We start from the raw sequence: 576,716 nt of genomic DNA, 5'->3' as shown, positions 1-576,716 counted from the left end.
TTCATCACCCAAATCAATCCCTGACACCTTCATTAGCACACACACAAGAATAACAAGAATAATAATTAGAGTGAAAAAGAGCAATTGAAGTAAAAAAGAACACTGGGTACCTTTGTTTGTTTCCTTCCCCTATTTTTCTACTCATCCATCCATAAACTAGACGAAGTGGAGTGTGGTCCTTATGGCTTTCCCAATCTCCTTGTCACCCCTCATAAGCTACATTTTTATACAACTGTCTTCGAGATTCATGGGTTCTGGGTTGTAGTTTGATAGTTTCAGGTATCCACCACCAGCTACCCCAATTCTTTAGAACCTAAAAAGGGTTGTCTAAAGTGTGCGTAAGAGTGCCCACCAGAGTGACCTCTCAGCTCCTTTTGGATTCTCTCTGCCATTAAAGCTTATTTCATTTCCTTTCACATCCCCCTTTTGGTCAAGAAGATGTTCTCCGTCCCACGATGCCGGGTCTACATTCCTCCCCGGGAGTCATATTCCACGTTGCCAGGGAGATTCACTCCCCTGGGTGTCTGATCCCACGTAGGGGGGAGGGCAGTGATTTCACCTTTCAAGTTGGCTTACCTAGAGAGACAGGGCCACATCTGAGCAACAAAGAGGCATTCGGGAGGAGGCTCTTAGGCACAACCATAGGGAGGCCTAGCCTCTCCTTTGCAGCAACCGTCTTCCCAAGGGTAAAACCTGTGGTAGAGGGCCCAACCCATCAAACCACCAGTCCCCTATGTCTGTGGTCATGTTAGCAACCATGGAGGTGGGGTAGGCGAATACCCCTGCATTCTCCACAGGCTCCTCAAGGGGGCACTACATCTTTTTTTTTTTCCTTGTTTTTTTTTTTTTTAACTTTCCCTTCTTTTTTTTTTTTTTTTTTTTTTTTTTTTTTTTTTTTTTTTCCTTGTTTGTCTTTTTTCTTTTTTTTTTTTTTAACTTTCCCTTCTTTTTTCAAATCAACTGTATGAAAAAAAAGTTAAAAAGAAAACAAACATACAATAAAAGAACATTTCAAAGAGACCATAACAAGGGAGTAAGAAAAAGACAACTAACCTAAGATAACTGCTTAACTTCCAACATGTTCCTACTTTACCCCAAGAAAGTTACCTAATATAGCAACATTTCTGTGAACTTGCTCCTACTATATCCATCAGAAATTAACAGACCATAGTCATTCCTGGGCATCCCCAGAACGTTAAATAGCTTATCTGTTCTTCTTGGATTATTTTTCCCCCTTCCTTAATTGCTCTGTATTGCTAGTTCCCCTACATTCTACATTATAAGCCATTTGTTTTACATTTTTCAAAGTTCACATTAGTGGTAGCATATAATATTTCTCTTTTTGTGCCTGGCTTATTTCGCTTAGCATTATGTCCTCAAGGTTCATCCATGTTGTCATATGTTTCACGAGATCGTTCCTTCTTACTGTCGCGTAGTATTCCATCGTGTGTATATACCACATTTTATTTATCCACTCATCTGTTGAAGGACATTTGGGTTGTTTCCATCTTTTGGCAATTGTGAATAATGCTGCTATGAACATTGGCGTGCAGATATCTGTTCGTGTCACTGCTTTCCGATCTTCCGGGTATATACCGAGAAGTGCAATCGCTGGATCGAATGGTAACTCTATATCTAGTTTTCTAAGGAACTGCCAGACTGACTTCCAGAGTGGCTGAACCATTATACCGTCCCACCAACAGTGAATAAGAGTTCCAATTTCTCCACATCCCCTCCAGCATTTGTAGTTTCCTGTTTGTTTAATGGCAGCCATTCTAACCGGTGTTAGATGGTATCTCATTGTGGTCTTAATTTGCATCTCTCTAATAGCTAGTGAAGCTGAACATTTTTTCATGTGTTTCTTGGCCATTTGTATTTCCTCTTCAGAGAACTGTCTTTTCATATCTTTTGCCCATTTTATAATTGGGCCGACTGTACTATTGTCATTGAGTTGTAGGATTTCTTTATATATGTAAGATATCAGTCTTTTGTCAGATACATGGTTTCCAAAAATTTTTTCCCATTGAGTTGGCTGCCTCTTTACCTTTTTGAGAAATTCCTTTGCGGTGCAGAAACTTCTAAGCTTGAGGAGTTCCCATTTATCTATTTTCTCTTTTGTTGCTTGTGCTTTGGGTATAAAGTCTGGGAAGTGGCCACCTAATACAAGGTCTTGAAGATGTTTTCCTACATTATCTTCTAGGAGTTTTATGGTACTTTCTTTTATATTGAGATCTTTGGTCCATTTTGAGTTAATTTTTGTGTAGGGGGTGAGGTAGGGGTCCTCTTTCATTCTTTTGGATATGGATATCCAACTCTCCCAGCCCCATTTGTTGAAAAGACCATTATGACTCAGTTCAGTGACTTTGGGGGCCTTATCAAAGATCAGTCGGCCATAGATCTGAGGGTCTGTCTCCGAATTCTCAATTCGATTCCATTCATCTATATGTCTATCTTTGTGCCAGTACCATGCTGTTTTGGCAACTGTGGCTTTCTAATAAGCTTCAAAGTCAGGGAGTGTAAGTCCTCCCACTTCGTTTTTCTTTTTTAGAGTGTCTTTAGCAATTCGAGGCATCTTCCCTTTCCAAATAAATTTGATAACTAGCTTTTCCAAGTCTGCAAAGTAGGTTGTTGGAATTTTGATTGGGATTGCATTGAATCTGTAGATGAGTTTGGGTAGAATTGACATCTTAATGACATTTAGTCTTCCTATCCATGAACATGGGATATTTTTCCATCTTTTAAGGTCCCCTTCTATTTCTTTTAGTAGAGTTATGTAGTTTTCTTTGTATAGGTCTTTTACATCTTTGGTTACATTTATTCCTAGGTACTTGATTTTTTTAGTTGCTATTGAAAATGGTATCTTTTTCTTGAGTGTCTCTTCAGTTTGTTCATTTCTAGCATATAGAAACATTACTGACTTATGTGCATTAACCTTGTATCCCGCTACTTTGCTAAATTTGTTTATTAGCTCTAGTAGCTGTATCGTCGATTTCTCAGGGTTTTCTAGATATAAGATCATATCATCTGCAAACAATGACAGTTTTACTTCTTCTTTTCCAATTTGGATGCCTTTTATTTCTTTGTCTTGCCGGATTGCCCTGGCTAGCACTTCCAGCGCAATGTTGAATAACAGTGGTGATAGCGGGCATCCTTGTCTTGTTCCTGATCTTAGAGGAAAGGCTTTCAGTCTCTCACCATTGAGTACTATGCTGGCTGTGGGTTTTTCATATATGCTCTTTATCATGTTGAGGAAGTTTCCTTCAATTCCTACCTTTTGAAGTGTTTTTATCAAAAAGGGATGTTGGATTTTGTCAAATGCTTTTTCAGCATCTATTGAGATGATCAATTGATTTTTCCCTTTTGACTTGTTAATGTGTTGTAATACATTGATTGATTTTCTTATGTTGAACCATCCTTGCATGCCTGGAATAAACCCCACTTGGTCATGGTGTATGATTTTTTTAATGTGTCTTTGGATTCCATTTGCAAGTATTTTGTTGAGGATTTTTGCATCTATATTCATTAGGGAGATTGGCCGGTAGTTTTCCTTTTTTGTAACATCTTTGCCTGGTTTTGGTATTAGATCGATGTTAGCTTCGTAAAATGAGTTAGGTAGTGTTCCATTTTCTTCAATGTTTTGAAAGAGTTTGAGTAAGATTGGTGTCAGTTCTTTCTGGAAAGTTTGGTAGAATTCCCCTGTGAAGCCATCTGGCCCTGGGCATTTATTTGTGGGAAGATTTTTGATGACTGATTGGATCTCTTTGTTTGTAATGGGTTGGTTGAGGTCTTCTATTTCTTCTCTGGTCAGTCTAGGTTGTTCATATGTTTCCAGGAAATTGTCCATTTCCTCTACATTATCCAGTTTGTTGCCATAGAGTTGTTCATAGTATCCTCTTATAGTTTTTTTAATTTCTTCAGGATCTGCAGTTATGTCACCTTTTTCATTCATTATTTTGTTTATATGGGTCTTCTCTCTGTTTGATTTTGTCAGTCTAGCTAGGGGCTTGTCAATCTTCTTGATCTTCTCAAAGAACCAACTTTTGGTGATATTTATCCTTTCTATTGTTTTTTTGTTCTCTATGTCATTTATTTCTGCTTTAATCCTTGTTATTTCTTTTCTTCTACTTGGTTTAGGATTGGTTTGCTGTTCATTTTGTAGCTTCTTCAGTTGATCCATTAGTTCTTTGATTTTGGCTCTTTCTTCCTTTTTAATATATGCGTTTAGTGCTATAAATTTCCCCCTTAGCACTGCTTTTGCTGCATCCCATAGGTTTTGGTATGTTGTGTTCTCATTTTCATTCGTCTCTATATATTTAGCAATTTCTCTTGCTATTTCTTCTTTAACCCACTGATTGTTTAGGAGTGTGTTGTTTAACCTCCAGGTATTTGTGAATTTTCTAAGTCTCTGATGGTTATTGACTTCTAATTGTATTCCATTGTGGTCAGAGAATGTGCTTTGAATAATTTCAATCTTTTTAAATTTATTGAGGCTTGTTTTATGTCCCAGCATATGATCTATTCTGGAGAAAGTTCCATGAGCACTAGAAAAGTATGTGTATCCTGGTGATTTGGGATGTAATGTCCTGTATATGTCTGTTAAATCTAATTCATTTATCAGATTGTTTAGGTTTTCAATTTCCTTATTGGTCTTCTGTCTGGTTGATCTATCTATAGGAGAGAGTGATGTGTTGAAGTCTCCCACAATTATTGTGGAAACATCAATTGCTTCCTTTAGTTTTGCCAGTGTTTCTTGCATGTATTTTGTGGCACCTTGATTGGGTGCATAGACATTTACGATTGTTATTTCTTCTGAGCAAGATTTGTTTTTAAAAAACAAATCTTTAATAAAAATTATTAACCTTTGTCACTGTCTTGATTGCCTTTGGTCACTAAACTATTTTCTTGTTTTTATCTGTTTCATTTTATGTAGTTTTATTTATTGTTTTACTACTTGCAGAGAAAAGAGAAGTTTAAAGCTTTGCCCTGTGGCCCTTTCACAGCCTCTCACAGGCCAGCTCTCACTTCAGGCGCCAATTCACATTGTGATCACTGGCCCTATGTGTTCTCTGCTTTGGTTAATTCTAAAACACAGGTTTCCCCTGGTATATCACATTGGTAGCTTCTTAAAGGAACCAGGCTCTCAAATGCCTTATGAAGATTTAAATCCTCATAGGATTTATAGGAATAAACAAAGCAAAATAATATTTAAAAGCCCTAATTTTTTTTCATAGTCTTAAGTACTGCTTTTCCAGTTTTAGAAACTTTCAAATATACATCTTTGATAAGAAGACATAAAATACTTAAGAAAAAAAGGTATATGCTCTTCTTGTCCATCTACCACCCTATGCCCTGCCCCCAACATGCTCCCCCCTGCCCCCCCTCCAAAAAATCAACAAAATTTTCTTTTAAAGGAGGTTTGGCTTGCATTCAGAGGTAGCAAAAGTGGACTTTAGAGAAGACATGGCTTGTATATGTGCTGGGATTTCTAATCACCCCTTCTTTGGTCAGCTTGAAAAATTAAACCTGCCGTATCCTGTGTACAAGCAGATATGCATGGCTCCTCATTGCTTTGAACAGTTCCACATCCTCAGTAATTTGAGTTTATCTCAAAAATTACTGAACTGCATGGCAAGAAATTAAACTAAAAATTATGTTCATCCATCGCCTTTTATGAGCCATGAAAAACTACATGGGGAATAAATCTTTGCAAGCAAGACAGTTTCTGTTATAAGTGGTTCTTCTCAATTCAAGTGCATTAATATTCAAAACCATAACCTGTCGCGTGCTCAGCTTTGCCTGAGAAGGGGAACAAATCAATTCCCTCCTTCTGTTTACCGTGTTGATTAACACTGTTCTTGCCTGTGCCTAGGGTAAAGGGAGGCATTGCTGCTTCTTCCTTAAAGAGGTAGGCACTCAGGAAATCCAGAAAGAGGGAGGATCAGCATTGGTTGTGAACCTACTATGAGCCATGCCAAATCCCCCTGACAATCCCAAGATGATCTTGTTATCCCCACTTTCCAGTGGAGGAGCATAAAGCTCAGAGAGCCTGTGAAACTCCAATTCTCTGGCACAGCTACTATGGATAAGCCAGTTCTGGCTCCAATTCAATATAACTCTGAATGTGCCTTGGAATCCTCCATGAAACCCCCCCAAAAACCAATCAGAGGAAACAAGAAAAGGGTGCCTTAAGTAACTAGAGCCCTTCAGATGCCCAAAGAGCACAGAATAGAAAATTCTACCTATCAGTAGTTCCTAAAGACGGCCCCTTCACTCTGCTCAGTATTGCCTAGAAATCACTCTGTGTGTGATCTTTTGAGTTGTGAGTGGGAACCTGCCATGTATGACTCATGCCCTGTGTCTCCACAAGCCCTCATGAGGGTGTGAAATGCTCCCACCTCAACTCATTCAGCAGCCAATTATGGCTGGATGGCAGAGTTGTTCCCTAGGTGTCTGGGAGCAGACCCCTCTGCTCCCCCAAATAGTGATCACGTCAGGATAAATGTTTTTCAGGCAGAAACCCGATCTCTCTTTCCTTTGCAGAAAGACAAGTTACAGTCTCCTGTGTCAACGACCAACATAAGGCACTGTGGCCTTGCTAGCTCTTTCCTGTGCCCTGATTGGACCCTTGGCACTGGTTGGTGCTTATGGGAAGAAACGAGAGAGCCGCTCCTCCCTGTAGCTGTCCTGAGTCCAAGTCTGTCAAAGCAGTAGCCTCAGCTGATACCCAAGTCTTTCATGGCAGAAAAAAAGTCTGGAAGCTTTTCTACAATCAAGTTGCCCTCTTTGCATCCCTTTGTTCTATGATATAAAGGCTAGAATGCCTGGTCACTCACTATTGCATGAGGAAAGCCTGCAGATTCTCACCTGTGACAGCTTCCACAGAAAGGGTGAAATGTCACAAACAACGTTACCTCTATCCTTAGCCCAGCACCCCCTACTGGCCTCGCTGTCTGCACTCTATGGTCCTTCTACTATCCACTATGTCCTCAGTCCCTTGTGTCACCTTGCCAATCACATCCCTGTCTCTGCCCATCAGCAGCTAAGCTTCACTGGAGAAAAATCACCCAGTCAGGCCAAGTGAGACCACAGCTGTCAGATTTTCAAGTTTAGCCAGGTTCTCGAGTTCAGCTGGGCAATACTCATCTGTCACCTCCAGGTGATTCCCATCACATCCACACCCTCAGTGACCCATCAGAAGCTCTTCCACTGTCTCTGGGATTGCAGCTCTCTCCCATTCCCTCTCCCCACCTCTAATTCTGCAGAGGGCTTTTAAGTTAATGATCCTGAGCTCTTCAGTGTAGGGGGGGTCATGCTTTGTTTATATTTGTGGCAATAATGTGTTGAATAAATGATTGAAATGAGTAAACAGAATTAAACTGTTTAATCTGGGTTCCCACAGCTTCAGTCCTCTCTCCCACGAATCCTAATCAAGGGGAAGGAAAAGGAAGGGGACTAATTTAAATTTTAATTGTGATCAGAACTTTTGCATATATTATCACATTTAATCCCCACCCAAATTTGTGAAGTAGGTATTATTTCCATTTTGCATGTGCAAAAAATTAAGTGATCCAGATTCCTCTAACACCATAGCTCATGCAGTTTTCCACTTACTTGCTATTTGGCTTCCACTTGCTTTTCCATCTTTATCTCTCTAATTCCCTAACAACTGAGGGAACTTGGAGAAGAAACCAGCATTTCTATCAACTGGCATTAGTGAAAGCTCCTTGGAAGGAGGCAGTGTGTGAGTTGGCCCCTGCAGATACTAAGATGGGAGGAGTGGGTGGTCCCCCAAACTTTAAAATCCTGCTAATAGTCAGCAAAGGAGGCAGGAAAGGGCTGAGGGTGTGCATTACTTTGAACATGTTTGATTTTGATTGCAAGTGGCAGAAATCCAACTTAAATTAGAGAGAAAGAACAAAAAAAAAAAAAAAAAAAAAAAAGGAAATAGCTGTATCAATAACTTAGAAAATCCAGAGGCACATTTGTTGAATGGTTGGATGTAGAGCTCCAACCATGTCAGCAGCATGCTGTCATTCTCCTTTCCCTGTCTGGGTTTTGCTCCCCTCTGTGTTGGCTTTACCATAAGGCAGGGGCTTTTTACATGGTGGCCAGAATAGCCACCAGCATTCTAGACTTACACTGTTCTCCTGGCCACATTGTGCCCTCTTTGCCCTCCTCTCCCCACCCCTCATTCTCCCATCTTTGTCTGACCTCCTCCAGAACAAGGTCTGTACCTTCAATATATTCCCAAGGCCTGGCCCAGCGATCACTTGCTGAATAGATGGATGAATACAACTTACTGTTCCCTTTCAAATCCATACATATTACACTGGCCAAGTTAACCCACTGGAGGGCAGTCAGATCTGGGATGAAGTTTCTCTTTGTGTCTCTTCTCATTTAGTTTCTGATTCTAGCACTGTCTTCTATCCAGTGATTTTTGATGGACCTTTTTCTTCCTTAACTTCCTTCCAATCAAGAGTTAGATGGGGAGGGTTGGGTAAGGGTGTGTGTGTGTGGAAGGGATAGGGACTGATTGTTAATGGGTACAGGGTGTCTTTTAAGGGGGTTGAGAATGTTCTAAAATTAGATTGTGGTGATGGTTGTGCAATCCTGTGAAGATACAAAAAAACATGGAATAGCACACTTTAAATGGGTGAATTGTATGGTATGTGAATTTTATGCCAATAAAGCTGTTAAAAAGAGTTAGAGGGGAAAAAATCCAGAAAATCAAATACATAGAGTAAAACACAAAGCCCACTGTATGTTGCTTCTCCCCATATTTGCTTTATATTACTCCCTATAATCACTATATGTTATTAATAATAGGACACCTATACAGTGACCATATATTGCTATAATTATGATGCATATAAAAGGTAGGGACTCATGTCTGCTTTCTACATGGGGATATCCCAAATGCCTAGAACAGTGCTTGTCATATAGGAGGTATGTAAATTGGAGTAAATGGTCACAAGTTCTTTGTACCTCCTTCTTTCAAGAGGTAGAGTCGATTTCTCCTCCCTTTGAATCTGGGCTTGGCCAGATGACTTGCTTTGGCCAAGGAGACGTTAGCAAATGTGATGCATTTAAAAGTGCTGGAGCATTGAGGCTTATGGTTTCTTTAGCCGCTGGGAAGACTTCCACCTCCATGTGAAAAAGCCCAGGTTAGCCTACTGGAGGATTCTGCACGGAGCACAGATGAGCCACCTCGGCTACTGTCCCTTAGACTAACCAGCCTGCCAACTGCCGAACATGTGAATGAGGCTGTGCTAGACCATACAGAGCCACTGTGTCACCAGCTGACTGCAGAGATCCAAAAAAAAACCCGATCAGAAGAATTGCTCAGCTGACTCATTGAATCATCAATTAAATTGTTGTTGTTTTAAACTCCTATATTTTAGGGTTGTTTGTTATACAGCAATAGATTACTGAAACAGTGGACATTCAGTAAAAATAGAGTGAATGTAGGCAAAAGCTATCTTCAAATTGGTTGAGGTAGAAAGCCTGGAAGTAAAGCTCTGATGCAAGCAGAAGGAGAATGGGAACCATAGTGAGGCAGGAAAGAAACAATAGCAACCATCAATGAAAGAAAATTTGCTTTCCTTCTCCTTATGAAATTAGTGTGTCAACTATATATTTGAGCAAGGCTTTGCACTGCCTGACTCTTTAAGCACAGTTGCCCACATATGCACACCCTAGGCAGTACTTGGCCGCAAAAACCAGCTGCAGACAATGACACTTGATCCAGATAATTGTCCTAGACCATTCCTGGCTGCTTTGGACCTCAAATTCCCGCTTTTGGTTCCTCAGCCCTTAAATTTCATAGTTATACTTTGCTCTTTGCTACTTCTGAACTCTTTCATTCTGGAAACCTTTAGAACCCTATTCCTTGGTTTTTTGGACTTACCAATCTATTCTAAGATCTGCTTGCTCCCTAGTTTTTGCATCCCCAGCAGCTTTTGGCTGCTTCTGGAGGAAATCCTCTACCCACAGGTAAAGACGTTAGGTGTTTTTGGGCCCCATGATCCCTGAGGCTTCCTATCATGCTGGACAGAGTGGGGTGGAGGTAGGAGTATATCTCTACACCAGACATTTGGTGAGTGCAGTGCAGTGGTACAAAACAAGGGGCGGTATGAAAACTTTCCCTATTCCAGTAGAGAGATGAGAATGAAGCTGTTTGTCCAATGCTCTCAGGAAATGTAAATTAAACCACTACTCCTGCCATTTCTTTTCCTGAGAGATTTGAAGAGGTAGGGTTAAAAGGTGGAGTGGGGATAACACCAGATTGCACTGAAACGCAATGTGGTAAGCACCGTGGGCATTCCTGGATATGCTTCAGGACCAACCACCTAAGGGAAGAGGACAAGAGGAGAACAGAGACGTGCCAGCCGGAGAGCTGGACCTCTAATATGGCTGACCCATCATGTACCAAGCTAGCGAGTAAAATCCACATGTTCTAAGTAATTTTCCCAGACCACACCCAAGAATTCAGACCCTGTGTTCTCACATTAATTTTCCTGACCTGGGCACCCTGCCTCCATGCCATGACTTTTGCCCTGTTTCCTGTCTCTTTAGTTTGGATGAACCATTTGGGTTCCCTCTTTGGTTCACAGGACTCAAACTTCCACTCAGAATATGAACCCGTTCTTTCTTTGGATTTTTGCTGTCCCCCCAAATCTCAGGTAGGAATTGGGTGACCAACATGTTCTGGTTTATCCAGTTTTAAAACTGAAAGTCCCAAGTCCCCTAGAAACACCTCAGTCCTGGGCAAAGAGGGACAATTGGTCACCCTAGGTAGGAGATCCCCAGAAACCACAGATGGCAAGGCTAATCCCTCACCCTCCACACACAGCTGGGGAGCTCTCAGCCACTGATGCAGCACCCTCATCTATAAGATGCGAGATGACAACAGTACATGTCAGTTGGGGGTGTGTGAGAGTTAAATGAGATGGAACATGCAAAGTACATAGTGGCATGTAGTAAGTGGTCAATAAACATTTATTGTTGTTATTATTAATATTATTATTTAGAAACAGAGCCGAGAAGGAGTAAATTAGCATAACCCTATATGAGAGTCTAGGAAATATTGCTGTAGAGTCAATGAAAACTAATGAAAACTAATGTTGTGCCAGATAAAGTAAGATCAGAACTTTAGGGCTATAGCAATAACTAAACTATTATTTGATCTGAGTTAAACACTGTTTATATAAATTTTTGAAAAGAGTGTTTGTCCCATATTTAAGATATTCCTAGGAATGCTAGAGAAAGGGGACTTATGCCATGAAGTAAACTACCTAAGGAAATTTACAAAGAATGCATTATATGCATTTTACCTTTGGTAACTAATGTCTACTGCAGGCCAACTGATTCAGAATCTTTGAGAGTGGATCCCAGAAACCCACACTTTTAATATGTTCCCAGATGAATCCTATGCACACTAAAGCTTGAGAACCTCACATTAGACCATGGCCCCTGGCTGATGGAAATGGTACTTTGTTCACTGTTGTATCCCCAGCCCCTAGCTCAGAGCCTGTGTTCCCTGAAGGTATATTTATCAATCTGTCCTTCTGCTTCTGATGCTAAAGATTTGGTTTGCCCAGAAAGTATTTTTCTATAATGAGACACCAGCACACGTTCTAGTCACCGAGGCATTTATTTAAACTAGTTTTTCACCCCAGTGGTAATGATTAGGGATGAAAACACTTTGGAAATTAACAAATTTCATAACGAAAGGAGCACATTATATCTGTGTAGGCAAGAGGCTTCAATTAGATGGAAACAACGCTAAAAACAATCGCCTGGCCTGCTAAGGAAGGTACACTTGCTCCTCTCAAATTAATGCCATCTGGTTATCCACTGCAAGACAGAAGCCTCCCCCCCAAGGAAACACCAAGCTCCGGAATGAGCACAAGTAATCTAATTCTCCATGACACTTCCATCTCCATTTTAATATGGAAAATCTCGATTAAATGGATTCTGCAAGAACAGATTTTCATTGTTGAAAAGCCATGTCAGAATAAATTAGCATGAGGAAGAAGCAGGAAAACACTGGATTGGATTATTCAGAACAATTTGATTATCCACCTATTGGCAAAGTTGTTTCAGATGCATTTAGTAGGCATTAGAGACACTAAGTATTGTCCTTTCTGCTAGTGAAAAAGCCGAATTATCAATCCTGTCTGGATTTCTGAATTGTTCATTTGAATGCTTCTGCTGCCATTTCCATGTCATTTGATTATTTTGCGTCTTGGGTCAATAATGCTGGTGACAGAGCAGTGGCTGGAGGAAGGACCAGCCGAAATGGATAGAGACTGGAAAATTCAGGGCCCTGGGAGAAGACCAGAGTGGCTCCTCCTGTATGGTGAGCAAAAAGGATGGCCCCAGGGACTGAGCTGCTGGGACTTGGGAGTCAGCTGGGGTTAGGGCAGGCTGCACACAAGCTTTGACGTCAATGCAATTAAGGGCTCATATAGAAGGATGGGCTCCCCAAACCCCTTACCCTAAGGCAGCTTGGGCAAAAGAGTCTCTTTTTTCTTTCCACTCCCCTTCCCCACCAACTTCCATGCCTCCTTCAGTTTTCTCTTGTCCGATTCAGGTTCAACCACTATTGCATAAATACTTACTACAGTTCAGGTTCTGGGTTATTCTCTTTTATGTTCGTTATCCACATGTAATTGGGTATTAGCAAATATATGCAGAAAATGGGAGAAGCAGCCAAGCACTTCTTTGTGTTGTGATTTTTCTGTTTATGGGCCTACCTTCTTGGCTAGAGGTGAAACCATGGAGGGGAGAAACAGTGTCTTTGTTCATCCAGCCACTATCTCAGTGCTTGGCACTTGGCAGGTACATAATAAATGTTCAGTGAGTGAATAAACAAATGGTCAGTAACTCTGTGACATCGATCTTATTGTTCCCATTTTACAGATGACGGAACTGAAACTCAGAGCCCAAAATGACTTGCCTGTGGTTCACATAGCTAACTTGTGGATTGTGGAGCTTGCCCCCACATTTGCCTCTTCTTGGATGGACAGTATTTTGGGTGGGCTTAAGAGCCAGGCCTTCATGCCGCCTTCTATACTATCAGGTCTACGGGTGCCATACCTGTCTATTAGGGGCACTCAAGGAAATTCCCAGTATCTTCAATTCCTTCACCAAGGAAACTTCAGTTTGGCCCTGCCCCTTCCTGACTGATGGCTTTTCTCAAATGGCAATTAGGGCTGGATCTTGCCATTGCCCAGGAACACTTCTCTCCTGATGTTCTTTCTGGCCTGAAGGCTTTGCTGGGCTCGACTAAACTGGTTCATGGTGCATTACTGCCACTACCACCACCAAGAACTCATCCTTGCTTCTGCTTTCCCTGCGAGGTCTGCAGCTCCAAGCCCCTGGGGCTTCAGCATCTGCACTGGGTCGCTGAGACCTCTGCTCTGGTCTCTGAAGGAGCTGAGATCCAGGGGATTCTGCCAGGGATTTTCTGCCTGCTGAAGACAGTGTTCAGGGAACCATGACTAGTGTATAAGAGAGATGGAAAGCAGTGCTGGAGAAGCACCTAGGACCAAATCATGAAGGGTCCTTTGCATCATGTTCAGTTATTGGTACTGTTTCCTACAGGCAACTAGCTCATTGGCTACCCCCCATCCCCACCCCAGACTTTCCTAACTCACCATCTGAGGAATGGGTAAAACTTTCTCTCCCATCCAAATCATGGCACATGATTACTAATCAATCACAGTACCTCATCCTCCCCCAACCCTACATAGAGAACTGAAATTCTTCTCAAAACAGTCTTCCAGGCATCACTACCACTGGGCTGGATTGGCACATGAAGTGAAATCTCTTTGCCATCCTGATTCTTGGCAGGCTTCTATTTCCATTAGTGGAGAAAGAGTCTGTGGTCCAGGAAACCCCAATCAGCCCTTCCCTCTCCCTTCTGTCCCTTTCTCCAGGGATCTCTATACAAATAACTGTCCAAGATTAATCATGTGTCCATGCTCGCCCTCCCGTGGCCCAGTCTTACCCCAAAGAGTGAGAACCTGCTGGCTCTAAGGTCACTCGTGGCTTTCTCAGGGTCCCTGTGCAGTGGTATACCTCTGGATTGGGGACAGGCTTCCCTGCAAAGCTCTCACAAACCTTCGCTGATCAGGGGTCTAATTTTATTTCCTCTGTCGATGTCAAATGATAGTGCCCCATTTTCTAAAGTTGCACAAAAGGCAGCATGAAGTCAAACAGCATTATGCAGCCATTAACCAGAACAGCTCTTCATGAAATGGAAGCTTATAATTTCATCAAAAACTTCTGTCTTGGCTACCTTGTAGTTCTAGTTTCCTTTGTTAAGAGAGAGGGCTCAGCTTCGAGCTTCTCCCTGGGCAGCAGCTGTGCAGAGCTGCGAGTGACTGACAGCTCAGAGGGCGATGTGGGGTGGGGAGTGGGAAGTGGGGGGCAGTGGGCTGGCCCGTCTCTGCCTGCCTCGGGCTCCGGGCTGTGGGACTAGGATTCTGCTACAAATCAGAGCAAATGCACACTGTTGTCACCCATGAGCAGAGGCTGATGTGTGAAGAATTTTAAACTGGAGTTTATTCAGGTCCAATTAAATTCCATTTTACAAATTCCATTTGACTCCTCACCAGGAGAAAGCTCATTAATTTTTTTTTTTTCCTGCAACAAGCCAGACTAGGTGGCAGTGCTGGGCTGTGTGGACGGAGCTCAGGCTCTTAAGGAAGACTGTCAGAGCAGAGTTCTGCAGGTTCTTAGGAAAGGCAAAAGGATTTATGTGGTATAACTAAGCGCCTGAAAGACAAGGTTATTTCTAAGCAGGTATCAGGAAATGAAACGACTGGCATGAAATGGGAAAAATAATCTTTGAAGAGAAGCAGTCAAGCAACCCAGAGGCTCACAAATCAAAAGAGAAAAGATTTTTTTCTTTGTCTTTGCTTCTTTAGAGGCCAATTTTATCCAGTTGGGGATATCCAATGAACATTTTGGATTTTATGATGGCTCATGATTAAAGCAATTTTTAAAAGAGCATCAGAGATCAAGCCTCCTGGGCTGCCTTTTAGCTGTTGTGAACAGGACACCAGAAGATTAGGCCATCATTCACTCAACACACACCCAGTGGAGAAATGAGGATTTCCTAATGTTAGGATTTCTTCTCCTCCAGTCACCTTTAACCCCTTGAAGTACCTGAGAAGTCCAATATAAGGGATGTAGACTCACTCTTTATTCCTGAGTTGGAGTCAGCCTCAAATCTACCCCACCCCACCCCCACTGCTGCCTACTTTTTTGACATTGTAAGTGGCTATTCAGGGTAGAGACTCCAAGGCCCCCTTCAAGCCCCCCCTCCCCCCCCATTAAGGCCTAGGGCATCATTAAATGCAAGCAGCCAGCTGCTGCCCCCTTTTCCTTGGCCCTTGCTTGACTTATGTCAGCTCCCAGAGACAAAGGGACTTCCCATGTACAAGCCACCCTGGACCAAAGTCTGGCCACTGATGATGCACTATAGAGGGTGAAAAAGAGAGATGAGCAGAAAGAGAGAGGAAAGAAGCTGTTACCATCTCGTCATGCCCCTCCTGAGGTTTGCCTGTGAAGAGCCTCTGGAGTTGGCTCAGAGGAGGAGTATAGCCCATGGGGGGGTTGACCAGCTACTCTCAGCCTCACTGTGTGATGGGCTCCCTGCCTTGGGCTGGGTTGGCACAGATCTTGGAGCAAGTGCATCCTGCACGAGGGAATCCAGACTTTGATGCTGTGTGTAATGTGGTTGCCAACACTGGAGCCTTACCCTGTATCCAGGATCCTATTACCAGAGCCTTGTTTCCATCATCTGTCACCTGGAAACAATGATCCCTGCCTCTTAGACTGTTGTGAGACTCAAATGCATGTGAACCTATAAATGTTAAGTGTCCGTCCCTGTGGGGTTATTACATAACCATGTTCACACACCAAAAAGAACAGATTATTAAAACACTGCTCAAGAGGAGACACTAAGAAATAGAATGAGGTCCACAGCACAGTACCATTTTAAAAATGTACGCAGAGGGAAAAAACTTCATATTTAAAAGGGATTTCACAAATCCTAGGATGTGTTTCTAACCCATTAGAGTGGTTGCTTTCAGGGGAGTAGAGATTGGGAAAGGGGAATAGGGATAAAAGGAAGTAATCAAATAGTCAGTCAATCTAGAGAGGCACCTTGCAAGGGCTGAAAAAGACAGCCTGTCATACATAAACTGAGGCGTAGGATTAACTCAATCTTCCACACTTGAGCTCCAGACCTTCCCCCACTTTAACTAACACATGCAAGGGATCCTTAGTCTAAATGAAAAATAAGGGGAGGTGTGCATGCTGGAGGTAGAAGATCGACCAGGCCCAGCTTACTGGAATAATGGCTAGTAACTAGATGGGCTTTTCTGAGGCTGAGATTCTGGTTTGAACTTCAGAATCCCGCAGAAGAACTTCCACAGTTCTGTTCTCACATGATGAGTCCCATGGGCCCAGCCTTCCTATTTGAAGTGTCCCTCCCCTCACCTGCTGTGGTCCAGGGTCGCTTGCCTCCTTGGTATGTACCCCAGAAAAAAACATGTGCCTAATCTTGATCTGCATTCCTGTGGATGTGAGCCCATTATAATTGGACCTCTTGCAGATGCTATTTTTAGCTAAATTGTGGCCAACTGAAGCAAGGTTGGCCTTAATACAGATTACCGGAGGATTTATAAAGAAACAGCCAGAGGAAGCAGCCGAAAGCAGGAATTCAATGGGAACTGGAAGGTAAAGGAGAGAATGTCACCACATGATGGGAAAGCCAAGGAACCCCAAGGACTGCTGGCCAGCCTGCACCAGAACATCACCCTTAGGGGAGAAAGCATGGTCTTGCTGACACCTTGATTTTGATCTTCTAGCTTCTGAACCCATGAGCCAATAAATTCCTGCTGTTTAAGCCAACATATTGTGTGTGGTACTTGTGACAGCAGCTCTGGCAAACTAAGACACCCCTCTTTTAGCCATCTTTTCTGACTTGTCTTCTTTTTCCTCCTCCATAATTCATTCTTCTTTCCCTGTTTCAACTTGTCCCTTTGCTATATCCTCTGGCAATTCTGAGGCAAAGGGTACCTGCCGACTAGGCCGCACGTGTGCAGCAATTACCCCAGGTGAGGCTCTCCTGGCTATGGGCATGGAGGACTGCTTTTTCCTCAATTTTCACTTTGTTATCTTCTGGTCACTTGTCATGTTTTTGAGTAAGTGTCACTCCTCAGAGAGACTTCTTTGTCTACCAAGTTTAAAGTAGGTGTTTCCCCTCTCAGGGCAACCTGTTCTTTTCTAACACCTATCACTTATCACAGATGTAGTGATGGATTTAATATGTGGGATTTCTTGTATAATGTCTGTCTCTTCCTTTATACTGTGAGCACCATAGCATTCCCATCAAGTCTCTGTGGTTTCCCACTCTGGGCCTGTGGTGGTTTGAAGCTGTATGTACCCCAGAAAAACAGGTTCTTATGTTTAACCCATTCCTGTGGGTGTGAACCCAGTGTAAGTAGGACCTTTGGATGAGGTTACTTCAGTTAAGGTGTGGCCTAGCCCAATTGGGATGGGTCTTAATCCTATTACTGGAATCCTTTATAAGCAGAATGAAATTCAGACAGAGGGAGAGAAAGCCATTGAAGTACGAAGCTGAGATTCAATGGGCCCCAGAAAAGAATACAGAAGCCAGGAGAGGCCACCATGTGCATTGCTATGGGAAAGAGGACCCCAGGACAAAAGATGACTGGCAGCCAGCCCCAGAACACCCATCTCAGGAAGAAAGCAACAACCCCAAGTTTCACAAGAGCAAGCCTCAAATCGAGGGCCTAATTTATTAAATGGTTTCCTAATTTCACTTAATATATATTCTATCCCAAGATAAATGGTTAGTTTCTTACATTGTCTTCACTTAGTTGTACAATCATCATCACTCTCAACTTTAAACAATTATAATACATCCCAGAGCTCTTATCAGCTGCTAATTATTCATCCCTAGTATTAGTGTAGTGTTGGTAAGATGTTCCTATTAAATATATTCTTTAATATGTAATGGGTAGCTTTTCCGTATACCACTCTGTTGTTAATCCCCTGCACCAGTGTTATACCTTGTAGGTATATCATGCTAACACTTATTTAGGATTGTGGTGCTACTCTGTGGGCTACATGCCTTTAAACAACCATTTATGGACATTTTTGCCTTCAATGAGTCACTGGTAGTTATAATCCCATTAATGAACCATAGTCACTCCTGATCATTGCCATACCATTAAGTTCACCCTCATTATCATATCTGTACATATTAGATTATCATTCCCCCTTCACTAGCTTCTATCTATCTCTAGGGCATACACACACACACACACACGTGCGCACATATTTTTCTTCCTTCTGGCTTACTTTTTAAAGTCTAACTAGGTGAGAGGTAAAATTTGATTAGTCATTCAGTTCCCGTAGCTTTACTATTGGCAAAAGGACACTTTAATTATGAAGAAAGGAAATAGAAAAAATTGTCTTTTCTGCAATGTTTCCTCTTGGAACCAAGGAAGCCCTGTGGGAGAGTTGAACTAGAATAGGGTGAGCAGCCTTTCATCCTTATGCAAATTTAAAATACAAGGGAATGAAAAGTGCATCTATTAAAGGAAAGCTGAACACCTATCTGCTCCACTTCTCTCTTTTTACCCAAACAGGGGATCTGGGGCTCCACTGGCTGGCAGACCTCGCAGGACCTTCTGGCTGGGCCTTCAACAGCACACAAATATGAGGAGTCCCAGCAGGACTGAGTCAGCTGGACTGAGTTGGAGGACAAAGCCTAGGAAAGTAGGAAGCCAGAAGCTGGCCTAGGTTGAGAAAGGCAGGGCTGAGTCATGCTAGGGCTAATGGCAGAACCAAGCCATCCAAGGAAAGAATGTAGCTATGAAAGTCAGAGAGCTGAGTCCATTGGCAGAAAGGGGGCTGGGCATTGAGGGACCGATAGAGCAAGATCACCAAGTCACATGCCTATAAAGTTTCAGCTGGTAACTTAAATGAGGGCAGAGGACAGGGTATAACACAATAGGGAGTGGTGGGGCCTCTGGCAAGCTGGAGGTCAAGTGCCCCTGTCTGAAGGAGGTGGATGCTACTCAGATCCCCTGAATTGTGGTCATGAGAGAATGCAGACCCAGTATTGCCAGATATTCCCATTTGTAAAGAAAAGCCTGGATTTTTACTTGAACATCTCAGTTTAAGTACGCTGGGCAAGTCAACAAAATTAAGGTTGGGGTGGGATGGAGGGAGGGAAAGAGTAGGAGACAAGGGTGGCACAAGTCTTATGACCTGTGCAAAACTTAAATGAAGACAGGAAAGAAGCAGGCACAAAAGCTGAAGGTGGCACAGATGGGAATGGACAGGGATTCAGGAAGGGGTGAGGTTGGAGGAGGAAAGGATCAGCTTTATGGGATGCAGACAGAGCAGAGTCACAAAAAGATTTTCAACGCAACCTCTCTACATTGCCTTGGAGGCTTCATACTGCCAGCCTCCTCTCTTCTTCTGAAGGACAAAATAGCTCCCCGGGTGCCAGAGTGAAAGTGAGGTTCTCACAGTGGCCTACAAGACCCAGCAGGATTGGGACCCCCAGACTCTTTGGCATCATCTCCTCCCATGGCGCCCTTTCCTTCCCCTGCTGCAGATCCATGGGCTTCCTTGCATTTCCTTGGACATACCAGGCACACTCCAGCTGCAGGACCTTTGCACTGGCTGCTGCTTCTGCTGAGAATGCGCTGAGCAGAGCTGTCTAATTCCCTACCTCCTTCCGGTCTTTGCTCTATGTCATCTCCTGACCACTTTGTTTGATATTTAACCTGCCACTGCACCTGGAGATGGCTTTCCCAATCTCCTATTTTCTTTGTCCAAATTGTTTATCACCTAAAAGACTACACAGTTTTCTTACTGATGGTTTATTGCCTGTCTCATGCCACTAGAATACAAGCTCCTCAGAGGCAGGAGGTTTTTGTTTGCTTTGTTCATTGATGTATTGCTAGAACAATATTTTTCACATAGGAGGCACTCAATAAATACTTATCGAATGTATGATTTCCTATTTCTTCTTAGGAAATAGAGCTCTAGACATGAGATATTGAGGAGCTTCACTTTTCCTTCTGTATTTCATTCCTCCGCTATCATTCCCCAAATACAGTTCAAGTTTGTAGATGTTCATTGAGCGGCCTTGCTGTGCCAAGCCTCACACTTAGTGCTGAGGGCACAGGGAAAAAGGGGAAATGTTTTCTACCCTTGATGAGCTTATAAACTAGGAGGAGAGACAGACACATAAACTCAATAAGATTTTATGTATTATTGCGGGGGTATGTATAAGGTACAATGGAAGTACAGAGGAGGTGTCACCTGTGTTTGGTCTTAAAAGATGTGCAGAGTTCACCAGAAGACAGAACTTTACATTCAAAGGGTCAGGGTAAGAAGGGAGTACAAACAGGACTGGTGCTGTGAATTTTATTTTGCAGAGTATTTAGAATGAAGCTACTTGTGAAGGGCTTGGCTTCTGTCCCAGTGGAAATATGTCCATTGATATTTTGACATTTTCCATGACCTTATAATTAAAGTTTGCCACTTAAATATTTCAACGCCTGTTTCTCTTTTGCCTTGAGAACTTTCCCTGCAATTTAAATCTCTGACCACTAGGTGGTAACAGGTTTCTTGGACACACAGCTTGAACTGCAAGGCATCTACTTTACCTCATATTTAGATTGCTGACACAATTTTGCACTGAAGTTCATAAAAATACAAGTTTTATTGAAACAGGGAAACAAAGTGATATTAACAAAGCACTATTTCTATATGTTCCTTATATATTGTCAGTTTTTAAAGCAAAATAACCTCTTAGATACACTCTAAATACCTTCTCCTTTTGCCACAGTTGCCCAGCATTCTGAATTCACTTATATCAAAAGTCTTAAAGTCTAATTTTTTTCTGAAATTGATTTAACTATTCAAACAAGAGCTCTCAGACTTAGTCAAAGAAATATGTGTTTGTCTTTCTACAGTTTCCTGAGTTGTTTTTCTGCATGGCATGAATAAAAAATTAAACAGTCTTGTCAAATTGGGATGCTGCTGAAAGTGGGAGAAACCCTCTGGCTTTTCAATATCTCAAACTCTGCTTAAAAGGCAGTAATTATCCTCTTGAATCCTAAAGCAGAATGAAGTATGCTGCCTTGCAACAGGTATTTCAAATGTTCTAAGTGTGACTTGAACCAATGCAAGAATAGCACATCTCAGGAACAAGTTGCACTCTTAAACTGACATATTTAAAAAAGCATCCAGTTACAAATTCATACTTATGCCGAGTATAACCTTTTAACAGCAATGACAAAAAAAACTTAAATAGAGATTTGGAAATAAATTAGTTTCTTTCAGCTAGAATAAGCAAATATTTACTGAGCACTTCATTACATAGACATTATGTCAGGTGCCGGTAATACGGAATGAATAAGAATGAAAAATGTTTTCAAGGGATACAGTTCATCAGTCAGCTAGCTACAGTTTCATACACGCTGTATATTTTTATAGACATAGTATATACATTAAATAACCCAAATAATTTGCATTATAAATACAAAGAACAGCTAGCTACAGATTCATAAACACTGTAGGTTTTTATAAACATAGTATATATATTAAACAACCCAAATCATTTGCATTATAAATGCAAAGAAATTGCATGGAGACAGATAAATGTACAAGCGTTCAAAACAAGTTTTTTTATAGTTTTCCTGGTTATAAAAGTAAACTCATTATATATACAGGGAACTTGTGAGAAAATATCTGATGCAAGATTTTTTTTTTTTTTTTTTGCTTCTTTGTGGGGTAAATATGAAGAGTTTTAAACCCCAGATATTACAGTCAGAGAGACATGTGAAAGCAGAGCATGGGAATTAAATATAAACAAAAAAGGCCTTTGAAGTATCGAGGGGAAACTCATCCTAGTTGTAACTATCACAGAACTTATGATTCTCCCTCCTAAATCCAATGCTGAAGCTGATAGCTACAGAACTATAGGTGGGGTGGGGGGCATTTTATAGCAGGAGTTTTTATACAGACTATTTACACATGAGCTTCTACATAGTATTTACAGATGAGTGAAATGACAAAGGAATACCCCCACAGCAAGAATTAAACTGCCACTGGTGGCACCTTCATTCTTGGGAGACTGAACTTTGAGTAATCACAGAGACAGACTGAACTAGGTGGATTCTGGTACCAGGGTTTGCCTGGTGTCATGTGAGCTGGTGCAGGTTAGCATGGGGTCGGTGACCATGACAGAAGATGGGAACGACAAAGAAAAGGGATCTGGACCCAAACCAGAAATCATCAGATGTCCTAGATTCCAAGACACTGTCAATTGCAAGATAAACCATTAATTTAGATAAAGATTTCAGGAGAAAACAAAACACTGGATTAAAGCACAATTTTTTTTGGTCACTGCTCATCTTCATCTATATAATTAGATACTTCTTTTTTAGTAGTGTAATCCAATTTTGAGTCTAAACTGTTTACAAACAAGTTCAAATTTTCTTTCTAAATCATTTTTGGTGAATAACAGCTCTGCTTACTATCACATAACGTAATTGATTTCTCACAAACAGTGCTTTTGAGGCCTTTTGCACCTTTTACCTTTAGAATTGGCAACATGATTTTGAAGTATATATAAAGAAGACCTCATCTGCATTACTTATTTGACTCATGGGTCTTTTTTTCCCTATTGAATCACTAGAAATTAAACTAGTACTGTTGAGGAGTGAACAGAAAAGCATTTTTTCTTGGTACCTAAGGTGCAGAGCTTAAATAAGCACCTCATTACTGAGCAGACTTTTCTGGCTGTGTATGTGGGATACCACCATGATGTGCTTACTAACTGCATTTTTCTTTTATTCAAGACAAAGCAGGATCTTGAAAACTAATTTCTATGAGTTACATTACTGTGTCCTTCACTCTAGAGCATAAGGGAGAGAATTATTTGCACCTACCATTTGCCAGGCATTTGGGCTGCCACCGTCTAACCATCAGTTTCGTTGACTCTTCACAATGATCCTGAAAGGTATTATTGCCCTTGTTCTATAGCTGGAGAAATGGAGGATCAAGAAATTATATAATTTGCTTGAGGTCAACCCCTGATTTGCCTGATTCTGAAGTCTACGAGGTCACGGAGATCTTCAGTTGTGTTTGTTTTCCTCCAAGATTAAATGAAGAATGGACACCTGGAAATACCCCAGATTAGAAAGATGCCATTTACAACCATCCCATACCCTGCTGCCCCATCTACCCTGATCCGTCCTGATCGGTCCACCCGACCTTGCATCCTGACACAGGAACCGTCTGACCCAATGCCTCTACTCTACACCTTTCTTTGACCTCAGGGTGTATTTTTTATCCTTTAAGACTAAGAAGTCTGTCCTGATTGCACCCATTCCCAATCCTTTAGTATTTCTTTCTTCTTTATAACCACATAAATTCTTTATCCTCTCTTATGACATTTATAATCTATCTTGAATTATGCTATGTATGTAATTATCTTATTTTCTCCCCATTGTTTTTTGAAGGGCCAGGTGACCAGCATTCTGTGGGAGAAGCATCCATGGTTTCACAGATATTCCAGAGAGGACTGTCAGACCAACCAGCAGCACAGATGGTCTTTCTTCCCAGACACAGCTGGTCTACCTGCTGACTAGTTCACTCATAACACCTCCTTCCAGAGCTGGTGTGGCTTGTTAAATTGTTACCTCTGGCCCACCACTACCCCAGGAGAACTATGGGCCACTCAAAAGAATTTCTAAGAAATCCTTCAGTGTAACAAATAACAATACAAGATGCATTCCATATAAACATTAAAATATATGTGTGTAATATATTTTGTAACACCATGCTAATGCTTAACTCTGCCTCTCTGAACATCTTGGTTCTAGAATTACATGAAGGGAGAAGGAAAGGATCTTCTCTCTCTAAATTTACACTAATCAAAAGAAGCAGTAATAAGCCTCAAACCAAAATAGAATGCAAAATGACTGCAGATCTTAGATAAGGAAACGCTTGTATCAGAGATGGCTTCTAGTCAAACGAGTTAAGGAGAGCAGAGGAAAGCTTGAAAGTGTCTGCCAGGTGGGTTGGCTTAGCCAGCATGAATTCTGCTTAAAATCCCAGCACTTCCCACATTTCCACCTCAAATATTGCAGCCTGTGACCTTCAAGATAACAGATCATCAAAGCTATGTATTTCTGTTCACCTTCCTCCCTGGTATTGATGCCATCTTTTATCATGTCCACAACCTTCTACTCAGCCCTGATGCCCCAGTACATGGAAGCCAAGTATATCATCAAAGAATTATGCAACTACCACTGACACCGTGACCCACTTTAGTAGCTGCTTCCTAGGGAAGGGGTGAGGTCAAAAGAATGGATGATTCCTCACCTCAGGAACATCTCCAAAAGCATGGAAGTCCTCCAGTAAAGAAGCCTGTTTAAATTAGTTTTAATACCTAAATGACTAGATTTATTCTGACAGAATACCATCTCTCCTGTATCCACCCAGGTTTTGTTGTTCTGTGTCTTACTAGCAAAGAGGCACTAGCCTTCTTTAGAACACAATTTGGAAAACACTAATGTCCCTTTCTGGTTCATATCTATGGCTATTCCCACATCTTCAGTTTTCTGGGGAGATTTACTCAGGAGACCTCAGTCCACTATACTCTCCTAAGAAAGTTCTATTTTAGAAAATACAATTTTACAACAAATATATAGTCATAATGTGAACTTTGACAATCTCTGTCAAGTGTAGGGTCATCTCATTAAACCTCAATAGAGCCTGAGTATGTGGTGCTCTAAAATTTCCATTTAAAATAAAAAACCCAAAGATATTTTAGATAAGAGTAGGTGGCTTTTTGTTTTGTGCAATAGCTCTTTATGGAAACCTGTTTATGGAAACCATTGTTTGCCATATTTTATTTAAATATGTTTCTTATTTGGGAAACTACCTTTTAATATACTTCCTTTCATAAGCAAAGTTTTGTCTTTTGAAAATGTTCTATGATATTCAGAATAATTTGCATCAGAGAAAAATGTCTCGTTTGAAGAACCTTGAGTGACTTCTCATTTCAAAGTATGTCAGCCTGTCTATTCCTAAAGTTTCAAAGGAATGCGACCATGGCTCCATCCAAGGCCTACAGTGGAAGTTGCCAACATTAAATATTCACTTAATCTGACAGTTAGTTGGTAAATATTTATGATGCTACATACTTTGGGAAGACTCTGTTCTTGATCCTGGAGATAAAATGGTGACTAAAGACAGAAAAGGTCCATGCTCTCTTGGGTCTTGTACTCTGGTGGAGAGGGGTAGAAAATAAATGAATGAGAGTGTTTCATAAAGTAATAAATGCTATGAAGAAAATAAAACAGAGCAAAGGGGAGAAAAGTGGCTTATGAAAGCAGGAGAAGAAAGGCCTCTCTGGGAAGGTGACATCTGAATTGAAACCTGAACAAATTGAAGGAGCCATGGGTAAAGGGAGAATATGGTGCCCAGAAGGAGCAGCAGATGCAAAAGTCCTGAGATGGGAGCAGGAGGAAAGGATGCTGGTGTGCTTGTGTGGGGAACAAGAGAGAATGTGCCAGAGTATGAGGTTGGAGAGGAGGTAGAGGCTGGCCCAGGTGGGGGAAGCAAGTGCCACCAGCCTGTACCACCTGCTACCTCTCCTTGTTTCATCCACCAATCTCCCCAACTCCCTATCATTTCTGAAGACCACACCGTTCATGACATTAGCAATCATTTTGTTAATGTTAACATCCGTGGAGAAGACTCAGCCAAAACTGGCCTCAGTTATTCTGTTCCTTACTTCCTGAGATGAATTTCTCCACCCCATGTCAGCTACAACTCCCATGGGATACTCTCTAGTCTAGAACTTGTCATCACCAATAACAGCACCTCCTCTTGAAATCTCAATTCCAAGCCTCCCAGCACCTCCTGCTAACCCTCTAGAAGCTGCATAGAATGATTCATCCTTCATCCTCGCTGGGACCTTCAATCTACAGGCTCTCTCATTTTTCCCTCTTTATTACCCCCTCATGCCCTCATCTCCCTCCCTAGTCATCTTAGAGTCCATCACTATATTCAGTCCCTTTGAATTTAGACTAAGTAGTAGGCAGTGCTAGGTGCTGGGCATAGAGCAGAGGAAAAAAAAGTGACCTGATTCTGCACTCATGGAATTTAGTCTAGTGGAGGAGGAGACATAAATATATGAGGAAACATAGATGTATGATTAAAATTTTTGAGAACTGCTTTGCAGGGAAAGTGCAAGAGGTGACGATTTGCAAAATAGGATCATCTAATCCAGTTTTAGGGGATGTAGAAAGATTCCCTACAGAGCATTAAAAGAATTTCATTTAAAAATGGGAAAAGTATTAAAAGTTAATTTTTAATTATTTCTAAAATCCATTCAGCTGTGCCTAGAAAAAGCACTGACAATTTCTTTCTAACATATCTCAGTACTTCCGATCTTTTCCCACACCTTCCTGGGCATATTACCTTTCCTTGGCATCTCCTGAAAGTCGGTGTTTTCTGTCTATCTTCCCTCCTGCCTCAGGATGCTCTGGAGACGTCAGCAAAATGATCAGAGCAGATAATAAATCCATTGGAAATCAAGAAAATAACCGTTACTTTTCCAGATACAACACGCCATGTTTGCTAATTAAAATAAAAATTGACATCTTAGATTTTGCAATCAAAAGAGGTGTATTGGCTCCCTAGCTCTCTCCCACATAGCTCTCTATCTCTGGAAGTTATCTTATTTATCCTGAATAGGCAGCTCAGACCCTCCCCAGAATCTAGGAACCATTTGTTCCCTATGCAAGGAAGTATCTGCATTTGATCTGCCTCCAGCCATAATCTGACAGTTTAATGCCCAAGTCACTTTTCTTCCTCCTGGGCAAGGGCATCTGCTGGATTTATTACAAAATGCTTTTGTCCCTCTTTCATGCCTGTGAAGCCCATCCCACTGTTTCAGGGAATAAATCATCCCCTTGTAGCTGGTTGGAACAAATTACAACTACTCTCTGCTAGCCAGGGTAGGTGTGCTGAGGACTGGCTCTCCAAAAGGGAGATGCCTGTGCTCCATGACCTGCCTTTCTTCCCACTCATTGGCCAGTAGTCATCCGTGGTTTACTAGAGCTTTCCTCTGGGCACCTGACCCCTCTGGAGACAGGAGCAAAGTGACCAGAACAGATGATGAGGCTATTGGAAGAACAAGGGAAAATTATCAGCTTCCCTAGAATTTAGCACTTAAAGGGCAAAGAAACTCTTTGAAATGGTTATTCCACGTATTTGAATAAGGATGCCTTGGAACACATTTAGGAGATCAGTTAAGACAGTAAATGGAGAGAGAAAAGGAGAGAGCAGGAAAGAGGGGGAAAGGGATGAGGGTTGAATGAGAATAAGGGAAACAAAGGAATTATCTTGAATTTTAGCCACCGGGAGGCCAAGGAGTTACGGACTGCCTGGGGCCATCTCAGGCCGCTCTTTCACATTTGAAGAGTTCCTCCTCTTCCTGTTGAGGCTTTCTGAGTTTCCAATTCTTGACATAAGCTCTCTGGGGATCACTCTTCTGGCAGGGTGGATGACAAACTGGAGAGGGAGAGATCAAAGTCAGATACATTTGTCAGAAAGGTGCTGTAGTCATCAAGGTGAGAGATGAGTCAAGACAAAGGGGAAGGGAAGAGAATGGATTGAAAGGAATTTGTGAAGATAGAACTGGAAGGATATGAGAATCACCATTTCTGCAGGGAAATGAAAAAGGAGATGTTGATAAGATCTAGGTTTCTGGCTTGAGCGTGGAATGCATTTTCACTGGCGGGCATAGGGGTGGATCAAAGTGGACAAGACGTACCTTAGACTGCTCTGGTAGGGGGTCCAGGAAAAGGAGAGACCGTGAGAGCCATTAGAATGTATGTGGAAGGAGGGCTGGAGCAGGGCAGAGAAGAACACACATTGTGACGATCCCAACCCTTCCTAATCAGATTTTATGGCAGATATTTCTAATCAATTGTGGCAAATGTGAACCCAGCTTTCAAACACTTGGCAATACAACGTTCCTGGTATCCAATATCAATTAGTTAAATTTAGTTCTGAAGATAGAAGCTATTAGTTTTTTCTTTTTCTTAGAGGGTTGGAAGTGCAGCTTATGGCCAAAAAAGCTATAATGCTCAGAGCATAACAGACAGTTCCTGCTTGGAATCTCACTACCACCCCCCACTGCCACCTCAGTACTGCTTTCCTCTGCCTCTGTGAGGGCTCAGGGCAGGTCTCAGCAGCCACAATCTGAAGGTGAGCTTTGAATGACACTGACCTGGTTTTTCCTCCTACTGGTAATCCTCATACTGACCAAGCTTTACCTCACCAAGTGTATCCCTCCCCCCTTTAAAAAACTGAGTGGACACCTGCCCTGGACAGTTCTAAATTCTAGACCCTGAATCTTGGGAGGCTGAGTGACAATCACTACCCACCAAGGGAAACAATGGCGGCATTGACCTGCCAATGGGAAGTGGGCCTGTCTCAGGCTCAGAGGACAGCTTGCAGACAGCCTTTTCCTCTCATACAATTGCTGGCTGTTTCCCATGTTCCAAAAGAGAAGGGGTTCACATTCCAGACAAGGGGACTATTTATTTTCCCACCAAAGGTGACACGTGGCATCCGGAGGTCAAGCCCAGACCGGGGCCATGGTTGCTGGGCTAAGCCTAACGATTTCCCAGAGGCCTGGATTGTTCTGACAACCACCCCAGCTGTGTCCCCTGGGCTGGGAATGTTCCCTCAACTGCTCTATACAAACACCCATCCGGGCTACCCAGGCTTCCGAATTTGTTTATAGACTTAAGTCAAAGAATAAGTGACCACTCTAGAGGGTGGTGCACACTTAGATGGGAGAAGGGCAAAAGTGGGACCACCAAGCTGCTCCTTCTCCACACAGTCTGGGAAAGAAAAGCAGAAATTAGACTCTAGTGAGGTCTTCAAACCACAATTTGATCCCTTAAAAAGAATCTCTGCAACACTGTACTCTGTCTAGCAAGAAAGAACAAGTAGAATGACTTTCATTCCTACTTACATTTTCCATTGGTTTGAAAATTCTTCAATAGCCTCCCAAAGAGTAGGAAGTTTCCTTGAGCCAGCAATAAAAATAACAATGATAATGAATCTTATTTGAACAGCACTTAACATTTTACAATATTCTTTTACAAAATTATTTCATTAAATTCTTGGTACAACCAGAAGTGGCTTCAGAGCATGTGTTGAGTGGGTACTGTACTAGGTAAGGGCATAAGGAATGTTTAGAAATAAATGACAGAGTCCCTGACCTGTGGGAATTCATGGTTATGTTTGTGTGTGTGTGTGCACGTGTGTACGCATATGTGTATGTATGTGTGGCAGGATGGGGAAGACAGCAGGGCATTTTGACCCTGTCTCTAGGCTCAACAGACTCTCAAATTTTGACTGCTCTTCAGGAGCCAATTTGTGCAGGGGAATAGGGTGATACCTTAGTAAAAATGATGATCCTATCTAAAATCCACCAGCAGTAGCCAAACCTGAGTAGGTTGCCTTAAAAGCTTCCTACACCTCACTTGAAGGATCTGTTCAGTCTACTTCAAAGATGGCGACCAGGTGTCATCTTGAGTGACCTGTCTTACAGGAACCTCAGGTGTGCTAGTTTACTAACCATGCAACCTTGGGCAGTTGCTCAAGTGCTTTGCATGTTGGCCTCTTCCACCTTAAAAGAAGTTAATACTGTTACTTACATCATATGTTGGTAGTGAAGTTAGATAAATGACTGCTGAGAAGAATAAGGATAGCCTAACTAGAGTAAACACTTCTTTACTTTCTGCATTCTTCCCTTCTTCTTCTTTCCCTCCTTCTTGCCCTTATTCCTTCCTTCTTTCCTTGCATCCTCCCCATTTCTCTTTGGGAGAAGTATGAACAGGTGGTGGGGAGGGTAAAGCCTTTGGCCTTTGACTGGAACTAGGTCAGGGTCAGACCCCAGGATTTGGGAAGAACCTAAATGACGTATCCAAGCTCCAGACCATGAGGGAAGCCCGAGTCCAGCACTAGGAAACCAAACACAAACTTGTACAAAAAGCAGGAGCAGGCTTGGAATCAGAAGGATTCACAGAGATCAGAGGTCACAGTTGGGGAAATGTGGCCAGGGTGAGAGCTAGATGGGACAATTGGAAAGGTCCAAAGGAGTTGTCACTGAAAGGCCCAGAAGATTTAGGTAGTAACTACAGAGGATGGTCTAAAAGGATCAAAGACAGGAAGACCACAATCATTTACTAACATCAGTCACCAACATCTATTTGGGACTTACTTTGTTATGGCAGTTTACTAATCCCTTTATGTGCATTTCTCATATAATCCTCAAACTATATAGAATGGATACTATTATTTTCTCCATTTTATTAACATGGGAGCTAAGGTTCCGAAAGGTGAGTGTGCCAGTTTGAAATTTTTATGGACCCCAGAAGAGCCATGATCTTTTAACACCATCTTGTTGAGTGAACTCCTTTGATTAAATTATTTCCATGGAGATGTGACTCCACGCATTCAGGGTGGGTCTTGATTAGATCACTGGAGTTCTTTAAGAGAGCTCATGGAAACAAGGAGCTCAGAGAAGCTGAGAGAGACATTTTGGAGAGAAGCTAAGATATGTATTCCAGAGTCTGATCCAGGGGAAAGCAAGGTGGACCAACAAGAGCCAACAAAGAGAGAGACACTTAGAGAGAAAACACCCAAGAGACATTTTGGAGACAGCCATTGAAACCAGACATTTGGAGTTGCTAAACTAAGAGATGAAGCCCAGAGTTTTCCCTGGATAAGCTAAGTGAGAATGTACAAACACTTAAAGAAAAGGCCACTGGAATCAGAAGCTGAAAGCAACACAACCCGGAAGTAAAGAACAAACAGACACCAGTCACGTGCCTTCCCTGCTAACAGAGATGTTCTAGACACCATTGACCTTTCTTCAGTGAAGATATTGTCTTGTTGATGCCTTTGTTTGAACACTTTTATGGACTTAGAAATGTAAATTTGTAACCTAATAAATACCCTTTATAAAAGCCAATTCATTTCTGTTATTTTGCATAACAGCGTCTTTAGCAAACGAGAACAGTGAGCGTCTCACTCAAGGTCACAGAATTGGACATGATGGCAGAGAATCAGACCTGGCACTATTTGCCTCTGGAGGCCATGCTGTATACTCTGCTGCTGGCCTTTGTCCAAAAACCTAACCTGAAGGTCCCTAGTGCCCTGGGCTCTGGTTACATATTCTGAGGGACAACTGGTGAATCAGACGTCGCAGCAGCAGAAGCATATAGTAGAATCAAAGTGCACTTTGTTATGGACCATAATAAATATGTCTTCTGGTAGAAAGTGGTCAGGGTTTTCCACAGGCACAATCAGGAACACAAAAGGAGCTTGTTCTACCTCATTCTGAATTAAGGGAGGGGACCCATAGAAGCAGCCAACAAGGGGAGCTTTAGAGAGACTGGAGGGAAGATGGAGAAGAGACTGAGCAGATGAACCTGCTCCAGTGAGTGGCAGCCTGCAACAGCGGAAAGAGCACGGACTTTGGAGTCAGAGGGAACTGCTGCTCTCTGGCCCTGGGGCCTTGAGCAAATCTCTTAACTTCTGGGATCATCATCTGTAAAATGGGGATACAGGCACATATGTCAGAGGGTGGCCATGGGAACTGATTGAAGCAAGTTATATACAGAGCCTAATACAGTGCCTGCTGTCATAGAAAATACTCAATAAGCAATGAACGGATAGAGAAAATGAGGAGTAGGCAGGAAGGAAGAAGATGGAGAAAAGAAGGCAGCCCCTGGAAGGGAAAGGCTTACAGATTTACAGATAGCTGTGCCATCTGCTGTGGAGGAGCAGAGTGACTTCCTGATCCCCAAATCCATGCAAAGCTACAGAGTAAGAAATAGAACTTGTGAAGTCTCAACAACCCATTGTAAGATGCCCGTGTTCTCCCAAGTTGGCAAATTTTACTTTACTTGTACACTTAAATATGAATGTGAAACTGCAGTGGGCATGATTTTCTAAGGAAAGAGAACTATGCTAGGAGAGAGAGAGAGAGAGGGAGAGAGAGAGAGAGAACATAAGGGTCTGGCTCTTGATGAAAAACTATTTGCTTAATAAGTATTTATGGAGCACTGGCTGTCATGTGCCCAACCCTTGAAGGGAAGTCTGAGACTTAACTTGAGGATAGGACAGTGTCAGATCATATGACAAACAGGCCCACCAGGAGTAGAAAAAGAAAGGAGCATTGGGAGGAAAGAAGGACATGAGCTATTTGAGAACTGATTGATAGCCACTGGCGACTCTTTGGGAGTGAGGAGTAAGGGGCATTGTTACCTGGGCTTGTTCCAGCAGCAGTTCTGCCAGGAACTGGGCTTTGCAGAAGGATCTGGGGATTCCAGTGACGTAGAACACAGCCAGGTAGAGTTCACCAGGTGTCTGTTCCATCAGACAGATGGGAGCAATGTTAAATCCAAGCCGGCTCAGTCCCAAGAACAGATGCAGAGAAGCTGCTTGCACATCCCCACCACGTCTCTCCCGAGCCATCTCTCCTCTGGCACCTGCGGCACATTCATCCCAGAAGGGTCTGCATTGTCCCACTTTCTTAACCCAGACACAGAGCTGTCCTCCTTCACTTACCTTCATGCTGTGCCTATAACCTTGCAGAGTTGGCTGAGTTCTCTGGCCAGGTTTCTGAGAACTCCCTTTCTCTCTATTTTGCCTCAGGCCTGTTCAGGCTCCTCACTGCCAATAACAGCTCCCACTCCATCCACCCTCTGTATCCACAGATACCTAATTTTAAAAAATCTCCTCCAGGCTTAACTTCCCTCTAGCACTTTCTGCTTTCTGACTTATATTAGTCAGTAATATAATGCAGATGTCAGCCACCTGGATGTCCCCAATCCTCCACCCTTCTGGAGCATTTCCATCCCTTAATAGATATTGAAAAATGGCTCAAACATGATTCCATATATGAGGAAGAACACAGCATCTCCTAATGTCTCCAGTGTCCTCTCTTTCCTGGCTTCTTGATCTCTACTCTGATTTACGTCCTCTGACACCTCCTTGTTCCATTCCCTGCATCACCCCAATTGGCTTCATTTCTCCCTAGCCTACGCTTGTCACAGGCCTCTTACGGAGTAGACTTTACTGTAGGGTTTGGGGTAAACATGAAGAGTGTGGCACACAGCATGGCACATCACCACCTATAGTCATGTGTTACTCGTCATCGTTTAGGTAGCTGTTGGGCATTACCTGCCCTGGGAAATCCCTTGTTGGCTGGATTTCTTATTAGGCTTTGCCATCATCATCTCAGGGCTGAGAATCTTCCCCTGCCCTCCCTTGCAGCCAGCTCCCACCTTCACTACCAAATTCCTATTAATTTCTAGCTCAGAACACTACAACTATTTACCCCCTACCCATGACCAAAGCCCTGGACCATTTTTGCACAACCACAACTCATTAAGGGGTGCTGCTGAACTCTGTCATCTTTTCAGGAACTTTATCCAAAGGCACCTAAAGAAGTTCTGAATTAACTGTTTTCTCTTTAGCATGCCAAATTCATTAGAGGGGGCTTCCTTTGTCAGAGGAACACCCTTCCTCCCCTCTTCTCCCCCTGCCAGCAATGTTGGATTTTGGTTTGTTTGTTTTTCCTCGCCCATCTGGTTTCCCAGCTTCCATCTCATTACCTTAGCTGAATGCTTCTATTTCACTTAACCCTGGGTTGACCATTCGGCTGCCTGGATTTGATTTCATTTTCTTGCCTCACTGCCCTTGACTGTATATGCTACAGCCCAGGTCACGGACCACGCTCCAGCTGGGCGTGGTGTCATGTGGCTTCTTTCTGGAGGGGGCATGCGACAGTTCTTTGGAAGGCCCTTCTTATCTACCCATCCTGTCCCAGGCAGCAAGGACATTTGTTCAGTGAGTAGTCACATCCCTACACAGAGGCTGGAGGCAGGGACTGGGGGTATTAGAATGTCAGGATCAAGGGGACACAGGGAGGGCCAGGAAATCCATAACAGGGATTGAGGGATCTAATCAGACTCCTGGCTTGAGGACTGGCTGGATGAAGATGATATTAATTGGAAAACAAGCAAAGCAGGTTTGGGAAGGAAAGTTCTTTTCTGGCATGTAAGGGCTGAGACCTATGGGATAACTAAGTTGGGGGGTGGGGGGGCAGTCCTTAAGGTAGGCAGCTGGAAAAACAGGTCTGGAGCTGTTTTTTGTTTTGCTTTTCTAGAAGGAAGAAGGAAATAAATGGAGGCTTGGAAGGGGAGCAAAGGGCAAGGAAAGTGGCGTTTTAGCCATAAAAACTACCTCTCAGATGGCTTTGCTCTTCCAGAGCTCCTGGAGGACCCGCAAAGTCTTGTGATCTGAGCTCTCCCCCCATCATGGGGCCCAGCTCTGCCCCCTGAACCGCAGTCACGGCAGCCCTCACACTTAGCCAGCACAGGCAGGCGGATAATGTGCTCTGGTGTTCAAGGACAATCAGACTCAGCAAAGCGTGAAATCAGTTTTTTCCAACTAACTCACTCCGGGCTGAAGGAACAGTTTCTATCTTCAGAGAGAGAGGAGTAACCTGTCATTCCCTGAAGCAATTTACCTGTTTCAGTGGAAGCAGACATTCTTTTAAAGATCAGGGGGCATCTGTGTCAACCTGGGATCTGGCTGTGTGTGTGTCCAGGGAAATTCCCTGGGATGGAACGTGGAAGCCAGGCTGACTCTCTTCTCTGCTTCAGGTTTAAGGGCTTGTGATGGTGGCGGCTGTGTTAGGAAAGCAGACATTACACATCAGGAGCCCAGGGCCCTGGGAACCAAGAAAGAGGTTTGCTTCATTTGTTCATTCAACTTACATTTATTAAGCATTGTGGTGGTTTGAATCTATTATATCCCCCACAAATGCCATCTTCTTTTAATCCACTCTTGTGGGGGGAAACTATTGTGGGTGGGATATTTTGTTTAGGTTGTTTCCATGGAGATGTGACCCACCCAACTGTGCATGAGACCTTTTGATTCAATTATTTCCATGGGGGTGTGGTTAATTTACTGGAGTCCTTAAGAGAGCTCAGGGGCTGACACAGACCCAGAAGCTTGGAGATGCAGAGAGAAAGACGCTTGGAGATGCAGACAGAGAAATGTTTGGAGATGCTAAACAAAGAGCTGAAGCCCAGAGTTTGCCCTGGAGAAGCTAAGAGAGGACCCTCAGACACTTAGAGAGAAACACCCTGGGAGAACAAGCAAGGAAGAACAGGAGCTGAGAGAGAGAAGCTAAGAGAGACAGAAGCCCAGAGACATTTTGGAGAAATCCAATCCATTTCTAGTATTTTGCATAATGGCAGCTTTAGCAAACTGGAACAAGCACTTTCTATGCCTCAGGCCCTGGGCCCCCATTGTCTTACAGAAGACAGAAAAATATGCTAGAGTGTTAGGTGTGTAGGCTCCAAAGTCAGACCGCTTGAGTTCAAGTCCTGGCCCCATCACCTGCAGCTGTGTGAGCTTCAATAACCTGCCTCAGTTCTCTATGCCTCAATTTCCTTATCTGCAAAATGGGAATATAAACATTTTACTTACATCATGGGATTATTATAAAGACAAACTGTCAGAATACATGTAAAAGCTCTTAGCCTCATGTCTGGCATATAGTAAGTGCTCCATAAATGTTAGTATAGAAAAGAAAAAACTGTTCAATTGATGTGGTATACACAACATTGATGGAATGGTGTTCGAGGTTCTATGAGAGCATTGAAGAAGGCGTATTTAGAAGGTTCACAGAAATTGTGACATCTGCAATGAGTCTTAAAGGATGATAAGGAGTGTGTACAACGCATTCAGAGAACTGCAAATGGCTGAGCCAAGGTTCATGCAGGGACAAAGCAGGTAGGGAGTGGGGACAGATGGGCAGGGGCAGATTGCCAAGGACCTCGAGTGCCATGCTAAGATACTAGTATTGGGTAACGTGTTGTAAAGATGATTCTGGCATCATTTCTAGGAGCTAAAATGCCACAACATTATTCATTTGCCTTGTAAATATCCTCTGATAAGGAAGGGGGGATTATCTTTTTTTTATTTTTAACAAAATTGATTTTTTTAAACCTCCAAATCTGTTTGCCAATAAACCATCATGCCACTGAAGTTGCTACCTAAGCCCATGTCTGTGCTAGCTGGAGTGTAATAATTGTTTCTCTCATGGACTGACAGGAGCATTGGTCTGTGAGGCAGGAGTTAAAGTTCAAATTACATGGCCTTTGTTCCTTGTTTAAGCTCACCTGTCCTGAATATTTAACAAAGCTGGAAAAAGACACATAGAGTGGACAGTCTGTGGTGGTCTTAGGGTTGAAGCAAAAATTCTCCTGGTAGAGGTAAGCATGTACCTACATATGCATCCCTCACGACGGGGTCTTTCTGAGACTTGCACCTCTCTGGAAGGAGTGTTTCTGAGTGTCCTTGTCAGGGTCCTTTCCATTTTCACCTAGCAGTGACCTCTCTCCCTTGCACAAGTGGCAGGTTCCAAAAATAAGTTAATTTGGAGAGTCACTTGCAGTGCATTAGGAAGTACCTAGGTTTCCCTGACAAAAGACGTAGACTCCATCCCGACCCTCAGCCCCTTTTGTCCTCATTTATAAAGTGGTTATTACAATGTGCTTACTTCAGCAGGGGTTTGAGAGAATGACGTGAGATCATGCGTCGAGGCTCTGACAGTTGTTGTCCTGGCTCAGCTCAGACCGTTGGTACTATTATCTGCTCTGATCCCCCTCCTGCCACTGCTACACCTTCCAAGTGCACCCATTGGGCCAGGCTCCCAGAATTCAGATTTGTGCAGAAATGAAGGCACAGCACCAAGGACAATTGCTGTTTTAGAAATGTAGAACCGTGCTGCCCCCTGGGGGTTAAGAGCTCAGGATGGGTTGGAACCTGAACCTGGGCAGTGGCAAGGGGTTGGTGGCCATCCTACAGGTTCTTGTAAGATGAAAAGAAACGATACATATAAAGTGGTTTTCTTGGTTTCCAGCAAATAGTAAATGCTCAATAAATGGCAGGTACTGACTCTGCAGTAGGCATTTGAGAGTGGAGTGCAGCGGCAGTGGTGTTGGGGATTATATCAGTCAGGGTTCTCTGGAGAAACAGAACCAATAAGGTGCCCACACACACACCTATTTACCTATATACTAGCTCATGAGACTGTGGGGGGTAGTAAGTCAGCTTGGAAACTCAGGTGGGAGTTGATATTGCAACCTTGAGACTGAAATTTATAGGGAAGGCCAGCAGGCTGGAAACTAGGGCAAATTATATGTTGCAGTCTTGTGACAGAATTTCTTCTCCAGGAAACCTCGGTTTTTGCTCTTAAGGCCTTTAACTGATTGGATGAAGCCACATTATCAAGGGTAATCTCCTTTACTTAAAGTCAATCATTGCAAATGTTAACCACATCTGTAAAATACCTTAACAGCAACACCTAGATCAGTCCTTGATTAAATAACTGTAACCTAGTCAAGTTGTCATGTAAGACCAACCATCACAGAGAACTGGTGAAGATGTGAAAGAGTTGGGCCTAAGAGAAGACTGGAGACTTAAAAGCACAAAGTGAATGCCAGAGAGAACCAGCAAGAGAGAAAAAGAAGGGCTCAAACAGCATGGAAATATGGAGAAAAATGGGAGATAAGGATTGTTAGTAGAGGGTGAAGGAAAAGAGTCAAATAAGCCTCAAAGAGAGAGTGGGCAACAGTCCTGTGAGGCTGGCAGCACTGGAAAACGGGGCAGGTGGTGGTCACTGTGAGTAAGGAGGGTCAGCTCCCTGAGCCTCGGTTTCCTTGTGGGTAAAATAGTCTGTAAGTGAGGGGGACAGGCATTGGTGCGATGCTTCATGAAGTTTCAGCATCTATGTGCAGGTGTTGTTGGCACAGTTAGAGATAACATGTTTTGGTATCCTGGCGCCATGCCTGGTCATATATTTATCATGCAAAATGGTTCACTTTTGTGAGTGAAAGGGGAGAGCTATTCTTAATTACATGAGGACAGCAGGGCAAATTGGGACTCTCCACGGCAGAATGGTTTGTGTGGCCCGCAAACATAGGAAGTACTCATATAAATAGCCACCATCCCTAGAATTTACTAATGGGAATCACATAGTTAGAAAAGGCACTCACCAATTCTTTTTTTTTTTTTTTTTTCTGGAAAAAAGGTGAATTTTGTAAAAATAAATACCCAAAACAGAATGTGTCGGTTGTTGAGAACATAACAGCTAGGATGTCGAGTTGACAAATAAAATACAGGATGTTCAGTAAAATCTAAATTTCAGATTAAAAGGGAAAGATTTTTGATTGTGAATGTCAGGAGACCTACACTGAAATATTATTCCTTGTTTATCTAAAATTCAAACTTCACCGGATGTCCTGTATTTTTATTTGCTAAATCTGGTAACCCTACCAGAATGGAGCACATGTTTCAATGGCTTTAATTATTAAATTAAATAAAATCCTATGTGGTGAATGCCCTCTATCTGCCCGGTAAAGCAGAGGATGCCAGGGTAGAATCCCAAATGATCAAGACACAGTCTGTGCCCTTCAAGAATCCAGAGGGCCTTGAGGGAGGAAGTAGAAAGGAATTAAGTTGACATTTACTGAGCATGTATTAGATTCTGGGCAAAGTCCCTGATTATTTATATGTTATCTCAGTAAATCCTCAAAATCAGGGTTGTTTCAATTTTACAGATGAGAGATCTAAGGCTCAAAGAGAAATCATGTGCCCAGGTTCTCAGAGTTCAGAAGAGGTGAGCCAAGATCTTCCTGGTTCCAGAGCCATTTTTTCCATAGACGCATGCATACATGATTGCAATGTCAGTAGATTTTGAGAGCACAAAGGAGGGAGAGATAAAGTCTGCTTTGGGTAAACGGGGAAGTTGTTATCAACAGCTTTTTGTTACAAGTGAAATTAGATGAATAAAAGTATAGAGGTGACTGTAAGGGAAACACAGGGCTTATGATTAGAAGACTGCTGGGGGTTGAGGCACCTCTGTGATCAGCTGCTCTCTCCATAACTCTGAGAGCCTTGTGGTCTGTCTCTTGGCATCTCCCCTACCCTCTGCTTGCCTGATTCTTTCTCTTCTCACTCCTGGCTGCCTTCCTTTGTTTAGCCATAGGTTCTGCTCCCTCAGAACTTCAGCCTGTACATGGCCAGCATGGCTTCTCAGGGCCCAAACCTACCTCAGGCTTTCGGCGGCAACCCCCACTACCAAATGACTCAGTGTTTCAAAATTCCTGGTTTAATTTTTTAACAGCTTTATTGAGGCATAATTTGCACACCATAAAATTCACGCATTTCCTGGTTTAAATTTTGCACCAGACCACATGCAAGCTTATGAATGAGTTGCCCTTGGCCAGGTGCTCATCCCTATGTCAGGTACCTACCCTGGTCCAATCAGCTGTGACCAGAGACTAGGGCGTAGGATGGTCCTTTGAGCAACTGCTGAAGGCTGGGCAGTTTCATTTAGGTGAGACTGTGGACTTCAGACATTGGGACGAGCATCTCCAATACAGAAGGGTTCTAGGAACAGATGACATTTTCTGTGGCTCTTGAAGAATGAGTTAGTGTTCACCAGGAAGGAAGAAAGGGAAGAAAGACATTCTAGCCAAGGAACATCATGTGCAAACACAAAGATGCACAGAAGAGGAATGAGCAGGAAACGGTGAGTGGTCTGGAGAGTCTAGAGGACAGGGGCCTAGTTAGAAAAGCCAAGTGGTGTGGAGTGAAGGTGAACTTCCAGGCTTCTAGCTTGGCTACCTGGGTGGAAAGTGGTACCATTCACTGAGATTATACAGCTAGGAGAAATACAGGTTTGGTAGGGAAGATGAATAGGGGTTTTGGACCTGCTGAGTTTGAGGAACTGTAGAACGTAAAGTGGGGAGACGTACAGTAGGTAGTTGGATACATAGTTAGGAATCTTCAATAACTTTCACCACAACTTGTTCTAAAGTTCACCAAAACTCCAGCCCTTGGAAGACTTTGATGCTGAGCTATAAGACAGTATGGTAAGAATGTGAGGCCATTCCTCCAAAGAAACCTGCTCAAACCATGCGGAAGGTGAGCCACACTAAATTTCACATCGTTGATTCAGCCCGAATGCAAATGTCTGTGTAGCTTATGAGGAAGTGGAGGGCAGCAGAAATCTGGAATGCTTTATGTGAAATCTCTGCTTAGCCAGCAAGTTTAGATATTAAATGTTGAAAAGAAAAATATGACCTGCCATAAATTCTCATTACATACATTATTGCCTTAATAGTAAAAGTACAGATAGGCCCCTAAAGAATTCTCTGATTTGTAGTCAGTATTAAGTTATAACTTTTGATTTATTAATTTGTTCTTTTTTCATGTTTGCCTATGGTAAACATTTTAGAAAATATAGATATCTTTTTAAAAAGAAAGAAAAGAAAAATCACCATAAATTCCACTACCCAGAGTTAACAGTTTTGAGTATGCACTTCATCTTTTTCTTTTTTAAAATTGAATTCTAATTTTTGTTTATGTAATACATGCAAAAAGTTACATATCATATAGTACAGAAGAGTAAAAGCCACTTGTCTCCATGTCAACCTCTTTATACTGTCCCATTCCCCAGAGAGAACATATTTTTAGTGGATTCTGTTTCCCCTCATAGTTGCTTCCACAGCTTTTGATCGGTACTGTCCAATATGCTGGTCACTGGCCACACATGTCTATTGAAATTAAAATGAAATAAATTTAAAAACAGTTTTGCTGTGCACTAGTCACATTTCAAGTGCACAATACCCCATGTGGCTAGAAGCTATCATATTGGATAGCTCAGATATAGAAGATATCCATCATCATAGAAAGTTCTATTGGACAGCACTACTCCAGATAAAAATATGCTTTTACCTTCATTTCTTGATTTATGAACTTTAGACAGTTCTGATATATTTTTATAAACTTTAAAAAATTGAAATATAACATACATATAGAAAAGTATATCGGTCATAAATGTCGATTTTAATGACTTATTACAAAATAAATACTCCATGTAACCAACCCCAGAACAATAAATAGAATATTACCAGGAACCCAAACTCCCTCTCATGCTTGTTCCCAATTACTAACCCCTCTTAATATCCTGACTTCTATTACCATGGACCTGGCTTCTTTCATGCAAATTATGTGTGAGATTCATTGGTTTTGTTGTGTGAGGGAGAGTTCATTTACTGGGATAGTGTCACTATATAGTTTACACCTTATGAATAGACTGAATTTTACTTATCCAGTCTACTAATTAGAGACATTTAGGTAGTTTCCAGTTTGAGACAATGAATAATGCTGTTGTGAATGTGTACATCTTTAGAATGTGTATATCTCTTTCGATATGCATGACAACACATTTCCACTGGTATACACCTAGGAAAGGAATTGCTGAGTTGTGGGGTATGATTATGCTTAGCTTTAGAGGTATTTCTAATCATTTTCCTAAAGGGACTGTACTAGTTTACACCTAGCAGTGTTTGATATTTTCAGCAGTTGCTCCATATCGACACCAACACTTGGTATTTTAACAATTGTATCATTATGTTTTAAATTTGCATTTCCCCATAACTAATGGATTTTAATACCTTTTTAGATATCTATTGACTGTTTGAATATTCTCTTTTTGTCTAATGTCTGAGACTTTTGCCTGTTTTACCAACGGATTTTCTATTTTTAAAAATTGAGTTGTAGGCATTTTTAACACATTGAGGCTATGAGCCCCTTTTAGGTTATATGTGTGGCTAAAATCTTCTCCCACACTGTAGCTTACCAGCACCTTTTGATGTGCAAAAAGTTCATAATTTTAATATAGCCCAATATACACCAGTCTTTTCCTTTATGGTTAGTGCTTTCTGTGTCTTACTTATATTCTTCTATATATTTTCTAGAAGTTTTATCATTTGCTCTTTCACATTTGTGTCTATAATTGAGATGGAACTTATTTTTATGTATGATGTGAAGCAGGGATGGAGTTTAATTTTTTTCAATATGACTATCCATTGGATCTGTATCATTTACTTAAAAGACCATTCTTTCTCCTTTACTCTTTGGTGCGATCCTTGTCACAAATTACACATGTAGTTGTGACTCTGTTTCTGGATTTTCTACTCCAGGAATTGCACAACCAAGGCCACTGTGGAAATGAAGTTTTATTGGAACACAGCTGTGACCATTCATTTGCATATTGTTTATGTCGGCTTTCCTGCTACAACAGCAGAATTGATTAGCTGTGACGGAGACCGTGTGACCTGCAAAGCCTCATATATTTACCCTCTGGCCTGTTACAGAAAAAGTTTGTGACTCCTACATCATATTTCTTTATATCTATTTTTAAAATTACTCTTCCATGAATACTCTTCTGTCTTAATTACTGTACTTTATGGTACAGTAAATTACTATACTTCACAATCAATCTTAATTTTTAGTAGAGCAACCTTCCCATTTTGTTCTTCTTCAAGATTGTCTTGGCTATTCTTGGGCCTTTGTATTTTCATATGAATTCTTTTCAGATATATTATGATTATTAAAATGTTTTTATAGAAATTATATGAAAAGTTTTATAACTTGTTTTAAAAATTACTTAATATATACTGAAAATATTTCCATGATATTAAATGTTCTTCTACATTATTTTAAATGGCTTCATAACATTCAATTATACAGATAAAATATAATTTATTTAACCAAAGAGATTATTTGGCCATGTGTCTTTCCTATTTTCCTACCCCCTTCCCCACTAAATTACAAATTGCTCCTTTGATTGTTCGTACTCTTTCATTACATGCGATGGTTAAGTTCGTGCCAACTTGCCTAGGTTATGGTGTACAATTGTTTGGTCAAGCAAGCACTAGCCTGGTTGTTACTGTGAGGAAGTATTTCATGGATTTAATCATCAGTCATTTGATTGCATGTATGGCTGATTACATCTGCATTCAACAAAGGAGACTGCCTTCAGCAATGAGAGAAGTCTCATTCAATCAGTTGAAGGCCTGAAGGGGAGAACTGATGATTTCAGCAGTCAGAAAAAAGAATTTCTAGCTCTGCTTCAGCCAGCCAGCTTCTCCCGGGGAATTAATTGCAAACTTCAACAGAGTTCCCAGCCTGTGGCCTGCCCCTTGGAATTCAGACTTGCCCATCCCCACAATCTCGTTGAGCCAATTCCTATAATAAATCTCATAATATTTAAATTACATGCACATATATATTTCCTTTCGGTTCTGTCTCTCTGGAGAACCCTAATACACTAAGTAAATTCATTTATGGGAATTGAACCAAAGTTAATGCTCTTAAATGAAAATAAAAATTTTACATGAAGAGTGTTGTCATAGCATTATTTATAATCATGAAAACTGGAAATTTTTCCAACTCACTGACTTTTGGTAAGTGGCTTATTATGGTATTTCCGCTGATTGGAATAGTACACAAATGTTCAAAAGAATGATTATGGAGATTGAAAAATAATTACAATGAAATGTTTTATGCAGAAAGAGTTTGTATGCTCTTTAGTTATAAGTATTGGAAAAAGATCTCTAAGGATATATACCAAATCAATTAGTTAGTGCTAGGGAGTGGCATTTGTGAGGGGAGGAGAAGGAAAATTCTTTATTCACTTTGCTATTGCTTGAATATTTCCTAGAATTTATCTTATCTTATAGAAAAACATTTCAAAATCATTTCTAAAATAGACTGCATGATGCATGAGTTGATAAAATGGGTATATCCGAGGGAAAAATAAGTTTTCTGTAAAAAGCAATACTAAAGACTTTGTTCTAAGCCAGTCCATAAATAGAGACTAAGATTTCAAGTGAGACTGTAAACTTTCAGCTTGGCACATGACTACAGCACAAGAGCAGGGAACCCATCAGGGACGACCCAGTTTGCCCAGAGCTAGTTCCTTAGTCGCACCGGACACCCTAATCACCAGCTCCTCAGTGAAGGTGAACTAGAGACTGAGGTCAGAACCCATCGTGGGTCTTTAGAGAACATTGGATGTAATCAGAGTAAACTGCACTTGGTTCTCATTTCAGAGTGTGGCTCAAGGTGATCCTAGAAATGATTGAATAAGCTGTTGGAAAATGTATCATATTGGACCACAGAAACAAGACTGCACTCTGGTGGGTGCTGTGAGATTTTTCCCCGAAGAAGGGTAAAATTTCCAACAATCATCTTGAGAAACATTCATGAGGTGGTTCTTTGGACAAGTGGAGAGAAGAACATTATAGCCCCAGCCAGGTGGAGCTGGGCCCAGATGCTGAGGGATGGTCTGGAGACACTTTGGTGGGTATGACCCATTTCTGGCCAATGCGGAAGCAGGTGGGATACAGTGGCAATTCAGTATAGTTAGTGGCAGCAGCAGCAGCAGCAGCAGCAGCAAGACTGCTGATATCCACATCTAGAGGCAGTGTCTGTAGAACCAGACCTCTGACCTCAAAGAGTTCACGTGTGATTGCAATGCCACTATAAAAAATACTGATGCCAGAGCCTTACTCCACAACAGTTCAATAAGAATGTCTAGGGGGTGAAGCCCAGGCATCTGTTCATTGCAAGGCTCTCCAGGTGATTGCAACACACAGCCTGGTTTGAGAATCACTGCTCTAGGATCACCACTCCTCCCAGCCCTTCAGGTGGCAAACTCTTATAATTGCATCTAATTTGGATTGTGCTGCCCTGCAGATTAATGATGGGTAAGGGTTTCATTCATCAACAAGCCACAGAGTCCTACAAAATGACTCCATTAGCCCTGGCAAGCTACCAGCTCTTCTCTTCCCTCTTTGCCAGAAAATTAATGAGACCATTTATTGGAAGTTAGAAAACTAACTTCTCAATTCTGTTGTGCCATGGGTCAAACTGTGCACATTCTGCTAAACTCTTGCCTCCATCAGGAAGGGATAAAGGGGAAGGACTTTGGTAATGTGGCAAGCATTCTTCCCATACATTATTGCTCTTAATCTTCACCCTGGAGAGTAGGTATTATTATCAGCTCCTTTTTAAAGATAAGGAAACTGAGATGTAAAACAGTTAAGAAATTTGACCAAAATTATGTCTGTAGTGGCAGAGTGGAGATTTGAACATGGTTTATCTAACTCCAAAATCCTTTGTCTGTCTTTTCATTATACCACCCTCCCTTTTTCAGCTGTTACATGTAAAACACTTAATTTCTGGCAAATAACTCAAGCTTGATAAATATTAACAATTACTCCTGGGATTTTAGTGGGAGGAGGGGGGTGGGCACCAAACACTAACCTGAACTGCAGTAATTAAGCTTTGCTGGAGAAATATATGGAAGCCTGGAAGTTGGAGCTGGGTGAAGAAATTTTCTCAGCATATGGCTGAAATCCTTAATCTAGGGATTTAGAGTCCTGTCAAACTGTTTACACAAAATAAAAGATGAAGATTCAACTTTGCTAAAATAGAATGCATATGGTGGGTTGAGTGCTTTAAAAATGCAAAGCAGGTTCTAGAACTGATTGAACTCTTTTCTTAATTAAGCAAATCCTTTATCCAGCAAAGGACAGGAAGGTTCATGAGTTTCAGGTAATCTCAGCAATGTCCACTGTTAGTAGCGAGGAAGTTTCATGAGTTTCAGGTAATCTCAGCAATGTCCACTGTTGGTAGCGAGGAAGCAAGAGGGCCATTTTTTGGCAGACAGCCATGCGGGTTCCTCTGCATGGAAAGGGCAGGAAAGGCAGGTGAGTGCAGGCTCAAAAATGGGAAGGAATGACAAGTCTATATGAAAACTGCTTCAGGACTGGCCCCTTGCTGAAGCAAACCACAGCCTGTCCCAGGGCGGAGCAGAGAGGGTCACAGTGAGTAAACGTCTCTCCAGTCAGGCCTAAATTTCCCCTCCCTTGAGGGGTTTCCCCCTTGATCCTTGCTGTCACCCTAACTAATCTCCTGAGGATGCCACACATTGTCTTTGAGGACTGGCCTTGTAGAAATGGAAGTATCTTCTGAGGCAGGCTGTCTTCCCAAAGAAACTTGACTAAATAATGAAAAATTAAGGGGAAAAACTTAAGGAAAGTACATGTGGCATAAAGGTAGGCCTTCAAAATGCTGTTTTATATTTTCTTGTTTTATTCTGCCATAAGCAACTTCTGGCCCAAGAGTTTGTTTCACATCGCAGCTCCTGTCTTCCTTCTTTCATACCTGCCAGTCTATCTTCACCATCCAAACATCTGTCTCCTGGACATCCTTCAGGAAAATGACCAGCTTCCCCTCCAGTGCTCCCCCTTAGTCTAGTCTCTGGTCTGAGTGGCATAGCTTTGCTCTCCCTGCAGCTGACTAGCAAGTCTGGTTGTTGAATCAGACACACACACACACACACACACACACACACACACACACACACACACACACCATACTCTTCAAATGAGAATCCTGTTTCTTCCTCACAAAGGTAGGCTTTGTCCATTTAGATTCCAATGGAATAATATCTCAAATGCTAAACAATACTTCATTCTATGAGACACACAGAAACAGAAATATACTTTTCTAAATAGAGGAAACATAGCAAAGCAGAGGTTTTTTTTACCCCCGATTCAATTTCTGGTGGTCACACTCTCATTATCTATGAATTACCTGCTAACCATAAGGTCCCATTGCCCACAGGCCTTGTTACAGCATTACAGAGCACCAACTATCCTCTGGGAGTTTGATCAAGAATTCCAAACTCTAACTAAGGCAGTCTTCACAAGCAAATATCACAGGCAGGTGTGGAGACAGTATGCTTTCTGCACTTGTTCATGCTGTGATCGTATGTTTTCCTGTGCCCCACAACAAAGGGGCAGTCAGTGAGGGTAAGAGCGAGTGCCCACTTATGTCTGGCAAAGTCACGCCAGATGCAGGTTTGCTAGAATGTAAATAGCCAGGGCTCTGGAAATAGTAGCCTAAAGTTACAGGAGAGTCTACACTGTGATTAAAATACAGCTGGAGCAGATGAAAATAAAGATGACAGAGATATGAATTGCAAAGAAACTAAAAATGCAATAGCAGAATTAATACCTACATTGGGGAACTTACAAACCAAAATGTCATTTCAGGAAAACAAATCAGTAATGTGGAGAACAAATTGGAGAAGGTCTCCCAGAATTCAGAGTAAAAACAACAAAGAAATGAAAACAATGAGAGATAATACGATAGCGATAAACAGTAGAGAAAAGAGACCCAATCTAAGAATTACATATATTTTCAATAAACAAAAACAATTAGAATAGAAGCAATAACCAAAGACATACTGAAGAAAACTTTCATGAGCTAAAAAACAAATAGATATATAAACACAAACTATAGATATAAAACCATCTCTCTATATATTTTAATAAACTTTTAATTTTGGAATAATTTAGATGTATAGAAAAGTTGTGAACACAAAGTTACTATAAACCCTTGTCTCAGTTTCCTCCACTCCTAACATCTTACATAACCATGATACAGTTTTCAAAACTAATAAATTAGTATTGGTATATGTTCTGGTTTGCTAATGCTGCCGTTTGCAAAACACCAGAAATGGATTGGCTTTTATAAAAGGAGGTTTATTTGGTTACACAGTTACAGTCTTAAGGCCATAAAGTGTCCAAAGGAACACATCAGCAATCGTTGGAGGATGGCTATTGGCATCCGGAAAACCTCTGTTAGCTCGGGGCATTTGGCTGGTGTCTGCTTGCTCCCAGGTTGCATTTCAAAATGGCGTTCTCCAAAATGTTGCTCTTGGGGTGTTTTGTCCTCTCTTAGCTGCATCTCCTCTTCAAAATGTTACTCTCAGATGCTCTTCAAAATGTCACTCACAGCTGCACTACTTCTGGGCCTGTGTGGCTCTTTTTAAGGTACTCCACAGATCCAATAAATACCCATCCTGAATGGGTAGGGCAACATCTCTACAGAAATAATCCAGTGAAAGATCTTGCCCACAGCTGATTGAGTCACATCTCCATGAAACACTGAACCAATAGGTTTCAACCTAATCAACACTAATAAGTCTGCCCCCCCAAAATTGCATTAAAGATAATGGTGTTTTGGGGGGACATAATACATCCAAACTGGCACAGTATGCTACAAATAACAGACTTTACTTGGATTGTTCCAGTTTTTTTACTAACATTCTTTTTGTGCTCTAGGATTCAATCCAGGATACCACAATGCCTTTAGTTCTTATAAAAACCAAATTTCAGTGGGAGACCAGAACATAGGTCTATCTCTTGGAACAAGGAAGTCACCTCTTATACCTCACCCTGTGTTGCTCCCAACTCCCCTGGCCTCTGATTTCTCAACTCCTCCTGGGTATTCGTCTTGTCCCCCAGATTTGATGCACACCATGACCTCCAAACTTCTACTGATAATGACCTTGTTCTCCACACACATAGGGCTGCCTTAAGCGCCTTGGGTATTGTCCTGCTCAGTTCACCCACTGTATTCCCACAAACCTGTCACCACTATACTTCCTCCCCAGGGGACACTATCACCCCATCTTCCCTCAACTAGTGGTCAGGAGCCAGTCAGCACTGATTTCTTTCCTACCGTGCATTCTGGCTGAAAAGACAACATAGGTTTAGAGAAGTCAAAGAAAAAAGAAAAAATCCATACATTTCTAATTGCAGACAACTCAATATGCCTCTTTTTTTCCCTTGATGCATGTTAGAACCTTTGAGAATGTCATTGGTTCAGTTTCACAAAAGAAAAAACTTTTAATGGCTAAAAATGGTGGTGTGGGGGGTTCTCTGCTGCATATTATCCTGTCGTTTTACCACAGCCTGGTATCTGATGCTCACCCTTGCGGGTTTCAGAACCCAAACTCATCAGCTTTGCAGATCACACTTAGGAATGCCCACTCATGCTAGCAAAATCTCTGTGAAGTAGGGATTAAACCAGAACACCAATTTATTAATTTATAATGAGCAATACATCTGACAGGCGAATCCATCATCGTGCGGACCTGGCCAGCCAGCTACACAGGAGCCAATTATCAAATGGGTAGTTGGTGAGTATGGAAGCAGAACCAGGGAGTTATAAATTTGAAAATTTAATGGCATCAGCTTCTGAAAAACTGATGCTCCCATTTCCCCATTAAGGACACTTGCCTGACCTGGCTGGGCACTGCCTCCTTGGGTCACTATTTAGACAGTGCCTCTTTTCTCTGTGCTGAAACGGTTGAGCAACCTTTGGCTCATTTACACATTCTTTCTTTGGATGCGATGACACTTTCCTTTAATTCTTGTCCAGATCTGGGAGCCATTCTAGCTCTTTAAGATGATGCATTCTGATCAATTATATTGGATACTTCCAAGTACTTCCTGGTGTGTGTGTGGTGGGGAGTCCATACTTATCCCTTGAATGGAGCCCTCCCTGACCCAAGCAAAGTGGAGAGAACCTCCAATAGAACAGCAAGGGCATCGAGAACCCACCACAGGCCAGGCTTGTGCCAGCAAGGAGCCTAGTGGACCCAGTCCCGGTCCTCATGGAGCTTGTGGTCTGGTGAGATTCCTGCTGTTAATAAAATAATCACACAGATTATAGCAAGAAACTTCGGTGAATGCTGTGGAGGACAAGGACAAGGAAATATGGTATGGCCTCTTGAGACAGCCGCTCTAGATTCGGAGGTCAGGGAGGGTTTTCTTGAGAGAGCTACACTTGACCTGGTATTTAAAGCCTGAGTATAAATTAACTAGAGAAACGGAAGAAGTCAGAGAGCTTCCGGACATCTTTTGGATCTCCTCTCCACTCTACTCCATCCTGCTCTCTGCCCCAGAGGCTGACCTCCTAGGACTACATCAACAGTTTCCCTGTCCTCTCTGACTTCCCATTGGGATCAGCCAGTGGGGAACCATTACTACCAAGAAAATCAGACGGAGAGAGGAGCCTGAAGTCAGGGTATTTATTCCCCCAGGTTCGTCCCTGTGGAGTCGCCTCCAGCTGGCTGGTTCTTTAGTGGAAGGTCACTCTTCTGACTCTGTCTCCAGCAGTGAAGATCATATGAGAGGGTCCCCACCTTAGAGCTCTGGCCTTCCTCCAGCTGTACCACTACCCACAGGTGTGAGAGGCGCCCCTCAGGCCTGTGCCTGCCCCTCCTTTCCTGTGTCCAGCACCCCATCTCTTTTCTGCAGCATAAACGGTACCAGCAGTGTTCCTGGTGCTGGGCCTGAGGACTGGCCAAACAGCGGCTGTGGGTTGAGGGGGTAGGGTGGGCATGAGGGTTGGGGCATCCACCTGCCCGATGAGGTCACTTGCAGTTACAGGCAGAGATAGGGGTGGGAAAAGAAGAGAGCAGCTCTGCACCACAGGCCAGGGCCCAAATATTTCTGTATTGCCATGAGCCTACACAGAACTCTGAGCAGTCTAAGACTTCTAAATTTAAAGTTAGTCTTCCATGTTGTTTGAAAGGTATATTGACCGAGGTCAACAACTAAAATATATTTTGTTTATTGGTGTGTTAGTTTGAATTATAACTTTTAAATATTCAGGCGTATGGTATGGGGGGAGGGGTCTCCAGTTTTTCTCTTGCCCTGGGCCCTGAGAATGAGTGGGATGAGCCTGCCTTCTCATAACCACTCCCTCCCACATCCCCGTGTGGGAGGCCCCAGGTTACTGCACCCTCTCGGGTGCACCCCTTCACCCGTACCTTCATAAATGGCCCTTTGTAAATAGACCCTCCTTGAGTTATACCACTGAGCGTGCCATCTGTTCCTGTCGGGATCTTGACTGATTCAGCAGGTGTTTTAGGCAAAGGGAACAGAATGTGGAAGCCTCCCGCCTCCATTTTTACTTATACCTTTCGGTTGTTCTATAAGCCATTAGTTGTAGGAAACAAGGTGGAGAGGGATGCCAAAAGAGACCTGAGGGCTAAGGGTTATTGCGGCTAAGCCAAAGTGTGTGTGTGTGTGTGTGTGTGTGTGTGTAGGAAGACAGTATCTCAGCTCTCTCAGTGCTCTGTCTCTCCTGGCTCCTCCTCCTGTCAAAAGTGGGGGGCACCGAGCCCTCTCGGCAGAGCCTGGCTGGGAACAGCTGCTCCCCATGTCTTCTGATGCTCTCACGACCCAGCCTTTCACTGCCAGAGCAAGATCAAGGCAAGACCCTTCCTCAATTTCTTAAGCCTTTCCCTGTAGGAAAACTGAATTCCTGTCCCTTCTTGCTTCTCTTTCCAGGGACATTATTTCCCCAGTTTGGCTCAACTTGGTCTCCCTCACTTCCCAAGTTCCCTGGAAAATATGCAAATTCCCTCCCCTGCCCACCCCATGCAGGTACCTTAAGCCAGCTCAGGTGAGGGTCATGTATACAAATACAACTGGGCTGGGGCACAAGCACTGCTTGTGGTATAATCAAAACACAATTTTAATGTTGTCTCCCACAACCCTTTTGCAATTTATTCAGTAGGGATAAATCTCTCCCTGCCCCTAGATGAAACTTCCAGCAGGCCCACAATTATTCTGCTCAGGCTTAAGTAACAGATATTCTTAAGTCTCTTTAAATTACAAGCACTGTCTAATTTAGTCCTTAGAATGGCCAGTCCCAAACTTTAATCTTGATTCAGCTTGGTTCTTCTCCTCCCCCAGCTCAGGCCAGCTTCAGGAAGGGAGACTGCAGTGGGAAATGGGGTGGTGGTGTGGCTGGGGTCCCCATTTATATATCTTGGACTCCCCAATATCCTCCCAGATAGAGAGGGTGGAGTGGGGTGAGGGGAAGGAAAGGCCTTACGTGAAATGTGTGGTATCATGCTCTCTGAGCCTGCTAGATGTCTGAGCTGGCTTTTTGACCTCTGTTTTCTCAGACTCTCTGGAGGTGTCCTACTGAGGCAACTCTGGTCTGAAGCGCTCATCACCCAGGAACATGTATATTTTTTACAAGTGGTAAAGTCCTTGCCCTCCAGTCAAGCATTAGAACCCCAGGATGCCCTTGAGTGTGGCCCATGTCTGGTCCACAGGAAAATATTTAGCCTTGCCCCAACAATCCCTCGAAGTGCAGGAGACCTGGAGGCAGCAACCTCCCCTGGCTCAGCAGGAATGCAGTTAGTGAGCCTCTAACTCTCATCCTCTAGATACCCTGTGTGTGTGTGTCTGTGTGTGTGTGTGTGTGTGTGTGTTCTCTGGGTAGCGCAGAGGAAGCCCCTCCTCACCAGGTTTGTGGTGAGAGGAAGTCACTCAGGAATTCCCCTCCTACTTGGGGGTAGGGTGTGATCAGAGAGCACAGCACAACTTTCCCCAAAGAGCCCTTCCTCACAAAATTCACTGTTCTCTCAAGAGGGTAAATGGGTTCAAGAGATAGAGAACGGTTGTCAATTATTTCTGTTGAAAATATGCATGTGGTGATTTGGCACCTCACCTTTGAAAATTCATGTCATTTCATTTTTAGCCAAGATAGGAGAGAAAAGTAAATGAGTAAAAGCACGAAGGGAAGCAGCCAAGAAGAAAGAGGAAATCAGGAGAGAGAGAGAGAGAGAGAGAGAGAGAGAGAGAGAGAGAGAGAGAGAGAGAGGCAGGGAGAGGGAGGGAGAGAGAGAAAGAATACAGATCCCCTCAGGATTTGAGAAGAAATACTCTTGAAACTGCTGCCTAGCTGGGTAGAGATGTCCTGCAGTGGTGACTCTGCCAGGTCCCCTGCCAGCTTCAGGAAGGGGCCCTGCTTTCCCCTTCTCCAAAATGGCCTAACAGAGAGGTATCGTCGGGAACTCAGGTTCAGGGATCAGGACAGAATCCCAGGGATATGGACCCAGACAGAACAGGGAATGAAATGAGCTCTGCTTGGGGGCCACAGAAAAGCCCTGTGACTATCCCAGGCTCCAGTGGTTCTGTCCCCTTTATGAAGCTCACTTACAAGAGAGAAAGGATTGGCTTGGCATCAGACTTCTCATCTGCAACACTGGAAGCTAGCAGGTAGTGAGATGAAATCTAGGGATCACTGAGAGGAAAGAACTGCAACCCAAGAATTTTGTACCCAACCAAAATAGATCTTTGCTAATATGTAAACATTCAATGAATATTTCACTCAAATACTACATCTGAGGGAAATAGTTCAGAATCAGATTAGGGATCTCAACATAAGGGAAAATTAGCGATGAGCCTAGCAATATATAGTTAAATCTAAATGGATCATTTATTTACTTTGTTATTCTATTTTACAGGTAATTATTGGACACCTATCATGTGCCAGGCACTATTCTGTGCACTGGGTAATAAAAAACAACAACAAAAGACTACACCCCTGCCATCATGAATAGACATTCTAATAAAGGAGAGACAATAAATAAGTAAGCAGATACATGATTTCAAGTAAAAATGGTAAGAATAAGTGGTGGAGGAGGCGGGGCAAGATGGCAGACTGGTGAGCTGTAACTTTTAGCTACTCCTCCAGGAAACTAGGTAAAAAGCCAGGAACTGCGTGGACTGGACACCACAGAGCAATCTGTCTTTGGGCATACTTCATACAACACTCATGAAAACGTGGAACTGCTGAGATCAGCGAAATCTGTAAGTTTTTGCGGCCAGGGGACCCGCGCCCCTCCCTGCCAGGCTCAGTCCCGGGGGAGGAGGGGCTGTCAGCTCCGGGAAGGAGAAGGGAGAATTGCAGTGGCTGCTCTTATCGGAAACTCATTCTACTGATTCAAACTCCAACTATAGATAGACTGAGACCAGACACCAGAGACTCTGAGAGCAGCCAGCCCAGCAGAGAGGAGACAAGCATAGAAAAAAAACAACACGAAAAACTCCAAAATAAAAGCGGAGGATTTTTGGAGTTCTGGTGAACGCAGAGGGGGGAAGGGCGGAGCTCAGGCCTTGAGGCGCATATGCAAATCCCGAAGCAAAGCTGATCTCTCTGCCCTGTGCACCTTTCCTTAATGGCCCTGGTTGCTTTGTCTATTAGCATTTCAATAACCCATTAGATCTCTGAGGAGGGCCATGTTTTCTTTGTTTTTTATTTTTTTAAATCCTTTTTGCTTTTTCTAAAACAATTACTCTAAGAAGCTCAATACAGAAAGCTTCAAAGAATTGCAATTTGGGCAAGTCAAGTCAAGAGCAGAACTAAGAGAGCTCTGAGACAAAAGGCAATAATCCAGTGGCTGAGAAAATTCACTAAACAACACAACTTCCCAAGAAAAGGGGGGTGTCCGCTCACAGCCACCATCCTGGTGGACAGGAAACACTCCTGCCCATCGCCAGCCCCATAGCCCAGAGCTGCCCCAGACAACCCAGTGTGACGGAAGTGCTTCAAATAACAGGCACACACCACAAAACTGGGCATGGACATTAGCCTTCCCTGCAACCTCAGCTGAATGTCCCAGAGCTGGGAAGGTGGAGCAGTGTGAATTAACAAAGCCCCATTCAGCCATCATTTGAGCAGACTGGGAGCCTCCCTACACAGCCCAGCAGCCCAGAACTGCCCTGGGGGGACGGCACTCACCTGTGACATAGCACAGTCATCCCTCAACAGAGGACACGGGGTGCACGGCCTGGAAGAGGGGCCCACTTGCAAGTCTCAGGAGCCATACGCCAATACCAAAGACTTGTGGGTCAGTGGCAGAGACAAACTGTGGCAGGACTGAACTGAAGGATTAGACTATTGCAGCAGCTTTAAAACTCTAGGATCATCAGGGAGATTTGATTGTTAGGGCCACCCCCCCCTCCCCGACTGCCCAGAAACACGCCCCACATACAGGGCAGGCAACACCAACTACACACGCAAGCTTGGTACACCAATTGGGCCCCACAAGACTCACTCCCCCACTCACCAAAAAGGCTAAGCAGGGGAGATCTGGCTTGTGGAGAACAGGTGGCTCGTGGACGCCACCTGCTGGTTAGTTAGAGAAAGTGTACTCCACGAAGCTGTAGATCTGATAAATTAGAGATAAGGACTTCAACTGGTCTACAAACCCTAAAAGAACCCTATCAAGTTCAGCAAATGCCACAAGGCCAAAAACAACAGAAAATTATAAAGCATATGAAAAAACCAGACGATATGGATAACCCAAGCCCAAGCACCCAAATCAAAAGACCAGAAGAGACACAGCACCTAGAGCAGCTACTCAAAGAACTAAAGATGAACAATGAGACCATAGTACGGGATATGAAGGAAATCAAGAAGACCCTAGAAGAGCATAAAGAAGACATTGCAAGACTAAATAAAAAAATGGATGATCTTATGGAAATTAAAGAAACTGTTGACCAAATTAAAAAGATTCTGGACACTCATAGTACAAGACTAGAGGAAGTTGAACAACGAATCAGTGACCTGGAAGATGACAGAATGGAAAATGAAAGCATAAAAGAAAGAATGGGGAAAAAAATTGAAAAACTCGAAATGGACCTCAGGGATATGATAGATAATATGAAACGTCCGAATATAAGACTCATTGGTGTCCCAGAAGGGGAAGAAAAGGGTAAAGGTCTAGGAAGAGTATTCAAAGAAATTGCTGGGGAAAACTTCCCAAATCTTCTAAACAACATAAATACACAAATCATAAATGCTCAGCGAACTCCAAATAGAATAAATCCAAAAAAACCCACTCCGAGACATATACTGATCACGCTGTCAAACATAGAAGAGAAGGAGCAAGTTCTGAAAGCAGCAAGAGAAAAGCAATTCACCACATACAAAGGAAACAGCATAAGACTAAGTAGTGACTCCTCAGCAGCCACCATGGAGGCAAGAAGGCAGTGGCACGATATATTTAAAATTCTGAGTGAGAGGAATTTCCAGCCAAGAATACTTTATCCAGCAAAGCTCTCCTTCAAATTTGAGGGAGAGCTTAAATTTTTCACAGACAAAGAAATGCTGAGAGAATTTGCTAACAAGAGACCTGCCCTACTGGAGATACTAAAGGGAGCCCTACAGACAGAGAAACAAAGACAGGACAGAGAGACTTGGAGAAAGGTTCAGTACTAAAGAGATTCGGTATGGGTACAATAAAGGATATTAATAGAGAGAGGGAAAAATATGGCAAACATAATCCAAAGGATAAGATGGCCGATTCAAGAAATGCCTTCACGGTTTTAACGTTGAATGTAAATGGATTAAACTCCCCAATTAAAAGATATAGATTCGCAGAATGGATCAAAAAAAATGAACCATCAATATGTTGCATACAAGAGACTCATCTTAGACACAGGGACACAAAGAAACTGAAAGTGAAAGGATGGAAAAAAATATTTCATGCAAGCTACAGCCAAAAGAAAGCAGGTGTAGCAATATTAATCTCAGATAAAATAGACTTCAAATGCAGGGATGTTTTGAGAGACAAAGAAGGCCACTACATACTAATAAAAGGGGCAATTCAGCAAGAAGAAATAACAATCGTAAATGTCTATGCACCCAATCAAGGTGCCACAAAATACATGAAAGAAACACTGGCAAAACTAAAGGAAGCAATTGATGTTTCCACAATAATTGTGGGAGACTTCAACACATCACTCTCTCCTATAGATAGATCAACCAGACAGAAGACCAATAAGGAAATTGAAAACCTAAACAATCTGATAAATGAATTAGATTTAACAGACATCTACAGGACATTACATCCCAAATCACCAGGATACACATACTTTTCTAGTGCTCACGGAACTTTCTCCAGAATAGATCATATGCTGAGACATAAAACAAGCCTCAATAAATTTAAAAAGATTGAAATTATTCAAAGCACATTCTCTGACCACAATGGAATACAATTAGAAGTCAATAACCATCAGAGACTTAGAAAATTCACAAATACCTGGAGGTTAAACAACACACTCCTAAACAATCAGTGGGTTAAAGAAGAAATAGCAAGAGAAATTGCTAAATATATAGAGACGAATGAAAATGAGAACACAACATACCAAAACCTATGGGATGCAGCAAAAGCAGTGCTAAGGGGGAAATTTATAGCACTAAACGCATATATTAAAAAGGAAGAAAGAGCCAAAATCAAAGAACTAATGGATCAACTGAAGAAGCTAGAAAATGAACAGCAAACCAATCCTAAACCAAGTACAAGAAAAGAAATAACAAGGATTAAAGCAGAAATAAATGACATAGAGAACAAAAAAACAATAGAAAGGATAAATATCACCAAAAGTTGGTTCTTTGAGAAGATCAACAAGATTGACAAGCCCCTAGCTAGACTGACAAAATCAAAAAGAGAGAAGACCCATATAAACAAAATAATGAATGAAAAAGGTGACATAACTGCAGATCCTGAAGAAATTAAAAAAATTATAAGAGGATATTATGAACAACTGTACGGCAACAAACTGGATAATGTAGAAGAAATGGACAATTTCCTGGAAACATATGAACAACCTAGACTGACCAGAGAAGAAATAGAAGACCTCAACCAACCCATCACAAGCAAAGAGATCCAATCAGTCATCAAAAATCTTCCCACAAATAAATGCCCAGGGCCAGATGGCTTCACAGGGGAATTCTACCAAACTTTCCAGAAAGAACTGACACCAATCTTACTCAAACTCTTTCAAAACATTGAAAAAAATGGAACACTACCTAACTCATTTTATGAAGCTAACATCAATCTAATACCAAAACCAGGCAAAGATGCTACAAAAAAGGAAAACTACCGGCCAATCTCCCTAATGAATATAGATGCAAAAATCCTCAACAAAATACTTGCAAATCGAATCCAAAGACACATTAAAAAAATCATACACCATGACCAAGTGGGGTTCATTCCAGGCATGCAAGGATGGTTCAACATAAGAAAAACAATCAATGTATTACAACACATTAAAAACTCGAAAGGGAAAAATCAATTGATCATCTCAATAGATGCTGAAAAAGCATTTGACAAAATCCAACATCCCTTTTTGATAAAAACACTTCAAAAGGTAGGAATTGAAGGAAACTTCCTCAACATGATAAAGAGCATATATGAAAAACCCACAGCCAGCATAGTACTCAATGGTGAGAGACTGAAAGCCTTCCCTCTAAGATCAGGAACAAGACAAGGATGCCCGCTGTCACCACTGTTATTCAACATTGTGCTGGAAGTGCTAGCCAGGGCAATCCGGCAAGACAAAGAAATAAAAGGCATCCAAATTGGAAAAGAAGAAGTAAAACTGTCATTGTTTGCAGATGATATGATCTTATATCTAGAAAACCCTGAGAAATCAACGATACACCTACTAGAGCTAATAAACAAATTTAGCAAAGTAGCGGGATACAAGATTAATGCACATAAGTCAGTAATGTTTCTATATGCTAGAAATGAACAAACTGAAGAGACACTCAAGAAAAAGATACCATTTTCAATAGCAACTAAAAAAAATCAAGTACCTAGGAATCAACTTAACCAAAGATGTAAAAGACCTATACAAAGAAAACTACATAACTCTACTAAAAGAAATAGAAGGGGACCTTAAAAGACGGAAAAATATTCCATGTTCATGGATAGGAAGGCTAAATGTCATTAAGATGTCAATTCTACCCAAACTCATCTACAGATTCAATGCAATCCCAATCAAAATTCCAACAACCTACTTTGCAGACTTGGCAAAGCTAGTGATCAAATTTATTTGGAAAGGGAAGATGCCTCGAATTGCTAAAGACACTCTAGAAAAGAAAAACGAAGTGGGAGGACTTACACTCCCTGACTTTGAAGCTTATTATAAAGCCACAGTTGCCAAAACAGCATGGTACTGGCACAAAGATAGACATATAGATCAATGGAATCGAATTGAGAATTCAGAGATAGACCCTCAGATCTATGGCCGACTGATCTTTGATAAGGCCCCCAAAGTCACCGAACTGAGTCATAATGGTCTTTTCAACAAATGGGGCTGGGAGAGTTGGATATCCATATCCAAAAGAATGAAAGAGGACCCCTACCTCACCCCCTACACAAAAATTAACTCAAAATGGACCAAAGATCTCAATATAAAAGAAAGTACCATAAAACTCCTAGAAGATAATGTAGGAAAACATCTTCAAGACCTTGTATTAGGAGGCCACTTCCTAGACTTTACACCCAAAGCACAAGCAACAAAAGAGAAAATAGATAAATGGGAACTCCTCAAGCTTAGAAGTTTCTGCACCTCAAAGGAATTTCTCAAAAAGGTAAAGAGGCAGCCAACTCAATGGGAAAAAATTTTTGGAAACCATGTATCTGACAAAAGACTGATATCTTGCATATACAAAGAAATCCTACAACTCAATGACAATAGTACAGACAGCCCAATTATAAAATGGGCAAAAGATATGAAAAGACAGTTCTCTGAAGAGGAAATACAAATGGCCAAGAAACACATGAAAAAATGTTCAGCTTCACTAGCTATTAGAGAGATGCAAATTAAGACCACAATGAGATACCATCTAACACCGATTAGAATGGCTGCCATTAAACAAACAGGAAACTACAAATGCTGGAGGGGATGTGGAGAATTTGGAACTCTTATTCATTGTTGGTGGGACTGTATAATGGTTCAGCCACTCTGGAAGTCAGTCTGGCAGTTCCTTAGAAAACTAGATATAGAGCTACCATTCGATCCAGCGATTGCACTTCTCGGTATATACCCGGAAGATCGGAAAGCAGTGACACGAACAGATATCTGCACGCCAATGTTCATAGCAGCATTATTCACAATTGCCAAGAGATGGAAACAACCCAAATGTCCTTCAACAGATGAGTGGATAAATAAAATGTGGTATATACACACGATGGAATACTACGCGGCAGTAAGAAGGAACGATCTGGTGAAACATATGACAACATGGATGAACCTTGAAGACATAATGCTGAGCGAAATAAGCCAGGCAGAAAAAGAGAAATATTATATGCTACCACTAATGTGAACTTTGAAAAATGTAAAACAAATGGTTTATAATGTAGAATGTAGGGGAACTAGCAGTAGAGAGCAATTAAGGAAGGGGGAACAATAATCCAAGAAGAACAGATAAGCTATTTAACGTTCTGGGGATGCCCAGAAATGACTATGGTCTGTTAATTTCTGATGGATGTAGTAGGAACAAGTTCACTGAAATGTTGCTATATTATGTAACTTTCTTGGGGTAAAGTAGGAACATGTTGGAAGTTAAGCAGTTATCTTAGGTTAGTTGTCTTTTTCTTACTCCCTTGTTATGGTCTCTTTGAAATGTTCTTTTATTGTATGTTTGTTTTCTTTTTAACTTTTTTTTTCATACAGTTGATTTAAAAAAGAAGGGAAAGTTAAAAAAAAAAAAAAAAAAAAGAAAAAAGACAAACAAGGAAAAAAAAAAGATGTAGTGCCCCCTTGAGGAGCCTGTGGAGAATGCAGGGGTATTCGCCTACCCCACCTCCATGGTTGCTAACATGACCACAGACATAGGGGACTGGAGGTTTGATGGGTTGAGCCCTCTACCATAAGTTTTACCCTTGAGAAGACGGTTGCTGCAAAGGAGAGGCTAGGCCTCCCTGTATTTGTGCCTAAGAGTCTCCTCCTGAATGCCTCTTTGTTGCTCAGATGTGGCCCTGTCTCTCTGGCTAAGCCAACTTGAAAGGTGAAATCACTGCCCTCCCCCCTACGTGGGATCAGACACCCAGGGAAGTGAATCTCCCTGGCAACGTGGAATATGACTCCCGGGGAGGAATGTAGACCCGGCATCGTGGGATGGAGAACATCTTCTTGACCAAAAGGGGGATGTGAAAGGAAATGAAATAAGCTTCAGTGGCAGAGAGATTCCAAAACGAGCCGAGAGATCACTCTGGTGGGCACTCTTACGCACACTTTAGACAACCTTTTTTAGGTTCTAAAGAATTGGGGTAGCTGGTGGTGGATACCTGAAACTATTAAACTACAACCCAGAACCCATGAATCTCAAAGACAGTTGTATAAAAATGTAGCTTATGAGGGGTGACAGTGGGATTGGGAGTGCCATAAGGACCAAACTCCACTTTGTCTAGTTTATGGATGGATGTGTAGAAAAGTAGGGGAAGCAAACAAACAGATAAAGGTACCCAGTGTTCTTTTTTACTTCAATTGCTCTTTTTCACTCTAATTATTATTCTTGTTATTTTTGTGTGTGTGCTAATGAAGGTGTCAGGGATTGATTTAGGTGATGAATGTACAACTATGTAATGGTACTGTAAACAATCGAAAGTACAATTTGTTTTCTATGACTGCGTGGTATGTGAATATATCTCAATAAAATGATGATTAAAAAAAAAAAAAAAAAAAAAAAGACAAGAGATAGGATACAGATCACAAATAGAAGGGTAAGCCTTAGGAGAAAAGACACCTCTCCCATTGCTAAAGGGCAGGAGATCAAGGTGAGCATGTTAAATAGGATGGGATTAATTAGTTGGGGTCAAAGCACTGAGAGAGTTTGCAGAGAAAATGGGGGTCAAGTGTGATGTGGGAAGCTTGGGATGCAGATGCCTACTGAGAATAAAGGGCTTGGTAAAACTTTTGATCAGCTGCACCTCTCTGCCAATTCAAATGTTTTCCTCAAAAGCCACCTACTCCCTAAATTCTTACATGATCCTTCCAAGAAAATAATCTCTTCTTCCTCCAAACTTCCTCTGAATTTTCCCTTGGTACTTTGTATCTCTTCAACTCATAATATAGTTACTTATGTAGAGTATTTTTGTATTCCCCATAGCACAGTACTCAATAAATAAGCATTGAAAGACAAAAAAAAAAAAAAAAAAAAAAAAGAATAAGTGGTGGAGGGTCTGCTATTTTAGATAAAGTGGCCAGGGATTTGGGGGAGGGGATATTTGAGCAGAGACCTGAATAAAATAAAGGGCACCTGGTGAGGGGTGTTCTAAGCAGAGAAGCATCAAAGCAAAGACCCCTAAGAGGAACACACTTGGTGTAAATGCCCGAGAAACAGCAAGAAGGGGATGACTGAGGGGCATAGTAGGAGATGAGATCAGAGAGGCGGGCCAGGCAACACCAGGGAGAGCCTTGTGGACTCTGGTGAGGGGTATCATGGTCATTCCAAGAGTGATACAGAGCTGTGGGAAGTTTTCCATCAGGACATATAGGTGATGTGTTTAAATTTTTCTCAGAGTGCCCTGGCTTCTGGGTGTAAAGTGGATTGTAGGGATACCAGTTAGGATATTGCAGTAGCTTAAGCAAGAGAAGTTTGCTGACTTGGACTCGTGTGGGAGGGGTGGGGGTAGTGAATAGGGATGGGGTTCAGGATGTGTACTGAAGGATAAGACATCTGCAAAATTATTTGCATGCGCATGCACAAGAGGACGCATGAGATGATAGTGAGCAAAATGTCATTGGTGGTTACTTGGCAATGAGATTTGAGGTGATTTTATTTTCTATCTTACACATAGAAAATATATACATATGTGGACTCTGAGACGGAAATTTGCGTGCAGGAAATTTATTAGGGAAAATATTGAAAACATATTTTTCAATGAGTATGTGTTATTTACATAAACAGAAAAAATGCAACAAAGCTGTTTTCATTGTGATAACCAAAAAAAAAAAAAAAAAGAAAGAAAGAAAGAAAAAGAAAAAGAGATAGACTTTGGTATACCAAAAAAATGCCTCCATCATGGTCCCTGGGTTCCTGGCTCTACTGTCTTCATGTGTCCATCTTTTCTTCACCTGCCAGGAAACTCAGAGGTAAATTGGCAACACACCTTTAATAGTAGCATAGCAATTCTTTGGCCTGTACATCTGTTTCAATTTTTCTGCTGAACCTTGTTTTTGGGAGTATTACAGTTCAGGTTCTCTGAGAAAGTGGACTCTGAGATGGAAATTTGCGTGCGGGAAATTTATTGGGGAATGTTCTTGATAATAAGACCAGCAGGGGAGGGAAGGAAGCAGGATGGGGCAGATCTAGAAGTCAAACTGCAATGCAATCACAACAAAAGTTCCCATCGATTCTTCGAGAGCACCGAATTGTGGATAGCTCTTCAGAGTTGTCCCGTCCTCTCCACTCCCCACATTGGCCAGTCATTGGGTGGGTGGTGAAACTTCAGTGAGGCATGACCTTGGCAAAGTGGCTCAGTGAGGTACTTGGCTGTCAGCCATTGGCACTCTCTTCATCCGTGGAAATGTGTGTTTCGGTCCTGAAGGGGATCCGGGTGACATGCCACAGAATGCACTACAGGAAGACAATATAATAGCAGAGTAAGGCTCTTATACCCCAGGCTCACACTCTGTGAGTTTGAATTCCAGCTCGACCACTATTGACTACGTAATTTTTGGCAAGTTCCTTAGTTTCCTCAATTATAAAATAATGATGATGTTATTCTCTATCTCTTGTGCTTCTTGTGAAGACTCACCAAGTCAATCCATGTCCAGGATTTAGTAGCAGGCACATGGTAAGCACCCAATAAATGTTAACTATTAACATTATACTAGTTATTATTTTTGCTGGTCCAAACTTTTAATTCATTATTTCTGTGTTTTTATTATTATATACAGTGTTCTGAGTTTCTTCAAAACCTCTGAGCAATGACGGGGTTGATTCTAAAAATTGGGTCTGATCTGCAGTGAAAACGACATGGGGATCAGCCAAAGCGTCAGCAGCTCTAACCCTCCTCACTGCATCTCGAGCGTGTGAGGCCCCTCAAGTGTGGACCTGAGGTTATTTACATAATGTCTACCTCACATCCGGGTCAAGCTGGGACATGGGGTGGGGAAGAGCCTGAAGTTGGAGCAGAAACAGCCCCAAGGCTGACAGGTGCTATTTGACCAAGGTATTTACAAACTTTGCCTCCAAAATATGGCTTCTGAGCAGGGCCAGGATATATTATCTATCATAAAGGGATTTTCTGTTTCCCTTGTAGAACCCTGCCAGGCGGTTAAATTACACAGAAAACATGGTGACAGCTTGCTGTGTCTCTGACCCCATTATGCATCAAGTGCATGAAATATGTCTCCTTTGAAAACAAACAGTTATTCATCAAGTTGTCTCTCACTAGCATCATGTAATTATCTTACCAAAGTTGTGAATGAAATTATAGGTTCCCAACAAAAAGAGCCTTTCATAAAGATGGGTTTCAGCAGCACTGGTTTCTTCCTAAGGAAAGGTTGGGCCTGCCTCTCCTTGGGCTGCTTTTGCCCATGAACATGTCTCAAACTGCCTGACCCCATGTGCTGGTTTGAATCTATTATGTACCCCAGAAAAGACTATGCTCTTTTAATCAAGTCTTGTGGGGCCAGACCTACTGTGGGTGGGATGTTTTTATTAGGTTGTTTCCATGGAGATGTGACCCTGCCGATTCAAGGTGGGTCTTAATCCCCTTGTTGGAGTCTATGAGAGGATAAAGGGCAGAGATACTTTGGAGAGAGCTCAGAGAAGCTAAGATATGTAATCCAGAGATTGTCCCTGGGAGAAACAAGGAGGACCGACAGGAGCTGAGTGAAGCTAAGACAGAAGCCCAGAGACAATCTGAAGAAAGCCACGGAAACAAGAAGTTAAACCCCGGAGAGACTGGAAGACTCTAGCCATGAGCCTTCCCATGTGACAGAGGAACCCCAGATGCCTGCAGCCTTTCTTCAGAGAAGGTATCACCCTGTTGATGCCTTAACTGGGACACTTTCATGGCCTTAGAACTGTAAATTTGTGAACTAAGCCCCCATTGTTAAAGCCAACCCATTTCTGGTATACTGCATTTCAGCAGCTTTAGCAAACTGGAACACACCGTGAAGTGCCTGAGAGATGGAGGGCCTTCTCAGGGGAGAGTAAGAGCTTTCAGGGACAAAACAGTTCCTGTTCCTGCTGCAAGATAACGTCTCCGTCTCCACAAAAAGGCTGAGTGGGTCCAAACTGATAGTCTGATTTTCAGGAAGTAGGAATGGGTAAGAGAGATATAAGGCTAGTGAGAGGCCAGGACCGACACAAGGACTCCAGCATTGTTGACAGACGGAGACTGAGTGCGTCAGTGGGGAGCTGGGTGCTAACTCCGGATGTAGGTGTGGGGGCTGCCTGGCCAAGCCATATTCTTTCCAAACCAGAGAATCCTTCCTTCAGTCTACACAATTCCTGTTCATACCTAAAGTCTAAAGGAGCAAAACACATCAGCTATATTCAGTAACTTCTGCCTTACCATACATCACTATTTTAGAGTTTTATATAACATAGGGGCCCCCTCACTCATAGCAGGCTAGAAGCCTCATTCTTCCCTGAGAAAATGAAGCCAGTAACTTTGGCCCTGTCTGCACCCCTCCACTCTAACAACACACCACATTTGCCTGGTGCCATCCTGTCTTCTCACCCTCCTGTCACAGAGCACGAGTTTCCCTATTCTTGCCCAGAGCTAATCCTCTTCACCTGGTTCTTTTCTTTTGCCCTGTATTTTTAAATTCCTCCCATCTCCATAGCAATCTTGCTCTATCAAATATCATTCCATCATCATGCAAAGAAAATGCTTGGCATAGTGCCTGACACTTAAGAATTCAATTCGTGTTGGCTACTCTTATTATTTTTTTATTATTACTTTGATATAAAATGTGGAAATGGGTATTTATTTAAAATTATATATTATTCTGTATCTGTTAAATAAATGGAATGCTAATATGTAATATATAATAGTTCACAATAATAAGTAGTAGCAATCAATAGTATTGATTATTGCTATATCAGAGAAGAGAAACATTATAAAAATATTTATTGTTTTCTCACACATATCTTTGTTTAGTCTTACTCTTATTATTATTATCACTAAGAAGACAAGAAGCTATTTGCATATATGGGTCAGCCCCTATCTTTCCCTGCTTAGAACAGTGCCAGCTACTAAGTGCTAAGTGTTTGCACTTAGCAATGATCATTATCATTATGTAATCAATATGATCATTATGTATGATCATTAGTAATGATCATTATGATCATTACTATTATTGTTGTTGTTATTGTTTCTCACCTGGGTAAAATTTCTAAGAAGGTGGCTTAATCTAAGAATTAGTGTGGCATGTACCCGATGAGCCAGTCAGGTCTAAAAGTGAGGAATTAAAAGACAAATAAAATCCTTTCATAGTACATTGTGAACTGTGACAATACATGGTTTATAAAGCAGTACACATTCAGGTTTTATTTTTTTGCCAATGATTTAACTAGTATTGTCTCCTCTGGTGGTGAGTGTGGTAGGGCTCAAGATGGTGACGAGAAAAGGGCCCTCGTGGGAGTACCAGCCTAATGTACCAACAATGACAACAAAATCATTCCATTGTATCTTCAACCACCTCCCACTGTCTTCACCTTCATCGATACACAGGCTCACCTGCCCCCTAATACCTTGAACCCAGCCGTCAACCCAATATCCTTCCTCAATCTGCCATTCTGTGTTCCTTTGCAGCACAAGCAAACTTCTGGAAAGAAGAATTTGCATTCATTCTTTCTTTCTCCTTCCAAGCTACTGGCTCCTGCACTCCCTGTTCCAATCAAACCACCCTCCCCAACGTTATTAGTGTTTCGTGGGACAATGGTACTTTTAAGATCATTCTCCTTCCCCTGTGACTTTTCCTTTTCTATTTTGTTTCTTGGCTTCTCTTTTTCTACTCACACCTTAAATGCCAAAGTTTTGACCCCAGTAGGGTTGCCAGGTTATTTTATCTGGCAATCCTAGCCTGCTCTCTTCTCATCTGTCTGTATTCTCCCTGGCAATCATATCAACAGATTCATCTTCCCTCTCTAGAGACATCTCACAAATCCATAACTCCAACTCCGTCTCCTGTGACTCATACTGAAAAGTCTTGTCACCTCCTAGAGTACAGATGCCACCAAAGCACCTCAAACTATGTTTGCAGTCTGCCTCCTGAAACCAGCTCTCCTCCGGGGATCTGATCCTGTTACACAGTTGCCTTTAAAGGAAGGCGTCTGAGACCACTTTTTCCTCTTTGCAAGCACCTCCTTGCTTCTCCCAGAGTGAGGAATTGATATGAATGGGCCAGATTTACTTCTTTATTTATTGTGTTAACAGATACTCAACACAAATTTTCCCATTTTGACCACTACTGTAGAAGATTCAGTGATATTTATTATACTTGCAACATTGTGCTACCAACACCACCATCTGCTACCAAAACTTTTTCATCACCCCAAACAGAAACTCTGTATCAGAAGGGTCAGATTTTAAAAATCTAATTAGGCCATGTTTTCTTGGGTGACATCACTGTGCTATAGGACAGGGGCCAGCAAACTTTTTTGGTGAAGTGTCAGATGAAAATTATTTTAGGTTTTGCCCGCTACTGCAAATAAATTTCTGTTGCAACTTAAAGTAGCCATAGACATTATGTAAATGAATGGGCATGACTGTGTTCCAATAAAATTTTATGTATAGACTTTGAAATTTAAATTTTTATACAATTTTCATATGTCATGAAATACCGTTCTTCTTTTGATTTTTTTTTCCAAACATTTAAAAATGTAAAAACCATTCTTAGCCCATGGGTTGTATGAAAGCAGGCAACAGGCCATATTTGGCCCACAGTTGGTAGTTTGCCAACCTCTGTTTTAGAAGGTCACTACATTGGTGGCACTTTCTTGATTGTTTTTCTTCCTCCAGTGTGGCGAGACCCACAGCCGTCTCCCACCAGGCAGGCCTGACCACCCATCTCACAAATATCTCTTTCTTCTATGTGCCTAAAGCAGTAAGGGCCAGGGCTCTTTTAGTTTCTTCTTGGCTTCTTCTACCAGGTGATCAGTGTAGCAAGAGTTGAATCCTGAGTTTGGGCTTTGAGGAATGAAGGCACAGCAAAATTGGGCAGACTTTTTTACTTGCTTTGTCATATTCTTTTATCTGTCATTGTTTATTTTAATACTTCTCTCTGGTCAATCCTGGTTTCCTGGCCAAATACTAAATAACAGCACTTCAAATCTGAGTGCTATCTGTAACAAATAGTATCACCATCCTTCCAGTCACTCAAACTAGAAAATGTAAATCATCTTGGACTGTTTTCTTATCCTTCGTCCCCCCCATGCAACCAGTTCTGAATTGCTGTAGGCAGTATGGCTATTTCGTAACTTGATGTTGATCCCCTCCTTGCCTCCACTATTGATGCCCTGTGACACATTCAAATGGGCATGAAATAATTTAAAAATTGTGTTAGAACCGAGCTCAGCTTTGGCAAGAGTGGGGGCATCGGTGACTTCAGAAAGAGCCATTTCAAGGGAGTGTGGGAACAAAGAGGCCAACTAGACTGGATTGAGAAGAGAATGTGAGATAAGAAAATGGGAAGTAATGAGGGCATAGAATTTTGTTAAAAAAAAAAAATCTCACTGGAAGTAGGAGGAGGTTGCATGATGATGATATGATACCAGAATTAACCAGAGATTTAAATTTGTTTGGAAAACTGATGAAAAAAGTATAATAATGGAGAAAACAAGATGGCCACTATGAGCAGACATATGTCGGTGACCATACTATTCAGGAGAGGATGGCACCAGGAAGTAACAGAAATCTTTATTGCTTGGAATGCTGGATGTTCTGGAAGTGTACGAGAGATTGTCAAAGAATTAATAATAGAAACACCTTCTAGGAACAAGTGGCAGCTCTGCAAAGAGCAGTGCAGAAGTTCTCAGGATCTGAAAATCATCCTTCTCCTCCATTGTCTTTTTTCAGACTTTGGGTTTATGAATTTACTTACCCACCCAATTAGAACAGACTTTTCAACCTTGATTAGAAGATTTAATGTCTATGATATAATTTTCTAGGCTAATTAAATTCCTTTCTATGGCCATATGTTAAAAGTGCTCAAAAAGAACAGGGCACACACAACCCTATTTCACAGGACAAATAGTCCCAGGTCCATTAGGAACAGAAATGCCATTCAAGGCAAACTTTCCCTGTCACAGTGTCCCATAGCACATTTCCACTGCCTTTGTTAAACACCTAGTTCATTCTGGCCTCTGTGTGTGATTGAACATATGTTTATTCATCCCATAAATATTTACCAGTGAGGGTCCATGTACTAGACACTACATCAAATGCAGGAGAAAAAATAGGAAGCCAGACAGAAATCCAGACTCTCCTGCTGACTGCACAGAGCGAAGAGGACCACTGTTCTGAGAGCTCCTATCAGGAGTTAGGGGCTGGGACTTTTCTAAGCAGCATGAATTAGGGAGGGATAAGCAGCCAGTCTGGCTATCTGGCCTCGGTTTTGCTGAATAGGGTTTGCAATTTGAGAGGAATAGCTGAATTGCTTGGGACAGCAGAGGGAAATTGGAGAAGTGCCTTGACAATCTAAAGAGAAGACACTGTGGAGAAAATTGAAAATCCAATGGAAAGTTATCTTAAATGTTGATGTATTGCTTGGAATGAAATTAGATCATGCATGGGAAGTATTCAGCACCCTGCCTGAAACATAGAAAGCAGCAATAAAATGTAATAATTATTATTTTACTCCTTACTCTGAATTTCCATGAAATCTCCAGTAATACTACATTACTTGCCAATCCTGTTGGAGTTGGATTGGGGGGGGGGGGGCGGGGAGCTTTGCGAAAATGGAACAAACTACTGAGTCTGACCTCATGGTGGTCATGGAGTGAAATCTATGGCTACTCCAAGAGGACCAGTCACATTTGAGGTACATGCCATTTATTTGGTGCTTGTCTTGTGCCAGGAACTGAGCTAAGTGCAAACTGTGCATTGTTTCATTTAATCCTCAAAACAACCCCAGGACTTGTGCTAGTACTATTATTATCCCCATTTTACAGATCAGGAAATGGAGGCACCAAGAACACATAATTTGCTCAAAGTTGCAGAGTTAATAAATGGATAGGGCTGGTATTCAAATCTCCATTGACTGTCTCCAAAGCCAACCACTCCACCACTTTACACTCCCAGTCTCTCCACTAACTGTGAGCTCCTGGGGGCAGGAAAAGACAGTGTTGAGGTAGGCATGGCCTAGGGTATTATTCTCATTTAATAAATAAGAAAGTTGAGAGTCTAGAAAATTAGGTGACAAAATAAATATGTTTTGAAATCAGAACTACAACCCCTGCCTTCTGACTCCTACTCAAGTGCTCTTCTCATTAAACAAGATTGACTTCTTTGTGAGAACAATTACCATGTCATGCTCAACTGCTGTTTCCTCTCCTGGGCTGCTAGGCTCACCAAGGCCCAGTCAGGATTAGAGCCTTTTTGGATTTATGGCCTTATTCTTTTCTGGTCTGGGTTATTCAAAGGTCAGTTGGGCTAATGGATTGGGGCTGCTTTGCAGCCTATGTTCAATTTAAAATGTGTGATGCCTGTCAGACTTATTATTCTTAAGAAGGGAGCTCTGATTGGAGCAGGGATGCTATTTTAGAGATGGTTCTGTGATTGGCTTTAAAGAGTAGATCAGGTATGATTCAGAAAGATAGTGCTGAAACTTATGACATGTGGAAAAAAAAGGGACCTAAATTCTCAAATGGACTCCTGATAAGTACAAAAAGATTCTCTGAAATATTTCACAAAGTCTTTTGAAGCCATTAAGAAAGTGCCTGACCAGCACTGAAAGGTGCATTAATGGCTATTTCTACACCGCAATTGAATTATAGAGTCAATCTCCATCTAACTTAAATCACATTGAAGTAGGTTATTTTAAAAATTAGATACAAGCATTCTGGTTTGAAAGGTGACTGGCTAGTAACCCTGACACAACCTTTCCCAACCTCCCAATAAAAGTCTATGAAGAAAGAGAAAATGTCAAAAACAGGTTTTAAAAAAAACTGCCAATTAAGATTGACAAACTATTGCTAGAATCTGGAACTAATTTACACCAACTTCAAGGCCAATGGAATTGGCCTGAAAATGGAGATTTTATTCTGCCCTTGCTTTGCTATTTGAAACAACAAGTCTGCTAGGCTGAAAACAATAATAGTAATAGTAGTTCACACTTATTCAATGTTTCAGGGCACTGCTTTAACCATTTTGCATGAAGTAATTCATTTAATACTCTCAACAACCCAAAGAAGTAGCAATTATTTCACCCAATTTATAGGTGAGGAAATAGAGGCACAGGGAGGTTAAGTATGCTTAGGGTCATGAACTAGTAAGTAATAAATTCCTTCCTTCATTGTGTACCTCCAGTTTAGAAATACATCAGAAATCAAGACTGCCATATCTCTACCAGCAACAACAAAGTATACTGTCATGAAATTTAAGTGCCAAATTATAAAACATCAGACCAGATTTTTTTTTTTAAAAAAAAGGTTAACAAATATAAGAAGAAATGTAGATGCGCGGTGCCGGTCACAGCTTCGCAGAAGCTCATCCTTCGCTACCTTGGTTCACTGGGTCATGGTGCCAGCCTGACTAAGAAGAGGAAGCTCCAGGGAGACGAATGAGGAACCACCTCCTCCTGCTGTTCAAATACAGGGGCCTGGTCCGCAAAGGAAAGAAAAGCAAAAGACAAAAATGGCTAAATTCGCCCAGCCACCGCCGCCGACTGCAGTGACATCCTGCGGCTGATCAAGGAACTAGCTAAATATGAATACATGGAAGAGCAAGTAGTATTAACTGAAAAACATCTGCTAGAGGATGGTTTCGGCGAGCACCCCTTCTACCACTGCCTGGTTGCAGAAGTGCCCAAAGAGTACTGGACTCCAGAAGGTTACAGTCTCTAGCTTCGCCATGTACATGGCCCTTCCATGTACATGGATGGGCGGGGAGGTAACTAAAAGATCCTTTACACAATAAAGTAGATGATCATGATAAATGAGGACACAACACTGTTGGTTTTGCCATGTACTATTTTACATATGACCCATGGATTGGCAAGCTATTATATCTTGAAGACTTCTTCGTGATGAGTGATTATAGAGGTTTTGGCATTGGATCAGAAATTCTAAAGAATCTAAGCCAGGTTGCAATGAAATGTCGCTGCAGCGGCATGCACTTCTTGGCGGCAGAATGGAATGAACCATCTATCAACTTTTACAAAAGAAGAGGTGCTTCTGATCTGTCCAGTGAGGAAGGATGGCGACTCTTCAAAATCGACAAAGAGTACTTGCTAAAAATGGCAACAGAGGAGTGAGGAGTGCTGATGTAGACAATGACAAGTTCTATTCTACTTAGAATACATTTTCAACCTATCTTGCTTTCTATCCTGTTGTAGTAGAATAATAGAATGAGCACCCATTCCAAAGCTTTATTACCAGTGGCATTGTTGCATGTTTGAAATGCAGTCTGTTTAAAATGGCAATTTTATATGCAGTTTGGAGTCATATTTTTCCTTGAACATCTTTTGATTAAACAAGGTGGTGTGATCTTAATATATACGAAAAAAAAACTTCATTCTTGTGAGTCATTTAAATGTGTACAATGTACACACTGGTACTTAGAGTTTCTGTTTTGATTCTTTCATAATAAACTGCCCTTTGATTTAAAAAAAAAAAAAAAAGAAGAAATGTATAGTCATATAACTATTTGGGTAACTTCCACAGATATATTAGAAGAAAAAAAACAAGGCTTATAGATAATTTGAACAATATAATATATAATACAATAAAGAATTTTATAAACAAAAATAAGCCTTATTTTAAAATATTTGAGAAACATTTGCAAAAACTCTTTTTATACTAGAACAAGAAAAGTTCAATAAATCCCAAAAAGTAAACACTGTATTGACTACATTCTCTGCCTAAAATGTGCAAATTTAGAAATCAAGAATAAAAGTTTAAGAATAAAACTCTCCACTTTATGGAAATTAAAAACCCTTTCATAAAAGAACTATCACTCAGCTACTGAAAACTCCTCTCCAGAGATTCAACAACAAAAAAAAGGAAAATTTTGAATTGTTTAAAACTCTGGAGGAGGCTATAGACTGGAGAAGGACCCTGCAGAAGCCAAGTTGAAGAAAGAGAAGAAATATCAGGTACGAATCTTCCATCCCAGACCAGCCAGTTCTCTCCCCTCCCCCTCACTCAGTCTCTGTGTAGGAAAGGCACAGAATCAGCAGGTGGGAACCCTCCTACCAGGGACACAGATTTTAAAATCTCTCACAACAGTTAGACATACCCCACTGTTTGAAGACCTGGGGAACAGGGAAGGACATTACAAGACCCAGGTCAGTGAGGGACAAAGAGACTGAGAAAACATGGACAGAGACTGCATTTCCAGCCCTGGGTCTGAAAACCCTTCCCCCACCCTTGAGGGAAGCAGCAGCCAGTGGCCATTTCCTTGCCTTGGGGATGGCTGGAGTGCTGGGTCAGCTGAGGGAGTCCTCTGCTGCAGGTGTAGCCCCACAGCTAGCAGATTTTGGTCGGCAAAGTAGGGGCATAGGAATCCCGCAGTTTCAGCTCAGCCTGTGCTTGGAAGCAAAGCAGCCTCTGAGGACTATTAAGTTACCGAACAGTGCCATCTGCTGCACAGTTCAGAAAGTGCAGGGACTAGAACCCTTTTAAAAAGATGCTTCACATCCTTTATTAGGACCATAGGAGCTGGTCTACACACCCTGCACAGAAACAGAGCCTTGTTTTGGCTAAGAAATATGGACAACCTAACCATCAAAGCAGGGCTCTACAACAAACCCAGATCTTGCTGACTGGTGGGAGACAGAGTACCACTGGAAGCCAGCAGATCTCTATTAACCACACACAGTCAACTTGCTGGGGTGCCCAGTGCCTACCTCCCATCCCTGAGGCAGGCCATGGTGGGCATCTGATTCTGTGGGAAGACTGGGGGGCAGAGCCAATCTAACAAGTGGCCAGTGAGAGAAACAAAGAAATACAGGGATCAAAGAAAACCCAAGGCAAAGGAGAGAAAACAGCCTCCAGAATAAACTAATCAAGAAAATCAGGTGCCTAGACAGCAAAAAGTCATGAGCCACACCAGGAAACATGAAGATATGGCTCAAAGGAACAAACTAACACTTCAACTGAGATTCAAGAGGTGAAACAGCTAATTAAAGATGTTCAAACAGATCTTCTAAGTCAAATCAATGAGTTGAAAGAAAATGTGACAAAAGAGATGAAGGATATAAGGAAGACACTGGTTAATGATAAGGAAAATTCATGGTATGTTGTCAAAGCTGTCCTCATAGTCAAATTCATAGCATAAAGTGATCTCATTACTTCACTATAACAACAAAATGAAATATGTAAACTTCCTTGTTCAACTCAATAATTTAGCAAATAAACAGAAAGATAAATAAAAATGATATAGAAACAGAGTGGAATTGACATGTGTGGTGGAGACTGGAGGATGATTTTCTTAGCACTCAATAGTTGCCTAAATTTTTCCTATCTTCTTCCTCTATAGAATCTGGAGAGTGAAATATTTAATTTTCCACAATCCCTTGCTCTTAGAAGTGGCCATGTGAAATAAATCTTAGCCCTGAGATACAAATGGGAGCTGATTGAAGGGACTTCTTGGAAAGCTTTTGCTTTCATGTTAAAAAGGGCTGGACAGTTCAAAAAGTGCAAGGGAATAGAACCCTTTTAAAAAGATGTTTCACATCCTTTATTAGGACCACACTGACAGAGCTGGGGCAGTGCTTACCTCTTCCAGGGACACATTTTCTGCCTTGAATATATCCTTGATGTCTGTGTTCATACTAACCATCTTGGGACCATGCAGCCACAAACATGAGGAGAAAAGCCAATGAGCCAAGGATAGTGAAACTGAAAAACAGGATAAGTATGGATGTCTGATGACACTGTTGAGTAGTTGAGCAATACTAGCAACCATCCACCTCTGAGCTTGTTATGCAAGAAAAAGAAATTCTTCTTTGTTTAAGCCACTGTTAGTTTCATTTTCTGAAACGTGCAGCTAAATATACTTCTAACTCAGCATCCAAACAGAAAGCAAAACCTCTGGCTAATCTAGTTTTTTATAAAAGCAAAAAAGCAAATCAATAAAATTAAGATTTAGTCCAGTATATCATGGCTTCAGGGAGAATTTTAAAATTTTAAGAGAATGCCATGCTAATAAAATTGACAATCTCAAAATGGATTATTTTCTACACAAAAATAAATGGAAAATAATCACTCTCTATTCAGGTTTTATGTATCTATTTATTGTATTAGTCAGGAATTGGTCAGGAAAACAAAGTACTCTGGGTATTTTAGACAAAAAAATGACTCAGGAAAAAGAATCATATATTTAAAAACCATTGGGAAAAACAAACAAAAAAGTCATTGGAAGGACCAGAGAAGCCACAGTCAGGAAAGATGACTGACAGTGCTCTGGTTCCCACCTCACTTCCAAGGAATCCAGAAGTTGATACTAGGATGGCTGTTATTAACAACAACAACAACAAAAACAAAAACCCATAAAATTACAAGTGTTGGTGAGGGATTGGAGAAACTAGAACTCTCATCCATTGCCATTGACGGTGGAAATGTAAAATGGTGTTCCCACTGTGGAAAACAGTTTTGGAGTTTCTCAAAAAGTTAATCATATTTAATCATAGAATTACCATATGACCTGGCAATCCCATTTCTAGATACATACGCAAAAGAACTGAAAACAAGGACTTGAACAGATACATGTACCTCCATGTTCATAGCAGCATTATTCACAATAGCCAAAAAAGTGGAAACAACCCAAGTGCCCATCAACAGATGAATGGATAAACAAAATGTGGTATATCCATACAATGGTATATACATTCATTCCTTTTCAGCCATAAAAAGGAATGATGTTCTGATACATGATATTACATGCATGACCTTTGAAGACATCCTGTTGGTGAAATAAGTCAGACATAAAGGGACAGATATTGTATGATTCCACTTTTATGAAATATATAGCATAAGAAAATTCATAGAGACAGAAAGTAGATAAGGGGCCAAGTGAGAGGGGGAGAATGGAGAGTTATTGCTTCATGGGTGAGAAAAATGTTTTTGTAGCACAATATTGTGAATGGAATTAATATCACTGAATTATGCCTTGAAAAATGGTTAAAATGGGGAATCTGGGAAATTTTGTGTTATGTATATGGTACCACAATAAAAAAAAATTTTAATTGAATAAACAAAAAAGATGTTGCTACTGTGCCCCCAGTCAGCAACTACAAGAAACTAACCTTTGCCGATGATGATAGTTGCTTGAAGTACGGAGGAGGGTGTCTCTGGGAGAAAATGCCCCAAGGCCACGACATCCAGGAGGAGAGATGATAGCATCTGTTCTGTTCTGCCTTCTAAGTCTTACAATGAGTTCCTCTCATTAATGGACTATAAATCAGAACTCTGCTGGCAAAGAATTTGGGGAAATATAGTTCTCAGTGTTCCAGACCCTGTGATATAAAGAGATGATAAAGGGGTCAGGAATGGGGGACTGGTCCTAAGTCTCCTGGCCCATTGCTTTATTTTATTTTGGGATACTTTATTTCAGGGAAAAATGAAATGAAATTCCTTGCAATGCAATTCCCACACTATCTAACTGTGTTTCCCCCACTCCCAAATAAATTGTGTTAAAATCCTGAAGGCAGAAGTACATTCAAAATGGCTTAACTGTAGATAACATAATAAAGGGATTATTTATAGAAATATATGCAGAGTTTAAGGGAATCAGCATATACACTGAGGTATTCAAGGCTAGCAACAGTGGGAAGCCATTACCAGTCTCAGGCCAGAAAGAGAGAAAGGGATTGTGGTGGTTTTAAAACATGTCTACAAATTGTCTGATATTCCTCCCTTGAAGAAGTGGAGCTTAATTCTCTGTGTTTGAGTGTGGGCTTGGCTTCATGATTTCCCTCTAATGAAGACATATGGGGGAAGTAATGGTGTATGACTTCTGAAACTAAAAGGCATTTGGTGTCTTCCTTGTTTTCTCACTCAAATCTCTTGCTCTGGAGGAAGCCAGCTGATATTTCATAGGACATTCTAGCAACCCTATAGATAAGCTCACAGGGTGAGGACCGGAGCTGGCTGCCATCAACTATATGAGTGAGTTTAGAATCAGATCCCCCATCCCCAGTAAAGCAGCCCCAGCCAACAAGTTGACTGCAATCTCAGGAGATACCCTGAGTCAGAACCATCCAGCTAAGCCACTCCCTGATACCAGAGCCTTTTAGAAACTGTGTGAGATAATAAATGTTGCTTTAAGATGTTAAATTTTGGGATAATTTGTTCCACAGCAATAGATAACTAATACATAGAGAAAATAATGTTCCCAGAGATGATGACTATTTGAATTGTGGAAGAGGGGCTTCCAGGCAAAAATGGTAGACCTATAGGCTAAGATCACTGCCAGAACCACCAGGCTCAAGCTGGGAAGGAGAGGCAGAAGAAAGCTCTGTGCTCTCTCCTCTAGCATCCTTCAACCTTCTGCCAGGGCATACATGACCTGAGGGCAAATGAGCCCCCATCTATAAAGATTAATCCTCCTGGGGCACTGAGCAGGGCTGAGAAAGTTAGAGAATGAATCTTATGGAGCCAGTGAAGAATAACCAGAACATCATAGACCAATCTCATTTATGAACTATGTTTCAATTGGTTTGATCAGAGGAGAGCCACCAGGAGATGTATAAAATAGGGGAAGTATTTCTGGGATTTGACCTTCCACAATTGTGGGAGCTAATTAAACAGTTTATATATGGTTGTTGCTTCTGTGTCTGGTACTGGAAGATGAAGTCAGCAAAGCAACAGTAGGGAAAGAAAGATGAATGTGAAGTGGGGGCAGCAAGGACTGGGACCTACGAGGACAGACTGGAACCTACATCAGTCTCTCCCTGCCTCCGAGTCTCCAACTTTGATGATGGGGCATGATCTACAGGAGAAATTGGAACCCTTCCTTGTGCAGCTGAGATGCAGCTGCTCCAGGAGTCAGAGATGCTGAAGGCATTGGCCCAGCAGGAGTTGGAGGAGCTGTGGCCAGCTGATGCCCCACTTCAACCAGATGAGCAAGCAGAGCAGTGACAAGGAGCTGAACGGCATCAGAGCCTCTGACTCTGCACCGACCTTAGAAGTGTAAAGGTTCCTCCTCCACTTTGTCTTCCAAATCTCACACAACTCGTCTCTTGTGGCCCAGCTAACCCAGAACTTTGCAGGAAAGGGAATTCTGGAAACATTCTGAAACATAGTTCCAAATGAACTAAATTGATACAATACAAATCCACCAAAGAGTTGCAAAAGCACAAAATATAATAATAGTAAAACGAAATATTTAAAAAATAATCTACCTCAGCTAAATCACATTTACTTCAGGAAAACAGGGATAGTTTCATGTTAGAAAAATCTATTATTATAATGACATCAGTTCAGCAACCCAATAAGAAAAACTAAATGAGACTCTCAATAGACAACAAAAAGGGATTCAACATTCACATCTAATAAAAAAAATTCCTCTTAGAAAAATAGGACTAAAAAGATACTCACTTTAACATATGATATATTAACATCCAGTATCATCCTTAATATTGAAAAATCAGAAATATTCCCACGAATACCAGGAAAAGACAGAGATGGTATATTTCTTCATTATTATGTAGCACTGTTCTGAAAATGCTGTCTGATGCAATAAGACATGAGGCAGAAATAAAAGGTAAAATTATAAGAAAGGAAGAGACAAAATTACTGTTGTTGGCAGACAATATGATTGTATGTCTTTTTTAAAACTGCAAAAGAATAAGTTGAAAGCTTTTGATATGAATTCATAAGAAGTAAAATGGAGGCATACAAGAAAAATGTACAAATTCCAGTAAGTTTCCTCTGTACCAGCAATAACCACTCAGATTATATAAAGGAGAAAGGATTCCAATCACAATAAAACCCTAAAACATTAAATGCCCCATGACATTGACATTTTTAAAGAGTAAAGATCATTTATTTTGTTGAATATCTCTCAATTTGGACCTGTCCAGTGGTTCCCAATAATCAAATTCAGGTTATGCATTTCTGGCAGGGTTACCCCCAAAGTGACTTTCTATCCTTCTCAGCGCATCATATTGCAAGGAACGTGCAGTCAATTTGTGCCATGGCTGATGTCGCTAACTTTGATGGCTTGGTTAAGGTGGTCTCTGTCAGGTTTCTCCACTGTAGAGCTATCATTTTTTCCTTCATAGATAATAAGCACCTTGTGGGAATTTATTTTGAGACCATCTAAGTATCCTGCTTCTCATTAAACTGTCAACTATTTTAAATGGCAATGCTGGTGAGGATACATTTTTTCACACGGTGCCAATGGAAATATAAATAGGTCACATTCTCTGAAAATCAATTGAGCAATCCTTATGAGGAATGTTAAAAATATTCGTAGATTTTGATCTAATAATCCAACTTTTAGGAGTCTGTTCAAGGGAAGATAAAATTCAGAGGTGTGGTCAAAGATGTATTGTTTTTATTTTAGAAATATTTAGAATAGTAAAAATTTGGTAATGAGGAATTGTCCAACAATAGATGGGGAGTAAATAAATTAAAGTAGCTCTGTATGATGGAATAATATGTGATAATTATAATATTCTTAAGGACTAATGGAACAAAAACTAGTCACCAAGTAACGTTGTTTAAAGATGCCACTTAAAACTGCATATACAGTATGAACTTACATGGCTATTAAGCTTTTAGAAAAAAAATTTTACCAAACTTTTAATAGTATATTTGTTTCTGGAGGTAGTTTTGCAAGTACTTTTAATTTTCTCTTTTATATATTACTATATTTTCCCAGTGTTCTATTATAGGCACATATGATATTCTTTTTATAGGTGAAAAAAATTTTTAATAAAGAAACACCATGTACAGATGATATTTCCTGCACAATTTCCTTGTACAAATTTGTGATCAATGCATTACCCTACTCTGGAGTCAGCATCAAAAAGTTGATGGAACAGCTGACAAAGCAGGTGAAATCACTTTGATGTGTTTGGTAGCCCTTAAAATGTGACATTTAACACTGTACAATTACATTTATCTGGACAGACTCTTTTATTTATTAATTCCACCAATTTAATCAATAATTGAACCAATATTTTGGCACCATTTTACAATTTACAATGCACTTTCATCTACATTATCTGAGTTATTAAATGCTGACCTGTTTTGGATCATCTTAATGTTTCCATGGATAAAATCTTAAAAATTTCCTTGAAAACTTAAGTATCCTAACCTCTTTAGAGGTCTGTCTCTTTGCTGTAAGCACAAGTGGTAGAAGAGTTTAGGTCTGAGACTCTAATCATCAGGATCTGAGTTGTCATTTTGCTCCTTATTAGCAGTGTGACCATTGTCTATTCACTTTTATTGTGTGTGCTTCATTTTCCTTCTTTTCAGAATGAAGGATTCCCAAGCTTTCCTTTAGCCATGTTAGTCTAGGATTCCTATATGATGTGTCAGTTCCTTCCATGTCCAACGTGCTTGGTTCCTGTGAGCTGCAAATGCCAACAAACATCAGTGGTCATATAATGTATCTGTGAACATCCTCACCCAGCAATACCTTAACAAGTACACATCAGAAGAAAATTGTCTTTAATTTTTACCTCACTATGATAAACATTGACCAAAACTTGATTTTAGTTCCATTTCCCCAGAAACTCTGGGGTTCTCCCTAGCATGGCTCAGTTTTCTGACCCCAAATTCCTTCCCTTCCCACTCTACCCACCTTGAAAGTCTGTTGACCATGCTGTAAGAAAAGGCATTTTATAAATAATTACACAGTTATTAGGAGCTATTCAATAGGGCAAGCCACAGCATTTCAAACTCTACAGTGTCTCAGATGAACACTTCCCAATGAGTTGGGAGAAATAGGTGGCAAGAAGAGTTCATGCCCCCATTTCTTCACAGGCAGACCATGCCTTGAGCAACTATTTACAAGAGTCTGCTTTTCAGTTGACCTTCACACTAAACTCTGTTCCTCCCAGTAAGAGCTATAACACTTTTAATAAAATAAGTCTCGTATAGAACACAATTTAATTTCTGAGTTGCTGCATCTGAGGTCTGCTTTCGGTAAGTCTTGCTAACCTTGCCAAGTTTTTAAGGCTTCTAGTGGTGTTTGTCAAACCAGGAGCTGGGAAGAGAATAATATTTATTGAGGACCAACCATGGTAAGGTTAAAATCAATCATTAACCCACAACAATCTTGTGAGTGATTTTATCTTTATTTTAGCAAATGAGGAAAAGTCTCAGATACATTAAGTGTGAGTTACCCAAGAGCACACAACAAGACAGTTCTTCCTGATAGAATCTGTAATCTTTCTACTGCACCATGAGGAATTCTGGGTGAGTTTCAGTCCATCTTCATTGCATTGCTGTAGATCATTTATTCATTCAATGAATGTTTATTGGGTGTCCCCTATGTGTCAAGAACTGTACTAGACTCTGGGAATTCATCATGGAACAAAAAAGAAGTCACTCCACTTGTTGGAACTTACCTTCCAGTGGGGAAGACAGAAAGTAAACAAAAAAGTAAAATATACAATGTGCAAGTTGTGATAAGTGTTAAGGAGAATGATGAGATTAATTGTCAGAGATTAGGTTTTGGACATGGTTAATTTTGCAATGTCTGTTAAACTTCCAAATGAAGATATCAGGAGGACAGTTAGAAATATGGGTCTTGAGTTGAAGGGAAAGGTGAATGGAAACACTTCTCTAAGAGAATCAGAGGAGGCACCCTAGATTTTTCTCTGCCTATAGGAGAATGCCAAGTCTCAACCCTCTCTGCTCAGTCTGAAAAAGTGCAACAGCCTAGAGGTAAGAGAACTATTGGTGTGTTTGAGGAACTGAAAGTTGCTCAGTATGGTTGGATGTGGTGAGGGGGATGGAAAAACAAATGAGACCAGAGAGGAAACCAGAGGAAAGATCCTAAAGAATGTTGTAAAGAGCTCAGGCTTTGTCCTGATGTGAATATAGAGCCGTGAACGGTTTTAAAGGAGAGACGGCATGTGCTTTAGAGAAGTGAGCTCTGGCTACAATGGACACTGAATTGAAGAGCAAGACTGGAAGTGGGGAGGCCCACCCAGAGTCTGCCGCCATCTCATCCAGGTTAGAAAGGTTGGTGGTCTTAACCAAGGCAGTGGCAAAAGGATAGAGAAGAGTGGTTTGATCCTAGTTAGGTTTGGACATAGAATTGACAGGGCTTAGTGACTGATTGGAAATGAAGGGCGCGCAAGGGCGAGAAGGTAGTTGAGGATGCCCACGTTTCCAGCTTGGACACCTGGGTGGATGGCAGTGCTGTTTACCAATACAGATAGATAAACAGGAAAAGAAGTAGATCTGGAAAGGTCAAATACATGAGTTTGGTTTTGCCAATGTTGACTTTGAGTTGGCTTGTGGAAAATCCAGGTAGACAGTTGAGCATGTGGATCTGGAATTCATGGGCAAAAATCCAAACTTCAGATATTTTGTACACACACACACACCCTACAAAGTAGATGCAGTCACCCAGGGCTAGTGTATGACATGCAAAGTGAAGAGGACAGAACCCCAAGGAACCCTACATTATCCACATGCACTCTCACTTATCTTTTTATCAACCCTGTGAGATCAGTTTCATCTTCTTTCTCCAGACTCTACTGATTAGAAAAGCACAGGCATTTCCCATCTCCCAGTCCTGGCTTTCTTGTTTGTGTAACCTCTGGGACCCTTTGACTAACTTATTTACATATGGGTTATACATTGTGGGGAAAGACATAGACACACCTAGCGGCCATCTCCCAGCCCTCAACCCCCCACCCCCTCACTCTGCCCTGCCTCCCCTACAGATGTTTCATTATGTTTCCATTCAGCAGCCTGGAATTGGATGGAGGGCTTTTAGGTCAAATGGAATGGCTTAACTATATCTGAAACCCAGAAACTGGGAGCAAGCAGCCCCAGCTACTTATCAGAGTGGGAACTCTCAGTGGCAAGGCCCCTTCTCCTGGACTGAATACCTACCCCACTCTCGGGCAGCACAGATTTGTCTCTCCTCTCCAATGCAAAGTGGGGTGTGCCAGCCATCGACCCCGACTGCAGCAGTTGGCCTCTCTGAGAGACCAGACACAATGGGAACTCTTCCCCTGCTCTTTTGGACCCTCTGTGTGTGTAAGTAATAAAGTGGTCATTTGCTGAAAGTCTTTGTTGTGTCTGAGCCTGTGTTCCCACAATGCACCATATAGCAACTTAGTCCACATACATTTATTGCATGAGGAGCTTATGTTGTGTGAGAACATGTGGAGAAAGTTTGAGTACTGTCATGAAGGCTTTTTTTAAAGCTATGCAATGACCTACATAGGTTAAAATGAGAAACCCTCATTTTTACAGCTTTGAGGTGAGGCTATTTGGACTGGCACTGCGATTTAGATTGGGAGCCAAAGAAGTTACTGACATGGTGAAAGTCTAGCTATAGGAGCCCAGAGATCAGACAGTTCAGGAGATTTAATACATGAAAAATGCCTTTGGACCATGAAGGTGAGAAAAGTAGCACAATCCCCACGTCTTCCTTCCAGTAAGATATTTGCTCAGAGGAAAAGGTGGTTAGACAAAGAATCACTCCACAAGGAGAAATATCTCAAAATGCAAAGTATTTTGCTATCACTTTTAGTTCCTTTCTTGTAGGAGTTCATGGGAAGAAAGAGAAAATATTTCCATAGAGTCCCAAGAGAAGCTTTCCATGTGGGCTCATCCAAATGCATAAGACAGAAGAGAAGATTTTGAAAGGGATTTAAGAAATAGAGAACTGATTTTTTTCCTCTTGAAAAATTGTTGTACCATGTCATTTAAAAACATTTTAAATCCCCAAACATAAATCCACCAAAATGCAATGATTTCATTGTAGAATACACTGAATATAATATTTAACTCAATGACTGAGGATCAAAGTGAGAAAGATTATATGCTAGAATGACACACAGCCTGCTCCATGATCTGCATAGCTGACTGCCCCGGAGCACCTCGAGGGCGAGCTTGATGTTTGCAGTGCCACTGTGGAAGTATTCATGTTCGACTTAGCCATTAGTATGACTCCTGCATTTATATAAAGGAGAAAGGAAAGCCGTCTTCCAAGTTTGTTTCCACAGCAACATTATTCCATATTTACTTCTGTGTCTAAACATGAACAAATTTCAGCTGGAGGGGGCTGAATAAAATCCTTGCAAAATACCAATTAAGACACATTGAGCTTGAAAGTTTCTGGAATTACATTCATTCAACAAATATTGATTAGCAGCCTATCCAAGCCAGGAACTGTCCTAGGCCCTGGGGAAGTAGGGATGAAGAAAACCGTAGGCATGCCCTCCAGATATGGTGAGAGAGGCAGCCGTGGAAAGGAATGACTACAGTTCAGTGTGACAAGTGCTATAAAAGAGGTGTATTAGGAGCATTAGGAGGGAGCAACTAACAGCCCAAAGAAGTCATGGATATTTGAACTAGATCTTGAATTTGACAGAGATATTTGGTCTAGATCTTGAATAACTGATGAGTTTTTGCCAATAAAAAAGAAGGGGAAAGAGGAGAAGGAGGTTGAGTGAGAAAGAGAAAGGACAATTAAGGCAAAGAGAACACTGTGTGCAAAAACAATTGAGGCATGAAAGAGCAATATTAGAGTGAGAAAAGCAGTTTGGGATGCCCAGAAGAGAGGAAGAGAGGAGAGGGTGGGGAGCATGATACGAGGCTAGAAAAGTAGCTGGGGTTGCTTGGGAAGGACTGTATATGTTGCACTAAAGTGTAAGGACTTGATTTTGTAGATGATGAGGATCCACCAAGCATGTTAGAGGCATGATCATATTTATGCTCTTAGACTATTCATATCACTGCAGAGTAGAAGATGGGACTAACTAGAAGAGTTGGGCAGAATATAGGTAGAGAGACCCAGGTAAGCTAATTGAAACCAATATAACTGACATCAAATGGATGTTACCACAAGGTACATACAGGAAACCCCTCTCAAAGCTGCCCTCCCAGTTATCATCCACATTATCACAACATGAAGTGAGTAGTGAATAGAGCAGGGATGATGGAGTCAGACAGCCTGAGTTCAATTCTCAGACCTCAAGATTTATCTGAAGATTTGAGGATTTACTGAGATGTAAAAGCATACATACGTGCTTTGGCTTTTACTAGATTACTAAGCAAAAAATTAATTCTCCTATTTTTCATTCCTTCTTCCCTTCCCAATCTTGCTTAAACTTGGAGTGGGCAGTTGAATGGGAGCTAACCCCTTGCTAGAAGCCTAGTTATATAGTGGAAAGAGCAAGGGCGTTGGTTCTAGCTCTACCCAGAACTAGCTGAGCAAACTCTCTGTACCTCAGTTTTCCTATCCATAAAATGGGAATAATAATAATAGCAAGCATTTATCCAGAGGTTTCTACATTCCAGGCAATATTCTAAGTGTCTTGTGTGAATTAGTTCATTGAACACTTTAAACTATACTATGGACTAGGTACTATACAATTATTTGATTTTGCAGGTGAGGGACTGAGGCATAAAAAGAAAAGTTAACTAGCCCAAGCACACAGCTAGTAACTGGAAGAACTGGAACTTGAACCATGCATTCAGACTCCAGAGAGTGGGGGCTTGATCACCACATGAAGCCACCTTTAATTGCATGGGAGAGTTATTGTAAGGATTAACTTAGAGCAAGTCTGTCTCTTGCTGAGGTAACTGTATAGTTCACCCTTTGACCTATCCTAACTCCTCTCCCAGTGACCTTGACCCAGTTGCTTCCCATTTTTTCAGTTTCACATCTGCCCTTGTAGTTCTGTGCTTTTCCTTATCCCAGGGCTAGAATTGCTCCCTGCAGTCCTAGATGAGCTCTCTTTTTTCCTTATAGATCCCCTGATAGTCTTTCCCCATTAAGAGGAGGCAAAGAGCCCCTCTTGACCAGAGATCTTGCTTGTTACAGAGACAGTAATCAATGTTGCTAAGATGCCTCTTTACCTACAGCTGCCCCTCCCAAAGTTTTGAGCCACTTGACCCAGGGGGACGTAGACCATTGGCTGGCTAGTGGCCAATTCAATTCTCTCTCTTTAAGACTCAGAGACTGAGTTAGTCCATCTGAGACACTGGATCTTGGAAGTCAGGTGGGGCAAAAGCCTGGGTTCTGCTCATGGGCCCACTGGACTATAGAGGAAGGTAGTTGAGGGGTCATCGAGCCCCTTAACATTGGTTCCTGACTTTAATTTATATTAGCCCTCTGGCTACACTTTCTACACTTGGGATCTGTGAGAGATCTCTTATCTGCTTCCAATAAGCTCTCCTTCTGCGATCCCGTCATTCTGAGTGGTTACTGTTTCTTACAGTATAATAGTTCCTGACTCTGCCTCTGCTACATAAACATGGGGTGGTATTCCTACATATGAGTTCTATGTGTGCCTAATTGTAAAGTCCATCAAAACCAGATAAAAGGAATGTTAGAAGAAGTGATCAAATCTTGAGACTTAGAATTGAAATTAGATTTCTCATGTCGTAAGATAGGTTATTTGGGTTCTCTCCTTTTTTAACCTTCAGGTAGTCTATGCCAAAGCACTCTACAAGGCATTTCTCCACTTCAGGTTGGCTTAAAATATTTGGCTAACTGTAATCTAACCATTTTTGCCAAATATGAGAACTAATTATAATGATTCATTATAATTATAGTCCTAAGAATAATGGTACTGGAGAACATACATGTAGCGTACGACACTTGATAAATTTTAGGATTCAGATACGGCATATGTTTGTAATTGTCATAAGTCCTCCCACTGGCTCCCACCACCACCACAGGATTCCATTATACAAAGACAATCCCTGACTTTTGAAAATATGTCCTTTTTATTTTGACAGTGAGCTATGCCAGGTGGTCAATTTGGATGACCGTTAGTCAGTGTGATGGGGTGTCAAAGGAGGCAGGAATCATTATGAATGCATTGTGTCTAGAAGGTTTGACAATTTTCCAAATTTATTTTTATCTAAAGAGACTCATGAGGCTCCACAGTGATATATGTGTCCTATTTACTCCATCAGAGCCAGGGTGGCCTGGCACAGATGCAACTGATGAAAGGTGAGCTAAGTCAGGCTGGAGACTATTGCATTTGGAGGGGTCAGTGCAGACTGCAGCAAAGGATCAACTCTAAGACAGCAGGAAGCATTACCTCATCCAAGAGGGTGTGTGAAGTTGGGATTCCCAAGTGGGGCAAAGGCTCTGAGTATTGCCAGGTCTCTGGAGACTGGTGTTACCAGGGGACAACACTGTCCTGGGAAGGCTATTCAGGTGCTGTGAAGGTGCAGGGCTTGGCAGTGGGAAGGGATGGCGGCCTCAACAGTGGGAAACTTTCTAAGAAAAATCCCCAGTTTTGAAAAAACATAGCTTACTAGTCACCATCGGGTATCTAAAGATTGTGATTAAAGTGTAAAACTGTCAAAAAAGAAGCATGAAGATTAATAGACAAAATTCTTTAGCAGTTTAATTTTGTAGTGTTCAAAATATAAGAAAATGAATTTCCTGGCATCTTGCCAAAGCAGATATAAATAAATAGCTATCAAAGTTCTAACTTCCTGAGAATTTTAATAAAGAGAAATATTTATGGTTTAAAATTACATCTGAAATTATGCAGTGAAGAATACATAGATAATGACTTTGGAGAACAAAAAGAAACTTGCAAATACTTGATGTTGGCAGATCAATTAAGTAGTAGTACATGCTACATTATAATTTTAATCACCATGAAATTAAAATATGATAATGAGTGTTAACATGACTTTATCCTTTCAAACTATGATTTAATTTATGGAACTTTTCTTGACTACTTCCTTATTTCCTTGATTATTTTTCTTACTCTGCATGCTACTTTAGATTATACATTTTTTGATGCATATTATTCATGACAGCTACCAATTAAATGAGTTCTTCTTCCCTTATCAATTAAGGATCTTGTAAGCTATTCTTACTCATTTTCATCTAGGTCTTTCTGCCTCCCTGCATAAAGTACATGGAGAATTAGAAGAATTCTTTTTTTTTTAAAAAAAAGGACTGTTTTGATTTCCAAAATTGTTTATTTTTTTCCAATGACACAAAGGCAATCTGACTGCCTTCTTCAAGGGTCACCTTCTTCTAACATAACTGGGGGACAAAAAGGGTATTTGTTCTTGGGATCCACATGGGACCTCTTTAGACATGGTGCCCTCTTCTCCTGCTCCCCCATCTCTGTTGGTTCTCTGGGCTCTGCCTTTCCCCATATGGTGCTGCCACCTAACACTTGACCTCAGTAGATGGATCATGACAGAAAGGCCACATTTCCCTTTACTGCTCAAGCCCAGAACCTTACTTTCGAAGATCTGTGCTGGGATGTTTAAAATCATCTCACTAAAGGAGAAAAAAATTATAATAGCACGCCAAAAATGACTCAGATGATCTAAGGGAAAAGAACAGCAAAAAAAGTCAAGCCCTTCCCGGAGGATCCCATTATGTCTCACCCAAGGTACCAAGTAAGATCTTTCATCTTGAGGTCAGTACTACTCTCTGTGCACAGATTACTTCTTTCCTTCCTCAACTCCACACATGGAAAACCTTGCTTTCCCCACAATTTGGGAAACCTTGACTCAGTGCTGTTGGTCTAGCTCTGGATCCATTCCTTCTACTCAACCAGGCAATCCCTGGGCTACAATGATCTCATATCCCAAAATGTACTTTTTAAAATCTGATGTATTCAGCCAAAACACCATGTAGGGGTGGGACACAGTGGAGAAGGGGTAGGACACTGAGGCAAGACAGTCTTGGGTAGGTGGTGAAACCAACATCATTTCACATCCCTGAAATAAACAACACTGGGACCAGGCACATTTTCCTGTGCTATGAGAAACAATACTGGGACCAAGCAAAAATACCTTAGTTTCTTTTTCCAAGAAATACCTATTCCTGAAAAATGAGGTTGTGAATCAACTAAACAGTTTAATTATCAAAACTAACAGCGGGCTCATCAACATGCACTTCAAAATCCTAACCTTGGTTAAGTGTACTCAGCAATCTATTATGCCACAAACTCTATCCCATCCTAATAAGTTCCCTTCCTTATAAGATCTGTCTTAAAACTCCTCAGCCCAGGCCCTAAAACCCTATGAACACTCTTCCATAATTTCCCCAAAGACACTGTCAGGATCGTGTACTCCCTCACTGTAATGAGTAAAATAAACTTAACTTTGCTTGATCACCAGGTTTTCTGGTGGTCTTTTGGAGAGTTAATGATCTCCAAGATTTCTCCACCAGTGAAATGAAGACATGCCTTCTTATTCTTTCTGATCATTTAGCAGGAAATCACTGGATCATATTAGAACTTAAATATGCATCCATATGCACATACACATACATACACACACACACCTCTTCAAAGGACCAATAGAAATTCTTAGAAAATATAACTTAGGTTTATGTTAAGGAAGAGACACATTATTAAATACAATATAATTTTGCCAAAACCTCATACCCATAATGGAGAAAAGGCTTTATCTCATTATGTAAAATGTGTTCATTCCATCCTTTTATTCATCCTTCTGCTTCCAGTTTATGCTCCAAATGCTCCACACTGGATGAGCCCCAAGACCCAATAACAAGCCCTTTTTGCAGACAACAGAACTGTTTCTCCCCAGTGATCAGCTCTGGCTACACAAACATCCACTTGGAACTTTGAAAAGATGACTTATCTAAAGAAAAGGTCAGATCAGAATTTTGGTGTCACATTGGCTCCTTTTCCTCTGCCCAGAGTTTTTCTCAACCCTCATTCACCCCACCTGATCTTCCTACGAAATTCTATTCACTCTTGTGGCTGTTGGAAATCCTGGTTCTCTTTTGTCCTTCTCTTGAGTTTCAGGCTCAGATATCCAAGTTCCAATGAATACCACCACCTGGATGGCCAGGGGCCCCTCAAATTCAATATGCTTAAAACTGAATGCATCCTGTCTTCCTTCAGACTAGTCAAACTTGTTTTGTTCTTGAGAACCCCATTTTATCTAAAAGAACTATCATCCACCCTCAGGACAACCCTGGGTGACTCCACCGTCTGCCTCGCCTTGTCATCACCTCAGCTCAACATTTTTAAAATCAGAAAGCAATGTGGCCAATTTCACCTCCTCCTAACTATCTCTTGAATCGCTGGCCTCACTCCATCTCTGACACCTCTGGACAAGTTTACTTGTTCATGTGGCTGTTGTCACAGAAGCCCAGGAGGATTCCTTACCTTCAGTCTTCCCCCTTCTAACTCATTCCCCATTTTGCTGTCAATGTGATCTTCGTAAACCACAAATTGCATTCCCCAATTAGATCCATTTATGATTCTCTGTCACCTATGGGATAAAGTAAAAAACTTGATACATTAATCCCTTTCTACCTGTCCAGCCTTGTCTTCACCACTCTTAACTTCATACTTTATTTCAGAATACTGAAGAATTTGTAACCATCCCGACATGCACATACACAACAAGATATTCCACACCTCCCTGCTTTTAATGATTATTTTTTTCAGTTTTAAATACTCTTCTCCTCTCCCCCTTGTTGCCTTGGATAACTCCTACTCAACTTTTATTCGTCAAGAACCCTTCTTCAGGAGCCTTTCTCTGAATCCTGGTTAGATTAGATGCCCTTCTTTCCCCTTTTCTCTGTAGTACCTTGTGTAGTCATGACCTTCCCACTTGCAACATGGCATTGGAATGGTCAGTTTATATGTCCTGCTCTTGTGGCAGAACCCCATGAGAACAGAAACTGTGCCTTACTGAGTGCTACAACCTCTGAATCTAATGGTTCCAGTTACATGGGGGATTCATAGTTGATATGTATTGAATTGAACTGAACTGAACTGAATTTTGCTATCATAGTAGTGGCAAATATTTTTCTTAGTTTATGTTTGCCTTTAATTTGGGTTGTGAGGGTTTTTGACATGGAGTAATTTTTAATTTTCATGGAGTCAAGCCTATTGATCTTTCTATGATTTCTTCTATTGATTTTGAGCTTAAAAAGTGAAGAATTGGTTTTTAAGAGACTCTTCATGACTTGGCTAAGAAATTCTGCAGCCTCATCCTCCTCATTGGAATAGGAAAAAGTATGAGGCATCTTACCCATTTATTCTCAGAAATTCATGGCTCTTTTCCTTTCCTTCTCTGTGAGGGATTGTATTTGAGTCAAAGGCACAACTTATATTTTGGATCTTGGCTTTCATCGTTTTCATCAATACAAAAATGAAGGAATTTCATTTTTCTTTAGGCTCCAAAAGACAGGCTACACCTAAATGTTTTCAGATGGAAGGAAAAGATTTGTGTTTTACTCTTTTCTTACTTTATTTTTAAAACAAATACAATATACCCCAGCAATTTGCTCAGTGGGCCATGCTCGCCTGGCTCTGTGCCTGCCCTTGACTTTTATCTGTCTGAAATGTTGGCGCACCCTGCAAGAGCCAGCTCATACGTCAGGGCCTTGATGGACCCCTTCTCTGACGAGCTCTTATTCCCTCTAACCCTCTGTTTTCCCCTTGTACATTTGTGATTGCATAGTAACACTATTAAAGGGTAAGCACCACAAGGGCATGGCTGATACCTGACTCATTCATTCATTCATTCATTCACTGTCCAAACATTACCTAAGCCCAGCAGGCTCTCTGCTCAGTGTAGGGGAGACAGGAATGAACGAATCGGCATGATCCCTGCCCTCATGGAACTTGCAATCTGGTAGGGGAGCCAGCCACTTATAACTAATCATGTATTTAATTTCAAACTTGGAAAGTGCTAGGAAGGAAAAGTATATGAAGATAGGTGACTATGTAACACAGGGGTGAGGGAAGCAGATGTCAGGAACAACTTCTCTGGAGTGATATTTTAAGTTGCTATCTGAAGGCTGAGTAGGCATTAGCAATGGAGTGTCAAGGGAGGGGAGAACGGGCTCACCAGGCTAGAGAATAACTTGTGCAAAGTTCCTGAGGTGTATCACCACACGACTGGCTAAGGATACTGCCTTACATACAGAAAGGACCCAACACACATTATTTATGTAAAAAAAATGCTAATATTTATTAAATAAATAAAATATTATAGTGAAATACTATTTCTCTTCAATGTTCTAATGGATTTAGCTCTTCTGGGTAGAAGTATCAAGAGTAAAGAGAACTGTCAGTTTAGTGAGGAAGCAGACTATCAGAGAGAGTCACAATATGGCTCTGGAGTCAGAATGGGTTTGAATTCCAGTGTCATCCTTTATACTAGGTGTGCAACCCTAGGTGAATTACTCAACCTCTTTGTGCCTTACTTCATCTGTAAAATAGGACAATAATAGTAAAACAATAGTAACCACCTCATAGGGCAACTGCAGGTATTGAGATGAAACAGCTGAGGAGTTGCGATCACTCAATAAAAGTCAGCACTCATCATTTAGCAAAACCAACATATCACCTGCAAATCTTCTCACTACTACTAACTAAATAAATATTTATTTGAGTTGAAATTAACAGTACTAACACTTATTAGGAAAGCAGAAAGTATAATTTTTCTTTTTTGTTTTCTACTTAAGAAATTTCCCCTGTGAGTATGTCTATATATAGCAGCATTGGTGAAAAGTAGAGCAAAGAACAAGATTTTTAAATGATAAAATTACATTTCAGTTTCGGTCGTAACTACATAACTTTGTAACTACTCTTATGCATTCCAAGCATAACTTTTCCTCTGTTTTCACCTTTAAATACTGATTAATTTCTAAAATACTTCTGGTAATCTTCTATAACTTTCAAACTGGGGCAACTAAATTAGAACCCTGACTACTTTCCCCTCCATCGGCAATTGCGCAAATTCTTGAAAAACATCGTTGAAACAAAGGATGCAGGGAGGATGCCAGAGGTCGGGCTTTTCGTTATTTCTAAGACAAAACCATGGGGAGGAAGATGACATGCCAAAGATTAATAGACATGATATTTAGTCTTTTCTAGCCTTGCTTTCTATCTTTGGAACTTGCATTTAATTTTGAGAACGACCAGGCTGTTTCTGCACCTCCCATTTCTCTATTGGATTTACCAGCCCACCAGCCTTTCATTCTGTGCAACTGAGCTAGACAGGAGGCAAAATTTAAGGAGGCATTTGAGAGGCAGCTGGACTGGACTAGAAGAATAACTGCTATTTTTTTTTCTACCTCACTCAAACAATGACAGGCAGTTGGTCTTTTTATCCTCTTTTGTTCTGCCTTGATGAGGATGTGTCTGTACAGGAGCCTGAATTGGTACATGGGTAGGAAGAGAATTATGGCAAGATTGCCAAACTCACCCTTGTCCAGCTTCCAATTTGGAGACAACACTTTTTTTTTTTTTACTTTTTATTTTGTAACAGCATTATTGAGATGTAATTGACATACTATACAATTCACCTATTTAAAGAGTGGTTTTTAGTGTATTTAGTATATTCAGAGTTGTGCAACCATTGTCACAATCTATTTTAGAACATTTTCATCATGCCCCAAAGAAACCGCATAAGCCTTCAGCTATCGCTTCTCTAACCCCGTGCTCCCAGCCCTAGGTAACGGCTAATCTGCTTTCTGTCTCATAAAGATTTATGTAGTCTGTACATTTTGAATAAATGGAATTATATAATACATGGTCTTTTTCAACTGACTTCTTTCACTTTTCAGGGTTCATCCTTGTTGTAGCATGTATCAGTGTTTCATTCCTTTTTATGGCCAGACAATAATCCATTGCATGGATACACCACATTTGGTTTATCCATTCATCAGTTAATGGACATTTAAATTGTTTGCACACTTTGGCTATTATGAATAATGCTGCTATGAACAATTGCATACAAGTTTTTGTGTGGGCATATGTTTTCATTTCTCTTGGATATATACTTATCTAGGAGTCAAATTGCTAGGTCAAATTTTCTTGCTGTTTTAGCTTAAAAACAAACCTCCCACCAAATTAAACTAAATGACAACATACCATAACTAACAAAACACTTATTAAAAAATGAGATTTAATTATAATTGTTTTATAGAATATTTAATCTCCTAATTTATTTCACTAATGTTGAATCAGTGTGGATGGGGCTACAGATTCAAAAAGGACTAAGGACTAAGGACCTAGCCTGGAGGCACTTACTGTTTATACAAATAACTAACATGTATTGGATCCTTACTCTGTGCCAAGCATGATACTAAATGTTTTGTGTATATTAAAACCCTGACTACTACTTCCAACCTACGAATGGCATTTTACAGACAGGTTAAGTCTCTAGCTCAAGATCATGGGCTGGTAATTAGCAGAGTTGGGTGGTCTGGCTCTAGGGCCACCAATACTTCATCACTCTCCCAGGCTGCTCTTTTAGCAACAGTGTAGCACTAGAGTTAAGAGTATGTCCTCCCAAGTTATACATTTGGGTTTGAGTGCTGCTTCCGCCACTTACAATGTGACCTTGGGCAAATGAATCAGACTTTCTAAACTTCAGTTACCTAATCTGTAACGAGGGGCTAATCCAAATAACTACCTCATAGGGTTCCTGTAAGAATTAAACGAAATAAACATAGATAAGGTGCTTGATGTGTAGTTAGTGCTCAATAAATATTAGCTGTTGCTATCATCCATAATAAACTCTAGAAGCAAAACATTGTAAAGGGCATGTGATATATTTTAAGGGCTGCCAAATGTTGCAATTTGTCTCTGCTGGAAAGGAAAGAAAAGCCAGGCTAAGCTGCAGGGACACTAAGCCTGTTTGCCTCTTTTTACCCGAATTCTATCTTGTTGACATTAACAACTGAAGTCTTAAAAGCTGGCTCGGGCTTATCTCCTCTCCTTCCATCTCCAGCGCTGCTGGAGAGCCTAATGCAGGGTAGCAATTTGTATTCTCTAAGTGTCTCTTGTCTCATCAAGAAAGGGGCCCATCCAGGCTCATCTTTGGGTGAGTTTGAACCTGACACTCAGGAGACAGAGGTAGCAGCAAAGAATCAACCCAGGCATCCATAGAGGTGTCAGCCAGGCAAGATTCACCCCTCTGCAGACTCCTGCAAGGAGGAGGGCAGGCAATAGATGATGCAAAGGAAGGTCTCATAGAAATGTATGATGCATTTAAACATAAATGCATTCTGTCCTCAATAACCGGGGGAGTTGGCGCTGCATCAGGGTCAGCCTGTCATAGGATCGAGGAGGCTCAGGGTGCAGCGTGACTTGTCACACAGAGTACACTTGTCTCCCACGGCAACGGGTTACTGGGCAGCAGGAGACAGCAGGGCTGGGAAAAGCATTCAGGGGTAGGGCCAACAGGGAGCCTGTTTGCGTATTTATCCAGCCCTAGCTTTGGCTGATGGGTTTCAGAATATGCTGCAAGGTCATCAGCATTCTCCGCTGTTCTTGGGGACGCGGTTGCTCCAGAGGGAAGAAGAGTCAAGACTGGCTTCCCGATACTTATTACAGGGAGGTCAAACATCCAGGGAGCAGTGGAGCAGGCAAAGTCCACAACGGCTGTGAGTTTATGGACACTCATATACATACACACAGCCCAGAAACTCTCCTTAAGGATCCCTCAAACTCACATAGTCGATGCTCAATAAATATTTATTCCCTCTCTCCCTGTTGCCACCAAAGAACTCCTCTTAGGGCTCTAAATGTATTATAACACTTGCTTACATTCTGTCTCCACCCATCAGGATTTGGGGGGATTTGGGGGGATCAAGGACTGTGTGCTGTTCCCTTGGATCCCCAAGGCCAGGCATACATGCTGAATAAAAGTGACCAAACAGAATTTTAGGGATGCGTATAACCCTTTAACCTGAGATTCTATTTAATTTAATTGTCACAGCAAGCCTGTTCAGTGGGTTTTATTATTCTTATTTTAAAGGTGAAGAAACTGAGGTTCAGAGACGTTGAGCAACCTGGCCAAGGTCATAGTCCTATGGTTGGTGGAGCTGGAATTGAATTTCAGGTTGAACGTCTGATGGGTGATTAAGAGTCACATAAAAATCAATCAACCTGTTATCACATTAAGACACTAACTAGGATGACTGAAAGAAAAATGCCTGAAGCTTCCAGGAAGTTCAGTATCATCAAAGAGCTTACATTAATTACCTTTGGACCCATGGCACAGAGCTAAGCACTGTAAAAGGTAATCCACACAGATGGCATGGTTCTCCAGTGGATTTTTTTTTTAAATTAAAAACCTGTACATAAAGTATAATTATGTAAAAGAGGAGAGTTAGCATCACAGTGAACTTGAACCAATCTGAATACGGACCAGATGGAGGTGAGCACCCCGAAACAAGGGCTGAGTTTTATTAATTTCTGTCATCCCAGTGCCCTCCACAACCTTAGTGCAAAGCTGGCCTCAATAATTGCTGCTGAGATGAATCCTGTTTTAAGGTTTTAGGCTATGTAACCACGGGGTCTGAAATACAAAATGTCTGTCAATAGTCAATAGTCAAAACGAACACATCCTTCCTAGCTGGCTTCCTCACCTGTGGTAGGAACCGTGTCCCAGTGGATGTGAACCTATTGTAAATGGGACCTTTTGAAGATGTTCTTTTCAGTTAAGTGTGGCAAACTGAATTCAGATGGGCCTTAATCCAGATTACTGAGAGCCTTATAAAGAGACAACCACAGAGGGGAGCCAGAAGCCAGAAGTCAGTGGAAACCAGATAAGTGGGAAGAGAGGACACTGTCACATGACAGGAAGAAGTACAAGGCAAAGAACCCCAGGGATTTCTGGCAGCCAGCATCAGAATGCTATAGTTTTGGAGAGAAAGCAAGTCTTGCCAAGATTTTAATTTTGGACTTCTCCTAGCCTCAAAACCATAAGCTAATAAATTCCCAGTGTTTAAGTGAACCCATTGAGTGGTGTTTGTGATAGCAGCTCTGGCAAACCAAGACACCACCATCAGGCCTCCTCTGCAGGATTTGTTGGGCCTTTGCTTCTTTGGTCTTGAGTTGAAAGTTCTGCGAAAAGCATCTTAACTGGCATATCCTCAGGGTTAGTGGTTGCAGCTCTCACGATAGGCACAGGATGGGTGGTCCAGGGTGGGTTGTGTGAACTGCAAGTCCAGAGAGGTGAAAGTCATTTCATCACAGCAGTAAGACCATCTCTTCACCTATGGAAGCTGGCGGGAGTGCAAAGAAAGCACCAAACAGGGTCTAAGATGCAGAAGTGGGAGGGCTGATGCTGAGCTCTAGAACACAGGGCTACAGCTGGTCCAATCCTGCTGCTTTAGGTGGAATTGGTATAGGTATAGGGTGGGAGCAGAGCATGCTGGAGGGGAGCCTAGGGACTTGGCTGTGCAGAGAAGGACTAGTGGTTCAGAGGTAGAGAGGTCAACTAGGAAAGGCACATACATGCAACAAAGGTTTACCATGTGCTTGGGGGTAGAAGTCAGGTGGGGTGCTAGTAATAGGAATACAGAACAGGAATGAGCTCTGGATTTCAGTCGAGAGAGGAAGGCCAACACAGACATAGCTAATAGTATTTCTGTGTGACAGGTGGGGAAAATAAGGATAGAGTATTACAATAATAAGAAAGGGAAAATGAAGAAGCAGGTTACTGAAAGCTAGTATGTGACAATAGTCAAAGAGTTTGCTGTTCAAATCCCAGCTCTGCCATTTACAAGGTGTATGAAATAGGGAAAAACATGTAGTCCTATCTAAGCTTCAGTTGCCTCATCTAAGAAATAGTTTTGACACCTACTTCACAACATTTTGTAAGGATTAAAATGAGATAATAAATGTAAAGTGCATAGCACATGGCCTGGGATAGTAAGTATTCAATGAAGATTAGTTGCTATTACAGCTACTACTACTTCAACTCCTACCTGCCGGGCACTGTGCTCAGGGCTATGTCCAAGTTGTTTAATTTTTACATACATTTTGCTAACAGCCAGTTATTTAATTTTTTTAAACTTTTAATTTTGAAATAATTTCAAAGTTACAGGACAGTTGCAAAAGTAACACAACACCCATACAGAGAATTTCAACACCGCCCCCCCAACCAGAACAGAGAAGTTCAAGAAATTTAACATTGATAAAAAGCTTATGTCTACATCCCAATTTTTTCATACATCCCAATAATGTCCTTTTGGGCGTTTTCTTCACCATCGCTTGTCCAAGATCATGTATTACATTTAATTATCATTGTCTAGTCTTTCATTTTTTTTAATTGTTGAAGAATATATATAACACAAAATTTCCCTTTTCAAGCACCCCCAAGCATACATTTCAGTGTGGTTAATCACATTCATGATGTTGTGCTACCTTCACCACCATCCATTACCCAAACTTTCTCATCACCCCAAATAGAAAACCTGCACTCATTATTCATTAACTCCCCGCCTCACCCCCCTAAACCCACTCCTGGAAACCTGTGCTCTACTTTCCATCTCTATGAGTTTGTATAGTCTAGTTATTTCATAGAAGTTGCTTATTTTAATTTTTATCCTTATTTAATAAATGCAAAAACTGAAAGTCTGAGTGTTTGCATAACATAGGTAGTATATAGCAGATCCAGGACTCATTTCTAGTCATGTCCAGTTTCAGACACTGCACTGAAACCTTATTACTATAAATATAAGTTCCTTTGAAAACTGCCTGGGTTAGTAACTGGACAATAATAATTATAGTAATAGCAACTATAAGAACATTATAATTATATTTATTAAATTGTTATAATTATATTTATAGTAATAATTCCTATATAATTATGATAATTTTTACTATTGCGATTGTTGACCAGGCACTAAACTCAGTACTTTTAATACCTTGGCTCATTTAATTCTTACAATAGTCCTATGAATCAGGAACTTTTATTATCTCCATTCTATAGACAAGGTTAAGTGACTTGCCCAAGATTACAAAACTATTAAGTGGTAGAGTTGTTTTGAACTGAGATGTTTTCGCTGTAGACTGTATATTTTGCACTACTCCAGCCTACTTAATGTTGATCAAGAAGTTTTTGTTTTACCTCTGCTCTCTTCTTTTTCTCCTGTCTTTTCATTTGTGTTTCAAGGGCACTTTTCCTAATTTTCACAATCGGGTTTTAGATGAGCCCAAAAGGGAATATAAGAGGAAAAGAGAATCCAAGTCTGGAAAAACAACATTTAACCTCACTAGAAAGCAAAGAAATGAAAACTAAAATTAAAATGGCATTAACTTAGACAAACATTTTTGAATGAGAAAAACCCAAATCTACAGGGAAGCAGGTCTAATTCCTGTGACCATGTAAGTTGGTACAGCCCTTTCAGCAGGGAATTTTGCAGTAGGTAGGATTAGCCACCAAAGGGCAACTCCATTTAACAGTCATTTAACTGAGTCATAGAGCTGCCTGGGAATATACCATAACTCCATGATGGAAATTACTTTCTTCTCCCAGGAGTTGCACTTATGAGGGGGTTGCGTGTTACTGTTTACAATTCCCAACCATCTGTCAGTTTGCTGTCTCTCCCCCGGGACTATCTGGGAGAGGCTAACTGGGCCACAGGGTTGCATTCGCTACCCAAACCCCAGTTCACCAGGTCTGCAAAGGGCTTATTTGCCCACCAAGGATACTTCTTAAGTGAAAAGTACTGACTTACTGATGTGGGAAGCATGTGTAAGGAAACTGGGGCTTCCAAGAGATCTCCTAGCTCTCCTGCACTGAACGGTCTGACTTTGTCACCAAGATTCACGTTCCCCTCAAGGCCTGCTGCTCATCTGGCTGCCTCATCACTCTGGCCTCAAGGGAGCATTACTCCCATCCTGAGTGCTGCCTCCCCAGGAAGTGCCCGCAGCATTCTGTCAACCATTTAGTTCCAAAAACTCTTTCTTCACCACCCCAGCCCGTAACACCACCCCCCCCCCTTCCAAGCTGCCTGGAACCCCCTAAGCAAATGAATCTGTGGTCGTGAACTTCCGGTACAGCTGCCCTGGACCTGGTCAGTTCTACCCTTGATGCTCCCCAGTCTTGAGCATCACGCTTTTAAATCTGAGAACGGCCAGCTCTGACCGGGGGCAGGGGGCACTGAAGGGGATCAGGGAGCACAGGGGCCAGGCATTCTCCCGGGCTCACCATCGCCTGGTATTGATTTTCTCCTGTCCCTCGCTCTTCTGCTGCGCCATAAAGAAGCCAAAGTAGTAAAGCTGTCAGGACATTTTCTAAAAGAAAGAAGTGCTGAATGGAAGTGTCGTTAATGCCTCTTAAACAAAGAGGGAAAGGGTAGCTCTGTGGGAGCGTCCGGCACGTCTGGGAGCTGGGAGCGGAGGATGCGACCCGGGGGAGAGACCCACACCATCAAGGCTGTGGTCAGGGATGTTCCTGGAGCTGAGGGAGTCGCCCCGGGGCTAATTCATTCCCTCTAAGTAAGAAGCACAATTCACGATGGGGCTGCTGTGCTGCCTGGGTTTCCCTAGATGAGGCTGAACACTTGAACATTAGGGAGTCCCACAGACCCATGTGACTCAAAGTGTATGAACCTCCTTTGATTGCAGTCCCAGTCCAGAAAAGGGAGGAGGCTCAGAGGGCTTGAGGTGTTTATAACTTACAGAATCCATGCATCATGGGGAACACCATTGTCTGCTTCCTTTGTCTGTAAGCTATTGCAAAAGTGTTCTGTTTGACATAACCATCTCAGATCAAGACCCATCTCTGCCACTAGTTCAGTGGCCTCAGGCAAGTTTCATAAGCTTACTGAGTCTCAATTTTCCTCTTCTTCAAAATGGGGATACTAATACCTACTTGCAGAGATATTATAAAGATTAAAGTAGACTCCTATAACAAAGAACCAAGTCTAATGCCTAGTATATAATGTTCTCAATAAATACTTCCTCCAGGGGGCTGCATGGACCCTCAAATGAAGAGCCAGAACAGCTCTGCAAATGTCATCATGGATAGATGACAATCCAGAGCAGATGATGCTTCCCAACCCTACAAGCTGCACAGGACTTCCAGGAATTGGGAGGGGGGCAGGGATAGACAGGGACTAAAAATTCTGTTTAATTTCTACCATCTAGCAGGAAGAGGTAGGATTCTTTTAATACAAATTACACTGAATTCTGCCAAACTGAGTTTTTTAACTGAGATTTATATTCATTGAACATGCTTCTGGGAGACTCAGTGAGAAGTAAGGGATAAGCTTCCAGGAGGAAGGGGACTGAGAGCAATCATGACAGTAATGGCCCCAGTGAACTCTGCTTCCCAGCATCCCCACTCTCATTTGATCCTCTCCACCACTGCCTCTGAGAACAGCCACATCACTTGCTTAGGCCAATGGAACAGCAGCCAGTGTGAGTCTTGCAGAGGCTGGAGCTTGCACACTGGGGCTTGCTCTGCCATCGCTGCTTTCAGAATATATCTGTCATGGAAAGAAGCCTGGGCTAATCTTCTGGAGAAACATGGCCCAGCCAGCAGCCAGCACCAATGCCAGAGGCATGAGTAAAACCATTTTAGACCACCTAGTCACAGAAAGTTGCCAGATGACAGCAGCCGCAGGAGTGACACCCCAGGCAAAACCAGTATAGGAACCACATGCCTAAACCCAGCCTGATGTGCTGACCCCGAGAATCATCTGTGGTGGTGTTGTGTTGGCAGCACAAGATAACCAATATGGGGACACTCGGGGAAAACATCTATTTTGAACTAGGAACCTCTATTTCCTTTGATGGCACTATTTCCTATTTCCTTTGATGGCACTCAGTTGATGAGACTACTGACTCAGGCCAAAAGAGTTTTTCCAGTGAGTCCTGATTTGTGTTTTTATAAAACAGTCTCCCATTTACCCTAAGGGTGGAACCAAATGCCTTGATGGAACCCAGAATGCATAATAGTTAAGCCCCCTTTCCTTTGTTGCTCACCAAGACCCAGTCCCAAACCTGCGGCCCCTTTATCTCCAAAAACAAACAGAAAAGTTAGAAGGAAGAAAGAGGCGGGGTGCTTGGAGCCTTTGTAACCCCATGGGTGAGAGCTGAAAATCACCATGGAGTTCAGTGGTCTCAGAAGAGACAAAGGCCTTGCGTCCCCCTCTGTTTGGACAGCTGAGCCTGCCCCCTTCTCCCACCACCGCCCGCACCTCCCCACATACATGTCAGCAGACCCAGGCTGAATCCTAATTCCAGGCAGTAAGAGGGGGCTTCTTAGGGAAGATTTTCACCAGCAAATAGGTGAACACTCTCCAGAGGCCCAATACTGTCTTCCAGGAATACTCTGGAAAAATATTGGCTCTATTTTCTATCAGTTCTGATTTTTCCCCCTAGTCAGGCTCAGAAAGCAGAGTGATTTAAAAGCCAAGTATGTAGTGAGGAGGAGGGAGAGGAAAAGAAGTCTGTAAATAAATATTTTAATTCATTGAGTTTTAGCCTCAGAAATTCTCTTGGGCCTTATAAAGCCAAAAAAGGGAAGATCTCTGTTAAGGGACCCTTTCTCCAGAGTGATTCTGACCCAGCTGTTCTGCCTTGAAAATGTGGCAGCTAAGGCATCAGACATCAGCAGTCAGGACGTGGTATCCTCTCTAGCTATGCCACTTTTGGAAATGCTGGATCTTTTGCCATATCCTAAACTCAGAGAAGATGTTTCGTGTGCAGAATGTGGCAATGAATCCTAGCTCTCTAACTCACCAGCAGATCACTGGGGGCCTAAGCTTCAGCGTCCTTAGAATAGGGATTAAAATGCATGCCTTGCTGTGTACTTGTGAGGATTGCATTGAATAATATATGCAAGGGCCTGGTGTGGCCTCTGCACATCTCAGGAGTGCCTGACACTGGCACTAACAATAGGCAATCATTAAGTGTCACATCCTCCTAATGTTTCCATGGGTTTATTTACTGGAAGTGATGAATGCTCAGCAGGGTATAATTTTTATTTTGTCCAAAAAGGCAAGGGACTCTTTATTTTGTTTACAGAAGGCAGGAACGTTTTGTTCTGAATTTCTAAAAAATCTTCCCAAAGGCTATTTGAGTTCTCTGCTGAATTGGAAAATCCAATCAATCCCTCTGGAGTGGACTCAGTAAACTGCTTACCCAGCATCCATTTCCACTCTCCCCCTACCTCCTTTTCACTTTCTCCTGCTTATAGAACTCTGATTTCATACTGATATTCATGCTCCTGCCTTGTATCGAGGAGTTAGATGCTTCAAGGAAGGTGGCCCCAGCCCCAGCTCCAGGGGACGGTTCTGATTGGTCTAAGACAGTGCTTCTCATGCTCAGCACTACACATATTATGGATCCAATAATTCTTTGTGGTGGAGGAGGCTGTCCTGTACATTTAGGATGCTTTGGCAGCATCCCCAGCCTCTACCTACCAGATTCCAGTAGCAACTCCCCCCTCAGTCATGACAATCAAATGTATCTCTAGTGTCTCCTGAGTAGGGGTGGGGGGCACTGCCCCCAAATGAGAGCTGCCAGTCTAGACTAATGTAGTCCCATTTCCCTTATGTTAGACATTGGCATGTGATGCATTTTTGGCCAATAGAACTGAGGTTTTTAAGAAAGCTTTCCTCACTCTTAAAAAGAGACTTAGGCAGCAGACATCTCCCTTTGTACGTTTTTGGATATGGTTGTAATGACCAGAACTGTGGTAGCTATATTACAGCCATGGAAGTCTAGCCTGAAGACAAAGCCAACTCACCAAAAGATGGACTGAACCTGAATCCTTAATGTTGTAAATGAGCCACTGAGTTAACCAAGCCTGGAGCTCACTTACTGTTATGAGAGATTCACTCACTTGTTCATTCAACACATATTTACTGGGCATCTACTATGTACCAGAAACTGTCCTAGAAACAGGCTGGATCAGTAAAGAAAATGGACAGCTGTTCTCTACTATGACACTTACCTTCTAGTGAATTTAGTACTTAAGCTGCTCTGGAAACATTTCCTATAACTTGTTAACAAAGGCAACCAAACTCATACACCCACCAAAGGCTAAACTCGTCAGCATCACCTGGGCCTTCGACAATCCTTGAGAGTGTTTTTTTCCTTAGTTTAATCCTTACCTTATTCTCCACATGGGTCATCCAGACCACCTACACTTTCCTCAAACCTCTGACCACCTACTCCTCTCCCTGACTTGGGCCTTACTTTTCAGCCACTGACCTTCTTTAACCCCTGGTGACACCCATGCATGCCAATTTCACTGCATTTGCTCTAGCATATTGGATTGTCTACTGATCTACCTGAGGAGACTCCAAGCGCAGAAGAGTAGCTGACTGAACCTAGAGGAGTCAAAGCTAAATGTCAGAGAAACCATCATAGAGACCACTTCTGGCACAGCATAGACTGAGTCCCTGAGAGCTTTCTATTTTCCTTTTCCAAATCTCATATATTTTTGCTATAGCAAAAATTGTTTATAGAATAGAATCCTTTTCTTGAACCAGTCCTAAGGTTATCTCTGTCAGGGGTCAACAAATTATAGCCTGCAAGTCAATCCAGCCTTCCTCCTCAGGAGCTAAGAATGGTTTTTACATTTTTAAATGGTTAAAAAGAATCAAAAGAAGAATAATATTTCATAATCCATGAAAATTATATGAAACTCAAATTTCAGCATCCATTAATCAAGTTTATTAGAAGACAGTCACGCTCATTTTTTTAATGTATTGTTTACAGCTGTTTTCACACTATAATGGCAAATGTGCCTACTTGCCCCAGAGGTCATATGACCTGCCAAGCTGAAAAAGTTTGTGGCCCCCTGCTTAACTGATACAAGTACTTTCTAAAATCATAGACTATGAGGAGTGTTAACATGGAGAATACCTAACAGATCATTTAGTGTGTTTCTAATTGGGTCAATCCTGGGCTTGATGGACTCATCCTCTGCTCCTAATAAAATAGTTAGAAGACAAAAGCAGAGAAGGAACTTGGATTTAGCCTTGCAGAGAGGAGAGCTGGCCTAAGTGATAATTAATTCAGGTACTCACTCCTCCTGTAGATTGTTTTTCACATATGTTCTGCTAAGGCCCCCCAGCAATTTTGAAAAGTGAACGTTGCTAAACAAATGGAGTTGAGAAGTGCAGTCAGCCCACACTGTACGGTAGCAGAAACAAAACACCACACTAGGACTGCACTCTCTGAGATACTGAGCATTCCCTGTTGAATTTCCATGGTTGATTGATTTCATTAGTTTGTTCATATCTTAGATACATTCATTCATTCTGCAAACATACATTGGGAATAGTGTCAGGAGACCAAACTGAGCAGAGACGTGTAAGAAATTTCAAGATCAACCAAACAGTCTTTTTTCTTCTGTCCAGAAGGACAACAGGTGCAGGGCCTGGCATTTATGGCTGCAGGAGGGTGGTAAAGTGGTGGGTGACAGAAGGAAAACAGAACTGCTCTTTTACTTGGCCTCTGCCTTTGTCAAGGACAATGCTCATTGGACTGGAGAGGGTGAAACCTGCACTAGCACCAGAGACTTGAAGCCTGAGAAAAACAATCAGAAAATTGAGCTGCTCAATTTTAGGTCAAGTCTCCCCCAAAAAATCACCTACCTGAGCATGAAGGGAAGTGCCCCCCCCCCAAAAAAAAATCACCAACTTGTAAACAGTGGAATTGTGGGGAATTCAGAGGTGCTAGAAATCAAAAATAGTCAAATAGCATCTTTATTTCTATATCATGGAAGAAGATGGTGCTTTCAAACTACAGAGCTGTGGTGACAATCCTGGTCAGATTCTGGTACAGATATATCACCCAGGAATCACAAACAGCTATTAGTAATTGAAGCTCCCAGACGAATAGCTTAAGCTACTTAGAGACTTATTTTTCTCATTATATGAGCAGTCCTAAGGCAGGCATTAGTTCAGCTGCTCAAAGATGGCGGGACTGAGTGCTCTGAGATCCCCCTGGCCTTTCCCCAATTGTCTCCTCATTGTCCCAAGTTGGCTCCTCTTTCACCAGAATAGTGTCAGAAAAAGGTGGAAAGACAAGAACAGAAAGTGTGTGAGCCAGCTGACTCTGCTCCCCTTTAAAGAACTTTCCCAAAGCTCTACCCAACAACTTCCACCCATGTCTTATTGATCAAAACTGTATCAGATGGCTGCCAATATCCATGGAACAAGCTGGGAAATAAGGCTTTTTAGCTGTATGCATTGCTACCCCCAATACCACCGCAAGACCAGTGATTTGTTAGAGAAGAAGGAGGGAATGGATTTTGGTTAAGCAACTAACAGTCTATCCCATAACAGATTTTTCAAGGAATGGGTTATAAGCAAGTTAAAAAAAAAAAAAAAATCAATCACTAGGTGCTACCAGGAGTTTGCAAATAAACTGCCAAGCAGATTAACCTACTTTTCTTTCATAAAAATTTTAGTAGGCTGGTAGAAGAGGGAAAGATGGTAGATACAGTACATGCATTTATCAATCAGCAGCAATTTAACAGAGTCACTTGGGATGTTCTTATAGATAAGATGGAGAAATATGGGTTACATGACTGTAGAGTAAGGTAGATTGGTTGAAAGACTATCAAAAGACTGCTGATATTAATATCAGATCAAAAAAGCAATAGCTGTTATTATTACATTGTATTATTTTAATCAATATTAGACTTACGAATAATAATATTTAAAACTGACAGAAGATTCAGTGCTTGACCTAGTCATGCTCCACATTAATTTCTGGGATAAGGATCTAGTAGACTTTATAGACTTGAAGCTGATGTAAATCTGGAGGGTTAAAGAATATACCAGATGACACACTCGGAAATCAAAATTATCTAGATAGGAATGATGGGCCAAATAATATTAGCTATTTATTGAACGCCTATGGCATATCAGATATTATGCTAAATGCTTTCCATACATTATCTCTTATTCTCTAAGTGTACCGGTTTGTATACACTATGTCCCCCAGAAAAAGCCATGTTCTTTGATGCAATCTTGTGGGGGCAGACATATTAGTGGGGATTAAGTTGGAACATTTGGATTAGGTTGTTTCCATGGAAATGCACCCCACCCAACTGTGGGTGATAACTCTGGATAATTTCCATAGAGGTGTGGCCCCGCCCATTCAGCATGGGCCTTGATGAGTTTACTGGAGCACTGTATAAGATCAGACAGAAGGAGCGAACTTGCTACAGCCAAGAGGGACACTTTGAAGAAAGCACAGAAGCTGAGAGAGGAGCTGCAGATGAGAGACAGTTTGAAGATAGCCATTGAAAGCAGACTTTTGCTTCGGAGAAGGTAAGAGAAGACAAATGCCCCAAGAGCAATTGAAAGTGACATTTTTGAGGAACTGCAGCCAAGAGAGGAACATCCTGGGAGAAAGCCATTCTGAACCCAGAACTTTGGAGCAGACACCAGCCACGTGCCTTCCCGGCTAACAGAGGTTTTCCGGGCACCATTGGCCAACCTTCATTGAAGGTACCTGATTGTTGATGTGTTACTTATGGCCTTAAGACTGTAACTGTGTAACCAAATAAACCCCCTATAAAAGCCAATCCGTCTCTGGTGTTTTACATTCCAGCAGCATTAACAAACTAGAACACTAAGTAACCTCACAATGTAGGTCTTCTTATCATTCTGATTTTATAGACGAAAAAACCAAGACTCCAAGAGGTTGAGTAACTTATTTAGTATTTACACAGCTAGGAGTGAAAGAACAAGGATTCCTCTCGAGGACTATTTGCCATCAAATCCCATTCTATTTCCCTTGTTTTTCTCTGCTAGTAAATGTAAGTCCTTTATTTTGGGAGCAAGCAGAGGATGGGGAGGAAATAGGTAGGGGAACACAGCAAGTAATGAAAGGACTTGCAGATTTGAATTGTCTGGAAGGTGTATGTGAATGTCTGCAACTTACTTTGGAATGCATCAAACAAATAAGAAGGACTGATGAACGGATAGTGGGATGGATAGATGGATTTGTGATAAAACAAGTTTAGTAAAGTGTTCATTTGTTGAATCTAGGTAGTGGATATACGGGTGTTAATTGTAAACGTCTTTCAACTCTTCTAATGTTTGAAAAGTTTCATGATAAAATGGGGAGGGAAAAGTCAATGTAAAAATTGGTAGCATTATGTGATCATGTTTAAATAGGGAGGATATAGTCCCTCCTCCATGGGATGGCACAGCCATACCTGAAATTCTCTTTTAGTTCTGGGTGCCAGCCTTTTTCAGGTTGGTGACAAGTTGCAACATGCCCTTAGGAGAGAGAACAGGGGAGGCAAGGGATCCAGAAACCATGTCTAACCTAGAGAAGAGAAAGAAATGGTAAAACATGGTAATGCAGCAAATATTTAAAGGGCTGTATATTAGTTATCCTATGCTATATAACAAATTACACCAAAACCTAGGGATTAAAACAACAGATCTTTGTTCTAACAGTTTCTCTGGGTCAGGAATTCAGGTGTGACTTAACTGGGTGGTTCTACCTCAGGGTCTTCCATGTGTTTGCAGGCAGAATGTCAAAAGGGGTTGCGGTCATTAAAGAGCTTGACTACGGGAAAGAACTGGCTTCTCCGACAGCTCTTTCACATGGCGGGAGGCCTCAGTTCTTTGCTGGCATTGGCAGGAGTCTGTGGTTCCTGTTTCAGGACCTCTCAGTAGAGCTGCTTGAGTGTTCTTAGAAATGGAGGCTGAACTTTCCCCAGAGTGAGCAATCCAAGAAAGCAAGGAGGAAGTCACAGTGCCTTTCATGACCTAGTCTCTGAAGTTGTACACCATAACTTGTGCTTTATTCTATTCATTAGAAGATTAATTAATTAATTAATTAATTAGTGATTAATTAATTCTATTCATTAATCACTGAGTCCAGCCCACCCAGGAGAACGTAATTAGGATCTACCTCTTGAAGGGAGGAGTATCAAAACATTTGTGGACATATTTCAAAACCACCACAGGCTGTTTCAGGAAAAGAGTCAAGCATCTTTTGTAAGGTGCTAGAGGGTTAATCCAATATTAAAGACTGAAACTTAGAAAGATAGTTTTCATTTCAATAGAAAAACAAATTCTTAATAATTAGAGTAAGTCTAAAAATACAGGAAGGAATTGATAAAGCTCTTCTCACTTGAGAGATCCAGAAAGAATCTGGACAATAAACTGGAGATGTGATTCATTCTTTTATTCAACAAATATCTGTTGAGAATTTACTATGTGCCATGCCTTGCATAAAGAGCTGAAAACACAACATGGTAACTCAGCAAAACAGATGTGGAGCCGGCACCAGGGAATTTACACTGTCCTTAGGAAGACAGACAATAAAAAAATAAACAACTGAATCACAATAATTACAAGTTGTAATGTGTTAAGAAGGCAATAAATAAATAGGTTACTGCAATAGCAACTAATGGGTGGCCTGCTTTGGTTTGATAGAGGAGTCATAAAAGGGCAAAAGGTTTGAACCAGATAGTCCTTTAGACTCCTTCCAATACAATGGCAGTCACTCATTCATTCATTCATTCTGCAGACACTTACTGAGCATCTACTATGTGCCAGCACTGTGAAAGGCACTAGGGATACAGAGTTAACAGTTCTATCTTTTAAGGACCATGGGATCATGTGAGAGACAATGAGATGTATATAGATGATTATCCCGTGTGATGAATGCCGTAAGAGGGTCATGCAGATGGACCCTGATGCACACAGGAGTGACAACCCTACCTGGGGCGGTCAGTGCAGGCTTCACAGAGGTGCCCTTTGAGCTGCATTTTCAAGGATAAGGAAGGGGGCTGATATCTGCATAAGAATCTTTCCAAAAGGTCAGCATCTGAGATGCCAGGACTTGTTTAGGAGAATGAAGGAACAGAGTCAAAAGTGAAATGTAATTTTAATGAGTTAATAGAGCCTGATGAATGAATGAACTTTGAATTCTGGCTCCTGTGCCACCGCATTAAAATGCACTGGGCCAAGAACTAAAGCTCATTTCACATTTAAAATTTCTCAAGAGGAAATCCAATCTACAGGCTCATTACAACCCTTCTCCCATCACAACAGCTTTCTGTGACCTCCTGACACAAACTTCTGCTCCAGACAAGGTGCCCCTTCACTACCGGGCCAGCTGTTCCAGGCTCCTAGAGCCACACTACTTAGGATTCCTCTTTCCCTCGTCTCCCCAAACCCTACCTTTCAGTTGAGTTCTACTGCCTCCCTGAATGCTTTGAATCATTCCAGCCTGCAGGGATTTCTCCCCTTTGGATTCTGAGAGTTACACAGAGACCATTTGTCTTTTTCCTTAATTGGCACCAAAATGTCTCTTGTAGATTCGCTTAGGCTCTCAAACAGATTGTGACCTTTAGCAAGTAAGTCACTAACCACTCTATGCCTCAGTTTACTCATCTGCAAAATGAGGATAATAAAGGTACCCAGATCACAGGCTGTGGTGAAGATTAAATGAATTCCTATGTGTGAAGCATTTAGCACATTGCCTGGTGCTTGCATGATACAACTGTTAGCTGTGATGATTGCAAGCCCTTTGTAGGTAGAAGGCATGCCTTCCTGTCCCTCTGGGCCCAGTAAAAGGCTCAGCAGTGTCAGTGTCACCACTATACAATAAAAGAGTAAATGCGTTTTATTCTTATTGCCTCTTGAATCTCAGACCAACAGACTTGGGTCCAGTTTTCTAAGACAAATGAGCTTGCAGGCTGAATTATGTTCTGGGGCATTAAAACAACAACAACTACAACAACAAAAACCAGGTTCTAGCTCTTTCGGCTGTATATTTGGAGTAACAGTTGCAAGGGAATTTATTTCAATCCACAATCCTATATGTAGACCTGTCACTTTGGCATTATATTTTCCAAATGGGGAAAGGTACAAACTTGGACGAGGGTTAATTGGAAGGCAAAGAAGCCCTTTTTTATTGCTGCACATGGACACTATATTACAGTAATAGGAGAGCAGGAGCAACTTTCTCTCTGCCTTCTGTTATATGTTTTCCTCTCCTTAATTCCGTTGTGCTCTTAATATCCTTTCTAGTCATTTCTATTTTTTCCCCTCATCATTTACAATTTTTTTTACTCCCTCCCTTCTCTCTCTTTTCTGCCTATCATCAGGCTGTAAGGACATAGGTCCATTTTCCTCTCTCAGGGTCTCCCTCCAGTTCTAGCCTTCTGTGTGAGCAGAGGAGCTGTGAGCTCACAAGCCCTACAAGCATCTCAAGACTGCAGGGACTTTCTAGGTTTCAGTATCTAGAATCCCATATCTTTGGCCCACTCTAGTACACCATTGTGAACACCCACGTATGTCACCTGCTGGGCCAGGTTGGCAACACAAAGAGATTATTCTTTTTCTATTAGTACCCTATCAAGGGTACATTTATCAAATTGGTCTGCTGGTTTAGAAATGAGAGTGCAAAACTGAAAGGAAAAATCACAGGGCAGATAGCCTTTGAGAGGATCTTAAAGTAAATGTTGGAGCACAATAGCTTACTCAAAACCTATTATCTTTGATGGTGCACTGGACATCTCTCTTGGAAAGACCCCTTAAATGTGACATATCCTGTCACAACTGAAGATACATCATCTTGTGCCACCTCTTCTTCTATTCCCACACACCCCATGACTTCTCTTCCTGAATTTATTTTCTCAGGTAAGTATGCTACCAGTAACTCCCCAGTAGCCCAAGTGACAAGTCTCAGAGCCATCCTTGACCCCGTACTCACCTCCTCCGCATTGTCATGCACTACATCCTCTTCACCCCATCTCCTAAACAACCCACTAATTTATCCTTCCTCTGTAGTCCTAGCCCCTGCCTTTCATCAGAACTGCTGTTAAAGCTTCTTAGTGTCTCTTCCTACCCCCAGATGCTCACTCAACAAAGCATCCTCTTACAGAGCTGCTAGAAAGGTCATTCTATTATGCCAAGAACAGATCCTGCTTTTTCACACCTCTGTGTCTTTGCACAAGCTGCTCCCTTTGACTAGAAAGCCCATTCCCCTTGTCAGAGTGGTGAGTTCTTAATCTTTCCCTCAAGAAGATGTCAAGTGCCTCTTCAAATGTTTCTCTTCCCTGGGCCCTCACCTCAAGAAAAATTAGTCACTCCCTTCTCTGTGTTCCCATAAGACTGGTATATGTGAGTCTTCATTTTAAAAGTATCTGCTTCATCCGTTTTCAGAGCTACTTGAAGGCAGGAATTGTCTTACTTATCTTTAATAATTAACCAAAGTTAATAACTCCTGGTTAAACAATAAATGCTCGTTGAATGAATGAAAGGCTTATTTTTTTAAAAATTCACTGAATGCCTACTTCATGCAAACAAATTATTCTAAGCACAATGACTTGGTTCTCAAAGAGCAAACAATCTAGTCTAAAACAAGACAAAGGAGGTGACTTCAAGGTGCCTGGGTACTTGCGAGTTCCTTTCTTAAAACTTTTGCATTTCAGTTTGTTGTCACCAGGTGGCAGTAGCGTGCCATAGCCTTTTGGTCCAAGCTACGCAGTTCCCAGAACTTCAAAAAGGTGGCTCTCCGTGGACAGATTGGATAAATTAACAAGGGATCCGCCGTGGGAATGTGGGCTGTATCTGGGTTCTATGTGTGGTTGGTCTTGCAAGGGCTTGCTCTTGGGAGGTGCCCACAGCTGCAGCTAATGTGCTATAATACATTCAGACACAGTGTTTTCCAATCCATGGACTGCAAGGTCTCCAGGCTGGGAACAGGGATCAACACTTTGGAAGTCCTCCCGCTGTGTGCTTCGCTTTAATTTCTCCTGGGGTGAGCCTCCATTCTGCTGTGCAGTGACAGGGCGCTTACTGACTGTTTTTATCTATTTTAATTCAGACGAAGGTTATGGCAATTAGGAAGTCTTAGGTAACCTGGAGCAGTTGCAATAGAGATATGAACTGAGCTCAACTGCACTGACTTAAGAAATGAATGGAAAAGGAGGGAGCTGAGGTAGAAAGTAAAGACAATTCTTTCAACAAGTTTGACCCTGAGCATAGTAAGAGAAGAGCTGGGGAGGGAGACAAGGTCAGTGACAGGTCCAGTCTCATGCCTATTGCCACCTGAGCACCTAGGCCACCTTCCCTCACAGGATGATGGGGACTTGCCCATGTCTGCAGGCTACAGACACAGAAGCCCTCTTGAAGGAAGCAGAAATACAAAAGGGAAAGAGGATAAGAGCTAGATGAGAGTTCAGCAGAAGGCAGGAAGAAACAAGGGCAAGAACACAGGTAGGGGATTAGCTTCGAAGAACTAAAGTATCAAAATACTTCTTCCTTTGAGGCAAGAAGTGAACTTGGGTTTTCCAAGAGTTTGGTTTAAAGGCGGAAGAGACAGGGATTTGAGGACGTTCATGCTTAATGTCTTCTCTCTAGGGGATGAAATGAGACTAGGTCACCTTTCAAGAGTGACACAGCAGACTTGAAAACAAGAGTGATACTGCGGACTTGAAAAGATGGCAAGGACCAGAAAGAGATAAAGCACCATGAAGGATGGGAAAGAAAATGGATTAGGAATAAATTTAAGAATTATAGTCAAGGACAGAATTCACGAGTTTGTAGTAGAGCAACTGATGGGGTTGTCAGCAATATTCAAAGTCTGGAATAGTTCCAGTTTGCTTGTTTGATCTAGGGTGGGGTGTTAGGGAGGATGCACAGAAATAAAAGAGGAAAACTAATCAAGAGTGCCTGTGAAGACGTGGTCTAAACGATTAAGCATGGTGCCCACAGTGGGTGGGAAAAGAATTGAGAATAACTTGGGTTGGGAAAATCAGAAGTGATTAAGTGGTTGTAGGCCTGAATAACACAGAAGGGTCAAGGCGAGGGGGTGAGGAAACGCGAAAGCTGGAAGAGGAATGAGAAAGGGCTGTTGGGAGCTTAAGATTACCAAGGTGATGACAGGCCTAGGGTGTTTTGTGGGGGAGGGCTGCCAATATGGAGGAAGGCCAAGTTCATTGGAGTAGAGGAGGGTAAAGAACTGGCTGAATCATCAGCTCAGGCTTTCCAGTCCCCTAGGTCTATAGCACAAGTCAGGACAAACAGGAAGCTGTGGAACCAGGTGCAGAGTCCTTTGTGGCTGCATGGGAGTGACCTGGAGGCTACAGATGATGAAGACAGGATTAGGGAGGATAAGGGAGTATAAATTGGGTGCTCTGAGCTTTAAAGTAAGAGGGGGTCTTGAAGGATATTGCAGAATGCTGATCTGGAGGTGGAATTGGGAACCAGGTAGGGGAAAGCTGACCCCAGCAATTTGCACTCCCCTTTTAAAACCGGAACAACTGCACTTGAATCATTCTACACATTGTGTTGCTGAGTAAGATTTCATTTGAGAGTGAGTTCTACTGTTTAAAGCTAGTTTAAAACCTTGCTTTTAGAGAAAGGTTATGGATGTAGAAAAAATTATTGGCAACAGACAGGGGTCTCTAGAGAGCAGAGGGAAGGGTAAAATTGAAGAGACCAAGGAAAGGTCTGGAGATATCAGGAGAATGAAGGAGATGAGGATGATGGGATGGGGGTTATGGGATGGACCCAATCAACTTCAGAATTCTAAATGCAATGCAATTATATATGATTTGGCCAATGCCTTTAATACAGCAGGTGCTGAAGAAATATTTTATTATGGATTAATAACTTTTGCTTAGATTTTCTTTACTTTTCATGTTCATTGTCTATAAATTAGTCTCCAAACCTACTGGCTTGCTGGTAGACAGCTTTCAGACTTTTGCTCCCTGACCAATTACAAATAGATTGTTCAATGCAATTTAACTTCATTGTCTACCTACTTTCTTTTATTAGAAATCTCTTGCCATAAAACTTCTGGTTTTAACTCTATGAGTTGGAGAAACAAAGACATAACATTTCTGGATTCTTATTCTAAATTAAGAAAATAAGAATAACAATAATAGCTAATATTCTCGGTGAATCACTTTTCAGTTTACAAATTATTTTCTCAATTAACCATTTATTTGTCAAAGCCATAGGAGGTAGGCAGGATGGGTATAACCATTCCCAATTTTGCACATAAGCCATTTAGACAGGTCCTATGACTTCACACAATCACTCAGCTTTACACAACTAAAGCATGGTGAAGCCGGGCTGGAACCCAAGCCCTTCAAGTCAGAATTACAAGCTGTAGAACAGTGGAACTTAGTTTGAGTTTGCTCCAAGTGCGAATTCACATCTGGGATGAAATTGTGGAATCTGTATTTGAAGCAAACATCTGATGCTGATGTTTCAATGACCACATTCAGAAAAATACTAATCTAGAAAATCTTTTTTCCTTTTTCTCTTAAAGGAAGGAAAAAAAAAAAAAAAAAGGAGGTAATCTTACCTCCTACCAATCAAAGGAACTTTTTTTCTTGGAGAAGTGGCGCCCCCAGCTCTTCTCTTCTGTGACCTACCCACACACACTGATAAAGTTAATTACCTGCCCTGGGTAAATGATCTTCCCTAGCAACACCCTAGCAACTAACATCAGCTCTGCCTTAGGCTGCAAAACTGGAGAGGGATTTCTTGAAGTCCAGTGTATCTTACAACAGAGCAAAACACCTGAACAGGAAATTAAACAGAAAGTAAACTGGATTCACTGGGAGAAGATGAGACAGAGACCCATGAAACAGTTAATGACAATCTACTGGAACTTAATAGTCAAAATAAGAAACCTTTTCTCCTCGTAAGTGCTATTGAAGCCCAGAGGGGGAGAGGCTGCAGGATCTCATGCCAACAGACAGGAGGAGGGAGGGCACTCTAGGCCATGGGAAAGCTACAAGCAAAGGTGCTGGGACAAGGCTGTAAGTGGAGGGTGCAGGAACCCAGCTGGGTGGGGCAAGGCAGGGCAGGCTGAGAGCTTACTCTGGGATCCATGACCCTGCAGGACCAGGCAGATACGAGACCAGGCTATGGAGCATCTTAAAGGTCACTTGAAGTTGGGTTGAGTCAGCGGGCACTGGGGGGCTGTTAAAGATTTTTTATTCATAAAACAAATACTTTTTAAGCCCCTTCTGTGAGCCAGGAAGTATAATATAAAGGGAGGATACAGTGGCGAACTACATGGACAGTCCCTACCCTTATGGGGCTTAAAATCGAGGGTGGAGACAGACATTGAACAAATAAAAGATTAAAGAGTAAACATATAAATAAATGTGTAATTATGAATCTCAAGAATGTTAAAAAAAAAAAAAGACACCAGATTTCCGGAGAACACATGTAAGAGAGGCAGGATCTATTCTGGGGAATCAGGGAAGTCTTCTCTGAGGAAACAGTTCTGCACTGAGATCTGAAGAAAGCATAGGAGTTGGCCAGGAAAGAGGTGGTAAGCGGAGGAGACTAAAGAGTAGTCAGGATTCCAGGCAGAGGGAACAGCACAGACAAACAAATAGTGGCTGGAGGGAGCCAAGGGAAATTCACAAGATGTGGATGGAGCCCATGAGAGAAGAAGCGGGTGGCCTGAGAAGCAGGGCCATGGAGGTCATGTCACAGGATTAAAAAAAAATATATCACTCGGGCTTCAACGAAGAGAACAGATTGGAGGGGAGCAAGGGTGGAGGAGAGCAGCAGTTAGGGGGCTGAGAGAGGATGACAACTCCAACAGAGGTTGTGGCAGAGGAGATGGAGAGAAGTAAGCAGAAGATTCAAGGGGTGGTTGGATGGTGAAGTCTATGACATAGTGATGGATCGGATGTGTGGATGAGAGCAGAGTTACCAAGTGACAGCAGGGCTGGTTGGAGAAATCTAGCTTGTGTAGGCAGATTAGAGCTTGCTGGGCTGGTTAGAGCCTGCTGTCATAGACCAGCTGTTGGAGGAACCCCATTCTGGCGTTGGTGAGGCCTGTTTTGAATCCTGGCTCTTTCCCTTATTAGCGATGGCACTCAGACAGGAAAATTACAGGCTCCTAATCTGGAAAATAGGAAAATGTGGGGAGGGGGGAGGTGTGTGATAGCGTCTCTAACCACACTTGGTTTTCCTAAGGCCTTTATATATGTGAGCACTTAGGACATTGTCAGTGTCCAATAAAAAATTAAACATTATGTGTCCGCCTGCTTCATGCCCACCCACCTCCATGTTAGATTTGGACATGTTGATTTAGATTTGATGAAAAGACATTCAAGAGCATATACTTGGGTTATTGGACATAAAATGATAAGCTCCATGAAGATAGGGATCACATTTTATTCATCTCTGTAGTTTCCCAACCTCTGAGATGAGATGGGACATCCTGTTACACACACTCTCACAAATCACTTATTTTAGTTTGTAGCATATACCACAATTATAATTTGAAAAGATTTGTATAACTCTATATTCAGTATTTGCCAGGCCAAGTGTTTTATATGCATTAGTACATTTAATTTTAGTAACCCCAAGAGGAAGGTTTTATGAGCAGCCTGCTTTTCTAGAGGAAGAAACGGAAGCTTCACGAGGTTAAATAACTTACCCAAGTCTCACAATGGGTAAGTGGCAGGACTGAGATTTGATTCAGGTCTCTCTGGAGGGACACACAGAAAGGGACCCCTGCACACCAGACCTTCTCCCAGCTGACCTTTAGGGTTGGTGACAGAGGCTCTGGGCTTTGCCCAGTGAGCTCCCAGGCTCTGTGCATCTCAGAATATGTTACTGGAGACCAAGAACCTTAACTAAAATCTAAGCTGAGAAAACACAGACTCTTCCTTGAACATTTCAAAACTCCTTTCCAGGGCTGCATGATGACTTTTGTGGGCCTTAGGCACTTTTGGCTCCATGCACTCCTTCCAAGTATTAAAAATTATATATTATGACTCTGTTGGTATAAAGACAAATATATTAATAATATTAAAACATTTTCTTTGACTTAATGTTTTCCTTCTGATTGTAAAAGAATGCCTTTTCTGGATGAGTAATAACATAAAGGCAAAAATATGAAAATAGATATAAATATTAGGGGGGGATAAGGGGTATGGGAAATTTTAGGTGTTCGTTTTTTATTTTTATTTTTTTCTTTATTTTGTATTAATGAAAATGTTCTAAGATTGACTGTGGCAATGTATGCACAACTATATGATGATATTGTGAGCCCTTGATTGTGTACTCTGGATGGATTATATGGTGTGTGAATATATCTCAATAAAATCACATTTTTTAAAAAAGAACTATACACCTTGATCAAGCGGGATTTATCCCAGGTATGCAAAGGTGGTTCAACACAGGAAAATCAATGTATTACACCACATTAATGAATCAAAGGAGAAGAACCACAGAATCATCTTGAATGCAGAAAAAGCATCTGACAAAATCCAACAACTTTTCTTGAAAAAATACTGTGAAAGATAAGATTGTAGGAAACTTTCTCAACATGATAAAGGGCATTTTTTTTAAAAAAAAATCCACAGCTAACATCATACTCAATGGTGAGAGACTTAAAGCCTTCCCTCTAAGATTGGGAACCAGACAAGGATGCCCACTGTCAACACTGTTATTCAATATTGTGCTAGAAGTTCTAGCTAGAGCAATTAGGCAAGAAAAAGAAATAAAAGGCATCGAAATTGGAAAGCAAAAAGTGAAACTTTCACTATTTGTAGACAATAAGATCCTATACCTGGAAAATACTGTAAAATCTACAATAAATGAATTCAGCAAAGTGGCAGAATACAATATTAACATGCAAAACTTCCTAGTGTTTCTATACACTAGAAATGAGCAAGCTGAGGAGGAAATCAAGAAAAATATTCCATTTATAATAGCAATGAAAATAATCAAATACCTAAGAATAAACTTAACTAAGGATGTAAAGGACCTATTTCAGAAAACTACAAAGCATGGCTAAAAGAAATCAAAGAAGACCTAAATAAATGGAAGGACAGTCTGTGTTCATGGATTGGAAGACTAAATATTGTTAAGATGTCAAGTCTACCCAAATTGATGTACAGATTCAACACAATCCCAATCAAAAGTCCAACAGCCTACTTTGCAGAATTGGAAAAGCCAATTACCACATTTCTTTGGAAGGTTAAGGGGTCCCAAATAGCCACAAACATCTTGAAAAAGAAGAACAAAGTTGGGGGATGCATGCTTCCTGACTTTGAAGCATATTACAAAACTACAGAGATAAAAGCAGTGTGGTATTGGGATAAAGAGAGACATACTGACCAATGAAATTGAATTGAGAATTCAGAAATAGACCCTCACATCTACAGCCAATTGATTTTTGACAAGGCTGCCAAATCTACCCAACTGGGACAAAGCAGTCTCTTCAACAAACAGTGCTGGGCGAACTGGATATCCATATTCAAAAGAATGAAAGAACTCTTATCTTACATCTTATACAAAAATTAACTTAAAATGGATTGAAGACCTAAATATAAAAGACAGAACCATAAAACTCTCAGAAGAAAATGTAGGAAAGCGTCTTCAAGATCTTGCGGTAGGAGGTGGTTTCTAAGACCTTGCATCCAAAGCACAAGCCACAGAAGAAAAAAAATAGATAAATGGGACCTCAAAACTGAATAGTTTTATGCTTCAAAGGACTTTGTCAAGAGGATGAAAAGACAACAGCCTCAATGGGAGAAAGTGTTTAGAAACCACATATCTGATAAGGGTTTAATATCCAAGATATGTAAAGAGATCCTACAACTCAACAATAAAAAGACAAAAAACTCAGTTAGAAACTTGACAAAAGACATGAATAGACATTTTTCCAAAGAGGATATAAAATGTCTAAAAAGCGATACCCAACATCACTAGCTAATAGGGAAATGCAAATTAAAACTACAATGAGGTATCATTTCACACTTACGAGAATGGCCACTTAAAAAAAAAAAAACAACAGAAAACTGAAAGTGTTAGAGAAGATGTGGAGAAATAGGAAACAGTTATTCACTGTTGGTGGAAATGTAGAATGGTGCAGCCACTGTGGAAGACAGTTTGGCAGTTTTTCAGGAAGCTAAGTATAGAACTACCACATGATCCAGCAATCCCACTACCAGGTATATACTCAGAACAACTGAAAGCAAGGGGATGAACAGACATTTGCACACCAGTGTTCACAATGGCATTATTTACAATTGCCAAAAGATGGAAACAATTCAGGTGCCAATCAACTAATGAATGGATAAACAAAATGTAGTATATTCATATGATGGAATATTATGCAGCTGTAAGAGGAAATGAAATCATGACATATATCACTACATGGGTGAACCTTGAGGACATTATGGTGAATGAAATGTCAGACACAAAAGGACAAATATTGTATAACCTCACTAATATGAACTAAGTATAACTAGGAAACTCATGGTATTAATATCTAGAGCATAGGTCACCAGATGATAGAATGAGGGCAGAAAATGGGGAGCTGATGCTTAATTTGTGCAGAATGTGTAATAAGTTTGATTATAAATGTTTGGAAATGGATGGAGGTGATGGAGGCACATTATACTGAGTGTAACTAACAGTGACGATATTTGGGTACAATTTGGTTGAAAGGGAGAGTGTAGTGTGGTGTATGTCACTAGAAGGAAAGCTGCGGATGAAACATGGGACTGTATAATATAATGAACCCTCTTCAGGGTGAAAATGTTCTAGAATTGATTGTGGTATGTATGTACAGCTCTGTGAATATACTAGAAGACAATGATTATATACTTTAGATGGGTTGTATGGTATGTGAATTTATCTCAATAAAACTGCTTTAAAGAGAAAAGAACTCCCTTCCAGGGCCCTACAAGTATTGTGGGCCTAGGCACTGTACCTACTGGGCTTAACGGGCCTAAAGGACATTCCCATCTGCTCCTTTCTCATCTTCCAGTCTGACCCGTTTCAACAGGGCCGTGGGAAGAACAATGCAGACGCACAGTCATGGCATCTAACCGTGCCTTGGCTGTTTGGCGGCAAGCCTCAGTCTGCTCGTTTATAAAATGAACAAAAGTAACGTTAGCTGTGTAAGGTGACAGTTTGGAGAAGGTGAGCAGATACCCTAAGTAAATCGCCCAGCATATTGCTAGGCACAGAGTATCTGTGCAATCAGAGTTAGTTCTCAGAGCCTCCCTCTTCACAGACTGGGTCATCAGCTTAGCCGGGGTTGGGGCAGAAGCCTCCCTAGAGGTGGGACAGAACCCGTTGTGTCCCTGTGCCCTACGATCTCCTCGCCAGACCCTGAAAATCCAACGTAGCAAAATAAATACGGCCGCACCGCTAATCGCCAGCTCAAAAACAAAACAGCGCTGCGCTCCGGGATCTGGGCAAAATCAGCCCTCCCTCCTCCTCCTTCGCCGCCGCCCTCCCTTCCTCGCGCTGCTGGGTCGCTCGGCTCAGCACAGCGCAGCGCAGCGCAGCTCGGCAGCTGCCAACCGAGGCGGGCACGGTGTCGGAGTCTCCAGAGTCGCTCCGAGCTCCCGCTCACCGCCCGGGCTCCGCCAGGTCTTGTCTCGGCGGGGACCCCTTCGGGCAGGAGCAGCGTGGCAAAGGCCGGGGGCCGCGGAACAAAGTTGAGGGCCCGCGAGAATGAGGCAGTCCTCGGCGCCGCTGAGGCTGAGCCGGAGTCCGGCGTTGCTGGCCCTGGCGCTGCCCCTGGCCGCGGCGCTGGCCTTCCCCGACGAGACCCTGGAAAAAGTGCCTAAGTCGGAGGGTTACTGCAGCCGCATCCTGCGCGCCCAAGGAACACGGCGCGAAGGCTACACCGAGTTCAGCCTCCGTGTGGAGGGCGACCCCGACTTCTACAAGCCGGGAACCAACTACCGCGGTAAGTGGCCGAGCGTAGCACTGGGGGCGCGGGACCCGGTCACCGTAGGGCGCCGACCGCGCGGTGCCGGAGGAGGGCGCACGGTCCCCGAGCGCACGGTGCCGGCGCATCCGGGCTAGAGCCCTGCTGTCCTGGCTGACCTCAGCCTTTTTCTCTTCAAGCTCGGCGCGAATTCCGAGCTGGTGTCCCAGGCCGTCGTGGGGGCCGCAATCAGGCGAGGCAGCCCAGATCTGTGACGCGTGGTCCCCAGGCGTGGATTTTCGTGAAGCGACACGTCAAGCAACCCTGGCGAAATGGGAACTCGGCTTCCCCTCTGGCCGACTCTAAGAGGGTAGTAGATCCGCCTTCCTCCCGACCTGTCTCTGGGGTGGAGGGGTCCCAGGCAAGGCAGGGATTCCCGGCTCCCCAGTCTCTTCCCTAAAAAAGAGGGTACCGGCTTCTCGCAGACCAGCCCCGGTAGCCCCGGTAGAGACTGTCACTCCGGCTTCCCTGGACAACGACTTCTTCAACTGGTTCCGAGGCGTGGGGAAGGAGGTGGAAGAAGGAAGAGTCTGAAGCTCCTTGGAAATGTCCCTGGAAAGGAACCCAAATTATTCTCTGATGGTTCCAGGCGAGGGAGAGGACCCTGGATTTCCAGGACGGGTTTGCCAAAGCTCTGTGCAGGCTCCCAGAGAGGAGGGGTACCGGATGAAGACGGAAAGGGAAACCCGAATTCCCTAGGTTACCTGAAGGCCGGGGTCCTTGGTTTCCACAGCCCGGAGGCTTCGCGCTCCAGGGCTGCTCCCCTGAGCGCAGGGTATCCGGAGCGCAATCAGGGTGTCGAGCAGGTGAGCGCCTTCTGGGCAGGACAGGGTAGCCTGACTGGCACTGACTTAAGATCCCTCACTCCACTCCCACTATCCACTGCCTCTCTCTTCGGCCCAGTCATCTCCTCAGACATCTTTTCCCAATACAGCTTCCGCCGCTTTCCGGGTGGGAAACTGGACAATCCAGCAGGGAAGAAGCCTGCCTGGCCTCATCAGGGCCCCGCGGGCGTGAGTGACAGGGCGCCCTTCACTCCCCGGTCCCTTCATAAATCAGCTCCGGGGCCAAGCAGGGAAGAGCGGGCCGCCTCCGCGAGTTTGGGGCACCTGGTGGAGCAAATAGGCTCACAGCTGCCGCCCTTCCATCCCTGCCTTCCACGGTCTCAGTGTCGCGAGAGGAAGCCCTGAGAAAAACACAGGAGAAAGTTTGGGGTGTTGTCTGCGGGCGCCGCGACCAGAACCCGGGGCCCTACTTGTCAGAATGTTTCTCCCATTTTCCCGGGTTCGTGCCCCGGCTTTCTCCACCTGAAGCTATATGGAGCCCTTGGCACTTTGGCGCGCTCAGCACTTGGCGAGGCGCAGTTCAGACCCGGGGCCCGAGTCCGCAGGATCCAGGGTACTCCCAGAAGACGCTGGGCGGAGAGCAACCCCACCAATCCCGGGGAGAGCCGGCGGGTTGGCCTAGCGACTCGAGCGAGTCGAACCAAAGTCCAACGACAGCCATCCCATCGGCGGAGCCCGGAGGCGCCCGGTCCTTCCCCTGGACTCCAGGGAAGCGGGCGTAACTTCACCGGCTGCTCCAGTCCTCTTCAAAACGGAGGACCTGGGTTCGCTGGGGGAATTGTCCCAGCTCCAGGTGGTGAAGAAAGAGGTGGTGGCTCTGAAGTCAAACAAACCTTGAGTTTAGTAGCTGTGCGACCTTGTGCCGGTCCTTTAATTTCTCTGAACCTATTTCCCAACTGTGTATCTATATTCCAATCTCTCTGGGTAGCTAGAGGAGTAAATCAGTTGACAAAGGTGAGTGTGCTTGAACTACATACAACAGGTCCCCAATACATGTTAGATGGATAGAAGGCCTTACTGTTTTAATAATGGAGGTTGAGATGGTCAGTTGTTTTGTTGTTAGTTGTGTGTGTGTTTAAACTAGGTTTCCTCAGCACTCCTCCAGTCCAGTCTGCCAGTGAATGGCCATTATTTGTGTCCTCGGGAATGAATCGAATGAATGAATGAATGAATGAATGAATGAGTGATTTCTCCATACTAGAAGCCTCTCCTAAGAGGGATCCTAATTTAAACCCTGGGGAATTTTTAGGTGACTTGGGCTGTTTTGGAGCCCAGACCAAGTGTCCCACCAGGCATCTCTTCCCATTCTAATCCTTCATGTTTGGAAAAACACTGACAGAGGTGGTCTTAGAGCTGGGAAGTGGGAGGGAGAGGACACCGAGCATGAAGATGTCCAGAGGTTCTATGACTACCTAAGGGTCAGCCGCTAGTTGGTGGGGGAGCGCTGGCTCAGGCTGGGCTTTCACTTCCAGCCTAAACTGTGACCCTTCTTGAACTGTGAGGCCCCACTCACACTGTAGGCAAATAATCTTTTCTCTTTGCTAGTGGTCAGGAGTTCTGAAAGAAGGATTTTGCATAAACCATGCTGAGGCCTTCTGAGTAAATACTCTGCGATTAGCAAACTGAATCCACTACTCAAAGATAGGAAGAAAGGGGCACTGGCCTGGTTTGTGACATTTTCTGCCAGCTATACTTTCTTGGATTAATTATGTTACAAGGAAATCTAATGCATTCTGCTCAGTGTATTGACTTGAGGCTGTGGAAGTTAACATTCCCCCAGTGTTCTATTTGCTTTCTTATTTTTTCCTGAATTAAGGTCTCACATGATCCCGGGGATCAATGGCTTGTTTTCCTGCCTCGAATTTTTCCCTGATGCTATAATTGTCCCCAGGATTCCAGTTTATTCCTAAACAGCTTCTGCTCTCTGTGTCCAACCCCTGTTCCAATACATCCTTTTGTTATTCTGGGCTGAAATAAAATAATAATCATCAGTTTAAAGAAAATACTGAAACATGGGGGTTCTTCCCCATAGTCTGGGTGCAAATGAAATTATTATTCAGCCTTTTCCAAGAGACTTCTCCCTCTCTCCCACCACTTCTCTCTTCTTTCTCTCCCTTTGTTCCTCCCCAACCCTCCAGCCCTGCAGTAATTGTGTTTTAAAAGCTCTGAAAGGGCTGCTGTGTTTCTGACCATGGCCTCCTTTGAAAAGGAGTGATTAAAAATAACAAGCCAAGGATCCTCAAGGGGCTTCCTTTATAGGAGGACAATTTGTAGGACCAGCCTTTCCCAGATCACACTTTCAAGCCAAATAGAAGAAAATCAGCTGAAATGTTCAAGAACTGATTGAAAATAAAAGAGGCTTTTTTTTTTTTTTTTCTTCCTGGCCTGGCCAAAGATCTGTTTATTAGGGAAATAAAGTCAGGCCCTGACTAATGAGAGTAACTTTTCCTAGATGCTCTTTAAAGAGAAACATTAGAGGAATTTGATGAGAAAAAACCTTCCAGGTAAGATTTCAAAAGCTCAACCAACTTCTGTCATAACTGGGGGATTTATTTTGTCCTGGGAATTTTGGAGCCCTCCAAAGCTGCTCTGCCTTCTCTTTCTTTGTCCCACTTTGGAACACTGCCCACAGTAGTAGGTGGCTCAGCCAGGTGGAATGAGCACAGGCTTCAGTGGTAGATGGGTCAGTTTCAATTCTTGCTGCATCACATATTCACTGAGTGACCTCAAGTTAAGCCATTTCACCTCTTGGAGCCAAAATTCCTCCATCTGTAAAATGAGGGTGGGGGTAGTAATAATCTCTTTTTTAAAAATTTTAAAATTCAGCTTTACTGTGAAGATTAAAGATGATCCATGCCAAAAGAGACTGCCACACAGGTGTATGTGTATGTGTGTATATAAATATATCATCATATATATGATGATTATTTCGGAAATAGGAAATTTCTTGGCAGGGAAGCACTAGATCACACATTGCGTTAAGTACTTCCTACTCATTTCACTTATTCCTTACAGAACTTTGAGGCAAGTTATTCATATTCATATTGCAAGTTATTCATGCAAGTCCTTACAGTCAAGGACACTAAGTCTCAGGGAAGTTTAGTAACTTGCCTGTGGTCACAGTTATAATCAGTGGAGTCAGGATACAATCCTCAGGTCTGACTTCTAAATCAGTACTCTTAAGTGGTCTTCTATATCGACTGATTAAAATGAGTTGGAATAGAATGAGTTCACTCAGCTACACTCAGCTTCTGAATGGTGAGTCTTTGTTGGAAGAAAACAGTAACATCAAATCAAGATAACTGAGACACATGGTAATGCAAAGTAATAAAGTGACGGATCTTTATATTTGCTTTATTCTTTTTATAGACTTCAGTATTGCATTTCCCGATAAACCAGTGGAGTAATTTAGAAACATGCAGAACCTTGTTAGTTTGTGGGAGAATAGAAATGAATTGGATAGAAAAAGAAACTAACTTGACTATTCCTTTATTTTTACATACACAGATTATATTACCATATCTGTAAAAATATATGTTTGATCTTAGAAATTTGAGCTGAGTGAGGTTTTAAAAATAAGCTATTTCTTATATACGGTGTTTTACAAAATTAAGTACTGCTGATAATACTGTAATTAATTGTAAATTGCCTTTACCGCTTCTCTCTTCTTGCACTCTCCTCCTTGTTAACTATGTATTTTATTTTTTAACCTTTCCTCCTTTTTAATAAGTATTTTTTCAAATTGATGATAAAAATTAAAAGATGCACAGAAAGCTAAATACTAATTATTATGGAGATGATTTATTGCTTTGAGTTTCACTAAATTAAAAAAAGCAAACATTCAAAAATGAATGAATCATCAAATTGAAATTTTTCAAGGTTTAACACTTGAGTCCTTCCCCATACACATTTTGGCAACCATGTCATACCCCTGTATTGCATTGTAGAAGCTAATACACACACACACGTACAAACCTCACAGTTATTGTTGTTCCATTGCAGGCTATAATTGCTGATATGTTCACAAACATGGCCTGACAGATCAAGACCTTTTCACTATCACACTATATGTTTGCTTGTTATACAGAATGTCAGATGTAGGTTAGTTTCAATTTCTGTGGGGAGATCCAAAATACAGTGTTTCAAACAAGAGGTAAATGGGAGGGCCAAGATGAGGGGCAGCTTTGCTCCACAAGGTCATCCAGGGTGACCTTGTAATGGTTGGAGAGGACATAGACAGACTCACAGGATGGAAGGAGATAAGCAGAGATTTGAATGATGATACCAGAAACCAAGGAATGCCAGGAGCCCCCAGAAGCTAGGAAGAGGCAAGAAAGGATCCTTGCCCCCCTCTTTGATTACAGGCTTCTAACCTCCAGAACTGTGAAAGAGTACATCTGTTGGTTAAAGCCACCAAGATTGGGGTAATTTGTTACGGCAGCCCTAGGAACTAGTATCTGTTTTGAACATTTCTATTGGACACCTCTTAACAATAAATTGTTAAAATTAATTTCACCTGGACTGAACTAATTTCTATTGGACAACAGTCTTCTAGGGTGTTGTTTGTATCAGCATGGTTATAGCTGTCTCACTACCACAATGGCTGAGTTCCAGTCTGTTTGGGGGTGGATATCACATGGTGAGAATTTCGTCACATGGCTACATCTAACTGCAAGGGGGGTTGGGAAATATCTCATTTAGCTTGGCAGCTGCATGTCTAGCTAAAACTTGAGGGAGGTATTTATTTTCCAACAGCATGAAAGAGAAAATGGATTTGAGGGGGGCAGCTAGCAGTCTTTGCTACAGGTTCTAATGCATGTGAAAACACAGTATGTCCTGTTATCTCAGTGAAATGTTATCTGGGTGGGCCTCCTCAGTAGCATGTGGTCTTTATATTCCTGATAAATTAATCAATAGAGAAAAGAGTCTTGATTTGTGTGTGTGTGTGTGTGTGTGTGTGTGTGTATGTCAGAGTGGCCTGTTCTCATTCTCTCCTTCAAAGGAAAAAGGAAATAAGGAAAGAAAGGAAGGGAAAGAAGAGGGGAAAGAGGGACAGAGGAGAGGGGAGGAAAGGGGAAGAGAGGAAAGGAAATGAAAAACCTATGGGTATCCATTCAGAATGAAAATGAAAGAAATAATTTGATACCGTGGAGTCCCATCTAACTTGAGGATTAGATTCAAAAGGCATCATAGAAAGCAAAAATCACATAAGTCAAAATTATTCCTTGAAAATCCTCTGAAATTGTACATTAAATACAACACAGATATTAGATTTATGTGCCTTTCTAGATACTCTTGGTGGGGGAATAGAAAGAGATTGCCATTTCTCAGTAAGTCCAGAACTTCCAGTTTTCACCCCAGCCCTGGAAGAAATCAGTGTTCCCTCAGTTGAGTACCAGATAAAACAATCAGTTTGCTCAATCCTTAAACAACAAAACAACAGGTGCCAAATACTCACTATATCATGATGGATTGAGGGAACTGCGGGTCTCATCTCATGCTTAGTCAGGCACATACATGTATGGAATGGAGTAGAAATTCCCCTGATTATTTAAAGTATAATTTTCTCTCTCTCTCTTTTTCTCCAAATGCACCAAATGCATCTCTCCTGGAGCACCTATGGTGACAGGGAGCTCACTACCTCACATAAAAGCCTTTTGTGTTGCTGGCCAGCTCTTGCTGGCATAAAATTTCCCGTTTTTATAGGGTGCCTTTGCTGGGCTGGTATTGAGACTATAGGACAGGATAAGGAGTTGGGAGACACCACCAGAAGTCATTTGTGACTGCTATGTAGACAAGGCTTTCAACTTTCACAGAATGTTCAAAACTGTCATAGAAGGTTCAGAGAAACCTAAACAGGGACCTGCCCATATCTCTTGATTCGCTTGAGGCCCTGGAGACCCATGGGAAACAATTTGAACCATATCTACAATTGGCAAATATGTCTCATGGGTTGGGTGAAGTAGGGGAGGGGCAGGGAATGGTTCTGAGAACAGGTCACCATGTGTGGGATGGAAGTGTGGGAAGGTGGACAGACTCAGAAACAGGACGAAAGAATTGAAGACAATGGTAACTCTAGGTGCTGTGTGGGGAGCTCTTTTGGTGCTTTTCGTCTTTGTCTTCTCTTCCTCATCCTCCTCCTTCTCCACCACCACCACCACCATCACCTCCTCCTCCCCTGTGTTGTCCTCCTCCTCCTGTTTCTTCTTCTTCACACTCTTCTGCTGTCACAGTAACAAGGCTGCCCTGTGAATTTCCCAAATGCACCAAGTTCATTCCCACCTCAGGGCCTTTGTGCTTGTGCTTCTCCATGCCTGGAATGCTCTTCCCAGATCTTTGCTTTGCAAAGACTTCTTGTCTTTTCAGTCACAGCTCAGACATTAATTCTTTTAAAGAAGTTTCTCTAACCACCAATTTAGGCTTCCCATCACTTTAGCCTGCTTCATTTTCTTCATAGTTGTTCCAGTTTGCTAATGCTGCTGTTATGCAAAATACCAGAGATGGCTTCGCTTTTATAAAGGGGGTTTATTTGGTTACAAATTTACAGTCTGAAGGCCATAAAAATGTCCAAATTAAGGCATCAACATGAGTTGACCTTCACTGAAGGAAGGCCAATGGCATCCAGAAAACCTGTTAGCTGGGAAGGCATGTGGCTGGTGTCTGCTGATCCTGGGTTGTGTTCCAGCTCTCTCAGCTCTTGTTCATTCTTCAAAATGTTGCTCTTGGGGTGTTTTGTCCTCTCTTAGCTTCTTGGGAACAAACACTGGGCTAGCATCTCCAAAATGTCAGCGAAAATCTGCTTTCAAAATGTCTCTCTTGGCTGCTCTAAGGTCCTTCTCTTTGTGAGCTCTTTTATAGGACTTCAGTGATTAAATCAAGACCCATGCTGAATGGGCGGGGTCCTTATCTCCATGGAAACAATTTAATCAAATGTTTCACCCACAGTTTCACAGATTGTTTCACATCTCCATGGGAAAAATCAAAGGATTCCAACCTAATCAACACTAATACATCTGCCCCCACAAGATTGCATTAAAGAACATGGTGTTTTGGGGGACATAATACACCCAAACCAACACAATAGTCCTGAACCCTTCTTTGGAATTATCTTGTTTATCATCTGCCTCCTGCAGCTAGAACACAAGCTTTATGAGAGCAAGGACCTTATCTGCCCTTTTCTATCCAGTGCTCAGAACAGTGCCCAAACATAATAGGCACCAAATAACTATTGGTTGAAAAAATTAATATATTATTTAAACCCCAAGAGACCCTGATGTGAGATCTCTCTCTAAGAAAGCTGGATGGAAAAAGGGTAAAGTGTTTCTCTCTCAGAGGTGAGCACCAGAGAATGGGAGGCAGAAAGCAACAAGCTCTGAGTGGTGGCAACAGAAAGGATGCCCAGTGCCCTGGGGGCATTGGCTGGAGACAAAGCATGCAGGTGGTCTGGGTCCAGGGTGAAGACTGTTGGGAGGGAAGAGATCAGCAGTTGTGCGTATGATGGGAAGGACAAACATCAATGGTTCTGAGGTACAGAGAAGAACAACAGCAAACAAAAGAGCAAAAGGAAAAGGCCTGCCAACTTCAGACACTGGCTCTGATTATGTGGGGAAGTAGGGCAGATGTTCTACCCTCATCTGGTAACATTGTTTATCCATCTGACCCAGGCACCAATTATTAAAGTGACTTTAATGGAACCAATGCTTTGTGGGGTCATTTATGGTAGTTCCCTAACCTAGCAATGTGTGTTGGTTGGGTTCATGTGTCAACTTGGCCAGGTGATAGTGCCCAGTTGTCTGGTCAAGCAAGCACTGGCCTGTTACTGCAAAGACATTTCATGGCTGGCTGATAAACTAGAAGACTGGTTTATTAAATCATTAGTCAACTGATTGCATCTGTGGTTGATTACATCTATGATCAACTAAGGGAGTGTCTTCCACAATGAGAGCATCCAGTCAGTTGGATTTAATCCAATCAGACTTTTAAGGTAGAAGAGAGAACTATTATTTCTTCTTCAGCCAGCCAGCCTCTCCTGGGGAAAAGACCCCCATGAAAGTTGTCAGCTTGCAGCCTGCCCTATGGAATTTGAGCTTGTGCATCCTGCCCTATGCAATTTGGACTCAGGCATCCACACAGTTGTGTGAGACACTTTCATAAAATCTCATATTTACAGTTATCTCCTGTTGGTTCTGTTTCCCTAGAGAACCCTGACTAATACACTTGGAGACCTTTTGAAAAAAAGTGGCTCCCTGGGCCTCACCCTGACAAAGGGCTGGATTCTAGGAATCTATATTCTTTCTTTTTTTTCCTTTAAATCAAAATAGTGAGGCACAAAGAGAAGTTGGTCAAAAGGTGTTAACTTTTCTGTGAGCTTGTGTCCCCATCACATCCTTTCCCAGCCCCCCCCATTTAGACCCACCTACCATACTTTAGAACCTGATCATGTCACTGCCCTATCTTATTACAGTGGGACACCATACAGTGACCAGTGCAATGTCCTCAAAGCCAACAGTTGATGACGGCATCCCTTGCCTTGGCAATAGAGTTATGTGGGGAGGAGAACCATGAGTTTTAGGTGGCAACATAGACTTGTAAAGTCTGAGCTAGAGTGGACCTAGCTGTACTTCTTTGCTACCAAAGTCTGCCTCCCTTGTAACTTCCACACATCAGTCCAGGTTCTGTCATTTGAGGTCAACCAAAATGAGATCTTCCCTTTGCCATGTATCAACCCTTCAACCATTTGTGGATGAATAGCTATTATGGCTTCTCTTCTGACTTTAAAGTCCATTTCTTCAACCATTCTTTATAGGATGCTGTTTCTTGTTCCCTTGCATTTTGCATTCTAGATGTGCTCTGACCAGGGCAGAACATGGCAGGATGATTACATTACCTCCCTTGTCCTGGATGCTTTGTTGATGTTAAGATTTGCAGGTCTTGGGTTTGCTATTTTGGCAGCTGTGTCACACTTTAGGATTACACTGAACCTGCAGCCAGCTCAAACTCCTGCAATTTTCTTGGAAGGCCTGCTGCCCTCCTTAACCTATCCTGGCGCAACTATTCCTTGAACATAACGTAATATTTTACATGATTCTGCATTAGATGTAACCCAGCATATTTGGGTCCATCCCTGTAGCTGTTAACCATTTGTGAAACTGGATTCTGTAATTCAATGACTTACCTATGCAATTTAGTTTTGCATTACCTACAATTTTGATGAGCAGGGATTTAAAATCGTTATCAAAGAAATTGATAAGGATGTTGAGCAGGTCTGGGCTCAGGACAGAGCTTCCTGACACACTTAGAGTCTTTCTCCCAAGCTGACTCTTATAGTCTAGGCAGAATTAGTTTCTTTATTTGCTTCAAAATTAGTCAAGACATTTCCACTGCAAGGGACAAACTAACTGAAGCAAAAGCAAAAAAAAAAAAAAAAAAAAAAGAATGCATTGACTCCCATATTTGGAAAGCACAGGGGTAGCTCTGGCTTCAGGCATAAATGATTCTAGGGACTCAAGTGGGATCATTAGGTTTTCTCTCTCCTTCCCTCTCATCTTTTCCAACCTTCCTTCTGCCTTCGCTCTCTCACTCCCTTCCATTCTTCATTTCTTGATCGAGTTTCTGTGTGTTGTCTTCATTCTTTCTTACTACAAATAGACATTTTCCAAATGGCAGGGAGGGTGGCTACCAACAACCTTCAACTAAAAGCAGAGCCCTTTCCCCTCTAACTCCAAACTGAAAAATCTCAAGGGAGGATTCTGATTGGTCTAGCTGGGATCATACAGGGGAATGGGATATGGAGATTGACTGGATCTGGGCCAGTCACTTTTGTGATTTGGGATTTCATGGGGGAGGAGGACTATGATTGGCAGCCTCAAAGATGACATGTTTGGAGGAGGGGAAGAAGTGGGGATCCTAGACAGCATATGTCCTCTGGAACTTCCTGCTCATATTCTCTTGACTGAAATATCATCAATTACCCAAGAACATCCATCTTTGTCATTCCTCTTGCTATCTGCATATTGCTCAGCTCAGGACCCATGCATCTTGTTTCCACTATCCCATGATGGGGTAACTCATGAGGAAAAGAGTTAACATTATTGAGCTGCTTCAATGTGCTTTATATACATTATTTCCTTCAATCTTCATGAAAAATCCATGAGATTATAATTATGATCCCCAATTTATAGAGAAGCCTGATTTGTTTTGTAATATATTTTATGGATTTAACAAATATTTATATATGATATGAATTCATTAATTGCCATAATAATAGTAGGAGGTAAATGATATCACCACTTTACAGGTAAAGAAACTGAGACAAAGAGAAGTTAATAAAGTGACTTGCCCAAGGTTACTCTGCCAGTTTGAATACATTGTGTCCCCAAACGCCATTATCTTTGATGTAATCTTGTGTGGGCAGATGTTATCAGTGTTGATTAGACTGTAATTCTTTAAGTGTTTCTTTGGAATGCACCCCACCCAGCTGTGGGTGATGACTCTGATTGGATAATTTCCATGGAGGTGTTGCTCCGCCCATTCGGGATGGGTCTAAGTTATCAGTGGAGCCATATAAGTGAGCTGAGGGGCAGAGTGAACTCAGTGCAGCTGTGAGTGGTATTTTGAAGAGGAGCTACAGACAAGAGGGACACTTTAAAGAAAGCACAGGAGCTGCAGATGAGAGACAGTTTGAAGACAGCCATTGAAAGCAGACTCTTGCTCCAGAGAAGCTGAGAGAGGACAGATACCCCAAGTGCAACTAAGAGAGACATTTTTGAGGAACTGCAGCCTAGAGAGGAACATCCTGGGAGAAACCCATTTTGAAACCAGAACTTTGGAGCAAATGCCAGCCACGTGGTTTCCCAGCTAACAGAGGTTTTCCAGACACCATTGCCCATCATCCAGTGAAGGTACCCGATTGCTGATGTATTACCCTGGACACTTTATGGCCTTAAAACTGTAACTGTGTAACCAAATAAACCCCCTTTTATAAAAGCCAATCCATTTCTGGTGCTTTGCATTCCAGCAGCAGTAGCAAACTAGAACAGTTACATTTCTAGTAAATGGAGGAGAATTTAAACCCATGTCTGTTAAGCTACATCCATTATGCCACAGTGTCTCCCTAGATAAAAATGTCACCTACAATTTTAAATATGCATGATCTTTCATTTGAAATGGGAGAGATTTCATTGTAGTCTGACATGTCAGCCAGGAGCACTGGATGAAGATCATACAAGGAACAGCATAATACAGTCCTACTATGCAAACCACTCACCTTTGCACTTTGCCCTTGTATCTGCCAACTCATTACTAGCAAGTTTTCTCCTGTGTGATCCTGGTTGTGTGAGCTGAATTGTGACAACTTCTGAAAAGTGATGCATGTGATTGATAGCTCTCCAGAGCTCGGAAGGTTGTGCTGAGTGGGGAGGGGACCACTGTGGCTCACTTAATGCTCCATCAGTCCTAATAATACCATGTTACAAGTTAAGACAGAAGCTGAGGTTTGTTGTGGTTGAGGTCTTGGGCATGAAGCCTGAAGCATCTCAGTAACCACGGTGGGTGGATGATGGGGTGTGGGGTGTTACAATGGCTCCAGTCCTTTGCATGGAGGTTGGAGTTCTGATTCTGAAACCCCAGAGGTAGAGTGGGGATGGTAATGACATTGAACAAGGTCCAATAGGAGTAATAATCATGGAATATGAACTGGATAACAGTTCATTAGAGTTTCTGGTAGATCGTTGACACACCAACATTTGGGAGACCTAGGAAACTATTTGGGAATTAGATGGGACTGGGAGGTCTCCCTAAGAAAGGGGAGAACTCTGCCCTGGGTGGGGATTTGAGGCAGTCTCCAGCGTGAAATATCAGTCCTTATACAAATAAGGCAGGCCAGAGAGACCCTCACCCCTGAGCTGGGTTTTAGGACAGGATCATCATCCAATAATCATAGAACCTCCATCCCAATCTTCCTCAAAAATAAATTTGAATATGACATTCTATAGCTCAGACCCCCCAGTTTATCACCTGCAGGGTGGTATCCATACTTCTCAGCAAGGTATCGAAGACCTTTGACCATCTACCCCCTGATGGCCTTCCTCCCCTAGCCTCTTAGCACACCCATACCCTACCTTGAAACTTATGAAATGCAGAATAACATCTGGCTTCCAGTGCCTTCTCCTCTATTTGGGATGCTGTTGTTCCTCTTCTCCACTGCACAAACTGTTATTCCTCTTTCAACTTGCACCTCAAATGCCACTTGCTCCTTGAAGCCTCCTCTAACTCTGAGATAGACTCAGATGTTCCCTTCCCTGGGATCCCCGAATGTCTCCTTCCTACCTCCATGTTAAAATGTATCACGTGTTATAAAAATGATCTGCTTATGTGAGTTTTTCTCCCAGTTATTAGATTATGTGTCCCTAGTGGGCAGAGGCTATCACTTTTCTCTTTGTGTCTCCAGGGACCTGGCACTAGGCTGGCCCAGAGCAAATGCTCAGTAAAAAAAGGATAAGGGAGATTGGGATATTATGCATGGTAACCCATGGGAACTAGAGGAGGGACCAGAACAGGGATGAGTAAACTGTTTGAATACAAATGAACCCTTTTTCATTCATTCATTCAGCAGTATTTATTGAGCATCTGCTATGTGTTAAAAGCTATGCTAGATGATAGAGATATGGTGGGGTTCAAGAAAGACATATCTTGCTATCATGGAGCTTGAATGAGAGGTATTCTGGAAAAGTAACGAGTGTTACATTGCGTGAGAGAGTGTATTGTGTGGAGGTGGATGGGTTGGGAAGTCCTCATAGGGTACTCTATCTTGAGTATGATAATGGGATGCAAGAAGACTTTGCTCATTATAAGGACTTTCCCAAATTCCCCCATAACCTGGCCCTGTGAGGATCATTATCAAAGACAATTATTTCCATTGAAATCCTCCACAGTCCTTCATTGGTGCCTACCAGAGTTTTTGTTTGGAGGTACAATCATTGTTCCTGAGGTCGAGCTTTTTGAAACCCACTATTGGTTAATCAGCTTACTAAGCACCATCATCTTCATCGTCATATTCATCATCATTTTCATCATCTTCTTCATCACCAACACCATCATCATCCTTTACAATTATTGAGCCTTTTGTATGTGCCAGGCACTGTGGTAAATACTTATTTAATCTTCTCTACATTCCTATGAGAAAGGCAATATTATTACCCTCTTATTATCAATGAGGAAACAGGGAGGTTAAGTAACTTGTCAGAGGTCATACAATTAATAGGCAGTAGCTGTGGGATTCTAGTCCTAAATCTTTGCTCTTAACCAGTTCCTTGTATATGCTCACAAAATGGCTCTGAATGGCCTTTTATTTCTTTTTTAATCCTATGTAAGCATTTTTCTTCTATTTCTTGGGATCTCTTAATGACATCTCTTGGGAGACACTTGGGAGGAGTCATTAGAGAGAAGATTCTATTATTTATGGCCAAGTAGTGCAGTCATCTTCAGTCCTTTTTGGGACTCAGAACATGCTGCACATTTGTTTCTTTCAGAAGGAAACCATATAAAGGGGGTTCTCTGGAGGAATAGGGTCCTCCTCTCTTTTTTAAAATATACTGTGTAGCAACACCATCACCAGTGATAATTACAGATTGAAACGCTACACTGAGTTCAGCCGTCAGAGCCTCCATCTTGTGTGTTGTATTTGATAAAGTAGAGTAAAATCTTAGTTTTCTAAAACCTGCAGGATTGCAACGTTTGGGGAAGGTGAGCTTTAATTATCTCTTTAAGTGTACTGCACAGATGTAAAAAGATGTTTTTCTTTCATTCAGAAGCATTAAAATTTTTTATCAAAATATAACTTCCAGATAGAAAATTTCACAAATCACACCACTTAGTGAATTATCACAATGAATACACCCATGCACCCAGATCAAGAAACAGAACATGCCCAGCATCCCAGAAGCACCTCTTGCATCCCCTCCAAATCAGTATCCCCTCCCTTCTCCCCCAAGTGTAACCACTAGCCTGACTATAGAACCATAGATTACTTTGCCTGTTTTTGAACTTTACATAAATATATTTATAAATGGAATTATACCATTTATATTCTTTTGCGTCTGTCTTCGTTCACTGGAGATTATACTTATGAGATTTATCCATGTCATGTGTAGCAGTAATTCAGTCATTTTCATTGCTATAAGGTTTATATGAAAATGCCACAATTTATATTTACATTCTACTGCTGATGGATTTAATATTGCCAGTTGGGTGCTATTACAAGTAATTCTATGGTGAACGTTCTTACAGATGTCTTCTGGTGTAGTTATGTATGCACTTCTGTAGATGCAGCAATGGCATTGATGGATCATCAGGTATGTGTATGTTCAGCTTCAGTAAATACTGCCAAAGCATTTTCCAATGAAAACTGCTAATTTTAACTTCCATCAGCAGTGTGTGAGAGTTTCAATTGTTCTATTTTGATATTGCTAATCCTTTTAATTTTAGTCATTCTGGTGAGCTTATAGTGGCATTTTATTGTGGTTTTAATTTTTATTTCCCTTTAGACTAATAAGGTTGGGTGTCTTTTCACATGTTTATTGGCCATTTGGAGATCTTCTTTTGTGAAGTATTAGTTAATTGCTTTTGCCTACTTTTTCTTATTGGGTTGTCTGTCTTTTTCTTACTCATGTGAGAGTGTTCTTTTTATATCCTGGATGAAAGTCAATTGTTGTTTTTATGGACTGCCAATATCTTCTTCCAATCTGTGGCTTGGTGTTTCACTCTTTATGGTGTCTTTTGATGAGCAAAGTTTGATATCATCCCATTTATCTATCTACTCTTTTAGTCAGTGCTTTTTAATGTCCTGTTTAACAAATCTTTCCTACCCCATGGTCATGAACATATTATCTAACGTTGTCTTTTAAACACTTTATTGTTTAACTTTTCAGTCTACATGGAATTTATTTTCTGTATGATGCAAATTAAGGGCCAAGATTTGCCTTTTCCTATTTGGTTATCTGTTTGTCCTAGCAACATTTATTGAAATGATCATCAATTTTTCCCACTGCTCTGCAGTTTCTCCTTTATCACAAATCAAGTGTTCATATATTTGTGGAATTTTTTCTGGGCTCCAACTTGTTCACCTGTCCTATTTTTCTTTCTTTGCTATAGTACACTGGCTTATTTCTGTAGCTTCAAAAGTCTTAGTAACTGGTGGTCTAAATCCTCCAACTTTGTACTTTCTCAACATTGCTTTGTATATTCTTGGCCCTTTACATTTCCATATAAATTTTAGAATCAGTGTGTCAATATCATAAAAAGACATGCTGGGATTTTGATTCAGATTGCACTAAGTCAATAGATAAATTTAAGGAGAAATGACATTTTTACAATATTGAGTCTACCAGTCCATGAACACCGTTCAGTAAATTTAATTTTGTGTCAACTCTGTGCTAATCACTGTGCTGAACTCAGATGTGGTCTTTTCCCTTAAAGAACTTACAAGTGGGTAAACACATACTTAAACACAAAATATAATATACTGTGATAATCTGACCACTGATAATAATAACAGCTAACCTTATTAAGTGCCTGCTCTATCCCAAGCATGCTTTTAAGGGCTTTACATATATTAATTCATTTAACCTGCACATGGAACTGACGCTTTGAGGTGGTTGCTTTTATTATGCCATTTTTTAGCTGTTTTTAAATATCAGTAGGATCCAGGTCTTCATGGGGTAGTCAGAAGAAATGTCACACAAATGGTACCAACTTAGCTGTTTCTGATGAAGTTTGCTAGGAGTGGGGGAGGTGAAACATTCCAAGCATATGAATAGCATGTGAAAAATACTGCGGAGTCAAATGATATGGCTTTTCAGGCCTTATAAATACCGGGCTGAATTGTAGGGTAGTGGGGAATGAGAGTGTGGGCGATGAGGCTGGAGAAGCAGAGTCTGAGGGCCTTTTCGGTGATGGAGTTTGAGCTTTCTCCTGAAGGCTGGGGCTGTGGAGTGGTGACTGATGATCTGTCATAGGGCCAGTTCCCCAGAAGCAGGCCCTGAGTTGAAGATTTGGGGGTAAGTGATTTATTAAGGTAGGGCTCCTAGGGGAAACCAGTGAGTCAGGGATGCAGGGCAGGGAAGGGGGAAGAAGCCCAGCCAGTCTGTGATCCCAGGCAAGGTCCTTCAGGGTAGTTTCCATTTGATGCTGCAGGGGTGTTGTGGGGTGTAAGTGACCCCTGAGTTTTCACCTGATGCAAGGTTGCTGAGCCTTTCATATTAGGCAAAGCAGGCTCCAGTAAAGAATCAGGCCCTGGAGACTGGAAGCAAAACGCATCAGAGCCAAGGTCAATGTAAAAATGATAAAAAGGAATTTGAGGAGATATGAGTGAAGCACTGTCTACCATGTTGTCCTCTGCCCCATTCTCCATATTTGTGTTATAATAGCCTTCAGGGCCTGCCCATCCTGACCCTAGACAGACATATACTGCTTTGGGGCTGGCGGTCTGTTCTGGCTTCAGAGATGCCAGCTCTTATTTCCTGACATCACAACCACAGTTTTCTGCTCGACACTGTTGAACACTACACTTTTCAAATTCTTTCTAACTTTGCTGTGCTTTTTTCCCATCCTTTCTCCCTTACTTTTTATCTGACCTTTTAGAGACATCATTAGCCAGTCAGAATGCTCCTTGGCTTTTAGGGGATGAACAGAGCAATCACCGCATGATATTCATGGTATTTTCAATCTTTGCATCTTAAAATTCTTCTCTGAGATCTCATTGTGTTAGTGGTTCATGGACCACGTCTACATTATTCAAGATAGTGGTTTTATTTTGGGGAGATTTAGAGTGATTCCTTTTGAGGAATTTGGAAGACTAAATTCTCTTCACCCTCTATAGGAGATTGTTTATTAAAATCACATAAATATTATATGCTAAATCAATTGATTTTTAATTCTTAAAATATTAATAACCAACAAATACTTATGGAATACTTATGCCATGATAAGTACATTTGGTATGTAAAGACATGGTGGAATATTACACTAGGGTTGAGATGTGTATAGAGGTACCCTTCAGTTCTGGCCCTAAATCTGCCTCTGGATGGTTTTATGACCTTGGGTGTGTCTGTTGATCTCTTTGTGTTCTGATTTCCCTGCTGTGGAATTGGAGGGCTGGATTAGAGGATCCTTGGGATCTCTAGAAGCTCTAAAAGTCTATAATTCCATATCTCAAGGCCAGAATCTTAGCACTTTAATGCAGGCAATAAAGTAATTTAAATCTCAATTTATATCAATTTCAAGAAGCTTAATTTCTTGCTAAGGCTCTGTACTAGGTGCTAGGGATACCAAGAAAATTAAAACCGAACCCCTCTCCTGCATTAATTCATAGTTCAAAGGAAAAGGGTGATAAACAGAGACTTGTGAGAAGTACAATAAAGGATATACATCATAGAAGAGTGAGGATGTAAAGGAAGGGGAGACCATCATTGCCAAACTGAGAAGTCTCTTGAGCTAGATTTCAATGGAAAAATAGTTTTCTATATAGATGTGGGAAGGAAGAATGTAGAGTCATAACTCTGTCTGCTGTAACAAACAAAGCCCCACAATGTAAGTAATTTTCCAGTTAATGCAATGCGCAGTATGAATGTTTCTGGTCAGTGGGTGATTCTCTGTGCAGTTATTTAGAAACTTAGGTTCCTTCTGTCTTGCTGGATATTCCACAGGCAGAGGTGGGAAGGTGAGAGTGGAAGGTCATGTGGATAGTCTTCAAGGGCTGGGCTTGGAAGTAGCATGCATCACATCTGCCCATGCTTGCCACTGGCAGAACATGGGCATGAGCAGACCTAACTGCAGGAAGGCTGGGAAATGTGGTCCTACTGGGTACCCATGAGAAAAAGGAAATGTGTTTTGGAGAATACACAGCAGTCTCTGCCACAAAGGGCATCCTACAGGAGTTGGTGTTGTGAGCAGCCAAATTTCCTTTGGGCCAGTTAATGGAAGACAATATTAGCTAACCATCAAGACTGAAGCATCTGACCAAGGATAATCTTCATCAAATTGTAGTTACTGGGAGACAGCTCATCACAACTGTGATTGTTTCAGGAATTCCCATGTGAGCTGGCAGTTCAGGAAGTTAGCAGTTTCTGAAATATAAGAGGGAGCTGGTGGTGGGTGTGAAAGTCCCCTGCTTAATGGGACAAGCCTCTCCCACTGTCCTCTGCCCCTCTGCCCCACAGGTCTGGGATATTGATGGGGAACTCACATCCATCCCTTGTGACAAATGGAAGACGGTTGATTTCTATGCTTATCACATGCTTCCTTCTCTCTCCACAGTGACACTTTCAGCTGCTCCTCCCTCCTACTTCAGAGGATTCACATTGATTGCCCTCAAGGAGAACAGACTGGGTGATAAAGAAGAAGACCATGCCGGGACTTTCCAGGTAGAACCCCTCCTGGGCTTATCTAATGGCCCTCCTTGCCCTCATAAAGTAGAAGCCAAGTGGAAGGGGAAGATGTTAAGGAACCTGGGTCAAAGGAGAGGTGCAAGCTTCTGAAGTGGCATCTCATGCAATTGTCTTAACCATTGCCCAGGTGTGCCTGGTCTATTTAAAAGACCCATAACGCAGTAGGCAGCAAATGCCTCAGGTTTATCTCAACAGCCTTCAGAGCTGGCCAGAAGGCAGGGCTTGCTGATGGTTCTCTTCTCTGGACTCATAGTGTCTTTTGGCAGCAGGCTGTCTGACATGGCAAGAGCACTCAGAACCCTGGCTAGGCTCAGCTCTTTTTCCTGCACAGTCATTTCATGATTGACTGGTGAGTCTCAAGTGTTGAAGTAGCAAGAGCTCAGGATGGCCAGACTGGAGGGGGTTCAAAGCACAGGAGAAGGACTATGAAGGGAAGGAAGAAATTGATTTATGAGGGAAGTTTAAAAGAATTAAACATACGTTGCTTGGTTAAGTGAACAGGGCCGAGTTTCAGAGGTGGTAATGGTCTTTAAATGTCAATCGGCACAGAGCTCCCTCCTCAAGGGGAAGCTTCGTTTGACTTTGTACAAAAGGGCACAGCAAGACGAAAGTGGGTCAAGAGAAGAAAGGGAATCTCAAAGGCAAGGGCCCTGACAGTGAGTCATATTTCAGGGTGGAATGTTCTTCCAAGGGAAGTGGCAGGAACATCATCCCCTTTCAGAGGTTTAGAAAGAGGCCGGCAAGTTGTCAGAACATATTCCAGAAGGACTGGGGCGATCCTAGGAGGAGGCCTGGCCAAATTTGCAGTAACCGTTTCTCATCTACAGTTTCCATTGTTCTGGAATTCATTTTTATCTGGCATTTTCAAACTGAGAAGGAAAAAAACTCAGGAAGAAGAATACTTATACTTGTAGCTGACTTTTGGGGATTCTGGTATAATTTGAGGGTTTGGCAGAGGACCTTGCCCCAATGTATATTCCCCAAACCAAGGCATCTTTCAAGCCTTTGTGGCCAAGTTGGATTTTCAAATTCCTCTGAAAAAAGATTCCCATTGTTTGGGACTCTGGGTTTGCTGCCAATTGGGACTGTTAATTCCATGCTTTTTGTCCTTGTATGTATGTAACCAGCAGAAACTTCTTGGCAAGTGTCTGAAGAAGAGACCCAATAATAATAATAATGATGGCCAACATTAGTTGGGTACTTAGCCATGTGCCAGGCACTATGCTAAATGCTTTACCTCATCCTAGTTTATCTTATCTTAGTGTAATTAATTTTCCTTACCTTAGTTTAATACTCAAAACAACCAAAGTAGAGAGGAACAATTATCCCCATTTTACACATCAGGAAATTGAAACTATAAGAGATTAAATCACTTGCCTAAACAACTAGTAAGGCCAAAGGGAAAAGGGGAGAGTGTGATCTTCTTAATTTTCAACAAAGACAAAATATATCTGCTTTAAAATGATACTTAGAGTAAGGTTTGATGGGGATGTGGCTTCTTTCTGTTTTAATTCAGTCCAAATTGAAAGTTCTCTCTGACTCACTGTTGGTTTTGCTCAACTTCAGCCTGAATCTCGCAACTGATTGGTGAGTACAGGTCCTGCGCATGGCAGACAGTGAGTCAATGTTTGTTGAAAGAATGAACGAACGAGTGACTCTTTATACCAGTGTCCATAACTCAGTCCTGCCTGGGATTGTTTCAGAACTCCTATCTCTATGCATCCATCCTTCTCTCTTCTCTTGGAGCTCCTGACGTCCTTTTCTATTATATTTGTAGTAGTTCTAGCAGCATCAGCACCACCTGGGAACTTGTTAGAAACTCTGAGAATGGGGCCCCCATGATGTGTTTTAAGGAGCCTCCTGGGTGATTCTGATGCCCACTCAAGTTCGAGAACCATTCTTGAAATAGGACCCAGATTCATCCTGTCCAGTGTGAAGTCCTCATCATCACGTTCGTCTGTTCCTGTCTATCTTGTCATTGCCTCTCACCAGCCATAGGAGATCAAAGTGGGATAAAAGTGTGAAAATGCCTAGCATACAATAATAACTATAGCTAACACTTACCTAGTGCTGGTGTGACAGATTCTGTTCTAAGTGGTTGACATTTATTAACTCATTTAATCCTCAGAGCAACACAGTGAGGTAAGCATTATTATCTTCTTTCTTACAAATGAAGAAATTGTGGCTCAGAGCAGTTAGTTAACTTTCCCAAGACCCCCCAGCTCTACATCTTAAAGCTGGGAGTCACACCTGGGCCATCAAGTCCAGCTCCCTGCTCATAACCATGTACACCGCCCCTCAATGCGTACATGGTAAGTGACAAGATGAGGGCCTGCTATGACTTTTTCATGGTAGCTTTATATGTATTGTCTGACTTAATTCTTGGTGAGGTCGGTGTTGTTATCCATCCTTTTCAGATGATGAAACTGAATCTCCAACGGCTTAAATAAATTTACCAAAGCAATCCAGTTTCTATGGGGCCAAACACTGCTAAAGAAGAATCTCACAATTCTTCTCCCCTCCCCTGCCCTGCCCTTGTGCCATTAAAATACACACTTCACTTGGGTTCTACCATCTCAGAGGCTAAAGGGGGTAGGCATCATAGCCCAGGCCCCCATCTTACCTTTCCTGTTCCCAAGTGACCTGAGCCCTACGCTTTGTCCTCCCTGTTGAGCAGAAAAGCCTTTTCTCTCTCTACCACAGCTGTCCTCTTTGGAGCCATTTGTTTATTCAACAGCATTTATTGAGTACTAGAATGTGCAAGGCGTTGGTGATACAGTGATGAGAAAAAGAGACATAGTCCTTCCTTCATGGGGTTTAGTGTCCTCCTTGTCATCCTACCTTAAATCACCTGTGCTGCTGACAGGTGCAGCAGAAAGTCACGTCCATCAGTTAGAACGTGAGCAGACAATAAGAAGTTACAAATGCTATTGCAGTTTGTTTTTTTTAAAATATATACAGTGATTAACAAATATTTAGGTATACTTATTTAACACCCTCATTCCAAATATGACACCTTTATGGACTTAACAACAACAAAAAATTCTAATACTCTAAAGATTATGTTCCTAGTTTTGACGGGGACTCTAAGGCTCAGTTCCTTCTAAATGTGTGAGCTTTTACACAGAAAACTCAGACACACCAGGTACAAATACAACAAAAGCAAACTTGAATGCTGCCTTCCTACCCCTTTAGACTCAGCGAGGTTACAGTTCTCCTACTCCCCGCTCCCAGCAGACAGCCCGGCAAGGAGGGGCTGGGGGTCTCCTCCTTGGATGGCAGCACAGGCACACACAGGGTATTTTTCTGAGAGAAGAGACACAGGATCCTCTTTGAAGCTAACTGGGGGTGCTCACAGTTAATTGAAAGTGGCAAGGAGTTCAGGGGCTGGACCGCCTGTACAAAAGTAACCCACAAACACTTTAAAATTGCATTTTGAAAGCTTCTTGCACCCTGGGATGCTCTTGGCCCAGCCAACTGCCCGGCTCATTCTCTTGCCTCCTTCAGGTCTCTGCCCAGAACTCCCTCTCCCAGGGAGGCCTGCCCTGATCACCCTGTTTAAAATCCATCCCCCCCTCCACCCCTACACTGGAATCCCTATCCCTCTCCCCCACTTAATTTGTTTTCCCGGCACTTCTGCCATCTGACATGCTATATATTTAACTTGCTCGTTTGTGTATCATCTTCCGCCTTCCACTAGACTATAAACTCTGTGGTAGGTTGAATTATGTACCCCAACAACAGACGTTCTTAATCTTAATCTCATTCCTGTGGGTACGAACCCATTTGTAAATAAGACCTCTTGAAGATGTTATTTTTAGTTATGGTGTGGCCGACTGAATCAGGGTAGGTCTTCATTCACGTTACTGGAGGACTAATAAAGAGAAGAAACCGGAAGCCAGAAGTCAGAGAAGGCCACCCAGGAAGCAGCTGGAAACTGAAGAGCAGACACCAGGAGAGAGAGAAGGCCTTGTGATGGGAGGCAGAGAAGCAAGCCAAGGAGGCCCAAGGATTGCAGCAAGCCAGGACCAGAACACTACAGACTTCAGGGGGAACATAGTGCCTTTAAATGTCTTGACTTCTAGCCTCTGAAGCAGAGAGCCAGTGAATGTCTGTTTAAGCCAACCCATTGTGTGGTATTGGTCATAACAGAAAGGCAAACTGAGAAAAACTCCATGAGACAGGGACTTTCACCAGCCTTATTTGCTTCTGCATCCCCTGCACCTAGAATCGTGTGTGGCACACAATAGGCACACAAATATCTATGGATGAAATTTTAAGCCCAGTTTTTACTCTAGAATTCAAGCTGTTAATTTAGAATATTGCTTTATTTTACTTTTGATTTAAGGCCTATAGGCTTTGATTAATTTAAGTGACAGTCTGCCAAGCAAATGAAAAAAAGTCTCATTATGAAGGGATTTTCGCCAAAGGCGCTTCCGTATCAATACCACACAAACAAAACCTTTTAATAATTAATTCTTCAATATTCTTAATCACCCGTTTTAAAATTCTTTTCATTATCTTTATCATCAAAATAAATATTTATTAACATCTAATGGGTGCTGAGCCATGTGAGAAGCTAAAAGTTTTTGACACACTTTTCTAAAAATAAAATGCTATTGTGAGCCTGTTCTCAGGTATTCTCTCTGAGTTTATAGAAAAACTTTCTCTCATCACAATCACCTAAGTTTAATCATGCCCTTATAATATATTAAGAGTTGTTAACTGCCATTCACTGTCATAAATAATGGAGTGGAAACAGTTTCTTGCATAAAACTTTTTCCCTTATTTGGTATTATTTCCCTAGGCTAGATTCCCAGAAGTGCAATTACAAATGCAAAGTACATGGACATTTTTATGCTTTTGATCTGCATTGCCAAGGTGATTAAAAAAATACACTCAATGCTCCTTTTAACATCCTGAATCTGAGCATTCCATCATGGTAACCACATCCACTAATAACACAAAGGATGTGAAGGGAAACATAAATCTGAGATTAGGACTGGACATCACAGGGGTTTGGCCTGTTAAATTGATAGACTAAAACTTAGAAGATGAAAGCCAGTGGAGGAGCACATCAAGTTTCCTACTAAGATCCAAATACCAATTGCACAAGTACAAGAAAACAGATTTTGGTCTCATGGCAGCACATTAAATAAACAACACCCCAAAATACCCTAGGGTTCAGTTTCCTGAACCTGGCCCTGCCTCCATGGTGAGGACTCAAGGTTCATCCCCGCGGGACCCACGGGGAAGGCATCCATGGTTCTGGGACATCTCAGGCCACATCCATAATTATAGGGCTGATGACACTATCAACTACATAAAAAGAGAATCCTCCATGAAAATAGTACTTTTTCGAGAGCAAGAAAGAAGCTCTGAGCACTGGAATGTGGTAGAAGCATTGTCAATAAGTCTTGGTTTCCCGCATTTTTGGTTCGTCTGGGTTTTGGCAAATCAGCCTTAATCAGGAGGGTTACTTTGAGGATTAAATAAATGTTAAGTCTCTAAGCACATTGAATACAACCATTGTTTTCCTGGACTCAGGTACAAATGGCGCTTATCTGGCTGTGAATGAAAACCCAGAGGAAGACAGTTGTCAGCTGAGCTACTGATAATGCAACCACTGGAGTTAGTGAACCTGAAAGATGTGGTTATAGACTTCACCCAGGAAGAGGGTCCCTGCTGAACACATCCCAGAGAAAGTTGTTCAGAGATGTGATGCTGGAAAATATCAGCCATCTCATCAGTGACACATCAGGTCTTCAAATCAGATGTACATTCCCAGTTGGAGCAAGGAGAGGTACTGTGGAGAGAAGGAATTGAATTGTTCCAAAACTAGTAGTCAGGGAGGGAAAGTGGTCTTAAAAATAAGAAATGCTATCCGTGCAACATATCTTTGGGAAAGACACATCTACCATCATGTCACTAGAGGAAGGCAATTGCATCACCTCTAATTTGGAATCAGGGGACCTTTCTGGTAATACCACTGCAACCCAGACTGCAAACCACCCTTGGAAAAGATCTTACTTTGACAGTTTCATTTTAAGCAATGCTGGGGTGGTTGGTGTTGAGTAAGTCTAACTTAGGACCTGAAAATGGCCCCAACTCGGTAGAGCTACCTGCACCAGGCCCCAAACTCTTCTTGGGAGTCATCTGAAACTCTTGAGACACCGTGGGGATCAGCAGGTGGCATGGGAGTGTGCAGGTGGCCAGCAGCCAGGGTGTAATTTCCATCCACTTCCTAAGATCCACCTCCTGCCTCTCTGTCCCCATCTACCACACCATTTTGTCACTGTTTACATGGAGATTGCTTACATCTCACTTGGGCTCATGCAGCTAGAGAGAGGCCAGCCCATTACCCCCCAGGGAGCTGGCACCACCTTGGGATGACTGAACTGATGAATCCTGAGTTCTCCACCATGCCATGGAGTTCTTTGTTGGCACACACCTATAGGGGCAATACACCTATAAGAAAGGAGTCTCGCCACATGGAGGATGACAGAGTCCATGCGGGTGTTGGGGTTACCAGGAAAACACACAACTTACACAGGCACATGATGGAACAACATTTACTCACAAAAAGAAGAGACAAAGCAAGGTCAGCTTTACTAGTGGGATTTGTTCCCCATGCATGACCAGTGGGTGCCACTCCACAGCCGATGCAAGGAGACAGTCTACACACACCCCTCTAGTGTACTGTAGGTGAGGGACCCGGCTCCCTCCCCATCAGGAACAGATGCAACCACAGGGGTGGGCCAGGTGCTATAAAATAATGCACATACTTGGCCAAGGAGTCTCCAGTGAATGTTTGCATAATGGTTTGGGCAAAAGGGAAGGAATGTTCCAGCAGGCCACCATCTGCTAGGGAATGTCTTTAATCTCCAGGCACTCCTGAGAAATGAGTGAGCCCATATTTATCATTCCGTCCCAGGAGCCAGGATCCCACATCTACTCCCAAGCACAGGGTTTATTTGTGGGTCACAGGGAAAGATGACAGGCCTCACCCAGGCTGTCCCTTTCCACATTATGATAAACTTTCCATATAATCTGAACATGTAACTAGTTCATTCTGTTTCCATTGATTCATGTTTTTTATTTGGATTAGATATAGGGAATGAGAATCTTAAAGAGATGTAAATTATAACTAATAATTCCTTCAGGCTGATTTTCATTCCTATAACCTCCTTTGACTGAAGTTTAAATGAATTTTTATTATTTAGCCACTATAAAAAATTTGGTTAGAAATGCAAGTCGGTGTAATCTACCTGATGTTCATGTACTTTGCAGAGACTGCTGGAACAAAGTTACCTTGAGTAGTAACTTCAGATGACTGACTACCTGTGTTCATTTTCTATTGCTGCTGTACAAAATCATCACAAGGTTAGCAGCTTGAACAATAAATTTATCATCTAATAAAGAAAGTACCTTAGGACTTTTAATTACCTATCGGTATGTTCACAATGAGTCATTGATGAGTTAGGTCCATGGAAAACTAATGAGGTTTTAGGAGGCATCACAGGAGCCTCATGTCCAGAGCACAGGAGTTAGATTTTCTTGTGAGATTTTAATCCATCCTGAGAGAGCCCACAGGATCATTCTCTGCCCTTCTCTGTAGACTGCACCTTTCTAGTGAGTAAATATCAAAGTATGAAATATACAGGTTTCTTTTCCATTCACCCATTCAAGTGTTTTCACAGCATTCATTATATCCTCTATTTTTCCTTCACAGTGGTTATTAAATTTATAATTATCTATTTGTTCGTGGGATTATTTGTTTAACATTGTCCTGCCCTACCAAACCGTAAGTAAAAACCACATCTATTTTGTTTACTGCCTGGCACATAGTGGACACAATAAATATTTGTGAATGAATTAGTGAATGCAACAAACTAGGCCCTGAGGATATGGAGATGAATAAATAAGATCTAAACCCTGGTATTAGGAGACTAAGCTGTTTAGCAGAGCTTCCTAACCTGGTATGTTACTCCATCCACTGATGGATCACAAATAAGTTAAAGAAGAGCCGAGAAATTTATTTCTTCAGATATTGGGGTGACTCCATCTGTTTAATGTCATTTCGTAGACATTAGAGAACTGTATAGAAAAAACTATACAGCACTGCAGCATGCTAGGTGTTATAATTGCTGCACGTGTGCAAGTAAGCAAACAAGCATTTGCAGGGAGCGGGGAGAGAGTGCCGATTAGGGAAGATACAGAGGACATGTACAGAGGTGATAACTTTCGAGTTTCCTGCTTGGGTGGTTGAAGTTTGGAGGAAGGGTGAGGTGAAGGCCACTCTCGTCTTTCCTCACATCTGTTAAAACTTGTCCCATTTTAATGCTTCACTATGTGTTCTTTGACAAAGACATGGAGCCATCAGGTAAAAGTTTTCTTAAATTAAAGAAGGAAGGAAGGAAGGGAGGAAGGAAAGAAAGAAGGAAGGAAGTAGGGGAGGGAGGGAGGGAAGGAACAGAAGTAAAGAAGGAAGGGAGGGAGGGAGGTAAAGAAAAGGAGGGAGAGAGGGAGAAGGAATGAACAGGGGGTGAATGGCATGCCGTGCCTGCCCCTTACCTTCCAGAACTCACTCCATGGAAAATGCCTCTGTGGAGTTGTAGTCAGATAAGAGCAATCAAAAGATGAAATAATGTATGTAAAATGCCCAATACAATGCCTGAGCATAATGAAACCTCAATCAAGGTTTTCGTCTTCTGAGCCAGCACCTAGGGTGCCCCTTCCACATCCTTGGAGTGCAATGAATCACTGACTCCATCCCTCTGTAGACAAGGGCTGTCAGGGGTCACCAAGGAGCAGGGCTGAATGTCACTGTGACGGTTAGGTTCATGTGTCAACTTGGCCAGGTGATAGTACCCAGCTGTCTGGTCAAGCAAACATTGGCCTAACAATTGCTGTGAGGACATTTGTGGCTAGTTAATAAACCAACAGGCTGGTTTATTAAATCATCAGTCAATTGGCTGCAGCTGTGACTGATGACTCACCAAAGGGTGTGCCTTCCACAATGAGAGAATGCAATTGGCTGGATTTAATCCAATTAATCAATTGAAGACTTATAAGCGAGGCAGATAGAGGACCTTCACTTCTTCTTTGGCTGCCCAGTGAAGCATTTCTGGAGGAGTTTGTCTAAGTTGCCCGTTCATTTCCTGAGGAGTTCATCAGACATCTTCCTTGGAGTTGACAGTTTGCTGCCTGCTCTACAGAATTTGGACTTGTGCATACCCACAGTTGCGTGAGTCACTTTTACAAATTTGATAGTCAGAGACACCTCTCACTGATTCTGTTTCCCTAGAGAACCGTAACTAATACAGTCACCCTAGGTGTAACTGACCAACTGTCAGTACAAATCTACCAGGTGAGGTGAGAGATGGGTTCCTAATTCTTTCTATTTTCATTGTGTTAGGATTGGAAGGCTATAATATAAAATGAAAATTTTAAACTTTATGGAGTACATGAGACCAGTAAAGAAAAGCAGAACTCTATCCCATGTGGGTGCTAGGTGCTTGGCTGGGCTCAGTTACTGGCTTTATGACTTACTTCCACAGAGCAGCTGCATCAGAAATGGGGAAACCATGGCTGTCACCTTCAGGCACTATTCTTGTGCTTTCATATACTTTAATTCTGTCCCTCTAGGCTCTAAGTTCCTTGACAGCAGGGGCTTTGCTTCTTCATGACAGCCCACTCAGGACCCAATGCAATGCCTGGTACACAGTCAGTGCTAGGTAAATATTGGTCATGTAACTAAATAAATGTATTACTCTCCCATCTGTGTCAGACCCACCCCAAGAGGTAGGCACTGTTGTTATCCCTTTCCTACAGACAAGGTGACTTTGAGCAGATAAGAAATTTGACCAAGAGCACAGAGCCCCTGAGGGGCAATGGGAGAGGCAAAGACAGAAATTGACTACTTGGTCCCTGTAGAATCCTTTCTGGGTCTGATATGTTCAGCTGTCTCATTCCAGCCATCACACCAGGCTTATCCATTTCACAGATCCTCTGTCTACCGGGCCTCGACCCTTCAAATGTCATCTCCTTTGTCTTTCACGAAATGTTAGGGTTCTCCAGAGAAACAGAATTTTATATAAATATATTTAGATTTCCATGTAAGAGTAGATATAGATATAGATGATGTATAGATATAGATATAGATATAGATATAGATATAGATATAGATATAGATATAGATATAGATATACTGAGAGAGAGAAGAGATTATAAGGAAATGGCTCACACAGTCATGGGGGGTGGCAAGTCCAAATTCCATGGGCAGGCTGCAAGCTAGAAACTTTGATGTTTAAGTCCTTAATCTGAATTCCACAGGGGAAGCTGGTGGCTGGATGTTCCAGCAAGAGCCAGCGTTGAAGTGGGGGCAGAAACTCTTTTTCTGACCTCTGAAATCTTCATTGCTGGCTTTTAAGACCTCCAACTGATTGAATGAGGAGATTAACCACACTGATGAGAGAAATCTCCTTTGCTGATTGTAGATGCAATCAACTAATTGTAGATGTAAATCCCATCTGTGAAATACCCTCACAATTACAAACAGGCCAGTGCTTGCCTAAATAACTGGACACCATAATGTTACCAAATTGACTTATAAAATTAACCATCACACCCGACATCTGTGTCTTACTTTCATCCCAATTCTCAACTCTCAAACACTAGGCACATCCCTTTGTGAAAGTCCTTAATATGCTCTGTTGCGCTGATATGTTAAATCCCCACCCCCTATTAGATTCTGCAAAGAGGCAGCATCCTGGGCCACAGTCATCTTTGTATTCCCACAGCCTCACCAAGGCCTGGCACACTGACTAGTTGATAAATGCTTTCCAAATAGAAGGAGACTGCTTCTGGAAGTTCTGGTCCTAAATACTTGTTTGTTGCCCTAATACTTTCTTACATGGGAAGCAGCACTATTTCAACATCTATTTTCTAGAGATCTGGAAATCATTTTCAAATATATTATGAAATTACTCAACAGACAATATGTAATTTTTACTGCTAAAACTCTTTTATTATGTATATATTTAGTAGTTAAAAATGCCAACAAGTCACTGTGTAGCCTTGCAATCTCCTCATCTTTAAAATGAAAGTGACGAACCTCCAGTCCAGATCTAACCACTTTAGAGGGCAATTTAATTCTGGTCTTACGAATAATGAAGCCATTGTGCTTGCCTTTTGATAGTTAAATCCAAAGAATGAATGGATCATAGTTTACTTAAACTGTAATCTATTATAGGACATTTGGATAAACTTTTTAATATTTATCAATAATTTAGCAATGTACATTTTTATTAAAATATTTTTCATTCTTTTTTTATTCATTGCACAAATATTTATTTGAGCCTACTATATACCAGGCATAGTCTAGGCTCTGAGGATACAGTTTGAATAAAACAGATGAAAATCTTTGCCTTCGTGGACATTATGTTTCTATATGTTAGATCATTTCCATGGGATAGAGTCCTAAGTTACTGTATCAGAGAGCTGAAACATTTACCTACTATTGTATTGCTTTCTATCACACCTGATCAAGTAGGAATTTAGTAGAAGCCTAAGAGCTTCCTTTTAAAGTAACTTTGCAAGTTACTTTGTCTTGGTTTCCATCCTTGGACATAAAACTGTCTTTCTAGTTGAATCTTAGTTGATACCTGATGTCTCAGTGTGACCAGGGTGTTGGCTGGGAAAAGTTCATGTGGTTACAAAATCACACTTTCAAATCCTGTTTTTGTGCAATTACCTTCTAGGATAAAGTTCACGACTTTAGTTTTTCCCCTGCTAAATTAATTATTCAGCACAGTCCAACTCTCCATCATTACAACGTCCTTCTAGATTTGGCATCTTTTATCCAACATAGTCACTGTCCTCACAGATTTTGCCATCTGCACATCTCAGCCAGGCCATTAATGTGTGCCTCAAGGACCCTGTGTTAGCTCTTCCCTCTTCCTGAGAGGCTCTTTTCCCAGTTATCCATAAGGCTCACTCCCTCACTTTTTCCAGGTTCTCCTCAAATGTCAGTTTTATCAAAGTGTCCGTTTTTGGCCATATTTTATGAAACACCGCCCCATCACTGTAAATCCCATTTACCCTGCTTTATGGCCTTCATTTGACTTACTACCACTTGCCATGTTACACGTTATCTCTTTCCCCTCACTGGGATATGAACGCCACAAGGGTAGGGACATTGCTTTGTTTGGCTCTATATCTCCTGTGCCTATAACAGTGTCTGGCACATAACAGACTTTTAATAAGTAGCTGCAGATTGTAGTGAATGTCAGACTCCCCTGGGTGCCTGTTCATAGTGCAGCTCTCTGGCTCCCCCACAGAGGCCTGATTTTATTGGTCTAAAGAGGTAAGGAGTTGGGACTGAGGACCTTGCAAATTTAACAAGCACCTCAGGTGAATCTATCTACATGGTCCACAGGCCACCCTTCAAGAAACATATAAGCATGTTGCTCAGAGGCTGGCCTGAAACATGCTCAACAAATTCTTTTCAAGTAGGCAGAGCCAAGCTCATCTGAAAAGGAAAAGGACAGGGCTGAGGGCTGGCTGAGGAGCAGCGCTGAGGAGGCTGGAAACAAGTGCAGGAGGAAGGCTCTGTGGAGTCTGTGAGAGATGGATGGGAGAATTGCCTGGCAACAGAGGGACCCAGTTTAGAAAACACATTTCCTAGGGGGAATCTTCAGACTGGAGGTTGCAGGAGCCAAGTCAGCAGGTGGTTTGGTTTTCGCAGGGCTGGTAAATCAAGGAGTAGAGTGGAAGATGTGGGCACGGGCATCCAGTCAAGGGGAGAAGGAACCAGGGCACCACTGAGAAGGCCAGTCTGAGGGCCAGGCTGAGGAGGATGTCTGTGCCTCCAGCATCTCCTGTTATATAAAAAAGAAAAGGTCCTCTGGCCCCATCCCCTCCAACTACTACCTCATTACTCTGCCTCCCTTCAGAGCCAAGCATCTCACAAGAGTTGTGCCTACATGTTTTATCCCCTTCCTCACTCTCCAGTCATGTCTCAACACCCACCAGCCTTGAATGGCTCTTGCCAGTTTCTTCAGTTGCCTCCATGTTGTCAGTACACACTTCTTCGCCATCCTCTCAGCATACAGAGAGGGTGGGCCACTCCCTGCTTCCTAGAACACTCTCCTCTCTGTCTTCCTGTTTTTACTGATTTTTCGTTCTTTCTTTCTCTGGCTGTTTTTTCACGTGCTCTTCCCTTCTACCTGACTTCTAAGTCATGGTTTCTCAATCTCAGCACTCTTGATGTTTTGGGCTAGATAATTCTTTATTGTGGGGTGTTTCCTGTGCATTGTAGGATGTTGAGCAGTATCCTTTGCCTCTACCTATCAGATGCCAGTAGCACCTCACCCTCCAGTTGTGACAGTCAAAAATGTGTCCAGACATTGCCAAATGTCCCCTGGAGGGAAAAAGTGCCCAAGGTTGAAAACCATTGCTCTAAATGTTGCACTGCCCAAACTCAGCCCTGTGCCCTTTTCCATCCTCTTGCTGCATTATAAGTTAGACTCATCCATTTCTACTGATGAACAACATGATGATTAGATTGGCATTTTGGGAAGATACTCTCATCCGTCTAGAAGAGAATATGGAGAAGGTAAGACCAGAGGTGGAAAGACTGGCTAGGAGATTGTTACTAGAGCACCAGTGAGAGACGACAAGGGACAGAGTTCCTGGCCAGCTGTTTGCAGGGGCAAATGAAGAGCTGAGTAGGATTCTGAGGCTTTTTGATTGGGCCACGGATGGTGGACAGCCAGACTATTGAGCTTGCGACTATATCCCCATCCAACTACCTTCTCCTCTTTTCTCTTTCCTTTTTATCTATGCTCATTGTCTCAGTAACCCTCCCATCTTAGCCCAAAGCTTCCCTGTCCCTTGTCTTCACGCCCACCTGGCAACACTCCAGCCCAGAATGAACACTTCTCTTTTCTTCCTTTCTTTGGGCTTGCAGCTGAATCCTGCACCAGGGGAAAGCACATTTCAGTACATATTGGTGAACCCACATGCATTCAGGATCACTGACATCAGATGGACCTCAACCTGCCTGGCAATCTAAACTATTCCAGAAAGATCTCTCTCCCACTCCCCTGAATAAGTATTTCCTCAAATTCTTGATCTTTTCTCCACCTCTTTTGATATCACTCTTACAAAATTGCCGTGCCTCTTTTCTGCAGGTTGGGGAAAGTGTGTTGGAAAACAAAAAGGAAATCACTGGATAGAACTCATTAACTTGCTAGCACCAAGTTAATAAACCTATTAGCATCTGCATGTTTTCTTGGCTTTCCTCCTATTAAAATATAGGAGTGTTCCCTCTTTCTTCCTAAGGCTAAACTTTTTACTTTGACCTTGGATACCACCCCCTTCTGCCTTCTCAGGAATCTTGACTCTTGTAGAGTGTTTCCCTTTTGATAAGAGCCATCCCTTCAATTCAAGCCTTATGACTCTTTCTTCATGAATTTTTCATGTTAAACAACAACATCAACAGCAACAAAATCCTATAATAAACAAAATTCTTTCACTTGGCCAATCCATCCCTAAGTCTTATTCATACTTTCTAAGTATCTTTCTAACCCACCAACTTTTTTCCTTCTCAGCCTAATCTTAGTGCAATCCATCATCAGGTATCCCTGGGACACCACTGTAACCTCCATGCACCTACTTTTGTCACCTCACAGTGGTTCTGCTAAGCACCCTTCAGTGATGTGATGTATATGACTTGTATGTCAGCTCTGTGTGGGCAGGGGCTTTGTTTCATTCCCTGCTATATTCCTTATATCCACGGCATTTAGAAAAGTGCCTGGCACATAATAGGTTCTCAATAAATGGCTATTGAAGGTACTCAATACCTTCAATTTTCAGTAAGAAGGCAAAATTCCTTAACAGCCTATAATTTCCAGCAAGGCCTAGCCGTACTTATCGCTCCCCCTCTTGTGATGTCAACTCCCCCTTGCTTCTTGGGCTCTAGAACTACTGGTCTTCTGTGAATACTCTTCATAAATTAATGTGTTCCCATTGCTTGGAACACTCTTCCTTCCTCCATCCCAGCTCTATTTTTTCTAATAAATGCCTACTCAGGCTTCAGCTCTCAGATTACATGTTGGAAGTTGCCTCACAGAGGCTTTCCTTAGCACGTCCCTCCTCTACTATATGATCTCATAGCATATATGTCTCTCTTTTGTAGCAAATATCTCAGTTATAATTATGCTTGTATTTGGTGATTATTTGATTAATGTCCAACTTTCACATCAGATTGCAAACTCTATGAGAACAGGGGCCACTAAATTCCTAGTGCTTAGCATGTTTTCTGGCACACATAGATGCTCAATAAATATGCATTGCAGGAACAAATGAATGGATGATGGAATAATGGCAGGGCTGGGATCAGATTCAGGAAGAGGTGAGAGTTAGGAGGGCCCAGCATATAATTTAGTGAAGAGATTAACTGTTGGTTGGAAATTTGGATTGGGAGTTCAAGGCTGAGTTCAGGCTGGCTATTTAGACTTAGGTGGTTGTTGAAACTGTGGCAGATACGAAGGATTATTGACAGGAGGGGATTAGTGTATAGAAACAAGAGGGTGGTGGGATTAAGAGCAGACCAGAGCACCTTTTAAAAAAGAGGGACAGATGTTAAAGATGGATGTGGACAGAGATCAGTGTAGAGACAGAAGGGAGGGAAGAGGGTAAGATGAACATGAATCAGAAAGTGAGGCCAAGTGAGGACGAAGGAAGAGTAAAGGGTAGAATAGTTGTAGAAAGTGGAGAAGATTTAGATTTTCTGAGAGGAGGAAAGCTCCTGCTGACAAGGCCAAGCAGGCAAGCTATATGAGTGAGTGTGTATATGTGTGCATGTGTGTATATGTGTGTTGGGGAAAGCCATCACACTATTCTCTATGTGAATCTGTTTCTTAATAGATACCTTGCAACTGTTCCTAACAACCAAACTCTCTGAGGTAGGTAAGGCAGGCGTAATGACCTTTCTTTTCCAGATGCAATATTAAGTTGGATTCAGATCCCATGCCTATGCCCTTTCCACTAACACTGCTCCGTCTTACCCTGCTCCACCTGCCCTGAGGGCTTGAGAATGTGTTACTGTCATCTTTCAGGATCTCAGTCAATTGCGGATGAAACTGACCCTCAGCTAGGGGGAAATAAAACACCCTTGTTGAGAGGTATTATATAATAGGACCTTAGCTTTGGCAAATCTTGATGTTCTTTGTAACAAACTTTTTTTTTTTTCAATGGGGAGCCTTTAAGAGTCTATTGCATTCTCTTACTTACTGTAGGTGATCAGGACAGACCAAGACCAATATTTTGCATAGAATGTGACTCTAAACCAGGGCAGCTGAATGTGATTTGCATATGCAGGTCCAGAGTAGACCCCGTTCTTCTCAACTCTGTGTGAGTTTGAATTTAGCTGAAGAAGTTCAGAAGAAAGAGTATTAGACGCTACTGAAAACAAGGTTATATGCTACTTTTCATTCTTGATTCAAATTCTTGTCTTTGTGACTCCTAGATATGGCCCACTATTGGAGTTGGGCAAATTTTCAGAAGACAGTGTAGCAAGGTACTATAGTTCTTGTTCTGAGAATCAAATGAAAGCCATGTACCCTTTCACCAGACAAACAAATTTACACACAAAAGTTTGCTTACAATTTCAGGGGGTCCTCTGAGTTCCTGAAGCCTGTTCGTGGCTGCCTCCCTTTAGTTTAGGAAACCCTCAACTCATGGATTTCAGCAGTGTTCTCCCAACCAGTCTCCCCTCTTTGTTCTCTAGTGGATTTCCCACAAAGCAGCCTTTCATTATCCAGCTTAAAAACCACTAACAACTTCCTATTGTTCTCAAAGAAAGTACAAATTCTTTTACATGGCTTAAAGCCCTTTCAGGATCTGACCACCTACCTAACATCCCACTTTTATGCAGCTGTGAAATTAGTAAATTTTCTTTTATAGTATTTCAATATTCCCCTTCTTGTAGCTTCCATTCTTCAGTGCAAACTCCACAGGTTAGATATAGCCCGTCTTCCATACTACACCCTTTCAGACTCTGAAGACAGCACTCACAGACTCCATTCCCCAGTGTTTCCAAGGGTCCTTACGTGGCAGGGCAGGAGGTCAGCCCTTTTACCATCCTAAATCCTCCTTTGTCACCATGGTCCAGTCTGCCTCTGTGGAATCAAATCTGCTTGAATGTCTCTCTCCCTGGTCCTGGAAACCAAAACTGGTTTCCCTAGTGACCAAAGGAACAACTCTTTTAGAGGACAAATAATGCAAGCGTGTATCTGAAGAGCTAGGAGATTCCTCTCAGACCAAGGCAGTAACTCCCTGCTCTTCTATTTCCAGCTTCCCCCACCACCAACCAACCCCACCTCTACCATACACAGCAATAAGCTAGAGGTCTTCTCCCAATCCCTGGAACCAAGAATGGTCACTATGCCTGAAGACAAATATCATCCCTGATCTGCATTTCTGTGACATGTTCCCTTTTGGATACTTACTTTGCCCTGAATCAGGCCCAAGTCCATTTCTCCCTTTGATCCATGGATTCTGGACCGATGATCACCAAGAACCCAGCCCAGAGCCGTCACACTTCTCTCAAGTCAATTTCCACAGAGTCGTAGCACTGGTTTTATATGCAATGCCCAGGAGTAGGTGCTGGGGATGAAACAGTGACAAAGACTAATGAGTTCTCTCCCATCATGATGCTTGTGGTCTCCTGGGGTGACAAAATGAACTAATCAGTTAGAACCCAGGAGGATGATGTGGGAAGTAAAGGATGTGGTAGACACATGGGGCTGGGGTTATGAAGGAACGCTTCTGGGAGAACATATCTAAGTGAAGACCTGGTGGACGAATAGGAGTTAGGGCATGAAGGAGGATGAAGCAGGAAGAGTGTTGCTTGTCTGGGAGTTTGAGAGAACCATGGAGGACCAAGAAGGAGCATAGGCTTTGAAGTCTATATACCAGGGTTTGAATCTGGCTCTGCCTCTTATTAACCCAGTGACCTTGGGCAATTTTCTAAACCCAACTTTCTCCATGTATAAAATGGCAATAATAATGTCATCTTCAAGGGGTAGGTGTGAGGGCAACAATGCGTAAGTATGGAAAATGCTTAGCATTGAGTCTGGCACCAAGAAAACAGGAGGTGAATGTATGATGGTGGAGGTGCAGTTGAGGGTCCTTACCAGTCAGGACTTTGCTTCTCAGCCTTCCAGGGGCCTCACACCCAGGCTTTCCAACCCCTGCACCTGGTAATTCATTGCTGCAAAACCTCCTCATACTGATGGTGAGTGCAGCCCAAGACGACCCAGCCCTTCTGTTCTAACACTCACCTTGGCCTTCCACCAGGAGCCTCAAGACCAAGATCAAGACAGGAAGGTTGATGCTGTACCATGGCTGTGCTCCCTGGGACTCCAGTTGAGGGTCAGCTTTGGACCCTGGTGAGAGCTGTCTGGGAACCAGACAAACATCTGCTCCCTTACAGAACAACTTTGTTTTGCTAAGTGTTTTCTTACTGTGGCAACAAGCAAACTACATTTATCCTGTGTGCTAGGGAATAAGCTTTTCTCCATTAGCAAAGCATGGCATCTTGCAGTCTTCTACGCAGGAACAATGTTTAACCAGTTTGCCTGTTGGCCTGGTAATCACAGACCCCTCTTTAAGACTCAGTTCAAGATCTCTTCCTCTGTGAAACTAATCCTAGTTCTCCTCCCCACCCGAGCCCCCAGTAGAAGCCAAGCCCTCCATTGGATTCCCATTATCCTCTTATGGGTGAATTTCACTTATATTTACACATCTTTGCCTCTCTGTTCTAGACTGCAAGCTTTCTGAGGGCAGAGCAATGTTTAAATTATCTTGGAATCCCCAGGGCCCAGCATAAAAATTGTTTCTTGGTAATTATTTAATTAATTAATGCTTGAACAAAAGGATGGCTGCATGTTATTCCCTTTTCCTCGATTATCAAGAATTAAATTTGTATATTTAAAGATCGTGCCTTACTGAAGAGGTGCTTCTTGTCTCTGCACAAAATGGTCTCAAATGTCTGTACTCTGAGATTTCTTATCTTTTCCCTGTGGGTCTGTTTCTAATAGCAGCTCCATCTTCCACATGTAGTTTCACACATATTGCTAAATCTGTTTGCTACAGCATGAACCTAGTTTCTTGCTTCTCCTTCAAAATAAGTCCCAGATTGGGAATACAGATCCAGGCAATCTCAGAATTTTCATGTCTAACAACTTCTGCTAATTCTTCGGCTGACCTTCTATCGTTTACACTCTCCATGTTCAGCCTTGTCTGTTTCATCACTGCCTCCCCCAGAAGGGTGGATGTGGGGGACAAAAAAAACTGGGAAAACTAAGCCCACTCCACTCTAGTGCCATTTGGCAGAATTTTGGAATACAAAATCTGACTACTGGTAAAGGAGTGATATTTAGTCATTTTTGAGCCACTCTGCGTAAGATTGCAAATTAATCAAATTTGGATTTGTTAAGGAAAAAAAGGAGGGGGGAATTAAAGGGCTTTATGACAATTGTTTCCCCAAATTCTCCTACTCACAGAACAATTTGTGCCTGCTGTGGCCAGAAATCCCATTCTTTGCATTACGTGAATATTGAGTAGAATGTTCCAGGAGTAAATGCAGCTTGCATGTAGTTTTTTTGGAAGCTTGAATTAAGTTCAGACCTTATTGCTACTATCGAACACACTGCTTCTTCAACAACCAGTGTACCCCACTGGGGGAAATCTAGCTCACTATATTGAATTTTATGTGCATCTCAGTTCACTTATTTCTCAGGAAAGGTAGATTGTAGGAAACAATTCTGAAATATCTGCACATGCCAGTGCTTTTTAAAACCTTTTATGTTTAGGGGTTTAGACCCATTCAGCTCCTACGCACCTCCTTGAGGGTGCATTAGTAGTTTCACAGTGTTATATTTACAAACATTTGCTGCATTCATTGCCATGCTGCTCTTAATAATAGCCATAGTTTACTGAGCGCCTACTGTATGCTTTATGCTGGGTGCCCTATAGACTTTAATGTTCACAAGCAATCTATGAGAAGGGTGTTGTGAATATTTCATAGATAAGGAGACAGACTCAGAGGGGTAATTTGCTTGCTCAAGCCCACACAGCAATGGCTCCCAAACTTGGGGGGTATTTTTTTCTTGAGTGCCTTGTCAGGGGGACAAAGTAAGTCTAAGCCCATTTGCAGTCACTTTGAGTGTACTGTGCCAGTTTGGATATATTATGTCCCCCAAAAAGCCATATTCTTTAATGCAGTCTTGTGGGGGGCAGAGTTATAATCTTTTTTATTAGGGTATGACCTCTTGATTGAATGTTTCCATGGAGATTTGACCCTGCCCATTCAGGATTGGTCTTGATTAGTTTACTGGAGTCCTTTAAAGGGAGCTCACACAGAGAGCAGCAGAGAGAGACTTTTGGAGACACACTGCTGACACCTTGAGATGCTAGCCCAGAGTTTGCTCTGGAAAAGGTAAAAGAGGATAAAACACCCCAATGGCTGCTGAGAGAGACTTTTGGAGAGCACTCGGGACTGACAGAGATGGAGACATATGAAGCTGCTAGCCCAGAGTTTGCCCGTGGAGAAGCTAAGAGAAACCTAGAGACATTTTGGAGAAATCCATTCTGAAACCAGAACAAAGGATCAGCAGATGCCAGCAACATGCCTTCCCAGCTAACAGAGGTTTTTCCAGTCGCCATCAGCTGTTCTTCGGTGAAGGTATTCTCTTGTTGATGCCTTAATTTGGATATTTTCATAGCCTTAGAACTGTAAATTTGTTACCTAAATAAACCTTTATAAAAGCCAATCAATTTCTTGCATTTTGCATAACAGTAACATTAGCAAACCGGAACAGAAGCTTGGGAAGCATTGTAATTTGAGAAGGCTATTTCCTTTGAAACTTTTGACGGTAATCAGAAGCTGATGCTGGGGAAAAGGTCTATGCAAGAGACCCATATCCACTTGCTTCCCCCAGGCTGCCTCCAGCCTACCTGAATCTGCCAGAGATTTCTGTGTCCCAGCTCTTCTGTACCTCTGAGCCCAGAAGAATGGACTAAGGGGCCCAGCCTAGTGATTCATGCCTGTGCTGTGTCTTGTTAGCTGTAAACAAGATGGCGGCAAGCATAGAATTCCATCAGTGGCTAAAGGAAAGGGGGACTGCCACAGACTGGAATGAGCAATGGCTGCACTCCACCAATTCTAAACTGCCTGTTTTCCACATTGTAACATTTTGTAAATCAGAATGCACCTTACAATTGATATGCACATAAAATGTAGAATTCCTTTTCCCCAGATAACTTGTTATCACCTCACTGGCTCCTCATAATTGTGTCTTAGATTCTTGGAATATAGTAGGTTTTGTCTTGTTTGTCAATTCTGATCAATTAGTAGAGAGTTTCCGGAGTTTGGGATGAGAAGGTTTGGTGCTTGTCCTGGCACAGTGGGAAAGAATAATAAGCTGGGGCTTCAATGCTCATGGGAGATGGTACTGGGGCCCGTGCTTCAGCCAGGGGTTTGCACCTTTGCAGCTTCACCCCATGTCTTTTGTAGTAATTGGAGAAAACCTGTCATGTCTTTAAATGTAAACTGAGGAACACAATTGAGTGACCAGTCAGGGGCTTGTCTTCTCTCTATGCATTTGGTCTTTGTAAAAAACTTTTAAAAATATTAGTGTGACGACTTGCTATAAAACAAAGACTCAGACATGTATGAAATAAAAAATTGAAAATCCTTAATACCTGCCCCAAATTTAACTCCCCAGGTATAACCAGCATTATTAGTTTAGTTTGTATGCTTTAGTCTTATTCATGCATGTACAAACCTATGTATGTATGTGTGTACAGATATAGTTATATGTAATTTTTTTACAAAAGTGGCATCATACTATGTAGAGTATTTTACAACTTGCTTTTTCTACTTCTCCAGTGAAACATCTCATGTTTTCCTAATAGCTGTGCAGTGTTTCATTGTATGAGTGTCATGATTAATGACCATATAGATTGTTTTTAACTTGTTTTTTTATTGAGAACAAACATATGTGTATATGTGTGTATGTATATATATGTACATTTATACACACATATGTATACACACCTGATCATTTATATATCTATATGGTAAATTTTAGAAGTAGAATGATGGGTAGGCATCATTTTTAATGGGCACAAAATAGTCCACTTAACCTTTCCTCATTGACATGTGGCTTGTGGATTATTTCCTATTTTTCATTTGTACAGATACTCTAATAAACATCTTTGACCAGAAAACTTTTTCATAGTATTAGATTAGTTCACTAACTAAGATGGTTTCCCAGAAGTGGAATTACTATTTTAAGGGGTCTGAACATGCTTAAAATCTTTGTTAATTTGCAAATTGATATTCCAAACACTTGCTTGATTTATGCTTCTAACTATGGATAAATTTAAGCTCCATAATAAAGTCTTTGTGTCCACGCTGCCAAAGAAGAAACTATCAGAATTTAGTGTTCAAGGAGCATGATGTATACCAAATACCAAATGTTTAGAAAATAGATAGATGAATAAATAGTAGCTGTAGATAGATGGATAGATAGATATATCATAGATTAGATAGATAGATAGATAGATAGATAGATAGATAGATAGATAGATAGATAGATAGAATGATATGGCAAATATGCAAAATGTTCAAAGTTGATAGATCTGACTACTTTGGTATTTTGGTAGGTTGGAGTTCTCTGTATGGGTTTTGTACTATTTTTGCAACTATCCTGTAAGTTTGAAATTATTTCAGAATAAAAAGTTTCCTAAAAAAAAAAGACACTATTGGAAACATCTCAATGGACAGCCATTTTGGCTGTTTGGTGACTCCCCTTGCTGGGAGCAGAGCACATCATGCTGCGTGTGTGCAGGTGTCAGGGCCCTAGGGATATCTCTCAGGCAGTCTTCTGGCCCTGGGTCGCCTTTGGTTCCACCTGCATGGGCTGCATTTCTTATAGCAGGCTGGGGCAATGTCTCTGCTACCAGGGCTCCAGGAAGGATCTCTGAAGTGTCAAGCTACTGCTTTTCCTTCAAGTTCAAGGGCAGATGGCCACAGAGGGCTAGGCAGTTGATGACTTGCTCCTTGGGGTCATCCAATCTTGGGACGTATCTTCTTAATACTCTTTGGCAAGGGAGGGGAAGGAAGAGAATGGGAAGAGATCCTCTGATTGCAGCTTTCTGTTCCAGGTCACTCTACTAGTGATGCCTCAGGAATTTCCTTTCTTTTGCGGGGATTTTAACAGGGTCAACTCTTCACAGGGGCACTTTTCAACATTTGCTCATTTAATGTAATTCATTTAACTAAACCACGAAGAGGCTATGTGGTTTATGAAGCTAGTAAGAATCTTTTATGATCTATGAACTTGCCACTTGCACTAGCCCATGAGAGGGTTTAACTGGTGAAAAAAAAATTGGGTACATCAGTTGGATTTCTTTGTGCTAAGTGTTCAGCAAGAAGGCCAAATTATATGCACTGAGATAGATATTTGTATCAAAATAACAGTCAACTTATTTTTTCATTTATTTGGAAAAAGGCCCATGTAACTATAGCATTGGTTATATTTTCCCTAAATTTGATTAGCAGTCAAATGAACATACTGTTCATTTATTGCTAATGGGTGCTTTAAAGCAAGTTCTCAGAGTAAGGTTCTTTTTTTTCTGTTATATTTTTATACTCACATTAAAAAAGAAATATATACTCCTTTGCTCAAAAAGAATTTAAGATAGCTTATATCTGGTTTAATCTAAAATTAATACTTTTAAAGAAGAATTTTTAAATGATCTTTTAGCACTGCTTGGGGGACTTAATTGGAAAAGTCAGGAAGCTTAGCCTTACCTCCCACAATTACTTTTACCTCTGCAGAAGATAATGTGCCGTCATTTTCATTTTAATTCAAGCAACACTTGAGCACCTCCTAAATGTCAGGTGCTGCATTTGGCCAGTAAGATGTCTATGTGCACAGAAGTCAGCAGATTTTTGCTTCTAAGATGGACAAAGGGAATTGCAACTTTGCAAAGAGGCCTTTAGCTCCCCTTTGCTGGCGGCCCTGGATTGCTGAGATATTGAGGGAGACTTGTGTACATTCAGATGTTGGTGTCAGGCTTGTTTTTGTTGGCAGTGACCCCCCTGAAACATGAAGCATTTTCCTGAGACCAGATGAGAAATTTAATTTTACTCTCCAGAAGTATGAATTATTAAGGCAAATATTACAAACCACTTTTCAAGTTGAGACGGAACCAATTGCCAAGTATAACTGAATTCAAGTCCCCAAAATAATGGCATTGTTACTCTAAAACATTTTCATTAAATTGAAAGCCATTGAGGTCACAAATAAAAACAGCTAAACTCATTAAAGAAATTCTCAACTCTTTAGTTAATAGGGAGAGCCAAATAGTGAAATAAATGAGACATAACTGATTTTAAAAATCAGCTTCAAAGAGTTTTTTGTCTTAATTAATATCATTGTTTCAGGACTAAGCATTAACTAAAGGGTTTTTTAATGAGCTTAATTGCTATTATTTTTGTTTAGTTATCTGTGAATAAAGCGCCTCTTCTCTTTTTTGGCTGGTTTGAAGATGATTTTGCAAAATGCATTTTGCATGTCTTGAGAATTTAGTGTAATTTCTGGAAAACTTAATCAGGTTCATATTCGTACTCTCTTTTGAGCTCCATGACAGCCCTGGGATGGAGATAGATCTGGATTCTTATCCATATTTCACAGATGAATAACCAGAGGTTAAGTAACTTGCCTAAGGTCACCCAGCCAGGAGAGGGCAGAGCCACTTACACTTCAGGCCAGGCTTGTTCTGTGGGACCATGCTGCCTTTCCAAATATTAGCAAAATTGGACAAAATTCACAAAGATCCCCTATCCAGGCTGTTCCAAAAATGAATTATTGAATCAGTGGCAGCTAGCTAAATATCTTATAAAATATGTATATTTTGATAATGGATGCATTACATCAACTCAGTTATTTTTAGGCTCCTGTGTTTTTATACTTGTTACGTCTTTGTAAGTTATTGATCTAACTCATGAGTCATGGATTATTTGGAATGAACAGCTCACTGTTATTGAATGTTGTTTGAAGTTATATTTTATTGATCATTTGCCTGATTGATCAACTTATTCTCTACTTGGTTTAAGAAGGCTTGGCCAGAGCTACTGAGCAGCTCTTTAATTCACTTTCATTATGGAATAACCCTGGGGCAAGGTACTGATTAAAGTAGTTGGGTCTCGTTGATAATTTGTGGATTGAAAGAAGTAAAATATGTTGCAATGCATTAATGTATTCAATCTTCAAATGGCCAGAGGCCCTCTGCTCAATTTTGAACCCCCATTTAGGCAACCTTTCCATCTCTCAGCTCTGCAGAAAGCCCTTGCTAGATTCCAAATAGATTGCAAATACAGGTTTGCTTTGTCAAAGACATCAAGGCTAAGATCTTAAAGCATCCAGGTAGTCACTTGGGAATGGAGAGGAGAGGATGGATTTAAACAACATTTTAGCAGAAGTTTCTTTGGGGAGTTTAAAGATGACACGAAAATTTCTAGCTAATGATGCCAATAATTGAGATGAAGAACAAAGGAGGAGAAGGGACCAGAGAGTTTGAGATATTGACAGGGCAAAGAACAGATAAACCAATGATTAAATTGCAGCATGACAAGTATGGTGATGTTGATCTGCATGGCCTGCTGTGAGGACAATTTGTGGAGATTGGGAAATCAGACAAGGCCTCCTTGCGCTTCATGGACATGACATTTGGGCTAAGTTGTAAAATAATTGATTAGGGAGAGTGTAGTGAAGGGCATTCAAGACAGAAAGATGATGTAGCTGAAGGCTCAAAGTATAAAGAAGTCAGTATATCAGGCAAATTCAGTGGGTTGGTGGGTTTTGGATGGTGAAAGACAAGACAAGCAGGCACAGGCAGTTAACCATAAAGAGCCTGGTAATACTATTTGGTTAAGTTATTAAGCATTTACTGTAGTCAGAGGAATAGAACATGTCCAGAAGGTAGAATTGTCAACATGCAGCAACTGTTTAGATGAGGGGAGAAGGGAGAAGCACGAATTCAAGAAGTCTCCCAGGTTTCTACCTTGGCTAAGGTGGGGAGAATGAAGGTGGAGCTCACTGAGCTTGGTTTAGGACATGTTAAATTCAAGGCTCCTTTTGTCATCTAGGTAGCTGAGAAACAGTATAACGTGGTGTTTGGGCATATGGACTCGGCAACCAGGCTGTCTTGGTTTGAATTCCAGTTTGGCCACTTATGAGATTATGATCTTGGGCAAGTTACTTAACCCCCTGTGCACCTCAACTTCCTCATTAATAAAATAGGGCTAATAATAGCACTTACTTTATAGATTTGTAGTGGTTTTAAATGAAATACATATATATAATTTAGAACGGTTCTTAGCTCTTAGCTGGCACTTAATATATTTATTATTATTGATCACAATTGTCATCACCATTATGCGTAGCTCTGAGGCTTAAGAAAGAGACCTGGGCTGGTACTATCAAGGTAGAGTATTAGATTAAGAAGACTATTATGTCCCTGTTAGGATGTATTTGGTGATAAGAAATAGAAAATCTAATCAAGGCTTATATCATAGGGTCTTTTGTTGTTTAACAAGGAGTTTGGAGATAAGTGGCTTCAGCATTCTTTCAGTAGTTCAGTGATACTGGGTCCCTGATTGGTGGGCTGTGGTTCACTTGGTCCATAAAATAGCTGTTCAAAGCATCCCACCCTCGCCAACAGTGTTCCAAATAAGAGGGAATGAGGCTAGTCAGGGAAAGGGAATGAAATGCTCCGCTCAAAGGCCTCTCTCCTTTCTTCTGAGAGGAAAATCCCAGAGGCGCCCCAGCAGACTTCCCCTTCCATCTCATTGGCTAGAACTGGGTCACCAGTAACTGCAAGGAAGGGGACCGGGATTGCCATGAATGGTTTAGACCATCCTCTGGGGCAGGATTTTAAGCCCTGAACAAAATCACCCTTGGGATCCATTTAGCAAGGAAGAAGGAGGGACTGGCCATTCGTAAGCAATTAAGAAAGTCTGACACAGCTAAGGAAAGACGTCATTAAGAGCAAGAATGGGACAAGGGGCAAACTGGAATCCCTGGCATTCATGGATTATACAGAGAAAGAAGGGCCAGAGAAGAGGTTTCAAATGCCAAAGAAACAGGAGGAGAGGAGAGGAGAGCCAATGAGGAGCCCCAGGGAACTCCAGGAAGGGCTTCTGGGAGGGCAAGTTTTCAGGGGTCCATGGGACAGAGCAGTTGAGCAGGATGAGACTATGAAGAGCTGTCACATTTGGCAGAAAGAAGGTCGTAGTGACCATTGCCAGAGCAGATGCAGTGGCCCCAAGGGTTGAGAAGAGACTGGCAATCTCCATCACATACTGTTAGTGGGACAGCAAATTAACTCAACAATTCCATCGGTTTGGCAAGGTGTATCAAAATATAAAATGCTCATACCCTTTAACTCTGAAATTCCACTTCTAGGATTAATCCAAAAGGCAGAAATAGACAAGTATAGGCTGATGTATGTACAAGTTTGTTGATGGCAACCTTTTATATAATAGCAAAAAAAAAAAAAAAAAGGGGGGGGGTAATTGATCTAAATGTCCATCCATACAGAATTAACTAAAACAAATGGTGGTCTGTCTCAGCAATGGAAGACTATGCACAGTGGCTTGAGCAGAAGGTCTGAGTTTCAATTCTGGCCCTGCCGTTTACCAGCTGTGTGCCCTTGGCTCTCTGGGAAACTTTCTGGAATTCAGTATCCTTAACTGTAAAATGGGCCAATTATAGTACTAACTCATAGAACCATTGTGAGAATTAGAGAAGTTAATACAAGTGAAATGCATTGAATTATTCTTGGCACATATTATGCAATCATTTAAAACCTTTCGGATGATGTATGTGGAAACAGAGGGCTGTCTAGGAGATACTAAAAGAAGGAAGGAAGATATAGAATAGCAAGATTGTATCATCCAACAATTAAACAGTGGTTGTATCTGAGAGGTGGAATCATGGGCAGAATTCATTTTCTACTCTACATATTTCTATACTTCTTACCTTTAAAACAAAGGTTTTTAATATCTGATTCTCCTGGTGGACTATTAGCTGCTTGAGGGCAGGGATCATTCCTGTTTTGTTCACCACTATATGCCCAGGACCTAGCATAGTAATCTGATGCATTGCAAGTAGGCGATTGATATTGGTTGAATGAATGAATGAAAATAGGAAGTTTTGTTTAGAAGGAAATGTCATAGACCAAGATTTCAAAGATACAGGAGTTCTAGAAATGATTAGTCCCAGAGCATCGCTGACACAGGAGGAAGCAGCCCTGGAGCAAGGCACAGTAGGGCTGAGGGATGTGTCTGCATCGGTGTAGACACTGCAGTTTCCCAGAATGTGAACAGTTTAAGAGGAAAAGCAGGAATCTGGCCCCAAAGCACTGGGATCCAACCCCTGGCTCTATTCAGTGCTTCCCAAACAAGCCTGACTCTGAGAGCAAAACCATATTCTGGAACTGCAGGGGATTTTGGTGCCATTGAGCTGGGTTTTTTTTGCATGAGAAAACCAAGGTCTGGAAAGGTAAGGTGAGTTCCCCAGGTCCCCGCAGGACCTGGCATGGGGCACCGTGATGGTCTCCCAATTCCTGCTCTGATGCTGCCCCTTCCTTCAGGGAGTGAACGCTGGGGATATTTCTTGTCTTGAGAGGACATTCATTGGATCCTTAAGAAGTCCATTGAACTATGTTGTGTGAGGCACGTCCCTGTAATTCACTGATCATCTTGAATCACCCTTTATTTGTAAAGAACAAAAGGACTAAGAGTGTAATTAACTCACCCACATCTCCCATTGTCCTTAAATCTTTTATGCAAGCACTGATTGTTGTTTCTATTGTTGAAATTGAGATTGTTCTCTTGGCAACACACAGGTGGCCAGAGAGAATAGAAGGTGAGGGATGCTCAGCAGGTGACACTGCTGAATTTTGACCTTATGGTTCTGAAAAATATAAGAAAAAGGCAAAAAAAAAATGCTAATTGAGTCAAGGGTCATTTTGAATTGGTTAACAACCTATAATATAAAATGCTTTGGAAGAAATGACGTTTGGTTATTTTCAAGTGTATTTAGGAATTCTGAATATCAGCCAGCAGAGCTCTTAAGTACAGGCCCTTAGAGCATCCAATTTAATTAATATTTAAGACAACTTGCTGTTAAGATCTTACAATCAGCGCAGGTAAATGGAGGCTTCAAATGTGCTTTTGGAAAATGGCCTTTTCTCATTTTTTTTTAAACAGCCAACACAATGGTGACTAGGCTTTTAGATTTCTTCCTCTCATAAATAATGAAATTCCTTTGCCCCTCTCTGTATATACCTGGGATTTTAGTTCTTTGAAAAAGATAACAGTAGGTTCTCTAATATGGGTATTTCTAAAAGCTATTTCTGAGAAGAGACGAATATATGCATACTTTCACTTGCTTTTGCAATGAAATCATTGCAAAGCCATACTAAAAAATAATGGCATTGACGTTGCACTTATTGCATTAAGACTGAACTACCTTTTCCTTGGATTTGCATGTAATGTCATTTTGTCATATTTCTTAAACTTGAAAATGTGCCATAATTGGCTATCTCCCAGGATCCCTGGACTCAAACTTAGTGTGATAAGAGTAGAGCAGTATTTAATCAGCCAGTCATTAGTTAGCTCTCCTTTGTTTTTCTATGTGATTTATTGGGCTCAATTATCTACTCTGGGAAAACCTAAAAATAAAAGTTAATTTGTGCTGAACCTGTAAACAAAGCCTAATGTATCACCATACTTCAAAATCAGGCAATAAAATGTGCCTTTAAATAGCTTGTCCCTTAGAGAAGATGAATGAAAATAGAGATCTGTAGCTATGAATAGACAAAATACTTTGGGGGTATATTGCTTCTTTGTAAATGATGCACACAAGCCAAATTGTTTTCTACTTTAGAGCATTCTAATATTGATTACTAAGTGCTGGTAAGGCACTCTGTACTTACTATTCACTTACCATGGAAATAATTCCTGTCTTAAGGGTTTACAGCTTGAACATTCAGAATTATCCAAGCAGTACAATTTAGATATATGCATCTCAGCAAGATAACTGCTAAAAAGCTGGTAATGAATTCTTAGTTAAGTTCATGTGCCTGTATGTTGGGTACAGGCACAAGTAGGGATGGTCTGTTCTGTGTTTGTGACATAATCAATGAAACTTTAGTAAAAGACACCTGAAAGATTTCCACAGAGTGGTCTAATATGATACTGCTACACTGAACAAATAAAGAGAGAATAGCAAAATATCAGCATCCCTATTCTTAACATGGTCTGTCTTCTGCTTGAAAATCAGTGGCTCCAGTTCATATTTTAAAAGCAACTGTGGTTCTTTTTATTATTATTATTATTAAAGAAGTTGTGGGTTTATAGAACAATCATGAATAAAATACAGGATTCCCAGATACCCTATTATTAACACCTTGCACTGGTGTGGTACATTTGTTACAATTGACGAAAGCACATTTTTATAATTGTACTGTTAACTATACTCCCTGGTTTAACTTAGAGTTCATGCTTTGGGTTTGTGTTGTGCAGTTCCATGGATTTTTCTTTAAAATTGTTATTCTTGAACCATAGATACACAACCTAATATATCTCCTTTTAACCACATTCAAATATATAATTCAGTGCTGTTAATTACATTCACAATGGTGTGCTACCATCACATTTTTGTATCTTAATCATACATCATTTTATATATATATTATATCTATATCCATATATATTATCTATATTATATCTTAACCATACATTGTTATGGTAGAGGAGAGAGCCTGAGATTTGGGATCTGATACATTTGAGTAAAATCCTGGCTGTGTCCATTAGTAAAGCTGTGTGCTCCTCAGTTTACTCTATAAAATGAAGATCATAGTGCCTATTTCAGAGGGTTTTTATGATGATTCAACAAAATCATGCTTTTAAGGCCTGTTACCTGGCTCAATAAACTCTACCTTCCTTTCCCCAAATTCAGACTCCTGGTCATACAAAAAATCAAATTATGAACTACTGAGATCTTGCAGTAGGTGAAGGGAAGGAAGGAAGCGTATTTGGTTTTTTACTCAGATTTTTCACATATACTTGACTTTTTCCATAGAATGCCTTGAGTTGCTTGATCTACCTGCAGCAAGCAGTACATTCTGCAGGCAAAGGTGAGGAGCAAAGCCTAAAGCATGTTCATGTTAGTTCAGCTGGAAAACCATCTGCCACAGCAAGTTCAAGCGTCTCCAAATCTGCTCCTCACTCTTTTCCTTCTTAGCTCCTTAATGTCTAGGGTGGGATCATGTAGGATGAAGACAACAAAAGGGAACCTTCAGAGGGGTCTGGTTTTGAACAGGCTCGGCATGCGTAAGGGACTGGAGCATGGTGGAAAAAACAGAGTGACAGGAGATGAAGTCTGAAAAGTTGGCAGGGGCCAGATCAGGTGGGGCCTTGTGAGCTGGTGTTACAAAGTTTGGATTTTATTTTGAGTGCATTGGGAAGCCATTGGCAGTCTTTAAACCGGAAATGACATGATTTGATTTATTATTTTAATTATGCAACTGTGACTTCGCAAGGAGATTGGATTGTCAAGGTTAAGTTTAGAAGCAGAGAGATAAGTTAGGAGGCTGCTGCAGGGGTTTATCGAGAGTTTATACACTGGGGTGCTAGCAGGGCAGGTGGGGAGAAATACTGTGGAGATAAAACTGACAGGCAGGCTGTGGTGAGATTTAAATACAATAACAAAAGTGACGTTCAGAGCATGTAGTAGATATTTAACAAACACAGTTCCCTTTTTCCTTTGTGCTAAACTATGACAAAGTCACGCTTTTCTCTAGAATTGGATTGGGGGTGTGTGTAGATAATTTAATAACCACGTTTTTTCAGCTATGGATTTGCTCTTTGGAGTGAAGGCTGACCAGGAGGGGAGGCCTGTTTGCCATCCAGCCTGCTATTGGGAGCACTTGCCAGAGGAGGGAGAAATAAAAAGGAACCAGAGCAGGAAAAGAGGGAAGAGAAGAATGGAAAGACCGAAAGGAGCGCTCCTAGGGCCTCCTGAAGAATGTGACAGTGTTGGTATGTGCAGAAGGTGTTGGCGTTACAACTGGCTTTGCATCCTTAACAGTCACAACATAGGTATGCCGGAGCTGGCAGGTAGCTCCTGGAGGCCCTCATCCAACTTCCTCATTTCAGGAAGTGGCGGTCCTGAGGGGAGAAGTGGCTTGTGCAAAGCTCCACAGACATTGGCAGAGGCAGGACTGGTAGCAAGATAGATAGAGTGTAAAGAGATTGATTTTGAAGTAGGAGAAACACGGTGCAATCATTCATTCAATAAAAATGTACCGAGCTCTAGATACCGGAGACACAGAGCAAAATAAGGCAGACAAGGTCTCTGCCTCCGTGAAACTTCTACTCGAGTTCCTCTTCTTACGGCAACTCTACCACCATAGGCCAGCTGTTTGGCTGCCATGGATCATTTCCTTTTCTCTAAAAAGAGGTGATGATATTTCTTTGATTTTCATTAATTTATTTATTCACTCCACAAATATTGATTAGGTGTACATGACATGCCAGGCACAGGGCTAGGGTGGCCACAGAAGTAAACAAGGCCACGGCTTTTTCACTGACAGATTAGACTAGTGGTGGTTTTCATCCTAAATGTCCACCAAAACCACCCGGGGCCTTTGGACAGTCCATCGCTGCCCTGGCCTCACTCTCAGAGCTTCTGATTCAGCTGGTCTGGGGTGAGGCTGAGACATCACTACTTTTAAAAAGCTCCCCAGGTGATTCTAAAGGTGACGAGGGTGGTGACAGGGCCAGTTACAGACATGTCACTGGGTGACACGTCAGCACATCCAGCTCAGGCTCTGAGGTTTTCAGGAAGACTTCCCAGGGGGAGTGGCATTTAAAGTGAGACCATGAGTAGGAGCTACTCCTACAAGGAGAAGAGAGAAGAGCATCTGGGAAGACTGGAGGCTTTTAGAGAATTGCTGTGAGGGTTGAAGGTGGTAACAAATACAAGCTCTTAACACAGTCTTTGGCCAGTGATAAGTACTCAACTCGGGGTCCCTTTGCCTGCTTCTCTCTTGCACTTTCTTCCTCCTTGCCCCACTCCCTTCCTGTTAATGTTCTTTCTCCTACAGTACACCATGTTGCCAGGACTACAACTGGTTCTCTGGATTGTGATAATTATCCATATGAACTTCCTCCTGCCATCCATCGGATGAACTGCTCACATCTACCATCCCTCAGCAAGGCACGGGGTTCCCTCCCCGGGGCTCCCAGCTCTTTCCCTCCCCGGGGCTCTCAGCTCTTTCGCTGGGAGGGATGTGCCTTCAACCCTTTTCTTTGTGGTTTGATTAGTGTACTTCCCCCAGCCATCCATCTTCTGGTGCACAAAGACAAATGCATTCTCTTCAAATGTTTGATTTATTTTGCAAAGTGCTCATTACCCACTGGCTGGTAATTACATTGGGTGTATTTGACAAATAACCATTGAGATTTACCATAAATCCACTTCTTTAAGAGACATTCTTGGTGTTAAAATATAATTAGGTCAAAATATGGCTTTTTTTCCCCAAGGTATGGAGTAGTTCAAAGATGTGTGCCATATTCAGTAAGATAAAAGTCCATTATACTTGCCATTTTCAGTCTAAAACAAGAGGGGAATCCAACAATGCTTTTATAACCTGGAGAATGAAGACATTCAAGGACCTGTGTAAGCCTCTCCTGTAATAATGCTCAGGACAACGTTAACACATTCTGAAGGCAAGGGAATGGGAGAAGGGAGTGAAGCACAGATAGGTTTGATCCTGTAGGGAGGTCTGCTGACTTAGCAGAGAGTACAACCAAGCATCAGGGTGAGGAGAAGGATATTGGGTGCTGGTAAAGAAAAATCACTCGACTGTGTTGAACATGCCATTGTCTTGTGCCAGGGTGGAGAGAGTTGGAGAGTGGACCCTTCTACATATGATCTTCTAAATGCAATAAAAATCAAAGGTTGTATTATTTTTTCCTGCCTGTGAAGAAACAGATACTAGAGGCAGCCCCAGCCTTTTCCTCCTCCCCCCTCCCCACTTTTCCCCATTTTGGGCCACTTTGACATATGGGTGAGTCCAGAAACAAAGGTTGCAGTCTCATCCAGGGAGCCATCTGTCCACACTTGCCAGTGAACAGGATTTGCCAAGAACTCCCACTCAGCAGGCTCCCAGGAGAGGCAAGATGATAAGCACATGCATCTGATAAAGCCCGGAGCCTGATCTGGGTAGGTTGAGGAGGCTGAATCCATGGGAAACTGTGTCAAAACTGCTCTGGATCCCTCTCTGCCTGGAGGTGCTGACATTGTAAGAAATGAAAGAATGAGGAATTGGGGGCCAGCATGGGGCAGAGACCAACGCTCAGATGTTTAAAGAGCCAGAGATGCAAATAAAATCTGGCAGGGATCGTTTTTCTTCTGAGTCTGACTGCACTAGATTCTTCTTCCCAAAAATATAAGCCCTGTCGGGAACATGGGGTCTTCTGGAGGCTGGCGATGTAGTGGAAAGGTCACTGGTTGGAGCCAGACTGCCTGGGTGTGAGTCCACTATGAGCCTTTCGACTTCAATCAATTTACTCCATTTCTCTAAGCTTCAGTTTCTTCTGTGAGATGGAAAATATAGTCACCTTCCATTACTGTTATGTATTTTAAATGAGCTAACATAGTTAACACATATAAAACCCCAGCACAGTGAATGAGTCATGGGAAGTCCTCAACAAACTTAGTTTTCATTTCTATATTTTTCCTTTCCTAAATGAAGTCAAATCATTGAAAACCCCATTAGTGTACAAGAGACATTCATTTGGCCATCCCAGGAGTATGAGCACAACATAAAAAGACTTCCTGAACAACTAAAGGCAGAGTAGGATAGAGAGATGCATATTTTGCTGAGCTGATCACAAATCAGAATGAAATAATTATGTAAAGTATTCAAGAGCAATTCAGTGAGAAGATGCCTCATCTGCATTGATGGGCTTTTCAATTACTCATTTTTAGTACTGCATTATACCAGTCTCTGGCAATAATTATTAAACATTTCATCTGTATTGCTGTATAAAACTTAAAGGCTGATTTATTTCCTAGGCATTAAACTACCAAGCATAACCTTCCCCAATTATATGGTTCTATTTGTTTAAACCTATTTGTCAGACTGATTTTCTATCATTGAGTTGAAACTGACACCAGTTACCCAAGTGGAAGATGAGGGGACAATGAGTTAAGTTCAGAGTTATGAGCACTAGCTTTGGAGTCTTGCAGGATGTGAACCCAGATTTCTCAATTCCTAGACCCAGTTCCCGCCTCTGCAGAGTGGGAATAATTCCTATTTCACAGGATTATCAGGATGATAATGCAAAATAATGGACATAAAGTGTTAGTAAGAACATATGGTACATATTCAATAAATACTAGATATTATGGCTATGACTGAGCATTCAGGGATTCCCTGGCTTTCTTCTCAGTTACTGGGAACATTTACATCAGTCACCTACTGGTTTCTAGGCACTAAGGGTGCTGTCGGAGCCCAGTTCTGGTTGTCACTTTAAGAACACAAAGGAAGTCACAGATATGGAGCACCTGACTGCTCTGGGCACCCCGCAAGTCACTTTACAGGGAGCATCTTCTTTCTGTATCATGACACAGCCATTTTGCAAATAAGGTCGCTGAGGTACAGAGCAGTTAGTACTTAATTCAAAGTCATTCAGTGATTAAGACAGGAATTGAACCTGGTCTTCCCAGCTCCAAAGTCTGTAGGTGCTCTCTCAGGATTCCAGGGAAAGCATATTTCACCTGGATTGAGGGAGACTTCTTCCTTCTCTCCCTGGTATTGGCTAAAGAGATAGTGCTTTTCTTACTGAGGACTACCCACCTCTGGTAAATTACCAGTTCCTCCAAAATCCTTCTCTACCTTTCTCACCATCTCTCTATCCTCATGTGGAAGACGAGGCTGCCTTAACACTGAGGGTAGAGTGGCTGGGTAATGACTCCTATGTGCATGCATGTGGGTGTGTGTATGCATACACATGCACACAGACACATACCAGTTCCACTGGAGCCTTTCCATTGTACTCTTAGGCTCCCGAGCCAAACTGGATTTAGATGCAGGCCAACTGGGCTGGTGCCCAGGAAACCAGCCTGTAAGGAGCACCGAAATGCTGCTGAAAATGTAATGAGATGGAGAAAATGGCCTTTACCAGAATTGTTGAAAGCAAGCATGACATGAGAATAATAATAATAATTATTATTATTATTTGGTAGTTATTTGTGCCAAGAACATTTCTAGATGCTTTACATTTAACTCATTTAAACTCTTTTGGTCCAGTGAGGTGGGTGCCATTTACAGATAAAAAGACTGGTCCAGAAAGGCCCTTCACTATTGCCTCTTGGTGTAGGGGGGAGACCCTCAGAAGTGCTTATATAACAGGAGGAGGTGTATAAGCTGCCTTTCAAGACAGCAGGAGGCCCGTACTTCCAGGCCTATTGTTTGCTGGATAGAGTGTGCAAGTTTAGGGTCTGGAGTTAAACTGCTCAGGGTGATAAAGAGCTGGCAGTGCTGAGCCGGCAGTCTTCCACTGCCTTTCCTCCAAATGAACATTAGGCAAATGTCTAGAGAATATCGTTTAGAAAGGAGGCCAGGTTACTAGCCTTCCCAGTGCGCCCACGTGTCCTGGTCCAGGTCTGCTCCCAGACAGGCCTGCGGTGTTTGCTCCCCATATGTGAAGCGACCAAGTGGCATGGAGGATTACTCTGCTTTTCCAGGGGAACACTATCCAGTGGCTCTCAGGATTCAGCCTCTGGAGATTTGGAGGCCATGTGGCCAGAACTAGATGCCAGGGGGCCCCCCGCAATGGGCTCATGGCCCAGGCCCTCCTCACTGCTCCATCCTAGGCTCCCATGAGCTTCTCAGCCGGGAGGCAGAGGGTACATCTCGGAAAGAGAAAAGAAAGAGCAAAGGGTAAAAGAAAATACAATGAAGACAAGAATCTGTTTGAAGAGATGCTAGTACAGAAAGTGATGCTTGTAACTCTGGTGAGGGGATATGGGGACCAGCAGGAGAGAATGTGTTTAGGGAAAGAGGACAGGATTTGGGCCTAAAGCTTTATAGAGTAGGAGAAGAGTTGCTTTCAAAATCTCCACTGAATAATGCAGCCAATACAGCCATTTGAATTTTGTTTCTGATGAGTTTAGAGAAACCTGGAAAAATTCCAAGGCTCCACAACCAAATGGAAAAAACAAAATACAACGTAATGCACACAATATGAACACAGCTATATACCAATTTAAAAAGTAAATACGGACAAAGGACTAGAAGGAAACAAACCAAAATTGTTAAAGTGGTGGGGTTTTTTTTCCGTTACTTCTCTGTCTTTGTAAACTTCTCTAAAATGAACTTACTTTTTAAAACAATAAATGCAAAATCTTTATTTAATTTTTAAAAATCTATGTTGAAAATTCTTTCATAAAAGACAAAGCAGCTGTCTTTCCTTCATCGAGTCTCAGACTGAAAAAATACACATGGAAAACTAGAAAGAGGTGATTTAATGATTGGGATTATTTTGTTTGGATTCCCTCTTAGATTCCACTTAATTGCTTCAAAATCTACTCATGGACATATTCAGCAATAATAACCTGCATTAATTTCACTCCCCTAAAATTAAAGATATGAAATTTTAGACATAAGGGATGATTATAAGCCCCGAATTGTAACCAACAAAATGTTCAATATTAAGAGATTTGTTAAATAAACTGTGGTCTCTCCATGTGGTGGGATATTATGTAGCCATAGAACATTTTATTGAGTTATATCTATTGAATGAAAAGAATGATATTCATGATGTGTTGTTGAGTGAAAAAATCAGATTATAAAGCAGTAAGTATAGGATAATCTTTTTTAAAAGTTGCATGTGTGTGCATGTATGTATAATCTGAAAAGATATATACCAAAACGGTAATGATGATGATCTTTGGGTGGTGAAATTATGAGTAACTTTTGTTTCATATTTTTTGCTCCTTTGTGTTTTCTGATTTTCCTACCATGGGCGCATATCTCTTGTATAGTAATACTAAAATGTTTATTCCTGCTTCCCCTTTGCAGGGTGTCTTTTTTTCTGAACTAACAATACAGTTGGACTGAGGGGTACATGAGTGGGCACTTCCCTCCGGGATGTGGATCTTGATCAATTAGGGGTGTGGTGCTCAGCATAAAAGGGGGCAACGAGGTATCCAGGGCTCATTTCAGGTGCTTGTTGCTTGTAAATACTTTCATTCATGCCTCACAACTTGCGACTTCATCTGAGACCCTCATGCTGTTCAGGCCCCTCTCTTGAGGCTTGAGTCTGTAGGAGCAGAAAGGGCGAGACAACATATTCAGAGAGAGAATCCAGGTCAAAGTTGAGGAGGGAAGCCAAGACTAGACTTAGTGTGCCAGTTTTGATGTATCATGTCCCCCAAAATGCCACTGTCTTTGATGCAGTCTTGTGGGGGCAGAAATATTAGTGTTGATTAGATTGGAATCGTTTGATTGAGTGTTTCCACGGAGATGTGACTCAATCAACTATGGGCCAGACCTTTGATTGGATAATTATCATGGAGTTGTTATACCACCCATTCAGGGTGGGTCTGAATTAAATCACTGGAGCCATATAAAAAGCAGCTGTGAGTGACATTTTGAAGAGCAACTGAGAGAAACATTTTGGACATGGCCGTTGAAAGCAGACTTATGCCAGCCCAGAGTTTGCTCCAGAGAAGCTCAGAGAGGAAACAAAATGCCCCAAGAGCATCATTTTGAAGAATATACAGGAACTGAGAGAGGAGCTGGAACATAACCTGGAATCAGCAGATGCCAGTCATGTGCCTTCCCAGCCAACAGATGTTTTCCGGGCACCATTGACCTTCCTTTGGTGAAGGTATGCTGGGTTGATGCCTTAATTTGGACATTTTCATGACCTTCAGACTGTAGCTTTGTAACCAAATCAATCCCCTTTATAAAAGCCAATCCATTTCTGGTATTTTGCATTCTGGCAGCATTAGTAAACCAGAACACTTAGGAAAGAAGTATTGTGTGTTTGAGTCTGAAAAGAAAAGTGAGGCCATAAGTAGGATGACGGAATGTAAAAGTAGGAAAATTAAAAAAAAAAAAAAAAGGTATGGCATGTGGTTCAGGACTAAGGTTGTGGAAAGGTTTTGGAAGCTTTTAAAATCATGCCAACAAGGTAGCTTGAGAATGTACCTAATTTCAAAAAGCCTGTTCATGACCAGCCAGCCCAATGACTTTCCTTAGCTATAGATTACCGCATACTCTGGAAGTCAAACCTTGGCCTCCTGTCTAAACCTTGGCCAATATCTGGGTTTGCCCCATGTAGTTTGGCTGGATAGGGACACCCTCTCTTGCAGGGAGCAGCCTGCTTTACCAGCAAATCTCTCCCAAAGTAGGTGTTGATGTATATGGTTTAGCTTTTACTTATAATCACTTTCCTTGAGCTGCAATTTCCTAATTAACTTAGCCTGAGAACATGTATTTTAGCCTATATGAAATAATGGAAATATTATCCATGGAATGTTGTAATGAGGTCCTTTAGAAACCTCTTCATTTAAAGTGATACATCATCACTGTAGAAAATTTAATAAATACAAAAAATATACAAAGGAAATAAAAATCCCCATAATATTACTACCAGAGACAACCATCCCATTGAAATAATGTTTTAATTTTCTGGTCTCAAATACTCAGGAAAAAACCATAAATTGAAATGAGAAGTGAAGATTTTTTGTTAGTGAATTTGGTTAGTTAATGAATTCTAAGATCTACCCTAGACCATGACAAGTGTGGCAATGTGGGGTGGATACGAGAGCAGGTTCTGGTAGGCCCAGAGCTGTCTGGAGAAGCTGGTATTTTCTGAGAAGCAAACAACTTTGGGAGCATTCTCTGAATCCGAGGAAACAGCCCCTTCTGTTCAATGCTTAATTACCATCTGGTAACTGAGGTTGTGGATAAACAATGATATTTACCTGAGGTGGCTTCTGTGACTTGGAAAACATTCTTCTTTGTTTCCATTCTGGACAAGTAGTCTTACTGTTACCCTCTCTGGGATCTTTGCCAGAGACAACTGGAAAGAGAACAGGCTTTGGCCTCACACAGGCCTGGGTCAATATTCAGCCCAAATCACTCTGAGCTTTATTTTTCACCTGTAAAATGGGAATAATTATTCCCACCAAGAATTCAATGATGTGACCTTGTTAAGTATCTGACACATAGTAGGTATTAATTAAATATTAGCTCCCTTTGGCTTTCCCAATGTAGTCACCCATAACCCTTGCAGGTATTTTAAAGATGTAGGGCTAAAAGTACCCGCAAAAGTTCCCTATGGCTGCTAGAAAAGGGTCCTCATTGGAGGCCAACTATGCAAGTCCAAGCAAGTCACGTTGTTTGGAAATCCACCCCAATACCAACAAAGCTGCAGGAGTCCAAGTACCCCTCAAGAAAATATGAAGCAAAAGTAATATTTACATTTACCACGTGTGTGTGTGTGTGTGTGCATGTGTGTGTGTTGGAAGAGGGTGTTTAGGTGTTGTGGACTGGTCCAATGTATGTGGCTCCATGGGATTAGGCTTGGCTAGAGATGCAACTTCTTGTCTAACACGGGGGAGGTGACACTATCAGGAGGGACTGTGGTGTAGGGGAAAGAGTGGAAGCATTAGAACCAGGTCAAGCTAAGCTCAAATCTGACTCTGCCACAGTAGGACCTTGGACAGGTTAATTAACCCATCTTTGTCGTGGTAGTTCCTTCAAAGATAGCCTTAATAAATACTTGCTTTTCCATGTTGGGGAGAATGAAAATAGTTTGATAAAATCTGTAGCCAATAGAAGGTACAAAAAACTTGTGAGCTATTATTATCAAGACTTAATAACCATCTAGGAAACCAAGTCCGAAGTCAGAAAGCTGTCCAAGGAGTTCCTAATTAAGGGTCAAAGGCAGATACTGCAGCCGGGATGGAGAGCCAGGAATCTAACAGTCAAGGTTGTGGAGGCAAGTGAACCTAGTTCTTCAGTTCAAAACTATTATGCACCAGACACTGTGCTGAGTGCTGGGAAATCAGTGATAACTCTACAGAGATACCTCATGTAGCTTACACACTGTTAACACAATAGACATTAATCAAAGAGTCACTCAAGTACATGTAAAACTAAAAGAGAGGTACATCTGTTTCAAAGAGAGGGACAGATACTATGGGAACATAGAGTATGTAAGAGAGGAACTGCAATAGTCAAGGAGGTCAGGGAAGGCTTTTCTATGAAAAGAATGATTAATCTGAGATCAAAGGAAGGAAGGAGGTAAAGGAGAGAGAAAAGAGGTGAGGAAGGAAATAGGAGCTGGCCAGACTGTGTCAGGAGAAAGCACATGGCCTGTATAGCTGAGTGTAGAAAGTGAGGGAGTTGGTAGGATTGTGCAATATGGGCTAGAGAGGAGGTTGGCAGGAAATAGATGCTGTTAAGGATTTCAGTGTTGATTTTGAAGGCAATGGAAAACCATCAAATTTTTCTAAGGAGGGAGATATTATATTTATGTTTTTAAAAGAGCACTGGCTTGCAGTATAGTGAACAAATCGGAGAAAGGCAAGAGAGGATATACAAAGACTAGTTAGAATGATTTTATATTAGTTCTAGAGAAGAAATGATGTAGCTTGGTCCAGAGTGGTGGTGGTGGACATGGAAAGATGAGGAATAGATTCAAGATACATTTGGAAAGTAAAATGGACAGGATTTGGATGTGGAGGGAGAGGGAGAGAAATGCCAAGGATAGTGTCCAGTGTTTCTTGCACAATGACTTGCACAATTGGTGTAGAACCAGATTGGAGGGAAGATGGAAAGGTTAGTTGTTGACTAAGTAGATTTGAGGTATTTTCAATATATACGAGAGAAAATGAAAGTAGAAGGTAGAAGGTTGAAGATACATGTTGATAGCTCAGAGAAGTGGCCAAGCCTGGAAATATAAACTGATGGAACCAAAGCAGAGATGAAAGATAAGTAAAGCTCCTCTGTTATATTATCTGTACAGAGGTAGTAATTATAGCCATGAGTTAAATGAGATCAACTACAGAAAGATAATAAAATCAGAAAAGGAGAGGGCTTAGGGCTGAGCCTTGAGCAATGTCAAATTTAAGGCATATAGTATGAGAGGATGAGCAGTCAAAGAAAGGAGAGAAAGAGTGGGCAGGAAAATAGTGGTAAGACTAGGCAGAAGCTATAGTGCAGAAACCAAGGGGACCGAGTGTTTCAAGAAGACGAACCACAAAATAATCATATTCGGCATTGCAGAAGCCATTGATGATCTTCACTAGAGCTATTTGGTAGCATGATGAGGCCTGAAACCACTCAGAACTGGGTTGAGGAGAGAGTGGGAGGTAAAGTGAAGGCAATGAGTACAGCCACTCCTTCAAGTAATGTGATCGTGATGGAGATGAGAAGGATAACTAGAGGGGAGTGACTGGCTGAATGAGGGCTTCCTAATTTTTAAATGTGAGAGATTTGAGTGGTTTAGGTGGCCAACAGGAATGACTCAGTTGGAAGGAGAATTGAATATAAAGGAGAGAAAGGGATAATTGTTAGAGTCAGGAAAAGGGGATGGGACCAAAGCAGAGATGAAAGATAAGTAAAGCTCCTCTGTTATAACAGGAATGAAGGAGGACAGGGTGGATGTAGATAAGAATATGAGGGACTTTACATGATGACTTTCATTTTTCTGTAAAGTAGAAGGCAAGGCAACGTAATAAGAGTGAAAGAAGAGAGTTGAAGGTTGGAGGTTTGAAGAAATTGGAGATTTGAAATAATCATCGTTGTCAAGAGTGGGGAAGTAGCTGGGTTGACCAGAGACGTACAGCAGTGTAGCAGGGCAGAGTTGAGGCTGGGAGTCAATAAACTTCTCACAGGACTTTATTCAGCAGCATCAAGCTGCACAGGTGTGAGCAAGGAGGTGCTAAATAATTCAGTTCATCCTAGGGGTGGGATTTTATCACAACAGGAAGAAGGGTGTTTTTAGGGTATTTATGCCTTATATGAAAACATAAAGGCTCACAGATAGCTAAGACAATGTTGGCAAATCAGAGAAAGGAAGGGGTAGTTGCTCCTCCAGATATTAAAATATATTACAATGCTATGGCAGAAAGAAGTGAGGAAAAATAAAAGAATAGAAATCCCAGAAACAACATAGATGTTTGGGAAGCTGGTATATGATTAGGTTGTTTGTAAGTCCCATTAGCCTAGGACAGTATCAGTTCAGCCTATGATCCCAGAATAAGTATTAATAAGACCCCTTTTCATCCTTATTTGCACAATAAAATACATGGCCACACTTTATATGAGAGAGTGGTAGCACAAAAAATGGGGCAAGATAGATAGAATGGTATTTAACAAGTGGCTTTCAGTATGGAGAAAATGAAGTTAGATTACTACTATATCATATTGAAAAACAAACTCCAAATGAATTGAAGACCTGAATGTGAAAGGTGGAAATTATAAAGCTAATAAGAGGTAATATTGGAGAATATCTTTATCAGCTCAGTTTTTTTAGGCAAGAGTACAAAAGTGCAAACCATAGGAGGGAAATTGATGAATTTTATTAGATCCAAGTTATTTTTGTTAAACGAAGAATGCCAAAGATAAGATTAACCTATGGGTGTTAGAAAGGAAGAGAGATTTGTAAATGATGAGGGATTCCTCTTTAGACTGTTTTACAAATCAGCAAGAAAAACATAGGAAATCCAATATGAAAATTGGCAAAGATTCTGAATAGGAATTCACAGAAGGGGAAACCTGATAAATTTATGAAGAGATGCTCAAATTTGCTAGCAATAAATTAAAACAACAAGATACTAATTTACAACCATCAGACTGGAAACAATTAAAAACAATTAGAAAGTCCAGTAATAATTATATAACAATTACTGATGAGAATGCCAGGCAATGGGAGCACTTGTGGATAGCTGATAGAATTAAAGCAGGTTTAGCCATTCTGCAGAACCGTTTGGCAGTACTTGGTGAATTAACATGATTGTACTAACAACCCAACCACCCAGCAACCCCACCCTCATATGGGTTTACGAAGAGAGCGTCATGAGGACCTTTATTGCAGCAATGTTTGTGAAGCAAAGAGCTGGAAGTCATCTAAGTATCTGTCACTGGGAGATTGGATAGGTAACGTGATCTGTACATTCAGTGGAAATGGAATAAGAGGCAGCAGTCAGAAGCAATGAAGTACATTCACATATAGTAACATCGACTTCTCAAAAGCATACATTAGACTGAAAGGAACATAATGTGACACATGACAACGTTACAAGCAAGTCTATATAATTTCAAGGAAAAGTATATATATATATATATATATATATACACATGCATACATACAATCAGAAGGGCATACATTAAATACATAGGAGTGGGTGCTAAATAGAGAAGGGAAATGGAAGTGGGCTGAAGAATGTAGCAGCAAACAAAGCATAATAGAAGCTTGCCTTTGCTTCTCCCAGTGATTAAAATATCTATGAACAAAGGAATTTGAGCGACAATTCTTTTTACCTACTGTCCTAAAAAGAAGAGAAATTTTTAAAAGTAAAATAAATACTATGTGGGTAGATTGACTTCATTGGATTGTATCAGATGATTAATTATTCAGATAAAACACTTTGTTCAGTGCTTGGTACATACAAAACACTCACTAAATGTTATCTATTAATTTTATTAACACAACTCAAGACATAGCTAATGCCAATCAGTTGAAGTTGGCACTTAAGACCAATTGGATTTAGATGATTTCCCCCCAAGATATTACAGGTCTAATATTATGGTTCTACTAGAAAGATACGTAAAAATCACTGGCAGCAGACCCACAAGCAAGCAGGCAATAGAAGAGCTGAAATAGCTTTGGGGAATGGGAATGGCTATGAGCTTTTTTTTTTGCTGTGTCATAGAAAACTATAAATGTCAATTAGTAAATATAATGCACAAATTAAGGCAGTGGAGACTGCACAAGTAAAAGGTGCTGTGAAGCTGGGAGACTTTATGTACTTTGGTATATGTCCTTCAAAAGTGTGTTTTAAAATTCTATTTTTCTTATAAAATCGTAGCTGCATTAAAAAGTCCGGTGATATAAAGAGTGTTTTGGATTATCTCTTCCCCATCCTCTTGCTCCTCCCCTGAAGAAGTGGGACACAGGTTGCTTCCATGAAATGAGCAAGCTGGCACCTGGTGCCCATTTCCTCAAAATGCTGGCACGAGATCCATGGTCCCAGAGCACAGGACAGCACTTGTTCTCATATAATGTCAACTCAGCCAGGGTTGACTGTGACTTCACGCCAAGCCCTGTTCTGCTGTTCTGGGGGATACGGAGCTGCTGAGACAAAGTGACAGGTTGAAACATAAAATTAAGGAAGTGTCAACTTGGAAACTGAGGAACCCTCCCAAAGTGACGGTTGCGTTTTAATGTGTTTATTTTCCACTGGTTTTCCACAGATCATAGACGAGGAAGAAACGCAGTTTATGAGTAACTGCCCGGTTGCGGTCACCGAGAGCACCCCACGGAGGAGGACGCGGATCCAGGTGTTTTGGGTGGCGCCGCCGGCGGGAACAGGCTGTGTGATTCTAAAGTAAGTGAAGGTGGAATCCTCCTAACACTTCGTTTCCCATCTCTGCACCTCTGCAAAGACTTCACGGTGTGGTTGCAGAAAGAAAGTGGCTTTAATAGGGCACCAGGCAAGTTGTGTCACCTCTTCAGCCCTCTAAAACAGGGCAATGGCCCATCATTGGGGAAGGGCTACATAAGGAAGCATTTATCAGAATAACTGTTTTCACCTAATTCAGTGATTTTCCTGGCCTCTCTTTACGGATAATGACACTAAGGGGCTGGCTAAGAAAAATAAACCAGAAAAAAGGCACTCTTTGGTTAGGGCAGCATATTTGGCCTTCGTGCTTGGCCCTGTGATGGAAGCTGAGGGGTGTGGTGGGGATAGCGGGGTACGGAGGGGAGGCTAGAGAAGGTGGAGGCTGGCAGTTGTTGACTAAGTCCTGACTCTTCTGGGCTGTTTGTCTTCCAGGGCTGGTTGCTGCAGAGATTGAGGGTCAGTTCTGTTGTCATGCATGGTCTGGCCATTGTTGGTAAAATCTCTCAGCTTGGGGGCTGGGCCCTCAGCTTAGTTCTCCAGTACACACCTACCCATGGCACACCCAAGTCACTCCACAGAGCTTGGCGTTCTAAGGAAGATAGTTTGAAAATTTCAGATCTATGTGATGAGTCTTCTGCTCTAGAAACCCTTCTCCCTAGGGTCCAGATTCCTAGTCTTCTTTGATTTATTGTTCTCACAAACCAGAGGTATTTGATCTTCCTAGTGGAAGCCAGAAAGGAAAGGCATCTCTTGTTTACCCATCAACAATGAACATATGTGGCTTCTTCATTCATTCGTTCTTCCAGCAAATGTAACTGAGCTTCTGTTTGCACAGGAACCAGGATCCACAGGCCACAGAGTATGTTTTATGTGCCCAAGTTTCTCACAGATAAAACTGGGGGAAGACAGAAAAGGTCCATCAATACTTTCTATGTACGAGGAACTCAGCTGTGCATCTGACAGGCTTTACCTGACTTAATCTTCACTGCAGATGAGGATGTAGGCCACAGGGAATTAGGCAAATTTTTGAAGTCACACATCCATTTAACTCAAAAGCCCATATTCTTTCTTTAATGTATTTTATTTGAAGGCATTAAATATAAGCTACAACTATTCATTAAAGAAATAACAATTCCATAGGAAAGATGTGATGGCATTCATATTTACATTTTCCAACAATACAGAAAAAGTGAAAAATCCCTGACATTCCCCTTCAATAAATCCCAGTCTCCTACCCAAAGGTAACGAAGATATCAATTTGGTGTATACTCTTTATATTATTTTTATCTGTGCATTTACATGCATATAAGTTAATAATGTAAATAAAAAATGTAAATAAAAATACATTTATTATATGCTTATAAATAAAAAAATAAAAGTACATAGTTTCATTTTTGTGGGGATTTAAATTTACGCAAATGTTATGACAGTATACATAATGTTCCAAATATGAATTGTTTTGCACTTAATAAAACATGTTAGAGATACTTCCAGGTCAATACATATAGATCTACCTTATTTTTTTTTAAATGTTGCATATGATTTATAGTGTGGATGTATCATAGCTAATTATTCCACAGTTGAAGGACATTTAGATTGTTTCCAGTTTTTTTACTTTTACAAATAATGCTCTGATGAGCATCTTTGTATGTGCTTCTTTGAACAAATATGCAAGTTTTTGTTCATGGTAGATGCCAAGAAATGGGATAATAAAGGATGCACATTTATAATTTTACTAGGTACTGCCAGATTTTCTTCTAAACAGCTTGCCAACTTAAGCATCTCCTTGACTAGGAAGAAGACAGTCTAGTTCCCTACTTGCTCAACAGCCATGGATGTTATCAGTCTTTAAATTTCTGCCAATCTGATAGTTAAAATTTTTATCTTATGTTAATTTACATTTCCTTGATTTCTGGTAATAAGAATCTTTTGATGTGTCTATTCTATTTATATTTCCTCTTCAGTAAATGGTCCCTTCATATCCTTGTTCCTTTTTCTAACATATCTTTTAAAAATTGATTTGTAGCACTAGTCCGGATAATAACACTTTGTCATAAGCTTCAAATATTTCTTTTTACCTTTCTTTTCACTTTGCTTATGGGTGTCAAATCATACAAAACTTTCAAATTTTGATTTAAACAAGTATAACAAGTATTTCCTTAAATCAAACGCATCAGTCCTTTCGTGGATTTTGATTTGTGTCTTATTTAAAGCAAGGTTATAAACCTATTCTCATACTTATCATATTTCTATAGAGTTTTAAATAAATTATTTTTTAATCTTCCTGGAGTTTAATTTTGTGAATGATATGGTATCAGTAAGCTTCAGCGAAAAATAGCACACTCCAAATGAAATGCCAATGGAAGAGTTTAATAAGGGGGATATTTACAACAGCTTGGGCAAAATAACAATACGGCGAGACTTTACCAACTTATGTCTTAATGAACAAGAGGAGCAGGCAGAGAGGATGGGGGTGGAGAAGACCACCTTACAGGAGCTATAAGGTTAAGGGGAGCAACTAGCCTGAAGTGACCCCACAGGGACCCCGACCTCCCTCCCTTCCTGCTCAGTCCCTACTGGATCTCCCCTTTGGCCCAGCTCAAACTCTGAGGACAAGAGAACCCACCAATATAGTCCATATAAGGTAATCTCTCATTTAAGCCCAGGGTACAGAAAGGTGGAGAAGTTATCAGGAGGAGCAAACCATAGATAACCAACACAGATGTAAAGTTGAAATCCACCTGTTTTTCCTAAATGGATAGCTGGTTGTTCCCAATGAATGTGTCTACCCTTTCCCCAATGGTTTAAAATACCACTTTATCAAATACAAAATTTTCATACTTGTCCATTCTTTTCTGTTGATCTTTTTATCTATTCTTGCTTGAAACCCATATTATTTTATAGTATAATTTTACATTATGCTGTGATAGCACATCACCCCTCATTACTATTCTGGTTCAAAATGTTCATGGCCATTCAAGCAGATTCATAATTGCAGATGGATCATAGAATAAGTTTGTCATGTTCAATCAAAACTTATATTGGAATTTTGAATGGTGATGTATTCTATTAATAGTTTAATGTGGGGGTAAGTCAGCCTCTCTAAAATATGTCTTTACAGAAACACAGAATATCCCTCTATTTATGCAGGTCTTTTATGTCCATCAGTAAAGATATGTAATTCTTCTTCATTTATATCTGCACATTCTTGTAATGCTTTCTTCCCTGTGGGTATTTTATAGTTGTATTGCTTTTGTGAATGGAATATTTTTCCTATTATATTTTATAGCCATTGGTTGCCTGTGTTTAGGAAAACTGGTGGTTTTTGTTCCTTGATTTTGAACTGGACACTGCTAAACTCCCTTGGTAGTTCTGATGGCTTATTCTCTCTTTCTTTTGGAATTGTCAATGAAATAATCATATCTTATATGAAAATAATGAATATATATACCTTTTATTTTTTTCCTGTTTTAGTTCATGTCTAGAACTTTTAGTGCAATTTGTAGTGATTTTCATCCTTATTCCTGATTTTAATGGGAATACTATTGTATTTCACCTTGAAGTATAATATGTGGTACAGGTTTCACATCAGTGTCTTTAATCAAATAGAGGAAGACCCTTTATCTAGCTGCAGAAGTTTCCTTCTTTGCCATGTTGCACGGTGGTACTTGAGAAATCAACCAATCATTCAAACTATCAAAACAACTGAGCAACTAGTATTACATGTGCCTCATGTGTCCAGAATATATTAGGCACTGAGAAAAACTCAGGGTATAAAGAATAGTCCTGACTTTCAAGCTCTTTCAATCTAGTTGTGGTATAACTAAAAATAGATATGCAATAGAAAGATGGATGGATGGATGGGTAGATAGAATGATGTCGCAAATTGGCAAAATGTTAGAAGTTGATGGATATAGGCATGTAGGTGGGGGGTATGTTAGAGTTCTTTGTGTGGATTTTGTATTATTTTTGCAAATAAGTTTGAAATTATTTCAAAATAAAAATTTAAAAAATAGATATGCAAGCATTAGCAGATCCCCCAAAAGGAGTGAAATGGGTACAAATTTAACATGGTTAGAGTTCATAGTGAGTGAGTGAGGCATAGATAATCAGAACTTCTTGGAAACATTAGAGTTTATACCTTGAAGGCAATAGTGGGATTTGGATAAATGGACAAAAGCAAAGAGGTTATTTCAGGTGAGAGGATGTGAGAGTGAAAACTAAAGTGAGAGCTTGAGGTGAGAATAAGTATGGCATCCATGGCAGACACTAGACAGACAGAGTTGATGAGATTAGAAGGTCTTTGGAGGCCACAAACTGGTGCCAAATCACAGAGGTTATCCAGTGTCAAGATGAAGAGATTGATCTTGATTCAAGCAGAAAGAGGGAGTCATTAGTGGGTTATTAAACAGTGGACTGACACTGGAAGGAAGGTTCATTAACAAGTAAGGACACAAATCTGGCAGCAAAGTTCCGGAGAGATGAGAGTGGGGGTGCCAACTTTGACATATGGTCCTCACTAGCAAAAAGGGGCATTTATGTCAGAGTGTTTGGGTAATATTCTCGGGAAAATGCATCGGTAGAAGAAGCTGCCAAGTGTGCTCAATGTCTCTAGATGATGGCTCTAAAGCCTGTTTGGTTAGTTGTGTTCCTTTGCCTGGGAGGGCTGGGAAGAGAAGCACATAGCAATTATGACCTTCCTTTTGGCACAAACCTGAAACCATTTCCACTTTCCATTTGGATGCAAAGATTTGAACATTTCTAAATTACAGGCTTCCCAGTCAGCCCTCTGGATAGCCTTTGCCCTACGAATGAATGATCCAGAGCTTAATGTTTCCTTGCAAGAATGCTGCAAATCTTTATGGCAAAGCAGCAAGTGATTAAAAGAAAAAGCCCCCAGAAAGGTCTGAGATGTGGGTCATCCTTCTCCTAAGGAGATAACTGTTTGGGTGAACTATTTGGGTGAACAGGCAATAATAATAGCCACAAGTCAAGCACTGGTCTAAATGCATTGCAAATACTTTTTAATCCTTGCAGCAGCCCTGTGAAGTTGATACTAAGGAGAAAGCTGAAGCACAAAGAGGTTAAGTAACTTGCCCAAGGTTGAGCAACAGAACTGGGATTTGAACAGAAGCAACTGGGCTCCAGAGTCTGTGGTCTTTGTACTGTGCTTGACCACCACAGACTGGTGCCACTGGATCAGGGTGAACTCCAACCCTTCCTGTCCCCCAACATCTTTAGTTGCCAGGTTCTGTCAGTTGGACTTCCAAGTATCTCTTCTGTCTCACTTGCTTTTATTCACTGCCTCATTCTCAGATGCTGCCACTTCTTGCCTTACTATCATAGCAGCCTCCTAATTGACCAACCCACTTCCTTGCCCTCTGATCCTTCTTCACACTGACATAAGACTTGTGGTCCTCGTATGCAGCTGGGTCACACCACTTACCCCACAAACCTGAATGGGCTTCCCATGGCCTTTGAGATAAATTCCAAAATCTTGATGGGAGCATTTCAGTCTGCCCATATCCATGACCAGAGTCCTGCCCAGTGTCTTCTGAATCCCTCCATGAACCCTGTTCTCCAACCATTTTTGTTTGCTCATTCTCTTGGTAACATTTATTGAGCACCTTCTGTGTGCAGACACTGAGGTCTCAGAGGCTGTCTTTGAGGTTGTCATAGTCTAGGGGTGAAACTCAAACAAAACAAATCAGATTCATGGCCATTCATCTGCAATTCTGAAATTCACAAAGCTCTAAAACCAAAAGCCTTTTGTAATTCATTTAGGGCCCAAACTTGACCTGAACTGACTTGAAGTTATTTATAGTCTTCTAGTCTAAATATTTAGTGTAAATGTTAATGCATTTGATTATGAGATACTGCCGCAGACCCTGATAAGGGATGTTCCAGTTTGCAAAAGCTTCTCTGAAGAAGGGCTGGTGGCATCTGGGGTTCCTCTGTCACATGGGAAAGCACATGGCCGGAGTCTGCTGGGCCTCTCCTGGGATTAGCTTCTGGTTTCTGTTGCTTTCTCCAAAATGTCTCTGAGCTTCTGTCTTAGCTTCTCTCTCTCAGCTCCTGTGTGTCCTTGCTTGTTTCTCCTGGGGTATTTTTCTGTAAGATCCCGGTGGTCCTCTCTTGGCTTTTCCAGGGAAAACTATGTCATCTCTTAGCTTCTGTCCTGGGCATCTTCTCTCTAAGCATCTGAGCTGTCTTCAAAATGTCTCTGCCTTTTATGCTCTCATAGAGGACACCAGTAAACTAATTAAGATCCACCTTGACTGGGCAAAGTCATATCTCCATGGAAATAATCTAATCAAAAGGTCCCACCCACAATTGGGTGGGTCACATCTCCATGGAAACAACCCAATCAAAAGATCCCACCCACAATAGGTCTGTCCTAACAAGATAGGATCAAAAAAACATGGTTTTCTGGGGTATGTAATAGATTCAAACCAGCACAGGGGAGTTATAAAATATATGGAGTGTAAACTGTATTATCTTTCTAAAATCCAAAAATATTCCGAATTGCAAAACACACCTGACCTCAAGAATTTCAGAATGAGAGCTTGCCCTTTCAATGCAATCTAGTGTGAAAAGTTTGGTAATGGAGGCATGTCTCAGGATGCTGGAGGAGTATGGAGGAGGCAGTACCCTGGCAGGACTGGGTTTCATGTAAATGTTAGAAAGAAGCAATTCATTTGTTGCCAGTGAAATAACCTTCTCCCATCTGCAGCATCTACAAGATCTGAGAACTTATTCAGTGTTCCCTATCACCAAAAAATAAAGTTAAACTCCTTAGCATGGCATTTAAGGTCCTTCATGCCTTGTTCCAGCCACCTTTACAGCTTCATTTCTAGACACTCTTCCTCCCCACACTAGGCTATGAGCTTCACAAAGGCAGGGATCAATTTCATTCCTCTTTGTGGCCCTAGTGCAGGAGTTGCAAACTAGTCTGGGGGCCAAATTCAGCCTCCCACCTGATTTTGTAAATAAAGTTTTATTGGAACACAGCCATGTTTATTCACTTACATACAAATTATGGCTGTTCTTGCACTACAGTGGCCAAGTTGAGAAGTTACAACACAGACCATATGTCCTACAAAGCCTTTATAGAGAAAGTTTGCCAACTCCTATTCTAATGCATAGCCCAGTGACACTAAGTCAATAATTGTTAATTCCTGGCCTGGGTTCACCCAACTGAGACAAACAGGTGCAGGCAGGTAGCTTATTTGGGAATTGATCCCAGGAAGCAGGATGAGGGAAGGGAAGAGGGAGATTCGATATAGTCTTATTGACTTGGCTGTTACCACAGGAAACTAGTGCCTGATCCTGCTGGGACATTTTGATGAATCTTAAGACATATCTCACAGAACAGTATGCCCAGGGATGAAAGGGGATTCCTTTACCCACTGGTTTCCATACCCTGTTGATCAAGGGTGCCCCCACCAGCATTAACTCCTTATACTTCTGAGCTGCACACGTGTGAGTGCTCAGCAGACTCTGAACACTGACTGCAGCATCACAGAAGCTCTGGGGCAGGAAGCAAGAAGTACACTACTCAGCCAAGGTGAGCATCATTCGGTTACAGTGGGACAAAGCTGGTCAAAGTCTGCACAAAACTGGTCACTGCAGCAGGAGTGGTTGGAGTCAGAGTTGAGCTGAGAGGATGTGAAGAGGTGCATGGAGGTGTCCAATGCATTGATTAATATGAATAATGGAGTAAGTGGCTTACATGTGTTTCCCAGCACTATGCTAGCAGCATTGCAGGCTTTATCTCACTTAATCCTCATAAAATCCCTCTGTTCCGGTTTGCTAATGCTGCCAGAATGCAAAATACCAGAAATGGATTGGCTTTTATAAAGGGGCTTTATTTGTTTACAGAGTTGCAGTCTTAGGGCCATGAAGTGTCTGAGGTAGGGCATCAGCAATAGGGTACCTTCACTGGAAAAAGGCCATTGATATCCAGAAAACCTCTTTAAGCTCAGAAGGCACATGGCTGGCATCTACTGATCCCGGACTGTGTTCTAGCTTCTCTCTCAGGTCCTGTGCATTCTTCAATATGGGGTATTTTGTCCTCTCTTAGCTACTCTGGAGCAAAAGTCTGCTTTCAACAGCATCTTCAAAATGTCTCTCTAAGTTGCAGTTCTGAGGTTTTTCTGTTTGTGAGCCCCTTTATAAGACTCCAGTGAACTAATCAAAGCCCACGCTGAATGGGCGGGGCCACACCTCCATGGAAATATTCAGTGAAGTCACACCCTAACCAAAGGTGTCACTCACAGTTGGATGGGTCACATCTCCATGAAAAACTTGATCGGAAGATTCCAACCTAATCAATACTAATACCTCTGTCCATACAACATTGCATTAAAGAATATGGCTTTTTCTGGGGGACATAATATATACAAACCGGCACACCCTCTAAGGTTTATATGATATTATTCCCATTCTGTTGATGAAGAAATTGAGATTTAAAGTTTATGTTCATAGTGGCTAAGTGATGGAGCTTGGACTTAACCCCACTTCTGGCTGACTCCCTGTTGATAACTAAAAATGCTAAGCTGTGCTGACTGAGCATGACACCCCTTCTCCATCTGCTCTAGTTCATCTGTGAGAAATAGGGCAGAGCCCCTCCTGTAAACCAAGAGGGTAAAGGACTAACTGTGGGGGGTGATGTTTTCCCCAAGTGAGGAAATTAAACATCATTTAGAAAATTGAAAACAAGCCCAGAGACCTGGAGAGAGAAAGGCTCGTTAGTAGGAAGAGGGGATAAGAATTAAAGAGGAATTAGTAATACTTTGTAACTTCATAAGGCTCACCAACTTATTTTACCATCAAAGCAAAAAGTATAGAAAACCCACATGAAATGGACTCTGTGATTTAGAGGAAACTGGCAAAGGTATGAGGATCTGATGTGGCTGGGGTGAGGTTTACCCCACAATTTTTCTGGCATTAGGCAGCAGGAGAAGCCACAGGCTCCATTGTCGTAAGTCAGAGCGGCTTTCGTTTGAGACTGGCTAGGACCTCAGCCGTGCTAACCAGTGGAGGAAACAAGGAATCAGCAGAAAAAGGGTTGGGAAAACCCGAACCAGCTCAAGTGGTTGGCTCTTGGGAGAGCAGTTGAAAGTTCAGTGCCATGGCTAAAAGGGGCAATGTGTGTTTGGTCCATGTCTTAGTTTGCCAGGCTGCTATGACAGAAACCACACGGTGACTGTCTTAAACAGCAGGAATTTATTTTCTCATAATGTTGAAGACTATAAATCCAACATCAATATCTCAACAGGCCAGCTTTCTCCTGGAGTGTATAGCATTCTGGCACTGGCTTGTCACAATCCTTGGGGTTCCTTGGCTTGCACCTCTGCTTCTGTCACATGATGACCCGTTTACCAGTTTGATGCATTATGTCCCCCAAAACGCCATTATCTTTGGTGTAATCTTGTGGGGGAAGACGTTATTAATGTTGATTAGATTGTAAGTCTTTGATTGAGTATTTCCATGGAGAAGTGACACACCCAGCTATGGGTGATGATTCTGATTGGATAATTTACATGGAGGTGTTACCCTACCCATTCAGGGTGGGTCTAAATTAAATCACTGGAGCCATATAAATGAACTGACAAACAGAAGGAACTCAGTACAGATGAGAGTGATATTTTGAAGAGGAGCTACAGCCAAAAGGGACACTTTGAAGAACGCACTGATGCTGAGAGAGGAGCTTCAGCTTGCAGAGACATTTTGGAGATGGCCTTTGAAAACAGACTTTTGCTCTGGAGAAGCTAAGAGAGGACAAACTCCCCAAGAGCAACTAAGAGTGACATTTTTGAGGAGCTGAAGCCTAGAGAGGAACATCCTGGGAGAAAGCCATTTTGAAACCAGAACTTGGAGCAGACACTGGCCACATGCCTTCCCAGCTAACACAGGTTTTCTGGACACTATTGGCCATCTTCCAGTGAAGGTACATGATTGTTGATGTGTTACCTTGGACACTTTATGGCCTTAAGACTGTAACAGTGTAACCAAATAAACCCTCTTTTATAAAAGCCAATCCATTTCTGGTGTTGCATTCCAGCAGCATTAGCAAACCAGAACAACCTGTACCCTTGGTCTCCTCCTGTGGCTTTCTCTGACTTAACTGCATCCAAAATTCCTCTGCCTTATGAAGACTCCAGGGATATAGATTAAGGGCTACCTTGATTCAATTTGGCTTCATCTAATTAGGTTCTTCAAAGATTCTATTCATAAATGAGACCATTCCTTAGCTAACAATAATAACATCTTCAAAGATCCTATTTACAAATTGGCTCACACTCACAGATATGTGGATTAATACTTGACCATGTCTTTTAGGGGACCATGATTCAATCCCCAACAGTCCAGGAAGACCTAGACACCCTACCGTTCAACAGAATTCAGATGGCAGGGATTTCTGCGAGGCCAGGAGGAGCAGTTCCAGGGGAGCAATCCAGTGACAGCAGAATTTCATTTAGCAACTGGGGTCCCTCAGGTGCAGGGTCCAGTCCCCAGGGGAGGAAACTGGCAAGAGTAAAACAGGAAGTACAGTCGCAGAGGAGCAGGCTCTGGACAGAGCTCCAAGCACAGCTGTAAACTGAAGCCCAGCTGGAAAACCGGAGCCCTGCTCTGTGGCCCATGCCAACATGGTGGGGCTTGTGGGAGCTAGAACTTGGTGGGCACACAAGAGTACATGGCCTGCCCAGTTTGTACCAGAGCTCAGGTTTATGGCAGCAAGACCATTTCCAGTCCTCTGCCACTGGTGGAGCAAGAGTTGCCAATGTACTCCATGCCCTGGTTAGGGTGGGATCAAAACAGTATGTTTTGACACTGCAGACATTTTTGATAGGGGATGATTGAAAGATAAAATGAGAACTTTGAGCCACAGTGAGAAAAATACCAGATGGTATCAGACCTAGTTTTTAACACTAAGAAACAAATCATTAGCCTTCCATCCTTATTTTTTAACCAGAGAATACACACAATAGGCATGTTTCCCCAGACTTCATCCCATCCCTAGGAAGGACAGTGATGGCTCTGGGGCAGTATAGGAAAGGATAAGACCTATTTTGCCTTTCAGAGTCATGAGTAAGTGTGAAATAGTTTGGCATATTTTATCCTGTCACCAAAATGGCTTGATTAGACCCTTTGCACTCACCATGTGACCACGGTGCTACAAAGCGCATACCCAAGCTTTAGTTACTTGGTCTGGAAGAAGCAAGAGCTCGAAAGACCAGCAGAGAGCCCTCAGTGCTGGGGAAGACAACCTCCCTCTATCGATGCTCACCAAGCATCTCAATTGCTGTTCATTTCATCTATTAAATCAAAGAATTGTTCTTGCATTATTTGCATCCTTGCAAGCTTGCTTAACACAGAGACTCCCCAGGATAAAGTCAGAGAAGAAATGAGATTACATAAGAAGAAAGAATGTCTCCCTTTCTTTCCATGATTAATTATTGTGAGCTGATTTCAGCTACATTTTTCCTTGGGCATTTCCCTAACGTTTCACACTTAACAGCCCTTGGAAGCAGGGAACACAGAGGAGAAAAGGCTCCTTTATTTCTTAGTTCTATGCTACTCATAAATGAAAATCATTGTTAATTTAGGAGTTTGACAGCTGGGGTGCATTTGTAAGTCCAGAGCAGCTGTCACCAGCACTCGGGTTTATTTTTCAAGCAGATGTTTAATTTGACTTCAGTGCTATTGCCAGTTTTTTTGAGGAGAAAGAGGAGGGGAAGCAGAAATAGAAATAATCATTATATTCATCATTTGGTTTCTTTTCAAAACAGAAATCGGCATGATTAACGATGACATCAGAATTGTTCTAATTGCAGTTTTGGGTGCAGGACCATTTAGCTATCATCTTCTACGTGGTCCAAAGTCGGTCACTCCCCTCTCCCCCAAAGTCAGAGGCCACTGAGTGATAATTACACCCACACTCTGAGCAACAGTTCCAGTTACCCAGAAAAGCCATCCAGAGTGCAGAGAAAAACCAGGCAGTGAGTGGTGAATGGTACAGGACTGGGCTGTGACCCCAGAGGAAAGCCGCAGGACTGAGTCAGGTCTTACGGCTGTGGAATCAGGAAACCAGGGAGCACAAACAGAGCCCTTGGAATGGCAGCCAGGGTCACCCACTCACTCTTCGCTATCTACCATGCTTATGCAGCCCCAGGCAGCTGGATTAATGTAGGCTCACAGTGTGCAAATTGGTCTCAATGTATAAAATTAAACACATCTGTGGCTCAGCGTAGAAATCTGATGAGTCAGCATGTACAGTGCCAGTCCACATTACTTGGAGGAATCTTCCTTCGCACCAGCTGTGTTGCTAGGTAAACCCACCACTTCTCGGGTCTGATTTCTCTACCCTTTTTGTGTATTTGGCTTTTGGCTGTCTCACGTGGCTTTTGCTTCTTTTTACTTTTTATCAGCTCTCTGATCAATGGGCTCTTTGACAATGCTTCTATAGTGGGGACACTATTTGCAATAACACACATCTTTCTGCTTGTTTCTTTGAACACTGAAATGAAAGACTCTTGCTCAGTTGACAACGGTGATATATGCTGTGCTGAAGAAGCCACCCAAAGGAAAAATTTAGCAAATGTCCTGGATCCCAGCTCTTAAATCACAGGGCTAGAAGCAACAGAGGACACTCTGAAAAGAATCAAAGGATGTGGACTCTAAGGGACAAGTCTGACTCGTGAAAGAGCAGTGCCCCAAATTTTTATATGAAAATTATTATTTGCATATTATTTAGTCACAAGCCAATTCTTACTCAACTACAGAAAGACCAGCCTTTTGCCAGTTGGGCTTCCCAAGAATTTCTGGGAATCCATAGGGAATTATTATATGTATCTCCAAAATCCTGGCTGTTGCTTGCTGCCTCAATCATCCACCTGGATCTAGACTATGGATATATCCTCGGGAAGCTGCTCCCCCAGTCTTTGCTCCAAGCTTATACACAGATCCATCACTTAATGCCCCATAACACAGCTAAGGTCAAACTAGAGTGGCTAATAAGATGTCGAAAGCTTGGGGAGTGCCAGAATGGAATCATAATGCAGAGACCCACATAACTGGATCATAGGTTTGGCTCCGCTCAGGGCTTACAAGCCCAAGCCCATCTTTTGGGGTTCCCAGCTCTCATAGCTCCTGTCTCACATTGGTGGACATCAGGTTCCCTTGCCTAACCTCAGTGGCCTGTTTCCTTTCCTCAAAAGACTGCCCCTATACAAGCCCACTTACTTAGTCTGTAGTTAAGAGGTGGAATCACCTTCTGAGTTTGATTCGGACTCCACCACTGACTACTGATGTTATGCAAATAGCTTTAAACAGTGCCCCAGATACTGCCCCTGTAAAATGGGAATGACACTAGCACCTACTTAGTAGGGCTGCAGTGAGGATCAAATGAGTTAATACATGTAAAGTGCTTAAACAGTGTCTGGCACAGAGTAAGCTCTTTATGGGGCTGTATTATTATTATTGTTGCTTTACATTTGCATAACTAAAGATCATCACATAGATGTTTTTCAAAACATGGAAGTGATTCACCCCAGAAGTGAATTTCAGTTTCTGGCACTTAAGATAAAAATAAAAGTATTTAAAGGTGGTTTTGCTAGCTTCAAAAATGATTAAGTTCCAGTCTCCACTGAAACTCCATTCCTTTGGTTTGTTTGCTCCTTGCCAATTCCCATAAAGGATATGACATCAAGAAATATATATATATGGTGTCAAGAAAACAGTAAAATGAAACAGTTATGTTAAATTTAAAAAAAAAATCAGGACCAGGGAAAATAAAAATTAAAATAGAATATCAACACAGGAGGAAGACCAAGCACAATATACATGGGTGCTGAGTTCCCATGCAGTTATTAAAGGATTACAATAATAAATAAACAAGTAATAAATAAAAATAAAATGGAAACCCATAGGTCATCTGATATAAATAAATACATAGGTAAATTAAATAAATAAATGAATAATTGGAAAGTTTGTTAAAGAAGAGGATATTTATATAATCTCAAAGCTCCTGCCCTCAAAATATTTAATAACTACCAAGGGAAAAACAGGAGCTTTAAAGTGGAGAAGTCTGGCAGTCCCTAGTAATGGGGCAAACCTAAGCTTGAATGATGTGCCATCTGACAGCATGTAATAAGAAGAATGTGGCTTCACCTCTACAGTATTCCTGCTAAAGGCACGTAACCTGAACCTAAAAATGAGGAAACATTAGACAAGTGCAAAGATTTTGCAGAAAAACTGACAATCTTCAAAAGTTTCAAAGTCATAAAAGTCAAGGAAAGACTGAGGAACTTTCTAGATTGAAAGACACTAAAGAGACATAAAATCTAAAGCAAACTGCTTTTAACAAACTCTTTGCTAGAAGTTTTTGGAAACTTGAAGGAGCCTGAAAACTAGATAGGTGGTAGTAATGTACGGTGGTATTGAGAATGTCCTTGTTGGTAGGAAGTACACAATAAAGTTCTCAAGGGCATATTTCAGCAACTTAAATGGTTCAGGGGTATAGGAGTTCCTTGACGGGGGTGGAGGAGTGGAAGTGGTGGTGAGGGGATGGGGGGTGGAGGGGCAAAATAGAAAGACTGCATTTGCATATTCCCTTCTCTTCTTTCTTCATTTTCCCTTTTCTTCCTTCTAGAAGTGTAGGCTAAGAGTTGGATTAGAAGACATTGGGTTCAATAGAGAAGACATGCCTAAGAGACTGGGCTAGATTCATTCCTTCATCAATCCCTTCACCAGCAGGCAGTCTATACCAGACAGCATGCCAGACCCTAAGGTGGCAGAGCTGAACAGGGCACAGCCTCTGCCTGCCAGGAACGCACGGAGTGGTGGGGAAAAGGACAAGTCAATGGGCAGAGGCTACACGGTGTGAAAAGGAGTACCATGGACAAAGCACTGGGTGGGGTGGGCAGGCACTCGACCAAGTCTGTTGGTGGAGAAGAAGGTCCAAAGAGCACAACTCCTGAGCTGACAAAGGGCAGTGGCAAAAACTAATAGGGGAGAACAAGCAGAGGGAATGGAACATGGGACAGCCCCTAGACCAGAGACAGCAGGGAAGATTTGGGGACCTGTAAGTGGGTCTGATGGTGGAGTAGGAAAGGGTGCATGTGAGGCAGATATGGGACCATGCTAAGGCATCTGGCCAGGAATTGGTACTCAATGAATGCTGGTTTCCCTCTTTTCTTCTCTTCTTTTTCCCTTCTTTTTCAGAAATGTCCCTTCTCTGAGCATCAGCTGGGTATTGATCTAAATTTTAATCACACTAATAATAGTAGTTGAAATACGTGCCAACAACCATACAATGAAGATTCTTTATTTTCCCTATTTTAACATAGGAGGAAAGTGAGGCACAAATTGCTCAACATTATATAGCTCGTCGCTTGTCTTATTTGCCAGGCTGCTATAAAAAAATACCACACAATGGTTTGCCTTAAACAACATTATTTATTAGCTTACACTTTTGCAACTAGAAGTCTAAAATCATGATATCAAACAAGGTTTGCTTTCTCCTGGAGCCTCCAGCATTCTGGTGCTGGCTGCCAGCAATCCTTGGGTTCCTTGGCTTGGTAATTTCTGGTGATTTCCTCATTCCTTCAGTCTGGTTCTTGAGTGCCACTGGCTTCCAGCTTCTTCCTGTGTGGCCCTTTCATCAACTTCTGGCTTCCAGTTTCTTCTCTTTCTAAAGGCCTCTTCGGATGGGGTTGAAGACCTACCTTCATTCAGTTTGACCACACCTTAACTAAAATAACATCTTCAAGAAGGCCTGTTTCAATGGGTTCCCACTTATAGGGATGAGGATTAAGAATAGGAGCATGTGTTTGTTGGGGTGCATAATTCAGTCCACACAGTGATAGCTCTGGGATTTGAACCCCCGGCAATTTAACTCCATAGCCCAAACTCTGATCTGCTACAGGGTATGAGTGCATCTTTAATGAGGTTAGTTCTCCCAAGGATTACTTGTCTTTTACAAAGAGGGCTCACAGGTGTCAATAGTTCTCTAACTAGAGGGGCAAATGGGGGAGATGCTTGTAGACTGCAGCCTGTCATCTGTCACCTCTATTTCTCCTCACTCGCTGCCTTCCTGTGCCTGCACTGTCGGCAGTTGTGTGAGACCCACCTCCCAAGGGGCCAGGTAAACCTGGGCTGGATCAGGTGAGGGTTTTACCCAAGGTGGCTGCAGATCCAGGGCAATTCATAGTAGAGTTGGGCAGCAAAGAGTCAAATCAAAGAAGGGTTAAGGATCAGGTCCAGAGGGCCCTCAGGGGAAGAGGTAGTCACAAAGAAAGGAACTGGACATCAGATGTGGGCCAGGGCACGCAGTTCAAGATGGAAACTGTGAATAAGGCAACGGTGTAAGAAGCTGTTGGTCTGTGTTGCCTTAGGAGCACTCGGCCTCAGGCAGGCAGGAATATCAGGACAGTTTTTCACCATTCCTGCCCCCCTGCCAACTACTCCAAAAGGACTCAGTCATTCACTTGACAAACATTGAGTGAGCACCGATCCTGTGCCAGGCCTTGTGCTAGGTATGGGGTGGGTAAAAGAGAGACCCAGGCAGAGGCACAGGCCGGTGAGTAATCATCTGAGAACCTGAAGCCTCATTAGAACAAGGCGTTTCCATTTTCACTTTAGCCCCTGGAACAAAGCCAGGAAGTGACACTATCGCCTGGGGGTTGGAGAAGAGCAAGCTCCCCTCAACAGCCGATGCCACAGCCATCTCTGAAACAACTCTTTGCCAAAAATTTGATTTATTCTTCTACAGGCAGGAAAATCCTCCTTTTCCACACCTTTCTGGCAATCACTAGAGATTCTCCTGCCAACTGCGTTTTTCAAGATAGCTCTTGAATGGTTGCAACTGGTCTATTAGACGAAGTCTGCCCCCTTGCAATTGGGCTCTGGGGTCAGATGGGCCAAGGTTAGAAACCTGACTCTACCCAGTGTGAGTGTGTTTCCTCCCCTAGAAAGTGGGGATAAGGAATTAAAACATGGTGTTCTAGTTTGCTAATGCTGCCATTAGGCAAAATACCAGAAATGGATTGGCTTTTATAAAGGGGAGTTATTTGGTTAAAAAGTTACAGTCTGAAGGCCAATGAAAATGTCCAAATTAAGGCATCAACACAGGTAAACCTTCACCGAAGGAAGGCCAATGGCATCCAGAAAACCTCTGTTACCTGGGAAGACACACTGCTGGCATCTGCTTGCTCCTAGGTTGTGTTTCAAAATGGCTTTCTCCCAGGACATTTCTCTCTAGATGTCTGGGGGTGTTCTCTTCATTTCTCCCAGGCAAACTCTGGACTAGCAAGTCTACTTTCAATGGCCATCTCCAAAATGTCTCTCTTTGCTGCAGCTCCAAAATGTCATTCCTAGCTGCTCTCCAAAATGACCCTCATAGCTGCTCTGAGATCCTTCTGTTTGTGAGCATTTTTGTAGAGCTCCAGCAATTAAATCAAGACCCACCCTGTATGGGCGGGGCCCATACTGCCATGGAAATAATCCAATCAAATGGTTCACTTGTAGTTGATTGAGTCACATCTCCATGGAAACACTCAATCAAAGGATTCCAACCTAATCAACACTAATAAGTCTGCCCCCACAAGATTGCATTAAAGAACATGGTGTTATGGGCAACATAATACATCAAACAAGCACACATGGGAAGTACCTTTTTAAATTGTTTAAGTAGTTTAGGGTTTACAGAGCACCTTCACTCTTGACATCCCAGCTCCTCTTGTGAGGCTAACATCATTATCACCGTGGGAAAGCATGGTTCAGCTAGGTAACAGGATTTGAGGTGGGTCACACGGATCCTGGGTGTAAAAGTCAAGATGGAAACCAGGCTTCCACCACCACTTTTACAATAGAAAGGATTTGCTTTGCTTTTACACGTTTCCTTTTATGATGATTGAACTCTACTGTGTAACACTGGGGACACCAACATTCTATCTTTGCCCAGTAGCTCTAACTTGGGGTTTCTTTGTTAGCTGGGAGGCAGGAGTGCCCATTGGATAAGGGTCTGGTTTGTGGAGTCGGACTCCTTGGGTTCCTAATCCTGGCTCCACCTCTTAAGAGCTATATTACTTAATCCCTCATGCCTGGGCTTTTCTCGTCTGCAAAAGAAGATAATAATAGTACCTACTTTGTAGGTGGGAGAATTAAAGAAGACAATTTATGTCAGTGGTTTTCTACCCTGGCTACACTGAGCAGCTTTTAAAAATTACCAGTTTCCCAACCCCAACTGCAGAAATTCTAATCTCTTTGGTCTGGGATGAATCAGGGCATCAATACTTTTTAAAAGCTCCTGCAAATGGTTCTAATGAGCAGCCTGGACTGAGAACCCCTGAATTATGTAAAATGCTTACTACCAAGTCCCTGGCACATAATAAGCACTCAGTAGATGTTAGATATTCCTGTTATACAGGCTGATGATAAAGCTAAGGCACGTGGGCTAACACTAATAAAGTGGTATGAACATCCAGTGGGCCCAAATACTGTGTAATGCACAAGAGAATTCCTACCTCATAAGGGTTTATTAACTCTCTCATTGGGTAGAAAAGGCGTAAATACCCAAGAAGTTAAGTAGCAACACAAGGTTTAAAGTAGCAGGAAGATGACATTTTTAAAGCACCTACCATGCACTAGATACTTTCCATACCAGCTTAGCTTATTAATGTGCACAAGAGCCCTGTAAAGTAGGTATCGACCCCAACTTGTAGGGCAGAAAACTGAGGTTCAGGGTTGTAATTTACCTACTACATACTGAAGAGGTAGATCCAGGATCAACCCTGATCTGCCTTGTCTATAGAAATCATTCCATTATTGTTGCCTTTTTTTTTTTTTTTTTTTTACCACACTGATTGGATGCCAATTATAAAAGAAGTGCTGAACTAGATGGGATTAGAATTTAGAAGGTTCAAATCCCAGTCCTTAAGATCTATGTATGTATGTATGTATGTATATATGTATGTATCTATCATTCTATGTATCTGTCGTTATATACATTTATCCTTCAAGCTTTCCATCCATCTACCTAATTCTGTTACCCAGTGTTTTAGTTTCCTTGGCTGCTCAAGCAAATACCATGCAATGGGTTGGCTTAAGCAATGGGAATTTGTTAGCTTATGGTTTTGAGGCTAAGAGAAAGTCTAAATCAAGGCATCATCGAAGTGGCTTTTTCCTGAAGACTGCATCTGTGGCTGCCTGCTGGTGACCCTTGTTCCTTGACTCCTCTGGCACATGGCAATGCACATGGCGGCCTTTCCACTCTCCACTGGGTTCTGTTGAGTTTCAGCTTCTTTTCCCATGGCTTTCTCACCTATGTGTATGAATTTCATTCTGTTTACACAGGACTCTAGTAGTAGGATTAAGACCCATCCTGAATGAGGTGGGCCACACCTTAACTGAACTAATCTCATAAAAAAAAAGGTCCTACTTACAATGGATTCACACTCACAAGAATGGATTAAGTTTAACAACATGTTTTTCTGGAGGACATGCAGCTTCAAACCACCACACCCAGCAATATTTAGAGTAAGATTTTCAATTTACCTAAATATTTTGTTTAAAAGGCCAACTTTTTGGGTAAATTTCAATTAATTCTCCATTTTCCTGTGCATAGTTAAAAAAAAAAACAGCATTAAGCTAAACAGTATATCACTTCCAGTAAATCATAGAGGAAATAGGATAGCTGAGATTAGGGCTTAAAGTGTGTAAATGGTATCAGAGTATTTAATGTAGATTAACTTACAGTCCTAAACAGTAATACAAATATAGGAAAACAAAATTATAATGATTAAATACACTCAAAGTCTATTTACTCTGCTAATTGTTAAAGTGTGTCAACAGTCAGATTGCAAGAGACTTGCAGCTGCAGCTCCAAAATAACCCATCCTCCCTTCAGCTGTTGCTAATTAATACATTTTCTTAATAACAGTTTTCTGATAGAGATAGACAGTAGCAAATCAAAACAACTTCATTTTTATGTTGATGAACCCTAACAGAAACAAAAAAAGAGAGCCCAACAGGATCCAAATGAGGACATTGCTAACTGCAGGCTTACATGTGATACTTGTCATGCACAGTTGACTTTCAGTGCTGGAAGTTATTGCACAAATAACATGGGATATGGGATTGCATGGAAAGTCACATCATTAGCCACACTCGTACTAGGTCAAATGGGATATGCCACAGGCTCCATAGAGGAGCAGAAATGTGCTCTGGACAATTATCCATTGCTCTGAATAATAACTTTTATTTGTTTCCAAAAGAGAGAATTCAAGCAGGCCAGTTTGCACCCTTCAATATGCAGACCCTCTATTGCCCAAAATTATCAGGAAGGCAACCCAAAGGTGGCAGGCATCCTTCATGTCCAACCCAGCTATGGTTTTCTTTGGCTTATGTACTAGTCCCCAGCCAGTCTGTTGCAGCTAATTGGTTTCATCCAAAACATGTTGCGCAAATCATAACAATTTATGGATTGATGATCTGATTTGGGCTTCTGAGGGGGGCACCAGGCACATGGAAGGCACCAGGACTTACTAACTTTTCCTACTGATAACCCAGTACAATAGCATTGCAAACTGGACCAGTCAGTGACATTAGACCCCTGGTCACGAGAGACTTCTGGGGGTGTTACGTGGTCACCCCTGGGCAGCCTGAATAGAGAAGAAACCAATTCTTCAGGAGGTTGAATGATAGATTTTCAAGATTAGCTATGTCAGCCCAAAGAAACATTGTGCCTATTGATGCATGGTGGGGAGAGGGGGTTAAATACAATGCAAAGTGTCGTTACCAAAATAAAAGGTCATTACCAAATAGCCTCCTAGAATAAGGATTCTGCTAGTTCACTTTCTTGAAATATATCTCACTATGTATCAGAAACATCCTTAACCTGAAGCCATCCAGAAAACTCAAAGAATGCACACCATGATCTGATGACACACGCTCCCTCATTTGAAAACACAGAACAGAGCTTTGACCAGGACCCAAATCCTGGGAACATCTTCATCTGTGGGGTCTCCCCGCTGCAGTGTCCTAGCTTCAGGACGTCTGTTGTGCTGCCCTCGGGGGTGGCAGAGCATCCATCTGTTTTTTTCTGCTGTTCCCTGACACAGAAGAGGACTGCGAGACCTCCCCTCCCCTCCCGCCCTTTCCTCTGCAGCTCCACTGCGAAGTCTCCTTTCCCCTCTTTGTGAAGGGTCTAAGCATTTCCCAGGAACACATGATCTGAAGTTCAACTCCCTCATCACTCCAAGACAAGCAATTTGTAAATGGGGTTACACCATCACCTTTAGGAGCACTACTTTTATTGATTTGTTGGGTTTTAATTTCTTTCCTATTTGAAAAGAGAAAAGATTTCAGTACCTTGTTTAGGATGACAAGGCTCCGGCATCATTCCCCAAGTCCCTCCTCTTAAGCGTTGGTAGTTTACCATTTTTAAAAAGTCAGTCACTTGCATACCATTCTGCATTAAAATGAGGTCCCACTCATTTCTAGTCCAGATTTTTTTTTACTCAGAAAACTAGGGCTCTTGACCTTTTATTTTCTTCTCCTTTTTCTTTTCTTTTCTTGCCTTGCCCCTTCCTTCCTTCCTTCTTTCCTTCCTTCCTTTCTTCCTTCCTCCCTCCCTCCCTCCTTCACTCCCTCCCTCTGTTGTTTCCCTATTTCCAACTTTTCTCTGCAAGCACCTTCTGTGAGAAAGACTAGAAAACAGGAAAACTAGCCCAGATTTTACAGCATATATGTAGTCTCATGTTGTGGCTCCAGAAATCTGTGGGGACCCAAGGTGATCCGTGGCTGTACTCTGATGAGCACATGGGACATAAGGATGAGGTGATATGCTATAAGAGGGTGCCAATGTTGAAAAGAATAGCATGGGGCAAATCCAGAGTGAGCCAAATAAAAGTAAGATCCGTGGGTGCCTTTTTTGAAGGGTCTCAATTCAAGGGATGGACAAAACAGAATGCGTAAGGCAATCAGCAAGTGTCTTTTCCATGGTTTAACCTCCTCCTGGCAGACATCCCATCATCCTGCTAATTCCCAACATTGTGAAGGGATTTTGAATTCAACCTGAATGGTTCCTTTTGAAAACAACCATTGAAGTCAGCCAAACTGCCTTAGATTGAACAAAGCAAAGCAGGCATGACTGTCCTGTATGCAGTGGGAAAAGTTTCATGATTCAGACCAGACACTGTTTGCTGATCATCCAGCAGTCTGGGTAGCACTGCTTAGACACAGGGGTTTATTCTTCTTGCCAGACTGTGGACATATAGTAGACACCTAAAAGTATGTGTTGAACATAAAGGTGTTGAACTGTAGGTAAGCTCACGTTATGAAAACATCAGATCAACATGCCTTGGATGAAACACACTTTCCAACAGGAAAGACACTGTGCTCTTTGCTAGAGAGGCCACCATGGTGTAAGGCCCTTATGCTCAGAAAGCTCAGACTTCAGTCAGAGGTGCAAAACGTAAACACACAATAAGGCAAATGGCAATGCAGGGTATTACAGTTCAAGCAGACAACAAGAGTATCCAATGCCTGAATGCCTGATGAATGGTAACAATAAACCATACTCTAGAAACCTAGAGGAGGAACAGGTCACTTCTGCCAGTCCCAGTCAATGAGGCTCTGAGGAGAAAGTGAGCAGGTGACAGATGGGTGGGATTTGATGAGGCAGAAGAGTGCGACATGCATTGAGTAGCATGCACAAAAGCCAGGAGGGTACACAAAGAAAATGCAGGGCCAAGTTCAGGTTGGGAAGAATGAGAACATCTGACCTGAAAGGCAGCTTCTGCCCCAGTGTTCAGGATTGCAGATGTTTAGCCAAGAGTTTGGACTGTAATCAAAGAGGAGCTTCTGTCTAGAGAGTGCCTACTGTGTGCCAGACATTGTGCTGGGAGGCAGGCGGAGGGGCAGTAACCAGGACTACGATGCTATTGTGCCTAATAATCTGGAAAAGGAAGTTATAATGTGCTGGGGGGAATGATTCATTCCCGGGCAGAGCACAGATAAATTGGATGGGTCAGCAAGGCGAGGAGACCTGGTGGGAGGTTTGCTGCAGTAACTGCACAAGGGAATCCTTCATTCAATCTTCTGTACATATCCTCCCTGAGGCTGGGGATAAAGAGGGCTGGGGTGAGTATTAACTGGCAAGAAAAGCAAGACCCCTAATTTAGAGCAGTCATTCTTATAGAATCTCTCCCCAAAGCAATGCATCTGCATACCAGTTTAATGGTATAGAACATTAATAATCATGGGGGCTCAACAATATAGAAACTGTGAACCAGTGACCCAAACTATCAGTTGTCTCCTGACTAGTACTACTCCAGATAACAATAATCATGTTGCAAAATGCCAAATAACTTACTAATAATAGGAAAAATAATTTTTAGGAATATCAAAGCCTCATGCTTTTCTAGCCCTGAAAATATGTATTCTTAAGGAAAGAAGATTTCCTGACTGAATGATGTATTATGAGATATTGCCTTCACCCCAGACCCAAGGATTAGAAATACATCTCTTTGCAAGGTTAGGAAATACCTATTTAAGCCAGAAGGAGGAAACCATTAAGGTCTAAGGGTGCTGGAAAAAAAAAAAAAGATAATTTGGTTTAAAAGCAATTGTAGAAAACACTACCCAGAATTGCCTATTAGAGCTTCCACAATTGGGGTTATAATCTGCAGACTATTTATTTTGTGCAAGTGAGTTTATTTAAGATTTTTCCAATAGCTGACAAATTTCCAGCTAGTGATCTAGAAGGTGTCCCCAAGGGTTTTCACTGTTTCCTCTGCCTGGGCTTACAGGTATGCAAAAACCTCCTCCAGAATAAAAAGGATATTTCCCTCACCTGTACCTTCCTGTCAAACTTGGATGCTTCTCTCCCTCCCTTTATAGCCACATCTCTTTTCAAACTGGGGTGTATTTGCAGGGCTGCTTGCTCTTTTGTAGTCACTGTGAAGAGATACCTTCTCCTTGCACCCCACAGAAAATCCCCAGCAAAGTGCAATGGTGATCTCCCAGCTGCCAAATCCAAGCCCCTCTTTTACATCCTTGTCTTTCTCAAAAACTCTTCAATTAAAGCATCCCTACATCTCATTCCCACCAAAAACCCTCAGCGCCCTCCCCACCACCCTTGGCCTGATATATGGGGCCATGCAAGACCTTATTCCTCCTTACCTCTTGAGCTGTCTTCTCCTGTACTCCTAGAATACTTTGTTCATACCTCTTTGAATCAGTTAGGCATGCTTTTCAGGGCAGTGTTCATTAGCAAACTTGACTAACAATAGCTTTAACAAATAGAGACTTATTTTTTGTCATATAATGAGAAGGCCATAGGTAGGTGACTGCTGGTGCTGTTTCAGCAGCTAAGTAATGCCAAGGCCAGGATCTCTTGTGTTTTTCCTTTGGCCTTTTCCTTGTGATTGCAAAATAGCTGCTGTGTTTCAGACATTGCACTTTTAATCAAGTCTGGAGAGAGACCAGCCAGGGTAACCTCATTAATTTCTTTTATCTGGAAAACAAAACTTTCTCAGAAGTTCCTCCCTCCATTCCACAAACCTCCCCTTGTATTATTGAGGTCACATCTGGACCACGTGTTCCCTACTTCCAGCCCCACACCCCGCCCCCCACCAGCTGCAAGGAAGGCTGGAAAGGTGCAAACAGCCTCACCTGATACTATCCCCAAACAAAAGGAGGGTTCTATAAGCATGGAAAATGAAATAATAGAAATTGAGTAGACTCTAGTACTTGCTATGCAGTATTCTGAGTCATCATATGACATGTCTCTCTCCTGTCATGCTGTCAACTATTTACTGTCACAGACTACAACTTATTCATCTTTGTGCCTTCAATTCCTAACTTTGTGACACCTACTCATTTACATGAGTAAATGAATGTGTCTGCTTTTACTGTCTCTCACATCTACATTAATTCTTTTAAAACCCAATCCAGTTTTATTCTTTTCTTTTTACCTCTCTCTTACAATGGAAAAAAATTTCCCATTGTTAATTTTCCATTGGATTTTTTTTTTGGGGGGGGGGGAAGGGGTAAAATTTAAAGTGTTAGAGTAGTTATTTTGACAAGATTTATGATAAAGATGAGGTCTGAAATTGGACAATAATAAAAAAAAAATAGAACCATGTTAAGTTTGTTATCCCTAGGGTCATTCTAAGAGGAAATAAACTAAATGCTAAAATATGTTTTCCTCTAATTTGTCTTAAAATTGGAATCAGGGCTTTGTAGATACAACTTTTTTCAGTGATGGAAATCCCATAATTGTACAAGGTTGCGAATGGATTGTGGTCTTGTTAAGAACCGAATTGACCTCTTAGCCATATCCTGGTCCTAATCTAACTGGCATATGCAGTCCCTGTTGGCTCTACTTGAAGCTAATCCCCTCATTCCAGTGGAGATGTTGTTGCAGACAGAGGACCATGGATGATGGGCCTATTGGTGTGCAGCTCTGACTGCTACAATGAGCCCATCTCTGTTTCAGATTCAGCCTCTGGAATTCCAAGTCCAGCTCCAGGGTCATTTTCCCCAAGTTATTTCCAGTCGACCTCATTCCTATCTTCGACCCCCACCCCCCACCCCACCAATCCATCTCATCCCAGCCAGAAATGAAAAACTGTAGCGTCTTACACATGACTCTCTGAAGGACTTCTAAAATACTGGGTGTCGTGAGAGTAATTTGGGTACATATCTGGTATTTAGTGTGTTTCTGAAATGATGCCAGACAAATTGTCATAGGCACTGGTACAGTTTCATTGGAATGGCATGATCTGGCCCTCATCTAACCCCACTGCCCATTTTTCACGAGCCTCATTCCTCACTGGACTTATTTTGCTCCAGGACCTCTGCATGTACTTTTGTATCTACCAGGAAGAACATTCCCTGCTCTTTGTCTGCTAACTTCTATGCCTCTCTCAGGTCATCATTAAAAAGACCCCCTTGGATCTCCGAATCTAATTAGATGCCTATTATTCTCTCTCATAATATGTTTGTCTCTTCTTATCAGAATAAGGATCAAAACTGTAATTATTTGTTCAATATTTATCTCCTAAATATCCCAATATTTACCTCCAAAAGCTCAAGGACCATGTTGTGGTTTTGTGCTTCTTTCTTTGTTTACCACTGCATTCCCAGGGCTAGCGTAGGATTGGGTACCTACTCAAAATGTATTTGTTGAATGAATGATTAAATGAATGAATGAGGCAGAAGCACCTTGCATGGCCATGATATTGCTTTGACTTAGACAGCTCTCTGAAGCTGGTATTGTGATGACATGATTGCTAGAGCTCACAGATCCCTGGGGCTCTGTTCCTTTTATTTTTTCAGCCCCTTTCTCTGTGTTCTTCAGGTTAGGTAATTTGTATTGTTCTGTCTTCTTATTCTTTCCTTTGTTCTTTCCATTCTGCTATTGAGACCATCCAGAGAACGTCTTAAGTATTTCAGCTATTGCATTTTTCAGTGATAGAATTTCCATTTTGTTCTTCTATCTTCTACTTCTTTGCTGAGACTTTTTTTTTTCTTCATTTATTTCAAGCATATTCAGATTGCTTTTAAAGCATCTTTATAATGAATGCTTTAAAATCTTTGTCAGATAATTCCAATATCTGTGTCATTTTGGTGTAGGCATCCATTGATTTTCTTTCCTCATTTGTAGTGAGATTTTCATGGTTCTTGGTATGACAAGTGATTTTTCCATTGTATTCTGGACATTTTTGGTATTATGTAAAGAACTCTCAATCTTATATAAAATCTTCTGTTTTATCAGGATATGTTAGTTTGCTTGAGGTACTATCACAAATACCACAAACTGGTTTTGGCTTAAACAATGGGAATTTATTGTGTCATGGTTTCTGAGGAGAGAAGGCTTGCTTCCTGCCGGGGTTGGTAGCATTCTGATGCCGGCTTGCCACAATCCTTGGGGTTCCTTGACTTGCTTTTCTGCCTCCCGTCACATGGCAATGTCCTCGCCTTTCTCTTCCAGGATCCTGCTGACTTCCAGCTTCTGGTTCCTTTCTGTGGCTTTCTCTTTATAAGGCTTCCAGTGATGTAGATTAAGACTCATTCTCATTCAGTTGGGCCACCTTAACTAAAAATAACATCTTCCTATTTAGAATGGGTTCTGTTTCAGTTTCCTAAGCTACTCTAAGGAAGTACCATGATTTATCTGGTTAGAGTCCAGGGAAATGTCCAAATCAAGGCATCATCAAGGTGATGCTTTCTTCCTGCAGACCGGCTACTAGTTATTCTCGGCTTCTCTGCCACATGGCAAGGCACATGGTGGCATCTGCTGGTCTCTCCCTTCTACAGGTTTTGTTGCTTTCAGCTTCTTAATTGCATGGCTTTCTCTCTGTGTATTCATTCCATTTATAAAGGGCTCCAATAAGAGGAATAAGACTCATCCTGAATGAGGTGGGTCCCACCTTAACTGAAGTAGCCTTATTAAAAGTTCCTTCTTACAATGGGTTCACACCCACAGGGGACATGGATTAAGATTAAGAACATGAGGCACATAATTCAACCTACCCAACAGGCCTCTTCTGACAGTGTCAGTGGGAGAAAGGGGCCCTGCTTTATTACTCCCAGGGAGGGAGGGGTGTTGAAGTCCACGTTCAGACACTCTGAGTGAGGGGAATATGCCTCATTACTGCCTGGTAGGGATGGGAATTCAGACTCCCACTAGATCTCTGCTGACACCACCTTAGTGCTGCATCATTTCTTGGGCCCAAGGTTCCTAGCTTGTCTGCCTTCTTCTCTACACCTTTCAGAGTCTTCTTATGTTTATTTTATATATAACATTCAAGCTTTTTAGCTGTACTTAATGGAAGAAGCAGGGAGAAAGGTATCACTGCATCTTGTCCAGAATTGGAAGCCTCCCCCCATTATATTTTAATCATTCATCATCCACTCTTTCCTTCATTCATTCCATGAAGTTTTAATGAGTGCCTATTTTATACCAGGCACTAACAAAACCCTCCTTTGTTTCTTCATAACACTTCTCACAATTTGTTAATGCATCTGTTTACTTGTCTAGTCTCTTCTTCTACCGTTTGAAGACAAGGAAGTTTAATTCCTCAAGGCATCCCCATTCCTGATGTGGTGCCTAGGAAACAGTATGCATGAAATATGTATCTGTTGATTGAATGAATGGATGTGAATGTGAATGAATAAAGTCTGGTTGACGCCCAGAAAATGTGTGGTCCACCTTGACCACATTTTCAGTGCAACCCAAGGCAGGTTCTCTGATGTACAGCAGTAGGTGAAAGCTCCCCATTCTTTGTGTCCTCATAGAACAACTATTATCTAGGTTAGTGTGTGATCTCTTGTATTTCCAGATCCATCCTCAGGCCTGTGGTGCTTCATGGTGAAAGAGTTTTTTCATCCTTACTTAAAATCCTTTTTAATCCTTACTCCTCACATTCTAGAGGCTGTCTGAAAATATAAGGGATTATTCTGGTGTCCTCAATGAAGGTCATCAATGAAGCAGAAGTACAGGGGCACTCCAGCTTTCAGGGTCCAGTCCTCTTTCTTTTGAAAAGCCGTTTTGCATAGTGGTTAATTCTCTGATGCCAGACTGCCTTGGTTGAGTCTTGAACTGTCACTTACTAACCTTGTGGGCTTGGTATACAGTGGCACTAAATCATAGGCTTGCTTTGGGGTTAACACAGGTAAAAGCTGGTAGAGCAGTGTCTGGCAGGTGGAAAGGCTCCTTAACTGTTAGATTTTACCATTTCTGTTTTTTTTTTTTCCCCATAATTCCTGAGCACAGTTATATAAAAACAAACTTTTATCTCTCTCCCATGAGAGTCTCTTAAAAACCTATGGGCTGTCAAATATGGAATAGAACTCTACAAAATCTTCCTTGCCACAGGGGTTGGGGCATGTGAGGCTGGGGGGCGGAGGGGGACCTGGATGTGGGCGTGGTTGTAAAAGGCAACACAAGGTTTCCTTGTAAGGTAGTAAAATTGTATAGAACTAAATACTTGCACACACATGAACAAGTACACTAAAACAGGAATTCTGAATAATAAGATGGGTGGACTGTATCAATGTCAATATCCTGGTTGTGATATTTTATCACAGTTTTACAAAGTGTTACCATTGGAGATGATCTGGCAAAGTGTGCAGGGGATCTCTCTGTATTATTTTGTGCAACTGCCTGTGAATCTTCAATTATCTCCACAAAAATTTTCAAAATCTAGAAAGAAAAACCTTGCCCCTCGGTCTTTTGTTTTAGTCAGTGGTATCACCATTCCTTCCTTTAGTCAATGAGGTTTGTATGGAGAGTCAGTTACTTAACTCTCTCTCTGCCTCAGTTTTCTCATCTGTAAAATGGGATAATAGCAATGCCCACCTCATGAGGTTATTGTAAAAATTAAATTAGTTAATATTTGTGAAACACTTAGAAAAGTGCTTCGTTAATGAAGAAACAAAAAATAAATAAAATACCTGGTACTCAACCTTCTCTTTCTGCCTCAGATCCAATAAGTTACTAATCCTGACAGATTTTCCCACACGGCTCATCATTTCTCTATTTCTATCAGGTCAGAGCCACAGTGCTGCCGTTAGCATTGCATTGCAGAGTTAGTCACTGCTCCTCTGTCTCCCAAGACTCTTCCATTTTTGTGTTCAACACTGATTTCCAGTTACCTTTGTCTGTTTCTTTTTTTTTCCCTGCTGGACTAGGAACTCCTTACTGGCAGGCACCAGCTCTTATTCATCTTTCACTTTCCAGCTTCTAACAACATGCCTGGTACAAAATAAGGACTCGATAAACATTTTATGAATGAGTGATAAACTGGGAATAATCCTGTGGCAGCTTCTAGAGTTGCTCCTTTGCAGTGACGGTGAACTGCTACACCAGTCTCTGAATCTATGGCTTTATGGCCCAAGCATACACTGTGACCTCACTTGTGGGCAGCCAGGCAGTTCTTGTGTGTCTTGTAGATAGACCTCTGCAAATAAGCTTCCACTTATCTTCTCCCATGGATGCATTATCATGAGCTGTCAGGATGCCCCTTAACCCCTGGACATTGCTCCATTTCCTGAGATCCACCTAATGCCATATAAAAGGCTGGCGAGCATCTGGATCATGGAATGCACACAGACTCTAAATATTTGGTGATTAACCTGAGGCCAGGGACAGGCTGGCATTTGGCATCCTGTGAAGTAAAATAATGCAGATACCCTCAGCTCCTAATGATAGTATCATCACCGTGTTTCAATATTTTTTTCTTGTGTCCTCCCACTGAGTTTTATTTTCATCAGTGGAAGGGAGTAGATGTTACTCATTATTAACTGGATCACCTCTATAGAAAACATCCATGGGATCACAGAGAAATTTTTTAAGCATTCCAAGAAAAGTTCAGTAATAGGGAGCTTACTGGAATTAGAAAGAGGGTTGGCAAAAATAGACTGAAGACCACAAGCGTAAAAGCTTCATTTGGCCATTCACTATCTCCAACTGAAGCAGCTGACCAAGCTAATACCCTCCCTCCTCCCTCCACAAGCAAAGGAGGCAGACCTGACAGCAATCATAGTAACAGCTCCTATTTATTAAGCACTTATTATATGAGAGGCACTTTGTTAGCTGCTGGTTATTTAACAATAGCAATGATAATGGCTGCCATGTGCTGAGCATGAACTAGGTGCAATATGTGGTACTCAGCCCCTTACATGAAGTCTCTCTACACCCAGTGACCCAGTCATGAAGGGTCCGTGCATATTTTTTAATCATTTCATGACCCAGTCACTCCTACATCCTTCAGTTTCAGAAGTCTCCATGTCCCTTTTTGGTGAGAGCAGAGATCCCAGCCCTTTTCCTCACTAAGCTGCAAACCCACAACCTTAGCAAACCCTAGTTTCATCCCAGTAGGCAAATTCCCCAAGGGAAAAAAAACAGCAAATGTATAAACCCTTCAGACATTGGATGACAGAGCATTCAAGAGATCCAGGATGGCATTTCTGGAAATGTTCCATTTTGGAAAAGAAAAGTTTTGAATGATTAGTGAGTTATTTAGAACCTCAGTATTCAAAGTTTGAAAAGCTAACGTACTGAGAAATTTAATTTAGATTTTCTTAACACGCACTCTCATGATAAGGAAGCATTCAGTATATAAATGCTATGCAACAGGGCTGCCAAATTGCAACACAGAATGGGAGAAATTTGTCATTTTGAAATGCTAAGGGAATGCTTACTAACAGCTTTCTCATCTTGTAAAGCTATTATGTTTCTGAACTATAATATGATTTATAAATCTCAGCTGAGTTTCATATTTTTTGTAGGAACAGCCTCAAAGTGAAATGCAATTTCTCAGAATATAAAATTCTCTCAGGAGTTGGCCAAATGAGGAATAAAAAGAAAACATCTTCTGCAACCAAACCCACCAAGTCTTGGTCTCTGCCAGCACATCTGTAGGTGAATGTGGGTCTTTCCCAGAGTTCTGGGCTCGGTTTGGCTCTCTTCTCACCCTATACACTTCCCTTGCTCACTCCAGCCACTCCAAATGTTTCAACTCTTACCTGGGCTCCAATGACTCCCAAATCCAGACTCCCATTCCCTCATGTGTCTCCTGAGTTACAGGTCCATATAACTAAACACCCACTAGACTTATGAATCCCAGTATTGGAATGAAACTAATAACCATAGAAATAAGTATGATATAGTTCCTGCTGTCAAGAAGCTTATAATCCACCATGAAGACAGAAAAGTGAACAGGCAATTATAATATAGGCTAATAAGTGCCATGCAAGGAGAAGCCCAACAGGCTTCTCTCTCATAGGAAGGGCAGCCCATCAGGAAGTAACTGCTTATTGGGTATAAGTTAGGTAATGGAAGTGTGTGTATGTGTGTGTGTTTATGTATGGGTGTGTGTACGTGCAAGTGTGAGTGTGTGTATGCATGTATGTGTGTTTGGGAGCCAAAGGAGTTGCAGAAGGAACCCCATAGATAAAGTCCAGGGGCATACGGGCATGAAGGCATATATAGGGTGTGGCTTGGATAAAGTGCTCAGGAGAGACTGGACAGAGGAGGCCAGATCACCTGGGCCAGGTCAGCACAAGCCTTGTGTCCCACATTTGAGCTACATGTTCTTCTCTAGTGCACATGGATCATTCTCCAGGATAAACCATATCTTAGGTCACAAAACAAGCCTCAGTAAATTAAAAAAAATTTTTGAAAACATTAAATATATCTTAACCACAATGGAATAAAGCTAGAAATCAGAAACAGAGGGAGAAATGGGAAATTCATAAATATGTGGAACTTAAACTACATACTCTTAAACAAGAAAAGAAGAAATTTCAAGGGAGATAAGTAAATATCTAGAGATGAATGAAAACAAGAACACAGTATACCAAAACATGGAATGCAGCAAAGGCAACACTGAGAGAGAAATTTAAAAAGAAGGAAGATTTCAAATAAGAGACCTAACCGCAAAACTGGAAGAACTAGGAAAAGAAGAATAGACTAAACGCAAAGACTAGAGGGGAGATAAATGAAACAGAGAATAAAAAACAATAGAGAGATCAGGCAGGCCAAGATGGCGAAGCAGTGAGGTGTGGGTTTTAGTTACTCCTCTGGGGCAGTTGGTAGAAAGCCAGGAACTGTGTGGACTGGACACCACAGAGGAATTTGAGTTTGGACATACTTCATACAACACTCATGAATGCGTGGAACAGCTGAGATCAGCAAAATCTGTAAGTTCTTGCAGCCAAGAGGCCAGTGCCCCTCCCTACAAGGCACAGTCCTGAGGGAGTAGGGGCCATCAGTGCTGCCAGGAGGGAGAACTGCAGTTGCAGCTGTGATTAACAAACTCAGACTGCTGAACAAAAACTCCAACCATAGATAAACTGAGTCCAGACACTGGAGAATCTGGAAGCAGTCACCATGGTGGAGAGGAGATAGGGCTAGCAAAAACAGCAAAAACAGCAAAACAAAACAAAACAAAACAAAAAAAACTGCAAAAATAAAAACAGACTTTTGGAGCTGGGGTGAACATAATATGGAGAAGGGCTGTATTCAGACAGAATCAGACACATATGCAAATCCAAATCCCTTCTCTGAAAAGCCAATTTCTCTGCTTTCTTGACTGTTCTTAAATCTCCCTCAATTCCTTGTCTTTTAGCATTTCAGTAGCCCATCAGAACTGCAAGGACTGTAAATAGTCCATACTGGGCCCTTCTTTATCTTTCTTTCTTTTTTTTTTTAAATCTTTTTCTTCTTTTTTTTTTTTAAGTAACTATTCTAAGAAGCCCATTACAGAAAGCCTCAAAGACTTGCAATTTGGGCCCAGGCAAGAGTAGAGGTAAGATAATTCTGAGAGACAAAGCAATATTTCTAGTGGCAGAAACAATTTGCTAAACACCATAACTTCCCAAGAAAAGGGGGATGTAGCCCAGCTCCAGTGGCAACACTCCTCTGGGGAACTCAGACCCCAGGGGCTGGAATTCAGAAACCAGCTTCAGTCAGCCACACCCCCAACAGGGTTAGGATCACCAGGAGAACTAAAGGCACACACCTCCTTACACCAGTGGGGGAGCTGCGGGCTGGCAAACGCCACCTGCTGGACAGCATAGGAAAAACACCAAGTCAAGAGGCCTCACAGGAGGGTCTCATTCTCAAGGAAACTCCATAGGCTCCCCTTGAAACCTGGGCCTCTCTGGACTGGGAAAACCTGACTGGGGTCAACCATATCTGAGGACACCCTCACACAAAAAAGGCTACATAGAGGCAGGGCAAGAAACAGAAAAACAAGAGGTGAAAAACTCCAATCAACTAAACAGAAACTAAGTGAGAGGCCTAGAATAAGCTGAACTAAACAACAGAGATTAGAGAACAAAGCAAAACAACAAGAAAACCCTAGGTGAAAGAGTGAAAACAAGCTCCAGGATAAAGTAATCAGGAAAGTCAGATGCCTGGACAGCTCAAGATAATAAGCCATACTAGGAGACACAAAAATATGGACCAGCCAAAGGATCAAACTAATAGTTCACCCGAGATACAGGAGTTGAAACAACTAATGTTAAATCAATTCAGTGAACTGAAGGAAGAACTAATTAAAGATGTTCAAACAAATCTCCTAAATCAATTCAAAAATTAAGTTAATGAACTGAGGGAGGATATAGCAAAAGAGATGAGGGATATAAGGAAGACACTGGATGACCATAAAGAAGAATTCATAAACTTGAAAAAACAAATGGCAGAACTTATGGGAATGAAGGGCATAATGGAGGAGATGAAAAAGACAATGGAGGGATACAACAGTAGATTTGAACAGGCAGAAGAAAGGATCCATGAATTGGATAATCAGACATTTAAATTCATACACACAAAAGAACAGATGGTGAAAAGAATGGAAAAAATATGAACAGGGTCTTAGGTAGCTGACTGACAACATGAAGCACACAAATATACATGTTATGGGTGTCCCAGAGGGAGAAGAGAGAGAAAGGGGGGCAGAATGAATAATAGAAGACATAATCACTGAAAATTTCCCCACTCTTATGAAAGACAGAAAATTACAGATTCAAGAAGTACAGTGCACCCCAAACACAATAGACCCCAGTAGACCTACTCCAAGACACTTACTGATCAGACTGTCCAATGTCAAAGACAGAGAATTCTGAAAGCAGTAAGAGAAAAGCAATCCATCACATGCAAAGGAAGCTTGATAAGACTATGTACAGATTTCTCTGCAGAAACTGTGGAGATGAGAAGACAGTGGTGTGATATATTTAAGATACTGAAAGAGAAGAACCGCCAACCAAGAATTCTATATCCAGCAAAACTGTCCTTCAAATGAGGGAGAGATTAAAATATTTTCTGACAGACAGACACCCAGAGAGTTTGTGAATAAAAGACCAGTGCTACAAGAAATAATAAAGGTAGTGCTATAGGCTGAAAGGAAAACATAGGAGAAAGAGGTTTGTAGACAAGTGTAGAAATGAAGATTATCAGGAAGGGTAAAAAGAGAGGAGAAAAAATAAGACATGACATATAAAATCCAAAAGACAAAATGGTAGAAGAAAATACTACCCTTGCAGCAATAATACTAAATGTTAATGAATTAAACTCCCCAATAAAAAGACACATACTGGCAGAATGGATTAAAAAAACAGGACCCATCTATATGCTGTCTACAAGAAATTCACTTTAGACACAAGGACAAAAACTGGCTGAAAGTGAAAGGTTGGAAAAAGGTATTTCATGCAAACACAATCAGAAAAAAGCAGAAGTAGCTATATTAGTGTCAGACAAAGTAGACTTCAAAAGTAAAACAATTGAAAGGGACAAAGAAGGACACTATATATTATTAAAAGCGTCAATTCATCAAGAAAACATAACAATCATAAATATTTATGCACCAAGCCAGAGTGCCCCAAAATTCATGAGGCAAACAGAGAACACTGAAAGGAAAAGTAGATAACACCACAATAATAGTTAGAGACTTCAGTACACCACTCTCATCAGTGGATAGAACATCTAGACAGAGGATCAATAAGGAAACGGAGATGTTGAATTATATGATAAATGAACTAGACTTGACATACATTTATAGAACACTACACCCCACAACAGCAGGATATATGTTTTCTCAAGTGCTCATGGAACATTCTCTAGGATAGACCACATGTTGGGTCAAAAGCAAGTCTCAACAAATTTAAAAATATTGATATTATAAAAAACACTTCCTCAGATCACAATGGAATGAAATAAATAACAGGCAGAAGATTGTAAAATTCCCGAATATATGGAGACTGAATGACACACTCTTAGAAAACCAGTGGGTAAAGGAAAAAATTACAAGAGAAATTAGTAAATACCTTGAGGCAAATGACAATGAAAACACAGCATATCAAAACTTATGGGATGCAGCAAAGGCAGTGCTGAGAGGGAAATTTATTGCCCTAAATGCCTATATTAAAAGAGAAGAGAGAGCAAAAATTTAAGAATTAATTGTCCACCTGGAGGAACTAGAGAAAGAATAGCAAATAAACCCCAAAGCAAACAGAAGGAAAGAAATAACAGATTAGAGCAGAAATAAATGAAACTGAGAACAGGAAAACAATAGAGAGAATCAACAAAACCAGAAGCTGCTTCTTCAAGAAAGTCAACAATATTGATAGACACCTAGCTAGGCTAACAAGGAGAGAGAGAGAGAGTGCAAATAAATACAGTCAGAAACGGCAAAGAAAACATAACTACTGACTCTGGAGAAATAAAGGAGATAATGGGCAGATACTATGTGCAACTATATGCTAATAAACTAGACAACTTACACGAAACGGACAACTTCCTAGAAAAGCATAAACAACCAACATTGACCCAAGAAGAAGTAGACGAACTCAACAAACCAATCACAAATAAAGAGATTGAGTCAGTTATCAGAAAGCTCCCAAAAAAGAAAAGCCCAGGACCAGATGGCTTCACATGTGAATTCTACCAAGCATTCAAGAAAGAATTAATACCAATCCTGCTCAAACTCTTCAAAAAAATTGAAGAGGAGGGAAAGCTACCCAACTCATTCTATGAAGCCAACATCACCCTAATACCAAAATCAGACAAAGATACTAAAAAAAAAAAAAATTATAGACCAATCTCTTTAATGAATATAGATGCAAAAATTCTCAATAAAATACTCGCAAATTAAATCCAGCAGCAAATTAAAAGAATTATACACCATGACCAAGTGGGGTTTATTCCAGGTATGCAAGTCTGGTTCAACACAAGAAAATCAATTAATGTAATACACCACATCAATAAATCAAAGCAGAAGAACCACATGATCATCTCAATCAATGCAGAAAAGGCATTTGACAAAATTCAACATCCTTTCCTGATGAAAACACTTCAAAGGATAGGAATAGAAGGGAATTTTCTCAATATGATAAAGGCAATATATGAAAAGCCCACAGCTAACATCCTACTCAATGGGGAGAGACTGAAAGCTTTCCCTCTAAGATCAGAAACAAGACAGGGATGCCCACTGTCACCATTGTTATTCAACATTGCACTGGAAGTTCTAGCTAGAGCAATTAGGCAAGAAAAAGAAATAAAGGGCATTCAAATTGTAGAGCAAGAAGTAAAACTTTCACTGTTTGCAAATGACATGATTCTATATGTTGAAAATCCAGAAAAATCTACAGCAAAGCTATTAGAGCTAATCAATGAATACAGCAAAGTGGCAGGCTACAAGATCAACACACAAAAATCTGTAGTGTTCTTTTACACAAGTAATGTGCAACTAGAGGAAGAAATGAAAAAAAAATCCATTTATAATAGCAACCAAAAGAATCAAGTATTTCAGAATAAACTTAACAAAGGCCACAAAAGACCTATAGAAAGAAAACTAAAAGAAACTTCTAAAAGAAACTGAACAGGACCTTAAAAAATGGAAGAACATAACTTCCTCATGGATTGGAAGACTAAATATAATTAAGATGTCAACTCTACCTAAACTGATTTATAGATTCAATGCAATACCAATTAAAATCCCAACAACTTACTTTGCAGAAATAGAAAAAACAATAATCAAATTTATTTGGAAGGGCAAGGTTCACTGAATAGTCAAAAATATCTTGAGAAAGAGGAATGAAGTGGGAGGTCTCACATTACCTGACTTTGAAGCATATTACAAAGCTACAGGGCTCAAAACAGCATGGTACTGGCATAAGGACAGAGATACCAACAAAAGGAATTGAATTGAGTGTTCAAAAATAGACTCTTGCATCTATGGACAATTGATCTTTGATAAGGCAGTCAAGTCAAAGCAACTGGGACAGAGCAGCCTCTTCAATAAATGGTATTTGGAAAACAGGATAACCATTTCCAAAAGAATGAAAGAGGACACCTATCTCATACCTTATATTAAAATTAACTCAAAATGGACCAAAGACCTAAACATTAGTGCTGAGACCATAAGACTCTTAGAAGAAAATGTGGGGCAATATCGGACAGATCTTGTGATAGGAGGTGGTTTCCTAGACCTCACACCCAAAGCGTGAACAACCAAAGAACAAATAGATAAATGGGATCTCCTCAAAATCAAACACTTTTGTACATCAAAGGACTTTGTTAGAAAAGTAAAAAGGCAGCCTACACAATGGGAGACAATGTTTAGAAACCACATATCAGATAAGGGTTTAATATCCCGAATATATTAAGCAATCCTACAACTCAACAACAGAAAGACAAACAGCCCAATTTAAAAATGGGCAAAAGACATGGACAGACGCTTTTCTGAAGAGGAAATAGAAATGGCCCAAAAACATATGAGAAAATGCTCAACTTCACTGGCTTTCAGGAAAATGCAAATCAAAACCACAATGAGATATCATCTCACACCTACCAGAATGGCGATTATCCAAAAAAAAAAGAAAATTAAAAGTGCTGGAGAGGATGTGGAGAAAGAGGCACACTTATTCATTGTTGGTGGGAATGTAGAATGTTGCAACCACTCTGGAAGACAGTGTGGAGGCTCCTCAAGAAGGTAAGCTTAGATTTGCCGTATGAACCAGCTATTCCACTGCTAGGTATATACTCAAAGGAACTGAAAGTTAAGACACAAGCAGACATTTGTAAACCGATGTTTATTGCAGCATTATTCACGAGTGCCAAGAGATGGAAGCAGCCCAAATGTTCATCAATGGATGAGTGGATAAACAAACTGTGATATATACACATGATGGAATATTATGAAGCTGTAAGACAGAACAAAGACAAGGAACATATAATAATGTGGATGAACCTTGAGGACATTATGTTGAGTGAAGTTAGCCAGAAAACAAAAGGACAAATACCGTATGGTCTCACTAATATGAACTAACATTAATGAGCAAACTTTGAGAGTTAAAAGCTGATAACACAGGCTACCAGGAGATAGAAAGAGGGTAGAGATTGGGCATTTGATGTTGAAAGACTACAGAATGTTCAGCAAGAGTGATGTATAGATCCAGAAATAGATAACATAATACTTTGTGATGGCAGCACAATATTGCAAGTACACTGAACAAAGATGTCTGTGAGTAAAGCTGAAAGGGGTGGGATAGGGGAATGTATGACACCATAGGTAAGGATAGATGATAAAGACTGGGACAGTATAATTTGTCAAAAACTGGAGTGGCCAATGACTGTTGCTAAATGTACAAATATAAAAAATGTTTTTACATGTGGGAGAGCAAATGAATGTCAGCCGTGCGGAGTGCTGAAAAAGGGATGATATTTGGGAACAAATATAATCAAAGCAAACTGGAGTCTATGATCAACAGTAACATTGTAATATGCTTCCATTAAATGTAACAAGGGCAATATGCCAAAGTTAAATGTATATGAGAGGGAGATATAAAGGAGGGATATGGGATTCTTGGTAGTGGTGGTGTTTTCTGTCCATACTATTAAACTGTATTGTATGACATTTTATTTCTTTTTTTATCTTTTTATTATTTGCCAAAAAAATTACTTTTTCATAGTAGTCATGTTCAAGTGCTGACTGTGGTTATAAATGTACAACTATATGACAATACCATGAACAACTGACTGTACACTGTGGATAATTGTATGGTTTGTGAATGTATCTATATAAAATTGTAGGAAAAAATAAAAATAGGGGTAAAAGTGCTGGAGAAAACATGGAGAGAGGGATGTACCTATTTACTGTTGATTAGGAGGCAGAATGCTGTAGCCTTCCTGGAGGTCAGTGTGGTGGTTCCACAAGAAGCTAAGGATGTGGGGGCCATAAGGTCCTGCAACCTCATTATGGGGTATGTACTAGGAAGATCTGAAAGCAGAGACATGAATGGACATTTGCACACTGGTGTTTATGGAGGCAGTACTCATGATTTGCAATGGGTGGAGGTGGCCTAAGGGTACACCAACTGAGGAACAGAATGATGAACTGTGGTGTATGCATACAATGGAATATTGAGCAACTATGAAGGAGTGGAGCTGAGAGACATGCAATGAGGTGAATGGATCCTGTAGACAGCATTTTGAGTGAAGTACACCAGAAATAAAGGCAAACACTATAATGCCTCACCAATATGGATGAACTACAATGTGTAAACTCAGAATTGAATCCTAGAGCACAGCCTAGCAGGGAAACGATTATTGTAATGGTCCCTAGATTGTAAGCTCTTACAGCAGTCAAATCTATCTCTGAATTGTAATGGCTATCTCCAGACTCTGAGATGCTGATCCCTTTGTGTATAACCCGATTGATTCTGGGACATTGGGTATCTGTGTGACTCCTGAAACTCAGAGCTAGAGCTCAGCAGATATGAATGTCAGTATTAACACATACAGCAACTGTTAAAAAAAAAAAGTGAAAAAGAGCCCAGACTTCAATTAGAGATATGAATGAAGCAGATCTGGTAAAGACTAGGGCAAATCAGATCAAAGAGTAAAGGTTGAAACTGGCTGTGTGTTAAAACTTCAACTTCTGTGTGAGACCAAGGGAAGAGATATTTATTTGGTGCAGGATCTATATTTTCTAAACAATATAACTTCTACAGTCAATTTGTTCAAGCACCACAATTACATGGAACTTTGAATAGGAAGTGAGATATGGTTTGTATAGGTTAGAGTGAAATAGCAACACATCTGTAAGTAATTTGGGTGGAGCATAAAAATATATATGCAGGGCCCCCCTGAGGAGCTGGGGGAAAATGCAGAAGTTTTGGACTTCCTCACCTGGATTGTTTTTGGTGTTCTCACAAACATTGAGGACTGATGGTTTGGAATGTTGAGCCTTCTATCTTGGGGCTTGCCCTTATGAAGCTTGTTGCTAGAAAGAGAGGATAAACTTGCATAAAACTGTGCCTAAGAGTCTCTTGAGTGCATCTTTGTTGCTCAGATGTGGCCCTCTTTCTCTAAGCAACCTCAGCAGGTGATCTCACTGCCCTCCCCCCTACACGGGACCTGACTTCCAGGGATGAATCTGGACCCATCATCGTGGGATTGAGAACATCTTCTTGACCAAAAGGAGGATGCAAAATGAAATGAAATAAAGCTTCAGTGGCTGAGAGATTTCAAATGGAGTCGAGAGGTCACTCTGGTGGACATTCTTACGCACTATATAGATAACATTTTTAGGTTTTAATGTACTGGAATAGCTAGATGTAAATACCTGAAACTATCAAACTGCAACCCAGTAGCCTTGACTCTTGAAGATGATTGTATAACAATGTATATTACATGGGGTAACAGTGTGATTGTGAAAACCTTGTGGATCACACTCCCTTTATCCAGTGTATGGATGGATGAGTAGAAAAATGGGGACAAAAAACTAAATGAAAAATTGGGTGGGGGGACTGATTTGTGTGTTCTTTTTCACTTTCATTTTTTATTCTTATTCTGATTCTTTCTGGTATAAGTAAAATGTTCAAAAATAGATTGGGGTGATGAATGCATAACTATATGATGGTACTGTGAACAGTTGATTGTACACCACAGATGATTGTATGGTATGTGAATATATCTCAATAAAACGGAATTTAATTTAAAAAAAAAGAGAGAACCAACAAACCCAAAATTTGGTTCTTTGAAAAGATCAATAAAACTGACAAACTTTTAGCTAGACTGACAAAGAAAAAATGAGACAGAATACAAATAACTAAAATCAGAAATGAAAAGGGGGACATTACTACAGACTCCACTGAAATAAAAAGAAAAATAAGAGGATACTATGAACAACTATATGCCAAGAAATTAGATAACCTAGATGAAATGGACAAATTCCTAGAAACACACAAACTACCTACACTGACTCAAGAAGAAACAGAAGATCTCAACAAACCATTCACAAGTAAAGAGATTGAATCAGTCATCAAAAACCTCCCAACAAAGAAAAGCACAGGACCAAATGGCTTCATAAAGAAATTTTGCCAAACATTCCAAGAAGAATTAGCACCAATCCTGCTCAGACTCTTCCAACAAATCAAAGAGGAGGAATGTCTTCTAATTCATTCTACGAGGCCAACATCACCTTCATACTGAAGCCAGACAAAGAGACCACAAGAAAAGAAAATTACAGACCAGTATCTCTTATGAACATAGATGCAAATATCCTCAACAAAATACTTACAAAACAAATCCAGGAGCACTTTGAAAGAATTATACACCATGATCGAGTGGAATTTATACCAGGTATGCAAGGGTGGTTCCCCATAAGAAAATCAATCAATGCAGCACATCAGATTAACAGGATGAAAGGGAAAAAACCACATGATCATCTCAATTGATCCTGCACTCCTTCTTTTTTTTAATTAAATTCAGTTTTATTGAAATATATTCACATACATACAATCATCCATGGTGTACAATCAACTGTTCATAGTACCATCATATAGTTATGCATTTGTTCTAGTTTGCTAATGCTACCAGAATGCAAAACACCAGAGATGGCTTGGCTTTTATAAAAGGGGGTTTATTTGGTTACACAGTTACAGTCTTAAGGCCATAAAGTGTCCAAGGTAACACATCAGCAATCAGGTACCTTCACTGGAGGATGGCCAACGGTGTCTGGAAAACCCCTGTTAGCTGGGAAGGCACGTGGCTGGCATCTGCTTGCTCCTAGGTTGCATTTCAAAATGGCTTTCTCCCAGGACGTTCCTCTCTAGGCTGTAGTTCCTCAAAAATGTCACTCTTAGTTGCACTTGAGGTATTTGTCCTCTCTTAGCTTCTCCGGGGCAAGAGTCTGCTTTCAATGGCCGTCTTCAAACTGTCTCTCATCTGCAGCTCCTGTGCTTTCTTCAAAGTGTCCCTCTTGGCTGTAGCTCTTCTTCAAAACATCACTCACAGCTACACTGAGTTCCCTCTGCCCATCAGCTCATTTATATAGCTCCGCTGATCAAGGCCCACCTAGTGGGTGGGCCAACACTCCATGGAAATTATCCAATTAGAGTAATCACCCACAGCTGGGTGGGGCACATTCCAAAGAAACACTCAAAGAATTACAATCTAATCAACACTGATTATGTCTGCCTACACAAGATTACATCAAAGATAATGGCATTTGGGGGACACAATATATTCAAACTGGCACAGCATTCATCACCCCAATCTATTTTTGAACATGTTCCTTACACCAGAAAGAATCAGAATCAGAATAAAAAATAAAAGTAAAAAAGAATACCCAAATCATCCCCTATCTCACCCTATTTTTCGTTTAGTTTTTGTCCCCATTTTTCTACTCATCCATCCATACACTAGATAAAGGGAGTGTGATCCACAAGGTTTTCACAATCACACTGTCACCCCTTATAATCTACATTGTTATACAGTTGTCTTCAGGAGTCCAGACTACTAGGTTGGAGTTTGACAGTTTCAGTATTTACTTCTAGCTATTCCAATACATTACAACCTAAGAAGTGTTATCTATATAGTGCGTAAGAATGTCCACCAGAGTGACCTCTTGACTCCATTTGAAATCTCTCAGCCACTGAGACTTCATTTTGTTTCATTTTGCATCCCCCTTTTGGTCAAGAAGATATTCTCAATCCCACAATGCCGGGTCCAGATTCATCTATGGGAGTCATCCTGTGTTGCCAGGGAGTTTTTTTTGTTTTTTGGGTTTTTTTTAGTTTTTAATATATATTGAGATTGTTCACATACCATACAATTATCCAAAGATCCAAAGTGGACAATCAGTTGCCCCCAGTACCCTCATACAGCTGTGCATTCACCACCACACTTAATTTTTGTTCAATTTTTAGAATCTTTTCATTACTTCAGACAAGAAATAGAGCAAAAGAAGGAAAAAAAAAAAAGAAAAGGAAACTTGAATCCTCCCATATCCCTAACCAACCCCCCACCATTATTGACTCATAGTATTGGTATAGTACATTTGTTATTGTTTATGAATGAACATTGAAATATGACTAACTGTAGTATATAGTTTGCAGTAGATATATATTTTTCCCTATATGCCTCTCTATTATTAACTTCTAGTTACAGTGTCATACATTTGTTCTGGTTCATGAAAGAGATTTCTAATATTTGTACAGTTAATCATGGACATTGCCCACCACAGGATTCAGTTTTATACATTCCCATCTTTTGACCTCCAACTTTCCTTCTGGTGACATACGTGACTCTGAGCTTACCCTTTCCACCACCTTCACACACCTTTCAGCACTATTAGTTATTCTCACATCTTGCTACCAACTCCTCTGTTCATTTACAAACATTTAAGTTCATCCTAGTTGAACAGTCTGCTCATACTAAACAACCTCTCCCCATTCTTAAGCCTCATCCTATATCTTGGTACCTTATATTTCATGTCTATGAGTTTACATATTATAATTAGTCTCTATCAGTGAGACCCTGCAATATTTGTCCTTATGTGTTTGGCTTATTTCACTCAGTACATTGCCCTCAAGGTTTCATCATCAACCCATTTTTCTTTTAAGATGGTTTTGTTTACACGCCATGCATTCCAACCTAAGTAAACAATTGATGGTTCCCTGTATAGTCACATATCTATGTGTTCACCACCCTCACCACCATCTATATAAGGGCATCTACATTTCTTCCACAAGGCAGGAGGGAGAGTCAAAGAAGGTAGAGAGGCAAAAGAAAAAGAAAAAAGAAAGAGGAAGGAAAAAAAAATGACAGCTAGGAAGCAGCAAAAAGAAAGATAACCTTAAATCAAAGTAGAATAAAGAGTCAGACAACACCACCAATATCAAGTGTCTCACACCCCTACCCTATCCTCCCCTCTTATCTGCATTTACCTTGGTATATTGCCTTTGTTACATTAAAGGGAGCATAATACAATGATTCTGTTACTTACACTCTCTAGTTCATGTTGATTACATCCATCCCCCAATGCCTCCCCATTTTTAACATCTTGCAAGGTTGACATTCACTTGTTCTCCCTTGTGAAAGAACATATTTGTACATTTTATCACAATTTGTTGAACACTTGAGATTTCACTGAGTTACACAGTCCCAGCCTTTATCTTTCCTCCTTTCTTCTGGTGTCTCACATGCTCCCAACCCTCCTCTCTCAACCATATTCATAGTTATCTTTGTTCAGTGTACATACCTTGCGTGCTACCATCTCCCCAAAAAATTGTGTTCCAAACCTCTCACTCCTGTCTTCTGTCACTCTGTAGTGTTCCCTTTGGTATTTCCTTTAGGGTGGGTGTCTTGTTCACAAAGTCTCTCATTGTCTGTTTATTGGAAAATATTTTCAGCTCTCCCTCATATTTGAAAGACACTTTTGCTGGATATAGGATTCTTGGTTGGTGGTTTTTCTCTTTCAGTATCTTAAATATATCACACCACTTCCTCTTGCCTCCATGGTTTCTGCTGAGAGAGCCGCACATAGCCTTATTAAGCTTCCTTTGTATGTGATGGATCGCTTTTCCCTTGCTGCTCTCAGGATTCTCTCTTTGTCTTTGACATTTGATAATCTGATTATTAAGTGTCTTGGCATAGGCCTATTCAGATCTATTCTGTTTGGAGTACACTGCGCTTCTTGGATCCATAATTTTATGCCTTTCATAAGAGATGGGAAATTTTCATTGATTATTTCCTCTATTATTGTTTCTGCCCATTTTCCCTTCTCTTCTCCTTCTGGGACACCAATGATACTTACATTCTTGTATTTCATTTTATCCTTAAGTTCCCAGAGATGTTGCTCATATTTTTTCATTCTTTTCTTCATCTGCTCCTTTGCGTGTAGTCTTTCAGGTGTTTTGTTCTCCAGTTCCTGAGTGTTTTCTTCTGCCTCTTGAGATCTGCTGTTGTATGTTTCCACTGTGTCAATTGCCTCTTGTGTTGTGCCTCTCATTTCCATAGATTCTGCTGGTTGTTTTTTTGAGCTTTCAATTTCTGCCTTATGTATGCTCAGTGTTTTCTTATAGCCTTTATCTCTTTTGCCATATCTTCTCTAAACTTTTTGAACTGATTTAGCATTAGTTGTTTAAATTCCTGTATCTCAGTTGAAGTGTAAGTTTGTTCCTTTGACTGGGCAATAACTTCGCTTTTCCTAATGTAGGTTGTAGTTTTTTGTTGTCTAGGCATCTGACCTCCTAGGCCACCCCAATCAGGTTTTCCCAGAGAACAGGCTCAGGTCACAGAAGGAGGAAATATTCAGTGTCCGGTTTCCTTGATGGTTTTTCTTAGAGGATTGACACACCCTGTGTTTTTCTGCCCAGCAGGTGCGCCTGTCAGCCTGTCACAGACTGGTGTAAAGGGGTGTGGCCTGTAGCTCTTCTCCCCAGGCTTTGGGGTCTGGGTTTGGAAAGGCAGGCAGTAGAGCTGGGCCCCTCCCTTTCCTCTTGGGAAGCTATGCCCCCTCCAGAGAGGTCATTTGCATATAAATAGATTCTTTGTTTCTCTGACTCAGAGGGCTGGGATTTTAAAATGGCTGAGGCTTTCTCTACTGGGAAGAGCTGTGAGCTGAAAATGGCTGAGGCTTTCTACTCTGAGCTGCCCAGGCTGAGAAAGACAGAAAGGGACAGAAAGCTTCCAGATTCACCCATCAGCCAGAGATAGCACCCGATCCTCTGGGCTCCCTGCCCTGAGACAGGTATGTCCCCTGACTCTCCCAAGTCAGTCATCACCAAAAGCCTCTGTCTGCTTGTTGGGGATTTGCAGTCTGTATTGAGCAGTTAACATTAAAACCCCAGTTGGAGCTGGGCTGAGGTACACTAGCTTGTTTGGAGAGTGCTGCAAGGCTTCCATGAGGGAGGAGCTCTCAGCTCTAGGCTTGGGTCCGCAGTTTTTACTTACAGATTTTATGCTGCAATCTTAGGCATTCCTCCCAATTCAGGTTGGTGTATAATGAGTGGACAGTCACGTTTGTCTCCCCGCAGCTTTTCCAGGTTATTTACTAGTTTTTTGGTAGTTTATGAATTGTTTCAGGGGTACTAACTGGCTTCCACTCCTCTCTATGCTGCCATCTTAGCTCCTCTGCCAGGGAGATTTACTGCCCTGGGAGTCAGGTCCCACATAGGGGAGAGGGCGGTGAGTTCACCTGCTGAGGTGGCTCAGTTAGAGAGCGAGAGAGGCCTGCACCCTTTCTTGATTAAAACGTTTAGTAAACTAGTAATAGAGTGAAACTTCCTCAACATGGGAGAGGGCATATATGAAAATCCCACTCAGCTGACATCAGACTTAATGGTGAAAGGCTGAAAGCTTTCCCTCTAAAATCAGGAGGAAGACAAAGATGCCTACTGTCACCACTGTTATTCGAGATTGTTCTGGAAATTCTATTCAGAGTAATTAGGCAAGAAAAATAAATAAAAATCATTCAAATTGGAAAGGAAGAAGTAAAACCTTCCCTATTTGTAGATGACATGATCCTATAGACATAAAATCCTGGGAAAACCCACAACAATGATCCTAGAGCTAATAAATTAATTCAGCAAAGTGGCAACTTACAAGATCAACACCCCCAAATCAATAGTGTTTCTATATACTAGTAATGAACAATCAGAAGAAGAAATCAAAAAAATGAATTCCTTTTACAATAGCAACTAAAAGAATCAAGTATCTAAGAATAAATCTAACCAAGAATGTAAAGGACTTGTACACAGAAAACTACAAAACATTGCTTAAAAAAAACCGAAGAAGACCTATGAATAGAAGGACATTCCATGTTCACAGATTAGAAGACTAAATATTGTTAAGATGTTAGTTCTACCCAAAATGATTTACAGATTCAATGCAATCCCAATCAAAATTCCAGCAACCTTCTTTGGAGAAATGGAAAAGCCAATGGTCAAATTTATATGGAAGGGTAAGGGGCCCTGAATAACTAAAGCCACCCTGAAAAAGAAGATCAACGTTGGATGACTCACAAAGCCACAGTAATCAAAGTAGCATGATACTGGCACAAGGGCAGGTATATAGACTAATGGAATAAAATCGAGAGTTCAGAAATTAGCTCTCACATTTATGGCCAACTGATTTTTGACAAGGGGGCAAAAGCCACTTAATTGGGAAAGAATAGTCTTTTCAACAAATGGTGCTGAAACAACAAGATCTCCATTTGCAAAAGAATGAAGGTGGACCTCTGCCTCATACCATTTAGAAATGTCTACTCAAAAAGGATCAAAGAACTACATATATGAGCCAGAACTATAAAACTCCCCAGATAAAAATGTAGGGAAGCATCTTCAGAACACTGTGTTAGGCAATGGTTTCTTAGACTTTACACCCTAAGCAGAAGTAACAAAAGAAAAAATGAATGTGACCTCATCAGAATTAAAAACTTTTTAGCTTCAAAGGACTTTATCATGAAAATGAAATGACAACCCACACAGTGGGAGAAAATATTTGGAAACCACATATCTGATAAGGGTTTAATATCTACAATATATAAAGAAACCCTTCAACTCAACAACAAAAAGACAAACAACCCAGTTGTAAATAATGGGCAAAAGACTTGAATAGACATTTCTCCAAAGATGATATACAAACGGCCAAAAAGCACATGAAAAGATACTCAACATCATTAGCCATTAGGGATATGTAAATTAAAACCACAATGGGATACCATTTCACACCCACTGGAATGACTACTATTAAAAATGGAAAAGTATAAGTGTTGGAGAGGATATGGAGAAATGGTAATGCTCATTTATTGCTGGTGGGAATGCAAAATGGAGCAGCTCCTGTGGAAGAGAGTTTGGTCATTCCTCAGGAAGTTAAGTATTGAATTACCATATGACCTGGCAATCCCACTTCTAGGTATATACCCCAAAGAATTTAAAGCAGTGACTCAAACAGATATTTGCACACCAATGTTCATAGCAGCATTATTCACAATTGTCAGAATATGAAAGCAACTCAAGCATCCATCAGCTGATGAATGGATAAATAAAATGTGGTAAATACACATGATGGAATATTATCCAGCCATAGAAAGGAATGAAGTTTTGATACATACAACAGTGTGGATGAACCTTGAAGACATTATGTTGAGTGAAATAAGCGAGACACAAAAGAAGAAATATTGTATGATCTCAATGAAATGAAATAATTAGAATAAGCAAACTCAAAGAAGCAGAGTCTATCATACAGGTTACCAGGGGGTGGGCTGCAGGTAAGGAATAGGGAGTTAAGGCTTAAAATGTACAGAGTTTCTATTTGGGATGATGGAAAAGTTTGGTAATGGATGGCAGTGACAAAGTACAACATTGTGAATGTAGCTATAACAGCACTGAATTATATATTTGAATGTGGTTGAGAGGGGAAATGTTAGGTTATATATATGGTACTAGAATAAAAATTTTTTAAAAAGATCCATGGAACTGCACAGCACAAACAATGAACCCTAAGTTAAACCCTGGACTGCAGTTAATAGAACAATTACAAAAATATGCTTTCACCATTTCTAACAAATATACCACACCAATGTAAGACATTAATAATAAGTTGGTATATGGGAACTCTGCATTTTATTCATGATTTTTCTATAAACCCACAATTTCTCTAATTTAAAAAAAAAAATTGATTATGGGTGAATTTAGTCCTTGATGCTTTTGCCCCACTGTGCTTTCAACTTTGAGAATAGGAAGTGGCCCCAGCTGTATTATCTCTCTCAGTGTCTGGCCACTGCTAAGACTCCCACCAGCTATTTGTTGCAAATACACCAGGAAAATAAATGGGAGAGGAGGTTCCTTTGGTTAAAATGAGGATGGAGGCCCCAAGCTGAGCCTTAAATTGAAGCAATTATATTGATTTGGGGTACTTCCCACTAGATCTACTCCTTGAGCTTCACAGGGGTCCTCCAGGCATTTCTTCTGGTGGGACACTCCTAAAAGCATTGCTGTAAATGATGGGATGCTCTGACTAACAAAAGGCTTTGTTATTTGGCTTTGGGGTGGGGGTGAGTATCATTCTCTGCCTGAGGAAGCTTCCCTTTAATGCCTTACAGAATGGATAAATGATCAAAGTAGCTTTGTGTAGACAAGAAGCATATTTCATTCATTTATTTCAACATCTCTGCTCTCTTGGGTAGGGAAAGACTGTAAAAGACATCTGTGGGCTGTTCTGAGTTGTACTGTTTTGTGCAAGACTGGATGTGGAGTAGACATTTCTTTGGAAAGTCATCTTGGCTTAGGCCCAGACCGTGGAAAAAAAATGCCTCTGTAGTCAGCAGATCCAGGCCCACATGGGCCCATTCCCGGATCCGAGATGGGCACACATGCCATAGCTTGTTCAATGTGGTCAGCTGTGATGGAGTCGAGGGGTCCCTTCATCTGTTGAATGGGGCACATAGAAGTGAAAATTACCTTCTGATGGAGAAACACTGCTGAAGAAAATCAATAGAAATAATCCAAGATCCATTGGCACTGTCTCCATTTCAGTTGTTGTAGACTTTCAAATGCTTGGAGCAACCCCGGGATTCACCCTGTGAGCCCAGATGAAAACAAACAGCAGGAGACAGGGTTAAAGGAGAAGTAGCTTGTCTGGGCAGTCACGGATTAAAAAGAAAATATGTGCTGGCCCAAAGTAAGTTATTTCAACCTCAAAATGTTCTTTCTGAATTCTAAGATCTTGTGTCTGACATGTTTAAGAGAGAGATGTAACAGCTGAAGTTGTCGGTTCGGCAAGTAGGAGACAGTTTAGTCTAGACTCTTGGGAAAGATGTAGGGTGACATTTTCAGAATAAATCAAAATATATTTTTAAATCCCTTTTTTTCCCCTTTAGGAAGAGGGTTTGACATGCTTCTACTTAAATTTAGTTGATCTACAAATGGCCTCAATAATTTGATATAAAAATAGAGTAAAATGAACTATTGAAAAAGTTATTGAAAATGCTGTTAGCTTATTTTCATACCTTAATGATAATATTGCCACCATCACCAAAAACACAATAACTAATGGTTATTGATTTCTAAGTATGAGCTAAGCTCTTGACATTCATTTTGTTATTTAATCTTCCCAGCCACAAAGAAGAAACTGAGGCACAGAATGTTGGGGCAACTCACCTAAAGGTGACCAAGCAAGGACCTGATCTGGCAGACCCCCAAACCTGCCCTCCTCAACCATGTACTATGTCTTCTTTCCCCATAGGGCCAGCATCGTACAGAAACGCATCATTTACTTTCAAGATGAGGGCTCTCTGACCAAGAAACTTTGTGAACAAGGTAAGAAGAGGCTGGAGGTGGTGGGGGGTGGCAGATAAATGGAAGGCAGCTCACTCAGTGTAAGCATTTGGCCACAGGAATTAAGGCACTTGGGCTGAGTTCCTCTGGGTTCTGCTTCCTCATGTAGCTCCAATTTTTAATCTGGCTGTGTGCTCTGGATAATTGGATCCGCCTTAAGCTCTAATTACTCTGCTTGATTCCCTGGGTAGAAGATAATGCACCTTATATTGGAGTCATCTTATTTTTGTGAAGCAGTGATTATTCTGAAGAGGTTCCTTGGAATAATTCACAGGACTTAATTAAGGAAATCACAATTGGGTACCTTTAAAAAGTCTGTTATGGTTCTCTGGAATAATCACTGCAGCAAGAACTTGTGTGGTACCCAGCATAAGGCGGGGTTTGGAAAGACCAGTGGAATGCCAAGAGAGAATTGACCTTGTGATTTCACTGCAATACAGGATCTGGTCCTTAGATTTGCAAGCTTATCAACTCCCTCTCCTTGGGTTGAAGGCATTTTAGCAAACCTCACAGACTCCAAGTAGAGTGGAGAGGTTAGAATAGGGGCTTGGACTCAGATCAGGCCTGGATTTGAATCCTGCCTCTGCCCTTCTTAGCTTTGTGACCTTCTGGTTTAATATACATAAATAGTACCTGCCTCCTTGACACATTAAATGTTAGCTATTGTTATCTTTATCAGAAAGCTTATTTATCTACCATAAAAAAGAAGACTACCAAAAAAAACTCTGAACATATTTAGAAATCATTAGAAAGCTAAATAAAAATAGAAAAAGTCTCTCAATATACATCTTAACTATCTCATTTCTATTCATTTTTGCAGAGTTTTTATGTGCATTTGGAGCAATTAGTGTATTTAGAAGAAATAATCCTCTCCAATGCTAGTATATCATAAGCTAAGGAAAGGAAATGTTGAGAAAGGTCTTCTGGGAAAATAATAAGAGTGTTTTAGTTTGCTAAAGCTGCCGGAATGCAATATACCAGAAATGGGTTGGCTTTTACAGTGAGGATTTATTAGCTTATACATTTACAGTTCTAAGGAGTCAAATGTCCCACTTAAGGCATCAACAGGGGGATACCTTCTCTGAAGATTGGCTACCAGTGAGCTTGGGCTCCTTTGTCAGATAGCAAGGCACATGGTGACATTGACTGGTCCTTCTCTCCCAGGTTTCATTGCTTCCATCTTCTGGCTTCAGTGGCTTCCTCTTAGCTTCTCTTGGGCTTTTTATGTGAGCTTCTCTCATTTCATCTCTCAGCTTCTGTGCGGCTTCTCTGAGCTCTCTGGGCTTTTTCTGGGTGTCCTTTATCCTCCTAAAAGGACTCCAATAAAGGGATTAAGACCCACCTTGAATGGGGTGGATCACATCTCAATTGAAATAACCTAATCAAAAGGTCCCACCTATAATAAATCTGCACCCACAGGAATGGATTAAAAGAGCATGGCCTTTTGGGGGGTATATAACAGCTTCAAACTACCACAAGTAGCTAATATTTTTAAAATTTTTGCTACTTGCTATTCTGAACACTTCATATACATTACTCATGCAATCTGTACAACTACCCTGAATGGTAGAGATGATTACATCATCACTATTTTACAGAGACATAAAAGGTTAAATGGCTCACTCATATGGCTAGCAATAGAGAGCAAGGTTTGAACCCAGACTGGCTGTCCCTAGAGCCAGTGCCCTTAACCACTGCCTTTCTATCAAGGAGACTGCCTCCCAGTTCAGTGGCTTGTGCACCTTTGGCAGGTCAACATTCTGTCTCCTGAAAGATTAGCTACAGAAGAAACTAGGTCCTATGTGAAGGATTGCGTGGTGAGCATGGAGACAGAAAAAGCAGAGAGAGTTGGGTGGCCGGCATTAGGGGCCAGAGAACCACAGCCTACAGACGAGGGCCCCGGTCAACTTCTAGGTGGGGGTGGGCACCCCAACACATGACGTTTAGAGCTTTCTTTTCTTTTCTTTTATTATATTGGCCCTAAGTTCACACAGGCTTTCTCCAAAAACAGGAGCATCTCAACTGATGAGGCTCTTGATTCCTAAATGACATCACATCCCTGCCCTACCCCTAAGGGATGATGTCGAGGTCCCATGGGTTAGTTTTGAGTGTTCTGGGTGGCACATTTAAAAGCTACATTTTGGTCTACTCCTGCAAACAGCTGACCACAGTCACTGTAATATGGCTTTGTGAGATTGACTGCCAAAGGACAACCTTATTTCCCGGATTTGAGGATTCTTAGGAGACCCTTCAATGATGCCCCCCTGTGCTGACAATCATTCAAGTGCCCTTTCCAAAGCCTCAGTCCTGATATGGTTATTTGAACTCTTATCTAGGCTGTGAATGTGTTAAATTCTGCAGATATGGTATCAATTGATGGCACTTACTAGTTATCACTTATGAAGCTATTAGTTATCACTTATTTATCTTAGTTATCTTAGTTATCACTTATTTATCTTAATTATCACTTATTTATCTTAATTATCTTAGTTATCACTTATTTATCTTAGTTACCACTTGTGAAGTAGAGAGCCTATCAAAAAGATGAAGCAAGCATCTGTACAAAAGACTGCTTTCTAATAGCAACTTGATGAACAATGAAAGGCCCAGCAGGACCTGGTCCGTGGGATCATTGGGTGCAGTTATAGAAATCCGTCAGTTAGCAAAACAGATCACGTTAAGAAAGTCTATGAGATATAAACATAGAGCAAAGGGATTTTTTTATGTGTGTGCCCACTTAATTACCTCTAGCTCTTTCTTTAAGGGCTTTACACTCTTTGCTTCCTTCTTGACTCAAATCAAGAGATTTTAGAGAGACAGTTATCTATTATTTTTTTCCCAATTAAAACCACTAATCTACAGGGGAAAAATAAAAGCTGCAGAAATAGAAAGCAATGGCATTCTCTGTTTTTTTTTTTTTTAAAGAAACATAAAGCATTAACTTGCAATTAAGAGAAGAGAAACATAAATAATAATAAAATATTATTCCACCTGCAACAAATAATAAATGTGTGCATATACACACACTTTAATACCATGTCACATACAATTAAGGCAGAGAGACAGAGGGAAAGATGAAAGGAAAAGCATAGAAGGGATAATGAGAAAAGGAAGAAAAAGAGATGAGGAACAAAAAATAAAGAAGGAGAGTGGAAAACAAGTTAATGGATTAAGAGGAGAAATGAGGGGAGTAAGTTAACACTTGTTATCACTGCCCTTTGAAAACCTGATTCATTTCCTAATATGCTTTTCCTCGGTAGGAAATACTATGTCTCTTTTCATTTTCAAACTTAAAAAATTATTTCGTAAATGGAAGCTTCTTTTTCTTTGGGATTCCAGAAGACTTATTGTAAGAGTCTTCCCTTAAATCCTGGGAAATATCTTCACGTTTACTACCTATAAAGCCCTTTTAATAAGGTAAAGCTATCTGTTTGCCATTTGGTTTCTTTGAGCGATTATTGCTTCCCCATTTAATAGTGTCTCGTAGTTGCAATAGAAACTCCGGCATGTATCTCTCAGTTTTGAATCCCTTTTACAAAACTAAGTTAGTTTTTTAACATCATAGGTGATCATAATAGGAATGCAAATAATGAACTCTTCAGGAGTTACTGATTTATGCTATCTTTCCTGAAATACAGTCAACAGGCCTTGTCCCCTTAACCATCTAAGTAACTCATCCAGAAAGCCAAACTGGCAACCTGTCCCTAAGCACAAACCCTACTCTTGTCTCTCCCAAGTATGGAAAATGTAGCCCAACAATGATTTCTACTTTAAGTGATTTCAGCCCTCTTCTTTGGGGAATGTTTAGAAATCCTGGAGCTAGATAGGCAGGTACATTTTGAAATGCACCATTCTTCCTTTGAAAAAGCAAAAACAGAACCCCCCCAATTTTTTTTTTTTTTTTTTTTTTACTCATTAGTGTTTATGCAAACCTATCTGGAGGTGGTCTTTCATGGAGGCAATGTGGTAAAGAGATTGACAATATGGTCTTTGGGCTCCAAATGAGGTGGGCTCCAGTTCTGCCTACACCACTTGCTAACCCTGTCACCTACCTGCAAGTTAACTATCCCCCTCAAATTACTGATCTGTAAAATGGAGATAATCAAGCTATCTACCTCCTAGGATTGTTAAGATTAAATGAAACTATATATGAAGGGGATTAGCACATATAAATACTCAATACATGTAGTTATTATTTAAAATGTCACATACTTTTGTCTCCAACTTAGAACCAGAATTCACTTTTTTCATCTGTCACTGATTTTGCATATTCAAACCAAATGATCCCAGTGAATTCCAAAAGGAAAACTTGTAAAATGCTCTTCCTGACTCACAAAAAGATTTTCATATTCTTTGTCCCTGCTCTTTGTACAACATTTAAGAATAAATGTCCAAGTTGCAAAAAAAGGAACATTTATGTTAATACTGCTAGAGCAACTGAAGAAAAAGCATTTGAAGCAAGTTGCATCTGTAGTCATTGTTTTCATCTTGCAGGAAGCAGAACAGACTAAAAGCAACAATGCAGAGTTAGGGTTGTGGGCTTGACAATCGGACAGACTGAATTTATTCATGTAATCTCTCCCTATTTTATCAGCTACTCACAGCTAAAAATGGGGGTGGAGAGAGAATCTTGTTATGGCTTCTATGTCCAGAATAAAATCTAAACTTATGAACATATTCCCACAACCCCACTCCTCCTAGCAAAATCTCTAAAAGCTTGATAAAAAGCGATGTAATTATATCTCATATCTTTTTTTTAAAAAAAAAAGGCAGTCATTTATATCTCTCTACTTGTTCTCACCGTTCTTCTTCAAAGCAGCTCCTTCTGGTACTGACAATTTGGACCCAGAGAACATTTCTTAGAGAAAAGACACACAAGCATATTAATCTTAAAATTTGGCAGGGGCAGGGGTGGGGAGAGGGGGGCACGGACTAGTACCCAGAAAGGATAATTGAGTAAATTTTACCCCTGATTTCCCAAGGTAGCCCCTATCTCAAATACTTTGCCCTATTGATCCCATAGATATGCTCAAGTTATTAGAGCAAAAGTTCTGATATTTTTTAATTTGTAAAATATAGTTACTAAACTTAGAGGTATACAAAATCCTTTATAGTCCAAATACAGATGGTCTTTTTTTTGGTTTAAAATAACAGACATTTATTATCCTATAGTTCCATAGCTCAGGAGTTCAATACAGATCTTGCTGGGCTAAAATCAAGGTGTTGGCTGGATGCCTTCTTTCTGGAAGCTCTGAGGGAGAATCCATTTCCTCATCTCTCTTTTCCCAGCTTCCAGGACCCACCTGCATTCCTTGGCTCTTAGCACCTTCCTCTAGCAAAGCTGCATCTGTCTGACCCTGCTTCCTTCATCATATCTCTTTCTCTGACCACAGCTGGGGAAAGTTCTCCACATTTTTTTAATTTTTATTTTTTTTATTTTGAAATACTTTTAAACTTTTAAACTTACAAAATAGCTTACAAAAATAATATAAGCTCCCTACTAAGAACTCCAACATATCCCTATCCCTCCAGATACCCGTATCCACCAATTTTAACATTTAGTCACATTTGCCATATCATTCTATCATATCCATCAATATATCAATCCATCTATCTGTCTATTCATCTGTCTATCAATCTATTTTTTGAACACTAGAGTGTAGGTTGTATACATCATGTTCCTTGAACATGATGTACTGCCATGTACCTTTCCTAAGAACAAGGATGTTCACTTAAGTAACCACTTTAATTGGAGTTTAAGAAATTTTATGTTGATATAAATCTTACAGTCTATATTCCAATTTTTTCATAGGTCCCAATAATTTGTTTTTCTGCCTTTTCTCCTCCCATGATAGATCCTGTCCAGGATCATGTATTGCATTTAATTGTCATTGTCTCTTTAGTTGCTCTTTTTTTTTCTTTTTTCCACATTGTGGAAACATGTATACAACATGAACTTTCCATCTCAACCACTCCTAAGCATACCATTCAATGGGATTACTCATATTTACAATGTTGCGGTACACTCACCACCTTCCATTACTAAAATGTTCGCAACTCCCCAAACAGAAATTCTACATCCATTCTGCATTAACTCCCCATTCCCTCTGCACCCTGCCCCTGGCAACCTGTACTCTAATTTCTGTATCTATTAGCTTGCATATTCTGCAGTGTTTTCCTTGTAGTTACCATGGGGCTTAAATTTAATACCCCAAATCTTTAACCATCTTGTTTTCTTAGATACCAACTAAAGTTCAATGATATATACAAACTATGTTCCTATACCTCTCTGTCCCTCTACCTTTATGTAGTTCTTATCACAAATTATGGGTTTTTACATTATAAGTTCAGTGATATCCTTTCTTTTCAACCTGTAGAACTCTCTTTAGCATCTATTGTAAGGCTGAGCTGGTGGTGACAAACTCCCTCAACTTTTATTGATCTAGGAATGTCTTAAAATTTCCCTCACTTTTGAGAGGCAGTTTTGCCATATATAGAATTCTTGGTTGACAACTTTTGGCTCTCAGCGCTTTAAATATGTCATGCCCCTGCTGTCTTGCCTCCATAGTTTCTGATGGGAAATAGGCACCTAAGCTCATTGAAGCTGCCTGGTATGTGACACATTGCTTCCTCTTGCAGCTTTCAGAATTCTCTTTATCTTTGGCATTTGACAGTTTGATTATAATATGTCACAGTGTAAATCTATTTGGGTTTATTCTGTTTGGAGTTCATTGAGCTTCTTGGATGTGAATATTCATGTGTTTTATTAAATTCAGGAAATTTTCAGCCATTATTTCTTTGAATATTCTTGCTGCCACTTTCCCTCTTTCTTCTCCTTCTGGGACTCCCTTAATGTGTATTTTGCTGTGCTTGATGATATCCCAAAGCTTCCTAAAGCTCCGTTCACTGTTCTTCGTTCTTTCTTCTTTCTGCTCCTCAGACTGAATGGTTTCAATTGTCTTAACTTCATGTTCACTGATTCTTTCTTCTGCCAGCTCCAATCTGCTGTTGAACCCATTTAGGGAATTTAAATTTTGTTACTGTGCTCTTCAGTTCTGTTTGATTCCTTTACATAATTTCTATCTCTCTATTGATTTTCTCTTTGTATATACCTATTTTTTCTAACCATCTTTACTTCTTTGTCCATGTTTTCCTTTAGCCTTTTGAGCATATTTAGAACCATTTTTTTTAAGTCTTTGTCTGGTATGTCCCAGGTAAGGGCCTCCTCCTTGATGGCTTCTAAAGCTTTAATATTCTCCTCTGCCTTTGACATTACTCCTGTTTCTTTGTATGTTTTGTAATCTTTTGTTGAAACTGGACATTTTGATATTTTAATGTGTTATTGTTTAAATTTAGACTCTGAGGTATCTATTCCCTTAATTTGTATGCAGCTAGTGTTTTGAATGCCAGAAACTAACAAAAAAGGAGAAAAAAAAGACTACCTTTCCCAGTCTTTGCAGATTGACCTGTGCAGTGCTCTCCTTTGGAGCTTATCCATACAATGAGTTTAGAAAATAGCTTGAGGTCAAAGTGTAGGGGCTTCTCTGATCATTTCAGCACATGCATCTTGTCTCAGGCATGTGCATGTGGTCCTAGGAATTCTTCAGTTTATGTAGATATGAATGTCCCCTCTTTCCTAGGAAGCAGCTTTCTCATGGTCCCAGGTACTGCACTGTTTGTCCTACAGCCCCAGGCAGCCACTTGACTGCTTTCCACAGTGTTCTGTAGGAGAATCCTGTGATCTGTCTTCTACATTCAAGTTCTGGGGTGGCAATTCCCTCAGGCCAGCACCAGACAGATTGGGCCAGACATATATTCTCCCCGTATGTGCATGAGGGCTGTACTCCCTCTGGAAGTGGGACCAGGAATATGCACTGGGAGCATGAGCCAGCTCTGGACTGAGCCAGTGACAGGTGGGAGAGGGGCCAGCCAGGATGTCAAATGATCTTGTGCTTTTAATAGCCTTTTTCTTGATTTGGCACTTCTCTGTTACTGCAGTCCTTTGTTTCTGGAGGTTTGAGAAAGATGTTTCTGCCAGTTCTTGATGGTTGTTCAAAGTTTCTGGGAGGGTACAGAGCCCTGAAGCATCTCACTCTGTCATCTTGATCAGGGTGTGGCTTTGGGTCTTCTTATTCAAGGGTTAAGGATGAGACTTAGAGGATGATGCCTTACAACAGCCCATATTTCTCCTAACTTGGTGACATTCCTGACTCTTGCAGACTCCACCTTTGATGGGGTGACTGACAAGCCGATTGTAGACTGCTGTGCCTGTGGAACCGCCAAGTACAGGCTGACATTTTATGGGAATTGGTCCGAAAAGATGCACCCAAAGGATTACCCTCGTGAGTAATGTAGCTGCTTTATGGATTGGGGGGAAGCACATTGCAAAATTCTATCTATGGAAAACACTAGCTGGAGTGTGTTGGGTATGCTCCCTCTTATTGTTTGTTCATGAGACACTCATTCCAATTAAACAAATTCAGACATGAGGCAGACATGATAATGGTATGCTTTTACCTTCTTTGCATAGCAATGTGCCAAGTATTTTCTTGTCTGTGATTTTTTTAAAAATGCTCCTGAAGTCATGCTGCTTATCTTCAGGTTGGGCATTTGGTAACCTCAGTCCTCCTGAAATGGCCCTACCCATGAATTACATAACAGACCTATTTGTGCTGTAAGTAGCCAGGGGAGGGACCTGCTCTTGAGTCCATAGATCAAGGTCAACAAATATCCAGCATACTCACCCATAGCAGGCCTTGTTAGTCAGTCAGCATGCCCATTCCCTGCCAATTCCCAATGCCACATTAGAATCCGTCATTACACCACACTCCACATGGCTAATATCAATCAATGAGAATTGTCAGAGGATTCCAGATTTGTTATTTTGAAATATATCCTCAATCAGGACACTACCAACTCCCTTTTATCATACAATTGTCTCAACAAATGCCTAACATATGTCAGGTACTATGCTAAGCACTGGGTATTTAATAGTGACCAAAAAAAAACAAAAACAAACAAACAAAAAATGACACAGCCCATGTCCTCATGCCATTCAGAGGCTACAGGGGAGAAAGACATTAAAAATAATCACACAAAAAAACATGAAAAATATAAGTATGTCTAGTAGATGTGCTGTGTGACAAGCATTTTTACATATGTTAAACATTTAATCCTCAAAATCACCTGTTTATGTGCATAAGCTCTCTGAGGATCGGAGAGGTCTCATAATTTGTCCATAGTCTAGGAGTGAATCTAAGATGCAGATCCCATTTTGCAGGTTCAAAACTCCCAGTTTCCTTTTCCTGCCTATGGTTTGGGTGCCTTGCCCATTCTCTCTAAACCTGTGTGGCAGGATGTCTGTGTGTGGCACTGAACAGGCTATTTCTGTTCACTGTCTATTTTGTTCTTGTTCATTTCACTTTGGAGTTGCCACAGCTAGAAGAAAAGAGTGGGACTGGGAGAAAAAGATTAAAAAGAGAAATTTTCCTTTTCCCAAAAGAGAGGAGACAGAAGGGCATATGGTTGGGACCTCAGATGACCCAGGCCAGACCAGAGCCCTCCATGGCCCTCAAATAGCCCATGCAGAGCGGAATCCAACATTTCTTGGCAGCTCGAGAGCCCCATTGTTTAATTTTCCCCATGTGTAATCCAAGTTTGGGAATTTTGAAGCCTCTTAGTTGTTCGGTCTTCCTACTCAGGGATTCGGCTTGATCTGCTTCAGCTGGTGTGGGAGACCTGCGTGAGCAAACTTGGATTCTCTGCCTGGGAAAAAAAACCCACTTGGAAGAAGTATAATGGAAACAACTTCTTCCAGTGACTTCCACCCACTAACCCAGAGGAAATAAAGTATTAAGGGTTCATTACTCATCTTTTGTAGTCCTAAGGAGCTTCTTGCTCTTTTCTACTCTGTCACTGTCATTTCCCAGAATTAAAAAAAAAAGTGAAGAACCATTGTTGCTGGGCCTTTGAGCCACATCCAGTACAAATCTATAGAGAATTTCTGTGGAGTTGTTGGGCATTTCTTCATAAAATAGCAGGCCTGTTCCAGATCCCCCAGGATCATCCTATTGTCAGATAGCTGTGTTGCATTGTCAGAGTGTGTTGTAATTTTTTGTTGGAAAACTTTGATCACTATGTACAGAATAGCATCTATCACATTATACTGTAATTACTTCTTTAAGAGTCTTTCTTCCCCACCAGAATGAGAAGTCCTCCTAGACAAAAACCATGATGTGCTTGTCTTTGATCCTTAGCACCTGGAAGTACTGTGTACTAGATGTTGAACTCAGAGTGTCATTCACTATGACCCCGGAGGCAGATTTCTAGCATACAGCTAGTTATGATGGCCAGTACTGAGCAGGAAGTATGGGCCAAGCCCGTCTTTGGAGGGAAGCAGGTGGGCTTGTGTACATTCAGGATATGAGAGCCATTTGGAAGGGCACAAGGAAGAACCAGTCAGAATACTTGAAAGTTCAATGCTCTCAAGAGTGATTTCTACCAATCTTAGGTAACAGATAAATTTTTTGCCTGTCCAGGGATGATGCTGTCTACAAAACCAATCCTTGTCATTTAAACTCGGAGATGCTTCCCCACAACACTGAAAACCAACAAATGGTGATTCCCTTTATTAATTAGCCATTCAAAACACCATCTTTTCAAGATTTTTTATTTCAGGAACTCTTTACATGCTTAAAAAGTATTGAGGGCTCAACCCACTTTTGCTTATGTGGGTTATATCTATCAATATTCACCATATTAAAATTAAAACTGAGAAATTTAAAAATATTATTTATTAATTTTTTTAAAAAAATAGTATATAATAAATTAACAATAATACACCTGCTATGTCAACATAAAGAACATATTTTTTATGAAAATTATTATATTGTCCAAAGAGAAGAAATTTAGAGTTTCATTTTATCTTTTTTTGCAAATCTTTTTTTGCAAATCTCATCAATGTCTGGCTTAACAGAAGACTGGTGAATTCTCATGTTTGCTTCTGCATTCAATTTGTTGCAATATATTTTTTGCTTGAATTATAGGAAGAAAATTCCATTTCACAAGGATATGTTGTCAGAAAAGCAAAGAGTATTTTAACGATCTTTTCCAACAATCTTCTTTGATATTACACCAAAATTCTATGGAGAGTAGTTTCTTAAAGGTTAATTGCAATGTGGAATATAAAACCACGTCAATGAACTTGTACTCTGTTACATTAAAATGCCTTGCTTTACCTTGCACTCTGAATGGACCTTTTACCAATGCATAATTTTGTAACATTGTACTTTAGTCATTTGGGAAATATTGGTTTACTGAGTTATGAAGCTCATCCAAATGTTGAGACATTTCATTATACACTATCAAAAGTCAAATCCATTAATATCACCACCATTCTCATCAGAAAATTCTTTAAGCATTTGAAAGCTGTCAAGTTCTTGGTAATGGATAAAAGTTTTCTAAGGTTCTAATTTCTGGCTGAAAGCTCAAATTTTACCATGGGCAACAAATATTGTCAGTTGTTTTCCTTGAAGTGACAGGCTCGCTTCATTTTTTAGAAAATTTCTGTCAAATTCCCAATTCTAAATAGCCATTATTTGTGTCATTTTTTCTTGCACGTAAAAACGATGTCTTATGAAAATTAAAAAGTGGCTAATCCAGCTTGCACCTCAAACAATCTAACAATTGTTTTCTTCAAAACAATCACAGTCTTTAGTGTATAGCAGAAGTGCTTATGCATATTTCCCAATCAGTCACAGGGAATAATGTGTATTATTTTGATGTGTAGTCAAAGGTAGGGATTTAATAAAGTTAATAATTTTTATTGCTCCATCCAGGGCAGTCTTAAGCAAAACTGCCATTTTTGATGTTGTTTACTGCAGGTGTGTGGCATTATAGAACACATTGTTGCATTTTGCGGTCACTGCTTTGATTTGTGCCAAGGCACCAGAGTTTTACTCACCACTGCGTTTGTGCTATCAGTGTAAATGTCTACAAATTGAGAAAGGAAAATAATGTCTTCTGTTATGAATATAGTTTTGACCTCACAGACCCTCTGAAAGGGTCTCAGGATACCCTGGGATCTATGGACCACACTTTGAGAACTTCTGCTTTAAGGTAACATTATGGGTTGAATTCTGTTCCCCCCAAAAGATATGTTGAACCCCTAACTCCCAGTACCTCAAAATGTGACCCTATTTGGAAATAGGGCCATTGCACCTGGAATTAAGGCAGGCCCCTAATCCAACATGACTGGTGTCATTTATGAGAAAGAGGAGAAGAGACAGACATAGGGAGAGAGCCACGTGATGACTGAAGCAGAGACTAAAGGGCTGCAGCTGCAAGCCAAGAAACACCAGGACTTGCTAGAAAGCCACCAGAAGCTACAAAAGGGAAGGGGCAGTTCTCCCCTACAGGTTTCAAAGGGAGCATGCCCCTGCTAACAACTTGACTTCAGATCTCTAGATCCCAGAACTGCAAGACAGTAAGTTTCTGTTGTTTTAAGCCACACATTTGGTTATGGCAGTCCTAGGAAAGGAATACACGTGAGATGGCAAGCAAAGGTGTCTCTTTGGCTAACTTGCCTCTGAGAAGTCACCTTGGGCTCTCTGTGGAAGACTGGGCAACACCCATGTACTCCCAGGTGGTTCTTCTGGTGGACCATATCTGTAAGTGGCTTTTCTCAACCATTATAAAAATGGTTTGTTCCAAATTCAATTTCTGGGGTCCCCTCCATGGAGTACAGGGCTCTCTTTGCATTTATGACCTCCTCCTCTCCAAGAGGGGTTTGATGTGGGAAAGAAAGAAGAGAAACAAGGGGATGACCAATTGACATGTGCCATTCCCTCTTTAGAATAATGCCATACATCTCTGCTGGCCATCTGGAAATAGTGAAATCATTTTAAAACCAAGTACTTTCTGCAAGTTCATTTTAAAGCTGTACCATGCTTTTAATAGTGAAAAAACCTGATGCTCGAAGTTACAAGCTTGGATCATGTAGCCAGAGAGTATTGAAACCAAAACTGGAACTCAGATCTCTTGATTGCCTTTTGCTTTCCTCTGGGAACTGTCATTCTTTCCTCTTCAGTAAAATTAAATATCTTATGTGCAAAGCTTCTTTTAGTAAGACCCTGCTGCACTAAAACGGACTCAACTTATACCAAATTCTGCGTCGTACCGAACAGTTTTGCCCCACTGTCAAAGACCTATTCTGCGGAGAGCCTTACTTAGAAGGCAGAAAGAGAAGTTTTGGATTTGATGAGCCAGAGAGAGTTCCTGAGCCCTGAAGTATTAGAAGAACTCCAAGCCCCCCATTGTCTGTCCTCTAGATTTGTGAGTTTGTAATACCCAGAAATGGTCCAGGAGCACCTGCTTTATAGGAGGAACACAGTGACCCTGTAGTGTTAACATATAGGGATGTCTTGGAGGTTGGAGGCGTGCCCAGGCCTTGCCAGTGGGTTATGAGTTGCCAAACAGATGCTGCATCTCTTTACTTTCCGGCACTGAATAAAACTCCTGGGTTTTTGAGAAATGGTTCTACCCAGTAGAGACCCTGTAATCACCCTTAACAATGTAAACTACATAACTTCCCCTGTTTTGGTATATCATCAGTTTTAATACATATACATATTGACAAAAATAACATTTTTTTGATGAGTCAATTTTTCTTTTTTTTTTGCTTGACAACACATTGTCTAAAATATAAAAACTGTCATTAGGAAATATACTCTACATAATCAAAATTAATTTTACAATGAAATTCAGCCTTCTTTTTCATTAGGTCATTAAATTTAAAATATATGTATTAATAATCTTATCGCTGGGAAGACTGTCACTCTAACCTGGCAACTATTTTCATTTTTTCATGGTCAACAAAAGTTCCATCCATATAAAGAGTTTTTGCTTTGCATTTGATCATGTTATATCCAACTTTTTCATTTGATTTTTGTTTCCATAGTCATAATTTTAAAATTATTGAATAACATTATATCAGCTTTCTAAACAACTTAACTGTTCTTTTATTAAACATTTAGGTAGTATCAGGTTATTTTTGCTATCATAGAAAGTACTGCAATAAAAATTTACATGCAGAGAATTCCTTCGCCTTTCCCCTACCTTTGAGTTATTTTCTTGAAATAATTTCCCAAGAGTAAGACTGCTTTACCAAAGGATATGAATTTTTTTTCTGGCTCTTGAGACTTCTTGCCAGAGTCTCCTCTGAAACATTTGTGTCAATTCACCATGTTACCAACAATGAATAAATAAATCTGTTTCTCCCAGCCTCTTCCACATTTGATTTAGCCATTTTGTTTTGTTTTTGTCAATTTAATGGTTATAAAAAAAAAATCTTATTTTAAATTGGCATTGGTTTAATTACTAACACACTTGAACCTTGAACGTTTTTGATGTTTATTCGACTGTTATCTTTTGCCTTTAAAACCATTAAGGTGTTGGCAGGAACACGTCTGATTTTGCCCATTATCTCCCTAGGGCCTAGCTCATTATCTGGCACGTTGAAAGCACTCAGTAAATATTGTTGAATGAATGAATGAATGAGAAGCAGTTAACAAAATGAGCAAGGAGAGTGGAGCAAGATGAGCAAGGAAAAGCCACTGGGGAGGTTAGACCAGGGGAGTAGAGAGCAGAATGGATGCTGGTGGAGGTGTGTGGGAAGATGGTCGGGAAGATACTGTATTAATTTACCAGGAGATGGTGGTGGCTCTGGACTAAGGTGGTGGGAGTGATGATGGAGAGAATGTGGAGTTGAGATATCTTTTAGAGGTAGGTTCTATCTTGGACTGGATGTGGAGGAATGAGAAAGAGAAGCACCAAAGCTGACAATTAGGTTTCTGGCTTGGAAATGGAGGTGATCTTTCTTTTAAGATATTCTTCAATAATATTGTGTTTCTATTTTTACAAATGATTCTGAAATCATTTCATCAAGTTCTGTAAAGGATTGTGTCAGAATTTTAAGTGGGATTGCATTAAATCCAAGAATTACGTTGGAGTTATCAGCTTGATTGTATTTAGCTTGTTCAGTTTCTTTCTGTTTATGAATAAGTTTCCTTAGCCCAGTACCTAGAACAGTGATGACATACAGCTGGACCACAGGCCTGCTCTCTAAATTTGATTTCAGAAACAAAATTAAACATTCAACAAATATCAGTCCCACTCCCTCCTCCATCACTGGGAAATCCCTCTCCAAGCTGAGTAATTCGGCCTTTCAGAGCCTCCTGTACTTCTAACTGGACTAACTGGGCTGCCACCAATGCTGAGACCAGGAATTTTAGAACAATCCTTAACACATCCAGAAAAATGGGTAACAAAGGGCCAGGGACAGAATGGCATCAGATCTTTCTAAAGCAAACAAAAGCTACAAGACGATGGAGTAATGTCGACTCCAAACCAGTGGTTATAAATTCTCAGAGGAGACGTATTTTGTTCGGCCCAGAGTTTTCGCTGAGACAGATAAGCTGTCTTGTCGTCTCCATGTGCTTATTGGATTTCTTTTTGGTCTGTGTTTTCATCGAAAGTTTGGCCCTGTAAGGGCTCTGGTTTTGCAGGGGTTTGCACTCCGATCCCCTGCCTCAAGTGGGCACAAGGCCTTGCTCCTTTCCCTGTGTGCCCCTTGAAACCCAAGCAGCCAAGATTGCAGTTCAGGTGTTGGTTTCCTCTTTGGAGAGACCCCAGGAGATTTCTCTCCCTTTTTCCAGCGCTTCTAGGTATTTTGCAAAGGGGTTTCTATTCTGACCCCCAGATCCACTCTCCATCTTTCTCTACCTCTTCACCTGGTCCCTGTTGCTGTCTGGCTTCGTGTTATATTCGGTCAGTGGGAGGCTGAGGACAGAGGAGAATGAGGTCAGAGCCTTGCCAGGCTCCCTCCCTGCGGTGGCTGTTCTCCCCCTCCAGGGGCCACAGCTTGTGTCCAGCTACCCTTCTCTTACAGCTCTCTCGCTCTCTCTCTTCTGTTCCTGAAAAGGCTCCCTTCCTTTGGGAGATAGTTCAAACCTAGGAGCCAACCTTCCCTCATTGCTTTCCTTGAACCCTGCAGTACCCTTGTGAATTGTCCTTTGTCAAACTCTCCTCAATTTTCCCTTTTGAATATGCCATCTGTTTCCTATGGGACCCTGACCAATACAGCCATATTTTCAGATTCATTTGCAGACTCTGCATATGTATTAATTTGATAAAATTAAAATTAATCATAGAGTAGTAATCAGAGAAAAAAGACAAAAACATGTTGCTTTTCACAGGCAAATTATGATGATTACTTATGTAATCCAAGGAATTTGGGATAAAACTATTAGAAATAAAGCATATAGATGCAATAAAAATGAAAAAAAGATCAATAGCATTCTTGTGAACTAACTATAACTTACTAGAAAACAAATTTGATAAAATTAAAAAGCAGAGTTTAAGTAAGTTCTTGCTGTGGGCTGTCGCCCATACCCCACTACACTGCTACCTTCTTGGACTCATTCAGAGCCGCCTCACTCTCCATCCCTCCTGCCCCAGAACACTTCTTCCCTCCCATTGCTCCCCTAGAGCCCAGGAACATCCGCATGGGACTGTGGCCAAACTCTGACTCCAGTTCAGATCCCATTCCCAAGCCCTTCAATTCCCTTCCCCCTTTCCTAACACTGGGGTCTCATGTCACACAAAAAGCATTCAAGGGAAAAGGTTACAAGCAGACACCTCAGTGCTTGCTTCTCAGGTGATTTCTGGAATTTTAGTTAAGAGGTCACTCATTAATGAGGGGAATGCAGTTGCCCAGATCATATTTGTGGGTTAAAAATGTATGCAATTTCTGTAAAAACTGGGACATGTAAATATTTAATTTTTCTTAAATGACTTCCTTTCCTCATGAAAGCTTTGACGTTTCTTTCTTATACAACTTTCATGAGGTTAATTCCTAGGATCATTTTCTATTTTTGCAGTTATTACCAGTGAGATAGATTTAGGGTCAGCATTAGGTTTTCTACCAAGTTATAGTTAGTTCACAAGAATGCTATTGAACTTGGGCAAGATGGCGGCATAGACAGGAGTGGAAGCTAAGTAGTCCGCCTGGAACAACTACAAAAAACCAGAAACAACTAGTAAATAATCCAGAATAACTGTGGGGGGACAAATGAGACCATCCACTCATCATACACCAACCTGAATTGGGAGGAATGCCCGACAACACAGCATAAAATCTGTAAGTAAAACCTGCGGAACCACGTCATGAGACCACCTCCTCCATAGCCCGAGCTGCAAAGCCTCATGGTGCCAGAGAGAAGCTCTCTCCCAGCAAGCGAATACAGCTCAGCTGAGCTCCAACTGGGGTTTTAAGTAGCGAGTGTGAACTGCTCACTACAGGTACGCAGCCCCAAAAAACAGACAGAGGCTTTGGGTCACGACTGACCTGGGAGAGCCAGAGGGTTGCCTTGGACTGGGTCTGAAGGGGACTATCTGTTTGTTTTTCGGCTCAGTGGAGAAAGCCCCAGTCATTTTCAGTTTCTAGCGCTGTGACTCTGGGAAGGGTGGAGACACCACAAGCAGAGAGCGAGACCATTGAAATGCTAATGACCTCCACCTGGGGGGTCTGTCTTCTCTAGGAGGAAAGGGGTGGGGCCCTTTCCATTCAGAACCAGATCCCAGAGCCTGGGGGAACAGGCCGTACCTCCTCACACCAGTCAAGAATTATAGGCTAACAGGCGTCACCTGCTGGGCAGAAAAGCACAGTGACCCGAGGCATCAAAGGGTGGAGCAATTTTCTAAGACACACCAGCAGGGAAACCAGATGCTGAATATTTCTTCCCTCTGGGACCTGAGCCTGTTCCCGTCTGGGAAAACCTGATTTGGATAACCAAGGAAACCATGCCTAGACAACAGAAAATTACAGCCTACACTAAGGAAAACAAAGTTATGGCCCAGTCAAAGGAACAAACGTACACTTCAACTGAGATACAGGAATTTAAACAACTAATGCTAAATCAATTCAAAAAGTTTAGAGAAGATATTGCAAAAGAGATAGAGGCTGTAAAGGAAGCACTGGGCATGTATACGGCAGAAATCAAAAGTTCAAAAAAACAACTAGTAGAATCTATGGAAATGAAAGGCACAACACAAGAGATGAAAGACACAATGGAAACATACAACAGCAGATCTCAAGAGGCAGAAGAAAACACTCAAGAACTGGAGAACAAAACACCTGAAAGCCTACATGCAAAGGAGCAGGTGGAGAAAAGAATGAAAAAATATGAGCAACGTCTCCGGGAACTCAAGGATGAAACAAAGTACAATAATGTATGTATCATTGGGGCCCCAGAAGGAGAAGAGAAGGGAAAGGGGGCAGAAGCAATAATAGAGGAAATAATTAATGAAAATTTCCCATCTCTTATGAAAGACATAAAATTACAGATCCAAGAAGCACAGCGCACTCCAAACAGAAGAGCTCTGAATAAGCCTACGCCAAGACACTTAATAATCAGATTATCAAATGTCAAAGACAAAGAGAGAATCCTGAAAGCAGCAAGAGAAAAGCGATCCATTACATACAAAGGAAGCTTCATAAGACTATGTGCGGATCTCTCAGCAGAAACCATGGAGGCAAGAAGGAAGTGGTGTGATATATTTAAGATACTGAAAGAGAAAAACCGCCAACCAAGAATCCTGTATCCAGCAAAGCTGTCCTTCAAATACGAGGGAGAGCTCAAAATATTTTCTGACAAACAGACAATGAGAGACTTTGTGAACAAGACACCTGTCCTACAGGAAATACTAAAGGGAGCACTACAGAGTGATAGGAGAAGACAGGAGTGCATGGTTTGGAACACAATCTTGGGAGATGGTAGCACAACAATGTAAGTACACTGAACAAAGGTAACTATGAATACGGTTGAGAGAGGAAGGTGGGGAGCATGTGAGACACCAGAAGAAAGGAGGAAAGATAACGACTGGGACTGTGTAACTTGGTGAAATCTATAGTATTCAACAATTGTGATAAAATGTACAAATATGTTCTTTTACGAGGGAGAACAAGCAAATGTCAACCTTGCAAGGTGTTAAAAATGGGGAGGCATTGGGGGAGGGATGCAATCAGCATAAACTAGAGACTGTAACTAATAGAATCATTTATTATGCTTCCTTGAATGTAACAAAGGTGATACCAAGGTAAATGCAGATAAGAGGGGGGGATACGGGAGGCATGTTAGACACTTGACATTGGTGGTATTGTCTGATTCTTTATTCTACTTTGATTTAAGGTTATTTTTCCTTTTGCTGCTTCCTAGCTGTCATTTTTTTTTCCTCTTTCTTTTGCCTCTCTACCTTCTTTGACTCTCCCTCCTGCCTTGCGGAAGAAATATAGCTGCTCTTACATAGATAGTGGTGAAGGTGGTGAACACATAAATGTATGACCATGCAGAAAACCATTGATTATTTACTTGGGATGGAATGTATGGTGAGTGAACAAAACCATATTAAAAAAAAATGGGTTGATGAGAAAACCTTGAGGGCAATATACTGAGTGAAATAAGCCAGACACATTAGGACAATTATTGCAGGGTCTCACTGATAGGAACTAATTATAATATGTAAACTCACAGACATGAAATATAAGGTACCAAGATATAGGACGAGGCTTAAGAATGGGGAGTGGTTGCTTAGTATGAGCAGAATGTTCAATTAGGATGAACTTAAATGTTTGGAAATGAACAGTGTGTTGGTAGCAAGATGTGAGAATAACTAACAGCGTCGAATGGTGTGTGAATGAGGTGGAAAGGGGAAGCTCAGAGTCGTATATGTCACCAGAAGGAAAGTTGGAGGTCAAAAGATGGAAATGTATAAAACTGAATCCTATGGTGGGCAATGTCCATGATCAACTGCACAAATACTAGAAATCACTTCCATGAACCAGAACAAATGTATGACAATACAATTAGAAGTTAATAATACAGGGGCATATAGGGAAGAACTATATACCTATTACAAACTATATACTACAGTTAGTAGTATTACAACGTTTTTTCATAAACAGTAACAAATGTACTATATCAATACTATGAGTCAACAATTGAGGGGGGTTGGTTAGGGATAGGGGAGGATTAGAGTTTCTTTTTCTTTTTTTCTTTTTCATCTTTCACTTTATTTCTTGTCTGGAGTAATGAAAAGTTTCTAAAAATTGAACAAAAATTAAGTGTGATGGATGCACAGCTGTATGAGGGTACCCAGGGGCAAGTGATTGTACACTTTGGATCTTTGGATAATTGTATGGTATCTGAACAATCTCAATAAAAATGAAAAAAAAAAAAGAATGCTATTGATCTTTTATTCATTTTTATTGCATCTATATGCTTTATTTCTAATAGTTTTATCCCAAATTCCTTGGATTACGTAGGTAATCATCGTAATTTGCCTGTGAAAAGCAACATGTTTTTGTCTTTTTTCTCTGATTACTACTCTATGATTTCTGAGGTCTCCTCTCATTCACTGACAAGAACCTCCAGTACAGTGTTACATGATAATAGTAAAAGTAGGTAGCCTTGCTTTGTTTCTGTAACCAAGAGGTTAAGAGTTAACAAACAGTTATGATTACTGAATCATTATGTAGATGCCTTTCTTACTTTCTAGTAAGCTGTAGAATAGCCAAAAGTAAAATGTCTGAATCTACTGAAAAACATTGACCTTTAACCCAGATGTCTTGATCTTTGATAATAATTGTATCTTTATCTTATGATTGTAAACACCTCATTATAACTCATTCCTGGCCCTGCTTGTACCCCCTTATCCTGTTTTACAACTTTGAAGTCTTGTAATCAATAGACAGTTCCTTAATGTTTATTAATGAAGGAACTTGAGTCAGCCCAGAACTAATCCACCCCAATTCCTAAACTGTCTTACTAGACAAAGCTAGATCTAACCAAAATTGGTCCACCTGACATGTGCAGTAACTTAAAATTTAACCTATAAGTGGCCTATACCTCATTATAATACTAAAAATCACACCCATCATCATATTAAGGGCACCATTTCCTTAAATACATTCTGTGGCTAAGCATGTAATCAATCTGTGCATGCTCAATAATTAGATCATCTTTAACTTCATCATCTCAAACCATTATACTTATTACCCTAAAATCTGCCCATCTTTTGATACTATAAAACTTTCAGGGTTACTGCAGTTTGGAGAGACACATTTTAGGGTGATAGACTATCTGTTCTCCTTGCTTCATATGGCAATATACTCTTTCTTCCTTTGAAACACAGCGTCATTGATTGGCTGTTACATGCATTGGCAGAGAACCCCACATTTGATCAGTAACATTCTTATTTGTATTTAAAATGCCCTGAATATCTCTTAATTAGACACTATGTTGATTCTTGGCTTCAAATATGTTAAATCTAATTTTTTAATGGATATTGGATTATTCAAATGGCATTTTGGCATCTATCAATACGAACATATAATTGTTACTACTTAATCTTGTTGTGGAGTAGTATATTAATAGTTTTTTATTTGCTAAAATATTCTTCCATTCTTGACAAATCTAACTTGATCATGGTATGCTTTTTCCCTTAGAACATATGCCAAACTATTCTTCTTCCGCTGTTATTAAGATTCTACAAACATTTTCTCAGTAATCCTGCCTCAGCACCATAGGGTGGATATTCTTTTCTTTGTTTACAGAAGAGGAAATTGAGTCCCAGGAAGGCTAGTAACTAGGGCCAGTTTATAGAGCAAACACATGGCAGCGCCAGGCTCCAAATCCAGCTCCGTGGGACCCCAGAGCCCTTTCCATCATGCCTCTCCTTTCAAGTCATAATCTGCAAGTATTGACTCTCAGCTCTTCACATCTATATACAAGTATGAAGTTAGTCTATAACTTCTGATGTTTAAACTCGCTCTTGATCTGGTTTTAGTCTCAAGACATTACCCTTGAGGAATAAATTTGTTTTTTTACTACCTACCCATTTCTATTGGTTATTGATACTTTGAAAGAAATATCCACAAACACTGAATACTTTTCCTCTATCCTCACTCCCAAGTCTCCTTCCAATTTCATCATCATTTATTTATGAGTCAGGGTCTTTCTTTTGTGGTAGTTTTAGACTTTTATTTCCGTTCTTAAAAGTCTTCCATTTTATTCGAATTTTCATAACCTTTAGCACACAATTATAGATTGCAAGATAATTCTCCTTTATATCTTGACTAAATTTACCCATTTGGCTTTATCTAATAATTTTTGTTAGTTTTATTAGATGATTCTATTGTTATTCCTAATTTACGTATCTTCTTTATATATAGTATTCTCTGCTCCTATTTCTTTTGGGTTGTCCTTTTGTTCCTCTGGAAATTTTTATATTGTTTACTTAGTATGCTGATTTCTCCGTTATTCTTTTATTAATAATAAATGCACTTACAACTGTGAATTTTCTTTCTAGTAGAGCTCTGAACTCCTCCAAGGGATTTTAATATGTAGTTCCCATTTTCATTATTTTCTTAATATTCTGCTTTTGTGCACTTTATCTTCTTGACATACTTGTTAATTAGCAGAGTGTTTTAAAATTTCCAAGTAGTCAGGGGTTTTTGGTTTATATTTTGTTCTTGATTTTGTTGCTTATTTTGTTTTGCTGGGAGAGTGTTATATATATTTTCTGCCTTTTTTTTTTTTAATTTACTGAGTTGCTTTTTTATAGCCTAGTATATGTTTACCTTAGAAAATATTCTTTTTTCTCATTCCACCTCATGGCACACTCACATCATTGGCCCATGCAAGGCCCCTCTGGCTTTGTTTTTTTGTTTTATTCCATTTATCCCCATTCCCCGCTCTCATCACCGTCCTGCCCCCATTCTTGATGTATATTCTTTCATTTGTACCTGTTCTTATTAGAGGTATTTTGCTTATTTTGTTTTTGTGTATTTTATTTTATATAAGTAGTATTTGTTAAAATATCATTCTGTTTCTTGTTTTTTCCATGTAACATTATGTTTTTTAAAATCTACTTATGTTACTGTGGATACATCTAGTTCATTGCTTCTAACTGTACTTATTATCCCATAATCCACACCTCCAGAGATAGTCACCTGGGTTACCTCCAATTGCCCACTCTGCAAAAAATTGCTGGGATGAACACATCTCCATGTTCCTTTATCGATCAGGTGAGGACTTTTGTGAAACAGATAGATCTATTAGGAAAGAAATTGCTAGATCATAGGGACTACATACTCTTATTTTGACTAAGTTCTTCAGAATCCTCTCCAGGTTGTTGTCAATGAGCAACAGAAGACCTAAACATTTTAGGATAATAATCAAAAAGTGCCTGGGGGCTCTATTGCTCACATCCCTGACCACACTTGACCTTACCCAGCATTCTAATTTTTGTTGATCTGCTCAGGATAAAGTGACCTCATCTTGTCTGTACTTGCATAAATATTCTACTATTTTTTTATTACTATAGCTATTAGTTGTATATGTAACTTTTAGTGGATGTCTTAATATATATCTGTCCTACTTTTCTTAAAAGTATGTCTTAATATTAGTAGGGCAAGTCTCTCCTGATTTTTCACTCTTCTTTTTCAAAGTCCTCTGAACTCCTAAAATAAAAAGTCCAGCTGCTATTTAACTTAGAATTGCATTGAATTTATAGACGCATATGGAGAAAATTGGTGTCTTTATAAAATTGAGTCATACCTTCAAGAGTATGTAATATCTCCATTGTTTCAGATTTTTTTTTGTCTTTTAGTAGATTTTGAAATTTTTTTCCATATAGGTCTTTTATTTTTTTGTTAATACTTGTAATCCCATTAACGAATCATAGTCACAACTGACCATTCCCAATTAAGTTCTTCCTTATTATCATAATCTGTACATGTTAGATTATCATTCCCCTTTCACTAGCTTCTGACCATCTCTAGGACCTCTATATTCTACATTATAAGACACTTATTTTACATTTTTCATGTAGTTCACATTAGTGATAACATACAATATCTCTCCTTTTGTGTCTGGTTTATTTCACTCAGCATTATATCTTCAAGGTTCATCCATGCTGTCGTATGTTTCACAACCTCGTTTCTTCTTACTACTGCGTAGTATTCTATTGTGTATATACCACATTTTGTTTATCCTCTCATCTGTTCAAGGACACTTGGATTGTTTCCATCTCTTGACAATTGTGAACAATGCTGCTATGAACATCAGTGTGCAAATATCTGTTCATGTCACTGCTTTCAGATCTTCTGGGTATATACCAAGAAGTGAAATTGCTGAATCATAGGGTAACTCGATATCTAGTTTGCTGAGGAACCGCCAAACTGTCTTCCAGAGTGGCTGAACCATTATACAGTCCCACCAGCAATGAATAAGAGTTCCAATTTCTCCACATCCTCTCCAGCATTTGTAGTTTCCTGTTTGTTTAATGGCAGCAATTCATATTGGTGTGAGATGATAGCTCATTGTGGTCTTGATTTGCATCTCCCTACTAGCTAGTGATGGTGAACATTTTTTCATGTGCTTTTTAGCCATTTGTATTTCCTCTTCAGAGAAATGTCTTTTCATATCTTTTGCTCATTTTATAATTGGGCTGTTTGTATTATTGTTGTTGAGTTGTAGGATTTCTTTGTATAGGCAAGATATCAATCTCTTATCAGATACATGTTTTCCAAATATTTTCTCCCATTGCATTGGCTGTCTCTTTACCTTTTTGACAAATTCCTTTGAGGTACAGAAGCTTTTGATTTTGAGGAGTTCCCATTTATCTATTGTTTCTTTCATTGCTTGTGCTTTGGGTGTAAGGTCTAAGAAGCGACCTCCTAAACTAGGTCTTAAAGATGTTTCCCTACATTATCTTCTAGGAGTTTTATGGTACTGTCTCTTATATTGAGATCTTTGGTCCACTTTGAGTCAATTTTTGTATAGGGTGGGAGGTAAGGGTCCTCTTTCATTCTTTTGGATATGGATAATTAATAGATTTTTATGATGTTGAATATTTTTCCATTCCTAGCACAAATCTCGCTTGGTCGTGATATATTATTTTAAGTGCACTGTTGGCTGAAGTAAATTAATATTTTATTGGGAGTTTTGCAGTTACATTAATGGGTGAAATGGACTTATATATTTTTCTTATATTGTTCTTATACAATTTTTGATACAGGATTACTTTGAGCCCATAAAATGAGCTGGAAAGCTTCTGTATTTTCCTATTTATTGGATCAACTTGTATAAGACAAGAATTTACCATTCTGTGAAAATCTGAATAGAACATACTAGCCAATAATCTAGATTTGGAGTTTTACGTATAAGAGGTCTTTCATTACTATTTCAATTTGTTAAAGTTTGTTCGTCTATGAAAGTTTTAAATTTCTTATTGCTCCAGTGTGAGCGCCTTATATGTTTTAAGAAATTTATTTGTTTCTCCTAAGTTTTTAAATTTATCAATGTATGTTCATAATCATTTTTATTATTTTACTCTCTAATGATAGTTATTTTCCCTTTTGCATTCTATTCTTTGTGTTTGCAGACTATCTCTTTTTTTCTTAATAAGATTTGTCAGAGATCTCTTTTATCATTAGTCTTTTAGTAGACCCAGCTTTTAGTTTTGTTAATTTTCTCTACCGTTACGGATCTTATGATTTTTGCTCTACATTTAATTGGTATGTACACTAAACTTCATTTGTTTCCTTATTGCTACTTTAGGCTTATTCTGTGGCTCTTTTTCCAGCTTCTTGATTGGAATATTAGCTTGTTTATCTTCATAAATATTTATTGTTTCCTAATCAATGTATTTGAAACTAAATTTTCCTTGAAGGACTGCATCAGCTCCATTCCACAGAAAACCAGGCATTATTTTGTAGACTTTCTCTCAGTTTGCGGTTGTCTGATGTTTCCTCGTGACTAGATTCAGGTCGTGCATCTTTGGCTGGAATGTCACAGCCATTATGAATATTTGTCTAACAACTAATATATATTTGGTGTTTTTTACATTTTGTTCTTGCCTTATATTTTTAATATCTTCCCTTGTGTCTCTGAGGAAATTTTTTGAGCTTATGTTAAATTTTTGTTCCATCTGTTGCAATTAAACTGCTTCATGTTCAGTTTGCATTCCCTTTTACTGGTTGTATTCCTTGGTATCTATTTATTATGGCAGGTGGTCTCTTGTTTTTCTGGCGATGTATCTGTTATGCCTGGTAATGTGTACTGGGGAAGGGCCAAGTCCTAGTTGTTGTCTTTTTCCGGGTGTTCAAAGAAAAGGAAGGAGATGAGACCCAGGACAGAGCCCCAGGCATCACATCACTGCTATCCACTCCCCCCATTTGCTTGCATTCTGCTGAGTAACTTCTCTCTTCATTTATTCATCCTGACATCAATAAAACAAAGTAGGTATAGGAGGAGGTGATCTCCTTTACATTCTAATCTGTAAATTTGCAGCAGGAAGAGATAGAGGAGTGCATACCCAAAAGTTGCTGGTCTCCCTTCATCCCCTCCTCTCTGCAAAAGGGCTTTTTTGCTTCCCTGAAGATACTCTGAGTGGGGATGGGAATGGGAATGGAATGGTCCTTCAGACCTCTGGGTTGCAGGGCAGGCAATGGCCCTTCCTTGGCCTTGTGGGAGAGGGGAAATAGGAGCACTCCTACACCCTCCCGCACCCATCCTCCCACTGCTGGGTCATAGGAAAGAGGAGAACTCATCATTTTTCCCCATCCACTGCTGGTCAGACTGCCTTCCAGCTCAGGCTACCTCCTCCCTGCTCCAACCCCCAGTTCTGGGAAGCTTTTCATCTCCCCTTTAGATCAGTTTCTCTATTAGGTCCTTGGATCTGTGCTTCCTTCTGCACAGAAGTTTCCCCAGAGTTGAATTTAGAGTAGGAGTGCATGCTACTTCACCGTCTCATCAGGAAACAGCAATAGATTTGCAGAGGACTATTGAAAATTATTTTCTTTTTTATTCAGTCCATTTAATTCTTAGCAATATCTACCCATTCTGCTGTATTCTGGTACATTTAATTATGCTTTTCAGGCTCCCTGTCACTTTCTTGTTCTCTTCTTGATTTATCGTATTCTGATAATGGGTTATTAACAGCTTGTTCTAAAATTTTGCAAACTTACAAATTTTTCTTTGATTTTTAGCAGTGGTTGCCCTCTATACTTGTTGCTATGTACTCTGTACCTATAGGCATGATATCACTACGCTCTTATTATTAACACTGACTTGTATCATCACATAACTAACACAATTAGGTTGATTTAATATCTTTTGCCTTAAATTCCACCTTGTCTGAAATTCCATCCAGTTTTTATTCATTTTAATTAATTTATCTTGTAGTGTTTTTGAAACATTTTTAAAAGTATTTTTAGACTTTCTCAGCCTTTTTAAAGTTTTCCCAGTAAATTTTTGCAGTAATCCAATTGGAAGAATTCTTTTTGTTTATTTATTTTTGCTTCCCACATGATTATTTAAACTTATACTTATTTAAACCTCAGTCCTATTCAGTTTATTTTCTGCCATTTTACTTTTTACCTCTCAATTTTTAGTGTTAACTTGTTTCCTTTTTTCTAGACTTTCTTTGGTGATGTATAGACACTTTGGTTTGGTTTGGTTTTGCTTGTTTTTAATCCCCTTTGGTGACTCTTGTCTTTTTCTTTTAGTTAGCTGTCAATTTAAATAAACAGCAAAGAATTTATTTGCTATTTTATCCTTTCATACATAGCTCATTAGAATTGTATCTTTTGATTCACTTTTATGGGAAAAGTTTGCTCTTTTTTATTTTTCTCATCTCTCTTGCTTCTGTTCTCCATTGGCTTAACTTGCTGCTCAATTTGCTTATTTAATCTACTTTTATTCTAACAATTCTCCTAATCCCCAACTTCTATCACAAACAATTCTAGATAAAAACCCAAAACATACAGCCTTTTCCTCTGATAATGGTTTGTACGTGGTTTTCTATTACAATGAAAGAAAACAATGCCAGTCTCTATTCACTTATGACTTATATTCCTTTATATGAAACTGTAACCTAGCTCCATGTGGAAAGCTTTCTTTTTTTTCCTTGGAATTAAAATGTCTGATGATGCATGTTGATCTCCATTCTATTTTAAATGGTATCCTAAATAGGTCTCTATACTTTCAACTCTTGTATTGGTGGTGACATTTTTCTTCTGCTGAATCTTTTTCTTTTTTAATCTTCAATTTTTTTATTCTTTATGGTTTGCTCATTCATTCTACAAACCTATTCAGACATCTATTGTATACTAGGCAGTGTGCTCAGTCTATTCCTTCTTCTTTAGGATCTCTCATTGCCTCCAGCGTGCTCCATTCTCCAGATCCATCTTCTTTTGCATTCTTTTCATATGTCTGTCTTTCTATGCACTGCATACTCTCCCTAGTTCATTTTTATTTTCTCTGTTGAGTTTCCTATAACATCCACTTCCACATTTTACCAATATTATCATTGCCTGCTTCTTCCCATAATAAACTCCTCTTAAATAGGTATAATGTCTTTCTTCCACATTTAAAGAATAGATTACAACTACTTTCTAAATTCTGGTTTGATTCTCATTTCATTTCAGAGTTTATTGATTCCACCCCACCCCACACCCAGGTTCTTAATGCATCTTTCTTCTCTCATATTGTGAAGCATTTTTAATAGCTCAAAATCACCTTTTTCCCCTTTTACTCATTCTTCCTTGGGTATCACATGATGATTATGACTGCTATTTCTGAAACCTTCGCCTCAGACTCTTTTATTGGCATTTTAATGGGAGTTGAAATCAGAAAACTCACAGCCTCGTACTCTGCCTTCCTTCTTCAAGTCCACGAACTGTGTATGTGGAGCATATCCTTTCTTAAATAAGGCACACCTGTATTGAATTGACCAGTCAAAATTATATATTATATAAAGTATTTTTCCATATATCTATCAAGGTAAAGTCCCATTACCACTGAGAGTAGTAAGTTAATTTATTGATCACTGGCTTGCCAGTTACCCCTGTTGGTTGGCAGTATAAAGAGCACATGGTTCCTGCATCTCATTTGTGTAGCTTAAATAGTCACCTGTTTTGAACTGATTTGGGTAGAAGAAAGATTGAATTCATTGGGAAACTATGGATCAGTTATTTTGTGAGCTGTAATGCTACCAGTTTTCCTGGCAAAATGGATGTGATTAAAATTTAAGTATGACACCAACCCATGCATTTTTCATTTTCTATTTCCTTCAGACTTGTTTGCCAATTCCTGTGTTGTGATTCCAACAAATGCACGCTTTAATGAAAAATTTAAAAAACCCTAATTTTCCTTTTACAAGAAAATATTCTAAACACCAAAAAGCCTTATGAAATTATAGGAAGAAGAATATACAAAATCCATTAAGCAACAGTGTTTTGTATGGTTACCCAAAAATTTGCACTCAAAACTCTGCTAAAACTGATGGCATTTTTGTACTTAAGTGTTCCAAACAATGAGTTGAAAAATATACCCCCAAGAATTGTTTGTGCCGGGAAAGGCCAACTATTTATAATCACAAGTGGGGTTTCTGCAGAAATCTGTGCCAGACACTATAGTACTGGCAAACATCCTTCCCAATTTGCAAGACTCTACTGTTTGGGGTTGGAAGTGAAGCATGAGTCCAAAGAAATACTTGCAGATTTTTCCTAACCTCAGTAAATTCAGAGTTGAAGAACAAACAATATCACAGACAAAGGATATCGGCGATCATAGCGCAGGCAGCCCTGCCCTATTTTTTGTGAAAAAGACTACCGCTGGTGGCCCTGTAGTAAACCAGGTCGCCTGTGATCAGGGAGTTCTATAGTTGTAATCCCTTTACTGTACCACTGAGTTGATTGATTAAATTAAAAGTTATGAGTCAAATGCCCCCAGAGCTTCTCGGAAACTTCTTGAGTCTGTGCATATTCATATGGCCCTAATGTCCTTCGGTTGGAAGGGAAAAGTGTGTACTACCTGCAGGGAACACATGAAGAAAAAATTGCGAGGAGGTAAAACCTTTTTCACAACCGCCAGCAAGAGTTTAATTAAACTTTCTCTAACATAATAAGCTTGATTCAATTTAAGAGCAAAATGTACCACGCTTTCCCCGCACATGCAGCTCCCAGGGTCTTGAAGCTCAAATGGAAAGAACAATGGAAAGCAGAAGGCTTTCTTTTCACATCTGGCTCCTACAAATGGGGCTAAGAGGCTTTCTGGAGGGTTTTGCTGGCTGGGACAGTTAATGTTTACAGATGTAAGTGGCTTTCAGTCATTGAATGCAAATTGCCTTTTCTTTGTTGTGCACACCCTGGGAAAACCAAGAGGAAGAAGAGGAATAGTGTTCCTTTATCCGCCCACCCACATTGAGATTCAAGGCACAGTCTTTTCAGGTTTATTGGGTCCCTAAGCAACCTTTGAAGAGAGCTGTACATATGTCCGGCTGTCCCTACTTCAGCAGACATAGACTCATTTGGCTTTGCTTTTCAAGTTTCTGGTTGCATCTTTGGTCCATTGACTGGATTTTTAGGTAAACATTTCTTGCATTCAGACCTGAGTGGCTTCCCAGCTCCTCACCAACTCTGTTTCCCTCCCTCTTAAGCTTCGATCTGCCTTCTGAAGGCTCATGAGAAAAAAAATGAAAGAGGGCTAGCCTTTAAGATGGAGGCTGAAAGCCTAAGAAATAAGCTAAATTGGGAAAGTGGGAGGGACAGGTTCTTGCTGGAATACTGAATTCAACATCAAATTTCAGAGTGAGGTGAGAGAAACTGTAATCCAGGTTTCTCATTCCCGAAGAAAAAGAGTAGCCGGTAGTCAGAGCTCCACAGAAAGGCAGTAAATACTGGGTACAGTGGGCACCACCATGGACTTGGGTGTCAGATCCGATGTGGAATCTTGAATCTGAAACTTAGAGGATGTTATGAAAGTTACTTAACCTCTCCAGGCCTCAGTTCCTCATCTGTAAGGCAGGGATAATAAAAGCAGTTACGTCAAGAGACTGTTTCTAACACTTCCTGCATTCAAAGTTAGGCTCTGCTTTTTCTAGCTGTAGGACCTCGGAAAGGACATCTCCACACCTCTGTGAGATTCAGTTTCCTCTTGGTAAAACCAGAATCTCATCACTGGGTTATTGTAGGAGTAAATGAGTCAATATGCTTACAGCCCCAAGCCAGGGATATAATAAGGGCTCACAGAGTGTTGGTCTTTATTGTTTTAAAATGAGCCAATGCATCAACAGTTTTAGGCACAGTACCAGACATAGTGTTCACTGTGGCTGCTCTGTGCCTATTTCCTGCCTATCCTGATATCCACCCGAATTCTCTACCATTAAATAGTGATTTAGCTCAGACCTCTTATTCATATCTTGGGAAAATCCTCTCATCTGATTGGTCTCCATCATCTAGTGAGAATTTGCTGAAGTTCTGACCTGGCTCCTGAATTATCTCTATGTCCTTAATGAAGGGAGGGCTGACTTCCAGATATATTTCATCATCCGTAACTTTACAAATACCACTGAAGGTGAACAGCCCTGAGTTTTAAATTAAAAGACACTTTACAAAAGTTCTCCTACCATAGAAAGCCTAACCAGTTTGCATTTGTGACTTTTCCCCCTCAGAAAGGAATTTAATAACAAACAATATACATTTCATAGTCAGCCAGACAAACACATGGAACTAGTCAGCTAATTTTTGCAAGTTAGCATTTACTGACTCGTTTTTTGGTTTTGGGTTTTTTGTTGTTTTGTTTTTTGTTTTGTAAATAAGCTAAATTAAATAAACAGAGTTTGGAATTTATATGTTCTGTGATTTCTATTGGCCATAATCAGTTTTATGTGGTTTCTTTTCCCTGTTCTTCCACCCACCACCCCAAACCCACATAAGCAATTCTTAGGTGGGATCTGCCATGAGGTATCCTAGGGCTGAGTTCCAACCAATTAGAGAAGAAGCCAACCTAGGATGAGGTAAGGAAGTTGACCCAATTGTTCAGCTGGGTCCCAGTGATGCCCCTTCTCCTCTACTTAGCCAGATCTTAATTGCCCTTCTTATTTCAGCCTAAGTGATCACTTCTTTGGGAGGTCTTCCTTGACACCCCACACTTCTCCAAGCCCCTCTACAGCCCATCATACCCTTGCAACTATTTGTTGTTCAGTACATTGCTTTACATTTTGTGCACAGAGGGACTTTATTAATATTTTACATCTCTTTTTATATGCCTTTAATAATATTTTTATATATTTCTACATCCCATGATTCACATCCACATAAAAAGGAGACTGCTCTGAAATTATTTGTTTAATTAAGTTAGCTGCCTTCTCCACTAAAAGATAACTTTCAGAAACTAATGCATCATTCATTGCAATACTCCCAGTGCCCATCAAAGTGCTGGTATGTGGTAGACACTCAAGAAAACCAGGAGGGGCTGAGGAGGGTAGAAACTGATATCTTCTGAGAATCCAGACAGAGTTCTGGTTTTCTTCTCTCTGTGGACAGGAAGGACAGTCATTTCTTCCATCTCAAAGGCATGGGAGATAGTTGCCACTTCCTCTGGTCCCCACCACATCCTGTGTATTTCTACATTATGGTATAGATCCTAACTGCATTAGACTATTACCTGCCTGAGGGCAGGAACCATGTCTTGTTCATGTATCTGTATCATTTTCATAGTGACTATATCGCTATCTCCCAGCCAATGCACAACACAATAGACACATATGAGTATGAGATGGCTGAGAGGTGAAAGGGTAGGTGGATGAACTGGGCTTCTGGGGTCCTCTCCATCCTTAGTAACGATATCATTGAAATGTCACAAGGGGCAGAATTTAAACTTTCTCTAAAATCCACCTTAGCTAAATGCATCCTGCTTCCTTTAATCTCTAAGGCCTGGAAAAATCCCTCATATTACCTCCAACCTTGGGACATACGATTATAATTAGCTCCTTCAGGGAGTTTTGGAAAAACTTCCTATATGATGAACATATCCTTTTCTTTTCCTTCAGTTTTCTGTGCCCTCTTCATTTTTTTCTCCACATTCTAAAATGGTTTTCAGCAGATCCTGGAGAAAGCATTAGGGTTGGGTGGGACCATTACTGTATCCCCAGCTCCAGCATAGTATCTGAAATAGATTCAGTGCTCAAAACATGCTGTTCAATTTTACTTGCTGTGAAAAGTCTTCTCCATCTTTAAGAAAACATTCTAACTACTTAAAAAACAATTGTAGGTAAGGGAATGTTTATGTCCTAATATTCTTAATAAGGTTACTAAGTATTGTACACACAAAACTCTGCTGTAGCTGACAGTATTTATGTGCTTAAGTTTTCCAAACAATGAGTTGAAAATATACCCTGAAGAATTGTTTATGCCAAATAAGGCTGAGTATTCATGATCATGAGTAGAATTGCTGCATGTTTTGTGCCAGCCACTTCATCCCTGCCAAACATCCTCCCAATCTGCAAGAATCCCTGGGTTTCACTTTAGAAATAGAGCTAGAGCACTGAAGCACCCCTTCAACCCAACCATCCAACTTATGTGAGTCTTATTCTTTGTCAGTACTTACTTAAGCAACAACTGATTTGAGCAACATCTTAACTAGGTTTTGAAATACTCATTTTGATTGACAAAGTGACGTGGAGTTTTAACCAAAGAGCATGGAAACAAGTTAATAGAAATGTGATGTCAGTTGGACTCTGAACACACAACTCCTGAAAAATGGAACACACTACCTTTTGTGCCAGAGGCACTGAGAACCTGGGAAGTTGTCAGTCAGATATTTCTATCAAGGAAAGCAAGAAAACAGCTTCTTTTCCTGGAAAAAGAAAAAGCATAAATCAGGCAGACCAAGGTCTTAGATATGCTAATCACAGCTATCATAAATTATATGCTTGGAAAATAACTCATGACGAATAGTGCTTACAAACAGAAATACTCCTGAAATGTGAACCTACTGAGGCCCCTTACTCCTCCTTCAAACTCAGTCCAGTCCCTACGTTCTGGGACCAGCAGTTTTCTTTCTTTGGAAGAATTTTGAAATTGCTTAAGGACCCAGCATTGTCCCAATTCTAACAAGACTCACACTTAATGGTGAACTGTGTGGATTCTGGAACCAGACTGAATCCTGCCTCCACCATTTACTATCAATGAGATGTTAGGCAAGTCACTTAACCTCTCGGTACCTTGGTTTTCTCATCTATAAAATGAGAATAACAGCGATACTGACTTCTCAGGACTGTTGTGAAAATTAAATTAATTACTATGTTAATAGCTTAGAAGAGTGCCTGACATATATCAAGTGTTATGTAATTGTTAGCCATTAATATTATTTAACTCATTTTTTCATGATCCAGTTCTCACCTTGGACCAAAATTCTCATAATTGGTTCTCATAATCAGCCTTCATTCATTGGTTCGTTCCATAGATATTTAGGAACTACTATCCAGCCAACCTTTAATGTTGCCTTGTTCCCTGATGAGCTTTGAGGGAACCTTATGTTTAACCCTTGCTCTTATTAATTCTTCCAAATTCTAAAATTCTGCCTCTTGTCACTGCCAAAACTGCCTGGTGCTCAGTGTCTCTCTGATGCCATCTGCTCCTAATCCCTGTTCTCACCTAGCACTGGTAGCTTCCTGGCCTACCTGCTCACTTCCACTCCCAGCCTTTTGGTCTAGTCTGCAGGCTCAGCTACCTGGTCTTAATTCTGACAGCACCCTTAAAATTTGTTCAAGCAATGGATAAATTATTCAACTCTTTATTTCCCTCCAAGGAAGAACTAGGAAAACAGACTTCAAGTAACAGCAATTCCTGCTGCCCGCCTTATTGCAATAATTTAATCTCTTAAGAAGCTCAAGCAAACATTAAGGAAATATACCTCTAATGATAACCTGTTCTTCATTGAGAGAAAGCAAATCTCTCCTGCCTAGAGTTGTATAAATAGAACTCTTCCGTTTCACCGGAGCTCCAGGAAATAATAGGCCACCAGCTGCCACCTTGGCTGCAGGTTTCAGGAACCTGGAAAGGGGAATTTTCCAACCTGATTAATGTCTGTGCAATGTTCTCAGCTGCCAGCACGTGGTGTTGTGTGGGGTCTGAGCCAGCTTTTGTGTTCCTAAATAATAAGGCTGAGATGCTGTCCTCCTTAGCTACAGAGCTCCGGGACAATCATCAATCAACCAACTTTGCTGGGTGCACCTACCACCTGCAGGTCTTTAGAAAACAAATCACCTATTTATGTACCTTTAAAAATAGTGGAGGGAAAGCTAATACTCAAGGCAAAACTAATAAAGTTCTGCTGCTACTAAAGCAGAAAGGACTCGCTCAAGGTCACAGAGTTCAGAACAGGCAGATTCAGAATTCAATTACGTCACCCTGAGTTAAATAGAAATTCTTCAACAGGACTCACTAAATTCGCTGGGACCCAGCCTGGCCCAGCCTTTTCTCTTCCCCTTTGCAACTTGCCCTCCTGGTTCCGCATCCATATTTGGTTTCCTAGGCAGTGCCCTGATTATTCTGACCTTCAGACTTTTGCACACGTTCTTTCATGTGCTTGCAATGCACTGTCCAATCCGTCCTTCATCTAGCTGATTGCTGCCCATCCTTTCATTCTCGGCATAAAACGCACTGCCTCAGAGAGCCTTTTCCAATTCCTCAAGCGTGGATTAGCTGTCCTCTTCTTTTCTGCCTGAGCTTTGTGACTATCCTGCAAGATACGTTCCATGCTGCTTTGTAACTGCTTATTCACATGTTTGATCCCTACACTATGCTGAGAGATCCTTGAGGGCAGGACCATTGTCTGGTTTGGCTCTGAATCCCCAGACCTGAATAGGACTTAGAGCATAACATGTGATTGGTGAGTATTGGTGGAATTAAGATGAAGCAAGTCTCTTTCTACCAAGCTGCCTTTTCCACAGTTCAAATCCCAGGATAAAGATACCAACTTTGCAATTTCTGGCTGTTGGCTCCATGGGGACTGAGCTCCTGGCAGAGAGCACCTGACCTCTGAATTTTAAAATGTACTAGGTTAACCTTTGACCTCCCACTTCCATAATGTTTTATAGTTTTCTTTGGAGAGGTCTTGTTCGTTTTTCACAAGATTTATTCTGAGATATTCTATTATATGCATAATTGCTATTGTAAATGACAGCTTTTTGAATTTTCATTTTCCATTTGTTTGTCACTGGTATATAGAAATGAAATTGATTTTTGTCTATTGACTTAGATTCAAAGACCTCACTAAAGTCATTTAATTCTGTTAATTTATACACAAATTCTTTTGGAACATTTACATGCTGTGCTAGTTTGAATGTATTATGTCCCCCAAAATGCCATTCATTATCTTTGATGTAATCTTGTGTGGGCAAACACTGTGTATCAGTGTTAATTAGATTGTAATTCTTTGAGTGTTTCCATGGAGATGTGACCCACCCAACTGTGGGTGATGACTCTGATTGGATTGTTTCCGTGGAGGTGTGGCCCTGCCCATTCTGCATGGGCCTTGATTAGTTTATTGGAGCACTATATAAGTTCAGACAGAAGGAGCAGGCTTGCTACAGCCAAGAGGGACACTTTGAAGAAGGCACAGGAGCTGAGAGAGGAGCTGCAGTTTACAGAGACATTTTGAAGATGGCCATTGAAAGCAGAGTCTTACTCCAGAGAAGCTGAGAGGACAAATGCCTCAAGAGCAACTGAGAGTGGCATTTTGGAGGAGCTGCAGCCTAGAGAGGAACGTCCTGGGAGAAAGCCATTCTGAAACCAGAACTTTGGAGCAGATGCCAGCCACGTGCCTTCCCAGCTAACAGAGGTTTTCCGGACGCCACTGGCCATCCTCCAGTGAAGGTACCCGATTGCTGATGTGTTACCTTGGACACTTTATGGCCTTAAGACTATAACTGTGTAACCAAATAAACCCCCTTTATAAAAGCCAGTCCATTTCTGGTGTTTTGCTTTCTGGCAGCATTAGCAAACTAGAACACATGCACAATTATGTCTTCTACCAATAATTCCTTTCCAGACCTTATGCCTTCTATTTCTTTTTCTTGCTTATGGCACTGGCTAGAACCTCCAATACAATGTTGAAATTAAGTGGTGATAGTGGGCATTTTTGCCTTATTCCCAATCTTATGGGAAAAGTTTTTAATAGTTCATCAAGTATGATTTTGCTATAGCTTTTTGCAGATGTTTTTCAGTTACCTTCTATTATTAACTTGCTGATAATTTTTTACTGTGAATGGGTATTGAATATAATCAAATGTTTCTCCTGTATGTATGAAAATATTCTAATTTTGTATCTTTTTTCTGTTAATGTGGTGAATTATATTGATTGAATTTTGAATGTTAGACCACCCTTGTATTCTTGGAATAAACTCTACATGGTTGTGATATAGTATGCTTTTTCTAAGGAACTGGATATAAGGTTTGCTAATAATTAGTTTGGGGTTTTTGATTATATGAGCATGAAAGAGATTGAGCTTCTGTCTTCACTTTTATCTTCAAATTTGAGATGGAATTTTTACCCCAGCCTGATTCCCCTTTTGTTGGGACTTGATTCAGTAGATTTTCCTTCTATTATTAGCGTAACAAAATTTCCCCAGAGCCTCTAACTTCTCTCTCACTGGCAAAATAAAAGCCTTCCCCAAAACAAACCAATCAGGATGCAATTCCTGGCAATGTGTCCACTGATGAGTTACAAACCCTCTCTGAGCTTGTTTCTTCATTGATGAAAAAGATTGAGAAGTAACTTAGATATTGCATTTGAAAGCACCTGATACAAGTAGGTGCTCGGTAGATCCTATTTTTCACTGTGACTCCTCTCTGCTGCTTACAAACTTTTCAAATGCAGAAGAGTTCTGGCTTACTTATTTACAGGGTTTAGCTGACAGAGTTGAGTCAAACCTGAAAAATGCATTAGTGAGGGTGGGAGAAGTCCATTCTTTTTGTTACAACCTAAAATACAAAGCACAGTTATTTACTGCTCCTGCCGAACTTTTAAATACCAACTCCTAAAATTAAGTTAATTAAAATTATATAAACATTGCTTAGAATTTATCATTCAAAGTGCTGCAGTTCCTTCCCTGTAGCTTCAAACTCAGGTGTTAATGGTGTATTCAGCACTTGGAAGTTGTCCAGGAATATAGCCTCTCTCCCATACGTAACAACATTTATATGGAAAAGTCAGCTTGGAAGGACACTTTTAAATAACGCTTCCCTTTCTAGAAATACAACCCCAGTGCTACTTAAACCATTAACCAGCTTCCACATTAGCACCGGGTCTGGGAGTTTAGGAGGTGGGGGATTGAGACTATGTTTCTGAGATGAAAATCAGGCTTTAGAGATGTCCAAATAAATCAGGAATCAGAAATTCAGAAAAATTGGGTCAGGAAAGCTGAATCCAAGGACCAAAATGTCTAAACATCAAGAAGCCAGCACCCTAATGTTGTCAGGGACACTGGCTAGTCCTGACAGAAGATTCTGGGAACAGCCACGAGTGATATCAGAATGACCCCCTAACTGTATCTGGACCTGCCTCGGCAGATCCCAGCATGGCCTTAACTGTTGCAGACCTGAAGCCAAATCTCAGCTCTGCCACTTACTAGCAGCTCAGTTCCCTCATTCATAGCGGCAAATGGTAACTGACCCAGCTAGCTGGGCCACCAAGAGAACTGAAGGATATTAGCAAATGACTACAAAGTGCATGATGCCAGGGAATATGCTAAATAAGTGATAATAACTGTGATGATAATCATATGGATAATGATGGAAACAATGACAGTTATGATGATGACAGTGACAATGAAGACAACATCCCTAGCTTTTGGTGGAGGGGTGGTGAAGGACCACCTGCGTGCTCTAAGGCTACTCCGCTTCCAGAAAGAAGAGGAGCAGCCCCAGTTGGCACTTGTCTAATCCCCACACTGTTATTTTAGGGATTCCTAGGCCCAGATACATGATCTTAGTTGGATGAACAATGTCTTGATTTGAGTTCCCTCAAAAGCAGAGCCTAAGGCAAGGACTTCGGTGCAGGTAGTTTACGTAGAAGGTGATCCAGGAAGCAGGAGTGGGGAGAGAGTTGTAAGGTGGGAGGAGGAGTCAGTATAAGAGTACAGTATTCTTATCTGAAATTTCTAGGATAAGCAAATTCATAGAGACAGAAAGAGATTGTGGTTATCAGGAGAAGGGGAAGGTGAAGTGGGGAGTTATTGCTTAATAGGTAGAGGTTCTGTTTGGGGTAATCAAAAGGTTTTGGAAATAGATGGTGGTGGTTGCATAGCATGTGAATGTAATTAATGCTACTGAATTGTACACTTATGTAAGTGGCAATATTTATGCTTTATGTATTTTTTTTTTCATTTTTATTGAGATTGTTCAGATACCATACAATTATCCAAAGATCCAAAGTGTACAATCACTTGCCCCTGGGTACCCTCATACAGCTGTGCATCCATCACACTTAATTTTTGTTCAGTTTTTAGAAACTTTTCATTACTCCAGACAAGAAATAAAGTGAAAGATGAAAAAAGAAAAAAAGAAAAGGAAACTCTAATCCTCCCCTATCCCTAACCAACCCCCCTCAATTGTTGACTCCTAGTATTGATATAGTACATTTGTTACTGTTTATGAAAAAATGTTGAAATACTACTAACTGTAGTATATAGTTTGTAATAGGTATATAGTTCTTCCCTATATGCCCCTCTATTGTTAACTTCTAATTGTATTGTCATACATTTGTTCTGGTTCATGAAGTGATTTCTAGTATTTGTACAGTTGATCATGGACATTGCCCACCATAGGATTCAGTTTTATACATTTCCATCTTTTGACCTCCAACTTTCCTTCTGGTGACATATATGACTCTGAGCTTCCCCTTTCCACCTCATTCACACACCATTCGGTGCTGTTAGTTATTCTCACATCTTACTAACAACACCCCTGTTCATTTCCAAACATTTAAGTTCATCCTAGTTGAACATTCTGCTCATACGAAGCAACCACTCCCCATTCTTAAGCCTCGTCCTATATCTTGGTACCTTATATTTCATGTCTATGAGTTTACATATTGTAATTAGTTCCTATCAGTGAGACCCTGCAATAATTGTCCTAATGTGTCTGGTTTATTTCACTCAGTATATTGCCCTCGAGGTTTTGTCATCAACCCATTTTTTTAATATGGTTTTGTTCACTCACCATACATTCCATCCCAAGTAAATAATCGATGGTTTTCTGCATGGTTATACATTTATGTGTTCACCACCTTCACCACTATCTATATAAGAGCATCTACATTTCTTCCACGAGGCAGAAGGGAGAGTCAAAGAAGGTAGAGAGGCAAAAGAAAGAGGAAAAAAAAAAAAATGACAGCTAGGAAGCAGCAAAAGGAAAAATAACCTTAAATCAAAGTAGAATAAAGAATCAGATAATACCACCAATGTCAAGTGTCTAACATGCCTCCCCTATCCCCCCCTCTTACCTGCATTCACCTTGGTATATCACCTTTGTTACATTAAAGGAAGCATAATACAATGATTCTATTAGTTACAGTCTCTAGTTTATGCTGATTGCATCCCTCCCCCAATGCCTCCCCATTTTTAACACCTTGCAAGGTTGACATTTGCTTGTTCTCCCTCGTAAAAGAACATATTTGTACATTTTATCACAATTGTTGAATACTCTAGATTTCACCAAGTTACACAGTCCCAGTCGTTATCTTTCCTCCTTTCTTCTGGTGTCTCACATGCTCCCCACCTTCCTCTCTCAACCGTATTCATAGTTACCTTTGTTCAGTGTACTTACATTGTTGTGCTACCATCTCCCAAAATTGTGTTCCAAACCACGCACTCCTGTCTTCTATCACCCTGTAGTGCTCCCTTTAGTATTTCCTGTAGGACAGGTGTCTTGTTCACGAAGTCTCTCATTGTCTGTTTGTCAGAAAATATTTTGAGCTCTCCCTCATATCTGAAGGACAGCTTTGCTGGATACAGAATTCTTGGTTGGCGGTTTTTCTCTTTCAGTATCTTAAATATATCACACCACTTCCTTCTTGCATCCATGGTTTCTGCTGAGAGATCCGCACATAGTCTTATTAAGCTTCCTTTGTATGTAATGGATCGCTTTTCTCTTGCTGCTTTCAGGATTCTCTCTTTGTCTTTGACATTTGATAATCTGATTATTAAGTGTCTTGGCGTAGGCCTATTCATATCTCTTCTGTTTGGAGTACGCTGTGCTTCTTGGATCTGTAATTTTATGTCTTTCATAAGAGATGGGAAATTTTCATTAATTATTTCCTCTATTATTGCTTCTGCCCCCTTTCCCTTCTCTTCTCCTTCTGGGACACCAATGATACGTACATTATTGTACTTTGTTTCATCCTTGAGTTCCCGGAGACGTTGCTCATATTTTTTCATTCTTTTCTCCATCTGCTCCTTTGCGTGTAGGCTTTCGGGTGTTTTGTTCTCCAGTTCCTGAGTGTTTTCTTCTGCCTCTTGAGATCTGCTGTTGTATGTTTCCATTGTGTCTTTCATCTCTTGTGTTGTGCCTTTCATTTCCATAGAGTATACTAATTGTTTTTTTGAACTTTCGATTTCTGCCTTATGTATGCCCAGTGTTTCCTTTACAGCCTCTATCTCTTTTGCAATATCTTCTCTAAACTTTTTGAATTGATTTAGCATTAGTTGTTTAAATTCCTGTATCTCAGTTGAAGTGTACGTTTGTTCCTTTGACTGGGCCATAACTTTGTTTTCCTTAGTGTAGGCTGTAATTTTCTGTTGTCTAGGCATGGTTTCCTTGGTTATCCAAATCAGGTTTTCCCAGACCAGAACAGGCTCAGGTCCCAGAGGGAAGAAATATTCAGTATCTGGTTTCCCTGCGGGTGTGTCTTAGAAAATTGCTCCACCCTTTGATGCCTCGGGTCACTGTGCTTTTCTGCCCAGCAGGTGACGCCTGTTAGCCTGTAATTCTTGACTGGTGTGAGGAGGTATGGCCATGTTCCCCCAGGCTCTGGGGTCTGGTTCTGTATGGAAAGGGCCCCACCCCTTTCCTCCTAGAGAAGACAGACCCCTCAGGTGGAGGTCATTAGCATTTCAATGGTCTCTCTCTCTGCTTGTGCTGTCTCCACCCTTCCCAGAGTCACAGCCCTGGAAACTGGAAATGACTGGGGTTTTCTCCACTGAGCTGAAAAAAAAACAGATAGTCCCCTTCAGACCCAGTCCAAGGCAACCCTCCGGCTCTCCCAGGTCAGTCGTGACCCAAAGCCTCTGTCTGTTTTTTGGGGCTGCGTACCTGTAGTGAGTAGTTCACACTCGCTACTTAAAACCCCAGTTGGAGCTCAGCTGAGCTGTATTCGCTTGCTGGGAGAGAGCTTCTCTCTGGCACCACGCGGCTCTGCAGCTCGGGCTATGGGGGAGGGAGTCTCCCGACCTGGTTCCGCAGGTTTTACTTACAGATTTTATGCTGTGTTGTCGGGCATTCCTCCCAATTCAGGTTGGTGTATGATGAATGGATGGTCTCGTTTGTCCCCCCGCAGTTATTCTGGATTATTTACTAGTTGTTTCTGGTTTTTTATAGTTGTTCCAGGGGGACTACTTAGCTTTCACTCCTCTCTATGCTGCCATCTTGCCCAAGTCTGCCTGCTTTATGTATTTTTAACACAATTTTTTTAGTGTATTATTGAAGTCATTGCTCTAGGCATCAGGAGGTTCAGTTCTGTATGCCTTTGAGAAGTTACAGAAGGCCTTCCAGATTGTCCAGTAGCACACACCCCCACCCCCCATAGGTCGAGGATTATTTCCAGAACACTCACTTCCTGGCACTCCCAGACACTTGCTCATTGACCAAGAGGGCTCTTGAAGCTTCAGAAAAAGCCATGAGGAGGGAAGCACAGTACACTTGGAAATGTACTTGGAAATGGAAAGAAGCACAGTATACTTGAGGTGGACACCTGCTGACAGCATGAGTGTGTGTTCACATCTGCCTACCATTCTTGTAGCTGAAATTAGAGGTGGACAGAGGGTGCATGACACAGGGCACCAAATGCAATCACTACGGGCAACTCTTAGTTCAAGTGCAGGTTACTCCTACAAGCTGTCTACTTGCTCATGAAATTCATAACAGATGTGAGTGAGAGACCCATGTCCCCAGTAGGCTCTAGACTCACCCCTCCCATATTCTCAGAGTGGGCTACCTGCACAGTTGGTCCTTAACTTAGCAATCCCAGACCAAGTACTCAGACCAACCCCAGACTCTAGAGTTGTGCTATTCAACACAATAGCCACTACATACATGCAGCTATTTAAATTTAAATTGATTAAAATTAAATAAAACGAAAAATTCATTTCCTCGGTCACACTGGCCATATTTCACATGCTTAATAGCCACATATGGCAAGTGGCTACCACATTGGACAGTGCTGTATGAGGTACTTCCATCTTCACAGAAAGTGAATGAGCCAGCACAGCTCTAGCGTGAGCCTACCTGGATTCCAATCCTGGCTCTGCCACTTACTCACTGGGTAACCCTGGGCAAGTCATTTTATCTTTCTGCACTTGAACATCCTAATCTGTAAAATGGGCTTGTCTTGAGGATTAAATTAGTAATGATATGTAAATCACACGGTACTATCTCACAAAGTGTTAATTATTATTATATCTCAGTTCCCAGGGCAGTTCCTACATGAGGCAGGCAGTTGTTAAAGAGCGTGCGGCTCCTAGATCCAGGCCCTGAGTCCCTTGCTGCTCATCCCTGGACTCCTAAATTATCTCCACGTTCAAGGTGTCCCTGACCATGTGCTCCCAGGTCTCTGGACAGAGATGCCCTAAATCCTGATGCCCAACTTGTGTCAGAGCCCTACTACCTGCTTCTGGGAACTTCTGTCTAGATGCCTGACTCATTCTGCTGCCCTTTTCCCACCAATTTCTCCACCCATCTGTATTCCTCAATGCTGACTGCTGCCTGAACCACAACTAATCTGGTCACACCTTGCTCTATCCTAATGGAAAGGTCCTGTGGGTGTCCCCGTTTTCTCCCAATCCCTACCTTCCCTGAAGACATGGAAGATCAATATTAAAAATAACCATTTATTGAATGTTTTTGATGTACCAGGAAGTGTGCTAAGTTTTATTTTATATGGATCCCCTCTTGTAATACCCATAAAAATCCTAGAAGATAGATGAGAGTACTGACTATTCTTAGAGAAATTAGGCAACTTGTTCAAGGTCATACAGCTAGTAAGTGGTGGAAACAGGAACACAGTGATCACCTTCAACCAGTGGGAAGTCCCCTCATTCTTTCAATACAGTTGAAAAGGATGAACTGATACACACAACAACATGGATGAATCTCAAATACATTATGATAAGTGAAAAAAAAACAGACTCAAAAGGCTACATATATGGTTATACCATTTATATGATATTCTGGAAAAAAAAATAAAACTTTTCAAAACATAGATCAGAGATTGCCAGGGGCTCAGGGTGGAGGGAAGAGATTATTACAGAGGGGATTTTGGGGGCATAATGGAACCATTCTATATTTTCACTGTGATGGAGGTTATATGACTGTATGCATTTGTCAAAACTCGCTAGATAGACTGTATATTAAAAAGAGTGACTTTTATTGAATTGAATTTATACTTTTATTGAAAAACGGGGGGAAAAAAGCAAATAGTAATTTCCCCCGACTACCCCCAACAATTGTCCAACTGTGGGAATAGGGGGAACAAAATCAAGTTTTCGAAGACTATATGGAGGAAACAAGTTCAGGTGGGAGTTCAGGATCAAATTGCAAGGACTCAAAAAAGAGTTCAGGAGACAATTGTATAAAAATGTGGCTTATGAGGGGGGACAGTGGGATTGGGGGGGACCATAGGGATCACACTCCCATTTGTCTAGTTTGTGGATGGATGAGTGGAAAGGTGGGGGAAGGAAACAAACAAACAAACAGACAAGGGCACCCAGTGTTCTTTTCTAATTTAGTTGCTCCTTCTCACTTTAATTATTATTCTGGTTATTTTTGTGTGAGTGGTAATGAGGGTGTCGGGAATTGATTTTGCTAATGAATGTTCAACTATGTAATGATACTGTGAACAATCAAATGTACGATTTGTTTTGTATGACTGCATGGTATGTGAATATATCTCAATAAAATGAATAATTAAAAAAAAAAGAGTTCAGGGAGAGGAAGTAGAAACAGTGAGCTCAGACTGACATTCTTGAAATGCTTGGAGGTTCAGGAAAGACAAAAGGTAGATTTTAGTAGGAAGAGAGCAATGATGGAAGATTTTTTTTTTTTTTTAACCTAGAATGAGAAAGCTTGAGCCTCTTTACCTCAAGAAAGAAACTCTTCAGTGAGGAGCAGATCAAAAGTGTACCTTCCCCACCTATTTGCCATTTCCAGCACTTTTCATTCCTTCATGTAGACCCAGGTTTCCATATGTTTTCATTTCTCTTCACCTTGAAGACCTTCCTTTAATATTTTATATACTGCAGGTGTACTGGTAATAAATTCACTCAGCTGTCCTTTATCAAAAAGGTTGTAGCTCACTCATTTTGGGGGCATATTTTTTCAGGATACAGAATTCTATGTTGACAGTGTTTTTGTTGTGTTTTTTTTTTCCTTTCAGAGGTGTCATTCCATCATCTTCTGGGTCGCCTTGTTTTTGATGCTTTGTTTTGAAGTCATTCTTGTCTGTGTTTCCTTGATTGTAATGGTCTTTTTCTCCCTCTGACTGCTTTTAAGATTTTCTCTTTATCTCTGGTTATAAGCAATTGATTATGATATGTCTACGTGTCATTTTATTTGTGTTTTTCTTGCTTGGAGGTTGTTAAGTTTCTTGGATCTGTAAGTTGATGTTTTTCATCAAATTTGGAGAATTGTCAGGCATTATTTCTCAAATGTTTTTCTAAAGCAATATCTCTCTCTCTCTGCCCCTTCTGGGACTCCAAGTACCTCTATATTAAACCATCTATTAGTATCCTGCAAGTCCTTGAGACTCAGTTGAATTTTTTCAGTCTTTTTTTTTTTTCCTGTTTGCTTCATTTTGAATTGTTCCTATTGCCCTATCTTTCAGTATATGGATATTTTCCTTTGCTGTGTCCTAATACAGATACTATATTTTTCAGTTCTAGAATTTCCATTTGGCTCTTTTTAAAAATAGTTTCTATTTCTCTACTAATATTCTCCCATCTGTTCATCATTATGCCATCTGTTCATCATTATCTTTTCCTTTAAATCCTTGAATATACTCGTAATAACAGTTTTAGAGTCCATGTATGCTAATCCTAACATCTCAGTCATTTCAGGAACTGTTTCTATCCTTGATATAGGTCACATTTTCTTGCTTCTACTCTGTTTTTTATTGCATGATGGGCATTGTAGATGCTACACTGTTGAGGGTCCAAATATGACAGATGGTTAATTTACTAGTGGATCTTCTTGATTCCTTTTCATGGCTTTTTTTTTTTTTTTTTTTTCACGTTTTGTTAGGGTGAATCTATTTTAGCCCTTACTTGAGTGCTAAAATAACTCTATTCCTAAGTTTTGGTCTTTCTAGGGTCTCAAGTGAATGTCCATAGTGGTCAGCAGGGTCTCTCTCATCTGGATGGTTGAAACTCCTACATCACCAGCATTGTGTGACTTTTGGAATCTCTATTTGGCTCATAGTTCCTCTGTAGCTGTTCTCTGCCAGGCCCTGTGGAGTCTTGCCCTGTACATGAGCAGCTTAGCATTTGGTCAAAGACTTAAGGAAACCCCTGTGGATATTTTTGATGCTCTTCCACTGTGCATCTCCCTCCTCTCTAGCACTCTTGCCAGTAAATCTTGTCAGCAGCCATGAACTCCTTTCTCAGCCTCCTCAGCTCAAACAGATTGTCCTCTGCTGCTTGTACCCCACCTTCCTGCATCACAAACCAGAAAGAAAGCCAGTACAAGCATAGGCTCACCTATTGTGTACCCTTCTCTCGGGGAATCATAGTCCTTTGCTGTCTGTTTCAACAGTTGAAAACTGGTACGTCATATATTTTGCCTAATTTTATAGTTACTTATAGCTAGAGGGCTAGTCCAGTGCCATTCGTTCCATCAGAGTCAGAAGCAGAAAGTGTATGAGCTTATATAGATTTGGGACTTATCTGCAAATAGTAATATCTTATTCTCTTCGCTACTTCACATTGCTTTCGAGATAAATAAAAAACTTCCTATTAAGACATTCACATCCCTTCATGAGGTTGAACAGCCTCATCTTGAATTGTCCCTTCCTTGCAAACATAGACACACATAAACACAACATGACCTTGACTACTTGTGGTTTTCTGCATACCTCAAGATTTTTCTTATGCCTCTGCTTTTGCACATACTGTTCCTTCTACAAAGAGATCTTCCCCCAGTCCCCAACCAACCTTGCTAATTCTTACTTATCCTTCAGAATTTATCTCAGCTGCCATCTCCTCCAGGAAGCCTTCTTTGGTGCAGTCTAGGTTCTGTCCACTTCTTTGTGCTTTTATATCATTCTGTATTTGCCTTTATCAAAGTTGTCTATCACACTTTATTATAACTGCCTGTTATGATCTATCCCTCATGCCCTCCACCTCACCCTCAGGACTGAACATCTCAAGGACAGGGATTAAGTCTGAATCATCTCAGAGTCTCCATGGCTTGGGATAAGTTTTGGCAAACTGTATGTTTGGTTAGATAATAAATATTTTAGGATCTGTGGAGCATGTAGTCTCTGTTGCAGTTACTCAACTTTGCCATTATAGCATAAAAGGAACCAAAAACAATATGTAAACAAATCAGCATGACTGTGTTCTAATCTTTATTGGAACCAAAAGAGGTGGTAGGCGGCATTTGACCCAAGGGCTAAAGTTTGCTGATCCCCAGCCTAACCCATAGTAGATTCCCAGTAAATTTTTATTGAATGAATGGATTACTAGAATAAAATATTATTGAAGGCTCCAGAGGAAATGTAAAAGAATTTAATAAGTTACATAATTGCAAGAGTTGTCCCTGAAATAGGGAAGGAACATCTCTCTTGAGACCTTAGGGAAATAAAAATGATTAGCTGAGTGAAGAAGGCAGAAAGAAACAAAGTTGAGGAATTTCTGGCCTAGTTATCAGACCTCCCCATGCAGGGCTTTTGCCAGGAGGTCATACTGGGATGGGATCCCAAAAACCAGAATGGCTTGGTCAGAGTGAGTTCCTGAAACAGCCAACAGCAAGAAGAGCCAGAGGGTAAGTATAAGCTGTGTCTTGGGCAGCACCCAGGGGCAAACCCAGAGGAGCCAGTTTCTGTGGCCAACTCCAAAGCATCAGAACCAGGCAGATTCTGGAACTGAGCCTAGAGTGAAAATAGCAAGGGCAAGAGGAAAATGAGATCCAAAACATTTCTTGTCAATAGGGGTGCCAGGTCCACAGCATTTTTCTGTTTGTCACTGGCCACGTGGTATGTGGATGAGTCTGGATTGGGTGACCTTGGTCTTCTCAGAAGAGTTAAGTGGGAGGGTCATCTACTGACAGATAAAAGGCAAGAAGAAAGCTGGCATTTAGAGGTTGGGAGAACTCTGGTGTAGCCTCTATAGCAAATTCTATGAGGACCCCACTGGGGCTCAAAACAAAGGTTTGTTCACGTCAAAGTGAGGCTGAGGTTGGGTAACAGGAGGCTGTAACTCATCTAGTCACCAAGGTTGTAGGACATTCTCCAGGGAAGTGCTATGAATGGGTGTCAAGGAAATGAATGGTTGGCTTTCTGCAGAACCGGGTTTGGCAGGGGAATGCAGTCACTGGCAAAGGACATTTGGGTTGTCACTGAACACCTGCCATGAGCAGGACACCTCAGAGAATCCATTGACCATGCCACATGCCCCCTCCAACACAATGCTAAACAAAATGCCAGGCACAGCTTGTTCTTCTATGACCAGTGCTGACCTTTCAAGCATCGTAGTGGTGTCAGAAAGGTAATTACTACACACATATTCAGGATATCTTTCTGGAGTGGCTTTTCAGATAAATTCACCTGGTTGGCCCATCAGTATCTCAAACTCACATATGGAACCAATTTTTCCTCCTAGTGTTCCATCTGCTCTGTCCCATGTAAGCCTTATCCAAACTACTGGGTATAAGTACCTAGACCAGATACGTGTGGGCCACTGCCGTAACCAGTGAGGGGCGTGCTAAAACAAAGAGCAGTGGTTCTTACCTGAGAGCTGTCAATAGTCTTTGCTTCTCTGCCCCTACCTACCTAGGGTTGAAGCCCCATGTTTCACCAAGGACCCCAGAGGTAGCTTCCCCCGGTACTGCTTTAGGAAGGCCATAAGCATTAGACTAGCCACTTTCTCCCCAGCCCACCTTGGGCTTCTCTCTTTCTCCTCTTCTAGTTCCCAAAGGTGATAGGGCCCTGGGGAAAACTTCTCTATGTCCCAAACAACTGGGGCCTTTTGTCTACCTCATTCTGCAGGCCCCAGACTTTCAGATTCAGATCTATGCATCTGACAGTCCTTTCATCTCACCCACCAGTTCTAAGTCAAACTGCCACCCAATCACCTGATTAGATTCCCCTCAGTTCCCATGCCTTCCTTGTCTGGATTTTCCCTGTCCCTATTCAGATTTAATTCAACCAACTAATATTTAATTGAGCTCATTTTATGTGCCAGCCACTAATCATGACCACATGGACTTCAGCCTCAGAACAACAGCAAGAGGCTGATCACATCAATATCCCCACTTTACAGATGGAAACAAAACAAAACAAAACAAAAAACACTGAGTTTGACAGTGATTAACGGACTTGTTCAAGCTGGCAAGTTGCAGAAGTGAGATTAGAATACTGAGCTCATGAGGGGATGTGTTGAAGGAACTCCTTTTCAGCACCCTTGCTCTTGGGCCCCTCCCTTTCTCCCACTGTGCATGTCCTGTCAGAGATATGGTGCCCTGTGGTGGAGAAGGGCTGGACACTGGTGCTGGACAGACTCAAGTTTAAATCCAGGTTCTTCACTCATCTGCTTCTGTTATCTTAGGCTAACTCATTTAGCCTCTCTAAGTCTCAGTTTTCTCAGATGAAAAATGGGGATTAGGATAGATCTGTATCAAAAGACTTTTCTTTTTGAGTGTTTAATGAGATAATGTATGTCAAGTCCTTGGCACTGTCCTGGTATATAGTCAGTGCTCAATAAGTGGTAAAAATTGTTAAGTCATTCTTCCCTGAAGGATCCTTTCATCATGTCTCCCCTTTGCCTGGGCCTTTTACCATGGACAGGCACTCAGCACCCTCCACTACCCAGCCCTGACTTTCTTTTTCATCTTTCATCTTTGTCCTCCACCTCTCCAGTCATGTCCTCTTCCATTCCCTGACCTCTCAGGGGGAAGCAGTGAAAAGAGCATGAGCTCTGGAGTCGGGTGGATCTGGGCTTGAAACACACCTTATCCCTTGCTGGCTGTGAGCGGGAAGTTGCTCAACCTCTTTGAGCCTCAAGTTCATCATCTGTGTTTTTATTTCTATAATAACCCTGACCATGCTGGATTGCAGTTAATCCATTTACCCATCTGTTCCCCACCCCCACCGCAGACTGTGAAGCAGATTCCTGTCCTTGTTCAGTGCCTGCTGCTGCGCTTGGCACATCGTCAATGGATGTGAATAAACCAAAAAGACTCATCTGAGTCCACCTCCTAAACCTAAACCGTCGATGATTGTGCTTGCTCCCATTTTCTTACTTATCCCATTTCTTATCTCCTTTACTGCATTAAGGATAAATTTCACGTTTTACATATTTTTGTAGCCTTCCTAATAACCAGAGAGGTGGAAACTTTATTGAGTGCCTGTCGTGTGCCAGTGGTGATTTCACATATATTATCTCATTTTTAAAATAATTTACTTCTTATACTAAGTCAAGGCAGTAGGCATGATCATCCTTGAAATACAGAGGAGGGATTTGGGAGCCACATAAACTAGGTAATTGGAACTTGATCAAGTTTACACAGCTAGTTAAGTGGCAATGCTGGGATTTTAATCCCTGTCGTCTGGCTCAAAAACCAATGCCTTTGGTTTTTGTTTTTTTAATATTTAGCAGTATGCAGGAGAGCTGAGTGCTTTTGCCTAGAAGGTGTCAGAAATGCTGCTGAACTGAGACTTGAATTTAATCAAATTGAATCAAATCTGTGCAAGTCGGCTCCCAAATGGATCAGCACATACGCTGCCACCTTCCCGTGATATGGTTTGGATGCAATACTTCAGTAAATGTGTACTGAGAACTCACAGAATATCAGGCACAGTGCTAGACACTGGGGATGCAGTGAGGAGACAGGTTTCCACAAGGGGCTTACATCTAATGGCAAACAGACATGTAGTCATGATAATAAATGTGATCTGTGCTAGAGACAGGAGCCAAGGGCTTAGGTCTGCCTGGGGTGGTCACAGAAAGCTTCTGAGTAAATCATAAAGGAAAATGAAAGTTGGTCAAGCTAAGCAGGAGGAGAGCCCAGAGGGAACAGCCTGAGCTAAAACACTGAGGTGTAGAATTGCAGATAGGACAGGCCCAGAACAAGGAAGTATCTCGGTGGAACAGGGCAGAGAGAGCAATAGACGTGAGGCTTCCTGTGTTCATATCAAGAACCAAAGTTGCATCAGCTGGCCCTTGTTCCTAAGCAAGAAGCACTTTGGGCTTAGATGACAGCTAGAACATTCTCCCCACCCAGGAAATGAGTTATAGGAACATCTGGCATCATCTCCCATCTGTCTTCTCTGGGGAAATAGAGGATAAGCATGGAGTTTCCATTTCCTTGGATGTGTAGGAAATAATTAGCAAGAAATTGGGCAGACCCACATGGTGATATCATCTGCCCAAGGCAGGATATGGGTACACTCAGCAGGCCAGGAGGTGCAGCCTGACTCTGTGCCCATGTTCTTGATGTGCCCTGAAGCAGAGGGCCCTGGGGTAGCAGGCAGCAGGTGTAAGCGGGTCCAGGGCCTGTTCAGGATCATTTTCTTAGGTGGTAGAGTAGAGCAGAGAGCTGTACCCACTCAGGCCACTGAGTGGTAAACTGCAAATCTCTGTTGTGTCCACCTAGTTCAAGTTTTCCTCTTTGGCTATGCTCGAAAACATTCTTTAATTCAAGGCTTTATAAAATCAAGCAAAGAATGGCTCAAAACTGAGCCAACCTTATGAGAATAATACGTAACATATAACAAATTACATATGCAATTATATATAATAATCAGTATACATGCATCTGTATTCATCACATGCAAAAATAAATCCAGTGTTGTGCTGATGTTTACTATCAGTCAATTCCCTTTATCCTCCCACCCCCACCCCAGGGACTTTGATAAAATCCTCACATCAAGTTTTGTCTCAGTCTTACTCAAAGCTTATTGTCTTTCCCCTGCTCTTGTATTGTACATGATCTTGACCAGACCACAGTAGACTGGTCACTTCCACATCTCCAAACTGCCTATTCCCATCCTTTAAATGTGGCTAGCCTACCTGCCACAGATTCTGGAAGGAACATAAAGCCAGCTGAGGACAACTGTGCTTATTCCTGAGAATTCTCTAAGGCTATTCCCCACTTAAATCCTTTCCCTTTTGCTCCTTGTTTGCCTCTCCAGTTCTACACTCCAGTTTGACGCCCTCCAATGCATTCTTCATACTGCTGCCTGAATAACTTATCTAAAATACAAGTAACAACAAATTCCCAAAGCACTTAGTACAAGACCATCCATGAGCAGGCATCTTCCTACCTCCCTGGCATCGTTCCCTATGCCTCCTCTTGACAGTTTGCAGCACAGCAAAACTGAATTACTTATGGCCCCCCAAACACACAATGTTACCTGATGTTTCTGAGTCTGCCGGAAATAGCCTTTCTTCTCTATTCTGCTCTGCAAATCTGATTGGCCTTGATAATTCTCTGAAGCTGCCCCTTTCTCTGAGACCCTTCCAGACAGAAAGTATCCTTCTGGGCTTCCTCTGGGCTTCGTTCATGCATCTGCACATTCCCAAGACTGACCACGTCCTAAGGACAGGGGTCTGTCTTACTCATCACCGAATAGCCCAGGACCTAACACAGAGTAGGGGCTCAGTCAGGGCTGGTTGAACTGCGATCTGATTACGCCTCTTCCCCGTCATTTAAGTGACCTGCGTTCGGAGCCACACTGACAACTGCATCCTGATTTGCTTTCCCAGGTCGAGCCAATCACTGGTCTGCGATCATTGGCGGGTCACACACCAAGAATTACGTGCTATGGGAGTATGGAGGATACGCCAGCGAAGGTGTCAAACAGGTGGCGGAATTGGGCTCACCGGTAAAAATGGAGGAAGAAATTCGACAACAGGTAAGAAAAAAAAAATCACAGAACAATCAAACACCAGAAATGAAATTAGAGCATTCCTTGGATTTCTTCCCCAGGAGCTTGATATTTGCATTACAGTATGTTGGGAAATTGGTACCATAGGAAGCTAAATCTATTTGCTTGGGGGTTTTATGTTAAGTAGAGGACACAGGGAGGCACAAATGTACATCTTGTTGTCTCTAGATTCTCCCTGAATACATTTATGTTTTCTTCAGCTTGTGCTAAAAGCTGCTGCTGTGGCTGCATTGTTAGGTGTCAGGTCTCTTGTCTCCTGAGAGTCAATGTGGTGAATGACAGTTTTCTTATTACAATGCTTGAGAGGACCTGGGAAGTAATATTCAAGCCATCTAAGGCAAAATTACCATCCTGGAAAACAAACATTTGTGCGTCGTTACATGCGTTTTGCAACTATGTCTTGAGGAGTTTGATAAATCAGTGGATTGTTAGTCATAATTATAAACTGAAGCTCCCTTTTGTACCAAGTCTTGTGGGCTGAGCAGCTGCACCATTATCTAAGCACCCACTAACACCACTGCGAGATAAGGGAGACATCACCCATCCTTCCGCTAGATTTGTTAGGCTTACAGTGCCACCACCCCTCATCAAAAACCCGATCCAGTTAGCACTAGAAAGAGACTGACTAAAGGATCTTGGAGGAGCCTGGTTTTTGGATGGCCATTTACATGCTGCAGAGCTGATAAGCATTAGCCTTCACTGCCCACAAAAGCCCTTCTGGTCTGAGAGGCCACGTCTCACTGCCCTCCAGGCCCTCAGAAGGAAGTTGGGAAAGAGCAATTCCTGCCTGGGATGCAGTCATTTCGCAACATGGGTCACTGGGAGGCTGTTGTCCGACCAGCACTCCCATCCCACATCTCCTGAGACCATGCGGTAGCCCTGTGTCTCGCTGGGCCTGGGGCCTGGTGGAGAGGCCCCCCCAGCATGGGAGGGTGAGCGTGGCTGAGGACCCTCGTGCCGTCCCTCACCGTCTACCATTTGGACTCCACACTGCCCACAAACCCAAGTTGAATTCAACAGAAGTCACCCTGACCCCTACCATAATCCTCTGAGGACTCCTTTGTGCACCAAGGCAAAAACACAAAGCCCATGGATTAGCTCGTGTTTCTTATTAATTTGATTTAAAGTCTTTTCTCCTTTTTTAGAAAAAATGTTTGACCAGATGTTTCAAAAATCACTTTCTCTTCAACAAAAGTCTGTCCATCTCACTACTCTCTGTTTCTCTGACTCTGGCTGCCGTGCATAATAACTGCCATCACTCATTCAGGCTGTAGCACAGTGACATACATCTTCAAAATCATGGAGGTCTCCATATTGGGCCCACTTTGTCTGGCCTGTCATGGGGAAACCCTTGTTTGGGAACCTAAGGCCCCACATTCCTGGTTCTCACACGTGGATTTGTGACACACTGGCTTGTCAAGATCTGCTGTGTGGTATGTTGAAAACGACTTGTTACAGATAGTAGTTAAATTAATACATTAATAAGCTAATAAAATATGTTAAATCAAGGTCAAAAGTATCTTCATAATAATGCCAGTTTCACTTGCTGGCTTTCTTGGAAGGTTTCTAGAGAAAAGGGAAGTATGTGGGGATTATGAGAAACTGGAACTACGTTGTATTGCTGAAGATTATCTGTCATGTGTCACAGAAGCAGAAAGGTTTCAAACTGCTGAGACCCTCCACTCTTGGGAATAGCCCTCTTAGGAAAACAGCCCTTGCTTGGTGTGTTCCTAACCAGCATCCCTGGGATTAGCTTCTGTGCCACACATTGTCTGCCTCTTCCAGATGACCAGTGTTCCTGACAGAAAGTCATAAAAATAAGTTTAATTATGAATACTGCCTATGGAAATTGAAAATCCCGCTGAGTAACGCTCAGGGTCTGTCACTACCTTTCAGGTCTACTGGGTGCCAGGTATCTATTTTTACCCCTCACATCTCACCTAAATGGAAGACATTATCCCAGTTTTACAGATAAGGAAACCGAGGCACACTCAATAGTTAGAGAATATTAGATGTGGGACTTAAAGCCAAGTCTGTCTAGCTCCAAAGCATGTACACAGAACCAGATACTTAATCTGCAGGCCCCAATGCAAAATGAAAATATGGGACCTCCTGATCAAAACTTATTAAGAATTTCGAGACAGTAATGTCAGAATCAAGCACAAGGAACTTCTAAATGCAAGCTCTGGGACAGTGCACAGGTCTCCTACCCATGCAGCCAACCCTGACTGTACGCTTCCCTGACCTGCACAACCGCCCCAAGAGGAAATTCTTCTTGCCAACCTCTGGATCGGGCCTCTTAAATAAACCCTGTTTCCAGGGCTCCAATAGCCATATGCAAGCTCCCCAGCTCTTGGAAACTCAGTTAGATTGAATGGTTTCAGGGTCCTTGGACTTCCAAAAAAATTCATGGTTCTAAATATTTTTCCCTGCCAACATGCAATTTACTATATTTTTTCTGTTAGTCAGGTAAGAAACAGCATAAAAAGGATCAAGAATGTAAATTATCATAGAATACAAAATTGTCCTCTGAATAACCAGGGAGCATGTTTGAACACATCTACAAACAAACAATGTTCTCAGCTTTTAGTACCTTCTATCCTCTGTCAAAGAACTTGAGTCCAACTCTGATGAAAATAACAGCCTGCTTTTCCCAAGAAAGACATTTATGTTCTTATCAGCATTCTCTTAGTGTAGACTTATCACTTACTCCAGGTTTCAAGGGCATTAGAAATCCCAGTAGATAAGGTTGGAGGTAAATTTTATGCTAGTGGCTTTCAAACACAAATGAACAAAATAATAATTCCATTAGTAGTGAAAAATTGTACTAATACTGTTGAGTATAAATTTTAATGTTACAATAAATGTAAAATACCAAGGAAATTAATGAAAATCTACAGCAGTGTTATTGGTCACCATGGCACTGGTGGCTAGAAAGAGTTGGGGGAGGTGTATGATATACCCTCCTTAACTGGTGGTCTGTGGGGACTGCAGTTTAGAACTACTGAGCTGTGGCTATGCTGGTAACAGGTAATCTGAGGCAGGCAGAGGCAGTAGGAAATGGTACCTCACACTTACTTATAGGTAGACATGGAGACCAAAAGTGGGCTGATGTACAGTTACTGTTCTGAAACTCTACATCCCACTGAGAAAGTTTCTACTTCAGTAAACAGATTTATGAGCTGTTTACTAGGTGTGTGGTTCTCTGCTGGATACTGAACCAAAGATGCCCCCCATGGATTCACCCAGTTATTCATGTTAGAAACATAGGCATCTTCCTTGATTCTCCCTGACTGTCAACTTTCTCCTCTCCTATATTCGTGCAGTTCGCTCCACCCTCATTGCCACCACCCCATCTAAGCCACCCTCTTCTCCTCCAATCCTCTTCCTATTCTCCACGCTGCCCCAAAGCCATCTTTATAAAATGCCACTCCTACAATTAAAATATTTGATGCTGCTTCATTGATCCTGGGATAATGTTCAAATTCCTTATCACTGCTTGAAAACCCTCCGTGATCAGGCATTGACTTACCTCTCCGCTCTTATTTCTTGCTGCAATGCTAAGCTTTGCCTATGCGGAATCTCTTTCAGCTCTCCTGAGAGAGCCATGCCCCCTTGCATCTGGGCTTCTCTCGACTTGGTACATCCTTCATCACCCCTCTAACTGGAGAACCGTTCATCCTTCAGGCCTCAGCTTAAATGTCACTTGTTTCTGGAGGCCTTCCCTGACTCTGTACTGAATTGGTCCTCTTGCCAGATGCTCCCCGGCATCTGTGTCTCCCCTATCATTACAGTCATCACACTTCACTGTAAGGACTTGTTTGATGTCTTTCCTTCACTAAACTGCAAGGTTCATGTCTGTCCTTTCCACCACTATATCCCCTGAGCTTGGCATAAGCTTCATAAACATTTTTCTAGTGTATTTTTTCCATTCAATAACTTTATAAATATTACCTGAATGCATTAATTCATCCATTCAATAACTTTACTGAGCACCTACTCTATGACAGGCATTGGAGGTATACACTGATCAAGATAATTCTCTGCCTTCACATAGCCTATATTCTAGCAGAGAAAATAAGGAAAGTAAGTAAAGAAAAAAAAGTTAAGTAATTATAAATTATGGTAAATGAAAAGAAAAAAACAAGGGGTGAAATAGAGAACAGTGTTGGAGGGACCTGCTCTAGATGACACAGTGAGGGAAGGCCTCCCTGACGAGTGACCATTAAGCTGAGACTCAAAAGAAAAGCATGAAGGGAAGATTATTCCAGACGGTAAAAACAGCCTGTGCAAAGGCCCTGATGCAAGAAAGAGCTTATCATGCCTGAAGAACTGGGAGAAGACTGGTGTGGCAAGAGTAGAGTAAGAGAGAGTGATGGGACACAAAATGAGATTGGAGAGTTGATGAATGACCACCTCACCCCCATTCTGAAAAAATTCACAGACTGGGTAGGAAGTAACTATCACCACATAGTGTTGTACTTAGTTTCTTTTGGGTTATCTCTGTATCAACAGGGGAACTGTAAACTCACACTGGACTGTGGCGGTTTTGGAGCATGCTATTCTCTGAGTCACCCCAGACTTTAACACCCACTGTTGCCTTTGGTCCAAAGACCTTTCCTCCTGCTTCTTTGTGTGGAGAACTGTGTGATTCCCATCTTAGATTAAAGATCACCTTCTCTGGGAAGACTGGGTCTTGTGCCCCTTCTCTGGGCTTCCGTAGCTCCCTGTGCTGTCCCTCTCCTAATCGTCACCCCTTCTTCTTTCTTCATCTCTCTCCCAACTAGACTGTGAGCCCCTCAAAGGCAGGCACTTTGTTGGTTTTCCTCACTGCTCTGTCTCCTTTTCAAGCCGACTTCTGCTTGTTTTCATACTGTCCTACTCCTTCATTATGGCTACTTCTATCTCTTCAATAATTTTAAGCATCTCTTTCAGACTCTTCTGTTATCTCAGGGTCTTAGGGATGCTTTTCATTTTTATTGAACTTGCTGTCTCTACCCATCACTATTTCCCTCATTTGATTTTGGATTGTTTATTCATTTTCTGTGGGTTTTTTTTTTTTTTTTCCTGTGAAAGTCCTCTGTGCTCAAGTTGTGGAACCTCCTGAGTGATTATGTATTTTCTTCTCCTGGCTCAACCCAGGTTGTTATATAATTTTTTATCTCAGGGTTCCCACTGCAAGAGGCTGGGATTCCACTTCTTGGTGACTTTTTTTTTCCACTCAGAGCCCTGAACAGATGGTAAGCTTCCTTGCCGTGTTCCCCGGGTGTTGGATGGAGGGTTTTTTCAATCCTTTTCATAAATACGGCAGCCTGTCAAAACATCCAGCTTTATGCAGGGGTTGTCTTCCCACATCCCACCTCACAGTGGTGCAAGACCACCCCTTTTCTCCCTACATGGGGTTCAAAACCTCCATCTCTGGCTCCTGAGGCCCATATCCCAGGCCAGGGCCCTGATGGGTCACTGTGTACCAGATCCCACTTACTCTTCTGGGTTAGACTTTTCTCTCCATTTCTGGCATCTGGACACTTTTTCTAAACAAAGTTATTTAATTTTAAAAATTTTATTTTATTGTATTTTTTTCTGGCATCTATATGTTTGGAGCAGGAGGTGGAAACTTTGGCATTGACTCAGTCTCCCATGTTTTCAGATGCTCACCAGTGTATCTCCAGCACCCAGTACAGTGTCTTGTGCCTAGTAGGTACTCAATAAATGTTTGCCAAATCAATGAATTGACTTATTAACAAACAAGCTTAAATGTCTCTTTCATAAAACCATGAGTTTTGAATGGTTACCCCGTTCATGAAACATGCACTACAAAAACAATTCCAACTTTGATATTTCTCTGGACTCTAGACTTCCCTGATGGTAAGAAGTCAGGTAATGGTGGACCTGAATATGAGCACTGAAATAAGTCTGCAGATTATTGCACCACCTGTGGCATGAGAATCAAAAAAACAAGCAGGTGTTCTTTTTCTTTAAGGTTGAAATAGTTTGAGACTCTAGGAACTGGTAAAAAAGTTAGAGAATTTTCTTTTTTCCTCTCCTTTGGGTCATTAGAGATACCATATGTCTACTAAACTTTTGTTTTTCCTGATTTTTAATCTTCTAAACTTTTAGTCACTTTCCTCGAATTAAAACTTTTACCTAATTTCTTCTGTTTTCCATAGATCACAACATACTGCCATGTCTGATTAAGACATGTGTGACTTTGGGCTAGTTACCTAACTCCTCTGTGCCTCAGTTTTCTCTTCTATGGGATGAAGATGATGGCAATGCCGACCCCATAGAGTTATTGTGAGGATTAAACGGGCTGACATGTATAAAGCACTTGGAGCAGAGCCTACCCCATAGAAAGTGCTCCCTAAATGTAACCTATTTTTACTATATTTTCATCTTTAGGTCTCCATTTCTTCATCAGTAAAATGGGGAATTTGTCCTTAGAGTCCTCCCGGGAGCTAGAAAATAGGATTCTAGTTGCTCAAGTGCATCCTGTCATTCCTCGGTTTGGTGACGCCTGAGTGTGAGCACACAGCTCTGTGCCTGGCATTCACCACCCCCCAAGCTGTGCCTCCACCTGCCCCTGCCCCAACTCCTGCTCAACAACCTCATCTCCCAGTATGTCCTAATCTTCTGTCCCAAACTTGACCATAAGCAACTTAGAGAAAAGAACTGTGCCCTCAAATAAAAAAGGAGCCACAACCAACTCTATGCATTTTCCCAACTCTAATCCTTAGTTCACGCTCTTCACCATCCTTGGAAGGGTCTTTCCTGGAATGCCCTTGGGAGCTAGTTCAATGCCACCTCCTGAAGAAGGTCTAGAGGAAGCTGGGAGTGGGAGATCTTTCCGTATGCAACAGGACACCAGCCAAGGGACTGGGGTGGGGACAAGGCTCCTAACCTGGGAAGGTGGTCTATTGAAGTCTCTTTTGATTGTAACAGGAACCCACTCTAACTACCTAAAGAACAAAAGAAACTTTGTTGTAGGGAGAAAGTAAGACTCTTGAGAATCCAAATTTATACTGAGTGCAGAAAATCCTCATGAGAGCTGAAACCAGAAGGCATATCAGACTGAGACAACCACTGTCTCCATTGCGCTCCCGCTCCTTCCACAGCCACATGGCCTTCCCTGTGCTCTCTGTGTGCACCTCTTCCCCTGTCCTTTCTCAGTAGACCTGCTGCCTCTGCTTACTTATGTTGCACATGCCCCAAATGGTTCCTATATGACCATCCACCTTGGCTTCGCATAGCCAGCTGAGCAGTTTGGGTGACTCTTAGTTGAAATACTGGAAAGACAGATTGATCACTGGACGGCCTGTGCATCAGTGCTCTGCATCAGGGATCAACTCCTAGTCCGATCATGACCATGCCTATGTAAAGAACCACCCAGCCTACTTCCTCATAAAGGGACTGTGGGTAGAGCAGTTTATACAAAAAAGAGAATTTAAAGTAGAAGGTAAAATGATTGACATTTCAGGACAACAGTGGACGGGCAAGAATTAGATGCATCACAGAGTCTCAGTCGAAGGACTGGGAATTCAAGGCAGAATGTCAATCCTACCTGAGGGAGTAGCACTAAAGAGAGCAGAAGTTCATCTCAAAGGAGAGGAGAGATCAGCAGAAACCCAGGATGCAGAGTTAAGCCACTTGGGCCACAAATGCTGGGTCTAGAGATGGTTCAGCAATTGAGATGGGACCAGTGGACATTACTAGCCCTAACTATGAGAATTTGGAAAAGCAGACATCAGAGACAAGAGATGAGGACTGAAAACACTGTCAGGACTACTTATTTGCACTTGCATCTGCTGCCCTGCATTGTTACTTAAGACCTGTAGAGACGGCACAGGGCAGGTAGGTGAGTTTAATGTGGCTTCCTAAGTCTGACCTTGAGGAAGTCACGTAACCTTACCAAGCTTTAGATTCCTTATTTGCAAAATGGTGATAATACAAATACGAACTGCTTAAGTTGATTATGAAGTAATACATGTACAGTGCCTGGTTTGGAATAAGAGCCCATTGTTACTCTTATTATTGAGACAAAAATATTAAATTTGAAGTATATAAAATCCCCCTTTTCCCCTACCTTCTAAGAAGACACTTTGGTTTTGTGGGTGGGAATGCAATTGAAAGAAGAGGTAAATCGTGACCCATCAAATTACTAGAGAATAAAGACCAGGAAGAGAGAAGTGAGGGGAGAAGCAAGTTCAGAAAGCCAAGACAGTATTGGAGTTTTAAGAAGTGAGAAGAGATTTATTTGAGCAGCTGTCATTTGGAGTGGAAATCGAGGAGAGACAACAAGTTGCTAAGAAGACTTTTAGTAAGTTTGCTTTCTAAAAGAAGAGATGTCAAAAGGGAATTTTTAGCAAATACACTTTGTGGGATATTGTGTGATGTAGTTTTCCCTTTGCTGCCTCCTTAAGAAGACCTATAGCACTTTTCAAGGCTTCTTGGAGTAAGATTGGGTATATATGTATATTTAGGCATGTCATGCTGCTGCATACGGCCCCCAGAGGTGCCCAATTTTATTTGGATTACATTATGTTCATTATACATACCTCCACTGTCCTTCTCCCCAACCTCATTCAGAGCTTAACTCCATGTAGTGTTTATAAGTAGTCATATGTGGTTGATGGAAATAAAGTGATACTAAGGGAGGGATGGGGAAAGGAGTTAAATAAAAATTCTCAGTCACAAACACTTGATACAGAAATCAGAATATTGTTTGAAAGGTATGGTTTGAGTTATATGAAACCTCTTTTTTGCTTTCAGTTGAATCTTCAAACAAATCCAAATTACAATAGGATAAGCAACCAAATGATTCAGCAGTGCCTATTCTTTAATAAAACTCATGCAAGCTGCTTTGCTGGAAGGGTACAGAGCCTGTCACTTAGCAGAAGTTTCCATCATCTACAGTTTTACACAAGAGCATCACAGACCCTTGGGAGACTTTCTGAGAATCTCTGTATCAGAAATATGGGACAATTTCATTCAAGACTCAGAGATCATTTCACTCACTGAAAATCTCTTTTTATAGTCACTGAGCCAAAATACTCCAAATAGAAGGCAAATTTAAGTGGGGGGGGGGAGGGTGGAATTGGTATATTGCCTGAAGATTTAGAAGGCAATTTGGCAATATCTGTCAAACTGTATATCTGCTTTATACCTGACTTAATAATGCCATACCTAGGAATTTGTCCTTCAGAAATATTCTCACACAAAAGATGTATGAAGAAAGATATTCATGACAGCATTGTTTATAAAAAGATGGAAACAGTTAATTTTTTTATCAATAGAGGCATATTAAAAATTCTGTCTACATTTATACAGTCAAAATGCCCTGCCAGTATTCAAAGGCATAAGGCAGATCTGGGTTTTCTGACATAGACTGTTTCCCAGTCTATGTTCTTAAGTGGGAAAAAGCAGAACAGGGTGTATAGCTTGCTGCCATCTGGGAAAAAAGGCAAGTGAGGCAGAGTCAAGTAATTATATGCACATATATATACTTTTATAGCCATGGACTATCTCCATGAAGACACACCAGAAATTGGTTATCTCTAGAGCAAAGTGAGAGTAGGGGTCAGGACTGAAAGGGGCATTCACATTTCACCAACTGCCCTTTTGTACTCTTTGAATTTTACCATATACACATCTTACCTTTTAAAAGAATACTTAAAATCAGCAGAAAATTTTTGATAAGAAACTGAATATTACAAAAAGACCAACACTCTATAACTTCATCTGTAAATTTAATATGCTCCCCACACCCTCCAAAAAAATCAAATGTATTTTTAAAATTATCAGGCTGAGGAGGAAGGAAAGAAGAAGGAGGCATAGAGAGGAGTGGAAGTTAGTTAGTCCCCTGGAACAACTAATATACAACCAGGAACAACTAGTAAATAACCTGGAATAACTGCTGGGGGACAAATGTGACCATCCACACATCATACACCAACCTGGATTGGGAGGAATGCCTGAGATCGCAGCATAAAATCTGTTAGTAAAGACTGTGGACATGCGCTGAGAGCCCCTTCCCCACAGCAGCCCGAACTGGAAAACCTCACTGTGATAGAGAACAGCACTCTCTGAACAAGCAAATATACCTCAGTCCAGCTCCAACGGGAGTTTTGATTAACAAACATGGACTGCTTAATACAAGCTACAAATCCCCAATAAGCAGACAGAGGCCTTTAGTGATGACTGACCTTAAAGAGCTGGTGGACTTCTCTGTGCTAGGAGGGGGAGCCCAGAGGATGGGCGCTATCTCTAGCCATCAGGTGAAGCTGGGGGACCATGGACTGGCCCTGAAGGGGGGCTTTCCATTCATTTTTTTCTCTCTCAAACTGGGCATCTCAGTGGTGAAAGCTGCAGCCATTTTTAGTTCCAAGCTCTCTGACCCAGACAAAGGCAGAGAGAGCAGAGTCAGAGAGACAAAGAGACTATTTAAATGCAGATGATAACTCCCTAGGGGGTCTATCTTCCCTAAGAGGAAGGAGGTGGTGCTCAGCCCTACTACCAGCCTCCCATTCAGAACCAGACCCCAGAGCCTGGGGGAAAACAGCCAAAACAGAAACGAAGGCCTAAGAGGGCCATGTCTCCTTATACCAGTCAGGAGCTACAGGCTGACAGACGCCACCTGCTAGGCAGGTTAGAAAAAGCACAGTGGCTTGAGGCCTCACAGGGTGTCTCAATCTTCTAAGACACACCCTCAGGGAGACCTGATACTGAATATTGTCCCCTCCTGAGATCTGAGCCTGTTCTGGTCTGGGAATACCTGATTGGGGTAACCAAGGAAACCATATGCCTAGACAACAGAAAACTACAACCTACACTAAGAAAAACAAAGTTATGGCCCAGTCAAAGGAAAAAACTTACACTTCAACTGAGATACAGGAATTGAAACAACTAATGCAATCAATTCAAAAAGTTTAGAGAAGATATGGCAAAAGAGATGAAGTGTATAATGAAAACACTGGGTGAATATAAAGTAGAAATCAAAAGTTTGAAAAAAAAAACTGACAGAATCTATGGAAATAAAATGCATAACACAAGAGAAAAGACCCAGTGGAGACATACAACAGAAGAACTCAAGAGGCAGAAGAAAACACTCAGGAACTGGATAACAAGACACCTGAAATCCTACACACAAAAGAGAAGATAGAGAAAAGAATGGAAAAATATGAACAACATCTCAGGGAATTGAATGACAACATGTAATGCATGAATGTATGTGTCATGGGTGTGCCAGAAGGAGAAGAGAAGGGAAAAGGGACAGAAACAATAATAGAGGAAATAATCAATGAAAATTTCCCATCTCTTATGAAAGACATGAAATTACAGATCCAAGAAACACAGTATACCCCAAACAGAATAGATCTGAATAGAACTATGCCAAGCCACCTAATAATCAGATTATCAAACATCAAAGATAAAGAGAGAATGCTGAAAGCAGCAAGAGAAAAGCGATCCATCACATACAAAGGAAACTTGAGAAGACTATGTGCGGATTTCTCAGTAGAAACCATGGAGGCAAGAAGGAAGTGGGGTGATATATTTAAGATACTGAAAGAGGAAAACCACCAACCAAGAATCCTATATCCAGCAAAACTGTCCTTCAAATATGAGGGAGAGCTCAAAATATTTTCTTACAAACAGACAGTGACAGTTTGTGAACAAGATACCTGCTCTACAGGAAATACTAAAGGGAGCACTACAGGCAGATAGGAAAAGACAGGAGTGAGAGGTTTGGAACACAATTTTGGGTGATGGTAGCACAGCAATGTATGTACACTGAAAAAAGATGACTGTGAATATGGTTGAAAGAGGAAGGTTAGGAGCATGTGGGACACCAGAAGGAAAGAGGAAAGATAAAGACTGGGACTGTATAACTCAGTGAAACCTAGAGTGCTCAACAATTGTGATAAAGTGTACAAATATGTTTTTACATGAGGGAGAATAAATGAATGTCAACCTTGCAAGGTGTTAAAAATAGGGTGGTATTGGGTGAAAAATACAATCAATGCAAACAAGAGACTATAATTAACAGGAACATTGTGTTTGCTTCCTTTAATGTAACAAAGGCAATATACCAAATATAAAGGCATATAAGAGGGAGACATAAAGGAGAGGTATGGGACTCTTGGCATGGGTGATGTTGTCTGACTCTTTATTCTACTTTAGTTTAATGCTCTCTTTCCTTTTGTTGCTTCCTAGCTGTCATGTTTTTTTTTTCTTTCTTTTTTCTTTTTCTTTTGACTCTCTACCTTCTTTGGCTCTTCCTCATTCTTTGTGGAAGAAATGGAGATGTCCTTGTATAGATAGTGGTGAAGGTGGTGAATACATAAATACATGATTATACAGGGAACCATCGATTATTTACTTAGGATTCAATGTATGGGGTGTGAACAAAACCATCTTAAAAAATGAGCTGATGAAGAAACCTTGAGGGCACTATATTGAGTGAAATAAGATAGACACATAAGCACAAATATTGCAAGGTCTCACTGATATGAACTAATTATAATATGTAAACCCATAGACATGAAATATAACTTACCAGGATATAGAATGAAGCTAAAGAATGGGGAGAGGTTGCTTATCATGAGCAGAATGTTCAACTAGGTTGAACTTAAGTGTTTGAAAATGGACAGAGGTAATAATAGCACTTAGTGAGAATAACTAACAGTGCTGAATGGTGTGTGAATGTGGTGGAAAGGGGAAGCTCAGAGTCATGTACATCACCAGAAGGAAAGTTGGAGGTTAAAAGATGGGAATGTATAAAACGGTGAATCCTGTGGTGGGCAATGTTCATGATTAACTGTACAAATATTAGAAATTGCTTTCAGGAACTAGAACAAATGTATGACACTATAACTAGAAGTTAATAATAGAGGGGTATATAGTGAAAACATATACCTATTGCAAACTATGTAGTACAGTTAGTAGCATTTTAGCATTCTTTCATCAACTGTAACAAATGTACTCTACCAATACTATGAGTCAATAATGGAGGGGTAGAGAATGGTTAGGGGTATGGGAGGATTTGAGGTTTCTTTTGTTGTCTATATTTCTTTTCTGGAGTAATGAAAACATTCTTAAAATTGAAAAAAAAATTAATTGTACTGATGGATACATAGCTGTTTGATGGTACCGTGGGCAAATTTTGTATACTTTGGATCTTTGGATAATCGTATGGAATGTGAAAAATCTCAATTAAAAAAAAGTTAAGGAGGCGGGGCAAGATGGCGGACTGGTGAGCTGTAAGTTTTAGTTACTCCTCCAGGAAAGTAGGTAGAAAGCCAGGAACTGCGTGAACTGGACACCACAGAGCAATCTGACTCTGCGCATACTTCATACAACACTCATGAACACGTGGAACTGCTGAAATCAGCGAAATCTGTAAGTTTTTGCAGCCAGGGGACCCGCGCCCCTCCCTGCCAGGCTCAGTCCTGTGGGAGGAGGGGCAGTCAGCGCTGGAAGAAGGGAGAACTGCAGTGGCAGCACTTATTGGAAACTCATTCTACTGATCAAAACTCCAACCACAGATAGACTGAGACCAGACACCAGAGAATCTGAGAGCAGCCAGCCCAGCAGAGAGGAGACAGGCATAGCAAAACACAGCAAGACAAACTCCAAAATAAAAGCGGAGGATTTTTGGAGTTCTGGTGAACATAGAAAGGGGAAGGGCAGAGCTCAGGCCCTGAGGCTCATATGCAAATCCCGAAGAAAAACTGATCTCTCTGCCCTGTGGACCTTTCCTTAATGGCCCTAACTGCTTTGTCTCTTAGCATTTCAATAAACCATTAGATCTGTGAGGAGGGCCCTTTTTTTTTTTTTTTAATCTTTTTTTCTTTTTCTAAAACAATTACTCTAAGAAGCCCAATACAGAAAGCCTCAAAGACTTGCAGTTTGGGCAGGTCAAGACAAGAGCAGAACTAAGAGAGCTCTGAGACAAAAGGCAATAATCCAGTGGCTGAGAAAATTCACTGAACACAACAACTTCCCAAGAAAAGGGGGGTGTCCGCTCACAGCCATCATCCTGGTGGACAGGAAACACTCCTGCCCATCACCAGCCCCATAGCCCAGAGCTGCCCCAGACAACCCAGTGTGACGGAAGTGCTTCAAATAACAGGCACACACCACAAAACTGGGCATAGACATTAGCCTTCCCTGCACCCTCAGCTGGTTGTCCCAGAGTTGGGAAGGTGGAGCAGTGTGAATTAACAAAGCCCCATTCAGCGATCATTTCAGCAGACTGGGAGCCTCCCTACACAGTCCAGCAGCCCAGAACCACCCTGGGGGGACGGCACTCACCTGTGACATAGCACAGTCATCCCTCAACAGAGGACCAGGGGGTGCACGGCCTGAAAGAGGGACCCACTCACAAGTCTCAGGAGCCATACGCCAATACCAAGGACTTGTGAGTGAGTGGCAGAGACAAACTGTGGCAGGACTGAACTGAAGGATTAGACTATTACAGCAGCTTTAAAACTCCAGGAAGACCAGGGAGATTTGATTGTTAGAGCCACCCCCACTCCCTGACTGCCCAGACACATGCCCCATATACAGCGCTGGCAACACCAAATACACACGCAAGCTTGGTGCACCAATTGGACCCCACAAGACTCACTCCCCCACTCACCGCGAAGGCAAAGTAGGGGAGAACTGGTTTGTGGAGAACAGGTGGCTCATGGACGCCACATGCTGGTTAGTTTGAGAAAGTGTACTCCACGAGGCTGTAGATCTGATAAATTAGAGATAAGGACTTCAATTGGTCTACAAATCCTGAAAGAACCCTATCAAGTTAAGCAAATGCCAAGAGGCCAAAAACAACAGAAAATTATAAAGCATATGAAAAAAACAGATGATATGGATAACCCAAGCCCAAGCACCCAAATCAAAAGACCAGAAGAGACACAGCACCTAGAGCAACTACTCAAATAACTAAAGATGAACAATGAGACCATAGTACAGAATACAAAGGATATCAAGAAGACCATAGAAGAGCATAAAGAAGACATTGCAAGACTAAATAAAAAAAAATAGATGATCTTATGGAAATTAAAGAAACTGTTGACCAAATTAAAAAGATTCTGGATACTCACAGTACAAGACTAGAGGAAGTTGAACAACGAATCAGTGACCTGGAAGATGACAGAATAGAAAATGAAAACACAAAAGAAAGAATGGGGAAAAAAATTGAAAAAATCGAAACAGACCTCAGGGATATGATAGATAATATAAAACTTCCAAATATAAGACTCATTGGTGTTCCAGAAGGGGAAGAAAAGGGTAAAGGTCTAGGAAGAGTATTCAAAGAAATTCTTGGGGAAAACTTCCTAAATCTTCTAAACACCATAAATACACAAAGCATAAATGCCTAGTGAACTCCAAATAGAATAAATCCAAATAAACCCACACCAAGACGTATTCTGATCACACTGTCAAACATGGAAGAGAAGGAGCAAGTTCTGAAAGCAGCAAGAGAAAAGCAATTCACCACATGCAAAGGAAACAGCATAAGACTAAGTAGTGACCACTCAGCAGCCACCATGGAGGTGAGAAGGCAGTGGCACGATATATTTAAAATTCTGAGAGAGAAAAATTTCCAACCAAGAATACTTTATCCAGCAAAGCTCTCCTTCAGATTTGAGGGAGAGCTTAAATTTTTCACAGACAAACAAATGCTGAGAGAATTTGCTAACAAGAGACCTGCCCTACTGGAGATACTAAAGGGAGCCCTACAGACAGAGAAGCAAAGAAAGGAAAGAGAGACTTGGAGAAAGGTTCAGTACTAAAGAGATTCTGCATGGGTGCATTAAAGGATATTAATAGAGAGGAAAAATATGTATGACACACATAAACCAAAGGATAAGGTGGCTGATTCAAGAAATGCCTTCACGGTTATAATGTTGAATGTAAGTGGATTAAACTCCCCAATTAAAAGATATAGATTCACAGAATGGTTCAAAAAAAATGAACCATCAATATGTTGCATACAAGAGACTCATCTTAGACACAGGGACACAAAGAAATTGAAAGTGAAAGGATGGAAAAAAATATTTCATGCAAGCTACAGCCAAAAGAAAGCAGGTGTAGCAATATTAATCTCAGATAAAATAGACTTTAGATGCAGGGATGTTTTGAGAGACAAAGAAGGGCACTGCATACTAATAAAAGGGGCAATTCAACAAGAAGAAATAACGATCATCAATGTCTATGCACCCAATCAAGGTGCCACAAAATACATGAGAGAAACACTGGCAAAACTAAAGGAAGCAATTGATGTTTCCACAATAATTGTGGGAGACTTCAACACATCACTCTCTCCTATAGATACATCAACCAGACAGAAGACCAATAAGGAAATTGAAAACCTAAACAATCTGATAAACGAATTAGATTTAACAGACATCTACAGGACATTACATCCCAAATCACCGGGATACACATACTTCTCTAGTGCTCACGGAACTTTCTCCAGAATAGATCATATGCTGGAACATAAAACAAGGCTCAATAAATTTAAAAAATTGAAATTATTCAAAGCACATTCTCTGACCACAATGGAATACAATTAGAAGTCAATAACCATCAGAGACTTAGAAAAATCACAAATACCTGGAGGTTAAACAACACACTCCTAAACAATCAGTGGGTTAAAGAAGAAATAGCAAGAGAAATTGCTAAATATATAGAGATGAATGAAAATGAGAACACAACATACCAAAACCTATGGGATGCAGCAAAAGCAGTATTGAGGGGGAAATTTATAGCACTAAACACATATATTAAAAAGGAAGAAAGAGCCAAAATCAAAGAACTAATGGATCAACTGAAAAAGCTAGAAAATGAACAGCAAACCAATCCTAAACCAAGTAGAAGAAAAGAGATAACAAGGATTAAAGCAGAAATAAATGACATAGAGAACAAAAAAACAATAGAGAGGATAAATGTCACCAAAAGTTGGTTCCTTGAGAAAATCAACAAGATTGACAAGCCCCTAGCTAGACTGACAAAATCAAAAAGAGAGAAGACCCATATAAACAAAATAATGAATGAAAAAGGTGACATAACTGCAGATCCTGAAGAAATTAAAATAATTATAAGAGGATACTATGAACAACTGTATGGCAACAAACTGGATAATGTAGAGGAAATGGACAATTTCCTGGAAACATATGAACAACCTAGACTGACCAGAGAAGAAACAGAAGACCTCAACCAACCCATCACAAACAAAGAGATCCAATCAGTCATGAAAAGTCTTCCCACAAATAAATGTCCAGGGGCAGATGGCTTCACAGGGGAATTTTACCGAACTTTCCAGAAAGAACTGACACCAATCTTCCTTAAACTCTTTCAAAACATTGAAGAAAATGGAACACTACCTAACTCATTTTATGAAGCTAACATCAATCTAATACCAAAACCAAGCAAAGATGCTACAAAAAAGGAAAACTACCGGCCAATCTCCCTAATGAATATAGATGCAAAAATCCTCAACAAAATACTTGCAAATCGAATCCAAAGACACATTAAAAAAATCATACACCATGACCAAGTGGGATTCATTCCAGGCATGCCAGGATGGTTCTACATAAGAAAATCAATGTATTACAACACATTAACAATTTGAAAGGGAAAAATCAAATGATCATATCAATAGATGCTGAAAAAACATTTGACAAAATCCAACATCCGTTTTTGATAAAAGCACTTCAGAAGGTAGGAATTGAAGGAAACCTCCTCAGTATAATAAAGAGCATATATGAAAAACCCACAGCCAGCATAGTACTCAATGGTGAGAGACTGAAAGCCTTCCCTCTAAGATCAGGAACAAGACAAGGATGCCCACTGTCACCACTGTTATTCAACATTGTGCTGGAAGTGCTAGCCGGGGCAATCCGGCAAGGCAAAGAAATAAAAGGCATCCAAATTGGAAAAGAAGAAGTAAAACTGTCATTGTTTGCAGATGATATGATCTTATATCTGGAAAACCCTGAGAAATCGACGATACAGCTACCAGAGCTAATAAACAAATTTAGCAAAGTAGCCGGATACAAGATTAATGCACATAAGTCAGTAATGTTTCTATATGCTAGAAATGAACAAACTGAAGAGACACTCAAGAAAAAGATACCATTTGCAATAGCAACTAAAAAAATCAAGTACCTAGGAGTAAACTTAACCAAAGATGTAAAAGACCTATACAAAGAAAACTACATAACTCTACTAAAAGAAATAGAAGGGGACCTTAAAAGATGGAAAAATATTCCATGTTCACGGATAGGAAGGCTAAATGTCATTAAGATGTCAATTCTACCCAAACTTTTCTACAGATTCAATGCAATCCCAATCAAAATTCCAACAACCTACTTTGCAGACTTGGAAAAGCTAGTCATCAAATTTATTTGGAAAGGGAAGATGCCTCGAATTGCTAAAGACACTCTAAAAAAGAAAAACAAAGTGGGAGGACTTACACTCCCTGATTTTGAAGCTTATTATAAAGCCACAGTTGTCAAAACAGCATAGTACTGGCACAAAGATAGACATAAAGATCAATGGAATCGAATTGAGAATTCAGAGATAGACCCCCAGATCTATGGCTGACTGATCTTTGATAAGGCTCCCAAAGTCACTGAATTGGGTCATAATGGTCTTTTCAACAAATGGGGCTGGGAGAGTTGGATATCCATATCCAAAAGAATGAAAGAGGACTCCTACCTCACACCCTACACAAAAATTAACTCAAAATGGATGAAAGATCTCAATATAAAAGAAAGTACCATAAAACTCCTAGAAGATAATGTAGGAAAACATCTTCAAGACCTTGTATTAGGCGGCCACTTCCTAGACTTTACACCCAAAGCACAAGCAACAAAAGAAAAAATAGATAAATGGGAACTCCTCAAGCTTAGAAGTTTCTGCACCTCAAAGGAATTTCTCAAAAAGGTAAAGAGGCAGGCAACTCAATGGGAAAAAATTTTGGAAACCATGTATCTGACAAAAGACTGATATCTTGCATATATAAAGAAATCCTACAACTCAATGACAGTAGTACAGACAGCCCAATTATAAAATGGGCAAAAGATATGAAAAGACAGTTCTCTGAAGAGGAAATACAAATGGCCAAGAAACACATGAAAAAATGTTCAGCTTCACTAGCTGTTAGAGAGATGCAAATTAAGACCTCAATGAGATACCATCTCACACCGATTAGAATGGCTGCCATTAAACAAACAGGAAACTACAAATGCTGGAGGGGATGTGGAGAAATTGGAACTCTTATTCATTGTTGGTGGGACTGTATAATGGTTCAGCCACTCTGGAAGTCAGTCTGGCAGTTCCTTAGAAAACTAGATAGAGAGTTACCATTCGATCCAGCGATTGCACTTCTCGGTATATACCCGGAAGATCGGAAAGCAGTGACATGAACAGATATCTGCACGCCAATGTTCATAGCAGCATTATTCACAATTGCCAAGAGATGGAAACAACCCAAATGTCCTTCAACAGATGAGTGGATAAATAAAATGTGGTATATACACACAATAGAATACTACACGGCAGTAAGAAGGAACGACCTCGTGAAACATATGACAGCATGGATGAACCTTGAAGACATAATGCTGAGCGAAATAAGCCAGGCACAGAAAGAGAAATATTATATGCTACCACTAATGTGAACTTTGAAAAATGTAAAATGAATGGTTTATAATGTCGAATGTAGGGGAACTAGCAATAGAGAGCAATTAAGGAAGGGGGAACAGTAATCCAAGAAGAACAGATATGCTATTTAACGTTCTGGGGATGCCCAGGAATGACTATGGTCTGTTAATTTCTGATGGATATAGTAGGAGCAAGTTCACAGAAATGTTGCTAATATGTAACTTTCTTGGGGTAGTAAAGTAGGAACAGGTTGGAAGTAAAGCAGTTGTCTTAGGTTAGTTGTCTTTTTCTTACTCCCTTGTTACGGTCTCTTTGAAATGTTCTTTTATTGTATGTTTTTCTTTTTCTTTTTTTTTCTTTTTAATTTTTTTTTTCCATACAGTTGATTTAAAAAGGAAGGAAAGGTTAAAATAAAAAAAAAAAAAAAGGAAAAAAATATTTAGAGCCCCCTTGAGGAGCCTGTGGAGAATGCAGGGGTATTGGCCTACCCCACCTCAATGGTTGCTAACATGACCACAGACATAGGGAACTGGTGGTTTGATGGGTTGAGCCCTCTACCGTAGGTTTTACCCTTGGGAAGACGGTTGCTGCAAAGGAGAGGCTAGGCCTCCCTATAATGGTACCTAAGAGCCTCTTCCCAAATGCCTCTTTGTTGCTCAGATGTGGCCCTCTCTCTCTAGCTAAGCCAACTTGAAAGGTGAAATCACTGCCCTCCCCTCTACGTGGGATCAGACACCCAGGGGAGTGAATCTCCCTGGCAACGTGGAATATGACTCCCGGGGAGGAATGTAGAGCTGGCATCGTGGGATGGAGAACATCTTCTTGACCAAAAGGGGGATGTGAAAGGAAATGAAATAAGCTTCAGTGGCAGAGAGATTCCAGAAGGAGCCGAGAGTTCATTCTGGTGGGCACTCTTACACACAATTTAGACAACCCTTTTTAGGTTCTAAAGAATTGGGGTAGCTGGTGGTAGATACCTGAAACTATCAAACTACAACCCAGAACCCATGAATCTCGAAGACAATTATATAAAAATGTAGCTTATGAGGGGTGACAATGGGATTGGGAAAGCCATAAGGACCACACTCCCCTTTGTCTAGTTTATGGATGGATGAGTAGAAAAATAGGGGAAGGAAACAAACAAACAAACAGACAAAGGTACCCAGTGTTCTTTTTTACTTCAATTGCTCATTTTCACTTTAATTATTATTCTTGTTATTTTTGTGTGTGTGCTAATGAAGGTGTCAGGGATTGATTTAGGTGATGAATGTACAACTATGTAATGGTACTGTGAATAATCGAATGTACGATTTGTTTTGTATGACTGCGTGGTATGTGAATATATCTCAATAAAATGAAGATTTAAAAAAAAAAGAAGTTAAAAAAATTATCAGGCTGATTCCATGGCAATAGGAAATGGTCAAGAAGATCTAAAAAAATTTAAAGAATAATAATGGGGAGGCAGTAGCCAAAGCAGACTTTAAAACATATTGTAAAACTACACTAAATATAAACATGTGAAGCTAAAGCAGAATAGATAGATCAGATGAATCTAATATAAAGTTCAAAAATAAACCCCAAGTCAGCCAAATTAACTGTATGAAAAAAAGCAGAATTTCATATTAGTGGGGGAAAAGATGGATTCTGTAATAAATGGTAATGACACAACTGGAAGCGTTCTGGGAAAAAAAAAAAGAGTTTTGTTCCACACCTCAATCTTTAAGCCAAAACAAGCTTTAACTGTATCAAAGATTTTAATGTTTTAAAAATGAAAATATAAAAGCACTAGAAGAAAACATAAGATAATTGTTTTTTATAATCTAGAGTGAAATCCCTTCCAAGCATCTCACAAAACCCAGAGGTCATAAAAGAAAACCTTAATAAAGTAAACTAAAAATTGTTTTTAATTGTGGAGGAAACAATTACTCAAAAAAATTTTAAATAAAGGGAAAACTAGAGAGAAATATTTATAGTCCATTCAGTAAATAAAGGGCTAACTTTAATATATGAAGAGCTCTTATGGCTTGATTTTTAAAAGACCAACAAACCAATAGAAAAATGATCAAGGCAAATGAACAGACAGGTTTCAGAAAAGGAAAGAAAAATGACTTTTAGTTATTTGAATAGATGTTCAACCTCATGTACAATTATAGAATTGCAAATTATTTCCACAGAGCTGCAATGTTTGTCTAGGTTAACAAGAAACAAAACTTCTGATAAGTATATTTGACGGAGATATGGGAAACACACCCTCTCAGGCACTGATCGTGTCAGTGTAATTGATACAACATTGTGGAGGGTATACTCCTCTGACCCAGCAACTCCAAATCCAGGAATTTATACATGTGCATGGGAATTTATACAGATACACTCTCACATAGGCACAAGGCTATCTACTGAACATTGTTTGCAACACAAAGAGTGGAACAACTTAAATTTTCATTAATAGGAAACTGGTTCAATATAAATGAGAATTTGACAATAAACCTTTCCAAGAGTTAAAAAAAAAGAAACTGCAGCAGAGTATGTATAGTGTGTTCCATTTGTACTATCATTTTAAAGACATAGGCTTGCATCTCTTGAAGGGTACATAAAAAATATTAATAGTGGTTGCCTCTGAAGCAGGGAACTGAGAGATTGTGGGGTAGGAATAGGAAGGGGGCCTTAATTTTCACTGTATTCTCTTTGGTGCCCTTTGAATGTTGTGCCATGTTTTTGCATTATCTACTCAAACAAAGTGATTATTTTATAGTTGAATTAAAAAATAAATAAGCCAGTCAACCAATCCTCAATCTAAGAAGCTTTAAGAGCCACCATATAATAAAGCACATTGTGTGGTCTTGATGGACACTCCTTACCCTGTGACCAACAGGGCTTGTCCCAGCTCTGCTCGGCAAACCTGGTGCATATGTCCCCTGAAGGCCTCCTCTGAAGAATATGGCCCCAGGGACTGGTCAGGTCACAGCTAGAGATGTATTATCCAGGTGTCCAAAAGGAGTTTACTTAGAGAAAGAGTCTGAGTCATGGCCAAGAGGAAAGCAGAGGTCGAAGTAGGTGCTTGGCTGTAGGTCTGAGGTCAGAGAGGACTATTTGCAGGGCTGGAAACGTTGTGGTCATGGATGGGGGTGATGGTAGCACAACATAGTAAGGTAATTAATAACTGAATTATGTACTTGAAAGTGGTTAAAATGAGAAATCATATGTTATAAATATGTTACCACAAAAAATTAGATAGATTGATAGATAGACAGACAGACAGACAGATAATCTCCACCCGGTCTTGCGCTTGCTGGATGCAATTGGGACCAGGATCACAGGTTTTGTTGTCACCGTCTCTATGTCTGAGGACATGAGGGATACAGCCAGCACATGCCCTTCAGCTGAATGAGGTGGCTGACCCAAGAGCTGCCTTCCTCGCCAACACTGCATCTAGCCTCCAGGCCTGTTTGGAGACTGTGTTGTTCATTTCCTTCCTCTGGTCAGAGCATCTGGGGAATGAGCCTCCTGTCCTTGCAGTCCTTCGGCTCTCTCAGCAGCTTTTTAGGCTCTCATAAGGTGAGCCTGACAATCTCCGTGCCACAGAAATGTCCTCCATCAAGCCAAGAGCCCATCCCCCATTAGTCCAGCTTGCCGGGCATAAAGTGGTAGGGGATGGGCCCATAAAGGGAGGTTGGGGTCACCTTGTGAATGAACTTGATACCAGGCTGCTAAGATTACACATAGACCAGTAGGAATCAGGAAACCTTCGAGGGTTTCTGGGCAGGAAAGTGACAAGACACCAGTGCTTCCGTTCATTCAGCAAGTGGTTGTTGGTATCTATTGTGTACAAGGCACTGAGTAGAACCTTGTGCTGGGTCCGGAAACCCGGTCATAAGACCCAGTGGCAGAGCGTCAGCACCGCCAGGCTGGAGGGAGACACATCACATCAACCCCCCTGGGTTATAATGTACTCTCTACCCCAGGCAACAACTTGAAATCCTTGAATCTCAGACAGAAAGAAATTTAATTGTCTCTGAAACATCATAGTATAGCAAATTAGCTACAGAAATTATAAGCCATAAATCACAGTTACAATTGTTTTATAACTATATAAACATAGACATTTTTCTTTAAAATAGAAGCATTGCAAACAGACACAGAAAGAATAAGATTAAAAAAAAGAGCCCATCTCATGGAGAGATTCTGCTGCCACATCCGATCCTGCCCTTCAATCAAGACACCTCTACATTATAACATGTCCCTTTGACCCCCTGTAGTCAACAAATTATAAGACCTGGCTTCGAATACAGGGAGATAGAGGGAAAGCAAACATTTCAAGCTGATGAAGGGATGTTATGGTAGATTATATATAAGTTTACATGGGGGCACTATGGTGGCCTGGAGCTATGTACTCCATAAAACATGATCCTATCTTAATCCATTTCTGCAGGTATGAACCCATGTAAATAGGCCATTTTAATGAGGTTACTTTCAGTTAAAGCATGGCCCCAATGAATCAGGATGGGACTTAATCCAATTACTGAAGACCTAATAGGGAAGGCCACAGAGAAAGAAAGAAAGCCAGAGAGCGAGGCCAGATTGCTGGAAGTAACAGGGACCCAGAGGGAAGGGAGAGAAGCCAAGAAGAAGCTACCATGTGCATTGCCCTGTGGACAGAAAACCCAGGAACCAAGGATCACTGGCAGCCAGCCCTAGAGTGCCACAGTCTTCTGGGAGAAAGCATCACCTTGATGATATCTTGTTTTGGACTTCTAGCCTCAAAACCAAGAGCCAATAAATTCTGTTGGTTGTTTTAAGCCAACTCATTTGTTTTAGCAACCAGGAAACCAAACAGGCATTAAGTAGGAACTGTCAGTTCCAGTCCAATTCTATCTTGAGATGAATGACATCACAAATAATTATAACCTGAATTTCTTAAGGAATTGAAGAGAGTTCACCAGGTGGACCAAAGAAGAAAGGCATGCCAGGCTCGCTCGGAGGGTATGAAACATTGCCTGCCACCTTCATTGCAGCTGTAAGCTGATTCTGTCTGAGATGTGGTAAAGAGTGCTGGGAGATGGAATAGAGTGGAGACACATTTACTCCTTCATTCCACACTCTCTTTCCAAACAATGCCTGTGCACCTACTATGGGTCACCCCTGAGTTGAGCCAGCGGGATCACCGAGGCACATGAGACACGCAGTTCCTGGCCTTGAAGGAGCTTCACGCACTCCGAGTCCATGTAAGCCAGAAAACCCAAAGGCAGTATAGTATACTGGCTTTGCTTCAGAAGAAGGCGGCAAATAGAGATTGATTCTTGCAAAGCTTTGCTATTGTTTTTATATAACACATGGCACATGGATTCCATTTATCAAATGCCTGCTGTGTGCCAGGGACTGAAATAGATTCCTTACCAGCTTACCTATTTCAGTTAATCTTCCCAACAACCCGGCAAGGTAATTATTATTATTTTCATTTTCTGGATGAGAAAACCAAAGTCCAGCAGAATGAGGTAACTAGCCCAAGGTTATACAACTTATAATTGATAGTCCTGGGATTTGAATTATTTCCTTTGCATCAGCTCTCTTTACTTTTTCTCACACAGCCTTTCCATCCCTAGACCTTTCATTCCCTTCTGCACCCATCAGAATACCACCCAGCCTTCCAGATCTCATTCACATCTCATCTCTGTCATGATGTCTTTCCTGATCCTTCCAAATGCATGTTGTTTCTGCCTCCTTGGATCTTCCAGAGCATCTCATAGCACTGTTTGTCCTATTTCCTGCCTTGTTTTATGGGTGTTTGTGTCTGTCTCTGAAACAAAGGACACGGATACAGGAGTCAATCTGAGCTGGACTGTGCCCTGGACCCATCCCTTCCTCTCCCCAGCAGAGCTCGCATGTCGCTCATGGTGCATACTTGATAAGTGTCTGTTGGATTAAGTTGAATTCATTAGCCCTCGGTTCCCTGGCAAAAGGACTACTTGTTCAAGGTCAACCATTCTACCTCCTTTGTCTCCATAAACTACCACTCGTTAATCCAATCTACAGCCTAGTTCCAATAGGTCCCAGTTGCAGTACTTTTCAATTTATTTTCCCATTTAAAAGCAAAATTACTGCTTCATTAGTCAATGACTAAAGAAAATCAAAAGCCTATTAACTGGCAAGACAATGCTATTCCGAAGGGCATTGATCTTTGTACATTATGGACAGCCTGTTCATTGGTAACTACATCTCTTGAGAGCAGCTTTCTGGGGTAGCACTGGAAGACCTTGAATCTCTTCTGAAATAGACTTTAAATGCATGGAAACACATGAGATTATTACTGGGAATTTTTTGATGGGGAATAGGGAAAGGGAGACTAATTATTTCATAGGATTGCATAGGTGGCACATGTTAACCAGAAGTACATGTTATCTGGAGTGAAATGAATTCATTCTTTAAAATGCAATGACCTCCCCCCAGAATGTATCAAAGAATCAATGCAAAATAAAGATCATTTGGCTTATGATCTGGAACCATGACTGCAAGCATGAGATGGGCCTTTTGAGGTGAGGTTTTCCCCTATACCAATGTCCAAAGGGTTTTCTTTCTCAACTGGATTTGCTGAGAATTCAAAACTTGTCCCTTTGAATTAACTGCATGCATATTAATGACCCCAATTTAAGTAACTCTTTATGGGTGTGTGTGTGTTTATCAAGTACATATAATATAAAACATAACCACAAAGTGAGTCTGAATTTAAAACCCAACCCTTCCAAACTAGAGCTATAAGATAGCAGCAGTGTTTGTTGGAGGGATGATGGGTGTCTGCCCTGGTTAGAGCTTCATTTTATTATTCCATACACACTCACATGCACACGCATACACACACACACACACCTCTGTTAATAGCTTGTTAGGTTTATATTCTTTTCTACATGCAGTCTCTTACAACATACATCCTTGATATGTATTGGAATCTAATGTATCAATGCCCAAATCACTTTTACTGCTTTCTGGGCAGTGCAAGGACCTTAGAACACTTTAATTCCCTTTAATTCTCACTCTTAGTATTATTGTTGCCAAATAATTAAATTTTACATATATTTTAACCCTAAAGGGATTATTAGTATGGTTTCGTACAGTCAATATTCACTTGGCTTTACCCATCTTCTTACCTTTCTGTTACTCTTCCTTCTTTCTTTTCCTTCTGGGATCATTTCCTTCTACCTGAAAAAACTCCCCTTAGCATTTCTTTTAGTACAAATCTGCTGACAAAGAATACTCTCAATTTTTATTTGGCTGAAAATGTCTTTATTTTGTTTTCATTTTGAAGAGTATTTCTTATAACTAAGTTAGCAATTAATTTCTTTCGATATTTTAAAGACATTCAGCTGTCTTTGGGTTCCATCATTTCTGTTGAGAAGTAGTCATTTTCAGTCCTACTCTTGCTCTTTTGGAAAAAAAAAAAAAAATCTTTTCCTATAGCTGCTTCTAAGATTTTTGTCTTTGTCTTGAGTTTTAAGCCATTTTACAATATGCTTACATGTAGTTTTATTTATTCTTTTTGGAGTTTTAGCACTTCTTGAATACATGGTTTGATGTCTTTTGTATGTTTTGGTAAATTCTGACCATTGTTCTTTTCAAATATTGCTTCTGTCCCAATTATCTCTCTCCTCCTCTTCTGGGATTCCAATTACACATGTTAAATGTTGTCACCATTTCTCAATAAGTCCTGTGCTTTTTTCTATATTCTCCATTATTTTTTCTCTCAATATTTTAGTCTAGATATTTCCTAATCATTTCTTCTGCTGGTCTAAGCTGTTATGAAACCTATCTATTAATTCTTAATTCCAGTTATTTTCAGTTCTAGAATTCCATTTGATTTTATTTTATACATTACAGTTTGTTGCTAAAATTTTCTGTCTTGATTTCTGTTTCCTTGAATATATTAATTACAGTTTTTGTTTAAATTCATGTCTGATAACTACACTATCTGAAGCACCTGTGGGTCTGTTCTATTGTCTGTTTTCCCTTGATCCAATTTCCTGGTCTGTTCAATAATTTTGTATTGAATGTCAGACATTATTGTGAAAAATTGTAGAGGCTCTAGATGTCATTATCTCCTCTCATATTTACTTCTGCTTCTAGCAAGCAGTTAATGTAGGGACAGATCACCTTAATGGAGCTTTGGGTTGGGCTGTTTTGAAGCTAGATTTTAGTCTTTGGGAGGGCTGGTTTATTTTGGTTTACCCTTACTCAGAGGGTATATCTCTTCTGGGTTCCTAACTGAAAGCCTGGAGTGTTTACCATTGTCTCTCTTTCAATTTTAATCTCTCCAGAATATGAGACTACTGAAAGCTCTGCTTAACCTCTCAGCCACTAATTTCCGCTCAGGTTTGCAAACTTTCTGCTATGTGACTCCTGCAAATCAGCAAGTGCCTCACACAGAAAAGCAATGCCAAACATTGGATTCATTTCTCTGCCCTTCCCTTCTCTTCAGGATCTTGACTTACGTCATTTTCTCTCCTCAGTCCTGCGAGACTGCCAAAAGCAGTCTTAGCCAAGTATAGCTAATGAAAAGTCCTAAAAGGGACAGGCAGCTCAGAATATCTGACTCACCTCTCTTGTACGTCTCTTCTCTGCAGGATCTTAGCCTTCTAGTCCTGGTTGCATTAAAAGCTCTTAAATGCTTTCTATCAGGTAGTTTTGTTTTGTTTTTTCATCAACTTTTTTTACTTGTTTGTGGCAAATTGTTGGTCTGATACAAACTAATCCATCATCATTGGATAAGGACTATAATCTCTTCTTTAAGCATTTGGTTTCTGTCTTTCCAACATACAGCTGCGTTTCTGAACATCATTCTAACCCTACCCTATTTTCTGATATCTGTCCTAACTTATTAGGTGTGGAGAACTATCTTTCAGTCTGCAATCGTTCACAGTCCTGCCCTTAAATTACCTCTTTTGCTATTTGTTTCTGTTTCTAATTTTTAATAGATGTATTATGCCAGGTGTCACTTCATTCAATGTGAGTGCTTTGGATAAATGTCTTCTTCAATGGGGAAGGGGCTTATAATGCTCTGATGCTTTTATTGGCAGAATTTCCTCTGGAGTAAATGCTGCTAGAAAGCCTGTCCTCTACTAAACAAAACATTCTTTCTCTGTGTCCAACTTCTCATTTGCATAGCCCTGCTACAAAGGAATCACCTGCCCCTGAGTTTGAACTCAACCTAGCTGTCTTGGAACTTTGTTTTCTGACTTATTGGTGTGACAGACTTGCTAATTATGTCATTGTAAGTACTAAGAAAATTGAGTTTTGACATTTCCAAACATTCAGACTCTTAATACTGAAATAAACAATTATATAAAGTAAATCAACTGGTAGGACTCTCATTGATTCTTGCCTCTGTCATAAAACTGATGCTTTTTTCAATTTTTTGAAACGTTAAATGTGATTCAGACATTATTGAAGAGTCCCTTGATGTCTTTGAAAAGGAATTATATTGAAAATAATGACAACTTTGCTGATAATATAAAATGAAGTATGGCGGCTCTATATCAGGAGCCAGCCAATATACACCTAGGAATGTCTAGTGTGGTGGATGCCTTCTAATCCAACTGATTTGGGAGCAATAGTTCAGTAGATTATGGTAGATTAACATAATCTAAAAAAAAAATCTGTTAAAGCAGGGAGCTTTATTATAACAATTAATACACAGATATTTAAAATATTTTATTTTAACTTAAATCATATAAGTATACTTTCAATCGCAACTATAAATCACACCCATAACTCACCATCCCTGATTTCCAGGTTGGGCTTCTTAAAGGTATCTAGAATTTAAAGATACTTGCAAAGAAATCTGAGCATGGAGCCCTCAATATTTATAATTTTTCTCAATCTTTTACAGCTATCTTGCTCTTAATCATACAGAAATATTTTCAGTAACTGCTTTTATTGAGTCCTTGCAAAGCAGTCATAAAATAACATCTTCCTTTTCTGTTTCGTATCTCATCAGTTTCAACAATTTACTAAATTATGTAAATATAGTATAAGAACATTTGGCTTTTTTTTTTTTTTTTGCTCCAGTAAGCATCCATAAACTCAGTCTACTTTTCTTTCTTTCAAGAATTGACACCTTCTCTCTAGTCCTCCAAATTCTCCCCCAAAACCTGGCAAAGTGCTAAATTCCACCATCCTGAGCTCCCTCTTTCTTCATTGATGCTGAGGAAAACCTTTGTGAGCTCTTTGTGATTTAAGAATTTTACTGTCATCACTATGAAGACAGGAAGTCAGACAAAAATACATAGAAAAACACAACAAAGGTTCCAGAAATTTACAACATTCTTAAATTCTGCTTCCCGGGCTACCATTCTTCATGCCCATGCTGTGCCGAGAACCAAATGCTTCTTTGGGCTGCTGCCCTCCATGTTTTCTCCTGAGAAAGAGTGTCCCCAATTCTCACTCCCTCTTTAGCAACAGCCCTGGTTATCCTCGCCTCTATAAAGGCTCCTTTTCCCAGCATGGATGTGTCCTTGCTTACAGTAGGTGGCTTATACTCTGAAGTCTTTCAGACTGGAAGGCAACTATTTCCCAGGAAGTCTGCTCCCCACCCCCACCACCACACACACACACAAACTAGTAGTAATGACTCCTCTGGGCAATACCTTGTGGTCACTGTTTGGTGCCAAGTATCATGACTTCTGGAAAAATGTTCTTAAAATGTCAGTATTTTTCTTAGCAGATACGGGGTGGACAGGGCAGGAGGGTCACGGATTCAGCCATTGTTAGCTAAACAGATTTGTTCATCTGAATAGGTGTCACCCAGGATGGACTTACTGGCTTTGCTGAAATGGCAAAAACTCAGAGAAAGCCCATGGATAAATTTAAGCTTTCACTATCCAGTACCTCTAATGTGTACCCCTATATCCATTCTCCCACATCTTTTAGTTTCAGAAAGCCGATTGATAGCTGGATACACAGTTGCACATTTCTCAGTTTCACTTGGGAAGCTAAATACTGACTAATGAGACACAAGAAAAATAACGTGCAGTTTCCTAGAGAAATTCTTAAAGGGACTGTCCACCTACAAACTTTTTTACATAAGAGAGAAATAAACTTTACTCTTCTTTGAAGCTACTATAGTTCAGGTCTATAAGTTATATGCAGCCAAACCTAATCCCAAATGACATAAACTGGAATTCTAAAGGTATTTCAGAGATTGAGACACGTTTCTTATTCCCTTTCAAAGTAATTGCCATGTGAAGTACATTTATGCTGAGGATTCTCTGACTTCCATTTTCTTTACTACATTGTCTCAGAACACATACACATACTTTTGTCTCAAGTGGCTGGGGAAGAGTCTTTTGCTCTCAAAGATTATTGTATTCTACCTACAATTCTTCCATTAAAAGAGAGTTGAGAAGTCAGAAACAAAACAGAATCCTACACAAACAAGCTCAGTTTCCCACCAAATGCCTACCCCCATCCCACAGATGGAGAAAAAAGTAGAAATCAGCTTGCTTTTTTATCCCTTGGATTAAACATATTCTTTAAGAAAATGAGAATAGACATTTCCAAGACTTGAACCACCATACACAAGAAGTCTGTGAAAAATACAATAAATGCCTAAATGAATCACAGCTAGAGTTGGTAAAGTAATTTTTCATCATCACATGGTTCCCATAAAAAGCACTCAAGTGTCAGTCTACGTGAGGTCCCAGCCCCATTTCAAGTTATCTGTTAATTACTCTCCCTCATTTATCCAGTGCCTCTGCTATTGTGGCAAGTGTCTGATTCGTTTTATTCCATCGCTCAATAGATTTTAATTGCAGCTGCTACAACAGACACCTTGAGATACATTTCCTATAGAGACTGTGGCAGCTTGCTAGACTGGCCCAGTGATAATGCATTTCAATGATGTGAATCACTGAGGAAAAGGGAAGCCACTTCCATTTTAATTACATCTACATGAGTGCAGCACTTTCACTCCCAGTTCGTTGTCCTGAAACAAAAGAACTCCTGAAAGGAAAACAAAACCCAAGGTGTAGTGGTCTCCACTTGCACAGATCCTCTTTTTTTGGTTCATTGCACCACAACACAGTCAACGGTATTGGGAAATATTGGTAAACCATTGGGATAGCAGGCAGATTGGAAACCATGAAAAAATCATGTCCGTTTACTTTTGTTTACTTGGGCAATTAAAATTCATTGAGCAGGGTAAGATAAGAGACAGGATCTCACCATCATTGCAGATGTCCTGCATAAAAGGGTCAAAAATAATTAACTCTGACATGCATATGTATTTATTTATTGTCCCACTGAGACAGAGCCAAAGACACTCTTAACCACTTGGGATTTTCTAAAACACTCCACACTCCTTCATGCCCTTGGATCCTGGCTCATGCTGTTCCCTTCTCTCCCTTTTCCACTTGAATAAATGATGTCTTCCCTCAAAGCCTAGCTCAATTGTCACTTCCTCTGCCCTGTCCTGGAAAATGGGGGTAGGAGGGGGAGAGTGAAAGAGTAGAAAGCCACAGAGGAGACATGCCTGACTGGGAATGCCACTGCCAACTGCCTTCATTCATACATGGTTTCTGCATCCCTCACCTTAATTAAAGCAATGCTCTTTTCAGATCTGCATGCCTCCTCTCCAGCTCCCTCCATTGCATCTTCCAGGAGGCTTCCATGGGGATCTTTCCTGTCCCCTCCCCTGTGCATACTCCCAACCATCCCAGTATATACAGGAACAAAGGGGTTCCCGGGTGCAGGACTTTCCTTTTAAAACCAGAAGACAGTCCCAGGCAAATCAGGATGAGGTGGTTACCCTAAGTCCCCTACTTCAAAAATCTCTCAATTGTTCCTCAAAGATTCCAAGATAAATTAATCCATGAAATACACAAATCCCTTTGTAATCTAGCCCTGCCTACCTCAATACCTTCATCTTCACCTTTCCCTCCTGCTCGCAACACAAACACACGCATCCTTTGCTTGTCAATACTGAGCTCCTAGTACTTCTTCAACTGATGTTTCATGCTGCTTCCCAGCTTCTTTTTTCTCTTTGCCCTCGCAGTTCCTTCTACTTACAATGGCCATTCTCTGACCCTAACACCTCTCCTACACTAAGAAGTCTTCCATGAACTCTGTCTAGTATAGATGCTCCCCAGCTATACTCCTATGGCACCCTGTTTTCACCTCTGACCTGACAGCTGTTACACTTCACCATGATTATGGCCTGCCTACCCTAAGAGACTGTGAGATCCCTAAGGACAGGGACTACGTGTTCTTTACTTTTTAACTCCAGAGGCTGGCACTAAATAAGTGCTCATTGTTGAATGAATGAACAAATGAGTTGTAGGCATTTTCCCCCACCACCCGATACTGTGTGAACTCCTCAAAGGCAGAAAGGAAGCACATCTTCATTTTCTTTGATTTCTTAAATTTCTCCCCCAGCACTTGGTATACAGTAGGACTCAAATAAATATTTTGAATGAATGAATACTTCTTTCTTTAGATATGAGCCATGCAGTGGTGGATGAAATAAACTTCCCCTCTGTTCATTCCTTCCCCCAGCTATGTGCAATGGATATGGCACCAGTTGTCAGACCTAGACATGGCCCCATGCTATCCCCCGGGTAGTTATCAGCTGGAGGTCACTAGGGTAATGACCTCTTCTATAGACATAAACCCCAGAAGGAAAAAGGTTTCTGTCTATAGGCTGGTTACAGATCTAAGAAAATTTTCAACTAGATTCCCTACACCAATGAATATAAAGGCCACTAGCACATGGGAAGAAAGCTACAACAGATGGCCTGTCCACTACAAAGAGATGAAATATGTGTCATTTCTACCTCTATAGTAGTTTAGTCTTTTTAGAGCTCAGCATTAAACAGCTGGGCGCCCCTTTAGACAATGCAGATTCCACTGCCTGACAGCAGGAAGGCAAGCAGCAGGCAGAGTCCATACATTTCCTAAAACCACCTTTCCAGCCAACTGCCTATAACTTTGTCCCCTATAAAAGTTTTATGACAAGTTGAGTAGAAAGCCTAGCAGTAAATAAGATCTCAAGGGGCTTGGCAGGATGGAGAAAATGAGAGAAGATTGGAACATGAGTGATTGTTGCTGGGAATAAATGCACAGTGAGAAAAGGTCCAAGAGCCTTATGATCACACAGACCTGGGATCAAAACCCAGCCCTTCCTCTTACAAACTGCATGACCCCAGTTGACTCTGGCTTTGCTTTCTAATCTCTAAAATGAGAAAAATAAAGCCTCCTTGGCACAGAGTATGTGTGGTGCATTTTAGCTCTCCTTTCCTCTCTTGACTCCTATTGTGTTTCCTAAAATGACACTTCTGGTCTGACAAAGGATATTTTTTCCTCATTTGTGGATTTCTTTATAGTAATTCTCATGAGAATTATTTTAAATGAAATGAAATTCAGATATGCATTTTTAAAATTGCTTTTCAATAGCAGGATAAAATTACATTGCACAGAATAAAATTAGAACTGTCATTGGACATCTGGGGGATGTGATGGTTCTATCCATAAGCTGGCCATGAAAGTTAAAAGACAGCAGTTTGTAAGCTGCTGTGAGTCTCTGAGAAAGTCTGGATATATCTATGTTCTTCTTTGACTCTGGCATCTGCTTTCACAAGTCTCCCACGTGGAGAGGAGTCTCTATCATCCTTAAACTCTCTTATGTATCTTAATACTTGTCCCTTAGACTCCAAATTTCCTACACTGTAGTTTTTGGTAGTTACATTCACCTCCAAGCCTACCAATCTTTTTTCTGAAAGAATTGAAGAGGTTTTAATTTTTTTAAGAACTAGTTAATGTTACTACCATTGATGTAATCTTTTCTTCTTTAAACTTTTTATTTTGAAATACTTGCAAACATACAGGTTAGCTGCAAAAATGATATGAACCCTATACAGAGAACTCCAACATATCCCCACCCCATCTCCAGATATCCAGCTCTATCAATTTTAACATTCTGTCACATTGTCCTTAGCATTCTTTCTTTCTGTATCTGTCTATCTGACTATCTATCTATCTACCTACCCACCCAAGCATTTGAGAGTAGGTTGTATATATCACACTCCTTAAAAACAAAATACTTCCATGTATATTTCTAAGAACAAGAATATTTACTTATATAACCACTCCAATTATAGTTATTAAGAAATTTAACATTGATATAAATCTTACAGTCTATATTCCAATTTTTTCATGTCTCGTAATGTCCTTTGGAGCCTCTTCTCCACCATTGTTAGATCCCATCCAGGATCACATGTTGCATGTAATTGTCATTATCTTTTTAGTTGCTCATTCTTTTCTTTTCTTTTTTTGTAATTATAGAAACATATATACAACATGAACTTACACATTTCAACCACTCCCAAGCTTACCATACAGTGGGATTAATCATTGCAGTGCCCTCACCACATCCATTACCAGAACCGTCCCATCACTCCAAATGGAAACCCTACACTCATTTTGCATTAATTCCCCATTCCCCCTGGCCCCTGCCTTTAGTAGCCTGTACTCTAATTTCTATCTCTATGAGTTTGCATACTCTCCAATATTTTCTCTGTGATTACCATGGCATTTAAACTTAACATTCTAACTCTATAACAATCTCATTTGGTTTGATACCAGCTTAACTTCAATAGCATAGAAACACTATGTTCCTCTACCCCTCTGTCCCCCTACCTGTATGTAGTTCTTGTCACACATTACAGATTCATGGATTATGATTCTAAAACCACTGACTTATCATTACATTTTATGCATTTGCCTTTAGATTCCATAGGAAGTAAAAACTGGAGTTGCAAATGAAAAATACAATAGTTGTGGCATTTTTATTTTCCAATGTTATTACCTTTACTGGAGAGCTTTCTTTCTTGATGTGGCTTCAATCTATTGTCCAGTGTCCTTTCCTTTCAACCTGCAGAACTCCCTTTAGCATTTCTTGTAGGGCCTGTCTGGTAGTAAGGAACTCCCTCAGCTTTTGTTTATCTGGGAATGTCTTAATCTCGCCCTCATTTCTGAAAGACAGTTTTGCCAGAGAAAGAACTCTTGGTTGGCAATATTTTGCTTTCAGCACTTTAAATATGTCACACCCCTGCCTTCTTGCCTCCATGGCTTCTGGTGAGAAACAGATGTTTAATCTTATTGAGGCTCCTTTGTATATGACACTGCTTCTCTCTTGCAGCTCTCAGATTTCTCTATCTTTGGTATTCTACTGTTTGATTATCATATGCTGCATTGTAGGCTTATTTGGGTTTATCCTCTTTGTAATTCTTTGAGCTTCTTGGATGTACATATTCATGTCTTTCATTATATTTGGGAAATTTCCAGTCATTATTCAAATATTCTCTCTGCCCCTTTCTCTTTCTTTTCCTTCTGGACTCCCACAAGGCATGTGTTGGTACACTTGATGATATCCCACGGGTTCCTCAAGCTCCAATCACTTTCCTTCATTCTTTCTTCTTTCTGCTCCTCAGACCAGATGATTTCAATTGTCTTATCATCAAGTTAAGATTCTTTCTTCTGCCAGTTCCAATCTGCTATTGAATCCTTCTGGGGAATTTTTTTATTTCTGTCTTGGTTGTCTTCAGCTCTGATTCCTTTCAATAATTTCTATTTATTTATTGATATTCTATTTGTGTCCATATATCTTTTTCCTAATGTCATTTAGTTCTTCACTCATGTTTTCCTTTAGCTCTTTGACTATATTAAGAAACATTTTTTAAAAGTCTTTGTCTAACAGTATGCCAAGCCCCAACCAACACTATTCCTGAAAACCCTAGGGAGTGCACTGGGCTGTATCTAAGTCTCTATAAAAGTTTGTCTTAGTAAGTTTATTTTTTCAGAAACTTTAGGCCTCTGGATTGATCCTATGCCAGATAAGCCCTGAAACCCAGAGGTACCATTTTCTCCAAGAACATCAACCAGTTTCTTTCCTCTACCCCATAACGTCAACATTTCTTTCCAGCATGAAGAAGTTAAAATGGCATTGCCCAGATATCCTTGAAGATTGAGAGAATGATCAAATGAGAGGGGGGAGGTGTAACTGAGAAATTAGGATTTAACAAATGAATGTGACTTCTGACTCATTATATAGATATTTCTTTTTAGTGTCTAGTGTTTTAGAATAGGCAGCAGGAAATACCTGAAGTTGTTCAACTGTAATCCAGTAGCCCTGATCCTTGATAATGACTGTGTAACTACATAGCTAAAAAAAGAAAAAAGAAAGTTGCCTGTGTTTGTATGGATCTACTTCTGGATGTGTTGTTCTGCTCCACTGATCTATATATCTATCTCTGACAATATTGCATTGTCTTAGTTAACTTACCTCTAGTGTAAGTGTAAAAATGGGTAGAGTGCAATACTAATGGTCAATAAGAGGGGTGGGTAAGGGTTATGGGATGTGTGGGATTTTCTTGTTTCTTTTTATTTCTTTTTCTGGATGTTCTAGTTTGCTAATGCTGCCAGAATACAAAACACCAGAGAAGGATTGGCTTTTATAAAAGGGGGTTTATTTGGTTATGCATTTACAGTCTTAAGGCCATAAAGTGTCCTAGGTAACACATCAGCAATCGGGTACCTTCACTGGAGGATGGCCAATGGTGTCTGGAAAACCTCTGTTAGCTGGGAAGGCAAGTGGCTGGTGTCTGCCCCAGAGTTCTGGTTTCAGAATGGCTTTCTCCCAGGATGCTCCTCTCTAGGCTGCAGTTCCTCAAAAATGTCACTCTTAGTTGCTCTTGGGAGATTTTTCCTCTCTTGGCTTCTCAGGAGCAAAAGTCTGCTTTTAACGGCCATCTTCAAACTGTCTGCGGCTACTCTCAGCTCCTGTGCTTTCTTCAAAGTGTCCCTTTTGGCTGTAGCTCCTCTTCAAAACATCACTCACAACTGCACTGAGTTCCCTCTGCCTGTCAGCTCATTTATATGGCTCCACTGATCAAGGCCCACTCTGAATGGGTGGGGCCATGCCTCCATGGGAATATCTCATCGAAGTTATCACCTACAGTTGGGTGGGGTGCATTTCCATACAAACAACCTAATCAAAATGTTCCAACTTAATCCGCACTAATATGTCTGCCCCACAAGATTACATCAAAGAATATAGTTTTTCTGGGGGACATAATACTTTCAAACCAGCACACTGGAATAATGCAAATGTTCTAAAAATGACCATGGTGATGAATGCACAACTATGTGATGATACTGTGAACCACTGAACGTATACTTTGGATGGATTGTATGGTGTGTGAATATATCTTAATGAAATTACGTTAAAAAAAGCCTTTGTCTGATATGTCCCAGTTTGATCCTCCTTGTTGATGGTTTCTAATGCTTTAATCTTCTCCTTTGCTTGAGCCGTCACTTCCTGCTTCTTGGTATGTTTTGTAATCTTTTGTTGAAACATGGATATTTCGTAATTTTAAGGCGTTATCATTGAAACAGACTTTAAGGCATCTGTTCCTTCAGCTTGTATCTAGCTAGTGATATGACAGAGCTATCCTTGAATGCTAGGAACTAACAAAAGAAAGAAAAAGAGAGAAGAAGAAAGGGAGGGACGGAGAGAGGGAGGGAGGGAGAAAAATTCCTTTCCCAGTCTTTGCAGATTGACCTGTGCAAGTGCTATCCTTTAGAGCTTAGCCATAAAAAGAGTTTAAAGAACAGCTTGGGGCAAAAGCATAGGGACTCCTTGGTCTTTACTGTGCATGCATCTTCTCCTGGGTATGCCCACGTGGCCCTAGGAATTCCCCCATTTACATGGATACAAATGTCTCCCTTTCCCTAGGAAATGGTATTTCCTCGTGGCCTCAGACACCACACTGTATGGCCCAGAGCCAGCAAACCTTTGCCCCAGGCAGCTGCAATTTGACTCTTGTCCTGCAGTGCTCTCTAGCAGAACTCCCTGAGCTGCCTTTATACACAGGGCAAGGTCTGGGATGGCAAGCCTTCAATGAGTGCCCTGGTTCAGCCTTTCAGGCTACCACCAGACAGACTGACACAGACAAACGTGCTCCCAGTATGTGCACACAGGTTAATCTGCTCCCTCCAGAACCAGGACTAGGGACCCACTCTGGGAGCACAGGAAGGCTCCATGCTGAGCTGGTGAGGGGTTGGGAGAGGGGCCAGCAAGGGTACTAGGACATCCGACAATTTTTGTATTGCCTTTTCTTGACTCAGCATTTGCCCTGTTACTGCAGTCCTTTAACTGGTTTCTGGAGATTTGAGAATGATGTTTATGGCAATTCTTACTGGTTATTCAAAGCTTCTATGGTGGGACAGAGCCCTGGATTGCCTCACTCCATCATCTTGATGAAGTGGGCCTTTTTTAAATAAGTTTTATTTTTAGAGCAGTTTTATGTTTACAGAAACATTGCACAGAAAGAGCAGAGAGTTCCCATATACCCACACACATACACAGTTCCCCTATTGATAACATTTTGCATTAGTGTGGTACATTTATTACAACTGATGAACCAATAGTGATAGATTATCAGTAACAGAAGTCCAGAGTTGACCTTAGGATTCAGTTTTTGTGTTATACAATTCTATGGGTTTTGACAAATATCACCTATCTACCATTATGGAATTACACAGAATAGTTCTACTGCCCTAAAAATGCCGTATTCATCCCTTCCCTCCACCCCACCCCAAACCCCTGGCAACCACTGATCTTTTTACGGTCTCTATAGTTTTGCCTTTTCCACATGTCATATGGTTGGAATCATAAAATATGTAGCCTTTTCAGACTGGCGTTTTTCACTTAGCAATATGCATATAGAGTTCCTCCATGGTTTTTTGTGACTTGATAGCTTGTTTCTTTTTATCGCTGAATAATATTCCATTGTATAGCTGTACCACAGTTTGTTTATCCATTCACGTATAAAAAGGCATCTTGGTTGCTTCCAATTTTTAGCAGTTATGAATAAAGCCATTATAAACACTTGCATGCAAATTTTTGTGTAGACATACGTTTTCATCTCCATTGGGTAAATGTCTAGGAGCACAGTGACTGAATCAATATGGCAAGCCTATGTTCAGCTTTGTAAGAAACTGGCGAACTGTCTTCCAAACTGGCTTTACTAGTTTGCATTCCCACCAGTAATGGATGAGAGTTCCTGCTGCCCCATCAGTATTTTAAAATCATATTTGAATAGGCATGTGTGAGAGGCTTGCAAACACTTTCAAGCCAAAATCGTCCTCTGGAGAGCTGAGAAGCAGCCCATCAAAGCCAAATAAGCAAGGGTTTCAAAATCGGAGGCCTAAGTTCTAATCCTGGCTACTTCATCTATGCAGAAGATCGATGCTGCTTATCAGTCATTATGTAAAATCACCAAGCATCTTCACCCAGTCCAATTTCTCATCCAATGCGAGCAACTCCTCCATCACATTCCTAGAAAACGGTCACCCTGCCTCTGCTCAAATGCTTCAAGTGACAGGTTCCTCATTTCCCTGGACTGCCATACGTAGTGTGCAATTTTTGTACCACACAAGAGCACCAAGCCGAGGAGGTAAATGGGAGCTGAAGTCCAGGGTCTGTTCTGCTTGCCAAGATGGATTCCCCAAAAGAAAAGCCCATTTCTAATTTGACATCCATAGGGGGCTCCTTTTTCCAGTTTGCACAGAGGTATCCTATGGACCCGCAGCAGTCCTGTCAGGTCAATGCACTCCAGTGCTCATAGAAGGGATACTGCCCACTGTACGTTCTACAGGAACTTCAGCCTCTCCCGTGGAGGGCATCATTATCACATGCCAAGTGGGCAGCAAGACTTTGTGTCCTTTGATTCCTTTTGTCAAGGACCAGAAGCCCATGTCATCACAGGTGTTGAGAAATCAGCAACTGGTCAGGACCCAACCTAACATTTCTGCAATGGAACATTACAACAAAATAAATACAGCAAATTATGTTTGATCATTTATCAAATTGCAAAATCTCATCCATGACTGTGAAATAGCTTTATGGTTAGGCAAATGTACTAATAATTTTATTAGGCAGCAATTAAACTTAAATTCTTTTTAACTGTATTTGATATCATCCTTTTTCTGGGCTCATTAGAGTAACATTAAGGTGTTTGCACAGATAGCTCAGTCATTTCAAATTACTTTCCTGTCTAATGTGGGAGCCTTTAATAGCATACTCTTAGGTTGAATTCAATTTTGGAGACACCAGGCATGCTAATTAGATCGTCTCAGTGTTCCTTGCAGAAGAAGCCAAAGAAGAGCTATTTTTTCCCCTCTTCTGCTTAACAATGTTTGTGGAACATAAATTTTTGTGCAATTAGAGGTATAGACCCTTCACTGCACAAAATCTCACTTGAACCATAAGTATTGCTAGCAGAAACAACATCTGGCTAATATGTCATCATTGTTGAAAAGTTTTTAAGATCTAACTAGAGCCAGTAAGTTTTTTCCCCTATTCTTCTGAGTATCATAACTAGTGTTTGTTCTATCTCAGCCTTCTAACATCAGAGTCAAAGAGGAGGAAAGGAACAAGAATTTCTTGAGCACCTACCATGTGCCAAGTTCTGGGTGAGATGTTTAATGCCTGTAACAGTCCTGTGAGCTGTGTTATTATCTCTATTTTACAGATGGGGAAACTCTGGCTCAGAGAGGGTAATCATCTACAAAAAGAGAGTGATAATAATACTCACCTCCTTACAAGTCATTGTGTAGCTCAAGTACAGTAATGAATGTAAATGTCCTTTGCAGAAGATCAAGTGTTATACTATGTGATAGGTAATGTCCTCTGATATTGTTCCTCTCTGGTGGAATCAGTCCTAAAGTATGGTGTCCCTGGAGTTCTAACCATATATTCAATGCCACAAGAAGGTTGGAGAGAACACTGATTAAGCTTTGTACTTGGGACTCCAAGGTGAATTAGATCCAAGAAGATAATATGGTGGGGAGTTGTTCAGGGTTCCAAAGGTGATTTGATGGATTAGCATCTCTTGAAGTGCCTCAGTTTCCCCATCTGTAAACAGGGGTGTGCAGGCTGATATGTTTAGATGAGACCGTGCTATGTAGAGCATCCAGCACACTTCCCAGACTGAAACACTGGACAAATAATAATTTCATTTTACAGTCAATTCGACCAATCTTGGTTCTTGGCAAACTTCCACCTATGCAATCTCTGCTCACTTACAGATTCACTCTTCCAAGTCTGTTTCCTCATAGACCTATTAACATAAATTCTTTTTCCAAATAGTCATTGCACTTGGCATCGATCTATTAACTTACAGCTATTACAATCATGAATGCAATTACCATTTGTCCAGGTTCCTTGCAATGCTATCATCATTTTCTCTCAGTTTCCATGATAAATGTTACTAATAACTCCTGCCTCAGATCCCTGATGGAATGAGGAAAGAGATCAATTTATTAACTGATAGATTAATGACTCATAACTGTTACAATCAGCATTAATTTCTATTACCTTCAAAGCATCAAATGGATGAAAAGAGATGAGAGTGAGGCTAAATGGAATGTTTCTTCCTCTCAGATCACCACCCAGGTAGACAAGTTGAGCTGTCACCAGCCAGATAGAGAAAGTGAACATCACCTTGTGAGTACAAGTGTAAGACTGTCCTGGCACAAATCACAGTTGTTCCAAACCACACCCCACACACCATGGAGCAGTCTTCCACCCTCTCCTTTGTCTTGATCTGACTGTCCTGGCTTTCCCCTGACTACTGTGATTCTCAGCAATACACACCCAGCCTGAGAGTGCTTGCCCTTCTCTCCCCCTTCTCTCTCCCAAAAACCGTTCTCCACCCAGTAATTGCTCAGAGCCAAACAAACAAGATAGGCAAACAATAGGACTGTTTGTCCTACTGGTATCTGGGGTTTCTGAGGTTGCTGCAAGCTTTTCAACCTGATCTTTAAGTGGGCACTGTTCCTCAAACACTTGGAACCCCATAGAGTTGATGAAGACCAAAAGGCTCCAGATGCTCCAAGCTAATAGTAGGGTACATCAGGGAGAACCCAAACCCTTTATCAGCCCACTTAGCCCCACCCACATTTATACCCACCTCTCACAGGTGAGAAAGATGATTCTGCAAGAGCCACACAGATCTCTAGCACCATTCTTTCAGCCATGAACCATTTCTGCTTAGATACAAAAGTAATGCCAATGCAAATCAAATGCTTTAGATGAATTACTCCCATCGAACATAGTATCACACATTCCTTTTATCACAGGGTCTGCCTGTAACCCAGTATCTGCAGCGTCAATCACTTTCTCTTAAATAGTATGACTACTGTTCTTTGCTATTAATTGCAGAGTCTACTTTGCAATTTTGGCTGCAACATATCCCCCATCCTTTACCATCCAAGATCTAAATGAACTGTTTCCCTCCGTTTACCACCAGCTTTGACTATTGTGCAAGTTCTGTGCCCCCTAACTCTGTCTTCTAAAGTACCTTTCTCGGCCAGACTTTGCTTCTCTCATAACTCATCCGTGAAATCTTGCAGCTATTCTCCTACAAGAACAATGGAAACAGACAGGGGACTTGGTTCAGAGTTCAGCTCTAGGTTTAAATCTAGTGCTCTGCTGTTTCTTTGTTTGTTTGTTTGTTTTAATTTAATTTTCCATACAATTTAGAGCTTTGGTTTTCATGAATTCCATTCATTTTTCCTTGGATGATATTCTCGTTGGAGATGGTGACATGGGAGTCAAGCTGGTGGGTACCTCCTCCCTAGAATAATATCTGGAGAATTGTACATGTTTCAGTCGTGGAACCCACAGACAGCGGCATGCTCTCTACAGATTCGATCTGTAAGGAGGTACATTGTGTGGTCCACCCATCATGGACATCAGATGCTGACCATCCCTGAGCAGTTTGACACTTCTTATCGACAACTGAAGAGATACATTATGACAGAGATGGTAACAACAGCAGAGGGTTAGTGGGACCTAAACCTAAGTGGTGCAATGAAGTACATACAACTGACCAAATAGATAAAGTGTATGGACAGCCACTCCAAATAGCATACAGGCATCGCTCCAGAGAAAGTGGGTGTTAACCACTAATCCCTCCAAACCATGGCATTGGGCTAGCCCTTGGCCCAGGCCAGCTGGAGGATCTGCCCTGGACCTCCCTGATCTACCTCTACCTTTGTGATGGTTCTGTGCTTTCTGCTGATCTACATCTAGACCCAGGCTTTCTCATCAAACTTGTCACTTCCTCAAATTAGAGCTAATGTTCACATTGAAAATGGTTCTTATTTTCTATGTCAGAAAAACAGATCTGACATTTTAGAAGGAAGAATGGGAGGCCTATCAATGCCAGATTTTGCATTTAATCCGATAGTCAATAAAGATTATTGAGCTGGGAAATAAATTCTGATAAATAATACACACTTCCCCAGGTTGTATGAGGATCAAATGAGATAATACGTGCAATATGAATTTACAAACCATATAGACCTGGTTGTTATTATTATTATTTCTTTCTGAAAGCAGTTCTCCCCCATTTGGGATTCCTGGCTTTTCCTTTGGCTTCCCCATTCAGAGAGGCAAGCCAAACACATGTGACAAGTTAAACAGACATAGAAGACATTTTTATCTGTGCAAGCCAACAACAATAAATGCATCACAAGGCAATATGTGATTAATTGCCAAGTGAATTATGAAAACAGTAATTGCCAGAAAAGTATGAACAGGGGAGAGCTCAGATCTAGCTAGGGAGTTGGGAGAGGATTAGAATGAGGCTCAGAACAGGCTTTGAAGAAGAATAGAGACTTGTTCTGGGTTTTCTAGAACAGATAGGCTTTGGGTTGGCAGGGAAAGGGCATTTTAGGGAGGGAAAGTTGTGTGAAGATGGGTGAACAGTGTAAGCAATGAGGATATCCAGGGGACAGTTTTTTGGGGGAGGGGGGAGAAGCATTGATATAATGGGAAATTGTTTGTTCTGATTCTATCCTTTTAACAAGCCCTTCACACCCATGCCACGCACTCCAACCAACTGAAAAATAAGCTGCACTCCAAGGATGGCCATGCCTTTCGTCCAGCACCCCCTCCTGCTTGTTCCCAATCGACTCTTTACCATCCCAGATCAGCTTGACACCAAATCTTGGTTTCTTTTCCCAATTACAGCCCTACTCAAGCCCTGAGAACTTGATTCTAATATTTGCCCTTAGAGGTTTGCTTCTCAATTCCTACTTCTCAAAGCCACAAAGCCACTTACCAAGACCTTTTGTGCTTAAGTACTCCTGTAATCTTCAAAACAACTTCATGAAGTGGCCCTGCTATCACCCTGATTTTGCAGAGGAGGACATTGAGGCTTGAAATTAAGGTCCAAGATCACTCCACCAATAAGTGGTAGAGTTGGGATTTGAACCTGAGCCACCCGACCCCATAACCTGATTCCCAAGCACAAGCCAAGCCATAAAGTCTCTTATGGCCTAAACCCACCCATCCTTTGGTCATCCTTGGATTGGATGTCTTACTCTAATCAACCCTTGGAAACCTAGACCCTGACTCCTACTGCCATCCTGCGGCAACTCCCAGGGGAATCAAGGGCATAACAGATAGGAATTCTCGGTGGAGGGGTTGGTTTGGGGTCCTAGAGGACTTTCATCACCAACATTTATATTTGATCCTATTGACAATGAAAACCAGTGAATGTTTCAAGATGGTCATAAACATGGAGAATAACATGGTCAAAATCGAGAAGATGAATTCAGGGACCCAGTTCAGGAATGTACTGCCTATTCCATCCTAGAGTGTTGAGAGGTGGCAGGAAGTGGAAGTGATCTTCAGCTGATTTTGTGGTTCTAAGCAACATGATAAGGGTCTGAATTAAGGTAATGGTGGAGGAAATAGAAAAAATATGATAAGGAATCAACTCATTTTGCTATGAAACAATATGAATTTCTTCTGAAAATAAACTTTCTCACAAACAGTGGCATGTTATCTGTAAAGAAACAGCATCACTGGTTTACCATTATGCCTTGGTTTGTGTTTGCAAACTGCTGGAGACAGCATGATACAAGGCAGAGAGCTTAGGGCTTTGAAGTCAGACAGACCTGGTATTCCAGTTTGCTAATGCTGCCGTTATGCAAAACTACCAGAAATGGATTGGCTTTTATAAAGGGGGTTTATTTGGTTACAAATTTACCATCTGAAGGCCATGAAGGTGTCCAAATTAAGGCAACATGAGTATATTTTCATAGAAGGAAGGCCAATAGTGTTTGGAAAACCTCTGTTAGCTGAGAAGGCACATGGCTGGCATCTGCTGATTCCAGGTTGTGCTCCAGTTCCTCTCTCAGCTCCTGTGCATTCTTCAAAGTGTTACTCTTGGGGCATTGTGTCCTCTCTTAGCTTCCCCAGAACTAACTCTAGGCTATCATCTCCCAAGTGTCAACAAAAGCTTGCTTTCAACAGCCGTCTCCAAATTGTCTCTCTAAGCTGCTCTCCAAAATGTCACTCTCAGCTCCTCTGAGATCCTTCTGTTTGTGAGCTCTTTTATAGGACTCCAGTGATTAAATCAAGACCCACCCTGAATGGGTGGAGCCCATACCTCCATGGAAATAATTTAATCAAATGTTTCACCCACAGTTGATTCAGTCACATCTCCATGGAAATACCCAGTCAAAGGATTCCAACCTAATCAACACAAATACATCTGCCCCCAAAAGATTGCATTAAAGAACATGTCATTTGGGGGACATAATACATCCAAACCGGCATACCTGGGTTTAAATAGTGACTCTACCACTCCACCACGTGACATTGGGAAAGTTTTTAATCCCACTGAGCCTGTTTCGTTGTCTGTAAAATGGGGATGATAATGCCTGCCTCACAGGGTTGTTGTGAAGATTAAGTAAGACAGTGAATGAAAAGCTGTGATTAGCAGAGAATAAATGTCAGTTTTTGTACTATCATTTCTTTGCCAAACATCTCATTAGAAGGCTTGCATAATCACCCATAAAATCTCTTTTAAAATAAAAGTGATTGGGTTCAACCAACCTTTTGGAAAGCAATTTGGCTTTCCAAATGCTTTCCACTGTGTATTAGTACATAAAAATGTTCATATCCTTTGGTCCAGTTGTTCTGCTTCTCGGAATCTATTCTTAGGAAATTGTCCTCAATACAGGAAGAGGATAATACACAGAGGCTCACTGCACGGACAGCTACAATGGTGACAAATTAGAACAACCTCAACGTCTGAGAGCAGATGACTGTCTAGTCCTACTGCAGTCTGCTGATGCTCTAAAATTGCTTTCAATCAGGGTAAAATTCAGAGCTCAAAACAATGTTTTCAAATGGGTAATGATAAAGGATATCAAAGATTAAGCATCCTTTCTTTAATAGCATTAGCTCCCATCTCTGATATCCAACCCCTCTTCTCCTGGGGCATCCCTACCGGACCCACAGACCATCCACTTTTCTCCCACTCAAAGTTCTACCATCTTTGTATAGCCCAGGGGCTTTGTGCCATAGCCCACCCACACTGCCTTGGGCTTCTCATTCAGCCGCCTCTTCTCTCAAAGACAAATGTCAGCCCTCTGCCCTGGAGACGCAAAGGATCTCTCCAAGACTGCGTGTCCTTTGCCTCAGGTCTTTTACGTCTCTCAGACTGCCTTGCAATAGCATCTTCCTCAGCTCTGCCACCTACCCCACTTCTCTGTTTTCTTCCCACACTAACTTCTTCTTTATTATTTCCAGCATAGCGTGCTGTGTTCTTCTGAGTTAGAGAAAGGATGTTCTTGAATGTCCAAAATGTGTTCATCCAAGTAAACTTAATGAAGGGGTTTAAGATTGACTTAGATGTTAAAGATAATTTAGAAGCCATTTACATTAGACTCTGAGTCTTAGAGACTTGAATGCTTTTCGAAATTCCTCAAGAGAGGACTGAAATTTTATTAAACTGTGATATTTCAGAGCTGGCGTCCATGAAGTTAGAGGCACAAGCATTTAGCCAGTAGGAAAGTCCAGTCAAGTCACTACCTTTATTTTGTAAATGGAAAGTTCCGCTTTGATAATGCCTAAGAGGAAGAGCATTTGGTTTCTCTTGAGTTTGTATAATTACATGCATTTTGCAATCTCCTAGCTTTGGCAGGCTCTGGGCAGCGTTTGGCTTCAGCTTTTTCAATTCTAAGGACACTTTTACAACTGGATTTTTCCTGTCAGTGCCAACATCTGGACCCAGAGTGGCCCAGGTCTGCTGTGTACTGCAACCCTCCATGAATCTCCTCTCCAGAGCACAGAACAAGCTGTTCAGGGCCCAGCCCATCGCTCCCACCCAGGAACCTCGAGTGCATGCCTCTCACAATTGTGGCACATGTTACATCCATTAAAAAAACAAACAAACAAAAAAAAAAACATAGGGTCTAATCTTTTATTAATATTGTTTGACTGGCTGAACAATAATCAATCAATATTTCAACTTGTTTACTCAGTATCTACTGCCTGCCGTGTGTCCTAGGAACACAGAGGCAACTCATGTTGGTCTGTTCTGGCCCATTTTCCTTAGCTCTTTCCCTTCTTTAGTATTGTTTGTATAATGCTGAAGAAGTAAAAAAGAAAAAAGCACTTATAATCTCACCACCTAGTATATAAAGAAAAAAATGTACATTCTCCTTCCCAATCCTACCTTCTAAAACGCAAAGCTGATAACTACCCTTAACAGACTGATGTATGTCCTTCCCAACTTTTTCTTAAATTTATATAGATAAAGCTATTTATATATATATCCAGGCATGTTTTACAGAAATAGAATTATGCTCTACTTATTAGTCCCCACAACTCTCTTACCTTACTTAACATACTATGGGCACCTTTCCAAATCTACTCCATCTCATTATTTTTAATGGTCAATTTGTATTCCATTAAATGAAAGGTTTACAGTTTATGCAAACATTCCCTTACTGATGCCCCTACTGATGGACATTTAGGTTATTCTCAATTTTTGTGCTATTACTGTGCCAGTTTGAATATATTGTGTCCCCCAAACACCATTATCTTTGTTATAGTCTAGTGTGGGCAGACATTATCACTGTTGATTAGATTGTAATTCTTTGAGTGTTTCTTTGGAATGTGCCCCACCCAATTGTGGGTGATGATTCTAATTGGATAGTTTCCATGGAGTGGTGACCAGCCCATTGGGTGGGCCTTGATCAGTGGAGCCATATAAACGAGCTGAGGGGCAGAGGGACATCAGTGCAGCTGTGAGTGATGTTTTGAAGAGGAGCTACAGCCAAGAGGGACACTCTGAAGAAAGCATAGGGGCTGCAGATGAGAGACAGTTTGAAGACGGCCATTGAAAGCAGACTCTTGCTCCAGAGAAGCTGAGAGAGGACAAATACCCCAAGTGCAACTAAGAGTGACATTTTTGAGGAACTGCAGCCTAGAGAGGAATGTCCTGGGAAAAAGCCATTTTGAAACCAGAACTTTGGAGCAGACACCAGCCATGTGCCTTCCCAGCTAACAGAGGTTTTCCGGACACCATTGGCCATCCTCCAGTGAAGGTACCTGATTGCTGATGTGTTACCTTGGACACTTTATGGCCTTAAGACTGTAAATGCATAATCAAATAAACCCCCTTTTATAAAATGCAATTCATCTCTGGTGTTTTGCATTCCAGCAGCATTAGCAAACTAGAACAATTACTATTATAAACAAGTATGTAGTGAACAACCATAAATACATGTATTTGTACGTGTATATCCATTTACATATTTCTGTTATTATTTATTTAGAATAGATTCACAGAAGTAGGATCATTGAGCCAAAGGTTATGTGTCTTTTTTAATAATAATATATATTACCAGGTTACTTCCGAAATAGGTTATACCCATTCACACTCCAATCAACAGTGGATGAGAGTGTTTATTTTCCTTCTCCCTCACCACTAGAGATTTTCCTCTATTATATTTTTATGAATCTTATAGGCAAAGCTATTATTGTTTTAATTCATATTCCCTTGACTTTTAATAACGTTGAATATCTCCCATTTTTGTATGTTTAATGGCCATTAATATTCATTTTTTAGTAAAGTCTCGTTGGCTGTACTAGATATTTGACATGCATTGTTTTGTTTATAGTAGGTTCTATTATCATCCCCACCTAACAAATGAGAAAAACCTGAGGCTCAGAGCAGACTACATAACTTACTTCTCCAACAGGCTTGGCTTGGATTTGAACCCAGGTCCTCTGGCTCCAAAGGTTTTTTTCTTTCCAGTCTTCCAGGCCACCTCTCACAATGTTGTCCTCCTCTGTGCCCTCCCAGGTGTCTGGGCTTTATCTTTCTCCTACAGATGATTTTGTTTATCCTCCACTCCCAGGATCCCTGATGCCTTAGATGGCCCTAGCCTTGGGCTGGGAATCCAACTCATGCATCAATCAGCTAGTCCCAGAAGAGGCCAAATTTGAATAAACAAGAACTAATCTCTGCCTGAGAAGAGTTCATAGATTAAGTTTATGTACAAAGACAGTGCTTGACTGTTTAATTTTGCCCTGATTTATAAACTTATGCCTCAGCTTTCTCCTTCTCCCACAGACCCTCCCACCCTCTACTTCCCCTCAAGTAGAACTCCTTGAATGTAGAGTAATTTCTTTCTTCCCTCTGAACTCCCTTAAAGCAGTTTGCACATTTTGTTCTTCATGAACTTTCAGCATCAAGCACACACTGTGAAATAATAAATGCAAGGCAAGAGGCAGCAAGGGCTGTGTGACTTTCTGGCTCCAGAAATTTCCTTCCAGAGTGAGTTAACATCTCATTCACTCTTGCAAACAGTCCTGAGCCAAAGGATTCCAAATCAAAGCAAAAATCTATCAAGAGAATTCTGATTTAAAACTTAAGAAAACAGCCTGTACATATTTTTAGAACAACCCAGAAAAGAATGCATCTGTTACTTGAAACAGCTGGAAATCCACTTTTTGCCAAAATTATGCCACTTACAAAAGCCCAAATGGTCAGACAAGAAGCATTCAAGTCCAGGCAGTCCTGTATTTTCCTATATTCAATTTTCAGATGACCTTCACATTCATGCATTAAACATTGACCCCTCCAGACTGACTTTTTTTTTTTTTTTAAATTCAGTTTTATTGAAATATATTCACAAACCATACAGTCATCCATGGTATACAATCAACTGTTCACAGTATGATCATATAGTTATGCGCTCATCACCACAATCTATTTCTGAACATTTTCCTTACATCAGAAAGAATCAGAATAAGAATAAAAAATAAAAGTGAAAAGAGAATACCCAAACCATCCCCCCATCCCACCCTATTTGTCATTTAGTTTTTACTCCCATTTTTCTACTGATTTTTTTTTTCAATTTTTTAACTTTGTTTATCAAAAAATTAAAAACAAACAGGCAAACAACAACCAAAAAAGCCCCACAACATTTCAAACAAAGCAATGGATTAAGGAAAACAAATAACCTAAAATAATTACTTTGCTTCCAATATGTTCCTACCATACCCCAAGAAAATTAATAAATCATGTCCAAACAGAGGAGTAAGAAAAACAAATAATCTAAAATAACTACATTGCTTCCAACATGTTCCTACCATACCCCAAGAAAATTAACAACCCCTAAGAAAACAAAGGAATAAGAGAAAAAAAAACCTAAAATAACTCTATTGCTTCCAACATGATCTTACTATATCCAAGAAAGTTTACAAACCATAATCATTCCTGAGCATTCCCATAACATTGAGATTACCCTCCATAGTTTATCTGTTCTTATTAGATTATCATTCCCCCTCCACTAATTGGTATCTCTAGGTCCCCTACATTCTACAGTATAAAACATTGTACATTTTTCACAGAATTCACATTAGTGGTAACATACAATATGTCTCTTTTTGTGCCTGGCTTATTTTGCTCAGCATTATGTCTTTTTTTTTTTTAATCTTCATTTTATTGAGATATATTCACATACCACGCAGTCATACAAAACAAATCGTACTTTCGATTGTTCACAGTACCATTACATAGTTGTACATTCATCACCCAAATCAATCCCTGACACCTTCATTAGCACACACACAAGAATAACAAGAATAATAATTAGAGTGAAAAAGAGCAATTGAAGTAAAAAAGAACACTGGGTACCTTTGTCTGTTTGTTTCCTTCCCCTATTTTTCTACTCATCCATCCATAAACTAGACGAAGTGGAGTGTGGTCCTTATGGCTTTCCCAATCCCCTTGTCACCCCTCATAAGCTACATTTTTATACAACTGTCTTTGAGATTCATGGGTTCTGGGTTGTAGTTTGATAGTTTCAGGTATCCACCACCAGCTACCCCAATTCTTTAGAACCTAAAGAGGGTTGTCTAAAGTGTGCGTAAGAGTGCCCACCAGAGTGACCTCTCGGCTCCTTTTGGATTCTCTCTGCCACTGAAGCTTATTTCATTTCCTTTCACATCCCCCTTTTGGTCAAGAAGATGTTCTCTGTCCCACGATGCCGGGTCTACATTCCTCCCCGGGAGTCATATTCCACGTTGCCAGGGAGATTCACTCCCCTGGGTGTCTGATCCCACGTAGGGGGGAGGGCAGTGATTTCACCTTTCAAGTTGGCTTAGCTAGAGAGACAGGGCCACATCTGAGCAACAAAGAGGCATTCGGGAGGAGGCTCTTAGGCACAACCATAGGGAGGCCTAGCCTCTCCTTTGCAGCAACCGTCTTCCCAAGGGTAAAACCTGTGGTAGAGGGCTCAACCCATCAAACCACCAGTCCCCTATGTCAGTGGTCATGTTAGCAACCATGGAGGTGGGGTAGGCGAATACCCCTGCATTCTCCACAGGCTCCTCAAGGGGGCACTGCATCTTTTTTTTTTTTCCTTGTTTTTTTTTTTTAACTTTCCCTTCTTTTTTAAATCAACTGTATGAAAAAAAAGTTAAAAAGAAAACAAACATACAATAAAAGAACATTTTAAAGAGACCATAACAAGGGAGTAAGAAAAAGACAACTAACCTAAGATAACTGCTTAACTTCCAACATGTTCCTACTTTACCCCAAGAAAGTTACCTAATATAGCAACATTTCTGTGAACTTGCTCCTACTATATCCATCAGAAATTAACAGACCATAGTCATTCCTGGGCATCTCCAGAACGTTAAATAGCTTATCTGTTGTTCTTGGATTATTGTTCCCCCTTCCTTAATTGCTCTCTATTGCTAGTTCCCCTACATTCTACATTATAAGCCACTTGTTTTATATTTCTCAAAGTTCACATTAGTGGTAGCATATAATATTTCTCTTTTAGTGCCTGGCTTATTTCGCTTAGCATTATGTCTTCAAGATTCATCCATGTTGTCATATGTTTCACGAGATCGTTCCTTCTTACTGCCGCGTAGTATTGCATCGTGTGTATATACCACATTTTATTTATCAACTCATCTGTTGAAGGACATTTGGGTTGTTTCTATCTTTTGGCAATTCTGAATAATGCTGCTATGAACATTGGCGTGCAGATATCTGTTCATGTCACTGCTTTCTGATCTTCCGGGTATATACCGAGAAGTGCAATCGCCAGGTCGAATGGTAACTCTATATCTAGTTTTCTAAGGAACTGCCAGACTGACTTCCAGAGTGGCTGAACCATTATACAGTCCCACCAACAGTGAATAAGAGTTCCAATTTCTCCATATCCCCTCCAGCATTTGTAGTTTCCTGTTTGTTTAATGGCAGCCATTCTAACCGGTGTTAGATGGTATCTCATTGTGGTCTTAATTTGCATCTCTCTAATAGCTAGTGAAGCTGAACATTTTTTCATGTGTTTCTTGGCCATTTGTATTTCCTCTTCAGAGAACTGTCTTTTCATATCTTTTGCCCATTTTATAATTGGGCCGACTGTACTATTGTCATTGAGTTGTAGGATTTCTTTATATATGCAAGATATCAGTCTTTTGTCAGATACATGGTTTCCAAAAATTTTTTCCCATTGAGTTGGCTGCCTCTTTAACTTTTTGAGAAATTCCTTTGAGGTGCAGAAACTTCTAAGCTTGAGGAGTTCCCAATTATCTATTTTTTCTTTTGTTGCTTGTGCTTTGGGTGTAAAGTCTAGGAAGTGGCCGCCTAATACAAGGTCTTGAAGATGTTTTCCTACATTATCTTCTAGGAGTTTTATGGTACTTTCTTTTATATTGAGATCTTTGGTCCATTTTGAGTTAATTTTTGTGTAGGGTGTGAGGTAGGGGTCTTCTTTCATTCTTTTGGATATGGATATCCAACTCTCCCAGCCCCATTTGTTGAAAAGACCATTATGACTCAGTTCAGCGACTTTGGGGGCCTTATCAAAGATCAGTCGGCCATAGATCTGAGGGTCTATCTCCAAATTCTCAATTCGATTCCATTGATCTTTATGTCTATCTTTGTGCCAGTACCATGCTGTTTTGGTAACTGTGGCTTTATAATAAGCTTCAAAGTCAGGGAGTGTAAGTCCTCACACTTCGTTTTTCTTTTTTAGAGTGTCTTTAGCAATTCGAGGCATCTTCCCTTTCCAAATAAATTTGATAACTAGCTTTTCCAAGTCTGCAAAGTAGGTTTTTGGAATTTTGATTGGGATTGCATTGAATCTGTACATGAGTTTGGGTAGAATTGACATCTTAATGACATTTAGTCTTCCTATCCATGAACATGGAATATTTTTCCATCTTTTAAGGTCCCCTTCTATTTCTTTTACTAGAGTTATGTAGTTTTCTTTGTATAGGTCTTTTACATCTTTGGTTAAGTTTATTCCTAGGTACTTGATTTTTTTAGTTGCTATTGAAAATGGTATCTTTTTCTTGAGTGTCTCTTCAGTTTGTTCATTTCTAGCATATAGAAACATTACTGACTTATGTGCATTAACCTTGTATCCCGCTACGTTGCTAAATTTGTTTATTAGCTCTAGTAGCTGTATCGTCGATTTCTCAGGGTTTTCTAGATATAAGATCATATCATCTGCAAACAATGACAGTTTTACTTCTTCTTTTCCAATTTGGATGCCTTTTATTTCTTTGTCTTGCCAGATTGCCCTGGCTAGCACTTCCAGCACAATGTTGAATAACAGTGGTGACAGCGGGCATCCTTGTCTTGTTCCTGATCTTAGAGGGAAGGCTTTCAGTCTCTCTCCATTGAGTACTATGCTGGCTGTGGGTTTTTCATATATGCTCTTTATCATGTTGAGGAAGTTTCCTTCAATTCCTACCTTTTGAAGTGTTTTTATCAAAAAGGGATGTTGGATTTTGTCAAATGCTTTTTCAGCATCTATTGAGATGATCAGTTGATTTTTCCCTTTTGACTTGTTAATGTGTTGTAATACATTGATTGATTTTCTTATGTTGAACCATCCTTGCATGCCTGGAATAAACCCCACCTGGTCATGGTGTATGATTTTTTTAATGTGTCTTTGGATTCGATTTGCAAGTATTTTGTTGAGGATATTTGCATCTATATTCATTAGGGAGATTGGCCGGTAGTTTTCCTTTTTTGTAACATCTTTGCCTGGTTTTGGTATTAGATTGATGTTAGCTTCATAAAATGAGTTAGGTAGTGTTCCATTTTCTTCAATGTTTTGAAAGAGTTTGAGTAAGATTGGTGTCAGTTCTTTCTGGAAAGTTTGGTAGAATTCCCCTGTGAAGCCATCTGGCCCTGGGCATTTATTTGTGGGAAGATTTTTGATGACTGATTGTATCTCTTTGCTTGTGATGGGTTGCTTGAGGTCTTCTATTTCTTCTCTGGTCAGTCTAGGTTGTTCATATGTTTCCAAGAAATTGTCCATTTCCTCTACATTATCCAGTTTGTTGCCATACAGTTGTTCATAGTATCCTCTCATAATTTTTTTAATTTCTTCAGGATCTGCAGTTATGTCACCTTTTTCATTCATTATTTTGTTTATATGTGTCTTCTCTCTTTTTGATTTTGTCAGTCTAGCTAGGGGCTTGTCAATCTTGTTGATCGTCTCAAAGAACCAACTTTTGGTGATATTTATCCTCTCTATTGTTTTTTTGTTCTCTATGTCATTTATTTCTGCTTTAATCCTTGTTATTTCTTTTCTTGTATTTGGTTTAGGATTGGTTTGCTGTTCATTTTCTAGCTTCTTCAGTTGATCCATTAGTTCTTTGATATTGGCTCTTTCTTCCTTTTTAATATATGCGTTTAGTGCTATAAATTTCCCCCTTAGCACTGCTTTTGCTGCATCCCATAGGTTTTGGTATGTTGTGTTCTCATTTTCGTTTGTCTCTATATATTTAGCAATTTCTCTTGCTATTTCTTCTTTAACCCACTGATTGTTTAGGAGTGTGTTGCTTAACCTCCAGGTATTTGTGAATTTTCTAAGTCTCTGATGGTTATTGACTTCTAATTGTATTCCATTGTGGTCAGAGAATGTGCTTTGAATAATTTCAATCTTTTTAAATTTATTGAGGCTTGTTTTATGTCCCAGCATATGATCTATTCTGGAGAAAGTTCCATGAGCACTAGAAAAGTATGTGTATCCTGGTGATTTGGGATGTAATGTCCTGTATATGTCTGTTAAATCTAATTCATTTATCAGATTGTTTAGGTTTTCAATTTCCTTATTGGTCTTCTGTCTCGTTGATCTATCTATAGGAGAGAGTGATGTGTTGAAGTCTCCCACAATTATTGTGGAAACATCAATTGCTTCCTTTAGTTTTGCCAGTGTTTCTCTCATGTATTTTGTGGCACCTTGGTTGGGTGCATAGACATTTACGATTGTTATTTCTTCTTGCTGAATTGCCCCTTTTATTAGTACGTAGTGGCCTTCTTTGTCTCTCAAAACATCCCTGCATTTGAAGTCTATTTTATCTGAGATTAATATTGCTACACCTGCTTTCTTTTGGCTGTAGCTTGCATGAAATATTTTTTTCCATCCTTTCACTTTCAGTTTCTTTGTGTCCCTATGTCTAAGATGAGTCTCTTGTATGCAACATATTGATGGTTCATTTTTTTTGACCCATTCTGCAAATCTATATCTTTTAATTGGGGAGTTTAATCCATTTACATTCAACGTTATAACCGTGAAGGCATTTCTTGAATCAGCCATCTTATCCTTTGGTTTATGTTTGTCATATTTTTCCCCTCTGTCTATTAATATCCTTTATTGTACCCATACCGAATCTCTTTAGTACTGAACCTTTCTCCAAGTCTCTCTGTCCTTTCTTTGTTTCTCTGTCTGTAGGGCTCCCTTGAGTATTTCCAGTAGGGCAGGTCTCTTGTTAGCAAATTCTCTCAGCATTTGTTTGTCTGTGAAAAATTTAAGCTCTCCCTCAAATTTGAAGGAGAGCTTTGCTGGATAAAGTATTCTTGGCTGGAAATTTTTCTCACTCAGAATTTTAAATATATCGTGCCACTGCCTTCTTGCCTCCATGGTGGCTGCTGAGTAGTCACTACTTAGTCTTATGCTGTTTCCTTTGTATGTGGTGAATTGCTTTTCTCTTGCTGCTTTCAGAACTTGCTCCTTCTCTTCTGTGTTTGATAGTGTGATCAGTATATGTCTCGGAGTGGGTTTATTTGGATTTATTCTATTTGGAGTTCGCTGAGCATTTATGATTTGTGTATTTATGTTGTTTAGAAGATTTGGGAAGTTTTCCCCAACAATTTCTTTGAATACTCTTCCTAGACCTTTACCCTTTTCTTCCCCTTCTGGGACACCAATGAGTCTTATATTTGGACGTTTCATATTATCTATCATATCCCTGAGGTCCATTTCGATTTTTTCAATTTTTTTCCCCATTCTTTCTTTTATGCTTTCATTTTCCATTCTGTCATCTTCCAGGTCACTGATTCGTTGTTCAACTTCCTCTAGTCTTGTACTATGAGTGTCCAGAATCTTTTTAATTTGGTCAACAGTTTCTTTAATTTCCATAAGATCATCCATTTTTTTATTTAGTCTTGCAATGTCTTCTTTATGCTCTTCTAGGGTCTTCTTGATTTCCTTTATCTCCCATACTATGGTCTCATTGTTCATCTTTAGTTCTTTGAGTAGCTGCTCTAGGTGCTGTGTCTCTTCTGATCTTTTGATTTGGGTGCTTGGGCTTGGGTTATCCATATCGTCTGGTTTTTTCATATGCTTTATAATTTTCTGTTGTTTTTGGCCTCGTGGCATTTGCTGAACTTGATAGGGTTCTTTTAGGATTTGTAGACCAATTGAAGTCCTTATCTCTAATTTATCAGATCTACAGCTTCGTGGAGTACACTTTCTCTAACTAACCAGCAGGTGGCGTCCACGAACCACCTGTTCTCCACAAGCCAGTTCTCCCCTGATTAGCCTTTTTGGTGAGTGGGGGAGTGAGTCTTGTGGGGTCCAATTGGTGTACCAAGCTTGCATGTGTAGTTGGTGTTGCCTGCCCTGTGTATGGGGCGTGTTTCTGGGCAGTCAGGGAGGGGGGGTGGCTCTAACAATCAAATCTCCCTGGTGATCCTAGAGTTTTAAAGCTGCTGCAATAGTCTAATCCTTCAGTTCAGTCCTGCCACAGTTTGTCTCTGCCACTGACCCACAAGTCCTTGGTATTGGCGTATGGCTCCTGAGACTTGCAAGTGGGCCCCTCTTCCAGGCCGTGCACCCCGGGCTGTGTAGGGAGGCTCCCAGTCTGCTGAAATGATGGCTGAATGGGGCTTTGTTAATTCACACTGCTTTACCTTCCCAACTCTGGGACAATCAGCTGAGGTTGCAGGGAAGGCTAATGTCCACGCCCAGTTTTGTGGTGTGTGCCTGTTATTTGAAGCACTTCCGTCACACTGGGTTGTCTGGGGCAGTTCTGGGCTATGGGGCTGGTGATGGGCAGGAGTGTTTCCTGTCCACCAGGATGATGGCTGTGAGCGGACACCCCCCTTTTCTTGGGAAGTTGTGGTGTTTAGTGAATTTTCTCAGCCACTGGATTATTGCATTTTGTCTCAGAACTCTCCTAGTTCTGCTCTTGACTTGACCTGCCCAAATAGCAAGTCTTTGAAGCTTTCTGTATTGGGCTTCTTAGAGTAATTGTTTTAGAAAAAGAAAAAAGGATTAAAAAAAAAAAACAAAAACGGGCCCTCCTCAGAGATCTAATGGGTTATTGAAATGCTAAGAGACAAAGCAACCAGGGCCATTAAGGAAAGGTCCACAGGGCAGAGAGATCAGCTTTTCTTCGGGATTTGCATATGCGCCTCAGGGCCCTTCCCCTTTCTATGTTCACCAGAACTCCAAAAATCCTCCACTTTTATTTTGGAGTTTTTCGTGTTGCTTTTTTTCTATGCCTGTCTCCTCTCTGCTGGGCTGGCTGCTCTCAGATTCTCTGGTGTCTGGTCTCAGTCTATCTATGGTTGGAGTTTGAATCAGTAGAATGAGTTTCTGATAAGGGCAGCCACTGCAGTTCTCCCTTCTCCTTCCCGGAGCTGACAGCACCTCCTCCCCCGGGACTGAGCCTGGCAGGGAGGGGCGTGGGTCCCCTGGCTGCAAAAACTTACAGATTTCGCTGATCTCAGCAGTTCCACGTTTTCATGAGTGTTGTATGAAGTATGCCCAAAGTCAGATTGCTCTGTGGTGTCCAGTCCACGCAGTTCCTGGCTTTCTACCTACTTTCCTGGAGGAGTAACTAAAACATACAGCTCACCAGTCTGCCCCAGACTGACTTTTGATCATCAAATGTCAGCCAGCCAGGCAGTTTTTACAGCAGTGTTTTGGTAATTTTGAGGATTTTTTTTTTATTTTGCCTTTATTGGCTAAGTAAACAGAGAGGTAAACCCAAAGAACAAAAGTAATAAGAAGCATAGGTCCTATAAATCCATTCTTGAAAAAATAAAGAAAAAAATGAGGTGTGCTGAAAACAGAAAAGCATTAGCCTCAGAGTGTCGTTGGACTCAAGCCAGTCAACCATGTGTTCAATTCTGAAGGAAAACAAAGAAATTAAAGAATACATGTGAAATGTTGAACATGTTGGTAGCAAATTTTGGATAAAAAGACAAGGTGTCATTAGGGAGTTAAAAATTTTTTTTTTTTTTTTAAGTTTCCTGGAAATGGAGCCTCCACCTACCTGGGCCCCTGCTAGGACAAAGTCTCTTTTATTTACTTTTATTGCCTTGTACACAATAGGTAGTCAATAAGTATTTGTTGAATAAATGAATGACATAAGTTAGTTGCAGGTTCAACCTTTTAAGGATTACGTTGTGCACAAATGTAGAGGTATGTTTGCTGTTCCCTAAGAAATACAAAGGGAAGCAAGAAAGAAAGCATTCCAGAGGCTGCTCTATTACTGTTCCTTGTGATGGATCAGTGTCCTATGGGACACAGAATGTGGATTTGAGCAGACAAGGTGACAATGAAGACCCTTTGCCAGACTGTTGTCCAAATGCCCCTCCAGCCACACACACAAACACACACACTTAACTAAAGTCAATGCTTTAGTTTTCTGGCTGCTAAAACAAACACCACACAATGAATTGGCTTAAACAATGGGAATTCATTGCGTAGCAGGTCTGAAGCTAGGAGAAGTCCAAAATCGAGGCATCTGCAAAGCAATGCTTTCTTCCTGAAGACTGTGGTATTCTGGGCTGGCTGCCAGTGATCCTTGGCCCTTGGCTTTTTTGTGACATGGCAATGCACATGGTGGCATCTTCTCCTTTCTCTTCTAGGTTCTGTTGACTTCCAACTTTTAGCTATTCCCCATGGCTTCTCTCCTCCTCTGACTTTCACTCTGCTTATAAAGGTCTCCAGTAACCTGGATTAAAGCCCAACCTGATTCAGTTGGGCCACACCTTAACTGAAGTAACGTCTTATGGAGATCTTATTTCCAATGGGTCCATACCCATGAGAACACAGACCAAGACCAAGAATATGTCCAAACTGGAGTACACAATTGAATCCACCATCATCAGACATAAAACAGACCCCATCAGGTCATATGTTCCAAAGATAAAGACAGGGTTGGGAGTACAGTACCTCTCATCAGAGGATGCAGTGTCTGGAGAACAGGCAGAACTGGACATTGTGCCCAGAAGGAGACCCAGCATCAAGGTCAAGGCCAACATTCCAAGCTAAGGAGTAAAATGGAAATTTCTAGCTAAGATCAAGAACCAAACCAGATATATTGGTGAGTAAAGAGCATTCACAAGGACAAGTCTGGGGGAAATCCCAAAGTGGCATGCAAGCATCCAAATCAGTGTTTCCTACCAACTTGGTGTGTGCATTTGAAGCAGAATGTGTGCAGATACTATAAAAACTGGAGAAATGACAACACGAAAAAAAAAAGTCTAAACTTGAGTCCCAACAGAGCGAGTCTGTGGAGGGTTAGCGCCAAGAAATAAATAGTGAAGCCAAAAGTGGACACAGCTGAGGTCAAACAAGGAGAAGCATTTCAACGATGCCAAGGCCACAGGCATGGAGGAGAGCTGAGTGACCCAGAGATTCTGAGATCAGAGCCAGAAAATGTTGGCAGGAAGGAAGACGATCTGGACAGTTCTGCAAAGATAGGGCCTCCTTAGAAGGTCCTGGCCTCACCCCCATTACCACATGTGAGACACCACACTCTGACTTCATCCATGATAGCTTGTGAATATGTGCAAAGTCCAGGAGGAGTTGTAAAAAATAAACATTATCATCCAGCCCCAGGGATTTTGAGAATGGTGAGCCCCTCTTGTCCCACAGATAAAGGGAATGGTGATATTAATTTCGCTTTAAGTGGCCTTTGGAATTCACATTTGGTGTGTCTTGCTTTCAGAAGGTTGCTATGTGGGATACCTGGAGAAGAGGTTCTTCTTGTTCATCTAGCCTGCCATAGTTCTGTCTTCCTCAGACAAGCAGAGCTAGAACACTGTCTTCAGAAGCACAGGTAGAATGGAAGCCCCAAGGGAGTGCCGCCTGGGGAATTCAGTCAGCTTCATTAATTTTTTCATAACATAAGCCAGGTGTTACCTTGAACCCTAGAGAAGAAAGGTACTAAGAGGCAGAGCATTGGTCATTGTCTGGGACAGAGATAAGTGGGAGGAACACCTGTAGAATATTACCTCTTCTCAGGCAATGCCCTCAAGTAGAAATCTGCAGGCTGAGTTCTCATTCAAGGTATCTGGCCTGAGCTTGGACCCCACCTGGGTTTCCAACCACATCCAACCACATCCTGGTGAAAAATTGTTATTCTGTCTTCCTGGTAAGGAAATACTAAAAGACCATCAATCTCTGCTCTCTCCAAGGACTATCCAAGAAAGTCCACAGCAGGGTGGCCCAGTCTCTGAGGCCTTGGGCATCACAGGATCCTTGTGGAGGATTCCGACAGAGCGTTTTGACAGCAGTGGCCGTTAGTGGCTTTCTGGGTTTCCTACTTCCCTGAGTAGCTCCTCTAAAGGACAATGGTTTACAAAAGCATATCTTTTGAACCCCTAATGACAATGGTTTGCTGTACAGCTTGCACAAGGGACATCTTTCTTTAGAAAATTCTTCAGACCCCTTGGGACAGCCTTTGGAAAACAAGCCTGCACTTTCAGCTACTTCTCAGGCCCTTCATCCGATGTGCTGGTACAGGTCCATGGTTCTACCCCCTTAACCTGTGCCACCCCTTAAAGATGAAACTTTACTGCCCCCCAATTTTTGTCTTTCCATCTACCCCTCCCTTGTAAGGCAGAATGTGTCTATTAAATCTTCCTAGTTGTGTCTGAGATGTAGCATCTGGGATATTTGGCAAAACCTCTACAGTCCCCTTCCGATGAGTCCTAATGAAGCATCCTATGGGCATGTAATTGAAGGACAGTCCTCAGTGCCCTTCAGCTCCCTGAGCAATACATGCAAACTAAACTTAATTAGTGGCTCTAACTTGAATGGTAAATGCTAGCCACTGGGTCAGCTTAAAGCTTAAGGACAGATTTCAACAAACACCCACAGCAGGCCCTCAAGAAGGAGAAAGCTAATGGGAAAGAATTGATAATCCAGGCCTACTTCACAAAAAAAAAAAAAAATGGACCCACCTTGGCTAGTATATTAGCATTTACTGTCTCACATGCAGATAAATAAATGTGCACGTATTCTTTCAACTATTTCATTACAAGGGACTAATCACAAGATATTTATTTTTTCCTCTTTCCTATTTCTGGTAAGCTAATTACAAAGTAATTAAATTAGCTACAAAACAAATTAGTTGTTCTCAAACCAAAAGTGAAGGCATTCTTCTAAAAATTATTTAGGGTACAACACTGACTTTCCAGACTGAGAAATATTTATTTATTTATTTATTTTGCTTATGTACTTATTATTACAGAAGGAAACCCTAAATTTAAGGACAAAACTAAAGTAAACAATGTATTCTAACTTTAATAAACCACAAAGAAAGGTCAAACATGTTTCCTGTAAAACTAGATGGGGCACTCTATGCGAACGGCTTATATTATGATCCTTGTCAGCCAAGGTTGCTGGGATATTGAAATATCTTGAATGGTGAACAAGTAGGATGGAAATTAATGGTGCTTGCTACACACATTATCATTTGATTTAGCAGCCTCACCATATGGAATCACTGAATATCTAGAAATAATGCCTTTTTCAAAAGTATATACTCTGCCTTCTTTGAAATTATATAAATACAGTAATTAGTTTTCAAGTTTTAATTACACTTTTGTTAGCTGTCATTCACAGTTCAGGGAAATGGCTGTGTCTGACCAATCAGGTTTGCAGAGCCCTTCATGAAGTCATTTCTATTTGATCATAATAGGCCCAAGGATACCCCTTAGTAAAAGTGCCAGGCTTTCTGCTCTCTGAAAATGAAAGTGTGAGATATTAATAGTGAAGACAAAAATGAAGTGGGAAAAGCCTGGAATCAAAAGACAAAAGCTGGGACTGTTAAACATAATACTGTTAAGCATAATCTCACAATCAAAAACACTGAAAAACCATGGATTTCATCATAGTGCAGGTTAAAGTCCCATGATCATAATGCTTCATGGTTAAGGATAAAATGTCAGGGCCTACATCTGGGCCCAAAAACAACAATTACAACATCAGATAATAGTACTGGGTATAAAAATAATTTGCAGGTTTCAGTGGACAGTGAACCCTGTCAAAGTCAATACCATGCAGGAGCTGCAGAGAGGAGTATGTTATTGAGAATGCAGGCCCTTAACCAGGGCCCCATGTGTGGGATTGAGGGGTCACAGCCTCTATTGTCAGACATTCATTTCAGATTTTTCAATATTATGAGCAGTGCTGTCATGATCATCTATATACAGATATATTTGCAACCATCCTGGATGAGTTCCTAAGGATAATTCTAAAAGTGGAATTTCTAGCTGAAAGCATGTGCACATTTTTGATACTTTTATGCTTATTACCAGTGACTTCTGGGAAGAGTGCATAATCTACCTTCCTAATAACAGCATTTGTGAGTTCCCATTTCCGCTACTATTCACATTTGCCTCATGTCTTTCTCTAAAACGGAATTTTAAAGTAGATTTTTTAGAGTCAAAGGGAACCTGAATTCCATCCTTATCATTTTTAAGAGAAAACATTGAAACCCAGGGAGGATAGGTGATGTGTTCTCCAAGCCAATAGCTTCAGTGGGGAGGGGAGCATAAGTGACTGCTAATAAGTATGGGGTTTGGGGGGGAATGGTGATGAAAATATTCTAAAATTTATTGTGATGATGGTCGCTCAACTCTGTGAATATACTAAAAACCATTGAATTGTACACTTTAAATAAATGAATTACACGCTATGAGAATTATTTCTCAGTAAGGCTGCTTTTAAAAAAATAGGTGCTCAAATATTTGTGGAAGGAACTAAGAGAGGGAGGGAAGGAGATCAAACATCCATGCTTTTTTTTTTTTTTTTTTTTTTTTTTAGTTTCTTAATTGCTGAGTGAAAGAAGCCAGTCCCAAAAGGTTATATCCTATGATTCCATCCATATGAGGTTTCTAAAATGACAAAACTGTGGGAATTGGGAACAGATCAGTCATTTTAAGGAGTTAGGGGTGGGGAGAGGGTGTGACTAAAAAGGTAGCATGACAGAGCTTTGGAAGTGATGGAACTGTTCTAGATTCTGATTGTGATGGAGGTTTCATGAGCCCATATGAGTGTTAAAATTCATAGAATTGTACATTAAATTGGGAAAAAAGTCACTTTTATTCTGTGATAATTTAAGAAAATAAAATCAATTGAAAGTTAATTCTTAAAAGACTATGTATCAGAGCCTGGAACCTGCTACTAAAGAGGTGCCCAGAAGAAATTTATATCCTTAAATGAAAATGAGTGAATAACCATTACACCAAAGAAGGTAGGAGCAAGAAAATGAAACTGAGGAAAGCAAAAAACAGAAGGAATTACTAAAGATATTATAAATCAATTAATTTTAAAACAGAAAAACTAATAAACAACATTAAGTTCTTGATTCTTTTGGGAAAAAATAAAATTGATAAAATCCTAGCTAAGTTACTGAAAGTAAAAGAAAAATCACAAATACACAAAATTAAAAATGAAAATGGAGACTATTGTGGAAGCATCAAATTTAAAAAGGAAGAATCAATCCCTCTCCTGTTTCTTGATTCCCAACTGTTTAAACTCTTTCCACGTTCTTACAATTTTACTAAAATGGAGCTTGTCTATAATTTATCCCAACACCAGTTTTGCATTTCCTGTTGTTTCAGTAATGTTTCCAGTACACCCTGATCTGTCCCTTCTCAAAACTTTTGAGTCAAGTATAAAAAGAATCCTAGTTTTAGTCTTTTGTGCTCCCCTGAGAATCTAGCTCAGGGCTGGTTACAAAGTAAGCATTTGGTAAATGTTTGTTTACTGAATTACTGGTGAACTGCAAGTAAGTTAAATATTAACTTATAAGGCACTGACATAGTATTATGTCCCAACAACAATGCCTGAGCGACTACATAGAGCACTCCATTTTGGGTGCCATTTTGTAGGTTGCTCAAAGTCCACCCGCACTAAGACCTCATTGGAAATGTAGCTTTATGGAGAAAACTGTTTAAAACAAGTGTGCAAAGGGAAGTCGGGGAGTGGTAAGACCCCTACAGGGCATACTTGATTAATAGTATGAGGAGTAAACTGCCTTCTATGGTGGGCGGGCTCAGATAAGGGCAGGGCCTTGGTTTGGGTGAGTCTGGATATCCAAGTTTGGGATGAAGCTGAAGTGCCCTGAACAGTGGAGGAGAGACGGGGATGCCGCCCGAGATTGGCTTTCTTCATCTTAACCCGATCATATTGCTTCCCCTTGTCCCTCAAATATAGTGAACAAATATTAAAGAATATTGATTTGAAGGAACACTAAAAAACAACAACAACAACAACAATGCCTAAATTTCTCCAGCTGTCAACTCAGGCTCTTTAAATTAGGTTTACCATTAGCACTGCTTAGTGTTTCGGACATTCTGATTTACTTCCTGAAGTTTCACTGCATACAGTTGTTCTGGGTCTCATTTGCCCTCAGTGCCTGCAAATGCATTGCTAAATTTAGGGCTCAATAGAAGTGACTACTGCATGCAGGGGCTGATTCAAGACATTCAATTCGGGAGGGGAGTCCTCTTTAAGGAAAAAGGAACACAAAATTATGAATGCAAATTAAGTACAGGGCCTTGGGTAGGGGCCTGTGCAAGGAGGTCCCCAAAAGTTAAGTTTCATTCAATTCCTCTGGCTATGTTCATTTCTCTACTGCTTTTGATTGGATTTTATTTTGTTTTTATTTCTAAATGCCCATTGTTAGGAGCAGTTTAGCATTCTAAACCTCTAGCCTTCCAACTCTTCTTAAAAATAGGGAGAGTAACTCCCCGTGTCACCAAGCTGATGACTAGATGATTACAGTGGCATCTCATTTGGGTGGTCAGGCTCTAAAATCAGTGCATAATAGTTATAATTGTCCTTAAAGATCCCTTACATCGCTTGTTAACTACAGAATATTTGGTTTTATGTGTATGACCTTGTCATTAGTTCTTATGCACACTCAAACTTGAAAACCATTAAGCTAGATCGAAGGAAGGAAAGTGGGAATGCAGATGTCTGGACTTAACAATCTCTTGGCCTTAAGAATGCTCAAAATAGTTAGAATGGAGGATGGGAACTCAGGAGTTTACTGCATCCTTTTTATTATTATTATTGGAGCAGTTGTAGGTTTACAGAAAAATCATGCAGAAAGTACACAGTTCCCATACCCCCCCTCCACACACACACACACACAGTTTTCTCTATTATTATTTTGCATTAGTGTGGTGCCTTTGTTACAATCGATGAAATAATATTACTTAATTATACTATTAAGTATAGTCCATAGTTTACATTTGAGTTAACTCTTTGTGTTATACAGTTCTATCTACGGGTTTTAAAAATGTTTATTCTGGTAACATTTACACAATCTAAAATTTCCCCCACTGAACCACTTTCAAATATATAATTCAGTATATTTGTATACTTGCTGTTAATTACAATCACAAGGTTGTGCCACCATCATCACAATCCATTACCAGAACTTTTCCATCACCCCAAACAGAAAGGCTGTACCAGTTAAGCATTAACGCCCCATTCCCTGCCCCTACTCCAGCCCCTGGTAACCTACATTCTAGTTTCTGACTCTGTAAATTTGTATGTTCTAATCATTTCTTATAAGCGAGACCACACAGTATTTGTCTTTTTGTGTCTGGGGTTATCTCACTCAACATCATGTCTTCAAGGTCCATCCATATTGTCGCATGTATCAGAACTTCATTCCTTTTTACAGCTTGATAGTATCCACTTTGTGTTTATCCGTTCATCTGTTGATGGACACTTGGGTTACCCCATCCTATTTTAATATCAAACCTTTATAAGCTTAATAAATATTAACAGATTTGTTGGTTGTTAAGAAATTTTAAATGATGATACCTTTGAAAGATGAAAGATAAGGATCTGATAGAATAGGTGCTCTGTAAATTTTCTTCGGATTTAAATCTAAATCTTACTTGATCAGTTCCCCATTCTCACTCCTCTGTGTCCAGTCGGTGCCTGTAAGCTGGTTTCTCTAGGATGGTCCCACTACTCCATCCATGTAGCTCTCAGTCCCCTGGGCCTGGGCTCAGCATTTGCAGCAGCTGAGGAGCCCCTTTTACCTAATGGAGTGTTCTGAACTCTCCATTTAAAATTTTTTCTTTTGTACAGCTACTTTCAGTAATGTTGTGTAAGCAAAGGATTTTTGAAATGAAATTGTTAATTTAGTAATGTGTTGGCTACATTTGTTTTTTTCATGTCTTTTGAAAGCTGAAACTCAGAGGAGAAAAGATGCTTCCATTTTGTCTGTATTTTTGAAACTGACTGAAGTAAGGCAGCAAAGAGATTTTCAAAACACAATCAATATCTAGCTAAGTAGATCTCAGGAGTTAAGCGAGTTTTGTTCCTGTCCTTATACTTAATCCAGTATCACATTAATATTACTAATAGGTTTCTAGTATAAAATCTCATGGCATGATGTACTACTTTGAGAGGAAAAAAATAGTCTCTCTGGTACAAATTTACTGAGAACTTAAGTATCAGCCCTATGTTGGACATGTGGGTTATAGAATTGCATAAATAGTGTGCAGCCTTAACGTGGAGGTCACAATTATCCAAAAATATATGTTCCCCTTGGATACTTTCCTTAAAAAGTTACACAGGTACTATTAGCTTAATACACCTTTCAGGGGATTGGAATAACTCCATTACTCCGATGTATGCATAGTTGCATTGCTTTATACAAAAGTCGTCTGCAGAATAGCAGCACTTTCTACCAAGGTGTTCAGTCAAAACACTGTGCAGTCACCTTCACCCCCACAGCAGTGGACCACCAAGGAATATTAGATCTAAATCTTGAAATATCTCTCGGATCTGTCTTTTCCTCTTCATCCTCTGTCTCTTCCCTGGTTCGAACCTCATCACCTCTTGCCTTGACTGTTATAACCACCTCCTAATCTCTCCCCCACCCCCAACTCCTGCCTCTCCCAACTCCCATCGACCCTCTTGGTCCATGTTTCATACTCCTGCTAGAAAGGACTTTCAAAACACAAATCTGACCACTTCACTCTCCTGCTTAAATTCCTCAGTGCTTCCCATTACCCTCAGCAGTGGCTCTCCACTTTTTTCTCCTGCTAAATGCTCATGCCAGATTTTGAGGGTCATTCACTCAGCTAAGTTATGCATGATTTCCCAACGTGCCAGCTATAAGTTTGCCTCTTATAGCTTGCCTTCTTCCACACTGCTGATCTCATCACTCTGGAGTGTGCAGGGCCCTCACTTGGGAACCCCTGGCCGAGAAGATAAAGCCCAAGCTCCTTGGCCTTGTGTATAAGGCTCTCCCCAGTCTGGCCTACCCACCTGTCCAGCCTCTTTGCCTCCTAGACACCCGCATGTGTCCTGTGCAACAACCTATTCCAAACTGGTTGTAGTTCCTCCACCCAGCCACCCCCATTCCCCCTCCAATGTCTTTGCACATTCTGTTCTCTTTTCCTTTAACCCTCTCCCCCGTCCCTCATCTACGCAGTTAGCACCCACCAATGCTTCAAAACACTGCTTAAGAACCATCACCTTCAGGAAGTCTTCCATGATTCATCCACACCTCTAATCTCTTTATTAGCTATCCCTCCCCTACTCTCATTTACCACTCCATGTATCTCTAATTAGTAGAACATTTGAGTTTGTAGCTTGTCTTGAGTACTAGACTGTAAGATCCTTGAGACCAGGGACTTTGAATTAATAATTTTTAAGACTTCATCCTAAGAATTTGCTAATATTTAATAAACATTTCTGGAAGGAAAAGAGTTAGAAAGAGAAGATGAAAAATCTGAGCTATAGATAATCATTTCCTTTCCATCAAAGCTATAGAAAAGAATACAGTATTTTTAGCATCAATCTAATTAACTTCTATAAGGCTTTAATATACTTCTTACATTTTTAAAGTCTTTATGCAAAAGATATTTTGGCTAATTTCTCATTCTTGCATTGGTGGTTTGTTTAAAGATATATATATATAGGATTTATAGGAACTTGCAGTGGACCCAGAGACCAAAAGGAGGCCATTATAGGATGGCAGGTAAGCGTTTGGGCTGTGAAATGAAACAGACCTCTGTTTGTGTCCCTTTCAGCCAGTTACCGTCTATGTGGCTTTGGCAAGTTACTTATTCTCTCTGAGCCTCAATTTCCTCATCTATAAGATGGGGATAATAAAACTACCAACTCCATGGCATTACTTTGAAATTTAAATGAGAAAATTCAGAAAATTGAGTAGGTACACAGAAGTGCTCAATAAATGATTGTTATTATAAGGGCAACCTCTAAAAGCATGTCTCCAGCCTGAGGCTATCACTTCATTAGCAGGTGACTATAAATCTGTGGATCCTAACAAAGGAGAAACAAAAAATTCATGGAGAACTTAGTGATATAATGAGATGATAAAGAAACCATTTTTTTCCTAATCTGTTTAGCTCCTTTGCTTATAATTAAAAAGATTATTCCTTCATCTACAAAAGGGATAAATTCTTCATTATCTTGATTTGTTTGAAAAGATATCATAGTTTTCAATGGAACAAAATTCCCTTTAATATGATTTTCTGGCAAGATTAGATCCTAATATGGACCAAGATCCTAAACTGAGAGCTTTACCTGATCACTATGGGAGCCAAGCCTGAGTCAAAGACACTGTCCCTTTACAAATGTCAGTAGCAAGGAGGGATCCCACAGTGTCAACAACAAGAATAATCACTGACATTTATCAAGTGCTCACCATGTGTCAGGCAGACAGAGTCATGCTACCAACCTCACCGAAGACTGCTGTCTACACCCGCTGCTGACTTTCCGTTAGCGATGCGGGAAGCCCTTGCTAGTGAACAGAACACTCCTGTCTGCCTTCCGGAACATCCCATTCCTGGGACCTAAGGACAAGTACAGCAGCTTCTGTCATCAGCACGGATCCCAGCAAAGAGAGGGAGTAACTCCCCAAGGCTGTCATCCAGGCCGGGCTGAGCCTTGAAAAGCTATTTGCCCCACATCCTGTCTCTGGAAAGGCCTTCCCTGCCTTCCGCCAGTCATCCTCTACATTTTCTTCACAGGACTTATCGCTCTCTGAAACTACCCCACACCTTTGTTTATTTGTTAGTGATCACAGCTTCCATGAGCACAAGGGCCTTTCTATCTTGTTCACTGCACCCCCTAGGTCTAGAACAGGGTGTGGTGGTCCAGAGTACGACTCAGAGAATATGTGTTGAATGAAAATAAGGAAGGAGGGAGGAAAGAGGGTGGGGAAGGGAGGAGAAAGCCCTCTTTAATGGTGTGATTCTCACACCCCCAGCTAGTGCTTGAGCAGACCCAGCCACACTCCACCAAAGTCTGTCTCTGGGCTCTCTGCTTTCCAAGTTTATTCAGCCCCTTCCCCTCGACTAACCTAGTCTTCTTTTTGAGCCAAACTCATTGATTAGCTTTCAGTTTTGTTCCCACTTTTAATCATGCCAGACCCTGTTTCTTGGGCTTAACCCTTAGGGAAACATCCTGCCTTTTACCATGATTTCTGCAGGTGGCTAATATCGTCGATTATTTTACTCATTTAACTCTCAGAGGGTAATCCTTTCTTTAATGCAAGTTTCAAGGCCATCTCACTGTGGGCTCAGATATATCACCGATTATGCCCGGCAGAGTCAAGCAAAGGTGTTGGCACTGCTCTTTACGGATTCATCTGGAAGCCGTGGTGCCGTTCTTAACTGCTGTGTTCCTGCTAATCCTGCAGTGTCTGCCTATAATCAACCTCGAGCTACCCTTCACCAAGCTGACAGGATAAACGGCAGGCTACAGGAAACAAACTGGAGGCAGCCCTCAAAGACCAGAAAATCTCATCCTCCCCTGCCAGGGCCCAGGAACTCCTGATTTAGGAGGTTGATCACTGCTGTAATTCCTCTTTAGTTTGTATTCCAAAATCAAAAGCTAATAGTTACATTTCTCTGCAAAGGAGCTGACAAAAATGTTTTTGTTTGACACAGTAGCAATAGAAAAAAAAGACCATGTTTCAATTTTATGAAACCTCTGAGGGTAATTCATTGAGATCTTGACATTTAATATCACCTAATCACTTCTCTGGCAAGATATTTTTTTTGGCTCTATTAGCCTCATGTGCAGACATCACTGCTGGCACTTACTGGGTCTCGTTGTTAGGTGGGCTGCTGCTAACACCCAAGGCAGGATTTGGCAAGAAGAAGCGGCACCTGCTTTATTGAATGGCATCTTCATATTTTATCCTCTGAAAGAGAAATGTGCGATGTAAATGTCCTCAACAGATGATTATTGTACATCAAGATGCCCATTCCAAAAGAGCATTGTGCCAGGCGCCCAATCACACACAGTCACCCAGAATGGCGACGGCAGATGGATAATTTGAGCTTTTAAAGAAAACAAATTTTTAAACTCCTAAGTGTCTGCCTGTGCCTAGCCAACACATGCCCAGGTAATTTGAGTAGTACCACTTGCTCACAGAAATGAGGGGAAAAGACAGCATATAGGTCCCTGGCTGCCCAGAGCCTGTGAATCAATACACACAGGCTACACTCCCTCAGCCCAGAAATTTTTATGCAGAGTTAAAAGAAAGGATTGAGCATGCAATGTCAATTGACACATTAGTGTTGGCTGCCTGGTGTCAAGGGAGACATTAACATAGAGGACTTTTCCTCTCCACTTTTCAAAAATTGGTACAATTATTCCAGCAGAGGGAGCAGGGAAGAAGTTTTGCTACTGCTGCCAAGGGTCTATCTTCCGTATAATAGCAGTCTTTTGCAGTTTGGCCCCTGCAAGTCTAGACTTCCCTGTCTAAAATCCTCATGTGGCTCCTTTTGCCTAGAGCTGTTGATTTCAAACTGCCCCGTGGGACTGCAGGGATTCCACAGCTCCAGCTTCCCTGGACTACACCCGCTCTGCTCCAGCAGAGGCAGTCTCCTCTCCTCTGTTCTACTAGTTGTGCTTCCCAAGTAAGATTTTCAACAGAGTTTTGAGACTTGAAAACAAAGTTTGAAAAGGGCTGACCAACAGGATAAAATCCAGACAAGATCCTCCCTGTTCTTTATCCTTGTCTACCTCTCAGGCATCCCTCCAGGCCTAACGACTTCCTTTTCTCTCACTATTTCAAGCCTCCATGCTGTTGACTCTTCCTGGAGTGTTCTTCCTTCCCTCTTCTCTGTCAGGTAGATATGTATTCTTGTTCTAAGATTCAGTTCAAATATTGCCTCTTGAGCATTCCTCTTCCTGCTTTAGCTGCAATTAGCCATATTCCCATAGCATTTTGTGCATGTGTTGATTTATATGGTGTTCCGGTTTGCTAATGCTGCCGTTATGCAAAATACCAGAAATGGATTGGCTTTTTTAAAGGGGATTTATTTGGTTACAAAGTTACAGTCCTAAGGCCATAAAAGTGCCCAAACTAAGGCATCAACAAGAGGATACCTTCACTGAAGAATGGCCAATGCCATCTGGAACACCTCTGTCAGCTGGGAAGGCATGTGGGTGGAGTCTGCTGGTCCTTTGCTCTCAGGTTGTGTTTCAAAATGGGCTTTCTCCAAAATGTCTCTGGGCTTTTGTCTTAGCTCCTCTCTCTCAGCTCTTGTGCATTCTTGCTTCTTTCTCCCAGGGTGTTTCTCTCTAAGGGTCTAGGGGTTCTTTCTTAGCTTCTCTGGAGCAAACCCTGGGCTAGCATCTCCAAACGTTTCCAAGCATCTCCAAGAATCAGCAAGCATCTGGGTCTGTGTCGGCTCTTAGCTTCTCTCTTAAATACTCAGGTGAACTAATCAAGACCCACCCTGAATGGGTGGGGCCACACCTCCATGGAAATAATTCAATCAGAACTTCCACCCTAATCAACAGACTAATTACTCTGCCCCCACAAGATTGCATTGAAGAATATGGCTTTTCTGGGAGACATAATACATCCAAACCAGCACACATGGTATCATTATAGGTGTCTGAATCTTGGGCCAGATGACACATGTCTTATTTCTCTTCCTCTAGGACTGGGAATGTGATGGGCACTCAAAAAATATTTGATGGTTGGATACATTGCTGTTTAATTCACCACTAGATAGCAACTTGGCATTTCCCCAAACAGCTTTATTCAGAAGGCATTCAAAGACACAGAGCCACCATCTCATAAGCAACTCAAACCAACTCTACATTAACAATGAATATAACTTCTTTTAATTAGTTCTGTTTGGGATCTAAATTTCATTTTTGAAAAATAACTATTAAAGTAACATTAAAAGACATATGTACAGCAGTCCTACACCAAAAGCTCATGCATAGACAAAAGCAGTCTTTTAAATTGGCATGGTTTAACCTGCTTATCTGATTTGGGTCATTTCTCCACTGAAAATCCTCACGTGGCTTCCTGTTGCTGCCTTCCAAACTGCCCTGGGGCCTCAGGGTCCTAGTGCACTCCTAAGGCTAAGGCCTCCCAGGGGGTTCTGACTGGGTGGGATGTGGCTCTGGGACCCACACCCTTGCTCCCATCAAAAAGTTCCCACAAAGTGAAATGTTTTGTGTTTTAATTTTATTCGAATGTCTTTAGGCTGAGCCTGACTCTCCAGTCTACCATCATCCCCACCACTTGCTCTTTTATCCCATCCATCTTCACCTGCCTGAGTCCTGTTAGCATTTCAGTTTGCAACCTCTGAAAAAACTCATCCCCAACCCCAACACTCGCACAACTTTTCATTTTCATGAACTCTTTTCTGGGTCTGGAATGAGTGCATCCATGTTTTTATAAAACCATCATATTGTGTACACAACTTGATATTCTGCTTTCTTCTCTCAACACTATGTTAAATATTTTTTCATTATAGGAAACAGTCTTTCATGGTTACCATCTTCAATGACAAATTTTTATGTTGGTTAGACATAATTTACTTAGGTCTTCCATATTAAATAAAATTATTATTTTATGCTCTTAGAAACAATGCTGTATTGAATAACGTAATACACATGACATTATTTTCTACCAACAAACCTGTTCTTATTGATTTTAACAAGCTCTTTATGTTATTGATTCTACGATTTTGATGCCAATATTTTCTCAATATATTCTTCTTTTCATTTTTTATATTTTTTATTATTAAAATGTTACATATCACCCAGTTGAATCCTTTGAGCTCTTCCATTGTTATTTCTTCTGCTTCAAGCCATTGAAAGTTGTTCAGAATTCATTGTTCACAGTCCCCAAGATCTGATATCATCTTGATTGTCTTTTCTTCTAGTTGTTCTATAGATTTAAACACACACACACACGTATAACTCCTTAATCTATCTGAGCACATTTGGTGTACATGTTTAGACATAAATGAGTTTAAAGCTGAAGATATCATTTATTAAATAATTTCTCCTTTGCCTGTTGTTTATCACCCTTTATCATATATCAAATTGTCGTATACAAATAGATCTACTTCAGTGCTCCTAATGCTCCTTTACTCTTCTATATGTCTGGTTTTGCACTACTACTAAACCATTTTAATTATTCTTGCTCTCTAATATGTATAGCATTTAAAATGCTAGTCTTCCCCCAAAGGTCTTAGTTTTAAAAATATCCTTTTATATTCTTGATATTTTGGTTGGCTAATAAGTGTTAGAATCATCTTGTTAAGTTCTTTAAAAAAGTGGTGATTTTGATTTAAAATAAGTCTTAATATATAGCTTCTTAAGTCATTACATGCTTTCTAAATATCTTATATTTTATATTATTCTCCAGATATGTTTTCTCGCTGTTTACTCCTTTTGTTGAAAAATGCTACTGATTTTTTAATTTGAATGCTTAATCTGTCCTCTTTCTAAACTTGTTTAATTCCAAGTGTACAGCAAATTGGTTGTAAATATTTTTCTCTTCTTTTCCAGCAGTTACTGTTCTTCATATCTTTTGCATTTGCCTGAACTGCCAAAGCAATACTAAGTTATAATGGTAGTGACAGACATTCTTGTTTTGGTCCTATTTTTAAAAGGAAAGCTTTTAATGTTATTCCATTATTGGTTCATAGTCTAAAATAGGTATCTTTTATTACATTATGGTAGTAAACTATTTTACTTGAACTAAATTAAGGGTTTTATCAATTCCTCTTTATATATATATTGAAATGGATTGCATCATCTAATGTTGGTAGATCCTCTTTTATTGATCTTTTTTTCTTTTTTTGGATTCCTGGAGTAATTAAGAGTATGTTTGACACATGGAATGAATTAGATGGAGTCCAGCCTTATCTGTGTCTTAAGAGTTAACATAGCTTGGGAATTATCGGTGCCTTGGAGTTTGGAGGAATTCATGAAGTCTGTGTAGCTTGCTTTCATGGGTAGCATTCTGAATATTTTTTAAATTTCTTTCTCTGTTACTGGTTTTCTAGGGTTTACTACCTCATTGTTTCATTTGGAGTGTTTTATTACCAAAAAAAGCATCCATTTATTGACGTTTTCGTATTCCTATGTAAGTGGTTTAATCTCTTTTTATATTTCACATATGTTGTTGGACCTGAAATCTCATCCACTTTCTGCCACTAACTTAACTGTGTGGCTTTGTCCAGGTCACTTGACTTCTAACGTCATTTTCCCTCTAAATAGGGATTCTGTGAGGATTAGAGCCAATGTCTGCAAAGCTCTCAGCCCAGAGCTGACGCAGAGAAGAAACTCAATAAGCAGAAGGTATTATTACACTGTTCTCTTTTATAATTCTGTTCTTTGTCTCCTTTCTCTTTTGTTCTTAATTATATTTACATAGGCTGTCTATTTTTCATAGCCTTTTTGAGAAGTAATATATGAGCAATTGAAGGATTTTGAAGAAAGTGCATCCGTCAGCTCTGGTAATTGAGGCATGATTTGTGGACAGATCAGCAAAAAACGGTCCTTGGCTGTGAGAAATGACAGAATTGACCAGAGGCCAGCTGGACTCCTGCTGCCAAGTGGGATGTGGAGGTGTAGGCCTTCCATTCACAGTCAGTGAACACAGGCTCCAGAGCTTGGGAGAGCCCATTTCGGGGGTTCCTGGGAGTGGGAAATTGACCAACCAGCCTCCAATTGTCCTGCCCCAACATCCAGCCCTTCGGGGCACAGAAAAAGAGACCCTACGAACACCATGACCCAGACTGAACCCAGCTTTTGAATAGGACCACAAAACAGGCTTTGTTCATCCTTTTGAGATGGGTCCCAATTATGTTTGATTAATAAATGAAACTCTGTGTCCAAATAGGAGAGACACTATAGAGAAGTGGTCAGAAAACACTCTGTGTACGCAAAGGCTGATGAGGTTTTCAGAGCGTATTCATTTGCCTGGCGCTGGTCCAAGACAGAGAAAGACTTTCAGCCTCCAAATTCTTCTCTTTGTTTCTCTGTCCCCTTTTTTTCTTAAATATGTTTAAATATTCTGCTTAAGATTTATTTTTGGCTCCTTAGTGATGGATTTCTGTGTTTATTCTGTCATTTAGAGAAAAATGCACTATTAAAAACATTCCTGATCCATTTATAAATGTCAACAAAAAAACAAGCCAAAAAGGTTGACAACAGTAATTAATCAAAAGGTATTTATTGAGCACTTTTTATGTGCAAAGCACTGTGGTATATATTATGAGAGAAGAATAAGAAAGAGTCTCTACCCTCAAAAGTCCTTCAATCCAGTTGGGGAGATGGACAAATAATTGACTGGCTATAATACAAAGGAAACTGAAATAGAAGCTAGAACCAGGTCACAAGCTATACCCTGTAGGAGCAAAGGGCCACTGAATGGATGAGTAAGGACTTAACGAGCAAGTTGTATTTGGGCTGCATTTTGGAACATGAGTAGGCTCTCTATGCACATTCCCTCAGGTTCTGTTATGTGAGCCAGCCAAAACTTCTATGCACTCTGTCCAAGATGACAGTAGACACAAGCAGCTATTCTGGGCTATTCCACCAGACCCATGTGTGCACACAAGCACACACACATTTTCTTCCCAATCCACTTGTGTTTGCTTTCCTTCCCATCATTGCATTTGTCCAGCCAAACCCTCACTCCTGGACACGTCTCTGGGCCTCTTCAGCTTGATGACCCCTGCAGGTATGACTTCTTAGGTCTGGTCTTTCCTACATGATTTTGGTTCTGCTGCCTTCCTTGTATGTTAAGCCCTTTACTCCATGTTGCCTTCAGTGGGAAACTCTCAGCTCCAATCATCTGTTCAGAGGACCCCATCCCTAGCCAGACCAAACTTTGGAATGAGGAAGTAGTTGGAGTCATGGAAGTAGTCCAGGCTTGTTCTTCATTCCTAGGTAAGGTGATAAAAATAGGATCTTGCATAGGCAGTGGTTTCCTTCACAGTCAGCTCATCCCTAGAATGTAGAACAGAGCTTCTGGAATGCTCAGAGGCTTCCTGAATGTGCTTCTTCTTCCAAAGATATTGAAGGGGAGAGAGAAGATCCAAGTGAATTACACTTTCAGAATTCACCTGATATTCCTGGTGTCCCAAGGACCCTGTTGGCTTGCCTCTCACACCACCAGGAGGTGGAGGCAAGGCAAGTGAAATGGCATGCCTGCTGTGTCAACTGCCATGCTGCAATAACTAGGGGATGTGCATCAGGTTCCTGGTGATCCTCAGACGGCTGCTGCCAGATAAATCAGCCCTGGTGCTTGAAACCTCGCACCACCCTCAATTAATAAATTTATTAAAGGACAGTTTTGAACCCAGCCAATCCTCTGGCTCCTGTTACAAATTCCTCCTGTGAGACATGGTGTGGGGAGATGTGTTCATTAGAATGCTTTCAGCCACAGCTAACAGAATGCTCAGCTAAGAGTAGCTTGAACAAAATAGGTTTTTAGTGTTTCATTAAATGAGAAGTCTGAAGGTAGGTGATTCCAAGGTTAGTACAGTGGCTTGTTACTGTCATCAGGGACTAAGACGCTTCCATCTATTCACTCTGCCAATTTTAATGTGTCATCAGTAGCCTGCCTCATGGCCACAAAATAACTGCAGTAGCTCCATCTATTGCCTCATCCTCTGACAATCTGGGTGATTCTTCTGCTCAGTGTGGTGTTGGCCAGGTTATTCCTGGTATTCAGATTACAAAAGGGCTGGCCTAAATGATCCAAGATGTCATTCTTCATACGTCTGGCACTTCGGAGAGTCAGCTGGAAGGCTGGGCTTAGCTGAAATGGTGACTGGGGTGCCTGTATGTGGCCTTTTCAGCATGGTGATCTCAGGAAATCAGACCTCTTACATGATGGCTCAGGGCTCCCACAGAGAGTATTCCAAAAGGCGGAAAGTGGAAGCTGCCAGTTTCTTAAGGCCTGGGCCCAGAAACTGGCCAAAGAAGTCACAAAGCCTCCCACACTCAACGGGAGGGAGCATTAGACACCCCCACTTCTTAATAGGAGGAGTGGCAAAGAATTTGCAGTCATATTTGATCCAAATATAAGATTTAAATTAAGATGTTGTAATAAAGATATTTTTAAATGTGGCAACTTAAGGAAGATACAAGCTTATTTCTCTCACACTTACTAGGCTGGAGGTGAGTAACGCAAGGCTGGTGGACTGTTTCTGCCAAACTCAGCACATGGTTTCCAGACCTGGGTCCAAGACAGCTGCTCCAGTTGCTACTCTTTCCCAAGCAGCAGGAAAGGAACAATGAGAATGGAAGGCAAACAGCTTGCTTGTAAAATGTGATCCAAAAGTTATACTCATCCCTTCTGCTTGCATCACAAAAATTAGTCACGTAGCCATACCTAGCTGCAAAGGAAGCTGAGAAATTTGGTCTTTAGCTGATAAACTATGTTTCCAACTAAAACTCAGCAGTTTCTATTTCTGGAAGGAAGGTGGGAGGAATAGGTATTATAGAACAATTACTTCTTGGTCTCTCTTGACATCCTGAAAAGAAAGAGGTGATGATGGATGAGATTCTATTCTAAATAATGAAATTGGTATCTTTGGGTAGTTTCTGAATGATATAACTGCAGAAGGTCTTCATATTTGGGACTGTATAGTGAATCATAGAGTACTCTGAACACATCTGTAAGAAATGGTCATTACAAATCTATAACTATATAGCTTACATGGTGTGACCAAGCAATTGTGAAAACCTTGTGGCTCATACTCCCTTTATCCAGTGTATGGGCAGATGAATAGAAAAATGGGAACAAAAATTAAATGAATAATAGGGGGCTTGGAGGGGATAGGATGTTTTGGGTGTTATTCTTTACTTGTATTTTTATTCTTATTTTTATTTTATTTATTTATTTTTTTTTTTGGAGTAATGAAAATGTTCAAAAATTGCTTTTGGTGATGAATGCACAACTATATGATGATACTGTGAACAACTGATTGTACACTGTGGATGACTGTAGGGTATGTGAATATATCACAATAAAACTGAATTTAAAAAAAGAATTGGGCATTTACCCAAAGAAAAGCAGAAAATACACTGATGCCCATTTACAAGAAGTGGCTGCTTACTCAAAGCTCTCAATCAAGAATAATAGAAAATATCAGTTGGGTTCACTTGGCAGGGTCCTTTGCTTTAGAAATATTCAATCAGGTTCCTTACTCAGAACTTTACGAAAACCAAAAGAGAACTTGTTGATGAAGAATGAGCTAAATAGTTCACTAAATGGATTATCGACCATAAATATGAAGCGCATCTGACTTTAGCATGAAGGTCATTACCAGGAGGCAGGCCTAGCACAGCAATTAGCCTGGTCTAACCAATCAACCCCGCCTCACTACGGTATTGGTGAAGTCCTTCCCTAGGAGAAGGTAGCATGTGTCATGGCTCTTTGCTGGAATTTCTTCTGCCCCCTTCCTGGTTCTGAGAAACTCACCATTCTACTTTTGCATCCCATCCTGAGGCTGATCAGATGAGTCTCTTGCTTGCATCAGAGGTGATATTTCCTTTGAAGAGCTCTACCTTTCTAACCCTTTATTATTGGGATTGTGAGTATAATTTTGTTTGATAAAATATATTCCATTACTTTAAAAAAAAAAAAAAAACGTTGATAGATACTGGCTTGGAAGGCTACTTGGGCTCAGGACACAGTCAGCTCTTGCTCACTTATTTATTTTTACTACTGTTTTCAAGAAATAAATGGTCTTTCCACTGGTTCTTGAGGGATAATTTTAATGATACATTCAGGGGAAATATTTGAAATGGAATAAGGGTATTATGACTCTAGACTTATTTATAGTAGAATCTCTTTAGCTTCTGTATTAAAAATAATGAAAGGAAAAAAAACTATCTAAGAGACAGGCTAGAGTGGCAAAAACAACATGGGTTTTCCAGTCAACAAGACTTGAATTTAAACATCAACTCTGCCACTTATTAGCTCTGTGGCCTTAGGCAAAATAGTGAAAATTTGAAATCTCCATTTTCTCATGTATAAAATAGGAATAATGATTTCTGCAATATCGTGTTGGAATGAAGATTAAACGAGCTAGTTTATGTAAAGAGCTAAGCACGGTGCCTGATTATTAACTATCATTTTTTGAGCCCTTACTATGGGCCAGGCAACCATCTAGGTCAGTGGTTCTCTCTTGGAAACTTGTTAGAAATGCAAATTCTCAATCTGGCCCCACCTCAGACAGAGCTACTAAATCAGAGACTCTAGGGATGGAGTCCAGCCATCTGTTTTACTGAGCCCTCCTGGTGATTTTTTAATACCATTGCTGTAGGTGTTCAATAAATGGATACTATGATTGTCACATTCATATTACACTATAGCTAATAGTCTGTGCCGAACAATTTCAGACCTGCCGTCTTTCATTGTGTTTGGTGATAGCCCCAATGATCTTCACTGACTTAATCACACATGACATCTGCAGTTCTCACAACCCTTTCCTCACAAGGAGATGATCAGTAGGTGACTTGAGAAAACCAAATATCTTTCCTCCTCCTCACTCCCAGGTCTTCTCCTCTCCCAAGGGTCTGCAGCCTGTCGATGTCAAACAGTGTGTGAAATACCTGGTGAGAACTCAGCACCCCAGAAAGACTGACTAGCTCTTCCTTAGTGCAGCTCACAGGTGCTCCTGTCCTCCCTCTGATAAAATTCGAGCTCCTTGGGGAAAGGAACCATGTTTTTATCATCTCTGTGTGGCTAGCACCTAATAAATGTGTGGTGAATGAATGAAGTGTCAGCCTCAAATCAGAGGAGCGTTTGTTCCCAAAGCATTCAGGTGTTAGGATGCCCTCACAGCCAATATATTTCTAGTCCTGGTGACAAGTAGGCAACAGGATTGCCTGGAGACTTGTGAAATGTTACCAGAGCCATGCCTCCTCCATCCATCGGTTCAGTTCAATGCCACAAGGAGAGCTGTGGGACAGTCTCACAGCAGATGGGAACCATATTAAGAAAAGACTAGAAAAGCAAACTGCAAATATCCATTTCTTTTCTCTGCCAGAATTTGTTTTCCCAGTTGCCGGTGAGGTTGAAATGAGCGCTTTCTGTTGACGGTTTGGGTAGAATAACTTTGCTATTTCATGAATTCTGAACAGTGGAAGACTGAATTCTGCTCTCTGCTATGGGAAATGGACAAAGCACTCAGTGAGATAGGTAGAAATTGAACACAATCTTAGCTGAAGGAGAATTTGGCTCTGTGTGGGAGTTTTTTCCTGAATTTGTTCATGCCTTCCAGATCCTTTCACACCAGCGGGTACAGAAAGCCATTCTGCTCCCCACCCTGCCCCCTACCCACTGCCACCTATGCTGGAAGCCATTCATCTTGCCCACTTGGAAGAACTAAATAGAACACAGATTTCTTCTTCAACACATTAATTTATGGAGACTTCTATTTCTCATTACAATGTTCTTATCTGATGTGGCCATATCCAACTTTATTGAAAAGCAGCAGGGAATTCATTTTCCTCTAAAAAACTCTGACAGTTAAATTCAGACCATGATGTGAAATTATCCTACTTCCAGTCTCTCTCTAAATGAATGTGTAGACAATATGTATTGGGCTATGGTGAGGGGCCTCCGTAAGGAGGAGAGCGGGTACCCTCTAAGAGTTGAAGGAGGAAAAATTAGCATGGAAGAGATGAGCTAAACCATGTGCAGAAGTGACCCTGAGATCTAGTTTATGAGATCATCATAGCTAGGGCAGATCCTCTAAACTTGAATGTTTATAATAAAAGTGTCACCTATTTGTATTGCATTGTAGCCTGGACAAAGGAAGAAGATACGGATGGATACAAGGAATGGTCTTCATGGCCTCTAGAAAAAGGGTTATCAAAGAGAAGGAGTTTTTCAGGGTCTTCTCTGCAGTCCAAGGAAGAGGATACAATGATGACATGATGTTTGGTCTACAAGGCAGGTTTATCCCCATAATGGAGGTAAATTCATCTGAGATAACTCAATGACTCTGCCATTGATATTGTCCACCATACTTCTTTGCTTCAGTGCCATGCTTCCCAGGCAATGTTCTGTTAGTATGTGGCTTCCCAAAAAGATTTTTCCTACATGTAGAGCCTGTGCTGCCCAGCACTCATGAGTTTACATAGAGTCCGCTTGGCTTTCCTATTCTCACTGAGTCTCAAGAGTCAGATTTATAAGTTGGGAGTATTTTATGCAGCTTGAGAGTTTGGGGTAGTGTGAGCCAGTTCCTCTGGTTGATCCCCTCCATGTATACCATCAAAATCAAGTTTCCTGGGGCCAGGAAAGGAAAGGACCCGCACTCTCAACATGGTCCGGCCAACATCCTAAGTTACGTAGCTCTTGAATTCAACTGTGCAAAGGTGATTTTTCTTCCCCATCTCTGTCTCTAGAGGACCAGTATAAAGTTTAGTAACAGTCATAGTACATTTTTAAAAAATTCTTATTAAGGTGACATTGTTAAGCTGTTTTAAGCAATCCCTTGAAGTAATTTTGCCCCCCAAATTTCTAAATTTTGTTCATTGTGCATTTTATGGAATTCAAATTGCCTGGTGACAGAAAATGAAAACAACGACAAGCTATACATTCCAACCTTTATAAGTCTATAATACAGCATTATAAAATATAATTAGAAATCCATTTCAACATCACATTACAGAAATATGACTTAAAGATAATTTCTGTCATTTGAATATGATGGGTGAGCTGATGGCTAAAATTGGATTATTAAGATAAAAACAAGTCCTCTGTGCATTAAGAGTGTATTACTTTAATTAATTGAATAATACTGGGATCATGCCAGTGGGCGGTAATGTTAACATTATTACCCCATTATCTTCTTGATGTTCACCGGACACTGTTGTTCAGGGAAAATACCCCCATTAAATGGATGGAAGGATTAAAAATAGAAAGAAGACTGCAAGCTTTTTGTGGCTCATTATGACAAAGTCAGAACACAGCCCAGACCTTGAAATATAACAGACGACCTGGCCTGGAAACAAATGCTATAACTGTTCCAAACAAGTCCTTTCAAGCAGATGGCAGAGTGTTTGGGGTTTTCCTCCTCACACCACATCTTTCCAAAATTAACATTATTCATTCATTGATTTATCCACTCACCCATTCATTCATTCAGCCAAGATACTTTGTGCATCATCATAAAACCATGAATGGTGTTAGACCATAAAGAAACAAAGATGATTTCATTGAAGAGGGAGGGTCAAGGCTCACTGAGAACCTACTATATCTCAGACATAAGGCTGGGGGCTTCTGGATAATATCTGACTTATTCTTCACTACAACCCATAAGGTAAGTAGAATTGTTATGCCCATTTTACACATGAAGAAACTGGCTATGACAGGCAAAATTTCTTGCCCAAGGTGGACTCATTGACATTTTGGGGCAGTGGAAAATGTCTGAGTGATCCTAATGTGTGCTCCAAATCTCCTTTACATCCTTATCCCCATCACACAGCTCTTTCGCCATCTACTTAACAAAACCTTGATCCTCCCCCATAGTCCTCTCAAGTAAAGGGCACTTATTCTTCCACACCCACATAACTCAGGGCAAGAGGAGGTGTCAGGCTCTATCTCACTTCCATCACCTCCTCACACCATATGTCAGGAGATCCCTGCTCCTCGGAGGCTCCCACCACCCAGCTCTACCTCCCTCTGTCCTCCTAGTCTCTGCCACTGTCAGCCTCTGACCACTCCCAGGCCTCATTGAAGAATTGAAGACTGTGGCTCTGGGATCACTGTCCTTTTCTCCAACCCAAGTCAGCAGCTCTCCTGGGAATAAGACCACATTCAGATACTATGAGTAGAGGAGTCATGTGGGCGCCATGAGGCCAATAAGGAACTCAAAGACACAATGCAATGGCCCAAGCTCAAATCAAAGACATATGTTTGATAAAGCTCAATGTAAGTAGAAAAAAAAAATTCAGACCCCACCTTTTCCCATTATAACATTTTATCACCTCTTCTAGGTCTAGTCCCTTCACAACTACCTTCCATGACAGTCATAACCCAGATCTCACCGAACTGTGACAGATAACAGAGGCATTTTGTGAAGAGATGGAGGCCCTGCTTAGTAAATCTATGTCCTCCTAGATTGCATCTTATCATCTTCTTCTTGAGGGGTCTTCATACTTTGAGACACACAAAAAAGATTCCTATGTGCTATTCCATTGACCAAAACACCTTGAGAACATTTTGAAACTACAGATTCCTGTGCCCCATCCAGAGATTCTAATTCAGTAGCTCTGAGATGGAAACTGAACATCAATAGATTTTTAAAGTCTTCAGCTGATTCTGAAGCATAGCTAGTTTGGGGAGCACCAACATACTCTGTCCACAAACTCTAATCAAGTTTCCCAAGGACTCCGGATACTCCCTACATCTTGATACAGAGCGAAGGGTGTGAGTGCCCTCTCCCTCGTATTCACCCATCATTAGGTCAGAAAGTAGCATCAGCCTCCACTTGAGCCTGCCCTCTCCTCTTCCACCACCAGTGTTAGTGTTTAGTAATCAGCTTCAAAAAAACCCACAAACTCTGATTTGTGATGTTTGCCAATTTCCATGGTGTAACTACTCCTAACCATGGCCAATTTCAAGCTACTAATGTGGTGTCACTGAACATGGAAATCAGAAGAGATGCATGCAGTCAGCTCTCACGAGCAGGACGAGTCTAGTTCAGCACACCACTCACCACAACCACCCCTTCCTACCTTCAGAGAACTACTGCCCAAGGAGCAAGATTTCACTCAGATCCTACAACACAGTCAGGGCCTCTCAGAAGTTGAGAGCCTCCATTTTTTTTAAGCTTTTGGCATATTAAAAAGTGGGGAAAATGCTGTAATGGATTCACAAAATTGTAATAATGTGTTTTTAACACAAAAATTATAATGCAGTGAAGGGCAGGCAGAGGGAGTTATGGTTTAATGGGTACAGAGTTTCTGTTTGAGGTGAAGAAAAAGTTGGAGAAGGGATATTGGTGATGGCAGTACATATTGTGTATGTAACTAATACACTACTGAATCGTACTCTTGAAAGTGGTTTTAAAATGGAAAATACTGAGTTGTATATATGTTACTACAATAAAGCTTTCTAAAAATTACAGTGCATTAAAATTATGCTATCTGAAATACTTCGTGAGTATCATAAAGATATTCATTTACACTTCGCCATAGGTGGGGTCTTTCATAGCAGGACGTGTTAAAGTTATTAAGAAGAATGTCTTCATTCAGTTCTGTTGGTGTATCTCTGTGACTGGAGATAATGCCAGACTCTAATCCAAGGCTTTTGTGAATGTAAAACCTGGGTTAAGAAGGCCTCCAATATCTTCTCCATTTTACCCTTTTTCCCCTTCACTCCCACACCCTATCCCCCACCCCCCCACCCCATTTTCCACCCTGCACGCTGCTCTCCTGCACATAGTTTTTTTGCTTGCTTTCTTCTGCTTCTGTTTCTTTGCCTCTCAAGATTTCCAAAGCTAAGTGCCCTTCACTGGACCTATTTGTGTCACAGAACAACAAAATAGCCAAATGACAAGAATTAAACATAATAAAAAAAGACTGGGGGGTCAGGATCCCTTCTGCACAAATGAAGATCTGCACTTTCGTTACAAATGATAGGCTCTTTCATCTGGCTCCAATTTGGCAAGGGATCTAGGGAAGAGAATTCTTTCTTTGGAGTTCATTTTTCTTAAGTCTTTGAGCCACTTCTGGCAGGAACATTATAAGCAAATCGAGTTTTGATCAGTTGGAGCTTATTTAAAGGCTCTAGGAGATGCTGATAATTCATTCGTTTATTAAACAAGCATTTATTTAATGTCTCCCCCGTGCCAAATCTTGTACTAGACAGTAGGAAAGGAGGGTAGTGATGAATAAGGCACAGTTCTAGCCTTGAGGCGCTAACATTGGATGGTGAAGATGAAGTTGATAGATGATATGTAAGATGGTAACTGCAGTTCAGTGACATCAGGTACCTTGGGAGCCCAGAGGAGGGACATCTACACAAAACCCAGTGGTCAAGAAAGACTTGAACTGCATTCTAAAGGAAAAGTAGGCATTATCTGGGAGAAAAAGGGTTAAAAGACACCTCAGGGAGATGGTGGCTTATGCAAAGTTACAGAAGCTAGAAAAAGCATGACTGGTTCAAGAAACTAAGTAATTCAGTAGGGAGGTAGGATATCCTAATGGTGACTTTCCTTTTTTTTTTAATATTCATTTTATTGAGATATATTTATATACCATGCAGTCATACAAAACAAATCGTACATTCGATTGTTCACAGGACCATTACATAGTTGTACATTCATCACCAAAATCAATCCCTGACACCTTCATTACCACACATACAAAAATAACAAGAGTAATAATTCAAGTGAAAAAGAGCAATTAAAGTAAAAAAGAACACTGGGTGCCTTTGTCTGTTTGTTTGTTTGTTTCCTTCCCCCATTTTTCTACTCATCCATCCATAAACTAGACAAAGGGGAGTGTGGTCCTTATGGCTTTCCCAATCTAATGGTGACTTTTCAATGTCAGAGAACCCTGGTCTCAGATTCTGGCTCCTTTGCTTATTAGCCATATAACCTGAGTGAACTATTTGACTCCTCTGAGCCTCGGTTTCTTCATCCATGAACTTCACCTTATAAGCCTGTGGGTTATAGATGAGATGAGGTGCATAAAGCATCCAATGCAGTTCCTGATGTGTAGGACATGCCCAATACATGGTAGCTGATTTGGTGATGATGAGGATGAAGATGAGGATGGTGGTGGCTGGAATAAAGGGTACTCATAAAGGGGGAAGATAGGCTGGAGATGTAAGTTGGCTAGAGAACGACCCCTTGTATGTCATGCTAAATGATTTGGACTTTATCCCTAAAGTCAAAGGAAGAATGTCAAGAAATGGAGTGTCCTGATCAAATGTCTCCTTTAGAAAGGTCTGTCTGATGGATTGGTGGGGAGGGGAGAGTAAAACTGGAGGTAGGAACCAAATTAGGAGGCTCTCACACTAATACAAAGATGTGATTAGGGCCTAACCAAGGGCAAGATGATGGGGGTGGAGTAGCCTGGGCTTCTCCAGAGAGAGGTTGATGGAAGATGTTTCCAAGATTTCTCAGACTTTTGGATGAGTTTTCCTAAGTCAGGTCTACTCACACACAGCGGGACTCAATTGCATGGAGGAATATGGAATCTAGGCTCCTATTATAATTGGAATTAAGCTGCTTTGGTGATTCTATAATTGTACTCAGGCACACTGAAGTGTTTTTTTTTTTTTCAGCTTAAAATGTAAAACATAACAGTGGCTGTCTGTGGGTGGTGGGATTATAGGTTGCTTTTGTATCATTCTTTCCGCCTATCTTTGTTTTCAAAATATTCTACAATGATCACATATTATTGTTGTAATAAGGAAAAAGCCCACTATAAAATGATTCTTTTAAAAAACTACACATAGCTTCCATCAAAACAGCAGTCCATTCCTTAATACCCGAGTAAGGAAATGCTCAACTGAATTACAAATGTGGGGAAAAGTGTTGATAGAATCTACCTTCAAACTTCTAAACTATTTATTTTCTTGCTGTTGCTTTGGGAGATTGTGCCATGCCACTGAAGATGAAATGGAGACGTGTGAACAGTCTTGAGTTTGAAAAATAGTGGTTTCTTTTATTGTTATAACTTCGAGCATGGATTATTCCATGATTTGTATTTTGGGAAAGGAAACGCCAAGTGCAGAAAAATTGCTCAATAGTTAAAGATGACAGGATTATTGATATTTTCTTTTTGAAGAAAATAAAACATCTCATCAGAGAGAAGTCCAAGTGGCAATAATATCTCCACAGTTGGCTCAGGATTGTGAGAGTAAGGAATTGCAGGTGGGTCCTGGGTTTCAGGGAGAAATACAAATGGGGTCTAAAATCTGAGATTTTTAGCACCATGTTCCAAAACACTGAATCTCTATGCCAAATCAAACATTTGTAGAGTCTCCTAAAATACACATTTTATGCTTCATTAGGCTGACATCTTAAGAAAAGCATCTTGATTAAAATCATCAATTTTGATTTAAAAAACAGGAATAATGATAGTAAAAATAGTTCACTTAGTTTTATGGTTCAGGAAGTGTTCTCACATGCATCATCTCATTTAATCCTCAACAACCTTGTGGTTAATTTTTTTATTTTTTAAACATTTTTTATTGTGAAATAAAACATGTATGCAGAAACATGATCAATTTCAAAATAAAATTTAACAGGTATGGTATGGGTTACAGTTCCACAATTTCAGGTGTTTCCTTCTAGCTGTTCTAATACATTAGAGACTAAAAAGAAATATCTATATAATGATTCAGTAGTCATAATCATTTCTTAAACCCTATCTTCTGTGTTACAACTCCTCCCTCTCATTTGTTCATTCTCTCAACCTTCAGGGATATCTGGGCAATGACCATTCTCCATGTTGAAGGGCTGTTGACATTATGGGGTAGGGGGATGCAACTGGTTGATGTTCTTGGAGAGAGAGACTGGTACCTCTAGATTTCAGAGCTTATCTGGCATAGGAACAATCTGGAGGCCTTAAGTTTCTGAAAAGATAAACTTATTAGATAAGGCATTTATAGAGTCTTAGATAGCCCAGGGTATTCTTTAAGATTTTCAGGAATACTTTCAGTTGGCGTACCATGGCCATTTGCAACATCTAGCTGAAGCTTGCATAAGAGTAAGCTCCAGAATAGCCTCTCAACTCTATTTGAAATCTCTTAGCCCCTGTGGCTAACTTTTGTCCCATTTAAGACATGAAGAAAGTGAGGCTCAAAGAAGCTGACTGACTGGACCAAAAACACAGTGTGAAGTGGAAAGACAGGATTCAGAATCAGCTCTTCAGACTCAGCTATGCTCCTTCTACTCCAGTCTTTCTTATTTCATTCACAGCAGACTCACTAATTGTAAGGGCAACTAGGATTCATAGGAATTATATTAGTTCCCTATTGCTGTTGTAGCACATGACCACAAACATGATGGCTTAAAACAACACAAATTTATCCTCTTGCAGTTATGGAGGCCTGAAGTCCAAAATGAGTCCTACAGGGCTAAATCAAGGTATCAAACGGGGTGGTCCCTTCTGGAGTCACCCAGGGAGAATCCGTTTCTTGCCTCTTCCAGCTTCTGGTGGCTGCCAGCATTCCTGGGCTTGTGGCCACCTCCCTCCAATCCCTGCCTCCATTATCACACTGTCTCCCCCTCCATGTGTCCAGGCTCCCTCTGCCTCTCTCTTATAAGGATACTTGTGATTCCATTCAGGGCCCATAAGATAATCAGGATAATCTCCCCATCTCAGAAGCCTTAGCTGAGTCACACCTGCAAAGTCCTGTTTGCCCTATTAGGTAATATTCAGAGGTTCCAGGGATTAGGATGTGGTTATCTTTGAGAGCTGTTATTCAGCCAACCACAAGAATATTTATTTCATTTATTGAGTGGTCCCTGAATTTAAAAATCCCTGAATTTCATTTAGGCCATAGCTCTACAGTTCTCCATTTTTAACCTTTCACTTTTACGTACTTTGGGACTTTAGTTGTTCTTTCTTTGCTTGCTTGTTTGCTCGCTAACTTTTGAGCAAATTTACCTCTGTCTCCCTGATGGAAGTAACTTAACCAAAAACCCATTCCTCCTACTACCTGTCATGGATAGACGCAGGCAGCTGGCTTTTCCAGGGCCAGGCTTGGAAAGGGCTTGCAGAGAGATGCGTCCTTTCCTTTCGGCCTCTCCTGTCTGCCCCCATTTATTGAGCACTTACTGTGTGTCAAGACTCATGCAAGCACTTTATATTCATTTATAGCTCATTTACTTCTTTCAACAAGCCTGCAAGGTACATATGAGGAAATCGAGACTCAAAGGGTTAAGTAATGTGACCAAGGTTACACAGTGAAGCAACAGAGTCAAGTTTTGAACCTAATTCTGTCAGCCCCTAGACCCAAACTCTTAGCCACCATGATGTTGTAAAATGAAGGGAGAGAACTGTGTAATTTCCAAATCCAAGTAATACATGAACCTCTTTTAAAGGGCAAATACAAGCTTGCAAATCCCCAGGGTTGAGCTATAATTATTTTTATCACCACATTATTTAAATATGTGCAAAGATGAAACTAGATCTGAACTCCTTATGCTTATAGCTCTCATAAGACTATAAAAGCAAAGTAATGATAATAATAATAACACAAAAGTACAGACCCTTTAAAATGCTAATTAAGAACATTGACTTAATGTGGTGGGTGATGCTGTTTTCCTGAAATTAAACAGCTTCTCACAATCTAGATGCAAAACCGACTCCCTGGCCTGGGTCCTCCAGGGTTTGGGGTACCTGTTCACTAGGATTCTTTGAGTGAACTTGTTTCTGCCACCACTCTCCAAACCAATGACAATGCATTCTTCACACAGTGAACCACATATCACTTGGGCTTTACCTGATGAGAATGTGTTATTTATTTACCTCTGCTTCTCTTTTTCTCACTAGCTTTCAGAGTTGGATTTCTCTTGGACGCAGTCTCTGAATCGAGATTCGTGTACAGGTTATCAGAGAACACCTTAGTAACCACAGAAAGGAGGAAGGAAGCTGGGAGGGGCAGAGAGAGAAGCCAAGCTTTGGTGCAGGCCCAAAGGTGGCCTCTGCCAGCCCCACTGGGCTAGGATGGCTCTTAGAGTGTCCTGATTTGGGGGTGAAGAGCCTTTGTGCCCCCGGGTTGATCACCGGGTGAGGGCTGCCTCTGGAAGGAAATGTGACCTCACAGGAGGCAGTTTCATTTACCCAACATGATCAGCAAAAGGGGCTGTCAGCCAAGGGCTGTCCCTCAGCCTCACTCCCAGCATCTGCAGAAACGAGTCCTTCATTCCCCAAGGGGGATCTGGGCAGCTTCACAGCACCCACCACTCAGGCCCACAATAAAGAGGTACTAAAAGGCAGCAGTGGGACGTAAACACGAGAGCACCCCAGCTACTGAAGTTGCCTGGTAGTGTTTGATTATAAGATTTTTGAGATGATCCATAACATGCTTAAATTAATTTTTTAAAATTGTCATCAAAATATAAGTATAAAATATTGAACTTCCCATAGAGAACTGAGAAGACCCTAAGAATGTATTCTCAGGCTCCCAGGGTTCCTCAGACCCTACTCTGGAAAAGAACATTGGGAGGCATCAGCCCCATTTCCCCTGCTGCAAATTGCTTTATAAACTTGTGATATCTCCATCATGTGAAAATCACAAAATTTTCTGAATGCTTCTTCATGCGGCAGTCAAAACAACTTCCAGAGCCTCTTACAATTCACACATTGCATTGGGAATAAACACTTTCAGCTATTAAGCATTCATTCAATGTTTTTTTGTTGTTCTTTTTGTACTTTTCTTTTTTTTTTTTTTCCTTTACCAAGCACCTAAACCCTAGGAGCTGAGGGTTGAGTAAAGCACCTCCTGGTAGGGAAGACCCCAGTTTTTCAGTGAACAAATAATCACAGTGCAATATAACTGAAGGAATGGAAAAAAGATGATTTCAGAGTCTGGGGGCATTAAGAGGGCTTTCCAGAAGACGAGAGGCTGGAGGGTCAAGCGTGAGGGCATGGCAAGCAAAGGGATCCTGTGCAGAATCTTGAGCCTTGAGACTACTTGGGCATGACAGTTTGTGTAGGAAATGTGACACAAAGGCCAGGAAGATGGCAGAGTGGGTGAGGTGGAGTGGGCTTCTCCTCAAAAGAAACTAGAGAGGGGCTGGAGGACACCCAGGATTGTGGTTGCAGGATGTAGCTGGCCATAGAAGGACCCCTACAGTACGCAGACAGTCTGCCCCCTGAGGGATGGGGTGAATTTCTTCAGCTGGAACTGCCTCCCAGGGCCAGCAGCAGCAAGACAGCTGCCAGGCAAGGGAGGAAGCAGCCACGCTCCACTCCCATGCACCCACCTTGGCAATTAGCTGGGAAGGTGATCCTCCTCAGCCATACAGCCAGGAGCTCCTGTGAGGGAACCCAGGAGGCAGCATTTACTCTCCCCCCCATGAAGTCCAGAATGTGCACCAGCAAGAAGTGGGGATAGGAGAGGGCACCATATGGAAGCATCAGGAGCCTCTCCCACACCACAGAGACTCGCAGGCACATGGAAGGCAGGGAGCAGGGCATGTTTGAACTGGAGGGTGCTCTTGAGTGGACTCCCTGCTGAATTGCACAGGCCCACATCGCATCCCCAGGGCAGGCAGTCCCCAGTGCACACGGAGACCTGGTGCACTGACTGGATCACCACCCAGTTTGGACTCCACCAGTCACACAAGAGAAGTTCGGGGAAGGCTGGCTTAAGAGTAAAGGAGGCTCAAGCGTGCCACCTGCTGGTAGGATAGGGAAACTGCACTCCAGCAAGCTATAGCTCTGCCAAATTATATGTAAATGTTCATAAAATCCTGCATTTCCCAAAATAACCTTATAAAGATAAGCAAATGCCCTGAAGCCAGCAGAAAATCATAAAGCACTTGAAGAATCTGAAAGAAATGGACAAGCCAAACAAACAAATTAAAAAGCCAGAAGAGACAAAATTTGGAGCAATTAACTAAAGAAGTACACACAAATCTCCAAAACAACTTCAGTGAGATGGCTAAAGACATAAAGTACATCAAGAAGACTCTAGAAGAGCATAAAGAAGAATTTGAAAGAGTAAATTAAAAAACAACAGATCTTATGGAAACAAAAGACACTGTGGATCAAATTAAAACAACACACAACAGCAGATTTGAAGAGGCAGAAGAAAAGATAAGTGAGCTAGAGAATAGTGCAATCAAATGAAAACACACAAAAGAACAATTGGTGAAAAAAAATGAAAAATGTGAAGTACATCTCAGGGAAGTGATGGACAACATGAAGTGAACAAATATAAGAATCATTGATGTCCCAGAAGGAGAAGAGAAGAGTAAAGGGCTAGGAAGAGTGTTTCAAGACATAGTTGGGGAAAACTTCTCAACCCTTCTAAATGACATAAATATGCAAATAAAAGATGCCCAATGAACTCCAAATAGAATAAACCCAAATAAACCCACTCCGAGACATATTCTGATCAGATTGTCAAATACTGAAGAGAAGGAGAAAGTTCTGAAAGCAGCAAGAGAAAAGCAATTCATATACAAGGGAAACAACATAAGACCAAGTACTGAATATTCAGTGGGCACCATGGAGGCAAGAAGGCAGTGATATGACATACTTAAGATTCTGAAAGAGAAAAATTGCCGGCCAATAATTCTTTATCCAGCAAAGCTCTCCTTCAAAATTGAGGGACAGTTTAAAATGTTCACAGACAAACAAATGCTGGGATAATCTGTTAACAAGTGACTTGCCCTGCAAGAAATACTAAAAGGAGCTCTACTGACTGAGAAAAAAAGGCAGGAAAGGTCTGGAGAAGGGCACAGAACTGGAGAGTATTAGTAAGGGTAACTTAAAGGAAAAAAAAAAAAGCGAGAATGGGAAAAAATAGATCTGACAACTAAAAAACAGATAGTTTTTTAGATAGCTGGTTCAAGAACTCCCTTCATGGTAATAACTTTAGTTGTGAATGGATCATACTCACCAATTAAGAGATACAGACTGGTAGAATGGAATAAAAAGTATGACCCTTCAATATGCTGTTTACAAGAGACTCATCTTAGACCCTGCAACACAAAGCGACTGTAAGTGAAAGGATGGAAAAAAATAGTCAACACAAACTAAAACCAAAAGAAATCAGGGGCAGCTATACTAATATCAGACAAAATAGACTTTAAAGGCAAATATGTCATAAGAGACAAAGAAGGACACTACATACTAATAAAAGGGACAATTCACCAAGAAGAAATAATAATCATAAATGTTTATGCACCTAATCAAGGAGATCCAATATACATGAGACAAACATTGGCTAAACTGAAGGGAGCAACAGACATGTCTACATGAGAGATTTCAATACACCACTCTCTTATGTAGGTAGAACTAGACAGAGAACCAATAAGGAAATTGAGAACCTAAACAATATGATAAATGAATTAGACTTAATAGACATATATAGAGCATTATATCCCAAAGTACCAAGATATACATTCTTCTCTAGCATCCATGAACAGTCTCCAAGATAGATCATATGTTGGGGTGCAAAACAAGTCTTAATAAATTTAAAAGATTGAAATTATTCAAAGCACATTCTCTGACCATAATGGAATGCAACTAGAAATCAATAACCATCAAAAAACCAGATCTTTCTCAAATATGTGGGGGTTAAACAACACACTCCTAAACAACCAATGGGTCAAAGAAGAAATTGCCACAGAAATAGGTAAATATCTAGAGATTAATGAAAACAAGAACACAACATATCAAAACCTAAGAGATGTGGCAAAGGCAGTACTAAGAGGGAAATTTATAGCTCTAGATGTATACATCAAAAAGCAAGAAAGAGCTAAAACCAAAGACCCAACTGAATAACTGAAGAGTCTAAAGAATGATGAGTGAACTAACCCTAAAGCAAGTAGAAGAACAGAAATAACAAAGATTAAAGCAGAAATAAATGAGCTAGAGAACAAAACAAAACAAACAAAAAACAATAAAACAATAGAGTAAAGAAAACCAAAACTTGGTTCTTTGAAAAGATCAACAAGATTGACAGACTCTTAGCTAGACTGATAAAGTCAAAAAGAGAGAAGACTAAAATAAACATAATCACAAAGGAGAGGGGTAATTACTACAGATCCTAAAGAAATTTTTTAAAAAATCTTAAGAGGATACTATGAACAACTGTATGCCAACAAGATAGACAATTTAGAAGAAATGGACAATTTCCTGGAAACATATGAACAACCTAGACTGACCCAAGAAGAAATAGAAGACCTCAACAAACCAGTCACAAGATATCCAACTAGTCATCAAAAATCTACCTACAAATAAAAGTGCAGGGCCAAATGGCTTCACAAGGGAATTTTACCAAACTTTCCAAAAAGAATTGACATGATTCCTGCTCAAACACTTTCAAAAAATTGAAGAAAAAGGAACACTACCTAACACATTTTATGAAGCTAATATCACTCTGATAACCAAAACCAGATAAAGATACTACAAAAAATGAAAACCATATGCCAATCTCCCTAATGAATATAGGTGCAAAAATTCTCAATAAAATACTTGCAAATCAAGTCCAAAGGCACATTAAAAGAATTATACACCACGACCAAGTAGGGTTCATTCCTGGCATGCAAGGGTGGTTCAACACAAGAAAATCAATGTAATACAGCATATTAGGAAATAAAAAGGGAAAAATCAAATGATTATCTCAATAAATGGCTGAAAAAAAAAGTATTTGACAAAATTCAGCATCCCTTTTTGATGAAAACATTTCAAAAGGTAAGAATTGAAGGAACCTCCTCAATATGGAGGGCATATATGAAAAAACCACAGCCAGCATAGTATTCAACAGTGAGAGGCTGAAAGTCTTCCCCGTAAGATCAGGAACAAGACATGGACGCCCACTGTCACCTCTATTATTCAACATTATGCTAGAAGTTCTAGCCAGAGCATTTCTTGAAGACAAAGAAATAAAAGGTATTCAAATTGGAAAGGAAAAAGTAAAACTGTCATTATTTGGCAGATGATATGATCTTATATTTGGAAAATCCTGAGAAATCTATGACATAGCTACTTGAGCTAATAAATTCAGCAGAGTGGTGGGATACAAGATTAATGCACATAAGTCAGTAATGTTCCTATACACTAGTAATGTCATAGCTGAAGAGGCAAAAAAAAAAAAAAAAAATTACAGTCACAATAGCAACTAAAAAAATCAAGTACCTAGGAGTAAACTTAACTAAGGATGTAAAAGACCTCTACACAGAAGATTACAAAACTTTAGTAAAAACTTTAGTAAAAGAAATAAAAAAGAACCTAAATAGGTGGAAAGATAATCCATGTCCATGGATAGGAAGGCTAAACATCATTAAGATATTAATTCTACCCAAACTGGTCTATAGATTCAATGCAATTCCAATCAAAATTCCAACAACTTATGTTGCAGACTTAGAAAAGCTAGTTGTCAAATTTATTTGGAAGGAAAAGGGGCCTCAAATTGCCAAAAACATCCTAAAAAAGAAGAACAAAGTCAGGGACTTAACAATTCCTGACTTTGAAGCCTACTATAAAGGCACAGTGGTCAAAACAGCATGGTACTGGCACAAAGACAGACATATTGATCAATGGAATCAAATTGAGACTTCATAAATAGACCACAGATCTATGGTCAACTGATTTTTGATAAGGCCTCCAATTCCACTGAACTGAGACAGAACAGTCTCTTCAACAACTGGGGCTGGAGAACTGGATATCCATGACCAAAGGAATGAAAGAGGACCCCTACCTCACATCCTATATGAAAATTAACTCAAAGTGGATCAAAGACCTCAATATGAGACAGCACAATAAAACTCTTAGAAGATAATATAGGGAAACATCTTCAAGACCTAGTAATAGGAGATACCTTCTTTGACTTTATGCCCAAAGCACAATCAACAAAAGAAAAAGTAGATAAATGGGAACCCTTCAAAATCAAAAGCTTCTGTGCCTCTCAAGAAACTTTGTCAAAAAGGTGAAGAGGCAGCCAAATCAATGGGAGAAAATATTTGGAAACCATGTATCTGATAAGAGACTGATATGCTGCACATGTAAAGAAATCCTACAACTCAACACCAGTAGTACAAACAGCCCAATTATAAAATGGGCAAAAGTCATGAAAAGGGATTTTTCCAAAGAGGAAATACAAATGGCTAAAAAGGACATGAAAAAATGTTCATCTTCACTAGCTATTAGGGAAATGCAAATCAAAATCACAATGAAATACCATCTCAGGCCAATAAGAATGGCTGCCATTATACAAACACAAAACAGTAAATGCTGGAGAGGATGTGGAGAAATTATATCTCTTGTTCATTGCTGGTGGGAATGTAAAATGGTACAGCCACAGTAGAAGAGAGGTTTTTTTTGTAGAAGAGAGTGGTTTTTTGAAAACTGAATATTGAATTACCTGATGATCTGGCAATTCCACTTCCTGGTAAATACCCAGAAGATTTGAAAGCAGTGACACAAACAGACATTTATACACCAATGGTCATAGCAGCACTGTTCACAATTGCCAAGAGATGGAAACAATCCAAGTGTCCTTCAACAGACAAGTGGATAAACAAAATGTGGTCTATACATATGATGGAATACTATGCAGCAGTAAGAAGGAACAGGGTCCTGAAACATGGCAACATGGATGAACCTTGAAGATAAAATGCTGGGTGAAATAAGTCAGACACAAATGGAGGGATATTGTATGTTACCATTACTATGAACTCCCTGGACAATGCAAAATCCTTGTGATAGACGGAAGCTAGTGATGGGGGAATGATAATCTAATATGTTCAGATGTGTTAGTGAGGGTGAATTCAAAGGTATGGGAGTGGATAGGGGTGATGATTGTTTGTTAATAGGATTACAAGTATCAGAGCTGCATTGAAGGTGAATATGATTGAAAGAGGTTGTTTAAAGGTATGTATCCCACAGATCAGCACTACAAATATAGATAAGTGCTTGCATGATATACTTTTAAGGTATGACACTGGTACAGAGAGTTGACAACAGAATGGTATATGGAAAAATCTACCTATTGCATACTAGGGACTATAATTAATAGGACTACCTTACTAGTACCACACAATACTAGGGACAAATAATTAAGGGCTGGAAAGAGTTACGGGGTGTTTTGGGTCATGAGAATTGTTTAAAATGTAGTGATGAGGATTGTACAACTAAGTGATGATAATATGAGATATGGATGGCTTATCAAGGACATAACATACGCTATGTGAACTTAGGAACCCTTTACTTTATAAGTCAAGCCCTCTATCTTGAGGCTTGCTCTTGTGAAACTTATGGTTGTAATGGAGAGGCTAAGCCCACCTATAATTATGCTTCAGAGTCACCTCCAGAAAACCTCTTTTGTTACTCAAATGTGGACTTTCTCTCTCTAAGCCCAACTCATCACCCTCTCCTACGATGTGGGACAGGACCTCATAGGTGAGTGAGTCTCCCTGGCAATGTGGGACATGGATTCTGTGAATGAGCTTGACCCTGCCATTGAAGAATTGAGAATGCCTTTTTGACCAAAAGGGGGAAAAGAAAGGCAATAAAATAAGATTCCAGTGGCTAAGAGATTTCAGATAGAGTCAAGAGGCTGTCCTGGAGGTTACAGCTGTGCAAGCTTCAGCTAGATATGCCAAATGGCCACAATATGATAAGCTCAGTCAACAGTGGTCCCGAAAACCTAAAGAATACCCGAATCCCTATCTGAGACTCTATAAAAGTTTCACTCACTAAGTTTATTCTTCAGAAACTTAAATCCCCCAGAAAGCTCCTATGCCAGCTAAGTCCCCAAACCCAGAGGCAGTCTTTAAAGAACATCAACCAGATGCATCCCCTTTTCCCATAATGTTGACACCCCTTTTCAACATGAACAGGTTAGGGTGGTCACTGCCTAGACATCCCTGAAGATCGGGAAAGTGATTGAACTAGAGGAAGGGGTAGCAACAGACAAGATGGAGTTTAACAAAGGATTAATACTGAATCTCTATATAATTTTCTTTTTCTTAGTTGCTAAGATATTAGAATAACTAGAAGGAAAGAACTGAAATGGTGGAACTGGAACCCAATGCATTCTTTGAAATTTGGTCTATAGCTACTTGTTAAATTATTATTTGAAACTTACCATCTTTTTGCATATATGTTATATTTCACAATAAGGAAATGCCTGAAACTGTGGTACTGTAACTCATAACATTTTTGGAAATTTCCCATATAACTACTTCTTAAATCATACTTTGAAAGTTATTATCTTTTTGCATATATGTTGTATTTCACAATAAGGAAATAACTGAAACTGTGGAACTGTAACCCATAACAATCTTTGAAATTTGCTTTCTAACTACTTGTTAAATTGCTCTTGGAAAGTTATCACTTCTATGGATATATGTTATATTCCACAATAAAAAATATGATTTTAAAAAATGGTAGGCTGGGCATCAGTGAGGGATTATACAGAAAGGAGGGTAGATACTCTGCAAATAAAACTGTAAGGAATGACAGCTACCCTTCTTGTCCCCTTCCTATTCCCCTGGCCCTTTACTTCCATGATCTCATTGAATCTTCACGTGCTATTATTAAACCACTAGAAGACAAGCACCACAAGGGCAAGGGCAGGGCCCATCTTGTCCATTTTTTCCTATGTAGTGTCCAGCACAGGTGTCGGGCTCAAAAAAAGAAGCTCAACAAATATGCATTGAATGAATGAATTCTACAGATAAGGGACCAGACTTGGAGAGTCCCCAGACTTGAACAGCAGCTAAGTGGCAGAGCCAAGATTTGAAGCACGGTCTGCATTATTCTACCACTGCTCTCTAACTCTAGCTCCATGGTGTCTCAGTCATAACTAAAAGGGAGTTTTCACAGTGAGGGAACTTTCTGTCACAATGGGAAGCCTGAAAGAGGCCAGTCTTGTGTGTGTAACCTTAAATTACTACAAGGGAAAATGGTGGCATAGAGAGGTGTGGAATTTAGTTAATCCTCTAGAGCAGCTAGTAAATAGCCAGAAACAACAGTAAATAGTCTGTAACAACTGTTGGGGGACATCCATGACTGTTCTCACATCGTACACCAACCTGGAATTGGTGGAAAGGCTGAGATTGCAGCATAAAAACTGTCATTTTTTTCTCTTTCTTTTTCTTCTTCTTTTGTCTTTCTACTTTTTTCACCTCTTCCTCTTTCTTTGTGGAAGAAATGGAAATGTCCTTATATAGATAGTGGTGGTGAATGATAACTACTTGATTATGCAGGGAACCATTGATTGTTTACTTAGGGTGGAATGTATGGTGCATGAATAAAACCTTCTAAAAAATAAACAGAGGGATACAAGTGCTGGAAAAATGTGGAGAAAAATGTGGTGTACCTAACCACTGTTAGTGGGGAAGGAGAATGGTGCAGCCCATCTGGAGGGCAGTGTGGTGGTTCCACAGGAAGCTAAGCATGGTTCTGCAACTCGGTTATTGGGTATTTACTTGAAAGCATGGAAAAGAGGGACTCAAATGGATATTTACACAGTGGGGTTTATGGTGTCAGTATTCATGATTTGCAGAGGGTGGAGGTGGCCTTAGGCTACATCGACTGAAGAACTGAATGGTGAACTGTGGTGTACACATACAATGGAATATTGAGCTGCTACAAGAAGGAGTGAAGTTGTGAAGTGAATGGACATTGAGGACAGTACATTGGGTGAAATAAACCAGAAATGAAGAGAAAAAAAGATTATAATGCCTCACTATTATGGACTAACTATAATGTGCAAACACTGAGGATTGCATCTGAGTGCATAGGTTACCAGGGGAAGGCTTACTGTAAAAGTTCCTAGAGTGTAAGCTCTTACAGCAGTTACATTTATTCCTGAGTTGTAATGGTTATTTCTAAGTTCTGAGATGCTGAGCTCTTTGTGTGTAAACTGGTCAGTTCCTGGAACTTTGGGTATCTGTGTGACACATGAGACTCAGAGCCAGAGTCCAGCAGCTATGAGTGTCAGCATTACCCCATATAGCAAATGTTAAGGAGTCTGAAAAAGAGATTAGATTTCAATTAGAGATATAAATGAAATTGACTTGGTTAGGACTAAGGTAAATCAGACTAAAGGGGAAAGAATGATATTGACGATGTTTTTAAAACTTCAACTTCTGTGAGAATCCAAAGGAAGAGACATTTATTAGGTGCAAAATCTATATTGTTTGTAAAACATTATATAATTTAACTTGTATGGTCAGTTTATTCAAACAATATAATTACATGGAATGTTGAATAGGGAGTGAAATCTGGTTGGTTTTTGCAGGTTAGTGTGAAGCTCTGATGCATCCCAGAGTAATTTGAGCAGAGAATAAAAACGTATTTGCAAAGCCCTCTTGAAAGACTGGGGAAAATGTGGAAATATTAAACTTCCCCACCTGGGGAATTAATGATATTCTCACAAGCATTGGGGACTACCAATTTGGAAGGCCAACCCCTTGATCTTGGGGCTTGCCCTTATGAAGTTTGTTGCTGCAAAGGAGAGGCTAAGCCTATTTAAAATTGTGCCTAAGAGTCACCCCCAGAGAACCTCTTTTGTTGCTCAGATGTGGCCTCACTCTCTAAACCAACTCTGTAGGTAAAATCACTGCACTCCCCTCTATGTGGGACATGACTCCCAGGAGTATGGGTCTCCCTGGCAATGTGGGATATCCACAGGGATGAGCTTGGCCCTGGCATTGTGGGATGGAGAAAGCCTTCTTGAACCAAAAGGGGGAAAAGAAATGAAACAAAATAAAGTTTCAGTGGCTGAGAGATTTCAAATAGAGTCGAGAGGTCATTCTGGAGGTTATTCTTATGTCTTATATAGATATCCCTTTTTAGTTTTTAGTGTATTGGAATAGCTGGAGGGAAATACCTGAAACTGTTGATCTGCAACCCTGTAGCCTTCATTATTGAAGATGATTGTATAACTATATAGCTTATATTGTGTGACTGTGTGATTGTGAAAACTTTGTGGCTCTCACTGCCTTTATACAATGTAGGGACAGATGACTAGAAAAATGAGGACAAAAAGTAAATGAATAATAGCGAGGGATGTGAAGTGTGGGATGTTTTGGGTGTTCTTTTTTACTTTAACTTTAATTCCTATTCTTTTTTGTGTGTGGTAATGAAAATGTTCAAAAATTGATTGTGGTGATGAATGCACAACTATATGATGGTATTGTGAACAATTGATTATACACTGTGGATGATTGTGTGGTATGTGAATATATCTCAATAAAATTGAATTAAAAAAAACTTATAGGAAATAAAAATACTTCTAAAAAAATTACTGCAAAGAACACCCCTTTATGTCAGCCAGCTACACCAGATTTCCCCTATTACCCCTCAAGCCTCTCCCCAAACTTCTATCTAAATGAGGGGATCTCAAGAACAAAAGGGTTAAGATTTTACAGCTTATCAGAGCTGTTACTTTGCATTTAAATAGCACAGTTTAAGAAAGCAGCTTTCCCAGGCTCCTTATTTGATACTAATGTTCTAAGCACCTTAGACACACTTACTTCCCCACTGTCCAGGATATTTGGAGCTCCATTACTTAATAATTTGAAAGCTTTCCATGGAAATGAGTGGATAAAGGGAAATGTTGAGGCAAATGTTACTGTATTTAAGGATCCAGCAAAGCAGGCTGACAGTACAATGCCTGGGTCAGAAGTTTCTTAGTAGGGAAAGAGAGGAGAGGGAGATCTTGGGGTGCCTAACAAAGTCTAACAGTCGAGTAAAAAATCTGTCAGCTCTCTTATCAATTCCACCCCTGCAGTGGTTCCTCTGCCCCTTCTCCCCAGCATCTCAGCCACTGCCAAGGTTCTGAGCCCAGCACCCTACACCCTTCCACCAGCAAAGCTGGCATCAAGAGCCCCAATCCCACAAGGCGTCTTGAAAGACTTCCTCATGGTCCAGTTGAGAAAACCGTGGGCAACAGTGTCAGTTGTAGCCTTTTCTTCTTTCTTTCCTTTTTTCTCTAATGGTAATATATTCTCATGGTTCAGTATTCAAAGGATGTATAGGGGTATACAGTGAAAAGTCTTATCCTTTTCTTTCTCCTAGTTCCCTTTCCCCTGAGGCAATCCATTTGGCAAATCCTAATGTGTTCTTGCAGAGATGCTTTATACAAATAGAAATACGCACACACACATACATCACGCGTTCTTTATCCTTACCATATCTTTGCACAAACGATAGCTCATAAAAACTGTTCTGCACCTTGCTTTTTTAATTTAATGTATCTTAGAGATAATCTCACTTGCGATCTGGCCCTTTTAAGTGATAAACCCCAAGAACATATAGAAATGTACCAAAAAAAAAAAGATACAAAAGAATACATAGATATGTGTATATATATGTACATGTGTATGTATATATACACAAAGTGTATGCAATATTTTAGCATATAAGTTATATTTTCATTTTGGTCGAGTTCATTACTGGCCCTTTTTGTATATATCAGCACCTATCTCACATCACCCAAGTCCCTTTATTGGTGAAATGTTCCCCCACATTCTATTTAAAATTATGAATATAAATTGTAAAATTGTCCCTATCCCCCACCCTGGATCTCCCTCTCACACTTCCCCACTTTATTTTCCCCCGAGAACTAATCAGCAGCTGACACACTGTGTAGCTGTTCATTCACTTGCCATCCGCCTCCCCCACTAGCATGAAATCCCCTGAGGTCAGAGGTGGTTGTCTCTTGGATTCAGAGCTGAATCGCCAGCACCCAGAGCAGAGCCTGGCAGGGAGTGGGGGCTCGATCAGCATTTTCTGTGTGGATGACTCATCGCAGTCGGCTCCCAGTGATGCCCGTAACCACCACCAGCATCAGTAGCTACAGCATTCTGCCTTCCTCTTCCATCCTCTTGCAATGGCCAAAGACCACCCTCCATATCAGGTCTGGATCCCATCTCTCCTTATCTTTTTAAAGACTGCACTCCTGCAAGTGCACCCTCTCTCTCTCCTGCAGCATCAATTTCTCCTCTATATGTCATTATGCCCTTCTTGCTACTGACATTTTCCTCGACTCCTCTTCAACCGAACTCCTCAAAAAGGTCTATCTGGGCTCACTGACTCCACTTCCTCCCCTTCTGGTCACTTTCTGGTCTGCTTCAGTTGGGTTTTCAGCAGTGGCCAGCGGTGGCGTCAGGGGGCAGAGGGGACATCAGTGGGAGCAGCAATGGGGGCAGCAGGGGCTTGGGGGAAGCAGTGGGAGCAGTCGGGAAAGTGAGGCAGCAGAGGGGGGACAACAGAAGGGGCAGCAGCAGGGGCCTCAGGGCTCTGAAGAGACCCCAGAGCAGGTCCCGGTGTCCTTTACCTCACTGGCCGTTCTTTCTTAGGTTCCTTGGTTCTTCTCTGCTCTCTTCTCCGTGTCCCCTCACTCCTCAGGTAATTCTTAACCTGTGAATTCAAGTACCACTTATATGCCGATGTCTTCAAATTTCTATCTCTAGCCTGGATTTCTCTCTTGAGCTCATCTCCCAGACTCATCTATCCAACTGCCTCTATGAGATTCCTCTTGGAGTCGTCCTTGACCCCCTCTTTGTTTTAGACCCCATATTCAAACAATCAGCAAATCCTGTTGATTCTACTGTTAAAATGGGTCTTGCATCTGACCCCATCTCACCACCTGCATTGCTAGCACCAGGTTCAGTGTCACCAAGATGCTGCCGTGGCCTCCTAACTGGTCTCCCTGCTTCCCCATCTCCCCACTACTGTTGACTCGCCACGTGACAACTAGAGAAATCCTCCAAAAATGTAAACCAGATCGTGTTGCCCTTCTGCTCATAAACCCTTCAGTGGCGCCCCATCGCACTCAGAATAAGAGCCCCTGAGACCTCCTTGGGAGGGCAGCGGAGGCCAGAGGCTTCCTCTAGCTTGCCATTAATTAATTGTTTAATTAACTCATCCATTATTCATCTCTGAAACATTTTGTGAATACTTCCCACAAGCCAGGCTGGTGCAAGGGATACAGAGAGGATGCAGTCTGGCCCCTGCTTGGAAGCTGGTTTGCCAGACTGGAACTGTACCCAGGATGGTAGGTTTCAGAAAGAGGGTGAGGGGTGCTAAATGCTACGCCTTTACCACCACCAGAGAGGCTCCTGTGGGGCAGGGCTAGGGTTTCTGAAAAGGCACTGCCCTTGCAGTTTGAGGCCCCTTCAGCCAGACCTGGCCTGGTTCATCCTCACCGAGTTCCAGGCTCTGAGCTCGGCTTCCGTGCACCCCCTGCCTGTTTGAAAGCAGTCGGCCCACCCCTGCTTACCGTGTTCTCTCCTGTTTGGATTTGGTGCCCTTGACACAATGTTGCCTGGTCTGGCTCCTTTTGACTTCTCTGCTCTGGCCTCGGCACTGGTGGTTTGCTAAAGCTGGAGATAGAGGAGAAGGTAGGAAGACAACCCAGGGAAGATCAGGCCATGGGGGGCTGGTGGGATGGGAGAGACAGATGCAGCCCCTTGACCTCTTTCAGCAACCTTTGCTCGGCTTACCTGTTTGACTCAGAGTAGAGGGGACTTCCATGGAAGTCACGAAGGGCAGGATAAAAACCCGAAAATCAAGGTTAAACCCAGCATCAGCCCTCAGGTCACCAAAGGATGAGCTAAAGCAATGCCTGTGGCCACTGTGGGCACACAGACGCATGGCCCCCACTCTCAGGTCATCGGAGGGGAGAGGGGTGCAGGTCCCCAGTGCTCTCAGCCCACCAGAGACAGATGTGGGTAGACAGGCAGTGGGGGGCAGGCCCAGGGCAGCTCCGATGGGCCCCTCCTCTCCAGCTTCAGAAATGCCATGCTGCTTCCACAAAACCATCTCAAGGGAAAATTGTTATCTTCGAGCATTATGCAATTTTCCCATCAGAATTACGGGCTGTGTTTGAAAAGAAATAAAAAGAAATTGAATTTGAAATGCTTCTGTGCAACTGCATCATCTTCTGGTGGATCTGTTAATGGGCTTCAGATACCTTCTCTGTGAAATAGCTTATCAGACAGTGGCCTGTGATGTCAGGACAAGGAGTGGGGTGGGCACTTATAAACGGCCAGCCCTGGTTGCCGAAGTGCCTATCTGACGGGTACTCTGAGCCCCTGAGCTCTGGCCATGGTTCCTAACATGGCCTCTGTGTCCTTCCCCTTTCCGCTCCTCCGACTGCCTGGCATTTCTTGCAGCATTCCATGACTGGCGACCTCCACTTGCTCTTCCAGTGCCACCAGCTCAACACCCAGATCCACCTGCATCTCTCCATGGCTCTGGCCCATCCTCATCACAGCCTTTCATTCATTGAGCAAATATTTATTGAGCACCTTCTATGCTCCAAACACTGTTCTAAACACTGATAGTACAGCAGTGAACAGAGCAAAACAAACAAACAAAAAATCCTGCCCTCATGAAGCTTCCATTCTCATGGGGGGAATAGACAAAATACCTAGTAAATCAGACAGTGACAAGTGTTATGGAGAAAAGATAATCACATAAACTTATGGGAATGAGTCAGGTTTAGGGGTGGGTCAGGGAATTGCCGTTTTAAAAAGTGTGGTCAGGGAAGGTCTCACTGAGAAGCAGACATTTGAGCAAAGCCCTGGAGGAGGTAAAGGAGGTAAAGGAAAATAGCATCCCAGGCTCAGGGAGCAGCAAGGGCAAAGTGAGCACAGAAAATAAGAAGTCAAGGACAGCTGAAGCAAAGTGAGAGAAAGGACGAGTATTGAGAGATGAGTGTGATGGGGTAACAAGGAGGAGGACACAGATCACAAAGGGCCTTGGGGACCATGCTAGGCCCCCATTTTGCTGTGAGATGTGAAGCCCTTGGAGGATTTTGACTGGAAGAAGGACATGATATGGCTGGTGTGTGAAGGGGGAGGCAGGGAGATGGGTCAGGGAGCCGCTGTGCTAATATAGGCAAGCGATGATGGCGGTGTGGACAGGGATGGTGGCAGGGCAGGGGAGGGGGAGTGGTTGAATCATGAATACATTCTGAAAGTAGAGTTGACCGGATCTGCTGGTGGATCGGATATGGGATATGAGAGAAAGAAGTACCAAGGATGACTTTACAGAGCTTCATCTGAGCACCTGAGAATTGATGTAATGGCTTGTGGTTCAGGAATGGGAGATCAGGTCAGGAGGTCAGGAGCCAGGAAGGTACCAGAATAGAGGAGGAGGCGAGGGACAAGGCAGGGAGGAGGGGACAGACCCTGGCTGATTGCCGAGGACATGGTCGTGATGCCCAGAGCTCTTCCTTTTTGGTCGCTGGCTCTGGACCACACGGAGGTCAGTCTAGGATGCAGCTCGAGGTGGGTTCAGACACCCGCCCCCACCCTGACCCTCCAGCACCTCCTGATACTGTTGTGGTTTCTGACTCCAATCTGTCTCACGGGAACCCCCCACTCCAGATCTGACCCCACCCCGTAACCTGTTTTGGGCTCCATTGTTCCCATTTGGTACCAGTAGCTGTGAGGTATGAGTTATGGCTGCACCATCTCCACAATGTGTTTACTAAATGCAAAAGAATGAACTTACGCCCTTGAAGATGGACACAAGTAACCTGTAGTTCCATTTGGTTTTTTATTTTAATTGGCATTTCTTTGGGAAAGTGCTAACGTCATCCAAATGAGTCATGAACTGTGAATGCCCTGAAATACTTTGTTTGAAAAGAGTCCTATGGGAGATGTAAAAAGGCTCTAAGGATTCTCGAAAGATCCTTTCTGTGCCTTAGAGACTTGTTAAAACAGCTTTCCATTTAAGTGTGAAGTATGGATTGCTCACTCTGAATTTAAGTCCTTTGTTTTTCAATGTGAAATGCCCTGTGCCCCAGTGGCCCACCCAAGGCTCACCCATCTACATAACCCCCCACCCTGAGTTATATATTCTCTGGGACTCACAGCTTGGTTTTGTAATGAGGAAAAGTTCTCCTGAGGCTTTGTTGGTTTTGGGATGCATCTGTGTGCTCCCTTCTCTATACTCAAGCAATACAAATCGATTCTCCTATCAGCCTGGCCTGAATGCAAATAAGAATAAGAATGATAGCCAAGTTGTATGGAGCCAGGCAGAATGTCAGCACATTTCATGGAAGACATCATGTAGTTTCCCTAACAATCCCATGTAGTAGATAATGTTTTTAACCCCATTTCACAGATGAGAAACTAAGAGAGATCAAGAGACCTGCCAAAGGACACAGGGCTAGCAAATGGCCTGGCCAGGATTTGAACTCAGGTTTGACTCTTGAGCTGCAGTCCTCAAATCACTCTACCTCCTTGTCTGCCAGACTAATAGATATTTAAAAGGTTGGTAACATCCAGTGTGCCTAAAGGTGTAAGGAAATGGGCACATATGCATTCTTGCAGGGAGTCTAATTGGTACAGACATTTGGAAGACAACTTACCAGGCCCTACAAGAATTTTAAGTTTGCTTCATCTTTGGATCACTTCTGGTAATCTATCACAGAGGAACCCTTGGATGTGTGAACAAAGAAATACATACATGAGCGTTCATCATGGCATCATTTGTAGTAGCACAAACTGGAAACAATCTAAATATCCATTAATAATACTGGTTATATAAATTGGAAAGCAGTGGAATTCTTTGCAGGCATCCAAAAGAATGATGTGGTGCTGCTTTTCAACAAGTATCTATTAAGCATCCACCGGCACTTGAACATGACCATGAACAAGCCAAACACTTTCTCTGATCTTGTAGAATTTAGGTTCTACCAGAGAATGTTGATGCTTCAACAAAAATACATAGCTTTTTAAATAAATTTTTCCAGAATGCTTCTGTTTTCATATTTAATTGAATAACATGAATAACCACAAAAGGAAACAATTAGCTGTTTATCCTATAGATGCTGTGTAACCACTAGATGAAAAGATTTACAGCAAGAAGCTGTTCTAATGCTTCACCCACCATCCTCAGAGCCCCCTAGCTCTAAAAATAGATAGAATTTCATCACCATAAACCTACACTAATGGAGAATCCAAACTATTTTTGTCTAGTTGTACACTGCAAAAGTAAAATCTATATATCATTAGTTGGGACTTGAAAACTGAGGTTTAATTGCAATGCAAGGTGAATCTGTGACACCTGCTAACTCAGTGGCTGCCTTAACTCCACACACATTGATATTTTTTAGGAAAGTATTTCTTTAAGAGTAAAAGGATTGTCATCAAACAATATCTCATTAGAGATCATTTTGGATTTCTTAAGTATTGACCTATAATTTAAAGATCTCCAACACTTTAAAATTCAAAAATAGGAGAGCTATGATGCTGCAGATATTGACACTGGAAATCCCATGATATGGTATTAAGGTAAAATTAAAAATGTATGTTGCAAAATAAAATAGTGTGATGCAACTTTGTGCAAAGCTGTATAGAGCATGCATGCACACACACATAGCTGTAGATGCAAAGTAAAAAGTTCTGAAAAGATGCACACCAAACCACTTAGCATTCTGGAGGAGAAGGAGGAGGGAAGCAGGGTAGATGGTGTGGAATGTGCTCAACATTACATTGTGTGCTTCTGGGATGCGGAAATGTTCTACAAGAAGCATGTATAATTCTGGAATTAAAAATCAAAGAAAAAAACTAAACCAGAGCCAGATCATGAGGGCCCACAAGTAGGCGAAACTAAGGAAGTAAGAAATGATTATGCAGGTTATGGGAGCCTTTGAAGGGTTTGGCTGGGGGCAGATATGATCAGCTTTGCAGCAGTGGAGGATGGGTTAGGGGAGAACAAGAAGATTCTGGAGACAGGGTGACCAGTGAGCAGACTGGGGAGAAGGCCCCAAAAGGATGTGAATGCAGTGGGTCCTGGGGCCTGACTGATATGAGGGGTCGGAGATGGGGGGACGCTGTTGGTGCTCAGCGTCTGGTTCAGGCAGCGGTGGATGTGCCTTTACCGTGGGGGGAGGGGCCCTCAGGAAGAGGAGCAGGGTCCTGCTGTTAGGTGCAGAGTTCAGTGTGGGACGTGGAAGCCAGGTTAGCAGACACACAGAGCTGGCATTCAGAAGATAGCTTGTGTCACACGCGCAATGTCAGCAGAAGCAGCTTCTCTCAGTCATTCACCAGATGAGAGTGAGGGAAAACATTATAAACAAATAAACAAATCTCCCATGGGGAATGTCAACCACTCATTGGGACTTGGAGATGCTTTTCTTGCAGACACGGAATGGAGGGTGTCCATGCATGCCAAGATTCTGTCCTTTGTCTGAAAGAAGGACCCTGCGGGCTGCCCCAGGGGGTTGCTGTGGGACAGTTATTACAATGGTGCGTCATGGGAACACGAGTTCAGAGAACAACAGACATTTTCATCAAATGATGCCTTTATTGTACAGAATAAAGAGTCCAGAAAGGGCAAATCTCCTTGTCACTTACATAGTACAAAAAGGTCAAAAGAGCAGGGTAAGAAATCCCTTGACAGCCTGTCTCTTGGGGTGGCTGAAATCTGGTCCAGGTTGGGGTCGACAGCTGGCAGCTCCACACGCCCCACCTCGTGCTGGAGAAAAGAGACCAGTCTTACACTGTATGGCTTTTATCCACCTCTGGAGGAGGCCCTGCCACTGAGAATGCCTGTTTTGATAAGCATCTGGGGCTACCTTCTCCAGTTTCGGTTTCAGTTTTGGTTTGGGTTTAAGGTCTGGTGGGAGCCTTTCCATTAGACTTACCATCTCTCCCAGGTTGTGGGATGGCACGCAACAGAAAAGGAGGTGGGGGTATGGGAAGGCCAGAGGACGTTGCTCAGTGTGTGTTTGTGACTTCCCCAGAGAAGGAGGTGGGGTAGGAGAGGTTTGGGCTATGGCTTCTTACCAATGTCTGTGACTTCCCAAACAGTTGCCTCTACCAGCTTGTCCCTATGGGCCGGCTCCTGCCCTCTGCCCTACCCAGGGCCATTTCTACAATCCCAGTGTCCAGCTGTGTCTAGCTTGCAAGGACCATGCAAGGACCCCATCCCTGGGCTGCAGTCGAGCCACCCTGGATCAGAAGGCTTTCTCTAATCTTTGGGCATGAGCCTGGGAGACACAATGGCCTCCTTCCTTCCAGTTTTCTCAGGGCTGTGGGATTTGCTGGGCCAGGTACCCAATCTAGAAGAAGTTCACTGGTTCATACCTTGAACGTCGTCTGGCCCTGCTCTGGGCACTGGGGCATAGCTGTGAACTGGTCCAGCCAGTCTCTGGCCTCCTGGAATCTGGTGCTCTGTTCAGTTGACCACAAAGCACTTCATTCCCCAAATGGGGTTTTCCAAGCATAATGGACAACAGTGTCTGAGCACCAAGGGGACCAGGCCAGGGGAAGAAGAGATCAAGGACCTGCTAACTCTACTCTGGGGAAAGCCCCAAGCCAGGGCCCAATTAGGATCTAATGCCTTAGAAAGGTTATGCCACCCTCATCCCCAGACCCCCATATGTAATTCAAAATAAAAACCCAACCAAACTTCAAATTACAGGTAGCAAGACCAAAAAGTTCTGATTTTTCCCCATGATGAGTACTTAATGTTTTCCTTCAAAATGTTAATTATCAAATTCTTCCTCAAAAAACTATTTGAGGTGCCCGGCGTCAGTGGGGCTCCACACACATTCCAAAGCAAAACAGAGCAGAATTGCATGAATGGCCCAAGGGGTATGGACCCAGGCTTCATTCTGCCCTCCTCATGCAAGAGAGCCTGACCCAGTGTGTGTGTCCTGGCAGCAGGTGACAGGCCATAGGGCCAGGTGTTGTCTGCATTGCAGATCCTTAGCTCTGACCCTAGTCAGTGCCTGGTCCTCCAGGCTAGACATGATATTAGAAGCCCTGCCAGCCAAGGTGGAGTCCAGGTCAGAGCTCTGGGTCCAGTGGGGAAGGGATAGGCTGAGCTGGAAACAAAAGGTGTGCTTCAGTGGGCCCATCAGTGCCCAGGGCTCACCAGGCACCCTGGACACCCAGCCCTACCTCCTGGCATTGCTGAAGCTCCAGCCTACCTGTATCCCAGGACAGGATGGCTCCACACGTGGGTGGGCAGATACCTAGTGCAGGCCTCCACGGCTCAGCCAGCAGGGTCAGACACCGGGGCAGGTGGAGGTGGGGGCCTGGGCGGTGTTGAAAACAACACCATATCAAAGCCCTCTTGCTGCCAACAGTCCAGTCCTCCTCACTAAATGTCTATGGTCCTTTTTTTGCAGAGTGATGAGGTCCTCACCGTCATCAAAGCCAAAGCCCAGTGGCCAGCCTGGCAACCTCTCAATGTGTAAGTAGCAAACAGACCCTGGTCCCGCTCAGTCCTAGCCTTGTGCTAGGAGCCTCCCGCTGACTGGCCACAAGTCACATGCCAGCTACATCATTAAAGTCAGCAGTACCTCTCAGGAGGACGAGCAGGTGAGATGCAGTGCTCATGTGCCAAGTGATAGTTTGGATAAGGAGGGTGAAAGAGGCAGCAGGGTGCTTCCCAGGGGTCTGGCTGGAATAACTAGTGGGTTGGTTGAGCCACTCAGAAGACTGGAAACATTAGATGATGTTTGGTTGGAAGATCATGACTTCATTTCTGGATGTGTTAAGTGGGAGACATCCAGTTGAAGATGTCAATTTCACAGTTAGCTACATGGCTCTGAAGCCCGGTGGGAGAATTCCAAGCTAAGATATAAAACTGGGAGTCATCGATGAATGGGAGACAGTCAACATCAAGGGTGTGGATGAGAGAGAATAGTCGTCGAGGGCGTAGGACTGAGTCCTGAGGAGCTCCAGCATGTAATGCGGAGGACTTGCCTGCAGAAGAGACAGAAAAGGAGCAGCAAAGAGATTGAGAAGGAAAGCTTGGAATCAGATCAAGGGAAGAAAGTGTTTCAAGGAGAGTGGTCAGCTCTGTCCAATACAGCTGAGGGATCATGTAAGAAGAGGGCGCAAATGGTTTTGGGGTTTATTGCCACGAAGGTCATTGGTGACCTCTTGGAGAGTCCTTTCTGTGGGAGTGATGCAGTTGAGCAGAGTGAGGTGTGAGCAGGGAATAAGGACATGGAGTCAGCTAATAGAGATGACTCTTCTGTGGGGTTGCTGTGCAAGAGGAGAGAGAAACTGGGCAGTAGCTTGAAGGGGATGGAGGAGTCCGTGGAAATTTTTTTTCTTCTTTTTAAATACAGGAGAGACTTTCTGAAAAAAAATCGAAAAAAATATTTGGGGACACCTTTCACCCTTCACCCCTCCTAAGACCCCAGGGGTGAAGAATTAATTGATGGCAAACACTCAGACCTCCCAAACACCCAAACTCCTTTTCACTCAGTGTCACCAGCTTGTTAGGGGAAAGGAATTTTCCTTTGATTTTCCCATATTTCAGTCTCCCATTTCGTCTTCCAAATCTCATTAGGAAGTCAAATTAGGTAGGTGACATGCAGCCAAGTTTTGTTTTGCAGAACCAGCGCCGTCCCTCCTCACTGAGCCTGCTCGATTGAGGTTAATGGGATGCCAGCGTCCCTCAGCCCAGCAGAAAGCCAGGCTGACCTAGTTTGCAAGGTCCTGCCCGTCAAAACTGACTTGTTTTTCAATGATCCTCATCTTTCTCCCCGGGACCACTTCTCAAAGGACAGCCATGAATGAACAAATTAGCTGCTGACTTATTTAGCTCAATAAATCAGGCTGTGCGCTCCGACAGCCCAGAGCACAGGTAGAGAAAGGAAAGGTGGATGCTGAACGCAGCACACTTCCTTTACCAGTTCCCTGGATGCCTAAGTAGAAAATGACCAGTTTTCCCATGAATCGATTCTGAATTTCCATCATCCAGTCCCTCCAGTTTATACTGAATTCTAAGAATTACAGGAACGTTTAAAAATAATTGTTATTTCCTTTTTAGAATGAATCCTACAAAGGACTGTAGCCCCCTTAATTATTCCCAGCTACTGTGCTTAATTAACATTTGATTAGACAGTGGTGCGTGTTTGCCAGGCAGATGAGGTGGAGCAGAGGCAACGCCAGCCTCTCCAAAAATCCTGCCTCCTGAGGGTCTGTGTCTCCATAGTCACCCAAAGCCACCGTTCCTCAGGAGTCCAGAGCTGGAAGTTTCAGGGCCCTCCCTGTCTCCTGCAGCACTTGCCCAGGTCCGTTGGAAGTTCTCAGGATTATAAGGGAAGACTGGCCTTGGACCAGAGGAGCAGGCAGCAGAGCTACATGGCCAGATGGACCCGAGCCTTCTGGTCCGCTTGCTTACAAATGCCAAGCTTTCTGAGGCTGCAGGGATCTCAACTCAAACCTTCTCCACCCGCAGGGGACTTCAGCCTAGTGCATAGCTTCAGTGCCCCCTAGTGGCTACATGGAGTTCCTGCAACTTTGAAACTCCGTAGGGGGTGAGGGGCGTATTAAAACACCTGGTGAGAGGCAGCGTTCAAACTGCCAGTGGCTTAGGAAACCCTCCTGAGTCTTGCTGGTGTGGACCGTAACTTAGAAGGAAGAAAGGAGGACTCTAGAAGAAGCATGAAACTCCTTTATTGCATCTTTTCTTTTGTGGTGTTTTTGGAAGTTTGTTTGGAAAAGTTGACGATGAAATTCAATATTTACCAAGTGCCTATTAAGTACCAGTTAATGATATGCAATTGGGGTAGGTGTGAATACGCTCCCATTTTGCAGATGTAGTAACTGCAAAGATAAGTGCAGTAAAAGCCCTTCACTAGATAATAAGTGGCAGAACCAAGATTCGAATCCAGCTCTGTGGAAGATTCGAATCCAGTGTGGAAAGGACCCAGCACCCTGGGTCCTTTCCACACTGCTTCTGTCAAAAGGTGAACCATTTCTTCCCATCCTCCTTTGCTTTTTTATTTGTCATTTCTCTGGTGTGAATTGTCACTTCATAACTTTCCTTTACCTACTGTGATAGTGATACTCTTCTTACTGATTTGGATTATCCCTGTATCTGATATAAACGTTAACCCTTTGTCAGTCACACTTGATGGAGATACTTTTGCCAACATATCACTTTTCTCTCTAATTCAGTATAGTTTTTGTTATACAAGTGTTTTAAATTGATTTCTAATTCAATTAATCTCTCTCTTAATTGCTTTTATTGCTTCAAAGCTAAGAAAATTAATGTTTTTCTAACAGACCTGAAAACCTAATTTCTTCTATGATCTGGTCATTTCCTGTTTAATTCTGAGTTGCTTTTTTTTAGTGTATAATATTAGATGCAAATTCAATATTTTTTTTGAAAGTGCAATTAAGATAGCTCAACTCCACTTGTTGCATAATCTTCCCCACCCTCACTCCCCAACTTGAGAAGCCTATTTTGTATAAATCCTTAACTATAGTTTCTGGGGTCTCCAACCTTGCCACTGACTGTATTTCTCTTTTACGCAGAATATCACACTATTTTGATCACCAGGTTTTACAACATACTCTGATCTATGTAGGCTAGATCAACTGTCCTTGCTAGAAAACCAATACAGACTTAAATCCCAGCTAGAAAAATGAAACTGAACTAACAAAGTATCATGTATGGGAAGGGTATGGCATACAAGAAAGCATGAATACAAACTTTAATTAAGGGTTTTACAAATTAAAGTACTTGTCTTACCTAGCATTTCCTAAGGAAACTTTACATATATTCTTCTCCACTTCATTATTTTTAATAGAATTTTCTTATAGAAGTAATAAATGCTATGAAAGGATTTTAAATTAAATATTGAAGGTCAGAGGAAGTACAAGAACTCTGTGTTCATTTTCCAGATTAACTCATTTAGTTTAACAAATATTGAAATGCATGCTAAGCTCTAAGCCAGGCACTGGAATACAATTGTAAACAAAACAAAAATCACCCCTGCCATATTTGAACATTATGGGGTAGGCAGAAATTTAAAAGAAACTCAAATGAAAGTGAGTTTATCATGCTACAGGAAGATATAACAGGAGTCCTAACCAATCTGGGAGGAGGTCAGGAAATGCTTTTTCAGGAAGTGTTATCTAAACTAGGGAGGAGGGGAGGAATTTTCCAGTCCAAGATAAGAGGAAAGAACTCATCTCTGAAGGTGCTAGAAAATTGCTCCCAGGCCCTTATAGATTCAAATTTACCATCGGACTACCCAACATGAGGTCAGGCATTTTATGCCGGAATTGGTGTCCCTTGAAATATTTACCAGGGTTTGGAGGGGGCCTCACTTAGGCTACAGATTTGGCCAAAATCGATTTGACTGAAATATATTTGCTGAGAATGATTTGCAGTAAGGCCTTGTAAAACAAATTTCTCAGATGGTTACATCCATCTGCTGGGCCAAGTATCACAATGGTGTGTAGTAGGGGGTTGTTTGGTTTCTACAGCTCTGGATTCCAAAGTAGAGCTGTTTTTTGTCCCCTTAGGCTGTTGTCTTAGTTTTCCAGGGCTGCTATGACAAATACTACACAATGGGTTGGCTTAAAGAACAGGTATTTGTTGTCTCATGGTTTTGGAGAAGTACAAAATCAGGTATTGGCAAGACCATGCTTTCTGCCTGAAGACCGTAGCATCCTGGTGCTGGCTTGCCGCTATCCTTGGGGTTCCTTGGCCTGCATCTCTGCCTTCCTTCACACGGCCATCTGTCCCTCCTTGCTTCTGCCCTTCCAGTTTCCGCCCACTGCTGGCTTCTGGCTCCTCTCTTTATAAGGCCCCCCAGTAATAGAAATCAAGTCCTATCCCAGATGCAGTTGGCCACACCTATGTAGGACTTTAGAAGATCCTATTCACAAATGAGTCCACACCCTGAACACCTCAACATATTCAAACATACTATTTACAGATGAGTTCACATCCACAGGAACTTTGACTAAGATTGAGAACATTCCCTTTGTTGAGGTTCATAATTCATTCCATCACAGCTGTGATGGTGAATAGTGTCACCCATAGGGTACAGGGATGAAAGAGCAACCCAACCCCAAAACACAGGGAGATATGAAGGTGAGAGGTGAGTGACAGTGGATGCTTGTCCCCCAAGGGCTTGCTGGACCCCCGGGCAGGGCCTAAAGCAGCCCCATTCACGGGCCAGTGCTCTCCTCCTCGCAGGCACTGGAAGGCAGGCCCCATATCGTGTCCCCTGACTCCCAAGTCAGCAGTGCAGCAGCTCACCATGCCACATCTATGGTAGAAGCTGGATCTTTAAAGAAGCTGCTAAACTACTGTCCCACCTGCCAAACGTCACACATGGGCAAAGGGAATAAAGTCCCCTGATTTGTGCATAACTAAATAGCAGACTATGTAAATGTGGTACTTTAGCAGTTTACAAAAGCTTCCTAATGAATTATCTCATTTGATCCTTGCAGCAAGGTAGGTATTGTTATCCCCTTCACAAAGATGAAGAAATGGAGAGTTTAAGAAGGTAAGTGTCTTCTCCAAGGTCTAGAGCTTGTAAGTAGTGGAGCCCAAGTCAGCATACATTCATTCATTCAGTAGCCAGCCGGGCACCCAGGTCCTGGGGACGCAGCTGTGAAGCAGAATTCTTGCCCACAAGGAGCTCCCAGTCTAGGGGAGGAGCCTGAACAGTGAAGAAGTGAATAAAACCAGAGGGTACAGCTGCAGAGGCCTTCACATCCTGTGTGGAAATACAGACCCAGGGCACTTGCTTCATCCTGGGGAGTCAGCAAGGCTCCTGGACAAGGTGATACCTGACCTGAGGCTTGAAAGATGAGTAGGCCAATGATTCCCAAATTTGAGGTGCATTAGAGTTACCTGGAGGGATTATTAAACCAGATTGCTGCTTTGTACTCCCAGAGTCTCAGACTCTAAATCTCGAGTGAAGTCCAACCATTTACATTTCTAACAAGTTGCCAGGAGACGCTGATGCTGCTGGTCCAAGGACCAAGCTTTGTGAGCTGCTGCAGAAGAGCTTTCCTAGCAGATGCAAGTGCACATGGGACCTGCAACATGGCTGGCCTGGCCGGAGCAGAGGAAGGCTCTGGGGCAGTGGGTAGGGCGGAAATGGGGAGGCTGGAGTGGAAGACAGTGGCCAGGCCCTGGTGGATCTGCTTGCCAAAGCCAGGGCTCATTTCAGGCTCTTCCTCAACTCATATGCTGGAGTCTGGGCTGGCATCAGGCTAAAATGTGGAGTCCACTCAGGGAGGCCTCAGTCCTCTACCCTCTCCTTTCCAATCTCCATATGACCCTACAGTGCTTCTCTCAATAGCACTAATAGAAACAATAGATCAGGTACCAGGCACTGGGCTAAGTATCATATGCAACTTATCTCATTTACTACTCACAAAAACCCTTTGGGGTAGGGATGTATGATCCCCATTTTATAGATGTGGACACCGAGGCACAGCATTCTGTAACTTGTACATTTGTGTGTGTGTGTAGTTTTTGTTTGGTAATTTGCCCCAGGAAACACATCTATGAGAGGTGGCTCCAGGATGCACAGCCAAGCTTCCCTCCCCCTCAGCTCATTATTTGAGCCCATCTGGCCTGCCAGAGCCCAAGGGGTGCAGTTCCAAGGCCCCAGCGGGTTTTGGAGTTATCATCTCCCGGGGACCAGGGAAGGCAGCCAGAAGCTGCTGGTCCAAACAGATGGCTCAGGGACTCCCAAACCGCTGACGTGGACCAGCTGCCAGCTGGACTGAGCAGCCGGGTTGGTCCCAGCCAAGGATTCCCCCCTATTAGCAGCCTGGGGGATAGGGGGAGAGAGAGAGTCAGGCCGAGCCGCCTCCAGACCCAGCTCTGCCCCCTACTTGCTGTGCCTTTAAGAGAATTAACATCTATACACTTTAGCTTCCTCTCTATAAAATGGGATAAACATTCTAACTCTACAGGCTTGTCATGAGGGGAAAATGAGATAATTTGGCTCTGGCACCACGAACATGATAGTGAATATGACTCTTTCCTCCCCAGCCCCTTGGTGGGGCTCCCCTGGCCAGAACATTTACCTCGTGCAATCCTGACTGCTCCTGAGATTTCATAGCAACATGTGGAGATAGAGGTAGAAAAGCTGCTTCTTGTAGCCGTAGCCAGGTTTTTAATCTCCAGTAGCTGGGGACTGTCAGCCAAAGGCCTCTGTCCCTACAGCTGGATCCCTGCTGGGCCCTGGAGAAAGAGCTGGGAACCCAACTGTGAGTGGATGTGTGCCAGGTCAGGTGCCAGGACAGGGCCTTGCTAAAGGCGGCCTCCTGAGGGCTGTGGGGGCAGCAGGCTGGAGGAGAGGCCCCCTTGGATGGCACAGTGTAGATCTCAGGAGAGTGAAGAAAGGGCAGGGAGGAGGAACTGATTCGTGAACTGATGATGGAGAGAGCACGGACCTCGAATTAATATTGATTCTGGTTAACTTCATAGCTTTGGACAAGTTACATAACCCCTCCGAGCCTCAGTTACCTCATCCGTAAATTGGAGTCAGCAATCCTTACCCCAGGTCCATTGTGAGGATTGAATAAAAATGTATAAGAAAAGGCTTGGGACATTATTCAGCAGGTTTTATTTGTAAAGTTCATCTCAAATACATCACAGTTGGGCACACACACAGCATACAGTATTTGCTCATTCACTTATTCAAAAGCATTTACTGAGCCTTTGCTCTGTGCAGGCACTGTTCTAGACATTGAGAATAGAGCTGGGAATTAGACAGACAAAAATCCTACTTTCCCACTGTACATACTCCAGTGGGGGGAAACAGTCGATAATCAGCTAAACCAATAAAGTAAGCTGCGGACACCTGAAAACCGGAGAACGTCTGGTTCTTTCTGTGTTTGTCCAGTGGATATAAACCAGTAGTGGCTAAAGGCAGAGTTCAGAGCAGACCAATTATCCCTGTGCTCTGTCCCTCTGACCCTTTAGCCGTTGTCTGGCCAGATGTGCCTCAGACAGTGCACCCCTGGAGCCCCTAACGTGTGTTTGGCTTCTGTGATTGGTTTCCAGGAGAGCAGCACCCTCAGCCGAATTTTCAGTGGACAGGACGCGCCACTTAATGTCCTTCCTGACCATGATGGGCCCCAGCCCCGACTGGAACGTGGGCCTGTCTGCGGAGGACCTGTGCACCAAGGAATGCGGCTGGGTCCAGAAGGTGGTGCAAGACCTGATTCCCTGGGACGCCGGCACCGACAGCGGGGTGACCTACGAGGTAGGCGTGTGCCCGGAATGGTGAGCGCCAGCTCCACACCCAGCCCTGTTCTGAGCGTCGTGGACAGAGGCAAATCCGGCCCAGGCTCTGCCATAGAGAAACCCACAGTTGGGGTGAGGACGGGGGGGCGGGGGGTGCACATTGACACATTCTCAGTGTAAGTCGGGCTCTGAGACGGGCCTGTGCCGCTGGCGTGGGAGCACGGAGATGGAATCTGCTAAAGAGGAGCTCCCAGTGAAGCAAGGGAACAGCAGGCAAAAGGCAGACAGGCAAAATATATGCATATAATAATAATGAAACAAAGGAAAAAATTTTAAAAGAGCATAGACAACAGCAAGAAGTTGATATGCACAAGGCTGGGACCAGATTCTGAAGGCCTGGGCAGCCAGGCTAAGGAGTTTGGATTCTCTCCTGAACACCCATGCTTCTCAGGTGTGGTTGGCACACCAACTGCATGGAAATCTGGGTCATCAGAAAACCAGCAGGAGAACCATCGAGTGCAGGGATCAGCAAACTATGGTCCACAGGCCGTATCTGGCCTACCACCTGCTTTTGTAAACAAAGTTTTAGAACCCAGCCATACTCTTTCAATTACCTATTGTCTATGGCTGCCCTTGCACTACAGTGGCTGAGTGGAGTAACTACAATAGACTCCGCATGGCCCAGGATGCCAAAATTTACTTTCCGACCCTTTACAGAAAAACAGTTTGCAGATGCTTGGTCTAGTAGGAAGAGCTTTGGATTCAGGTCAACTTGGCTCAGCCTTTCACTAGCTAGGATGAACTCTCTGAAACTCGGTTTCTTCATCTGGGCACAGTCCTACCCTGTACAGAGAATATGAAATTATAGATTTATCAATTTCCAAGCACAACACATGGCATGAATAGGATTCCATAAATATAAATAGTAGTTATACTTACTGTTAGATTCCTAGCAAGGTTGTTGTTCTGATGCATACAGCAATCAAATCACTTGCATGGTTTTTACCAGTTTTATTTTCACTTTCTATATCCATGGTTGTTTTCCCACTGCAGTCACCCAACAAGCCCACAATTCCCCAGGAGAAAATCCGACCCCTGACCAGTTTGGACCATCCTCAGAGTCCTTTCTACGATCCAGAAGGCGGGTCCATCACTCAAGTAGCCAGAGTTGTCATCGAGAGAATTGCCCGGAAGGTATTGGGTTAGAGATCCCCCCAGCCCAGACCCTGTCTGCCAGGAGTGCCAAGGAGACCACACTCCTTTCTCCTCCTGAATCATGAGCTTCCTGGCAGAAATGACCCAGGATGTGGAATTCATGGGCCATCCAGGGTTTCTCATATGCACATTATTTCATAAGATTCAAATGAGCAAATTAACTCAGTAGTGGTGCCCTCTGCTCAATGGATGATTTGATCCAGGGTTGGCAAAAAAAGGTTTCATTGTAAGTTCCATGATCAATTACTAATGCCTGCCACGGGTCAGGAACTGGAAAGAGGTGGTACGCAAGCTATGTGGTTACCGACCCTGGTTAGCCACTCCTGCTTTCTTGGCTTTTCTTTTTCAGTCAGATTGTAAATGTTAACTCCACCATTTAGGATTGTATACACCCCCACTGCCTCCATTCTGTTCTTTTTCTAATGTGAGCCTTCCACATAAAATCCCTTTTGCAGGGGGAGCAATGCAATATTGTACCTGACAACATCGACGATATCGTAGCAGACCTGGCTCCAGAAGAAAAAGATGAAGGTACAATGTTATCTTTTGTTGCTGGTGGCAACATAAATTGGCACAAACGTTTGCAAAAGCCATTTTTCTGACATGTTTCAAGAACCATAAACATATTCAGATCCTTCAACGTGGTAATCCCATCTCTGAGGATTTCTCCTGTAGAAAAATAAGCCAAAACAAGACTAAGACTAGACACAAATTATAAGGGAATTGGTGATGGTATGGCATTGGAATCCAGTTTGATCCTCATTATTTGCAGATTCTGTGTTTCTGAATTCCCCTACTCACTAAAATTTATTGGTAATTGTAAAGTCAATACTCGCAGAGCTTTTGCAGACTTGCACAATGTATTCACTCCCAGCTGAGGTCAAACAAGGCAGTGCTTGGCCTTCTGGTTTCAGCTCCCATACTGTAAACAAGTGTCCTTTCCACAGTATATTTACTGCCACATTGTCCACATTTTTGTGCCCCCCCCCCTCGCTTTTTTTGGTGATTTTTCTGTTTAAAATGGCCCCAAACTCAAAAGGACAATTATGGTGTGATCTCATTGATATGAAATAATTTGAATAAGCAAATTCATAGAGTCAGAAACTAGAATATAAGTTTCCAGGGGCCAAGGTAGGGGTTCGGAATGGGGAGTTAATGCTTAAATTGTGCAGCATTTCTATTCGGGATGAAGGATGGTGGTGATGGTGGTGCAACATTGTGAATTTACTTAACAGCACTGAGATGCTGAATGTAGTTAAAGGGGGAGTGTTTAGATTGTATATATGTTACTAGAATAAAAATGTTTTAAAGTATCCACAGGACTGTACAACACAGTTAATCCTAAAGTAAACCATGGACCACAGTTAAAACACAAATGCAAGGTGTTAACAATAGGGTGGCATATGAGAACTCTGTATGTTATGCATGACTTTTCTGTAAACCCATAACTTCTCTAATTGAAAAAAAAAAAAAAGGCCCCAAGCATAGTGCTGAAGCGCTGTCCAGTATTTGTAAGCACAAGAAAGATGCGATGTACCTTACAGAGAAAATACATGTACTAAATAAGCTTCATTCAGGCATGAGTTATATATAGTGCTGTTGACCATGAATTCAGTGTTAAAGAATCAGCAATATACATTAAATAAGATGTCTTCAAACAAAAGCACACAAGAAACAAGGTTATGTATTGATCGGTTGACAAAAATGTTGTGACCGGAGAGGCTTGCGGGAAACTAACCCTTTATTTCCCCCAGGAGCCATAGCATTCGCTAATTCAGTGCTTGCAGCAACTTTACAGAACACAACCACAGGAACAATGAGAATCAATTGTATCTACTCAATAGTATCAGGCCTTTAAAACGATAATGTAATGATGATGGAATAGGCTTGAGCAGACTTCACAGTTATCAGAAACCTCTCTGCTTTGATTCTCGCACTGGCCTGGGAGGCAGGCGTGGGGGTGCCCACTTCCCCAGCAGAGAAACTGAGGCCCAGATCCTACCCTCAGGGGTGAGTGGCAGAGCCATGCTGTGAGCTCAGCCTGGCTTCTTTTTAGCCCTGTGACTGTAGGCAAAGAGCTAACTTCTGCCTTGATTTCCTCACCACAGAATGGGGATGGGATAATAACAGAACTCACTTCATAGAGAGTTGTGAGAACCAAAGGGGATGAGGCAAGTAAGATCCTTAGAACAGAGCTGGCCCATAATAAGTGCTCTGTGAACCTAAGCTGCCCTGATTTTTATGTCGACACCCATGTATGAAGATAAAGCAGCAACACACCCACAAGTCTTGTGCTTAACAAAATTGCATCTGTGTGGAAATGATGTCTGCCAAGGTCAGGGACTAGAAATGCAAAGACGTTCATATTTTGAGGTAAAGGGATAGTAACAGAATCTTTCACAATATTTAGATATTTATTGGCAGGATGATAAAATATAATTTTTAAAGGGAAGTGAATGGCTGCTTCCATCCTGGCAGTATCCAGGCTCACTGAGGCCGGTCAGGCAGCAGGGGTCTATTTCTTGTCCCCAAATAAGCCTGTCTGGGGTGTAGGGTCAGTCACAGCTTTCCCAGCACCCCCCCCCCCCAAGGAAAACATGTCAAACATTCTTTCCAGATGACACCCCTGAAACCTGCATCTACTCCAACTGGTCCCCATGGTCAGCCTGCAGCTCCGCCACCTGCGACAAAGGCAAGAGGATGCGGCAACGTATGCTGAAGGCGCAGCTGGACCTCAGTGTCCCCTGCCCTGACACCCAGGACTTCCAGCCCTGCATGGGCCCTGGGTGCAGCGACGAAGGTGAGGAGAGCACCCAGGCCTGGGTGGGGCTGGCAGAGGCTCAGGACGGGAGGCTCCTGCCTGGCAACATGGGCCCCTCACACCGGGTCAGGTGGCTTCCCTGGTAGGGGCACCAGATCCCTGACTGCACTTGTCAGTGGGGTCCGTCTAAGGCAGACCCCCATCTCTAACAGTGCCCTGAGGGCTCTGAAGAGGACATGTCTTAGTGACAGCAGAAGAATTACTCGAGAGTGACCCCCACCCCCAATGGAGTAAAATATATAATAGCTACTGAAGAGCTAACATAGATGCATTTTATGGCAAATTACAAATAACAAGCAGCCTGTTTCTGAGCCTTAGCTCCAATCTCTTCTCTTTTTTTTTATTGTGAACTTTAACTTATATACATAACAGTGATAACCTTCAAAGTATGCAAATTTCAAAGAATGTCATGGGTCACAGTTCCACAGCTCCAGCTATTTCCATTACTGTAGAATATAACATACACACAGAAAGGTGTCATCTCTCAATGCACAGCTCAACAAGAAGTCATATGGATAATTACAAAAATTGTTCTGGCTTACAGTTCCACAATTTCAGTTCTTTCCTTATCATGCAATGCAAGGTGAAGACCTTCAAGGCACAATTCAACAAGCAGCTATAGAGCAAATCCCAAAGGATGCTACAGGCTACAGTTCCACCATGTCATTTACCTCCTTCCAGCCATTCCAATACCCCAGCATCCGAAAAGTATATATATATAATTATATAAAGTTTCAATATTCATAGACCTTTGTTCAATCTTATCTTGTTTGCTGCTACCCCTTCTTTTCACTTAACCTCCTTCTCCCTCTTCAGGGGTGTCTAGACAGTGGGCACCCTAACTTGTTCATATTGAAAGGGGGTGTTGACAGTATGGGGAAGGGGGATGCATCTGATAATTGATTTTAAAGAGGCTATTGCCTCTTTGTTTTAGGATTTGTCTGGTATAGGAGCACTCTGGCAGATTTAAGTTTCTGAAAGATAAAACTTAGTGAGTGCATCTTTTACAGAATCTCAGGTAGGAACCTAAGCCAATCTCTTCCTAAGGAGCATGTGAGCAGGTTGGTTGAGACTGAACCCAGATTCACTGCCCTAATTCTATGTCATTCATAGACCGTCATCTGTGGCCCACCGCAGCTTGAGTCAGAGCACTCACATTTTTGTGTCAGAACCTTTGGGCTGATTGCAGCAAATTCTCAGTCCATCTGAAACTGCTCAAAGTACAGGCTGTATGGATTTTCATCATCTACGTCGTAGCAGCTCAAGCTTCAATACTGTGCTAAGCTGATTGCTATGTCGAGGTCTGCTGCCTGCTTCCCAGAGCATGGCTTCTCTCTCTGCCTGGACAGATCCACAGTCTGTTCTCTCTGATCTTGCTCTGCCTCGGAAGTGTGCTGGGACAGGGGAAGGGGATGTATAGACTGGGCTGGTTTATGGCAGGAGGAAAACAGCTTCTAAGCTGAGAATAGCTGAAGAAATCTGACTCTGCTGCAGGTCATTCATTCTCTGGCTCTTCCTGGGTATTGTCTTAAGTACCTATCCTGGTTGTGTCCCCACGGTGGTTTGTTGTTAACTGTTTTTACCCATGATGAGGCACTTTGGATGGGAGAGAACCCTGCCAAGGCCATTCTTACAAACAGGCAGAGAGGAAGTTGTGGCTGGCCTGTCCACTTTGGGGCGCGCTCTCTTTCTTGGGGCTGGGTCTGGGGGGCTGCTGATTGAGGCCTGCGGTGGCAGTTGAGGTCTTTAACCTGACCCTCCCCTTCATCATATCGGTCCACGTGGCTCCTGGTGGCACTGAAAGCTCTGAAACATGTCAGGCTGTGCCTGATTTTTTCACCAAGTCCCATGCTACCCAGAAGCTACCCTGCCCAGAACCAGACAGAGGTCTCTTGTGTCATCAGGTTTCCTTCTGCATTTAATTACTGGAGAGGGAGGACACAGAATAGGAAAGAAGCAGAGACCCCTTTGGTCACTCTGAAGGAATTATCTGTATTAGGCAAATGTACATTTTATTCTGGCAAGTGCATCTTAGAGTTTCTTCCTAATTATCTGGGCCAAACTCTTGCTCAGGCTTTGTCGTCTCTCACTTGACTTCTCTTCCCCCTTCTGTCCATCTTCCAAGTCACCACTAGAGGGATCTTTTGCAAACAGAACTGGTTATGTCACTCTCCAGCTGAAAAACCTGTGGCTCTCTCTTGCCCGTGAACACACTCCTCAGCTTAATTTACCGGTGTGAATTTGTCCTGCACCAGAACCAGAGTGGTTCTCTGGTAGAGGCCTGGTGAAAATTAGCACTGAGACACATATGTCTACCACAGTTAACATTATACTGCAACACTGGAAGGATATATTACCCAAGGACACCAACTCAAAAGATACAAAAAGGTGGAGCCTCTCAAGTCCAACCACATCCTCTCAAGACACACTCAGGTTGGCAGTATTCTGTCTTGCCAGGTCATGGGAAGCCTGAATTTGAGAGCTTGGCAAGCCCCATACTCCCAATCGTATCACACTGGAACATAATTATCTCACTTGGTTGCCCAGGCTGCTTTTAGTTAGCCTGGACTCTGGGTTAAACGTGTGGATTCCAGCTGTGATTTCTTATGGTGGCACCAGCACTGACCATTCACACTGCCCCTAGGCTGCATAACAATGGCCAGGCATCACACATGAGCAGGTGACAAGCTGTGGACATGTGCAGGCCAGCCTCACACTCTGACCTCAATCTTTCTGTCTAGCCTCATCTCCTAAGACTACAGCCATACACAAACTGTACAGGAACATTTGCACAAGCTGTTCCCTCCACCTTAAATGAGCATACCCTTTACCCAACAAAAGGGCATTCAGATGTGCTCTCACCTATAAAATCTTTCCCAGAAATCCTAGAAGCGTTTTTCCCCTCGTCTGGGCTCCCCAATCCCTTGAGCTTACCTCTGTTGTCGTATTTTCAATATCAGGAATTATTATCTGCTCATGCGCCAACCTCTCTATCTGGAGTAGGACAAGAACCACATCTTAGGCATCTTTGTAACCTCAGAGCATACCACAAAGCTTTCAGAAGATCTTAGTGACATGAATGGATGGATGGATGGATGGATGGATGGACGGGCAACATATGTAGCTGTGTTTCTATCTTCTTTCTTAGAATTCAATAGGCAAACACACACGTGTGTGCACACACACATATGTACATCTTTGTTTCCACTTGGACTAGCACCCTACCACCCCTTTGGGAATAGGGCCACCAAGCTAAGCTGAGGAGTTCGACTATCTTTCCCCCACCCTCCTGAGTGTCTCCATATGATTGTGGCTTTTCCTAACACCCACTGACAGAGAAGCAAAGCCATATGGCCCAGGTTATCTACCGGGCTGGATGATGCAAGCTATCAACACAGAAGGCTAGTTTTATAGTCTTCCTTATCGTTCTCTGCATCTGTCTCTCCTGATACACATAGATTCCCTCCTGACCCTTCACCCCACCATTTGCTCTCCATTGCAGGTGGGGCATTCTCTTCTTTGTTACCATCCTCAACTCAGGCACTGAGATGTCTATGGCCACTTGGTATAATCTGCTCTTTGGATATAGATCAGTCCTGTGTCCCATGATCAATCACCCTCTATTTTCAGGAATAAAATTTTCTAATCTATTTTTCTAGATTAGGAATGGGCAGCTTTAGACAGTAACTAAGGTCTCAGGGTCTTCTGAGCAAAAGAGTTTATAGTGTATGTCAGAATAGATATAATTTCTTCTGCTGTCCAATCTAATTTTCTACAATGATGGAAATGCTCTGTGCACTGTCCAATATGGTAGCCACTAGCCACACGTGGCTATTGAGCATTTGAAATGTAGCTAGTGACTGAGGAAATGAATTTTAAATTTTGAATTTTATTTAACAGTCTTAGACATGCAAGGCTGTATCTTTGACCATACAAATGAACTATGAATTATCTTTAATATAGATTAAACTATATTTTATAGCACATTTTATTTCCTTGCTTGTTTGTTAATAACCATCCATCCAAGCACCCGTCAAGTGTATTGTCATGGGATGAGGAGTAATCGCCAAGGCCCCGCGCACCTGCAAAAAGCGCATTTCCTCTTTGCGAACAATTCCAGGTTTAACGATTTGTGCCTTTAATGTTCTCCTCCACCCTCGGCGGCCCTGGAATGCCAGCTGGTTCCTGCTGAGTCTTGATTCCCGCCCTCGGTTAGCCCCGTGGCGCGGGTTCCCGCCCCGCCCCGGCTGCAGCGTCCCTCCGTGTGTTGCAGACGGTTCCACCTGCACCATGTCCGAGTGGATCACCTGGTCGCCCTGCAGCATTTCCTGCGGCACCGGCATGCGGTCCCGGGAGAGGTACGTGAAGCAGTTCCCGGAGGACGGCTCCGTGTGCACGCTGCCCACCGAGGAGACGGAGAAGTGCACGGTCAACCAGGAGTGCTGTGAGTGGCGGGGACCCGGCGGGCGGGGCGGGCGCGCGGGGCTCCGAGGCCGTGGGCGGCGGGCCTCCAACCCCGCCGGACTCCCCAGCCCCCAGTAGTTGCCTGATGACCGAATGGGGCGAGTGGGACGAGTGCAGCGCCACCTGCGGGATGGGCATGAAGAAGCGACACCGCATGGTCAAGATGGGCCCTGCGGACGGCTCCCTGTGCAAGACGGAGACCTCCCAAGGGGAGAAGTGCATGATGCCCGAGTGCCGTGAGTGGGCAAGGGGTGGGCACGGGGGTGGGGAAGAATGGGGGAGGACCCAGCTTGTGGGTGGTGGGAGGATGTATGTGGAGGATCACAGCACCCCTCCCATCAAGGTAGGAAGCTGGGCAGGTGCAGGAGGAAAGCATTGTCCACTATCCCTGCAGGAGCAGGTTGAGGGCCATAGGTGTGTGGCTGTCAAAGTAGACCCAGAGACACTGGCCTCCTTTGGGGGATGTTCTGAGCAATGATGGGGCAGCACACTGGTGGCCTCCGTATAGAATTCACCTGCAACTGTGTTTTATAGGACCTCATGAGTATTGAGGAGGGCAGATTTAGGCAGGACATGCATTCCCCAGATCAGTGCCCCTACTCCCACTTATTCTACATGGGACCTGTCTGGCCCCATAAAGCATTATGATCCCTGCTCTCTGCCCACACATCAGTGCTTAGATGTATGCATGCACATGAGTACATACACATTCTGGAAATTTCTGTACCACAATTCCAAAATACAGCTCTGAGCCTACCTTTTAGTTTGTTACTCTTGGGGAGTGTGGGATGTTTCTGTCTCTAGTGAGACCCAACTGGTGTCCCGAGTGGGAACTTGTGTACTCATTTTACTAAGCCACATCTGATGTCATGTCATCACTACCAGCTGGACAAGGGGAGATGCAAGATAGTGACAAGAAGAGCAGCAGACTGTTGAGCCACTTCTTGCTCCACAGTTCACTCTTATCAGGACCAGCGGGCCAATTCCACTTTACTCCAGGAGCCAGAGCTTGGGTCAAGGGGCGGGGGTTTCTGTGGGGCCAAGAAGATCAAAGAAAACAGAGGGAGCCTGTTCTCAATGGCAAACCTGGCTCTTGGCCTAGACACCATCCCGTGCTTGCTGTCCCCGTGGTCTGAGTGGAGTGACTGCAGCGTCACCTGCGGGAAGGGCATGCGGACTCGCCAGCGGATGCTCAAGTCTCTGGCTGAACTGGGAGACTGCAATGAGGAGCTGGAGCAGGTGGAAAAGTGCATGCTGCCCGAATGCCGTAAGTCCCGGAACTCCTAGAAGTCCACAGCCTCTGTCCTCCTACCTTTTCTGAGCCCAGGGAGCCTGCAGGGGATTGAGGGTCCCTGAAGCAGCCCTGACCTGTGATATTACTGTTAGGTCATGCATTTAAACTGTCTGCTGGAGACAAAGAGTGTGAAGTTTAGAACTCTGTGTTACCAGCTACTTAAACTCTGCAGTCGATCTCATTTAAAAAGCGGGAATCCCTTAATGTCTACAAACTACCGGTTGCTGTGAAGTCTGAACAGTGGATTGTGTGAAAAACACTTGGCACAAGGCTCAATAAACCCCCCTATTAGAGGCTTATCTGATCCCTGGATTTTCCAAGCATCTTAATTCTATTCCTCCCCATGACTAGAGGCTGGACACGTTAAATCTCTGACTCCCACACTCATGCAGCCCTGGTAAGATCAGCGGGAAAACAGCCCAGTGCTCAAAAGCTCCCTGCCCACTCCTATCTCCCCCCAAACCTCTGACTGTGATCAATTGTTTTTATTACATGGGGACTAATTTCCAAGGAGAGGAAGTTGGTTTTTCTGGCTTAGTCTTCCAAGAGAGCTACTCTTGGCGGTGGTGGAAGCCAGGCAAGCTTGCTGTGATCTGAGTTCTGGCTTCCTCTGAAACGCCCTTGCAGTCTTCCATGCTGTGTCCCCCTTATCACTCAGGCTGCTGCCAAGGTTCAGATCCCAGCTCTGTCCCTTACTGGCTGGGTGACTGTTGCAGGTTACTTATCATCCCATCCCTGTTCCTCAGTTTCCTCATCTGTAAAATGGCAAGAAACACTGCCTAAGTTGCTCTGAGGATTAAACCAAATAATTGTACAAAATGCCAAGCACTGGATCTGGCAAATACAGGCCTGGTCTTAGTGTCTGTGACTGCCATAAAAAGTACCAGAAACCGAGGGGGTTAAGACAACAGAAATGTATCGTCTCACAGTTCTTGAAGCTAGAAGTCCAAAATCAAGGTGTCAGCAGGACCATAATCCGTCTGAAGTCTCCAGAGAGGAGTTAGTTCCATACCTCTATCCTGGGTTCGGTGGCCTGGGTTCGGTGGCCTTGGTTGTAGATGAATCTAACTCCGTGCCCACATGGCCATCTTCTATCACTCTGTGTTCAATTTTCCCCCTCTTTTAAGGACACCAGTCCTATTGGTCCACCATATTCCAGTTTGGCCTCCTCTTAACTAATAACATCTTCAAAGACCCTATTTTCAAATAAGGTCACAGTTTTCAAAACTAGGGGTTAGGGCCTGTACATGTTAGGGCCTCAATTGATGTGACATATTAAAGTTTCTGAGCTGTTTGATCTTGACTCAGTCACGTGTAGAGATGACCTGGAGCATCAACTAAAGTCTGGAGCTTTTACTAAGATTGACCCATAGTTCAACCAGCTCACCAGAGTTGGGCCTCAGAGCTTCTGACTGATAACACTGTTTCCAAGTTAAAACTCTTTAAGGGTCCCCTGATGGAAGGGAAAAGAAAATGAACATTTATGGAGCAGTTACTTTGGGGCGGAGAGAGGGCTGAGAGCATTATCTCATTTAATTCTCACAACTTAAAGAGAAAATTACCATTATCCCCATTTTGCAGATAAAAAAAGCTATCTGAGCTTGTATGGGGAGAAGAAATCTGAAATTACTGAATAAAACCAAGTACTTGCTGTTTTGCCAGGCCATTGGAGAGTTTGGAATCATTTGCCTCCCTAAGAGATATCCTGAAAGTCAGACTGAGGTGTCATTTCCCCTTCACAATTGTGAGATGCTAGCTTACTAAAAAGGATTTGCTGGATCCTGTACCACGATAACCCATAAAACACCACTTGCTCCCATCCCTCTTCTCTAATGATTTTCCCATTTTGACCTGTGTTTTGCCCAGACTGGCATGTATAGGACACAGGATGATGTTTGAGAACAAAAAAAAAGAAACACTGCCTAGTTTCTTAATACAAAAGCCACGGAGTTCTTCGGTTAGGTCCAGGGGGTCAGATACCCGTTAGCTTGGTGATTTGTTCTTGCCAAAGGATTCAGGCAGCAGGGGTCTTGCTGGCTTTGCTCTGAAAAATGGCACCAGTGAGCTGTGCACCCAGAGAAAATCTTTGTCCTTGAGATTTCAGGAGGCTGGTCTGTGCCACCGGAGGCTCATTTGACAATACTCGAGAAGCCTGCAGAGCAAGAGGCACTGAACACATCTTCATGGTTCCCCAGAGCCTTCTTGAGCGGTACAGGGGACTAGGATGTGGGTTATGACAGGGTCACTGATCCTGCCTCCACCGCTTATATACCAGATGGGCTGGATGATGTCAGCCTGCCCCTTGGAACCTTAATTTCTGCTTCTGTAAAATGGGATAACAGCCCCTGCTTTGTATTCTTCATAGGCTTGTTAAAATGCTTAAAGACGTGTATGTGACAGTATCTTGTTTCAGATGTGAGATACACTCATGCCCATCTGTGTCTTGCCAGCCATTGACTGTGAGCTCACCGAGTGGTCCCACTGGTCAGAATGTAACAAGTCATGTGGGAAAGGACACATGATTCGAACCCGGATGATCCAAATGGAGCCTCAGTTTGGAGGGGCCTCTTGCCCGGAGACTGTGCAGCGAAAAAAGTGCCGCATCCGGAAATGCCTTCGAAATCCATCCATCCAGAAGCTGCGCTGGAGGGAGGCCCGAGAGAGCCGGAGGAGTGAGCAGCTCAGGGAAGATTCTGATGTGGAGCAGTTCCCAGGTATCGCTCCCAGGTGTGGGGCTGGGCTGGTCTCCAGGACAGGGGGGACGATGGAGTGGGGGAAGGCAGCATTTTCTGGAGGCTTCAGGCAACATTTTGGTTTTTTAGTGCAAGTTTTTTTGCCAAACATATATTAAGTGAGTATAATTTATAAAGGAGAGGAAAGGGTCAGGGGCTCTTTATCAAAGAACCTTTAGATACCATAATTAACTGCCCAAGAGTCAAGCAATGAGCCTTTAGGAATTGCATAATTCCTAACTTTCCACACATACATAATAAAATCAGTAGCATGGAAGTCAGGTAAGTCTCGTCAAACTTTGTTCAAAATAATAGTTACAACCTAGTAACTACATTCACTTTTTGCAAAAGGAGAAAATAATTACATAGGTATCAGAAAAGTCTCAGCCCTATTTAGGGACTGTTCCTGGGGGCCTCTTAGAACAACAAGGCATCCTACATTAAGGACGTGGCTCAGACAAGATGGCCTTGGCTTGTGGCTTCATGATTTATTTTTTCAAGGTTAGCCACAAAGTATGGTAGCAGTACCATGTCAGCCTTGAGTTTCATTTCCCCAAATAAGATAGATCCAGGCTGCCAAATAACTAAGCAATAAATTGCTCCAGTGGATCATCAAACAAAGTGCTAAGAGAGCATCATATATTGCCTAGAATAGTTCAGGGACAAGAGATGCCAGAAAAGGGAAAATTAGAGTGGGTCTCGAAGAAAGTGCAGGTTTTCCAGTTGGAGGAGAGCATCCCACACGGCAGGAATAGCCATTGCAAAGGCACAGGGCATGATGTGTTTTGAGCAGTAAATGGGATGTGGATGGAGCACAGAGTACAAGAAGGGGAGGGTCAGGAAACAAGGCTGGAGGAGTGGGGACCAGAACATAAAATGCCAGGTGACCTGCTGAGGATTTGGGATTTGATACCGTAGATGAAGGTGTTAAGAGAGTGTCTTTAACAGTTAACAGACCTGAATTTTGTAGAGTCTTCCTTTTGATTGGGTTGAATGGTTTGGAGTTGGCAAAAACGGAGGCACAGAGGCCAGTTATTAAGCTTTGTTTATGGCCCAGGGGATTAGGTGTCCCCTCCCACTAGCATAGCTTGAGGCAGGTCCATGGTGACCAAGAGATGAAAAGAACATGACATTTTTAAAAAAAAGAAAAAAGCCCTGCCTGGGGCTTCACTGCTGAATAAGCTGTCCCAAGCCAAGAGTGCAATATATTGGACTCTCTCAGCCAGGAATCATCTGCAACAGATGAAACAGTAAATGGGGAAGACTGTGGTTCAGCTTTGGGCACAGGCCGTGATGTTCTTTGAATTCCCTGGGTGGGTGAGGGAGGTTTAGTGTAAAAGTGAGAGTTAACGGGTACATTGAGTTTCTAAATATTTTATAAGAAGACACAGCTCAAATTATTCCTTTTCTTTTCTCTTCCTTAAGATGCTCCACCTCTACTTAGAATGATGAGAGAAATGGAGAAGACGCAAGGCTACCTGAGGGCTCACTATCTTTTCTTTAGGGAGCTATTAGCCTATCAAAAGTTGCTTGATGCACATGGTAGTCCATCAGCCAGCCAGTCAACAAACATTCATTAAGGCCAACTCAGTGCCATGGTCCTCTCCTCCCTGAACTTACAGTGTAGTGTGTAAAATAGATATTAAATTGGATAATCATAAATGTGATTGGTTCTTTGAAAGAGGATTATACAGAGCACCGTGGAAGCATTTAAACAAAAGACCTAACCTAATTTCTGGGGTTCAAAGAAGTTTTCTTTGAGAAAGGCATGTTTAAGCTGCATAGGGAAAATAATAAATTATACTTAAGTTTACTTAGTATTTTGGAGGCTAAGTACTTGGGGATCAAGGCGTAAGAGAAAATAAGTGGTAAAATGTTCCTTGAATGGTTGCTGCACAACACGCCACCCCCAAACAGTGGCTTTATAAAACAATTATTAATTAGCTTATGATGCTATGGGTTGGTGATTTGGGCTGACACAGCTGGACCATTTTTCTGTGATCTGGCTTAGGCTCATTTAGGTAGCTGCAGTCAGCTTGTGGCTCAACCGGGGCTGGAAGGTCTAGCCTCACTTGCATTTCCGGGTCCTCCCTCAGATGGGTTGGCTGGGGTCTCTTTCCACAAGGTCTCTCCAGCAGACCACCTTGGGCTTGCTTACACAGTGGGGGGAGGGTTCCCAGCAGCAAAAGGTGAGCCCAGATGTGTAAACACTTTTCAAGCCATGTTCACATAGCCTAGCCCAGATTCAAGAAGTTGAGAAAGAGACCCTGTCCCTTGATGGGAGGAGCTGCAAAGAATTGTTTGCAAGCTGTCACCTATGAGCCCTAATAAGGACTGTAGCCATAAGTCAATAAATAATAATAATAATTCAATAAATCATTGCATATAGGAGAAGTCCAGAAAACTAAATTTGCCAGTTGTCCAAATCCTAGCAAATTTCAACAAGCGCTCAGGATCCTTATTCTGTCCCCCCATCTCTGCTGGCCTAATCAGGCCTTCTCATGCTTGCAGGTTGTAGAATGCGTCCATGGACGGCCTGGTCAGAATGCACCAAACTGTGTGGAGGTGGGATTCAGGAGCGCTACATGACGGTAAAGAAGAGGTTCAAAAGCTCCCAGTTTACCAGCTGCAAAGACAAGAAGGAGATCAGAGCATGCAATGTTCAGCCTTGTTAACAAGGTTACGAACGAGTTCCACAGGGCTGCAACTCTAGATTCCAGAGGCACCAATGGCTGGATTGTTCGTTTGCTTGTTTGTTTAAGGCAATTTAAATTGCGTACACTAGTTTTCATTTCTGCAGTGTGGTTCGCCCAATAGTCTTGGGGATGCAAGGGACATCCTTTCTGAATACTTGGTGGGTACAGGCTGAGTGCTTGCTCACTTCCTGCACAGAAGTGAGTGGTATCAGCCACCTTCTACTAAACTGAAATTTGTCCCTCTGGAACATCTACCTGGGCAGGCACAACAGAGGCCTCTACACCAAGTCGTAGTAGTGTTTGCAAATGACTCTGTGCCTCAGTCCCAGAGTGCAGCAAGCAGGAAACATTCCCAATCAGATGAAGAGAGCAGATTGCCCTCATTCTCATCTCTGACCTGTCCACTCTTCCAGCAAACGACTATTTGCCCATCTCTTTTCATGTGGTGGGACTTTAGGTCCCTTGTTATGTCTCCTCAGTCATCAGCGATTCTTGGGAAGAACAAAGCTGGTAGACTTGAAGAGGAAGGAGCACTGTGGGGTGGCTTTTCTTCTTTCACTGAGAAATTCTGAATACATTTATCTTACCTCCCTAATATTGATTCCTGATACCTCAAAGGAAAAAAAAAAAGGTACTAAATATGAAAGTATTTTTCTCTTGCCTATTTTTTTGCTACAGTTCCCTAAGCAGCCAGCCTTATGAACCTTTGGTACTAGATCCTTACTGGAACCAAAGCCAAGGCAGGAAATTGGCCTCTAGCAGCCCCAACATTGAGTTTATAAAATTTGTCTACATACATCTAGACTATAAGTTTTCAAACCAGTTTCTAATAAGAAAGTTTTTAGTTTATGCATTTTGCTAAGTCTGCCCGCACCTACCAAGCCTTTCCTTCAACAAACATACTATCTCTATGCTTTATTTTTAGTCATAAAAGTTTATATATAGAGAGAAAATGTGTTTCAGAGATTAAGAAAAACAGCAAATCTAGAGAGAAAGGAATATTAAGGAATCAAGCTGAGCAAAGGAATATGGTGGGAAGTCAACCCTGTGTCCAGCTCTCCATGCCAGGGCTCTGGTCCTTAGACATATACATCAGGAAGGCCATGGACTTTCCATCCCCTTCCAAGCATTCCTAAACACACCAAAATCAGAGACTGACTACCAAGGATTAGCGTAAAAGCACTTCCTGAGTTGATGCCAACAGCGGTTTTTACTCATTCGTTAAAATTATGTTTCGTCTCTGTAACAGCCTTCTTTTTGACTGCTTACTCCAAATATGTACTATGGATGAGATGCATACAATACCTTGGATATGCTTCTTTAAGAATTTGCATTAAACATTACCAGGATATTTCCGAACACAACAGACATATGCTATAGCCCTGAATATGTATTATTTTCTTTAACACAAAGAGACTGTTCAATAAAAAACTCATTGGGTCTGTCTTTTGTGTTTTTAAGCTAATTAAGTGTTGAGAAGCAGGGCTCTTTTACAATTGTTATCCACCTCAATCATTTTCTATAAAAGATGCAACTTTTGTTCCTTCATTCTGGAGGACCATTATTACCACATTCCTGAGCTTCCTGGAGCTTTGAGTTGTTTCCAATATTATTTTGTAATCTTTAAGTGAACTGCTTCCCCTTCCCCACCAAAGGAGAAATAAAAGGTTTACCTTCTACTTGGACAAAAAACGTTCTGATACTGCATTTGCCGTAAGCTATCTAGGTGCATACTTACTCTCAACCCATGAAAATCAAAGCTCCCTTAAGATAGTGATTCCTTAAGTACCTCTAAGGACAAGCCATCCTAGTGTCCCATGTTCCTATTTAGTCCCCTGTTGGGTACATTTTTAATCCAAATTTTGGGGACTTAAAACCAAGTATATAATGACTGAGAATGGGTAACACTTAACAAGAAGTGATTCGCATAAATGTTTTTTGTTTGATGACGAATTTCTAAGAAGCATCATATCTCTTTCTTACCAAAGTCATGTGTTAGGTGGCTTGTAGTTTTTCTGGCTAATGAATCATTTTGGAAATAAAGACTTTTTACTGCAAAATGAAATCTGTTTGGACTTCCAGTTGAGATATTATTTAGGTTATAAGATGCCCAGTAAAAACTGCCACATAAAGAACCACTATAACATTTTTAGAGATTTTCATCAATGTCAAACCAGTTGCAGTCCAATTTATGTCTACATTTAAAAGGACAGTAAGAAGTCCAGAGATAATTTCCCAACCAGACATTGGGTCACTCGTCTGTCATCCTGCCAATGCATTATTTGTAGGAAATCTATAGTAGCAAATGACAATAAAACCTGGGCTTCCTAAGACCCAGAACTGAAAACGTTAAAAAGATTTTGTGCTGTTTTTAATTTGAACTTTGTGTATCAAACACATTTTAAACACAGTTAGAGTTTGTGTACTTCTTGCAGGAAGGGCACACTGCATATTCTGACAGTTCTACAGTTCTCCAGAAACTAGTCAGCCTACATGTTTGGGGGGATAAAGGAGCAGAGGAGAGGGAAAGAGGGAAAGAAGGAGAGGGAGAGGGAGAAGTAAACAGAACCTGACCTTTCCAGATCATTTTATAATGGAATCTAACCTGGAGTGAAGTGCACATCTTTGGAAGTTCAGCTATGTAGAGCTGTTTGTGGCAAAGAAGTTAGATATTAAAGTGTACTGAGGGTGTTCATTCCAAAAATAGACATTCTGATCCAAACAAGACTAAATACAAAAGTTTAATCCCTAGACACAATACAGAATCAAGGAAGACATAGGCATTTCCATTTGTTTTGTTATTTGGTGCTATTAAGTTTGATAAAAATGATTCATTTTTTCTTCACATTGCCCCAAGTAGAGAGAATACAAATAAATCCCTTTTAGAGAGATGTGTAATAAACTATAAATAGCAGCTGAGTGCTCATTAGGCTGAAGATAATTCTTCAATTTAAATCCTTTGAAATCTGAAAGCAAAAGATATGTACTACAATACCAAATTTAAATAATTGTGTCCCTGCTTTAGAAGCCCTGTTGGTTCAGAAAGCTTTACAGCACTCTGTAGGTGGAGAGGCAGAAATTGCAATGGTTAAGCACTGGTGACCTGGGTTCAAATCACTGCAGCACCACTGAGTAGCTGGGAGAGCTTGGCCAGTTATTTTACCTTTTCTGGCCTCAGTTTCACACAAGCTCTCTAACACTAAAGGACTTCCAGACCCCCCACTTCCACAATCCAGCCAGTCTCACCTCAACAGAGAATCCCAATACTATTCTGATGTAGTAAAATCATTCAAAACCACTTCCACCCCACCTGTCCGTCAACTGCTTATAAACCAGCAAATACCTGCTGGCATCAGTTGCATTTCTTATAACTGAAAAAGCCCTAACAAATAAGGTATACATGTATAATTTTTGGAAAGCTATATCAGAGCAAAATGCAATTTCAGACTTTTGTCACTACATAATATTCATAATGTCATAAAACAGGATAGCATTTGCCAACATTTTCTCATATTACTCTAAATTCTTAATAAAACCCAGAATATGTTCTTAACTACTTCTTGGCTTTAAAATTAATTAGTAATAGTTCTCATATGTTAAGCAAACATGTTTAAACAGGTCCCTTTACAGCAAATAATTTTTAAGCAGAAGGGGAAAGGGTAAACATCTTATTCAACTGACTCATTTAAACACTTGTGAGTTTGTAAAAGTAGAGTTCCTAATGTTGGAATGTAAGTCATACTGGGTGATCTGGAATTTACTAGTCTATGAAGGAAGGCAGAGGGGCTACTTGTGAAAAATGTCCTTACCCATACTCTAGTACTGCTCAAAGTGTGCTCTGCAGACTGATGCCACCCAACTGTTGAAATCCAGCAACAAGCTACAGAGACTGAAAAAGCAAGCGTTTAGAAATGTATGTAAGTAATTCGATATTGTCAGGATAATCAAGAGCATGATTATTTTTCTGGTGATTTATTTTTAATTACATTTAGCAAAAAGTGTCAGTGCACATTTGGAGATTTAAAAAAAAAACAAAAAAACAAAAAACCAGCCCGTCACCAACAATAGTCCCAACAGAGCTGCACTACACTATCCTCACTTACTTCAAGAAAGAGATGCCAGCCTGCAAGCCCTAGGCTTCTTAAATCTCTCAAATGCTTACGCATCCACAAGGTAAATATCTAGTTCCAGATCTGCATACTTATGTATCTATGGTTAAGTACCTTGCACTGGCTCCTTTCCTTATTCCTAATATACTACACTATAAAACAATTTATTGCCCCACCCCACCCCTAGATTTTGGCACAGAATTTCTCAAAATCGTAGCCCCCACTTACTTCCTCCACCTCCTCACCTTCTAATCATATCTTAATCCACTACAATCTAGTTTCCATAACCAGACCACTGAAACGAAATCTCTCAGTCATCAGCAATCCCCTAAACAATCATTTCTGCCTCTTACTCCCTCATCTTCTGCACAGCATTCATTGATTTTTAGGACCCTTGGCTTCCCTGATAATACAGTCTCCAGATTCTCCTCTCCAGAAACTGCTTCTGGCTGTTTCTCTTGGCTACTGCTGCCTCTTCATTTTCTACCCAAGTATTAGTCTGTCCCCCCCCACCCCCACCCCCAAAGTTTTACCCTTGGCCCTTCTCTCAAACACATGTATTTTCTAATAGATATTATCTGCTCCCACTTCATCCATCATTAGTTCAAAATAGATAAATTCCCAATCTGTACTTCTAGTCCTAGGCTCTCTTAAGAGCTCCAATCCCCAAATGCCTCCAGGTCTAATCCTGTAAGTAACTGCCATAAGCATCATATATTTCTATCACTAGAGAGCTGTCCATTCTCCTTATTTTAATAGCACCACCTTCCGGTCACCCCAACTCAACCTTAAGAGACCCAAACATCTCTTTGATGTACCTCCAATCTTCAGTCCCTTTTCCGTCACATTACCAGAGTTCAAGTCTGCATCTTTCGCTGAAACCATTCATTCATCAAATGGTTTTTCTGCACAATCTACATGTCAGGCAATATGGACAAAACTTAAACACAACAGACATGGTTCTGCCCTCACAGAGTTCATGAGGTTGGGGTCAGACAAGAAAAACAAAATAATCACAGATAAATGTCATTAGTACATACATAGGACAATGTGATATTAGAATGGGAAGATGGTACTCTGAGGAAGCAGCATTTAAGCCAAGATCTAAAGGATGAAAACGGCTAATTGGAATAGTTGTGTGAAGTAACTGATTTGGAAAATACTTGGTGTGTTCTAAGGGTGTTAGAAAGCCAATCAGCTAGAATATAAATGAGAAGTAGGAAAACAACGGATCCTGCAAGGGGTTTCCCTTGTATGCTACAGTAAGGAATTTGGATATTAGTCCAAGTGCATTGAAATGATGACATTTTAAGCAGCAGTGTTAACAGTTAATTGATGGTTTAATTCTCTCTGGCTGCACTGAAAGAATGGCTTGGTGGGAGCAAAAGACAGGCCACTTCAGAGGCCACCACAGTAATCGGGGTGTGATACAAGAAGGGCTTGGACAAACACAGCAGAGACAATGGACAGAGGACAGATTCCATGATTCCAATAACCTCTTATCTGACCACCCTGCCTTAAATCTCTGCACTTCCCTGCCCTTTTACAACCACTGGAGCAGACCCAGGAACTCCTTGTTCGGAATCCTTGGCTACCTACCATTATGTATGAAAAGACTATCCTATTATAAAGCCTTCCAAACCTAATCTCAGTCTAGTTTATCATTTTTTCCCATTGCATTTAGAATCTTTTTAGACAAAAAGCTCCAATCCCAGCATAAACCCTGCATTCTTCCAACTCTGTGCCTTTGCCCAGGCATTTTCCCAGTCTTTCTACCACTCACTCTCCTCCTCTTCTCCCCATACCAAATCCTAACAATTCATCAAGCTCCAGCTAAAATGCCACTTCTATTTAAGAAGATTCCTCCAGTTTCCCAGGAGGACTATACCATCCCTTTCCCTGGACCTGAGAACACTTCTTGCAAGCTTCTCACACTCTGCCTTCAACTATAGGACCCCACATTTGCTTTAGTCACTCTTAATCTTCTTCCACTAAACACTGAATAACCTGAAGGAAGGCAAAGTTCCACCATGCATCCATTTCTCTGGAATACCTAAAAGGGTCTTGCACAAAGAAATATGCTCAATCGTTTTTTGAATTCAAATACCTTTTATGTTAAAAAGTACTTTGAAAGGTCATAAACAGTCACTGGTTAAACAAATACCCTTAAGTGGTCAAGTGAAAGAGTTTGAAAGTGACCACATAGTCATCATCTCCTATTTATATGTTTAATGGGAACATTATGTATAGTAATGGGAAAAGAAATAAACTAGAATTCAAACAAATCAAATTGCTGATGAAAAGTTAGAAGAGGAAGGGGCTAGACCTTAAATACATACAACTGTCACATCAAATTTTAAGTCAAATGATACAGGGACCAATCTATATTGTAAAACTCTGAAGTCCCAAATTTAAAGAATCATCAAAGCAACAAGTATTTTGAAAAGGGCTTAATGTCCAATTCTGAAATACTGTAAATATATGTATACATATAGGGAGAAAATTGCTAGGACAGAAATTCATGACTATCAATTCAGAATAATCTGTTTGGAAGAATTTCCACATATATAAAAAGACATGAGAAATTCTGAAGTTGGGAATGTAATCTCAAATGCTAAAAGTGTTACAAAGCAGAGTTGGCAAACCATAGTTTGTGAGCTGAATCCAGCCTGCCTTCTGTTTTTGTACAGCCCATGAACTAAAGATGGTTTTTACATTTTTAAATGGGTGGGGGGAAAAATCAATGGACTATTTCATATCACATGAAATTATATGAAATTTACATTTTAATGTCCACAAATAAAGTTTATTAGAATACAGCCACATTCATTTGTTTATATATTTTTATGGCTGTGTCAGTGCTATAATAGCAGAGTTGAGTAGTTGGCTCACAAAGCCTAAGATGATATTTATTATCTGACCCTTTACAGAAAAAGTTTGCCAACCCCTGCTATAGATAAAATATGGTTACACAGGCAAGGATTATTCATGCCAAGGGACTGGCCAACCTTTTTGAGAAAAGATTACAAATCAAAGACCAAAAGGGCTCCAAGGCATTCTGATTGCATGATAGAAATCAAACAGGACAGACTTCTGCTTCCACCATGCAATACAATTGTGACACTAACAACCTAGAGTTTGTGTAGACTTCGGAAGTTAAGGGCACAATCCTCCATCAGACTGACTTCACTTCAGACACCGGCCACAAGTTCCAGGGGATCCCAGGGCCAGCCTCACTTCTGATCAACTGGCTATAAATTGGGTTCCCACTAACCCCTCAGGTTTGATAACTTCCTAGAACAACTTGCAGAACTCAGAAAGTGCGGTACTTATGATTATTGTTTTATTATAGCAAAAGAGGATACATATAAATAGCCAAAAGAAGCAACACATAGGGCGAGTTTGGGGAAAATCTCAAACGCAAAGCCTTGGGTGTTCTCCTCTGGCTCATCAACATGTATTACCAACCAGGAAAACTCACCCAAATTTCAGTGTCCAGAGCTTTTACTGGAGCTTCTGAATGCAGGCATGATTGACTGAATCAATGTCCACATGACTGAATTCCCTTTTCACCCCCTTTCCCCTCCCAGGGGGTGGGGACTCAAAGCCCCAACCCTGCAATACGACTAGTTCTTCTAAAGTGGCCAGCCTTGTCCCTAAAACTATAGGTATGGCTGGCTACGCTTGGAATCATCTCAGTATAAATTATCAGGTGGGGTGTCCACAATTAATAACAAAAGACATTCCTACTGCTCCAAGTGTATACACCCAAATTTTTAGAGTTCACCCCACCAAGGAGCCAGACAAAAGCCAGACAAATTCTTCATCATACAACAAACCATGAAAGAGTAACAGGAACTAGATTTACCCCCCCCACCTTCGACAACTAAAAATATGGCCCAAATATATGAAACAACTGTTTTTAAATACTGGACATCAGGTCAGGCAGCCCACACCAGGCAGCCCAGGGCGCTACAATCCATGATTGAAGGGAATCAAAAAAGGCAAACTTTAAGACTGCCTTGGTTTTCTGCCTAGAGGCATATTCCAAACTGCAGAGGAGATACGGGATCTCAAGCAGGGCATAAAGGTTTCTGAGCTGAAAAGAGAAGACATTTGAGATCAGGAAGTTTGAGGCAACTGGAGGTTGGAGGACATAGTTCTGAAGATGAAGGAAGCTACAAAGAAAAAGAGCTCCAGAAAATACATGGGATCAATGACAATGAGTCTGAATATTAGGATGCACATGTATAGGGTGAAACTCAAGAAAGCCAGGCAAAGAATGACCTGGAAGCTGAGATGAACAGTTGATCAGAGCACAACATGGAGCTAAGAATTATTTTAGTTCCCACTAGCCAAAGTGGAAAGTCCTCACTGATTATTCAGGGCATTCAGTAGAGACCCCAGAAGGGCCACAGCTTAGTAGCAGAGCGAAACTATCATGGGAAAAAGGCTACTCGAAACGGCATAAAGCTTGAAAACAAGCCGTGAAAGGATCAAACTGAACTACAAGTAAATGAAATGAATACCGGAAAAAAGCCCAATACTCTTTAGAGGAAGATAACAAAATTCAGGCATGCAACAAGAAAATACACCATCTCCAGCATCCAATTGAAACTTACTAGACATGCAAAAAAGCAGAAAAAATGTGACCCAAAGCTAGAGAAAAATCAGTCAGTAGAAATCTAGAAATGATAGCGATGATAGGGTCAGTAGACAAGGATGTTAAGACAGCTATTATAACCATGTTCAAATATTCAAAGCAGTCTTTCTCAATCAGCATTCTGTGAAAGAATTAAGCCTTAAAGAAAATTATTTGAGTAACTGTTTTCTCAATTGTCCCAAGGACAGTGCATGGCTAGTACCATTCTAGATGCATAGGAGAGAAGTTAATTCATTACACACAATAGCTATCTAAAGACATTAAGGCTCAATTCTCCGGGCAACTAGTTGAGAAACGCTGGTTTAGAGGAAAATATGAACACAGTGAAGAGAAAAACAGAAGACACAAGAAACTAAATAGAACATGTAGGGCAAAAAAAACCCTAAAATATCAGAAATGAAAAATTCACTGGCTGGTATTACAGCAGATTAAACTACAGAAGAAAATGTTAATGAATTTGAAGATATAGCAATAAAAACTATCCAAAATGAAGTACAGAGAGAAAAAAGAAGGAAATTGAGATAATAAAACTTGACTTTTAGGCTGTTCTGCTACAAATTATCTATTCAGAATAAAGTGATTGGCTTCCTCTTAAATCTGGATATCACCAGGCAGTTTCTTCTTAAGTTATCCATGATAAATAAACTTAAGCCTGTGTTTTCCAACTGCAAGTACCACCAAAGTATCTGTGACAGTGATGTGGGTATCAAAAACCACAATATCAATGTGATATCTTTCTGGGAAATAATTTTACTATGAGACTTGAAAGGAAAGATAATTCTAGATTAAAGCAATTATATTATGAAATATAATGTAAAATTATGACTTTTCTTAGTTTTCAGGTAAATTTACTGTGTAAAATAAATTAACTGTGTAAAATTACATAAATTTACTGTTTAAAATTTACTGTGTAAAATTTACATAAATGTAAAATTATGACTTTTCTTAGTTTTCAGATAAATTTACTGTGTGCTCTGCCTCAGCTATTTTAGGCCTCATCCATATATGTGTATATATTCATCTTCCTCTCTCCTCTAGAGTTGGGGTTCTGGCAGGAGCACTTCATAGGAAAAGTTTAAGAAACACTGATTAAGGAAACATTCAAGAGATCACAAAGAACACCAAGCCATTTCATTTTCCGTTCACTTGCAAAATGATGAATTCTTATTTTGAAACTCTAAAAATTCTCCAATGCTGGGGGAAAAGCCATAGAGCAAGTAAAATAAGTCTCCCCCAACAAACCACAAAAATAACAAAATGAGTACACAAACATCAATTTGTGATAACAGATCAATTTTAATTCTAGCACCTGAAGCTATACAAGGGTACGCTTTATAAACTTCATGGACTGTTGTACACATTCAGTAAAGTGACAACTGTGCAATACCACTTAGTATCTCAAAATCAGGAAACATACTTCGGAATTGTTTAAACACAATCCACGGAATTAAAAACAAAATCAGAAGTCATCCACAGTTATACTAATTGTCAAAAGTTTTACATTTAATACTTGATATAACAGTCAATATGTAGTAAGGGATATTTAAAGTGATTTCAGATTCTCATCCTGTAAGTTGTACTCTACTGGGAAGCTTTATTGAGTAGGTATGTGACTGGCCAAAGTGGGTACAACCAGGACCAGAACAGCAGGTAAAGTTCTACCACAGTTTCCGTAGCCTCCACTTATTTTTCCTTTTGTCAGTTAAAAGTGAACAGTGAGAATTAAATACTTATCTTTACATATACACAAGGTATGCTGTGAAAGCATATTTGCTTACAAACATATAAAAATACTTGTTAACTAGTTTGATAAGAAAATAATGTATAAAAGTATATAGCAAAAACATTAATCATCTCTGACCCCGGAAAGATCAATTCCATATTTTACATTACATTAAACAAAAAAGTTTTAGTTTTTTTTGAATCCCTTATCCAGAAACACTTAAAAAAGAAGACAGACAGAAATTGTTTATTTCTACCCTCAACCTGGCTGTGAAGAGTTAAATTAAAAAACTAAGAACAATGAAATGCTTAAGTCCAAAATGAACCAAATATCTGGCCACGTAGACTGTTACCACCTTCAAGAGCAGGAGTAATAATAAAGGCTTGAAAAGCGGTTTCGAATCCATAAAGGAAATAGGCATTTTGGTATTTTGGCCACGGGAAAACAAAGTTATAGCATCAGTTAAGGTCTGAGATGTCTCACTTTTGCAGATTCAATTCAGAGTATCTAAGGTTAACTAAAGCTGACATCAAATTTGTTAAAGGTGGGCAAAAATTCACATTTAAAAAAAAAAAAATACTAAGTTTCTATTTAGAGTAACAGTAAGCAATATGACTCCAGAAGTTAAAAATCATTTCACACCTAAGACTTCAGCTTGGCAAACAGCTTGGGTTCCAAAACTGATTCATCCCTATTAAAATGTAAGTCCTTAAAAATGTGTCTGTGTATATAGATATACATTTTAAAGGAATCAGATAACCTTAGAAGCAGCCTTAGTGTTTCCTTTTAATCTGTCTTGAAATGACCATAGTATCTTCATGGAAAGGATTAGCCAGCTTCTTGGTCTAAGGCTAATATGGTGATCATTTGTCAGACTTGCTTGTCTAAGGCTAAGAAGGTACCGACAAGATGTAAACTGTAAGGAGAGAAAGAGAAGATGAGGACTTTTCCTGGCAGTTGGTAGCTAAAATTCATGGGATTCTTAGAAAATTACACAGTGGCAGCCTTTCTTATCTTTTTCTTTCCGCGTTGGTTCTGGTGAAGGAGGACATTCCTGCTCTTGAAATTTCCTGTAAGATAGAAAAATCTAAATGTAATTGTCTTCTTGGTATTCCAAATGCAGGCTGGTTCTGGACAAGTTTCATTTAAGTACATACGCTTTTCATTGTTAAACATCAACTAGAGAATCAAAGCAATTAAAAAAAAAGGCAGCAGCAGCCCAAAAGCTTCAAACTAGTATAAGCAGAGTTGTCTGAGTTGCTTAAATGGGCAAGTGCTGAATCAGATGAGATGCTGAACATCCATCACTAGAGTATAAAATAAAATGACCCTTAATGAGGTAAGCACAATCTTATGCCCTGTTGTGTCACTTCTAAGATGTAAGTCAGTATCAGACAAGTTAGTTGACCTTCCTGAGCCTCGGTTTTTAAAAAAAAGGAATTATAAAAACAGTTGCTATGAGGATTAAAGATGATCTTCTAATGTTAAAATACCTAATAGTGCCTGGCATAAAAAAAGCCCCCTCTACCCCCTTTCTCACTCCTGATAAACTGATGGATATGGGCAGATTCTGAGGATCTAAGCCAAGGACAAAATACTTCAAAGAGGCAGCAATAATTATTTAAAGAAGATACTGGTTCATCAGTTAACACTATAATGGGACTGGGATTTTTAACAAACTATTGAAAACAAAAACTATAATCTTCACTTTTTTTTTTCCTCCACTAAAAAAATGTCACGACAAGGGGCTAAAAAGCCCAAGAAGCCCACGGCTCAGATCAATTCATCTTAGATTCACAATAAACAAGAGCTCATCCTCACATACCTGTCAAACTATTTAATTAGAAGAGAAACCCAAAAGATCTAGAGAGCACATGATAAAAGTAGGGATCAAGCCAGTAAGACTCAAAATAATCAAATCAAGCCCCTCTCACTTACATAAACATAAATAACCTCAGCAGATCTTACTCAACACTTCAAGTTTCCTGGAACCCATTAACACATTCTGAACCACAGGGGCTTCCTAGGCCATCTAACAAAAAACTCCTGGTCTGGGATATTATATTTCATCTCTTGTAGGATTGTTGAATCTCTCCTACTTGACCAACTCCAACCCTGGGAGGAGCTGGGTAGAAAACAAGGCTAACAGTATAGGTAATGGAATCAAAGATTTGGATTCAAGTCCTAGCTTTGCCACTTAATATGTCTAACCTTTGAACAAGTTATTTAACCTCTCTTCTCATCTGAAAGTGGGAATTAAAAAAAAAGGCACTTAGCTTCTTGGGTTGCAGTGAGGATCTAATGTAGTAATACACGAAAACCATTTAACATGGTAGTTGGCACAAATTACTAGTCAAAGGTTAGCTGCTATCATCATACCACTGCCACCTATGGAAGCTGCATTTGCAGTTTTCAAAGTCCTGTTGTACTTTCTACTTCAATATAATTAAATTAGATCCAATATGGAAAGTTCCCAGAATACAGTATATATTAAATTTAAATTTTTAACACACAATTTGTATTCCCTCTTCTTCTTTCTTACTGAAAATATTTAATGGTACTTCTTTCCCCTCGGTTAATGGTTTTTAAAAGTACAGTTTGAGGTAGGCGGGGCAAGATGGCAGACTGGTGAGCTGTATGTTTTAGTTACTCCTCCAGGAAAGTAGGTAGAAAGCCAGGAACTGCGTGGACTGGACACCACAGAGCAATCGGACTTTGGGCATACTTCATACAACACTCATGAAAACGTGGAACTGCTGAGATCAGCGAAATCTGTAAGTTTTTGTGGCCAGGGGACCTGCACCCCTCCCTGCCAGGCTCAGTCCCGTGGGAGGAGGGGCTGTCAGCTCCGGGAAGGAGAAGGGAGAACTGCAATGGCAGCCCTTATCAGAAACTCATTCTACTGATCGAAACTCCAACCATAGATAGACTGAGACCAGACACCAGAGAATCTGAGAGCAGCCAGCCCAGCAGAGAGAGGAGACAGGCATAGAAAATAACAACACAAAAAACTCCAAAATAAAACCAGAGGATTTTTGGAGTTCTGGTGAACATAGAAAGGAGAAGGGCAGAGCTCAGGCCCTAAGGCTCATAAGAAAATCCTGAAGAAAAGCTGATCTCTCTGCCCTGTGGACCTTTCCTTAATGGCCCTAATTGCTTTCTCTCTTAGCATTTCAATAACCCATTAGATCTCTGAGGAGGGCCCTTTTTTTTAATCCTTTTTTCTTTTTCTAAAACAATTACTCTAAGAAGCCCAATACAGAAAGCTTCAAAGACTTGCAATTTCGGCAGGTCAAGACAAGAGCAGAACTAAGAGAGCTCTGAGACAAAAGGCAATAATCCAGTGGCTGAGAAAATTCACTAAACACCACAACTTCCCAGAAAAGGGGGGTGTCCGCTCACAGCCATCATCCTGGTGGACAGGAAACACTCCTGCCCATCGCCAGCCCCATAGCCCAGAGCTGCCCCAGACAACCCAGTGTGACGGAAGCGCTTCAAATAACAGGCACACACCCCAAAACTGGGCGTGGACATTAGCCTTCCCTGCAACCTCAGCTGGTTTGTCCCAGAGTTGGGAAGGTGGAGAAGTGTGAATTAACAAAGCCCCATTCAGCCATCATTTGAGCAGACTGGGAGCCTCCCTACACAGCCCAGCAGCCCAGAACTGCCCTGGGGGGATGGCACTCACCTGTGACATAGCAAAGTCATCCCTCAACAGAGGACCCGGGGTGCACAGCCTGGAAGAGGGGCCCACTTGCAAGTCTCAGGAGCCATACGCCAATATCAAGGACTTGTGGGTCAGTGGCAGAGACAAACTGTGGCAGGACTGAACTGAAGGATTAGACTATTGCAGCAGCTTTAAAACTCTAGGATCACCAGGGAGATTTGATTGTTAGAGCCACCCCACCTCCCTGACTGCCCAGAAACACGCCCCATATACAGGGCAGGCAAAACCAACTACACACGCAAGCTTGGTACACCAATTGGACCCCACAAGACTCCCTCCCCCACTCACCAAAAAGGCTAAGCAGGGGAGAACTGGCTTGTGGAGAACAGGTGGCTCGTGGACGCCACCTGCTGGTTAGTTAGAGAAAATGTACTCTACGAAGCTGTAGATCTGATAAATTAGAGATAAGGACTTCAATTGGCCTACACATCCTAAAAGAACCCTATCAAGTTCAGCAAATGCCAAGAGGCCAAAAACAACAGAAAATTATAAAGCATATGAAAAAACCAGACGATATGGATAACCCAAGCCCAAGCACCCAAATCAAAAGATCAGAAGAGACACAGCACCTAGAGCAGCTACTCAAAGAACTAAAGATGAACAATGAGACCATAGTATGGGATACAAAGGATATCAAGAAGACCCTAGAAGACCAAAAAGAAGACACTGCAAGACTAAATAAAAAAATGGATGATCTTATGGAAATTAAAGAAACTGTTGACCAAATTAAAAAGATTCTGGACACTCATAGTACAAGACAAGAGGAAGCTGAACAACAAATCAGTGACCTGGAAGATGACAGAATGGAAAATGAAAGCATAAAAGAAAGAATGGGGAAAAAAATTGAAAAAATCGAAATGGACCTCAGGGATATGATAGATAATATGAAACGTCCGAATATAAGACTCATTGGTGTTCCAGAAGGGGAAGAAAAGAGTAAAGGTCTAGGAAGAGTATTCAAAGAAATTGTTGGGGAAAACCTCCCAAATCTTCTAAACAACATAAATACACAAATCATAAATGCTCAGCAAATTCCAAATAGAATAAATCCAAATAAACCCATTCCGAGACATATTCTGATCACACTGTCAAACACAGAAGAGAAGGAGCAAGTTCTGAGAGCAGCAAGAGAAAAGCAATTCACCACATACAAAGGAAACAGCATAAGACTAAGTAGTGACTACTCAGCAGCCACCATGGAGGCGAGAAGGCAGTGGCACGATATATTTAAAATTCTGAGTGAGAAAAATTTCCAGCCAAGAAATATAGGCCTCCCTATATTTGTGCCTAAGAGTCTCCTCCTGAATGCCTCTTTGTTGCTCAGATGTGGCCCTCTCTCTCTGGCTAAGCCAACTTGAAAGGTGAAATCACTGCCCTCCCCCCTACGTGGGATCAGACACCTAGGGGAGTGAATCTCCCTGGCAACGTGGAATATGACTCCCGGGGAGGAATGTAGACCCGGCATCGTGGGACGGAGAACATCTTCTTGACCAAAAGGGGTATGTGAAAGGAAATGAAATAAGCTTCAGTGGCAGAGAGATTCCAAAAGGAGCCGAGAGGTCACTCTGGTGGGCACTCTTACGCACACTTTAGACAACCCTTTTTAGGTTCTAAAGAATTGGGGTAGCTGGTGGTGGATACCTGAAATTATCAAACTACAACCCAGAACCCATGAATCTCGAAGACAGTTGTATAAAAATGTAGCTTATGAGGGGTGTCAATGGGATTGGGAAAGCCATAAGGATCACACACCACTTTGTCTAGTTTATGGATGGATGAGTAGAAAAATAGGGGAAGGAAACAAACAGACAAAGGTACCCAGTGTTCTTTTTTACTTCAATTGCTCTTTTTCACTCTAATTATTATTCTTGTTATTTTTGTGTGTGTGCTAATGAAGGTGTCAGGGATTGATTTAGGTGATGAATGTACAACTATGTAATGGTACTGTAAACAATCAAAAGTACGATTTGTTTTGTATGACTGCGTGGTATGTGAATATATCTCAATTAAAAAAAAAAATTTGAGGGAGAGCTTAAATTTTTCACAGACAAACAAATGCTGAGAGAATTTGCTAACAAGAGACCTGCCCTACTGGAGATACTAAAGGGAGCCCTACAGACAGAGAAACAAAGAAAGGACAGAGAGGAAAAGCTAGTTATCAAATTTATTTGGAAAGGGAAGATGCCTCGAATTGCTAAAGACACTCTAAAAAAGAAAAACGAAGTGGGAGGACTTACACTCCCTGACTTTGAAGCTTATTATAAAGCAACAGTTGCCAAAACAGCATGGTACTGGCACAAAGATAGACATATAGATCAATGGAATTGAATTGAGAATTCAGAGATAGACCCTCAGATCTATGGCCGACTGATCTTTGATAAGGCCCCCAAAGTCACTGAACTGAGTCATAATGGTCTTTTCAACAAATGGGGCTGGGAGAGTTGGATATCCATATCCAAAAGAATGAAAGAGGACGCCTACCTCACACCCTACACAAAAATTAACTCAAAATGGACCAAAGATCTCAATATAAAAGAAAGTACCATAAAACTCCTAGAAGATAATGTAGGAAAACATCTTCAAGACCTTGTATTAGGCAGCCACTTCCTAGACTTTACACCCAAAGCACAAGCAACATAAGAGAAAATAGATAAATGGGAACTCCTCAAGCTTAGAAGTTTCTGCACCTCAAAGGAATTTCTCAAAAAGGTGAAGAGGCAGCCAACTCAATGGGAAAAAATTTTTGGAAACCATGTATCTGACAAAAGACTGATATCTTGCATATATAAAGAAATCCTACAACTCAATGACCAAAGTACAGACAGCCCAATTATAAAATGGGCAAAAGATATGAAAAGACACTTCTCTGAAGAAGAAATACAAATGGCCAGGAAACACATGAAAAAATGTTCAGCTTCACTAGCTATTAGAGAGATGCAAATTAAGACCACAATGAGATACCATCTAACACAGGTTAGAATGGCTGCCATTAAACAAACAGGAAACTACAAATGCTGGAGGGGATGTGGAGAAATTGGAACTCTAATTCATTGTTGGTGGGACTGTATAATGGTTCAGCCACTCTGGAAGTCAGTCTGGCAGTTCCTTAGAAAACTAGATAGAGAGTTACCATTCGATCCAGCGACTGCACTTCTCGGTATATACCCGGAAGGTCGGAAAGCAGTGACACGAACAGATATCTGCACGCCAATGTTCATAGCAGCATTATTCACAATTACCAAGAGATGGAAACAACCCAAATGTCCTTCAACAGATCAGTGGATAAATAAAATGTGGTATATACACACGATGGAATACTACGCGGCAGTAAGAAGGAACGATCTCGTGAAACATATGACAACATGGATGAACCTTGAAGACATAATGCTAAGCGAAATAAGCCAGGCACAAAAAGAGAAATATTATATGCTACCACTAATGTGAACTTTGATAAATGTAAAACAAATGGTTTATAATGTAGAATGTAGGTGAACTAGCAATAGAGAGCAATTAAGGAAGGGGGAACAATAATCCAAGAAGAACAGATAAGCTATTTGACGTTCTGGGGATGCCCAGGAATGACTATGGTCTGTTGGTTTCTGATGGATATAGTAGGAACAAGTTAACAGAAATGGTGCTATATTATGTAACTTTCTTGGGGTAAAGTAGGAACATGTTGGAAATTAAGCAGTTATCTTAGGTTAGTTGTCTTTTTCTTACTCCCTTGTTATGGTCTCTTTGAGATGTTCTTTTATTGTATGTTTGTTTTCTTTTTAACTTTTTTTCATACAGTTGATTTAAAAAACAAGGGGAAGTTAAAAAAAAAAAAAAGAAAAACAAGGAAAAAAAAAGATGTAGTGCCCCTTGAGGAGCCTGTGGAGAATGCGGGGTTATTCGCCTACCCCACCTCCATGGTTGCTAACATGACTGCAGACATAGGGGACTGGTGGTTTGATGGGTTGAGCCCTCTACCATAGGTTTTACCCTTGGGAAGATGGTTGCTGCAAAAGAGAGGCTAGGCCTCCCTATGGTTGTGCCTAAGAGCCTCCTCCCGAATGCCTCTTTGTTGCTCAGATGTGGCCCTCTCTCTCTGGCTAAGCCAACTTGAAAGGTGAAATCACTGCCCTCCCCCCTACGTGGGATCAGACACCCAGGGGAGTGAATCTCCCTGGCAACGTGGAATATGACTCCCGGGGAGGAATGTAGACCCGGCATCATGGGACGGAGAACATCTTCTTGACCAAAAGGGGGATGGGAAAGTAAATGAAATAAGCTTCAGTGGCAGAGAGATTCCAAAAGGAGCCGAGAGGTCACTCTGGTGGGCACTCTTACGCACACTTTAGACAACCCTCTTTAGGTTCCAAAGAACTGGGGTAGCTGGTGATGGATACCTGAAACTATCAAACTACAACCCAGAACCCATGAATCTCGAAGACAGTTGTATAAAAATGTAGCTTATGAGGGGTGACAATGGGATTGGGAAAGCCATAAGGACCACACTCCACTTTGTCTAGTTTATGGATGGATGAGTAGAAAAATAGGGGAAGGAAACAAACAGACAAAAGTACCCAGTGTTCTTTTTTACTTCAATTGCTCTTTTTCACACTAATTATTATTCTTGTTATTTTTGTGTGTGTGCTAACGAAGGTGTCAGGGATTGATTTAGGTGATGAATGTACAACTATGTAATGGTACTGTAAACAATCGAAAGTACGATTTGTTTTGTATGCCTGCGTGGAATGTGAATATATCTCAATACAATGAAGATTAAAAAAAAAAAAAAAAGGACAGAGAGACTTGCAGAAAGGTTCAGTACTAAAGAGATTCGGTATGGGTACAATAAAGGATATTAATAGACAGAGGGGAAAAATATGACAAACATAAACCAAAGGATAAGATGGCTGATTCAAGAAATGCCTTCACGGTTATAACGTTGAATGTAAATGGATTAAACTCCCCAATTAAAAGATATAGATTCGCAGAATGGATCTAAAAAAGTGAACCATCAATATGTTGCATACAAGAGACTCATCTTAGACACAGGGACACAAAGAAATTGAAAGTGAAAGGATGGAAAAAAATATTTCATGCAAGCTACAGCCAAAAGAAAGCAGGTGTAGCAATATTAATCTCAGATAAAATAGACTTTAAATGCAGGGATGTTTTGAGAGACAAAGAAGGCCACTACATACTAATAAAAGGGGAAATTCAACAAGAAGAAATAACAATCGTAATGTCTATGCACCCAATCAAGATGCCAAAAAATACATGAGAGAAACACTGGCAAACCTAAAGGAAGCAATTGATGTTTCCACGATAATTGTGGGAGACTTCAACACATCACTCTCTCCTATAGATAGATCAACCAGACAGAAGACCAGTAAGGAAATTGAAAACCTAAACAATCTGATAAATGAATTAGATTTAACAGACATATACAGGACATTACATCCCAAATCACCAGGATACACATACTTTTCTAGTGCTCATGGAACTTTCTCCAGAATAGATCATATGCTGGGACATAAAACAAGCCTCAATAAATTTAAAAAGATTGAAATTATTCAAAGCACATTCTCTGACCACAATGGAATACAATTAGAAGTCAGTAACCATCAGAGACTTAGAAAATTCACAAATACCTGGAGGTTAAACAACACACTCCTAAACAATCAGTGGGTTAAAGAAGAAATAGCAAGAGAAATTGCTAAATATATAGAGACGAATGAAAATGAGAACACAACATACCAAAACCTATGGGATGCAGCAACAGCAGTGCTAAGGAGGAAATTCATAGCACTAAACGCATATATTAAAAAGGAAGAAAGAGTCAAAATCAAAGAACTAATGGATCAACTGAAGAAGCTAGAAAATGAACAGCAAACCAATCCTAAACCAAGTAGAAGAAAAGAAATAACAAGGATTGAAGCAGAAATAAATGACATAGAGAACAAAAAAACAATAGAGAGGATAAATATCACCAAAAGTTGGTTCTTTGAGAAGATCAACAAGATTGACAAGCCCCTAGCTAGAATGACAAAATCAAAAAGAGAGAAGACCCATATAAACAAAATAATGAATGAAAAAGGTGACGTAACTGCAGATCCTGAAGAAATTTAAAAAATTATAAGAGGATATTATGAACAACTGTATGGCAACAAACTGGATAATGTAGAAGAAATGGACAATTTCCTGGAAACATATGAACAACCTAGACTGACCAGAGAAGAAATAGAAGACCTCAACCAACCCATCACAAGCAAAGAGATCCAATCAGTCATCAAAAATCTTCCCACAAATAAATGCCCAGGGCCAGATGGCTTCACAGGGGAATTCTACCAAACTTTCCAGAAAGAACTGACACCAATCTTACTCAAACTCTTTCAAAACATTGAAAAAAATGGAACACTACCTAACTCTTTTTATGAAGCTAACATCAATCTAATACCAAAACCAGGCAAAGATGCTACAAAAAAGGAAAACTACCGGCCAATCTCCCTAATGAATATACATGCAAAAATCCTCAACAAAATACTTGCAAATCGAATCCAAAGACACATTAAAAAAAATCATACACCATGACCAAGTGGGGTTCATTCCAGGCATGCAAGGATGGTTCAACATAAGAAAATCAATCAATGTATTACAACACATTAACAAGTCAAAAGGGAAAAATCAATTGATCATCTCAATAGATGCTGAAAAAGCATTTGACAAAATCCAACATCCCTTTTTGATAAAAACACTTCAAAAGGTAGGAATTGAAGGAAACTTCCTCAACATGATAAAGAACATATATGAAAAACCCATAGCCAGCATAGTACTCAATGGTGAGAGACTGAAAGCCTTCCCTCTAAGATCAGGAACAAGACAAGGATGCCCGCTGTCACCACTGGTATTCAACATTGTGCTGGAAGTGCTAGCCAGGGCAATCCGGCAAGACAAAGAAATAAAAGGCATCCAAATTGGAAAAGAAGAAGTAAAACTGTCATTGTTTGCAGATGATATGATCTTATATCTAAAAAACCCTGAGAAATCGACGATACAGCTACTAGAGCTAATAAACAAATTTAGCAAAGTAGCGGGATACAAGATTAATGCACGTAAGTCAGTAATGTTTCTATATGCTAGCAATGAACAAACTGAAGAGACACTCAAGAAAAAGATACCATTTTCAATAGCAACTAAAAAAATCAAGTACCTAGGAATCAACTTAACCAAAGATGTAAAAGACCTATACAAAGAAAACTACATATAACTCTACTAAAAGAAATAGAAGGGGACCTTAAAAGATGGAAAAATATTCCATGTTCATGGATAGGAAGGCTAAATGTCATTAAGATGTCAATTCTACCCAAACTCATCTACAGATTCAATGCAAACCCAATCAAAATTCCAACAACCTACTTTGCAGACTTGGAAAAGCTAGTTATCAAATTTATTTGGAAAGGGAAGATGCCTCGAACTGCTAAAGACACTCTAAAAAAGAAAAACCAAGTGGGAGGACTTACACTCCCTGACTTTGAAGCTTATTATAAAGCCACAGTTGTCAAAACAGCATGGTACTGGCACAAAGATAGACATATTGATCAATGGAATTGAATTGAGAATTCAGAGATAGACCCTCAGATCTATGGCCGACTGATCTTTGATAAGGCCCCCAAAGTCACTGAACTGAGTCATAATGGTCTTTTCAACAAATGGGGCTTGGAGAGTTGGATATCCATATCCAAAAGAATGAAAGAGGACCCCTACCTCACCCCCTACACAAAAATTAATTCAAAATGGACGAAAGATCTCAATATAAAAGAAAGTACCATAAAACTCCTAGAAGATAATGTAGGAAAACATCTTCAAGACCTTGTATTAGGCGGCCACTTCCTAGACTTTACACCCAAAGCACAAGCAACAAAAGAAAAAATAGATAAACGGGAACTCCTCAAGCTTAGAAGTTTTGCACCTCAAAGGAATTTCTCAAAAAGGTAAAGAGGCAGCCAACTCAATGGGAAAAAATTTTTGGAAACCATGTATCTGACAAAAGACTGATATCTTGCATATATAAAGAAATCCTACAACTCAATGACCAAGGTACAGACAGCCCAATTATAAAATGGGAAAAAGATATGAAAAGACACTTCTCTGAAGAGGAAATACAAATGGCCAAGAAACACATGAAAAAATGTTCAGCTTCACTAGCTATTAGAGAGATGCAAATTAAGACCACAATGAGATACCATCTAACACCGATTAGACTGGCTGCCATTAAACAAACAGGAAACTACAAATGCTGGAGGGGATGTGGAGAAATTGGAACTCTTATTCATTGTTGGTGGGACTGTATAATGGTTCAGCCACTCTGGAAGTCAGTCTGGCAGTTCCTTAGAAAACTAGATATAGAGTTACCATTCGATCCAGCGATTGCACTTCTCGGTATATACCCGGAAGATCGGAAAGCAGTGACACGAACAGGTATCTGCACGCCAATGTTCATAGCAGCATTATTCACAATTGCCAAGAGATGGAAACAACCCAAATGTCCTTCAACAGATCAGTGGATAAATAAAATGTGGTATATACACACGATGGAATACTACACGGCAGTAAGAAGGAACGATCTCGTGAAACATATGACAACATGGATGAACCTTGAAGACATAATGCTGAGCGAAATAAGCCAGGCACAAAAAGAGAAATATTATATGCTACCACTAATGTGAACTTTGAAAAATGTAAAACAAATGGTTTATAATGTAGAATGTAGGAGAACTAGCGATAGAGAGCAATTAAGGAAGGGGGAACAATAATCCAAGAAGAACAGATAAGCTATTTAACGTTCTGGGGATGCCCAGGAATGACTATGGTCTGTTAATTTCTGATGGATATAGTAGGAACAAGTTCACAGAAATGGTGCTATATTAGGTAACTTTCTTGGGGTAAAGTAGGAACATGTTGGAAGTTAAGCAGCTATCTTAGGTTAGTTGTCTTTTTCTTACTCCCTTGTTATGGTCTCTTTGAAATGTTCTTTTATTGTATGTTTTCTTTTTAACTTTTTTTCATACAGTTGATTTAAAAAAGAAGGTAAAGTTAAAAAAAAAAAAGAAAAACAGGGAAAAAAAGATGTAGTGCCCCCTTGAGGAGCCTGTGGAGAATGCAGGGGTATTCGCCTACCCCACCTCCATGGTTGCTAACATGACCACAGACATAGGGGACTGGTGGTTTGATGGGTTGGGCCCTCTACCATAGGTTTTACCCTTGGGAAGACGGTTGCTGCAAAGGAGAGGCTAGGCCTCCCTATGGTTGTGCCTAAGAGCCTCCTCCCGAATGCCTCTTTGTTGCTCAGATGTGGCCCTCTCTCTCTAGCTAAGCCAACTTGAAAGGTGAAATCACTGCCCTCCCCTCTACGTGGGATCAGACACCCCGGGTAGTGAATCTCCCTGGCAACGTGGAATATGACTCCCGGGGAGGAATGTAGACCTGGCATCCTGGGACGGAGAACATCTGCTTGACCAAAAGGGGGATGTGAAAGGAAATGAAGTGAGCTTCAGTAGCAGAGAGATTCCAAAAGGAGCCGAGAGGTCACTCTGGTGGGCACTCTTACGCATACTTTAGAAAACCCTTGTTAGGTTCTAAAGAATTGGGGTAGCTGGTGGTGGATACCTGAAACTATTAAACTACAACCCAGAACCCATGAATCTCGAAGACAGTTGTATAAAAATGTAGCTTATGAGGGGTGACAGTGGGATTGGGAATGCCATAAGGACCAAACTCCACTTTGTCTAGTTTATGGATGGATGTGTAGAAAAGTAGGGGAAGCAAACAAACAGACAAAGGTACCTAGTGTTCTTTTTTACTTCAATTGCTCTTTTTCACTCTAATTATTATTCTTGTTATTTTTGTGTGTGTGCTAATGAAGGTGTCAGGGATTGATTTAGGTGATGAATGTACAACTATGTAACGGTACTGTAAACAATCGAAAGTACAATTTGTTTTGTATGACTGCGTGGTATGTGAATATATCTCAATAAAATGATGATTAAAAAAAAAAAAAAAAAAAAAAAAAAAAAAAAAAAAAAAAAGAATTGGGGTAGCTGGTGGTGGATACTTGAAACTATCAAACTACAACCCAGAACCCATGAATCTCGAAGACAGCTGTATAAAAATGTAGCTTATGAGGGGTGACAATGGGATTGGGAAAGCCATAAGGACCACACTCCACTTTGTCTAGTTTATGGATGGATGAGTAGAAAAATAGGAGAAGGAAACAAACAGACAAAGGTACCCAGTGTTCTTTTTTACTTCAATTGCTCTTTTTCACTCTAATTATTATTCTTGTTATTTTTGTGTGTGTGCTAATGAAGGTGTCAGGGATTGATTTAGGTGATGAATGTACAACTATGTGATGGTACTGTGAACAATCGAAAGTACGATTTGTTTTGTATGACAGCGTGGTATGTGAATATGTCTCAATAAAATGAAGATAAAAAAAATAAAGATAGATATGTTACGATTTAAAAAAATAAATAAATAAATAAAAGTACAGTTTGATTACCTCCTCAAATTCATTCAATTAAAAAGAAATTTCTAGAATGTCCTTCGCTTACCTTATAACCCGGACAAGTTCATGGAAAGCTTGATCTACATTCATCCTAATCTTTGCTGAGGCCTCCATGTATGTTACCTTAAGTTGCCGTGCTAACTGCTGTCCTTCTTCCTGTGTTACCTGAAATTCCAAAAGAGTTGTGTTGGAGGTACAGTAATAACAATCAGATTTACTCCATCTAATCCTCAACCACAGATTGTGCCTTTTACCCAACTGGAAGCCAAGCTGCTTTATCAGAACATGAACCAGCAGAGAAAATAGCTCAACACAAAACTCAAGCCCATCTCTGCAGAATAACTCAGAACATACTTATGATGGAAACACTATCCTGCCTAGTTCCATATAGCAAAGCTCTATTAAAAATGCAAGGGCTGTATCCTCCAAATGGTGGTAACGCATTTACCAAATTTTGTTCAAACAGTAATTCCTTCAGTGCCTAAATAGGTGCAGGGTGTGTACAAAAGCAAACAAGGCAGAAATGACCCCTGCTCTCATAGGGATTTAATTCCAAGGACTATTCAAAAAGTACTAAACATGACAGTGATAAATTCTGGGAAGGATAAGTGCAAGGTGCTGTGAGAGTATATGAAAGGTCAGAGAAAGGTTCCCTGAGGACGTGTTATTTAAGCTAAGAACTAAATAAAGAGTATGGAGCTAGCCAGGGGTGGGGTGACAAAGGAAATAGCACGCGTGAGGGTCCTGAGGGGTAATGAGCTTTGCAAGTTCTGGGAACTGAAAAAAGCCTAGAATGGCTGGAAGACAGCAAAAAATGGGGAAAAACAGCAAGAGGTGAGGATGGAAAGGAAAGCCATGGGGTAAATGGACAACTAGGATCAAAGGCCCTCACAATGCTTTAGATGAAGGAAGGCAGGCAAAGAAGAGTGTCATAGAAGATTGACATGTAAAATACCAGAAAAAGAAAATATTAATTGAATACAAGTAAATATTTCATATATTTTAATGTAAAAGATTTTTAAGTGATATTTACCTATAATTATTAAACTACATTACATTTACATTTATATAGTTGAGGCTCAAAATATTATATCTTGAAAAATGTCTTTTATTACTATCATTAACATAAAAGTAAACACTTGCAAAAAATGTAGAAAATACAGAGGGCAGAAAAGATGAAATAAAATTTAGGAACCTATCATCATCCATAGAGAACTACATTCTTCTAGTCTTTTTTCAATGATGTACATTTTTCTCCACAAAAATAGGATCATAATTTTTGTATATTTCTTATTCCCTACAACCATGTGAAACTCTCTATTGTTCTAGAAAAACTTTTGTAAAATTCCATAGGCTTTTCTACATAAATGATCATGTCATTTGCAAATAAAGACAGTTTTATTTTTTCCTTTCTGATGTGGATGGCTCCAATACAATGATAAACAGAAGTTGTGAGAGGGATATCTTTGACTTGTTTCTGATCTTAGGGAGAAAGCATTTACTCTTTCACTATTTTTCTAGATGTCCACTGTCAAGTTAGGAAAGTTTCCTTCTATTCCTAGTTTGTAAAGAGTTTTCATCAGAAAAGGATGTTGAATTTCATCAAATTTATTTTCTGCATCTACTGAGATGATCATAGTTTTTTTTCTTTTTTAGTCTGTCAACATGGTGGATTACATTGATTGATTTTTGAATGTTAAGCTAACACTGCATTCCTGGAATAAAGCCTACTTGAGTGATGATATACTATGTGTTTTACATATTGTTAAATTCTATTTACTAAAATTTTGTTAAGAATTTTTACATTTATGTTCATTAGAGATAATGGACTGTAATTTTCCTTTCTAATAATGCCTTTGTCTGGTTTTGGTTTCTGAATCATGCTGGCCTCAAACAATGAGATGGAAAGAATTCTTTCCTCTTCAATCTTCTGAACAGTTTGTGTGGAATTGGTAGTATTTCTGAATCTATCTGGCCCAAAAGTTGTCTTTGAGGAAAGGTTTTTGTAACTACAAATTTAATTTATTTAAAGCTATTGTGTTATTCAGGTTACTTGTTTCTTCTTGAGTGAGCTTAAGTAGATTGTCTTTCAAGGAATTTGTCCATTTCATCTAATTTGTTGAATTCATTGGCATAAAGTTGACTGTAGTATTTCTTTATTATCTTTTTAATATCTATCTGATCTGAAATGATGACACCTTTCTCTCTCTTAATATTGATAAATTGGCTCTTCTCTCTTTTTTGTTTTTTTCACCTCATCAGTCTGGGCGAGATTTGTCAATTTGACTGATCTTATGAACCAGTTTTTGCTTTTCCTTTATCTCTTCTATGGTTTGCCTATTTTCAATTTCATTGGTTTCCAAGCTTACCTTTACTATATTCCTTTTTCTGCTTACTCTGGTTATAATTTTTTTTCCCTTCTAGTTTCTTAAGGTAGAAGCTAAGGTTGATGAGTTGAGAACCTTTTTTCTTTCCTAATGTAGGCATTTAGTGCTATAAATTTCTGTTTATATACTTCTTTAGCAGAATCCCACAAACTTTCGTATATTGTGTTTTAATTTTCATTTGCTTCTTAGTACTTTGTAATTTCTCTCTTGATATTTTTCTTTCACCCAAGGGTTAGAAATATGTTATCTAGTTTCATAATATTTGGAGATTTCCCAGATAACTGTCTCTTATTGATTTCCAGTTTAATTCCACTATGGCCCGTGTGGTGGACTGACCTGCATACCCCAGTTTGGACATGTCCTTAGTCGTGGTCTGCATTCTTGTGGGTGTTTACCCATGGTAAAGAAAATCTCCTCAAGATGTTACTGCAGTTAAGGTGCAGCCCAACTGAATCAGGTTGGACTTTAATCTGAGTTACTAGCATCCTTAATAAGAAGAATGAAAGTCAGACAGAAGCCACAGGGAGCAGCCTAAAGCCGAAGTCAATGGGAACTTGAAAGAGAAAAGAGAAGATACTGTCATGTGCATTGAGTTGTGACAGAAAGGCCAGGGAACCCTAAACATTGCCAGCTAGCCAAAAGATATCCACCCCAGGAGAAAAGAAGCCTTCTAGCCTCTGAAACTGTCAGCCAATAAATTCCAATTGTTAAGCCAACTCATTGTATGGCATTTGTTTTAGCAGCTAGGAAACTGAAACAGAGACATACTTTGTATGAATAGAATCCTTTTAAGTTTATTGAGACTTGTTTTATGACCCGTGTACTTTTGAAAAGAATTTGTCTCTGCTTTCAGTGGGAGGAATGCTATTAAATGTCAATTATGTTAAATTGTTTGATAGTGTTTAAGTCATCCATTTCCTTGGTGATTTTCCTTCTAATTGTTCTATCAATTACTGACAGACGGTTGCTGAACTTCCCAACTGTAAGTGTGAACTTGTCCATTTTGCCTTGCAGTCCTTTCAATTTTTGCCTTCTTCTTGAGATGTCATTCCCTCTCTCCCAACCCTATATTCTTATTTTGTTTTGTCCAACTAATTCTTATTAATCCTTCAAGACTTGAGCAAGCAGAAACTTTCCCTTAGTTCTGATGCTATTTTAGAAATACTTTCTCAGAGCTCCCATTACACCCTAGAGTTACCACTGACACAACCCAACATACTACACTACAATTTTGGTTTTGTTTTCTCTTTCTCCCTCTATTATAGTATGTCCTTTGATGCTTGGGATTAAGGCAGATTTGTCTTTGTGTACTTTTCTTCAGAGCCTAGAAGAGTGCATAGCATTTAACTAAATAAATACATATCAAGTAACTGGAATACAACTATTCAAATAAGTACATCATGAAGTAGAAAGAAAACTGACATATGAATAAAAGTAAAAACAAATACTTGAAATAAGTCAATTAATTACAATAAATTACTTACTTTTCTAATGTAAATTGGATCCGGGAGGAAAATATATGTCCTTAATGGTTTTGCATTTGTCTTTCTGTTCAACTATTCCTCAAAAAGGTAACTTACCCTACTCCCAATGCATAATGTAATTTGGCTAGAAAGGAAAGGTAACTGATTTATCTTTACACATAGTAAGAAAATTAAATGGTCTAGATGATTTAAAAACTCCCACTGCTAAGGTTGCTTTTGTGCTTCATTTTTGTTATGTTTTTAAGTATGGATTCAAATCACTGTCATCTAGAAGTCAAGGTCATAGAGTTTGTACCCACATTTCTGGTCAAGAAATCTTAAACCATGTATAAAGCTGCTTTTGAATTCATTGATATAGCATAATTTTTTAACTAACAAGTAGAAATAGTATTGCTACCACCAAAACAAACAAAAATGAACAAAAAGGACACCACGTGGGAACTGACATCCACGGAAGATAGTACAGTAGCGAGCACCATGACTCACACCTCCTCCAAAAACAGCTAATGAGGAGGGAGGAACTGTCTAAAACAACTGTTCTGGGGCACCAGAGGCCAGGGGTGCACTGTACAGCATCCAGGGAAGAACAACACAAAGAGGCTGAGAAACTGCAGTAAAGAACCGTGAGTAACTCACTCTGTGGCAGTTCCTGGCGCCTATCCCCCACTCTCAAGGCAGGCTGACTCAGGGGATCGTTCCCTGGCTGGATGGAGAGAGTCACTGAAGCACTCTTCACCAAGAACAGGGGGTGTGGTGGGGGGTGGGACAGGTGGCTGAGAACTGATCACAGCTTTTGACAGTGAATTTGGATCACTGGGCTTTCTGAGTCTCTGTTTTGGCCCACCCTGAACAGGCCCCCAACAGTCATTGTTTCAACCCCACCCAGGGTAAGGGCAAAACCACTGGAGGTTTATAGACACAGTGCCTCCTTAACTGCAGAGAAGCATTTGCTGGACAGTGCCATCCTCTGGGCAAGCCAGGAAAGTGCAGCTTCTTGGAGCCATCAAAAAGGCTTTCAGCATGTTTCCTGACCTGTCCCCAGGGCTCTTTGGAGGTGTTCTGGCCACCCTCGTGGGTCCCTGGAAATACTGACTTGGGAAAGTCCTCTCTAGAGTGACCCTCCTCCCAGAATTCGCTCTCCAGGCAAAAGCAGCTAGAAGCAATGAAAGGAATGTTTAAAAAAAAAAAAAAACCTATAAAGGCAAAACAAAAACAGAACAGAGCAAGATGAGCAAGATTCCTGGAGAAGGAACAGAGGAAAGGAAGCTTTCTCCTGGGGGTGAAACAATTGCACAAATAGTGTAATCTTAAAAATTATAATGGATATCCAAGGCAAGAATCAAATGAAGAAAATCTGAAAAAATCTGATCAGTTAAACATGGGCAATTCTAAAGGTCTACGATAAGTTGAACGAGGTGTCGAATGAGAGCCCTAACACAAAGCGAATCAACAATAAAACCCTAGGCAAGAAAGAGAAACTGATGTTCAGAGTAAACTCATCAGGTTAAACAGATGCCCTAAATATCAGCAACAAATTACAAGCCATACTAAGAAACAGGAAGATATGGCCCAAAGGAACAATTAAAACTTAAGAGGAGACACAGAATTTGGAACAACCAATCAAACATGTTCAAACAAATCTCCTAAATCAATTTAAGGAGATGAAGGAAAATATGGCTAAAGCGATTGTGCCAGTTTGGATACATTATGCCCCCAAAACACCATGTTCTTTGATGCAATCTTGTGGGGGCAAACGTATTTGTGTGGATAGGTTGGAATCTTTGGATTAAGTTGTTTCCATGGAGATAGGACCCACTCAACTGGGAGTAATACTTATGATTAGATTATTTCCATAGAGGTGTGGCCCTGCCCATTCAGGGTGTGTCCTGATTTAATCATTTAAGTCCTATAAAAGAGCTCACAAACAGAAGGACCTCAGAGTAGCTGAGAGAGACATTTTGGAGATGGCCATTGAAAGCAGATTTGTTGACACTTTGGAGATGCTAACCCAGTGTTTGCTCCAGAGAAACTAAGAGAGGACACAACGCCCCAAGAGCAACATTTTGAAGAATGCACAGGCGTTGAGAGAGAAGCCGGAACACAACCTGGGATCAGCAGATGCCAGCCACATGCCTTCCCAGCTAATAGAGGTTTTCCAGTCACCATTGGCCACCTCTCAGTGAAGGTATAAATGTGTCGATGCCTTAATTTGGACATTTTCATGGCCTTCAGACTAACTTTGTAACCAAATAAATCCCCTTTATAAAAGGCAATCCATTTCTGGTATTTTGCATAATGGCAACATTAGCAAACCAGAACAGTGATAAAAGAAATTAAGACACTGGGTGAGCATAAAGAAGAATTTTAAAGTATGAAAAGAAACATGACTCAAATCAAGGCAATGAAGGGCACAAAAGAAGAGATTTAAAACACACTAAAGGCATAAAACAGCAAATTTGAGCAGGCAGAAGAAAGAATCAGCAGACTAAAAGACAGGACAATCAAAATCTTACAGAAACAAGAACAGATAGAGAAAAGAATGGAAGCAATTGAGCAGGTCTCAAGAGATTTGAATGCATGTGGGCACGAAGCACATAAACATACACGTCATAGGTGTCAAAGAAGAGAATGGAAAAGGGGCAGAGAGAATATTTGAGGAAATAATGGCTGAAAACTTCCAACTCTTAGGAAAGACAAAAATACTTGTCCAAAAAGCGCAATACACTCCAAACAGAATATATCCTACCAGAATAAGACCTAGTCCAAGACACATACTAATCAGAAGTCAAATGCCAGAGTTAAAAAGAGGATCCTGAAAACAACAAGAGTAAAGTGATTAGTCACATACAGAAGAACTAAGTGCCAATTTCTCATCAGAAACCATGGAGGTAAGAAGGCAGTGGTATGATATATTTAAGTTACTTTGAGAGAAAAGTTATCAGTCAAGAATTCTCTATCCAGCAAAACTGTCCTTCAAAAATGAGGGAGAGTTTAAAATATTCACAGATAAACAGAAACTGAGGGAGTTCATCAAGAGAACAGCCCTAAAAGAAATACTAAAGAGAGTTCTACACGCTAAAAGGAAAAGACAGGAGAGAGAGATGTGTAGGAGAGTGTAGAAATGAAGATTATCAGTAAGGGCAACTAAAAGGGTAAAAAGAGAGACAAAACTAAAATGGCATATAAAACAAAGGATAAAATGGTTGAATAAGTACTGTCATTACAGGAATAATATTGAATGTTAATGGATTAAACTCCCAATCAAAATACACAGATAGGTAGAATGGATAAAAAATGTATGATCCAGCAATCTGCTGTTTACAAGACACTCACGTTAGCCCCAAAGACACAAACAGGTTGAAAGTGAAAGGTTAGAAAAAGACATTCCACACAAATAGTAATCAAAAAAGAGCCAGGGTAGCTATACTAATATCGGACAAAACAACACTTTAAATTCAACACCTTTCTAACAAAGAACGACACTACATATTATCGAAAGGGGCAATCCACCAAGAAGAAATAACATTGTAACTATTTATGCACCTAACCATGGCTCCCCAAAATACATAACGCAAACACTGGCAAACTGAAGGGAGAAATAGACATCTCTACAATGATAACTGAAGACTTCAATACACCACTTTCATAAATAGAACATCCAGAAGGAAGATCAATAAGGAAACAGAGAACTTGAATAACATGATAAATGAACTAGACTTAACAGATATATACAGAACACTGTACCCAAAAACAGCAGTAAATATATTATTTTCAAGTGCTAATGGATTGTTCTCCAGGACAGACCACACACTGGGTCACAAAACAAGTCTCAATAAAATTTAAAGGACTGAAATTATACAAAGCACTTTCTCTGACCAAATTGGAATGAAGCTCAAAATCAAGAACAGGCAAAGAACCGGAAAATTCACAAATATGTGAAATTAGAGCACTCTTAAACAATCAGTGGGTCAAAGAAGAAACTGCAAGAGAAATCAGTAAATACCTCAAGATGAATTAAAACAAGAACACAACATGTCAAAACTTATGGGGTGCAGCAAAGGCAGTGCTGCAAGGAAAATTTATAGCTCTAAACGCTTACATTAAAAAAGAAGAGCTAAAATCAAAGACATAACTGTACATCTGGAGGAACTAGAAAAAGAACAGCAAACTAATCCCAAAGCAAGCAGAATGAAAGAAATAACAAAGGTTAGTGCAGGAATAAATGAAATTGAGAATAAAATAACAATAATTAACAAAACCAAAAATTGGTTCTTTGAGAAGATCAATAAAAAGGCAAACCATTAGCTAGACTGACAAAGAAAAAAAGAGAAGACACAAATAAAATCAGAAATGAGAGAGGTGACATTACCACTGACCCAACAGAAATAAGAAGAATCATAAGAGGATATTATGAACAACTGTATGCCAACAAATTAAAGACAACTTAGATGAAATGGGCAAATACCTAGGACAAAAACAACCTACACTGACTTTAGAAGAAACACAAGACTTCAACAGACTAATTACAAATAAAGAGAATGAATCAGTCATCAAAAACCTCCCAATAAAGAAAAGCCCAGGACCAGACGGCTTCATGGGTGAATGCTAACAATCAATCCAAGAAGAATTAGTATCAATCCTGCTCAAACTCTTCCAAAAACTTGAAGAGGAAGGAACACTAGTTAACTCATTCTATGAGGTCAGTATTACCCTAAAACCAAAGACAGATAAAGATACTACAAGAAAAGAAAAAAATACAGACCACTCTCTAATGAATGTAGATGCGAAAATCCTCAACAAAATACTTACAAATCAAATCCAACAGCACATTAAAAGAATTATACACCATGATCAAGTGGGTTTTATCCCAGGTATGCAAGGGTGGTTTAACAATTAATGTAATTCACATTAACAAATCGAAGGGGAAAAACTACATGATCGTCCCAAGTGACACAGAAAAGGCATAACAAAATCTAGCATCTTTTCTTGATAAAAACACATTGAAAGATAGGATACAAGGAAACTTCCTCAACATGATAAAGGGCATATATGAAAAGCTCACAGCTAACATCGGACTCAATGGTGAAAGACTGAGAGCTTTCCCTATAAGATAAGGAACAAGACAAGGATGCCTACTGTGACTAATGTTGTTCAACACTGTGTTAGAAGTTCCAGCTAAAGCAGTTGGGCAAGAAAAATCAGTAAAAGGCATCCAATAGGAGACAAAAAAATAAAACTTACACTATTTGCAGATGACATGATCCTACATATAGAAAGTTCCAAAAAATCTACAACAAAATACTAGAGCTAATATATGAGTTTAGCAAAGTGATGGGATACAAGATCAAGATGCAAATATCAGTAGTGTTTCTACATACTAGTAATGATCAACCTGAGGAGGAAATCAAGAAAAAAAATTCCTTTACATTAGCAACTAAAAGAATTGAGTATCTCATAATAAATTTAACCAAGGATGTAAAGGACATGTACTCAGAAAACTACAAAATACTGCTAAAAGAAATCAAAGACATAAATAAATGAAGTATATTCTGTGTTCAAAGACTAGGAGTCTGAATATCATTAAGATGTCAATTCTACCCAAATTGATCTACAGATTCAATGCAAATCCAATCAAAATTCCAACAGCCTACTTTGCAGAAATGGAAAAACAAATTATTAAATTTATTTGGAACAGAAAGGGGCCCCAAATAGCCAAAAGCATCTTGAAAAAGAAGAACAAGGTTGGAGGACTCACATTTCCTAACTTTAAAGCAAATTACAAAGCTACAGTGGTCGAAAAGCATGGTACTGGCACAAAGATTGATATACTGACCAAGGAATTGAATTGAGAGTTCAGAAATAGATCCTCACATCTATGGCCAATTGATTTCTGACAAGGTTGCCAAGTCCACTCAACTGGGACAGGATAGTCTCCTCAACAAATGGTACTGGGAGAACTGGATTTCCATATGCAAAAGGAATGAAAGAGGACCGCTATTTCACACCTTATACAAAAATTAACTGAAAATGGATCAAAGAGAGATGGAAGAAGATGGCAGCATAGAAAGGAGTGGAAGCTAGTTTGTCCCCCTGGAACAACTAACAACCAGGAACAACTAGTAAATAATTTGGAATAACTGCAGGGCAACAAACGTGACTGTCCACTCATCATACACCAACCTGAACTGGGAGGAATGCCAGAGATCACAGCATAAAAATCTGTAAGTAAAAACTGTGGATCCAAGCCAGAAACTTCCTCTCCCCACAGCCCAAACTTCAAAGCCTCATGGTGCTAGAGAGCAGCACTCTCCAAGCAAGTGAATACAGCACAGCTGAGCTCCAACTGGGGTTTTAATTAACAAATGTGGACTGCTCAATACAAGATATGAATCCCTAACAAGCAGACAGAGGCTTTTGGTGACAACTGACCTTGGAGAGCCGGAGGGTGGCCACAGACTGGCCCTGAAGAGGGCTTTCTGTCCCTTTTTTGGCTCAGTGGAGAAAGCCTCAGCCATTTTCAGCTCCCAGCACTCTGTTCCAGACAAGGGTGGAGACAGCAGAGGCAGAGAGACTATTCAAATGTAAATGACCTCTCCCTGGGGGGTGTATTTTCCCTAAGAGGAAAGAGGTGGTGCCAAGCTCTACCACCTGCCTTCCATTCAGAACCAGACCCCAGAGCCTGGGGGAAAACAGCCACGGGCCACACCTCCTTACACCAACCTGGAGCTATAGGCTGACAAGCGTCACCTGCTGGGCAGAAAAGCACAGTGACTTGAGGCCTCACAGAGTGTACCAATCTTCTAAGACACACCCTTAGGGAGCCATGATTTTATTGCCTCCTTCTGAGACCTGAGCCCAGAGCCCATTCTGGTCTGGGAAAACCTGATTGGAGTAACCAAGGAAACAAGATGCCTAGACAACAGAAAACTACAACCTACACCAAGAAAAATAAAGTTATGGCCCAGTCAAAGGAACAAACTTACACTTCAATTGAGATACAGGAATTGAAACAACTAATGACAAATCAATTCAAAAAGTTTAGGGAAGATATGGCAAAAGAGATGAAGCGTATAATGAAAACTCTGGGCGTATATAAGGTAGAAATCAAAAGTTCAAAAAAAAACTGGCAGAATCTATGGAAATGAAAGGCACAACACAAGAGATGAAAGACACAATGGAAACATACAACAGCAGATCTCAAGAGGCAGAAGAAAACACTCAGGAACTGGAGAACAATGCACCTGAAAGCCTACACACAAAAGAACAGATAGAGAAAAAATGGAAAAATATGAGCAACATCTCTGGGAACTTAAAGACAAAATGAAATGCAGGAATGTACATGTCATTGGTGTCCCAGAAGGAGAAGAGAAGGGAAAAGGGGCAGAAGCAATAATAGAGGAAATAATCAATGAAAATTTCCCATCTCTTATGAAAGACATAAAATTACAGATCCAGGAAGTGCAGCGTACCCCAAACAGAATCAATCCGAATAGGCCTACACCAAGACACTCAATAATCAGATTATCAAATGTCAAAAATAAAGAGAATCCCGAAAGCAGTAAGAGGAAAGCAATCCATTACATATGAAGGAAGTTTAATAAGACCATGTGCAGATTTCTCAGTAGAAATCATGGAGGCAAGAAGGAAATGGGCTGATATATTTAAGATACTGAAAGAGAAAAACCACCAAACAAGAATCCTATATCTGACAAAACTGTCCTTCAAATATGAGGGGGAGTTTAAAATATTCTCTAACAAACAGACAAATGACAGAGTTTATGAACAAGATACCTGCTCTACAAGAAACACTAAAGGAAGCATTGCAGACAGAAAGGAAAACACAGGAGTGAGAGGTTCGGAAAACAATTTGGGGAGATAGTAGCACAGCCATGTAAGAACACTGAACAAAGATGACTATGAGTATGGTTGAAAGAGGAAGGTCAGGAGCATGTGGGACACCAGAAGGAAAGAGGAAAGATAAAGACTGGGATGTATAACTCAGTGAAACCTACAATGTGCCATGATTGTAATAAAAGGTACAAATAAGTTTTTACATGAGGTAGAACAAATGAATGTCAACAATGAAAGGTGTTAAAAATAGGGTGGGATTGGGGGAAATACAATCAATGCAAACTAGAGACTTTAATTAACAAACACTGTATTATGCTTCCTTTAATACAACAAAGGCAATATACCAAAGCTAAATGCATACGGGGGTGTGGGAGATAGGGGAAGGGTATGGGACTCCTGGCATTGGTGATCCTGTCTGACTCTTTATTCTACTTTAGTTTAATGCTATCTTTCCTTTTATTGCTTTCTAGCTGTCATGTTTTTTTTTCACCTTCTCATTTTTTCTTTTTCTTTTGTCTCTCTACCTTCTTTGACTCTTCCTCCTTCTTTGTGGAAGAAATGGAGATGTCCTTATATAGATAGTGGTGATGGTGCTGAATACACAAATACGTGACTAAACAGGGAACCAAAGATTGTTTATTTAGAACAGAATGTATGGTGTGTGAACAAAACCATCTTTAAAAAAAAACGGGTTGATGAAGAAACCTTGAGGGCACTACTATATTGAGTGAAATAAGACAGACACATAAAGACAAATGTCACAGGGTCTCACTGATATGAACTAGCTATAATATACAAACTCATAGACATGAAATATAAGTTACCAGGATACAGAACAAGGCTAAAGAATGGGGAGCGGTTGCTTATTATGAGCAGAATGTTCAACTAGGGTGAACTTAAAACGTTTGGAAATGGACAGAAGTGATGGTAGCACATTGTGGGAATAGCTAGCAGTGCTGAATGATGTGTGAAGATGGTGGAAAGGGTAAGCTCAGAGTCACATATGTCACCAGAAGGAAAGCTGGAGGTTAAAAATGGGAATTTATAAAACAGTGAATCTTGTGGTGGACAATGTCTGTGATTAACTGTACAATATTAGAAATCCCTCTCAAGAACTAGAACAAATGTATGACACTATAACTAGAAGGTAATAATAGAGGGGCATACAGGGAAAAAACATATACCTATTGCAAACTATACAATACAAAGTAGTATTTTAACATTCTTCCATCAACAGTAACAAATGTACTATACCAAAACTATGACTTAATAATGGGGGGGGGGGTGCTTAGGGGTATGGGAGGATTGGAGTTTCCTTTTATTCTCTTTATTTCTTTTCTGGAGTAATGAAAATGTTCTAAAAATTGAAAAAAAAATTAATTGTGGTGATGGATGCATAGCTGTATGATGGTACCATGGCAATTAATTGTACACTTTGGATCTCTGGATAGTTGTATGGTACATGAACAATCTCAATAAAAAATTTTTAAAAAAATGGATTAAAGATCTAAATATAAGAGCCAAGACCATAAAACTCCTAGAAGAAAACATAGGGAAGCATCTTCACAGTCTTGTAGTAGAAAATGGTTTCTTAGACTTGACACCCAAAGCAAAAGAAACGTAAGACAAAAACAGATAATTGGGAACTCCTCAAAATAAAAAAATTTTGTGCTTCAAAGAGCTTTGTCAAGAAAGTTAAAAGGCAACAACTCAATGGGAGAAAATATTTGGAAACCACATGTCCAATAAGGGTTTAATATCCAGAATATATGAAGAAATCCTGCAACTAAATAATAAAAAGACAAACAACCCAATTAAAAAATGGGCCAAAGACTTGGAATAGACATTTTTCTAAAGAGGAAATACAAATGGCTAAAAAGCACATGAAAAGATACTCAGCATCACTAGCCATTAGGGAAATTCATATCAAAACCACTATGAGATATCATTTCACACCCACTACAATAGCCACTATTAAAAATACAGAAGTGTTGAAGAGGTCGTGGAGAAATAGGGACACTTAATCACTGCTGCTGGGAATGTAAAATGGTACAGCCACTGTGGAAGACAGTTTGGCAGTTCTTCAGGAAGCTAAGTATTGAATTGCCATATGATCCAGCAATCCTGCTAACTAGGTATATACCCAGAAGAACTGAAAGCAGGGACCAGAATATACATTTTCACACTAATGTTCATATCAGCACTGTTCACAATTGCCAAAAGATGGAAGCAACTCAAGTGTTCATCGACTGATGAATGGATAAACAAAATGTGGTATATACATATGATGGAATATTATTCAGCTGTAAGAAGGATGAAGTCCTGATTAGTGTGACAACATGGATGAACCCTGAGGAAATTATGTTGAGTGAAATAAGCCAGACACAAAATGACAAATATTGCATGACCTCACTGACAGGATTTAATTATAATACGCAAACTCACAGAATTAGAATCTAGACTATAGGTTACCAGGAGATAGAAAGGGATAGAGAATGGGGAGCTGATGCTTAATTTGCACAGAATTTCTACTTAGGTTGATTGTAAATGTTTGGAAATGGATAGTGGTGATGGTAGCATATTATTGTGACTGATGATGGTAGCACTTAATATTAACAGTGCTGAATATTGTGAATATGGTTGAAAGGGAAAGTTTTGTGTCTTATGTGTAATTCAAAGGAAAGAAGCTAAACAGTGAACTCAGTTGTGGACAATAACCATGGTTAATAGTACAAATATAAGAATGCTCTTTCATAAACTGTTACAAATGTATATCTATTACAAGGTGCTAATAATAGGTTGGTATATGGAAAAAATACATCTATGTAAAGTACGGACTACAGTTAACAGTAATATTTTAATATTCTTTCATCAATTGTAACAAAGGTATCACACCAATGCAAAGTGTCACCAATAGGGGTGCTAGGTATATGGGAACACTGTATTTTTTATATGACTGTGCCAGTTTGAATGTATTATGTCCCCCAAACGCCATTATCTTTGATGTAATCTTGTATGGGCAAACGTTATCAGGGTTGATCAGATTGTAATTCTTTGAGTGCTTCTTTGGACTGCACCCCACCCAGCTGTGGGTGATGACTCTGACTGGATAATTTCCATGGAGGTGTTGCTCCACCCATCCAGGGTGGGTTTAAGTTGATCAGTGGAACCATATAAATGAGCTGACATAACAAAAGGACCTCAGTGCAGCTGTGAGTGACGTTTTAAAGAGGAGTAAGCTTGCTAGAGAGGAACGTCCTGGGAGAAAGTCATTTAAAACCAGAACTTTGGAGCAGATGCCAGCAACGTGCCTTCCCAGCTAACAGAGGTTTTCTGGATGCTATTGGCCATCCTCCAGTGAAGGTACCCAATTACTGATGTGTTACCTTGGACACTTTATGGGCTTAAGACTGTAACTGTGTAGCCAAATAAACCCCCTTTTTATAAAAGCCAATCCATCTTTGGTGTTTTGCATTCCACAGCATTAGCAAACTAGAACAATGACTTTTATGTAAACCTTCAATTTCTCTAATTTTAAAAAAGTGACTATAATTAAAAAACAAAACGTTATGCTAAGTGAAAGAAACCAGAAACGAAGAACTACATATTGTATGATTCCAATTGTATAAAATGTAAATACAAAAAAAAAAACTACATAGACAGAATTTGATTAGTGGTTATGTAGGGCTGAGGAAGGAAAGAGAGATTGAGAGGTGACTGCTAAACAGTATTGGGTTTTTCTTCCTGGAGTAATGAAAATGTTCTAAAATTGTGGTGATGAATGCACAACTATATGATGATACTGTTAGCCACTGATTGCATACATTGGATGGATTATATGGTGTATGGATGTATCAATAAAATTGCATTTAATAAATAAATAACTAAATAATTCATACAGACCCCCACTCAGAGCCCACCATGGCGGGGCCTATTGGGTACTAGTGGGAATACAGCCCCTTCCTATCCCAAATCTGCCACTGTGCCTACCCTACGGAGAGCCCCACTCCACCAGGTCTCCTTTGCCAGCATTACCAGCATGGAAAACAGGAGAAAAAACCTATTTTTATAATCAGGGCAGGAAGCACTTGGGGGTAGAGCAGAAATTAGCATGAGATAAGGAGAACCTCTTGTACCCACACCTCTGCCTATCTACTGTGCCACTTTCCAGATCCAACTACATATAAAAGCGTATTTCTAGGACTAGAAAAGACTGAGAAGATCAACAGACAGGTCTACTGGGCAGCATTTAATAAAAATAATCAGATTCAAAAAAAACCCCAAGGAAACAGCCAAAAGAATAAAATAAATAAAATAGAGATGGGCCATCCACACTTGGTTTAAATGTGAGCAATGCCGAATTCTAAGTTATTTCAAACAGCATACAGTGGTTTGAACTAAAGATCAAATTTTTTCACCTTAACACAGTATAATAATTCAGTTTTGAAAGAGACCTAGCAGTAAAATGTATTCTACACTAAGTATAATCAGTAAACATTTCTAAATCTTAGCATTAGAACAAGAATACTATTCTAAGTCAAATTTGGTATGCCTCCAACAAAATTTTGAAAATCAAGCACAAATAAAAGATTGTGCTTTAAACAGTTAAGAAAAACCACAAGAAAAAAACTCCAAAATGGAAGGCTGTCCTCAAAGCTGTTTATCAGTCAATTTTTCCTGATGTTCTCACTTTTCCAACAAAATCTTAAGATATTTAACATGGGCTTATACAAAAATAACAGTACTTAAATACCAGCAACAGTTAAGAAACAATAAAAAATTAATTTCTGATATAGAAGAGGCCAAAGACCTAAAATATGTATACCTGTCCCCCCCCAAAAAAAAACCCACCAAATAATATAGAGCTTCCATTAACTCACATCTGATCTTGTTCTCCTCCCCCCCCACAGAAAGTTGGCAGTATACAATATATACCAAAAATTGAAACAATTTGAAATAAGTGGGTAAAGAAATAAGCGAAAATAAACTAGTCTGCAACTAAATATTAAAAATGTTCCTTGTCTGCAAGTTCTGGTGCCAGCCAATGAGAAGAATAAACAGAAAATTCAGTCATTAATGGGACTTGGGAAAAATACAAATAATATAATTTAAACCACAGCCATTCTCTAAATGAAGGTAACTGAGTACTAAGACTAACTAAATTAAGCCTTTCAGGGTAACTTTTAAGATTATTTAACTAAATTATGCCTTTGTATGTCACCCAAGAGATTATACATGTGAATGGAACTGGTACAAATCAGTTCTGTGTAAAACTAGATGAAATTTTACTTTCCCAAATCTACTTCCTTTTTATTTCTTACAGCGTGACTTTTGTAAGATCCACCGTGCCAAACTCAGCTATGAATATTTAAGTGGCATACAGCATAGTGTTGGTATGTTTTTAAATCATGGTATTTTCAATTGTTTCATAAGTATATGAATTCACTTACACGATTAAAAAACAATTGGTTTCCCAACAGCGGAATTCCTTCTCACCTGTCTCTGATGATCTAGATCTGCTTTATTACCAATTAAAATCATCGGAAATTCATCACGGTCCTTTACTCTGAGAATCTGTCTTTGAAACTTAAAGATTTCTTCAAAGCTAAAAAACAAACAAACAAAAAAATTAATCAATTTGGTCAAGTATCAGATGTCAGTCAAGTCCCACCCACATTTAATGCTTTATTATTTTTCCTTTTTCTATAAAAATGAGAAAATCCAAATCTAGACACAAACCATTTTTCATTTTGGTACAAACCTGCCTCTATCTGTGACTGAAAAGACCAACAGGAAACCCTCGCCAGTCCTCATATACTGTTCTCTCATAGCTCCAAACTCTTCTTGTCCTGCAGTATCCAGAACTAAAGAAAAAAAAAAAAAAAATTTGTAAGATACAACTGTGTTTGTGTTTCATTTTTTAAACCACTTCCCACATGGGCAGACCAAATTAATGTGGGTCCTCTAAAGAGCATCATACTCAGTATAAGAAATGGCTTTCCCCTCTTAGTACCCTGTTCTCAATACTAAAGGCAAATATATTCTAATCACAGGCAGTTTCAAAGTTTATCTTCATCAGTACAGGTTGATTTTGTGGTTAGAATACATTAGCATACCAATTACATGGTTAAAAATATCAAATACATCAAGGCAAATGGAGCCAGATACAATCTCTAAAGGCACTTCAGTTGTTTTTCCCCTCCAGGAAAGAACTATTGAAAAAGATATCTGTAAATTAAAGAGATAAATTTTGTTCTACCCCCCAAAAAAACATATAAACTGCAGTGCTAATATAATTTCCTAATATCTGGAAATGAAAGAATAATGCAAGTTAACAAAACAGGGCTTTCTTTTGTAGGGAGGTAGGATGTTTAACCAGGCACAAAACTCTATTTAGTAAAGCCTCAGTGCTATAAATTCTAAACAAGTTACAAATATTGAAACTTTTTAATATTCACTTCACCTATTTTACATTTTAGCCCACAGTGAAAGATAGGAAGAGTTGAGACCTGACATGTTTTTTCCAAATGTCCATAAATACAACTTATAAATACAGCTTTAACAAGTTACAATGACAGAACTAGTTTCATCAGAAGCCAAGAGTAATCTGATTACTTTTTACTTTTTAATTTACTGAGGAATATTTAAATTGTCCAATATGCAGATTCATCAATCAAATCTAATGAAAGAGATGAGCTTATATTCAAGATCATCTAATATTTCAATTATAGGGCAAAACATTATAGCTTAACTTTTTAAAAAAAATAGAATATGCAAACTATTAAATAAAGGAAGATTACTTACTATCTAGCCGGGCTGCTCTGTCATCTATCACACACTGCTTTGTATAGGAATCTTCAATGGTTGGATCATAATCCGTTACAAAATAGGACTGTAAGAAAAATAATCTTATTTTAATACTTACATTTACCTGTCTACCTACATTCCAACACAACTTTATTTGTCCAAAAATTAATCGAATCTTTTCTATCAGGATCTATACGTTAATTCCCCATTAATTGAAATCTCTTCAGAGCACCTTCCAAGTGGAGAAAAGGTGCTAAATATCTATGAGTTTTCAAATATAAAATATTCAAGAAGATTGCAAAAATCTACTGCAGTTTCTTTTCATAATTAACTTATTTATGCCTCAGAATCTAGACCTCAAATTCTAGAAAAAGTAGAGAAAACACATCATTATAAATCAGACCTATGTGAATTTGCAACACGGTGATAAGCATCTTTCCTAAGAACAAAAGTAGGTAGAGGATGGAATCTTCCAGGCCTCATTTTGTTGAATGAGGCCTGGAAGATTCCATCCTCTACCTTCTTTTTGCCCCTTCCTCTCTCACACTCTTTTTTAGAGTTTTGTTTTATTCCCCTTTCAGCTGACCTGTATATTCTAATACGGAACCATTATCTCCTTATTGGCAGAAATCTCAAACTTATTCTTTCACTGATACTTTTCTTGTTTTTATCTTAAATTCTACTTCTCTCTACTTTCATTATCAAAGCCTCCCACCATTATCCTCTGATATCATCATAATAAGGAAGGACCATTAAGGTTTCAGAGTAAGTCCGGAAGAATCCTGGTGAATGCACTTACATGTTTGTGCATTACAATCCACAATTCTTGGAAAAAATGTTTAATGTTTAGAAAAGAAAACAACAGCAACAAGAATCTTAGAATGAATGTACACACCTCCCCACCCCGCCCCGTACAAGAGGACACTAACGAGGACACTGACATCATCCTTCTTTTGTTCTGAATCTCTCTTTGCTCTCCTCTTGACTAACTTCCTCAAAGCCCATTTTTGCACTGGCTCATTACAAAATCTGAGGGAATGACTTGGAGGAAGACAGCTCAATCCTGGGAACCAGTGCCAAGGGTGACACCCATTTTTCAGGCAAAGGTTCCTGGCAGTTGGACTTGCAGGCCCTAGAGACAGGGTATTCTTAAGGGACAAACTCTGGTGTGGTGACTTGTGCAAACACCAGAAAGTTACTCAGAAGTAAGCACTCTGAAAAGACTGTAAAGCAACCCTGGCAGTGGGTGGGAGTATACCCAACTGCCTGCTACCATGGCTTCATTTATAAACTTTTCTTTCTGGAGGACAAGTTCCACATTTTATTTCTATTTTATGACTCACTTTTTACAGAATTCACTATCCATAATCCTATTTCCTTTTTGATGGTTTCACTAAACAAAGTTCATTAAACAAAGTCTATGGTTTACTAAACAATGTCTATAAAAGCAAGCCTATAAAAAATATTTACCAACAGGAGCAGCTTTTTAATAGAAATCCAACTCCCTCACCCCAGGCCCCATTCCCATTTAAAAATAAACATGTATCAAAACAATCCTGAACTTACTTTTTGGCACCCACACCACCTCAAAAATTAAATAAATATAACTGACAACAATATTCATTGTTTTCACTACTCTAAATAACTTAAAACTACAATCTTTCACCAAGTGAGGTGAATAAGGTATGCTGTTCATATTTTTTCTTCATAAGATTACCTTCCTGTAACATGTTTCTCCACAGCAATCTGATACTTCTTGCCATGCTTTCATCTTACAAAACCTGATTTTCATTGAATACTCTCAGCTTATGACTAAATGTGCTACACTGTACCTCTTACTTTGTCTGAAAACATAATGAATGTACATATTAAATATATTGTTACAAATATCCGAGACATGCATAAGAGCTAGAATTCTTTCAATGTACGGGGGGTTTGCACTGAGACTAATCAAGACGTTAATATGTATGTGCCAGTTTGGATGTATTGTGTCCCCCAAAATGCCATGTTCTTTACTGCAATCTCGTGGGGGCAGATGTATTAGTGCTGATTAGGTTGGAATCTTTGGATTAGGTTGTTTCCATGGAGATGTGACCCACGCAACTGTGGGTAATACCTTTGATTCGATTATTTCCATGGAGGTGTGGCCCCGACCATTCAGCGTGGGTTTTGATTAAATCACTGGAGCCCTGTAAGAGCTCAGACAGAAGGAGCTTGGTGCTGCAGCTTAGAGAGACATTTTGGAGATGGCCTTTGAAAGCAGACTTTTGCTGACACTTTGCCCTGGAGAAGCTAAGAGAGGGCAAATGCCCCAAGAGCAACATTTTGAAGAATGCACAGGAGCTCAGAAAGGAGCTGGAACACATGTGCCTTCCCAGCTAACAGAGGTTTTCCAGACGCCATTGGCCTTCCTTCTGTGAAGGTATACTCGTCTTGACGTCTTAATTTGGACATTGTCATGGCCTTCAGACTGTAAATTTGTAACCAAATAAACCCCCTTTATAAAAGCCAATCCATCTCTGGTATTTTGCATAATGGAAGCATTAGCAAACAGGAACGTAAGTATAGAAGACTGTTGGTTTAAACAACCTTGAGGCCATTAAAATAAACTGTTTTTCCTTTTAGAGGTTGTGGAAGTTTCCTATTTTCTTTGGATGTCTTGGCTCTTGAAACACAACCTTAATGTAAGAATTTTGCACTTTGTTAACTAACACTGGCATGCATTTATTCTATTCAGATTAATTTTTTAAGACAAATTAATTGTTGGAGAAGTTTCTGGATATTTAGGCCCACATTTCATCTTTGCTGTATCCTGTTTTCGTAATTTGCTGTGGAGATCATCATCTTCTCACTACATGTAGATTTTAAAGAGTCATCCTCACTGAAAGAATCTTCCTCTCTCAATAAAGAGCCCCCCCAAGAAAATCACTCTGGGGCCTGTCAGGGAATTAAAGACCCTATTCCCTCTCTTAATTTTAATATACCACAATGGTCAGAAAATGCCTAAAAAGAGCATTCATTATGTGCAGGTAACAAATACAAACCTTGCTTCCTACCACAAAGACATTTTTGTTACTTAAACTTGCAAATACAACCCTCACCTCCTACCACAACAACACTTTTTGTTACTTAAACTAGGGTACCACATATTGGAGGCAGCGGAGCACCGAAATGAAATCAGATTCTACTGCTGGAGTTCTGGGTTTAATTCTAACTCTATCACTTTCTAGCTTTGGGACCTGAGGAAAATTATTTAACCTAACTTTCAGCATCCTCATCTGTAAAATAGGGACAGTGAAAGCATGTGGAGATTAAATGATATAAAGTGCCAAGAAATGCTAATGATTAATAAATGTTAGCCATAATAATAACTGTAATTGCTTTTGTCATGCAGTTATTAAGATGGTCTGAACTAGCACTTTTGTTTAGGTATTAAGATTTGCTATTCCTGAGAAGAGCTGTAATAATAATTCCAGTGCTAGTTACACCACGGACCAACCATGAGACCTTAGGCCAATCTATCTACCTCAATGGGACTTGGTATCTAAAATGTGAATCAAGTTAAATAGCCCCCCATCTGGACTTCTGGAAATATTTTTTTGGATCCGGGTCATAGTTGCATTGGTACACCCATATGCAAAAATTCATCAAGCTATATACACTTAAGAATTATGCACTTGTATGTATGCATGTGAATTATACCTCTTAAAAACATAAAGTAAAATAAAATAAAATGGCTCCCTGTTGCTTTCAAGATTGAGTAGTTTCTTTAACCCAATATTCAAAGCCCTCCAGTTTGAGCTGCACCATTCAAAGCCTTATTTTTCCACCACTTAAAAACCTCCTGCAAACTGCTGTTCTTGCTTTTAGTTTCATGTATTCATTCAGCAATTATTTATGTAGCACTTACTATGTGTTCCACAGGGACAAGATCCCTACCCTCACAGAGCCCCAGGGCCTTTTACACAGCATTCAGTAAGTGTGCTATGACTGGATGGGGGGAGAGTATTAAAGGTATAGGCCAAAGAACAGAAACAATATGAAGTGCCAACAGATTATTCAGAAGGCAATGAAATTTAAAGTGTTAATACTGCAGTCATGCATAAGAAATATGTGTGCATTTACTTATAAATATAGAGCCCCAGCAATTGCCAGAAAAGGCAACGGTCTCTCTCCTGAATTTGGAAAAAGTTCCCAACCACAGCCTAGGATATTCTATAGCAGAGAGCAAGAAGGAGGGGATGGAAGGTGAAGGGGACAGCAGGCAAGCACAGTATTACATTCTAGATAGTAGAGGCTCAGGCAAGGGCAGGAAAAGAGGTGGACTAAAGAGTTCACAAGAACACACTTAGGCAGAAAAAAGCCAGGTGGACAGAAGGAGGTTAGAGATATCACACGAAAGGATGCATGGAAAAGGACCTAACTAGAAGAAAGGGAACTGGAATGTCCCCTTTCAGAGGATGTCTTCCAGGTAGCAAGAAGGGCATATGGGCTTAAGTCTTAAGGTTGTTAAGAAGTGCGGCAAAAGTTTAGGATTAGGGAAGCTATCCCATTCAGACAGGGAGATAAAGCATGATCTAGGGAAGATTGTCAGAAGCCTTGAGACTATTAGGCTGTAATAGTAGAAATACTGCACAACAGGAGTTCTGCTTGGCCTCCTAAGAGAACTGCCAACTCAGTACCTTCCCATTCAAAGAAGAAAGAGAAATGAAGGGGGACGGGGAAGGAAGAGTGACAACTACTTTCTCCCAACACCAAGCTATTGGTAGAAATGTAGTTCCCAAGCACTGCCACAGAGTGGTGCCTTTTCTACACACTGGGGCTGGTGATTAACTGGAGTCTGGGAAACTGAATCCAGCACCTTGGCTAAGTTGGCTACTCTTCCATTTTAAACAGATAGGCGGCTAGGTCTAAGGTACACTGGGGAATAAGTAAACAAATGTCAAGGCATTTCTGAGCACAGCACCATTCTCAGTCAAGAGTCTCAGGAGTCCTCTAAAAACATAGTGTGGGAAGGGGAAGAAAGTGGAAGGGAGGGAGAGAAAGAAATAGAAGACATAAGCATGGGAAAATCTTGATAACTAAAAGATCTGGGTAACTTGCATATGGGTGTATATTATGCTATTCTTTCTACTTTTGCATATATTTGACAATTTTTATATTAAAATCAATTTTTAAAAATCTGGTGGTAGCACATAAGGACTACCAAAAGTCAAGGGAAGAGGATAAGAGATCTTTATTAACTCAATTCCTCTCACTCTACTCAAATCCAACTAATCTGGAAGCCTGAATTTTTTCCTTATTTTCCAGAAAATACATACATCATAGATACATATAAATACATAGAAATAACATGTACTGCAAACTATAATTCATTTTTTACTTCTATTGTCCACTCCCCTCCCCTCCAACACACACACACCCAACTAGAATATACACTCCATGAGGGCAGGGATTTTGTCAGAGAGGTAAAGTGTTGCCTAGTGTTTAATCAACAAGTCATTGAAAGGTCCAACAGTAAAATCACAGTTTCCCAGCTCCTTCTCCAAGGTTCTTTCTACTCTGCTATTCTGCCTCTCTGGAGGTAAGGCACACTGACACTCATCCTCCATTCCCACTTCCACTGCTCCCACAAAAAAATGAAACATCCTCAAGCACAGTAACAGCAGTCACCACTTATTGAGCATTGACCATATGACAGGCAATTTGATACATGCTATTTTATATATATAATCTTTTTCTCTTCCTTTCTTTTTAAAGTGAGGCACAGAAGAACTATGCTACTTCTTCAAAGTGACCCCACCAATAAGTAGGAGAACTACAATTTAAATCCAGGTCTGATTCCAAGGCTCATGTTCAAATATCTTGCTAATTTGATAAAACTATTAAAATTTCAGATTTTTCAATTCTTCATTGGCCTATAAAATAAAGAATAAAAGTGCCAAAAGAAGTAAGATTTGTATTTGGCTTCATGAAACAAGCAAAACCAAGATTAAGTGGAATTCACATTCCCTTTTTTCCCTCCTCAACCCTTTCCCCCGTACCACACACACACAGAAATCAGCTCAGGAAACATTTTAGGGCTAACATTTTGAGATTCTCTGCTCTTCTTCATTCTAAGCCAGCAGGAAAAGTGTTTCCCTTTTTGACTTCTATCCACAATATATATATGATATTTTAAAATTTTATGATAAACCAAAATATGAGACTTCATAAGGACTTGCCTTCTATTAATAGATTTATTTATAAAATCTCTGCTGGGGGCAGCATGTTAAGAGAAAACGTGTGGGTTCAGGAGTAAGACAGACCTGAAATTCAAATCCAGAATCCACCCTACATCCCAGCTATTTCAGTCCTTGGGTAAGTTCACCAATATCTCTAACCCCCAATTCCTCAAAGAAAAGCATGAGAACATGGATACATAAAGGAGGACGTATTCCAACACCCACTTTGGATGTGATGAAACAAGTAATGGAAAAGGAAAAATCTCCCAGAGGTCTGCTGCTCCCCAGGTGAGGGCCCTCACGAAGCTGCCCAGCAGGATTTAAGAGCTGTGATCACCAGTGACTACTACACATCTCCCATTCTTCCTCTTTCTGTCTAGGGATGTTTGCTGAGGTTTTCCGGTCCCTGTTCCACTGCTGTGTACTGGATGCTCTGGGGAGGCACCAGAGCAGAGTGACAAGAGCATGCACTGTTAAGTAAGAAAGACCTGGATACAGTTCCACCACTTCTCCTAGCTGTGGAAAATTAAGGCAGATCATTTAACCTGTCTGAATCTCATTTTCCTTGTCTGTAAAATGGGAATAATATTAACTTTGTAGGACTGTTGTAAAAAGGAAGAATATTATATGTGAAGTACAAGGCATAGTAGTAGACACAGTAAGCCCTTAATAAATTATTGTTAATTTAATAAAGACCTAATCACCTCTTACTTCCTCTGCAATGCCTTCAACAATCCAAACAGAAAACAATCTCAATACACTCTGCATTCGTTCAATCCTTAAAGTGACTAGAGTTTGGATTTTTCCAATTTCAAATATTCTGTCTTTATATTATAGAGTTGAGAATTGAAGAGTATATATTCCAAATAATTAATACTTACAATTTCCCTTTACAGTTGCTTACCTTCTCAAGTATATGAATGTATAAATAATTAACAATGAATGAGCTACACTCAGTAGGGTGTTAAGTATTAAACTTTCCTTCAAAGCCCCTCTGTGGGCAAGTTTTTCCTCCCTTCTGAATGTAATCTAAACCAAGTCTCATAGTTTTTCCAGTCATTCTTCAATTTTAAGTAGTCCTTTGGTCATTTTCAGCTCCAAGAATATTGTAACTGCAATAATTAAAATGTAAAAAGCACAGTGTCTTAACTGCATTAGTCAATGCCCATAAAAATTAAAGCTTCCCTCCTACCTAGATTGAACTGGGAAGCCTGAGATTGGCGTACAGTCAGGTTCTCTCTTTTCTCATCTTATTCTGCATCTCTTCTACCCCCAAGAAGGCTGTCTCTGGCTCCTTCAGGGTTGGAACTGAAGGAATGCAAAGAACTAAGGGAGACCAAAAAGGCCACACCAATGAAATCTGATACCCACGCTAACTCTCATGAGGACATGGGGATTTCTTGGGAGAGTCCCCAAGCTGGGGCCCTCCAAGTGCAATTTCCAGGACTTGAATGAGACCTAGCCATTTACAACTCCAACCCACAATCCCTGGGGTTTCTGCTGGCATTCCCTGATGGTTCATGTCACCTTTTAGGTGATCACGCACAACATCCCTTTTGAATAGCTTCAAGCTGGTTCCATCCAGAAGCTAAGAGAAACACGCTTTTTAACCCACTGTCTTTGGAAGTGTGGTTTGCTATCAATAGAGCCCTCTTTTTTCATATAAATCCTTATGTTCCCCAAGCTTCAGGGATACATGTCAAGCTCTCAGTGATTCTATTAAAGCTTCCCCAATAAACTGGCTTAAATGAAGGGGGCTTAAGAGATGCATTGTTCTCCTTCCCTCCCCTATGTGTGGAGGGGCACAGAACACCGGTCAGCATAACAGTTCTCACTCAAAAAACAAACAAACAAAAAAACCCTTGTCCCCAAACCCTTAACTCTCAACACTTTCATTCTCTGAAGGTGGGTATGGGCTAAGGGTAGCATATCCGTTTAATACTCTTTAGCAAGTTTTTGGAATATGAGGGTAACTTGGCATGACTAATTTTATTTTCAGCCTTTGGAGCGTCAATAGAAACTAAAATGGATTCGAGTTCCTATTAAAATTCTGTTATATGTGTCTGGTTAGATTTGATGTATCTAAGGTCCATCTCAAGCTTTTGAGAACTTTCTTGGAGTTAAATGATGTATCTTGCATACAGCTGGAACCTCAAAATACTGGCTGTAAGAAGCCCCAGTAATTATTAAGATAGTTATGTGGAGCAAGGGATTAATTTTCCAGAGCACATATAAGGACCTCGTTAGCTATCAGTAGACTCTCTTTTCTAAAACAAGAGCAGTGGCAAATTCCTTTGGTAACACTAGAGAAGACTGCAGCAACCTCAGGCAGCTGTGAGCCAGAGTTGGGCTCTTCCTTGTGTCACTTTTTAACCGCAGCTGTCAGGTCACAGAGAACCTTTGTTCCCTGCAACATACTCTCTTATATTTATGTCAAATATTTCCAAAATACTTGATATTCCTTCTCTCAAGTACCTATTTTTTCTGACTGAAATTGGGATTTCCTTTAATCTAATATTTATAATTATAAGCAACTTCATAATTTATCTCCCAGTACTCTAATGCAGAATAAAAAGGCTACAGTAAGTCTAGCAAGCCTTTTGGTTTCTTTTTAACTAAATTTAGCTAGGCCTTCAATGCCTCTGTCTCAGACTGCCAAAAGCCATCATATGCCTTTCACATGATTTCTGTGAAATTTCAGCTACGATATATACCCCTAATGCACAGTATTTTGTTACGAAAAAATAGGTCTGGGGTGCAACCAGCAAAAGTATAGTACTAAGTCAACTTAAAAACTGGTTCTGTTACAAAAATTTGTTTTTAAGTCAATTATTTGGAGCTCATTTCCCCCATGGAAATATTGTTCTAAATTGTGGTAACATCCATACAGACCACAGAAGTTACCAATGAAATACGGTCCTGTTCCAGTATTAGCCCTAAGTTTTAACCTCTGAAGCCGAGTCATTTTGCCCAAGAATGAAAAGGGAGAGAATTTCTTTTCCTTGTCCAGGCCCTGGACAACAGTTAAAAATAGGAAGTGCTTATCTTTGGGGCACCCCTAGAACATACCTCTTTACCCTGCCCTAACCCCCACTACCACAATATTCTCCTGGCTTTATCTCCTTCTGAGAACATTATATAGCCTAACATTATATATAAACTTACTTCTCTTCCAACAGTTCCTTCCACTCCCAAATTAAAATGAATGGCTTCCTCAAGAAAGCTAACTTGATACCTAGATACTAGGTAGAAAACTGTCCAATCCCAATCACTCAACAGTGCTTGCTCTTTTAATAAACAAAATTCTAAACCAAAATGAATCTTCAGTGAAATTTTAGAGAAAGGACAAAAAGAAAAAGAAAAGCTTCAGCCCCTGTGGAGGGAACATTATTCAGGGAGACGGGAGGAACTGCCATTTCATGATGCAAGCGTCCCCTTTAGGGGTGCTTTAGCTTATTCATCATAAGCTTTTCTCTTTCCAAACCCATGGGCTTTAAAAAGGGAAATAAAAAGAAAGGTTTTCTTCTTTCTTCCTCCTCCTCCCTCTGCAAACCTATTATAAATTATAAAACAACCCCACTGAGTGGACAAGATAACAAGAAAAAATTTAGTTCTTTATACCAGTGGAGATTGAAAACCTTCAACTAGAGGGTAGGGGTCCTGCCATGACTATAAATACTTTCCATATATGCAACTATTTCTAGGTAGGAACTGCTTAACTCAGTTACTTCCTACACAACAACATATTCATCCTTTAGCATTAGCATAATATGCTAAGTAATCCAGGTCCTTCCTAGAATCAGGGCCTCATTTTTTAAAGAGCATTACTGAGATATACTTCATGTTTGTACAATCTACCCATTTAAAGTATGTAATTCAATGGTTTTTAGTATATTCACAAGGTTATGCAATCATCACCTCTATCCAGTTCCAGAATATTTTCATTGTCCCCAAAGAAACCCCATACCCAATAGCAATCATGCCCCACTTATGGGCAAACCGACCCAACTCTAGGCAACCATTAACCCACTTTCCGTCTCTATAGATTTGCCTATTCTGCACATCCCATATAAATGGAATCATACAATATGTGGTCTTTCAAGACTGGCTTCTTCCACCTAGCAAAATATTTTTAAGGTTCTTCCGTGTTGTAACATATATCAGTCCCTCATTCCTTGTTCTGGTTTTATCCATCTGTTCATCACCTGATGGGCATTTGGGTTGTTTCCAGTTTGGGGCTATTATGAACAACGCTGCTAAGAACATTCACAGACAAAATTTTGCATGGAAATATGTTCTCATTTTTCTTGAGTATATAGGAGTGGAATTGCTGGGTTATATGGTAACTCCATGATTAACCTTTTAAGGAATTGCCAGGCTCTTTTCTAAAACGGTTGTGCTGTTTTACATTCCCACCAGCAATGTTTGAGGGTTCCAATTTCTCAACATCATTGCCAACACCTGTTATCATCTTTTTGACTATGGCCATCTTGGTGGGTGTGAAGTGGTTATCTCATTGTGATTTTGATTTGTATTTCCCTAATGGATAATGATGCTGAGCCTTTTTTCCTGTACTTATTACTGTATATAATACAATATCTTCTTAAGAGAAATGTCTATTCAAGACATTTTTTTTAGCTGGACTGTCTTTTTGTCTTTTTGCTTTGAGTTGGTAGGAGCTCTTTATATATCCTGGATATTAAACCCTTAACAGATGTGTGGTTTCCAAACACCTTCTCCCATTCTGTAGGTTGTCTTTTCACTTTCTTGGTAATATCTTTCAACGCACAAAAAAATTTTAATTTTGATGAAGTCCAATTTATCTATTCTTTCTTTAGTTGCTCATGCTTTTGGTTTAAGTAAAATCCTGCCTATATTTTCTTCTTAAAGTTACATAGTTTTAGTTCTTATATTTAGGTCATTGATCCATTTTTATTTAATTTTATATGTGGTGAGAGATAGGGGTTCATTTTCATTCTTTTATATATAGATATCCAGTTTTCCCAGCACCATTTATTGAAAATATAAACTCTTTAGTAACAAAAGCAGAGCACTGGAGTTTAAGAAAACCTAGATTCTAGTCCAAGCTCTACCAAATGAATCTTTTTAGATGAGATACTCTCTTGACTTTTAACTGGAAATGAGAGATTTGTTCTTATGATCACTTAAGATTCTTTCCAGCCCTATAATTTTATTACAGCCTCTTCAGCACTACCATGTGCTGAGCATAATTTGTAGGAGCTATAGAGAATTTTTTTTTTAATTGTAGTATACAATAGGAGATTTTAAGTCAGAAAAGTTTGCTTAAAGTGCTAGCTCTGCTACTTTCTAGCTATAGGATTTGTGGCAAATTATCACTGTTACCAAGTTTTATTACCTGTCTAGATGAAGTAACATCTAATTTCACAAGCTATAAGAATTCAAATAAGATAATATGTGAAAATATTCTGTTAACTTTACAGCACTATATAAAATACAAATTATTATTACATATATACTCCCTCTTCAGATATCATGAAGTAAGGAGAGGAAAGAGCATGCATTTTGGGAAGATATTCCACTTATTTGCTATGTGAACTTCGGAGGGTTATTCAATCATTTAAGTCTCAATTTCCTGACTTATAAACTGGGCATAATAATTTATATTTGAAAGGGCTACAAGCTCAGAATGGGCATTCAAAAATTGGTTCTCTTTCCTTAACTTAAAATTCAAAGGGCTGCCTGTAACCAGGTAGCTAACCAACTTTATCCTAGCTGTTACCTGAAGTACACCCCAGAGTTTGAGGTGTTACTTCCCTTTTCATTTCCTTCCCCCTCTATCCACTGCTACCTACCAATGTCCTAAACCCCATTTTCATTTCTCATCTATTCTAGATCAGAAAATGGTCTATAGAAACAAAACTAGAAGTAAAAGAGAGTGGTAATTTCACAACCCACATTCTATTACTGCTAAAACTTCCACATGAATCTTCCTTGGGTTCATTCAACAACTCAGTAGATCCACAAACACTGAGTGCCTACAACATACCAGGCATTGTATTAGGAACTGAGAATCGCATTCCAGTTCTCACAGAGCTTGCCGTTTCCTGGAGGACTGACCGCCAACAAATAAACACACTATATCAGAGATGATGAGTGCTCTGAAAAAAAAAAGGAGGGTAAGGGGACTGACAGTAGCAGGGAGGCAGAGCGGAGGGGAGGATATTGCATAAAATGGCCAGAGAAGGCTTCTCTGACAACACAACATTGGAGGAGAGAATCCTACATCAATTACAAAAGTAAGCCATGCCACTGATTAAGGGAAGATCATTCCAGGCAAAGGGAATATTAAGTTAAAGGTACTGGGGTGAGAGCATGCCTAACACCCTTGAGAAACAGCAATGAGGTCAGTGTGGCTATAACAGAACAAATAATAACGAGGCTGTAAATGAATTCAGAAAGTTAGCAGGGAGGCAGAGCCTTGTAGGCCGTGATAAGGAGTTGGATTTTATTCTGAGTGAAATAAAAACAACCACTGGAGAGTTTGGTTGGGACAGAGGAGTAAACTGTCTTGACTTAAATATTAGAAGAAACATTGGGTGTGGGAAGAATGGATTATTGGGAGACAACGGTGAAAACAGACCATTTAAGACACTATTACAATAAATCCTGGAGAGAAAACGGCAGCCTCACCTAGGGTGGCTGGGATAGAGATGAAATGTAGTCAGATCTGCATGCATTTCCAAGGTAAAGCCAAAAGGATTTGCTGATGGAATGGATGTGGATATAAGGCTTGTCAGAAAAGAGTCCAAGATAGTGCCAAGGTTTCTTTGTGGAGTTTTTTCCCCTAATTAAGTGGGAAAAAATGGTGGTACCATTTATTGGGATGAAGACTGGAAGGGATAGAGTATCGAGACAGGGATGTTCCATTATGATGCTTATTAGACAATAGAGAAACGAGTCTCAAATTCATTGAGAAGGTAGGGTTGAAGACATAGATTTGGGAGTCAGCAGCAGATAGATAGTGTTAAGTCATAAAACTAGATCAGACGGAGAAAAGAGCAAGGCTGAGGGCTGGGACCTGGGGTACTCCAGGTACTCAGGAAGGTTGAAATGTCAGGAAGATGAGAAGGATCCAGGCAAAGAAAGTGAGAAAGAACAGCCAAACTAGGAAGGAGACAAAGTGAAGAAAGTTATTTCAAGGTGGAGGGAATGATAAATGGTTGACAAATGTTGCAACAGGTCAAATAATCATACTAATGACAACAATGAGCACCTGTAAGGCACTTATTACACAGCAGGCACTGTTCTAGCTCCATTTTACAGACAAGGAAACTTAAAGAACAAAGAAACTTAGAAGGGAGACCAAATAATTTATTGACAAACTGGGACTGAAAGGGGATGCATATAATAATTATATCAGAACAACTATCCAAGACAAACTGAGATAATATGGTAACCCTAAGGTTAAGTACCTCTGTTAGCCATGGAAGGAATTCTTCTTACTCAGTATTCTCATCTTACCCTGTATTGGCTGCTGATTTCCTTCTCAGCCTGACTATGCTATGGACTGAAGGATTCTGTCCCTTTCAGATACTCCTTTCCAAAAGGATTAGCCAAGAACTATCTCACAGAGGTAATCAAAGCAGCATATATACACTTTGCTTTTGGTACTCTTTCCAATATTTTGTGGCAAAGGGTTTTCATTTATTCAAGGAGGAAAATTCTTTTAATAATATATTTTTAAAATGTGCTTAATTATTTTATAGGAACACAGCCATAAATGAAGGAAATTAACATTATAAACTACTAAAGATGCGTATACAGATACACATACACACACGCACACACAAGATGTTCTCAGGAACTTCATCTGTTATTGTGAAAAACTAACAACCTAAATGTCCATAATAGGTGTTCTGGTTTGCTAGAGCTGCTGTTATGCAAAATACCAGGAAAGGATTGGCCTTTATAAAGGGGGTTTATTAAGTTACAAATTTACAGTACTAAGACCATAGAAGTGTCCAAACCAAGGCATCAACAAGAGGATACCTTCACTGAAAAACGGCCGATGACATCCGGAACACCTCTGTCAGCTGAGAAGGCACGTGGCTGGTATATACATCATAGAATAGTAAACAGTCATTAAAGGAGTGAGCTAAGTCTCTATGTACTAATTTCAAGATTGTCCATGATATATCAAGGTCATTCATTCCACAAGTATTTGTCGAGTGCTTACTACCTAAGAGCTGGGATATAGTCCTGAATAATAAAACTGACATGGTTCTGGCACTTGTGGAACTTACATTTAATGGGGTAGACAATATAAAAACAAAAATAATAATAATAAAGATGAGAATTTTCAAAATAAATGTTAACAAAAAAATATAAAACTGGCTAATGAGACAGAGAATGGGTGGGAGGAGGAGACTTTGTTGTTTTTAAATATTACACTGTCGAATAATTTACCTATACTATAGCACAGCTAAACTTGAAAACAACCGTACTGAGCCTATATCACTACTGTTTTATTTTCCTAATATTAATAATAATAACTAATCTCTCATGGTCTTCATCTCAAAAGGGGAGAGAGGGAGGAAAGAATGCTCTCACCAGTATTTCTCTCCAAACCACAAGCTGGGAGAGTGGGCCAGCATTTCGCAGAAAGTGGCTCTGTGTATCCACACGAAGGACCACCCTTTCTATTTAACCTCATTTACCCACCCAGCAATTCACAGTAGTTTCTATAAAACCCCTTTTTATAGTACAAAAATTTAATTCATACAAAACCACTGGATAAATTTAAACTCTTCTAAAAGCAGACAAAAATGATTTATATCAAAAGGAACCATATAAAAATCCATCTTACAAATATACCCAAATATGTAGGTTAAAAAAGTCAAGAGCTAAATGGCATGTGTTCATAAAATTTAAGATCTTGCTCACACCATTTAAAGTCACAAATTACAGCTTGTCTATGTGTTCAGCTTAATTTCATAGTAAACGAATGCCACATCAATTGTAAACCACAAAAAGAGAAAGTAAACATGCAACTAAATTCTGAATCACAATATTGTATGCATATTAGGTCAGATTCTATAACTATTATTCCATTTAGTAAAAGTACTTTTCACAGATGCTTAGCAAATACAGAAAAGGGGTTTATTCACCTATCAAATTCATTCTTCCTATTTTATATAAGTAGTTTATAAAATCCAAGGAGTGCTTTCTGGTATTGCCACACTGTTTATACAATAAATATGTATTTAATCCAAAAGAAAAAAAAAAATCCACAGAGTGCATGGTAGAATATTTTTTCCTATCATAAGCTATTGGAACTCAAATATAAAACTATCTTCACAGTACCAGCACTGCAGTCAAATGCAAAGATATATACATAGATGGGTGAAATAACTGTTTTTATTCTCTGAACTAAAGAGAATCATTCAACAAAAACACAAAAGATGAAAGAGGGTAAATAGAATTAAATGGTTCTAAGGTTCTAGTGATTTGGGGAAAGTGATCAAAATAACCATTTGTTTTAAAATGTAATAACTATCAACAGTAACCCTTAAAAGATCAATAAAAGACTTTAGAAACTAATTTTATTATTTTGTACTTAGTCTTTACTGATTATAAAATAATACATGCTCATTTAAGAAATTTTGGAAAATCAGGAGGAAAACTATAAAACTCACCTTTAGAACCAAAGCCTGTCTTCACAATTTCTCAACTTAAAATGTGAAACTAGACATATATTTTATACCCTTGTGATGAATAACCCTTTCTTAAATTGTTCAAATAAGGCCCATCATTAAAGGGCTTTGTTTACAATCAAGATTATGTGACGGTTACACAACTATGAAATTGAGAGTGTACAATGGAAATTCTCATCTAATTTTAACATAAGCCATATAATTGAAATACACAAATGGGAACTACAAGGAGAGGTTTATTGTCATGGGGGTTTCCAACAGGTACTTTCCCTTGATCATTTTGGGTCCTTAACTGTTCTGGTCTCTAATCATAATTTACATATCAACTAAGACCTCAATTTTAGAAATAATATTTTTAAATGCAGAAAAGCAATAGAAGAAAGTCAAAATATTAACAAATTTTATGCAAGAGTTTTTGATTAATATTTTTCTACATTTCCTTTTCATTATATATATATATATTTTAATAAGTACTAATTAGATGGCTGACAGGTAAATAAAGAGGAACATGTAGCAGCTGACATGTGATAGCAAAGTTTAAGCACTTACAATGAGAAAAAAGCTTCAAAATTTTTGCCAAACCAAATCTTTGAATGCAGGCACATTTTTATAGTGATTTATTTAAATATCTGCAATTTGCTAAAACAGAAATCTCACTGACTATAGGTAAATTTTCAAACTTAAGTTCTACCATTTAAATATGCTAATTATTTAAAATTACAGGGCACCCCCACTCCTTGAATTCCTTCCAAAGAGGGCAGAAAAAAAGAGTAACTTAACAGTGGAGACTCGAGAAAAACACCACCTCAGCCAGGTGATCAAGGTCAACAGTCATAAATCATGATGACAGAATGGCACTTTACCTCTGTGGTCTTCCCCAAAAACCTATAACACCAGCCTAATCATGAGAAAAGAAAAAATGTGACCAATTCCAATAAAGGGGCCCCTACAAAATATCTGACTAGTAATACTCAAAACCAACAAGGCTATCAAAAACAAGGAAAGTCTTGGGGAGGCATGACAACTAAACGTAATGTGGTATCCTGGAACAGAAAAAGGACATTAGATAAAAACTAAGGAAAAATGGGAAAATTTGAGATATATATAACACATACCTACAATAAAAAGTTAAAAAAAAAAATAAGGAAATCTGAATAAAATAAGGACATTAATTAACAATAATGCATCAATACTGGTTCATTAATTATTGAAGACACAACAAATAAATGTAAGATGTTAAATAATAGGGAAACTAGGTACAGGGTATATAGGAACTCTGTTCTATCTTCTCAATTTTTCTGTATCTCTAAAACTGTTCTAAAAAATAAAGTCACTTTAAAGTTACATGGCAGTCATTTCCAGAAAAATACTAATTAAAATCCTAGAGTAGACTTTTCTAATCACTCGAAGGTAAAAGGTTAACTTAATGAAAACAACTAGATCCACTAAGCAATTTCTTCTAGCACTAAGTTACATCTAAGTATGCAAGACTAATAATTAAGATATTCAATGGCAAGATAAAGGGAAAAACTAAACTCTCTTCACCTTTTCAAACATATGATTTACTGTAATGAGTGTTAAAACCCAAAGTCTCATAATCAGTTATTTATAAATAATGTAATTTTAAACTAATACAAATAACAACAACGAAAGAAGAAATTCAGAAGAGAATTTTTTAAAACAGAAGGAGTGTTATCACACACAGATCAGAGGCCCTCAACAGGCAGTCTGGCCCTTCTTCCACCACCATGGACTAAACATGACATCTGTAAACGCAGTTACTCCATTTCCTCATTTGCAAAATGGAAAATGACTATGGCACCGTGTAACATCCAAAAGATGGTTAAAAATGTAATAGCACATCATAAATGGGAATATAAAATTTCTTACTCTTGTCACTTCACTGGCATCTGCTGAAATCAACTAATTCACATAAGATGCCCATAGTGCTTTGTTGGTAAGTTATGAACAAGTCCAAAGCAAGAGAATCAACCAAAAGAGAAAAAGCATACAACAGAGTAGAAATAGCACTTAACTACTACCAGCATGTACCAGATCTCCTTCTATATGCCCTCCCCTGGCAAAAGTGTCCTGATTGGAAACTCTCATTTCAAATAACACTGATTAAGACCATCCTAAAAAATTGCTACACTGTAATTCCACAAAAGCAGGGATTTAATGGCAAATCAGTCATTGGAAACACAACAAATAAATACAAGTTCCTAACCTCAAGGAGTTCACGCATAATCAAGTGTAGGAGACAAGACAGGAAAATAAATTCCATATTTTGTTGACTCTAGGATGCCATCAATTAGAGGATGTTAACATTTCAAAGATGTTAAAATAAGAAACATTTTTAAATGTGTGCCTTAGAATGGATGAGATATTATAGTTTCCAAGTGATGAGTGCTAGAGGATGTTTAGGACAAGGCACTGTGAGAGCACAGATAAGTAGGCTCTACCATTTGACATCACTACCTTTATAGGTGTTGGTGGGAGTTCACAGATTCTTAATCCTCTAAGGCAACGGGAAAACAGAATTCAAGATATATACATCTTGCAGAGAACAGATTTATTTGCAAAATACAAGACAAACCTGTAAAGATGCACAATATTTTTATGAATAAAAACTTAAAAGCCAACATGAAGAAATTCGTATTGACAATTTACTAAATTATTCGGGAAACAAAATTCACAGGTTAATTCCTTCAATTTTAAGAAAATGTAGCCTTTTATCACCAAGGAACAGATGAGAGATTTATTAATTTTTCCTTCTGACTCTCTCCTATAAAACAAATCATAGCACAGCTTTTAAACCAATGAATGGGACAACGAATCAAGTCATTTTCAGAGAAAGCAGGAAGAACAAGGCAATCATTTTCATGTTTTTCACCCCAGCTAGGACTAAAGCTCTACACTTGAGGAGGAAAACACTGCCTTTGTGAACTCCTTAAAGAAGGCCTTGAACATAAACCTAGAGAAATACTTGTTGAATGAATGAATCACTATCCTAATAAATCCTATATAAACATTTAATTCCTTTAACACTAGAGTTCTAGACATGAGATGGCACCTGGTCACTTAGGTGCTCTTAAGAGAATTAAAACCCTTCTCTCACAGCAGAACTCCTGAATCCAACTAGGCGGGGCTCTGATCCAGTCTCTCAGGACAAGCTTCCCTGTTACTATCATTCCTTCTTTAGAGTTTACTATGTGCTAGGCACTTAGCACTTTACGTATATTCATGGAAACCTCACAAGTCTATGAAGCAGTTACTTTTGTTAGGGTCTCCTATTTACAGGTGATGAAAGGGAGACGTAAGAGGTTAAGTAACTTGACCAAAATCACACAAACACAGCTAATAAGTGGTGGAGCAGAGACTGATTTCAGGCAGTCTGGCTCCAGTCTGTACCCCACACCAATAGTCACTTTGAGAAATCAAAATGGACTTCCTGTCCCTATTTTCTCTACACTCATGGAGTAAAATACCCAGATTCTCTCTAAACCTTCCCCCATATACCTCAAGTCAATCCTAGCTTCTGGTAATAAGGTCAAGCTGGCAAGCAGGCAAAGAAGTTTTTCCTGAATATGGTACATTGCAATAAAAATATCAATTATGTAGGCCCCCTTCTGCCTTCTATCGACACAGATAACTGCAAGCTTACCATAGATAATTAAAGATCTCCCCTCCTTCCTCTTTAAAATATTTTCAAAATATCTCACACCCAACATGCAACTGATGAAAGACCATGAATCTATCCAGAAGATTTATGGTGGAGAGATGCAAATACGAGATCCATTTTTCAGAGCAGAAAATATGATCAAAACAAGAGAAACGTAGAGGATAAACTAGCAAAAACAGATGTAGAAGAATTCAACAAGACAAGATAAAGGGGGTTCCGTTCCATTCACAGGACACTGTGAGGCTAAGATTTCTGACCTTTTGTGCTCACATTAATCAAGCTTGCAACTCAAAAGAGGAAAGGAAACAGCTTGATGGAGAAAAGATGATAAAATAAGATATAAAACTACTAAATAACTCAATTGTACTTAAATGTTTACAATGAATTAATCGTTGTAAAAATCTTTAGAAGAACAAGGAATGATATCAGAGCAAATCACAGTGTGAGAAGAGTACAAAGATGAGTTAAATAAAGGCTGTCTTCCTGTATAATTCAATTTGTTTATTTAGTTGTAGCACTGCCCGCCTACTCCCACAAAAAGCCACATTAATTTGAGGTCTTTTTACCTCCTGCAATTTCCTTTGCAATGAGTCTGCAAAGTTGTGATGCATGGTGGTGATCCTATTCATTGAACAGAAAGCAACTGAGTGAAACATTACAAGCAGCTGAGCCTCTGGTACCTTATATAAAACCACAAAAAAGCAAGATCTTTTTTGATCTTTTTTTTCCCATGTTCTAACAGATCTTTTTTAAAGCTGTTTTCTTAAATGGCAATACCTAGAATGACTACATGCTACTCTAGAGTCAGATGCTCTGTACCAAAAGTCAGAGGTCAAGTGGCACTAAGCCTGGAACCCAATCAAGTCAAAAATTTAAACTGGACTTCTTTAATTAAGCGACTTTCATTTATTCTTTCCTTTAGCTCATTTCAATCTATAAACAAAATAAAAGCCAGAGACAGTTTTTACTACAGGAGTGCATAAATATTTAGCCTTAAAAATTAAGCTTTTTATTGCTTTCATTAGAAACGTATGTAAAAACACGAGCTAAAAATGGCTTAAAATTACAGGGAAGGAACTTTTTGAAAGTTCCACTACTTAAGATAGTGTGGACTGGTAAGAAAAAAAAACAAATAATTTAAATTTATTTCAAAATAAAGAGCCAATTTTAGGTTTTCTCAATAAATTTCCCTTCCTGGAGGGGTGGGGCAGAAAACTACAAGGGTGGCACTGAAATCACTCTTTCTTCATACTTACATGCTGAAGAATGATCAAGAAGTGTCAAAATATCTCAGTTCTTGCATGTGGTGGGGGATGGGATCTAAATTTGTTGTTAATTATTTCTGCCACATCTTGTGTTTTATTAGTGCATGGTTGGTTCATTATCCAGGATTAACTGGGAGTAGGGAAATGGACTACCTATTAAGACCACTTTAGCCCAGCCTAACCCAGTGGGGGGGATTATGCACATTTAAGGGACCCTCCTTATCAAGGTTAAGTCTCAGATTTAGCTCCCTTCCTCTACATATCCAACTACCCCGCCCCCAGAATCATTCTGCTGGCCCAAGGCTTAGTCTTCAATCGAAATTCTAAACCATTCCTGAATTTCTGCCTTCACTATGTCTTATCACTAAATGCTCCCTACTTATGTTTGAGCTCGCCTTGTTTGGGGAAAGTGAGGTAGAGGGCACATTTGGTAATTTCTAATGGTTCTTGTGAACTCAACAATGCACTAAAAAGGTATATTTAACCCAGGGTCTAGTTATTGATGGGTTCTAGTATCATTCTCTATACTGAAAACATATTTTGACAATTATTAGCTCACTGTAATTAACCACAAATAAACCTTGCTTAGTAGGTTCATAATCTTACTATCAAGCTATTTAACAAATTTATTGTGTGTGTGTGTGTATATATACATATATAACAGCATACTATATACTGGATATTTTAAAAAAAACAAAACAAACATCACTACAACAACAAAAGCATTTGCTCCATAAGAGATCACAGTCTAATTAGGGAGACAAATACACCCAATCAAATTAGTGATCACTGCTGGAAAGAAATATCAAATACCATCCAAACACACCATTGTTAAAGAGATAAACAGAATCACAAAATGAATGGTCAATAAATAAGAAGAGATCAAAAACGACCATGCCAATTTTTAAAAGAAAGAAATGGAACTTGTGGATATGAAAAAAATCAATAAAAAATGCAATGGATGGACTAAGCAACAGATTAGACATCACCGAAGAGAACTAAAAGAAAAACTGTAGTGAACATTAACTACAGCTACAGGAGAGATTTAGAAAATCAAAAAATACTATGAGCAACTTTATGCTATAAATGTGAAACACAGATAAAATGGACAGATGTCTAGAAAAATATAACCTAAGAAAACATTAAAGAAAAATTAGAAAGACTGAACAGCCCTATAACAAATAAAAAGACAAAACAAAATTTGCCGGCGCCACCACTACCAACCACCCCCACAAAAACCAGGTCCAGAACTCGTAAAAGCAAGTTCTACCAAACTTCCAAGAAGCAGGCAATTCCAGTAATTCACAAATTCTTCCAGAGAATGGGAAAAGAGGAAATAATCCCCAACTCACTTTATAAGGCCAGTAAAACCAGACAAGGACATTATGGAAATGAAAATTACAGGCCAATTTCACGAATAAACACAGATGGGAAAATACATTATGATGAAGTTTATCCCTGGAATAGAAGGATACATGGACTTTCTAAAAATCATAAATGTAATTAACCATATGAACAGATTAAAGAAAAACAATATGATCATACGACATGCTGGAAAAGCATGAGAAAATGTCACACATTTTAAATTCACAGCAAAGTGGGTCTTGAAGAGGACCAAAACCTACAGCAAACATTTTTTGTAGACAGTGAAACTCTTAAAAATCAACATCAAGAAAATCTTTAAAATGCCCACTATCACCACTTTTATTCAATATTGTACTGAAAGTTCTAGCCAATAAAATAAGACAGGAAAATGGTCTAAGGATAGGAAAAAAAGAAAATTATTTACTGATAATATAGGTATTTTCATAGAAAACCTAAAAGAACATATAGAGTAACTACTGGAACTAATCAGAATTCACCAAGATGTTTGAATACAAAAATGTATATACAAAAAATAAAATCAATGGCATTTCTGAACATAAGCCATTAGAAAACCTAAGTCAAAAAGATACAATTTACAATAGCAACAGCAAACATGATAAAACTAGGAATGAACCTAATATACCATTTACAACAGTAAGCAACAGTAAATACATGGTAAGTAGGAATAAATATAATTTTATACTAGACATTTGTGGAAATTATACAGTTTTAAATAAAGGCCAAAAAAAAGGAAACATATAAAAATGGAAAAATAATCTATGTTCATGGATAGAACTGTCAAGAAATGTCCATTTTCTCCCTAAACTGATCCATTTTAAAATTTAAAAGGCTATAGGATTCTTCATGAAATTTGACAAGCTGATTCTGAAATTTGTAAGCAAGATAAACAGCCAAGAAATTCTTTACGAGTATAAGCTCAATGAGAACAGAATTTCTGTGTTTTGTTCAGTACTATTTTCCGAGCACCAACAAAGTTCCTGACACATAGCAGGAATTCAGTATTATTTGTTGAATGAAATTTTCATTGAATCTACACAGAAGAGGGACTCATCCAACCATTTACGAAAGCATTATAAAGTTAAAGAAATCAAGATAGACTGGTATTGACACAAAAATAAGCAGAGACTAATGAAACAAAAGAGGGCCTGTAAACAAATCCACACATATATGAAATCTATAAAGTAGAATAGCAGATCATAGAAGAAGGATATACTACTCAATAAACAATGCTGAGGAAAGTGCTTATGCATATGGGAAAAAGTGAAATTGGGGGGAGGAAATTACAAAGAGTCCATAAATCTGTATTTATATTATACATTATCTGTAGAACCTCCCTAGAAAAGCCTCACAAATTTTGATCTTCTAAACATATTTAAATGTTATTCTAATTGAGAAAATGAATAAATTATAAACAATGAATCTTAATAAACATTAGTTATTATTATATCTGAGCCCTCTAATCTGCCCTGAGGTAAAGCTTTGCTTCCCACTCCTTACTTTTCTGACTTTGGAGAAATTACTTTATTTATTTTTCTGAGCTCCATTTTACTGATCCATAAAACAAAGTTACATTAATAGCTACCTCAACAGAGTAATTGTCTAATTTGTATTATAATCCTTTTTGTATTTATATTTTAGGATGGCATTAAACTTGTAGATTAACTTTTAGAATTGACAATGTTAAGAACTTGAACGTCAAATCCAAGAATATGATCTGTATTTAAGTCTCTCTGTGAACCCTGGTAGCATTTTTAGGTTCCTTAATACAAATGTTATGTATTTTTTCAAGTTAGTTGAAACACTGTCTTTTTGTTTGCTGTTTGTACAAAGGGGTCTCTTCTTCCATATATCTTCTATTTTGTTTGTAAAAAAAAATGATCATTTTTGCATAAGTTACAAATACCACTTTCTAATCATGGAATAGAGAGGTGGGGGTTGGGGAAGCGGCAGCAGCAATTGATTCCATTTTGGGGGAGGACAGAGTTTGGAATCTAGTGAGCTTCTCTCCTCTCCTTCCCTGATTTAAAGACATTGTATCTGCAAATATCATTTAAAAACATTCACCAAAATAGAATACATTAAATCTGAAAATCTCAGGGCATATACCTAATGCTGTAACTATTTTTCATAAAATAGAAAAGTGACAGCTGAAAACTACAAAGCTGTTATATAGCTTCTAAATACTGCTGCTATTGTATAATTTTTTAACATTTTGTATATGAATTTCTGTGCCAAGAAGTATGCCATTGTTGACTATTTTAAATGATGCTTAAATTTTATTCTAATAAATAAATAATAAATTAAAGGTTATACCATATCAGATAAAATAAATAAAAAGTTATAGCACATCAGCTAAAATTTAACTACACAAATTGTTTTAATGGTAAATCTTATTTCAGTGAATATGTTTTCAAATGCTAATAGTGTCATAAAATACTATAAATATTCAACACAAAATTATTACCAAGTTTCACTGACTCTAAGATTTGTTTGGTAAAATGTTTGAAAGGTAAGCAACCCTAAAAGAACAGTTTTAAGGGTTGAAAGTTCTTTATTCCACCTTATCCGAGCAAAATGTCTGTCATGGTGGGGGCACCACTGGGCAACCAAGTAGTTGAATCTCATAAACCTTATCTCAAATCATTTATAAGTTGAAAGGCAACTGCAAATCGACTAAGAATATGATTTTGTTATTCTGTTCAGCTGTAGAAAACTGGCACTTGTTAAAAAAAACCTTAGATGAAGCAGAAATAGCATAAAGCAATTAGGCCAAATTAAGTAAAAACAGCACTGGAGTTTTAAGGCATAATATGCATGCATGAATTTCATTACAGAACATATTTTAATTAAAATGCCACTGAGTGTACTCACTCAAAGCAACATGCGAAAATAAAAATAGCTGAACAGAGGATGGTCAAACCTCAAAACAAGTGCTATAACCACCACCCAAAAATGCAAAATAAAGGAAGTTGTCTTCTTTAGAGTTAAGGTGGGGGTGGGGGTGGGGCCTCATTCTATTATACTGGGGGTTGGGGGATCAATTCCATGCCCTTCCTAAGTGTTTAAAAAACAAATACAACTTGCCATTATTAACATTTTAAAAAGGAAAGCACTGTTATGTTAGCTTTGGAAACATTTTTAGCAGTACCCGGAGAACTGCCTTTGAATTTGCACTTATAAACTAAGTCTGTACTGCTTGAGTGTAAACACACATACACACACCACCCAGAATGATGCGGGGATTAAATTTCACTCCAGGAGAAGAAGTGATTACCATGTTAACTCTCAGTGATTTCATCCCAAAATCAAATTATCAATAAAATTGTAGCTAAATTTGTGACAATATAAATTCATGAAAAATAACCTCCCAAAACATAAATTCTCCCCTATTTAATCAATCTCTAAATGCTTTAGGGAAAAAGAAAAAAAGCTGCAGTACATAATTTTAATATTTTCCAACTAACTCTTAAAAGATTTGTATCTACTGCTTACCCACATTCACAGTTCACCAGGAAAAAAAAATTCAGTGATGAAAATTTTTTTTATTTACTTTCCCACACTGCTGGCTCTTACAAGTCACTGTAAAATAAAGGAATTACAACACAGCTCAGATAAAGAAAGGGATGAGGGGAAAGGGGGTACAAACAAGCCAAACAGATCAAAAGTAACTGCGATAAAAAATTAAGTGGCCTCATAAGAAGAAATTGCTTGGCAAAAGCTACCATGGGATGTTAAAATGCAATTATGCAAAACAAAACCTTAATAATAAAAATACTACATTTAGGCAACAAAAACATAAATCAGTGCAAAATGTTGGAAATACTACAAGTTAAGAAAACCATTATCTATGGCATATAAAGTAGTCAAAAAATATAGGACACAAAGGATATGAATAAAATTAATGAAGAGACAATTTAGAAAAACCCAAACTTTATGCTTTAAAGAGAGGGAGATTTGCCACAAAATGAATAAAGCTTATGCTTTGAGGCCCTTCCTTTACACAGATACCTTCTTTTCTCATTATAATCAAATACTTATCTACAACATGTATGCAATTTTGTATACTTTCTTTAAAAGTATAAGCTTTAGGCCCCTTAAAACTTGGATCTGTCCCTACACAAAAGACATGGAATATACTGTCTCTAACATAAAATTTTAAAACCTGATCACATCAGATTTAAAATAAAAAAACTAAAATTTCAAATTAAATAAACATTAACATACAGATCTCTCAGCATAATGCCAAAAACAAAAGGAAAAAGAAAAAAAAACCCTTGAACCTTTAACATATTAGTACAATAATTCAAAGGAGAAAAAAAAGCCTTAATTTAAAAAATTAAAACAAGATTTCAACATCAAAATAACTAGCATAAGAAAAGCAAAATGACAGGTGAATTCTAACTTCAACTGTGTTCATTAAAAGAGAAAAAGCTAATTAACTAAAAGATTTTAGAAAACAAACCCAAAGGAAAACAGAAGACAATAATTGTGATAAATACAAGGGTTTATTAAATGGTAGCACTAACAATTAATTTAAGAGCTGGTTCTTTAGGGAGAAAAAGCCCTACCATTCTCAAAAACCTAGTAAGACTGGGCCTTTGATTCCCTGAAAAGGTAGAGGCAATATATTGCATGTGGTAACACTAAAAATAAGGTTCAGACAATATAGACATTCAAATGGAAAAAAGCTTTAACAAAAATAAGGCGCTCTTACACACAGTTGTATAGCAAAATTGAGAAATTTAATTCTGTTTGACACCAAACTTCTTTTTAAATAAAAAGTAATTACACACAAAGCTGACATCTCAAAGAAACTAAATAGAAAATGAAATGGCCAAAGTCTAAGAACTATCAACAAAATGATTAACTAGAATTAATGAAATGAATAAGTGCTAAATTCAGGTTTTTAAAGGACAAAATTTAAAGCTCATTAAGAATATGAAGATGACCATAGTTTCCAAATCCCTCTACAAGCCAAATATGATCCTGATCACAAGCTTTTATGTACTCAGAAAATGAAAATAATACATATACAATAGGATAACAATAAAATAAACAAGAAATGTCTCAAATAAAATAATAGTGTATAAAATTCCTTAATGTGTTAAATATACTCCAATGAATATGAATCCCAGGGAGGAATGTAGACCCGGCATCGTGGGGTGGAGAACATCTTCTTGACCAAAAGGGGGAAGTGAAAGGAAATGAAATAAGCTTCAGTGGCAGAGAGATTCCAAAAGGAGCCGAGAGGTCACTCTGGTGGGCACTCTTACGCACAACACAGACAACCCTTTTTAGGTTCTACTGAATTGAGGTAGCTGGCGGTAGATACCTGAAACTATTAAACTACAACCCACAACCCATGAATCTTGAAGACAGTTGTATAAAAATGTAGCTTATGAGGGGTGACAATGTGATTGGGAAAGCCATATGGACCACACTCCCCTTTATCTAGTTTATGCATGGATGAGTAGAAAAATGGGGAAGGAAACAAACAAACAAACAAAGGCACCCAGTGCTCTTTTTCACTTTAATTGCTCTTTTTCATTTTAATTATTATTCTTGTTATTTTTGTGTGTGTGGTAATGAAGGTGTCAGGGATTGATTTTGGTGATGAATGCACAACTATGTAATGGTACTGTGAACGACTGAATGTACAATTTGTTTTGTATGCCTGCATGGTATGTGAATATATCTCGAGAAAATGAATTTTAAAAATATCCAATGAAGACAATACATATCTGAGGTATGTAACAACAGTTCAACATTAAAAGATACTATGTTAATGGATTAATAAAAACAAATAGGATCCATTTCTGTAGATGCCAAAAGAGCATCTAATAAAATTGCAAAGCTAATAACATTAAATAAAAACATTAATAATATACTTATTTAATATAACATCCAAAAAAATTTTTTAAAACCATTATCCATGATATAGAAACAAGAATTTGCTTTAAAATCAGAAACCAAATAAGGCCATCTACTATGTTTGTTTTGCTTTAACTTTGTTTTGCTTTAACTATTTTGCCATTTAAAAAGTTCTGGCCAAAGCAATATAACTCGAAATAGAAATAAGACATAAGTATTAAAAGAGAAGGAACAAAAGAAATGTGAAGCCATGGACCAGGAGAAAATATCTGAAATACCTATAGGTAACAATAGACTTGCCTTCCAAATACACTAAGAACCATTACAACTCAATAAAAATAAGCAACCCAATTTTTAAAATGTGCAAGAATTGAACAGACACCAAAGATAAACAAAATGGTCAACACACACATGAAAAGATGTCATTAGTCACCTGTGAGAAGCAAAGTAAAACCACAATGAGATACCACTATACACCCATTATATTGGCTAATGTATCATCTTTGGGTAAAGACCCAGAGTAACTGGAATTTCCATATATGGTTGGTGGGAATATAAAATGATGTAACCATTTTATAAGAAACTTCCAAACTGCTTTCCAAAGTTAAACATACACTTGTCATATGACCCAAGTAAGCCACTCCTTGGTATTTATCCAAGAAAAATGAAAATATAAGTCCATACAATGACTTGGACATGAACATTCAGAGCAGCTTTATTCATAATACCTAAAAACTGTAAACAATCCAAATGTCCCATCAACAGCAAACAGATAAATTGTGGTATATTTATACTTGGCAGTATTCCAAGCAATAAAAAGAAACAAACTACTGAAACAAGCAACATCATAGATAAATCTCAGAAACATTATGCCAAGCAAAATATCCCAGACACAAAGAGTACATACTGTATAATTCCATTTATATAAAGTCTGAGAACAGGCAGAACTAAACTATGGTGATAAAAGTCAGCACGTGTTTACCTTTGGAGGTCACTGACTAAGAAGGGGCAAAAGGGACCTTTTTGGGGTAATGGAAATATTCTCTATCTTGATTGTGCTGATGGTTACAAAGGGTATTTATTGGTCAAAACTCATTTACTATTCATTTAAAATGGGTGTATTTTATTACATGTAACGTATACCTCAATAAAGCTGATTTCTTTAAAAGCATTTAAAAAGGGAAGGAACAAAAATACCAATATTCACATAAGATGAATGCATCTATAAAACCCAAAAGGTATCAACTAAAATACTGTAACAACAAAAAGTATGGTAAATTAGTTGGATACAATACTCAAAACTCAGTTATATTCACACCTTAGAACAATAATGAACTACAAACAAAAGACAGATGCCAGATACAATTATTGTAAACATATATACAAATAACTTAAGGTCTTATTTCAGCTGCAAAAACAGTTACTGAGTATTTTAACAAGGCCCTAAATCAGGGGTCAGCAAACTTTTTCTGTAAATGGCTAGATACTTAATCTCTTAGGCTCTTCAGGCAACGGACAGCCTCTGTTGCATATTCTTTGATTAAAACGTAAAAACCATTCTTTGCTTCCAGGCCCTACAAAAGAGGCTGTAGGCTATGGACCATATTTCCAGAAATAAACAGAAAACTGTACAATGTTCCTAAGTATGAATACTAAATATCTTGAAATATAAAATTCCCTCAGATTATTTTTAGATTTAATATAACCAAAAAAATATTTTTTAAATTGACTCTAAATCATATCTGATTATGAAAAAGAGTAGGGAAAGGTTGGAAAAAGAAAACTAACCTTGAAATTAAATTATTAGTTGTAAAATATTAACAATACTACTATTCATGTCAGGACTAGGACAAAAATGTCAGCTACCAGTACTAGGGACTACCAAATTCTTATTATTTTATAGATAATATGATTGAACAATCCACAAGAATCAACTGAAAAAACATTAGAACTAATAAAAGAGTTCAGCAAGAGTTCAGAAAAGTCAATAGTTACAAGATACACATTGGGACGTCAACATGTTTATCAAACATCAGCACCTTATCAGATGAAAAAAATTAAGTGGGAAGAGGGGAAGAGGTGTCATCACCAATAACAAAATCTACAAAATCCTGGAGTAACTCTAACAAAAAATATATAAGACCCATATGAAAAAATAAAACTTATTAAAAGATTTTTAAACCTAATTAATTGAAAGGTCATCCTATGTTACTGAATGAGAAGACTCAATGTAGTTAAAGACAATGAAATCATCCAAATTAAACTCTAAATTCAATGAATTCTAATTGAAAAAAAATGTGATTTTGTAACTTGGCAAACTGATTCTAAAGTTCATCTGGAAGGGTGAATGCACCAAAACTAGTCCTTCTCCAGCAAAAGAGGGACTTCAAAAACTCTTGAAAAATACAGGACAGAAGAGGTTTGCATTGTAAAATGTACTCTAAACTTCAGCAGTTAACACAGAGCAAAATAGGTAAGATCAAAAAAACATTTTTAATCCAAAGCCAACCCTGTAGATATGGAAACTTAATATATGGATTTCAAATCAATGAAGAATAAATGGAATTAATGGAAAAATAAGCAATTTTTAATGGTGTTGGGGCAACAAACTTTTCATTTAGGGAAAGCCTCAAGGCAAACAAAATATAAACGCCAGAGGGGGAGTGGGAAAAATCTAAGTTAAAATCTAAACTATAAAAGTACTAAAAGAAAACACAATCTTAAGACAGGACTGGCCCTCCTAAAGAAGGCACAAAACCCAGAAGCCTTTAAAGGAAAAGTCAGATATGATCATTTAAAAATTTGAAACCATATGGCAAAAACAAAATTAAAAGACAAACGCCATTTCTAAATGACATATAAAAGAGTTCCTGCAAACTCTTAGGAAAATAAAGCACCAAAAAAAATGGATACAGGCTATGAATGAACAATTCATGATATAAGGTTTACAAAAGATATTATTAAACATTAAACATATAAAAAGATGTTCAATCTCACTGGTGATCCAGGAAATGCAAATAAATCAATGAAATAATGTTTTTCTTCTTCACATTGGCAGAAATTTTAAAGACTAATAATATCAACAAACCTACAAGAGAGTTATCATCATTCCAATTTCCACAAAAGGAAACTGAGTTTTAGAGATTAAATCACTAGCCATGTGTTGGGGATTGAAACATGTTCCCCACAAAAACATGTTCAAGTCTTAATCCACATTCCTTTGGGTGTGAACCCAATTGTAAATAGGAGCTTTGAAATGCTGTTATCCTGTTTAGATGAAGCCAAAATGAACCACAGTGGGCCTTAATGGATAAGACTGGTGTCCTTAAAAAAGCAGAGGAAATTCAGACCTGTCAGTCAGAGAAAGTCACAAGAAGAGACCAAGAAGACAAATTACCATGTGATAGGGGCAGAAATGCAAGCCAAGGAAACCCAAGGATTGTGGCAAGCCAGCACCAGAATGCAACAGACTGTGGGAGAAAGCAGGGCCTGTTGAGACCCTGGTTTTGTTCTTCTGGCCTCCAAAATCTTGAGACAATAAATCCTGTTCTTTAAGTTAACGCATTGCATGGTATTTGTCATAGTAGCCCTGGCAAACTAAGACACCATAAGATTACATGGCTAATAAGCTGTGGTACCCAGATCTGAAACCTATTTTTAAAAGGTAAATCTTTATGTACGGGCATGGAAAGATGGTCATTACACACTGGTAAACAAAAAAAAGGAAGGGTACACATCCCTATGTATAGTACGACCTTGTTATGGGAGAAGATACATACATGCATTGCATTGTATTTAATACATAATATAGACACATATTTGTATAGTCATAGAAAAAAGTCTGGAAATATCCCAAAATGTTATCAGTGGTTACCATGAGAAAATGAAAATGTACACAGGAAGGAGTAAGAAGGAACCTTTTACTTTTTACTTTATATAACTTTGTATTATTTGCATCTTTTGCAAATGAAAAGGTAAAAACTCTGCATTTTTAACGAAATTTTTAAAAATATTTCAGTTTTTCAAATATTTAACAAAAATGCACAAACACATATTATCAATGGAGCAAAACAGAAAACCAAGTAGATTCATAGATTCCTTATAAAGATATAAGAATATATAATAGATTTTTCTAAGTCTCATCATAGAAAATAAGAGAAATATATATCAGCTCTCAAGAGAAATGCCCTTTTTCTAAACTTTAAATGATAGAAGAAATCTTGACTTGTAATATTATGTGTTTCACACATGCAAAAGAAGCTAAGTGAAGTAAATATGAAAGACGTAATGTGCTGAGACACACACATCGCTTTTTAAAATAAGAGGCTTACAGATAAGTGGACAAAGAGCATAAACAAATCATACAAGAAAAAATGTAACAGTTAAAATAAGAATTCAAACTCTCTAGAAATCATGCCAGTCAAACTTTAAGTATTATTTAATATCAATTAGAAAACTTATTTATAACTTTTTTCTAAGTATAAAATGACCACTGTAGAAAACGTTATAAAAGGATAAAGAAAATCACTCCTAAATGGGAACACTTCTTCCCATTATTTTTTCTATTATTTTAAAGATGAAAAACAGAATGAGACTTACTATACCATTTTATATTTTCTTTATTTAAATCACAATCTAATAGATGGGAAGACGGACAGATAGGGAATAAGGGAGGGAAGAAGCTGCGAAGGTGACAAAATGTTAAAATTCGTAGATCTGGATAGCTGGAGTGGGGGTGATGTATGTTGGAGTTCTCCATTTGGGGTTCACATTATTTTTGCACCTGTCCTGTAATTTGAAATTATTTCAAAATAAAAAGTTTTTAAAAAAATCACAATCTAAGCAACTTGCTATTCATTGTATATATTTATAAAATCATTTTTATAAGCATTGACAAAATCATTTTTTATAAGCACTGATCCACTCTAAGTCCACAACAGCCATGAAGTATATTTTAACCATAGGCCTATTTAAGACACTTCTACCATGTCACTATTATAAATCATGTCATGATAAATTTCTTTGTATAAAGATGTTTTATGGTTCCTTATGCATATCCTTAGTATAAATTTTTAGAGGTGTAATTATCAAATCAAAAGATATGAACATGTTTAAGGCGAGACTATTATTAAATAATACCAAACTGTACTCTAGAAAGCTATACCAATTATATTCCCTAAAAGCAATCTTGGCAGCAGCAAATTTTTAAAATTATTTTTCCTTTTTATGGAATATATTACATGTTCAGTAAAGAAAACCCAGGCAAAAGAAAGAAAAATAATAATAATAATTAAAATCATCATAATTCCATCATCCTGGGATTTTCACTCTCAATTAATTCAGATCTTTTCTTCTCTATGGATATATAATTAAGTGTGCATTGTGCTGTGTACTTAGTTTTAAAATCTGCTTTTGCCCCCTACTTGAGAATTCTCCCTTACCAAAGAGTCTTTTAAAATTAATTTTAATGTCATGGACCATCATTTAACCCATCTTTATTTTGATCATATTATTCCCAAAATTTTGCATATGAATCTTTGCATAGGTAGAAAATTGCTTCACCAGGAAAAATTCCTTGAAAAATAAATACAAGGTCAAAGTTTATGCAATTTAAGACTGATTCAGTTTGTTGACTTTATAATTTCAATAGCAGGATGAAAGTGTTCGATATTCCCATTCCCTTAACTACAATAGGTAACCTTTTATTCATCTTTGCCAATTTGATAGTTTTAAAAAGCATCTCTTTATTTCGCATTTTTTAACTCAGTGAGGGATAACAATTTTAAATGTTTACAGGATACTTTTTAATTGGCTGCTCATGACTGTTGCCATTTTTTTTTCTATTAAGATTTAAGAATAATTTGTAATAAGAGATGCAATTCTGATATGCCTGTAATGTAACCTATTAAATTACTGATTTAAGTAAAACTTTTGAAAAGCATACATGCACACACATGTATAGCATTATCTTGCCTCCTATTTCAAAGAAAATGTCTAGCTGGGACTCCCACCAAATTGTCCCTTGCTTCCACAAAGTCTCCTGTATCCTCAATCATAGCCATATAAATATCCTTTCCAAACTATCAAGAGGGGGGCGGGTACCATTTTTCCTGCCCAGCTTTTTAACCTTTCAGTTTGTACTATAGATCCAGTCTCTTCCCACCTTCTCAAAGGTCCCTGCCATCAACTATCCCTTCTCTATCATCTTTCCTATCACACTAGCTCTTTTTTCCTCAGCATATAAAAATAGAAAACTTTTTTTTACATTTAAAAACACATGTATCTTCCACTTTTACCTTCTTTCTTTCTCATTCATCAATGCCGTTCTGGAGCTCCAATAGAATCAGGCTTTTGCTCACATCATTCCATTAAAACTGCTGTGTTATCCATTCATGCAAATACAGTCTTGAAATTTCACCATTAGATTGCTTCACCAATCCAATGCATGTGACCCAGTTGAATGCACATAGCTGTGTCTGAAACTGTCTCCTCTTAGTTTCTGCAATAGCTAAAACAAATTTTTGTTTCCAGATATTCAGTAGGTTCTTTTCAGTCATGTTGTTCCTTTTCCTTTTCCTTTCCCCTTTTCAATGATAGTCTTCCAGAGCTACTTCTTGGGCCACGCTGACTTCCTTAACATGGGAGACACTTCATGTACATCAACTATCTTCAACAATCACCTGTTACTTTTGATTCCAAAACCAATCTTTTGCCAGGATCTCTTCCTACACTACCATACTAGTTATCAAAAGGGATATATGCCTTCATGTAGCTGCCCCTAAAGCACTCAAACTCAATAGATACAAAACTAAACCCATTATAAAATTAAGTTGAATGACATAATGATTTGCAATGTAAATCAAGAGGCATAAAAATATTATTTCTTTTTTTGAGCTAAGAATCTAAAGTCAAGAGAAATAAAACAAAATGAAAACTTTGGAGAAAATAATTATAGAATTAACAAATATAGCCAAAAATAAATAACAGAACAACCAAAGAAACTTTTGTTTCCAGGAAGATGGAGTAGAGATACTTTTACCTATTCTTCCTGGTAAGCGCCACTAAAAATCCTTGACGTTCAACATAAAATATATATCAGAAGACGATGAAAGTTGGAGAAGAGGGCAGACTGACAAAGGACCTCAGAACCCAAGGAATGAGACTGTTGGCGAGTTACCTGTTTTCTTTTTGCCACACATATCCCAGAATTGGAGCTGAAGGCCAGTAACCCAGAAATACCAATTGACAGAGACCAAAAAAACCCCAACAAAAGTCTGCTCTCTCTTGCCAAAAGACCAGGAAAGGGACAGCCAAGTAAGACAGAAAAGCTTGTAGACAATAATGCCTCTACTACAGCCGAACACCACAGAAGGAAGTGTGGCCCCACCCACACCAGCAAAGGCTGAATGGGGAGCCTAGAATTCCATACTCAACAAAGCTATCAAGAGCCACCCCAATACATCACCAGGGTAATGTCAGAGAAAGCCAAGCAGGGAGCTGGAATTTTCGTCCCAACATTGTAATGAGGCCCCCAACCACAGTTTGAATGGAGACCATGTGGGGAACCTAGGTGTCTAATAGTACCTGGCAGAATGAGGTAGTACGTCCCTTCCCTTGCAGGACAGTGTCAAACAAACAAACAAAAAACCACCACCTAAAACAGAAGGCTTAACTGAGATCTGAGATCCAGAATCTCAGGACAAAATTTGAAAATATACAGGTTTCAACTGAAAATTCAAGAACCACAATCTGAAACTGAATATCAAGAAGATAATCAACAGATGTCAATACCAAAATGACAGAAATGTTAAAATTATCTGACAAAGATACTAAAGCAGTCTTGATAAAAATGTTTCAGCAAGCAATTAGAAATACACTTGAAACAAATAGAAAGTCTCAGCAAGGAAATCGAAAGTCTCAGGAAAAAAATAGAAAACATAAAGAAGAATCAAACGGAAATTTTATGACCCAAAAATACAAAACCAGAACAAAAAGCTCAGTGAGTACACAAGAGCAGAATGGAAAGGACAGAGGGAAAAAAAATCAATGAACTGGAAAATGGAACAACAGAAATTACCCAATATGAACAACAGAGAAGAAAGACTAGAAAAAAATGGACAGAACCTTAGAGGACTTATGGGACTACAACAAAAGATCTTACACTCATGCAATTGAAGTACCAGAAGAAGAGAAACAGAAGGAAGCTGAAAAAGTACTAATGACTGAAAGCTTCCTAAATTTGGCAAGAGACATAACCTATATACTCAAGAAACTGAGCATAACCCTAACTGGGAAAATACAAAGAAATCCATGCCAAGACACGAAACAATTACACTTCTGAAATCTAAAGACAAAGAAAAAAATATTGAAAACAGTCAGAGATAAACAATACCTACTTATAGAAGGAAACCAGTTAGAATGACAGCAGATTTCTCATCAGGAACCATGGAGGTCAAAGGCAATGGCAAAATTATTTTTCAGGTGCTAAAAAAATGGCACAATATTTTTCAGGTGTTTAAAAAAACAGAATCCTATACCCAGCAAAAACAGATTCTTCAGGAATGAAGGAAAAATCAAGACATTATCAGATGAAGGAAATCTAAGAGAACTTGTTACCAAAAGACCTACCCTAAAAGAACAGCTAAAGGAATATTAAGGAAATGATAAAAGTAAGAACCTTGGAACATCAGGAAAGAACAACATGGTAAGTTAAAATATGGATAAACACAAAAGGCTCTCTTCTCCTTGCGTTTTCTACATTACTTTTTACAGCTGAATCAAAAATTATGGCATTGTCTCATGTGGTTCTAAATAAATGTTGGAGAAATTTTAAAATAATTATAAACAGGGGAGGGTAAAGGGATGTAAAGGGAGGCAAAGTTTCTATACATCACTCAAACTGGTAAAATGACACCAATAGACTGTAAGTTATGTATGTAATGTAATACCTAGAGCAGCCACTAAAAAAAGGCTAAACTCCCTTAAGCACTATTACTATCCCCACTATATTGAGGAAGAAATTGAGGCTCAGAGTTGCATAAGAATACAGATACTAGTAAGCAGTGAATGAAGAACTCAATACCAAAGTACTCTGGCTCCAAGTGTATTTTTTCCTCACTGCATTAAACAGAGTTCTTTGGATTAAAAATCCTAAGGTAGACAGGAAAAAATATTGCATTTTTTTTCACTAACCTCAAACTGAAGTTGAGCATTTCCTTCAACAAAACACTAGCAGTACCTAAGACTGTTACCAACAGAAATCACAGATATTTTCATACAGCATTTGTTGCAGATAAATCAGAATAGCATTTACAATCATCATGAGTTAAAGGAAGAATTTTGCATTTAGTATCTTGATAACTGTATTTAAATGTAATTCGTTTCCTTATTTAAATGTAACTGATTTCCTTTAGAATCCTATATATTTTATTTTACTCATTAAAAAACAATATTCTGAAAGGTACACAGGCTTCACCAGACTGCCAAGGGCGCTTTGCAGAAAAAAAGAACTCTTGCACGTACAGACACCAGAGAAAGAATATCTATGAAATTAACCCATGCCAGAAACAAAATTCCTTTCCAAATTCTCAAAAATCAATACCAGAAGAGCCCACCCTTTAGATCATGTTCAGAATCCATCCAAAATCATCAAGGACTCCCAATTTACACCCTGAGTTAATTCATAGGTAATCCCTAGAAAGGAGATAAACAAACCTCTGAACTCAAGAACATGAACACTTATTCCACCTTTCCCCAGTTTCCTACCTCTTACCCACCCCACCCACTTTCTCTTAAACACACATTAAAATCTGCATATCTAAAGACGCCCTTAAATCAGATTTTTCATCAATTTCTTTACTGAGAAAATTAGCAACGTTTCACTATGTACATACTTGCACATTCTTGTGGCAGGAACACAGAATTCCTTCGCACTCTCCCATCTCATCTTTCTAAAAGCTTAAGTACCCAAAATAAAGGCCAAGCCTTTAGATGAACAACCACCAACAGCATTTTTCTAATCCCATTATCATCCAAACTTGAAAATAAGATTCCTTTCATTCACAAGGTCACCAAAAGGGTAGCCCCCTTTTTTTACTACTGCCTTCATTGGTAATATTCAACTTCCACGTTTCCCCAAATTCCCTGTGTTTTGTTGTGTTTTTTAATTTTTTTTTTAATTTTATTTTGAAATAAATTCAAAATTACAGGAACAGTTGCAAAAACAATACAAACCCCATACACAGCATACCGACACCCCTCCCCAGATACCCTGATCCATCAACTTTAACATGCTGTCACACCACCATTTCTTTCTTTCCCTCCCTCCCTATCTATCATCCATCATCTATTGCTCTGTCTTCTGAACATATGAAAGCTAGCTGCACACATCCTTGAACAAACACTATAATTCACATATACAATTCCCATGAACAAGAACATTCTTTCATGCAATCCCATTAAGCACAGCTAAGAAGTTCAAGAAATTCAACATTGATACAAAGCTTGCATTCTAAACTTCCTTTTTTCTTCCCCTTATGTCCCAACTGTGTCTCTTTGAGCCTCCTGTCCTCCATCCTCAGATCCCATCCAGGATCATCCTTGGCATTCAATTGTCATCTATTTAGACTCCTTTTTTTTTTCAATTATGGAAACATATATACAGCCTAAATCTTTCCATTCCACCCCCTCCCTAACATTCCTTTAGTGGGATTAATCACATTTAGAATGTTGTAATGCTATCACCTTCCCACCATTCATTACTAGAAATTTCCCTTCACCTCAAACAGCAACCCTACACTCATTTCTTAACTCTCCATTGCCCCTTCCTCCACTTCTCATAACCCATACTCTGCTTTTCATCTCTATGGTCATATTCTCTGATAATTTCTTTGTGTTTACTGTGGGGCTTAAATTTAACCTCTTAAATCCACAACAATCTTGGTTTTCTTTGACAAAACTTAACTTCAATAGGACCCATAAACTATGTTCCTATACTCCTCCATTCCCCCGCCTTCATACAGTTCTTGTCAAAAATTACATATTTTACATTGAGCCCAAAACCACTGATTTGTCATTAGAGTTTATGTATTTTATATCCTGTAGGAAGTAAACAGTGGAGTTACAAAACAAAAATTATTGACTTCTATTTGTATTCCATTGTGGTCAGAGAATGTGCTTTGAATATATTCAATTTTTTTTTTATTAATTTATTAAGGCTTGTTTTAGGTCCCATCATATGGTCTATTCTGGAGAAAGATCCATGATCACTAGAGAAAAATAAGTGTCCTGGTGATTTGGGATGTAAGGTTCTATATATGTCTGTTAAAATTTTCTATATCTCTCTCTCCTTTCTTTGTTTCTCTGTCAGTAGGGCTCCCTTTAGTATCTGAAGTAGGGCAGGTCTTTTATTGGCAAACTCTCTCAGCATTTGTTTGTCCGTGAAGAATTTAAGCTCTCCCTCAAATTTGAAGGACAGTTTTGGTGGATAAAGTATTCTTGGTTGGAAATTTTTCTCTCTCAGGGTTTTAAATATGTCATGCCACTGCCTTCTCACCTCCATGGTGGCCACTGAGTAGTCACTACTTAGTCTTATGTTGTTTCCTTTGTATGTGGTGAATTGCTTTTCTCTTGTTGCTTTCAGAACTTGCTCCTTCTCTTCAGTATTTGAGAGTCTGATCAGAATATGTCTTGGAGTGGGTTTATTTGGATTTATTCTATTTGGAGTTGGCTGGGCATTTACGCTTTGTGTATTTATATTGTTTAGAAGGTTTGGGAAGTTTTCCCCAACAATTTCTTTGAATCCTCTTTCTAGACCTTTACCCTTCTCTTCCCCTTCTGGGACACTAATGAGTCTTAAATTTGGACGTTTTATTTTATCTATCATATCCCTGAAATCCATTTCGATTTTTTCAACTTTTTTCTCCATTCTTTCTTTTGTTCTTTCATATTCTGTTCTGTGGTCTTCTAGGACGCTGAGTCATTGTTCAACTTCCTCTAATCTTGTATTATGAGTATCCAGAGTCTTTTTAATTTGGCCAACAGTTTCTTTTATTTCCGTAAGATCTTCTATTTTTTTTATTTACTCTTGCAATTTCTTCTTTATGCTCTTCTAGGGTCTTCTTTATGTCCTTTATATCCTGTGCCATGCTCTCATTCTTTGACTGTAGTCCTTTGATTAATTGCGCCAAGTACTGTCTCCTCTGATCGTTTGATTTGGGTGTTTGGGATTGGGTTCTCCATATCATCTGGTTTTAGCAAATGCTTTAAGATTTTCTGTTGTTTTTCGCCTCTTGGCATTTGTTTTGCTTGATAGCTGTGATCTTCCAGGACCTCTGCTGAGGGAAGGCTGTACTACGTCACAAGTGCGTGCCTTTCCTCAAGGGAAGCCCCAGGCCGCTGGGCCGTGCAGGGGCACTCCCCAGCCTGATGCAAAAACTGCTGAATGGGGCGTCTCAACCTCCCCCGCCCCTGCTTTAGCACAGCTCGGCCCCGGGCAGGAGTGTTGACAGCACGCCAGGAAGCCGGCTGCAAAGGAAGCGGTTTCTTTCTCCTTTTGGCTCTCCCGTCTATCCCTCTGGCCCCAGGACAATCAGCAGCGGGTATGGGGAGGGCTATCCTCCATGCCAGACACCAAGGCATTGGCTACAGCCCGCTCCTGCAGTGCTTCACTGCGCGGTTCTCACTGCCATCTCTGCAGCTGCTCCCAGGTTTTGTTTTTGTTTTTGTTTTTAAAAAAAGAACTAGTCCGTCTCCAAACGCCAACCAACAGTTTCCCCACACCGCAGCACGGCCACGGGACTTTCAGCCGGCTTACTCACTCATTTCAGAATGCAGACTCCCGGTTTCACCAAATGCACATTCCCTGTGGATTTAGCAGACCTTCTCTGGCTGGTGCATTGCTGGAAGTGGTATTCTGGGTCACTTTCTGGTTTTTATCTAGTATTTTTCACAGAGGTGTTTTTTTGCCCTGTCTCACCTAGCCGCCATCTTAGGTTCTCCTCCTGTAGCCCATTTTTAAAAGAAATAATCCCCTTCCCCAAAAAACCTAAGCTCTTGATGAGAATGTTGTCAATCCAAACGTTACCCACTTTATAAATAAGCAAATTTCATAAGCAAAAGAGTCAATAGCATGACACAGAGCACAGGTCTAGTATATGATACTCTATATTCTTTTCATCTTTACCTCACACTTACCTAAAACCACATATATAAGCATTCATTTTATACATCTACAAACAGTGTTAAGAATTTTGTGCTAGGAAAAGTTCAAGACATCATTTCTTCATACAGGAAATTTAAGGCAAAATTAATCATCAGTTCCAGTAATCATTAAGACGAAATCAGGTATTGGGTGTTCTGGAGAAATCTTCAGAAACCATGTATAGTAATTTTAACGTAGCTTATGAGGGGTGACAATGGGATTGGGAAAGCCATAAGGACCACACTCCCCTTTGTCTAGTTTATGGTTGAATGAGTAGAAAAATAGGGGAAGGAAACAAACAAACAAACAGACAAAGGTACCCAGTGTTCTTTTTTACTTCAATTGCTCTTTTTCACTTTAATTATTATTCTTGTTATTTTTGTGTGTGTGCTAATGAAGGTGTCAGGGATTGATTTAGGTGATGAACGTACAACTATGTAATGGTACTGTGAACAATCGAATGTACGATTTGTTTTGTATGACTGCGTGGTATGTGAATATATCTCAATAAAATGAAGATTTAAAAAAAAAAAAGCAAATCACAACACATGCACTTACACATATACATTCACACAGAACAGTTTTACCCACTAACTCCAGCTTGAAGCTTTTACTATAATAAGAATTGTACTCAAGTTTTACTTGTTTTTTTAAAGCAGAGAGAGGGAAAAAAAAAAAATAGTTTCTCGCCCTGAAGAAAAACCCCCAAAGAATACACTTTTGTCTTGTCAAAGTCATGATACCTTTAACTTCAAAAGAAAGGCTAAAAGTTTCCATTTGGTTACATACTTAAATCAACTGAAGTATATTTTCTATTTTGAATTAAATATATCTCAGAAGATATATGAAGAAAAATATGAAGAGTATCTGTCTTAGTTTGCTAATGCTGGAGAATGCAAAACACCAGAGATGGATAGGCTTTTATAAAACGGGGGTTTATTTTACTAAACAATTACAGTCTTAAGGCCACAAAGCATCCAAGGTGACACCTCAGCAATCGGGTACCTTCACCGGAGGACGGCCAGTGGTGTCCGGAAAACCTCTGCTAGCTAGGAAGGCAGCTGGCGTCTGCTCCAAAGCTCCGGCCTCAAAATGGCTTTCTCCCAGGACGTTCCTTTCTAGCTAGCTTGCTTCTCTTCAAAACATCACTCCCAGCTGCACTCTCTTTTTCTCTCTTTGAGTCAGCTCATTTATATCGCTCCACCGATCAGGGCCCACCCTGAATGGGTGGGGTCACACCTCCATAGGAGTATCCCACTCAAGTCACCACCCACAGCTGGGTGGGGCACATTCCAAGCAAATCTAACCAGCACCAAAACGTCTGTCCCACAAGACCACAATGATAATGGCATTTGGGGAACACAATACATTCAAACTGGCACAGTATCTGTGTACCCATCTCCCAGCTTATGAAATAAAACATTAAGCTATATGACTGAAGACCCTGTGTATATACTTTGGCAATAATATTCCCATTTTTTCCTCCTCCCCCAATCTCAGGAGGTAATTAATATCCTGAATTTGGTGTTTATCATTCTCACACATTTATACTTATAATAACAGTGTATTTGTAGAATGAACACCTCAGTGTTTCTAACATACATTTTAGAGATAATACCATCACAAATCTTTGACTCCATACTAGCTTTAGCCAAATTAGCAGTTTTAATGGAAACATGTGAAGTGCTCTTATGTGTCCTTTTGGCAAAACCTCATTTACTCTTCCCTCTCCTCCTCTTCCCAAATCAGTGCTCCTCTTACACTGACAACACAGTCATATAACAGAGAATTTCACTCAGAAAATGAGTATCTATCTTTGTTTTCAGCTCCCCTCTAATACACACTTTTGTATTCTGTAGTAAAAAGGCCACTGTATTGAGGAGTCAGGGTAAACCAGCTTAAATCCCAGCTTCACTGTTTACTTGCTGGAGGACCGTGGGCAAATCACGTCTTCCCAAGCCTCCATTTCCTCATCTATACAATGGAAATAAAGATGACTACGACAATAACAGGCTGCCTTCCAATCATAAAGACTTGCTACTGGTATAAAATGAAAAACCATATACAAAAGTTCTCTGAAACTATAAAGTATACTGTAAATGTAATTCATTATCATAAAAGGTACATGTTTTATGAAAATTGTTAAGGGAGAATTAATTTAAAAGTTAAAGTGCACCCAAATTTATGCTTTATAACCTGTTAAATAACTTAATGCTTTTACTACAAAACTTAAAAGTATTAACAATGCTGAAACAACACTTGATTCACTTAGTATGTTTATAATGAAATAACTTCTACAACTAAATAACGTGTTCTAAATTCATAATAAAATTCCACTTCTTTATAAATTATGATATAATGACTAGAAATTTTATAAAACACGCAAAAAGAGGATTTTAAAGGTAATAAACACTATTGGACTGAACAGTTTTGCTGCTGTTGTCTTCTTTTTTGTTTTAATCATTTTAGATAAAGTTTCTAGCCCCACTCTGAACCTAAGGGGAAAACCACTTCATCTCCCAGTCTGGAAAAAGGCAACATCTAGGTGTGAAGCGTATCACTCTGCCACCCAATGTAAGGACAGATATTATAAACCTAAGCAATGAAACATTTCTACCTTGTACAGAAGGAAGTACAAAGATGATTTAAAAACTTAAAAAAAAAAAAGACCAACTAGATATAGCAATTCAATAAACAAAATAAATTCATGTACAATAAAATTTTAGAATCTGAGGGGCCTTAGATATCCTCTATTTCAGTACCTTAAATTTACAGGTGAAGAAAGCAAGGCCAAGAAAATGTAGATCTTCTTACTGAATAAAGAAAATATAGTAATCTGGGGCTTCTCCCCCTAAAGAAAATAATAATACCATGCAGGTATTCTTTGGGGATATTAAAAAAAATTCAAGTGACAAAACATACATTGGACACAGCAAAAGGAAAAAAGAGAATGATAGAAGAGTAAAGAGAAACAGACACAAACTCAAAAGCTAAAATTTACATACACCTTGCTGACACCATGTTAACTAAAGTGATCAGAGTTCACATTACCAGTAATGGAACAAAGAGACAACATGGACCCCTGATATGATGCAATGGAGAAGAACACAACAATCACTTCTGTGATATTTCTGCCAAAGATACACAATTTGATTCCAATGAAAAGAAAACATCAGACTAACTCAAATTGTGGAATATTTTACAAAATAATTTAAGACTAAATATTCAGTCTCATTAAATATTTATTTATGAGAAATAAATGCAACATGCAATTCTGGATTGTATCCTGGGAGAGAGTTTGTTTGTTTTTCTTTTTCTTTTTCTATAACAGGCATTAGTGAAATAACTGGTGAAGTGTAAATAGAGAATAGTACTATACTGTAAGATTCTGATTTTGATAACCATACTAAGGTTATATAAAAACTATCTCCCTTTTTTGTTCTTTAGGAAATAAACACCAAAGGGGCATCATTTTTGCAACTCACTCTCAAAAGGTAAAGGAAAAAATGCCCAGGATACTATTATGGGGGTATATGGGAGGGGCACCCAGTGGATATTCCCTCAGGAAAGACTTCCTGGAGGAAATGAAGTCCAAGCCAGGTCTAGAAGATGACTAAGAATTAGTCAGATAAAAGTAATGGATGTAAGACATTTCACACAGATTGTGAATAAGAGTGACCTGGCTATGCCGTGTGAGAGTAGGAATTTCAAATAGGGATGGGGCAGGTGTGACAGCTAATTCTGGAATCAGAGCAGGTCTGAGGGTTGCCAGGTGGGGGGAGAACAGCAAGCAAAGCAACATTTGAAGGAGTAATGGGAAACGGATCACAGGGAGGAAGGAGAAGGGCACAGAGAGAGAAGCAATGGGGTCCTTTAAACAAAATATCACACTCTACTCAATCCCAGCTTTCCTAATTTGAGCTAAATAGAAAATGCTTCATGAACCTAACCATTTTTTTTTCAAGAAAAAACTGAGACACAAGATACTTTATTATTAAGGTAACTTGTTCAATAAAAAGCGATTTATTTGGGCAAGGGGGTTTAGTATAGGGCTTAGACGTTTTATAGTCAGAAGATCTGGATTCAAGTCTAAGGGCCTCAGTTTCCATATCTGTAAAATGAGAAAAAAATAAAAGGTATGGATTAAATAATACCTGCATGTAAAGCTTTGAGCATGGTGTCTGACACATATAAAAGCACTCATAATATATTCATTATTAATTCAAAATATTCCTCATAGACCCTGGTGCTTATAACAACAACCCACTCCACCCCCCCAAAGAAAAACCCTCAGACTCTTAGTATTCAGTAACTGTATACTATAGGAAAATAGTCAAATGCACTGAAGCACAACCACTTTACCAAAAGCACAAACCAAGGTCTGACTATATTTGATTCTAAACAAGCTATATAAACATATGGCTTTCTATTAAACTTAATACAAACTCAAGGTTATAACAAAAATAAGAAGATGTCAATTGCGTTATCCACATACCAGCTACTTGTTTAGGGAACATTATTAAAGTTAGGAGCTTCTTTCAATGTTAACCACGTGTATAAATATTTTATAACTGCAACTTTAACTCCAAATAAAAACCGTAAGTGTGAAGGGCTTACACTTATGATGCATAATCCATTTTGGGCATCATTCTAAGAAAATGGCAATGAACAGGCATAAAAGTGAAGAAAAGTCATTAAAGTAATTACCAGGATCCATTTTTAGTTATAAATTTAAGGATATAATGAGGGGTTCAGTTACCAAAAAAAAAAAAAAAAAAAAAAAAAAAAAAAAAAGGAATGTGGGGTATTTTGTGACAGGCCAGTAAGACAGCTGGAACAAAGCTGGTTGGAGCAACAGCTGAGCACCATGTACAGTTCATCTAAAACCACAAACTAAAGTAACCCATGTCAGACAACTTCATTTGATAAACCAGTTCAGCCAATGGCCCCTTCCTGAAATTGTCTAATACAAAGAAATCTAAACTCAATGCACAATTTGCAATGATTTGAGGAAGAAAATATAAACAAAACAGTCTGTCTTTAAATATAAAGTTAAAAACTGAGAATCACAATCTACTATTGTAACAGGAGAGTTTCCCAACTACTTTAACACCTACAAAGATTATGATCACATAACCTCTCAGACTTTATAATGCTAAGGAAATAACCCCAAGACTCAGCATTTGATCAAGTTTCAATTACTGATTAAGGATAGAATTAATGAAAGTGCTTTATAACAAAACACTGCAGTGATTATAAGATATTTTTAATATGAAGTAACTTGTTAATCAAAAAGCAGTTAGTTTAAACCAAGTTGTTGGCATGAAAATTCTACGCCAATATTTGAGATTAAAATAACCATAATAAATTCAGGTAATGTTCAAGAAAGCCATTCATTTAAAAGTCATCATTAAATTCTCACAAACACCTTTGTTTTACATTTTGTCTCCATTTTTTGATTCCACAAATCTATGAAATATTCTCTAACCATAACGTGACTGGTTTCTCAGTATAAATAAGATATATACCAGTGAGCATGCATGAACATACAAACATGGCAAATTTCACATCCTTATTTAGTTAACACTTATTAACTTGAGTAAAAAACACAAATTTAAATTACATATCTTTTCCTCCAGATTTCTGAAACGTAAATGTAGTTATCTATCAAAAGTCTTCCTTTGCAGTCTGACTTGACTACCTGCTTACTATTCTTTTCCTGTAAGCTAACAGATTGCTAACTGTTGCCATTTCAACCACATGTCATCATTTAATCAAAAAGAAGGCATCAAACTTGAAAGGTGAAATCACTGCCCTCCCCCCTACGTGGGATCAGACACCCAGGGGACTGAATCTCCCTGGCAACGTGGAATATGACTCCCGGGGAGGAATGTAGACCCGGCATCGTGGGACAGAGAACATCTTCTTGACCAAAAGGGGGATGTGAAAGGAAATGAAATAAGCTTCAGTGGCAGAGAGATTCCAAAAGGAGCCGAGCGGTCACTCTGGTGGGCACTCTTACGCACACTTTAGACAACCCTTTTTAGGTTCTAAAGAATTGGGGTAGCTGGTGGTGGATACCTGAAACTATCAAACTACAACCCAGAACCCATGAATCTCGAAGACAGTTGTATAAAAATGTAGCTTATGAGGGGTGACAATGGGATTGGGAAAGCCATAAGGACCACACTCCACTTTGTCTAGTTTATGGATGGATGAGTAGAAAAATAGGGGAAGGAAACAAACAGACAAAGGTACCCAGTGTTCTTTTTTACTTCAATTGCTCTTTTTCACTCTAATTATTATTCTTGTTATTTTTGTGTGTGTGCTAATGAAGGTGTCAGGGATTGATTTAGGTGATGAATGTACAACTATGTAATGGTACTGTAAACAATCAAATGTACGATTTGTTTTGTATGACTGCGTGGTATGTGAATATATCTCAATAAAATGAAGATTAAAAAAAATATATAATAAATTAAAAAAAAAAAGGCATCAGGAGAAAAACCAGCAGGAAATATGACAAAAGTAATAAATCTTTAAGACATTACTCTCAGGTTGCATAACATTTTATGAGTCAAAATTTCCACAGAAAAATTAAAATAAGACTATGTTCCCCAAAGACTATTTTGAATAAAACTGAATGTTATGGATCAACTTTAAAACTTCTAATACTCAAAATTCAAGTGTGTATATGCCACATACAGATAATCTTTTATAATTACAGAGAAACTATGAAATCCAAAAGGAAAGCCAGTTCTTTCTCCTCTCAAGCAACTAGCTGCTGTGGAAACTCATCTTTCCTAAGACCTCTTATTTCTCAACTATATGCTATGTCCGACATGTTGAAACCTAATATTAGCAATTAATAAATACTAATAAACATTATGCTATGTGCTTAGATCTATATAACAAAGAAATAACCCTATTCCTGGTCTATGATTCTCAAAATCTAAATACAAAGAATAAAACATACAAATACAAGTAAGGGGTACAAATTCGGGCAAAACATTCCAAATCTAGAAAGTCCTCTACTAAAATACTTTTGCTAACATTCAGTGTTCATACGGTTTTAAATAATAATGCAAAGGTGAACCAGCCACAGAATTGTTGTCCAGTCCTAAACCCCATGAGAAATGAAAAAACTGAAACTCAGAAAAGTGAAGTGACTCGTCCAAAGTCACGCTGCCACTACTGCGCCTAACAAAGATCTACATTTCCTGACTCACAACAAGGATTGCTTTCACTACTTCATGTTATCAGATAAACATTATGAACTTGCCAACATCTAGGACCTCTTAAAAAAAGAAAAAAAAAAAGAGGCAGCTACGGTGTTTAATTTCATTAGACTGCTTATGACTATACAAAGGCAACCACAAGGAATAAGTTTCTCAAAAACAACCTCTATGTTTTAAAAAATTCCTACTTTTATACTCTCATGCAGGGGAAATAAAATGATAAAAACAAACTTGATCAACCTTGCAAAAATAGAGGTTAAAAACAAAGAAGGTAATATATAAAAATAATAAAAGGAATAGAAACAAATGTTCAGATTTTTTCATAAATATATAATCAAATTATACAATAAACATAAATGTGCTGTAAAAAAGGAGTGGCACCATTAATATCACAAGACAAAATCAAAGATAAAACACACTCACCAAGAATGAACCATTTAATGATAAAAGAAAAAAAGAACTTATAATATGTCATCAAAATACATAAATCAAAACCAATTAGAAATGAAAAAATTACAATATTCATGGGAGAGTTAATAAATATATTTCAGAGTTTCACAGATTAAACATGCAAGAAAAACAAGGAAAAATAGAAGATTTGAATAATACAATCAACAAATTCCACTTTAATAAACTTCTGTAAAACTTTGTACCTTATAAGCTAAAAATACTCAATTTTCTCTCATGTTCTTGGAATATTTTCAAAACTCAATAGTAAGTTTGCCCATTAAAAAATTCTTAATATTCCAAACATGGGAACTTACCGGTCACTTTCTTTGACTATAACCCAACAAACCTAGAAATTTACAATCAAAAGAATCCAGTGAATCCTTCCCCAAACTTAAACTACTAAAAACATAATAAGATATCAAAATAAGTTACAAATTATCTAAGATTTAAAAAAAAGGCAAGACTTCATATTAAAGTAAACAATGCAAAAATTAGACCTGCAATGACCTTCCGAAAGTCATTAAGTATACTATAGACTTTGGGATGGTGGTAATATAAGAAAGCTTCTCGCTAGAATTCCTTTAAAATACCGTTGAAAATATAAATTACAGCACATATTTACTTGAAGTACTACTGTGAGCAATAGGTTGCAATCTATCCTATTTTAAAAAGAGAAAGTAACCAAAAAAATGAAGACATACGGGATCATGAAAAAGACTTCCACACATAATGCAAAATGAAACAAGCAAACATCAAATCACACACATGCTTGCTGAATAAACAAATGATTTTGCTTTTAGGCCATTCTAATGTTTATTTCTTCCCTACAGCAAGAAAAAATTTTGCCTCTCTCTGCATTTTACAGCTTAAAACACACATATACACATACATACACACACACACCAATCTCCTCAGCCTCTTCCATTTGCCTCAGTGCAGAAAGCTTAAACTTAAGAATTAAACTTGAAAACTATCCCTTTAACCTCATCTCCAATTCTCCAAAATTTTATCTCTCAATCAGAGGTCCAAATTCGGCTGCATGTGTTGGATCTTTGTCCTCTCAAGAACCCTAGTCCTGGCCCATGAGTCTCAAAATCTAAAGACAAAGAATAAGATCTATTTTATTCTAATGGAATTTCTCATTTGCTGAAATTCTGCTATTGACATTGTCGAAAAATTGAAGCTCCACGCTGTTGACCTGTACCTCAGCATCAAAACAGAATGGAAATCTCCGTGCCATGGGGCAATTTTGAAAGCTGACCAGCTCTTAGCTTCCAACACCAAGAACAGCTAAGAAAAGCTAAAAAACAAATCTTTTGGGGAGGATGAACAATAATGAAAGAAGTACAGAAGGGGAAGGGGAAGGGCAAAGGAAGGAAAGATTTTGTCGAACAAGGAAAACCCTTCTCCTGGAAGGAGTTGTTTCATTAAACAGTTAAGTGTGCCAATTTGGATGTATTATGTCCCCCAAAACACCATTATCTTTGATGCAATCTTGTGTGGGCAGACGGATTACTGTTGATTAGATTGTAATTCTTTAGTTGATTGTTTCCATGGAGACGTGACCCACCCAACTGTGGGTGATAACTCTGATTAGATAGTTTCCATGGAGGTGTGGCCCCGCCCATTCAGCATGGGCCTTGATTAGTTTACTGGAGCACTATATAAGCTCAGACAGAAGGAGCAAGCTTGCTACATACAGCCAAGAGGGACACTTTGAAAAACGCACAGGAGCTGAGACAGGAATTGCAGCTTAGAGACATTTTGGAGATGGTCTTTGAAAGCAGACTCTTGCTCCTGAGAAGCTAATCTAAGAGAGGACAAACACCCCAAGAGCAACTAAGAGTGACATTTTTGAGGAACTGCAGCCTAGAGAGGAACGTCCTGAAAGAAAGCCATTTTAAAACCAGAACTCTGGAGCAGTTGCTAGCCTTGTGCCTTCCCAGCTAACAGAGGTTTTCCAAATGCCATTGGACATCCTCCAGTGAAGGTACCCAATTGTTGATGACTTACCTTGGACAGTTTTTAGCCTTAAGACTGTTACTTTGTAACCAAATAAACTCCCTTTTTAAAAGCCAATACATTTCTGGTATTTTATATCCCGGCAGCATTAGCAAACTGGAACAGTTAAGTTTTTAAACATACCAATTTTCTGGCCTTAAGAAAAGACCAGAGAACATTACAGCTACTGTTTAATATCAGACTGAGATACCAAAAGCATTAAATCTGTTTTGGAGAGACAGTAACTGGATTTGATACTAGAAAATCTCATCGTGACACAGAAGGCAAATGTGACAAATCCTCCTAGAATGGAGAATATCTTATCCTTTTAACTCATTAATTTAAAACAGTATGATAAAACAACACAAATACAAAGAATCAATGCACAATCAATTTAAAAGATAACTGAGGAAATGAATACAAAATTGGAAAAAGAAAACCTTCCCAGACCTGAGAATGTTTCATTATTTTCCAAGGAAAACTAGTGAACAAAGAAAACTTCAAATCATAACCTGATAAATGTTTCCACTTCCAATAATAAAGAATGCTGCAAGCAAAAAAGTAGAGGAGAAACCTGGGGACAGGCAGATGAAGATAATGAGATTTTTATTTAATACAAAAATGTTGTGATCCAATAATTTTATACCCAGGAAAATTAACATCCATCATGCAAAAGTAAATAAATATGTCTCAAGATCTTTTCAATTAAAAAAACTTGGAAGTACTTTCTAGATCAAAATTCAAAATAAAACTAGCAGTTGATGAGAACTGTTTATTTGCATTAAAACCAGTTAGAATAAAAAAAATAGCAAATAAAAGCAATAACGCTTAATGAGGAAAGAGCCAACACCGGTGAATATTAACTACCATAATTATAATAAAATAGAATGCAAAAGACAAAATACAATTTTTTTAAAATACTGTAAGCACATAAACTTTGGATGACTTTAAATGGGACCAAATTAAATTTATGAAAGGGATGGGTAGAAACAAGCAAGCAAAACTGCTAAATTCCTCATGTTCCATAACTGGAAATAAAACACTATCATTCTGATTTCTTAATTAAATGTTTAAAAATATGAAGAATTTTAAGGTAAATCCAAGTAAGAAACAAAAAAAAAAAATTAGCCTGATCAAAAGATCAGAAGAGACACAGTACTTGGAACAATTAATCAAAGAACTACATTCGAACGAAAACATGGCAAAGGATATAAAGGACATACAGACAACCATGGCACGGGATATAAGGGACATAAAGAAGACCCTAGAAGAGCATAAAGAAGACATTGCAAGAGTAAATTAAAAAAATAGAAGATCTTATAGAAATAAAAGAAACTGTTGGCCAAATTAAAAAGACTCTGGATACTCATAATACAAGAATAGAGGAAGTTGAACAATGACTCAGTGTCCTAGAAGTCCAGAGAACAAAAAATGAAAGAACAAAAGAAAGAATGGAGAAAAAAATCAAAAAAATCGAAATGGATCTCAGGGATACGATAGATAAAATAAAACGTCCAAACTTAAGACTCACTGGTGTCCCAGAAGGGGAAGAGAAGGGTAAAGGTCTAGAAAGAGGATTCAAAGAAATTGTTGGGGAAAACTTTCCCAATCTTCTACACAATATAAATACACAAAGCATAAATGCCCAGTGAACTCCAAATAGAATAAATCCAAATAAACCCACTCCAAGACACATTCTGATCAGACTCTCAAATACTGAAGAGAAGGAACAAGTACTGAAAGCAGCAAGAGAAAAGCAATTCACCACATACAAAGGAAACAATATAAGACTAAGTAATGACTACTCAGCGGCCACCATGGAGGCGAGAAGGCAGTAGCATGACATATTTAAAATTCTCAGAGAGAAAAATTTCCAACCAAGAATACTTTATCCAGCAAAACTCTCCTTCAAATTTGAGGGAGAGCTTCAAGTTTTCACAGACAAACAAATGCTGAGAGAGTTTGCCAATAAAAGACCTGCCCTACTTCAGATGCTAAAGGGAGCCCTACCGACAGAAACAAAGAAAGGAGAAAGAGATATAGAGAATTTTTACAGACATATATAAAACCTTACATCCCAAATCACCACGACACTCATTTTTCTCTAGTGATCACGGATCTTTCTCCAGAAGGGACCATAAGCTGGGACATATAACAAGCCTCAATAAATGAAAAAAATAAAAATAAAAAAAAATGTTGAATATACTCAAAGCACATTCTCCAACCATAATGGAATATAAATAGAAGTCAATAATTTCTGAATTGTAACTCCACTATTTACTTCCTACATGATATAAAATACACAAACTCTAATGACAAATCAGTGGTTTTAAACTCAACGTAAAATATGTAATTTTAGACAACTATATAAATGTGGGGGAATGGTGGAGTATAGGAACATAGTTTATATGTCCTATTGAAGTGAAGGTGGTATCAAAGGAAAACAAGATTGTTATGGATTTAAGAGGTTAATTTTAAGCCCCACAGTAAACACAAAGAAATTATCAGAGAATATGACCATAGAGATGAAAAGTAGAGTATGGGTTAAGAGAAATGGGGGAAGGGGCAATGGGGAGTTAAGAAATGAGTGTAGGGTTGCTGTTTGAGGTGAAGGGAAATTTCTAGTAATGGATGGTGGGAAAGAACATTACAACATTCTAAAGGTGATTAATCCCACTAATGGAATGCTAGGGAGGGGGTGGAATGGGAAGATTTAGGCTGTATATATGTTTCCACAATTGGAAAAAAATAAAAAAAGACAGTCTAAATAGATGACAATTGAATGCCAAGGATGAACCTGGATGGGATTGGAGGATGGAGGACAGGAGGCTCAAAGGGACTCAGTTGAGACATAAGGAAAAGGAAATATAGAATGTAAGCTTTGTATCATTGTTGAATCTCTTGTACTTTTTAGCTGTGCTTAATGGGATTGCATAAAAGAATGTTCTTGGTTCATGGGAATTGTATATGTGAATTATAGTGTTTTTTCAAGGATGTGTGCAGCTAGCTCTCATATGTTCAGAAGACAGAGCAATAGATGATGGATGATAGGGAGGGAAAGAAACAGCGATGTGACAGCATGTTAAAGTTGGTGGATTGGGCTATCGGGGGAGGGGGGTCAGGGTGTGATGGAGTTCTGTGTATGGGCTTAGTACTGTTTTTGCAACTGTTCCTATAACTTTGAATTTATTTCAAAATTAAAAAAAATAAAAAATAAAAACACCACAGACACTGGAAAAACAACAACTATATAGCAAAGACAAGACTGGCGCAAAAGAAGGAAAGCCACTATGCTAGAGACTGGAGTCCATCGCCAAAACTTGTATTGGCCTAACCTAAACTGAGCAAGCTCTCTCTCCCAGACTACTGCCCTACAGAATTAAGCAGAGATTTTCATTAGAAGTCATATCTATAATACAAAAAACAGAGAAAAAGCAAGTGAGAGCAAGAGATAGCAACAGTAAGTGAGTGCAAGACCAAGAGCAAGAACAAGTTCGAGTTAGAGACAGTGAGCTAGAAAGCTAGAGCTAGAGCTGGAGCAAGAATGAGTATGAAAGATAGAGACTGACACCTTTATGCCTCAACTTGGTTCCTTCCAGATCTTATCAGCATATTGAGTAAAACTTTGATCACTATCATTACCTAAAGCAACTCTAAAAATGTTAACTTTGATCACTTGGTCAAAGCAATGTCTGCCAAGTTTCTCCATTTTAACATCACTATTTTTCCCTTGGTAATTAATAATATCTTACGGCAAGAAACTTTGCGACTATGTAACATCTAGCTACTTCTCAAACTTTCACCCACTAGCGTTAACATCCATTAACGATTCTTACCTGATCGATTACTGGGACTGTCAAATGGTGATTTCAAATTTCACAATTTCTTTTTCATTTACTAGTCAGAACTTTATGAGAAACAACTTGCCCTTCCCCTTCACTTATTCTTTTATTTATCCATATGGATTCATAGGCTCATATTTTATTCATGGACAATAACCAATTACTATCGTTATTTTGATGGTCTAATTGCCCCAGAGTTAGCCAGTGGGAGCTCTTCCACGTTGACTGCTAAGTTTATTTGGTATGCCCCAATAATTTCATTTTTCGGGGACTTCCTTACTTTCTGGCACTAAAAGATACTCCAACCTCACCTTGTACTCTTCCCTACCATAGCATTGGGTTCAGCCATTTCCAAGGTTCCTCTTAGGTAGAGAATGGTATTCAGAAAACAAGATCTAGAGCTAGGTGTTCTCGCTGCTAATGGGATATCACTTTTTCTAAGCCCTCTCCACAGAAATGAACAAAACTAGAAAAATGTGGATACACACATATGCATACATCTATTTCCATATATATAAATTTTTAAAACAATGAGTTCACACCGATATCCTCAATTCCAATCCAAAAGTAGAGTTTATCCCACATTCTAGCCTTACCCCTTTCCACATTTGCCATTCCCTTCTCCAATAATAAAAAAACCTGACTTCTGTTATCCACAATATATTTACTTATTTGCTAAATCCTAGAATATCAAGAAAACAGTTTCAAAATTGCAAACCCATGCCTTTCTTAAACAACAATTTTAAAAAGCCTATTAGAGTTCAATGCTCGTTTCAAGTTCTTTTTGTCTTTATCCTGAGGACATAGTCTAAACACTCAGCTCACAAGTTACTTCAATTAGCTTTTCTCTCTCCCTTCTTCAGTTTGTGTGGGAGACTGGATCACATACTCCAATTTAGACATGTTCCTAATCTTAATTCACATCATTGTGGGTATAAACTCACCGTAAATAGGACCCCTTGAATGTGTTATTCTTAGTTACAGTGTGGCCCAACTGAATGAGGGCAGGTCTTGATCCAGATTAGTGGAGGACTTATAAAAAAGAAACTGGTCAATCTAATACCAAAACCAGGCAAAGATGCTACAAAAAAGGAAAACTACCGGCCAATCTCCCTAATGAATATAGATGCAAAAATCCTCAACAAAATACTTGCAAATCGAATCCAAAGACACATTAAAAAAATCATACACCATGACCAAGTGGGGTTCATTCCAGGCATGCAAGGATGGTTCAACATAAGAAAATCAATCAATGTATTACAACACATTAAAAACTCGAAAGGGAAAAATCAAATGATCATCTCAATAGATGCTGAAAAAGCATTTGACAAAATCCAACATCCGTTTTTGATAAAAACACTTCAAAAGGTAGGAATTGAAGGAAACTTCCTCAATATGATAAAGAGCATATATGAAAAACCCACAGCCAGCATAGTACTCAATGGTGAGAGACTGAAAGCCTTCCCACTAAGATCAGGAACAGGACAAGGATGCCCACTGTCACCACTGTTATTCAACACTGTGCTGGAAGTGCTAGCCAGGGGAATCCAGCAAGGCAAAGAAATAAAAGGCATCCAAATTGGAAAAGAAGAAGTAAAACTGTCATTGTTTGCAGATGATATGATCTTATATCTGGAAAACCCTGAGAAATTGACGATACAGCTACTAGAGCTAATAAACAAATTTAGCAAAGTAGCGGGATACAAGATTAATGCACGTAAGTCAGTAATGTTTCTATATGCTAGCAATGAACAAACCGAAGAGACACTCAAGAAAAAGATACCATTTTCAATAGCAACTAAAAAAATCAAGTACCTAGGAATAAACTTAACCAAAGATGTAAAAGACCTATACAAAGAAAACTACATAACTCTACTAAAAGAAATAGAAGGGGACCTTAAAAGATGGAAAAATATTCCATGTTCATGGATAGGAAGGCTAAATGTCATTAAGATGTCAATTCTACCCAAACTCATCTACAGATTCAATGCAATCCCAATCAAAATTCCAACAACCTACTTTGCAGACTTGGAAAAGCTAGTTATCAAATTTATTTCGAAAGGGAAGATGCCTCGAATTGCTAAAGACACTCTAAAAAAGAAAAATCAAGTGGGAGGACTTACACTCCCTGACTTTGAAGCTTATTATAAAGCCACAGTTGTCAAAACGGCATGGCACTGGCACAAAGATAGACATATAGATCAATGGAATCGAATTGAGAATTCAGAGATAGACCCTCAGATCTATGGCCGACTGATCTTTGATAAGGCCCCCAAAGTCACTGAACTGAGTCATAATGGTCTTTTCAACAAATGGGGCTGGGAGAGTTGGATATCCATATCCAAAAGAATGAAAGAAAACCCCTACCTCACACCCTACACAAAAATTAACTCAAAATGGACCAAAGATCTCAATATAAAAGAAAGTACCATAAAACTCCTAGAAGATAATGTAGGAAAACATCTTCAAGACCTTGTATTAGGCGGCCACTTCCTAGACTTTACACCCAAAGCACAAGCAACAAAAGAAAAAATAGATAAATGGGAACTCCTCAAGCTTAGAAGTTTTTGCACCTCAAAGGAATTTCTCAAAAAGGTAAAGAGGCAGCCAACTCAATGGGAAAAAATTTTTGGAAACCATGTATCTGACAAAAGACTGATATCTTGCATATATAAAGAAATCCTACAACTCAATGACAATAGTACAGACAGCCCAATTATAAAATGGGCAAAAGATATGAAAAGACACTTCTCTGAAGAGGAAATACAAATGGCCAAGAAACACATGAAAAAACGTTCAGCTTCACTAACTATTAGAGAGATGCAAATTAAGACCACAATGAGATACCATCTAACACCAATTAGACTGGCTGCCATTAAACAAACAGGAAACTACAAATGCTGGAGGGGATGTGGAGAAATTGGAACTCTGATTCATTCTTGGTGGGACTGTATAATGGTTCAGCCACTCTGGAAGTCAGTCTGGCAGTTCCTTAGAAAACTAGATATAGAGTTACCATTCAATCCAGCGATTGCACTTCTCAGTATATACCTGGAAGATCGGAAAGCACTGACACGAACAGATATCTGCAAGCCAATGTTCATAGCAGCATTATTCACAATTGCCAAGAGATGGAAACAACCCAAATGTCCTTCAACAGATGAGTGGATAAATAAAATGTAGTATATACACACGATGGAATACTACACAGCAGTAAGAAGGAACGATCTCGTGAAACATATGACAACATGGATGAACCTTAAAGACATAATGCTGAGCGAAATAAGCCAGGCACTAAAAGAGAAATATTATATGCTACCACTAATGTGAACTTTGAAAAATGTAAAACAAATGGTTTATAATGTAGAATGTAGGGGAACTATCGATAGAGAGCAATTAAGGAAGGGGGAACAATAATCCAAGAACAGATAAGCTATTTAATGTTCTGGGGATGCCCAGGAAGGACTATGGTCTGTTAATTTCTGATGGATATAGTAGGAACAAGTTCACAGAAATGTTGTTATATTAGGTAACTTTCTTGGGGTAAAGTAGGAACAGGTTGGAAGTAAAGCAGTGATCTTAGGTTAGTTGTCTTTTTCTTACTCCCTTGTTATGGTCTCTTTGAAATGTTCTTTTATTGTTTTTTTTTTTTTTTTCTTTCATACAGTTGATTTAAAAAAGAAAAAAAGTTAAAAAAAAAAAAAAAAGGGAAAAAAAAATATGTAGTGCCCCCTTGAGGAGCCTATGGAGAATGCAGGGGTATTCGCCTACCCCACCTCGATGGTTGCTAACATGACCACAGACATAGGGGACTGGTGGTTTGATGGGTTGAGCCCTCTACCATAGGTTTTACCCTTGGGAAGACGGTTGCTGTAAAGGAGAGGCTAGGCCTCCCTATATTTGTGCCTAAGAGCCTCCTCCCGAATGCCTCTTTGTTGCTCAGATGTGGTCCTCTCTCTCTGGCTAAGCCAACTTGAAAGGTGAAATCACTGCCCTCCCCCCTACGTGGGATCAGACACCCAGGGGACTGAATCTCCCTGGCAACATGGAATATGACTCCCGGGGAGGAATGTAGACCCGGCATCGTGGGACGGAGAACATCTTCTTGACCAAAAGGGGGATGTGAAAGGAAATGAAATAAGCTTCAGTGGCAGAGAGATTCCAAAAGGAGCCGAGAGGTCACTCTGGTGGGCACTCTTACGCACACTTTAGACAACCCTTTTTAGGTTCTAAAGAATTGGGGTAGCTGGTGGTGGATACCTGAAACTATCAAACTACAACCCAGAACCCATGAATCTCGAAGACAATTGTATAAAAATGTAGCTTATGAGGGGTGACAATGGGATTGGGAAAGCCATAAGGACCACACTCCACTTTGTCTAGTTTATGGATGGATGAGTAGAAAAATAGGGGAAGGAAACAAACAAACAGACAAAGGTATCCAGTGTTCTTTTTTACTTTAATTGTTCTCATTTTAATTATTATTCTTGTTATTTTTGTGTGTGTGCTAATGAAGGTGTCAGGGATTTATTTAGGTGATGAATGTACAACTATGTAATGGTACTGTGAACAATCAAATGTACGATTTGTTTTGTATGACTGCGTGGTATGTGAATATATCTCAATAAAATGAAGATTATAAAAAAAAAAAAAAAAAGAAACTGGAAGCCAAAGTGAGAAAAGGCCACAGGTGAAGCAGGAAGTAAGTGGGAAGCCCAAAGGAAAGGAGAGGACATAGCTATGTGACGGGAAGCAAAAACAGAGCCAAGAAATTCCAAGAATTGCTGGCAATCCAGCACCAGAATGCTAATGACCCCATAAGGAAGCAAGCCTTCTAGCATCAAAACCACGAGCCAATAACTTCCCGTTGTTTAAGCTGAAACAAGTTTGTGATATTTAACAAAGCAACCCTGCAAATTAAGACAGTGTGGTTATGTTATTCATTTGAAGTAAGGTTCAATTCATTTATATCTGTTTGTATTCCACCTTAGAGAGCTTTTTAAATCATAATTTGTCATCACTTGATCTTATTTGGTGTGTGTGTATGTATGTGTATTGCAGAAGGGTGACCGTCCCTATTTCCTAGGTTGCTCAAGCAAATACCATGAAATAATGGTTTAAATAATGGGAATTTATTAGCTTACAGTTTTGAGGCTAAAAAAAGTCCAAATCAAAGCATCATCAAGGCGATGCTTTCTTCCCTAAGACCGGCATTCTGGGGCTGGCTGCCAGCGATCCAAGGTTCCTGTACCACATGGCAAGGCACATGATGGCGTCTCCTGATCTCTTCCATCTCTTCCAGGTTCCGTCTCAGCTTCTTGCTTCCTGTGGCTTTCTCTCCATCTGAATTTCATGCTCTTATAAAGGACTCCAACAACAGGATTGGATTAAGACCCATCCTAAATGAAGTGGGACACAACTGAATCGAAGTCAAAAGGTCCTACTTACAACGGGTTTACACCCACAGGAATGCATTAAATTTAAGAACATGTTTTTTACACACTCTACCCTCTAGACTCCAAGAAGACATGTTCTTTCTAGATGCAAAATACATTCATTCCATCACAATATTCCAAAGCCTAAGTCATTTCGGAAACAACGCTAAGTACAAAGATTCATCAAAATTGGTTGTGGGCGTGGTCTGTCCTGGGGCACAAGTCCCCTCTGCCTGTGGACCCGTGAAACCCAGAGAACAAGTTATCTGCTTCCGATACACAATGGAGGGACAGGCATAGGATAAAACATTCCCATAGGGAAACTGGAAGGAAAACAAGGGTCATGGTTCCCAAACAATTCCAAAACCCAACAGGGCATATTCCATTAGATTTCCAGGTCGGAGAGTCATCTATGGAACAATGTTTTGTGTTCCAGGTCTGAAGGAGCAAGAGCCTGACCCCTTTGCGCTGTGGCCAAGCATCTCCAAGCATCAGGATGCAACCAGGCTCTCTGTGAACATCAGAGCACAGGCTCCACTCTCTCAGAGGACTGGAATGGCAGTCAGACTCTCTGCAAGCCTGGGGGCACAGGCTCCAACCTCTCCAAACACCAGGGAAGACACCCCCTCCAACACAAGTGGACCCACTCTCTTGGCCCAAGATGTCTTTGGTCTAAACCTCAGCTTACATAGCTCTGCCCTTGAAGTGATTCTTCCTTCAGTTTGTCCCTTCTCTGTCCTTTTAGTCCAGGCTGGCAGTGATTCTGTTCATACAAATTATGCAAAACACTTTTTGGCCTTGCATGTGTCATATACAGGGTCCCAATCAACAGACAGAAGATCTTTCCACAGATCCTTCTTGCATAGCTACACCTCCAATCCTGAGTTGCACAGAAACTGTCAATTCGTTCCATATTTAGTTAAACCCTCACATGGAGCACTCTTCTCTGGGGACTCGCTTTCTGAAACTTAAAATTTTCCAAAGCATCAATTTCTGGTTTCTTTATTAGAACGGGAGGTCAGTTCTCAGCTTACCCCTTTCCTTTTTCATTTCACTATAAGCTGCAAGGAAAAACCAGGCTGCACTTTCCACATTTAACTTGGAAGTCTCTTCAGCTAAATATCCTAGTTCAACCCTTGAATTCTGCCTTCCATCTGACATCAGAATTCAATCTTTCTAAGTTCTCTACTACTTTAAAGCAAGGATCACCTTTCTCTCCAGTTTCCAATGACACATTCATCATTTCCTTCTAAGGCATCATCGGAAGTACCTTTAGCATCGATATTTCTACCAACAGTCTCTTTAAAGCCATCTAGGCTTTTTCTATAAAGCACCTCACAATTCTTCCAGCCTCTAACCATTACCCAATTCCAAAGTCATTTCCACATTTTTGGTATTTGCAACAGCAGCACCCCACTCTCATGATACCAAAATCTGTTTTAGTTCCCTAGGCTGCTTAAGCATAGACCGTAAAATGGTTTGGCTGGAACAACGGGAATTTATCACTCCATGGTTTTCAGGCGAAAAGAAAGTCCAAATTCAAGGTATCATCATGCAATGCTTTCTTCCCAAAGACCAGCATTCTGGGGCTGGCTACTGGCGATCCTTGCCTCCTATGTCACATACCAAGGGACATGGCAGCATCTCCAGATCTCTTCCAGGTTCCATTTCAGCTTTTTGCTTCCTGTGGGCTCTCAATGTCTGTGTGAATTTCACTCTCTTATAAAGGACTCCAGTAAAAGGATTAAGACCCATCCTGATTGAGGTGGGACACACCTTAACTGAAGTAACCTCATCAAAAGGTCCTACTTACAAGGGGTTTACACCCACAGGAATGGATCAAAAATGCCCAAAAAAAAAAAACATAACCTGAATCTAATCTGAGGAAACATCAGGCAAACCCAAATTGAGAGCTTTCTACCAAAAAGTCAACTGTATTCTTCAAAAACGTCAATATCACAAAATACAAAGATTGATTACAGAAAATTATAATCAGAAGAATGAAGAGACACAAAAACAGAATGCAAAGCATAATCTGAGATTTTCCTTTGCTATAGAGGGCATTATTGAGACAACTGACAATATCTGAAAAAGTTTTACACTTTGGATAATAGTAATGTATCAATGTTAATTTCTGATTATGGTTTCTATACTAAGTTTAATGGAAGTAAATGTCCTTTACTTTTAGGAAATACACCGATTTTTAGGAAATACATACTGATAATTTTTTTAAAAAGGGGGGCAATATGTCTTCAACTTACCGTCAAGTGGTTGAAAAGAAAACCTGTATGTATACTTAGAGGAAGAAGGATAAAGAAAACATGGTAAAATGCTAGCAATTGAGAAATCTGGGGTAAAGCTTTTTTAAAAAGCAACATGGGATTTTAGACCTTTACTTCACATTATACAGAGCTCTTTCTCCTCGAAAAAAGCATCAACATGAGGTGACAATGATGTTGACAATATTAAACTATCAGTAAGTTCTGTGACTATCATAGTTTTAATTAATCTATGATTTAAAGCTATGTAACCAATAAAAATCATATGGCTTTTATAAAACACTAAAAATATAATTTGCAAGGGCATTGAGGAACCCAGTCTAATTACATCTCCAGTAGCACAATTTTAGACAACCTGTATTTCTTGGCTTCTTTCAGAACCACACAGAAAATACATGAATAAATACATAAAGCTTTGTCTTTTTCATGAAAGACTGAGATACATTTTTCTTTGGAAAATAGAAATAAATCAAAGGCCTACCAAGGACATTAGTATAAACTAAGTTTCAATTCCAAACAGACTCAGCTGCTCTAGTCAAAGTAACTCAAAATCAAGGTCTTTCAAGAAGATTCAAAAACTATTAATTCCATACTGTCCACAGGCAGAGTGAAAATCTTTTTACTCTATCACTTTTCAGTAAGGAAGGCACAACAGAACTAATACTCTAGAACACTTATATTTTTCCACACACCCACAAACACATAAAAAAGGAATAAATGTTCACATGGTATCACAAAATCCATTTCAATCTTAGAGCAATTTTAATTTGAAAAGGTAAATTTTAAAAAGTTAAAAAAAAAAAAAGTCCTTTAAGAAAGACTCTTTCCCCATCCTTCCCCCACCTTTAAAGTTACCAATTTATTTTCCTACTGAATTAAACAGACTACTTTCATTTCAAAGCTTAGGATAACCCCATGACATTTCAGCAACACAGATTAATTTAAATCTCATCCCATATAGAGAAACCTATCATCATTTTGTCTCCTAATGGATTATATCAAGGGAAAGGAGCATTCTTGACCTACTCAACAGACCCGCCCCCACTACAATCCTGCAACTTCCCTACTCCAAGACAGACTGACAGACACATAATTCCCTCCCCTCCCCTCCCCTTCTCTCTCTCTCTCTCTCAGGATAGAACCCATAGGAAGAATGGGTTTAAAGTCAAGAAACCCTAGGTTAGAATTTCCTTCTGCTTCTCCTCTGACAAAAGCAGTCACCCTCTACAAGGAAATGTTCTTCCTCCAGTGCCTAGAATTTGCATTTAGGAAATGCCAGCAGGGCCATTTCAACTGTTACCACCACAAGGAAACCTCTAGGATGTACCACCATGGGGAGAAGTGTTCAGTGCCAGGAACTCATTTGTAAATTACCTGAAAATATAAAGCAACAATGTGCAAAGTAAAACTAAGACTACATGTGGAGTTTCAAATTCACAGATAAAAGCAGTTATTTTAAGTGCCTTCTAACTGTAGGAAGAGTCCTCAGGACATAGCAATGGAATAACAATTCAGGACTCTAATCTCACAACCTTCACATATGGACGAATTAACTATTTATAAAAATCATTATAAACTATTTATAAAAAATTTATAACTGTTTATAAAATTTATATATTTATAAAATTTATAAAAAATCTTAAAATCTCTTCTAGGATCTCTGCTCTAGCACTTAGCAAGAGACAAACTGTAGGTAAAAAGCAATGCTTGAATCAGGTCTAGGCTAACAGGAAATCAGACTGACTAAAATTCAAGATGTGACCAATCCACTAATTTCTATGTAGCTCAAAATCTGTCAAACTCCTGAACAAAAAGTTAGGATGCTAACCACAATGAGATACCACTTCACACCCACTAGGATGGCTATTATTAAACAAACAGAAAATATCAAGTGTTGACAAGGATGCAGGAAAAAATGGAACCCTTGTGCACTGCTAGTGGGAATGTATGTAGAAATTACCATACCACCCGGCAATCCCACTTCTAGGTATATACTTAAAAGAACTGACAGCAGGGACTCAAAAGATAACTTGTTCCCTGGTGTTCACAGCAGCATTAATCACAATAGTCAATGGGTGGAAACAACCAAAGTGTCCATCAACTGATGACTATTACTCAGCTATGAAAAGGAATGGAGTTCTGATACATGTGACAATATGGATGAACCTCAAAAACATTATGCTAAATGAAATAAGCCAGACAAAAAAGTACAAATACTGTATGATTCCACTTATATGAAATATCTAGAATAAGCAAATCCATAGAGAAATAAAGATGAGAGTTTACCAGGAAATGGGAGTGGGTGAAGTTAATGGGGAATTGTTGTCCAAAGGGTACAGAGTTTCTATTTGGGATGATGACGAAAAAAGTTTTGGTAATAGATGGAGGTGATAGTAGCACCACATTGTGAAAATAAAAACCCAATGACTATGCCATTGTTTGCTAAAATCAACTCCCAACTGATAAAAGTTTCCCCAACTCAAAACAGAATCAATATTCATCATTAAAATCAAACAAAATTAAGGAGTGGACTGTGGAGTTGGAGGGAGGAGTGAAGATTGAAAATAGCAGACCAGGGTATGATAAGGAAAAATGAATAAACTACAAATTTGACACCAAAATAAGGAAATAATGGTACCGAAAAAAAAAAAAAAAAAAACAGGTAACAATTATTATTTACTTTGTAGGTGGCATGAAGCTGAACAGTTTGCACGCATTATTTCGTTTATCCAAAAACCCTAGGGTACTATTATTATTCTCCCTTTTCATATAGGAAACTGAGGCTTACAGACCTAAAAAACCTGACCAAAGACACAGAGCTAGTTAAATAAGAAAGACTTTGAATTTCAAAGATGCAAATTTGTTCGCCCAAGCCCAACATTTTACAAAGAAACTGAAGCCCTGAAGAGATTAAGCAATTTGCCCAGTCACCTGGAGAGAGATCTGCAACATTCCATTTTGCACAATGTTAAGTTCCTTTCTTACCTAGAGTTTACTTATCATTTCGGTATTCAATTTACCAATAAAAATTAAAGCATTGTTTTCAAAAGCAATGAGCAACAAAAAACAAGGAGGTCACATACAGACATACCCTTTCTTATTTTTTTTTCTTTTTTTTTTTTTCAAAATATACACTTTTAATAACAGAATACTTGGCATTCTTTTACCACTAATATGTATAGTGTGAGCCTTTATAGTCACTGTTAAAGAGGAAAAGGCACCTCAAGAAAATAAATTACATTACTTTAATTTCTTAGTTTTGCAGCTGTTCATCCACATAGAATGGAATTAAACCTGAGGTCTGAGAAATTCAGGGCTAGAAGCAAGGTTGTTTTAAGTTTTCTACTCCCATATTTTTCTGCTCAAGATTATTTAACAGGAAACATAGTTACTGAAAACTGTAAAAGCAATGTGCTATTACAGGCGTCCTATAAAATAAATAAATAACAATTGTGCCATCCTAACTTCCTACAAAAAGAACAGACTTCCTCTTGTTAAGGTGATTATCCTTCTGCTCCCTCCTCTCCCTTCAATTACTGCGACTGGACAATCACAGCAGAATGGATTTTAACTTCCCAAGGTTCGGACAGTAAATAATTGGTCTGACAAGTGTAGGTGACTGATGTGATAACAGCCATAATAATAACATGGGTAAGCCTTACTATGTTCTAGACATTGTTCTATGCCCTTAACGTGTTGTCTTGCTTAACTTTCAGGACAACTTTATGTGGAACTTTTTTATTATTATTATTTCACCAGTTTACCGATAAGGAAAACTGAGGTACAGTAAGTAACTTGCCTCAGCTTACACATGCAGCAAGTGGCAGAGGTGGGACTGACTCCATCTGGATGTCTGGCTCCTGTCTCTCCAGTAAGTCCCCTCAACTTGAAAACTCAAGTTCTTTATTGAGAACACAACCCTTTATTGGCCCAAGTCATGTACTATTCCATAGCCCCCTTGCCCACCTCCTCTTTCCAAGCTAGTAGGACTCTCCCTTACATCACATATGACATGTACTCTCTTCACCACTAAGCCTACATAGTATTTGTATCAACTCTTCCCAAACTGATTTTCTGTGATTCTGAATTCCCTTTGCAATTAACAGAACTGTACATGTACACACTTATAACAACAGGTACCATTAACTGAGCACCTACTAAGTCCCAGATAAAATATTAAGAACTTTCCCATAATTTAAAGAGTTATAATGCATGTGTAATGGGACCCATTTTAACGATGAGAAAATTGAGGCTCAGAGAGGCTGAATATCTCAGCAAAGTTCTCACAGCCAGTAAATGACAGAGCAAAAGACATGCATTCAAGTCTGTATGACTCAAAGGTCACACTCTTTCTCTATGTACATATACATGTCTTTCTCATGAACTTCTTTCATATTATCTAGAGCATCTAGGTGCAGTACTATTCATAAAGAAAGTGTTTCGTCAACTAATGAATTCCATAAAATCATTAGGAAAACAGCAGTTGCTGTTATTTTAATGGCTTCTAATGCTATTTCCCCAAAACAAAAAGTTCCAATACCTTAATTAAATCATTAACTTACAGAGACAAATACCTTACACTCCCCTCCCCCCTCCCCCTAAGACGTTAAGAAACATTTGCAGTTTAAATATTTTACGTAACACTATTTATTAATACTGGAAATCAGGATTATTCTCCCAACCCCGCACCTCACACTAAATATAAAACAGTCCCCAGAGAAAATTATAAATTGTTTTGCTTTGTTATCAGTTAGTCTTTCTTGGCCCTAGGGAAATGGCAACATGACAGCATCCCTGATCCTGCAGCCTGTTAAACTAAAACCAATCTCACCTCTTAGCGTGATTTTTTTTTAACCCACTAAAGAGCATCTTGTAAACGCACTACATAAACATCCTCTCTTCCTGGATACACAGGTTTTTGCAGCAACCCCACTAAATGTCATCCAAACTGCTAAAATAGTTTTTAATCTCTTGAAATGTTACAGCAGCAAGTATTGCTCCTTTAGTCAATGTGAAAGGTGACAATCACATTTGTTACAGTACTCTTTATTTTAATGTCACTATAAACAGTAACTGAAATAAAATAAGCTATTCAAGTATTTCAATTGATGACAAATGGGTGAAACGGAAACCAGAAATAAAATAAATATTTCATCAAAGCGTCTTAACAATACTCTTGCTACAATAAGAATGCCTTTGTTACCCGATAAAACGGTCTACCTTGGTTCTTTCCCAGCAAATGCCACACCTTTTATTCTGACAAAGGCATAAAGATATTCGGATTTCTCTTTTTAAAAATCCCAAAAAAGAACACTCAAGATTCTCACCAAAAGCAAAGTCAAAGTATGGAGAATTCCACCTCCCTTTTCTTTACCACAGCCCCTGACTTTTGGTCTCTAGCAACCAGAGAGGGGTGGGGGTGGGGGAGAGGGTGGTTGTAACACAGAACACACGCCTCAATCATCTCTTAGCCTGGCCCATCCCAAACTTCACCTTGGCACAGCGAAAAGCACGAAGACACCAGAAATTCCTAGGAAATGGTCTCACCCTTATAGGAGAACATTTTTAACTTCCTCGAAGCCACTATTTCCCTCGGGATTATCACACACTCCCACTCAAACATATCACTTATGAGAAAAGCCTAAAAGAAAAGCCCAAACACACACACAAAGAAAAACACACTGCCTGAAGCGGGCAGCTCCGGCTCAGCCTGCGCGAAGCCTGGAGACCACGCGGAGCCGCGGCCAACTTGCCACCGCGATCGCACCGACGGTGCCGAAGGCAGCCCAGAGACGGCTGAACACCAGCGCGCGGGGCCCCAGCCACACGTCCGACGCCAGGGCCCTTGGGGCAGGAAGCCCGGCTCGACGGCGGTGCCTCTCGAGAGGGCTCCGGCCCGGGCCAGAGCGATAAGGTGGATCCGCGCTTCCCACCCTGCCGGCTCCGCCCTCCCGCCACATTCCTGAGAAGCCGGACTCCCGGGACGCCGACCCGGGCGCCGGGCAGGCAGGAGCGCGGCGCCGCAGCCGCAGGGCAGGAGAGCAGAGCCGGCTCCGCGCCCACCGGCCCTCCGCCCCAGGCCCGCGCGGCGCCTCCGGGGCGGAGTTGCGGCGCCCGCCCCGCCACAGGTAGCGCGAGCCCCCGCCCGCCGCCGCCCCGGCGCCCCCCGCAGGCCCGCTCCACGCACCTGGATGAACTGGATCGTGAGCGCCGACTTGCCCACGCCGCCCCCGCCGACCACCACGAGCCGGTACTTCTCCTGGCCGGAGCCGTCCCGCCAGCCCGTCGCGGCCATGGGGACGCCGCCGAGCCGTCGCCGCCCGCCCTAGGCCAGGCTCCGGGGACGTGTGCGGCCGGCGGGCTGCGGACGAGCAGCCGGGCGAGGGTCCCGGGTACCGGGAGCTGTGAGGGCCGGTCCGCGCGTTAAGCCCGGCGCCCGAGGTTGGCCGGTCCCGCCCAAGGCGTGGAGAAGCGGGGTGTCCAACGCGACCAGGGGCGGCAACGACCGGGGGAGCGCGCTCCTCTATCCGTCTCCGCAGCTCCAGCCGAACGCAGCCTCCAGCGCCGCTACAAATGGCCGTCTGGGGGCCGGGCTGCTAGGCTGAGGTTCTGCATATGTATGAGGGGGCGGGGGCGGAGGCGGGGCGGGGCCGCGCTGGCCTGGCGCTGAGATTCGGGAGTTGGCTGAAGCTCATATTCCCACCGAGGTGCCCCTCCAAACCCTAAACTCTAAGTGTGCATGGGTGAGAGAGAGCGAGCGTGTGTGTGTGTGTATGTGTGTGTGTGTGTGTAGGAGTGTGGAAGTGGGTGTCAGTGACTGGGTGTGACCATAATTGTACATGTCAGGGATTATGTGGATGAAAAATAGATTATGTGACAGCATGTGTGTGAAAAATAGAGCTGTTGACATCTTAATTTAATTCACAGAGAATAAATATCATGTTTGAAGAGTATAGACAGTGACTGTGGTTGTGTGAAAAACCCAGTATGTGACAGTGATTGAGGATTAGAGCTGTCACAGAAAGTGTGTACGTGATGGGAGTGTGGAGGTCACAGTGTGTGAGGAATGTGACAGTGACTAAGCATGAGGAATAAGTCACAGTGATTGAGCTTGTGTGGACAAGACTGAAGGTGACAGATTTTGTGTGTCGGGAGAGTATCTTAGAGGCTGTGTTTATGTGTAAGAAATATGTGGTCATTGTATTTGAGGAGTGTGAGTGTGAGAGATTGGTTCTTACCTATTGAACACACTACATACCAGGCACTGTGTTCAATGTTACAGCTGCATTAGTGAATAAAAGAGTGTCCTGCCCTCAGGAAAATTTAGAGTCCAGTGGGGGAGACAGCCTGGACAGCAGGCAAATTATAAGCCACAGTGATAAAGGCTGTAACTTCATAAGCACTGGGTTGCATATGTGCCCATAGGAAAGTCACTCACTCAACCCAGAGTTGGGTCATCAGAGAACTGAAGGAAAAATAAGATAGATGAATAATTAATTGGAAGATAAGTATCCCAGGGAGAGGAAACCACATATGCAAAAGTCAAAGGAGAGAAGGAAGAATTGTCATATGATTTTGATTGCTGGGGGAGATTGCATGATGGTGATTGTGAATGAAAAGTGATTATTTGTGTGAATGTCAGTTTAAGCCAATGTAGCAGGAATCACAGCTGTATATAAGGGATCTGGGGCCAGACTGCCTGGATTCAAATCTCATCTCTGCCACTGATGGTGTGATGCTGGGAACCTACTTAATCTATGTGCTTCAGTTACCTCTCCTCTAAAATACAGGATAATAAGACTACCTACCTCATGGGGTTTTAATGAGAATCAAATAAATCAATACATGTAAAGCATATAAAACAGTGTCTGAATGTGGTAAGCTTCTATAGGGGTTTTAGAGCATGACTGCAAATTCTTGGACCCTACTTAGTGATTTTAGTGACTCACTTGGAACCAGTAGAATGCAGTCGAAGAGATGCTGCATAACTTTAGAGGCCGGCTAAAAGAGCCCATCATCTTCTACCTGTTCTCTTGGATGTTCACACTGCAGGAAACAAAGTAAGAAGTTTGAACTACCCTGAGACTGCCATGCTGGAGAGGTGACACATAGGCATGATATTCCAAAGTCCAACTGAGCTCTCAGCAGACCACCAATATCAAGTACCAGCTATCTGAGTGAGCCATCTTGGACACCCAACCCAGTCAAGTTTTCAGATGATCGCAACCCCAGTCAGCATCTAATTGCAACTGCGTGAACTGCCCTTCAGTGTGTAAAGTATAAAGAGCACCCATACACTCTTTACCCAAATTCACCTATTGTGAACGTTTTACCCCACTTGCTTTGTCATTCTCCTCTAGATAGATAGATGATAGAGGTATATGCAATATAGAAGTATAATTTTTTTTCTGAACCATTTAAGGGCAAGTGTCATACATCATGACCCTTTACCCCCTAAATACTTCAGTGTGTATTTAGGGATTCTCACATAACCATAGCACAGTTATCAACTTCAGTAACATTGACATTGATATGAATACTTTTGTCTAATTTAGAATTCCTATTCCAATTTATGTTTTTTAGAGCATTTTTCCCCTACAGTAAAGGGTCCAGTCTAGGGTCAGGCATTGCATTATTTGTCAAATCTCTTTAGCTTCTTTTAATATTGTACAAAATGGTGGTTTTAAGCAGGTTGGGGTTTTTTTTTGGATATTTGTTATGCAGCAATAGAAACCAGACTATATGACATATATTATTATCAATGTGAAACGAGAAAGTAGAAAATGAAGAGAGAAAAAAGAGCCCATGACAACAAAGGGCCAGTTATGATGCCCACAGATACCTCTCAATGTCTGCCTACCCCTGAAATGAGCCATAATTCCTCAGACTACATCCATACCCACTCTATTCTTTTCTTTTTGGACTTGACTCAGAGATGAGTGTTCAGCAAGTAAGAAGCTCGTATGCTCAACCTTCCCCAAACATTATATTCCAAAGTGCTTTCTTGTCCTTAGAAAACACTCCAAAAACCCTTGGCAAAAAAGAACTGCCCTGCAAACTAAATCACTACAGAGACAGAATATGGGAGAGAAAGATCCAGTTGTGTCTTTCAAGCTCAAAAGTGATTTTTCATCTCAACCCAAAAAGTTTCCTTCTCAAGTACCTGGAACACAATAGGTAAATATATTTATATTTATGAGAAGAATGACCCAGAGCCTTGGAAAGAGTAACAGAGATAATCCCAGTTACCTGACAGAAAGAAATCCTGTGACTAGGGAAGGAATTTCCCAACCTCACTCAACGAGTTGTTTGTAGGAATTAGGACACAGGTCTCCTGACACCTCTGCTCAGAGCAGTTTGCCCCCATTCCAACCTGGGTGTTATCCAGATCCCAAAAGAGCCTCCCAAAACAGAGCAGAGACAGCACTGGTGCCACCAATCAAGATGTGGGCAGCTGAATCCATCATTTTAACTTAAATTGACTGATTGTCTGGCTAAAGTATTGTGAAGAGATCTCGACTGGCAGATTTAAGGCCACATTTGGCCAACAGATATGTTTTGGCACATACTTCAATTTAAAAAAAAAAAAAAATTGAATTGGTTGCTGGCATTTAGAAATAGATACTTCACATAAAAATCTGGATTTTTAACTCTTCTTGAAAAAAAAATGGAATATCTAGCAACGCTCGATGGGCATTACCATATGGCAACAACTGGCTAATGGTGAGTACTGGTTGTCCTTACAGATGCTCCTATTCATCAAAGGCCCCAGAAAGCTCTTGTATCACAGCCCACCTATGTCACTTTAATGTTACCTGCAGGACCCTTATGGGCTTTAAGAGTTTGCAAATGCTACTACTATATGCCAGTGTTCTCCACCTTGGATGCATCAATATGCATCACGTGTTCAGACTTTTAAAATGAAGAAGGTAGGCTCTACCCCAGACCTCCTCAATGGGAATCTCTAAGATTGTGGGCTCAGAATCTGTTTTGTTTTGTTTTTTTTTTAAATATCTGAAGTGATTATGAGACACTACCAAGATAGAGAACTATTGGAGGAAAGTGGACTCATGTCCACTTTTTATTTCAGGACAAACAGTGATCTTCTCATCTGGAATGTTAGTTACTCCTCATCTCTAAAAACCACTCTTGCCCAAATGGTATCCCTGGCCCATCCCAAAGAAAGGATTTAGGGGTGGAGTGAGGAGGGAGGCCCTAAAACCAATATTCCCCTGACCTCATCTATAGCTGAGTCAGACAGAGCCCACGCCTGGTGACCAAGGAGGGTCAAGCCCCCTGAGAAAGAGGCTGCGCTCCTTATCACAGTTAATGGAAGAGCACCATCCACTTATTTCCTTAATGGGCCACTGCTTCTAATGTGAATGAATGGCTGGTGCAGAATGAAACAGCCCAGCAGGAGCTGCATGCATCTGAGATGAGACAGCCCCACAAATCTATTCCTTGTTTAAAGATCATGCTGCTAAAAATAGAAACTGAAACACACACTCAGGCGTGTGCCCACACACAGCCCTGAGGAAGACCACGACAGAGCGGGCAGAATCCAGAGCTTGGTGGAGGATTGTCTGACAATCATAGAACCTTAGAGCAAGAAAGCCACCCCTTGATCATCCATCCCCTCTAAAGCTCTGTTTTTACAGATGGGGTAGCAAAGGCCCAGAGAAGAGAAGGGCACTCCCCAATATCACCTAGAGGTAGAGCAGAAGCATGACTGGAATATGGATCCTGTCTCCCAGCCTGGGGCCCATTCAAATGTAGCACCCTACCTTAATCCAGAAGGCTGGGCCCAAGGGAAACTATACTCTCTTCTCAGGCACAGCTTCCAGGAAGACTAAGGCAAGGGTGTCCACCACGGTATTTTTTAAAATAATGAAAAACTGGAAACTAATTAACTCTCCAACAGCAGGGGCTTCGTTAAATAAATGATGCTAGGGCCATACCATGGAATACTGTGTGGCCATTGACAATAATTTTTATTTACATAGAAAAATATTAATAAGATATCAAGTGAGAAGAGCAGGATACAAAATAGACTATACAGTACAATTCCAATTGTTATAAAACACTGCCATTATGCTAACACTTAAAATGTATTATCCAATTTAATCCATATATCAGCAATCTGAAATGGGTTCCACTATTATTTGCATTTTGCAGAGAAGCTGCAGCACAGAGATGGCATTCAGCTAGTAAATGTCAGAGTGCATATTTGAACCCCAAGGTTCTGAGTTCCAGGGCTCTTGTATTCAGCCACTATGCATGAATTTAAAAGCAACAACAATAAAAAACTGGCTGGACAGTCAATTGTCCTAGGTTGTGAGATTACAGGTAAATTTTATTTTCTATGTTTTTTTGTTTGTTTGTTTGTTTTTCTATATTACTGTTTAACTGGAAAAAAATATAAAATTATGTTTTTGAAGGATTTTTAATGTTATGAGGAAAAGCAAGAGCCCAAGTTGTACATATACGATCTAACTATGTAAAATTAGAGGGTTGTTAGATAATCTGGAAGGGAGAATTAACTATTCTCAGAAGACTGAGAATCAGAGTCAATACATAGTAAATACTTATGACCTCAATCATTCAATCACTCAGGTTGAACTGTGATGGCTGCTTTTGTTTCCTCCCTGTAAAAGCTTTCCAAAGTGAGTCCTGCTAACTGCTCTAAGGGGGCTGCACCCTGAAAATCAAGCTCCTTCTTGCACTCAGGCCTCGTTTATCAAGCTACAAACTGGTCTTTCTTTGATTCCTACTCCTTACCAGGACTGTGACTATGGCTGTTTTAATGATTTGTGAACAACTAAGAAAAGACCGTGAGAGAGTAGCCAAAGTGGAAGAGAAAAGAGGGAAGAGAGAAGACATTTCTTCCTTCAAATGATAGACTAGGACATCTCTAGACATCAGAACAGGAGGGCACAGCTTCAAATGCAGCTATATGGATTTAGGTTGAACAGTTGGCAGATCCTGATAGTAAGGCAAGGTAGACAGATCCTAGGAAACTTTTTAAAATGCAGTGGTTTCTAGGCCCCATCCCTGTTCCACCTAATTATACTATTTCAGGAGAGGACTGAAAGGAAATGCTTTGTGATTGTAATCTTCCCTCCTGTCTCCCATGGGGCAAGGAATTGTTCTGTCTCCTGCAGGCACAACACCCAGTGGTCTGATGAGAACAAACAAGGTTTTCTTACTGAGACACTCAGGAGCTCTGGAGAGAGAAAGAGACATGGTATCCCAGGCATCCTAGAATATTAGATCAGGAAGTTGCCCAGGAGACCTACTCCGACCTCCATGTATTAATTGGTGTTGGGTCATTAAGGGGCCCAATAAATAGCACCCCTCTTCATCCCCCAAGTTCTAAACCAATTTAGATATAGGACACACTGGCCAACAGATGGAATCAAAATGTCAGCTTTATTACTAAGAGCTAGATTGAAGGATATGGCATAGATGTGAGGGCCAAATGGTAGAATAAATTTACTACCTAGTTACAGGCAGGGCTGGAAAAACTGCAGGCCCCATCTTATGGGGATTGGCCTCCATAAAACTTGTAGCACACAGAAGAATACGAGATACCTGCCCCCTTTAGCCAGAAAACAGAAGAGTTAACCGAGCATGCCTAGATCGTTCTTCCAGCTCACTAATGAGGTAACACATGCCTTCTCCTTGAGGAAGAATGAATAGGGGCTGGGGAGAGAGGTTAGGAGTACTACTCTAGTAATTTTCAGATTTACGTGGGCATCAGAATCACCGAGAGGGCTTTTTAAAACACAGACTCATTAGGTCTGGGGCAGGGCCTGATAATTTGTGTTTTTTTAACCAGTTCTCTGGTGCTGCTGAAGCTGTTACTCTAGGGACCATACCTGGAGGACCACTACTTGAAGGAAATCTCTCCACATGGAAACACAAGGAGTGAGGAATAGGTGCTCCCCTGGACAGTCAGGACTTGTTTGATTACTGTGAAAGAAACCCAACTCAAACTGAAATAAGGAGAATTTATTGGTTCATGTAACTAAACGATGTAACAGTAGATCTAACTTCAAATATGACTGGTCTCCAGAACTCTTTCACCCTCTATATTTCTCAGCTCTGTTCTGTTCCATGAGGCTCTAGTCTTAAGCAGGATATCACCCTGGAGTTGACAAGAGGGCTCCATTTTACATCCTGACCCCTAAGCCAAAGTTTTTAAACTTCAGTGTGAATCAGAATCACCTGAAGGGCTTGTTAAACTACAGATTGTGGGGCCATACCCTGGGAGCTTCTGATTCAGTTGGTCTGGGGTAAAGCCCAAGAACTGGCCTAACAAATGCCCTGATGATACTACTGCTGGTCTGGGATCACATTTTGACAATAACAAAGCTAAGTAATTCCTGAAACAAAAAAAAAGGAGATTCTCTTTCCCAGTTGTTCCCTACCACACCCTTACTCCTTCCAGTTGAGTCTCATTGGCTAGAATTGCCCAAGTTTGGCCCGCATGCCCATCTCTTGAACCCAAACTGTCCCAATGCTCTTGTCAGCCTCTCCTGAAGATATATGTGGGGTTAATTCCACACGAGCCACCTCGACTGAAAATGAGGCAAGGGATAAAGCCACAGGAAACATGAAGCATGGCACATGGATGCTAGGGAGGCATGAACAATAGACACTCTCTACTTTTGTTTTATAGGTCAAGAAACCAAAACCCTGAGAAGTTTAGTGGCCTGGTCTATTTTATCATATTTAGAAGAAAAAAAATTTATAAAGTACAGCTTGGTACAATAGAAAGAGCATGGGTTTTGAAGTAAAGAAACTTGACTTCAAGTTCTATCCCCGCCCCTGGCAAACTGAGTGATTTAGGGCAGTCACTAAACCTCTTTGAGCCTCTCTCTAGTCATTTTTAAATGAGAATAACAACAGTGCCTACTCATAGGGAAATTTCTCTTAGTACTCTAGTAGATCATCTCGTACTCATCCTGCCCTGTGAGTAGGCGTTATTGTTAGATAGATGTGAATTTTAAATTATTTTTGAAGTCCATGTGAAGTATAATATACGTGAAAAATAAAAGTACTTATACTTACTGTTCTTAATTCTGAAGTACTATTTTTCACCTACAAAATTGGCGAAACCAAATATTTGGTAACACTATAGAGCAAAGGTCTGGGGAAACAGACATTTTCATACACTGCTAGTTGAACCCTGTAACAGACGCCCAGTCCATATCCTAGGACCTTTCTATATATTCAGGAGCCCAATGTCCCATAGAATTTCATCTCTTTACCTGAAGGGTTTTTCTGAACTGCATAAGACTGCTCTGGCTACCATCAGACCAGGCCAGGGAATTAACACCCACCCCCCAAAGCAGCCTTCAACCAAGGACTCTTGGTAGTTGCATCCCTCTCACCTTTGGTTAGGAAAACCCCAAAGCGAGTATTTTGCACCATTCTGCAGAATTTCCCAGTGGGATTAAGCTCCAGGCACCCACTGTAGTAACTGGCTTAAAAATACACCCTTTATTCATTTCTTTCCTTTCCCTGTATCACTCCTCTCCTCCCCTTCCACCCCCAACCCCCACCTCCCCTTTCTGGTGTTCCCTGCACCTCCCAAATATATTACTTGCATTAGAACAATTAACACAGAGATATGCTTTTCTTGGTGAACCCAAATCAAGACATACACACTCTTTGGGAGTATGATCTCAGAACAGTAAAATTACAAACACACATTCCCTTGGACCTAACAAATCTAAGAACTTATTCAACAAGCGTATTCATACATGTGCACACATATATAAGGCTATTCACTGAAACAATATTTGTAACAGAAACAGACTGACACAATTTAAATGCCCATTAATAAGGGACTGGTCAAATAAATAAATAAATGAAAGTAACTCCATACAATGAGATACCATACAGCCAAAAAAAAAAAAAAAACACGATTTAAGAATTCCTACTAATTTGGAACAATCTTCAAGATTTATTGAATTGAAAGCACAAACAAGATGCAAAACAGTATGTATAATACACTACCATATGTGTAAAAGGGAGAGCATATATAAATGCATATTTTGACTGAATTCATATAGAGTCCAGGCCTGAAACATACAAACCCCTGTCTCATTCTGGATCTTGGTTTCCCTCCCTTGGCTTCTTTTCCTTTGACTCTTCAGGCCTTTTTGTTTCTGCTTTAGTCTCTCAGCTTTTCTATCTCTGTTTCAGTTGTTCTCTCTTTGTTTCTCTCTCAATTGTCTAAGGTTCTTTTCTCTCTCCATTTTACTCACATTTCTCTCAATAACAAGCCCCAGCCTCCCTGGACAATTTTCTTTGCATTACTAAAACCCAAAATAAAGCAAAAACACCCAGAGGCCTGGCTTATTCACAAGAGCATATGAATCTAAAAGCCAGTGTGATAAGTTAGATTCCTATTTTTATACCATACACAAAAATATATCTCAGATGGATTAAAGAGTTAAATATAGCTAAACCAAATCACAGAAGGAAATTGAATTCACTATTTATCAGATCTTTGTAGGAATGATAACTTTTAAAGCATTGAAGCAAAAGAAGAAATCACAAAGGAAAAGATGAACAGATTTTACTACATAGAAATGTGAAGCTTCTGTGCAAAGCAAAGCAACAAGATAAAAATAAAAAGGAAAATAGACTAGGAAAATATTTGACGCAAGCATCAAAGAATGAATATCTAAATTATACGAAGTTCGTATCTTAAAAAGAAAAGTTAAAGCTTGAATAAACAGATATTTCCCATAAACAGAAACATAATTATATGCCAACATAAGGGAAAATATTCAGCTTCTTGTGCAAATTAAAACATTGGTAGGAACCATTTCCTTACCATTATACTGCAAAAATTAAAATGATGATAATACCCAAAGCTTGTGGTGAGGTAAATTTACACAGTATTTTTGGAGAGCTATTTGGCAATAATTATCAAGAAACCTTAAAATATTTGTACCTTTGTCCCTTAATTCCATCCCAAGGAATTTATCCTAAGGCAGAAGATTTTAAACTATGTTCTTTGCAATCCTAGAAGTTCTGTAGAATTAACTCTGGGGCCACTAGAATGGTTATTTTTTAGCCAGGAAATAACCGTAACTATCTCAAACAAAAAAGCAAATGCACTGGGAAAACTCAGAAGCTCACAGAATGGATGGGAAACTCTAGAACCAGGTTTTAAAATACAGGCAGGAAATGAGAATTACAGAGAGCTGGGTAGCTGGAACCACCCACAGCTCACGAGTGTGAGCAGTCAGGTATACATGGCACAGCTGCTGAGAGGAAAATGACCCACACTGTCACATGTTCATGGGTAAAGACATGCGAAAGAATGTCTGATTGGCTGGACCTAAAGAATATCTGTTTGGCTGGTGCCTGCCATGGCTATGTTCCTTTTAAAGGAATTGTACCACCCAAAGCATCTGCTGATCAGAGCATGCCTAAGCAGCCATGTTCTGTACCATGTGGCTCTCTGACCCCTCTTCTATATATAGCTGTTTAGCTGAGGGGTAGGCAACTGATCCAGAGTGGTCAATCTTGGACCTTGAGATGCTTTGCTACAAACACTCTGCCGAAACAGGGGTGAACTGGGCCAATCAGTTTCTCATTCTTTGGAATCTGAATTGGGGAATACCAAGAGAATCAGGCAAATCACAGGAGGAGCTGAAACTTAAAGAATACATAGATCATGAGGTCAAACAAGAGCCATAAGAAACTGTGAACATACCTGTTATAAGGAAACAGAAAATATTAGGCTGAGAAAAGATACAGAGTAGAAGGTGACCAAGTCAGCCAGGTAACCTGAGAAAAAGAGGTAGACACAGAGAGAAGCTAAAGCACAAAGAGTAGCTGACTTGGAAAAATGGCAGAGCATTAGAGTGAACTCATGAAGTCCTGCTGTTGAGTTCTAGAGAGCTACCTTAGATCCAGAACCTCTTTCTGGCTCCAGCCCAACAGGCCTAGCTGGAGTCTAGCTCCTTTAGCTGGATTTCTATGGAACTCCCTTCTCCTCTCTTTTTGCTACATGGTTTCAATTAGACCCTGTAGCCAGAATGAGAATGTGTTCCCAGGAACTGAAATAGCCTAACACAACCATGAATACAACTATGCAGAAATTCCCTTTGCATATGGACAGGAACTAGAGGGATCTGATTTTTCAGAAAGGGTAGTTTGTGGGTGATTGTTCTTTTGGGGAATTCATTATTGCTGCTCTAATATTGTTTTTGCATTAAATAAAAATTATGTTTGAAAACCACTGTAGAACTCCTGGGGTACATACTGCTTGACCCTACAATTCTACTTCGAAGAATTTATTGTAAGAATATAATCAGAGCAAATGCATGAAAATGTAAGTTCTTGTTATAATAGGAAAAAAAAACAAAAAACAGAAACCACTTAAATGCCAAACAACAGAGTATTGGTTAAATAAATCATGATATATCCATGTAACGGAATGCTGTACAACCATTTAAATCATATTGTAGTAGAATAATGGTTGGAAGAGGAAATGCTCATGGTTTACTGCTAAGCAAAAAAAAACAAAAAACAAAAAAAAAACTCTTACAAAATAGTAGCTACAATTTGAACTCCCCCACCCCCCTTTTTTTGATAGAGAAAAAGTGTATACTGGAAGAACAAACATTAAAATTTTTAAATCCATAAAACTTGTGTAAACTGGTTCATAGGGCTACCAAGAAAAAGAAGGAAAAATAATTTTGAATAAACAAATCACTGCTCAACTCCTTTCTTTAAAAATAGAGATTCCTAAATTAAAAAAAAAAAAAAAAAATCCTGGGTTGGCAGGAAGGAATGATTTCAAGAGATTTTTTTTATTTTTCCTAACGTTATTCTGTTTTTGTTTTGTTTGCTTTTTCCCTGAGTATTTCTATTTTGAATGTCTTATTTATGTAATTAAGTGGGTGAGGAGAGGGAGATTTTCTTTCTTCACTACTTTGTTAAGAAAAAAAAAAAAATACTGACTAGGGAACCATTGCCAATATTCCTCAAATTTCCCAGTCCCGGGGCTTGGGGAAATCAGGAGGACCGACTAAATCAAAGACTTGCTAGCAGAGCAAAGTGCACGGGTGACGGTTAGGACAGAGGACAGGGAGACAGAAACAGAGGCTGGACAGACCTGTAGAACCACAGGCTGACAGCGCACCGTCCTCTTCCCCGGTGAGCTCCGGCCAACCCCAGGCCACGCCTTTCAATGGGAGACTCTGGAAAGGGCATTTGAGCTGGAACGTGTTGGGGCAGTGAGGGGGCACCACAGTGCCGCCAGCACCGCTGACAAGAGGCGCTAACAAGCTGTGCTCACAGAGGTAGGAGGCGCTAAGCCTGTGAAAAGTTAAGCCAACGAGGCGGAAGCGGCTCCGTAAGAAACTCACCTGGCGAGGCCTGCTGAACTCCGTTGACCGCTTGGACCGAGCCTGCGTGCCACTGCCCAGGAGCCACAAATGAAGTGGATTGCTGGCAAGGGCGCCCTGGCAGCCAGCCCCGGAGACCCGCCAGCCAGTGTGTAAGGCCAGGGTAATCAGGGCAGGTGGAGGTCGTGCACTTCAAGCTCGGGATCCTTGGCCATTCCTAGAGGCCTTCAGTTCTCGCCTCTATTTCCATCCACCCAGGGGACTGCTGGTCTTATTTTTAAAAGACTGAGAATAAAAACAAGTAAAGTATGGTAATAGTGAAAGAATATGGAAATTGGAGTCAGAGGATCTAGATTTGATTCTCAACCCTGAGTCCATGAGCAGGTCATCTTGCTGCTCATGCCTCAGTTTCCCCATCTGTGGGAGAATGATAATGTCGACCCCAATAGACAGCTCTGAGACTTGTTAATGAAGGCAGAGATGATATGTGAAAACAGCTATGTAGATTGTGAAGGACGACACCAATGTCAGTCCTTATTCATCAGATGTATACATTTTAGGACATAATAGTTTCCTAATTTTGAGTGTTTTTAAATATATTTGCCACTTTTCACTTTTCACAGCTTAAAGTGAAAGAATCCACTTTATGACATGATAATTTAAAAGTAGGAAGGAAATCAGGTCCAAAGCAAAGAAGAACATAAACCTGTCAATATGAAGATCAATAAAGTTTCTAAGATTGAGTTTCCTATTTAGTTCTGAGTTTAACAACAGAGAAGATATAAATGGAACCATGATCAGATATGTTGTTATCATTACTGGTAAAGAAGATCAGGAGGAGGAAAAAGTTAAGCAGGCTAAGTGTCCTCAGGGGAAATGGAATGTTCTCTAAAGCCACATTTCCCAAATATTAGTCATTTACATACCACTCTCATGAGTTTTGCTGTGTCTATACGCCACCTTTAGTTTTAATTAATTAATATTTTTCCTTTAAAAGTCTAACAAAAATTGTTTCTTAAGAAAAAAAAAATCACTCCTTTAAGTGCTTGTCATATATTTTCCCTAATATGCTTAAAATACAGTCAAGGCCTGTGCCCATGAGGTCCCTATGTCTGATTCTAAGAGGAGGTGAGTTGATAACAATTTGGGTGACTCCCCAGAACCACCTTGAGGTCTCACCTGGTCTCTTCTTCCTAGATTATAAATTCCTGCAGGGGAAGAGCCATGTTTTAGGAGCTGATTTGGAACAATAGCTGTCCAGGCAGTTTTACAGACTTCATCTCAGCAAGTGGGTGGTGAGTAAGAGTAGAGGCATGGAGGTTTGTCAGGAGGCTCTTGCAATAATCTAGACAAGAGACAGTGAAGATTGGGGCTAGTGTAGTGGGGAGACTATCCAATGGGGATAAAACCATCAGGACTCAATGATGGAATAGATGTGTCAAAAGAGAAGGAAAGGGTGATATTAAGGAAATGGGATGAATAATGGTGCCAGTTACTGAAATCAGGGTACCAGAAGAAGAGCAGTTTTGGGGGAAGAAGATATTTGATTCAACTTTGGACATGTTAGGTTTTCTAGTCATGGTTGCGGTTTCGTTAGGTTTTGTTAGGCAGACTAAGTTTGCCTGTGAAATTGAGTAAGTGATTGAATAGATGGGCCTCTCAGTCAAAGAAAGGATTGGACTTTGGAGTCAACTCCATAAGGCAACTGAAGCCACAGTGGACACTGGGAGAGGTGACCTGCCTGATCCTAAAGCAGAATAGGGAGTAGATAAAACACAGGCTTTGGAATGACACCCATTGGTTTCAGTCTGTTTTTACCATCAGTCATGTGACTTTGAGCAAGTTAATTATCTCTGAATATAAGATTCCACATCTATAAAATGGAAATAATGCTTTCTACCTCACAGAACTGTCTTGAGAATTATGTTTATTCCAATTAGTAGTTCAAAGGACTTTCATATATTATATGTCAAGATATTACAGACAAGCACCTTGCACTATATATTATAAGCTTGCTGTGAGGTCTAACATCAGTACAATTTATTTGAACAAAAGAATATATCCAAAGTGTTTGATACAGGAGAGAGACACTATGGCATAGGTTTAAGCATATGATTTAAAGATACACAAACCTGGGTCCAAGCCTGGGCTTACCACTTCCTAGCTACATGACTTTGGACAATTATTTAACTGAATTTCTTCATCTGAAAATTGGAAGAACAAAGGAATTAGCCTCACAGAATTACTGTATGGAATAAATGAAATCATGATGTAAAGAGCCTGGCACTTATGAGCTCAAAAATGATACTGATTGATATTATTCTTAATATGTCTGGCATGCAGTGAGTATGTATGACACGTTTGTTCCCCTACCTCCTCCTCCCACTCCTTCAGCTTCCAGAGGTCCATCTGCACACATTTTAGGTGCTCAGGCCTTACCCGATGACTGTCACAGAGGAACCAGAATTCTCAGAGCACCCCCAAGTCAGCCCTCTCCACAGCAATCTATTCTCCCCCTTCATTCAACAAGAACAACAGATAATACAGGACATTGTCATGTTGTTCTCAAGTACCAGCTCCTCTCCCTCACTGGGAATGTAAGAGACAGAGGCTCTAGGCCATATGCTCACATCATCAGCTGTGTCTCCATGACGACCAGCCTAGCATAACAAGATGTTTCAGCGGAGATGAGCTGTGACACCCAGCTCTCCACACAGAATGTAGCTGACTAGCTATTATTATATTCCTTGCACTGACCTAAGGACTAAAACAAGCTGGATGTGGTTCTGAGGGATGGAGAAGTTCATATTTGCCTAAGTAGGAGGCTGAATTTGGAAATGCATTTGGTAATCCGTTGCAGCAGTAGCTGTGTTGACTGTGGTAAGTAAAAAGAAATCAAAAGGAAAACAAAAATTCTGTTCCAAATGCCGCAACACAAGAAGGTACCCATTGCCATGTGAGGATACAGGCCTAATTCTTCCTAGGAGGGTCATAGAAAACTCCATTTTAACAAAATCTCTATTTTTTTAAAAAAGAAACATACTGTAAATGTATAGGATGATTTCAACTGCAAGTAGCAGGAAACCCAACTAAAGTAGCTTAAATAATTAGGACATTTATTATCTCATACTCCAGAAAATTCTGGAGGTAAGCGGTATCAGGGCTGAATAAGTCAGTGGCTCAGGGATATTATCAGGACCCAAGTGCTTTTTATCTTTCTGCTCTGCTGTCCTTGGCATATCTGCAATATCTCCCCTCATGGTTAAAAGATGGCCAAAGCATTTCCAGGTGCCAGGCGTTTCGTTGCTAGAGAAGAAGAGAGGCATCTGCTCCTGCGCATCCGTTTTTGCTAGTGAGGAAAACCTCTCCCAATCACTCCCCCAGCAATTTCCTATCAGGTCCCTTTGGCCAGGATCAGGGGCGAGGGTCGTGCCTTCATCATGGATTCAGGGGCAAGGATTTGGATTTCATCCTGAGGGAAATGGGAAGCCATGAAAGGATTTTAAATAAAAGGTGATAGAATCACAGATTGCTGTTGTCAGTCGATCAACCAGAGTATAATATGGAGGATGGAATGAAGGGAGGGAAAGTTGAGAAGCAGGGAGACTTGTAAGCAGGCTGTTGCCAAATCCACATGAGAGATGATGAGGTCTGAATCAAGATAATGATTATAGAATTGGGAGTGGGGGTTAAGGAAGGCAAATGGAAGGAATGGAGATGTTGTCATTGGCATTAGACACAGAGACTGACTGGCTAGACTGTTACTTAGATGTTCTTGTATCTGAGGATTAGAGTCTTGCCACCAACTGAACCAGAGAACTTCATAGGAGCAAATTTGAAGAACTTGATGATTAGTTCAGTAGTGCAAATACTGCGTTGAGAGACTACGATACATCACAGTAGCAGGACAATAAAAGGCAGGAAGCTCAGGAATAAGATAGGCAACTGGGAGTTGTCAGCCTGTGAGGGATCGGTTAAAGCCTAAGGAATGGATGAGATCACCCAGAACAAGAAGGGAAGGGCGCCAAGGACAGAACTCTGGGTGAGCAGCATTTAAGGAAAGGGCTGCGGAAGAGAATCCAGTGAAAAAAGATGAATTCAGAGATATCAGAGGGGTGGAAAGAGAACAAGGAGAGAGTGGCATTATAGAAGCCAAGGAAGAGTATTTCAAAAGAGAGTGGACCAGAGTGTTGAATGTTACCGAGAAGCAAGAAAGATGTGGGAATAGTTTTGACGTTAATGACTGAAATGAGAGCTGTTGAGGTGACACAGTGGTTGCAGAGAACTCATTCTAGAAGTCAGGTTGTGAAGAGGAGTAGAGAGAGAATGCAATAACTGGAGGCCGGTGAGGGGGGATTTCATAAATGTGGAATGAAGTTTGAGCATGTTTGTAGGCTGAAGGGAAGAGACCAGACCCAGGAAGATGCTATCATTACCTTGCCTAACCCAGATAAAGGCAATTAAGGGGCAAAACTTCAAAAGCTAGAGTTCTTTCCTCCCCCCGGGCCACTCCAGAGGGTCCGTGGGACTGGCTCCTCAAAAGGGGAGCCACCAGGTGTCCCCCAGCCTCTCCTCCTACAACTACATTCACCCACATTCCCTTATTGTTCTTGGAAGATACAAGGGAATCAATCCTGGTCTCCACTTAGTCCCGGCCTTCTGGGAATTATGCAAAACACCAGCTGTCTTCAGAAGCACCTTATTAGTGCCTTGGGGTGGCAATTTCATGGAAATGACTCTGAGGCAGAGTTGAGCTGGCTAACTAGGAGCCATTTACACTCAGGCATCTGTCTTCCACATCTTCCCTGCCTCAGAAACAGCCCCGCCTCATTTGGGGCCAGCCCAATTGTCCTCAGGCCAGACTCAGACTTTTAGGGGGGCTGCATCCTCACCCTTCCTGCTTCCTTCAGACTCAGAAGGAAGCCTTGGCCAGTCACTCAGTGTCCAACACAGTGGACAGAAAGCAGATGACCCAACTTGGGAGGGTCAAGGGCATATAACCTGAAGGAATCCAAGGAAAAACTTCCAGCAACGCCCAGATCCCAGCAGAGTCCAGAACATGTCACCCTTACCCTCACTGGCCCAGAAGAACACATATTGAGGTATTGGTCTAGCACCTTTTCTATAGAAACTGCTTGCCCTATCCTGGAAGTGTCTCCTAGAAGCCATGTTTCTGCTGCATCATTCTAGTATCCTTTTGGCTAATTGGTCCAGGGTGGACATCTGGCCTAAGAGCTTCTCCCTGATCTTTTCCACTGCAGAATGCCAGCACCCACCATTGTGTCTGGCAGATAGTAGGCACTTGGTAAATATTTCTTGAATTGATGTTTTTATTTGTCTTTGCATTGACCCACATGCCATATGCTTTTCACTTTATCAGGAATGCTCTTTCTCCGTCTTTATCATTTATTTCCTCATCCCTCAAAACTTACACAAAACATCATCTACTCCATGAAGCCTTCACTAACTCTCCACTCCAGTCTCCTGTCTGTTCTGCAGCATTCAGGGCTTGTCTTAGAGGTGAAACCTTACACCCTGTATTGCAAACATTTGCTTGCTCATCTACTGTGTTGTTGGTACTTTGTTTCTCTCTCTCTCTTTCTTTCTCTTTCAGGCTTCATGGCTTCTTTCACGTAGTTTAATGTTTTCAAGTTTAGCCATATTGTAGCATATATCTCAATCTATGCTTTTTTATTGCCAAATATTCCATTGTGTGGATATTCCACAGTTTGTTTATGCATTCATCAGTTGATGGACATTTGGGTTGTTTCCACTTCTTGACCATTATGAATAAGGCTACTATAAACATTTGTGTACAAATCTAAATGTGGTTGTATGTTTTAAATTCTTTCAGGTATATACCTAGGGGTAGAATTGTTGGATCATATGGTAACTCTATATTTAACCCTTTGAGAAACTGCCAAACTGTTTTCCAAAGTGGCTGTACCATTTTATATTCCTGTCAGCGGCATATGAGGGTTCTAGTTTCTCCATAGCCTCATCAAAACTTGTTATTAACTGTCTTTTTTTATTCTAGCAATCCTCATCTGAAGTGGTATCACACTGTGTTTTGATTTGCATTTCCCTGATGGGTAATGCTGTCAAGCATCTTTTCATGTGCTTATTGGCCTTTTGTATATCTTCTTTGGAGAAAGGTCTATTCAGATCCTTTGCTCATTTTAAAATTGGGTTGTCTTTTAATTGAGTTGTAAGAGTTCTTTACATATTCTGGATTCAAGTCCTTTTATCAAATATATGACTTGAAAATATTTTCTCCCATTCTGTGGGTTGCCTTTTCGTTTTCTTGGTGGTAATCTTGGAAGCACAAAAGTTTTAAATTTTGATGAAGCCCAATTTATCCGTTGCTTCTTTTGTCACTTGTTACTGTATCACAGAAAGCTTTGCCTAATCCAAGCTCACAAAGATTTACTCCTGTGTTACATATTTAGGTCTGTGATCCATTTAGAATTAAAAAAGATTTAATCTTATATATAGAATAAATTTCATCTCCTCCCCTGCCCCCATCCTAGGCTTAGGTTAGGGCCCTGAGTGCTTAAAGTAGATGGAGAACCCTGTAAAAGTGCTTAGCACTCTACAGATACCAAGTATTTATTGTGGTATATCTTTGGAATATAGTCATACAGTTCTTCACTTCCTTGAAAGAAGTCAGCTCTAGTAATTGTATGGGTTGAGTAATATGTCTTTCAGAGATAGGAAGAAAAAAACGTGTGATGTTTGGGGATAATTCTCCTTGAGTTCTTTTTAACTAAAAACTCACCTCCAGATAAGAACTTGTCTGGCGAAAACTTAATTACTACTTAAGTAACTAACAAATTTAAAATCTTGACAGATAAATTTTTAAGATGCCTTGAGTATTTAGAGTGGGGCCTATATGTCTGATTGAGGCACATATTTTGTACAATAATAGCATTGAAAAGGACTTTGAGCCAATCCAACCTTCCAGCCTTTGCTTGAATCCTCACTACCTGATTCAGACATATTTATACAATTTCTTCCAAACCTGTCTAGCTTTATATAAAGAGTCATGTATTACAGGTGCCCTAAGAAATTAGTTTCCTGTGATTTTTCTAAATGCTCTTAAAAGTATTGTGACTTTAGGAAGCTGGTCAAAGAAACTTCGAATTTTAGGCAGTTTAAAAATTAAATCCTCACTTGGTTCCATTATCACTTTTTTATGAATACCTATTAAGTATTTTAGATAATAAAACTGTTTAAACTTATTCTGGAAGGACACATACTCAAATCTGGGTATAGTTGAGAATATTAAAAAGCTAAAATATCACCCACAGCACCTTAACACAAATCATTGATTTTTAGGATTTGTAAAACTTAACATGGCTAGAATTTGAAAATTCTGAGTTGTCTGGTTAAGAATAGTAGTTGAATATTTTGCTTTTTCATCAAGGGCTTTAAAAATAAATCTGATTGGAAGAAAGAAAAATTAAAAACCTGTGTACACATTCTATAACAATGAAGAGCCACAAACAAAGGAATTAAATTTTATGTCAAATGGGTGGCTTCTGAAACCAAGTAAGTTGCACTTACTGCACTTACTGATGACAAGCCAATCCCCAAGAGTGGTTTTCTGGATTTACACCCCCCTCCCCTCACCTTTCTTTATTAACATTAAATATACATTCTTGTATCTTTTTAAATTAATTCCACTGTGTAATGCAAGAGGAAATAAATAAAAGTGTTCAAATAATATAGAAAAAATAAAGTAGATGGAGAGGGGTGAAATCTACTGCTAAAGCACCTCCACCCCATAACAAGAGGAAGGGTTTCCCCCCATTATTGATGTTGCATTCAACAATGAGAGGGTTCAATTCATGTCACACTCTCCGTTTATTTACTCTGTTCACAAAAAGTGGTGTGTGACTTAGTTGATTCACAGATTTGAGAAAAGGCTGAAGATGTTTGATTCAGTGCCTCCTTTCGTCTTTCTTCTTTGTCCCTGGGGTAGAGCCTTCCCACACACAGCAGGAGTTTTTCCCCTCCTTGTTTTGTGCCCTGTCTGGGCAAGGCCCTATGTCTGGAGGCTTGCAGGGTCCAGGGCTAACCTCCCTGGATGGTGGAGTCTACCTAATTCTGGAGTTCACATAGCAGACTTATTTGCCTCTCACTTTATCACAAAAAAAAGATATTTTAGCCGTCATCTATCTATGTTATTTTTTGTCTGATTGCTCAATTTGTTTAGAGCCCAAGCAGTGAGAGGGATACTATGACTGAGCCATATCCGAGACTCCAAAGCCCTCTTCCCCTTTTTAAGCTTAGCTCCTCTAGTTTATTAGGGTGGGGAAGATGGAAAAGGACAAGTGTCTCAATTCGACTGGCCCTTGTTATGGTCCTCTCTCTGTCAGTTTTTGTTGCTTCTCTAGCTGACAGTGACTGGCCACTGATGACCTTTGTGAGGCAGATTTCCAGTAGTGGGCTCTCTTGTGGAGAACCCCTAGGAGATCCTTGGTGGGGACTTGTAGGATTCCCCACCACAGAGTGGTCTGATCCATCAGTCAGAGTCTAGGCAGGAAACAGATGCAACACACGCAAGAGTCACTGAAGAGAATCTAATGAAGGGACTGTTTACCAAAGAATGGAAAAGATTAAGGGCACCAACTGCTGAAGCACCTCAGGATGGTGAGTGGGAGGCCTTTACCACTTCTAGGCTGGAAGGGGCAAGGGGAGGAAGTTATTAAACTCGTGGAGAGATGTAACCACGGTAAAGGGACCACCTGAAGGCTGTGGCCATAGAAGGATGAATGCAGACACTGTAAAACCATAGCCTGATAGGAAGGAATTGGGGGCGAGGAGTGGGTAATAAATGCCTTTCTATCCTCCCATCCTCTGATCTGCCAGTGTCTTCTATTGCCCAGACCCCACTAGAAGCCAGAGTACAAGGGAGCCTGGTGATGAGGCACAAAGCAGGGCAAGAGAAGGGTGGATAATGGAGCTGGAGGGGCAAGTGGATAAAAATCAGCACATCTACCCTGAGTGATGGGGCTCTAGCTCTGCTCTCCTACAACCCCTCAGGTACTGCTACAGAGGACATCTGGGTGATTTTCAGCAGCACTGCTATAAAAGTTGCTTATGAGTAATATAAATTCTGATTAAGCAGCAACCATGTTGTACTGGTTTGTATATATTATGTCCCCCAGAAAAAGCCATGTTCTTTGATGCTATCTTGTGGGGGCAGATATGTTAATGGGGATTAAGTCGGAACGTTTTGATAAGGTTGTTTCCATGGAAATATGCCCCACCCAACTGTGGGTGATAACTCTGATTGGAAAGTTTCCATGGAGATGTGGCCCTGCCCATTCAGGGTGGGTCTTGGTTGATTTACTGGAGTACTTTAAAAAGAGCCACACAGGCCCACATGCTTGCTACAGCCAAGAGGGACACTTTGAAGAATGCACAGAATCTGAGAGAGTAGCTGCAGATGAGAGACAGTTTGAAGATGGCTGTTGAAAGCAAACTCTTGCTCCAGAGAAGCTAAGAGAGGACAAACACCCGAAGAACATCTAAGAGTGACATTTCTGAGGAACTGCAGCCTAGAGAGGAACATCCTGGGAAAAAGCCCTTTTGAAACCAGAACTTTGGAGCAGATGCCAGCCATGTGCCTTCCCAGCTAACAGAGGTTTTCCAGACGCCATTGGCCATCCTCCAGTGAAGGTACCCGATTGCTGATGTGTTTACCTTGGACACTTTATGGCCTTAAGACTGTAACTTTGTAACCAAATAAACCCCTTTTTATAAAAGCCAATCCATCTCTGGTGTTTTGCATTCCGGCAGCATTAGCAAACTAGAACACATGTCATCCAATTGTTATTTATTTTGAATATCAACCCTAAGTATACTTAACAGGTTCTTACTGCTAAGGTCTCCTGCCTGGCGGGTAGGCCTCTTGGGTAGGAGAACAATAAGAAGACTAAAGTTCCACACTGTCTGTGACTATTATAGAACTCAGAAACTTTCAGCTCCAAGCAGTGGGTATGTGGTCTATTCCACTGCCCCCACCTCCTCTCTCTGGTCTGGCTTCTCCCTCCAATTGTCTTCTCTCCTGCTCTGACACTGGAGATGGTTCAGTAATCGACTGTCTAAGCAGATGCCCAGCTGGGGAATGGAATGCTGGTCTCCCCTTTTTGCAGGCAGCCCTAATTTCTACAAATGATTCTTTTGGAGCTTCTCCCCACCCCCCCCCTCAGTATTTGGCTTCAGGTAGAGAAGAAAGCACTGACTCACTATGGACAAATGCTATAGTTTCCACAAGACCAACTACCCTTAAGAAATCTCCCCTGCAGCTGGACCAGTTCTCAGCCTGTTTGTAAATTCAGGAGAAGACTGAAGGGAAGGGGGTGGATGTGGGTGTGGGGGAGGTAGTCTGTTCTTTTTAGAGGGTGAGTAATTTAGTTTTTATTGTTTCAGCTATGGGCCATAATGTCAATTGAAGGGCAACAGGAAAAGAGCCATCAACATCCTGTTAAAAAAAATAATTCCTGCTCTTAGCAAAAAAAAATTTAAATACCATAAATATAGACGTAATACAGAAAGTTAAAAGCCCCCATAATCTCACTCTCAGAAAAATACACAGTGTTAGCACTTTGATATATATTTCTCCAGACTTTTTTATTCTATGCATATATTAATTTTAAAGAAGGGGGAGCTCATAGTGTACATACTATTTTATAACTTTCCCTTTTCACTCAACAAGATGTCCTAGATAGCTATAAGGTTTCTCACTGTCAGAGATTGGCGTAACAAATGAAGAAAGGAAGAAGACTAGATTGAACCCTGTAGTAATGAATTAGAAATTGAGATATTGGTGAAAACATGAATATCACTATATATGGATAGATATAGAAATAAACATATATAAATGTGAGTATATACACACACAGAGAAATATATTTAGACATATTCCCTAGCTCTGCCCATTCTTAGGGTGTGGAAACAGTGATACCCCACACACAATGAGTACACTTAGCGCTAGCTCTTGGTTTCTAAAAACCATTCTCCACTAAAAGGAACCAAGGCTCTTTAGAAAAATGGCTCATTCCAGGGGCCAGTCAGGAAAAGTACAAGATGATTATGAAACATCTTTTTATGCCAGAAAAGCTCAGAATGATGGGGACAAGTTAAAAGGCTACAGAAGCCACCTTGAGGGGACTCCTACAGACCAAGACTGGAACAAATTGTCCATCAAAATAAAATGGATTCTGGCCCAGAGAATAAAGTAGAAACCATGAGTACAAACATATAAATAAATAAACGAGTAAACTGAAAGCTTGATGAGGAGCAGTATATTTACGTGGTTTCAAAATGTCTCCTCACAAACTATTTATTAATTACAAAGGGAAAGCAGGAAACTTTTTAGTGTAGAAGCCTAGAGACACAACTTTTAATCATACAATCAAAGTGATCATCATTAGTAATGAGACAAATAGAAATCATGCACCACTTGGTAGAACACAAGGAGAAGAACACATCTTCATTCCTGTTACATATTCTTGTCAAAGATGCTGTGGTTGCAGTTAACTCTATCCCTGAATTGTAAAGCCTATCTCTAAACTTTGAGATGCTGATCCCCTACCGTATGTTGTCACAAACATTGGGACTGGCGGTTTGATGTGCTGAGCCCTCGAGCATGGGACTTGCCCTTATGAAGCTCATTACCACAAAGGAGAGTCTAAAGTTGCATGTAATGGTGCCTAAGAGTCTCCCCCTGAGTACCTCTTTGTTGCTCAGATGTGGCCCTCTCTCTCTCTAACTGAGCCACCTCGACAGGTGAACTCGCTGCCCTCCCCGCTACATGGGACCCGACTCCCAGGGGTGTAAATCTCCCTGGCAACGCAGAGTATGACTCCCGGGGATGAATGTGGACCCGGCATTGTGGGACTGAGAGTATCTTCTTGACCAAAAGGGGGATGCAAAATGAGACGAAATAGTTTCAGTGGCTGAGAGATTCCAAATGGAGTCGAGAGGTCACTCTGGTGGACATTCTTATGCACTATATAGATAACACCTCTTAGGCTTTAATGTATTGGAATAGCTAGAAGTAAATACCTGAAGCTACCAAACTCCAACCCAGCAGTCTGGACTCCTGAAGACAATTATATAATAATGTAGATTACAAGGGGTGACAGTGTGATTGTGAAGACCTTGTGGATCACACCCCCTTTATCTAGTGTATGGATGAGTGGAGGAATGGGGATAAAAACTAAAGGACAAATGGGGTGGGATGGGGGATGATTTGGGAGTTTTTTTTCACTTTTATTTTTTATTCTTGTTCTGGTTCTTTCTGATGTAAGGAAAATGTTCAGAGATAGATTGTGGTGATGAACGCATAACTATGTTATCATACTGTGGACAGTGGATTGTATATCATGGATGATTGTATGGCGTGTGAATGTATTTTAATAAAACTGAATTTAATAAAAAAAAAAAAAAAAAAAAAAGATGCTGTGGTTGACGACCCAGTTTGGATATTTCTTGGTCTGGGACCTCATTTTGTTGAGTGTGGACCCATTGTAAATAAGATACCTTCAAAGTGTTAATTTAGTTAGGGTGTGGGTCCACTCTAATCAGGTTGAGTTTTAATTCAGATTACGGGAATCCTTTATAGGCAGAATGTAAGTCAGAGGGAGAGAGAAGCCAGGAGAGGCCACCATGTACGTTGCAGTATAACAGAACAGACAAGGACCAAGGATTGCTGGCAGCCAGCCCCAGAACATCAGTCTTCTGGGAGAAAGCATCAATCCGTGATGACACCTTGATTTTGGACTTCTCCTAGCCTCAAAATTGTGAGCCAATCCCTGTTGTTTAAGCCAACCCAAAGCATGGTATTGGTTTTAGCAGCCAGGAAATTAGAACAAATGCACAACCTGTATCTAATCATGAGGAAACATCAGACAGACCTAAATTAGGGACATTCTACAAAATAATGAAAATGTAATCTTCAAATGTGTCAAGGTCATGAATGTCAATGAAAATCTTCAAAGGTACCAAGGTCATTTTTCTGGTTTGCTAAAGCTACTGGAATGAAAAATCCAGAAATGTATTGACTTTTGTAAAGGGGATTTATTAGGTTACAAATGTACAGTTCTAAGGCTATAAAAGTGTTCAAACTAAGGTATCAACAAGAGGATAGTTCACTGAGGAAAGGCTGATGGCATCCGGAAGACTTCTGTGAGCTAGGAAGGCATATGGCTGGCATCTGCTGGTCATTTGCTCCCGGGTTGCCTTGCTTTCAGCTTCTGATTCCAGCAGGCTTCTCTTTAAGTGTCTGTGGGTTCTCACTTAGCTTCTCCAGGGCAAACTACGGGTTTCATCTCTTAGGTTAGCATCTCCAAACATCTGGTTTCAATGGCTGTCTCCAAATGTCTCTGGGTGTTTTCTCTCTAAGTATCTCTCAGCTTCTTTCTCTCTGTGCACTCTTAGGGACTCCAGAAAACTAATCAAGACCCACCTTGAATGGGCGGGGTCACACTTCCATGGAAATAATCTAATCAAAAGTTCCCACCCAATTTTTAAGATTGGATTAAAAATAACATGGCTTTTCTGGAGTACATAATAGATTCAAACCAGCACAGTCATAAATGTAAAGGAAAAACTGAAGAACTGTGTCAGATTGAAAGAGATTAAAGTGATATGTCAACTAAATGCAACATGTGATTCTAAACTGGATCGCTTTTTTACAAAAGATCTCACAGGGACAACTGTTGAAACTTGAATGGGGTCTGAAGTCTGGATGGTTTTAATGTGTTAATGTTAATCTCCTAATCTGGATGACTGCATTGTTTATTTACATAGGAAAAGGTCCTTCTTTTTAGGCAAAGTGCTCAGTGATGATGAATTATCATTTTGGTGCCTTACTCTCAAATAGTTCTGGGGGAAAGTTCTTTGTAACTTGCAACTTCTCAGTGGGTTTGAGATTGTTTAAAAAATTGACATGCTTCTGTAGGAAGAAAAGAGTGTAGTACTAAAATGTTGATTGCAATCTGTATATGGGCAGGACTTGTTATCTAGAGGGTTTCACTGTAGCTTGCTTAGTCAGAGAGCTGGCTTTTTCACTGCGGGATCTCACCCCTGCCTTCCAAAGTATCCGATGCCTCAGATTCCTGAGTCTCACTAGGTTCCTGCGGGGCAAATTGACTTGCTTCTTGTCAGTGTCCCCCTATGCAAGTGCCGTCTGCCTTAGTTTGGTTTCTGCACAAAGTAAAGCCTGGGGTAGGAACTGGGTTGTAGATAGTTTATTTGGGAGATGATCCCAGGAAGCAGGAGTGAGGAAGTGAAGAAAAGCAAACCAGAGGAAGAAGGAGAAGCAAATATAAGAGTGAGTCATTGAGGTTGTCCCTGAGATAGTGGGGCTGATAAGTGTACAGCCTGACTCTGAGAACCGTCTTCTTGAGGCACTGGACATTGAAGCATTTATCTACTCTATTCAGTCCCCCTGTGCCAGAGGGTTAACCTTACTCTTTTTCTACCCTTACTATCCTTTTACTAACACTTAAGCCAAGTAGCTTTCACAATATCAGAGGAGCTTCAGGGCAAAAAGAGAAAATACACATGTCACATGCTTGAGGCAAGATGCTGTCAGTGCCAGTAAGTTTGAGCTGTGGCTGGAATCAGAGATGAGCTGAGGTGATGTGAGTGAAACACCAGAGATATCTGCTGTAGCAGCTTTACCTTCTTCTACATTCTTAAGATAATTTGTCATCTGCTCTCTCTGGTTTCAGATTTCTCCTAGTTTCATCAGAGATAGAGTTTGTGTGTGTGTGTGTGTGTGTGTGTGTTTTGTTATTAGTCTCATTGGAGTGGGGTGATTTCTGAGTAAAGTAGGGGAGGAAAAGTCCACTACCTGATGACTAATATAGCACTTCCTTGTAATTTATTCAAAATTTGGTTGCACTGCTACAAGCCATCCCTGAACTCTGTCCCCAGTCCTTCTAGTTATCTCATTTCCCAGGATTTCTTTGGCATTGCTGGTTAGTGAAGTTGGATTTTTCTCATCCTAGGCAAACCACGGGATGGACTCCTTCTATCCAAAAGAGAATGCATCTGACTACACAATTTTCACAGAAGCTTGCCAGCTTTGCTGCTTATTGGGCTTCTACTTAAAGCCTATGGATATCTCTTTAGTCATCAAATGATGCCACAACACTTGCCAAGAAGCAAAACATAGAACTGAGTGCAAACTACCTTCTTCCAAGAAGCACATTGAAATAAAAAAATCTCAGTTAAGAGAGGCATTGAGAAGGAAACAGGTTACTCTCAGTGCAGTGGGTAGCACTTTACCCTATTATAATTTAATAATTAATTGTGAAATCAGTTGTTTACTGCCTAGCCTTCTTCCACTATAAGGTAGTGATGTGTTATTTAAAACTGCTTCTTCAACAACTAATAAATAGTTGATTTCCACAAATATTTGGAGAGTCTATGCTTTCAGTTGCATGTGACTGATCTAACTGAAATTAGTTTCAATTTAAGGAAATAGGTCATCGTACATAAGAGGAAGTTTAGAGGTATGGTAGGTTCCCAGGTTGGTTGATTCAGCAGCTTAACAATGTCATCAAGAATACAGGTTCTTTCCAGCGCTCTGTTATGCTGTCTTTGGTGTTAACATCATCCTAAAGCTGTAAGATGGCTGCAAGAGTTCCAGGCATCACACAAAACCTAGACACAAAATCCAGAGGAAGGAGAGAGAGCATCTCTCTATGACTCTTTCTTAGAAACAAATATTTTCCCAGGTCCCCCAGCAGGAGTTGCAGCTCTCATTGGCCTAATCACAGACTATCTGATTGCTTCTAGACCAATCAGTCAGGACTACCCCTTGAAGTCGAGAATGGGCCCTGCTTTCCCTGACGCAACGGCTGCATGGGGGAGAAGTGGGTAGCAGAGCAAAATCATGGTTCTGTTAAAATGGAAACTGGAGGCACCCAGAGTGTCCACAGGGGGTTCACACACCTTGGAACTCTCCTCACAGTACATGCTATTCAAATCTGTACCCTGGCCAGACAACATTCTCTGTAACAGACGTCGTGCTGTCCTCACTACTCTCCCTTCTCATGTGAACTCCCTCCCCCACACTCCTAGAAAAAGAGTCTACTCTCTCTTTCTTGTTACCCAACTCCCCTTGGAGTTTTGGAATCAGCATCTTAGACACTTGTGTTTTACCTTGAGATTTCTGCTACACTACTATCAAAGACACTGTTTACTCTCTTACTCAATAGTCTTTGTATAAGAATGTGTGATGAATTTCTCTTTGAATTACAAGTTTGTATTTTTGGACAGATATCCTTTCACCAAACAAGAACAATTATACAATCCATAATCATTCTTTCTTATGTTAGTGAAACTTAGAGCTATATATAGAAACTTAGAGCTGTACTTGAAACAATCTCATCCCCAGCTCTTGGTACCATTATGCTTCTCATTTCTGTAATATTGTATCTAATATCTGTGTTTTAAATCTTTATATAATAAGTTGATCCTTGAAGAGGAGAGACCAGAAGAAACCGGCCTTAATTTGGCATATTCCCTCTGGTTCAGCAACTGATATCTCAGATTACATATCTTAATTCAAATTTAATTTGATGTCTAAAACCAACTGACCAACAAACAGACAAAGGTACCCAGTGTTCTTTTTTACTTCAATTGCTCTTTTTCACTTTAATTATTATTCTTATTATTTTTGTGTGTGTGCTAATGAAGGTGTCAGGGATTGATTTAGGTGATGAATGTACAACTATGTAATGGTACTGGGAACAATCGAATGTACGATTTGTTTTGTATGACTGCGTGGTAAGTGAATATATCTCAGTAAAATGAAGATTAAAAAAATAAACAAATAAATAAATAAAATAAAACCAACTGACCAGACATTGGAAATGTCAGATTATTGTGATTGTCTTTTGAGGACCATAAAACCAAGATATATCTTCCTGAAAGGAGCGAGCCTGGGAGGCGTTCAATCCTGAGGCTGGAAATATGATCTGGGGAGCTACTGCATAGACCAGGGTGAGGGAAATCTTCCTTCTCTCTCTGGAGCGTAGGGCCAGTTGGGCTTGGGCTCTATCACGGGGGACACACCTGGGGAGCTACTGGTGGTGGTGAATCGTGACTCCTGCCATAGTGAAGCCAGGCTTGGAGCACAGCAGGAAGATGGGGCCGCCGGGATCCTGAAGAAGGATCTGAATTTGTGCAGCTGTTGGAAGTTATCATTTATTGTCCTTCCCTTTCTTAATTCTTGAAGCATCCGTTACTTCTCTTTAAACATTATGGGCTGGTCTCTGCAGGCCTATGGGAAGGGAAAGCCTTATCTCACATTTGGGCCAGAGAAGCCCAGAGAGCAGTGCCCACCACCTGAAGCCCAAATGGGGTCAGCAGTGGTTGCTAGCAGAAAACAGGCAGACCCTGGAGCAGCCACAATCATTGTAGCAGAAGCAGCAGTGTGGCTGCGTGGGGAGAAGTCCAGAGTAAGAGAACGAAGAGGAGTTTCCCTCCCTCCTTCTCTCCTCCCTCCCTGTCTCCCTTCCTTCCTTCCTTCTTGATTGGCAATATAGTTACATAGTCCTAAATGATAAAGTACAAAAAGTATGCACTCCAGTCATCCAGTCAACCAATCCTCCTCCCACCCTTGTTACTACTTTGCTTTTAATTCTTCCAGGGATTTCCTATGAATATGCAAGCAAATATATATATATTCTTTTTTACTCTATTCTATAAAAATGGTAGCACACTCTACATGCTGTCTTACACCTTTTTTTATTCATTTAAAAATATACCTTTGAGGTCTTTGCATAGCAGTACCCAAAGAACATCTTCATTTAAAAAAAAGATAGATGGTATTCCATTGCATGGGTACAGGATATTTTATTTAATCTTTTCCTTTTACCAACAGTGCATATTTCATTTCCCATGTGGGTAAATATATCTAGGGGAGAAATTCCTAGAACTGGACTTGCTGGATCAAGGGGTATGAGCATTTGTAGCTTGGATATATGTTGCCAAATTGAGGAAGGACCTATTCTTGACACATGAAGTAGCAGCCTGAAATATTCCCAGAAATAGCTGGGAGGGCTATGAAAAGAATTTTTTCTGACAATTAACTGGTGGGATTTAGCAGCTTGGGCCTAGTAATTTGGGTTAAGTTTAAATCTCCTGAATAATGATTATTTATTATTATAATACTCCTTGTGGCAGAGACTCTCAGTTGTCCTCCCAAATCCATTTTCCCTCTCTTTCACTGTAATAGAATTTAAGCTGGGCAAGTGGCCACCCATTTTCTAGCCAGTTTGCTATTATGTTATCATCAACAGATTGTGAACAGAAGTGAAGGTTGTGACTTTGCCTCATTTGTTTAAAAAAATCGCTTGCACTGGACTCCATCCCTTTCTTACAAGCTGAGACATATATGGGGTCTATGGTCCATCTTTGGTCACATAGATGAAGAGCATGGCATTGGGGATGACAGAACAATAAGATGAAAGGAATTTGGGTCTCAATGACTGTCGGATCTGTGGGCTCTGCCACCCTGGCCCACTCACCTTGGAGCTACTTTGTGAAAGAAAAATAAAACTGTTTTCTTTAATTCTTGAAATTTGGGGCCCCTTTTTTATAACAATTTAGCTTTTACACTAATCTCCATCCAATTGGGTTTTTTTTTTTTGGAAATAACCTCTCTCTTGGAGTACCAACCTCAGCTTCCATATCAAATCCAACTGATTTATTTACATATTGTCTGTCTATTCGAACAAGAATTTAAGGGAGCTAAGCAAGTGTCTTCTACAGAGTAGGCAATTCTTTCCTTCCTTCTTTCGCTCCTTCATTCCTTTATTCCTTCCACAATATTTATTGAGCATACATATATGATAGGCACAATGCTAAGCGCTGGAGATACATTGGTGAGCAAAACAGGCACTGTCTCTGCCCTCATAGACCTCCCAATATGGTGGAGGAGAGAGACATTTTTCAAAAAGTTACAAAAATAAATATATAGTTACAAAAGTAGTATAAGGGAAGGTAGGGTCAGCTGAGGTTGGAGAAATAGGCACCAGCCAGATCACCCAACGTCTTATAAGCCAAGTTAATGTTGAGTGATCTGCACCACTAAGCCGCTGCTGATAAAGCCAGTCTTCTAGTAAGTTTGACTCTGCCTCCCCATTCCCATCCCGTTTCATTCATTTAACAAATATTTATTGATCACTTACTTAGCTGACAGGCATGAGGGAGCCCTTCTGACCTTGGGAAGACAAAGTTCCAGAGCCTTAGGAAGCTGTAGACATCAACACACATATTTCTCAGGAGGGAGAAATTGTCCAACTAAGATTGGGTACTTAGCTCAAGTTAGAATGATGCCTAGGAAGGCATAAATGCCCATTCACTGAAAGTGATCAAGCAAAGGCAAGATTAGTACCTCATAGAGAAGTTAGACTCAGAACTCAGGTATGGAACAAAAGGTTTTGGTCCTTGATGCCAAACAATTAACTCAAGGTCAGTGTATTAGTCAGGGTTCTCTAGGGAAACAGAGCCAACAGGAGCTATCTGTAAATATGAGATTTATAAAAGTACCTCACCTAACTGTGGAGATGCACAAATCCTATGGAGTCCAATCTGTAGGGCAAATCTCAAGCTGGTAACTCGGATGAAGGCCTTCGATGAACTCCCCAGGAGAGACTGGCTAGCTGAATGGAGAACAGCAAGTTTTCTCTTCTCCCTTAAAAGTCTTCAACTGATTGGATTAAATCCAACTGATTTTCTCATTGCGGAAGACACACCCTTAGTTGACTGTAGATGTAATCAGCCACAGATGCAATCAATTGACTGATGATTTAACAAACCAGCCTTCTGGTTTATTAACCAGCCACAAAATGTCCCTGCAGTAAGGGATAGGCTATTGTTTGCCTGACCAGACAACTGGGCACCATCACCTGGCCAAGTTGACATATGAACCTAACCATCCTAATCAGCAGGGGGTGGCAGAGCTAGAATAGGAAACTCCAGCTTCACACATTTATTTCTGAATTGGCTGGTCCTTGCTGAGGCCTTCCCCTGCTCTGGGGTGGGCAGGGAGCTGCCAGGGTGCCCTGCGGGGGTCCCTTAATGAGTCCAGGTTCAAGCCCTGCTAAGTTTGAGAAAGAACTTCCCAGGGCCTGCCAGAGACCTACATGTCCTCCCCACTCCCCCTTGCCTCTGGGGAGCCTAATTCACCTTTATCTCCTCTTAAATATCTCCAGACAGTCTGAGGAGGATGTATATTTTCCATGAATATCCCTGTCAAGAGATCTGCAGGATGATAGAATAGAAAGGGACTGGATAAGAAATCTGGTCCCAGCTCTGTAATGTTGACTACTCAGTTTCCCTCATCGTGCTCATGGTAAGGTGAGAAGTGTGGACTAAATGACCTCCAATACTCTAGAGCAGTAGTTCTTAACGTATGGTTCTCAATCTATCAGCAAATTCTCAGGATTTACCCCAGACCTTCTGAATCAGAAACTCTGGGTTGGTACCTGGCAATCTGTGATTTAACATGCCCTCCAGGTGATTCCTTTTATATTTTTTTTATTGTGGTAACATATATGCAACATAAAATTTCCCAGTTTAACAACTTTCATGTGTACAATTCAGTGATATTAATTACATTTTTAATATTGTGCTGCCATCACCACCATCTATCACCAAAACTTTTGTCATCAACTCAAACAAAAACGCTACTCGTTAAGCAATAACTCACCATCCTGCCCCCTCTAGTCGCTGAAAACAGACACTTTCTGTCTCTAAGAATCTGTTTATTTTAGGTATTTCATATAAGTGAAATCATAAAATATTTGGCTTATTTCACTTAATATGATGTCTTCTAGGTTTGTTCATGAACCTTGAAGATTTCATTCCTTTTAATAATATTCCACTGGGTATGTGGAATGTATTCTCTCAACTGTTGATGGACACTTGGGTTGCTTCCATCTTTCAGTCATTATGAATAATGCTGCTATGAACATTCATGTACAAATAACTGTTTGAGTTCCTGCTTTCAATTGTTTTGGGTATACACCTAGAAGTGGAATTCCTGGTAGTTCTATGTTTAACTTTCTGAGTAACTGCCAGGCTGATTTCCACAGCAGCTGTACCACTTTACATTCCCAACATCGTCACTTGTTATCTTATGTTTTTTAGTAATAGCCATCCTAGTGGGTGTGAAGCGGTATCTCATTTTGGTTTCGATTTGCATTTCCCTGATGGCTAAGGAGGCTGAGCATCTTTTCATATGCTTATTGGCCATTTGTATATCCTCTTTGGAGAAATACCTATTCAAGTCTTTTGCCCATTTTTTAATTTTGTTGTTGGATTGTAGGAGTTCTTTATATTTTCTGGATATTAAACTCTTTTCTGATATATGGTGTCCAAATATTTTCTCTCAATCTGTAGGTTGTCATTTCACTTTCTTGATAATGTCCTTTGATGCACAAAAGTTTTTAATTTTGATGAAGTTCAATTTATCTATTTTTAATTTGGTTGCTCATGCTTTTGAAATCATATGTAAGAATATATTACCAAATTTAGGGTCCTAAAGATTTTCTCCTGTGTTTTCTTCTAAGAGTTTTATGATTTTAGCTCTCCTCCAGGTGATTCAGATACACAACAAAGTTTGCAAACTGCAAACTTCATGCTCTGCAATATAGTCTTTGCGGAACCCAGAATGTCCTAAGCCGGCACCCTCCACATGGAAGAGTGTGTGGTGACACAGTGAGGTCACTGTTTAGGACTGTGCAGCTTGTGCTCTGCACAACTCCAGAGGGTCCCCTTCATGTTGTAGACATTGTAGATTTGTACAGTTGTTAAGACAATTTTCTGGAAGATGGAGTAAAACATCTTGAAGAAGGAAAACATTTTTCTAATTAGATTGGAGGTGAGATAGGCAGGGGCTAGAATTTGGGGCAGTCTGAGCTGAGTTGTAAGGCCTTCTACTCTTCTCCAACCTTCTGGGCATGTGCCGCTGCTGTTCATACTATTTCTAAGCCTGAATGGAGAGATTCCAGTTGACTCTTCCTCCCCTCACTGGCTCTCTTCCAGAGCGAATCTGTTTCAAGTCCAGAGATTTAGAGCTGGCAAGATCCTTAGAGATGTTCTCACCCAATCTCATCACTCTACTGATGAGAAAACTGAGGACCAGAGAGATTAAGTGACTTGCTTAAGGACAGATAGTTAGTGGCACAGCCAGGATTAGACCCAGGCCTCACTTAGAGTTACAGCTCTGTTATAACCTGTTTTCACTAGGGCCCCAGCCCTAATTCTGAACGTCTGTTCTTTCAATCCTACCCGCTCCCCCGCACATCTACCCCCAGCATTCATGTGAGCGTGCACACACACACACACACACACACACACACACACACACTCAGACTCCTACTGCTTCCCACCATCTCCCTCTCCAAACCTAATTGAAGGGAAGGATGTGAAATTCAGCCTTCCATAAAGCTCACACAACTGAAGTCAGCTTTGAGGATGGTCTTTGGCAGTATAGGAAGTTGCATTTTAATTGGAAGCCTCCAGGTAAGGGGAGAGTTCTGCTGGCTTATTTTAGGCCTTCAGGAGCAGCTGGGGAAGTCATGTTGGAGATGGAAATTTTCCAGACCCCCTCCTCTGCCACACGACTGAGTGAAGCTCACTGTGCCTGCCTAGGAGATTCTCCGGGCTTGAGAAGCCACTGCCCATCCTCATCCCTGCCAAATTTGGGAGGCGGCAAATTTAATTCCTTAACTCAGCTCTGAGTCAGAGATGGCCCGAGTATCAGAGTCCAAGCCAATGCTGTTAGGAGTGAAATTGCAAAATTATCCCCAGGCTCTGACCACATCATCCCTGAGTTACTAAGGCCCAAGCAGAAAATCAGAAATTCTCCAGCAGTTTTTGCAGTAGGCATCCTCCCAAGGGACTGCAGTATTTCTTTGTGGCTCTGAGACCCACATGTGGGAGATATTATTCCCTCTCTAGCGGAAGCTTTAAACTGGGGAAGGGATAGGGGAAGTTGGGGGTGGGGCAGAGAGAAGGAAGGGGTTTGCCACAATCAACCATCTGAGAACTTCTGGCTCTGAAAAGAGTCAATTCAGGTCACAGACCCAGGCCCCCCTGGGGCCACAGCCTCATAGGAGAATTTCATAGGATCACAGATTCAGGCACCTAGAGGTGGCCCCAGATAGTGCAGACATTATAGGATGGTACTCAGCTTGTCCATTTCGGTAATTGTTATACCCATGGTCCCTCCTAAGGGGGAAAACCCTGCTCATTGTTCCTGCCTAAGGCAGCCAAGCATAGACTTATTTTTACTATGTGACCCTTTGGCCACAAATGATTGGCCAGGTGTAAGTGGAAAGCTGAGCCCAAGTGTAACAAATCCTTAGGCTGGCTGATGAACTAGAATATGGACTGGCGTATTCTAAAAGAGGAGCTGGAATAACCATATTTTCACACTTGCGAATTTAAACAGAGAAACACCAAGAGAATGAGGCATTTAGCAGCAGAACCAGATGTTCAACGGTTATATAGAGAGAAGCAGGGTCAACCCCGACTACCCATGGACCAGTGAAAGCTATAAGGAAACAAATCATAAGGAAACAGAAGCTATGAGTAGAGTTAGGATTGGGAAAATGAGTGGATATGGAGATGTGCAGAGAGTAACTGAGTCCAGGGCAATGAAGATCTGTGAAAACCCTGTTGTTGAGGTCCTTTGAGCCTCTTTGGATCCAGAGCAACTCTCAGGGTCATATGGCCCAGCCATACTACAGTAGGGGTCCTTTCCTTAGAGTCAATGATAAGATTGTTTTCCTTTTTCTCTCTCTTTCATCAGACACATTACTTGAGGTAATTTGAGTGAGTCTCTGTTCCTGACAACCAAAAGAACCAAGCAGGGGCTAATATTAGAATTTTAACAAATATAATGGCTCAGTAGTAATAATGACACATTGAAGAGGAAATTATCCACTGTGGCTTTCCTTCTCCTGCAATCCTTTGTGCTTTTCCTTCCAACCTGGTCAAGACAGAATGGCTCCCACACAGAAGGGCATCAAGAAGGGTCGCTCTGTGTCAGGTGGTGACCAGGAAGTACACCGTCAATATTCACAAGTGCACCCATGGAGTGGGCTCCAAGAAAGTTGCCCCTTGGGCTCTCAAAGAGATCCAGAAATTTGCCAGGAGGAATAGAGAATGCCAGATGTGCATGCTGACACCAGGCTCAACAAAGCTGCCTGGGTCAAAGGAAGAAGGAATGTCCTAAATCTTATCTGGGTACGGTGGTCCAGAAAAGGTAATGAGGATGAAGATTCACCAAACAAGCTCTATGTATTGGTTTCCTATGTACCTGGCACCATTTCTTAAAACCTACAGTCAATGTATTTGAAAAGTGACAGGTGATTATCAAATAAAATTATAAAATAACTCCTCCCCCAGTCACTCCCCATGCTTCCCCATTAAAAAATTAATAATAATGATAGTAGTTTTCAAGAATTAAATACACTCTTATGCATTTTCTTACTATCTTTGCACACATTTTTATACAATTGCAGTTATGGTAAACATACATTTTGGTTTGGGTTATTCTTGGCTTATTGGGACTTCAAGAGATATTTAGAAGAAGGATGAGGAAGAAAGGGGGATTCCAGGAAGACATCCAGATTCCTGACCTGAGTGATTGTATAGAGCTGCACTGTTTAATACGGTAGTCACTAGCCACATGTGGTGATTTAAATTCAAATTTAAAATAATCAAAATTAAATAAGTTCAAAACTTTGTTGCTAAATCACTAGCCATATTTCAAGTACCTGATTGCCACATGTGCTTAGTGGCTACCATATAGGACAGCATAGATATGGAACATTACCATATCATTGCAGAAAGTACTACTGGACATTGCTAGGAGAGAGGCCCTGCTCACTTAAGTAGGCTCCCCCATCAACCTCTTTCACAGGGTCAACAAACTTTTTCAATAAAGGACCATATGGTCTTCGTGGCAGCTACACGACTCTGCTATGGCAGTGTGAAAGTAGGCATAGATAATATGTAAACAAATGAGCATGGCTGAGTTCCAGTAAAACTTTATTTACAAAAAGAGCAGCAGCTCTAATTTGTCCTACCTACCAGCTGTGATCTGCTGACCCTTGCTCTGTCACATTACCCTATTTGTTTCCTCCACAGCACCAAGCATTTTGTAAGAGCTTACTTCTTCATTTGTTCCTTGCCTTGCTCTCCACATTAGACTACAAGCTCCATGAGGGCAGAAACCATTCCTATTTTGCTCATCACAGTGACTCCAACACCGACAGGTAGTATGTTTAAGTGCTATTCATTGACTGACCTAATGAATAATGGTGCTGCTATTTATTGGACTAGGGAATGTCAGAGAAGGGGCAGTTTGGGGGGAGAAGATGATTTCCCTTAGGGACATGCTGGTTTTATTATAATTTATTGTTTTTATTACTCTCTCTGTAGTTCCTTTCAGCCGCAGCCTTCAATAAGCCTCATTAGTGTGGCTTTTCAGGACAAAGGCACTGCTTGTTGGACCCGCTCCCTGGGAGGCTACAGAAGCAGAGGCCCAGCCATGGTGGCTGCCTGAGAAACAGCCACAAGCCAGGGGAGCAGCGAGAAGCCCTTGGGCCTGGCCCACCCACCTGCACTTGTGTCAGTGCTGGTTCCAGCTCCCTGAACTGAGCTGGATTAGAAAGAACAAACTGGAGAACTGAGGAATCACTTAACTGCAGAATTTCCAACATTTCAGTCATTCTGGTTTTTTCATGGTTTTTACCACATTTCCATACCACCTATAAAAATGTTTAC

The 576,716-nt window shown here is 40.4% G+C and overlaps 3 protein-coding genes across 3 annotated transcripts; 2 read left to right on the top strand and 1 right to left on the bottom strand.

Moving 5' to 3' along the window:
• The first annotated feature begins 71,421 nt into the window (after positions 1–71,421).
• LOC119536532 (diamine acetyltransferase 1-like) lies at positions 71,422–72,362 on the top strand. The gene is made up of 2 exons (XM_037839378.1): positions 71,422–71,584; positions 71,695–72,362. The coding sequence occupies exons 1-2, from the start codon at positions 71,470–71,472 to the stop codon at positions 72,006–72,008; spliced, it is 429 nt and encodes a 142-aa protein (XP_037695306.1). The 5' UTR covers positions 71,422–71,469; the 3' UTR covers positions 72,009–72,362.
• Positions 72,363–120,837: 48,475 nt separating this feature from the next.
• Positions 120,838–428,697, top strand: SPON1 (spondin 1). Its single transcript, XM_037839787.1, has 16 exons — positions 120,838–121,325; positions 140,504–140,610; positions 186,292–186,425; positions 237,493–237,566; positions 245,804–245,926; positions 290,685–290,833; positions 403,563–403,627; positions 411,224–411,425; positions 412,460–412,600; positions 413,077–413,152; positions 415,239–415,421; positions 419,716–419,886; positions 419,975–420,142; positions 421,009–421,173; positions 423,651–423,914; positions 426,444–428,697. Exons 1-16 carry the CDS (start codon positions 121,088–121,090, stop codon positions 426,605–426,607), a joined length of 2,424 nt encoding a protein of 807 aa, XP_037695715.1. The 5' UTR covers positions 120,838–121,087; the 3' UTR covers positions 426,608–428,697.
• A 7,915-nt stretch (positions 428,698–436,612) lies between these two features.
• Positions 436,613–539,075, bottom strand: RRAS2 (RAS related 2). Its single transcript, XM_037840460.1, has 6 exons — positions 538,691–539,075; positions 469,932–470,019; positions 468,889–468,991; positions 468,624–468,732; positions 451,452–451,570; positions 436,613–438,193 (listed from the first exon to the last, which is right to left on the bottom strand). The coding sequence occupies exons 1-6, from the start codon at positions 538,796–538,798 to the stop codon at positions 438,106–438,108; spliced, it is 615 nt and encodes a 204-aa protein (XP_037696388.1). The 5' UTR covers positions 538,799–539,075; the 3' UTR covers positions 436,613–438,105.
• Positions 539,076–576,716: the final 37,641 nt, after the last annotated feature.

This window comes from Choloepus didactylus, chromosome 6 (genome assembly GCF_015220235.1).
Source record: "Choloepus didactylus isolate mChoDid1 chromosome 6, mChoDid1.pri, whole genome shotgun sequence".
Taxonomy (NCBI): Eukaryota; Metazoa; Chordata; class Mammalia; order Pilosa; family Megalonychidae; genus Choloepus; species Choloepus didactylus.
The sequence above is the reverse complement of the archived record's forward strand: the minus strand, read 5'-3'. Positions and strand labels throughout refer to the sequence as shown.

Bases quoted from the DNA above. Each gene is read 5' to 3' on its own strand.
- RRAS2 (XM_037840460.1), bottom strand. From the start codon at position 538,798: ATGGCCGCGACGGGCTGGCGGGACGGCTCCGGCCAGGAGAAGTACCGG. The intron at 451,571-468,623 runs GTGAGAAGGAAT...TTGGAATTTCAG, and splicing joins ATCTAGATCATCAGAGACAG to GTAACACAGGAAGAAGGACA. The intron at 438,194-451,451 runs GTAAGCGAAGGA...TCTATCTTACAG, and splicing joins GAACTTGTCCGGGTTATAAG to GAAATTTCAAGAGCAGGAAT.
- SPON1 (XM_037839787.1), top strand. From the start codon at position 121,088: ATGAGGCAGTCCTCGGCGCCGCTGAGGCTGAGCCGGAGTCCGGCGTTG. The intron at 403,628-411,223 runs GTAAGTAGCAAA...ATTGGTTTCCAG, and splicing joins GCCTGGCAACCTCTCAATGT to GAGAGCAGCACCCTCAGCCG. The intron at 419,887-419,974 runs GTGAGTGGCGGG...CGGACTCCCCAG, and splicing joins CACGGTCAACCAGGAGTGCT to CCCCCAGTAGTTGCCTGATG.
- LOC119536532 (XM_037839378.1), top strand. From the start codon at position 71,470: ATGGAAGAGCAAGTAGTATTAACTGAAAAACATCTGCTAGAGGATGGT. The intron at 71,585-71,694 runs GTTACAGTCTCT...ATGATAAATGAG, and splicing joins AGAGTACTGGACTCCAGAAG to GACACAACACTGTTGGTTTT.